This window comes from Hetaerina americana, unplaced genomic scaffold (assembly GCF_022747635.1).
Source record: "Hetaerina americana unplaced genomic scaffold, ioHetAmer1.1.p SCAF_4, whole genome shotgun sequence".
Taxonomy (NCBI): Eukaryota; Metazoa; Arthropoda; class Insecta; order Odonata; family Calopterygidae; genus Hetaerina; species Hetaerina americana.
The window spans coordinates 3,973,119-4,549,834 of record NW_027286985.1 but is presented as its reverse complement, the minus strand read 5'-3'; the positions used below and the strand labels follow the sequence as shown (position 1 = coordinate 4,549,834).

General features: G+C 40.1%; 3 protein-coding genes across 3 annotated transcripts in view; 2 read left to right on the top strand and 1 right to left on the bottom strand.

Annotated features, from left to right (window-relative positions):
• Positions 1-151,522: 151,522 nt before the first annotated feature.
• Positions 151,523-156,105, bottom strand: LOC139692048 (uncharacterized). The gene is made up of 2 exons (XM_071590065.1): positions 156,011-156,105; positions 151,523-153,050 (listed from the first exon to the last, which is right to left on the bottom strand). Exons 1-2 carry the CDS (start codon positions 156,103-156,105, stop codon positions 151,523-151,525), a joined length of 1,623 nt encoding a protein of 540 aa, XP_071446166.1.
• A 213-nt stretch (positions 156,106-156,318) lies between these two features.
• On the top strand, positions 156,319-566,179 carry LOC139692047 (Ca(2+)/calmodulin-responsive adenylate cyclase-like). The gene is made up of 25 exons (XM_071590063.1): positions 156,319-156,816; positions 163,038-163,181; positions 336,793-336,942; positions 370,730-370,848; positions 503,351-503,462; positions 504,958-505,085; positions 511,598-511,756; positions 512,782-512,926; positions 514,081-514,275; positions 521,156-521,284; positions 522,060-522,287; positions 522,378-522,656; positions 522,950-523,302; positions 524,544-524,664; positions 526,776-526,895; positions 535,065-535,226; positions 536,895-537,117; positions 538,601-538,725; positions 542,019-542,190; positions 544,193-547,448; positions 554,038-554,275; positions 557,994-558,011; positions 560,224-560,455; positions 561,934-562,201; positions 564,408-566,179. The coding sequence occupies exons 1-25, from the start codon at positions 156,319-156,321 to the stop codon at positions 564,673-564,675; spliced, it is 7,842 nt and encodes a 2,613-aa protein (XP_071446164.1). The 3' UTR covers positions 564,676-566,179.
• Positions 566,180-570,157: 3,978 nt separating this feature from the next.
• LOC139692152 (uncharacterized) overlaps positions 570,158-576,716 on the top strand; it is a 15,014-nt gene continuing 8,455 nt past the window's right edge. Inside the window, exons 1-6 of the mRNA XM_071590209.1 lie at positions 570,158-570,338; positions 570,490-570,609; positions 570,695-570,797; positions 570,907-571,183; positions 571,292-572,291; positions 573,444-573,805. Of these exons, the coding sequence (XP_071446310.1) occupies positions 570,276-570,338; positions 570,490-570,609; positions 570,695-570,797; positions 570,907-571,183; positions 571,292-572,291; positions 573,444-573,805 (1,925 nt within the window). The 5' untranslated portion in view covers positions 570,158-570,275. The remainder of the gene's footprint in view (positions 570,339-570,489; positions 570,610-570,694; positions 570,798-570,906; positions 571,184-571,291; positions 572,292-573,443; positions 573,806-576,716) is intronic.

Genomic DNA, 576,716 nt, shown 5'->3' with positions numbered 1-576,716 from the left:
AAGCGAATGCTAATGGAGTAGTAGAGGACTCAGTTTTAATGTTTACCAGATATCGTACTTATTAAAATGTGCATACGATACACTTCAGCAAGTTATCTCATAAAAAGAGACGTTTCAGGCGTGATATGGTGGAATATCATAATTAATTAAATATTAAAAATATATGCCAATTTTTAACTAAGGTACCTCATGAATTCGGAAATTTATTGAGCATCTTGCATTTCAACGGCCCTATCTGCGGAAATATTGAGCACTAATTAAAGTACTATTCTCGAATTTAATACGTGCTATTTTAGGCTTTTAAATTACTTCAGAATTTGCTACGTCTACTTATATGAGTATAAGTGTAAACCATTTGAACGGTTAATGCCTTTTTTTATGATTTTAGTTTATTTCATCGGTTACCACGCAATTGATTTTTGGGAGCGAAAATATTTTCTAGTTTAAGGGATTTATAGCCAATCCAGCCAGCTGCTATTATTTACCGTGGCGGGTTCAATATCCATGCATATCCATGCATATCAGTAGATGATATCAGCTGAAATGGTGACATGATATGTATCAGAAGATTACATTATTCAACTCCATTCCTAGTTATAGCCAGCCAGATATGCGTGTTCACATTACCACCGGCCTTCAACTATCAATAAAAATGGCATAAATACTCGCCCTGAATCTTAACATTTTTTTATCTCAATCTTTATTGTGTGCTTCTGCTACATATTTTTAGTTTTTAAGCAAAAGCTAAAAAGCGGATTCTAATAGCTGATTAAATCTTAGCCGGGCTTTATAATACATATATTCCATTCCTGCCTGACAATTCCTTTATTCTGGCAAAAAAATCATATATGGGCTACGTTGTCATGGATTGCTTTACTCCAAAGATGTGAGCTTTGAATGCGGACATGCAGTCATTATAAAATGCAAATGCGTACATCCTACGTGCAGTCCCAACATTCCACCATTCACGGTATCATACGATCAATAATAGATTGTGTAAGAACTTTGATCGCATGATATATATATATATATATATATATATATATATATATATATATACACACACACACACACGACACGCTAGATCTGAAGAGTTTCCGACCTAACAAAGATACAAGACGTTTTTCCTGAAATTTTCTGAGGTCGGAAACTTTTCAGACCACCCCCGTATAAATAAATAAATAAATAAATAAATAACTAAATATATATATATATATATATATATATATAATATGTATACATAAATCGACCTCAACAGTGAAGCATTTCGAGTTCGTTCGTTTGCCTTATCAGATAGTTTAACTCCTTTACGTGACAATGAGGTCTAAATTTATCTCGGAAAAAGTGTTATTGTACATGTACTGAATTCTAACACATTTTAAGAATTGCGTATTTATTGTGGATGAATACTGATTGTGACGTTTGTTAATTAAGTTTTGGTACACTCAATTTAATCCGACTTGACTACGTGGAAATTCATTTTGGATGAAGGAAGAACATTTGGGATTTTCCATTAACTTATATTTGGCACAGCTAGTTTCAACTGATAGGCGTCCTCCTAAGGTACGAGGGCTGTTCAATAAGTACCCGTGTTAGAAATGAAGAAACCATTTTTTCAAAAACATTTTTTTATAAGAAAAAGTCGCAGAAAGCCAGATCGGGTGAATACGGGGGGTGCGGCAGCAATTCATAACGTAGTTCATGCAGTTTGGCGGCGACAACTCCGGATGACAGCCGGATCAGCTTGTTGTCCACCGTGAGCAATCCCGGCACCCATCGGGCCGACAATTTTTTCATCACCAACTTATCATGTAAAATATAAATTGCCGTCCCGATCGACACACCCAGTCCGCCTCTGCTACTTCGTGCACTTTCGTTCGTCGATCAGCGAGAATCATGGCGAGGCCTTTTTGAATGATTTCCTCGGTAACCACGTCTGCCGGGCGTCCTGGTCGCTCCTCATCAAAAACAGATGCTCGCCCACGTTTAAATTCGTTGAACCAATATCTAACTGTGGCGAATATAGATGGCAAAGTGTCCCCATAAACAGCACCCAACTTTGCTTTAATCTCCTCGCATTTCTTCCCATCCAAAAAACAAAAAGCGAATTACCGAACGATACTGCTCTTTTTCCATCTTAGCAAAAATCATGAAACACGTCTTACTCGAATGGCTGCAAAATCCAAACTAATCTTTAAATCATTCTGAAATTTGTTTCGTCGTCGTTTGATAGATGGCAGCACACGATGATAACATAAACTTAACTCAGGAACGCCCTTTGCCATCAAACACGGGTACTTATTGAACCGCCCTCGTATATGAGATACCCGAGGATGATGCCTATGCGATGAAACTGTTCGCACCAAATTTACAGTATGCGGATAATACCTAATGTTCTTCTTTTATTTTTAAGTTTAGGTATTTTAATTACACTATAATCATTTCAAAACTACTTGGCTTGATTACCACCGTCATCGAATATGAACCAACTTTTAATGAGCAATGAGCTCTTTCGAATTGGCTCACGCTAGTAGGTTTACTATTTGGCTATGGTTGTCATCATGCTAAGAGCGGTCCATTGAATTTACCGGCATACGTGCGCTCTGCACCGCATTAGATACGAAGACAGCCTCCATCTCGTTGTTAATGAGTGCTATAGATTTTCAATAAGTCCTACGTTGCAGAGGAAGGTTCGGTACAGAATTTGCCCCAGATATCTGGGGTGAATCCTGTGATGGTTACAACCCCACCTCGCCAAAAGACCCGCCTTCTGTAGTATGACTATTGAAATCTTGTTCTTACCCTCTGCAGTGGTCTCCTTCGATTGCGCCCACTCATCATCTTCTCATCCTTGTTGTAAGAATTTAGCCTCGCTTGTCATATTTCAGCTGGCATTAGACGCACGATCGGGAATCGTGAGAGCGTCTTTTATTACGGCAAAATACTTGTCTGCCCGGCACGCATTCTCGTGCCATTAATAACTTCGGAGCGGTGGAGACGCCATCGTTGGCATTGCCTTTTGTGCATGGGTTCATTAGACAATACACTGACCTTTCACTCGGGCTCGTTTTCAATACTGTAAAGGAAAAATAATTAGCGGTGGCAGTAGTGAGTCCGACACGCGTTTCAACGTCTTGAGGTTCCGTCACGTAAGAGGAGGTTCATCGCACTTAAGTTGAAGCATACCTAAATTGAGCGTAACATTATTGTATTGTAGTGAACCCTATTCATCAAATGGCCAGTAATGAGGGAAAAGCGTGAAATAGCTTATTGATATTTAATTTACTTCGTTGAGAAGAATGTGAAATTGTTCTAAATTAATGAGGCACAGCGTACAAAGCTTTTCTATTTTAAATTCCAATATAGATTAGATGTTCAGTTCATCTGGAAATGCTAATGACTTAACAGTGGCAATAGTTTTTTTACTTGGAATCATTTTTTACCTATATTTTATCATCTTCTGGTGTTCTGAAGATGATGTAGTATATTCAGAGGAACCTTGTTGGCAATAAAGGACATTTTTTACAGGTCGAAAAGTGCTTCTATGTTGTCATTAATATAATCCAATTCCACCAATTCACGCCTGAATAGGAGCCATTCGTTATTTCTAAATTAATTACTTAAACTTTTGTTGTCTAGGGTGTAACAGTTGCCTGCGTATAAGTTTTGTTTAAAAGTATATAAAAATATATTTCATTGTCAATGTTTTTGGAAATGTATGAATAGTTTAAAAACTAAAAAAGCGCACAATAGCCTTGAACTTACGATGATGATGTATGTAAGTTCAAATCGGGTTCCCATTACTTGGGATCGATCCTGAAGGGTATGAGCTATGTTCGATCTGCAAGTTTATCCGCCTTGAGGCGATGAACTAATGGATGAAATTATGAATTTCAAGGTTCTCTTCGATTTCATTAGTCTCGCTTCAATGTTTATGTATGTTCCCAAATCCAAAATTATTGTATAGTCTTCACCGTCACCGGATATAATATTCCATTTCTTTGCTATATCAATTTTTTCTCTATTAAATTAATCAAATTCATGTTTAGATATTTTACGCAAGGCAAGCGTATTGCGTGATGTATCTGAAAAAAGGATAACCTATCCTCGCATTTAACCTACTCTAACACATTTTTTTTCTTTTTTCAGGTAATTGACTTCCATCATATGAAAGGATACCACTGTTAGCAAGTGCCGATAAAAACTTTTTGCTGTCGAAGAGTAATTAAGTAACGCGGTATGTAATGCATTGTAAAGCATCAAACTTAACTTAATGATAATGGAGCTTCTAGATAAAGGTCCCTCCGCCGAGGTGCATTTAAAGATGTGATACGAAATATTTCTTACACTTTTTTAACTTGATTCGTGACCAGCAGAAATTAGTAATCAGAGCACTATACGGTTTTTAATAATTAAAAGTTATAGTTGAAATTACTTGAAATTATTTAAATCTAAAGAACCTTAATTAGTCCATATTAAATGACTTTTTAATTTTCCACTGACTCAAGTCTGTGGAAAATTAAATATTCAATTCATATGGATGGATGTCAAACAATTCCACGAATTGAAGCCTGAAAGTGTGAACGGTTAACGTCTGAGTATACAGGGTTCGTCCGGAAAATAAGCGTACTGATTTTTTCCCGCCGCTCCAGGCGCGCCCAGCACCGCTCTGACGGGCTGCGATTGGAGGGGGGTATGTTGGCAAGCGACGCTGAAAAAGGCAGTCGGCTCTGAGCTGTGGTGTAGTGAGGAGCTCCGTTAACGCGAACCTCCACGCTCGACCCACGTCACGGAACGCGATGCCGAAGTTTTTGGAGCAGCGTTATTCCATCAAATTTGCGGTAAAGCTTGGGAAATCGCCTACCGAAACTGTCGGTATGATTAACCAGGCTTACGGGGAGTCAGCCATGTCCAGAAACATGATCTTTCGGTGGCACAAGATGTTCGTGGAGGGCAGAGAAGAGGTCGACGACGAACCACGGCCTGGACGCCCATCAACGACACTCACCGACGAAAATGTGCGAAAAGTTCGCGATGTACTGAACTCTGATCGTCGTCTTAGTGTTCGGATGATAGCAGAGCAGTGTAATGTGCCAAAAACAATAGTGCACGAGATTATTAGGGAGCAATTACAGATGCGAAAAATTTGTGCAAAGTTGGTGCCGAAAGTGCTCAGTGATGATCAAAGACTCAATCGTTTGGAAATCGCGACACAACTTGCGGATCACTGCAAAAATGATCCACATTTTTTAGAGAACTGTTCTGTTCCCGAAGATAAAGAGGAGTTTGAAAGGAACGCGATACGGGACTTTGGACGCCGTCAAAGAGGCCGTGACGACGTGTCTTCGAGAGGTTCCCGATGATGCCTTCGCGGGAGCGTTTCAGGAATGGGAACGCCGCTGGAACAATTGTATCGACTCACAAGGGTCCTATTTTGAGGAATATTAGCTTAAGATATGTAAAAGTGTAATAAATTTTTTTTCCTGAGCTCAGTACACTTATTTTCCGGACGAACCCTGTATTATTAGGTGCCTTCCTTAGATTAGGAAATGTAAAGGAAGGGATGTGTTGTCTGGGTCAGACATCTTCGTGCCTGAGAGAAAAAAAGAACCAATTGGAAAATTTTAGGTACTTCGTGGTTGCTATTGCCTTTCTGATCCCTCAAAAGACTTGGAATCCTGCACGCAGATCATACCGTTTCTCTTAAAATTTCTTCCGGTAAAGAGTTATTTTGTATAGCAATGGACGATGAGCTTGTTAAAATTGATTTATTTAATATAACTTCATGGTGTGATAAGCCAGTGGGTAGAGCGATGGGATACCGAGCGGAAGGTCCCAAATCGATTTCAGTTTACGCCTCTGAACTTCACCGGGACGTGTGTTCTTCCCGGGAAACTGCAGTCTGCCCAGGGATGGATGGAATTGTGTGAATATCGTATGCCACTAGTCTTGGCATCAGGTTATCTCTACCCTCACCTAGCAAACCAACATTTGGGTTGATAACCTTGGTTTTTTGTTATGATTAGAGTGCCTCTCGATAACTAATAAATTGAAATATTCTATGCGATTTAACTGATTATGAAATTAGCGTTGACGCAGTCGTCCGCTTCTTCCCCGTTGATGCACATACTTGTTCTCGGCGACTTAGCTGTTGAAGATCTTCAAATGTTTTGAGTTACAATGAATGCCGAGTACAACGAGTATGCGAGTAAGTTAATTGCTGTTTGGAAACAAACTTGGAAGACTTCGGTTAGAAGTATAAAGGTCAGGGTCCGCAAAATTATTAATGCATTACTGGAAAAAAGTTAATTCAATACCGCCGAGCACTGGAGGAAGTTTGTAATACTAAATGGAGATTTGTAGCGGTGTTTTTTGCCGGGAGTATAGTCGCAATAATTTTTTATATCGATTTCCCATTCCGCAGAATGCGTGCGTTTGCAAATGAAAATGAAATCCACTCACGTAATGCGCGCTCCCTCGAGTGCGATATCTTAGTTATCAGTAATTAGATAAAATTGTACGAACATACAGGTTATGGTTGTTCTCGATCCCTTTCGCAAACTGTGCCCTCGTTTTTTTCTGTTTCACTTTGTCTCATCATTTTTTCATCGCGCTTCCACCCTCCAAAGCCTTCTCGTCTCCTCTCACCCTTCCCCCCTTTTCCTCCTTAAGACGCCGTTATGCTCCCTCCATTGGGAATTCCTTGAAGCAACGAGGAAACGGGAAATTGGGTTCCTCATGCTGCCTGCATAATTCATTGCAAAAACCCCGCGGCCCTCCCTCGCGCACTACCTCCCGACCCCTTCCCGCCATTAAGCCCTCTCCGCTCCCTCTTACACCTTCCCGCCCTTCACCTTACATCTCATCTTTCCCTGAAAGGACAGACCTCTCGGCGACTGCCTCCTTATTCCTCAAGTCTTGAGGAAAGCGGTTTTGAGGGTGTCGGGTGGGCCGTGGGGCGGGACAGGTGGTCGAGGATTTACTTTTCTTTCAGCTCGCTCGAAAAAACTGTGGATGTGCAAAAAAAGTCACGTGCCGAAAGTTCAAATGAGTCTGGAGAAGGGATACGGAGGACCCTGGGGGATTGAGGGGGCGGTGGGCGAGGAGTGGGAGAATGTAAGTCCCCTCTCCTCCAAAAATGGATGTCCTGCCCAGGGACGCTTTTGAGCTTCGAGGGGAAATCGAATGGCATTAATGTTTTGGGACGGAAATGAGTCTCTTTCCCTGTGTCCGCGAGTTAGGACGGAACTCGTGGACGGCGAAAATTTATTAAGACAGCCTTTTGTTTTGATCGAAGGTTATAGGAGAATGAAAGAAGTTCAACGACTTGGTTTCTAATGCATGTGATACAATAGTATTTCCGATTCCAATTATGATATCAAATGGGGTACGTGTAGTATAGTGTAGCCTGATGCATAGCGCTATGGTTTCGGTATGTCTCAGTAAGAGATCTACGTATCCATTTATGCTTTAGGTATGACTCTTTTGGTCCACATTCAATTATTTTTCCAAATTCTCTTAAAGGTTTACTCCAGTGCCCTTTTTGAAAACAACTTCAACTTATTAAGCTTTATACTCATGTTGAAATCGATGTTTTAAAATCGCCGAGCACATTTCTATGTGTAATGAGTTATATTTTTGGTTTGTAATTTGCTATGAATTTCGATTCCTTCCTAGCATGTCTTTGTTTTCACTTAGAAATGATATACTCTTGGAAAAAACATGTGAAAAAATGGCATCTCTTAAAATTTCCATAATGTTTTACTTCTATATATTTGAGCATTTCCTTCTTAAAACTTCCTGCCAATAGGACATTCGGTTTAAGTGATAGTTAACGATATAATGATGACAATAATTTCTAATATCTAAATTGACTTATCTCATTGAGTCAGAATAAAGTGATAATATTTGCGTATCACGTCATTATTTCCTTTTTGTCCTTTTCAATTTAATGTTTAATGAGTTTCATGTAAATGTAATGGATTCCTTAGTGTTCCATGGGCTTAAAAATCCTATTAGCGTTTATAATGTTTTCGGAAATACATAAATCAATGTCCGCTGAAAACGAGATTTTTTACTCGCGTCGGCGTATTCATTGATGCGATTTTTACTCGTCATCATAAGATTAAAAAAACCTGGAATTTCCGGCAACTTATACCTTCAGCCGGGTTTAATTTTGCTGAAGTCCTCAGGGAAAAAGGTGTAGCAAAAACAAATGTAACAAGGGGTGAATAATTGTAACAATTGATTATCTATTATGAATTCGGAATATGTAAGCGAGGATAATCGTTATCATTTTCCTTCCATTTTCTTTTTTAGGCAACGAATACATTTTCAGTGGATTGAAAAATGTGTACCATAAAAACTTATGTTTAATTCATACTTCGAGAGAATTTGAAAGAAAATCCTAAAATCATGCAATTTTTAATCTTGTCAAATCCTTATCTCGTTGACAAAAAATATTTTTATTCTTCCTCTGGTGATTTTATTTAGGACCCCTCCAACGGAATAATGTGCTGCTTTTGATGATTAAGTAGCGCCTTAAATCTTCTGGAACCACCCGTGAATTACTTTCCTCCTTTGTGAGTGGGCTCCGTTCTCATAGTTAATTGCCCAATTTTTACGTAAGAGCGACTTAAAAAGTTATAATAAAAAGTTAAAATTATTTTCGCACATTATTTCCACCAACTCTCCCGAGGCAAAAAAATTGCATGCTGCGCTCTTTGTTGTATGATTTCTACAAGGAGGTGGGCGCACACTGCCTTAGTGCATAATGTCTCATCAATTCCACCAAGAGAGTGGTCTTTGCATTGAAATTTATTGTTGGGTTTTTTAGCTACCTAAATCACCTTTCAGGTTCAGCTAAAACCTTTTGCAGAAACATATAAATTGTAAATTGTTCCATTTAGAGGAGAGGTTCTAATTAGACGAGGGGAACACTTTTCCTCAACGATTGAAATGGCTAGGAAATTTCATTAGAAGGGTTAATGACTCTGCTACATGGTCACCTCGTTCTGATTTGAGGCACGAGTAAAATTGCTTGAAAATAAATCATTTTCCAGCTTCAGTATAGAAAGAAACCAATTGTATGCACAACTCAAAAACAGCGCGGACGAGATATATCTGCACACACGTACGATCATAATTATGCATGCTTGCATTCGTCCAAGGTGTGGTTAATTGATGGAAATAAATCCAGCTGCTGTTAAAATGTTTTGTGGCAAATATTATAACGGTTCTAATTTAATGCTTACTTGCTGATCCATTCAAAACTTAGGAATAAAGGCTCCTAGTGTTTGGTTTCAGTTACATTTGGAAAGAAGGTGTAGTTAAATTTCGCAACTTCGTGGATGAATATGTGTAAACGTAAACATGTATTTTTAGATGAATAGATATACAGGGTTCATCCGGAAAATAAGTGTACTGAGCTCAGGAAAAAAATGTATTACACTTTTACATATCTTAAGCTAATATTCCTCAAAATAGGACCCTTGTGAGTCGATACACTTGTTCCAGCGGCGTTCCCATTCCTGGAACGCTCCCGCGAAGGCATCATCGGGAGCCTCTCGAAGACTCGTCGTCGACCTCTTCTCTGCCCTCCACGAACATCTTGTGCCACCGAAAGATCATGTTTCTGGACATGGCTGACTCCCCGTAAGCCTGGTTAATCATACCGACAGTTTCGGTAGACGATTTCCCAAGCTTTACCGCAAATTTGATGGAATAACGCTGCTCCAGAAACTTCGGCATCGCGTTCCGTGACGTGGGTCGAGCGTGGAGGTTCGCGTTAACAGAGCTCCTCACTACACCACAGCTCAGAGCCGACTGCCTTTTTCAGCGTCGCTTGCCAACATACCCCCCTCCAATCGCAGCCCGTCAGAGCGGTGCTGGGCGCGCCTGGAGCGGCGCGCCCAGCCCAGGAGTCAGTACACTTATTTTCCGGACGAACCCTGTATGTGAGGGTGTGGAAATTCAATGGCTGGAGCCTTTGGTTACTGACCCGGTCTCTTGTTTAATTTCGTGTTACGCCTTCTTATGAAGTGAAAATCTGCATGTACCTGAAAGAGTAAATTATATGCATTATTATGGATTTTGTGCGATTTCATGACGATTTAATTCAACTGCTTCAATTCTACTAATTCAATTTACTATACATCATATTCAACGGATTCGGGCGAGATGTATGTGAAAAAGTGCAAATTTTGTTTTTATTATTCCATTTATCACTTTAGTCTACATTTTCTCTAAACTTATCTTACTTACCTTTTTAATTGCATTTGAACATTAGATTTTGATTGGATTGAAAAATGTATTTGTTATCCATCACAGAGCTATAGGCATTCGTGAAGTAATGGCTTGGATTGAGAGAAAGGAATTATTCATCATAATGTTATCTAACTCAAGATGCCAGGAGCTCTTAAGGAGATAGAACCAGGAACTTATGATCTCCATTAAAATTTACTTATCATGCTCGTGAAAGTGAACATAATTCAATGGCAGGGATTGCGTTGCGTACAATACATGCATTGCGTTAGACAATCTTACGTAATTTTACAGACAGTGGTGATGAGTTTCGCGATTGTTGATGGACACTCTTGGCTAAGTCAACCTGCGGGAAATGGCGAGGAGTACCGATCAGCTAATTACGTCTCGTGAGATGAGTGGGAATTGCGCGCGCCTTCCTTTCCTCCCGCAAATCCAGCGATAAATCCGTGACTGAAATATTCCGGCACTATTTGTCTCTGCCGGAGCCCATTTGTATGATTTGATTTGGTTCCTTCTTTTTTGGCCTTGTATTTCCAGGGCGTCCTCGAGAAATGGGGATGCAAAGAGCCCAGCCAGCCATTCGGCTGCAATTGGCTCTTGCCTTAATCAATCCTCCGCCCACCGGCACATTCCCATTCTGGTCCGATCGGTCGTTGGCCGAAAAATTACGCATCGAAATGCGTCCGCCGCCTCCCTTCTTTCGATTCGCGGTGGGAATCCCCTTGCCTTACATTTTATTCCGTCGTTTCATTCATTTGTTCCTTGGCCACGTCGTTATTGAGCCAGTTCCTTATCCGTCCGGGCAGTCCTCCGCCTTCTCAATTGCGTGCTATGTGTCAATGTCAGGACGTTCGGTCCCAGAATCCACCGCCACTTCTTCCAACCCTCCCTTGGCCTCTCTGCCAGATGCTAAGGTACGCCTTACATCGAATGTTCTATTTTTGTTTCAGTTCGGTGATTGTTTGCTGCTTAATTCCCTTTAGGTCTCTTCGGGAAAAGAGTTGGCGGTCTGCTCCAAAGCCTACCAGGCCGTTTTCGTTTCCCCTTCAATCGTGCAATCCTACTGCGTGAAAGCCAGTTATTTAGTAAGCCCTCTCAAAGTTTTGCATCACCATTCAGCTCTTTTATAGATTTCTTTCTTTAACTGTGAAGAAATCATCCGCGTACTTCAGATTGGAAATTGTCTATCTAATGCTAGCGAATACGATTTGACCGCTTTTCTGTTTCATTTGCCGCACTCAGAGGCCGAATACAAAGCATGGGCGATGCTTTTCTAAGATATTTATTTTCAAATCCTTGAAAATGAGACGATCTTCAAATGGGAACGTAAGTATCTTTCAATGTGGAGTTTATTTTCAAAATAGTTCATTTACGGCAGAAAGTGAAGATTGTTAGCAGAATATGACGGAAACTAACTTTTATTGGATTTTCGTTTCAGTCTTTAAGTGGAGTGAAGGTCCGTTAAGTGACTTTAGGAGGTGTTCATAGGTGTAAGATGGTCTTAAGATATTTTTGATCCAAACTTTTCTCCGTTCGAAACCCAAAGAATAGTTTATGTCAATTACTCCAGGGACTCCACGAGCTTAATGGTGGCTTATCCAAAATACTCCTCTGGTATGTGATTGGAACAGTTACCTATGAATTTTTTAGAAATCAAACGGAATGAAATATTCATAATTTCTTCAATTCATGAATTAATGTGGATATTAATACAGTTTTGCAGAGCGGGCAGTATTTGTGGCTCGAGAGGAAAATATGCATGTGTTCATGATCCTGCTGTCGAAGTAAACTTATGATTCAGCCCTCCGTCGGGTAGCGGAGTTCAATGAGGTTAGCTTATAATGCACAGTTGTAATGCTCAGAAAATATCTCTGAATATGGTGGGGAATTAAGTGAATTTTTTCAGCTCTTCTGAACTCGCTTTGCGATTTATTCATTCACTCGCGTTCCATTGTGCCTGATAAAACTTATATCCCTGAGCCTGAACGTTTTAACAGCCCATTGGCTTGCCATAACTCATCTTTTCCGCATACATGAACCCTTTAAAGGGAGGAGAGGTACTCATCATTAACTCATGAGCCTATGAGCAGCAACTGTGACATTTCAACCAAGGTCTCCTCTTCAATTTCCGCTCGAGTCAGGCGTCTTGGGATCCCTTAATCCCCGCTTCTCCTCTCACTTTTTTTATTCCTTTTCCTCTGCCTTTTATTTATATTCCGCTTCCATCTTCTTTTTTTTTGTTGAAGTGGCTGCAATATTTATGAGCTGCAACGGCTTAGTACATTTTGTACCTATGTTTGGTTGAACCAAGCAAGGGCGTGGCCAAAAGTGGGCGAGGGTTGATCAACTCCCGTCTCTTATCCCCAAAGGGTTGCTGGGTTTTGCCGAGTATTGTGAAGGGAAAGGAAGTCCAAGAAGTCGGAAACTTTCATGAACGGACTGGCATGCTTTCCGTGTCCCTTTTCATGTGAAATGACAGTATTCCTGTTGAAATTTAGCATTTGAGTTGGGCTTTTTCTAATTCAAGACATGGAGTTCTCCAAAACTTTTCCATCTCTCAATTACAAGTTTGCGAAACATCATTTACTCCCGGTTCAGGATTCTGAATACACGGATTGATTATTTAGGTAATATATTAGATCAAATCAAATATCAGGTGGTATTTTTAAACACACGGGCCTAATTGTAAAACAAATTTTTAACTTCAAGTTTTATATTTCCATTTTTTTAAACATCTATGATATTTTTCGTTCTACTCTACCCTTTCGGAACCTTTTTTTTTCTTTTAGTCGGATTTTTTATGGTTTAACTTAAGAATAACCGGGTATTGGAATTATTTTATGCGCTCCATGAAAATAAAAGACGACTGTCTGATGGGCCGTTGTGATTCCCGTAGGGTTTCGCTTGCCGTCTTGTTTCCCAGCGGCTACAGGTGACCAGACAACAATTAAATGAGAGTAATATTGATGCGTGGGCAGTGAAAATGAGGAAGAAAGAAACGTGAATTGTAAATTGCTCTAAGATCTATCTTGTGCGAAATTTAGAATTCGTTGCCGCAAGTAGGTTCTAGCGCTGGAACCAATTGGAATGGGTTTTCGGTAAATAATCAGCTAATTTTGAAGGTAAATGTGTAAGATATATCGTACATGAAAATTGTTGCGAAAAGACATTATTTGTTTAATGTCATAAAGTATACGGAGTGACATAACTTCCCATTTAGTCAGGACGAGTGAAAACTGTTCAATTTCTTTGAGAAAGCCCAGCCACTGGTGGGCTGGGCTTTCTCAAGTACTTCTTTCACTAAGGGAAATCGAATTCCCTCATTTTGCTGGGACATGTAAAAACCACGCGAAAAAATGAGAGAAAATGGGACTCTTGTATTGCTTGTAACGTGTGTAACTGTGACGCACTATCAGTACTCACGACAAAACCAAATTTGAGGGTACCTAGAATACGTGATAGCCTTTGCGACCCTTCATTATCCGTGACGGGCGTTTAATGATGTTGAATAATGGCGCGATTTTAACTCTCCATAAATACAAAATCAAATGAAGGAACGGTGACCTAAACCTCTGGCCGCACGCTCTAGTGGCGACCCCGTATGAGTGCGACATGGATTTATAACCAATGCCCCGTTCCGAGGGTGGAACTCGAAACCGCGAAATTTGGTTAGCAGAGAATAGGGTGCCCAGTAGAATAACCAAGCCAGATTAAGGATAATTAATGGCGGTTAGCCTTCTTGTCCTCCAATATTCCATTTTATACTTTTGTTTTTTATTTTGCTATCTTTTGCTGCATGTTCTTGTTTTTCATTTCTGCCCGCAGGTTTGATTGATTCCGTGATACTTCAATGTTTAACGAAATCAATGTTTTTTAATGCTTTGCTGATAAATAAATTTGGTATCTTATAGTAATAACGAATTCCATTGAATCAAAATATGCTTTCATAAATGTAATACAAAAATTTTGCATATTTTAATCATAAAGTTTAAATCTGCTGTTTCGAGAATACCTACATAGCCTTAATGCCTTTCTATTGACTGATTATCATCTATCAGTTTTTTTATGTTTCCTTAGCAATTTAATGCCGAGGCGGTACTTAGCAATGTACATAATGATTTTTTAGCAAACCATATTATTCTGAAAGGAGCTGAAAAATTATCCAGTATAAGAACCTATCGAATACGGAATGTTGATGGTTTGTTTGGTGGCTAGTGTACTGGCTTTCCACCGTGAGGCCACGGGTTTGAACCCCGGAGATGGTAGGATTTTTCAGGTCTATATCGATCCCATATTGGGGCGCTATGTGGAGAGAACTTCAAAAATGAAGCGTGATATCCGTCGAAAGGAACGTTAAACCATGGCCCCTTGGCGCTTATCGTTATGCGTAGGATAATGTTGACGCCGGGTTTCTTTGTACCCTCCTCCAATCCCTGAACATCTAACCCCTGCCAAATTAACCACCTATCCGTCATATCGCAGACGACCTCGGATGTCGGTCGCCTCCCCTGATAACCACTTTCCCGGGTGTACACGTCTCGAATCTAAGGGTTGTCACAACTTTCATTTTAGTGGAACGAATGAATCTGGTTGAAATACATGTGCATCGCTAACAAATCTTCGTTGCATGAACATTCTTTTACTTCTTCTTCGAGTTTAATATTATGCAACATTATGCATTCCATGTAAGTCAGCACAGAGTAAATAAAAGGATTAAAGGGATAGATCATCAGGGAATGTACAATAAATTGCCTGCTTATATTAAAAATATCAAAAGTTCCTTTAAATTCAAGTGTGCCGTGAAAAAACTACTCTCATGTAAATTATTCTATAGTGTAGATGATTTTCTAATGCATACCATTTTAAATGTATAATTGGAATGTGTTAATCCCAAGAAAATTGTAAATTGTATGTATCTGTATTTTTCATATTGTTTTGATATTTTGCATAACGTCTTTTATTGATATGAAGTGTAAAACATGTATTGACAAAGCCATGCATAATTCTATGCTTATGGTGAAGGAATAAATTGAATTGAATTGAATTGAACATGAAAACGTACTGTGTCATATCGTGGCGTAAGATATCGGTTGGGCAATGAGTGTGCTGATTGCAGGTACTACCGGCGTCATTCCTGAGAGCGGATAATTTACCGTTTGCAAAAACAGCTCAGTTGTCATCGAAATTGATTCTGGAGCTGTAGGACTACGGTCCGAGTTGCAATGCCCTTTCTGTGCACATTTCGCCTTATTTTTATCGTTCGCTTAGGAAAGAGCAAAGGGAGGAGAGATGGGACTGATGGGCAATTATATACACTCCTCACACATTCATGCTCCCCGGGAATTGCTCTCTCGTCCCATCCTGAGTGACGCGGGTATTCATCCCGCGCCGAAATGTGTTTTGCGTAGCTGGGACCTTTGTGTACTCGGCCAAGTGTGATTTGATTAGGATGGTAGGGGACATTTTACTTGGGACCCTTAACTGAACCCATAGATAAGCTTCAAGTGTAGGATAGATACGGAATTCATGGCAAAGCTATTCATGAAATACTTAAATAGAATGTTTTCGGTGACACCGAGGATACGCAAGTACCAGCTAACACCTGCTGGGTTCGTGGAAGCGACGTAAAAAAATTCGTATTTCTCGCCTAAGTCAGTATTTTCTTCAATGAATAATTGTCGAAATTTTGGCTAATTTCTTCAGCTGCTGCTTCTGATTGAATGGACGTATTCTTCGGATTAAAATAAGGCTACCCTACAACTTCGATTTTACCATCGCGTGTTAATATTTTTTAACGGATGCTTTATTTGTAAACTCTCACGTCATCGGCATATATTGTGAAATTGCAAACGGAAACCTTGTCGCGTTACTCTTGATTCAATTTCTTCAGATAAGGTCTGATTACGGAAAGCTTTATGGTATAATTTCTAGTTGGACTTTGACCGGATACGTATTACGTTTATAAGAATGTTCACTTTTATTCCATCGCCGATAGGATTACTTCCAGAAGTCAACTTCCACTGAGACATCGGTAATGACCCACAGTGAGTTCATTCACGTCCCAATACTTGTACGTAAAAGGTAACAGAAAACAAAACTAAAAAACTATTTTATATTTTTGGGACAGAGGTAATTCAATCAACACATATGGAGTCAATTTCAATTTTTAACTTATCCTTTTAAGGCGAAATTTGAAATTGAAAAACGGATGTGTATTGCATACAGCTCCTTTAAAAATGTTCATCACAAAGTCTAATGGCTAAAATAACTGAAAAATTGCTTTGATTCCATATTTTAAATGTGAAATTAACAATATTATTGAGTTTTTAAATCATAAGGCGGTTCCTCGCAGTAATGGAGGAAGCCATTTCCTATATCAAATGGTTAAAATGGGAAATGAGTTTCAGTGAACAATATTCATCGCACTCCTTTCTTTTGTACACCCAAGTTGAATTTAGTCTACATTGCTTTGACTGCTTGAAACTGGGTACAGTTAAGATCTTGATTATATTAAACATTTGCTCTAACTTTATTTGCAATGTAACATTTAATATTATTATTATTATGCTTCATAATAAGTAAAAAGTCGTTGCTATTCCTTAACATCTATTTAACCAAGGATATTCCACCTTGTCTGTATATCCTGAAGTTGGTTTTCCGAGTGAATGCGAGCCAATACGCTCAATAGTGTGCTAAACACGGATCCGAGGTTAGGGATACGGAAACACTGCTTCCCGAAACTGGTCTCCGTTAATGGCTTAAAGAATTAGCTTATAATGGCATCAAGAGACATGATTCAGACTTGAATGCGTTTCCCTCCATTAGAAAACTATATTGCCCCTTAAACATGCATGCATGCATGAACGTATGGATTAGTGATGGATTTACCATTGAGTCATGAGACGTAGGCTGTTGGTCCACTGTGGAATAGCAATTATATTTGTATTTTACTTGATAGTATTCTAATTGTAATCAAATCAGAATAAGTGAAATTCCAATGGAGTTACAGCTAACAAAATAAATCGCTGAATTTACGGTGATAGATCCCTTATTCGTTTCTCCACTCCGTGCAAAATGAATCAAGGAATTGCAGATCGTTTAATATTTTTCAACAGGTTTGATCTTGGAATACTCATGGAGAAATGAATTCCTTGGATCGACTTGCTCATAACTCGCGAATGTGGTATGTATTTGATGAATGTATATGGGGAATTTCTGCATAAAAATTCCGTTGCTAATTTTATTTACGCTAGACGATCGGTGTTCACGGAATCGGTTGATATATCGGCTTGGCATAATTGCGTTGGCATATCCCCACCGGTGAACTTCCGCGCATTAATATCCTCACTTGTTTTCCCATCGGACGGCTTCCGCGTTACGCGCTCGGGGATCGACAAGTAAATCGAGGCGATGGTTCTTCCCCTCCTCAACCTTTTTACTCCCCCCCACTCCTCCATCTTTCCAACCTTTTCCTACTCCTCTCCGTGCACATAATTCCCGGATCCGCCCCTGGAAATCAGTTTGAGAGGGCGTGTTGTGGAAGGCCGCAGTTTATCATCCGTCTTCGTGTCGGGGCGCAATTAGAAGGAAATGGGACGGGCGGTGGGGGAAGGGGTGCGGGCGGGAACAAACGCCCATCGGGGGGCCGGGGTGCTGCGGCCGCTCTGTGCCGTGCGGAGGGGTGCAGGTCAGGGCCGGCGGTGTGTGGCGGTGGGAGAGATAAGGGAAAGGGGTCTCGTGTGGGCGGCTGGCCCGAAATTAGAATGAAGCGAGGAAGAATGGCGAGGGTTCGTCGACCATTGCGAATCAAAAAGAGAGCGAAGGAATAAACGAAGGGTCGAGGGAGGGAGGGCCCTGGAGCTCCGACCGCTTGTGCCGGCCCATTGTGCGCCCTTGTACGCCTGCCTGCTTCGGAGGAGGCGCCCGAAGTGGCGGCGTCTCCCCCAGATAGAGCGGCCGTGACCTCATCAGTGTTCCCGAGGCAGTGAAGGGCCCGGGGAGGTTGTTAGGGGATGAAGGGCATTTGTTTGAAACTACCTGCTTGTGATTGCGGATGGATTTGGAAAGGAGGCAATTGCTTCGGCGTGAAAATCTCGCAAAACATTGGCTCGGGATCCGATGAGGCACGAATGAGAGGTAAACGTTTTATCTAGACCCCGTCCACTCAATAGTTTGAATATATGTACCGACGAGGCGTGAATGTAAAACTGAGCCGCCTTTAAATGGTTGTGCATTCTACATGTATTTTGCCTTTACATGTCATTTCGTTTTACATTATCATTTTTTTAAATGAGACATGAGTATTGGCCGAGTGCAGATGGCGATGAATGCTTACAGGGTGAATGTGAACGATTGGCTAAATTGATTTAACCTTGCGTTCAGTTTGATATTCATGGGTTACTTAGCAACAGGGGATAGGTGGGATAACTCATCTTTCTTTAAATTCGTGATCCAGTCACTTAATCACAGAATAATGTGATTTTTCCCTGCTGTATTTATTTCGAGGAAGCTTCTACAATTTTGTTTTTTTTATTATTATTTCATCATTTTTTCACGGCGTAGTGAATTTTATTCAGCTTCGAAACGTTTATTGCTTCAATGTTGCAGTGTTGTATGTTTCATCAGTTCACTAAACTCATTACTTCCGTGGAAATGTTTCGAAGTGGCTTATTGGCATAAGTGGTGGTAGATTATATGTCCGATTCTTATAGTTTATGCTTAAACTTATGACTATAAATTGACTTTCCTGGATTTGGTGTACAAAAGCTTATACGTGGATTATGCAAGAAATGCGCGTACCGGTGCAATCTGGCGGCCTATATGAGGCGGACTATGGCCCCGCCCACTAGCGGCGCTAGTTTCCTGAGATCCAATGAGTCATCTATGCTTGGCGGATCGTCGAGCTGTGCGCATTGTGCCAGTTATGTTAGTTTCTGTTGTCCTTGTTTTTACTGTTTGTCAAAAATGGAAATTGAAGAAATCATGGAGCAACGAATAAACATGAAGATTTTTGGTAAAGTGTGGTAAAAGTTGTCAAGAAATTACGGAAATGTTGCCAGCTGTTTATGGTGATAATGTAATGAAGAAAACATCTGTTTTCAAGTGGATTGAGCGTTTTAAAGATGGCCGACAAGACTCTAAGGATGATGCAAGGCCGGGACGATCTTCAATCACCTGTGTTGACGACAACATTGATCGTGTGCGGTCCCTTGTCCTTACCGATCGTCGAAAAACTGTCCGAATGATAACTGATGAACGGAATTTAGGAAAATCAACAGTGTATACTATTTCAACCGAACATGATGGATGGATCCTTCTCCATGACAATGCTCCTGCACATTCAGCATTGATTGTTCGACAGTTTCTGGCAAAAAGTTCAATCACCATCCTCGATCATCCTCCTTATTCGCCAGATCTCGCCCCCCGCGACTTTTTCCTCTTCCCAAAATGCAAAAATGTGATGCGGGGACATCACTATTTTTGAAACTCGAGAAACGCGAGAGTCATCACTTGAAAATGTGGACACAATAAATCAAGAAACGACAAGTAAAACTAAATAGCCTAACAGCCGAGGACTTCCGAGGGTGCATTATAAACAGTGGAAAAGAATATGGAGCTAGTGCATAGCAACGAATGGAGAGTACTCTGAACAGGGGACGAAATCGAAGTGGACTAAATATTGCAAAATAAAGTTTTTATGGCCTCAGTTCGCGTATTTATTGGACAGGGAGTATGTTGCCAATAAAACATTAGTACATATTAGATGGTGAAGATATATAAAAGAAAAATCGTTATTGCCTTCCCATATCGAATTGCGTAAAACGTTTTGCTATCTCTCTTTCGGTGGATGAAGGCTTCTCGGGTTTCGCACCAGGTCAGGTTGGGTAGCACCAACGTTTCGACGGCTAACTCCGCCATCGTCTTCAGGGTGAAGTGACATTGCCGGGATTGTGCCCAGTATTTATATGTTTGGCGTGGAGTCCGCTGTCTCGTGATTGGTCGAGACGCTTGTTCTCTCGGTTCCGTGATTCCGCGATCTTTTTGAGTACGGGTTTCCATGCGTTACTAATCTGGAATCCGTTGTCTCGATTTACCAGGTTCTTATTCAATCTTATGTGGACTCCTTCTTTGACAGTCCGGTCCCAGTATCCATTGGCCTGACAAAGGACCTGTGTCTTGGAGAATTCTATTCTATGTTCCTTTTCGATGCAATGTTCTGCCACCGCCGATTTCTCGGGGTAGCACAGTCGGATACATCTCTCGTGTTCGATGAGTCGCTTTTCCACTGTTCTCCCGGTTTCCCCAATGTATGATTTCCCACACTCGCAGGGGATTTCGTAAACTCCAGCTCTTTTTAGCTCTTCTTATCTCTCTTTCATAAAACATTTGTTAGTTACGCAGCCTTTGTTAAATATTTCAAACTCGTAAAGTTTATTTTAAAAATGACGAATTTTATGTTAGTTAAAAAAGTGGTTGAATTTGAAAATTTTGAGGGAAACGAATTTTTAATATCTCTACCGAGAGTGGATGAATTAGTCTTCCGGCGAGTCCTTTTTTCATAAGGTAAAACGGCCACAGCTTTGCTTGTTATAAATGGGTTTTAATTTTATTCGAGCTGCTTTCCATCCTCACATCTAATGTGAAATGCCTTGTGTATCTCTCCGCGTTTTCTCATCTCCTGTCTAATCTCCCTCCCTCTTCCGTTATTCGCGTCCACGAGTCCCGTATTTTTGTTCCTCCCGCCCTGTTTCTCTCATGCTGATTTTGGTATTTCCAAATAACCTCTTTTTATGCAGCACTTCCTCGTAATTCTTTCGGTGGGTTAAAAACAAAGGAGAAATGAAAAAAATACACTTTTTTGCCGGCGTCTATTCAAATACGTATGAAATTTTTTTCTCTTATTATGCCCAAAGCTTTTGAAAGCATTAGAACACCTCTGCCATTACCATTCATGCCGCCCGCCTCTCTCTCTCTCCACCTCTTTTATTTTCTCATGTCAAATTTAGTGAAAGGAATAAAGAATGCTTGTTCTCCCGGGGTTTGAGTGAGCTTTAAATGAAATTCCTTCTGTCCGTCGTATTGAAGCCACGTAAAGTTATCTTCGTTTTTCAAATATTTGAGCCAAGTATAAATTTTTGAATGACATAATAATTAATACAAAATATATTTAATATGATGTGGAGCTATGAGCGTTGCGAATTCATTTTGATACTCGCACCCGTGAGGCCTTAATATTTCCTTCAACTGCTTGGTGGATTGATACCCAATTTGAAAATCTAGTAAACCCTGGTATTAGTTAATCGCATTCAGTGAATAGCTACCTCTTTGGACTCTTTGAATGGTGACGAAGTGTTTAATCTGGTAAGTAAACGCAGCCTTCTAGAGATCAAACATTGAGCTGGAAGTCTGAATGATCGAACATGATGTAATGAGAGTTTTTTTCCTGAAACAGAAATAGAAATCCTTAGATCCGTAATATCAGTCACCTTAAATTCAGGTTTACAGTTATGTCTACAATTATTTACGTCTTGCTTCTAGAATGTGTCTTATATTTTGCTGAATATTTAATCACATAGTTCTAATGGGATTTTAAGAAGCGTTGAAGGGTATAAAATATGAACTGTCGTTTTGCATGGCTGTTATTACACTGAAGGACATATTAGTTCAAAGTTAATGATTGTATTCTATCGGCAGGTGGGCCTGGCCGAATATTATATATCATTAATATTCATCGATTTGAGGTGACGCGATAGTCCAGGTGTAGAGCGTTGGACTACTGACCGGAGGGCCCGGGTTCAATTTCCGGGAACCCCGCGCGGTCCCCCTCAGTTCCACACAAGGTGTGTTATTTTTCGGGAACCAGATCATCCTGGGAAACCACTGGTGGCAAAGTGCCCCTACCCTGATGCGTGAATATTGCACGCCGTCGGGCTTAGTATTGGCTGAAATCTACCATCATCTACCAAACCTGATGACTGTATTATGGGAAAGATCAACCCGAGCCGTACTCTTAATGGCGAGCAAAGGATATGGTAAGGGAATATTCAGGGTACAAAAATAATATTAAATTAAATGAAAAATGATTGTGGGTTAGGACGGAGCAAACGATTAAACCAACATACTGCGATAACAAAACACACTCTAGCTAATGTTTACTAGATAGCATTGACCCCCCCATCGCAAACACTCAAACACACAGGGGTCACGAGAGATTTCTCCCTACGCCAGCGGCCCACCAATCACACGCAATAAAATAAGTAAAACATAAATACAAATAAATAAACCACGCACTCTCTATATCCTTTGCCCACCATTAAGAGTACGGCTGGAGTAGATCTTTCCCATAATACTTATACGGTCGTAGTCACCGTTCCTGTTAATTCTAATTACTGTGTTGATGGGTTTTTTTATTCTTCGGTTTCATCGTGAAATTTCCAGAAATATTTTATTATTTCCACCAGGGTTAGACTTCTCAGGTGATATAAATCCATCCATCTGACATACTATACGTACATGTATACCTCACTGGACTTGGGTGATAAAGGATTGGTGAGAATTGCACCGATTAAAATGATGTAAAAAATGTGAAATTAATGGGAGTATACTCTCTGGAGACTTTACGATCATTTTTAATATGAATACTCCCAGCAGAGATCATCATGCTGTTTTCTTTTGGAATTTGTTATTCCTAGCATGACTTCATACACTTGGTGAATCATCTTCCAGAATCGATAGACACAGTCACAGACATTTCAAAGTACGATTTCCTCGGGATTCTCCTGTTGAATTCTCTAGACCTCCGCTACGAGAAAAATGAGGTTTGGTCTCAAATTTTGCTCTGAATACAAATATCCAAGGGTTCGAATGTCAAAAACCTCAAGCGAAAATGAAACCCCGGAACTTAGATGTAGCGTCGATTCGCTCCATCGCAACCAAGGATTAGACTAAGGGGGTGAAAAAGTAGAAATGGAGAGGGGTGGGGGGTTAAGAAGAGGCGACAAGGAAAGAGAACGGGGCGAGAAGGAGGGAATTCGGCGCCGGGAGTGATGAATGGAATTCGGAGGTGAAAGACAACGCGAGGGATTCAGCGATGGAAGGGTGGATTGCGGGCGTGGATTGGGCCGCGAGGAGGACCGCCGCAGCGTAATGAAAAACAAAGCGAAGGGTCATGTGATGTGGAGTGGGAGATGAAGGAGAGGAGCATTGAGTGGGAGGGTGGGGAATGTGTCGGTCGATTAAGGATGAAAGAGAAATGGGAGTTGATAAAGGGACAATCAAGGATCAATTTTTCCCACGGACGGGAAAAAAGGTATTTTCGCTAACATTTTGTAATGAATTATATTTAGGGTGTAAATAAATTTCATTTGAAAGTGAGTGGCGATTAAGTTTAACAGGAGTACAAGAAAACAAGTACATGATTTTTGGATTAATTAAATGCTGTATTTGCACATGTTCAATAAATATATTAAAACCCTCCACTCATAGGATTATGCGCGCGATACCATGTACGATGGGTGATATAATGAATGGCATGACTGCATTTAGGCATTTAGAAATGTGACCTTGATTCCTCTAACGGTAGAACAATGCAAAAATGTCCAATTTGTAAGTGACGCAGGATCGCAGTCCACGAGTTAAGTTACTCTAGCATTGCAATAAAATGACTGGGAAGGCAGGAGAAATATTTCTCCGATGTAATTTACTTTTTTACTGCAAATATAAAAATAAAACACTGTGTAAATGCTCGGATGTAATGGAGATGATAATTATGAATCTCTAAAATAATCGGCTACCGTCATAAAATAAATCTAAGCGAAGACATTATCAATGAATATGCCCTTTAGATTAACATAAGATTATGTTTTCTTTATAGAGGGATACATTGTCGTGGTCAGTGTTGACGAAGAGAGGAAAATACTACTATTTTCACCCCCGTTCATCAGTAGAAAATCTTCACTCGTGTGATTTATTTCGTTCGTGTGCATGATCAAACCGAATTTTGAGGAATGGTGCAAGGATTTTGATTGGGCATGCAAGGGTGTTGGCCTGACACCCCCCGCCGCACGCCCTTGCGGAGGCTTTCGTGGTATAATGTAGGAGTTGTATTAGGTGTAAACCTTCGTGATTTATGAGATACAATTAGAAGTTGGTCAGTTGAGAAGTATACATGTATGTCCCCGAGTACGCTGGGTTTGATCTTCATGAGAAATAAGCTCGTTAGACCAATGAAAATGCGTTGGATTTAATCCCATCTCAAATAAGGTTCGCGTATCCTTATCCCTTAAAATATGACGCCCAGTCTGGACCAGAATATCGGAGATATTTTACTATGTCACCTGATACGTCAGCACGCCATAAAACTTTAGCATATTATGGCCAGCGGATAAATTGTGTACACTATACCCTGGCCAAAACATCTGGCAGTCCAAGTCATGATGATCCTGATTGATCTGTGGTTGTTCTAATGGCCCCATAAACTTCCTCATCACGATCAATGTCTCGTGCCGTCCTTTATAAACGAACAGTACATAACCTTATAACCCGACTATTTCTCCGATTTATACTACCTAAAATAATTCATATTTCAATGAAGAACTGATATTGTTTCTGAGGTCAATGATTTATTCGCCTCCTGAATACCCCGTGGTCCATCACGAGATCCTAAATCGTCTCCTCCGCGCGCTTTTACGCCCTTCCATTCCGCCATTTTCCTCATGAATATCCCCTCATCCATAGGTGGACGGATATCTCTTCAACTCCTGCTCCTGAATATCTCTCCAATCCAATTTTTCGGCTTCCTTCGCACATTAATTATGCAGAACGGAGGGCAAAAAACTGGGAGAATGAGGAAAAAACGGAGGCGGAATGCCCAAGTACGAAGAAAAATACTGGAGGAGCGATAAGCCCCATGTGCTCTCAGTTATTTATGACATGTCGTCCAACGCGCGCCTCCGCGTTCCCTGCGCCGGACGATAAGTGCGACCGACCCCTTGAGATCAACCGGGGGGTAAGGGGGGGAGGAAGGGAGAGGGAGGGAGGGAGGCAAGCGCGGTGCACGTGTGATTTGGCGATAGGGCAAAGTTCACGCGGGCATGAAACGCACTCGGTGCTCGCCCGGCCGAGGGACAATGCACGCGGGGGCGACCTCATTCACTCGCGTCCCCCTCGGGGTCATCACACCCCCTCCTCCTCCCTCCACCCCCTCGCACTCCTTCCTCCCCGTCCTATCGCCGATGCACATTCCCGCGACCGTCTCCCGCAACCTCCCCGGTTGCTCCTCGCCAGCTTCAATCTTTGCCCCGACTCCGTACGCCAGGCTTCGGCGCGAGTGGGTTGCCCGACCGGTACCGGTAGAGGGTAAGGGGATACGCCGGAGCCCGCCCGCTCTCTTCACGTAATTGATAGCGTATATATATCGCTCCGTCGGTGTCTCATTTAGCCTTCTAATTCACTATGCGCCTTATTGCCAGGTCGGCAAACGGAGGGAGTGCGGGACTTGCCTTTGCCTCTGGAATTAGCCACCTTTCAACGAACGTTTGGTACCCACACGATATGAGTTGTGGCGTCTTCCGTATTGAGGTCGTTTGTTATCCCAATACCGATCCCTGTTTGGAACACATTGATTGCATAATATCCGTCGATCCTTTGGGTCGTGGGCGATCATCCAATGGGCATGTGTGTTCTCGATTTAAAAATGTGGCAGTCTAGTGACGTGACATTGTAAATGAAAAACATCAACCGTTGAAAAAATATCTCCATAGAATTTAACGTTGCTAAGTAAATGAAAATCAGACATGTGCATACTCGTATGCGATAGTTAGTTATATGATAGGGCATCTGAATCCATATTTCCGCTCGTGAAGGTGGGATGTTATGCGAAATGTAGGCCCTGGATGACATTACTCTGGTTTGTGTAGAGGCCATAATGTTCGTTTCGCTCCCCGCCTTGCTTTTTTAACGCAGTTATATGTTGAGGTCAATTTCTAATCGGTATTCCTGTGCTCTGCCAGACTTTTCTCAGTTGCCATTTCATGAATTCACGCGATTAAAGAGCTCTCGAGTCATGCTTTTCGCTTCATTTCAAACTAGAATAATAATGGCAGGTCTCTTTAATATTATGTTATATAACTTTTGCTGCAATTTTTTTTCTTTTTTGGGAACAAGGACCTATGATAACCCCTAGGGGTTTTGGTTATAAACTTTCGTTATGGTTTTTATTATGATATTTTTAATGTTCGTGTGAATCTAAATGAACACTATCCTTAACAGTATTTGATTAATTCTAATCCTATTAGTGCTCAAGAATATTCCTCGGCTGGGTGGGGGGATCGAGATGGTGCGGGGGCTAACGTACTGGCTTCCCACCCTGAGGGCGCGGGTTCAAATCCCGGCGGTGTTGAATATTTTTCAGAGGTATCTCGATCCCTACTTGAGGTGCTTTGTGGAGGGCACTTCGAGTGAGTACGCCGTCCGTCGGATGGGACGTTAACCTGCGGACCCCTTGGCGCCTTTCGTAAAGAGTTGGCTAATGCCGACGCCGGGTTTCTCTCCACCCTTCATCCTTTCCTTTCATCCCCTATGGCGTAAATGACCTTAGCTGTCGGTCGCCTCCCCTAAAAACTACTACTACTCGGCTGGGTGGTTGGTCGATTCTCAATAGTTTTCATAAAATCTTCTTATGTAAATATAATGTTACGACCTATTACTGGTTTTTTCGCGCTGCAACAAAATCCCGAGATGTAGAATAGGAGGTGTAAAGATTTATATGAGTTCTATTGTTTATATTCAATTGGTTGCAGTGGATTTATAACCGCTCATCAATGTGCCTCACTCCGCGGTGTTTTCGTCCTTCAGGGAAGTTCTCGTAGGGCAAATAGGAATTGCTGGGCGTAAAGATGGAAGGAGGGAGAAGTGGGAAGTGTGAGATCGGGTGGGAATTAGTTGGACAGGAAGGGGAATGAGGAACGAGGAAGGTCTATTGTGCGGGGAGTGGGATTTCTGATTTGGCGGTCGTTGGCGGAAATCCGAGGAGGATTCCTGAAACAAAAGAAACGAGTCAGGAGGGGTGGGGGGAGAGGCAGGAGGGGGGTTGGTGGGCGAGGGACGAAAGGGCGGGAGGCGATGCTGGCGTCTCGTGGGAATGTCCCCAAGGGTTTACGGGGGATGAAAGGAGTGCGGAGATTGAGTGATGAGATGGAAATTATTAGAAGTGGATGCGGATAGAGCGTGGAGGTGTGTTTGCGCAATTGGGAGAGGGAGGGGGTGTGGTGGAAAAGGCTGAAAAACGAGACGCGCGTTCGATAAAACGCCATAGGGGTTGGTGGAGGGCGGATGGGAGAGAGTGGGAAGAACCCTGTTTATGCTTTGGGGGCGATGGCGATGCTCTTGGGACTTGAGGTGTGATTTCTACGTTAAGAGCGAGAACTCATCTATGAATGGGGTGGAATGGATTAACGAGAGAATTAAAAGAAAAACCTGTATGAATTAAATTTGTTCGATCTAGTAAGGGTGGAATAATTAAGTAATTATTCAAATGAAAGAGAAGTAGCGGAAGAGCTGCCCTCGTTTTCAGCGAAGGTCTTTCATCTTCGATACAACGAAGTCGTCTGGGTTGAAATTAACTCTGTTTTACGTGCCAAGAAAAACGATAAACGCTATGAATATGCTAAGGCAGCCATGGCGTTTTCATTATCAGTTGATAGGTCAAATTGGTTTCCGAATATTAAAAATTTTCGAGCGTCAGGCCAATAATTACAATTTTTTTAATCATAGATACACGAACTTAAATTAAAAGTGTGAAATAAAGAATAAAGGCGCAAAATACAGATTCCATTGTATTAAGAAAGGTTCATTGGTTGAAAGTATTTCAAGATGGATTTACGTTGTATAAATCATGAATACATATTGTGACAATTATTTTTATAATAATGTAAACTTAAAATATGCCTCTTTGTGCAAATTAATTTGGAAAATCATGGTTTTTTTATATTCTTCAAAATATACCAAGTGTGATACAGACCGTGTTTTAGGAGCTCGGAGCTTTTAAATCTCCACATTAAAAGAATTTAGACTGTGCTGAATATTTTGACATCTCCAGTGATCTAATAATTTAAATAATCTAATGGTAAACTAATTTCGGATTCAATATATTCTAATCTTATTGCATGCGGTTTTTCTTTCTCTTTCTTTTCTAAATTAAGGGTGGTGTCCTAACACCCCCCGCCACACGCCCTTGCGGCGGCTTGCGGGGTATTAAATAGATGTAGATGTAGAATCTTTTGAGTAAATGACGACGAAACGACTAACGAAAACCTTTATTGTATCGTAGAGATCCTTAACTGTTTTACTATGTACGTATTTTAAGTGGAGTGAGTTATAGTGTTTCATCTGTTGTGTAATTTTTATCCCATTTAAACTTTCGACAATGTGGTTTTTATAATTTTTGATATTATGAATGACGCTTGCAAACACATTACTAGAGTTAAATAGTGTAATTTCTGGGTAATTATTTAAGAATCAGTAGCAGAAAATAAATTCTTGCATATTAATTAACCATGTTTTTAATGAAAGTTACACATTCGCCAAAGTTTACTGCGCACTGATTGCGGAAAGCTGCCGTTTGTGACTGCCAATATGGGAACAAGTGCAATTTTCGTCGTTCTTTCAGGATTACTGGTATGTAATGGTTAATGAGAGAATTCGATTAAAAGTTTTTTCGGTCGTTTGAACGGTAATGCGAGAGAGTGCCTTCAATGTCATTTATCCTTTTTTTTACATATTTGCATTTATTTTTTTAATTTTACTCGTTGAATATTTGTTGTTTGTTTTTTTTGGTGCATTATTTAATGGATATCCATTTTACCATGTGGAGAGCTTTTCTAGTCTATTTGGAATGATGTGGAGTAAATGCTCGTGGAATTGAAATTTATGAGTACAGTTGATGCTCTCAGGATAATGTTGTTACAATAGACCCATTTTAAAATAGTGATATGGCAGTGATTGCCTTTTAAAACTCCGTAACTATTTTCTGATAAATTTTGCAGTAGCCTACGTAGTCATTCTGTACGAAAACAAAGGGTGCAATTGGGAACCTGATTGAATTACTCATGCCCACGGAGTGAAAAAGTCCCAGTTATTTTTAGAATTAGGTTTCCAGAAATTTGTTCGTCGTCCATTGAGTGCGACCGCTTTTAAAAGCAAGGTAAATGGATTATCTGAATTTCGCGATCCTATGCCGCTTGCAGAATTTTCCCAGGGACCTTTTAAGCTGTCCACAGCTGCCAAACCCCTAGGGGCTCTCTTCTTTCATTCTCTCTCCCATTTCTTTCCCTTTTCAATGTATACTCTGTCCTCTTCTTCTCTTCTCATTGTCAGCAATATGTTTTAGTTTGCTGCCTTCTCTTGCTCTGCAAAGGTCAAAATCCTCTGCGATTGGAATCTCCGCGTTCATCTCGAGCATTCATTTTCCTCTCCTTTCCTTTCATTCCTTGCTATCGGCTTTGAAAGAATGGATAAAGTATCTCCTTAAGCATTTAAATTAAAGATATTAGCTATGAATCGACGATATCGGTGCAGTAAATGAGACGATATATATTGCAGTGTAAATAACTGGTACTCATTTAGTTTCTCATAACTTTAACATCCTAATCGGCATTTGCCAGTTTATGTTGCAATTCATTATCTATTGAGGAGTGTTGTACATGTTTCTGCCATGAAACCAAAAACACAATATGCTTGAAATAAAACCACATCTAGTCATTTTATTCCCTTTATGTTGCACCTTCAAAGGACGTTCCATGTTAGGTAAGGCTCTTAATTCTGATTAAATATCATCTTATAATGCTTATTTTCATTCAATATTTTATATTCGTATAAAATATTGATTCTTGTTGTAGTGTACACGTTAATTATAAAGGTCAGCAAATCATAAGCATCCTTCGATTAATCGTTTTAGTATTTCGTTTGATACAACCTGGTACTGTTGAATGATAAACCAATCAGCATAAAAGTATTTCTTAAATAATGGGGCAATGAGTGAGACCGAAAAATTAGCTGAAGACTAAAAGTAGGGAAGGAAATATCTGTCCAGAAAACGGTGGGCAGGCCAACAATTTTCGTTATTCATCGCAACGGAATAATGTGATGGTGGCTTATTTCTTTCCCCGCTTCATCCCATGCGACCGCCTCGGCCAATCCCCACCATGTGTGGTGGCATGGCCGTCCGTGCCTTTCCATACCGACTGGTCGGAGGCTCGTCCCCAGGTTATTGCGTATCCCCCTGAATACACATCATGTGTCGTCCCTTCGCCATCTTGCATTGTGGCTTCGTGTTTCCTGAAGGATAGTCCATATATTCCTCGAACTTGGCCTGCGCCTTCAATCATTGCTGTAAACTGCTGAGTGCATGTCATCCGGAATACCAAAATTGTTGAGAGAAAAAAATGTATAGACGACTGATATTTCCACTGATGATGTATTGTGCGACCTCCCGAAGTACTGAATCCAGGAAAAATTAAAATTTATCGTATTACGGCTAATGCCCTGAGTCGTGACACTCTTCGTAAATTCGTGATGAATTCATTTACTGGAGATAGCTGTCTGAAAGGCATCTTTCCCTCACACTCAAGCCCTGTACCCGTGACACTATCATTCCAAATAATTATATAATATCTGGTTAAACTGTTGAATTTATTCATGTAACAACAAATACGAATTTCGCAATTCATACTTTAAAGCTGGAACTCGGAAAGCCGGAATTTCTAAATGCGTGTGACAAACATATTCTGAGTCTTAACTTCATTCCTAAGGCTGGGAAATTCGCGCAAGTGTTGCGGAGAAAGCATTTTACGTTGGAAAAATGAATATTGAACAACATTTGTTGTAGCCGCTATTCTCATCAAATATTTGGTCTTCATTTCTGATGCTTTAGAAAAAATCAGGGTTGGTGTGATATATTTATTATATGGTTTAATTCTGTTCAATTAAGCATGATTAAGGATATCGGATATATATAATGGGTATTATTTCCAACCTCACTTTTTTCCCCTCATATACGTATTTCCTTTCTTCCAAGAAAGCTTGTTTTAGTATGATAAATACTCGAAAGAAAGTTTTTTAACTGTTCATTAAGATGCTTAATGACCTTTGAGCGGAGGCCATAATCGCCTAATAGTTACTGTATGCTCAGCACACCAATCATTAGAAAACCTTATACAATACGTTTGTCTGGAACTAAACCAGAAAATGGCAGTGACACTCATTGAAAGTTTTTCATCATGAAACTTTCATTTCCATTTGAATCCTTTTTTATGATGGTATAGAGGATTAAAAAATTCCGCCGGTATTTTAATTCCTTGTAAAGTTTAACACGTTTTGCGGGAAATAATGTGTTATACGTGCTCTTCCAAATTTTGCGACAATTTCCTTTTGCGTATGTCAGCAGCGCATGGCGATTTGAAGTAGAATCGACGGACAAAGATGTGCTCATAATTCATTTGGCTCCATCCGAACTGTTTCCGAATCAATTCACGCCCGTAAATAGCGGACGGAGGAAGGTTTAAAAGCCTTCTTTTGTGGCGGAAATTATCGTTGGCCCCAGCGGAATTGTTCCTCCGCGGCCCGAGCTTTGAGGAGAAGCGAACACTACAAAGCGCGGCAGGGGCGCCTGTTCCACCCCCCAGCGCCCTTCAGAAGGAGACCCTTATCTATCCCCCCCCCACGCCCTTCCGCCCCCCCCCCCACACCCCCGCACCATTATATCCCCCCGTGTCTTTCGCCCCGTCCAACGAAATGTTTTCCTATGCATGCTCGCGTATTTCTCTCCGCTCCCCATTCTCGAAGCCCCATTCTCTCCCACATTCATCGTGTCCCCCTCTCCCACGCGCTCTCTCTCTCCCGGTTCTCGGCCTCTCCCTCCCTCTCTCCCTCCTCATACTTCTCTCCCTCTTGCTTCCCCTCCCTTTAACTCTGCAGTCTCCCGCCAGCACCCGTTTATTGATCGGTTCCTCTTCAAAAGCCTCGTCCCTCTCTCCCTTCCTCCACCAACTCCTCCTCCTCTCTCGCTCCCCTCTCCCCCTCATTCTCCCTCGGCCTCTCTCTCTCTCTCCCTCTCCACCTCCCTCGCCATGCTTCTTATTCGCACAATCTCCCTTATTCCCTGGTTCTCCCATCCCTCCCTCCCATCCATTCCTCTCTCCCAGTCCTCCTTCCCTTTCGCAGGGCGTAAGGCGATCCTTGGTGCGATGGCAAAGGGTGTTTTTCGGGCCCTCCCTCCCGAGGGAACCTTTCCGATCCTCTTCGAGAAAACTTATCCGATATAGTGAGTAGACATGCGTCTTTGAATTCACATGTTTATGCTATGGATGTATCATCCATTCGTCGTTCAATTTAATTTTCGATGCCGAAATACAAATTGCAGTGCAGGAGAAAAATGTGGTGTATTGTCAGTGGCCGTTTAATGATGATAGATTGTGGAAGTCTCGGGCGAAGTGTAAATTTAATTTAACGTCCAATTTTACTCGAATAAATATGAAGAGGCCATCACCTTGTGTATTGTCATATTATACAGTCAAAGCGTACACATCTATTCCATAATTTTTATGGTTGGAGCGTCGTCCTATAAGTTCTCATCAAACTACCCTGAAGTGGAAATAAATTGAATTTAAAATTGATTTCGCGTATATAATTTCTGTTCCTATGTTATCAGTATTATGCCTGGACTTAATTTTCTTGGTGAAACGATATGAAAAAATCTATGTATGCATGTGTGATTTGCAGCATCGCTATCTTAGGTTATTTCCTTTTAACTTTTCTCGGAGGCCGTAAGCCAAAGCACGAAGAGCACACATTCTAAAGTAAGTGTTGCGAAGCGCATGATTACCATTCCCAAGAGTGTTTCACTCAAGCGGTGCTAATATTTTGTGGTAATGACATTCTTTTCATTCATGAGATGGCCTCACCAGAGTTGTGGTGATGTTTCATGGTAATGGATTTCCCGATACCATCGCTATGCACATTGTTGATTGTGTTATGGGGCTCTTCAAATTTTATCGTCCCTCTATTTTTTCCCCGAGAAAGACCTCACCCTCTCTTGCCAGGAATGAAGTAACACCCCTGGCTACCATTCCCTTATCACACAAACTCTCTCTCGACCTCATGTGTCTTCCTTCCTTCCTTTACGACTCTCTAGGCAATATCTTCGCGCGCTTTACTTTGGCGAATACCTTCCAGCGGTCGTTTTAGCTCCATCCTGTCACGTCACTTCCTCCCCAGTCTCTCATTTTGGTCCCAAGGTTCTCTTCCTCCTTTACCTCCGCGAGAGTTTTCTTCTCTCACTCCATCCATAATGAAATTCGACAAAAAACGCCTTTTAATTTCAATCATTTGCACTCCTTCATATTTCACCAGTCTTCCAGGTGACTGAAAATTCCGCCCAAATTTAATTTTCGTTAAAAATTACACCGTGAAATTACATTTAAATTAGGTTTTTTTTACGCTTGACGTAGTGTAAATGATTTCATGGAAAGCAGACTACTTTCAACAACATTTGCCATGGGAGGGAATTTCTTTTTACTAATACTTAATCCGCGGTCCGCCAATTATAGAGAGGTTTGCAAAATTTTCAATTCGGGCGGGAGAACTTCTACAAACAAATGATCTCGTTGTCCCTTGTGCTCGTGGAAAATCGAAGCCGAATTATTTGAGAATTTCTCATAGATGTCCTAGAGAGTATCTTTGGACCTTCAGCACAAGTACTTGTCAAATATTAGTTAATAGGGGAGAAATAGTTATTATAGAGAATTGTGAAAATATTTTGATTATTTAATTGAAACCAAATGCAGTGGCAGTTAATGAGGATGTGTCTCATGAACTCTGATTTAGAAAAATCGCGGCATGTGCAAATTAGGATTTAACTTCACAAGTGAAAGTCAGCAAGTAACATTATATCTATAGTATTTATACTTGCTTTGGAATTATTTAAATCGACAGAGAAATTTACTATGTATACCCGATTAATTATTGATATTTACTTATAAAATTTTACTTTTTAGTTTTGCCACAAAAACTTTGTCATTAATTTTAAGTTTTCTCATCTGTGCTACGTGCATGGTTAGTACGTATTAACATCGTGTCATTTAAATACGTAGCTCATAGCCAATCCATAGTTGAAAGAAAGAGTAATGGGTGAAATATGATTCTTTTAAATTAAAAAATGATTTCTTAACCTGCAATTTCTTTCCATAGGCTCTTTATTTTTGGTATGCAATCGGAATCGTACACTGCTCTTGTATATTGCCTGTAAACTGTTTCGCAAATTTCGTTCCTTTTTCCCATTCCTCATTTTCCAATAGCTTTTCTTTTGTTCTTCTTCGACCCTGGTAGGCCTTCTCGTATACGCAGTATTTTAATCTAATAGTCCTTTCCCCTTTTCCTGTTACTTACGCTGTCCATTTCCTCATCCAGCGTAAGCATGTACTATTTATCTACTATGGATCCGTGGGCTTAGTGGCACACTCATCCCTTTGGGATTAATAAAATATCTGTATTCGCCTTTAGCACTCAAACTAAGTGCTTCCCCCGCTCTAGAATCTTCACGGTCACCCTCAGTCACTACGATACTACCGGTCCATAATTCTCTTCTTCGGGCCCGAATGAATTTCATCATGCGCCCAAATATCTGCCAATTTTTTGCTTTAAAGCCTTAAGACCTTCCATTGTCCCACATGTACCAGAACGTTTAGCTTCGCAGTTGTATTAAATTTTAGCTGACGATTGTCTGAGTAACCGTTGTGCCGTCGTACTCTCTTGTTTATTCTCCACCGAAAGAAACTTATTTGGCACAAGTCGAACTCCGAAATATTTTACCAAACATGATTCCACCACTACTAGTACGAGTAAAAAACTAATAGAGTAGAGTAGATGAAATTGTCCTCTTTGGTGCTAGGACAAGATTTATTTCCGTTCCTTTTATAATTCCAAAAGCACGGCTGTCAAAGTGATTCCCACCTCGCCCCTGAGATGAGCAAAACTATATCGCTTCTTATCTCCACTGTTACTCTCATGTGGGAGTTGTTAACTTAACATTTGGGTAATTACGGAAGCATTTTTTGACAGCGCCAGGTCGCTAAATCCTGAAACCTTGCTATTGAGGTTTTGCAGGACTTTCATGTCCTCCTATCAGTGTCTACCACTGCACATTCATCGATTAAACAGCCGCTCGTCGTTCCGCCGACCCATCCACTGGTCAACCCGCCGGACACAATCGATGCTTCTAGCTCATCCCGAGAAATTATATGTGTGCCATTGAAGTTTTTATTCTACCGTGTCATGGTGGACATTGCTTAATATTTAGGGGTGATTAAACCATTTCCGGTTCCGTTTCCCGCGTAGTACCTCCATCGCAAACTTTGCGCGCCGTGATTTTTCTAATTGTGACCTTTTCCCAGCGCCCCTGGCGATCCTGCGTCCTGCGGAATTTGTCGCGGCAACTCTCCTCCCCCCTCCGCTAAATCTCTCCCCACGCAACTAATGCCCGTCCACCGACTCTCGTCGCCTCTGACCCTTTCTCTCTTCGACCCCTCCCCCCCCCCCCCTCGCCCGTCGCGGAGTGAGCCTGACCAAATTGCTCCCTATTCATCACCGCCTCCCCCTGCAAACCCTCGTCCGCCCACCTCCCCACCACATCCATTCTCACTCCGCCCGTTGCCCTCCCCCGCGTGTGTGTGTGTGTGTGTGGTTGTATGTCGCATCCGCCCCCGGCATGACATACCTCTCTGCCCGCGCTCCTTTCCCTACTTCACCCCCCTGTTGACATACGCACACACCTCCCTCGTACGTACCTCTGCAGTTCACCGAGGAACTCCCCGGGATAGGACTTGGGAGGGGGTTAATCATACAAGATTCCCATTCCCCGTCACGGCGTCTCTTCGATTCCCGGCCTTGTCCAATTCATCGGTAGCTTGCTGTTCTCTACCTTGACGTTAACGGAATGGTGTATGGTTATTTTCTGAAACAAAATTAAAATAATAGTAATTTCGCTTTCATTTAGGGGAAAACACTTTTACCAGTCATAGAATGGAATGGCTAAAAATAAAGAATTGCCTTTAGCGATATTGGGGTTAAAAAGGTGATGTATTCGTGAGTATTCATCCGGCCTAAAAGGCGTAAATTACCTCATAGCGTCGCGGGTGTCATCCGTTACTTTCCGAAGGGCACGTTGCTGAGTCTGGAGGCAAAATAGCTTATGACTAGTGCTATCCGAGAGCAATCACTTAGCCTGACGTGAGTGAAATTTGGAATGTAGCTTTTATTCCACTTGCTAAGACGAATTCCTAATTTAATGAAACCAAAACTAAAACGTCCTCTTGCGTGTTGGGCGCTGGCTCACCCTTCTGAATTTGAATGACCTCTTGTGCATTAATTCACGCTTACTTCTATTATTTCCTAGATTTCGGTTTATTTTTGTTTTGTTGGTCTGTTACGTCCCGTCTTCCATCTCTTTTTCTCTATCTCTCTCTCCTCGAAGTCCTTCAAGCGTCGCGATTCGAAGACTTTGTTACTACCTGAAAGGAATAGAAATGTTCACAAAGCGGAGTCAACATAAGAATCGCATTGTCTCCTTAAAAGTTCTCCGAAATCATTATCGAAGCATTATTGTATGACTCTCCGATTCCCTTCAAATTCACTGTACCAAAGATCAAAGGAAATATGTTTCGTATTTTTGGCATATGCCATCATTTAAATATGACAATAATTATGTGAATTATTAATAATAAACCTCCGAATGAACGAATATTGGTGAAGCAGTGAGGGAAATCGGAGCAGAATTGCGCGAACAAAAGAAGCTTTAATAAAAGGGATGAATTTCTCGCCTCGACTTCTGGTAAAATGTTTTTAGCCAAGAAAAGCGGAGGCAATAAAATGGAATTCAAGAAAGTTGGTCTTTGAAGTATCCAAGATAGTTGGTCTTTGAAGAACGAAAAATGAGCGTTGCTTGGAGTTTTTAGAAATAGTATCGAGAAGTATGAGAGAGGGCAGGTCGGTGAGGAAGACAATTTTGGGAGTGTTGGCAATGCCGGCGGATGAGAGATGAAGTCGAGGGGATAAATTTGGAGATGGACCAATGGGTTGGGTGCGATGCGAGGTTTCAGGACGTTGGGGATTTTGACATAAGACTTGGGAATGTAGTAGACATTTTGGTTGATTGAAGAGGAAGGAGATAAAACCGAAAAAGCAAGTTATATGTGGGGCTAGAGGTGTTTGTAGTGTTCAGAGGCCGACGATGACGTGTTATAGTGTTCATTGATCGATCAAAGCGCACCTTGGCGTGGCCGGCTACCTATATTAATGATCTCATTTTCAGGCCTTCCCTATTCCATTACACGTTCGGCCCCTTCGTCAGTTTCGCCCGCATCTCTTTATGCAGACCTTTCCTCCTCCCCCCCCGTCTTCGCATACATTCGCCCCCCTCCGGCGGATTCCGCCCCCGCCGCGTCCCGATGAATCCACTTCCGCCTCGCCTCCAGGAACCACGTCTATTCCTTCCCCCCCCCCCTCCTTCCAAACATTTCCCTCCGTGTCTTTACCCTTTTACTCCCTTTCCATCTCTCCGCTCCCGCTATCGCTGTCGCCGTTCCCTCCTTGGAACACAGCCCGCTTCCATCGGCCACCACCGCCCAGACCCTGTTTTAACACCGACCCCTCCCCCAGTCCCGCTCACCTCTTCCATCGCATTCCTGAACCTTCTTCCCTCCATCGTTTCCCGTTCTCCTGAATCAGCAAGCTCCTGAATCCCTTCGCTCTTCTCTCTTTCATGTTTGCCTCTCACTCCATTCTCGCCCCTATCCCCGCCCCCCAACATCACCACTGCCCTTACTTCATGTTCCTCCCTCGAGCCGCCGCAGGTCACACGTACACCACACCCGTGCACCACAGGGAAACACGCGGAAGAGGAAAATTCGGAAGAAAACACCCTCGCAAACTAGTTCTGACTTCAGTGCTCTCTTGCGTTTGTTCCCAATTCCTAAAAGTGCAGCAGAGCGTCCATGCAAAGTGAGCTGTAGCAAAAGCTTTGTGCCCTTGCACATGGTAAATTGAGACCTCTATTTGTATTTGATTTCGCGTCGAAATTGATTGTAGGGGTAGATTTTGGAATTCATTTAGAGTGAGAACCTGTAAGGTGTTTTGTAATTTCATAATGAGGTCATTAGTTAAGTACATGGAGAGTAACTACAGGGTTCGTCCGGAAAATAAGTGTACTGACTCCTGGGCTGGGCGCGCCGCTCCAGGCGCGCCCAGCACCGCTCTGACGGGCTGCGATTGGAGGGAGGTATGTTGGCAAGCGACGCTGAAAGAGGCAGTCGGCTCTGAGCTGTGGTGTAGTGAGGAGCTCTTTTAACGTGAACCTCCACGCTCGATCCACGTCACGGAACGGGATGCCGAAGTTTTTGGAGCAGCGTTATTCCATCAAATTTGCGGTAAAGCTTGGGAAATCGTCTACCGAAACTGTCGGTATGATTAACCAGGCTTACGGGGAGTCAGCCATGTCCAGAAACATGATCTTTCGGTGGCACAAGATGTTCGTGGAGGGCAGAGAAGAGGTCGACGACGAGTCTTCGAGAGGTTCCCGATGATGCCTTCGCGGGAGCGTTCCAGGAATGGGAACGCCGCTGGAACAAGTGTATCGACTCACAAGGGTCCTATTTTGAGGAATATTAGCTTAAGATATGTAAAAGTGTAATAAATTTTTTTCCTGAGCTCAGTACACATATTTTCCGGACGAACTGTACATTCATTGAAATCTTGATAATAAATGAAATGAAAATGATGGCTGATTAGTTAAAGCTGGTTCATGATTAGGTATAATGGCTGTTAGAGTTATTTTCAAATACTTATTCGTATTTTACTGAAGTTACTACAATGTTCATGGGCATTTACTTAATTTTTGGTCACGTAAATCAATTGCTCTTTGAACGGGTTCGTTTTTTAGCTTCGTTTGTTGCCGCTATTCCATATGAATTCGTTACTATTCCTTTCGAAATGTTTGATCTTATTCAGCAAATAAATTGGATAGCACATGGTAAGTCTTATTTTTATTTTTCTTTGAACTATTTCTCAGTTTTTTAAGTCACAGCCGATGATGCTCTTGACGGGCGGCTTTACCTGAACTTGATTTCGACTCTCTTCTGCAGTCAACCTTCATTGACATTATGCAAAGAGCAATGTTTCTATTGGCCTATATTTCGATGATTTCCGGGTAACGTTCCAACATTTTTCATTTCCAAAATGTCTTCATGTAAGATGTTCGTCGCTGCAAACGCGATGACTTCTCTATCGAAAAAGGTACACTACTGGACGACTTGGATTTCACATTTAATGTTTTCGACTGTTGAAAACCGGAAAAACGGCATAATCCAAAGTTTTCTGTTTATAGTCGGAACCTGGTGGTGAAAAATTATCGTTTTGATGTTTCCAGGCTGAGATTATTGTTATAGAATTACAATTTCATTCTTTTATTTAAATTGGCAGCATCCTTCAGACAAAAAAAGCCCAATATTTGGCGGAAACAAAAAACGCCCCAGACTCCATCACAGAAATGTGTATTACAGCCAGTATGGCTTCGCATGGAATGAGTTAAGTAAGAATCAATATTTGATTTCATTTTGAGAATATTTCCTCAAAATTTACATGATTGTGAATATCTTACGCCATGTTTTCATATATCATTGGATTATTTTTTAATGAAAAAAATTTGAGCGTTTATATGCGCATTGTTTTTTTCGCAATATTTTCAGTCTGCTGGTAAAAAATGATTTGAGAAGTATTGTGGTTCAAAATTTCAAATGCGATCGAAAAGGCTTTCCCCTGCTTTCTGAATTTTCATTGTGGGCGTGTATTTTGGACGGCAGATGAGGTATTTTATTGGTGGAATGTATTTTTATCGTCTAAAAACTTTTAAGTGCGTCATTGAGTACAAGACGTTTCTCCCCAACCCTCAGCCAAAAGATCTCCCCTTTCAGCTGAAAGTTTTTGTTACTTATGAAATCAAGCTTGTATGGGAACGTAGATGGAGACGTCGTTATCTATTTGTAAATATGTCTTGATTGACTTATAATATTTTCCCCTGCGAGTTAGTTAGTCCATATCGGGCTGATAAATTTTCTACTGCACGTGCGGGTAAAGTCGGGGTTTTGCTGAGAGATGACCGCGGTGTACTCTCCATTAAGGATGAAAACCACAAGGTAACATTGATTAAATTTCAGGATTTTCTGAAGAAATCAGGAATGGATTAGTCATGCTTCATTAAATAGCATCTAGAGATTTGCATTGATCATCTCAAACCGATGTCGGGTCCAATGTACTTGTTTTTGCAATCATACAAATGTGAAAATGTGTTCCATTAAATTCTTTTAAGCGAAACCAAACGGCACAATTCTTGAATAAAAAAGGTGAGTCGGCTCACCTAATGCCCTAATGTCACTGCTGTCCTTTGCGTGAAGTTTTAACGTTGGCATCTTGTCACCCTCCTTTTCTCGAAGGTTTTAATTTACGGAAGGGCGATTGGAAAGGCGGATGTTCTGCCGACCAATTGTCGTCGGAAGCCCGAAAGCCGAGGTGATCATAACTTTTCCGAAGCACCCTTCATTGTTCCGAGGCAAACACGAATATCTGCTTTACACTTCTCCGGACTTAAATCAAAAGCCGCTTAAGAATTTTGTCGAGATGGAAATGTTGCGATGGAAACAGCAGTGGCGTGGAAAGAGATGAGTAATTGGAAGGTATCATCTTTTTTCTTAATTAATTCTTCAGACAGTGGCTTATAAACTGGAGGCGAGGGCAACAGCTCCCCTATGTTTGATGGAAAGTTGAAATCACAGTGTTTGGTACAGCAAGACTCACTTGTCACTGAGTGCGCACTAAAAATTACTTTATCGAATCCGAGAGTGCGATTTTGAGCGCATCAGGAAACCACCGCAATACTCCCACGCGTAGGTGCATATACTTTTTTCCTTTCTTTTTTTCGACTGTTAACTCTGTCATCAACAGTGAATTTTGCTAATGAGATTTGAAGTAAGATACGTAAATGGATTATCACGAAAATAATTTGTTGATGATCGCATGAGGACTTGGAAGAAGATGATTTTGATTTGGTCCTTCTTGAATTATTGTTCGAACTGGGCAAAATTTTATATCATGAATGAATAAATTATAATTTAATTCACAGAAATTTGCATTTATTCTTTAGCAATGCAACATAATTCTTTATATCTTTTTGATATCAAAGATCAATTAATTTTTACGAATGCTAATCTAAATCTCATTAAAAATAAGTGCAGACTTAATATTCATGATCTTTCGGCTTGTTCAATATTTGGTTAAGAAACTGAGCAAAATTTTCTACGGATTTCTGGTCAGTTTATCTGCCCGGTAAGGTCCATTTATGGTATCATAAATAATGGAAACCCGATAAATTACATTTCTAATAGCCAGAATAACTTGAACGAAGGGAAATAAACTTTAACCTCTTCTTATGTTTTCATTCGTCGGTGCGCAGGATTCAGATGAGGTGTGCTCAAGGATTTTAGGCGACTTCTTCTCAACTCGATCAATATCCGAATCATATTCTATCATTACTCTTAGCATGAAAATAAGTTTAGAGAGCATTTCAATGCAACAATTTCAGAGCGTAAAAATCATTCGCCTTGACTGGGACTCGAACCCAGATCCCTCAATATCCGGTCGAGTGCTTTAGCCACTTAAGCTACCGAGGCGTCCTCTTAAACTCTGAAATTTTGGGGCTTTTAAAGGAACTAGATGTTATGACGAAATACCGTACATACAATGTCACATGCATTCGTAGTCGTGCGCGAGGCGCCACTGTCCACGAGGTTAAAGCCAAGTTGCATTGAAATGCACATTAGCGGATGACTCCGTTAAAAGTTACTGTTGCGGCATCTCCCGCAGTTTCTTTGAAGTTTAGAGAGATCAAGTGTTGGACCGACATGTTTGAGACGTATTTCCAGCGAAAGATTGAGGATCTGAATAACTGAAAACGACCGGGCTCGGTGAAAAAAAGGTATTCTGAGTGACTTAATTTGTTCTCAAGTATTTTTTGTAACATGAATTTCATTTTTATTCTTTTTACTAGCAGCTTTTCTCGCGTTTATAGTGAAGTATTTTACATTATATGGCGTGCACCATTAGTTAATATTATCTCTCCTATTATCATATCAGTAATTAACAATACAAAAAAATGTAATTCAGATATTGCATGTCTGGCGCTGACTCACCCCCTGCAGTACACCATAATAGTGGCTTACAGGGTACTACGTGGAATGCAATATATGGCGGATTCTCATCCACGATTCCTAGAATACTGATCCAAAACACATAAATATATTTTCTTTGGAAGACAGGGTTGCTTTAGGAAACCAACCTCTTGCAAATATGCACACGGCTTCATAGAGACGTTTTGAACGAGTATTGCGCCAAAACGTTGGATTTAGAAAAAACCGCGGCGTATGACAATGGTGTAATAGTTGGTCAACACGAGAAAAAGATTTCCCGGATAATTCCAACTGATAGGTATGAATACGAGATTTGTATTCTCTTATTTGCAATCTCTTATCTGGTTGATTCGTTGTATTCGCATCGCTGGGGCAGTTGTAGATTAGAGATAGATTCTACATGTTGTCATAAATAGAGCACCAGCTGTATTCTCGTTCCCCCTCGCGCACTGAGATTTTCATTTTTCCTCTCGATTCATGCGATTAAGTTTGTATCGTGGAAGAACTTGAGCCATTGTGTTCTATAGGATATGCCTGCAAACATCTTTTTGCCTCTCTGCTCATTACTGCGAAAATAATGCCTTTATACTACGGCAGAGGAACTCATAAATATTCCTGTTTCCCAGGCTCTGTGCCCATCGTGGAGAAATGTTCAAGGCAATATTCGTGGCTTCATCCTTCCAAGTGCATCAAAATAAAATATAAATAGCAAGCATTCAAAAATGAAACCTTTTGAATGCTCTTTATTCCATTTTTAAATCTTAGTGATTTTGTCGGTAGGAATATTTCGTGTTGCTAAACAGAGCATCACTATAATAATAAGCTTAGGTTAACGCCGAGGTCGTTTTGCTTTCTATGGTGTCCCAAGCATTACAGCATTTTTCAGCTTGGATTATAAAATCTATTTTCTATTCCGTGCTGTGTGTTTAAAAGTAGTTACTAGGTATGAAGATATTTTTACAATTTTTAATTGATATATTTATTTTAGGATTGGAATAAATGTAAACAAAATAATGGCTGTGAAATTTTCGAAAAAGAGGTAGCATAACCTAGGAGGGCCAAAACTAGAGCATGGGGCGGTATACGTACCTTCCTTGCTAGTGCTTTGACCAAGTGACCTAGAAGTCGAGGTAGTAGGGACGCTAGAAGAAGAAGAAGAAATGCGTTAGACAAAGGCACATTCGGAGGGAGGATAGAATTGATGACGGGGACGTTGAGTAGGGATGATAAGGAAATACTTGTTCAAACTTTGATATGAAGCGTAGCTATGTACGGCGCGGAAGCGTGCTCATTGACGCATGACGTCAAGCATTCGCGGATTGGAGGCTTTTGAAATGTGGGTCTGGAGAAGGATGATGAAAAGGCGGAATAGAGAGAAAGAAAAAGTAACGAGGAAGTGCTAGACGTGGTGGGGCATGATTATTGGCAGAAATGGAATATTATGAAGGGAATATTTGTGCGAAGCTTTTTTTGATAAGGATATCATCGCTAACAAAATGCTCTGCTCATATAGGATGATGGGCGGGATGAAGGGAAGAAGGAGGTATGCTGAACTGAAGAATAGTTCTAAGTAGTATGAGCCGACAGGCTGTCTTTTATTAGATAAAGCAAATATATGTAACGATGATCATATAGTTTTTTTTAGGCCGTTTCGACGCGGACATTCGTCAGGATTGAGACGGTAAAACACAGAACCATCCTTCAAATCGACCACATTAAATGTTTAGTACTATTACATGTTCAGAGTATTATTTGATCACACAAGGGAAATGTAAGTTTTAAAATCGAACCAGAGAAACTGACAATATTTCGGTTTGACCGTATTAGATACTGTTAAGATTTTTATCTCCGAACTCCAGAAGGATGTGTTGATAACCGAGTATCAATACTCTCTCCACACACTCCAAATTTGGTTATTTTTAATTTCTTTTTCGGGGTCGTTTTTGAAGATCTTTTATATATCTTGAGTAACTAATTATTATCCAAAATTTGACCTTTCCCAACGCATTTAAAGGTAAATAATCTCTCCGAGCGGTATCTTAACATTTCTTCAGATTTTTCAGATTAAATTTTAGCCAAGTTAGAACCTGTAGTAGACCTGATAAAAGTTAATTGTTTAGGTTTTTGTAGAAGTTTTCCTTGAAAAAATTTCCGTCGTTTATGGATGATAAGTGGGCTGCTGTGGTGTTTCTTCTTTCTTGAGAGAGGGCAGGCGAGAACGCTTCGGCAGCACGGCGGGAGTGGGGGAATTAAGCAAAAGGAAAAGAAATGGAGGAAATGTGCGCGCGTAATGAATCGCAGGGTTGGCGGCGGCGTCTGCTCATACGAAAGAGCAATAATTATTATCAGTGTCGAGGCCGCTTAGCGACGCGTGCATATTCTCCCCTTCCCTCCACCCGTGCTCCGCCCTTCTCCTCTCTCTCCCGCTTCCTACCCTCCGCCCTCCTCCTCCTCTTCCCTCCTTCTCTTTCCTTTTCGCACTCTGCAAAACCCACCTCCGAACTCCTGCCTCGTTAATTTCTGAAAGGGCTGAAGGAACGCACTTGAAAATTCGCCAACGCCTGAAATTTATGGCTCGTCCAACACCACCCAATCTAAACCCACCGGTTCCGTATTATGTGTTTATGTTCATTCTTCACTCCGTAAACACCTTCGCGACTTGTTTGGTCGCTATCCCAACTCTAAGCAGAAGGCTCCCGAAACGGGAACCGTTTCAGCCGAATGGAGCAGGAGAGCGAGCGAGAAAAAGAATGTGGAAGAAACCTTAATTTGCAATCAATTTCTTTCTGTTCCACGTTGCTTTTCCTATCAATAACACGAAGAGTGGCGGTTTTTTTTTTTTAAGTAATCTACCGGTTAAGGTAGGTTTTTGGACTGACACAACTACCAAACAAACACCTTATCACTCCCAACAAAACACAAAATCAATCATCCTACTCTATATCAGGTCCCTCTTCATCTCTGAGTACTTCCTTCCTCCCTTCATCCCGTCCAACAACCCTATCCTGTTCCTTCCCTTTCCTCTTTTGCCCAACATTCTACCCTCTATCACAGTCTTCAACATCCCACTGCCGGTCAACACCCCCTTCATCCACTTTTCCTGCCTCCATAGGATTGCTCCCAACAAACCCCTCTCTTCGCCCACCATACCAAGTACTTCCTCATTTGTTTTCTTCTCTGTCCATTTCACCTTCTCCATTCTTCTCCACACCCACATTTCAAAAGCCTCCAATCTACGTCTATCCTCCTGCTTCAATGACCACGTTTCCGCTCCGTACATAGCTACGCTCCATATCAAAGTTTTTACGAGTCTTTTCTTAACATCCTTACTCAAAGTCCCTGTCATCAACTCCCTCCTCCTTGTGAAAGCCTCTTTGCCTAGCGCAATTCTTCTCCTTACGTCCCTACTACTGTGACCGTGTTGGTCCAAAACACTACCGAGATACGTAAACTGTTCTACCTGCTCTAGTTTTTGCCCTCCTATTTTAATGTTAAGCTTGGCCTTTTTCTTTCTGGAAAATCGCATAACCTTTGTTTTATTAATATTGATTCTCATCCCATACCTGTCGCACTGAATTTCCAATTCACTCAGCAATGCCTGCAGCCCCTTGGCTGGCTGACAAACTAAAGCTTGGTCATCAGCAAACCTAACTGATTTTACGAATTCCCCGCCCACTTTCATTCCTACCTCGAGTTCTTCCCATGCCTCTTTGATCATTTCTTCTGCGTACAGGTTGAACAGCAACGGTGATAATGGGCAACCCTGCCTTACACCCCTTCCTAACACTGCCCATCCTGACTCCCCGTTTCCCACCCGCACCTGAGCAGTCTGAGACATGTACAGGTTGCGGATTAGCCTCCTATCCCTCCAATCTATTCCTATTTTCTGCAATATACGCATTAGTTTTTCCCAATTTACTCTATCAAACGCTTTTTCGAAATCTACGAAACAGGCAAATACCTCCTGGTTGTGTTCTATATTCCTCTCGATTAATAATCTCATTACTGCAATGGCATCACGCGTACCTCTCCCCTTCCTAAACCCAAACTGATCATCCCCTAAGTAATCATTTGCCCTACTCTCTATCCTTTTGTTTATGATCCTGAGAACAACCTTAGCTGCGTGGGATATCAAACTAATTGTCCTATAGTCCTCACATGACGTGGCCTTTACCTTTTTCGGAATAGGAACTAAAACTGATCTCACAAAGTCTTCCGGCCAGATTCCCTCCTCATAAATACTACGGATCAGCCCATATAGCCTCTTCTTCTCACATTTTCCCAAGCATTTCAAAAGTTCCACGGGAATGTTATCTACCCCCACGGCCTTATTTAGTTTCATCTCCCTTAATGCCCTTTCTATCTCATTGTCTAGTATGCCTGGACCTAAGCTATCTTCCTCTACGTCATGTTCCTTTTCAATGTCTAACTTTGTTGGTCTAAGCTCTTTACTATACAGTTCTTCTACATATTCCTTCCATCTCTCTTGGATCTTTCCTGCGTCAACTATTACCTTACCGGCCTTATCTCTAACTGCTATCGTTGATCTCCCTTTCTTACTTCCCGATAAAGATTTAACTAGGCTGTAAAGCGCACCGATTTCCCCCTTCCTCTGCAGACTTTCCATATTCTCGCACTGCGTCTTCCACCATGCTTCCTTTGCTTTATTTGTTGCCCGCCTCAATTTATTGTTCAATTCTTTGTAATTCATTTTGCCTAATTCTGTATTTATATTCTTCCATTTTCGCCGCTCATCCATTTTTGTAATCATCTCATCCGTGATCCATGGTTTACGAGTCCTTTTAGCGTTAACGGTTCCAATAGTGTCTTTTGCGGGTTTAGACAACCCTTTTTTGATACATTCCCATTTTTCTTCAATAGTACTTAGCTCTTTACCGTCCTCCATGATTTTCTCTACCGCCTGTTTGTATTCCTTTCTTTTCAACCCATTTAATGCTTCTACATTCCATTTTATAACTCGCCGCCCCTGCCTTATCTTTTTAAAACGTAGGCTACATTTCATAACAACTAAATTGTGGTCTGAGTCCGCATCCGCTCCCGGGAAGCTGTGGGAATTTATCACACTGTTCCTAAACCTGTGTCTAACCAGGATATAATCTAGCTGATATCTTCCTGAGTCACCTGGCATTTTCCATGTATACCTGCGTCTTTTGTGGTGTCTGAACCAAGTGTTGGTGATAACTAACCCCTGTCTCCTGCAGAACTCAACTGCTTTCTCCCCACGGTCATTCCTCGTGCCTAAACCGTAGTCCCCCACCTCATCACCATCTCTTCCTTCGCCTACTGTCGCATTCCAATCCCCCATCACTATCAAATGTTTCCCTGCAGGAACACATGCAATCATGTCCTCTAACTGATCGTATATCCTATCGACCTCTTCTTCCTTATGGTTGCTCGGTGGCATGTATACCTGGATAATAACTAAGTTCGTCGGTTCTGCTTTTATCTCCACTAGTAGTATTCTATCCGTTACCTGCTCTATGTTGACTACGCTTCTTCCTACCTCTTCATTTAATACTATGGCAACCCCTCGTTGGCTCTCGTCCCCACCGCTGTATATTATTCTATACTTATCACTCCAGTAATCCCCGCTATCTTTCCATCTCACCTCGCATAGACCTAAAATATCTATATTTCCCCTTTCCATCTCTCGCTTAACATTCTCCAATTTCCCCGTCCTCATCATTGTCCTAACATTCCACGTTCCTATTCTAACTAATTTGGTCTTCTTCTCCTGCGTCTTCTGTCCTGCTGCTGCTGGTTTTCCCTTGCAAGGGTTTCGTGGGATGACGACCGCGGAAGCCTTGCCTCCCCCGCTGCCGGGCACGACACACGGCCGATTGGGCCGAGCCCCGTGGTTGCCAGGACTCAAAATATCTCTATTGTCCATCACATTGTTCTTGGGAATGATAATTGAGGTGGTTTCCCGTTGCCTTCCTCAATAGTGTTTTTAACGTGACACCATCACTTACTGGCCGCCCCACTGGGGTCAGACGCCATTGCAGCCGCCTCACTGAGGGACAGACGCTGCGTGGACTACCTTTCGTCTGGCTCCTAACCTTCGACCTATCTGGCATGGGTGACCCTACCAGGAGCAATTTTTATTACTCCCGCCAGTACAGCTCTAGGGGTCATCGGAACGCACAAGCCCTTCCACCACGTCAAGGTTGTAGTCCGGGGAGGGAGTGGCGGTTTATCGACCTATAAAAGGTTGTATGGATTATTTTGAATACAGCCGACAGGGTTTGCAGGACCTGTTTAGAAAAGGTAAACAGCTCATTTCATAAACATAACAGTTTCAGGTTTAACTTTGTGGAGTTCCTTCGTGATGAGGGTAAAAAAAAAGAAACTCAACATATCCATAATAAAGATTTAATATTTCACGACCATGGTATCGATGCTTCTCATCATCATCAGGTAACATACATCGACAATTTTCCAACTGATATAGTCTGGCTCCAGTTGGAAAATTGTTGATGTATGTTACCTGATGATGATGCGAAGCATTGAAACCATGGTCGTGAAATATTAAATATTTATTGTGGTAATGTTAAGTTTCTTTTTGCCATCATAGCTCATTTCATATATAAATTAGCTATTTTTCTATTCCACCAATGAAATTTTAACATTAATTGAAAGTACTTTGACTGATGCTTTGAAATATGTTTCGGAAAATAATTTCAAAGAGAATTTTAAATAAGTTCCCCTAATTGGAATTACTTTTATAATTCTGATCATCCTTACTTCCTATTAATGATAGCATGGAAACTTATTAGCTCATTTAAGTGGAATTTTGTCATCAGTATCGTACGAGCGTTTTAGTGTAGCATTTTAGGATGGTCGTTTGGTTGTGGTTCGAATTAAAAAAAAAATATTTTTTAGAGAGATGAAGAGGGGTCCACTTAAAAAGCAGTGAGGTTTTATCTTAGAAGGTACTAACTTCACCTCTACTGCCATATGAAAAATATTAGGAGCGTATTTTCGCTCGTAGGGAAAAAATCGGCATTTGGGGACAATTCGTAGCGTAATCGCAAATCGGCAAGTAAGAAATTTTGCCAAACAATACGGTCTTAAATCAAGGCTAGGTGCTGAGAAGATAACAAAGGCAACGGAAGTGTTCCCAAAATCAGCACGGCTGCATTCCGTAGGGTTTGGAACTTTTATATGAAGCTTATTTTTATAGGGCTTGATGATTGATTGACGCTTTTCGTATTAATTGAAAACCCTACTCGGACTCCTAAGGCATGGGGGAGACTTAGGCCTTGGTAGATTCAAGATCGGGGTGGAAGGGAAAGAATGGGAGCCCTCCTCCTATACTATATTGTTCCTATCTCCTCCTAGAATCAATATATTTTCCTCAAAATAATTATTTGTCGTGCCTTGTACTCAGAACTGAGGCCTTTGAGTTTATGATACCCAACTAAATGTATAATCACATTATGTACCTAATTGTTTTTTCTTCCCATTGAATCACTCTTCATACTAAATAAAGACGAGTTATGTTACAAATTAAATATTCAGATGTTCAGTAATCTACATTCCACAGACGCACCGGATTCTTTCCGCCCTTTGACCCAGTCATGGTGGGCAGGTGATTGACGAAACAAGAATTAGGTAATCGAATTAGACTGGCGGATATGTTTAGATTACGTTGGAGCTAATTTAGTGTTGTCTAACCAATGAAGAATGGTACTTTAAATGTAGTTTATCTTATTTTAGGCACTGCGTATTTCCTGTAAGTGGGACAGATTTTCAATCTAAACGTTGTTTGTAGGTTATAGAATTACAGCTCGAGAAAAACTTTTTACTCGTAGATGACATTTAATGTCACTTCTAATTCTCCTAATTTTTTGCGGTACAGAATTCGGCATTACGGAAACAGTATTTCATTTCAGGCACTTAAGCTTGTGATGACTTAAACAATTGAATTCTTTACTACATTATTGCGAAATTTGATTCGCGTGTAACTGATAACGAATTTTATCGGCGATTCTAAATAATTATCATCTAAGGTCCCCGATGACCAGCCTCTTGGTATTTAACGTTGGAATTCAGCGATTTCGTTTAATTATTATTCAAATATTTAAACTCGAGTATGATATTTTATGCCAATAAATGTTTCAACTTCAGTAAAATGAATACTTGGTCTCATTTCAGGGAAACATTCCAAAGTGTTCTTTGATCCCGCATGTGGGGTCTTCAATTTAAATCATAAGCGAATTAAACATCACATCCCACAAGTTTAACAGAAACTTTAATTTCACATGCCGTCATCTGTTATCATATTTCACTATAACTTCCCGCGTAATGCTACACGAAGCTTCACCTTATGAGGAATGAGCATATATACAGCAATGGTGAAAAATGAGGATTAAATGTAATGATTTTCTTAACTATGATGCGGTTCAGGTAAATGTTTAGCGCCGGCTCTAGGCTCTCATAGCCCCAGCTGCAGAGAGCCTTTTATAGGCGGAATAAGGCGTTGTTCCACCCTTGTGGGAATCACAAAAGCTACATACATCTACGGTCCCCATATGAAGGAAGTTAAAATCTTTTTTATATTTTATTGAAGCATATTTAACTCATTTTACAAAAATAAATAATATTTCATTATTTTTTATTCAGGTCTGATTTGAAATTGTATTTAATTCCGTCTTTAGCATACACTCCAATCCTTCTCTTGGTTATCTCACACTTTATCGGCTGTTAAAACATCCTCACATGTATTTTATTGCGTTCCCTGTCGTCAAATCCCGATGTTTATATGTATGTATGTTCCTCCCTCCTCTCTCTCTCTCTGTTAATCCTTTGACGAAAACCACGCCAAGAGCTCTCCGTTATGCGTGGAGATGCTATCATTTGGGTGGATAGCGAATGGATATAGAGGGAAGGGGAGTCAGACGGGACCAGTGATTGCCGGTGATTTCGTTCGGCAATTAAATGCAGGGATCGATCTTTGCCTCAACCGAAAAAATGCGCGTACCACTCCCCAATTAATGTAAAAATTCCCTTTGATAAACGGCACTTTTTTAAAAAGAGACGTTTCAGGCGTGATATTAATAGGCACTTTTTTAATTCCAGAGCTAGCCGCCCGTTCATTTACGACTTCTCTCCCTAATCCCGGTATCTACTGCAGATCCTGAGGTTTAAACCGTTCGACTTATATTATTACGGGATATAAGTCCAAAGGGCTAAAGAAAAGAACGTAATACTAAAATGTCACTCTTGGGATTTCCCTCCGCGTTGAAATAAATTACACGGTCAACTTAACTCGCTCGATATGGCTTTAACAACCTCATGGTAAATTTCTAGTTCATGCGTTTTAAGTTCGGAATTTGTCTTAATGCATTGCTGATTTTTACAAATAAATATAATACTGTTCCTTTATTAATTTCCTTAAATGATTATGCTTACTAGTTGAGCAATGCCACTCTCTCCCTAGCTTTGCCCAGAAACCTCATCCTTTGCTTAGACTTTCCTTATTTTATCGTTCTCTTTCTTCACTGTCATTTGGCACAATAAAACACAAATAAAATAGTAACACTTAAAAGAAAACTCACATTGTAGATTGTTAAAGCTTTCGGCCTTCTCCGAGGCATTCTTCAAGAGCAGTCTTAATTTTTAATTTTAATGCCTAATATAATATGTATACGACGATGAGTTAAATGGAAGAAGGGACCATTTGGTCTCAATTTCGCCCAAATAAAGACCTCTATCTATCTATTTAAGTGGGAAATTTTGTTTAACTTGGTGAATGTTATCAACTTACTCCTGGTACTCCTACTTTATACTATGAAGCGTAAACATTGTGAGAACAACTTTAAACTAATGAATATAAAACAACATAGAGATTAATGAGTGAAAGAATGTTTAAATTATAATGATACTTTTTCGATGCCTTTAAAAAGAAAAATTTTCTTTGTTTGTAATTGAAACTCCTTCTGGCCTTAATTCATAGTGCAAACTGATTTTTTCATTGTGGACCGTTATATTCTTTAAGTTCTCATTATGTAAAGGACGCCGAAGGCAATGACATGGACTCTTGTTCGCTGATGGAAGTACTAGGTGGATCGTAAAACCTCGCCAAAGGTCATTGGTTGGTTCTGTCTTCTTCAAAGCTCTCGCTGATTGCTGAAATCTCTACCGTACTGAGGGCATCTTCCGATGTTATGTGTTTATAATTTCATTTTACTTCAATTCAATTCATTTTACATAGACATATCAACACCATAACTTAGCCACATAAAATCCCCCCTCTACATATGTCTTTAGTGGACTTTGACACCTCATAAATAATTCATTTATTGCTGTGTTCATTGTGTCGTTTGTTGGAATTTTAGGATTAATGAAATTGTAGTTGAAGTTCTTCTGGCCATCACTTGTCCCTTTTGCTACTGTTATAATAAGAGGCTGAACTCTAACGAGGACAACGGATATTCAAATAAAAATTTTAATGTCGACAGAAAAATATGACGTGTTAAAAAAACTAGGTCGAGGGATACCAACGTTGAACTTTGTTTGTTTCTCGTAATTAGCTGAAATTCCACCTTTTCACTTTTTAAATTCGAGCATATTCTTGATATTTTATATTTAAATAATACCTACGTTAAAGATAAAACTCTTTGGAAGAGCAATGAAAAATCAATCATGCTTGTCTTTATATTAGTTGTAAAATATAGTTTTACAATAATTTTACTGACGTTTTTTGATAGGTTTAGCACAAACAGCATGTGCAGCGAACTAGAAACATGTTGTCGGTGAGGAATAGCGACTCATCTGCCGTAAATATCAATTGATAAGTACTAGTAATGTGTAATTTGTGGATATTGGGCCAGAGATGGTAAAAAGGAAGTAGTTTTCATAACTCAGATTACAAATTGAAGAAAAGTAAAATCCAGAAGCAGTCAATTTTACACGGTGTCCCGTATCCTGAATTTCCAAAACAGTATTTTAATGATCCTGTGTATGTCATTGTCAGTTGTGTAATCATTCAAACTTTCGAAATAACATTATTAGTCTTCAATTACGCTGTATATGGTATTATTTTAAAATACCAAGTCTGCCTTATATCCTCCAAGTTGCCGTGGGGGCGTGTGGCGGTACTGTCAGAATACCAACCATTTTTTCAATTGAGGTGAATCTGAAGGTGTTTTTATTTAAAGTATAATACCCATACGATTACATGCAGAAGGCAATTTATTATATTTGTCATATAACGTATATTTTATTTAAGGGCGAAATTGTGGATCGGAGCAAATGATGTGAAAATATGCGATATTGAAGAAAGGTTTATTATGGTGAAGGGTGCTAGTTTGTGTCTCGTTACGCGGGGCTTAGAAATATAACGTTGTTCAGCCTATATCCGTACGAATTCTACCTTAAATGGTAGGCCAAAAAATATAATTATCATGCATAATATTATAATGTTGATTAGAAAATATGATGGGCGTTCTGAAATACTAATTGCTCCCTTTTATATATATATTTCAGGTAACTTGATTCCGTCAAATGGATGTCCAGTCCTCCTACCTTCACCCCGTCCCTTCCTCATCATCGACTGGAATTCCATTGTGAAGTGACCACCTAAACCGGCACCAACTCGGTAATATTGAAACCAATGCTTTTATTTTACGGGTTACGTTATTTCAAAAGTATTGTAGTGATTTTGATTTGGTAGGAGGAGCTAATTTTATGAGTGAATTTACCCTCAATATTTCGGGTGATGTTCCCTGGAGCATGAGAAATTGCACAGTTTCATGAGTCGAGGCTACCATAAGTGTCACCGTGTCCTATGTAAATACTATATAGGGCGCATTTCATTGACTATGGTTGTTCCTGTAGGAGAGCTCCTTATTCGATTAGGAACTTCCGAGTCGTAAACAAAGCGAGGGATGTTTGGTTTATCGCCGACCCCACTCGTTGTTGTGAGTCTTCGTAGTTATTGGATTCTTGGGGGCGAACCGGTTACGCGGTCTCCGGACTCAATTTGCCCGCCGCATGGATTCGACTTCCCCCGGGATCCTCCGTCCTCGCCCTCCCCCTCGTGTTGATACGTTTCTCTCCGGCCGCATTCCATTTAACTCGGCTTTGATTGGAATGGTTCAGGTAAATATTTCTATGCCTCTATACACATTTCAATCAAGAAGGATTTCAGCTGGATACGAGACCCAAAATGGTTTTTAATGGACCAGAATCCTTCGGTAACTATTTCGCAGTGATTGGCCTTGCCTGCATGAAAAGTTCTTGATTCGATTTTATTCTGCATTTATTGATTCAAATTAAAAGTTAGTCCAAACCATTATAACAAGCTTAAATTTATGCATTAGACTCAAGAATGGATCATCTTTCCAAGCTGGTTTTCTAACTAATTCCAGACCAGACCTATATACACATATATACATATATATATATATATATATATATATATATATATATATATATATATATATATATATATATATCATACGTTATTATGAATTTGTTCACGTGTGAACTATTGAAATGGGATATTTCTTTTCGTGGTCGAATGAACCATGCCAGCAATCGTTATAGCCGTTATATATTAGTGCCTTAGACGTCGGGATAGTCATTAGTAAATTAACTTGCAATAGGCTGTATAATGCATTTCCATTCAAAGTATCATCATCAGGTGATAACGACGCTCAGCATCGAAACCATGGTCATTTTATGACAGATAATCTTATGCAATTGCTTTTTTCCCTTACCTTTTTAATAATTTAATCTACATTGTGGTGTTTTTAACTTTTCTTTACCCAAATTTCCATAACGTGTGTCGCTTCGAAGCAGGCGGTGGGATTCAAAATTCAACCGACGGAATAAATAGCCTCAATAGCCATTCAGTGGCACGATTAGAATCCTCGAGGGTGAATCATTTTCCGGACGCTAGCTTTTCGCTCCAAGCACCTCGGCATGTATCTTATGAACCAGTGCCAGTTCGTCTGCGATATATTTTCTTTAATGTAAGACTTTCACTTAAGTAAATCAAAATAAAGGATTGATATGCAACCTAAAGCAAAATAAGTAACCATAGTGATACGTATAATTTATAGGTACTGAAGTTATTCAGCCGTGTTTCCTAAAATTATCTCGCGTTCAAACGCTAGTACTTGTACTACTAGTACAAATACTTGACCCAAAAATATGTAAACGAGCCTCAAAATGGATGCAAGTTGTCATTATTCAGATCTCGTCACTGATTTTTGTCGAATTTCATCAAATTCGAGCCCTTCGTATTCCACCCTTTCGGAGGTCGCCGTCATCCCGCGACGCGTGCCGTGGGAAATCCCCCCCCTTCCCCCCGGGGGGAATCGCCCCCCCTGGAACGCGAGGTGGCCGGGCGGAGGAGGAGGGCGAGGGGGGAACCGGAGGAGGAAGTTGCGGCGACAGGCGTACGGAGTGGAAAATAAATAAAGGCGCCGGGGGAAGGTGAACGGGGTCGGGCGCATCGGGCGTGGGCGGAGGTGTCGGCTTTTTAGGGGGAGGGGAGGGGGTCGAGTTTCCGTACTCAGCGAAGTCGCAGATCCGAGAGTCATTCATCTTTTTAGACCTCGCCGCCCCTTTGAGAAGACATGCCGGACTCGGAATCTGCTTATTTTTATCACCCCGGCCGGCCGTGACCTTTATACCGTGCATTCGTTGGTAAATGAGCACGCTAGATGGTGCTGGGAATAACACAGATCGACCCATAACCCGACCGACTCCCATTCTGTTTCTGAAATGCCACAGCACTCAATTGCAGACTTCGTTTGCCCCTCTCATGAATGTCATCACAGTGCTGGTCAAAATTATCAGAGGAAACTCTCGTCGTCGTATTATCTATGGTGATTTTGCTGTTCCTTTCTCCTAACCTATCTGTATAAATAGCATCGTAATTTTCCTTAATTCAGTATATTTGCGTAGAAGGACGTCAAAGAGGCAATACAACGCCTCCGCACGAGGAAGGCCCCCGGAAGCGACAACATTCCCAATGTGGTCATTCGGGAGCTTCCAAAGGCGGCGGTGAGGTACCTGACAAAGCTCCTAAATGGCTGTGTCAGGATTTTCTACTTCCCGACCACTTGGAGAAGAGCGAGAATCGTCTGCCTGCCGAAGTCGCAGAAATTGGAGGTGGGTCCCGGAGAATTCCGGCCTATCTCCTTGCTCGACGGCTTCGGTAAGATATTCGAGCGACTGCTGCAACGGCCGCTGACTGATTTCGTCCGGGAGAATGACATCCTCCCGGAGGAGCAGTTTGGTTTCCGTGCGCAGCATTCCACAGTCCATCAGCTGGTGCGAACGGCGGATTTCATCACGGACAGCTTCAACAGGAATAGGGCGGTTGCTGGGGCCTTCTTCGACGTCAGTAAGGCGTTCGATCGCGTCTGGCATCCGGCTCTCTTGTTGAAGATGAGACGACTCCATTTCCCACCTTGGATTGTTCGGATGGTTCACTCCTATTTGAGAGACAGGACATTCACCGTGCAATGGCTCGGGGCGAATTCAGGGGTGCGTCGGATCTCCGCCGACGTGCCCCAGGGATCAGTCCTCGGACCACTGCTTTACAATATCTACTCCCACGACATTCCAACTCCACGTGGGAACCTCGAGATCCTGTCTCTCTATGCCGACGATACGGCCCTCCTGTGCTGCTCCTGGCAGAAGGTGACCGCGGTGCGAAGACTGCAGAGCTCTGTGGCGGATCTCCTAGAATGGTACCGCCGATGGCGCTTTGCTGTTAACGCACAGAAGACGAAGGCGATCATCTTCCATCCGGGAAATGGTCGGCCGCCAGGAGTGAACCTAACTGTGAATGGAGTCGCCCTACCGTGGGAATCCGAAGTTACCTACCTCGGAGTGCTGATGGACCGGAAACTCCTTTGGAACGCCCAAGCGCTTCGTGTACGCAGAAAGGCATTCGCGGCGCTTAGTCGGCTCCGGCCGATTATCCGCCCGCCGGTCCTGAGTATGGACACGAAGCGTAGACTGTACCAAGCGTGCGTGCTGCCTGTCATCACGTACGCTGCTCCGGTATGGTCAGGAGTGTCGCGAACGAGTCTCGCTCAAATTCAGGTGGTGCAGAATTCTGCTCTTCGTGACATCATGGCACGCGGTCGTTACGCCCGCGTTTCCGAGATGCACGAGGACGGAAAGCTGGAAACCCTGGACGTCCTTCTGCCTAGAATATCTGGAAAATTCTTCAGAAAAGCGGCAGAAGCGGAAGTAAAAGTAATTCGCCGGGTTGGCGACATAAGGGTCTGGCCATGGGACCGCTACAAGCGCCCCATAGCATCCCAAGACGAGCAAGACACCCTTCCGGCAAAGAAGAAGCCAAGGCTGTTCTGAGCGGGAATAAATCAAACGACTGACAACGCAGAAGAAATCTTCCCGCCTTAGTAGCCTTGGAGGCTGGAAAGGCGCAGTGTAAGGGCTACGCAAGAGCCCTTGCAAGAAACTGCTCTAATTTGCGTAGTGAATAGCTAAACCAGAAAACGGTGACGCGTTTTCCAAGTTGCGTGCACGGAGCAAAGCGTCCTCGCCTTTTAAGTATTAGTTTTGAGGGGAGGCGACCGACAACTGAGGTCATTTGCGCCATACGGGATGGACAGGAAAGGATGAAGGGTTGAGAGAAACCCGGCTTCGGCATTAGCCTACTCTTTACGAAAGGCGCCAAGGGGTCCGCAGTTTAACGTCCCATCCGACGGACGGCGTACTCACTCAAAGTGCCCTCCACAAAGCACCGCAAGTAGGGATCGAGATACCCCTGAAAAATATTCAACACCGCCGGATATTTGAACCCGCGCCCTCAGGGTGGGAAGCCAGTACGTTAGCCCCCGCACCATCTCGATCCCCTCCTCGCCTTTTAAGTTACGTAGAATAAACCCCTCCTCTTGAGTCTCGTTCCTTATTCGGACCTCTAAAAGCGCTCTCAAATTAAATTGTCCAATGTCTAAATTAAGTGATTCAGTGTTGGTACATTTATCAGATTGTTCCACAGTGGCTGATGAACAACGTGGACTCGAGAGTCGTCAATCATATTTAATTCCTTCTAGCCAACAGATTGTAGTGTAGCGGAAATATCCATTGGTCGTGAAGAAATAACGAGAGCCATTCGTACACCAAGTAACGGTGGTGCCACATTTGATGCCAGTAAGGAATGCGCACAAGTTATAACATTTCTTGGGATTAGTCATTTTTCTACGGCATATGTCATATTTCGTTACCTTTTTTTGTCCATGCACTTGTATGAAAATGCTGTTCGTTTAAATGCAGGGAGTGTCCAATCCACTCAAGTGGCTAATATGTGGAAGAGAAAAATAACTTACGTACCTCCTATTCTAGTACGATAGTTTAGGCTGACTCGTAAACTGTCGAGCAATGACCCGGTGTCATCATCAACCGTGGCCGGGGCATGGCAGGAGGGCGTGCTCTTTTCCCATGTGCATGAAATATAAGGCGCCGTATTGAAAAGAAAACTCTTCACTTTGCGAGCGAGTAATTTGGAAATATGGTTTGAATCAGTAATTAATAGGAACAGATCGATGCGCCATTATGTATTCAGCAAGGTTTCTGTATCCATCACTAGACTGCCATCGCATTTCTCCATCCGACTCTCCATTCATAGCCATCAAGAAAAACCTTTTATAACACTAAGCAGCACTTAAATTATAGAGCTTATTTTCAGCCAGTATTTTTTGAATAACTATAAGGGAATGCTTACTGAGGGGACACTAATCAAATTTTGCCGAATTTAGGAAATTTTGAATCTTTTTCAAAAGTTATCGCAGTTATCAAAGCGAAGAGAAAATTCTAATGTGAAAATAAGAAATTTAATTTTTCAATTTCCGTTTTCATGATACCTCTCTCGAGTTCGTGCAACCATTATTTCTAGCTTGATTTAAAAAAGAGGGTAAAGTCTGAAAGCGATATAAATTAATTTTTATATGTATTTCTTATGACATGGTATGGTTGATTTGATTTTTAGGTGAGCGAAAACTAGCCCTCTTAACCGCTGAATGATGAATGGCGTTTGACTACACGCAAAATTTGAAAGTTGTAAAAAACTTAAGCTATTTGATGGCTGAGTGTTGCGGAAAAACGTTCCATTTTTAGGTTTTTGTTTTAATGTGGTGTTGGGTAGAGCACGAGGGGCAAGTACCCAGAGGCATGAAAACTCAAAATTAGAATGTAGTCGCTCGGTCAATTGTTAAGGTACAATCGTTAGTGTACATTTACTTGTATAAATCCGAGAGGATGATATTATGCCATTTAAACAAGCCAAGCCTTGCCTATGAATAAAGAAAGTAGGATTTTCCCTCCCGAAGAGACTGACTCAAGGACTCTTTTTTCCTTCATGACAAACACTAGTAAACACTAGCCCGAGAAAAGTCACGATCTTATGAAAGACTCTCCTTTGACACCCTGATATTTCCTGATTCTAGTGGCTTTTGTCCCAAAACAGCGCATGTGACACTTCCATGCGGCGGCTTCTGGTAAGGGCAGATGGATACTCCATTAGCTTTGATATCTCTATCCTCAGCGCCCCGTTGTAATTCCGCAGTCCAGGACTCGCGCACTTCCAATTCCCCCGAAAAATTTCCGAGGGATCAGCTGAGGGAAATCGGAATACGCGCTGGGGAGCGCGGGCGGATTACGTGAGGAATCCGATTGGCGGAGGATGGGGGGTGGAAAGGGTGGGCGGGCACGGGGAAGAAGAATGCGGAGACGGAAAATGAGGGGTGCGGGGAGGGGGAGGTAGGTTTTGTCTCCCTGGGGACTCTCGCGGATGCTGTGATTGGGAGGTGGAAATGGGGATCGAGCGGAGTGAAGGGCCATGAGGAGGAAGCCATGAGGCAATCGGCTTAAAGAGAGAAATGCCGATCATCACTGGCGGCGCCATCCGGCCGAAGGCATCACTGGCCGAAGGTATTAAAGGTTGCGTATTTTAGTATGATTGGCTTCTTTAATCTGCAAGGTCTATTATCCTGTTTAGTTGCGGTGTCCTCTTCGGTGTTTTAATTTATGTCCGTTAAAAAAGGTCTTTTTAGTTCAATCTATATAGCTAATTTTCATTTTTCAAATGTAATTTGGCCGTTGGTCATGTACTAAAGTCTAATTAACCGTATTTTTAGCCAGATATTTTGGGGGAACCTTTTTAAATGTTAGCGGAAATATTAGAAAATTAAGCTTTTGAACGACTTCTTTTCCATTCCTTCATTTTTCATCGTACGTTGTATGTTTCATTTTTAAATAAGAAAATGTTATTGCATTGATGAATATGTTTATGTATTCTTAAACCATATGTAATTAGGTGAGACTGTTGCTGAGCAACTATGTGGGGTTGCTTTGTTTTATAATTGAACAAGGATCATGAATTTGATCCCTGAACGAGATTTTCATGACTTGAAAACATGAAAATGAAGAATGAACGCGAGGGTTATGCAGGTGTTTGAAATGCCAGATATTAATTTTAAACATTAATTCTATGCATACATTTTATTACACTCAAGTATTCCCCAGTCATTCAGGAGGAAATGCTCATGAGTATTGGTTAAGATGGCGATTAGAAAATTCGTTATTTGACCGGTGTCGGATATGTATTCCACTTACGACTTGCACTCATATATTCCGCTCGTATATTATTCGATAGCCTAGGTTGTGGGGTTATCAGTGTTTGGTGTACTTTGGGGTTACCAGGCTGTAGATATCAAGTAAAAATATTAAAACATTTTTTTATGTTCTATATTTTGGAGCGTCATTATAAAGATAGAATACCTCTTTATACCTTAACTCAAAAAAGCCGATCGCGGTAGTTCTCACACTCTTGGGTGCAATGAATAAGGCCCGCAGGTACATTTGGACTACTTCATTAGTTTCCCACGAAACGAAAACTCAATGGGAAGTGCGTTTGTAGTCTCGGGTTCAAATCCGAGCGATGACCTGGGAAATCCCCGGAAAATCCCATAATGTGCGACCAGGTCCCTTGGGTAGACGCAGCTGCCACTGGGATTGGAATTGGCCTGGGCGGGTGGAAGTATCACGGCGCGGGACTTGTAACGATGCGACCTCTGACCGCGCCTATCAAATCAAACGGAACTTCAGGTTAATCGCTGAGTGTCCGTGTCGCTTCCCGTCTTTCATTCTCTCTTTTCGGTGATAGAAACACAGGGAGATGAAAGGCGATTCTCCATCTGCTTTGCGATAGTAGCAGCCCATGCCGTCAATGTAGCACTCTGCGTAATAGTACCAGCGGAAGCCGACGGAGTTTACCCTTCGCGGCTCCTGACTCTACGTTACGTATTACCATTAGAAGTGATTGTATTAGCTTAAGCTATCTAAGAATTTGTGGTGGAGTTTGTGCTCGTGGAAGTTGTCATTAAAGGTTCAACATTTTCTTTTTGCAAATAAAAGTTAGTTTTAACTGAAATCTTAAACGTGATATAATTACAATAATTTTGTCTACAGAAGTAATACTGGCGCAAACCTACAATGCCACTCAGAAAACGGTCTTGTTCGCACAGAATTATTTTTTTACACCAATTACATCAAATGATGTGAAGTATTACCGACTTATTCCTCTGAGATCCACTTTGGGCACATTAAACCCAATTACTCTTGTTGTGGTTTACGAGAAATGTGAGGAGACATCACGGACTTGGGAAGGATGGAGTAAACCTCCTAATCGTAGGTACTCGGGCGAATATTCTCCAAGCGAGTGTTTTTGACGAAAGGGTTGCCGTGGGAGAGAGGGCCGTGGGGGGGGGGGTGTTTAGTAGAAGGGCTTTGTGGAGGAGGGGCCATTATACGTGCCCTCTCCTCGCCGTGGGTTCCCTCGGGCGTTTCGCCCCAATGTCTCCTCCTCTTCAACGCCGCCCTTCGCTCGGGATTATCAACACGAATTGATCGGATTTCAAGGGAGGTTCGTTATGGGATTTCAATGAGCCTGTGAGGATTGGATTTTCTGAATGCTCTTCGCCTCATTTCATGCCAACCTGAGTTTTTTCCCCCCGTGGAAGCCATTTCATTTCTTTAGCACAAATTCCATCTTCTAGAATTCGCTGATCCTACATGCCCCCTCATTGATAGATTTATGTCTGTAGTTGCTCGTGGTTTTATTGATTCTTTTGCCGCTTTAAAGCCGTAGGCGATGCCGTGGCTTTGAGTATACTTCAAATTGCACTATAACTGGCAGCGTGCAATCATTCGGTAAAAGTGATTGTGGTAAAATGAAATGTGTCATTACAATACTTTCGAAGTAGTTGAAAAACTCTTAACTCCACGATGATACATGTTTGCAATAAAAGTAAGTAAGTATTGCAATAAAATGCAACCCAACTCGTATTTAGTAATTAGACTAATGACGCAAATTAAGGAAATAGATGCCCAATGAACTGATAAAAATAATCAATTTCTTCCGCGGAAAATACGTGTGTCTTCTCCGATACCAACCCGAACTGTTTTCAGCACATTCCAAATAAACTGTGGGGGAGATGCCGCAGCAGTAACTTTTAACGGAGTCATCCGCTAATATGCATTTCAATGCAACAATTTCAGAGTGTAAAAATTATTCGTCTTGGGTGTAAAAATCAGTCTTCTTGAACGTAAAAATCATTTGCGATAGCTTAACTGACTAAAGCACTCGGTCGGGCATCGAGGGATCCGGGTTCGAATCCCGGTCAAGGCGAATGATTTAAACGATCCGAAATTGTTGCATTGTTCTCGGCACTTTTTATGTTAGTGCTTAAACACCACACTTAAACATGGTTTTAGATTATGAACTTATTTTCTTTAGCCGTGACTTCAACTTTTTTATATCATATTGTTTTCACATGGTATGTATGTGCAGCACTGAATAATTATCTTGAAGTTTATAGGCATCTTAGAGTTTTGTTAACAAAACTTTCAAATTATGTAATCAATGAATGTCATTAAATCCATGGATGCATCATTTTAAAGGAGCTTCAACTAACAGTGTAACAGACACTGTAGAAATAGCGAATATGTTCAACTCCAGCTTTATGGATGTTTTTCGGGGAATAGAGAACAAAAAGGAAAATAAGACTTGCCTAAAGAGCTCAGAAACGACAGAGAACTTAATTAGCATAACAGCACCAAATAGCTCACTGCCCTCGACAAACGGTATTATCTTGGAGGACTCGTATTTTGTGAAAAAATAAGGAGGATAAGGAAAAATAAGTCAGTGGGACCGGATAGTATCTCAATTGACATTCTAAAACTGGGTGATACCGCAATAGCTTTGTACCTGAGTCATCTATTCAAAGTAACATTAAATAATGATGCCTTGCCCAATGATTGGAAAAAGCAAATATTACACCAATTTTCAAGAAAGGGGAAAAAAACAATTGCCAACAATTATAGACCAGTAAGCATAACCTCAGTTTTTTGCAAAATAATTGAAAAAAGAATCGCTGACTACATTTGGGAATGGTGGACTAGAGATAGAGCTGTTCAAACACCAACATGGGTTTAGAACGGGATACTCGCGTGAAACGCAGCTTTTGGGATTTAGCCAATATATCGGCGACGCAATAGACGAAGGAAAGGATGTGGATGCAGTAATTGTTGACTTTTCGGCAGCTTTTGACTGAGTGCCTCACGATAAATTATTGTTAAAGTTGGATTCGTTACCATTGGACTTGAGGATAAAACAATGGACAAAAAATTTTCTTAGAGGCAGAACTCAAAAAGTAAAATTAGGGGATACATTTTCAAATGAGGCGAGCGTATTAGCAGGAGTTCCACAAGGCAGTGTTCTAGGGCCATTACTCTTCCTAATTTACGTAAATGATCTAACAAACAATTTACATTCCCAAATAAGACTCTTTGCTGATGACTGCATTATATGCAGACGGATAGAGCATGTAAATGACCGCGTAATACTACAAAATGACATCGATCGCCTTGGTGACTGGGTAACAAATAATAATATGGGCATTAATATAAGTAAAAGTAAGCATATAAATTTTTCAAATAAAAAGAATGCGGAAAAGGAAATTTACGCCCTCTTTGGAGAAAGAATCCCATGTACCAGTCAATGCAAATATTTAGGCATTTATTTAACTAGGGATCTTGGGTGGGAAGTCCAAGTAGATAATTTGACACGGAAGGCATTTAAAGTATTGCATTGGGTGATGAGAAATTTAAAAGGAAGTAGCGTAGCCACAAAAGAAAAAGCATATAAAATACTGGTTATCCCTATCCTAGAATACTCCTCCATAGTATGGGATCCATATGAGGTGGGGCATATTAAAAAGGTAGAAAAAGTTCAAAGAAAGGCAGCAAGATATGTACTCGGAAGGTGCAAAAGAACAGATAGTGCCACAGAAATGTTAGATGTACTGAAATGGGAGAGTTTGAAAAATAGAAGAAAAAGGAGTATGTTAGGCGCGACGTATAGAATTGTTAAAAAGGACGAAGCGTGGGAAGATTAGAAAAGCCTAACTTTAAGGGAAAAAACGACCATAGTTTCAAAATAAAAAAGAGGACGCAAAAAACAAGTAAGAAAAAATACTCTTTTTTTAAATAGAACCATAATTGATTGGAACCAGCTGCCTGGAGGTTTGTTTGAGCCCTTTCCATCCAATTTTAGAAGTTTTAAGTGTAAATGTAAAGCAGCCACTGGGTAATAAACTTCATTGTAGATATGAAAATATTGTTTGTATGTGATTTGGACGGCAATTTGTATGTGCTGTGGAAGTTTGTTTGTATGTGATGTGGAAGTTTCATTGTATGTAAGAATATTTTGTCTCTCATCTGTTTTTCTAGTGCGTGTATGTATGTAATTTTCGTTGTAAGAGTGACCATTGACCAAACTTGACCGTTGCCACCAGGAAAATCGCCTAATTTCAACGTAATTCTAAAATAATAATTACGTAAATTTCTGTTTATTCGATGTTCTGCAACCAGCTGTTAATATTCTATTACACAAGTTTATTTTCCTACCAAACATTATAACCTTAACAATGCGGAAAGGTTTCATCATGGTTCTTCATTGCATAGGATTATATCATGTTTCAAGCGATCGAAATTCCATCATTCTGTCCTAATTCCTTTGAACTCAATTAGGCACTATTTATTATTATTATTATTATTAAAAATACACATGTGCTGATAGACATTGTCAGGTGACACACAAGTCCCAAATAATCGTAAAAGATAATACATAAAACCAGACTTCAAAACACAAATCTCTTTAACAAAACAAGTGAATCCCCATCCCATTTACAACCATTAATCAGCAAGAAAAAAAGATAAATTAAAAAAAAAATTAAGCTATTACATATAATACAATACACCACACATCAATCAAGTTATTACATATATGCCTTACATCTATTCTTAAAAGTATACACTCTGTTAGGAAAGGGCGCGAATATTTTTGCAGGTAAGGTGTTCCACTCAACAATTATTCTATTTAGGAAAGAAATTTTTTTTAATTTGTTCTCTGCGCCCGGCATTTATTCTTAAATTTGTAATCATTTCTGCCTATAAAATTTGGGTTCCCCGCCTCTTTCCTAAGATCTGCCAAAGCTTTCTCCCCATTCAGAATTCGGAACATTCCACAAAGTCTGCTTACTTTCCTTCTAGTTTCTAGAGGTTCCCAGCCCAGCGTTTCTAGCATGTCAGACACACTCTCCATCTTCCTATGCTTCCCCAGTACATATTCGGCAGCCTTTCTTTGTACCTTTTCCAGTTTTTTAATATGACCTTCTTCATGAGGGTCCCATACAAGAGAAGCGTACTCTAAAATTGGTCTTACCAGGGTCTGATAAGCCTTCTCCTTGGTTGCGCTAACGCTCCCTTTGAGGTTTCTCATCACCCAATGAAGAGTTTTGAAAGCTTTCTTATAGATGTACTCCACATTTAGCCCCCACCCTAAGTCCTTAGTTAAATATATACCTAAGTATTTGCAAGTATCACTTCTAGGAATAACATTTTCTGAGAATATATATTCCCTATTGTTTCCATTTACCTTATTGCTATTTAACTGATCTTTAATGCCTCTTCCCATGCTACTCACACAATACTACTTTTTTCTTCTCATTATTTGGATACAATATTATTTATTTATTTATTTATTTAATTACCATAATTTAATCTAATTGGTTGTTATACAAGATTTTTTATTGTTACTTTTCTTTTAATAAAGGAACATGATATTTCATGCAACATAAATCCGGAATAATTTAAGAAAATATCTTATTTTTTTCACTTGCATAAATTCACTGAATTGTCTTCGTTTTTCAATACTTCATGCCTGATAGGTGATAAACTTAAAGATAATGCTGGGTTATTGCGGAGGAATATCCCCTGCATGTCTTCCTCCATTAAAAATATATGTGTAATATATGGTAAGCTTTAAAAAAAAAAGGCCGACTGATCGTTTAATGCTGGAGTGGGTGCACCCACCCACCATGGAGTGTTCGCCCTTCCGCAGCGGAATGCCCTTCCACTTCACTCTCTTCTAATTTCCTCAACCGCATTCTCTCGTCCTCTTTCAGTCCCATTTTCTCGTTTTATCGTCATATCACTGACATTTTTGTCCGGAGCAGCGAGAAGCAGAGCAATCATCGGCGTCATTGGAAAATCCAATTTCGCTACATTTGTAATATTATTTTTTTGCCATTTTACTGGATTTATTGCTTGTGAATTTTGTTTATTCTCTTACGTAAGCCATAGCCTTGTATGGGCCAGATATACTTATGATGAATAAAATAATCGGAAATATTTTTTGGTCGTGTCGTAATAATTATGTTGAACTAATAATAATAACTAACGTTAATAATTTTGATCTCGCACTGCGTTATTTTATTGTCAATAGCGAAGCTACATTATTTTAATGAGGCTTTTAATTTTAGAGGAATATTTTTTCATTAGACCAGGTATGCCATTATAATATTTTCCATATCTGTTTCCCAATTTTATTCATTCAAGATTACGTCATTTTAACCCTAAATGTTCAAATGGCCGACTTTATTCACATGTTTCTCGGTACTAGGTAGTGCCTCATGGACCTCATATAACCTCCATGCCTATCCGTGATGACCTAGTTCGAGGTCCCGTAAAAAATATGTTGATTTAAAATAAAACTGCAAGGTTTTCGGGTGTTCGGAAGTAAAAAAAATAGCAAGGGAGATCGAATTGGCTCGAAAAGAAATATTTCCGCCGAATCGGAACAATTCGGGGTGGGAGTGGCTGTTGGTTGGGCCGTTGGGCACTCGATCCATCCGTCTCGTTTGCTGACCCTTCCCACGCTTTGTCCTTGGTGCGAGGTGGAGGGAGGAGCGCCGGCCGACGACTCCGGAGGATCCAATCGGCCGCGCCGCCGGCGCCATATGGTCCCGAGGTGGGCGGGCCGTGGTGCCCGGGACGCGTTCGATAAGGCTCGGCCTCTCTCCTCCCTCGCTCTGGCAAAGCGCCCAGGGCCCTCCATTCCTCAATTCTTCCTTTCTCCTCTCAAACATCCGGCTCCCCCTCTCCGCACTTTCTCGACGCCTCCCTCCACCTGCCCTCCCCGAGTTTCTTTCCTTAACCGTCCTAAATGGCCCGAGACAATTCACCGACCCCACACCCTCTCACCGCTTCCTCCATGGTAGCGACTCTTGCTGGCTTTTGCACCCTAGGCATTTCTCTGGCTACTTTTCTCCGCAGATAATGAAGGTCTCCCTCTCTCTGCCTTTCTCCTCGGGGAGAAAAAAAAGGGACCCCAAGCGAAGATATTGAGGACCGTTCCCACTCTTCTCATAACCCAATTTCGCTGCATTACTCGATTAGTTATAATTTCTGATTCTTCGTCGGCTTCGTTAGCTTTCAGAAAATTTTGCCTCTATTTCCTGTCGACAGAACGTGCCCCAAGAAGTCTTTGAGGAACACCTTTCGTTACCTATCTTTACTCGAATCGATTTTACTATCATTTTTGAGTTAATTTGTGCTGTAATATAGCGTGGAATACCTCGAATAAAGACAATTTGTACTTTGCTGAAATTGAAGTGGTCAATTATAATATGTTTGTTCATATTGGAATAGTTTCAGGGATTTTCTTTCAGCTTAGGCATCATTCACTAATATATGGATAAAGTGTATCAGATGTCAATTTTCATCTGTGGCAGTTAGTTCTGATTTCTTCATTTGATGATGGTCTACCGGTAACGAACGCTCTAGGTGAGCACAGCGATTCGTCGCTGTATCGCTCCTGGAATTCGTCCAACACGATACTGAATTCAGTTACGTCCTAGAATACAGTAAACGAAATCAACTCCGTGTACTTCCTACCTCTCTGCTCCAACCGAATGGTTACCTCTCCCTACCTCACTTACCCAACATTCTCATATCATATTCAATCCATGAATGACACATTTACTCTCCCTTTTTAGAAATAGTTACTCATTCAGTTATCAAGATAATTTTCAGTGGCACATAAATCCTCACGTAATAAGGCACCGACCACGAATAATTTTTAGCTACTTCCAATAGAAATACATCTCCTTATTATAACGAAACGCAGTAACACTCATTTATAAAAGAAATTGCATTCAGTCAAACGTTATACTTCACTGGCTATGCAGTTTTACTTTGCCACGGCGAAAATGCTGAACATTAATCATTTGGAATAATATTATTTTTTTGCTTTATGGACCGTTTTGATTGGTGCACTGATAAACGGTTAATCGTGAAACATATATCAAAACATACCACGAGGGAGGGCTCAAGGTCCCGTAGGCCAGTGGGATATAAATATTGAAGTACAATTGATTTATGCTGGCGAGATTGTGCGGCTGCTCATTGCTTGCGAATCGAAAACCTTTTTATCTCTCCAACCATCTGCTGCGCAAACCGAGGTTACCCCGAGGCGATAAATTTTGGTATTCCAAAATATTCCACGAAGACCTGTTCACGGCTATGAATCGCCGGTGAAAGTTTCAACCATTGGCCTCCTGAATAAATGCATTTTACGGCATGATTTTTTGTAAGAATTAAACACGGAGAGGGAGCATGTTTGTAGATCTTACGATGTGAACATTTGTCCACCGTGAATCCTCTCATGTGGCAAAGATGCTACGGAGATTTTTCTTCAAGTTCAAATTCTTATAGGAAAAAAAATGCATTGACTCCTTGCCCGTGGTTCGCCTGGATGGAAGGTCGTTGAAAATTTGGGCGGTGTTTAAATGTACAAAATGTATCGAAGTCAACTTAAAAAATGGAGAAAGAAGCAAGGGTTATCCTCCAATTTTAGCTTTGATGAGATCTGATTATCGTTATATTGAGTGCTTCAACTGCATCGATTCACCTTTTGCATTGCTAATATCAAGCGTAGTGGTGAGCTGCGGTATGGATCAATAGTTGAAAGTTCCCGAAATAAGCTATTCGGTGATGTTACCGTATGCGTTGTAAATAATGTATTTCAGTTGTTTTATTTCCCTTTGTTACCTAGAAGAGATACCCCTAAACATCCCAGACAGATCCGGTATCCATAAAATTGCAGTTTGAGTCTCAGTTGATTGCCATCAATTCGATTTTAAACCGGAACTCCTCTGTGGTCAGCTGGATGCTGGGTCCAAAAAGCACAATGCCCCAACTAATAGCCATATAATCTGAAGTGTTTTCATTTCAGAACAATATTTTGTGAACTGAATGGAATTAGTTGCAGATCACTGTCTCCATTTCGTCATAAACATAATTTTCAAGGTAATTTCATTTATATATTTATTGCCATTTCATTTTCAAGATTTAATGGATCGTAATATTGTCATAATTGCAAGTTAATCCTTATACTAATATATATTCAATTCCTTTGAGGAAATCAATGGACCTCCATTGTCCGCAGACCGTCTCGCCTTTTCATTTATAAATATTGAAATTCAAATATACGGATTTGGACTGAACATATTTCAGCATCCTACTTTCTGCATTGTGATGCGGTACTATCGAAGATGCAAGGATATGCTGTATTTGGCTAGTACAGTTGTTCTCTATTCAACGGTTACAAAAAGAGATATTTTTACGCCTTACCTTCACGTTGCTAGTCCTGATTCATCAAGTGCTTCACCCGGTTCGGCGATGAAAGTTTACTAGCGCGAATTTCTTAATTAATCATATACAAATTTTGCCATCTCCTGAGATTGGTTCATATCTAGTCATAGATATTATTTCCATTGAACCGTCCTACCAATCTCTTTGCGTTTTCTTTAGTACATCGAGTTAATGGCTTCATCTCAATCATTCCCATACGCTGCAGGGCAGTGTCAGCATAACCTTCCAGTCTTTCTTTTGAACTCAAAACGCTACCTTTCATTTATCGTATCCACTTACTGCATTCGATTTGCGCCTGAATTTGCATGATAAATCCATTCTTAATTGCGCTGTGATCTCACGAATTGTCACTCAGTCTATCATAATTCCTCCATTAGTTGCAGAATTTTTTAATCCTCACCATCGTTAATTTCCCTTGTGCATCCCTCGCGGTGCGCCATAATGATGATTCCGTGGCCATCACGTGCATTTCGGTTTTTTTTACTTTAGAATAGTGCTTTCATTTTTACCCTTTATGCTGCATTTAATTGGGAGCGCAGTTGATCACACTAGTTCCTGACTTCATTGCATTTTAATCTTTTCAGTTTGACTTTGCCAAATACAAGAATTTTATAATCACATTCTTCGTTTAGGGGTCACTTTAGGGATGTTCATCAATTCTTAATGTTTTATTTTGATGCTATCTGGGATATACTTGAACGTTTATTGCAGTTTTATGGAGAGTAGAATTGAGAGCGTTGTACTACAATTTGTAGAATGTCGCGTCACCATCTGCAATATTTTAATGGCCGTTGTCGTAATTCATCATTCCTGTTGAGTGAATGGACCCAAATGAATAATTCCGCCATTTACTCCAAATTTGGAAGTTGGAAAATTATTTCCTTTTAGGAAATGTACATTTAATTGTACTGAGTATGAAATTTCGTTCGATGGAACGACCTTAGTGGCAATATCACCTGGGGTGGAAAAAGCAGACCTATTCCTAAACTGACGGAATCGTTTCAAATATTCCGCCAGCGCTCTCACTGATATTGTACTTTAGCTAAAAACGGACAGTCCTTACAGGAGAACTTCGAATCGACAACCGCCCATAATGGATGAAGAGGTCATATCCCTTCTCTTACCATTACTTATTACTTACTCTGTTGCCTCTTTTTTTCTCGTAAGGAGATTGGATTTGAACCTGGGATCCTTGAATAACCTAAGGCTGCTGTTTAACAGTTAGCCAGTTTAAGCAAATCACTTGCTGATTTGGGTTCGTCCGTAAACTAAGTTAGTAATATTTTTTTTTGCTTTTTCCTTTACATCCGGTGTGTGTGGCTCACGCTGAAGGCCGCCTCCGGCCTCATCCTGCCGGACATGCGACCCTCTCATTTAAGTTTAGATTTCTGCATTCTGATCAATCGAAGTTGCTGCATGTTTACCTGTTTATGTATTAAAAATACTTCATGCTTGGCCCTTTACCATCTGACCCTTCGTTGGAATTAAGTCAAGATGAAGGTCAACCGTAAATGGCAATTCGTTGAAATCAAAGTGTATGCACGCGATTCGCATGTAATACGGCAAGTAAAAAATGATTTATGCTTTCACTCCTTTCCTCCCTCTGGATGAGAAATTATTTTCAAGTAAACGTCGATTTTAATGAGTTAGGTATCGGCAATTTTTGTGCAAAACTAAAAATTGGACAAACTTCGCCTGTGGTATTCCAGAAAAGAAGTGTTCACCGCATGAAAATTGAATACAGTATTCTATAAATTGTGGTGGTTAAATTTATGGGACAGTAAAATCAGCCAATCTTAGCTAAGCTAAGTTACAGGATCCCTGCGTACGGCGGAATTCAAATCCACCATTGATATGCACGTTATGTTTGGGTTGGGTGCTGGCTGACATGTGCAGTGCATTCGATGACTGAGTGGAATATATCTTCTCAGAGAATTAATGGTTTTGAGATAGTTGTGCGTAATAATTATGTTTTTTTGTGTCGCGCCAAAGGGCATGTAATATGATACAGGAGAGAGGATTGAATACATAGTGCAATGCAGGAAAGAATGGATTTGAAAATATTTTTTATACTTGGCTAGATGTCCCTAATAACTGATAGGATCAAGGATATCTCGAGGTATAAAACTATAAATAATATGTGTAAAGGTGACACTGTTTGAATCACTGCTACTAATATTGAAAAATGTAATCAGGTTATGACGAACGAGTTTAGCAATACATAATTTTGAACAAATGCGGTTACCTTATGTTAATACAATCCCTATATATTTTAAACGGAAGTTTATACTACTCTGCAATTAGTTGAAAATTCATCTCCCCAGGAAAAAAATGTAAAAAATATTGTAAATTTACCTTATGGAAAATAGGTAAGGTTGATGTGTTTGAGGTACTAAGCTTGTTGAAAGAAAACAAATATAACTTCGGCAAAAAAGGTTCTGCGACCCCACGAAGAAGGACGCCATGGAGTGCCTCAACCGTTGAATGAGGGATGTAAATACGGATGACTCGATTGCGGGTTAATGGCGAAGAAAGCCGTTACCATAATTATTTCATGAGTTGTAATTAAAACTTTACGCATATCGCAGTTTAGTTCCCCTCGCCCATATCAGAAATAAGTTCTATATTTAATTGCATTACGACGCCGTATCATTTAAGACTCCCTACAGTATTTTTAAGGGAAAAATGTTAATATCATACTTCTTTTTCTTTTGTATGGCACTCGTGAATAGTTTACGTGCAAAAGACTAATGTCGTATCTTGAGAACATGGACGATAATGAAATGGATTTGCATTGCCGAATAATTGGTACCTAATCATATTTTTAAAATTTACCTTGAGTGAATGGTATATATTTATGCAATTATTTTTCCCTGAATATGGCCAAGGCTAGAATTACTTTGACCGCAAGTTTTTCCAATCGAAAGTTTTTCCGAGAAACACGCACAATGGACTTCTTCTCGCCAAATTTTTAGCCTTATATCTTGAAAAATTATAAGTTACATTGAATTCCTTGGATATGCGTTTTAATGAAACTATTGAATATGATTACAGAAGTGCTGCTGTCCACGAACGTTCATAGACAATTAATGGGTCATTTAAATTTTATTCGTAATAAATATTCGCTGAACTGGTTATAGATGCATGCTTAATAGAAAATTGATCTTTTTGTTGGCCTATAAATACTGCTTTTGTTCCTTTGTCCTTCATGCATCTTTGAGTAATGCTGGCGATATATGTAGCAGTATTTTTACACTATTAATCAGAGGAGACCGTTGTTTGCACCTTGTAATGCTTCCATTTTCTCTGATACTACGTATTAACGTTTTAAGTATCTATTAAAATTAAATTAATTTCAAAAGGTAAGGCATTCATGTTTGTGACTTTTATGTGAAAAATAATTTTTGTCCTTATTCATTTTGATTTGAGCAGTTACACAAGTGGCTTATGGAATGTCTTTAGCAGTTGAGGTGAAGTGTCAATGCGTAATGATGACTCAACGCCGGTTGTAGGATATCATATTTATTTTTTTAGACTTCGTTTAGGAATGTGTTATATTTTTAATGGGAAAGTACTGAGACATTCCTAAAATCTTGTTCTCAACAGGGGAGCAGTAAGTTTCCATCTGGGAGTTCGTAGAGTAAGGGTAATCGATACTTATATCGAGGCACAAAGAAAATACCTCACCACTCTCTCGTTCGAAAGTCGCGGCTCGTTGAGATGGGAATCACAAAGTTTCCCCCCGGGACGGAAATTAATGAAGATGTTTTATTTTGATGCTCTGGACAGACTAACGCATAGGAATAGTTCAGCTGGGATAGCCTAATTTTATGAATCCTTGGAATTTTGGCAGGGCATCATTTGGCCGACAAAGTCATTAATCACGCCCTAAAATTACAAATCGGATATTCATCTTTCCCTCGATCATTAGTACGTCACTCTGCTACCGCTCGTCGTGGTAAAATAAATACTCATTCGTAGGAGTGAAGAAATAACGTCGAGTTCCAGCATTTTCACAGCTTACAGCCTCTATGTCTGCGCATATGCATACTCGTTCCGATTTTGTTTAACCCTGCAAAAAAAAAGATCCACCTGCCGGGACCTTTTGAAAACGATGACTAATTATTGGCTCCTCTTCTCAGCGGGAGGGGCGAAAACGTTCGCTCCGAGGGCGTTTTTTTTTACTGTTGAATCGATTTTCTCACCCATGAAATGAATAGATTCAACCGTCAGTTGTTTTCTCGTCGTGCGTCTGACGCATTGGCTCTTGAAAACTCAATTAACTCCCGCCGAAATGTCGAAAGGGGACGATGCGTTATTTTTTAGTTTGAATCGCTTAGAGAGGAGGGTAAGTCGATTTTATTTATTTTTTTTAATTTTTAAACGTAAGGTCACTTGCCGAATTAATATGTTATCTTTCTTCTCTCAAGTTTTATTTTCGTTTGGAGTCGCTGGTAGGAGGTCAGTAAAGTTCAACCAATCGGGGACGCCTTTTAAATTGCGTTGTCAGTTCCAATATCCTTGTTGGTTTACTTTGCCAGTTGGCGAGGCAATGTTAAAGTGAGTACAAGGACGCTTTCGGTGCTCTATATTGTCTTATTCTGTTAGTTATTGTTCGTGAGGAGATTATCAGTTGATATTTACCTCTTCAACCTATTTTGTTTAAATTTTATAACATGCTTTATAACGTTCCTTGGTCGAATCGTGCATTTGGAAAAATTTCAACCAGGTCACGATTTAAAAATCGACATTATAGTAACGTTACGGACCTTGCGTTAACGTGGCCTAGCGGCTCAAGAGGACTTTTTCGGACTTTCAGTCAGTGTAATTCAAATTGCACAGCTGTGTGCCATCGCAACCTGCGTTGATTTGATTCCGTGCCTTCATTTTCTGTCTTCACATTCCCTCGATAATATTTTTCCTCTCTCTCTGAAGTTTCAACTTTTCGTTGGCCTTTTTCGTTCACCCGGCCTAATGGCTCAAGGGTGCTTCCCTCACCATAGTTATAGTTATATAGTACGATGGGGAGAGGGAGCCGTGTATGAGAATATTTCGCGATGTATAGGACTCTTTTAAGTCTTCCGCCATCTCTTTGCATTCATTTAAATGTAGGCGGAGGTGTAACACGAGTGAAATACGGTGAATACTCGCAGATTCAAATCAAGGAAGTGAGTTGCGGTCAGCGAATCAGGTCATAAATACAATCGGGGCGATATTTTCCGAATTATGCTGTCGGATATTGTAATATATTTAATAAAATTGATCAACAGCAAAGAGTCATAATCATGCGAGACGCTTTCACCCCCGCTAGTTCCCCAAATTACCACCGTCTGTTCGCCAGCCCCTGTTTAATTACTTCCCACTCCCGCCCCCATCCACCGCCCTCCGCCGCTCTTCTCCGGAGACCCGCCAACCATCTCCAGGGCCGCGATGCGTGACCTCATATTTATGGCGCTCTTACGCACGTCTTGAACACTCGTGAGAAGACACTCCTGCTGCCTGAAACCTCAGTCGGACCCCCCCTCAAGCGAGCCCCAAGGGGCCGTCCGGGCTACGCCCCCTTCCATCCTCTTTTCCCATGAGTTATATCTCCGTCTGGAAGATTCCCTCCGTTTCATCATCCTTGGATTCCATCGCCTTGCAGCGAGCGACCGCGATTTCGCAGCCAATTGCTCCCAGCTGTCAGCAATCCTATTGAGCGTACAGGTAGATTATTACAGCTATGTATTGATTATCTACTTATAAGGGAATACATGTGGAGCAAATTCGTACACTTGCTGTCAGTGTCTTGTCTTGATCTTCTTGAATCATTTTTCTCTGAAATTGGTTTAATGATTGACGACCTGGATTTCACAGAATGGCATCGCATATATTATGAATCTTCTTGCATCAACAATTAAATGAAAGTTGAGGCATGGTAATTAAGTAATAGATTTTATATCCTTGAAACAGTTTTTATCTCATTATCTGTAGCGATGGAGTGTTAGGCAATAAACACAGGGTTTGTCAATGTTGATTTAATTGCTCATGTTTTTGAGGTGTGCAATAGCAGTCATTAGGCTCAAATTGTGATTACACTTATGGTGTTCGGAACATCAAGATTATTTCATGCACATTCGCCGAATCGTGAGCCAGGACACAACATCAATTGCTTAGGCGTGGTTTTCGCACTCGGCTAAGTGTTGCTCGTAATCCACCGACGTTTACCTGTATGGATGATATGGAAATTGTATTATCATTTTACCGCATAGCTTCTTCCATCTGCGTGTGAATAATTAATCTTATCACTACAATTCTTTTAGAGATCTAGAGTTGCATTTTTTTCTTCACATTCCATTTTGGGCAGGCGAAATAAGGCATCTTTTTCCGGGAATTTGACTTTGCTTCCTTTCATCCCTCCTTAATTATTCGGTAACTTGCGGTCCACGGATGGAAGAAGCATTCTTTCTCAGCTCTTTTAGAAATGCCTGGAATTTCTACATTTGCTAGGGAAACTTTTGTTTCATTTGCTCCTCCCCCGCCCCTCTCCAAAACCGTCTATTTCCCCTTCCTCTCCCGACCTTCTTTCTGTCCTCTCTCCGATTCCGTTCACTTTCCCTCCCTTCCCTCGCCGCGTGGCCCTTCTCCCCCGACCACTTCATCCCCTGCGTGCCATCCCCAGGCTGCCAAGCCTCCTTCCCAGCATGAGGCGGCGTACCACGCGCGTCTGCCGCGCATTTGACGATATAATGCCCCGAGTTCATGCGTAGGGAACGGTCGCATAACGTTTCACTCGGTCGGGCGGGGAAGGCGGCGCCACGTGAGGTTCGGAAGCAAGAGACAGGTGTGACCTGCACGATGGGAAGGGAATTGCGACGAAGCGTTGTCGTGTGAAGTCGAGGGGGTTGTTTGTTAATTTCGATTCCCATGCGGAAGGATTTACTATTTAAGTTAGATTCCAAAGACTCTTTCTCTCTCCGTGGATCTCCCTCAGCGGAAAAGTGCTAGTTCCAAGATTTAATCGAGGCTTATTCCTGATATGGATCGCCGTTTGAGTTCGGTATAAATGAGGATCAATTAGCATTGATATGTTATCTTAGAAATACGCAATGTAATATATTCAACGTTATTAAGTCGGAGGCGCGCGGATAATTGCCTCGTCATGAAACCTTGAAGAGAACAGTGTGAAATCGCATATTTGCTCAACCGTCATTTAGTCACAGAAAAATTGCATTAAATCTTAATTCTACCCACTATAGGATTATTATTTGACAGATTGTTTCTGAAAATTTGATTAGTGATTTCAACTTATCGATTGAAACATAAGCATATCCAACAGCTTGCACTAAGCGTTATTCCATGTCTTTAAGGCGAATGAACCGGATATAAATGCGTAAAAAACTAATATAGTGATGGAAATCATTTTATCAAGTTATTGCTTCCGTGTACCGTGAATTGATATGTATTCGTAGTTCAGAAAATACTTAAAGAAAAGAAATCAACCACTTGTTTAATTAAACGCCGTTGTATTGATAATGGCTGTGGATATTGAGACACTGTTAAATGAACTCTTTAATATGATCGAATATTACTTACCCTCTACGTAATTTAGTAAAACGGAATTAAATAAATATTATTCAATCATTCTCAAAATTAAGTGTAGGCTATTGTCAGGAATTTGATTTGAATCAGCCATTCTCCAATTGGATCACAAGCATGCTTGGACTTTAAATTTTATCTATATTAATTATTGACTTGTTTTCGTTCACTCAAGTTCACCATAATATTTTGTCCTAGAATCTCTGCCCTCACCCTTAAAATGTGCCATAATTATGATCTCCAATTTCGTTTCGTTAAAATTTTCATATTTGGAAAATGACCTTGTGAAAATGGTGTAATACGCAAAATACTATCCAAAATCGGTGGTGAGCGTAACTACGAGATGGAATTAAGTTGCTCTGATACTTTCTTTATTCTCCTCTCTTCCGTCGCATCGATATTCTTAAAAATTGACCTAATATTCATGAATTTTTAATGCTTATTTTTTTCATTTTAAACGTAAATAGGCAATAAGGATAACCAGAATTTGCCAAATTTAGATATATTAATTGTAGTTACAAGGTTTAGTATTGATAAAAAAAACGTTTTGGATCCAAAAGAAAAACTTTCGTGTAAGCAATAATTGCATCCGTCTATCGCATCAATTGAGAACAGCTTTTCAAGTTGTGTTCGTCGGGTGAAAATATCTTGGCACTCGACGATAATTTTTCCCATGTAATTAAAAAGGACTTATGAGGCCCTTAATTTGAAAGTCTTTTAATATTTATTTCTCTTCCATTTCGCAACCCTTTTTGTGGTTGATGCATCTGAACCAAGTCCCTCGCTTGAGCTGGAAGTGTATTTCATGAAATAACTAGGTCGCCCTCATTACAATGAAATACGCAAGGAGCTACAATAAATCTCATCGTTTTATCTGATCTGGGTAATCTGGGAGGACCGCTCAAAGGTTTAAGCTGTGACAGAAAGCAATTAGGCTTCGAGCATGAATTATAAGGGCTTCCTGGTTCATCTTAGTTATTTCCTCTCCCTGGCGTAAATTCGGGGCGTTATCAGCTCCGCTCTTCATGTCCGTGTGGTGATTTGCCCTGAAACCCATCTTCAGCTCTTCTCTATTTTGTTCTTCGGACTAAGGATATTAAAAATTCTCGTCTTTTCTACGTAGTCTTATTTCGCGTTGGACGCATACGGCTTGTTGCGTTATCATGATTTCGTTGCCTATGTGTTGTACATGATTAACTCCCTCTTATCTTTTACCAGAGTCTACTATTTTGTCTCAAAAATATCTATTCGTAACGTTGATGCCGTCTATGGGTTCCCGCTCTTTACGATGTGTTTCTTTTGAAATGAAAATTGGAATACATGTATACTCATTATCTAGATACTAGGAAGTTAGGTGTTTCATTTCTAAGTTCGAGTGAATTGCAGCAATTCACAATGGAAATTTAAATATGCTTTGGCGTATTTAATTAGCAAAATTGATTTAATTTCTAATTTCCCATTAATTTTCTTTTGATATTTGTGAAAAAAGAAAACATTTTGGAAAAATTTGCGAAAAATATAATGGAAAATGGAACTTTTGTAAATGCACGAAATATTTGATTCAATAGCGTAACGAGAAATAAAATATATCTCTCTGAAGTTGACTATGGAGTCTGTAACATTTTGAAAATATACATGTATTTGTAAATTTGTGAATTGTCATTCCATTGCAATGCTTTATTTTACACATCATGGACTCTGATTCACCTCAAGGGTCAGACAACGAGGAAGGCATTTTAAAAACCTTTATTTAACTAGTCCTCTCCAATTACCTGAATTATACCGATTTATTGTTAGGAGACAAACGAAATTAGGGAGTATGTCAGAGGGCTCCTAAAAAACGATTGTAATGTATTTTTACCATTCTGTTTCTCATTTTGTAACTTCATTATTTTCATAGACATGGATCATGGATAGGATATATGTAGGGAAGGAGTTTTCTGTGACGTTAGCCAGTCTTGGAGAACATTATTCATAAGCTGCTCTACATTTTTCGAAAACATATTGACAGCTCATTGATATTTGCACAATACTTGTTTTATTCGTAATCTATCTCCGTGGAAAAGTTCAATTGGAATCATATAAAAATATCTATTTTCCGTTATGAAATGAAAACTTTAAATGCATGTTGCTAGCACGCTGAACTAATGCACACTCTTTGTAGAAATTAGATGGATATCAGTGTTTTCACCGTTTTTTCCGTTTGTTACATTAACATGGCTGATCGACTCACTTTTCTCTCCTTTTGCGAAATTGGTGATATCATGATGGTTGCCCTGCTAGCTTATTCGCGGTTATAATATTTTTCTTTCTTCATGTCAACTTCTGCCGTATTAGTTTATTATATTCATATAAAATGTTTAAACATGGATATGAATTTTACTCTGTATACAGTCGTTAAGGAATTTTGCATTGAATTGTAGAAAGTATCACTTATTTTAATAATTCGAAAGAAAAAAAAATTTAAAGGAATGTTGAAAATCCCAAATTATTCAAATAATTAGTAACTTTAGGAACACATCTTTTTTGGCTCGCAGGATGATATGGAGAACACAATTAGTTATAAATCATTGGTCAGGATTTAGCTCTAATCATGGGCATTTATGTACTTGTAGAGTTGTTACTGTGAATTTTTTTACCTACATTTGGTGAAATGTAGGTAAAAAAATCCGGCACTTGCAATGCCGGACTTAACATCTAAATATTTTTCCTTATCGAGGCACCAACCGTGAATTACGAAAATGGTCTTTCTAAATCATATCGTGTGAGAAGAAAAACTAATATTTCCCTTATCGGTGAACTATAACTGCGATTAAAATGGGTTTAAATTGCTGCAACTACCTAGTTCCGAGTTTGGCTTTACGTTGGCTGCATTTTTCGCATCAAAGCGTTAGCAAAGTTGAGCCAAAATATGCTTCAAACACAGCGAACCTTGAAAACTGGCACATCATCTAAGGTCAATACAAAATCCTCTAGGAGTACAACTTTCCTCTTTCAAACTTAACTTTCCCATCGCGAATCAGGTGTGTGCTACGGCTCTTGAACCATCCCTGAAATATGGATTCTAATAGCAGCCCGCATATTCTTATGCGCGAGCCACATCTGAGGGAATCCGATGCGCTAGTGATTCTCACTCCACCGTTCTTCCTTCCCTTGTGTGTTGCCTTTTTCTTCCCCTCATTCTCCTCTCCCTCCGTCTCGTCCCTCGGCAGTTTTTATAATGGGCGCACACTTCCCAGATGTCGGTGACGAGGTAACATCGGTGGAAACGCCGAGGAAATGGAAAAGGAGTGAGAGAAATAGAAGCAATACATGATAATGCGTCTGGTAGCAATATTGTAAGACAGTATTTCTCATGGGATTATCACCCTTGGAGAAGACTGGTATGAGACTCAGAGAGAATATTTTACTTAGCGTTGAATTTGTTTTCTTGAAGCGACCGCCATAAAAATTGAGCGAAGGCTTTTTACTTATTTCATTGTTATTTTTCTAAATTGAGGAAGATGGGGATTCGTATTCAATCATTTTAATGATGGTATAAGAAGAGTTTTGAGTAGATTGGAGCCATCGCATTTTCTCACTAGTATCTTTGTTCCTTAAACTCATTAAAAAATTATACTACGACTATGGAAGTTTAAGGCTGCCGAAAAAATAAACTGAAGATTTCTTTCTTTCGTATTAACATCTTAAAAATAAATGCTTATCCACGTGCGTTGCATTATAAAGGATATACACTCAATTATAAGGGCGGAGACTCAGAAGAAATTAATCCTCAGGTGCTGTAAAACCACTTCGACAGGAATCGGAGACCGCGGCCTTTGGTTCTGTGGATGAGGCTGCGTACTTAAGCTGTGGTATTCTTTTACGAAAGAATAATTTTGAAAATTGATGGATATATGTATTAAATATATATTATTTCTTATCCTTTCCTATCACACATATTTTTCCTGTATTGTTTAAAGACTCTTTAACATATCCAGGAATACGAGAATAACAACAGACTCCTGGCGCTATTCGAGCAATCGGCAATCGCATTGCATCTACATCAGATTATATACAGGGTTCGTCCGGAAAATAAGTGTACTGACTACTGGGCTGGGCGCGCCGCTCCAGGATTGGAGGGGGGTATGTTGGCAAGCGACGCTGAAAAAGGCAGTCGGCTCTGAGCTGTGGTGTAGTGAGGAGCTCTGTTAACGCGAACCTCCACGCTTCGACCCACGTCACGGAACGCGATGCCGAAGTTTTTGGAGCAGCGTTATTCCATCAAATTTGCGGTAAAGCTTGGGAAATCGCCTACCGAAACTGTCGGTATGATTAACCAGGCTTACGGGGAGTCAGCCATGTCCAGAAACATGATCTTTCGGTGGCACAAGATGTTCGTGGAGGGCAGAGAAGAGGTCGACGACGAGTCTTCGAGAGGTTCCCGATGATGCCTTCGCGGGAGCGTTCCAGGAATGGGAACGCCGCTGGAACAAGTGTATCGACTCACAAGGGTCCTATTTTGAGGAATATTAGCTTAAGATATGTAAAAGTGTAATAAATTTTTTTTCCTGAGCTCAGTACACTTATTTTCCGGACGAACCCTGTATGCAGTCTGTACTTGGCACGGCTTCTGCGGGACCGTTACCGTTTATCGTTAGGTGGGAAAAAGAGAGAGACAGTTTGGTTAACCTACTCTGTTCCGGATAATGTTGAACTTTAGTAAGATAGGCAAACAAATTAATGCAACACCTGCAAGTGTTTCATTATAATTCTCTAATTTTGATTGCATGAGTCACTTAATTTATTTCGAAATGTTAGCGCTTATATGGTGTACTATAAGGAAATGTAATGTAATGACGTAGGGGACGCTTTAGACAAGGCACTTCTTCAAGAAATGGGCGTATGGCAATATTATATGTTCATTAGATGCAGCGGTTACAAACAATTTTTGGCTTTGACGAATCATCAATGTTACCACCCATTTGTTTTTGCGTCAATTTGTTAATGCGTCGTTATTATGTAGCATATATAACTTGCGAGCAGAAGCTAATCCCCCCCACCCTATTTCTTCATTCAATTTTCTCCCTCCAGAGGGGGCCTTAGGAGTTGAAAATGGCTCTCTTCCTGTTTTATCTCTTCCCGCAGGGCAATATTCTTCCTCGGCATTACGTGGGCCTATTCCGAAACGAATTGCTTCTGCATCCCTCCCCAAATCCTTCATTGTCGCTCCATTTCTGATCCCGTTTCATTGCACCAAATGACATTTACAGAGGACAGCTCACGAGGACATTGTTTTCACGGCCCGATGATGTCTTAATCCGAATGATTTCTTTAAAATCATTATCCTCCAAGTTGCTGTTGGTGAAGTTAAAGAGTGGTAGTTGCTTAGTGCATACACCAGGTAAATAGTAAATAGTAGTAAATGGACATGCGTTTATTATCATCAATCTGGGACTAACCCCCCACAACATCTCACGCATGCAATTGGGTATAATCAGGGGGCATTTGTCTAGGGAAAGGGATGGTTCACTTTTTTTATTAGAACTTGGAAAATAAATGTTATTGGTTTTTATCATAAAAATATTTTCCTTCAGAAAGAAAACAAATAGATTGTTGGTTTATTATACATATATGCTGTCCTTCTCTTGAGTTTTCACAGTATTCCTCTTTTGAAAGCCATTTCAATTCATTTTCAAGTATTTTCATTGAATTATGGGTCATGTTAAAGACCAGAGATTTTGTTGCTGTTTTGACATTCATTGAATACAAATCCATTAATTGTTAATTTAAATTAAATGAGCTATTTTCTTCTTATTGGAAAATGTTTACAATGGAAACTCTTTATAGCTGCATATATTCAAGTTTTTCAATTTGGGCAAGCCAAAATGAAATTAAATTCATCTTTCAATTTACCTATTTATTTCCATTCCTCTCATCCCTAGCCCTGCCTTCACCCATAGTTCGGATCTGCTTGTCTACACGAGGGTTCACTCGATTTTCTACAAATTTATTCGTAATTATTTCTCTCTCCTTGGTTACTTTTTGCAACGAAATAAATCGTTTTTGTTGTTAGGAGTAATAAAATGTTTTTTGGTAGTTGTGTCCATCCAAAAACCTACCTTAACCGGTAGATTACCTTAAAAAAATATACATATGTGTGCGTGTATTTATGTATTTGTCCACATACTCATGGAGAGTTGCGTGGGTCGATTTTATGACGAATCCTTATGAACGCATTCGCTGTGACGCTGACGTGAAAACGTGGTAACACTCTTTTATGTCCAAGTGGGAAAAGCGAGATTTCATATCTCTGCCGCAATATCCTTCGCGCCTATGCGGCAGCTCCACTGTCCTCCATATTCGTTCTCCTTAATGCCCTCCAACTCTTCCTTCCTCTTCAACTTCCTTACGTCCTCTCGCCATTCTCTCACTTGTCGCTCTATCGTCTGCCTACCTCTTTTCTTATATATCTCCTCTTCTCAAGCTACTTTTGTTGACAATTCCACACTACAGTTCTTTCTCGCGGCAGTTTTCTGAAATGAACGCGAATTAATCCCAAATTTTGAAGTAATTTAATTGTTAGAGGCCACTTAAGTGCTTGTTTATTTTAGTGACACAAGGTGGAAGAGTGTTTATTTTTAAGCAGTTTATTCATGGCCATTTTTGGAACATTTAATGAAAATTTCGCTAGAATTCACCTTCGTATAGCCGAATTTCGCATTTTAGATTTTTGCAGTTCTAGAAATATCAACTATAATGGTTCTCTCGCGCAGATAGTCATATATTTTTTTCTTATCTAATGACATATGTAGTAGAAATTCCACCTATATTAAATTTGAATTTATCCATTTATCAATATCCTGAATTCTTTTTCTATTTATATTAAGAGGTTTGTTTTAAAGGTATTATTTACTATTATGAAATAAAATAATTATGTAATGTCCACTTGAAATAAATTACTTCATGCAATGACTCCAATCCAAACTTAGAATTTCCAATCCGTCTCCGAAAGAAAATTTAATTGCTTACAAACCCAAATGTAATTAGTGAAATTTATAAGTTGAAAGTTTAATATTTTGCTAAAATACTAAATTATTGTCTAATATTATTGAATCAAAACTGTAATTTTTCTCGTTCAAAATTCTCATAATTAAGAAAAGAGAACTGTGATCTCTGATGCCATTGGATAGGGTATGAAGTTCCACAGTGCGTGCTTTTTGGTGAACTATTGGACTGGATTGGATTTTTGCTTGTATGGTGTGATAATGAGTCACGTGCAGTGATAATGGCTTCGTTTTTGCTTTGATTAGCCTCGTACGCACGGCTTAGTTGTGTTATTTTTATTGATGTTTCTCATTTTGGGGCATCGAGATAGTGCGGTGGCTAACGTACTTGTTTCACACCCAGCGGGCCCGGGTTCGAATCCCGGCAGATATTTTTCCGTGGTATCCCGGTTCTTACTTCGCGGAGGGCACTTTGAGTGAGTACGCCGTCCTTCGGATGGGACGTAAAGCTGCGGACACCTTGGCGCCTTTCGTTTTAGAGTGGGCTAATGCCGACGCCGGGTTTCTCTCCACCCTTCATACCTACCTATCCCAAATGGCGCAAATGACCTCAACTATCGGTCGCCAAAAACTTCTAACCACTTCATATCATTGTTTAAAGTTTGTTTGTGTTGTTAGTGACCTGTGTGCCACCTGAAACTATCATTACATATGAATTTTAATCAAACAATACGAATCTATTTTTATACTTTTATTATCTAGTTTGAGTATGCATCATGAAATATCCTGGGAAATAAAGGCGTGTGATATCTTTTAATTCATCGTCGCCACTCTAATCTTTTCCTTTCGCGGATCCGTTGCCCTCTTGCCCTCGCCCACCCCACGCCACCCCGTGCCATTCACGTACATCGAGCTCCCCAGCCTCACCGTCTCGGACGAGGAGGCCCGCAGATTTCTCAGACCCACCCCCAACCGTGCCTCCCTCCCCCTCTCTCCTCCCGCGACGTCCTCGCCTGCATATCCCCCCCTGTCCTCTTTTTTTCCGACCTCCCGAGCGCCACTTTCTCATCTTCAATCCATTGTATCACCCACAGTAACATCCACTCCTCCTCCTCTTCCACCATTCTGAGCACAAGTGACTCTACACTTCGCCTGCCCTAAGTCCTTCCCATTATGCCCCTCGCCTCGCCCGTTTTAAGCCCCGTGTTGGATTTTTCGAGTGCTCTTTCTCCCCCCCCCCCACTTTCCCAACGCCCAGTGCTCTTAAAAAAATTCCTAAAAGATGGAAGTAAGAACCATTAGAATTTCGCGTGAGTGAGGAGGTGGGGGATTTCAGGTATTGAACGGGCCGAGAATCTGGGAAAAGGTTATTGCACCCAAAACACTAGAGACAGTCTTCGCTTCCTGCCTGCGGAGAACGCCGGGGAAGGAAGCATCCCTGGCCGCCCAGCGCGGCGCTGAGTCCCGCGAGTGGTTTATCCCCTCTTCCATCGCCGCTCTTTTTTCCGGATCGCATGACGCCGCGCCAGCACTCTCGGCCGTTTCCCGTCCCTTGGTCGGTCGGACTATATTCCTCGGTGGAAGCCCTTGCCACGGCGGTTGCTATTCGTGATGAATGGCGCTCCTGGAAAAAACACGCCGTGGACAAATCATTCTGCGAGGCAATAAGTAGACTTTTGTGTTTTCATTATTTTTTAGGATAATGTTCGGTAGATTAATTGAAAGAGACGATACGTGTACAAGTAATATATTTTCCTTTGCAGTCCCAGATGAAGCGAGTGATAACATCAAGCGTCATTTTCGTTAATGCGTAAAGCGTGTGTGAAAACGTAATATTTTCTTTGTACGTTCCTGAAGATGCTACAGTGTAGCGAAACTAGTTGAAAATAAATCAGTTATTTTATGTGGAAACTGCAAAGTTATTTAGTGAAACTCCTGTTGTTTGACGTTATATTTAAAATTACTTGTTCGCGTGGACATCGATCATGGTGGAATGTTTAAATGGCGCCATAGTATTAAATTGTGAAAATGTAATGAAGTTGAAAAACTGATTTCGGTTTCCTTGAAATACATTGCAGGATACTATCAGAATTTCTTTCAGTGTTTCAGTAAATATGTATGATTTAGGAGTTATTTTTGGGGTGATTTTTAAATACTATGAAAACCTTGAATCTCTTCCCAAGGCCGGCTAATCGAACTGTTTGTATCGCCTGCTTGTACTATACTCTAAATATATGAAATGAAAAAAATATCCATGATGTTATCTGTTTCAACACCTTATTTTAAGATATTATACGCTATATTATTTATAACCACGGTGACCGTGACCCTACTTGCTCGTTCTAAAAATATTTTCTCTCTTCTCACGCATTCTCTCCTTCGTATTTCACCTCGTCTTTTCCTACTAGTTCCCGTCTTGCTTCACCTCCTCCTATTGAAGGAAGAGGATAAGCGGGAACCTTCTCACGGAGGGATACTCTAGCAAACCGCTTTTCCGCCTTGTCTGAAACGCCGTTTTTTAAATAACGGATCAGTCATTTTTAAACCCAGAACCTGCTAAGTTTTCGCATTCAAAAGCTATTTATTTCAATATTTTGCTATGCTATTTGAAATTAGTAATTACAAATGGCCATTTTTTATCAGAAAAAAGTATTACCATAATGTTAGTCGTAAACAATTGTTGCGTTATATCTTCTTAAAGAGCAATCTTTAATGTTGATCCGCTCTCAACCCCTTTCTCATCACCATCGCTCTTTGGATTGGCCCTTCCCTACCTCCAGCACCGCGCACCTACCGACCCTCGCCACCTAAAGAAGCGAATGAAAATTCCTCGGGTGCCTTTCGCAGGTGCTCACCATTTTGCTTATATTTTATTTATCGTCCCTCTTCCAAGCGAAAGACTTGTACGGCTCACTATTCCTCTATCCATTGCCCCGGAAACATTCTTGTCGCCTTCATCCATTCATACATATTTATGTACATACACATATGTACATACACCTATTGTTTGTCATATTGCTGAACATTTTTTGAATTCTTTCTTTATTGCGTGCGTCTTCCTACGCGGCATCCCTTTCTCCTCTTTTTATCCCCCTTACTCCCCCATCCAACTCCGGGCCCTTTCTGAGCGCACGAGCCTTGGTTTCTCTCGGTGAGCTTTTAATATTTTACACTTTTCTATTCGATTTCAGTTTCTCTTGCCTTACGCGCCGAGAGAGCGTAAAAGTTTTCAAACCAGTATTCTGCTGTCAAAATATACAATTGTCGGAACAAAGACAGAGGGAAATTCCAAAGAAACTGCGGGAGATACCGCAACAGTAACTTTTTAACGGAGTCATCCGCTAATGTTCATTTCAATGCAACAATTTCAGAGTGTAAAAATCATTCGCCTTGACTGGGATCCCAGTCAAGGCGAATGATTTTTACACTCGGAAATTGTTGGGAAGACAGAGGGGTATTTTGTTGAAAGGATACGAAATAGTTCAATGCTCCGATTTCTTTCGGTGTAAATCTCATTGATGTGTAGTTAAAAACAATAATAAATGCATATAGAATGCAGATTTTTCTGCTGTAGGATTTTTTCAATGCGTCGAGTTGGATACCTACTATTTAAAAAAATGGAGTTATTGGCATGTATATGTGAAAGTCTGTAACCCTTTTATCATTACTAACAAAATACGCATCATAAGTTGTCTGCATGTTTCTAATACTGCCCGCTATACACATCTATGTCGTTAAAATTAGAATAATAATGTTAAATTTAGGATTAAGACTCTTTTTATATCTACGCATCTAATGTCTTTGAATAGCGAGTGAAATGTACTTGAACGAAAGAATTTCCATGAGAAAAAACGCCCAAAATATTGTTGCTCATGTAACTCGTGATTGTACCCAGCGACCCTTATCGACATTCATAAGAATTACCTCCGTGATTTTTAAAGCGTTTGTTTCGAAATTGTTCTAACATTGCATACTATTGTTCATAATACCAGCGTGGTTGGCGAGACGTAATTTTAAAGGATTTCACGGAGGCGCTGCTGAATTATGTAATTTATGAGGCGTCCTGTATGTGGTGTTTGCCTCGTCGTTTGATGGAAGTAGGCAAACAGTTTCGCTGCCAAGTGCTGCAGATTTCTTCAGGTCCGACACTTACTCATAGCAAAACTCTCCTAAGCGTGAGAATCTGTGAAGTCTTGATGCTATTCATCTTTTTAATAGTTTTCTCTAACATGACTGACTTTTAATGCTCAACTACTATCCGACCCTTCATTATGCCTGCCGGCTAACGGGAATTTTTGAGGTTTATCCTGTAGAATGGATGTTTTGTCCCCATGTGTTGTACTCTCCGTCGCTGGCTTTGTGGTGCAATCTGGGGGATCTGTCGGAATACCGCGTTATATTCCCTATTAATTCTTCAGAGAACAATAAATTGAGGTGAGGTAAATTTTAATTTCCTTTTATTAGAATTAAATTTTTTTTTTCTATTTTACAGGTGGATGCCAGGACAGAAGTAGCTCTTCTAGAGTTGATTATTGAGACAATAGTACAACAAGCCCGAGTTAGAAGGCACTATCGATAGATAGATAGAGGTCTTTATTTGGGCGAAATTGAGACCAAATAGTCCCTTCTTCCATTTAACCCATCGTCGTATACATATTATATTAGGCATTTAACTTATAGTTACATTCATATGTACACATAAATACATATAGACAGACATAAATTCATTTACCACAGATTTGCACATCGAAAAGAAAAAAGTATATATATATATATATATATATATATATATATATATATATATACGCACACACACACATACATAAACATACACATACCTACACATATACATACATATACACATACACATACATATACACATAAACATACATACATGCATGCATACACATACATAAATTCATACATAATTACGCACATATACACCATTACATACATACATATACATATATAAATTAAGAATACACCTACAAATACTCAAATTAAATGACAGTGAAGATAGAGAACAATAAAATGAGGAAAGTCTAAGCAAAGAATGAGGTTTGTGGGAAAAGCTCGATTGGAGAATAGTACCACCGTCCTATTTATTATCTGTGGGAGAACCTAACGCAAAAAGGACTCGTCAGGTTTGAAGGGTTAGGTGCGGGAGAAGAGGGCACCAAAGGGCACGGTGTCAAAGAGGTAGGCGCTGTAACTGGGGGGTGAGGGGGAAGGAAGTCGGGGAGAAGTGGGTGACGTGTGTACAGAGCAGGGTAAAATAAATGTCCTCTTATGAAATTGTATCCTTTAGGCGGTGAAACAATGGGGTAACTTAACCTCCTCCATCAGCGTGTCCTCTGTCCCTCGACTCCTCGGGTCTCTTCCGACTCCATTTTTCGACCTCCCCCCCCTCCACCCTCCCTCCCTTTTAACCTCCTCCTTTGCCCTTTCTCCCTCCGCCGGTCTCTGCCTTCCTCGCACTAGTTCCCTCTTCTACCTTCTCTGTCGACCTACCTCGCTACGCTTCTACCATTCTTCCTCTCTATTCTTCACCATAAAGCTTTTGTCAGCTGAGCTCCGTCGGATATTCTCGGAGGCGTAAAAGAGTAACTCTTTTGTTTGACGAAAACTCACTCAACTTTTTCATGCGGGAATTATGAAAGTTTTATTTCTCATGATTTTCGCTCAGAAGGAAGGTTAAGCGTATTTTCATACAAAATGCTTGATTGTCTTGGAAGCGTGTATTTTTTTACCTACGTGTAATTCTCGAGCAGTGCACGTCAAATAAAATTATTCCCTAGGGTTTTGTTACTGCGCCGTTTAGCGTGAGTGAGAATCAGTACCATGGAAGTTCTATGAACAAAATTTTCGAAAAGAAAATTGTGGAGATACACTTTTGAATGAGGACAGTTCATGATATAAGAACACAGTTTATGAGAACTGTTTAGCGAGAGGTATTTTTGTAAGCGATGTGATTTGAATGCCACCGTTCAACGTCACCTTTTCACACCGAGAGTACTTCTTCCATGTACCAAGTAATCGAAGTTAGAGGATTTGTGAGTATGAAAAGAAAACATGAATCTTCTACGAGGTGCGTCGTTTTAACCTTTCGTTTCACCTATACTTTCTCCCTCTTTGGTTATATTTCTTTATAAATTATATCTTATTTTATCATTCTGTTGCACCTCAATACATTAATATTCAAATCCTTAATGTTTTAAATTTGTTGATGAGGTTAAATATGAGTGAACTTTAAAATTGTTTTTAAGAATTGAGTCTTTGTGAAAATATTTGCTTAGAAATATATCTAACTTATAATTGTGTCCTCTTCAATGCGCGCATTAGCTTTATTTTTGACGAGCGACAACAAAATGGCTGGGTGTGGAATAAAATGTAGATGTTTTCTGTATTTTATTTACTTATTCTCCACCAGTGTATACTATCCTTCCTACTCTTGTCCGCAAAGGATATGTCCACACAAAAACAAAGAAGCCTGTCTTCGAGCGAGGCCAGACCATTGAATTAAACTTGAGAAGCACGTGTATAGAAATGTTTAAGAGTTTCAAATCAGAATAGTTTTATTTTTAAGTGTTTTACGGAAGAATGGTGCTTACTCATTCATTTTTACTCACATGTCCTGTTGGGAGATGATTAAAAATGTACGGATCTTCGAGGTGTTAAACAGAAAGAGAGGGAAGGGCACATCATTTCTGAATATTGATAAATAGCCAAGGAGAAACGTCGCTTCTCGGTCGGATGGAATGGGGGTCGTCCGCGCCCGCCTTTCTAGATCCCTCTTTCCCCCCCTCCTGGCCTCCTCCTTCCACCCCCCCACCCACCCTCCCCCTCCTCCTCCCTCGGCATTTCCCACGCATTTCCTCAAGAATTTCGTCCCCGGGGGAGAGGAGCCGCACCTCAATGCCTCTCTCCCTCCCGCCCCCTGTCGGTCAAGCCACCCTCCCGAAGCGCCGAAGAGATGACCTCTCTCCCCCGATGGGAGACCTTCCCTTCTCGCCCCCTCCCTCCCTCCCGCGCAACCAAAAATCCCTCTCCCGGCATCCTGTCCATTCCCCTCCCCGTCTCGAGTGACCGCCGAGAGCCCTGGGGAATCGATCTTCCTTCCACTGGATGGCCCTCTATTCTTTTGGCCCTCTACTCCTCGCCGGAGAGAGACGGCCGGGAATTAGTTCGCGCCGCACGTGTGCTTGGTTCTAGCGATACTTCCCAGATTCAATTCACTCGATTTTTAAGGAAAGGAGTCGGCGCTTGCTTGGAATTGAAAAGGACGAGCTGGGTATGCTGGCTATCCCTGCAGTCGTAATGATTAAATTTCGGCCTCTATCGCTATTTTGCTAGTTATCACTTGGAAATTATATTCAACGCCTTATTTCGAGTGAAATATATTTTTCTGTCAAATCGCCATTCGGGATTATGGGTCCAGTTTATGGGTTTTCGTTAAACATTTTCTCGGAAAATCGTCAAATATCAAATCAGAATCATCGCCGAAATTCAACTATACGGTTTCATTCTCACGATTGACTTTTAAAACCTTTAATGGATCCCTGTTTGAGGTTTTTTTTAAGATTGAATATACCTGTGTTACTATTTTTACAATTATATAGCTGCGCTTAGTCGTGTGTCATCCACAAAGCGGACATCGTGGATCTGTTTGACGGAGCAATTCGTTCATGGAATGTGGTGATACACGACTAGTTTTGGTAAAAATAGGGCACAATTGGATATGTCTATTTTGGATAGCCACAAAATAAACAACTACGGTGGTAGAATGCTTTTTAGCAATGGGGCGATCAATGCATTTTGATTTCCAGCAGAAGAGCTACTAACATGAAAGTGAATCTGAAACACTACCTAGGAGTAATGACCCCGAGGACATCCCAGCAGTAGGGCATATATTTTGGCTCCTTTGCCCATTTTAATGTGCAAATTGCCTCCATTCTAATCCTTCACATTTGGCGACCATAGCCGGAGACCTCATTCCTATGCAGCGCCGCAAACAAGGAAAGACAAATAGTCATGCCGCGAGGTACCTATTACGGGAATCCTAACAACAGTCTAATTTTCTCCTTGCACCACCGCTCCCTCCGCGTGTGGGCTAGTGTGTGTGTGTGTGTGTGTGTGTGGTTAGTGTGTGTGGCCTCTCTTCCTGATAAAGTCCCCGCAAAAATAAACCCTGGCCCTGCGGTACTATTCTCCTTTCCCTGGGCGGGGGGTAAACCCTGGCGTTTAAACCCGCCGCGCCCCTTCCCGCCCCGGAGTCCAAATCTTTTGCCGCATCCAGCGAAAAAGAGAGAGAGAGAGAGCAAATGAATAGCAACAAAAAACCTCTCATTCAACAAAACGAGGGCCGGCGCCAGACTGTTCGGCCGGGGAAGAGGGTGGGCGGGGGGGAGGAAGGAGGGTAGCTCGCCGTCCGCCGTGCATAACGCAGCGCGCATTTGGCTCCTTTCTCTCTGCATTGCGTCCTTTTGCCGGCCCTTCACTTAAGCATTACGATTGCGTAAAGAGTACGTGCCGGAAAGGCGACCCTCTCCCCTTCCCCACGTTCATTTAACATCCCTCCGCCTTCCTTTTGTTTTTCCCTCTTTTTGGGAGAATCAAAGTCTGAAGAGGATTCACAGGTTTTTAAGAAAAAATACTCGCGGCTGGTGTGGACCTCGAATGGTCGGATTGATGAGGACCAAGAGTCATTTAAAAAATGATTACTCTTATATTTATTTTTAATTTGCGCCATGGCCTCCGTGACAATTTATGGTCTTTGGTCTTGTTAAGCTGTTTGAAATTGATGTCATAAGGCACCAACCAAGTCGATTATGCTCCGGTACTAAAACATTGAATGATACTGATCAGCAATGGACGTTTTCATTTCAAAGATCTCATGCTCTGTTATGTTGTCTTAATTACATTTCGTTAAAAAATTATAGAAGTTATCTAATCGACTTCTTTTTGGGACGATTGTTACCTTAAGGACCTGATATACGAGTATAAGAAGCGTATCGTGAGGTCCATTTCTGTATCTCTCTCTGTACTTAACAAGGTACTTTGTCTGCTGAATACGACGTTCCACATTGTGGATTTGAGTCCTTCGCCGAACGAAAATGGTATGTCATCTGATATCCATCTCTTTTGAATTCGTTTTTCTTCCCATTGGATGTCTTTCGCCGAAGTGAATACTCTCAACCTGCCATTGTCTCTTCCTCCACCATCCATTTGTTTCTATTTTTCGCCAATTGCTCTACGTCCTCTGTTCCTGGCTATTGGAACATCATTTCTCATCTCCTTCGTCTTTCCTTTGATTCGTTCTTCTCCCATTTCTTCGTGAACCCGTCCTCTGAAATATCTTTCGCTATTTTCAGCTTCGGTGAATATTTTTTGGATGCCTGGGGTCTTTAGATTTGATGAGGAGGAGACCGGCGTGGATTTGCTAAGGCCTTTGAAATCGGTTGATAAATTCTGTCATTCCTCGCCGAAATCTTATCCACGTTTCGTTCATCTCTTCTTTCAGTTTGAATGCCTAATGTTCCCTTCATTCAAGTTGACGTTTCCCATGCTTCCGGTGTTTTATTCCTGACATTTAATATTTCAACAGAGAAATTTCAATCGAGCGTAAAGCAATGATTTTTTAAATTAATTTCGCCGTTCATCTTACATGAGTGGCAGAAGGTGTGCTGAATGTAAACCTATGTTTTAAATGAAGGTATCGAAAATAGAGTAAAACGGATGGGAACTTATTAATTGGTCGTAAACAAAGTCAAAGTGCCAGGACTTTCAATTTCTTTTTTATGTGGCATGAAGGTAAGAGGTTTTGACTTGGCATTGACATCGCTCAATTTGGCGTCATTCGTTCGTGTTTTTCCTGTGAATGTTTGATATGGTACGTTTATAGAAATGAGTATCAATATAGTCGTCAGATGATCTATGGCCAGAACCTCCCTAAGTTAACAAAGACTTAGGACTCCGAGTAGATGTTATCAATTTCGATATCAATCGAGTTCGCAGTTAGGCGCATGAACTATTCAAAAAGACTTATTTGGTCAATGGTAATTTTTTATGCGAACAGACTTGTTTAGCATTAATTTTTAGGTGTATCAAGTAATTTGAAGTTTAAATTTTTCGAGAAATAAATGTTGAATGTTCAGCGTTTCGTAAACATATTATTACGAACGGAAACATCAAATGGCCGAATTTGGAAGATTGGTTGCAATTACTTGGTCGTACTGCGAATCTAAATGGATTTAAATTTCCAATTTTCGAACTTGACTGAATCACTGTTGAATTCCTTTTGGGGAAATGAAATATCACGTAGGCCAAGATGAGTTTATGCAAACAGCCAATTTTCGAAAGAGAATATTAAGTAATGAAAATCAATTCACATCTGTAAAAACAATTGATTCCATGCATAGCGAGAAATCCCAGATTCGAATACCGTTCTTGAATAATATAATGGTTGTTCAGTTGCATGAGGAAAGATGGTTTTATTTTACTTTTGAGTGCTTAATTAGATGAAGAATGTGTATCTCTATGCATACCTCATCCGTTAATCACTGATTAGGTTAGTTCTTGCATTTCGTCGGGTTGTGTGGGTTTTATCGTCGCTGAAGCGTCACTTCTTTTTGCGCCGTTGTAGTTTGGCATACCTTAGAAATAAAATCGTAATGCTATTAGGTTTGAATTTTAACAGTGGGAATTATTTTGGCTTGGTGGAGTGGTTGGCATTGTTTGGAAGTATTTTCTTCGGGTTTTAGAGTTTCGCCGTTCGATGCTTGAGTTGGCTGGAGTCGGTTGCTGGGCACGAATCTCCCTCAAGGGTTGAACAGGGAGTTGCCGCGCAGTGGAGGGGGTCAAACAGTCAGCCCATTGCATGCCAGAGTCGTATTATCGAATTTTCCGGCAGCAAATGGCTTCTCGATGATTTTCCTTCTCATCTTTTGCACTGGCATGCCTCCATAGCGACAACAAACTCCCTCTTGCAACAAAATTTCCCGCCGTAATTCATCTCTTCTCTTTAATTCATACTTCTTTATCCTCTTGTCTTCTATGTAAATATTTTCTATTTATTCAAGCGCATTATAGGCTACTTCAACTCTGGAATTTGTTTAAATAGGGCGTATGATTTAAAAGCTTACTCAAGAAAGAAAAACGCAATACTTAAAATGTTAAGTGTAATGCATGAGTTTGTTTTATTCATTATTATGCATTTTAATGGAAGTACCATAATAATATGATTTTTATTTTTGTGTTTGTATTCATTATTTCCGGCCTCTCATTTGAGTATTAGGGTTAATTTGGCTGATTAAAATCAGTGTGGCTGATAGTTGTCATTTCTGTGTGAATAGACTAAAGAAACTCTTCTTACATCAATTTATAAACATTTTTATGACAAGAAGATAGTTATTTGTGTAATACGATTGGAAGTATGGTGTTGCATTGTGGTGTGCACTTCGTATCTGAAAAAAATGTTTGCTAAAAAAAGCATTATTTCCAAGTGGAGCTATTTAGATGAAATTAAGTTGCAATTCTGTTTCATTCACTTATTTTTGGTTAAGTACATTACATTTATTCATATTCCAGGTGAGTGGTGCCAATCTGCCCTGATGACTGGCTCGTTCTTCAAGGAAGGTAAATGAAATCCCTTTTTATGGTTCCAAATTTAGATTTTTACCGATGTATAAGTTTTACAAATATTTAATATGATTAGTTTCTTCATTCATAGCGTGACTTCTCCATTTAGATTATCGAGGAAGAAAAAAAAGCCGCTATTTGTGAGGTATTAATGGTATCTTTCAATTATGTTTTGCTTTAAACCAAACGAAGCTTTATAGTTCTCTCATTTCACTCTGCTATTTCCTAGAATTTCTCAAATCACTTTATCTCGTCTTCATTGTTCTAAAAATATATTTTTTCGGTTTGGAACATTTTGTGATTTTATAATTGGAATGCTTCATCAAATTTAAATCGAGTGCCATACCGTAGCTTGCGCGTTCTTTGATTTTAGATATTCAGCGTCGTTGCGGAAGGGTGAAATGAGAGGTCCGCGTGCATGTTCAAGTAAACATGTTAAGTTTTCTCCAACGTTTCGCCCTTGCGGCCATAGTCGCTTGCTTACCAGATTAAGTGCTATTCGTGAACGTCATTACGGCGACCCTGTGAGTGCATCCAAGCGATGACATGAGTCATGGTTTTTCAATAATTCGTCTGTAACAGTAAGATTATGAAGTTTTCATTCCTAATCCAAAGTTAGTACATCGTTGGGGAATACTCGTACTGTCTAGGCAGCTGAACTTTGTCACTCTGTGTCTTCAATTTTCACCATTTTCAAACGTTACGAGTGGAAAGGTACTTACAAATCTGGGTGTATAGATGTATATTTATATGGGTATGTACATATATATATAAATAGATGTATATTTATATGGGTATGTATATATATATATATATATATTTGTATATATATGTATAAGTGTATATATATATGTATATATATATGTATATAAAAAAATATATATATACAGCAAAGGGCAAAGGGCTTAGTACTATCGAAGAAAAATGGGAAATGATCAAGAAAGGGTTGTCTAAAGCCGCAAAAGACACTATTGGAACCGTTAACGCTAAAAGGACTAGGAAACCATGGATCACGGATGAGATGATTACAAAGATGGATGAGCGGCGAATATGGAAGAATATAAATACAGAATTAGGCAAAATGAAGTACAAAGAATTGAACAATAAATTGAGGCGGGCAACAAATAAAGCAAAAGAAGCATGGTGGAAGACGCAGTGCGAGGATATGGAGAGTCTCTAGAGGAAGGGTGAAATCGGTGCGCTGTACGGCAACGTTAAATCGTTATCGGGAAGTAAGAAAGGAAGAGCTATGCTAACAGTTAGAGATAAGGCGGGTAAGGTAATAGTTGACGCAGGAAAGATCCAAGAGAGATGGAAGGAGTATATAGAAGAACTCAGACCAACAAAGTCAGACATTGAAAAAGAAAATGACGTAGAGGAGGACAGCTTAGGTCCAGGCATACTAGACAATGAGATAGAAAGGGCATTAAGGGAGATGAAAATAAATAAGGCCGTGGGGGTGGATAACATTCCCGTGGAACTTTTAAAATGCTTAGGAAAATATGGGAGGAAGAGGCTATATGGGCTGATCCGTAGTATTTATAAGGAGGGAATCTGGCCGGAAGACTTTGTGAGATCAGTTTTAGTTCCTATTCCGAAAAAGGTAAAGGCCACGTCATGTGAGGACTATAGGACAATTAGTTTGATATCCCACGCAGCTAAAGTTGTTCTCAGGATCATTAACAAAAGGATAGAGAGTAGGGCAAATGATTACTTAGGGGATGATCAGTTTGGGTTTAGGAAGGGGAGAGGTACGCGTGATGCCATTGCAGTAATGAGATTATTAATCGAGAGGAATATAGAACACAACCAGGAGGTATTTGCCTGTTTCGTAGATTTCGAAAAAGCGTTTGATAGAGTGAATTGGGAAAAACTAATGAGTATATTGCAGAAAATAGGAATAGATTGGAGGGAAAGGAGGCTAATCCGCAACCTGTAAATGTCTCAGACTGCTCAGGTGCGAGTGGGGAACGGGGAGTCCGGTTGGGCAGTGTTAGGAAGAAGTGCAAGGCAGGGTTGCCCATTATCACCGTTGCTGTTCAACCTGTATGCAGAGGAAATGATTAAAGAGGCATGGGAAGAACTGGAGGTAGGAATGAAGGTGGGCGGGGAATTCATAAAATCAGTTAGGTTTGCTGATGACCAAGCTTTAGTTTGTCAGTCAGCCAAGGGGTTGCAAGCATTTCTGAGTGAATTGGAAATTCAGTGCGACAGGTATGGGATGAAAATCAATATTAATAAAACAAAGGTTATGCGATTTTCTAGAAAGAAAAAGGCTAAGCTTAACATTAAAGTAGGAGGGCAAAAACTAGAGCAGGTAGAACAGTTTACGTATCTCGGTAGTGTTTTGGACCAACACGGTCAAAGTAGTAGGGACGTAAGGAGAAGAATTGCGCTAGCCAAAGAGGCTTTCACAAGGAGGAGGGAGTTGATGACAGGGACTTTGAGTAAAGATGTTAAGAAAAGACTCGTAAAAACTTTGATATGGAGCGTAGCTATGTACGGTGCGGAAACGTGGTCATTGAAACAGGAGGATAGACGTAGATTGGAGGCTTTTGAAATTTGGGTGTGGAGAAGAATGGAGAAGGTGAAATGGACATAGAAGAAAACAAATGAGGAAGTACTTGGTATGGTGGGCGAAGAGAGGGGTTTGTTGGGATCAATCCTATGGAGGCAGGAAAAGTGGATGAAGGGGGTGTTGACCGGCAGTGGGATGTTGAAGACTGTGATAGAGGGTAGAATGTTGGGCAAAAGAGGAAAGGGAAGGAACAGGATAGGGATGTTGGACGGGATGAAGGGAGGAAGAAAGTACTCAGAGATGAAGAGGGACCTGATGTAGAGTAGGATGATGGATTTTGTGTTTTGTAGGAGTAATAAAATATTTGTTTGGTAGTTTTGTCCATCCAAAAACCTACCTTAACCGGTAGATTACCTTAAAACATATATATGATATATACAGTTATTTCTTTAGATGTACAACGCATGTGGAAGTTGTTATTTAACATCGTGAGAGTGTGTGTATATATATATATATATATATATACACACACACACACTCACGATGTTAATTACCACATTCCACATGCGTTGTACACCTTAAGAAATAACTGTATATATCATATACACACAGTGATTGAATATTTTAGAAGGGAGTAACATATTAGTCTCATATACGACCTAGTATTATTGCAAAGAGTTGCGAGAAAAATATGATGGAATGGTGACATAATATATGCAAACATATGTACGTGTGCGTAAATCCATGCACTAGTTCATTGAAAGTAAAATGTCTTTGAATCAACATAAATGTCGATTTCAGGTCCAGGCAAATATTAAGGGATTCGGTATTAATCCTGATAAGAAACCCACTGCTGCACAATGACCGATGCATAAAAAATAGTTCGTTAAAAATCCGGAAAGTCTAAAAATGGGAAGGATTGAATTCACTGAATTATTGCTATTTATACAATAAATGCAAAGATTGCTCTTCCTTCAGTAATTCAGTCAGCCGTGCTAGCATTCATTCCTCATTGACTTCAACAAAATCAGTTCTCCTGAAACAGATACATTGAATATGAAACCTTGTTTGCGGATCGGGAAATATATGCCTTATATTTACATCCTTATTAAATGACAACGGCATGAAGAATGATTCAACGCAAGGAAGAGAAAAATGGAAAGATTATGCCCCGCGTGCACGGCAATAGCAGCTCAGGACGCGTCGGGACGCTCATTTGTTAAAATCAATCAACGGTTAATAAGGTCGTTCCGGCCGGTTAATTCCCCATCCTGGTCCCGCGGAGGGGGGGCTGGGTGGGAGTGGCCAATCGCTTTTACGGCGCCGGAGACTCACACCCTCCCGCCTCGGCGCATTTATCTCGTTCCCCCATCCCCCGCCGGCCGTCGAACTCACTTCGTCGTCCCCACATGAGGCTCCTACATCCCCTGCCCCCTTTCCGACCCCGCCACCCCCTGTGCGGGGTAAGTGCCCTCCGGGTTGGTTTCCTCTTCTTTCATCCCTCCCTCCCGGCATCGTTTCGGGAGAAGGCGTCGCTCGTTTCCTTCCTAAACTTCACTTTGAAAGAGTTAAGAGATCCTGTAGCCATAATGCCCTGGGTTCCTGAAAGAGGAATAGTTGGCTTACCATTATAATTTCTCGTTAATTGATTGTGGCAGTGAAATAACCGCCATTCCCCTCAGGGGTGCTCGGGTAGATCTCTCGATGGCGAGTGGTACATGAAGTCAGCGCTAGTTAGTATATGATGAAAGGCCTAAATGTCACGTTCATTCAAATCGCATTGGCGCCTGGACTAGTTACCATCCTTACACTTAGTGCAGAGCCCAATTCCCAAGTTAGAGAGGCTTTCCTTCCTTGCTCCACAACGTGTCAAAACTACTTATTTCTATTACGGTCTGTCTAAAACCTAAAACATACTATTACGGACAAATTATGCTGTCTAAATCATATCAGACCAGCATTGCTTAACTTAGTGCTTATATTAATGGTTGTGAATTGTTAGGGACCTTAAATCGATCGAATATATATTAATTGATAAATAATAGTGAAGATTTTATTTTCCAGAGAATTTTCATAGTATGGGCATTTAATTCGTTAAAATATAAGGCTGAGGCCAAAGAGCGACTTCTATGACTTCATGAAATAAATTTACAAAATGTTAGGAACATTTTCAGTTGTAATATCTGAGGTAATGACCTCCTAAGTTGACATGGGAATAAACCAGCCCGTACTCACACGCATTAGAAGGCGTATTGAGGATAAATCTCCAGACGAAAAAAATTCTGTCCCCCCTAGCGTCCACTCTCTTTAGAGTTGTCATGGTAACGTGGAAAAAACCTTAAGAGGTTTTGAAATATGTTTCGACCCCTCCTGTTGATTGCCTTCAATTATTTTTCTTAATCTGTGACACGCCAGAAGTTCCCAGTCATTGTTGCCTTCCGGCGCGTTGGTAAAGGTGGAGGTAATTGGTCGAGGAAGCGGAACAAATAAGAGGGTTAAAGGAGAAAATCTCTCGAAAAAGCATATCCCGTCCGCTGATGATTGGGTCTCGAAGTTAAGCCTCCTCAATTGCAGACGACGTTTTACCCGTCTTTCTGTGTTCCAGGATTTGTTTTTGGATATAACATTGACTGAACTATTTGCTTGGTAAATATACATTTTTCTTAAGCCTCAAATTGAATTTCAAGATTAAATCAGTTGAAATGAAATTCATACGTATTAGTTTTTATGCGTTCTAAAACAGCGTAGTTGGATCATGCTACACTTTTACTTTGAGTTTTGATTTCTTACATCTCTATCATTTAAAGGATCCTGGTTCATACAGACTCTCGAACGGGGCACATAGCGTAGGTATATTGGTGATTACTTTTTGGGAATTTTCTTCTAATATTTTTTTAAACTCTCTTTTTCTGCGATTATTTTTTTCCGATAGCCTTTGATTTATGTGGAAATATTGTATTTCCCGTTGAATTTCACTTTCTTTGCAACGATAGGTATTTGATTGATAATTGAAGTCAAGTGCACTAATGATCATAATGCACGTACCTCAAGGAATCCGGCATATCATCATTTGTTTCACAGCGTCCCGCATGACCCATCGAGCGATAAGATAGATGAGCATATCATGAGCTACCTTTCATAAAAAATATTGTGAGGGTGACATGGAATGGAGTAGGAGTGGAGTGAATTGGACTAGGAATGGAGACGTTGCAGTAATATTGGGGAGTGGACAAAAGTTTAATAAACTATTTTGAAATACGAGGGTCATCCGGAAAGTAGTACCCGTTCGTGAAATAAAGACACAAAAGTAAATATTAACAAACATAAAAAATTTTATTTGAAAGAGGATACTTTAAACTACTTCTCAACATAATCTCCAAGCAAATTAAGGCATTTGTCATAACGTGTGACAAGTTTCTGTATTCCTGCTGCATAGTCCTTCGCCGCCAGCTCATTGAGATACGCGAGGGACCCATCTTGCACAAATTTTTGGCAAATTTTTGCAGATGGTGTTTCACAATTTCATGAACAATTGTTCGAGAAACATTGGGAAAATGCTCACAGATGTCATCAATTGTGACGCGCCGATCGTTCCTCACGAATTCGTCAACTGAGCTCACCAGTTGGTCTGTAATGACAGACGGTCTCCCCGAACGCTCATCGTCGTGTGTGTTCCCCCTCCCCATGTTGAAGTTGCGACACCACCGCCGAACAGACGACTCGTCCATTACATTGTCTCCATACACCTCCTTTAATTGGCGATGAATATCACATGGGCGAACGTTTCTTGCATTGAGGAATTTAATCACTGCCCTCACTTCACAACTGGCGGCGTTCTCAATTTTTTTAAACATTGTAAACAATCACAGAAACAACACAGGCAATGCTAGCGTCACGCAACTTGGCTCAGAGAAGGCAGACAAGCCACTGAAGCTATCTGACCTCGTCCAGCGGCTACTCGCGTCGTCAGCACTTCATGCGGCACGAACGGGTACTACTTTCCGGATGACCCTCGTAGTATTTCTTCATCCTAAAAACTTTACAAGGCCTCCGCTTCAGTGATTTTATCTTGTGAAAAGAAATGTGGTAAGGAACCTGGCAAAATGGATCTACGCGATCCCATTAACGAAATTATTATGGGCATCAAATAATTGCCCAGGTTTCAGATGGTGTACCCGAGGTCAATGCATTGCATTCCATCATTTCTGATTAGCTTTTAATCATATTTCATCTAATGATTCCCTACACAATTTGGAAGTCACCGAAGTGAGATTATCATTTCATCTTCCACCCTTCCCTTTTTTAGGCAATCGAGCTGCTTCAAGCTATGAATAGAGCAAACTTCATGAGGTTTTTGTTTTGGAAATACCGCCGAGGCTTCCTCTAGCCTCTCTGCCCTCGACTCTCTCGCTTTCCCGACCGCTGCTCACTGCACTTCGCCCTCCAACCCCCGACCCAACCCTCTTCCCGGTGCCCACCCACACATCCGCCCTAAACTTCCCCCCCCCCGCCGGGCCTCGACTTATGCGGAGGCGTTCCAACCCTTGCACTGCTCTTACCCTGGACTCTACCTAAATCTCCTCGACTCGCCCCTCCACCTTCGATTAACCCCACTAATGGCCCGTGGTCCGGCGTGGCATGAGTGCCAGCAGTCAGAGTAGCGACGCCCGCAAATGCGAGTGGTATGGCGTTCCGTGCACCGCGTCCGGCTCACCTCGCCTGAAGGTTTTGGGGAATGGGCCATTAAAAAAAACTGCTCTCCATCGAGGTTTTACTTTTTTTTCAGCAGTAATGGAGGCGAAGAATATTTTTTTTTCTTTTCTTCCTATTCCCACCTCGAACGTTTGTTTTTTTACTATCCCTTTCATCGATTTCACTTCCGCCCTATTCCATTGGCTGTGTAATTTTTCCTTTTATGAGGAGTCTGTAGGAGCTTGCAGTTGCTGCAGCTACATTAATATCTACGAATTATCCTGTTACACACCATCATTAAGTTTTAATGGGCTATCAGGGTGCCAGCTATAATTTATCACATACGTCATAAATATTGGCCACAAAATATTAATACGACATGATATAATACATACGCAATAATAGTGAAAGTTGGTAAAAATTTGAAAGGAGACAAAAATAGCATATTTAAGTTATGGTTATAACTTGTAAAGGATCTCTTTTATATCGCGTTCATGCTACCCAGCGCAGATAATCATAGCGTCTAGCGGATATAGCTTTTATATTCGTTTTTCTCTTTTGCATATTCATTTATCGTATTCCAATACCTGCTGGTTTAATTCAGGGATAATATTATCTGCATCAGTGGAGAATCCTATAGCTTCATTCTCTAGGCATATTGCTTTGGTATGGATTTTTCTTATTTGGTTTTCTTTATATCGGTCTGAATTTAAATCATGTGATCAATATGATTCGAATGACATATTTGTGTATCGGAAAGTTCTCATTCCAGAAATTATATAAATGTGACACTTTCTGATTGTTGTTTGGAAATTTAAATAAATTTGGCTGCCTTGTTTCCCGGATGTCCATTTACGGATCATATATTTCCATTTTGCTTCCAAAACCAAAGAGATTTGCTAAAGAATCGTTTATCACCATTGATAAGTAACACCTATACTTATTTACTCCTTTATCCTACCTTTTCCGTAATGTCACTTTAAAATAACTCATTTAAACAGAGCAGAAGATACCGTGAAAAACCTTGCAAAATTGATGTCGAAATTAAAATAAATATTTATAAAATACTCTTCAAATCCAAAATCCAGAGTGTTAACTCCTGCAACTGCAGGTGCGAGGTTTTTTTTTTAAATTTACAATTTATCAGGGTTTCATTATGCGTCCACAGGTGTGAAATAATTATTTTCGGGTAATTAATTCTCGATTAAGTTTGAATATGTAGTGCTTAAAGGCACTTACGCAAGATAAGTAGTAAAAGGTTTTTATATAATGTGAGTTGAAAATTGTCCTGTAAAATTTACATTGTAGTAGTTTCGGTTTTACTGATGTCAAATATCGCAATGCAAGAAATGAATATCAGGTTATGTAAATAACTATTCCTGTCGTTAATAAGATCTATAAAAAGGCCATTAATCTACCCTTCCCGCCAGATTATCGGTCTCTAATTATGATTGGTATCAAAATTTCTGTTGCGGGTTGTATGCGATGAAGTTACGGAGCAGTTAGTGAACCATCACGGATTTGACTTCTCTCTGGCCGTCGTGAATTTTTCTGCACGCAATCTCCGCTCCATTAATTCGCCGTGGATATCTGCTCAAAATGACTGAATGAAAATGAATCACTTTGGTCCCACTTCTATTTTACTTCAGTGAAGCTTTCGATCGGAATCTATTATTTATTTCTCCGAATGAAATAAATGTTTTTTTCTTGCTCTGCGTTGAATTGGCTTCACTTTTATTCGGAAGATCGAAGTCGTGCAGAAAATTTCTCCATTGGAATCCTTTCCAGATTTCCTGGGTCTATGTTTTATTTGGAAAACTTTTCTGAGGTCTCCTTCGATTTTATTCCCTATCTCTCAAAAGGAAACTTAAACTGCTAGAATGCCGGAGGGTAACAACCTGCTAGGTGTGACACCATTGCTTTCATCGCGAACTCGGTATTCTTACACCAAAAGTTGATACGAATGTTCATTTTATCCTTAATTATGAAGATCTTACGTTCTGAAAAGTAGCTAAACATATGATATCATACTGAGGAGTTTATGGTATACCAATTAAACCGATCTTTATAGAATTCCCTAAACGAAAGTAAGCGTAACGTTAATACTGTATTTTACTCATCGTAGAATTATATAGAACCAATCTTATTTCAAACTATATCAATATGAATTACTCAAGATTATGGATCTTTTCCCACAGAATCCAAAAATGCTCTACTTCTACATCTTTTCCTGTCGGGAGCACTGCGGAGAATATTTCGGATTTCTAATTTTCACCAGTAAATATTCATGTACCGAGTTCGCATTCCAAGAGACCGGGTACAAAATGCCTCCATTGTGCATATCCCTGTTGATCCCACTTCATGTGCAATATCTAAGGGTATCTTATTCGCAGGTGGTGTGAACAATTACCCCGTCATAAGGGTCGAAATCTCTTCAAATTTCTTCCCTGAGAAAAAATTATTTTAGGCGTTGTTTCTTTACACCCTTACTGTACACCCAAAAAACTTTCCCACCCTTTTTACCTCTAATCTCTACGGATTGGATGATCTCGCTAGTCGCTCCATTCCTCTAATAACTACTTGCTGCGGAGGAATAAATTGATTAGATTGTGGCCTCTCCTTTAGTTCGTTCTCCTCCAGCATATTTAACCTCCGCCGAGCCCGGTAAATAATATGTTCCTCAGCTTGCAACAACATCTGGCCGCGAGTCAACGTCCTGCGGGAAGAGGCGCGTGAAGTGTCCGCGAGGGGCCTCCTCGAGTCTGCGAGGGGCGACCCCTCCCGAGGGGTTGCGTATAATATTTACAAGGTCTCTTCCGCGCACACCCAAGCCAGACAAGAGTACCGCTCGCTTGCCTTCCTGACAACGAAGTTTCGCCCGCCCTTTTGGGGATATTTATGGACGACTGTTCGCGACCGTTGCGCGACAACCCCCAGCACGCATCCTCATGCCTCGCGCGCGTATACCGCCCATTAAGAAAGGGCAATGCGTAGGTACGTGCGCCCTACCGATGCGAATCGATATCCGTCCCCTCCCTATCTTTCTGAGAGCAAGTGGCATAAAATGCACTAATTCAATTAATGATTTTTCCAAGGGCTTTCACTTGAAATACAAGAATCAGGCAATTTAATTGATGTAAGAGTTGTGACTAATTTGAGATCTGGTTATAGGGGAGACAAGATAAAACGCAGTCGAAGCAAATGGTTCAAAGTATAACCTCCTATCGTCAATATTTTTGTGATGCTTGGCCTCCCGAAAATTTCCAGCCTCTACAGAACCATAAAAATTCAAAAAACACTCGTAAGGAAATAATTAGAAGGTTCAATCTGTCAGAAAGATTGAATATCATTTCATATTTGTCTTCGCTACTTCTAAAACATACCTCGCTCAGATAGCCAGAAATCGGATTTAAATTTAAACAATTAGGTATGTAGTTGAAAGTGCTATCATCACCAAGTAGACATTGCTTTGAAAATTCAGGTCCTGGGAAGTGTAAGACGGTTGCCTCAGTTGTGCAATAATATCTTTTAATGAAGACTGTAGGAGCCTTGGGTTCTCCGTTGCCGGGAATGACACCCGGCCCCGTGGGCCGAGTCCCGTAGCTGCAAATATTTGCCTTTTCTTCTTGTCCGTCAATGTTTATAGCGAGAAAAATCATTGAAATGGTTAGGGTTTTCTTCAACATTATGCAATCACTTAAATGGCCTTCAGTTGTTTCATACGATGTGCAAACACATATCTGAGAAACGGTTGATGCATGTTCTGCCTTTCTTCTGGCACCTGCCCTTCGTTCCATCTAGAATAGGTGACTCTACCTGAAGTAATTATCGTGCCCCCATCAAGGCAATCTGTAGGGGTGTTCGAAACGCGCAAACCCTTCCACTCCTCGGTCGTATAGTCCATTCGGGATACGCTGGCAGATGTAATCAGAGGGCTAATCCGGTCTGCTTCTATTTCGGATGATGGAAATGGGTTTATACATCTACTTAACTCGGTGGAGACAGTTGCGTGAACGATTCGAAGGGCAAAGAGTAAAGGGAAGGGGAGATTAGGGGAGGGTGGTGGAGTCTCCTCCATCGAACTGGTGAGCTCGTTTGCATCCAACAAAGAATTGTACTCTCCCCGATGGGATGCGGCCTTAACTTGGAATTTCCCGAACCAAAGTCAGCCGTACACCTGCATAGTATCGTGAAAGCCACCAGTAAGGCGTGGGTCCAGGCCGAAACTGCCCATGACGGCTATCACGTTTCCTAAGAATTACCCCCTCTCCTGAACTTATTTCCCCACGACATGCCATCGGCACGTAGCCGGGAATGGACTGATTCCCCCTTCCAAACGTCGAGGTTGCAGTCCATTGCGATGAGGGATAATCGCATCATCCAATTTGCATGGGATACTCTTTCGAGAATCGGGGAAGATGTTGGCTTTACGTGCCATGGGTAATCAGGTTCACTAGTAAAAGCGTTTTGCGAAAGGAAGATAATGTCTTCAGCTGTTGTTAACGAAGTCTTCGTGAAAATGGTGTTCATGAGACGGAGTCCCTTGTAAAATTTTTACTTCTAGACTCATTTAAATACTAAGAACTATATATATATATATATATATATATATATATATATATATATATATATATATATATACTAATCCCTCTTCATATTTTATAATATATTAGGAAATGTGAAAAGGGACTTGTAGAGTAGGATGTTGGATTTTGTTTTGTTACGAAAAACAAAATTTGGGGTAGTTATGTCCATCCAAAACCTACCTCCACCGTAGATTATCTAATGATGATTAGGAAATGAAGAGTATATTCCACAAATATTACATTATTTGTTTGATTATGAAATGCTATTTTTTCGCGTATCTCGTCGAAAATTCTCTTCCTGGGCCATAGGTGAGTTGTATTTTATTTCTTAGTTATTTTTATGTAACTTGTCAATAGTAATACTTAGGGACTGACATAATGAGTCATTTTTAAGTATTAAAACTGAAATACTAATGTCCTTACTTTTAGGAGTAAGTATATTCAAAATCGAGGCTCTGTGTTAGTGAAATTTTACGATGATTGAGTGATTAACTGAAATTATGCGGACTTACGTAGGTCTGGGCCCCGAAAGTTTTCTTAACTCTCGGACCGAGAGTAGCACTTACCAAGGTTAGGAGCCATTTGGAATGATACAAATTAAATTGTCTCAAAGATGAAGAATTTCACGCGAGGGAACGGAGACGAAGGAAAGCGTTTTGACGAGATGTGATTTCGGGCCCGAATAAATGTCGTGACGGGAATCGCGGAACGAGGATTAGTTCTCTGCTTTCTCGAGTCATTAGCTTATGTACAAAAAGAATATTTATACGCCAATCCATGTGATATTTTACCTTGAGTTATGAATTTAGAGTACGTTTAATTTCTTCTAGTATCAAATTTGGACTTATCAGTATATTTTATGCGGCACACCCTCTCCTCCCCTGCAGGATGGAATCACAGCATCGCATTGTCATTATGGGTTGCCGTGGGAACACGCATCGTGCCTTCCTCTCCTCTTGCCACCTTTAAATATTTGCGTGGCGGTTGTTTCGCTTACATTCATATATTTCATTTTGTTTGCTGCCTGACATGGCGCCCCACTGCAGTAATTACAGAGCGATGGACCGCTACAAGCCGGCAAAAAAATCAAGAAAGAGGCGTAGTCCATCCGGAGCAGCTAAGCTTTGTTGTTCTTTTTTCGTTTTATTAGCGAGAACAGCTTATGTAAGCGGTTTGATTCATTGTCTGGACTACCTCCATCATTCTTTCCGGCTCTTTGTTTATTGCTCGAACGATTGGGTGTGAGTAGAGGCTTCTCCTTCAATGGAGTCGGTGCTGTTATCTTGGCGCACGGGGCGTCATCGTTTATCTTACTAGTCAAGACTTCTATTACAGGTATAGTCAATGAAATATTATGGGTATGTTTATTATGAAGCATTGAAATGTCGAGAGGAAATCATTTTTATTTTGTATTATATTTGTTTCGTTTTTGATTATCTCTTAGTTGGCCAATATAGCTAATGCGAATAAACATATGCCAATTCGTTTCACTGCTATTAGTTATATGAAATTGTACAACATCACTTGTATATACCCGTACGGAATGTAATATTTTTATTGTTTTAATAAATTAAGGTGTTTGCAAAATATGCCGACGTTCTTTTCTATTATTTTATGACTAATTGCCAGTTTGAAGTTTGTTGATATATAGTCATTCATTATTAGGGCTATATTTGCGTGAACATCGTTTGGAATTATTTATAAAACCTTTTAAGTCGTGTTTTTAAAATGAATCTTTTGTTTGATAAATATTGATCTTTGAATAGTAACTCGGAATCATACTCTGACGATGTATTGAACGGTCACCAATGAATTCCGACTTTTGGCTAAAATAATTGAAGATTAGAGATTTCACTGGGTCAGAATCAATCGAACTGGCGAAAGTTTGGTAATTGCATTCCGGTGCACATCAAAGTAACTTTCGCGACTCTCGTGCCATTCTTTGGATGAGAGGATTAATTCGTTCTTGAGGATATCAGCATAAACTCGAAACGTGTCACCTTTCTTGCAAAAACTTTTTCATTTGACGGCTGGTGAAGTGTTTTCCGACTTAATCGTAATGCTATCTCCATGAGATTTGAGTATTTCTTGTCAATTCAAATGAAAATCACCACGACTTTAAGCCGCGAAATTCAATGTGAGGTTATCTGCTTGTAATTTCACCTTAAGTCATTGATTAATTTGACTGCTGAATTGATTTGGTTACTACGTCGCGGCAATTGTATCATTCACTTAGGTTGGAGAGAATTTGATGATTTGGACCATTCTTGCACAGTGTATTTGATGTTCGTTGTTTGCATTTCATTTCTCGGGCAAATGAGCCAATAGAACTCGCCGTCTATGACGTTTTTCCATGATTGGATGTATTAAATGACTATTATTTTTCCAAGTCTATCAGCAGTTTGAGATAATACAGGCGATCTAGATTCATTCCAGAGTGCGCCCATTAAACGTGACACCTTTCGCTTCGCATTTTCCTTTACAAATTCGAAGAACTCCCTAGGACGGAAAGACATTAAGACGCCAAGTCTCGAAGGGGAAACCTCCATCGTGGAGCCATTACTTACGCCTTCATTCCATATCGGAGTACTCCTTCGAGCCTTCGGTGGGGCTTCCAATTTTTCCCGCGTGACATCCACCACACGCCGAAGGCTTCCGAACCGGGACGGGTCGGAATCCCCTTCCGATGTGGCCTATAACCATTTGGCGTCGCGTCGGAATGCTAATAGCCCCTCTCCCTTTTAATCCTTTCCCCCGCCTCCTTAGCTCCGTTCTCTTTAATCGCGTGCCTCTTTTGTTTTTCCTTCGATCCGACAAAGGGATCTAATTGGTCGCCTAATACGGAACGCGAAGTAAGCTACGCACATGCGGGCCTGCGTCTCGATGTCCGCGAGGCCAGTTTTCCCTTCATCATCCCTGCAGTTCGCAGTCGCCGCTTCTCCGCCGCTCCTCCACCCAAGGTTAACTCCTTTGTGCCTTCACTACGCTCTTCCTCCCTCTCCCATCACATTCCCCTCCCTTTCCCTCCCTCCCTTCTCCCTCGCCCCCCCGCCCGCCCACACAATTCCCTTTCAGCGATGCTTTGAATGTAATTACAGGGGACCCTTCCCGGTGTCCGGTAATTCTAAATGAGGGCGCTTGTCCCTCATCTTTAGTTGGGCTCCTCCCCTCGTTTCCCCAATTGTCCCCGGCCCTCACTCCGCTCCACCCCATCCACCTTCCCCTTTGAAATTGTTTCTCATTTTTTTTACTACCCTCTCCTCTCCCTCTCTTCAATCAAAGTCTTTCGGGGTCGTGCATCCCGGAAGTCAGTTACTTTTTCGTCATTTTCAGGAATATTGCTCACCCGTTTAATATATTAGGATTTATATTTTAATCCACCGCTGTGTTGGTCAGTATTTAATTTTGAGTTAATAATCAAGACTATGTATTCGAATCAGTCGCACTCCTATTAAATTAACTTCATCTACTGTGGATTTTTCATAGCTGCCACGTGCTTCACTTTGACTACTTCCTCTTTTAATTTGCTTTACATAATGCATATTAAATTCAGAGCATGGAAATATTTGGGGTTGCTGGTGAAAAATTCATTCGTGACTATTAAAATGAACAATATTAAATCCGCAAATCCAAGTTTCGAGAATGATAAATAATAATCATCGATTTATGTACGTATATCCCTGTATTAATTGCTAGCTTTAATACCATCTTATAATTTAAGCTCATTCTGGATGGAAGCGACGATGGAATTTAAACGTTTTTTTGCCATGGAAAATGAAATTCTTAAGGGAACGGAAAGGGGCATAATCACGCAGTTCACTCTCGCAAACCTTACCATGAAGAAGCACCGCATCCTGCCCGATCTCTCCTCATTAACTCGCGTTAAGTTATATTTAAAGAGTCGCAGATTAGACAAAGTGGTACGCATGCAGCACAATCTATTGATTGTTTCCGAAGTCATTAGTGTTATTGTTTTGATTTAGTAGTCGTTTGCTTATTGGTGAATACAGTTGGCAATTTTCGCGGAAGTTGCTTATTGCCAAGCACAAAGAGCAAAGAATTTTGAGTGGACGAGCGTTTTTCAACCGCTTTTGATCTTTTTGATCGTCCAAACTATAATCCCGACCTTGCTTCTAGCGACTACGAGCGACTGGTATTTCCTCGTCTTGCACTCGTAACAGTGGTGTTTGGTGGCCAATGGTTTGAAAGTAACGAGGAACTGAAGACCGCCGTTGTCAACCGGTTCAATTCCAAGTCGAACGACTTTTATGCGGAGGGGTTAAAGAAGTTGGTTCAGCGTTACGAAGAGTGCTTAGAAGTGAACGGAGATTATATTTATTTTTTTTATTTACACAATTACGTTGCAATTAGGCAAATTTCTTGGTGGCAACGGTCAGGTTAGGTCAAAGATAACTCTAACAACGAAAATTACATACGAACACATAAAAACAGATAAGAGACAAAATATTTTTACATAATGACACTTCCACATCACATACAAAATGCTGTCCACATTACATACAAACAATATTTTCATAACTAAAATGAAGTTTATTACCCAATGGCTGCTTTATATTTATACTTAAAACTTCTAAAATTGGATGGGAAGGGCTCAAATAAACCTCCAGGCAGATAGTTCCAATCAATTATAGTTCTATTTAAAAAAGAGTATTTTTCTTATTTGTTTTTTGAGTCCTTATTTTTATTTTGAGGGTATGGTCGTTTTTTCCCTTAAAGTTAGGCTTTTCTATCCCGTGCCATAAATCTTCCCACGCTTCGTCCTTTTTAACAATTCTATACATCGCGCCTAACCTACTCCTTTTTCTTCTATTTTTCAAACTTTCCCATTTCAGTATATCTAAAATTTCTGTGACACTATCTGTTCTTTTGTACCTTCGGAGTACATATCTTGCCGCCTTTCTTTAAACTTTTTCTATCTTTTTAATATGTCCCACCTCATATGGATCCCATACTATGGAGGAGTATTCTAGGATAGGGATAACCAGTATTTTATATGCTTTTTCTTTTGTGGCTACGCTACTTCCTTTTAAATTTCTCATCACCCAATGCAATACTTTAAATGCCTTCCGTGTCAAATTATCTACTTGGACTCCCCACCCAAGATCCCTAGTTAAATAAATGCCTAAATATTTGCATTGACTGGTACATGGGATTCTTTCTCCAAAGAGGGTGTAAATTTCCTTTTCTGCATTCTTTTTATTTGAAAATTTTATATGCTTACTTTTACTTATATTAATGCCCATATTATTATTTGTAACCCAGTCGCCAAGGCAATCGATGTCATTTTGTAATATTACGTGGTCATTTACATGCTCTATCATCTATGGAAAAGTGATTTGTAGGAAACTAAAACCGTCAATAAATCACGTATATGAGTGTCCAGTGTCAAATGCTATCGTTTCGTATTTGTCTAATTTCTGTGCATGCCCGAACTGGGTAATTTAAATATAACTTCACGAAATTGGAGCTTTAAGTAACTAATTATTTTGCTGGATTTGTTTTGAGGGTAGCGTTGAAATGACTTTCGAATGCTCAAATGATACTGCTAGCTCATTTTTCTTCAAGATGGGACGTTAAGTCTGTTGCTGGAAGTAGAAGAGGGAATGTAACGTAGATTTATAAATGTCTGACACTTGCTTCATTGATTATTTGCTTGCTTGCTTGATTGACTCATTCACCGAGATGAATCTGATTTTGAGAACCCGCAGACCTTTTGAATTTTCTGTCATGCCCCGCGCTCTTGTGTGGAAAGAATATTTTCTTGTCTGATAGATATTCTTCGTATGTTTCACGCCTCAATCCGAATTCAGGCCAAAATATGAGTTTGTTTTGTGTACTTGTAATGACTTAATACTGCTTATTTAACACTTTTTCCTAAAGTATTACAATTCTGAGTTCAAGTTCAATTATGAAAATAGCTACTGGACCACATCGAACGTGAGAAAAACCTCAAGAGAAGATTTTGAGTCCCGTCAGCGATGGCAATTTCGTTTTGTGGGATTCGAAGCGTTTCGTTCGCAGTCATGTTTTATTCATAGGGCGATTATCTAATTAAGATATACGAGTAGCACGAATCTGGATAAATTTCATGGACTCACAATGGTATTGTAGAACTTTTATAGTGGATACATAATATTACGTCTAACGTTATTGGAATGTACATTTCTTTTGCGTATTTTATAACTCCGAGACGAGATGAAATTCAAGTCAAAAAAGGTCGAGGGTTTGGATAACAATCCCGCCGAACTCTGAGTTCTATCCCTCTCTTCCTTGATAAAGGTGGTCACGACCACCGAAAATTCGAAAAATAGTGAGTCTCTTTTTTGTGTGTTTCTGTGTGTTTTTGTCTGTATCCACTAGTGCTAAGTGTTATACATTATTATTCACGTCCGTGAGACTTTCAAAAAGTGTTATATATATATATATATATATATATATATATATATATATATATATATATATATATATATATATATATATATACTACCTTGATCAAAAATTTCCCGGAATTTATTCAGAAAATTAAAAATACAAGTTTATTCATCTAAATCTATATTGTCCCCTTCAAAGTAATCCCCATCGACTGTAACACACTTATGCCAGCGCTTGATCCAATCCTCGAAACATTTTTTATATTCGGTTTTCGGTATGTCCATCAGTGCTTCCTGCGATTTTTCCATTACTTCCTCTCGGCTGCTAAAACGCGTTCCCCGTAATGGTTTTTTAACTCGATTGAACAGAAAGAAGTCACAGGGAGCCAAATCAGGTGAATTCGGTGGCTGTTGGATGGTATTTGTTGCATTTTTCGTCAAAAAATTACGAATAATGATAGCACTGTGCGACGGTGCGTTATCATGGTGCAAAATCCACGAGTTTTCTGCCCACATTTCTGGTCTCTTTCGGCGAATTGCTTCACGCAAACGTCTCATAACGCCCAAATAATACTCTTTGTTTACTGTCTGGCCTTCTGGCAAAAATTCATGATGCACTACACCGTTGTAATCCATGAAAACCGTCAGCATTGCCTTCTTTTTTGACTGAAAACGACGTGGTTTTTTTGGTCTCGGCTCATTTGGTGAACGCCATTCACTTGCCTGATGTCTGGATTGCGTGTCGTACTCATAAACTCACGTCTCGTCTCCAGTAATGATCCTTTTGATGAATGTGGGATCGGATTCAGCCTCGCAAATCATGTCTTTTGCGACGTCAACACGGTCTCTCTTTTGCATGAAATTGAGGTATTTTGGCTGCTACACGACGGAAACCCAAATCATTAACCACAATGTCTTGGGCGGATCCATAGGCAATGTTCAAGTCCTCCGCTATTTCTCTGATGGTTAATTTGCGGTTATTGACCAACATTTCTTTTACTTTATCAATTTTTTCACCGACTTTCGATGTCGATGGTCTGCCACTGCGTTCATCATCTTCGATTGACTCACGACCACTTCTGAACCGCTCGTGCCACTGGTAAACGACCGTTTTTTTTAGAGAATCGTTGCCGAAACACTTTTCCAACGTCCGTGCGCCACTAAATCCGTTTTTTACGCAAAATTTAATACAAGTTCGTTGTTGCAAATTTAAATCCATTTCTGAAATTGTAAAAAATCGCCAACACACACAGAGATAGATGTACTCTTGGCTACGTAACTTTTGCAAATGTCAAGTTATGACACTAAGATTTAAAGGGAATATCAACAACAGATGTAAAAATTTAACAAAAAAAACAGAACTCAAATCGGAACGATGGGAGCGCCACACGGTGGTTATTCCGGGAACTTTTTGATCAAGGTAGTATATGGGTCGCGATAGTCCAGTGGGTAGAGCGTTGGACTGCTGACCAGAGGGTCCCGTGTTCGATTGCCTGGCAAGGCACTCTGGGCACCTGCAGCTCTACCCAAGCTATGTGATATTTCAGGTTCCAGGTCTTCCTGGGAAACCATAACCGGCACAGGGAAAGGAACTTGCCCCCCTACCCTAATACCCCCCTAGTATTGGGTGAACTCTACCATCACCTACCAAACCGACCTTCGGGTTGATTACTGTGTTTATGGTTATATATATATATATATATATATATATATATATATATATATATATATATATATATATATATATATATATATATATATATATATATATTCTGAAGACGACAGCCGTGCTGTCGAAACGTAAAATAACAAATTGTGAGTGTCCTTTCTTTGTGTCTCTATATTCTAAAAATCTACATCTGTGTTTTTATATATTTGTGTGTCGCCGAAGAGCGTTCCATTTCGAAGATATTATATATATATATATATATATATATATATATATATATATATATATATATGTGTGTGTGTGTGTGTGTGTGTGTGTATATATATGTTTATATATACATATATTGTTTTTTCCCTGCTTTAAGGATGAACTATAACTTTCACTTCATAGTGTGATGAATGAATAGCAGCAAAATAAGAACTTAACCTAATAGAAACCTGACCTAGTCTTTTAATAACATATTTTCTTTAAGATATGTAGACTAGAGATGTTAACTATATCTTCTGTCAGAAGACTGAATTGTTTCGTGCTGGACGCTTCGTGTTACAACTTGCTTTTAAAATCAAGGTGTAAATTTAGCATTGCCCTTACTCAAGTATAATGATTAATGAAAAGTGTCGAGTGCTATGATTGTTTTTTTGAATGAATGTATGGTTCAGAGAGATGTCTTAGATGTGACATTTGACAGTGCCAAATTCCAATGATTAACTTAAACATTTCAATAGTGATATAATTCGCTCACGTTATCAAAGCTTTCATTTTACTATGTTCAGGAGTCATTTGATTTGAAAATTCATCAATGTTTTTATTGAAATTAATTACTCGAGAAAATAATAAACTAGTTACGTGCACATTCCAAGGCATGTCTGGTAATCGGATTTGATAGTCGTCCCTCATTGAAAAAATAAGCGGTATTAATGGACTCGCGAGCGGTTCAGTCTCCCCGTCAATCTTATCGCTTGTCCCTGATTGCGGATAAGATAGATGTGTTCCCCCGCGTGCCGTCGCGGCGTATACCCCCTGCCCACCGCCGCCGAGGTTTACAAACGTGGGATGGAATACGCTTCCGTCAACACGCGCTGGGAAAGAGCGCCTACCGTTTTTCTTTTTTTTTGAGTGCTTTGTTGCTTCCTTCGGGTAGCGCTCGCTTGTTTTCCGTCCATAGAGACGCGACGCCGGGAGTTTCACCTGGCGTCCGCTCGCCTCCTCTGATACTCCCTTTAATAGATCTTGACTCACCCCGTTTCTTATTTTTTTTGGAAACTCCCGGAGCACTCCGTTCCCAACATGTCACGTTCCTTGCGGGGGCACGAAATCCGATTTTCCTTCCCGCGCAAACAAAGGAATTACACATCTCTCTTTCTCTCATTGTCGCGCGGTGGTCTCCCATTGTTTATGTTACGAGATCACGTGGGTCGGAGTCTCTTTTCAGTCTATCCGCGTCTCCCGACTCCGCTAAGTTTTGAAGAATCCGGAGGTGGGCGGTGCACAATTGCATTGGATGGCCTCGACTCAGAAAGGTTCAAATGTGGTGAGTTAAGACAGGGAAAGGTCTCGTGGGACAAGTTTCCTTCCAATTCGAATCAAATAATGAGTCGCGATTCGTCTTGTTTGGAGATGATAAGAGAGGTTATTACGAGAAAGTTTATAGTATACTATTTGTCCTGCGAGTTGTGTGTAACAACAAATCAGAAAAGATCATAGCGGTAATGTGTGATTGTTAATAAGAAAAGAACGACATTGTGGTATATGTAGGACTAAGGTGACCTCGGGTGACAATGACTCACAAATACGTCCAATTAGAACCTGGAGGAAAGAACACTATGAAAGTATATGATAAAATCTGTATGAAAAGAATAATGGTGGTTATTTCTACGTCTATTGATTGGATTTGAAATGAATATTTTACATATGCAACTATGCATTGTATTTTTAATTGAATTTTTAACAAAGTTAAAAAGTTTAACAATAAGAGTTTTTTAATATCATTTCAACCGTTGAATTTAATTTTAGTATTCTGAACAGGTAGAATGAAATTAATAAAATCAGTATTTTTGATTTGAAAAGGTGAATAGTTTAACCCTTTACCTCTCCTCTTTGATGATGTCCATGACTGGGTTTCACTAAAAACGGTTTAATCTGCATACGATTCGTTAGTTTTCAATATTGAAAGTTTTAACAGCTTTGTGCTTACTGAACCTCAAATTGAAAAACTACGTCCAAGTACGCGTCTTTGATGTTTTCATCCAGTTACAACTCGAATACCGGCTCTCATCTGCTTCTTTTCCATTTTCAAATGAGCCGGAAGAAGAATATATATCATCCTTGATTTTTTGAATAATTTTATGTATGATGTTTTTATTGTATGATGAATAGTTTTATGATGTATTTTTATAGAATAAAGAAACCCAACAGTGTGTTTTCTCATACAATAGACCTCTCCAAACGTAAAAAATGAACTTTTCTGGGCCCAGGTCAATGAAACTGCAAGATTGCTGATGTCATTCTAATCGCATTCGACCAGGGTCATATTTACACAGGTGATTCACAAGACAGGGATAACAATATTCTGAGTATGATTCAACAACGCTATTCAAACCAGATGTGTCTAAATCAGGAGTTTATAAACTCGAATGCCATGAATACAATGTTAAATCAATGGGGATTACTGCGTTAGAATCAAAAAAACACCAGAGTGCTTCTCAATGCAACAATTTCAGAGTGTAAAAATCATTCGCCTTGACTGGGATTCGAACCCAGATCCCTCAATATCCGGTCGAGTGCTTTAGCCACTTAAGCTACCGAGGCGTCCTCTTAAACTCTGAAATTTTGGGGCTTTTAAAGGAACAAGATGTTGTGACGAAATACCGTACATACAATGTCACAGGCATTCGTAGTCGTGCGCAAGGCGCCCACTCCACGAGGTTAAAGCCAACTTTAAACACTTATGGTGTTTTCCCTTTGACAAATTCCAAAGAAACTGCGAGAGATGCCGCAACAGTAACTTTTAACGGAGTCATCCGCTAATGTGCATTTCAATGCAATAATTTCAGAGTGTAAAAATCATTCGCCTTGACTGGGATCCCAGTCAAGGCGAATGATTTTTACGCTCTGAAATTGTTGCATTGAAATGCACATTAGCGGATGACTCCGTTAAAAGTTACTGTTGCGGCATCTCCTGCAGTTTCTTTGGGATTTACCAGAGTGCTTTTTTATCTGGTTTAAATTCCTCGCTGTTCGCAAAATACCAACTCTAAAACGAAGACCATCCACAATTACCCCAGAAAGTTGATACTTTCAAAAGATAGCAGTTGAATTGGACATTCTGGAACGGTTTGGAATCATCCGATAAAATCAACATCCCGGCTGCGCAGAGGTCGATATGCAGTCATTACACCGCTATTCCCTTATACATATATAATATCGCCCGTGCTACTTTCTATTCTTCTTCAACATCAACAGGAAGTTATTCAACCCCACTAAATAACGGTCAACCGTACCCTCAGTCTCACGCAATCGTTTCCCACCCTGAGAAAGCCTCCCAGCTCTCCCCCACGTATCTATCACTGGCCCGTACCTGTACTTAAACAAAATTTCCCGAGATGTCGATACTCATCGAAAAATGCAACGCTCTCGGATAAAAATTTTAAGTGGCAGGCTTTTTCCATATTATTTGTCATCGGCTCCTATTTTATGGTTATTAATTCCTTCAGCCTTTTCGAAAATATGCATTATTATTGTCACAGCAATTAACCCTAAGGGCCGCGTCCATCGTTGAAGGGAGAACGAATTTCGTATTAAACCTTATAAGTGTGTGAAATTCTCACGAATAAGGTAGGGAAGGCAGTTCCTTTCCTCTGGCCCGACATCCATTTATTCCCGAAGTTATGGTAGCCAGGATATATCGCCAGTTAGATTTTAGATGGCCTCATTCAAAGGTATCAGCTGGTATTTAGACCCGTGGCCCTTTTGTCAGTAGGCCAACTCTACACTTTTTCTCTTTCTCTGACTTAACGTTTTCAATCCCGTGGATCACAAAATGGTTTTTAATTATAGATGTTCCGTTAAAGGTACATCAGTGATATATTGTTCATAACTTGTCCATTTCATTAGTATGAAATGCTAATTAAATATGTTTGCTTATGGCAATGAGTGACGCTTGTTCGAACGTGACAGCATGATATTTGTTCTTTCTTTGGAATGTCACCTCGGATGGTGACCTCAGCCTTATGTCATATAATCTCCATTTTATTGACATGAAAAGCTAATTACCCTTGTTTACTTATCACAATTATCAACGCTTATTCAATTGTAACAACATTATAAGTTTTGAATTTGTTGTTTTTTGGAAATTTCATCTCGGATCACCAAAATTTTTTTCGGGACTGCCGGCCTGCGATTCATGCCTCATACCATTTGTGGTTTTTCAGTAATGGTGTGGACCCGAACAAAAACACCCCCTTTTTTCCAAAACCACTGGGACACGAACCCGAGATGTTTGATAAGACACCGAACGCTCTGCCAAATAGCCTCCCACATTAGTTAAAAAAATGCGGGTAGCGTAATTGTAATTGGGCCATTTCCCAAAGAAAAAACTATTGGTTTTAAGTTATGATATTTTGCTCAACGCTTTGCTACAAGATGTAATTTGTTTGATGTTGGCTTATCTATTGAAATAGATTTTAAGGTATATTATGGATGCAAATCCTTTAAGGTAGGTAAACATGCTATTGTCAATATTTTGAAAAAACAGGAGAATTCGTGAATTAATGGGTAAAATAACCTATTAGTTGTTATCGTCTAATCTTTCCCCATTGTAAATATATTATGCGAGGTAGACTAACTCGTATCGTTGAGATGAGTGGTCATTTGTGGGCAATTAAGATATTTATTCTGTTACAGTATAATTAATTTGTTTTTGTTCTATATTCTGCTATAATGGAGAACTCTGGAACATGTATCTCAGCTCACTGTTTGCTATGCTAGTCGAATGTGATTGACTTAACCTCTGGAAATCAAATACTCATAAAATGGGAAACGGGAAAATATAAACGAAGTCGGTTAGTTAGGTGTTTGGTCGTGGAAGTGTTTATCCAGCAGACGTGGTGTATTCAGTAGGCAGGAGATTATTTTATGACGTAAATATTTGAAGTGTTCCAAGTAATTTCGCTCGGCCAGTCCGCCGAGCGAGCCCATCCCGGGCTGGGCGCGCTGGGCCCGATAGGACGACTTCCTGCTGCTGTGCTGAGGGAGTGAGTCAACTTGCTCGAGCTGCCTCCATGGAGTCTACATCCCAATAATGCTAATCTCAGTTCGCCATTGTTTTTCTAGGCGCTGGCAGGATTGCCTCGGGGAATATTCCTCCTCGCGGAGGGTCTCGTCTCCCGCGAGCTTTTCCCTCGCCCCCCACCTCCACCACTTGATTGTAAATACACGCCACGGAGGGGCCAACCTCCTGCCCCCCGCACGTCACCATCCCGCGCCTTTCATCCACGCTCGACGTCATCATTTGTCTGCATCACCTCAATTATCAGAACTCGCGTTCTTCATCTGTCTCATCTCCGCTTCCTCCGAGTGCCCCCCCCCATTCTCCTCCCTCCCTGTCGGTATGACCGAATGGGAAGAGGAAAGGAGCAAGGCCAAAAAAATCTGAGACGTAACGGAAAAGCATTGTTTTTTCCCTTCAGTGACATATTTCCATTTTGGCGGCAATTGTGCATAAATCCGATATTCAGCGGATGTAATGGAATATGGTGGACGGCTTAAAATAGAACACGCTAGAGTAAACTCGTGACTGATATGTTTTCGTTGAATCCAACTATAGATCCACTATATGTGGATGGCTTATCCTGGCTGCACGTTCAGCATATCGCCCAGACTGTTGCCGTGGTAGCAACTCTCGAATCAGCTTAAACAGTTAATATAAATTCTACTCATCACTAGAACGATTCAAATTATTGATTCGTTCCATTTTATTCCGACGGGCAGTGAAACTGCGGGTAATATATCAAGTATCGAATTCGATCGTGACCGAAGTTGTATTATATGAGTTGGTTTGGTGCACTCAATGGTCAACCTTCCATTCGTACTCTATTAATGAGTCAAGCGCTTAGATAATCGCCACTTTAGACGTGAAACAATAAGTTTGCCTCGATTGCAATTTCCTCATTTTATCTGATCATTCCCGGCAGTTCTACATCTGGGTGTGGAATATTCAGACTTCATACTTTGCGTCGTTTTGATCCTGATGCCAGCATGAAACTTTTAGTCTCCATCTGTAATGTCTATAAACGGAATTCTCTCAATATTATGACATTGAAAGATTATAATTTATCTTTATTTTATGACTCTGTTCATGAGATTCCTTCCTATCTATTTGCTAGTAAAGTCCTAGTTCATAAAGAGAAAAAAATCATTCTTGCCTTCCAGTTAGCCTGCACGTTAAGTGCGTTTTTTAAAATAACTATTCTGTGCAATTTAATTTTCTTAGGTGAGTATCTTTGAATCTCACAACCGAAAAAACCAAGCAATGTCTCTGCTATGGGATGACAAAACTTATTGAACTCTTGTAGGTTATCTTATAACATATTTTTTGGCATATTTTGGTATACGTATCCTGTTTCCATTTAAAGTTATATAATTATCAATTCTGGAAATGCCTCCAGGTGATAGGGAGTGAATATATGACAGCAATTTTTAATTTATGGTTTCATTTTTTTCAATACCTATTAATATTATGCACATCAGGTTGATTTGTGAGTCTTTTCAGTTGCAATACATCCGTAGTTTCAGTCCTGCACCCCGAAATTGCTTAACAATGTTTTTCTTGCGTTCTTATTGCCATGTTATTTCCGTGTATGTATGCGTGTATATATATATATATATACATATATTATATATATATTATATATATATATATATATATATTTTATATATATATATATATATATATTTTATATATATATATATATATATATATATATATATATATAATTTTAACCGGATAATAATGCCATCGCCACTTCCGGCTTCCTTATTCAGGTCCATTATTTTACTGAAATATGATAATATTCCTGTAAAAATGAAGAAATCATTTTATAAGCCTGAAAAACTCAGGTAATTTCTTTATAACTTTAAAGCGGCTTCCTGATTTGGAAACTGTGTGTAGATGTTCAGCAAACATCTGCTAACGACGACCCTCCGTTAGTATTTGAGTACTTTCAAACGAATCGCGCGCGAGAATTTCGACCCTCAAGTATTTTGAATTCCTTCGCTTATTTATGAAGTAGCCAATCTGGTTTTTATAAATAAATTTATTTATAGGCTTACAAAACAATCATCCCTATGCATAGGCCAAAATTCATTTAGGTTGAGGATGTTTTTCCCAATCCTCCATCGATTCGAGTTTTAATCCGAAGCGGAAAAATTCAACTGGAGTTGGCATAGCATATAAACTGCGCATACTCTTTGTATCTCCTGAAACGGATTTGGCTGTAAACGAAGAATTTACAACTCGCATTTCCAGTTTACCACGTCTTTCTGCCCTTTCTCCACGCCGCCGCCGCCACCTAGCTCTTCTTTGCCGTCATTTTCTTTTCAAGTCATTTTGAATTGCACTTGCTTCCAAGCTCCCTTCCCTTATTTATCTCCCTTCGCTCCAGGAGTTGAAGCGCTCCTTAACTCTCTCTCTCTCTCGCCCTCCTTGTCTCTTGCGCACTGGAGAGTTTCAATTTAACCACTTCGGAGGGCGCACCTCCGAGGCGCGGTAGTTATGGCGACCCGGGGAAAGTGAGAAGAGTGCATAACTCTCCGGCGCGCCTTTTAAAGGCGCTCTATCCCATCCCGAGACCATTACAACGGTCGACTCACAACGTGCCGTAAACTACGATAAGGTCGCTGTCATCGGAGCCAACGATCGCGTAGAGGGAAGAATGCATATCGAGTGTGACGCATTCAGGCATGCCTTTTACTCTTCCGACCATTCGTCTGAGGAATTAATTGAGTGATATTTCTAAAGCTGGATCTGCTTGTTCATTGTGGTTGTTCTTGAGAGGTTATGAGTGCGGAAGAGAAAATTTAGCATCGGCTAGTCGGTTTTGATCAACTCAGTCGCGCAGCAGGAAGATCATGGGTCTCTTGAAATTGAGTATAAGAAGAAAAGGTCTTCTTTGAGTTGAAGGTTTCGTCTCATAGTTATTATTATGAGACGGGAAAATCGTAGTCCTTAAATATGTATCTATTTTTCTCCGTTTACAGGTAGTAAACGATATTTTTCCGAAATTTTCTACCTAACGTTCCCTTTGCTTGTGTTTCTTTCTCATGAAATATGTAGGTGTTATGTCAGCTAGATTTTTATTTAGCTGCCAAATAGACCAGTTTGCTACTATCGCAATAAGTTATTAGTGTGCTCATAAAATGCTTAAATCATTTTGAAGTGTTGTTATAGAACTGCTTGTTTTATTAGTCGTATGCGTGAACAGTTCATCACTTTTCAAATACTATGTCGGTTTTATATATTTAATATACCGTGTCACGAGGCGTTTCATCGAAGTCAACGTTTTCTCCTTTTCTTTGCTTGAATTCAACCTAAAACCTTAAGAAAGGTTTAATAAAGTTGTTGTATCTATGTAGCGAAGCGGCTTCCGGAATCACTTTTTGGTTTAACATTCCCAGGGGCACCCTTTGACATCGAATTCCAGCGATCTGCAGTTGGAGCAACGGAATTTCATTCGTAACAGCGACGTCATGAACTACAAACGCGCTCTACATACGGTGGCGGGACCGCGGGATAGCCATCCATTCCACTTCCGCCGCCTGGTAATGTAATCCGGGGAGGAATATGCGGAAGATCAGGTCGGCGTTTCAGGCCAGTGGACAGGGAACAGAGAGCCGTGGGAGCGCTGAGAAGATGGTCCTGCCCCGGAGTGTAAGGTTGAAGCTGAGTGAGCTCTGGCTGTTGCTAGCTCGAGATTCTAATCTGCTCTCTATATTTTTAATAATCTCCTCTTTAGGAAAGGGACCGAGAAAACTGTAATAGATGATTGAAAACATCAGTTGTGAGGAAAAAGGGTTTGAGCTTAACGTATATAATTAAATGAATTCTTTTTATAAGTATTAAATAGCCATGTTAAGTAAGTCAATCGTGAAAAATCGGGTTTTCTCGCTGATGGAAGATGGAATCTCTGATATGCTGTCTGTATTGGAGACCTTGGGATTATGGGTTTGTACTCGTATATTGATTAAAAAAATGGGTTCCACAGAAGGACAAAAGAAGAGGTGTTACATGCGGAGAAAGATCAAGGAGAGGGATTCCAATCTGACAAGGAAGGGACATGAAATAGAGCTGTAATTTAAAGAATTTGAAGAGGTTACATGTTTGGGGAAAGCAATGAAAGTAATGAGCATGTTTGGGGAAAGCTATTCCCATTGTTTCGGAAAATCTGTCAACAATGAATTGACTTTCTGAAATATTTGTAATTCCATATAATATAATGGATCTTATGCAATAGTTATATTGTTTATATGAGTGAATTAATTGTGACATGTTTCTTATCACCCGAAACATTTATGATCCGGATGCATATCTCAGTAATCTCGGCGGATTAAACTCAAAATTGGGGGACCGATGAAAAATACTTAGGAATAGGAGAGCCTTAAAAATGCTTTGAAATCTCATACGGATACGGTTCTTATTTTTCGATTTGCATTATTTTTGGGACATCAAAGAGGCTTTTTGATAATATCATGTGAGGTTTTTTTTAGAGATTACCATTATATTTGCTGGAATGTATGGCGAATCCTATTCTTTAACTCATGAGTGGTGCTGAATGGAAGCAGTATACCATCAGTCTTGTCTCTTTCTAGATAGATCCCAGCTTTGAAATGTTGGTTTGAATCGCAAGTTACTAAAATTGGACGAGAAAAGAGCTTGCGATAACAATTTGCTTTGGCTACTTGCCGTTTCCAAGCGTCTCCGAAAGTTTCGTCATCTTTACTCAATAATCATGTACATGCCACAGTGCCATGCAAATTAATACATCGAACCCGGCGATGATATTCTAGAAGTGCAATGGGATATTTAGAAGTCCGCGGATTATCGGTTCGGTTCAGCTTTCGATCAATATTTTAACACGTATGATGCTATCTCTCTCCAAAGAGGAAGACAGCTTAAAATGAATTAAATGCCATAAGTTTATTCAAAAATGAAAAATCATTTTTGGATATGAGAGAAGGGTTGTATCCTCGAGATTTGCTTTGATTCCTTTCAAAAAAATCTTGCGAAATTCTCAATGGCGCTGGATGAATTCTATCATTTCTTATTCCTTGTCGTTTTATGCTCTTATGCCTTTCTACTACGACTCCCTCTATCTCTCCAGCTCTCCAGCAACCAGTGTTTGTGACACATATGGCGTCTTGGTTATTCATATATTTGATGATTTGTACTGTGCTTTGAATGATGACCTAAGTCATTGTACAGTACCAAAAATTCTGGTACGAGGACAGAGTAGAAATTAGTTTAATTAAATATGATTTCGTAAATTAAATCTTACATTTTCATTTTTTCAATTACTAAATGGAATAATATGTGCAGAAGAGAATTGAAGAGAATGAAATAGTCAATTTTTCGAGTTCTCTTCGACTCACCGCTATAATTAAATTTTCTGAATCCCATTCTACATTCATGTGTCGTTAAGTCGGCGTTGATTAGGCAACGGTGTATAGCAGCTTCTAACTTGGAGAGTACGTTTTGGGGGGATGTTAACCGAGAGGGGAGGTTCGAGGTCCTTTTGAGTGCGTGTGTATGTGCCGGTGAGTGCGTGCGTGTGGTGGAGGAGAGTGGGTGTGGCGGCAGGAGGCTAGTTGGATGGAAGGGAGATTATTTTTGGAAAGAAATCTCTTTGGGAAGCTCTCCACAGTGAAAGCGGCGTCCACAGACGCGGCAGGCGACGACGGCTCCTGCAGTGCTGCCGAGGCTATTCCTTTGCATCCTTCGGTGGGGAGGGGGTGAATGAATTCGTCGCATTCCGGCTCATTCACCGCCCGAGCGAGAGTAAGAAGGCGTCGGTGCTCTCACACGCACACGCTTGAACAAGGGGCGTCGGGGGCACGGTGCTCGAAGGATCGCGATGTGAATGGTGGAACGAGGCATCGGGGAGGGGCCTTAAACCAAACTTTTCACGTTTCTTTTGACCCCTCAAGATTCCAGCGGCAAAATTCCGCCGTCTTCATGGACCATTCCTGTGCTTGCGAGACGCTGTCTTCTATTCAACTCTTTGCTTCGATTCGGCGTCACCTGGACCTTCAGGAATAACGATGAAATTCGAGAATATGGCATTTCAAGGCTAAGTACGTGATTTAACCATTTTGGTACTCGACAGAAATGAAAGGACAAAGGGACGTTGGTGGGCGACAGATGATGGAAATTATCATTCATATTCCTGAAAAGGGGGATGTAGTATTTCAGGGGTGGAGCGTTGGACAACTGGTCCAGGTTCGATTCCCGGGCACGTCTCTGGGAACTCCGAGTTCCACCCAAACTGCGTGATTTTCCGTGTGCCAGATCTTCCTGGGAAACCATAGGCGGCGCAGGGAAAGGATCTGCCGCCCCTGCCCTGATGTGTGAGGTTCACGCGCCGTATAGGGCTTAGGGTACGAGTATTTGGTGAACTCAAGCATCACCTATCAAAGCCACCTTCGGGGTGATTACTGTTTTTATGGTCATTCATGGAGAATAGGAACTGAAGTTCGACTCGTGCTATGCATACATACATTTGAGAACATTCACGAGGCAGTTTTTTATATGGCGATCGATGAACGCGTAGGTGCTCTTGATCGACCGATATTTTTCAGTGTTTTGTTGTAAAAAGTGTGTTAAGGAAATAAGCAGAATATCTGTTGATATTCTACATCTACATAATGCCCCGCAAGCTGCTGGAAGGGTGTGTGTCGGGGGGTGTTAGGTCACCAACCATAAAAAAGGAACAATACCACATGGAAAACAACGACATGGAAAATTACACCCACAGCGGCGTACACACTCATGCAAAAATCCCTTTATCCAACAATCATGCAAACACATATACCATAAACCAACAAACAACTGCACCCAAGGATGCAGCACAAAAGCCATCCAACAACACCGTAAGCCAGGACACAACAAGCAAGAAGGCGAAACTCCACCACCACATGAACATGCAACGCAAAACGCTCTGCTTCCCGAGGAGTGATCAAATCCGATCATCAAATAATAACAGTAAATTATTAATGATTGGGTAGCAAAAAGTTATTTTTGAATGAATTTAAGAGACTTCCCCAATTGAGAGTAAAATATTTTATCCACGAATTGGCATTGAGGAAAATTAGATACATTTTCAGTTATTCATAATACTGAACTCATAAAAATGCATTAATCATGAAACTAACTTGTACTACCTCTTTCCTTCCTATCATAATATCTCATACTACATCATAACATCTAATGATTAGTCAGTATTTTGCATTATCAAATGGATTTTCAGAAGGAAATAACTTAAATTCCCCAACTTTTTTCAAAATCACTCCTCAACTATTACCGATGTTAATTTCTCCATTTTCATAGACAATACGCATGCTCTTTTGTTTGTTTTTTAAGAGTATCCGAAAGATTCCTCAATTTTTGATTGAATGGATATTACTTAAATGGCATTTTAGTGTTAAATCATGATATATAGTAGCATACCTGAAAAGAGTTTTCATGGTGGGCAGTCATTGAAATTTGCGAAATAACTTGAAAGTTTAGAAGAGTTTAAAAATTGTATTATTTCCTAATGTATCTATCGTTAATTTTCACCGGGCAGTAAAATCATGCTAATTTAATAAACAATGAGAGAATAGTAACAGGAAACATGGTATTTGGCAAATCAAAGGAACATTTATAATGCTTAAAATTAAAAAAAAAATAGTGTTTACCCTTGCATAGAAAAGGGGTAGAGTGTGTATGACCAACCGGACCAAACTTTAAGTTTTCTATTTTGGAGAGAGGTTAACGAGCAAAGTGAGTCAGATGCTAGAAAATTACTATGCCATGTAGTTTATTTATTTTTTTTATCTATTGTAACGTATTTCGTCAAACAGTACAATGTGCATAGGTGTTGGAAACTTTCGCTTGCATGTGTCCCCAGATTTAACATTGCCACACCATGAAATGACTTCCGAATTCACCTTTGTTCTTTGTTCACACCTAAATGTATTGACAGCAAAGGAAGCTTCTTTCTGATGGGTGTCGACTTAACGATTCAAGTGACACATGCAAAGGCTTCTATTTATCCATTTCCTGGGTAATAGACGAGAATATTTTTTTTTCCTTAACCAATGAGAAATTAATGCTGTGAGAAGACGCGAGAGTCTCGATGGTGTATAGTTACACGTTTAATCATGCCATTCGAATTAGTTGATCTTAGGTTTATGTATCCATCCCTTCTGGACGAAGTACACATGCGTCGTGTAAGCTGTTTTCGAATCCGTTTCGAGGAAGAGTTCCGGAGGGAAGATAATGCAAGCAGAGAAAATAGAAAGAGGCGAACCCTCTCGTCGAAATATATTACGGCTTCAAATAAGGCCTTGGGACGTCACCTCCTGGTCGTCTAACGCTCGCGCTGTCAGCTGCTCGCCACATTTTTCCTTCCCCTTTAAAGAGCTCGGTGGTGGATGGGACGTCCCCCGCAAAGGGTCCAAAGGAGAAAGGTGGGATGTATTAACCCGCGACCTCTCATCTTATCAGGGCCGCCTTTTTTATCTGCTCACCAGATGTCTTGAACCATGAATTATCGAGATTAGTCGCCGGCCCTCTCCCCGTTTTCACGACCGGCCCTCTGACCCGTCGTCCACCCTCCAACTCCCTTTTCCTCCGCAGGACTTCTCCTCGCCATAATGAGCGACCTAAGGACCTTATGGGTTTTTCGGGAATATAACCTTCCGAGGGGCCATGCGGTCAGTTGAGTGGGCCTCTGGGGCTTAGAAGAGCTCTTTTCGGAAACCTCGGAATGGCGTCCGAGAAACACTCCATGCATTCCCTTCTTTTCTTTTGCATTTGCATCAGATGTTGAACGATTTCCATTAATTTCTATTTTTTATGATACTGTAAAAACTTGCTTTAACTAACTCAGGACAAATACTATCTTTGCTTTCTAAGATGCTTTGCTTGCAAAGATAGTATTTGTCCTGAGTTAAAAATGGAATTCTACAAAGTTAAGGCCTCAACCATTCAGTACTTGCTTTAACTATATTGTATTCCGCTCTTGAACTCTATTATCGGCTGAAGGGTCCTAGGTTCAAGTCCGGCTGATATCGCTGAATCTTTTACCTATTGTATGTTTATTCAGGGTGCCAAAACTTTCCGTGGCTTCGGAGGATTTGATAGAAAGGCAGCATTTTTCGTATCCTGATATCTAAATTGCGCTCACCGTGGGGATTAATATGAGTTGATCTATATACCCAGCTAACCAGCATTTGATTTCACCAATGTATTTTGACCGTTTAAATTGATATAAATCTTATTAAAGAACCACTTACAAAAAGAAATAACTTCAAAAATCAATGAATTCGATTTGAGGTTGAAATGATATTATCACAATGCTTTCCAATTGTAATTCTGATGGTTTTGTTTTTCTGATAGAGTGTAATTACATAAAAAACACTGTTCTTTATCAATTGGAATCTTTTTTGAATCATTTAAAAAATGTTGCTCTCTCACAGGGAATAATCACATAGTTGAATTTAATTGTAAAGTGATTTTCAATATTAAAATGAAGTCGGTAATTAAATTTCAATAAATTACGCTATTAAATTAATGCATTTTTACATCCTTTAATTCCCCTTATTTTATGTTCTTGTGATAACCTCCTGGTGTAATTTCTCCAGGAAAAGGCTGTAATCCATTTCGAACAGTATGTCCCCGCGCATGAATTAACTCAGACCCCAGATAGTTTTCCCTCAGTTGAATAATAGCCCATGAATAATTCCGCTCGGACGTATTTCTGCTCAATATTTCCATTTGGAAAAAAGGTTTTACTTGAAGTGTTTTTTATGGAATCTAACGAGAGAAAACGGCGGTCCACAATGAAGGATTAATTCAATTACAAATGGGAAAAAATATCTGTAGTCATTCAATTTGAGAATTTACGAGTTTCGTCCATTTTGTTGATATATTTTCCATAATTCCGGCATTTCCCCCGGAAACCAAAACCCATTGGAGCATGCATCATTCAACAGATCATCCGTTTGGCTGGCAATAAAAAAGTTTCGCTTCGAAAAGTAAAAAAAAAAACGCAAATCCCCTCTTTCCAGTAGGATTGGCAATCAAACGAAATGAAAACCTTCCAGCCGAATGCGGGAAGTTTGTTTTTAATGTGCGCGAGTGGCGTTTGTTTGCATTTCTCATAAAACGTCAGTCTTTAGTGTGTCGTGGGATTTCATGTCATCTAACTTTATCCTCGATCTCTTCGCGAATCCAATATCGTAATTTGCAAAGTTACTGCTTAGTATCAGTCGGTGGCTGAAAAATGTGTAATGAAAACCGTTTCGTCTTGATGCGAAATTTGGACAGGTCTCGAAAGACAGTAGAAAGTAGTAGATCTTAGTGGGATAAAAATTGGTTATCGGAAGGAGAGGTGTAGGTATCGGTAGATGTACAATCCATAGGGAAAATAAATTTCCGCAAGAAGAAAGCCTAGTCGAATATGCTTTCGTCCTTAATGACCCTGGTTTAGTGGAATTTCCTCCGGCGCCTCATGAGATGGCTCTATCGCATTCCAGTGGAAACGATAGGGTACCATCGATGTACTTAAAATCTCTATCGCTCTAAATAACGTTCTTCAATATTTCTTACCAGTGTTGATCATTTTAAATTGAATTTTAATGTCAGAAACGAATATTGTACGTCAATAAGAAACGATAAAATTTGGTCATAACAAAAGAAAAGTTTTTATTATTATTATTATTAGGTAATCTACCGATTAAGGTAGGTTTTTGGATGGCCGCAGCTACTAAATAAATATTTTGTGATTCCTAACAAATACAAAATCCAGTATCCTACTCTATATCAGGTCCCTACTCTTCATCTCTGAGTAATTTCTTCCTCCCTTCATCCCGTCCAACATCCCTATCCTGTTCCTTCCCTTTCCTCTTTTGCCCAACATTCTACCCTCTATCACAGTCTTCAACATCCCACTGCCGGTCAACACCCCCTTCATCCACTCTTCCTGCCTCCATAGGATTGCTCCCAACAAACCCCTCTCTTCGCCCACCATACCAAGTACTTCCTCATTTGTTTTCTTCTCTGTCCATTTCACCTTCTCCATTCTTCTCCACACCCACATTTCAAAAGCCTCCAGTCTACATCTATCCTCCTGCTTCAATGACCACTTTTCCGCGCCGTACATAGCTACGCTCCATATCAAAGTCTTTTCTTAATATCCCTACTCAACGTCCCTCTCATCAACTCCCTCCTCCTTGTGAAAGCCTCTTTGCCTAGTGCAATTCTTCTCCTTACGTCCCTACTACTTTGACCGTGTTGGTCCAAAACACTACCGAGATACGTAAACTGTTCTACCTCCTCTAGTTTTTGCCCTCCTATTTTAATGTTTAGCTTAGACTTTTTCTTTCTAGAAAATCGCATGACCTTTGTTTTATTAATCTTGATTCTCATCCCATACCTGGCGCACTGAATTTCCAATTCGCTCAGGAATGCCTGCATCCCCTTGGCTGACTGACAAACGAAAGCTAGGTCATCAGCAAACCTAACTGATTTTACGAATTCCCCGCCCACTTTCATTCCTACCTCCAGGTCTTCCCATGCCTCTTTAATCATTTCCTCTTCATACAGGTTGAACAGCAACGGTGATAATGGGCAACCCTGCCTTACACCTCTTCCATGTACATGTTGCGGATTAGCCTCCTTTCCCTCCAATCTATTCCTATTTTCTTCAATATACTCTTTAATTTTTCCCAATTCACTCTATCAAACGCTTTTTCGAAATCTACGAAACAGGCAAATACCTTCTGGTTGTATTCTATATTCCTCTCGATTAATAATCCCATTACTGGAATGGCATCTCGCGTACCTCTCCCCTTCCTAAACCCTAACTGATCATCCCCTAAGTAGTCATTTGCCCTACTCTCTAACCTTTTGTTTATGATCCTGAGGACAACTTTAGCAGCGTGGGATATCAAACTTATTGTCCTGTAGTCCTCACATGATGTAGCCTGCGTCAACTATTACCTAACCCCCCTTATCTCTAATTTTTAGCATAGATCTTCCTTTCTTACTTCCCGATAAAGATTTAACTTTGCTGTACAGCGCATCAATTTCACCCTTCCTCTGCAGACTTTCCATATCCTCGCACTGCGTCGTCCACCATGCCTCTTTTGCTATATTTGTTGCCCGCCTCATTTTATTGTTCAATTCTTTGCACTTCATTTTGCCTAATTCTGTATTGACATTCTTCCATTTTCGCCGCTCATCCATCTTTGTAATCATCTCATCCGTGATCCATGGTTTCCTAGTCCTTTTAGCGTTAACGGTTCCAATAGTGTCTTTTGCGGCTTTAGACAACCCTTTCTTGATACATTCCCATTTTCATATATATATTTAATTACATATAATTAAATGGACACCTGATGGAAGTTTCACGTCTATTGGTAATAATGGTGAAGTCGTATATGGCCCTCCATGGGATATCGAAATATTCCCTCACATAATTCTTGTACTTGGCTACTGTATGCCAGTATTTCTGTGGAATCACAGTTGTATTTTCTAGGAAAATCCCATCATTTGTGATTTATATCTGCAAAAAAAATAATTTTCCGAGCAATATATCTGCGAAAAAGTCAATAGCGCACATCCTGACTCGCCGTGCAGCAGGCCGCTGTGAATCGGAACTCGGTATGGCTGTTGTAGGTGTAGATGTTTGGTACTGAATAATTAGTCATTACTTTGGTTCTGTCGATACATAAACACAGATGCCCACGGTAACTTCATTTGTGTATGAATGCCAACGTCATATGTTTGGAGAACTCGAATAAATGCTGATACTCATGGAATCTACACTGTGTTAGAAGTGACGGAAATCACGTTCGGAGGGTAAGTTAATGCGACAGTGAAAAAAATGTCTCCCTCCTTATGGAAGAAAACCATGTGGTATAAGTACTATACGTGGTCTTTTCAATAAATACGCGACCTGGGGTCATAAAAACTTTGTTCAGCAAAATTTAGTCTACATCGATTTTGTCCCTTCAAAGTACTCTCCATTCGTGGATCTGCACTTATTTCATCCACGGTTTAAAGCACCCTTGGAAGTCCTCGTCAGTTAGGCTTTTTAGTTTTCTCGTCGTTTCTCATCGCTTTATTGTGTGATATGTCAACATCTTCTTAGTAAATTCCCCTCATCACATTTTTGCATTTTGGGAATAGAAAGAGGGAGGCAGGGGGCGAGATCTGTCGACTTAGGAGGATGATCAAGGATCAAGGCAATTGAATGTTTTGCCAGAAAATGGCGAACAATCAATGCTGAATGTGCAGGTGCATTGTCATGGTGAATCCATCGCCTGAGTCAAATTTGGTCAAAATAGTGTGAACTGTTGATTTTCCTAAATTCAGTGCATCAGCTATCATTCGGATAGTTTTTCGACGATCGATAAGGACAAGGGAGCGCACACGATCAATGTTGATAGATAGATAGAGGTCTTTATTTGGGCGAAATTGAGACCTAATGTTCCCTTCTTCCATTTAACCCATATGTCAAAACAGCTGGTTGATTGTATCTGATGTCAATCCACGTGGTTGAAGGTTGTGCCCGGCCTTGCGTCATCCGTGGCGTCTTGGCGGCCATCTTTGAAACACTTAATCCACTTGGAAATGGATGTTTTCTTCAGAGTATTATCACCGTAAACAGCTGTCAATATTTCCGTTATTACTGGATAATATTTAGTACCGCACTTCACCAGAAAACTTGATGTTGATTCGTTGCTCCGTGATTTCTTCAATTTCCATTTCCGACAAAGAGTAAAAACAAGGACAACAGAAACTGGTACCATGCGCACAGCTCGACGATCCGCCAAACTAAGGCGGCTCATTGGGTCTGAGGCAACTAGCTCCGCTAGCGGGCGGGGCCATAGTCCACGTCATGGGGCCATGGGGTCATAGTCCACGCCAGATTGCACCAGTTCGCGTATTTATGGTACATACCTCTTATGCGCTCGCTGACAGCATCTTTTTTCGAAGTTGATTGATGTAATATACCGCTTGGTTCCAAATAGAAACTAATCATACAGGGATTTGGTTTTACTCCATTATTCCTCTAACCACCGCAACCTTTGGTATCGGCCAGCATTGATAAATTGCCGATCGGAGTCGTGAGGGTTTGATCTCTTCCAACCTTAGAAGACGGACTCCCAAACCTCCTTTTCGCTTCGTTTTCAAGAGCGGTAGTTCGCGCGTTTTCTTCCTCCACTGGAGTTGGTCGACATCCACTCTCTCCCGAGGACGTCCTTCGCCTCGCCCCTCGCCTCTCTCTCTCCTCTCCCATCGATCCCAGTATCTGCGGAACAGAGAAGGAGAAGCGCTCATTTTTCTTCGTTTTTTCCTCATCCTGCGCAGAATAGGTTTTTCCATGGTAATTCATGCAGATTCATGCGCTTATTTTCCCCCTTCCCATCTCCCCCGTCGGGCGGAAAGAAGTGGTGGATGTCAGAAATGGGGTGGATGTTGAATGATTGTTTTGCGGGCTTAAACCCGTTATATGGCTTGGGGGATGGTTGGTGTAGAGGGATGGGGGGATCGCGGAAAAATTGGAAAATCGAGGAGGAATCTTGGAGAAAATATTCTGTGAAATTACTCCAAACAATATTTTTCATACTTTTTGGTCTCGTTGAGAATTTTCATTCCAAACTAAATTGTCATTTAGAATTATGATCCTGATTTATGAGCCATTGGAACCTGTACACTTTTTGCATTAATAAATATAGTTATCCAAATTTAATCTCAGCGAAACTTTCGGCATCTTTTGCAAAGATTATGTATATTACAGTATTATCCTTATTTGTATTCGTGTTGTCGTTTCTTGAATATTTTTAAAAATTTATTAATTTCGTTGTAAGTAATTATTTCATTGCTTTCTAAATTACTTGGGTCATATTTTATTTCAGAAATAAATATGATTTGGAGGACTGAGACCGATTATCAAAACTTAAACTTATGTTTAAAGTTCGTGCTAATGCTAATTCGTCCTGTTTTTTGTGCAAAAAACTGGTGCTTGGTAAGGGAATATTCTCTAATTTTTATCTCATGGCCACTAACATTATGCTAACCTGAATTTATTTCAAAAATTCATTTATGTTACGGAAAAATTATTCAGAACCAAAAACTGGTTCCAAAATAGGTTCATAAGTTCTTAAGTTTCTAAGAGACCATAGGTTCTAAATGTTTACAAATACAATTTTTCATGTGACAATTCTAAAATTTGTCGCGCTAAAAATATAAACTTTGTCAATTCAGAATGGAATGATGAAAAACCTGAAATTGAATTCACAAAATTCGCCGAGTGCTTGATTCGACTCTCGTTTACTAGAGAATATAAAACAAACTCGATGCTTTCGACTAAAATTCCTTCACAGGACGAGAATGGTTTACATTTGGATGAATTTCCCAAGGGGATACGACGGGTATCTCATCCCTCTGAACATAATACAGAAAATGAGCTGGAAAGTTGATTCATGACGAAGGCGAAGTGTATAACATTGTTCCGATTACCTGGATTTTTTGAAGTGAATATAAAATAGGTTGTCTCTTACCAATATTCCCATTTTACGCCGGTATTAAACGTGGACCGGTAATAAACTTATGGAAGCGTATCAAAACGAGAAAAAATGAATTCAAGCTTTGGAGCAAGAGAAAAGGAATTTTTTTTTAAGGAAGAATGTCATTCACTCGGAAGTATTTCTTCAATTTACTTGGAATTTAACTGCTCCTTTTAATTTAATTAAATTGAAGAATTCTTGTTTTTAAAAAGAGAAAAAAAAACACCCGAAAAAAATTTCCATCAGTAAAATTATAATTGAAACGGGGAATTTTCTCTCCATGGAAAACTGTTCTTTCACGTTCAAAAATCTAGTTCTTTTGAAGAGAGTTCATTTAAATTTATGACTTGCTGTAGGTGCTATTGATTGATAAAGATGAGAAGTTTTTGTGATTTTGAAATCCATCCATCGAAATCCTTTCCGAAATTTTAATCTCGAGAAACTATTAAATAGGATTAAATTACAGAGAATTCTCAATGAGTGAAATGTTCGGCGATTGAGAGAATACGGCATTTGTATACACGGATTAGCTGTGGTTATAGTATTGAAGTTTTTACGTATAAAATGACTATAGCTTTTGAAAACATTTGATTTTAAATATTTTTGACAGGTGTATCATATGGCAGTTTGCCATAATTTTCTACTACTAGTAAGAAAAGAGTTTCCAGAGAACTTATTTGTATCTCGAACGAGCAGCTCTTATCTCGTACTATGCTGCAAAATGCCTCATAAATTAAACATTGACTTTATAACAGTGAATAAACTACCACCGTAGCTCTGTGTCTTCTTGCAGGATCCACGTTTGTGTAACATGCAGGTTAAATGATGGTACACTTTTATGATATCATTTGAAGTGTATCCCGACACACTCCACCTCCTCTTCATGTCCTTAATCCGAGCTTCGTGATACTCCCTGTGAACACTATCGCACTATAGACCTCCCCATTTTTTTCAACATTTTCCCTCACTATTTTCCCTCACTATTTTCCCTCACTATTTTCCCTCACTATTTTCCCTCAACGATCCCATTGTTTGCAAGCAGGATTTTTAAGTGCGGCGTTGTTACCCTGCGGATGGGAATTTGAGGTGGATGTGCGTGTTTTAGTGGAGGATTACCCGGGGCTGTTTTGTCGGCTTGTTTGCTGTGAGCGGCGTCGGTACTCGCCAGCGGGTGTGTTTGCCCGCCCCCGGTGGGTGGAGTACGCATCATCCGTCCACGCGTGCATCGCGGCGGTCGAAGGGAATCATCGCTCTCCGGCACCACGGGGGGATGGGGGGGGGGCGGCGCGGGAGACCGCACCCATTTCTCCGGTCGCGGCGAGCACATCCGTTCGTCTCGCACGGATGCCGGAGCAAAGTCCTTTGCACCTTGGCACCGAGCTCGCTTAGATTTCAAATACAGGGTTCGTCCGGAAAATAAGTGTACTGAGCTCAGGAAAAAAAATTTATTACACTTTTACATATCTTAAGCTAATATTCCTCAAAATAGGACCCTTGTGAGTCGATACACTTGTTCCAGCGGCGTTCCCATTCCTGGAACGCTCCCGCGAAGGCATCATCGGGAACCTCTCGAAGACTCGTCGTCGACCTCTTCTCTGCCCTCCACGAATATCTTGTGCCACCGAAAGATCATGTTTCTGGACATGGCTGACTCCCCGTAAGCCTGGTTAATCATACCGACAGTTTCGGTATACGATTTCCCAAGCTTTACCGCAAATTTGATGGAATAACGCTGCTCCAAAAACTTCGGCATCGCGTTCCGTGACGTGGATCGAGCGTGGAGGTTCGCGTTAACAGAGCTCCTCACTACACCACAGCTCAGAGCCGACTGCCTTTTTCAGCGTCGCTTGCCAACATACCCCCCTCCAATCGCAGCCCGTCAGAGCGGTACTGGGCGCGCCTGGAGCGGCGGGAAAAAATCAGTACACTTATTTTCCGGACGAACCCTGTATATACCTCTGCCCACACAATTTACCCTGCACTACCAATGCTTTGCACTTATGGTTTCTCGTTTGAATGCAAACAGGGGCTATCGCGCGACTTCGATCTCATTGACCCGCCAGATGCCGGCATAAGATTGCCTGTGCATTAAAGGGTAGCAATTTTGATGGGAGTGCGTTTTTGATTTATCCGTTTACTGAAGATTTTCTGGAGGTAGGTAGCAATTAAAAGTATACTAATCAATAATTCTACGCATGAAAAACAACCTTATTTTTTACAATGATTGTTAGTTGAAGGAATAGAGTTCAAAATTGTACATTATTAGTGTAGTTTCTTTCTTCTATTCTGATACTTTCTGACTAAAATTATCAAAATTCAACATAAAATGGACCGTTGATTAATGTAAAATCAGAAAAAAACAATTTAACATTGGTTTTCAGTTTTTCTGTTATTTATCAAAAGAAATGAAACATTCAGAAAAAAATACTTATATGCGTGATGGGTATTACATATCGTGTATCAAAATTAAAGATATAAGGTTCCTGTAGCCAACGGAGGAAAATTAATTAGAAATTGCTACAGGGCGCCGCGAAATAAACGGCAGCAAATTAATAAAATTACAGATATATCTCTATATATGTACATACGTTAGCCAACAATCGGAAGGAGAAAGTGGGAAGGAACTTGGAGTGGGGGAAAGGGTTAGGTGACATCAGTGGTTTCTTCCAATAATTGAGGAAAACCGCTGCGTATTCAAAAATAATGTGGGTTATTCCTAGGAAAAGGAAATGGAGTATCCATCCAGCGCTGAAATCGTGGAGATCCTGAAGAGTAAGAAGGAAGCACAACATCATTGTATTTAATTGTTTATTCCGCGGCAAATGGCGAAAAAACAGCCAAACAATTAACCATATACATTTATTAATATTTTATAAGTAAATGGGTCTAATAGCATGTTCATGATCTCAGATAAAACCAATCTACACTATGTGCGAATCATGTGAATAAGTGTATACCTTCATATAATAAAAGGAATGTTACAATGAATACTTTTTGATCACGCGATTCCTTGTGCTCTAGACACTTGAATTAAAATCTAAACGGATATAGAAATACCTGATGGAGAAGAGAGTATTCCCTACGTATTGCCACATAACTCAAGTGTTTGAAATACGCTTGAAACCTGAAGACGCTTGCTCTCATGTGAGAGAAACGTTCAGCAACAAACTACAGCAGTCCTTAAAAGAGATCTCGGGCTTCAGCAAACTATTGCAAAAGCCTGAAAGAATAAGTGAAAAAATAATACTGAATCGTCCTTTTTTTCATGGTCAAAAATATTTTGTTTTTCACGCTATAAGTGTTCCACACACACAGCAATTATTATTTATTACAGGGAAATTATTATTTTTTATTGAAAAAGGTACATTCAGTTATTCTTTGTTTTGTTATTTTGCTGTTCTTATTGCTAAACGTTCATTGATTTCATTTGATTCACTCAAGCAGTTAGGACATTAACAGAAGAATGCCGTTAGAAAAATGAACATGGGCAAAGAAGAGGGAGTTGATATGTGGGACCATATGGAAGAAAAAAAGAAAAACTCGTGAAAATAGAAATTGAGCGAAGTATACGTATTGTTCGGCGCGGAAACTTCATAGTTGGAACGGGACGATGTCCGTAGATTGGAGACTTTTGAAAGATGGGCGTGGAGAAGGATGAAAAAGGTGAAATGAACGGAAAGGAAAACAAACGATCAAGTGGCGGCCATGGTGGGGGAGGAGAGAGGTTTGTTGGGAGAAATCCAAAGGGGGCAGGATTCAGAGCGGTTTTGATTGGCGATGGGATGTCGAAGACTGTAATAGAGAAGAGTACGTTAGGAAAACGAGGAAAGGGATGGAAAAGAATGAGCATGTAGGACGGAATGAAGGGAAGAAGGACGCACGTATGTTGACTAAATTATTAATGGGTTTTAGATTATTTATTTAGCATATTGTGTTGTGGGCCATAGAAGCGCAGCGGTGCTGAGCTAATGGGTACATCATAAACATACCTTGGCCTATAAATCACTGTTATTAACAACAATTTTTTTTAATGATTATTTATGAGAACTATTTTTATATTATTACAGCATTACTCTTTTTATTTGTCGAGTAAACCCATTAGATCATAATTCATTTGTATAATACAAACAGAAACCTCGTCGCACTAATCCCGTTATCCTGGGGTGCACGTGAATTCGGTTGGCTGGAATTACGTTTAAAGTATAAAGTAACTTCAAGTGGCATATAAATGTAGTCACTCTCCCAAGGGACTTATGGCTGTTTATATTCCGCGCACTAGGAGGCCATTTATCATTATGAAGACCCATGTCTTATCGGGTGGATCGAATTGGTGATGAGGCCAGCGCTTAAGGATATAGAATTCCCCAGCGTGGTGTTGTCTCTCACATCAGCATAGTTATGAATTTCAGTTATTCATGAAGGAACCGAGTCATTAAGGAATTTACGTGGGATCAGAGGCGCCGAAATTTAGTTGCTTTCCAGTCGTTGACATTTTTTGTGTCGTAACTTTTCACGTGACCTTCGAGGGGGATCCTTTTCGCCCCCAAAAGTGTTATAATTAAGGCGTGGGAGGTCATAAAAGACATTAGCGTTATGTAGGGGTAGCCCTTAGCCCCTCTCATCTATAATTGCTCCGATCCCCAGCACTGGGGAAGAGGAAATAGTTTTCTGCTGCTATCCTGGGGGACTGGCAAATGTCCTCCTAGAATTTTTTCACGCGACTTTTTTAAACATTCAGATGCTCTCTCCTCGCCCCATGCCCCACTCTATTTTTTTCTGTCCCTGCATGAATCGCTACAAGTCTCCTTCAACCAGCCTACGTGTATGTTTTTAAATGTATCTAGAATGGGCGTTTTCTTAAATCATTGGACGCACACGTATTTAGATGCAAGAATTTTATTTTGTACTTTAATTGAATTTTGCGGAAATTCGTCTGGATTGTGGTAAAATTTACTTTGCTTTCCGTGTATTCCCAGTTTACTGTGTTACTTTTCATTACCTCATAACTCCTTCCTATCTTTTTGCCATTATCATTTTACGTGTCCATTCCAAAAGCACTCGAGGACATACTGACTTTACATTTAAGACTTGAGATATTAACCCATTTTTTTATATTCAGCTCTTTACTTTTCGTCCTTCGCATCACATTTCTTATTGGAATCTTTCCTGCAGTGTCTCATCATCTTATTTTTTTACGCCAATCAGCAAGAGATTCTGTTCCATGTAAAGAATTTTATCGTGGATCATGAAATAAATAATCAACGTCAATGGATAAAGGTGCGCGAATTCTTTCCTTTTTTTCGCGTCTTTAATGTTATTTTTTTCTCCATCAACCTTAAGTTACACTTCTCATTAAAATAAAACATTAAGGTGAATGAGAAAATTGATATGCTAAGTTAATATCTTACGTACTGTTGTCACCTAGGAAAATTTTTAAATTTACTCCATAGGACATTGGTTGTACCTGTATTACCATTTAGTCCAGTATTATTTGTAGTCGCACAAAACATCTCCGATGCGATAGGGTTTACGCCAGCTATTGTTTCATCGTGAAATCACGGATTATGATTTTTACTCTCTTCTACCTTCTGACTAAATTCAGTCAGCGGTGAAATAATTACTTCGGAATCTTGATTATTCATATATATTATTTACAACTCTAGGATGGTTTTCAATACAGAATATGATTACTTGATTATCGCAATTCAGGCCGATACGAGTGTTGTATGCCAGTCATTTATAAATGAAGTTAAGAAATAAAGAAAAGAAGTCACTGCTATTTAGCAGGGAATGTAAAGGTCACTGTGAACTGGCAACCCGTGATATATTCAGCGAGAGTTTTATGGGAATATTTGAAATTCTGTCATCACTTCCGCCGCATGGAAATGTGGCTAAATTTTACCCCGGAGCCAAAAGTTGTACTCTTGTTGAAAATGGATCATTTGCTCAATTTTAAGTCAAAGGGTCTCGTTCCACGTTTAACTTGGGTACATAAAATATTGCTGCCTCTCCCCCTTTCGCTGTCGATGAGTGGGAATAAAAATTGAAAGCCCCCTTCGTTCGTCATTACGATCGGGTTGTCTGTGCGCGCAAAGCGGAGACTCTTGTTTTGATGGCGATGGTCGCCGTTTTATGTCAGGAGTCGTGGAGATAACGAGCGACCGTTGGCCGATTTCCCTTCGACTGACCGCTCCTTCTTCTTCCCGTTCCTCGGGAACGAAGGCTCTTGCGGCGGCAGGAACGGCGGCCCTCATCATCGGCGCTGCTCCGTCGTAAAAGCGAAGAATGCTGCTCTCTCCCTCCCACAGAACCTCCACCAAAAGAAACCCTGGCGCCTCTCCTCTCTTTTCCATTCAACACTTCCTCCCCCGCCGCGTGTATTTCAATATCCCTCCTCCACCGGCTGCGTGACTCACGGGCTCACCAGCCCCCTCCCTCCTCAAATTCCGAGCCCTTTCCGCTGCGTGGTTGACCCCCGGCGTCTCCCCCATCCGTGCGCCCGCGTCGCCTGCCTGCCTCCTTCAAAGTTCACGAGGCTCTCTGGGACTCATGTGTTTCCGATAGGGTTATGTCCATCATCGAGATGGGAGCGTGGGGGATTTTTTTGTAACTCTCGACAGTATTAAGGAAGCCTGCTTAGCTCAGTTTCCCGCAGCCGCGGTAGTCGCTGTGTTTGGTGGGTGACTCCCGGTGCCATTTGAGCGAAGGAAAGGGTGGATAACGTGGGCGGTATGGAATTTAAAGAGAAGATGATGGTATTTGCATTCATCTCCTTGTCGATATTGCGGCGAGTATGGTTACGGTCGAAGATTACGGCAATTCCCAACAAAAAAAAACAATTATTCATATCAGATCTTAGGTTTAGGTTTGGCTGCATGAAGTGCATTATTTTTGCAAAGCGGAAACATCCGAACTCGTTATATCTTATTGCTATGCGTATATTTCTCTTGTTGGACTCGTCGCTTCGTTGGGTGCCATTGAAATACCCTAGTGTTTGAAATACGAAATAGCCGAGACCGTTAACTTGATTTGGCACTAGGTTTTTAATGGGTGGGAGGGAAAAACAAAGTGAAAAGCAAGGAGAAAGTGATAGGGAACGCCCACTAGGTCACTTGGGAGTGTCCCCTATCTTCCCCTTTACTTGTCGCTATGTTTTCCCCTCCCCCCTTCTTTACAAACCTAGTGCCAATCAAGTGTACGGTCTTGGCTATTTCGTTTTTCATTACTTCACGACCGTAGGTACGTTCATTTTATATTTACATCCTAGTGTTTGACGAGTGCTTTTTTAATTGAAAGATAAGTACGTACACTGATATGAATGGATGGTACTAATAATGGCGGTGTTATTCCTATTCAGCAATTGTAATTATCTTTAATATTTTTAGTATTCTACAGTTTAGAAATGGGTTTTCAATGTATCTAGAAAATCATAACGTGTTTTTTCCTCAGTCGTACCTCATCTTTATCCTTTTTCGTGCTCTGACAATTACTTTCTCGCACTTATTTGCCTGGCATAGCAGTCAGCATCCCACCATCCATCACTGTTTCTTTTTTTTCCTTTTCCCGCATTCTCAAACGGCCTGCCATCATAAAATGTCGTCGTTTCGTTGTTTTACTTGCCGTCCGGCTGATTGTCCTCATCCTGATGAGCACAGTTTTACGCTCAATCCTCATTCCTCAAAGGCGATATTTTAGAATCATGCGAATTAGTATTCTAAAATAATAATTAATTATATTTTTTTTATCTTCCCTCGTACTTTTTCTTTATTTCTCTCAATTATGAACATTTTAATATTCATAAATATTTACTTCACCTTCTCATAATTTGTTCATTTTCGGCATTACTGCCCGTAGAAGGTTTTGTCTTACCAGGAGCACTGCTTCCGACGCTATACGTACGTACGTGCATTCTAAAAGCCGTCGGCATGAGCGAGCCCTTTCTGTCACACTATGATCGTTGCTCATGAGCACTGCATCCCGTTTTACTTGAGTATTGCTCAGTTTAATGTTAAAATTCAATATTATCATTAGCCATTGAGTTATCTAATAAACTTTAATTTACTCTATATTTATAAATAGACTATTTAATCTTTTGAATATGAAGAATGAACTGATATCAAATGAAATCCTCAATACGAGACGCATAAATGTAAGCTCCCATGAGATGGGAGCTTACATTTATGCCTCTTAGCTTGATAAGTAATAAATTGTTTGATAAAACTAATAACAAAAGTGACATGCTGGCCAATACGTCGCCCTTCGTAAAAATGGGCGTTAATTATTACCGTGTGCAAATTGGTTAAGAATGCGAAAAGTATGAGAGTCATTTAATCGGAATAAAATGGCTTTCATGAGTCCATTAAATGCCAGAATCTAATAGTAGAGGAATCGGCGTAGCACGTTTGTTCCGGAACACGTTTGCCCTACCTTTCAATACCACTCCGTTCTGTGCTATGAAATGAAGGACGATTCCTAATCTTTCGCCCAATACGCGGAAAAACTATCGGCTAGGTCCTGAATTTCAATTCACTTCTCAATTTCCGCCGAGCTCGTATCCCCCGCTCTCCGAACTGACAGCCCAGCTGATTTCTCCTTTGCCGTTCGCACTTGGAGCTATAAATCTTATAATCCTGTCTTAGACGTTCTTGCCCTTCGAGATCTCTGTGCCTTGCTTCCGTGATCTGCTCTCTCAAGTTTTCCCTCGCGCCACTCAATTTCGTTTCCTCACGCTTCTTATTTCCTTCCTTATCTCCCTCTGTTTCTTCCACATCTCTTTCGGCCAACCATTTTCGTCCACCTTTTCCTTTATGTCGCGTGCCTATATACGTGTGCTTGCCTTTGCATCATCATGACCCAATTTCATAGTTTTAATTTCTGCTTCGTTTTCCATCTGGTTTTCAAGGGTCGCGGGTCGTTTTCCAAGGGTCGCGGGTTCGATTCCCGCCTGGGTGAGTTTTCCTCCACCTAGGGCTTGGGTGTTTGTAAATGTGATCATTGTTATCGTTGTTAATAGTTCGATGTAAAGGCCAGAATGCGCTGTTTTTGGACTTATACTGAATAAATAAAATAAATAAATAAATATAAAAATCTGCTTCAATTTGATGGTCTTTCCTCCTGATACCTGTGCGGAGATGAATTTTCACATGTGATGTTCACACACCCGGTTAAGGCGGGCCAAAAAAGATTGAAAAAAAATTTAGGAACTAGGCACGAACATCTATGTGCGTACATTAATTAACAAGAGACGAAGAGAGATTAATAAAGTACGTAACTTTAATTTGTCTGCTGTATTTTTCCTGATTTTTCTCAAATAATTGTACCTAATCCCTGAAGGCAATCCTTCCATTCAATCCGTCGAATTTGATGTCGTCCAACAACTATAGGAGTGCAATCTGGTTGAAATGGTGTTAGCAATGCTTTGAGTGTAGCATTTTTTAATTCATGAGTATTTTCTTGTTCGCTTCTTAAAATAAGCAGAAATACCATTTTCTCAACATCAATTGCTTGCGCTGCCTTTGTTTCCCGCGAATCCTTATTTCATCTATCCACATTGTTACAGCTTTTAGCATGTTTTTATGACAACCGTTTCGTAAACTCCCGTGTATTGAACTGCTTCCACTCCCCGTCCTAGGCTATCATCCACTTCACCATTGTTTATGAAACCGTGATGCAATCCCCTTAAAATCGACTCTCCGTGCGAACTTAATTTATTTTTTGTAGATCGTCTGCCCGTTTTAACGTTGCCGAGCTGTGGTTTTAAGTAAACTGTCCGTTCCAGGCCGCCTTTGTTTTGTTTGCCTGTCATCTTTCTCTCTCGACTGTTTGCCCTCCCCTCTCTGATGCAAACGAAATTTGTGCGTATTCCTCGTCCCGGGGAGTCTTTTGGCATTTTAAATTATCCGCGGTATCAAGGCCCCCTGCTCTTCATTCCTTCGTTGCATAGCTTCATCCAACCCATTTTTATATCCCCGGAGTATTCCCAGTCTCTCTTATAATGGTGAATTAATTCCGCAGTTTCGATGCATTTGTACTTGATTTTCTCTTTTCATTTCGCATTTTCATGTGCACATTACGTAAATATTCGAGGTTTTTTTATCATCTATGCTTACCTTTCCATACTGATACTCAACTCTTAATAGATTTCGTCAGTATTACGGCAAGTTTGGGTACGAGATATAAACGTCTGTTGATGTTTAATGATAAGCCAAATTGCCGATCAATTGCACACTTTGGAAAACATGAAGAGGATGTAGGAGATGTGCGTGGCTGCGCTGAATCAATACCTGCGGTAAAGAATGCTTGTCAGAACACTTCATGTACCAATATGGAGGACGTAATTATTTACTAATTCTTAAGTTTTCATTTTTTCTTTGCCACTTTAATATATTGACTAGGGAGCTTTGAAAGATGTCTATTATGAAACTTTCTAATGCTTTAATTACATTTGTAACCTTATTTAAAATTTCTTTTTTTCAATTATCGTCTGTCCATAATGAACGTTTTCGTCTTCGCTCAATCTAAGAACTAGCTCTACTCATTTCCTGAAAAGGGATCTCTTGGAAAATTAAGCTTTTCCATTCTTTACCTCTACACTGGCGTTCATTATTTCGAAAAGACATTCTGCCCATATTGGCCGATTTCCTTACGAGTTCAAGGCTGAATTTCGCCAAAAGCTTCCGCTGGTGAAAATATTAGAAAATTGCTAAAAATATCCTCAAGCTATTTCCGGAGATGTATTGCATGTTTTCCCCTCCTTATGGGATACAACCTTGACGTGGTGGAAGGGCTTGTGCGTTCCGATGAACCCTAGAGCTGTGCTGGCGGGAGTACTGACAATTGCTCCTGGTAGGGTCACCCATGCCAGATAGGTCGAAAGTTAGGCCGCAGCGAATGGTAGTCCACGCAGCGTCTGTTCCTCAGTGAGGCTGCTGCAATGGCGTCTGACCCCAGTGGGGCGGCCAGTAAGTGATGGGTAGTAGTAGAAGTTTTGAAGGGAGGCGACCGACAGCTAAGGTCATTTACGCCACGTGGGATGGACAGGAAAGGATGAAGGGTAGAGAGAAACCCGGCGTCGGTATTAGCCTACTCTTTACGAAAGGCGCCAAGGGGTCCGCAGTTTAACGTCCCATCAGGCAGACGGCGTACTCACTCAAAGTGCCCTCCACAAAGCACCTGAAGTAGGGATCGAGGTACCTTTGAAAAATATTCAACACCGCCGGAATTTGAACCCGCGCCCTCAGGGTGGGAAGCCAGTACGTTAGCCCCCGCACCATCTCGATGCCCGTAAGTGATGGTGTCACGTTAAAAACACTATTTGAGGAACGCAACGGGAAACCACCTCAATTATCACTCCCAAGATAAATATGAAAGTCACCACTGAAATTTTGAGTCCTGGCAACTACGTGGCTCGGCCCGCGGTCGTCACCCCACGAAACCCTTGCAAGACAAGCCCGACAGCAACAGGACAGAAGACGCAGGAGACGAAGATCAAATTAGTTAGAATAGGATCGTGGAATGTTAGGACAATGATGAGGACAGCGAAATTGGAGAATATTAAGCGAGAGATGGAAAGGGGAAAAATATATATTTTGGGTCTATGCGAGGTGATATGAAAGGATAGCGGGGATTACAGGAGTGATAATTATTGAATAATATACAGTGGGGGGACGAGAGCCAACGAGGGGTTGCCAAAGTATTAAATGAAGAGGTAGGAAAAAGTGTGGTCAACATAGAACAGGTGACGGATAGAATATTACTAGTAGAGATAAAAGCAGAACCGACGAACTTGGTTATTGTTCAGGTATATAGTACATGCCACCGAGCAACCATAAGGAAGAAGAGGTCGATAGGATATACGATCAGTTAGAGGACATAATCGCGTGTGTTCCTTCAGGGAAACATTTGATAGTGATGGGGGATTGGAATGCGACGGTAGGCGAAGGAAGAGATGGTGATGAGGTGGGGGACTACGGTTTAGGAACGAGGAATGAACGCGGGGAGAAAGCAGTGGAGTTCTGTAGGAGACAGGAGCTAGTCATCACCAACACTTGGTTTATACACAACAAAAGACGCAGGTATACATGGAAAATGCCAGGTGACTCAGAAAGGTATCAGCTAGATTATATTATGATTAGACACAGGTTTAGGAACAGTGTGATAAATTCGCACAGCTTCCCGGGAGCGGATGCGAACTTTGACCATAATTTAGTGTTTATGAAAAGTAGCGTCCATTTCAAAGTGATAAGGCAGGGGCGGCGAGTTAGAAAATGGAATGTAGAAGCATTAAATGGATTGAAAAGGAATCAGTATAAACAGGCGGTAGAGGAAATCATGGAGGATGGTAAAGAGTCCAGTACTATCGAAGAAAAATGGTTAAGTATCAAGAAAGGGTTATCGAAAGCCACAAAAGACATTATTGGAACCTTTAATGCGAAGAGGACTAGAAAATCATGGATCACGGATGAAATGATTGCAAATATGGATGAGAGGAGAAAGTGGAAGGATGTAAGCATAGAGTTAGGCAAAATGAAGTACAAAGAGCTAGATAATAAATTGAGACTGGCAATGAATAAAGCAAAAGAATCATGGTGGAAAACGCAGTGCAAGGATATGGAAAGTTTGCAGAGGAAGGGTGAAATTGGTTCGCTCTACAGCAAGGTTAAATCACTACCGGGAAGTAAGAAGGGAAGATATATACTAACAGTTAGAGATAAGGCGGGTAAGGTAATAGTTGACACAAAAAAGATCCAAGAGAGATGGAAGGAGTATATAGAAGAACTGTATCGTAAAGAACTTAGACCTACAAAGTTCGACATAGAAAAGGAACATGACGTAGAGGAAGATAGCTTAGGTCCAGGCATACTCGGCGATGAGATAGAAAGGGCATTAAGGGAGATGAAAATAAATAAGGCCGTGGGGGTGGATAACATTCCCGCGGAACTATTGAAATGTTTCTGAAAATGTGGGAGGAAGAGGCTATATTGGCTGATTCGTAGTATCTACCAAAAAGGAATCGGGCCGGAAGACTTTTTGAGATCAGTTTTAGTTCCTATTCCGAAAAAGGTAAATGATACGAGTACATCGTGTAAGGACTACAGGACAATAAGTTTGATATCCCACGCAGCCAAAATTGTTCTCAGGATCATCAAAAAAAGGATAGAGAGGAAGGCAAATGATTATTTAGGGGATGATCAGTTTGGGTTTAGGAAGAGGAGGGGTACGCGTGATGCCATTGCAGTAATGATTAAAGAGGTATTGGAACAACTGGAGGTAAGAATGAAAGTGGGCGGGGAATTTGTAAAATCAGTTAGGTTTGCTGATGACCAAGCTTTAGCTTGTCAGTCAGCTGAGGGGTTGCAGGCATTGCTGGGTGAATTGGAAATTCAGTGCAACAGGTATGGGATGAGAATCAATATTAATAAAACAAAGGTTATGCGATTTTATAGAGAGAAAAAGGCCAAGCTAAACATTAAAATAGGAGGGCAAAAACTAGAGCAGGTAGAACAGGTGAATTCTTCTCGGGTCTTTCATTGGGTCAATGTCTCCATAGCTGCCGACGTTTCGATTCCCGACTCGGTCATCGTCATCAGGGCTTCTGATTGCCGTTTCGCCAAAAAATGCCCAATATATATACCCGCCTCCCCGGCTCAGGTGTCATCTGATTGGTCCCTAGACCCACCATCATCAAGGGCCTCGTGATTGGCCGAGCGTTCTGCCGTTTCCCTGATGCATTTCAGAATGGGTGTCCAGGTGTTGCCCAGATGAAAACCTGAATCCCTATTGAAATTTTTCTTTTTAAGGCGGATCTCGATAGCCTCCTTTACCAGCCGATCCCAGTAGCCACGCGCGCGGCAAAGTAATTTCGCCTCGTCCCTGTTGATGGTGTGGTCTCGGCCGACGCTGTGTTCGGCGATGGCCGATTTTTCCAGCTGTGCCAGTCTCAGGTGTCTTTTATGTTCCTTCATGCGGGATTCAATCACGCGGCCTGTTTCTCCAACATAGACCTCGCCGCACTCACACGGAATTTGGTAAACCCTGGGAGTCTTGAGGCCAATCGGGTACTTCACGTTGACCAGCTGGTCCCTTATTTTGGCCGGTGGTACGTGAATAGTGGCGATGTTGTATCTTCTTAGTATTCTGGATATTTTTCCAGAGACGGTGGAGACATATGGTCGGCAGACTGTGGCGAGCGGTTTCTCGTCCGTCCCCTCCTTTCGTCTTCTGCCTTCCTCTTCGGCCCTTCTGAGGGCCAGGAGGATTTTGCCGCTCACCGTATCCGTTCTGAAGGAGCGTCTTCTTTAAATGTTTGATTTCGGCCGGTAAGCTCTCCTTGTCGGCTCTAGCCTTAGCCCTGTGGATCAGCGAAGACAAGACAGCATCGCGCTGAGCAGGATGGTGGTGGCTGTTACCGTTGAGATAGGGATCAGTGTGGGTGGGTTTGCGATAAACGCTATGCCCCAGCCTTCCGTCTCTTTTTCGATGGATTAATATGTCAAGGAACGGGAGGCGATGGTTTTTCACTATCTCCATGGCGAAGCGGATGTTCGGATGCTGGTTGTTCATATGCTCTAGGAAGGCGTTCAAGGTGTTAAGTCCATGGGGCCAGATTATAAACGTGCCATCCACGTATCTGAAGAAACACTTTGGTCCCATCGGAGCTGAGTTCAGTGCCTTTTCTTCGAAATCTTCCATGAAGAAACTAGCGATGACCGGAGACAGCGGGGATTCCATGGCTACTCCATCTGTCTGCTCGTAAAATTTCCCGTCGTAAAGGAAATTGGTAGATGTTAAAACGAGGTGGAAACGTTTAACAGTCCGACTGTCGAATCTTCTTTCAAGGAGAAGCAAGGTGTCAGCAAGCAGGACTCGGGTGAATAGAAACACTACGTCGAAGCTGACCATGATGTCGATTGTCTCTAATTGAATGCCTTCTAGGGTTTTAAGGAATTCCGCTGAGTTTTTAACATGGTTCTCACATGGTCCCACGAACGGCGCAAGGATGCCTGTTAGGTGCTTGGCCAGGTTGTAGGTGGGTGACCTTATGGCACTCACAATCGGGTGTAACGGTGTCCCCTCCTTGTGCCTGATAGTCTCAATAGGCAGGCCAGAAATCATCATCAGAGCGGGAGTCTTCCTCGTAATGGTGTCAGTGGGGTCGCGGAGCAGACGCCGGTAGGCTTCATCTGAGAGCATCTCCCGGATTTTTTGGTGGTAGTCTTCGGTTTTCATCAGTACCGTAGCATTTCCTTTGTCCGCTGGCAAGATGGTGATGTCCGCATTTCTTCGTAAAGCGTAGAGAGCAGCCCGCTCTTCTCTAGTGACGTTGGGTTTAGGTGGCACGGCCCTTTTCAGGACCAGAGAAATTTCATTTCTCACTTCCTCAGCTGAGTCTCCTGGAAGTTTCCTGACCGCCTGTTCTATGCTTCCAATGATGTCGCTGTAGGGGATTGTCCTAGGTGCAGGGGCAAAGTTGAGCCCCTTGGCGAGGACCCATGAGGTGGTTTCATCGATGGTCTGGTCCGTTAGGTTTACCACCAGGCGGCTGCGGTCCAACGGGGTGACATGGGTCTTCCTGTTGGATAATCGGCCAAACTACTCCCTTTGTCTCTCGGTGTCCTTCCTTAGGAGGAGGTCTCCCATGGGGGTCGTGGCGCGATCGATATGCTCCCAATCCAAAGGCGAGAGGGTCGTTGCAAGGCGTAGGTGGAGTGCCAACAGCTTCCTCGCGTTGTGGTCAAGGGATCGTCTCTTGGGTTGAATCCGTTCGCGGATCAAGGCTAGGCCGGTCCATCGGAGGATGCGTTAAACAGCTGTAGATTTCACTGTTGACTTCAATTGGGCAAACTTTGGGATGGCTTCCTCGTCCCGGCATCTCAGAAGGAAGGCGAGAGCACTAAGCAATTTCGCCTTCTCCTTCCGCAGTTCCTCGAGTTGTCGAATACTGCGATGAATTTCCGCCCCGTAGAGGTGAGTAATGAAAGATCTGGTGCTTTCCCGGCGTATGAGTTCTGTGAATTCTTCTCGGGTCTTCCACTGGGCCAATGTCTCCATAGCTACGCTCCATATCAAAGTTTTGCATAGCTGCAAAACTTTGATATGGAGCGTAGCTATGTACGGCGCGGAAACGTGGTCATTGAAGCAGGAGGATGGACGTAGACTGGAGGCTTTTGAAAAGTGAGTGTGGAGAAGAATGGAGAAAGTGAAATGGACAGAGAAGAAAACAAATGAGGAAGTACTTGGTATGGTGGGCGAGGACAGGGGTTTGTTGGGAGAAATTCTATGGGGGCCGGAAAAGTGGATGAAAGGGGTATTGACCGGCAGTGGGATGTTGAAGACTGTAATAGAGTAGAGAGTATTAGGCAAACGAGGAAAGGGCAGGAACAGGATAGGGATGTTGGGCGGGATGAAGGGAGGAAGAAAGTACTCAGAGATGAAGAGGGACTTGATGTGAAGTAGGTTGCTGGTTTGTATTTGGTTTTGTTAGGAGTCACAAAATATTTATTTGGTAGTTGTGCCCATTTAAAAACCTACCTTAACCGGTAGATTACCTAATAATTAATGAATGTTTTAATGTCATATAACATTTATAATCTAATATAATACACTCGTATTTTAAGGTTACCACGGTCGAGAAACGACGATTCGTATTTAAGTATTATAGTGTAAAATCTCTCAAAGATGGAATAAATACGGGCATTTATGCCACTCATTTTCATTCTAGTCGAAAAAAATACTTCGCCAAACTGTTAGGTAGAAGCACATAATTTACCAAGTAGGTGTAACATGACCCAATTTCATAATCAATTTTCTTGATCCAGTAAATAGAAAAAGGGAAATCTTAAATAAACCTGACTAAATAAACGGCTATGAATGACTTCCCCGGGAGCCGAATCTAGAAGCATTGAATTTTATCACTAAGTGTCCTCGACTCACTTGTCTTCAGCTGGGTGCTTTTAAGCGTTTATGCGTGTGTGTATTTTTATATAATATGTCTTGGAATAGGCCGGCGATAGGGATGTAAAAGCCATCTAGGGTCCAATATTACGCCGTTGGCACTAAGTTCTTTATGCCTCCGTCCCCCTCTCGTCTCCTCTCAATCTTCTTATTGTACGGCGGCCAGAGAACCGAACGAGCAATCTTTCCCCTCCTCCTCATCTCTCCCTTTGTCTCCCTCGACCCTTGCTCTGCCTCCCCCCACTCCCCTTTAATCCCTTCCCTTTTCGTCCTTCCCATCGCTCTCGACCCCTGCCATCCGCCACCTCTCCCTCGCCCGCCCTTTCTCCCATCCTCCCCACTCGGACCTCCACGGTTCCCTCCCACCTTCCCGATGCGGAGTGATGCGCCCGTCGAGTGGCAATTGTCTCCCCTTCTCACAATCGCGGCAGGAAAAATTCCTTTCGCAATTAGGCTTCGAAGATTTTCGCTTCGTTATGACACTGCTGTTTCATCCCCTCACCGTCCCATGCGACTCCATTATTCTCTTGCAGTGCTTTCTTTGTCTCTTCTCTGCTAAGTTCCTTCATTCAATATCTCCGTTTACCTTTCTTCCTTTTACTTCCTGATTGGCGTCCCGAGAAACCATGACTTTTCTTTTGTCGCGACGCGGTGAAAGTGAAGACGATGGGACTCCGTTCCTTATTCGACATCCTCAGGGTTCTTTCTTCGCGTGTTTGCTAATCTAGTGGTCCTGGGTATTTTGTTTCTGAGTTTTAATTTCATCTCTAAATTTTCAAATTTTTCTTATGAAAGAATTCAGAAGCTCTTTTCCGAATTTCCTAGGTGTGGAACTTAAGTCAGATAATTGAAATTGCCGACCGCATAGAAACAGTTTGCCAGAGATGCTCAGTTACAATTTTCTCAGGGACCAAAATAGTGGAGAAAAAAAATTTAAGAGAGACATTATGGCAACAGGGAGAAAAATTATGACCCATGCTTTTCATTCACTTCAATGGAAACTGTATTCTTGTTTTTTCTCTCTTTGAAATTAAAAAAATGCAATTATTGTAATGATGGTGTGCTTGTTATTAACTTTTTCTGTTATTATTCTGTTGAATTTCTTGCCAAATGTCCATATCTTGCTTAATGCTTTGCAAACTTTTATCACAGTTATATACTTTTCACTACCAAACAACGTATTAAATAAAATCCTCGGGGACCTTACGTATCTCAGAGCTATAATTTAATTACAATCATTATTATATAATTATTGCTTTATTAACCTTTTAGCATATATTTTGCTTTGTATCATCTCGTATGGAGTGAATTCATAAAAGAGTTGATATTTAAGTAGATGAGTTATTTTTAACCATCGATGCGACGTCGTTATCATTCAAGGCTAAATCGTTATGCAGTCGTAAGATCTCCAATGATGGAGCCAAATAAATCTGCTTTGAAGCTAAATTTACGTGATGTTCGCAAGTCGATGAAAGAAAGAGTTCACTTCGTATGTTTCGACGGATCACACAGATATTCTTAAACGTATCTCTCCCCGCGAAGATTCACAATCTTCTCCTCTTTTCCCTCCGCAGACGTGCTGGTCCTGGAGTCGGGGCGAGTGAGGTCCCTCTGAGGACCCACTGCGCCTCACGAGAGAACATGCTGCCAATCCGGTGAGACGCGTCCCAGTGAGGGGGCTCCGATCAGCAACATCGCCTCCCCGCATGAAGAAGAAAAGAACCGAGGCGGAGCACGTTGAAGCATAATAAATACGACAAACCGGGCGACTCGAGTCTCCAAGGGAAAGCGGCGGGGGGGGGGAGCAGGAGGAGGTTTGTTCGCCGCTCCGTAGCTCGGACGAGCCGGCCCGAGCGATGGACCACAGCGTGAAGGCCATGCAGCCGGGGCGGCCGCTCTCGGCCCTGGCCCACCGCATCCTCCACCGCCACCGCTTCGAGAACGACGAGTTGGAGGCGCTGTACCGCCGCTACGCCCTCCGGCTGCAGCACTCGTCCGTGGCGTCGGCCGCCGCGCTCCTCGCCCTCCTCGCGGCCCTACTCGCCGGCCTCTACGCCTCCGCGCCCTTCCACGCGGCCTCCCCGGCGTCGGGGGCGCAGGCGGCCGCGGCCGCCACTCCCGTCGCCCTCGTGGCGGCGGCCGCCGGCGCCGTCCTGGCCCTCCTCCACGCGCCCCAGATGCGGCAGAAGGACGCGCGGATTTTGCCGTGGGCCGTGAGGGGCCTGCTGGCCCTGGGTGCCATCGTGGTGGCGGTGGGGACCCCGGGCGTGGTGCCGCTCATGTCGTCGGGGAGTGTGCGGGGCGACGGGAGCGGGAACATCATCGCGTCCGTGGCGGCCGAGGGGGCGTGGCAGGTGAGTCCCACACTTCCATGCGCCTCTCCTCCCTCCGAGTTATTGATATTGGGTTGTATTAGGGAAAGAGCGAAAACAGGAAACGGATCCCGTGGAGAAGGAATAAAATATCACCGATTGAATTTACACTTCTCGGCTCCAACTCATGATGTCATAATATAAATTTAATTCATCAATGCATGCAGATTTTCACACGTTTGCTCGAGGGTTATGAATTAATTTGCTTGAACGATTTTTTCTCGTACATTCACGTATTTCCATTCACGCATTGTTTTGACAAATCTGAGAGAGAAAAGTGGTTATCGACATCAGAGCTCTCCTAAAGATTTAGCGCGAGAGAGTCACGGCATGGATTTGCTAATGATTATCTTGCGCAGGTTTTCTTATTAAGTTTTAATACTAGCATTTCCAAGAGATTACAAAAAATCGGAAATGGATGTTTGAAATAAATTTAAGCCGCTTAAATTCAATTCAAAATTGAATTGTAAGTTTCGAATCACATCTCATAAAATTAATATTCCCTCGGCTGCTAATGAAAAGGAAATTATACCAAAATGCTCTTTGGATTTAATTTAATCGGAAGTAGGTAAACACGAGTAAAAAGAACTGTCTCTATTTTTTTATTATTCCATTCGCTGTGGTTTTAGTGGGGAAAATGAATGAGTGCAAATGAGTTTCCCTCAATTGCGAAGAGAGCTCTTCTTTTCAGTGATAATTATTCAAGTAAAAAACTCTGGAATCCGACTTAAGTTGAAAAATTATTTTTAACTTATTCTCTTCGACGTATATATTTTATTTGAAACGTCTATAAATCTTTCAGGAGGTTTTAATTTTTAACCAAGCGACCTAAATATTAATGGAATTACAAATTACTTTATGGTTTAAGTGATCATTGGATTTTTGATCTCATGATTTTGACTCAGTGATTGAACATGATGATTGCATATTAGCGGTTGACTATGTTAAAAGTTACTGTTGCGGCATCTCCCGCAGTTTCTATGGAATGATTTAACCATAATAACTTGAACAGATGGCTAAACGCGCTCAAAAAACTTTGTGCCTTAAAGAAGACGTATTGCTGAGCACTAAGAAATTGCGATTGAATGCTCGAGTTATTCCCTCATCTCATGAGCTCGTTATTATTTCTGTCAGCAACTTGACCGAAGTGGATTCACGCAATGCCGCCGTGGGCGTTTAAATAAAATGTTTTATTTCTCTCTCCGCGTTTCTCTTTTCGCGCACGCGACGAAACGCGAGGGGGTTGTTTGGGAAGGGCTTGGTTGGTTCTTTCCCTGGGTACGTTCCTAGATTCTCTCGCGTGGGCAGCCGAGGAGACTTAATGAGACACTTCACCGAGGAGGGCCCGCCCGCTCTCGGTCGGCGGTGGCCACCCTCCTGCCTCGCCTCCCTTCCCGCCCCTGGACCTCCCCCCCCCTGCTAGTCCGACGGCGTGTGGGTCGCCGTTGTCTGCAGGGACGGGGCGGGGCCTCTTTTGGGCTGACCCCTCCCCCCACGTCCCTTCTCTCGGCGCAATATTGCCGGACGCCCCCCCCCCTTTCCAATAACTCACACCACCCTCTCCGATCGCGCCTCCAACCCAACGTCCCTTCGTTTCACGCCTCATTTTTTACACCTGCGGCTACACCCTGCAGGCCACTCGACGTTTTAAGGGGAGAGGGGGATGCCAGCAGAAATGGGAAGGGGAGAGTAATGGGAAAGTGATGTAAGTGATCGGAGAGCTGGAGCGTGTGTTGCCTTCCATGTCAAGTGTTGTCAACGGAGCAGTCCCTAAATCTGATGGCTTAGGAATACGTTTCTCTCGCTTCTTGTGCGTCGGACGATGGACAAATATTAATTGTACTACGAATGATTCCTTTCACATTAGATGCACACACACGCCTGTTTCAATATTTTATCAATTAATTAGATCAATCTTTTCCCAATTCAATTTTAAATTTATCTTTGAAATAATTTCATTGGAATTATTCGTTTTACTGCGGAACTTTCATCAACTTGGGGCCACTCTACATAGATATGTATTAGTTTTAAAAGTCTAGCTTTTCTATGCTTGATGTTGTCGTATACCGTACACGACATCTAAATTAATTTGCCAATGCTCATTAAACTACCCATCCATTTCCGTTGCTAATTTCCTTGAGAATAAGACATTTACGGCCGTCACCAGGGCAGGCAAACACGGCATTGGTGCTCTGATTAACGGGACGTATACCAAGATTTAAAATTATTATGTGAATTGCTTTTAACATTTGTATTGTATTCTCATCAAATGAAAGCATAAACAGTTTTATTTTAATTATCTTTATAAATGAAAAAGTTGAATGTCCAACTTAAATATTGGATTCCTCACTTAAAAGTTTCATTTATCCTCTATGATCTTTTTTTAAGAACATTTTACGTTTAAATATATCTTGAAATTAATTACTGTACGAGGGCGGTTCAATAAGTACTCGTGTTTGACGACAAAGGGTGTTTCTGAGGGAAGTTTATGTTATCATCGTGTGCTGCCATCTATCAAACGACGGTGAAACAAATTTCAGACTGGTTTAAAGGTTAGTTTGGATTTTGCAGCCATTCGAGTAAGACGTGTTTCGTGATTTTCGCTAAGATGGAAAAAGAGCAGTATCGTTCGGTAATTCACATTTTGTTTTTGGATGGGAAGAAATGCGAGGATATAAAAGCGAAGTTGGATGCTGTTTATGGGGACACTTCGCCATCTATGACCACAGTTAGATATTGGTTCAACGAATTTAAACGTGGGCGAACATCTGTTTTTCATGAGGAACGACCAGGACGCCCGGCAGACGTGGTTACCGAGGAAATCATTCAGGAAGTCCACGCCATGATTCTCGCTGATCGACGGACGAAAGTGCGCGAAGTAGCAGAGGCCGTGGGTGTGTCGACCGGAACGGCAATTAATATTTTACATGATAAGTTGGCGATGAAAAAATTGTCGGCCCGATGGGTGCCGGGATTGCTCACGGTGGACAACAAGCTGATCCGGCTGTCAACTTCTAAAACTGCATGGACTACGTTATGAATTGCTGCCGCACCCCCCGTATTCACCCGATCTGGCTTTCTGCGACTTTTCATTATTCCCTAACATGAAAAAATGGCTCGCGGGAAAAAATTTAGCTCAAACGAGGAAGTTATCGCCGAGACAGAGGCGTATTTTGGAGAGTTCGACAAATCCTGTATTTTGGAGGGGTTAAAAAAATGGCCGTAACGATGTGAGTAGTGTATCTTTTTAAAGGGGACTATGTTGATAAAGTAAAAAAATGTTTTTGAAAAAATGGAAAAAAACCTGAAATTGGACAGTGGAAATTTTGAAAGTAGTCGGAGCGGGAATGTGATTATATATTCCGATCCTATTTTCTCCATGCGATACGATAGTGTAACAATGTGTACGTAATATTTGCTTCGTTCTGCACGTCACGGCAAGGGTCGCACGGGGCCGCTTCGAGTGCACTCCATGCATCGCCCAAGTGGGTATCGGAATTCAGCCAGAATGTTCACTTTCGCCGTCGGGTGGAATCGGAGACGCGGGAATCGAATGCGCCAAGCTCTCTGGACCGCGTTCCACTCAAGTGCTCAAATATCGGAAGTGAAATCCATTATATTTACCCCAACTAGGTTAATAATACGCAATGTAATCCGTAAATATTGTTAAATTGTTTTGTGGAACAAGATAATATGTATTTTTTTAGAACGACTGATCTCTCGTATTTCCCATGCATAAATGCACATTCATCCTTGTACAAGGTCAGATAAACTAAATGGTGTGACCAAATTAGTGACTGGGCGTGTTGACTTTTTCTCTCTTGTATATTATCGCTAAAGTTGAGTAGTTTTTTTCTTAACTTCGACGGTAACATCTGGTCATGCACCGTTTGGGCTGAAAACTCGCATTGCTGATGTTGACTTGATAAAACTATGACTTTCATTGAAGTACTACACGGGAGCTGTTCCTGAGTTTTGATTTAGTTCCCGCTGTAGACTAACACTGCTCCTAATTTTCACAATGGAACATATTTCTTAAATTAAAAATGAACGGTCCGATTAAACGAAGTTATCCAATTTGCGCGTATTTGTAAGCTTTATTTTTCCATCCGATAATCGAAATAAGTACGCTCTGTAGATACAATTTTCGGAGTGTTTTGCGACATTAATTTGGATTATTCTCCTGAATTCAGAAAATGATATTTTTCAATACTGTTGCGGTCCCAGTCAACAGAGAAGTTTCTCCGCCATCCGTGAAATATTTCTCTGAAAATTATTTCATTTTGGCAATCGTCCGAATGGATGTGTTCAAACGAACTAATGTTTCGACTCGTTGTATTCGGTCATTATTAGTTAGATGGCCGTAGTGTACGTATCAATAACCTCTCCATACACTCCCATAGGCATCCGTTATACTCCTCCGTCCGTTTCTTCCTCTCCCACCTTTCGCATCTCTTCGCCCGCCACACATCTGCGGCGCTCCACTCCCGGAAAGCAAATATTGGTCTTATCTTCGGCCGTGGGAGGACGGGAGAGTGGAGAGAGATTGCGATGTTTTATTTTCTCAAGAAATGTGCCGATGCGGCCGTGGTTGTACGTTTGTTTGCCTGTCCAGCCCGAATCTGGATTTGAGGGACGAGTGTGTGTCTCGGAGTGCCCGGCGCCGATTATTTTCCCGTTGGCAACAACATCATTGTCCCACTACTACGGCGGTTATCTCGCTTCATGCGGATATATATATATATATATATACATATATATTATATATATATATTATATATATATATTATATATATATTATATATATATTATATATATATATATTATATATATTATATATATATATATACATATATATATATATATATATATATATATATATATATATATATATGTATTTGTGACCGGAGGAAAATGTGGCTGTACAGCCTCAGCTGCGTTCGTGGGGTAGCATTCACAAAAAAATCCTCCGGAGAACCTCCAGAGAGAATCTTAGAAGGTTCTTCAAGCTTATTTCAATTTATCAAAAACCTATTAAGAGGGATTGAAATCATTGAAGAATCTTTCTTTTTTCAGTGTGGCGATGACACTTTGATATTGTTGCGGCATCTACAGGAATACCTCAATGGCATGGATGAATAAATATAACTATTAATGTGAGCAGCTTTGCGGGTGTGAATACATAACAGAATAGAGAGCATAGTAACATTTTAATTGGTCGAAACAACAATTTAAATCCATACCGAATCCATTTGTGCCATTGAATGTTTTTGGAATGGGTCTGGTACTGCTATAGTTAAAGTGCCATTAATTATTTATTTATGTGAAACTGAAAAGTTCCAGTTATTAATATAACGTTCATCTTAAGAGTCTTTTCTGCTTCCCTTTGTCGGCTGTGCAAGGATTTCGTGTGATGACAACCGCGGAGGTCTAACCTCCTCCGCCGTCGGGCATTGCACTCGGTCTAGAGGGCCGAGTCCCGTAGTTGTCAGGACTCATTTTTTTATTTCTTTCCGTTATATTTAATTGGGATGAATAACGGGGGAGGTTTTTCGTTGCCTTTCTCGATGGTATTTTTAACGTGACAAAATCGCTGAAATGGTCGCCCCACTGCAGCCAGACATTGTATTTGTAGCCACCGGACTGGGGGACAAACCATGTGTGGGGGCGTCCTGCATCTTTTTCCTTGGTGACCCTACTTGGAGTAGTACTCGTTGCTCCCGTCAGCCAAGCGCGATAGGCCATGGGAACATGAGGGAGATGGAGTGACAATTAGTATTTACTTTTCTACATGGATTATTAACTCATCTGTGCTTTAATTATTCAAATAAGGATTTTATGTAAACACGTCGAATGTAATGTATATTTCGCGCTTTGAACTCCATGAATGGAAATATAAGACATCTGTCTCGTCAATCAACATGATATTAAACGGCAATGCAATTGCTTACATTTGCAACAACATTCCTAAATAAAGAATCATCCTTTGATTTTCTGCAAATATGAACATATACTATATATTTGAAATATCCTTTTGTTGAGACCTCTTCGTTTAATTGACATTATTTTCTTAAAAAATATTTTTACGGGAAGCAAAGATGATGAGAAATTATCCACCCTGTTCCCTTCCTTCCTCTCTTCCCAGGAACCCCCGCCACTCTCTACCCACTGGCACTGGATCATTGGCCTCTTTTTTTTTCTAGGTGGCTTTCGTGGCTTTGGTCGTTTACGCAATGCTTCCCCTGAGAGCGCCAGATGCTGCCGCCTTTGGACTCGGTTTGGCTGTTACCCACCTGATAGCCGCCGCAACACTGCCGGTCTACTTCGCTCGACTCACCTGGCAGCAGGTAAGGGACAACCTCCCGGAGCCCTCTGGCGGGCTTCGCCCCTCCCCAACCCTTTGCCTTCTGGCACCCGAATGTCAAACAACGCCGTCTCTTGAATATTTATCTCAATTTTCCCAGAATACGTCAGCGTTTCCCGCATGTCAGGTCTGGGACTTCATAAACTTGTTGCGTACACTTGAATTAGACGAATAAGATGCTAATGAAAGCAGCTTTACCCGGAATATAGTAATATAATTTGAAAAAGGCTGAGCGTGTAGAATGCCATATTTATGCTGCATGATGTAGTTGTGAAATCGCTGTAAAATGTTTTTGCTTAGTTTTTGCCGTAAGTGGAAGCTGATTCCACCTACATTATAAATTTGATTTTTTTTTCTCTTTCTGTGCCTTTGAATTGTAGAATGTAACATACTCGTATACTTATGTGGTGTAAAAATGTTGAAATAATCAATCGATTCTTTATTCCGAAACGGTTCGATGTAAATATGTAAATTTCAGTGATGAATTTCGCCAAACTTTCTTGTTACAACCAATTTCTTCAGGATCGGAGAGTTCAGATATTACAATTATATTGCTAGGTTTCAGTGAGGAAAAAGAAACTTTAGCAAATCTACTGAATCACTTAAAACGGCGACCCCGGTGGCGGCGGGGTAACGTCCTCGTCTGCCATTCCAAGGGTCGCGGGTTCGATTCCCGCCTGGGTGAGTTTCCCTCCATCTAGGGCTTGGGTGTTTGTAAATGTGACCATTGTTATCGTTGCTAATAGTTCGATGTAAAGGCCAAAATGTGCAGTTATCGGATAAATAAATAAAATAAATAAATAAAATAAATAAAATAAATAAAAACAAAGTAATAAACTAATAGTTGATCATTGGATATATTACGATGAAATTCGATTTTTCAACATACCTCGGTTTTGCATGGTTGCACGTAGTAAATAAGCGATTAACTCGTCCAATTATTTGAGTTCTTCATTCAATTATGATCGAATTACCATTGTATTGAAATATTGATTCACAAAGTACTGTCATTTACATCAACATGCAGGCACTACTAACTCCTTCCAACCGAAGTTATTAAAAATCAAATTTTCGATAGTTCGTGTATCCCGCTTCACTACTGTCGTGCGACGAAATACCATCGAAAATCAGCGCAGAATTATAATATTCCCGTAACCTCTTCCACTAAATTCTTAAGAAGGAAATTTTTTTATCATAAGATCTTTGAAGATGGAAAAGAACATAGATGGTAACGGTGTGAATTTTATCTCACACCGGGACCGTGTGTTATGTTTACACAGGAAACTCCGGCTCAGTCTAAATCATCGGGTTGAGGTGGGTTTTAGCTTCCCCCACGTGAAACTCTCATTCCGATTATCTTTTGTATGTTTCAATAAGGAAGCGAGTAATTCTATTATCGTACCAAAAAAATATCGTAAATAATTATTAATACATACAGTGAAAGCTTTAATTGGCCCTTTTGTAGCCACCCTTGTTTAATCCTTCGATAATGGAGAAGAAAGTGAAAATACGTGTTACTTATCGTGCCCGCCATTGCCATAATGGAAAAGTTCACAGTTTCCGCATTTCGAACTCTGATTTTACGATGAAATTTCAACAACGTGCTCACATCCAAATTTGATGGTTGCCAATTACCAAAAACAAAGCTCTATACTCTACCCGAATAATATTCTAAACATGTCGGATCGTTATAATGAGTCGAAGAAGGAATTTTCAAAACGAAATATCAAACGAGCTGACACTCAACGGTTTCACTGTGATGAATATTACTTCGTTAACATACAAAAAAGTTTCGTTCCAGTGCGTTTTCCCCCTCCATATTAAAAATGCGTCACAACTAGAATTAGATCCATCGGAAAAGGAAGCATATTTTCGTGGAGGAGTGGGGTATAAAAGAAGCGGAAGAGTGCCCCTTCCCCATTTAGTCATTCGACTTAGCCTACTTCCCCGTCGGCCTGCATTTCAACTCCTTTGCCCTTCATGGTGGTGTAATATCACGTAATGGCGAGAGGCGATGCCTTTCATCCGTCTTTCTTGCGCTCCATCCCTGATTCTCTTCGCTGCTAGCCGAGGTAACTAGCCATTTCAGCGTCCCCCTTGATGTCGCCTCCTCGCCGCTCCAGTGCGCCTCGCGCTCGTCTCTTGTCCCTTCCCACGCTTCCTCCCCTCCCTCCTCCTTTGCCCAAACACCCTTTCACCCTCTTCCACGAATGCTGTCGTAATGAACGCGATGCGGCGTTCACGGTCAATCCTTCACCGGAGAGAAGATTTACTTTTAGTTGACGCGGCGGCGACAGGTGTTCTCGGTTTAAGGGAACTCCATGCCGAAACCTTCGAACGATTTCGTATCATGGAGACGCTCGGAGAGAAGTATTCATGGGGTTAAGGAGATCGAATTAGGGTAATTCATAACGATCAATCCCTGCCGTACACCCTCGAGGGAGCTCCATCCGCGGTGGAATATGCAAGTACCCTCACTCTGTAGTGGAAAGGATAATCCTACTCATTCTGGTTGAATTTCGTGCCTGTGAAACAGCAAATAATGAAAGTTGCTTTAAATGGAAGGTGAAGTTAAATTCAGCATTTAACAGCATGGGCGTATTCCCGAAAAAGGGTAAACACACTCAGAGAACGAGGGGCATTATATTACCGATATGAGAGAGAAGATTCGAAATCATCCAGTGAAAAGTTTAAATAAAAACCTTCTGCAATCGCCAGGCTAATTTACGGCGTGCATTTTTAGGTACAATAATGAAGTATCTTAGGTCGTAGTGTCGGCTGAGGAGGTGAAATATATCACATTACCCCAGATGGAGAAATGCAAATGGAGCGGAAGTGTGCCCTGAACACTGAACTTATTGTGCAGGGTGTGGCTTCATAACTACCTTTTTTGAAAACGTTTCGAGTTTGAAAAAAGGAAGTTACGTTGCCGAACCCTAGTACATGCCTATGGCTTCTATGAGGCTCTCTATGTATATTCCTTCTGAGACCATTTTAACCTCTCTATGTTCTCTGATTTCGCCAAATTAATCCTTAAACGAACATGCGTGTGAATCTACATTAAGTGTCATAAAAATTCGTTGATGACCAAAGTCTGGCAACTCGCACAGTTTCTAATTCTAAGTGAAGCGAGAATTTGCACGAGTGGCGAATGCCGTGGTGGCTCAACGGATGTCGTGTGTCTCCCGCAGAGGACTTGGTGCTTGGTTCGTGGATTGCGTCACTCGTTCCATCCAGTGGTTCCGCATGAATCCGTTGAGAGTCAAACAGTCGTTATTGAAGAAGTTGGTCTGAATTTAAATTCAGTTCCTCGCCCTTCCCAAAGGAGTGTCAATCAATCCTTTCAGCCCCGTCCGGTCGCTGTCATCGGCCTCACTCTCTCCCATGCTCCATGAGTTTCCCCGCCTTCCCCGACTCCACTTTCCATTTCAACCCCCTCCCCCCCCCTTCTCGCCTCTTTTGATTCCCGCCTCCCTCCTTTCCTTCCTCCTCCCTTTATTTCTCCTCTCCATCCTTCCTCTCCGAGTTCTTTCTTCTCTCTAGACCTTGCCTCTTCACCCACCATTCTATCCATGTGCGTACCGTATCATTCATTTTGTTTCCTTTCATTCTTATGTTTCCATTGTTTCACTTGGTTCCCTCCACCATTCCCTACCCAAACATCAAGCATCATTCAACCATCTGTTTACATAAATTATGCCTGAATATCTCTTTGACTCCTAAATTCAAGAGGAAAAACGAGTCGTTTCAATGTACACAAATGAATTGGAATTGAATACGCGGCATCGCATTTCAGCCTCGTATTCACGTACATTTATTTTAAATCGTGTAAGCCTTGGAGTTGTTTGCTTTTTGATGAAAGAGCCGATTTTTTAGTTTTGAAAATAGATAAAAATCAATTTTTTTTAATGAAATGAGTTTTGTGATCACGATGAATGTTAATGGATTTCTACGTTTTTCTTTTTCATTTTACGTATCCGGAATATTGGGTGCCATGCTTGTTGTCTTTTATTATCCTTTAAATCTTACTTTTCTTCGAGGATTGTCTGCTCCTATTCGACCTTCCTTGAACGCACAGATTTAATTTTAAGTCTCGGGCCGCCGGTCCTTATCATCATTTATTTATTTATTCAGTATAAGTCCGAAAACAGCACATTTAGGCCTTTACATCGAACTATTAACAACGATAACAATGGTCACATTTACAAACACCCAAGCCCTAGATGGAGGGAAACTCACCCAGGCGGGAATCGAACCCGCGACCCTTGGAATGGCAGACGAGGACGTTACCCCGCCGCCACCGGGGCCGGCATCATGCGTAGGATTTACAATGCCATATTTGCGAAAATTGGGGAGAAAAACGTGTATAATAATTAGGGTGGTAATCAATCCCTTAAATTAGTACATTTCCGTTGGGTCTCGTCAAACTCAAGACTGTGGTCCCTTCTCAATTGAGTACGTATTTGTGGAAAATTTCCGTGAGATTAATGGTGTTGTCCATATTTTCTCTTGCTACATGCGGGTGGGCATTGATCCATCCGTGTTTGCTCGTCTGGTTGTTTGCCTTCTCATCACCTTGAACAAAGTGTGCAATGGGATTCTCTCATTAAAATATAACGAGCCCTCAAATATGCGATCACTCCTCCCTCCCTCCCCCCCTCCTGCTCTTCTCCCTCTCTTCGTTGGCCTTCCATGGGTGCATTCATTACGCGGAGGTCATGATATTTGAGCATCGTCATAAATTGTGCATCGCAAGAGTGTTGACTGAACGAAAAGGGGGATTGTGTGAATATTTGAATGGTCTCAACAACGCATCATTTCACATCGTATTTCTGATTTCACATCTTTTTATTGCGTGTCGTGTCATCGTATTTAGATAGCGCATTGCATTCATACGACTGCTCACATTTACTTATCATCTCGTGCCAATATCGTGTCTGGCGTTCAAATCGTAGAATCGCCTTTAGATCTCCAACTGGCTCACCGCTTTACTTTAAGTCCCGAATCCACTTTGGAATACTGTTTGAAAATCGCGGACAATACTCCATGTACCGCAGGACCGCCCAGATTTCATATCTTTCTTCAAATGGTTACTGAGCTTATTGTTTATAGTCTCTCCTAGGTAGATCTTTCATAAATTCTAGGCATTGATCGCAAAACGATTACTAAATGACATTTTTATCGAAGTAAAAACTGCGACATTTAAATAAAAGTGACAAAGATAGAAGGGACAACACTGACCCTGCTGTTTTCTCTCCGACGTTTCGGCATTATACATGTATAAAATGATTTTTTCAATCACGTCTTTGTCATTACCGAAGATAATAATTAGTCGTATCGTGTAATTAATTAGTAGTGCCGTGATGTTAATGCCTCAAATATTCTTGCTCTTCTGCGGTGCAATTCCTCCCCTTTATGTTTGCATCCTCTCCAATAAAAGTACCTCTCTGCTTCCCATCGTTACGTCTCCACCGTTCCACTTTCACCTTTCTTTGGGTCCGGCGATCATTTGTTGGGACTCTGCGAAGTTGCGAGCGGGAGGGTGAGGTGGGGGTGGCGGGCGCAGGCAGGAAAGGAAGGAGAATGGCAGCCAGTGAAGTTTCCCCGGGGCCACGGAAGGAGCCTTTCCCCACTGTTAATGAGCTACACCCCCTTTTTCCACCCTTCTCTCGAGCGTCACTTTCTGTGACGTGCTTGGGAGAGAATTTAAATATTTACTCCCTCGTCTCCGTCCTTGCTCATTTAGATTCCGACCTGACGAGGGAATAATTAATTATAAAAGCTCTCCAAAGTCTGTAGAATTATTTCTGAAGATTTCTTCGTGGCGTTATAATCACGTTTAATTGTTCACACCTGTGATCTACCATTGGTAGCGCCCATGCGCCCGACATCAACAGTAATTCTTGGATGGAATCCACTCTCGATGATTTAGAAAAAAAGAGCCGGCTCCGATGTATCGAGGACAGAAATTCGCCCGCTCGACATAACTCGCAGTTTCTGGTCGCATACATAGCGTTTCAAGCCATACTAGTATTCCCTTTTTAGTGCCCATCTTAATTCAATTCTTGCATAAGTCCAAATTTTGCTCCAGTGAATCTCCCTGAAACCAATCTATTTTTTTGTTTTATGTTCGCATTGGGTATACTTTTATTGCTAAATTTCTAAATGTTGAACCCCCTCAAAGCGATCGGCTCAAGAATTTAGCTGGTGGAAAAATTTAATATGTAATCATTTTTCGGAAAATAGATGTATTGATCGTTCTTGTACATATGTTTAATATTCTTCAAAATACTTTCCCCTTTGCATCAATACTTACACTTGCGGAGACGTATCTGGAAGGCACACTGAAACTCCTCTCTTGAATACCTCTCGAGAACTTTGTAATATGCTTTTGGATGTTTTCTACAGTCTCCCAATGCTTTCCTGTCAGCTCTCTCTCTCTTCAGTCGAGGGAACGCAAAAAAGTCACCTCACGCGGAGCCACGTCTTTCCGCTCAGACTGCTCGCAGCAAACTGCCGACCGGCTGCGTTGGAAGGGCAGACCCCCCCCCACATTTCCCGATCGGTTTTATCCCGCTGCCATGGATATTAGCGACACAATGCAGTCATGCGCATTACTTTCACAATATTCCATTTAAGCCCTTAGTTGCGTTTTACGTGAGTTATTAAGGGAATTAATTCGAATTGTCTTAATTAGTTGGGTTGTGTTTCGAATCTCTCCTCTTGATTCCTAAAATGGGTTCTTCGTAATAACTCGCGCCTTCTTTTTATATAATTTAAATAAACTAAAATTTTATAGAGAAATGAATGAAATTAGAAGCGCGTAGGGAACGTGCTTCTCCGTTAAGATTAGTGAAAAAATACGGACAGCCCGGAAATTGAGCGAGGGGGAGTGGGGTGAGGACCATGGTCCGTTAAGAAAAGGCCCCTGGATGTCTTGGCGCCAATGGATAACATCAGCGTAAGGTATTTTATGTGCAAATTCTTCACAAAAGGTCAGCGTAAAAACCGCTGCACCGAGGAAATTCCTGGTAACTAATGATGTCGTTATCCATGAAAGTGGTCTTAATGTTTTTATTGGATGTATGGAAATGTTATATTCAAAACCTGGAAAATTACTCCTCACGCTCAATCGCACGAGTGAATTATACTGCGAATAGAAGAATACAAATGATGTTCTGAAAGAGGTTTAGCTGTTTCGATTTTTTTTAAATAATCATTTTGACTAAATTTGGGGATAATTAGGTATGAGGTTGATTGAATGAAAAATCGAATGTGTGAGCAGAAATTGATGCATACCTGTAGAACTCTACTTCAGGGCTTTATTAGGACATATTCAAATGGTATCAGATGAGAAAGCAGTGAGATTTTTTCATGACCACTTTAGTTAGCCATGCAAAAAGCCTGATTAAATAACTATGAGATTGCAAACTTAAAACATTGCCAAATATGTATAATATTATTGTCAATCTGCGACAAATCCAGCCCCATGATGCGATGGATATTTTCCGATTCTTAGAAGTTTCGCAAATCTTTTACAAGCGACTTAAGTGTACTCGTGATTTTGATGGGAATCGAGTTCCAACTTGGCGAATTTCTTTGCGGTGGGAAGAAAGTCTGCCTTTTTTTGTCATTAGATTTATGTATCAGTTTGGCGCATAGGTCTGCATAAAATATTTCTAAAATGGTAAAAAATGATACCCACCTATCTTTTCCTTTCTCCTGATTTTGTTATATTATGCGCAAAATACCCTATCATGTCACGCAAGATGCTTTTCTAAAAGTCATCCTGAATATCAGATCAGCTGTTACTGTAGAAGAATTATAATACAATGGTAGGATCTAGTATTTTTCAGGTTAGGACTCATGTGAGAGTAGTCTGTAAGGCAACCTTACTGAATGAAAGGTTTTAAGGCATCAAGCGATACGTATAACAGTTTCAGGGTTAGCTTTGTGGAATTCCTTCATGATGAGGGTAAAAAAAAAGAAACTTTGCGATGATGCGATCACCTGATGATGATGAGCTGCATGGAAACCGTGGTCGTGAAATATTAAATCTTTATGTGTAAGTGCAAAGTTTCTTTTTTTACCCTCGTCATCAAGCGATACGATTGGGGATTTATTCGATGTTAAAACTATGCAGTACAATTGCCGTAGAAGTCAGGTAGAAGGGTACTATGGGATTCTAAATTGTTTTCGAATATTTAAATTTGAGCATTTAAATGTAATCACACGAATTTAAGTTAACCTATCGCGGGGTCTCATTACATCAGCGATTAAATACTGGCAGTCTTTCGACACGTTAATTTGTTTGGGAATTTGACTCATATACTGCCGTTAATGTCAACGGCGTTCTGTCTTCTCTTTCGGGAGTTGAGACTTCTGTTTCAGGGACGTGAAATAAATAGATATTATAACCAGTTATGTTATTACACATTCCAGTGTCGTTAAACGTGTCGCAAAATTTAATCAAAGGCCTTAAATGCTTTAAGGGATATTTTTATCCAATTGGATCTACTTCCTCTCTTTTGGAACATTGGTAAAGCGTAATCATCCTGATCCCATTATTCATTTCTCATGTATTATTTTTTTAAAGCCAAAAATAACCTTTCACATTGAATGCATAAAAAAATAATAGCAAGACAGGATGATAAATAACGAAATGAAAGAGTCGGAAATAACAAACATTGAGAGAGACGAGATTCAGCGCCAAAGAGGCCATGGCCGTGATTGTAGGCTCCAAATCCGTCCTCGAATTTAGAAACGAAAGGTATTAAAAGCAAAATACCTCTGGTTCCCCCATATTTACGTGATGTTGCACTGAAAATGGGACTAATAAACTTTTGTAGTCTTCCGCTGGTGCGCTGCACTCCGCGGCCTAGGAGCGGCTCTGAACACGCCGTCTACCCCGTGGGATTGGTGGAAGACCAAAGCAGGAATGCAAAGGCCATTCTTTCCTTAAAGGAAGGCCCCTAGGGGAGGGGGGGGTGGAGTACGCGTTACCGTTTATTATCCCTGCATTCTATTCCTTCGTCTCTCCATCACCTTGATCTCAGAGGAAAAGCAGCGAAAGAGGGAAGCGTCCTCCCGGGCCATTGAAAGAGGGAGAGTGAGGATTAAATGGCTGGAGTGTCGAACGTCGAGTGCCCAGACGCCTCGACTCCTCTCCCGCCCACTCTCAAGCGCCTTCCCCCTCGCCCTCTAGTGGTCCAGGGGATCTGTGGTCTTCATGAAGTACTCTGCTTTCAACAAAAAAACAATGCATGCGCATGAAAAAACGTAACGAAAATAACCTTCCGTATGGAAGGCCCTCTTCTTTTTTTTTTTTACTCATCTTCTCTCTGAAGATGCTCTCCTCTCCTCCCATCAATCTTCGCCCCGAGTGCTTCTCCCCTTCGCCGCCCCGCCCCCTTCCCCGGATGGCGTGGAATTTCAGAGCTCGGCCCTCCGCCACCAACTGTCGCACGTCTCTCTTTCTCTCTGATCACCCCCCCACCCTTCGTCCACCCCGCTGCCTGCCTCCTTTTCATTTAACTACGTTTATTTATGTGCGCCGCACACTTCGTGACAATCGGCGGCGGGGGTAGGTGCGGGCGGGCGGGGGTGGAGTTGGGCGAGGGAAGGGAGGGGCGAGCTAATGCAGTCCGTGGGGTTGAAAAGCGGCGGAGGGAAGAGCCAATTTAAAAATAGTGCCTCCCCCTCTGTGTGTGGGTGTGTGTAACTCAAGAGTGCGCGCCCGTCTGGGTGTGTGGCTGTCCTCGGGAGATGCGGCGTCGCCCACCGGCGCGGAAGGACCGTCGGTGCATCCGTCGTGTTTTTTGATCCGGGCGGTGGCAGCGGAGACGGTTGGTCGGTCGGCTTGATGCGTTTCATTCCCCTGCACTTCCCTCGCTCACCGCGTCCGTTTGATGCTCTATCTCCCTCTCTCTCTCACTCACCGAGCATCTGCCGTGTTTCCTGTGGCGGGTGGCCCGTTTCTTCCACCCCCTCCTCCTTTCATTGAAAGGTGCGAGGGGAGTCAGAGAAATATTGTGTTGAAAGGACATCCATTGAGCGGAATTCCAGTGCACCTAATAGAGGTCGAAGGACCACCTTTTGGCCAACTTCTGTTGGTTTGGTCTTCCTTGTCTCGCCCGCTGATTTTTGGATTATTTGGGGCGCGGCGTAGAAAACGGGAAAGGCAGTGGGTGTCAAGGAAGTTATTCCACCCAGCACAGCTCCAGGCGCGTTTATTTTGTCACTCCTGACGTTCTAAGTCAAGTCGTTTTGCGGGAAAAATCCTTCTAAACAAGTCATTTACTTGGTTGAGTTAGCATTTCCATGGGGAGCTATCGCTTCCCGTTGCCTCACAGATCATGAATACGTTCCAAATGCCGTCCCATCAGTAATTACCGAAAGTAAAACTAATTCGAGATCATCATGAATGATGTAAAGAAATGGGCAGGAAAAACATATTTCCTTGTAGAACACTTACCCTTTGACCCTTAACCTCCTTTCGAATGCGTCTGGTAAAGTCATTCATTCGTGCCCTTTTTATTGATTGAATGCTGATGCTCTGGTGAATGTGTACGGGTGAATGGGACCAATGGGGCCTGGGCGTTAAAAGTGTAATTCTTTGTTATTTTTCGTTTCCCTTGAAGTATATGCCCTCTTGCTTTCTAATTCAACAGGTAACCTCCATAATAAATGTTGTGGCAGTATTAATCTCAATTTTCTCTCCGCACAAGGATAATGTGGGTTTCCTCGGCTCAGTGCTCGTGCTTACTAGTATTCTGTTTCCCGGGCTCCATCGGAGAAAGAAGCTATGAATCACGCTAATGGGGAATGGCAGCTTGAATCAACTTCACCTTACTGAAGGCTGTAGACTGTCAGTTATAAATCTCTGGAAATTAATAGACAGAGCATCTGATTCTCGTAGAAATGTCTTAGATTTTGAGACAACGCTGGGAAAACCTATTCAACGTGGTGAAAATATACTTTGCAGGAGACATTAAGTGATTGCAACGAGGGAAAGAGATTCCATCCTCTAAGGTTTAGCAAGATAATGTAATGTTACATTATTTATTATCAATCTGTCCGTTGTGGTTCCATAATTTGACTTGAAAGTTTTGTTTGGATTCCAAATTCTTCCAAAGAAGACTTATATACCCAGTTTTTAACATTCTGAACTCTCAATTGAAATAAAATATTTGATGAATGAATACCCTAAATTTAAATATTTATTCACAATTTGATGTACATGAGTTTTATAGTCATTCCTCTTTTTGAATTCATGTTTCGTAAAAATCGACTCATAAATCAAGATTGAAAATCATTCTTCAATGCGATCTTTCATTGAATGTCAGATTCGTAGATATTGTTGTTTACTTTTTGTTCTCCAGGGGTTAATAATTTCGACGCTTGCTGGACGCTAAAACAGATCCACAAACATTTTTCCTCTGTGGGCACTCCGTTATTTGAAGCAGAAAGTCAACCCGAAGCCGTAAAACGAAATATAGGAGAGCAATATTTGGATACTGGGAAATATAAAAAATGCACATGTGGATATTCTGACAGGAGAACTGAAACGAACGTAAAAAGGATGTAAACAATTGAAGTAATCTCCTGAACGTGAACCATATCATGAATTAAATGCTTATTATTTCAAAGTGATTTCCTGTTGAAACAAATCATTCACTCGGTGGAAGGGATTGCGCGCTCCGATGGCCTCTATTTGTTTTGGCGAAAATAATTATTACTCCTGTCAAGGAAATTAATGCTATGTATATAAACGAAAGCATCGGTAGGCATGTAAACCATCTGTATCTAAATTGGGTGCCCCCTAGGTCGTGGCCATTTAAATATTATATCGCGTTCATAAAACCGTTGAGGTACTAAACGGTAAAATACCTAAGTTATGTACCTAAAAAAATGCTGAACCTAAAATACATAGTGACAGAGTGAAACCTGGCAACTATTGGACTGTCCACATGGGAAAGGGTCACGTCAAACGAAATTCTTTCAGTGGAATTTCGGCAGCTGCAGGAAAGAGGCGCAGCTCAGAGCCGTAGCAATCGGAATGGCGAAATTATATATTAGAAGGTGCTGAGGACAGGAGCGTTATGCACCATCAATTCAGAATTGGGCCATGAGAATAGGCTAGATATGAGTGAAGTGCGATGGAAAGGCAGGGCGAGAGACCGGATTCATTCATGGCGGAAGAGAGGAAAGTCATCTTGTGCGAAGACATTAAATCGGAGACTTGGTGCAAGTCTGTGTATAAAAATCAGAAGAGTGATGCACTGGGTGCGGAAACATAACTTTCTTTTTTGAAAGCGTTTTGCGTTTGAAAAAAGGAAGTTATGTTGCCGCACCCTGTAATATTATTGGTGGAGATAAAAGGAGGTAATACTGTTTATGGGGATGAATAAGGTGGCGGGAAGCAATGGAATTGTACAGTAATGAATCAAGTCACGGATGAGGCAGATGGAAGAGGCCACTCCAGGAGATGTACATCTACATCTACATAATACCCCGCAAGCCGCCGCAAGGGCGTGTGGCGGGGGGTGTTAGGTCACCAACCGTAAAAAAGAAAAATACCACATGCAAAAAAACAACACGGAAAATTACACCCACAGCAGCGCACACACTCATGCAAAAATCCCTTCATCCAATACTCATGCAAACACATATACCGCAAAACAACTAAAAAACTGCACCCCATGATGCGGCACGAAAGCCATCCTACTACACGGAAGCCAGGACACAACAAGCAAGAAATTGAAACACCACATGAAAATGCACCACGAAACACTCTGCCCCCAAAGAGTCTTTAAAAGGCAGGGAATGCGACCCAACGTTGCAGGTAGCAGGAATTTCCCCCCGCCGGGAGGGAAGAGGGACTGAAAGGGAAACTTAAAAACAGATGAACAGAACACGAATGATGTCATGCGGAAAGAATGGGTTATTATAACAAAACACATAAGGTTAGTGGAAGAGCATGCATTTAAATACAACTAATTATTTTTTAGACGCTGAGGGTGGCAAGTGGAATTTTTGCTATCTATAACCCTGCAGTTGCTATCCCGTATTGTCCGTGGGAAGAAGGAGTCCTTGAGTCGGCTAGTTCTGGCATCTATTTCCCGAATTTTATATGCATGATCCAAGCGACCAATGTATGTAGGAGTACGAATAATTTGCGAGACCTCGGTGCTGAAACATGCGGATCTAAATTTATTTAATAATTTCAATCTTGCATTGAATCGTCTCTCAGCCAATGATTCCCACCCCAAACTGGGGATTGACTCTAAATTATAATAAATGTTCAGTGGTAAATTTCTTTAAAAGATCAACGGGATTTGCTTACCAATTAGCTGGAGGTGACCTAGCAGTAGTTGATACTGTAAAATACCTAGGTGTCACATTCACTAAAGACTTAACTTGGGGGACTCACATACGTAAAGTCTGCGGTCAAGCAAATAAAAAATTGGGATTCATTAGACGCATTGTCGGCAAAAGTGACTCAAAGGTCAAGGAACGTTGTTACCACGCTCTTGTAAGGCCTCATTTAGAATACGCATGCAGCGTGTGGGACCCGAGTGAAAAAGGTCTCATTCGGGAAATTGAGAAGGTTCAACGCCGGGCAGCCCGTTTTGTAAAAAATTCCTACGATAAAACGCAAAGCGTTACCGAAATGCTCATGGATTTGGGGTGGGAATCATTAGAAGAGAGACGATTCAATGCAAGACTGAAATTATTAAATAAATTCAGATCCGCATGTTTCAGCACCGAGGTCTCGCAGATTATTCGTACTCCTACATACATTGGTCGCTTGGATCATGCATATAAAATTCGGGAAATAGATGCCAGGACTAGCCGACTCAAGGACTCCTTCTTCCCACGGACAATACGGGATAGCAACTGTAGGATTATAGATAGTAAAAATTCCACTTGCCACCCTCAGTGTCTAAAAAATAATTAGTTCTACTTAAATGCATGCTCCTCCACTAACCTTATGTGTTTTGTTTTAATAACCCATTCTTTCCGCATGACATCATTCGTGTTCTGTTCATCTGTTTTTAAGTTTCCCTTTCAGTCCCTCTTCCCTCCCGGCGGGGGGAAATTCCTGCTACCTGCAACGTTGGGTCGAATTCCCTTCCTTTTACTGTCTCTTTGGGGGGTAGATTGTTTTGTGGTGCATTTTCATGTGGTAGTGATGTTTCACATTCTTGCTTGTTGTGTCCTGGCTTGCGTGTTTTAGGATGGCTTTGGTGCTGTATCCTGGGGTGCAGTTTTTTGTTGTTTTGCGGTGTATGTGTTTGCATGAGTATTGGATGGAGGGAGTTTTGCATGAGTGTGTGCGCTGCTGGGGTGTAATTTTCCGTGTTGTTTTTTGCATGTGGTATTTTTCGTTTTTACGGTTGGTGACCTAACACCCCCCGCCACACGCCCTTGCGGCGGCTTGCGGGGTATTATGTAGATGTAGATGTAGAGAAATCCATGAGCATTTCGGTGACGCTTTGCGTTTTATTGTAGGAATTTTTTACAAAACGGGCTGCCCGGCGTTGAACCTTCTCAATTTCCCGAATGAGGCCTTTTTCACTCGGATCCCACACGCTGCATGCGTATTCTAAATGAGGCCTTACAAGAGCGTGGTAACAACGTTCCTTGACCTTCGAGTCACTTTTGCCGACAATGCGTCTAATGAATCCCAATCTTTTATATGCTTGACCGCAGACTTTACGTATGTGAGTCCCCCAAGTTAAGTCTTTTGTGAATGTGACACCTAGGTATTTTACCGTATCAACTACTGCCAGGTCACCTCCAGCTAATTTGTAAGCAAATCCCGTTGATCTTTTAAAGAAATTTACCACTGAACATTTATTATAATTTAGAGTCAATCCCCAGTTAGAACACCATTTAGTAATGCAACCTAAATCCTGCTCTAGAATAAAACGATCCTCATCCCCAGATATCTCCCGATAGATCACCGTGTCATCCGCGAACATCCTAATTTTACTTTTCACTTCGCGGTTCAAATCGTTAACAAAAATCAAGAAAAGCAACGGCCCGATCACACTTCCATGAGGTACCCCCGACGTGACTCGAACGCTGTCGGAACTAGCGCCATCAAGGACATCTACATCTACATCTACATCTACATAATTCCCCGCAAGCCGCCGCAAGGGCGTGTGGCGGGGGGTGTTAGGTCACCAACCGTAAAAACGAAAAATACCACATGCAAAAAACAACACGGAAAATTACACCCCAGCAGCGCACACACTCATGCAAAACTCCCTCCATCCAATACTCATGCAAACACATACACCGCAAAACAACAAAAAACTGCACCCCAGGATACAGCACCAAAGCCATCCTAAAACACGCAAGCCAGGACACAACAAGCAAGAATGTGAAACATCACTACCACATGAAAATGCACCACAAAACAATCTACCCCCCAAAGAGACAGTAAAAGGAAGGGAATTCGACCCAACGTTGCAGGTAGCAGGAATTTCCCCCCGCCGGGAGGGAAGAGGGACTGAAAGGGAAACTTAAAAACAGATGAACAGAACACGAATGATGTCATGCGGAAAGAATGGGTTATTAAAACAAAACACATAAGGTTAGTGGAGGAGCATGCATTTAAGTAGAACTAATTATTTTTTAGACACTGAGGGTGGCAAGTGGAATTTTTACTATCTATAATCCTACAGTTGCTATCCCGTATTGTCCGTGGGAAGAAGGAGTCCTTGAGTCGGCTAGTCCTGGCATCTATTTCCCGAATTTTATATGCATGATCCAAGCGACCAATGTATGTAGGAGTACGAATAATCTGCGAGACCTCGGTGCTGAAACATGCGGATCTGAATTTATTTAATAATTTCAGTCTTGCATTGAATCGTCTCTCTTCTAATGATTCCCACCCCAAATCCATGAGCATTTCGGTAACGCTTTGCGTTTTATCGTAGGAATTTTTTACAAAACGGGCTGCCCGGCGTTGAACCTTTTCAATTTCCCGAATGAGACCTTTTTCACTCGGGTCCCACACGCTGCATGCGTATTCTAAATGAGGCCTTACAAGAGCGTGGTAACAACGTTCCTTGACCTTTGAGTCACTTTTGCCGACAATGCGTCTAATGAATCCCAATTTTTTATTTGCTTGACCGCAGACTTTACGTATGTGAGTCCCCCAAGTTAAGTCTTTAGTGAATGTGACACCTAGGTATTTTACCGTATCAACTACTGCTAGGTCACCTCCAGCTAATTTGTAAGCAAATCCCGTTGATCTTTTAAAGAAATTTACCACTGAACATTTATTATAATTTAGAGTCAATCCCCAGTTAGAACACCATTTAGTAATGCAATCTAAATCCTGCGCTAGAATAAAACGATCCTCATCCCCAGATATCTCCCGATAGATCACCGTGTCATCCGCAAACATCCTAATGTTACTTTTCACTTCGCGGTTCAAATCGTTAACAAAAATCAAGAAAAGTAACGGCCCGATCACACTTCCCTGAGGTACCCCCGACGTGACTCGAACGCTGTCGGAACTAGCGCCATCAAGGACTACCCTCTGTTCCCGCTCTGAAAGAAAATCTTTAACCCAACTTATAGCGCCCTTGTTTATACCCGCGACCTTTAATTTATGAATGAGTTTACCATGTGGGACCTTATCAAATGCCTTTTGAAAATCTAAGAAGATGGCATCCACTTGCCTACCTCTCTCACCAGATACAAGTAAATCATGTGTAAATAATCCTAATTGGGTTTCGCAGGAGCGGGTTTTCCTGAATCCGTGTTGATTGTCACTTAAAAAGTTAATATTGTCAAGGTGTCTCATTATTGAACTGACAATTATGTGCTCTAAGATTTTACAACAGATAGAAGTGAGATATATAGGTCTGTAATTACTGGGATCCTCCCTGTCACCACTTTTAAAAATAGGCGTTATTTGCGCGGCTTTCCAAATCTTAGGTACTTTGCACTCTGTGAGGGATTTTTTAAATATAAATTCAAGGTACGGGGCAATGGTTGGAGCTAAATTTTTTATCACCCTAGCTGGTATATTTTCGGGACCCGGGGATTTGTTGGGTTTCATCTCATTAAGTAATTTTAGAATTCCTTGTTGGTACACTGTTATTTTTTCCATGGGTGGAGTGTGTATTGTTTCTTGGAGATGTGCGGTGGCAACATCATTCGAGAAAACGCTTTGGAAGAATGAATTTAAGATGTTAGCTTTAACCTCGCTGTCTGTATGAATTATATTGCTACAATCCCTTAAGCAAGCCACGGTTTGTTTACTCCCATTTACTTCCCTAACATATGACCAGAAAGCTTTGGGGTCAGTGTCCAAGTGCTCGCAAAGTACTTTGCGTTTAAATTCCAGTAAGGCGCTACGTAATTGTTTTTTGGTTTCAATTTTAGAGGATCTATATGTGTCCCATAATTGTGTATTCTCAGGAGATGATGTGTTCACGCCTGCCCTCTTTACCCTAGAGTGTAGCATTCTCTGCTTTCGAAGGGCTTTTCTAACGTCTTTATTGTACCACCTGGGGTCGCGATTTGCTTTAACGTATTTTATAGGTATGAAATCTACGATTCCTTTTTGCATGATATTGACAAATTCTGTCCAAGTTTCTTCCACGTTGACATGACTTAAGCGGGTTTTGAACTCGGGTAGTGAAGAGTTTAATTGATTGGCAAAAGATTCAAAGTCTGCTTTATGGTAATTATAAATTTTTCTTTTTGGTTTAACAATCTTTTTTATTGCTATGTCCAAATGGACATTAATTGCTTTATGGTCACTCAAGCCCTCATCAGTTGATACACTAATAATACGTTCCGGCGTGTTTGTAAGAAATAGATCCAATATGTTCTTTCCACGGGTGGGCATGCGTACTGCTTGATGGAGGGAGTTTCTTTGAACCAATTTTATCATGGAATTGCAAGATTCGCGATCGCGGGTCCCAGATTTAACGATATTGCTGTCCCAATCTATACCAGGGAGGTTAAAGTCGCCACCAATTATGTTTATGCTGTTATTATATTTACGTGTAAACTTGTGAATTTGATCGTTGAGGGTGTGAAGTGTTTTCAAATCTGAGTCTGGAGGTCTGTAGAAAGAGCATAAATTTATGTTGGGTTGATTGGTCCGTAGTAAGGTGCACCAAACACTTTCTATGTTATTATTTTCAAATGAAACTTGCCTGCTTTCAAAATGACTTTTAACTGCCACGAAAACCCCTCCTCCGGGTCTTGTATCTCTATCGTGTCGGTAAACTTTGAAATCTATTGGGAAAATTTCTTGGTCATTAATATCATTGCACAGCCAACTCTCTGTGCCTAATACTATATCAGCGGAATGAGTTTGGATTATGTGTTCTAGATCCGCTGATTTGTTCTTGAGGCTTCTGCAATTTATAACAAGTATAGTTAAATTATTTTGATGTTGAATAACGTCCTTATTAGTGCCTGACTGTAATTTAGGACGCCTTTGTGGGGAAGTGCGTGTCACATGTCTTTCTAAATCATTACCAGTGTTGTCAATGACTTTTATATTTTTATTAATAATATTATACGCGCTATCCCCAGATGTTATTGACCCACTAAGTGACCTGCCCTCTATCCTAAAAAAGGCCTACAGTGGTCGAGTATCCTATCCGCTACCTTACTCGCCGCTTCCGCCGTGTAATGGACCCCAGATCGGTTAAGGGGAGTCCTGCAAGATCGGAGGGTTGGTCTGAGGTCGACGAAGGAGGCTCCTATGTCCGAGCAAAATCTCAATAGTCTCTGGTTTATGCCTTCCACTCGGCTCCAAACCAGAGACCCGCGATCCTCCCTCGGAACGATGCTGCAGACCGTTAGTCCCAGCCGAACCCCCTCGACGCCCTGGACGCGCTTCACCTCGGAGCTCAGTTCCCTAAGGGAACGGAGGACCTCCTCGGATCCACGGTCCGTGACGTCGTTGGTCAGGACTACCCTCTGTTCCCGCTCTGAAAGAAAATCTTTAACCCAACTTATGGCGCCCTTGTTTATACCCGCGACCTTTAATTTATGAATGAGTTTACCATGTGGGACCTTATCAAATGCCTTTTGAAAATCTAAGAAGATGGCATCCACTTGCCTACCTCTCTCACCCGATAAAAGTAAATCATGTGTAAATAATCCTAATTGGGTTTCGCAGGACCGGGTTTTCCTGAATCCGTGTTGATTGTCACTTAAAAAGTTAATATTGTCAAGGTGTCTCATTATTGAACTGACAATTATGTGCTCTAAGATTTTGCAACAGATAGAAGTGAGAGATATAGGTCTGTAATTACTGGGATCCTCCCTGTCACCACCTTTAAAAATAGGCGTTATTTGCGCGGTTTTCCAAATCTTAGGTACTTTGCACTCCTTGAGGGATTTTTTAAATATAAACTCAAGGTACGGGGCAATGTTTGGAGCTAAATGTTTTATCACCCTAGCTGGTATATTTTCGGGACCCGGGGATTTGTTGGGTTTAATCTCGTTAAGCAATTTTAGAATTCCTTGTTGGTCCACTGTTATTTTTTCCATGGGTGGAGTATGTATTGTTTCTTGGAGATGTGCGGTGGCAACATCATTCGAGAAAACGCTTTGGAAGAATGAATTTAGGATGTTAGCTTTACCCTCACTGTCTGTATGAATTATATTGCTACAATCCCTTAAGCAAGCCACGGTTTGTTTACTCCCATTTACTTCCCTAACATATGACCAGAAAGCTTTGGGGTCAGTGTCCAAGTGCTCGCAAAGTACTTTGCGTTTAAAGTCCAGTAAGGCGCTACGTAATTGTGTTTTGGTTTCAATTTTAGAGGATCTATATGTGTCCCATAATTGTTTATTCTCAGGGGATGATGTGTTCACGCCTGCCCTCTTTACCCTAGAGTGTAGCATTCTCTGTTTTCGAAGGGCTTTTCTAACGTCTTTATTGTACCACCTGGGGTCGCGATTTGCTTTAACGTATTTTATAGGTATGAAATCTACGATTCCTTTTTGCATGATATTGACAAATTCTGTCCAAGTTTCTTCCACGTTGACATGACTTAAGCGGGTTTTGAACTCGGGTAGTGAAGAGTTTAATTGATTGGCAAAAGATTCAAAGTCTGCTTTATGGTAATTATAAATTTTTCTTTTTGGTTTAACAATCATTTTTATTTCTATGTCCAAGTGGACATTAATTGCTTTATGGTCACTCAAGCCCTCATCAGTTGATACACTAATAATACGTTCAGGCGTGTTTGTAAGAAATAAATCCAATATGTTCTTTCCACGGGTGGGCATGCGTACTGCTTGATGGAGGGAGTTTCTTTGAACCAATTTTATCATGGAATTGCAAGATTCGCGATCGCGGGTCCCAGATTTAACGATATTGTTGTCCCAATCTATACCAGGGAGATTAAAGTCGCCACCAATTATGTTTATGCTGTTATTATATTTACGTGTAAAATTGTAAATTTGATCGTTGAGGGTGTGAAGTGTTTTCAAATCTGAGTCTGGAGGTCTGTAGAAAGAGCATAAATTTATGTTGGGTTGATTGGTCCGTATTAAGGTGCACCAAACACTTTCTATATTATTATTTTCAAATGAAACTTGCCTGCTTTCAAAATGACTTTTAACTGCCACGAAAACCCCTCCTCCGGGTCTTGTATCTCTATCGTGTCGGTAAACTTTGAAATCTATTGGGAAAATTTCTTGGTCGTTTATGTCATTGCACAGCCAACTCTCTGTGCCTAATACTATATCAGCGGAATGAGTTTGGATTATGTGTTCTAGATCCGCTGATTTGTTCTTGAGGCTTCTGCAATTTATAACAAGTATAGTTAAGTTATTTTGATGTTGAATAACGTCCTTATTTGTGCCTGACTGTAGTTTAGGACGCCTTTGTGGGGAAGTGCGTGTCACAATTCTTTCTAAATCAATGCCAGTGTTGTCGGTGACTTTTATATTTTTATTAATAATATTATACGCGCTATCCCCAGATGTTACTGACCCACTAAGTGACCTGCCCTTTATCCTAAAAAAGGCCTACAGTGGTCGAGTATCCTATCCGCCACCTTACTCGCCGCTTCCGCCGTGTAATGGACCCCAGATCGGTTAAGGGGAGTCCTGCAAGATCGGAGGGTTGGTCTCAGGTCGACGAAGGAGGCTCCTATGTCCGAGCAGAATCTCGATAGTCTCTGGTTTATGCCTTCCACTCGGCTCCAAACCAGAGACCCGCGATCCTCCCTCGGAACGATGCTGCAGACCGTTAGTCCCAGCCGAACCCCCTCGACGCCCTGGACGCGCTTCACCTCGGAGCTCAGTTCCCTAAGGGAACGGAGGACCTCCTCGGATCCACGGTCCGTGACGTCGTTGGTGCCCACATGGGCCACGACCTGCAGCCTAGAGCACTTCGTGCCTTTGACCGCCGCCTCGATCGCCTTCGTCACCTGAGGGACTCCTCCGCCTGGTATACACCAGGCGGTCACCCGTTGATCGGCGCCTACGCGGCGCGCCCTTTCCCTCAATGGAACCATTACACGACGGACATTCGAGCTACCTATTACTACAACTCCCTCCCTTCCCGTTCCCTGACGTCTTACCCTAGGCAGTGCCCTCGGAGTAGGGATAGGGGCTGCAGGTACGGTGGTGCTGTCATCCGACAGCACCTGGTACCTGTTGGAGACGGGGATGGTATCTGCCTCCGCAGAGTCCAATCCACGCCGCAGCGTTACCTTCCCCTTGCCCCGAGAGACGACCCTCCAATCGTCCGACCTACGGACGTGAGACACTCCCTCGTTGGGAGATGGGACACGGGGTAGGTCTCTAATCGCCCAGCCACGTGTTGCATTCGGACGAATCCGTGCACCCATATGGGCGTGGCGGGTTTTCGTATTCCCACCCCGAGCACCATCTCTCCTGAGGGGAGTCCTCCGGCCAGCGATCTCCGATCGAAGCTCCCGCACCATTCTCTCCAGCATGACAATACGGGCCCTTAAAGCCGCGCATTCGCCAGTGCCTTCGAGCATGGCAACAGGGGACCTAGATGAAGCCATCTTAAATAACAACCGAGTTCCCAACAAAAGCTAACTTGTATACGCTACGCTAAAATTTCTAAGAGGGGTTAGTTAAATTTACCTCAATCAATAAGTTACGCTTTGGAAGATAGTAAAGAAAGGAAAGAAAAAAGATGGTAAAGAAAATAAAGCACTCACCGATAACCAATTAGATTCGACGGACAAAAACCACCGCAAGCCACTACGAGTACCCACTAGGAATACCACCAAACAATTAAAACTAATAACAAGCAACACAAAAACTAAATAAACTTAACTATTTCACAAACTTAAAGCTAACACTAAACTACACTTCACTAGGGAAGAACAAACACAGAGGTACAGAAGTATCAGCAGGCACGCAGGTAGTCTCAGGTAGGGTCGAACCGGTTCTAGGGAGCGAGCTCGAGCACGTCTGTTCTCGGCAGAAGCCAGGCAGAGAAAGTACAGGCAGGCAGAGATGTAACTTTGTCCCCAACTGAGAAATGGAGCGGGAACATGAAGGTTATAAGAGTGCATTTCCTGGAGAAATGGGAACGGGAATGGGAGGCATTAGAAAAGGGGAAAACAAACAGTCTACTCCTACCTAGCGTGAAGGAACGAATTAAGATCAACTTTAAAACTTACAAAGAAATTACGCAAATTTTAACAGGATACGGGGACAGCTAAATAAAAGAGGAAAAAAATAAGGGGACGTGTAAATGCATGATGGAAGAGCTCAGGGCAATACACAAGAATCCATTATTGCCCAATTTATGCCGAGGAAAGACGCGAGCTGGAAGCTATCCCTGGATATCTGAATTACTTCAAACAAATTGGGAAATATCTTCACGTGGAACCGATCAGGAAAATATTGGATAGATTTATCAACAAAAGATAAAGTGAGAACGACGGAAAGGAAGGTCAAGTAACTCATATTTTGTAAAAAATGAACGAAATTGTGTTGGATGTTTAAAAATAAGGTACCCAAATAATTGAAAAAATCAATTGCCCTATTGTAATCGAACGGGTCTAATTATTATTATTATTATCAGTAATGGATGAGTCTGATACAGCCCTTACATACTATTAATACTATACCGAGGTATTAATTTATTTAATTCGTAGGCAAACATAATTCCCACAAACCCACACACATGCATTTAATACTTCACTCACAATCCTTAATATAATAGAACTTCACGAGTTTCCTTTTTTATAAAAAATAGCAGAGACGTCTTTGCCACAGTTGAAACGTCAGAACATATTCGGGTAGGAATGCGCATCATTAGAACGGAGTCGTTAGGTTTTCCGTGGCAGTGTTTGCCAGACACTCAACGCTTCCAATTTTGTATGGCGCCCCGAAACTTTCCGTTTTTCCCTAAATTCGAAAACCGAAACGGTTACCGATGCTCCATGGCGGATCATTTCGCCAAGATTTGTGTTTCGATTTTCAGGCCTTCTCTTTATTTACGATTTTCCCCCGCCAACGCGAATAGACGGGTCAGCAAATTCAGGGGCCATGGCACGCCCCTCTTCCCCTTTTCCTCCCACCCTCCCGCCGAAACAAGTGAGTGCTGGCTTGCGGGCGAGGTGAGCTCTATAAAATCCCTCTCCCCGTCCAGAGCCGCCACCACGCCCACCCCCTCCCCTCCACGCTCCCCCTAAATCCCTGCGACTAAGTGTCTGTCCTAGTTCTCGTCCTGCGTCCTCTCCCTTTATGATCCCCTTCCAGCATCGGCGCGTATGCATCGGCACGGGCGCTGCCGCTCCATCGCTGCTTTGTCCCCGAGACCTTCCTGACCCCAAAAACCCTCATTATCGTCCGCTCTCTTGGTGCGTCCTTTCCGTACATCGGGCACCAGTTGTGGCTAATGGGCGGAGCAGCCACGGCCGCCGACGTTGGTGGCGGCGGGAGAGGAAGGCGTGTGGTCGGGTCATGGTTGAGTGGGGACGATCTGTTCGTCATGCATTTTCCTCTCCGAACGAGCACGTGGCATTAATTTGCGTTTCTTGGGCTCGTCGCCACTCGGACATCGCTCCCCCCCCACCCCCGTCCCCACGCTCGAGTGAGTTCCGCTCGTCATCTTTGATCGCTGCTCGACTGTCGCAGGCACAGCCGCTGGAGCCTTCCCCATTTCACTTCTCATTTTTCGTCACTTTTCCTTCTTCCCCTTCTTTCCTTCCCCATCATATTCCTGATGAAAATGTGACTTTGAATTTATTGACCCTGAGTTAACCTGACTTACTTATTTTTTTGGTAACTTTCCATCAATATGAAATATCTCTTTGACTCAGGATGCCAGCCTAACTTATCTCTCGTGCGGACAATCTAAAACCGGAAATAATGACCTGGAAGAACTTCGTTGGAAAATTTATAAAATTTTCTATTTGAATTCCTGTACATGTTGCTTTTGAACATTATGTATTATTCCGAGAACATAAACGTTGAATGAGAATAATTGCTTTATTTAAAATTAGTCATCATGAAAATATACTCTTGAAACGTCAAGGGTTAGTCTGTGGAAGTTGGTATTTTTGATTGGCGGAAGTGTCGAAAATTTCCTTAGAGATGACATAAATTGGAATGCGTATTTTAAGTTCTAAAACATAGACCTATTCCGATCAGTCCTGCTGAGGTACTTAAATGAATTAATGATATTACCAGTGGCTAATTGGCTGAAAAATGTTGCTTTTGCGTAATGTTGGCAATGTGATCATGTATGGAATGTGGTAATTTAACGAGGCTTCTCCTGGGTGAAACACATACGGGGAATATGTGGACAAGCCAACAAACAATTAGGATTTATTAAAAGAATAATAGGTAAATGTGATGAAAAAATCAAAGAGAAATGTTATTTGTCCTTTGCTAGACCTCATTTAAATAATGATGCCAGTTTTTGGGATCATCACGAAGTTGGATTGATTGCCGAATTGGATCGTGTGCAGCGTAGAAGAGCTAGATTTGTACAACGTTGTTATGATAAACTTAGAAGGGTATCCGAAATATTAGAGCAGCCAGGCTGGGAATCATTCACGGAGCACAGGTTGAATTACAACTTAAATCTTGCATTAATTGGAAGGATGTCTCTTCAGGAGTGATGTTGCAAATGTGTTATTACCCCCATCGTACTACGGTAGGAGAGATCATGCCAATATAATTAAAGAGATTAAGTGTAGAGCAGATGGATTTAAGATTTTATTTTTTCCACGAACGATAGAGGATAATAATACTATTGTTCGAACGCGGTAGGGTCATATTCGGGTAAAATTATTCTTTCGTGTATTCACACCATGCCACACAACGTAGCGGTGGCTTTCAGGGTATATAAATAAATAAAATAAATCAAAATTTCGCGGTTTGAATGAAACTATAAGTACCGTCGTTGTTTTCAGGTTCAAAATTTATTAAATGCCAGTATTGAATAAGCCAGTATTATTCCCATCACTCACCATTAGTCATCGAAGCGCTTAAATTACACTTTCCTCTCTATGTTTCATGTCCTTATTCGCACTCTCTTTCCTTCTACCTCTCTCTCTCTGTATCCATTACGCTCCATGGGAATTCGCTGAATCATGATAGTCCACTCCATCAGTTTTTCAGTTCTTTTATGGTGTTACACGGTCGTTCTTCAATGTCCGCGAATATATATGCGCTTATTTTTACCTTTTTCATTCCTATCTTAACGCGTTCATGTCGTTTTGTTCATTCATATCTAGCACATGTAAGTTTATGAAGGCATAGTGTGCGATTAGTCCTTAAGGATATTGGTGTTTTATCGGCAGTGCAAATTTATGAATATCCATTACTAAAAAGAAAGAAAGACTCGTACTTTTCCACAGATTTTATTATACGGTACAACGCGTTTCACCGACTTGCGGCATCATCAGGTACGCGTTGTACCGCGTAATAAAATCTGTGGAAAAGTACGAGTCTTTCTTTCTTTTTAGAATGGATATTAAATACTTCCACGAAGTGAAGCCTGAAACAATAGAACAAATTTATGAATTTTTTATGTAACCGCAATTATTCCTTTAATCAATATTATTGCAAGTATTTTTTCGACGCTGAATTATTTATCTGTTTTTATTATATGTCTAATCATTAAGGTGGCCGTAGGTCTAATATTAAGAGCTGGTTATAAATAAGTTTGAATATTTATTTGTCTCAGTTGACTCATCCTTTCTTGAAATTGAAGCCACAGTTTTCTGCATTTAGTCAGTTTTCCTTTCGTGTGTACTTCAAGCTCGTATGTGTACGTACAACCTCTGTCCCAAATATAAGTAGAATAAATCTGAGGTAAATATTCATTTCAAATCGCCAAAATTCTTCATCAGAACACCCTTATGTATTGACAGACCAATGCCAGTGCCCCCCGCCAGTTGTAGTATGCTTCCTCCTGGAAGGCATCAACAGGATCCTCGTTCAGGCACCTCGTCATGGCCTCTCTGACATATTCCAGTGGAACGCAACAATTTCAGAGTGTAAAAAATCATTTGCTTTGACCGGAATTCGAACCCGGATCCCTCGATGTCCATCCGAGTGTTTTAGCGCTCTAACACTCCGAAATTTCGGGGGCTTCAAAGGAACAAGATGTTGTGACGAAATACCGTACATACAATGTCAAAGGCATTCGTAGTTGTTCGCGATACACCACAGTCCAAGAGGTTAAAGCCAACTTTAAAGACAATGGTGTTTTACCTTTGACAAATCTCAAGGAATTGCGGGAGATGTCGCGACAGTAACTTTTAACAGAGTCATCCGCTAATTGTAATGCAAACTTAGAGGATGACTCCGTTACTGTCGCGGCATCTCCCGCAGTTTCTCGGAATAATCCAGTGGTCCAAAATGGTACTCCAAGGGGTTATACTTTGATCATACTCAAAAACCCATGCCTCGTCACTTGTAATTACCCATTCTAAAAAATCGGATCATTTTCACCGTGGTCCAAGAGGTCCAAGGCAAGAATGTCACCCAAGCAGTCAGCATCTTGGGTACCATCTTGGCTCACCTTTCTCATGGCTAAATTTTCCGTAAGAATGCAATGCACTCTGGTTTTCTGAATATTGTACTCTTCGGCTAACTTCCTGACACTTCAAGGGCAATCAGAATTGAGAATGTGTCTCACCTTTTGGCACATTTTCATCACCCTGTGTTGTTGATGGATGTGTCCAGGGCATTCCTCATCGTCACCCCCCTTGTTACCCTCCCAGAACATCCTGTGCTAGCAGAAAACCGTAACTTGGGACATTTCCCCATCCCCATGAGCATCCTTAACCATAGTCATGTATCCGAACCCGATTTCACCAGCTTAATGCACAATTTTATCGCATATAATTGCTACACGGAAAATTGCATCGTGAATTCGTGACGTGACCGTCGAACAGGGGTCCAGTCTAGCACCAATCCGAGCACTGTAAATGCCCAGGGGTAACTGACGTGGGTCGCGCTTTATCAAAATCTCTCATTACCTTTCCCATCACAAATCACCCCACTCCATCCATCTGCATTGGTGGCAAAAAATTATTATACTTATTTTAAGGGCAGTCGTAACCTCCTAGTCCTCAATTAATTGCATGAAGTCTACCCTTGTCATAGCCATATTGATTCTCTACCAAAACGTTGATTTCATATTGGAATTCAGCTCGTATTTCAATGCAACAATTTCAGAGTATAGAAATCATTCGCCTTGACTGGGATTCGAGCCCAGATCCCTCAATATCCGGTCGAGTGCTTTAGCCACTTAAGCTACCGAGGCGTCCTCTTAAACTCTGAAATTTTGGGGCTTTTAAAGGAACAAGATGTTGTGACGAAATACCGTACATACAATGTCACAGGCATTCGTAGTCGTGCGCGAGGCGCTTGGAATTTGTCAGCTCGTATTCTTCCCCATGCAACTTAGTTCTTTGATTATCATTGCTTTCGCTTCATTCACTGTGTTTTGCAGTACATATACTGCAAAGAGTAATGGCGCGAGAATGAATGAATATTAATTAATTCCATCTTTAACGGTAGCCTCTGATTCCATTCGCCTTTGATTCGTAGTGTGGTGACTTGGTCATTGTAAAGTTGATAGATGTTCTTCTGTCGTTATATACGTAATTCACTTGAGGTTTTTCCAGTAATTTGAACTATGACTTGCTTGATGTGTTTTCTTCCATTTAAGTTGGGCACAGAGCGGCGGCCCCCGGGACGGTTCTTGCGCTTCCCCATTATGAATTGGTTTCGCCATTCGGGCTGTCTTCTTTAATTACTATATCACGCGGCTGATGACTCTTGATGACCACACCTAAAGGGTTGCTGTTCCTAAAATCGCCCTGCCTATCTGTCCTCGGTATCGCAATTCTAAATGTCCCGAAACTCCGTTGAATTTACTTGATCCATAGCTTCCTATATGTGATTGGTATTTCCTGGGATTAAATTATTTCCAACGGAACATTTTTTTAGATTTACTTCCTAGTGCTGTGATATTTTCTATGGTCGTTCTGTCTTCAATTAATCTGGTTTCCAGGATTAGCCACCATTGATATGGTTACTCTGATGCATTATCACCATCTGTATGCATCGTGATAAATTCCTAGTGCATCGTCCTTATCTTAATAGCATCTTTTGATAGCATTTCAGTTCGTTTTTATTTCTTTTAAGGATCATCATGTACTTTCCACATTTGTTTTCTTGCGCCTAATTTCTTCCGAATAGCTCTCAATCTACCCTCCTTCATTTACTCTTGCATATTACTCAAAAAATCATATCACCGCTAAGGTACACAAATTTATCCATTGAGGACGTCTTGGCCAATCCATTGCATTAGCAATTTGCATTCTTAGTTTAGCCGATTCTTTGGACTATAGCCTTCGTCATCCTTTCAGCGTTAAAATTTAAACTGGCTCCTTTTTATTAATGTTTCAACCTGGCTTGTGTTCATTGTTTTACGGTTGATATCGTCACGTCCCCAACTTAAAATTCAAGCTTGTGAAGCGAGTGCCTTCGTCGGAGGATAAAACCTTTTTATTTCCACGGAGGCCCCGAGGTAGCCATGGAAGGGGAAAAGGGGGGGCGTGGATCGATGACCTTTCTGACGAGATACCCTCGGACTTTGCATTCATCTTTTTATTCAACCGCGCAATCCTTCGACCTTCCGCTCGCTAGCCGCCTCTCTCCCATTCAGAGTCGCATCTCGGAGCGGATTTTCAGGGCGAGGGAAAAAGTGCTGGTAGTGGGAGGAGGAGGAGGAGCAGGAAGAGATGACAAAAAAGGGACCATTTTGGCCCTACTCGCTAGATCCGACGGGAGAAAGGGTCACGATCCACCCCCTCCCCCCCCTTATTGCACGTACGCGCTCGCCGGATATCGTCGTTACCGTCGGCCTGAAAAATTCACAATTGCCTCGAGATACTCTCTACTTTGTGGCGTTGGAGTTGACCTCCTTTCATATGCATATGGTTCAAGGGTCGTGGTGAAGCCCCGTTTTAAGTTTTCTCGCCCCCCCCCCTTCACCCTAGGACCGAAGTATTAAGGGAAATGTGAAGAGCGGGCGGCGATGCGGAGGGAAGGGCCACCTCCGGGGACGGGGACTCGGTTTGGAGTCGTCTCTGGTGTTCCGATCGAGGTGCATGTGGCCGTGACATTCTCAGTTTAGAATTCTTCCACATCCACACAATACCCCTCGAGCCGTCGCGAGGGCCTGCGGCGGGAAGACTCGTCCCCGACTCCCATTTCGATTTTAAATCAGGTCTATCAATTCCACATTCGTCAAACGATTAGATTTCGATGGCTGGATCCACTCATTCTTGCTTGAAAGTACCTGCGGTTCACGAGTGGGTAATTATCCGGTACGATTCTGTCGTAATTAAAATTCACTTTCTCCTTTGGGATTGCGTTGCATTTTAAAACAGCCAGAAGTAGTTCGATTGCATATTTTGATGAATAGAAATCATCTAGGGAGGTAAAACCATCAAATTATAGGTATAAAGAAACCATAAACACAGTAATCAACCCGAATGTCGCTTTGGTAGGTGACGGTAGAGTTCACCCAGTAGTAAGCCCGACGGCGTGTGAAATTCACACATCAGGTTAGGGGGGCCAGTTCATTTTTCTGTGCCAATTACGTTATCCCACGAAGACCTGGTGCCCGAAAAATCACCACGCTTGGATGGAGAGGAGGGTGCCCAGGAAGACTACAACGGGAATCTAACCCGGGCCCTCCGGTCTGTAGTCCAACGTTCTACCCCTGGATTATGGCGACCCAAATATATAGTCACGATAAATATTCATAAAAGTGAATATAAGGTCAGTCACAAGCAATACGATGATATACATATAAAACTTAGGAACACAAAATAAAGGGGCACACAGTTTTCCTCCTCCCGTTGAGAAAGGTGGTGGGTTCACCGAAATATTCAAAAAATAAAACTGTGATTGTTTCCTAATTTTGGGTTTCTCGGAGGCCACTGTCAATCGAGTAAATGTGTGAACAGGTGACTCGTAATATTTAAAAAAAACTGTTTTAAAAGTCAACTGATGTAAAATTTATGTATTAATTTGAAAGATCAAGGGCTCTCTGTGTGTACTGACACCCTGAGTATCATTAAAAGCCACGCATAGTCAAAAGGATGGACTACCAAAATTACGCACTTTCTCCCATAGATTTATAAGTTTCCGTTTCCCTTTCTAAGTTCACGATTATATAAAAATCAAGGGTAAATTTGAATAATAGTATAATGTTTACGTTTGCTTTCGTACAAGTTAATAGCAATTCCATTTTATAAAAGATAATTTAAGCATAAGATAAAATAATCTTGGATTGAATTCATAAAACCACGCGCTAAGAGTTCTCGTGTTAGTTCTTAGGATATGATGTAAATAAATTTTAGAGTCAAGGCCCTGGTATGTACTGGGTATTGATAATTTAGTCACACGGGGTTTGGTATTAGCTTTTCATTTGAAAACGAAAACCATGAGCTACAATGAAAGCAAAGAAGCCTGGATTTTGGAGATAGGTATGGCGCTGTTGGTATCATACGTATTTCGGGGGAAGGTGACAAACGAAGGCCCTTTGATTGACTCTGATAAATCGGTTACAGCGCCAAGGGAGCCTCAAGATTTCTGGTAGCTAACAATTCCCAAACTGCTGGCCGTCATAGCGTTTTGCCCATGTCGGAAATTTCTGACTCGGGCCGTTTCCTCTATCGTTTTTACACAAAACATTAATACAAGTGTATGTATGTTTGCATACATATATACATACATACACAATACGGGTTGCAAGCATTGCTTACTGAATTGGAAAATTCAGTGCGACAGATATGGGATGAGAATCAATATTAATAAAACAAAGGTTATACGAGTTTCCAGAAAGAAAAAGGCTAAGCTAAACATTTAAATAGGAGGGCAAAAACTAGAGCAGGTAGAACAGTTTACGTATCTCGGTAGTGTTTTGGACCAACACGGTCAAAGTAGTAGGGACGTGAGGAGAAGAATATCGCTAGGCAAAGAGGCTCTCACTAGGAGGAGGGAGTTGATGACGGGGACGTTGAGTAAGGATATTAAGAAAAGACTCGTAAAAACTTTGATATGGAGCGTAGCTATGTACGGTGCGGAAACGTGGTCATTGAAGCAGGAGGATAGACGTAGACTGGAGGCTTTTGAAATGTGGGTGTGGAGAAGAATGGAGAAGGTGAAATGGACAGAGAAGAAAACAAACGAGGAAGTACTTGGTATGGTGGGCGAGGAGAGGGGTTTGTTGGGAGAAGTCCTATGGAGGCAGGAAAAATTGATGAAGGGCGTATTGATCGGCAGTGGAATGTTGAAGACTGTAATTGAGAGGAGAATGTTAGGCAAACGAGGAAAGAGCAGGAATAGGATAAGGATGTTGGACAGGATGAAGTACCCAGAGATGATGAGGGCCTTTATGTAGAGTAGGTTGCTGGATTGTATTTCGTTGGGAGTTATAAATATTTATTTGGTATTTGTGTCTACCAAAAGCCTACCTTAACCGGTGGATTATTTGATAATAATATATTATTATATTATTAGGTAATCTACCGGTTAAGGTAGGTTTTTGGATGGACACAGCTAATAAATAAATATTTTGGGACTCATAACAAAACACAAAATCCAGTCTCCTACTCTAAATTAGGTCCCTCTTCATCTCTGAGTACTTTCTTCCTCCCTTCATCCCGTCCAACATCCCTATCCTGTTCCTTCCCTTTCCTCGCTTGCCTAACATTTTCCCCTTTATTACAGTCTTCAACATCCCACTGACGGTCAATACCCCCTTCATCCACTTTTCCTGCCTCTATAGAATTTTATAATTATATATATATATATGTATATATATGTGTGTGTATAAAATATATTATATGTATATATATATATATATATATATATATATATATATATATATATATATATATATATATATATATATATATATATATATATATATATAATGTATAACACTTAGCACTAGTGGACACAGACAAAAACAGAGAAACACACAAAAAAGAGACTCACTATTTTTCTATATATATATATATATATATATATATATATAAAATATATTAAATGCATATATATATATAAACTCTGATATTGATTTTCAAAACATAGGAACGCAAAGAAAGGACACTTACATGTAGTTTTGACGTTTCGACGGCACCTCCGTCGTCATCTGATTCTGATCTCTGTCTGAATATTTGAGTTGAAAACAATTTTTGAATATAGTGCACCAATGTAAATTGTTGAATCTATTGGTCAATGGGTTGATGATGTACCTTCAAGGGCGATCTTAATCTTCTCAAAAACTCCAGTTGGCAACCATTGAACGTCAGCCGTATATAGGTGGACTTGGACTTTTTTTTTAACTTTTCAGATATCGGTAGCATTTTGTTGATCTACATCTACATATAATCCGCCAGCCGCCGCAATGGTGTGCGGCGGGGGTTGGTGTTAGGTAACCACCTTTAAAAGGGAGCAAAGCCACATGGAAAATCAACATATCCATGCAAGCCTATACCCTCAGTGGCGTATACATTCATGCAAAAATCCTTTCAACTTACACGCATGCAAGTACATAGTAGATGTGGAGTTGAAAGTTCAATTGACAAACAATTCCACCTTAGAAAACAGTAAAATATTTATTCTGTAACGTGCAAGCTAGAATTTGACAAGTAAGAAACGAAATGCCACTACCACATGGACACGAAACATAAATTAAATAATCTCTTTGGCGACGGTGGAAAAATCGGTCATGGTGGTCTAATTGTCCAAAGTTTCGAAATCGGTTGAAGGTATGGGTGTGTCTACTCTGAGATGAATTACGTGGGTTAGTGGAGGTCTTCTGCAAGTGCCCAGCACTAGTTTTATTCTTCGAATGGGATTGTTGAGGAGACTTATGGATATCCTGGCGATTGGACTCTCTCTTCCCCGAAACCCTGTCGCCATTCGGGATCGATGGCGGGGCACCCACATAAATGCCATCCCCTCTCTCTCTCCGCGCGCCACCTTCCAGTGTCGAGGCGTTCTCATTCCGCCACGACCCCTCTCGTTTCCCCCGGCGGAGCAACGGCCCCATTTTTTTCGCCGTGGTGGGCACCGCGTGCACGGATGAGACGCCGTATATCCTTCCCGGGGCTCTCCTCTCCCCGTGCGATCTGCGACCGCGTGCTCTGTCGGGCGACGGCCGGAGGGTTTCGATCGTTCCCCTCGACCCGCCGACCGAAAAACTCGACCCCTTGAAATACGACCGGCGCTCCTTCCGACGAGTCGCCTCCCACTCTTCCCTTGGCGCCCCCACTGAGCTACAACGGAGCGAACTTGAAGCACACTTTGCCGAGGAAAAATATAAAAGCAAGGTATTCACCAGGCTTGTTTTTTGCTTGGCATAGAGATTTAGAGGATGGCTTCTGTTGTTTTGTGGCCGTAATTTTTCATCACCGCGTGCTCCCAGCGTGGCCATCTGACGTCGTCCAATACATTATGTCTATGTTTGATATCGGAATGCATTTTTCGCTCTTTCTGAAACCGAATTTGGTTTGTTCATATTATGTCACAAATTGGTCATTATCAGGATCCACCTAAATAAGAATGGGGAAAACACTCCAATGGCCGTAATATATATTACGGCCATGGGAGTTTTTTCCCCATTCTTATTTAACTGAGAGCCCGTAGACCCCATTATTTCGTCACGGGATCCACCCCTTGGTTTTTTCTCGGAGGACACAGGATTGTAGTAAATCATCGTGAAAATATGTTTACAAGCTATTCATTTATTGACTTAAAGGACTTTAGTGTCAATAATTCGCTGTTAGCATATAATATTTTTTTTTTAAGTAATCTACCGGTTAAGGTAGGTTTTTGGACTGACACAACTACCAAACAAACACCTTATCACTCCCAACAAAACACAAAATCAATCATCCTACTCTATATCAGGTCCCTCTTCATCTCTGAGTACTTCCTTCCTCCCTTCATCCCGTCCAACAACCCTATCCTGTTCCTTCCCTTTCCTCTTTTGCCCAACATTCTACCCTCTATCACAGTCTTCAACATCCCACTGCCGGTCAACACCCCCTTCATCCACTTTTCCTGCCTCCATAGGATTGCTCCCAACAAACCCCTCTCTTCGCCCACCATACCAAGTACTTCCTCATTTGTTTTCTTCTCTGTCCATTTCACCTTCTCCATTCTTCTCCACACCCACATTTCAAAAGCCTCCAATCTACGTCTATCCTCCTGCTTCAATGACCACGTTTCCGCTCCGTACATAGCTACGCTCCATATCAAAGTTTTTACGAGTCTTTTCTTAACATCCTTACTCAAAGTCCCTGTCATCAACTCCCTCCTCCTTGTGAAAGCCTCTTTGCCTAGCGATATTCTTCTCCTCACGTCCCTACTACTTTGACCGTGTTGGTCCAAAACACTACCGAGATACGTAAACTGTTCTACCTGCTCTAGTTTTTGCCCTCCTATTTAAATGTTTAGCTTAGCCTTTTTCTTTCTGGAAACTCGTATAACCTTTGTTTTATTAATATTGATTCTCATCCCATACCTGTCGCACTGAATTTCCAATTCACTCAGCAATGCCTGCAGCCCCTTGGCTGACTGACAAACTAAAGCTTGGTCATCAGCAAACCTAACTGATTTTACGAATTCCCCGCCCACTTTCATTCCTACCTCGAGTTCTTCCCATGCCTCTTTGATCATTTCTTCTGCGTACAGGTTGAACAGCAACGGTGATAATGGGCAACCCTGCCTTACACCCCTTCCTAACACTGCCCATCCTGACTCCCCGTTTCCCACCCGCACCTGAGCAGTCTGAGACATGTACAGGTTGCGGATTAGCCTCCTATCCCTTCAATCTATTCCTATTTTCTGCAATATACGCATTAGTTTTTCCCAATTTACTCTATCAAACGCTTTTTCGAAATCTACGAAACAGGCAAATACCTCCTGGTTGTGTTCTATATTCCTCTCGATTAATAATCTCATTACTGCAATGGCATCACGCGTACCTCTCCCCTTCCTAAACCCAAACTGATCATCCCCTAAGTAATCATTTGCCCTACTCTCTATCCTTTTGTTTATGATCCTGAGAACAACCTTAGCTGCGTGGGATATCAAACTAATTGTCCTATAGTCCTCACATGACGTGGCCTTTACCTTTTTCGGAATAGGAACTAAAACTGATCTCACAAAGTCTTCCGGCCAGATTCCCTCCTCATAAATACTACGGATCAGCCCATATAGCCTCTTCCTCCCACATTTTCCCAAGCATTTCAAAAGTTCCACGGGAATGTTATCTACCCCCACGGCCTTATTTAGTTTCATCTCCCTTAATGCCCTTTCTATCTCATTGTCTAGTATGCCTGGACCTAAGCTACCTTCCTCTACGTCATGTTCCTTTTCAATGTCTAACTTTGTTGGTCTAAGCTCTTTACTATACAGGTCTTCTACATATTCCTTCCATCTCTCTTGGATCTTTCCTGCGTCAACTATTACCTTACCGGCCTTATCTCTAACTGCTATCGTTGATCTCCCTTTCTTACTTCCCGATAAAGATTTAACTATGCTGTAAAGCGCACCGATTTCCCCCTTCCTCTGCAGACTTTTCATATTCTCGCACTGCGTCTTCCACCATGCTTCCTTTGCTTTATTTGTTGCCCGCCTCAATTTATTGTTCAATTCTTTGTAATTCATTTTGCCTAATTCTGTATTTATATTCTTCCATTTTCGCCGCTCATCCATTTTTGTAATCATCTCATCCGTGATCCATGGTTTACGAGTCCTTTTAGCGTTAACGGTTCCAATAGTGTCTTTTGCGGCTTTAGACAACCCTTTTTTGATACATTCCCATTTTTCTTCAATAGTACTTAGCTCTTTACCGTCCTCCATGATTTTCTCTACCGCCTGTTTGTATTCCTTTCTTTTCAACCCATTTAATGCTTCTACATTCCATTTTATAACTCGCCGCCCCTGCCTTATCTTTTTAAAACGTACGCTACATTTCATAACAACTAAATTGTGGTCTGAGTCCGCATCCGCTCCCGGGAAGCTGTGGGAATTTATCACACTGTTCCTAAACCTGTGTCTAACCAGGATATAATCTAGCTGATATCTTCCTGAGTCACCTGGCATTTTCCATGTATACCTGCGTCTTTTGTGGTGTCTGAACCAAGTGTTGGTGATAACTAACCCCTGTCTCCTGCAGAACTCAACTGCTTTCTCCCCACGGTCATTCCTCGTGCCTAAACCGTAGTCCCCCACCTCATCACCATCTCTTCCTTCGCCTACTGTCGCATTCTAATCCCCCATCACTATCAAATGTTTCCTTGCAGGAACACATGCAATCATGTCCTCTAACTGATCGTATATCCTATCGACCTCTTCTTCCTTATGGTTGCTCGGTGGCATGTATACCTGGATAATAACTAAGTTCGTCGGTTCTGCTTTTATCTCCACTAGTAGTATTCTATCCGTTACCTGCTCTATGTTGACTACGCTTCTTCCTACCTCTTCATTTAATACTATGGCAACCCCTCGTTGGCTCTCGTCCCCACCGCTGTATATTATTCTATACTTATCACTCCAGTAATCCCCGCTATCTTTCCATCTCACCTCGCATAGACCTAAAATATCTATATTTCCCCTTTCCATCTCTCGCTTAACATTCTCCAATTTCCCCGTCCTCATCATTGTCCTAACATTCCACGTTCCTATTCTAACTAATTTGGTCTTCTTCTCCTGCGTCTTCTGTCCTGCTGCTGCTGGTTTTCCCTTGCAAGGGTTTCGTGGGATGACGACCGCGGAAGCCTTGCCTCCCCCGCTGCCGGGCACGACACACGGCCGATTGGGCCGAGCCCCGTGGTTGCCAGGACTCAAAATATCTCTATTGTCCATCACATTGTTCTTGGGAATGATAATTGAGGTGGTTTCCCGTTGCCTTCCTCAATAGTGTTTTTAACGTGACACCATCACTTACTGGCCGCCCCACTGGGGTCAGACGCCATTGCAGCCGCCTCACTGAGGAACAGACGCTGCGTGGACTACCTTTCGTCTGGCTCCTAACCTTCGACCTATCTGGCATGGGTGACCCTACCAGGAGCAATTTTTATTACTCCCGCCAGTACAGCTCTAGGGGTCATCGGAACGCACAAGCCCTTCCACCACGTCAAGGTTGTAGCATATAATATACCCAAGCTTTTGTATATTATTGACAGCACTCGACCATTGACCACTGTTGACTTGATTTCACTCGTATCTTTGGTAATATTTATTTTTTGAGACATCGAGTGGATGCGAAATCGATTGATTGACAAAACAAAAAAAAGACATCAAGATATCTTCAGGCACCGCCGTGATTCCTTTTTGCACGGCAATAATTTGTCAAAAATTTGGCATGCCTCCAAACATACTACTTTTTCAATATTGAAATAACATTGGCTGCGCCATCTGAAATGCTGGTAACAATTGAGTATCCGATAACAACTGAGAGCCTATTTGAATATAATAGTTTGCTTATTGCTGTCGTGAAGATTTTCTAGGCTTTTCGGCTTTGCCAGCCAAAATGGAGTCTTATAAATGGTTACAGGAGATACTTCGAGTTTCAGATATTGACGGAACATCGATGTCACTCCGAAACATAAACACGATGATTGCTTATTAGGCCGTCGAATTGAATAGGTGATAGATATTAATATTGCTATTGGTATTCTGCCGTTTAAGGTAGATTTTTTGTATCGACAAAGACTGAGCAGTAAATTTCCTAACATCCGATAAAACAATAAACCCTTCTTTAATCCCGCATACTTCATTCCGTCCAACCTCCTTCATATCCTTTCCATAACCCTTCCTCGATCACCTAACGTTCTCCCCTCTGTCACAGACCTCATCATCCCACTGCCCATCAAAATGATCTTGAACCACCATTCCGGCCCCATTTGGATTTCTCCCTACAAACCCCTCACAAAGTTGAGCCCGAGACCATAGAATTCAACCCCTCACCTCTCCAACGCTGCCTAGTACCCCTCCGTCAATTTTTCTCCCCGCCCATTTTACTTTATCCAACCCCATCCACATCTCCAAAGTCTCCAATCAAGGCATATCATCTTAGTTAAATGAATAAGTTACTGTGTCCTTAAAATACACGTATCTCATGAATGTTTTCGCTAATCTTTCCAAAAATACCATTCCTAATGTCCCTTTCATGTTTCCTATTCATAAAAACTTCTTTGCGTAACGGAATTCATCTTCTGATGTCTCAAGTTAGGTAAATTGTTCTGATTGCTCTAATTGTAGCCCTCCAATTTTGATGTTTAAATTACCCTTCATACTTCTCATAACTATTGTTTTGTTTACATTTATTCTCATCTCACACCTATGACACTGATTAAATAATACACTCAGCAAAGCTTGTAACCGATTGCCTTCCTGGTTGACTAAAGCACTATAATCCCCAAGTTTAACTGATTTTGTGAATTGTCGACCGACATTCATTTCAATTTCCTGCCCTTTCCATGGCTCTTTAGACATTGCCTCCACTTGCACGTTAAAAATCACCGTTGATAATGGACACCTGCTTCACCCCTCTTCCCAACACTGCGAATCCGGAATGTCAACACGCCACACACTTGCGCCGTCTGTGACATACGTAGGCTGCGGATAAGCCGCCTATTCCGCCAATCTGATCCTATCTTCTGTTATGAATTCAGCTATCGTACTCAATTTGCACTATCATACTTGTACTTTAAATCTACGAAAACAAGTAAGTATATCCTGATTTTAGTTTTTGTTCCTCTCTATTGGTGACCTCATTACTGCGATGGCATCGCGCATGCCGTTTCCATTCCTGATCCCAAGGAAATCATTCCCTAAGTAATCATTCGGCCTCCCCTCAACCCTATTAGTAATGATCATATGTATGTAGCCCTTTTTTGTAATGAGGACTAACTCTAATATAACGAAATCTTTTGTCCAAATTCCTTCCTTTAAAATGGTACCAATTAGCCCTTGGAAACTCTCCTGCCCACCTTTTCTAAACCCTTTAGTAGCTGCGCAAGAATTTTGTCTACCTCAATGACCTTATTTATTGTGAATTCCCGTAATGCTGTTAAGTATGCCTAGACCTATGAAATCTCCATGTATGACATATTCCGTTTCTATGTCTAAGCTTGCTGGCCTGTTATCTTTACCATATATATTCTCATTGTATTCTTTTATCTCTCTGGAATGTTTTTGGGTTCCATTAGTGATTTTCTTGACTCATCTTTGGTTGTTTGTGTGTACTTTCCATTCTTAATCCTGGACGGTGCTCTCCTCTTCCTGTATTGCCCACCAATTTCAACCTTCCTCTGTGAACTTTTCGTATCCGCACACTGCGTCTTCGACCTCGTTTCTTTTGCCCTTAGTTTCCCACCCCAGTTTATCATTCATCTCTTGTTCTTTCTTCTGCTTCTGCCTAAATTCTTCCAGTTCCGTCTTCACATTTTATTCTTCCCTTTCTGTCCTCACCTTTCTAATTAGTTTATACGTAATCTTTTGTTTTCTTGTTCTTGTCTCATTTTAATTTTTCTTAAGTTTCGTTTGCGACTTTCCATTTCCTTTTCTTGATATTTTCCCATGTTTGTTGTATTTCACCCATATCTTTTTCCTCACCTAAAATGTTCTCTTTTGCCTGCTATCACTCATTTTTGTCCCGGTGAATGCTTTTACATTCCATTCCGTCTTCCCTCGTTTATTCCTTAGGAATCCTGTGTCACATTTCATTGGAATTGAATTATGAACTGAATCCGTGCCCTACCAAAAATTAGTCTTGATGGCACCTTTCTGAATCCCCGGGTATTTTCCATGTATGCCTTCGCCTATTGTGGTGTTTAAACCAAGTGTTTCTATGACTAAACCTTGTCACCTGCAAAACTCTATTGATTTCTTCCCGTGGTCATTCCTTGTTTCTAAACCGTAGTCCGCTACCTCGCTGCCATCTTCCCCTTCGCCCACCATCGCGTTCCCATCCCCCTTCACTGTCAAATGTTTCCCACCAGGATCGGCCGCAATTACTTGTTTTGGTTCAATGTGCGAATATATCTTATTTATTCTTCCCAATGGTTTCTTGTTGGCATGTAACCCATCGTTCAAATAGGTCCCGGGTATCGTTCATTAAGTCCTCGGACTCACTAAGAAAACAACATTTGCTTCGCAAAATTCACTTTTATTCATCAACATAATCACCTTCAAGAGCTATACGTACAATCAATTCCAACGCTTTTCTAACTTTTCGATACCATGCTTGTCAAACGATTTGTCCTTGTCCTGTCAAAAGAAGCTTCAGTTGCAGCGATGATGACTTCCTCATTCGAAATTCCAAATCTATTTCCATTGGATCATCTTTTTGAGATCAACGAAGAGCCAGTAGTCGCTGGGGGCTAGATCTGGAGAGTATGGTGGGTGGTGGGGAAGCAGATTGAAGCCCTACTTGTTCAATTTGGCCATTGTTTTCATTGACTTGTGGCACGGTGCATTGTTGTCTCGAAGAAAGATGATTTTTTTCTCCTTCATGTGCGGTCATTTTTCTGCGATTTCTTCCTTCAAATGCACCAATAACTCAAAGTAATAGTCGCCATTGATAGATTTTCCCTTTTCAAGTTAGTCGATGTAAATTATAGCTTGCGCATCCAAAGTAATATCCCGTTTAACAAATCCTGGGACTTATTGAATGATGATCAGATATGAATAATGTGGACACATGTAAGTTAGAATTCACTCGTCTAAACTGACTCTTCTCTTCAGTTCCTCGTCTCTTTGAGGGATCATGAACCCTATTTGTAGAATGGCATTTTCATTGGGTTTATAGACTTTTATCTCTTACTGGCTAAGGATATATGAGGAAGAGGACGCTATCATCGCGAGGTTGTGTCAACTCTCCATTGCATCATCAATGAATACAATCTCTTTTACCGGACCAAAATGTACGACACAGAATGAAGCTGGAAGTATTGTAAAGTATTTTGCATTTGTTGTTGTGTTCTACTATTTTATTTGAGTTGTGCATGGAAATTGCTATTTTTTTTGGAATTGACCATTAGTCGGTAGTTAGCACTAGTTTACGTTTGCTATTTTCAAACGACCTGAGTGATCAATTTTAATGCTCGAACCATTGGTTAAAATCAGCCAATGTAGGTTGCAGAGGGTGATGCTCATATGAGTTGTAATACTAGCCCTTTTGTCGTAACAGTACGCCTAACAGCAGGAAAAATGTCTCTACCTTTCCGAGTTTCACATTCAGTATTTGAACTGCTCAATTTTTCGGTGCTGAGACAATTTATTTTTATGAATTAGGCGGTCGATAATGAAATTATGTATTCATTTTATATTTTAACTTTAGCACATTTTATCAAAATTGCTAAGGTTGGTTTTATTTAACTAATTTGAAAGAGAAATAATTTATAAGAGTAGTAGCGTAAAAAATGTTCCCTTTCATTTCCTGCCATCGATTATTTTTCATTTGGCAACGACATAATTATTTTCCGTTGGATAATTAATGAGTGCATTTCGAATGTGGGCACTCTCTTGGTGCAATTTATTCTCGCGACAAAAATTTTCATGTTTTGTCGTTCTATTTGTCCAGATACACTGGTTAATTAAGGGTTAATTCACTTATTTTTTGATGCTATCACCGTAGCCGTCATGAGGAAATATTGTCGCTATCGTAACACTGATATCATGCAAACATTTATGACGTACACGTATTAACAAACCCTCAATTGCCATTTAATGTATTTATAATCAAATTTATCGTTTATTCATTTATTTGTCCTTTTTCAATTAATTTTGTAAATTGCCTAATGAGTGCCTCTAAATAAAAATAATGCTTGTCATGAACTTTGTCAACTTGATAACTGGTTACTTTTAAATTTACCTAATTACGTTATAAGGCGTTTAATTAAACGCTCCTTTGTTAATATTACCTCATCCTAATCACCCCCATTAAATTTATCCACCAATTGCATTGTGACTTTTAATTTGTAATAATTTTGATTATACATGTATAGGCCAATGCTAATTTAGTTCATTGGATGTGTTTAGCGATTAATTATATGTGTACCTCGGATATAATCTATTTTGCTAATCTACATCTTTGCCTGTTTCATTGAAATGAGGTTCTGATATTGACATTGATTTGGCTCAATGTAAATTGGTGTGGGAGATTCCTTAAAAAAAATTATGTTTTTACTGAGTAGAAGATATTATATAATTAAGAAATATCTTCAAGCAACTGCGTTCGCTTAGGATGTCAATTCTTTCAACTGCTACAAGTACCAGGAACACCTGATCAGTGCTGCCAACTTTCATCAGTATAAAGTAATCAAACAGCTAAATTAATTCATATTGCCTTCTTAGGATAATTTTTTTTAATTTTACTGTTGGGAAGGTATTGCGAATGGAACTCTGATTTGGAATTTCTCTTTTCAAGTTTGAAGTAGGACCTCGTTTCTTTCCCCGTGGTCCATAAATATACCGAACATTCCTAAATAGAATTTTAAGATTCGTTTACTTAGAGTTGAGTGAGGTAACATGTATAACCGTCCACTTCACCCTACAGTTATATATATTTATTTATTTATTTATTTATTTATTATTATTAGGTAATCTACCGGTTAAGGTAGGTTTTTGGATGGACACAGCTCCTAAATAAATATTCTGTGACTCCTAGCAAAACACAGCACCCTACTCTACATCAGGTCCCTCTTCATCTCTGAGTACCATCTTCCTCCCTTCATGCCGTCCAACATCCCTATCCTATTCCTTCCCTTTCCTCGTTTGCCCAACTTACTCCCCTCTATCACAGTCTTCAACATCCCACTGCCGGTCAATACCCCCTTCATCCACTTTTCCTGCCTCCATTGGATTTCTCCCAACAAACCCCTGTCCTCGCCCGCCATACCAAGTACTTCCTCATTTGTTTTCTTCTCTGTCCATTTCACTTTCTCCATTCTTCTCCACACCCACATTTCAAAAGCCTCCAGTCTACGTCTATCCTCCTGCTTCAATGACCACGTTTCCGCGCCGCACATAGCTACGCTCCATATCAAAGTTTTTACGACTCTTTTCTTAATATCCTTACTCAACGTCCCTGTCATCAACTCTCTCCTCCTTGTGAGAGCCTCTTTGCCTAGCGCAATTCTTCTCCTTCCGTCCCTACTACTTTGACCATGTTGATCCAAAACACTACCGAGATACGTAAACTGTTCTACCTGCTCTAGTTTTTGCCCTCCTATTTTAATGTTTAGCTTAGCCTTTTTCTTTCTAGAAAATCGCATGACCTTTGTTATATTAATCTTGATTCTCATCCCATACCTGTCGCACTGAATTTCCAATTCACTAAGCAATGCTTGCAACCCCTTGGCTGACTGACAAACTAAAGCTTGGTCATCCGCGAACCTAACTGATTTTACGAATTCCCCGCCCACTTTCATTCCTACCTCCAGTTCTTCCCATGCCTCTTTAATCATTTCCTCTGCATACAGGTTGAACAGCAACGGTGCTAATGGGCAACCCTGTCTTACACCTCTTCCTAAAACTGCCCATCCGGACTCCCCGTTTCCCACCCGCACCAGAGTAGTCTGAGACATGTCTGAGACGTGAGCCTCTTATCCCTCCAATCTATTCCTATTCTCTACAGTATTAACATTAGTTTCTCCCAATTCACTCAATCAAACACTTTTTCGAAATCTACGAAACAGGCAAATACCTCCTGGTTGTATTCTATATTCCTCTCGATTAATAGTCTTATTACTGCAATGGCATCACGCGTACCTCTCCCCTTCGTCAACCCAAACTGATCATTTCCTAAGTAATTATTTTCCCTACTCTCTATCCTTTTGTTTATGATATGTATATATATATATATATATATATATATATATATATATATTAATATACATACATATACACACACACACACATTGGTAGTATTTCAATATTCCATCTCTAATGGAAGTGATATCTCGCGAGATAAATCCACTTACCATGGCTATACGTGGCTCCTATAAAAACGATGTGAATCTGGGCCTGCCCTACCCGGTCTCGATGTTAACAAGAGTCGACGTGGCGAGATCTGCCCTCCGATAGATTGAGAAGCGTCGGATTGAAATTTGTCTCCCTAGAGGCTCCAATGTCATATCTCATTGACGTTGGGCAATCGCCCCCATACCCGTCGATATTTCTTCTTAGCAATCGAGTTCTTTTTGGGCGAGGCATCTATGACAAATGGTCAAGGGGTTTTCGGGCGATTGAACTCATGAAAAGATGCCGACCTTTAACGATTTCGATAGCCCCAGCAGTTATCGCCGGGTTATTTCTCTAAGGGCCTCCACTTAGCTGTTGTCGGACAAATGTATTCTCCCTATGCCCATCTTATCCGAGCCTTCAGCTCCAGTTCCGAAATTGACAACTCACGGCCGATAAAACTGGATCCAAGCAGGAATACTCGATAACTCCCTACCCTGATCGGACCCCACAACCCCCCTTCTTCAATTAATTCTTCTTCAATTGTATTAAAAATATTTCATACTCAATGCTCTCTAGTTCCTCTTATGTGAAGGATGGAATTTCTATCATGGTTCATATCGTTTTATTCCCTGCAAAAGAGACCTTACTATATGTATTTCTAATGTGTATCAGCAAATGTTTTTCTGAGAATTGTCCTCTTTCCTTGAATTGTTAATCATTATCATTGGGATCAATTGTCTTTCTAAATTAGCGTTTATTCCGTTCTGACTTTGAAATTAAGAGCCTGATTCCCACCGGTATCACATGTTTTGCCTTTATTTACCAATTCAACTTATCTTAATTATATATCGTCCATGGTTCGAATGACCCATTATATTCTACACTTATAATGAAATTTATTGTAAATAATTTTGATGCTCCTTCTTATAATTATCTATTCGATTAAATCTGCTCTCTGTGCGAGTCCATTGCATGAACCTTTGCCAATCTTTTAGTATTCCTCGACACGTACGCTGCCAATTTCATTGAAACGCGTTGCGCACGCGTGTAGCAGCAGATTGCTGATGATATGGGTTTGGATAGTCACATTAATAAGACGTTGTCAATCACTGTTTTTTTCAAAAGTATAACCGGAGAAATTTTATTTCCGTGGGATGGCCAGTACGCTAAATCAAGAAAAATACGAATTTAATATCTTAATTTTTTTATATTTAATATTAATTTAAGCCTTAATGTCTAAAGTCATATGAGAAATAAGTTGAAACAATTCACTTGATTTTGCTGGTATTTACGCCAAAGTTAGTATGGGGAAGGGAAATTGGAGAAATATTACGGTATGGATTTTGAATGAATAATTGAAATTGTTTGATAAGAATGTATGTCCATGTAGGAATAGCGATCTGCACTTAAGTCGGATTATGAAAAAAAAGATTTGAAATGCTAGATGGGATGAAATATGCGGAACATTTTGGAGGAAATACTGCGAGGCAGCGTTTTATTGAAGGCATGTGAATGGTAAAATATTAATTTAGCGATGAAAAGGAAAACAAATATGTATTTAGGACGGAGTAGGGGAGCATAGAAACTAGTAATAGTTGAAGAAGAAAGTTGTAAAAGTGGTCAAAGAAAAGGGAAGAGATACGCGTGTATTTACGTTTTCGGAGACTGTGTGGGACACACCCGAACCCTGTGGACTCTAATCCACATTTATCGTCGGCAGCTGGAATTATGAGTATCAGTTATGGCTCTTACCTTGTTTTTCAAATTTACTTCCGCCTTCCTATTTTGATATTCATTCCCTTCCTTGGTATTTATTGCCTTTCTTACATTTGGGGACAACCGTGTCACAAACGCTTTGTGAATGATGATATTCAAGTTGAAGTGATGCATCTTAGAGCGAAGATATCCAGTATTTTTTTATATTCAGTAATATTTTAATAACGCAATAATGGAAGGTTACAATTCCCTTAAATATCCAGCATAATTACTTCCGTAATTATAGTACTCGTCACCCTAAAAACAAACCCTAAGTAATATTTAATAATAAAAATACCTCTTAACTGTTAATTTGGATTAATCAATTAAGCTTCTCCAATAATAATTAAATATCATCTCTAAATTTATTAGAATAACTTCAGTGTAATAAAAATGGTTACTAAGTCTTTAATATTGGCTCTTTACGCAGAATAATGGCATTAACAATGCCATATACGTGCAACATGTCAATCAAGGGATTTTTTTAAGTTTGTTGGAGAAAATAGGGAGATATCTATGCACCAGTGGCCCCTAATGTTTTAGGATATATTTTCAATTACCCTTAGGCAATGAATTTCCATTTTTTAAAGCATCGCAGTTTTGACTGTGGGTATTGCCTATATTTCAATTGCCATTCACGTGGCTTTATTGCGAACCACTAACCATGCAATTTCAAGGTAGCCAACAGAATTGAATTAATTTTTTATTCCAACTTCCAAGAGTAAAAAATTTTTGTTTGAGGTTGCATTAACCTTAAAATGTTCTATAAAAAATTTTATTTCTTAAACTTTAATTGTTGAAAAGGTATCAATCTCTAACGTGAATCTTCACATAAGAATTGAGGAAGTGTATTGTCAGCGTCATTATTTCTACCAAATTTGTTCGACACTTCATCATTATTTGGTAATTTTTATGCAGATATCATTGTACTTCTAGGTTATACGAGTTACCATAAAAGAGAAAGATGAAGGAAATTTGAATTTACTTTAAAATTTCTATCCGCAGCAGCATTTACTTTAAGAGTAACGGATATATCGAAATATAAGTCCATTAATCAAAATAATTTGCCTAAGCGATTTCCCCTAAGTTATCCTCAAGGGCATCATTTTCTCTTGACGTGTATAAACTTGCTGACCCGATGTGGTCACCTGTAAGATCTTCTATCCATTCTTTTCATATTTTTTAATCTTTTCTGGGTCAATTAATAATTTACCTGATTCATCTTTGATTTTTTGCACGTAGTTTCCCTTCGTATTTCTTGATGAAGCTTTCATTTTCCTGCACAGCATACCTATTCCCCACCCTTCAGTTGTAACTTCTCCATCTCCTCGCTTCTCCCACCTCGCTCCTTCAAACCTCTTAGTTTCTCGTCTCAGTTTATTACGAGGGAGGGTATGTGGTTGGAAAAGGTTCTCCTGGATGAATTATTAATCTCGAAGGTGGTCTGCGAATCATTCATGAGACAGATAGAATTTGTGTAACATATGGACTAGCTGGATAGTTGCTACTAACAAACTTTCGAGTGATAATGAAAGAAGAAAACCATCAGTGTTTTTCTCTTGAATCATGTTAAGCAAAATCAAATGATTTTCCTCCCTCAATAAAAAGTAAAATTTCGGTTTGCTGAAGTGTAACAGTTTACGGGCTAATGTGTACGTGGTAATCCACACACCGTCAAACATCTTAACGGAAATGTCAAAACTTGTTTATGGGACTTGGAAACGTGTATATTTTGTTTTAAATCTCACCTAGGTAATCCTCCTAGTACACTATATTGTCCAAATTATCGCATAAGCAAAAAGCAAAAATAGTTCAAGACCGGCGTCCTCACACCCTAAGGGTGAGGGAAGGTACATTGTGTAAGCAGTGGTGTGGAATCCACCTGAAAAAATGAGCTTGACGCCTGCGCGCCAAGGAACAACCATTGCTGCAAGAAACGGCACGGAGCTACAGAAATAGAAAGGGTTGTCTCTTGGCGCAGAGCGATACGCATCTCTCTGCCCCTGTGAACCACGGGGCTCCATAAAAGACGTGGAAAAAGCTTTTTAAAAATGTTTAACACGCACGCAAGAAGCTCCTTTTATCTTTACCTTCTCTTTTTGTTTCTCTCTCTCTCTCTCTCTCGCGGAATATTCCGATTCCGGTTGAAAAAGGGAACAGGGAAGATGGAATGAATGGCCGTGGAATTTTTATCGCGCACTAAAAATTTCGCACAGTTTCCACAAGCTGCAGTTCGTTTGCTTTCCGAGTTGTATCGTGATGAATTGGACTCTTGCCCCTGCTCGCCCTCTTTAGTGCGTGGCTCTGAGTGAGGGTGCGTTTTAGTGGCCTGCCGTCGTTTGAGAGAAGTAGACGGGATATTTCTTCCACGAGATCGGTGCCTTTGTAATTCAAGCGCATTGAGCACGGCGAAGTGCTCAGTTGACCTCGAGATAAAGGTTTCTCTTTGTGGTTGCTTTCCTAATTTTCAATGCGTGTTTTCACGTTCACGTAGCATCAGCATTGTAACGAGTTAATCCATATCGGTGAAAAACAGCTCCTTCCCTCCAAATACTCAAATCATAAATCTTGTGTGATATGAAGAAGGGTTCTTGAGTCGTCTAGTTCGTTTAATCCATCATTTTTCGCCGTTAAATGAATTTGAAATACGAGCGTAGGCTGAAAACTAATGTACACATGCTTGTAGTCCACAAACAAAATGACCTTCAGAAGCACTCCTGGTGTCATGTGGAATTAACATTCCCCCTCAACAGGCATCTCGATCCTTAATTGCTCCCTACGCAGTGAGTCACGCATGGAGTGGAATGTTAGGAGATGAAAGGAGGATCACGCGTAATATGAAGAGTTTGGGTTAGAAGTTGAGCGGTATATGGTGTTGAAGGGCACGTGATTATGTCATACGTTTGTAGTCTAATACGGCTCAGTTAAATGAACGCGAAAGAAGAATTTACAAAACTTGAGGCTTGCTAATTCGAAAATGTAAAGAGTTCAAGATAAAGTGAGATGGCAAGAGATGAATGGAAAGGAAAACAACTGAAGATGTATTTTAAGGTGGTCAAGATCGCATGGCGTCATTGGGTGAAATAAGGATAAGGTACAGGAGGCAGGTTGATTGGATGTTTTAAGGAGGGAGATTGCTGGAGGAAGAGGGGTGGGCGAAAGGCCAGACGAAGGCAAGATTAAGAATATTTGATCCATGAAGTTGTAAAAATATCAAGCTGTAAATGAATTAAAGTCACGTTAATGGAAAGCATGATGCCTGAAAGTATTTAGCACTGGCCTCATATTTTTAGGAACTAGAAGAAAACTCTAATTCATGCAACGCATGATTTTGTCGAAGTAACACGGAAGTGTTGAATAAAGAACTTGGACTGCGACAAACAATATAAAAATACATAAAAATAATATTCACACTTAATTTCTCAATAATTTCGACGTAATTTAGCTCCGTCTACCTCGGAAGAAACAGTACTACTGTTTCTACCGAGGAAGACGGAGCTAAATTCCGTCGAAATTATTAAGAAATAACGTGTAAGTGTTCTTTTTATGTGTTCTTATATTGTTTGTCGCTGTCCAAGTTATATATATATATATATATATATATATATATATATATATATATGTATGTGTGTGTATGTATATATAAATTTAGCGTGGCTTTCTGTTGTCGTGAAGTATGGGATCTGTGAGTTGAATAAGTGATTTGATAAATTTGGTCTGTAAAATTGACTATCGTTTTCTCCTCCTCGTTATAAGATTTATTTTTTAAGTGTTAAGGTTGTAAGTTAAAGCAATTCAATAACGAGTGAGCCAGAGCGTTGGAAATTCAGGCCGTATTAATAACGTGAGTCTATTTTGAGAACCCATTAGAAGATCGATTAAAAGATATTTTCATTGTATCTTGTTTCAGTGATTCCGCCCTAGATCCTCGGGCTTAATACCCTATCGGTTTAGATATTTAGAGAACTACGTAATAAAAACTGTAGAATAATCAGTGGACCAAATAAGAATTTCTATGATCTATGCTATTTATTTTGTGTCCGTGCACGGTTTATGCCATCCTTTCTCAGTCTCCCTTTCGGTTGAATTGCGCGTAACCAAATACTGCGGTCGTCAAAGCATAAAAAATGTGTGTACTTGGCAGCGAATGCATCCGCGGAACGTAAATGAGTGAGGGAGAGTGTGTTTTTTTCCCCAGAGGATTTCATCGCTCATTCCCGAGGCTCCCTTTCAACCTGCACGCGACTTAATCCGTTTACTCAGCCCTCGAATATGAATCGTACGGTGTGGAACTCGACGGGTCCGATTTGATGCCTTGCGCCCCGGGCGCAATTGAGCAAATGTTCCCATTGAGTCGGCGGCGAGGTGGCCGGGTGGATTAAACTCTGCGAGCCGCGGTGGGGCCGGCCTTTTGTGCCAAGATAAATCGAGAAGGGCTTCTGCTGATACGGGGGCCCTCCTGCAGTCGAAGCGAGGCCCGACCTTACGCAATAGGCGAGCAAGAGAGAGCTTTTTTGGCTCAGGTCATATGTCGAGGTCTGAATTGTTACCGCCACGGATCTGGCTGAAATTTGATTACAAAGACGACCTTAAAGAGGGATATCATGAGCATTTCAATGATTTCCAAATGGGAAATGGATCTTTTAAATGTGTGATCCGGAGAATATAGTAGTTTGAGAAGTCATTTTGATACATAATATCCATTTTGGTACATAATATCCATTTTATCGCCAATCTGCCATTTTGACAGCCAGAGTAAACTTCAGTATGCCCATGTAAGTTGAGACTGAAACGTCAAGATTTCATTAGGGTACATAATGTATTAGATCCGCAGCTTTGCCCTTAGGCGCTCCACTCTATTTGTTAATTCAATGAGTCGTTCATTCAATCGCCATTCAGCTCCTGTTGACATTAGACAAAATTTAATAATTGTTTGGTGAAGGGTATTTCATCTTTGACTTTATTGCTAGCACAATACAATTAGATTTTTTACTGTCCTAAAAAACTTAATTCCAAAAATGAGTCCTCTTACGAAATATCGAACATCATATTTTCAATATTTCCATCATATTATATCCCCATAATTCTCTTGGGTACTAATCACTGGTCCGTTTGATGGCGCTTAGATATTTCAAAATCATTGTTCGAATTTCTTTATTATTTATCGATTTCCCTAATAATCATGCAAGAGCTAATTCCCCCATGTGGATGGGAATGGGATTGGGGGGACTGAATATGAGGCTGGAGCGTCCTTGACGACGTGCGTGCATCATAGGATCCGTCCGAACCCTGCCTCTAATCGTCGGCGATGGTAATACTTTCCCCTTAAGCACGCATGGGAAAATTGAAATATCCGTGGTACAATCTGGCCAGCTAGATTATGGTATCACTCTAGCGTAGGATACTACCTGGCCTATGGTATCACTCTAGCGTAGGATACAACCTGGCCTATGGTATCACTCTAGCGTAGGATACTACCTGGCCTATGGTATCACTCTAGCGTAGGATACTACCTGGCCTATGGTATCACTCTAGCGTAGGATACTACCTGGCCTATGGTATCACTCTAGCGTAGGATACTACCTGGCCTATGGTATCACTCTAGCGTAGGATACTACCTGGCCTATGGTATCACTCTAGCGTAGGATACTACCTGGCCTATGGTATCACTCTAGCGTAGGATACTACCTGGCCTATGGTATCACTCTAGCGTAGGATACTACCTGGCCTATGGTATCACTCTAGCGTAACTACAAATCTTGGTTAAAAAGGTAAACATATTCTTAAAATTTATTGTCTAATTACATTCACATAAGTTTTGCACCCGTGCTACAAAATATGACAGTGCGCGGTAGGCACGAACATATTTCAACCCTCACGTACACTCAAGAGAACGAAATTGTGGTGGGACGCTGCGTATGACACTTTTTGTGTCAAAATGAGACCAGCCAAGTTATACCGAGATATTTTTGTTTTGCGAATATCTTCACCAGCAACTCCCGTCCGAACACGCTAACTCTCTCGGTTGTACGTACTCGTGTATTTTTTTTGTTTGCAAAGGGTACAGAATAATTTTTTTCCAGAGGTGGCAGCTGTCAAAGTCATCTGTTGGCCGCTTCCAGAAGTGGGCGGTTAAAAAATCTCGAGGGCGCGGCGCCGAGAAAATAAAAAAATCCTGCGATATATTAAAACTAAGGGTCTGTTTTTTTATCATTAAGTTTTAATTTTTATGTAAATTTACACAATATTTTTTTTTAATTTTGCCACGCTTTAAGTTCCATGTGCCATTGAAAGGTACATAGTAGAATAATGGTTGAAATAATCGTCTATTATACCGCAGCGAAATTATAAATGCGTTAATTTATTTAGCTCACCGATATGGCAGGTGACAGAGTTTGAAAAAATTATTGTTCATTATAATTTTTCGTTTAAGCGATGTTAATTCATGCTGGTTGAACTCGGTATTGAATTTTAATAATTATTATGAGTCCTCCGTCCTCATATTTAGTTGTATTAATTGATTTAATGCTTAACCTGAACAGTTATTGAATCAATAATTTTGGTTTGATGAGTGAAAGGAACAAATTAGTTCGAGTTTTTAAAACCACCAAAGTGCGTAAAAAAACGTATTTTTTTTCATTGTTACGTGTCTCTTGGTTCGTTTAGGTCATCCATTCGCTGACAAGGCCCTTTATTTCAATGATAATAATCCTGAAATTTACGTAGTACGAGGCCTGACCAGAAATTCACTTACGTTTCGGCATAGGGTGGAGTGGGTGGGGCTAGGGACATCATCTTGGTGTCCCTCCACTCAGTAGGCATCCTGCTGTGCGCGTATATTCCACAGTTCTTTGGTCTTGTTTGTAACTCACTATGGGTGGAGGGACAAATGATGGAACATGCGTATTTGGCTTACCCGGGATTCCAACTCTGATATCCCATTTCAGGTGTTTTCTACCGGGAAAGACACCATCACCAAACTTCGCTTTGAGGAAATTGCAAGAAGATAAACAGATTTTAAAATATTGGGGAAGAGACGAAGCTGCTGGACCGAATTCGAAGAAAGCAGACAGAGTGGGTGGAGAAGTTATTGGATTGTGGAGGGATATTGAAACGTTATTCAAAAGGGAGAGTGTTGAATGAGAATGGGCACAGGAAGGAAGGAAGAGAAGAGATATTTTGGATGGCATAAAGGCGGGTAGAAAATATGAACTGAAGATGTAAATAATCAGGATGTCTGTCAATCTGTTAACCAGTAAAAATCTGGAAAACTGAATGATTTTTGCTATTCTGGGAAACCCGAGCAATTGGTCGCATTCTCGGGAAAAATCGGTATTTGGCACATACAGGGTTCGTCCGGAAAATAAGTGTACTGACTCCTGGGCTGGGCGCGCCGCTCCAGGCGCGCCCAGCACCGCTCTGACGGGCTGCGATTGGAGGGGGGTATGTTGGCAAGCGACGCTGAAAAAGGCAGTCGGCTCTGAGCTGTGGTGTAGTGAGGAGCTCTGTTAACGCGAACCTCCACGCTCGACCCACGTCACGGAACGCGATGCCGAAGTTTTTGGAGCAGCGTTATTCCATCAAATTTGCGGTAAAGCTTGGGAAATCGTCTACCGAAACTGTCGGTATGATTAACCAGGCTAACGGGGAGTCAGCCATGTCCAGAAACATGATCTTTCGGTGGGACATGATGTTCGTGGAGGGCAGAGAAGAGGTCGACGACGAGTCTTCGAGAGGTTCCCGATGATGCCTTCGCGGGAGCGTTCCAGGAATGGGAACGCCGCTGGAACAAGTGTATCGACTCACAAGGGTCCTATTTTGTGGAATATTAGCTTAAGATATGTAAAAGTGTAATAATATTTTTTCCTGAGCTCAGTACACTTATTTTCCGGACGAACCCTGTATTACCTACGAAATCTGTCCCATCTGTCATTTTGAGTTATGTTAGAGAAGCAACTATTTTACGAAAATGTTATACTGTTCTTCTTTGTAGCCAATCCCTGCCTATTCCTCAATTGAGAGATCCTGCATTGATATATCGCAAATTGAGGTACTGTTTCATGCGTTCCGCGGATGTTACGACCGAAAAATATTTTTCTCGGAGTACTATGTTTATTGTCTAAAATTTTAATTCTCAGTTTTCTGTGCATATGTTTTTGTTACGCAGAGTATGCATTTAAATATATTCCTTGACGTCCTAGTTTTCGAAGAATATGTATTTGGGCGTGTGATTGAATGATTTTCAGGCTTCCGATTGTTCGATGGAGATGGCAAAAAGGTTATGGAACTGAAATTTATTTAGGCAAATATTACAATTTGTCTGTTTGACAGGTGGTGACATATGTACATTCAGTTTACATTCATGCATATAATGTCACATTATATTTAATTTTACTTGCATTACATCTATATGTAATGCATGTATGTAATGTATAAAATTTCACATGTTTGCTGTTATCGTATGAACCCTTTACATATTTAAAACTATGTAGTATTTACATTGCTTGGGAAGAGATCGAATAGTTTTTCAGATAGACTTCCAGTCAATGGTCTGTTTTGTTGAGAAGTGCAATTTTCAACTATTTATTCTTTGCGCCCGGCATTCCACTTTGCATTCATGATCGTTTCTCTCTACCACGTTAGGTTTTCCGACGTCCTTTCTCTATTCTCGCTGAGTTTTTCTCTCTTAATTATAGGAAACATTCCATAGAATTCTCTTTTTTTCTCTTTAATGTTTAAGATTCCTAGTCCAGTATTTTTTAACATTTCTGTCGCCTCCTAATCCTTCTGTGCTTCCCCCAAAACATAGCTGGTAGCCTTTCTGTGTTCCTTTTCCAGTTTTGCAATGATACCTTCTTCATTTGTGAATGCGTCCACGCATAGTTGTGATGCGTACGCTAAAATCTGTTTCGCATGGCTTTTATTCACCTTTTCCTTAGTTGCTCTAATTATCCCCTCTGATTTTTCATCACCCTACGCAACATTTTGATAGCTTTCCTGCAATGAAGCCCGCTGATAGTGATAGAAATAATATTGCCGTCGCAATTTTAGTCGCTCTTATTGACATGGTCCATTTTTGAGAAACAGTAAAACAATATTTTTTTTCAGAATAAGGTTTCATTTTCCAGGAACTTCATGTTCATAAGTATCCATTCTCGAAATCTTGCTCTTACAAGGAAATTTCTCATCAGAATCTTTGATATTCCTCACGTATTATAAGGAAAAATTGCACTTTTCCTGAGATTAATTTGTAACGTACGACTCGTTTCAGTTCATTGAACCATCTTCAGGTACAAGACAAGATTCAAATTGTGATACATCATGTTTATACCTGTTTGAGGGAGGGGGGGAGGGATTAAAAGAGAGAGTAGTAAGGTAGGCGGGGACAAAGAGGAGTAATATGGAAAACCCAAAGAAACAGAGAGACTAAATGAATGGAGAGGTAAAAAAGAGGGGGGGGGGGGTGAGAGATAAGCACTTGTCATTATTTGATAGGGCAGTGGCAGGTAGCTGCTATTCAGCTCCATATTTCCCCTCAGTGTCCCAGCCCACCTTACTCCTCACACTTTTCTTCCCCCTCCCTTCCTCAAACGGGTATAAGTATTCACAATTTAAATCTTGTCTTGTACCTGAAGATTGCTCGATGAACTGAAACGCGTTGTACGTTACAAATAAATCTGCGGAAAAATGCAAATTTGTTTTTCTCATAATGACGAACTACCACTACACTTCGCCTCAATCTGTTGAATATATTCTCTACGTATTGTTCAGTTATATTTATGATATTATATTCTTTGCCAGACATCCAGATCGACTAATTCTTGCAATTTTAAGCATCCAAAGTCAATTAATTTTATAACATAACTAATATAGTTTGCAAGCAAGAACTTATTTGAATGTCAATGCGGCATCTCCAGGAGTTTCTTTGGTATTACTTGAATGTGTTTGAACGTCCTGAAAACCTGACATATTTGTCTGTGAATCCTGGAAAATTCGATGATTTTTTCGATAGTTGGCGGATAGCGGATACCCTTCAATATAGAGCAAACAAGAGGAAACCATACCATAGGAAATGAGTAGAAATTTGTTGGGATTATTCATGACATGCATTTAGTAGTTTTACTATGATAATAACTTAGTAGGAATACAAAAATCACCGCCCTCACTTAGAATGCCAACAAATGAGTTTATGACTACGGTGGATAGAGGTGTCATATCACCATGCTTAAATTGATTTTTTTAGATACCCACTGGTTTTCTTGCGACATTGATCCTGTGTGCCCCTCCAAAACCTCAGTACGAAAATATCTTCTCTCTCCACATTTTGGTACGCTGATACTTACTGATACCACACGGTTTTACTCTCTCCCGCGCGCCATATAAAATGCTTGCAGATGTGAAATCGTCACTCAAAATCGATTTATGCGTAAAAATATTTCAAAATATTTTTAAGGCTTCCGCATTTTTGCACTGATGGTACAGGAGAACAAACAATTTGTTTTTCTGAAGTTTTCAAGTTTCTCCGGCCGTCCTGGAGCCGTCTTAGTTTAAAGAATGCAGAATAAAACTCTGAGCGAAAATATAATATTGAGTTGAATCACAGCATTAGGGTGCCTTTCCTCATGGAGAGGTGAGTCGGTATCCCCTTGGCCTTCGGTCTGCCCCGGCCTCAACTACCGGCCCCGTACCGGCCGCCCTAGCCGCTGTGGTCAGTGCCATTCGCTGCCATTTTTAGGTCCATTCTCCAGGGCCGCGGGACGGATTTAACCGGGCTCCGCACTCCCTCCTCGACTCCACGTCTTCGTGCGTCAACCGCAGATGCCTGAACACACATTCAGCGCGCGCGTTATCTCTCGCGGGGCGGGTGGAGGCAGGGGGGGGGCGGGAGAAAAACAAGCGGCCGCTCGCGGGGGCGGTGAATGGAGCTGGCGGGCGCGGAACAGCCCCCTATTGTTCATCAACGTCCGGCGGAGGGCTGTTGGAGGGTCGCGGCGTCCGAATCCAACCCTATTGTCGCCTACGGAGGGGGACGAATAGGTGAACTAGTTATGCGCCGTTATTGAGCTCTTGGACTTGCCCCGTGAAAGCAATGCAGAAAGAAACCATCTCTGGGCACCGTGTCACACCGATTACAATTTCATTCGAGAAAAACTTCCGTTTCAATTCGTATGCTGCTCGGAGAAAAACCATTGCTACGATTTTAGGATGAGATTATTCTAGCAGTCCTTTTATTTGATTCAGTAAAGTCGAAGATATTCCACCCCTCCCTTTGGGCTACATTTTTCGTCGTGTCTTTATTTCAGATACTGCTTACGTTATATTTTTGTGGAATTTTCGCCTGTGGTTACCTTGTTTGCATTCCGCATAAAAAAACTCTTTTGTTATCAACGATGATGCACACGCTCTATTCTCGCTTCTGATCGAAAGTTGCACCCGACTCTCGCAAAGTGTAAATTGAGTCTGTCCCTAACTCTTAATAGCAAATATTCTCGCAAGTTTTCCATTGAAACCCCCGCATGCGAGTTTTGTGGAAATTTGTTCTGTGTGACAAGGCCTTAATCCTTACTTTGATTTGTGTTTCCAAATCAGTCAAAAGAAGTGACCGTTAGAGGCCTCCTAAGGAACATGTCTAAGATTGCAATAGTATTTGCCATTTATCCTCAAGGTGTCAGCGCACTTCCGTATCCACGCGCCTGAAATATACAGGTTTAAAATTCGTACTATTATACACTAATTTCTAAAGATATATGCCGTAACACGTTTTGAATGAATTAACTGATTCGCACAAAAGTGGCTAACATTTGTGTGCACATTTAATAATAAATATCTTGAACCATTTTCGATTCACCGTTTAAGGCCCAATCCGCGTGTTTATTCGTAAAAATCCCTTTTGTTAGAAAAATATTGTCCGCGATGATGCATTTATCGTGGATATTTCCATCAAAAAAGTCGCGAATATCTGCACCCGAGCGGGGCCGAACCCAATTCCATTTGATCGCAGTTGTGATGTGATGCGACACCGTTATCTTTATAACTGGGAATGATGACTTAATTAAATGGATTTCACCTCCCCTCTTCTTTTCTCTCTCTCTCTCATGCAACTCGGATAAATGCGTTGACCGAGATGAATTTAAATCGTTGAAAAGTTAACAGCTATATTTTTTTTAATGATAACCAGTTGAAATACCAGCCCGAGTCTCTAAATAATTGATCCCGGGGGGCTGCACTCCCCTCCTAAGAGCACGTCCACCAAGTCACAATTGGAAACTACAGACATCAAAACGGGAATAATTTACCAAATTCCTCTGTAAAGCACCGAAACCATGATTCCGATAATTGCGGACCAAAATCATAAATCTTTTCGCAAAATGGTTGAGCCGTGTTTGATTTACTCGTATTCTTCGCGGCCATCAGTTACACACTATAAACATAACTAGAAATGTTAGCGTATTTCAAGATGACATGGCTGCCGATTGAGGCATAAATACCTTAATAAAACTGATGTGAGAAGCATTCAGTCGATCTGCACCGCAGCGATATTACCCATTGCTAATTACTACGGTTAAACGTATAAGAAAGCACAGTGACTCGTTTTTGGGAAAATGTGCGCCGTCTCCCTAGCATTCTGTTTGTTCATACTTTTATGAGTAGGTGTAAACAAAGGCAGGGGTAGATGTAAATTGCATGGAGTACACACAAAAAAACTAAACTTAATCGTATGAAAACAGCTTCGAATCATCAACGGTGTTTCATTGGCAATTTTGAATATTTTCTGAGTTGTAGGAGTAAATAAGGATCATTTACCCTCAGATTTTTGTCTCATACATCGTTGATTCGTTGGCATTTAGTTTTTCCAAACAGTCATTTAAGCTTACCAGAAATGTTTGCTGGAAGAAAATTATATCTCTTACAAAGTAATGGGGGAAAATGGAAGAAAAGAAGTGGCAGTAATTAATTAGTAAGCTTTATTGGTCTTCGTCACCCCAACCCTCACCGACCATGTTTTACCCTATTTCAGCTCATATTAATCAGAGCGGGTTTAAATGCGAAAGATAATAATAGAATTTATTTTGTATTACTTATTTGACTTCGTTTGAGTGCACCGCAAACATTTAGGAATCAGCTCAAGAAGAGTTGCTGCTTGATTAAGGTAAAAATGGTTACCTGTGGGCCCCACACGGCTAGAATGTTATAACCTTGTTGTAAACATTAGGTTGCGTACACGCCAGTTTATAATGTGCTAAATAAAGCGATCATATTCAATTGGTCAGTTCATAATTTGCCGGTTAATGGCGATTTGCCAATTAATGCATATCACCTTATATCGCATGCACCTTATTAAAACATCAGTTATCAAGAGGGTAGGACGGACCATATTTCGAAAAATTGTGCCATTATTAGTATATCAGTGTATTATATATCAAATAATTGGAACGCGGAAAATTCCCTCCTTTTTGGAGGGATGACGCAATCCAAGGGGACATATATATTTCATTAGACTGTGTTGTCTTCAGTTTAGTATTAGACTTATTCATGAAAACCTTTTTGTGTGACGAGCGAGAACTTAATGCCTGATGTTAAATATTAAAGTCCCTTATTACTTACGGAACACAGACGTAATCATCTCAACAAATAATTGGTGAAACTGATGAAAGAGTTGTTACTTCGATTTAAATGAGGCTATTTTTCTGAAAAAAATATTTTCCCCGGATTGTTAATTATAAAACCTTTAAAAATATTTGCGTTCGTTTATTTCTAACTAAGTGTAATGTGCGCATTCATCGCCTTCATCAAAGTTCCCAGGACAATAATTGCTTGCACCACTTGTTCCCGGGGTTCATTAAAAATGTTGTCGCCACTTCTGAAATTGGTTTGAAGTTCATTCGCCACAGCCAACTCATTAAATACATTGGCGTTAATGCATTCGAAGCTCAAATGAGCCCACCTGGCCAATCATCTATCTTGCGTCCGCCGCGTAGGTAGGTATGTGTGTTGACTGAAGATGACGTATGGAATAAAGGTGGAGAGGCTATGTTTGTTGTCCAGCATCATCCTACGGGAGTGACCTCGTCTCTTTGTTGGCCAACGACGGCTCACTCCGGTGGGAACACGCTGACTTCCGATGCATCATTCCCTCCATAATATTATCCTCACATACTTCAACTCACATTTGTTGGTTGGCGCATTCTTTCAGCATGAGAGCTATTTCTCGTCATCGGATCACGTCAATGTAATTGTGCTTGTTGCTATGCATCTTTCCGGTTAGGGAAAAGGGTGAGTGGGCAGGTCGAAATCGATCCTCCGTAGATATTTTGCACTTCTTTCATCTTTGTACCAGTGGGGAAGAGTCTAAATTTCTTTAAGTTATCGGTATTTCTTAGTAGATATCGATTTAATTTCCCTTCATTGTAACACATGTATAATACGAGTATCTCTGTGAAAGTTACCGATTTTCATTTTCTCTAATAGTCTTAATGTTTTAGAATCTCTTTCAAAATATTATTAATTTTTTTCTTTTATTTCTCGAGAATACGGTGTAATTGGTCTTTAATTTTAACAATATTACGATAAATTGGAAAATTTTAGTGTTTATTCTATAACTTGGATGATGTTTTTTTAAACATATCATCCACACCCGTGGAAATTTCGTGGTAAGCTTTTTATATTTTATAATATTTTTGACGTAAAGTTTATGAAGTGCCTTGACGCATGAGTAGTAGTTCGTTCATAATGAGCCATGCTCTTCATATATCTGTTTCAAAATCTTTTTATTAATTTATTAATTCATAAGGAAAATTTGAAGGTCGAATGAAAGGTTCCTTCTCTCAAAATATTGTTTTACTATTATGCAAATATATTCCCAAAGTATGGAAAAAACCTTTTTTTTTAAGCCTTTCTGGGTGGTTGCAATTAAAGGTATTTGGGAACATTGATGCGTGATTGAGGGGGTGGGAGGAAAAGTAAGTCGATCTATTTAATTAATGTGGATAGCATTCATGAGAAAGTTCAAGCTTTAACTCCCCTTCCGCCTCTTTGCATTTCCTTTGCAGATTCCTCCCCGCGATTTCTCTTGCAGCAGCGAATTGCGTTCCCTTGAAAAATCATGTTTTAACTCTTGTTCCAACTTTTGAACTCATTCTTTCGGCCTAGGATACTAGTTCACGATCAACCAACATCTTATGGATTGAATATGAAGATAAATCCTTATCAGTTAGTTATTTCAATTAACTACTATTGGCAAAACTAAAATGAACAAATATTTCAATTCAGCTCATTAATAAGATTAAAAAATATTTCATTTCGTTAAAAAAAATACTCAGAGATGAAGAGGGACCTGATATAGAGTAGGATGATGGATTTTTGTGTTTTGTTAGGAGTAGTAAAATGTTTGTTTGGTAGTTGTGTCCATCCAAAAACCTACCTTAACCGGTAGATTACTTTTTTAAAAATATAGTAAAAAATATATACGGCCTATCACTGAACAATTCGATGGTAAAAAGAGAACTTTTTAAGACAAATAATTCTTGAAATATTACTTCCCTAAACAAAATAATTTCGTTGGTGCTTCGTATAAATTTTCATTTTTGGCAGATTCTGCGGATCCAGACGTGCCTAATGGCAAGAGAACATCATTTTCTTTTGATAACATATAGGACTGTCAATTTTCCAAAGGTTAGCATCCCTAATTTCGCCATTTTAAATATTTGAGAAGTGCTTTGCCAGGCAAATAGCTCATCATGAGTCCGTTACTCGAATGGAGGCAATTAGCCATTGATTCGTTGAGGTTCCCAGTTCTGTTTCCCTTTTCGACCGTGGTCATCATCATCAGTGGCGATCAATCCCAAAGATTGCTTTGATTCATCTCTCCATTCAATTCGCATTTCCATTAACTTCTTTATCTCTGCTCCTTTCTTCGGTGTGTTTCAAAGTACCTTCCGACTTTCTCATCTTCGGTTCATCTTTCCCCAGTGGGCAGTCTTTATTGGGTCATCATTCTTGCAAATATGCTATATTATATATATATATATATATATATATATATATATATATATATATATATATATATATATATATATATATATATACATATATATATATACATATATATATATATATAAAATATCTTCGAAATGGAACGCTCTTCGGCGACACACAGATGTAGATTTTTAGAATATAGAGACACAAAGAAAGGACACTCACAATTTGCTATTTGACGTTTCGACAGCACGGCTGTCGTCTTCAGAATGGCGTTCTCGGGGAAGAGCGGAGAGGATGTGCGGGGGAGAGGTGGGGGAAGGAGAGGTAAAGGGACCAATAGGAAATGAACAAGGGGGTGGGGGGGATATGTAGGCAGCCAATTGATGCATTCAGTGGGCTTGGTTCAGCCCGGGCGGTTTGAATGATTGGGCCACCCAGATATGCGCCATCTCGCGGGTTCTCACCTGTATTATACTCGCAGATTTGGGAAGGATTTCAATCACCGAAACGGAGAAGCAGTCGTCAAAAGATTGGTTGTGGGAAGCGGTGTGAGTAGGGATGGGATAATTAAGAAAGATGGGAGATTTGGTGGAATATCGGTGGTTATTCATGCGGAGGGAAAGTGCGGTCGTGCATTCGCCCACGTAGAAGGCAGGGCAGAAGTTACAAGAGAGGCGATATATAATATTTTTTGAGGTACAGGTTGGTACTGAGTGGATATATATATATATATATATATATATATATATATATATATATATATATATATATATATATATATATATATAGGCTTGCAATATTGCCCTTCTATTCGTTGTGAAACCGTTTCGTTAGTTCAATCCAGTCGTCCATTTGATCTTTATCACTTTTTTGTATAGCACCTCATTTCTAGTGTTTCCAATCTTTTGTTTTTTGCTAATGTAATTGACAATGGCTGACCGTCACGGAAAACGACGCTCCAGACATGTTTCCGTGGAGTACTTCGTAACATCCAGCCTCTGTTCCCGGCTGTCTGTAGAATTTTCTTCTTTTAGAATTCTGTATTTGTCTTTTGTTCATTTCTGTTTCCTTCCTGCGTTGTAATCGTGTTGTTGAATCTCCGTCAGTTCTAACAAACCTTTTCCAATTCTTCTAGATTTTAATTTCTAAGTATCATGTCTGCATTTTCGTCAGTTGTTTTCCCGCGGATCATTTCATATATTCTGGTGGTATTTTTTAAATCAAATTTTCAAAGTTGGCAACTTTTTTTAGGTATTCTCTGTTTGCCTCACTCGCTACGCCGATGACTGAACGCTACACACCGGTTTAAGCCCCGTGGACATGTACTCCTGGAGCAGTTCAATGATTTCATATGTCACTTGGTTAATGCAGAAATTGAATATAATGAGTGAGAGTGCAATCCTCGCTTTATTCATTTCTTTATTCATTCTAAGCTCACTGTCCCATTAGTTACATTGTTAGTTACATCTGTTGCTGTTACAAATACTTATCCAGTACAACTACTAAGTCAGTACCTCACATTCCTTCGTATAATATCTTTACTTTTATGTTTTTCTGTCGGTTTTACCTCCTGATCTCAGCACCTTTTATTTCCCTTGCCCTGTTGCCATTAACGTTAAATGTTCATTGCGCGCGGCGCTTCGTGGACATCCTCTATGAATGAATGGACAGGATTTTCGTCGCGTGGTCTATTCTCCACGTAGATGCCCTTCACTTGGAGCCATATCATTCAGCTTGCGTTTTTTGTGACTTTACAGTGAAAGTACAGGAACGATGCCAATCGAGTTTTACAATGATCTAGTCCGAAAATGAGATTCGTACACTGTCTTGCATCTGGGGCAATATCAGGGAAAGTATTGTTTTTTGTTGGAAAAGGTAAATGATAAGAAATTCGGGTAAGTAAGGTTTTCAAATCAAACTTCCTATCGTTCTAAGGTTGTCGGTAGGAGTTACGTTGGTGGATGAACCGTTCCAAATGTTCCGTGCTTCGTATGCTCAATGTTTTCTGCGACACTTCGTGGAACTTGGCCTGCCGAATACGTTGTGTTTATTTAAGGAGTCCAGAATCAGTGTAAACCCAAAAGAAAATCACCCGGTATAAATTAAATTTGCAAATGTGAACACTCTTAGCGCGGTCAATAAATATAAATTTAAGGTTACATCCCATGGAAATTTGACAAAACTAGCTGATAAGACGTATTTTTTTACATTTCAGATAATATTGCTACAAGTAGTAAGCTTTATGTAGTCAGGATATGATTACTGGAGTGGAGTTGTATACTAGAGGAGAGTAGAGTTGTATTCTCTCAGTGGTGACGGACGCGACTGGGACAACCGAAAATCCTGAAAAAACTGAATGCTGTTTTTCATTATGTTATCATATTTTTATTTATATTTTCAAGAATACTTTGGTGTATATAATAGAAAAATATATTTTTTATGAAACGATATGCGACTCCGCTTTCAAGGATGATTTTTTTAATTAACTTATCATCACTCGAACCTTTGCCTCGTAAAATGTGGAACGTCAGCGTAAGACATAGACTCGTAGACTCTTTACCAGGATTTGAGTGAAAGTAGTAATTAGTTGTGATAAACCCCTTTTAAGTTCGCCCATAAGGTGAACGGAATGATGGTATAACGAGCTACTCCACTTGAAAGTAAGTCTCGTGTCTCTGGTACGTGCATCAATCAAGTTAAATGTTTTATTACTATAGTGTACATATCTACATTTTAGGGTACCACAGTAATTTCCTTCCGCATTAGTCTGCAATTTTAATTTATTTTGATGGAAAAGGGATTTCTTTCGGCTCCAATGATTTCCTTATAAATGTTTATGTTAACGCTAAACTTTTCATTTATTTTTTTATTTCTAATCCAATCCACTCTTTCCCCCATGTTATCCCGTGGTCTTTTACATTCTCCCTCCTCTTAAACCTCGTTTTTCGTCGCCCTTCACTACTACTCCTTTTTTAAACTCCCTTCTTTCCCCCCCCTCCCCCTCAATATATCTACCACTTCCTCCATCCACGCAAGTTCGATCCCTCTTAAGAGTCCGCCCACTAACTCCCCAGTCCCTCGGCAATCTCTGCCACGCCTGTCCGATGCACGCATTAAGCCTATTGCGTCCAACGGAGTGAAGAGGGTTCCCAAGGCTTTTAGTGAGGGGTTCTCCCTCTCTAGGACGGCGAGAACACACAACCGGAAAGGGAGGCAAGGAGCCCTGTTTTCCTTTCCGTGCGCCGGCGGATCGAGGATTCGTGAGAGGATAAGGAGGGAGAAAGGGGAGTGTCGGGGGGTGGGTGGGGATCCAGTTGGCTGGAGGAGGAAGCTGCGTTGCCCGGACTTAGCGCTTTTAATGCCAATCCGAAATTCGCAAAATCAGTTCCCGAAACCGGTGCGAAAATCGTTCGTTTCGTGTGCCACCGTTCGATAATCCCCAGAACCTCTTACCCTCCGTGCGCTGCGGAGGCGAGTCGGACCTTCCCGGGAGTCACTTCCATCGCACCCGGCGATTTTTATTGGACGTGGACGGAAGTAGTGCCCGCTCATTGAGTTCCGGAAGCGTGCTGTTTAACTATCACGTAGGAATGGAATTCCGAACTTTTCCCTCGAACGCACCGGACCAGGAACAAAAACGTGTATTTGCGCCGCCTCGTTTTTCTACTCTTCGACTTTTTCTGACCAATCCGTCGAATGCTCTGCGAATTCGTAGGACGAGTGTCGTACTTCTTACGAAGCTGGTCAAAAGCCAGTGTGTCGACTAAAAAAATATTATGCAAGAATAGTAAAAACCAAAAATCACGTACTATTGTAAGGATAATGAAAGGTCACACCTTTGACAGGAAAATCCGTAGGGACATTATATACGAGCGGAATAATTTAGTTCTTTTCGGGGCATGCAGTCTTCCATTATCTGGCCGGGTGGATGACAGAGCCGTGATGCGGGAACTGTTAAGCGTAACTTAAAAAAAAAACGAAATCGGGATTGCGCCAACATCATCAATCTTTCCCCCTCTTTTTTTAATTAATGCTACTGTGTGCAGGCGCTAAACGGAATAGTGGGGAATCCGTGCACCTATTCTCACCGTTAAAAGCCTGCCGCTCCACTGGCCCTCCAGAACTGCACAGCAGACCATGACGGCCTATTCGTTCTATCTCGGCTGTTGTATTTCGCCCGGCACCACCTCCCCTCTCCGACCTCATTGCCCTTTCTACCCGAGCGTTGGGCTTTTCACTTCCACGCACCCATTACTGTTTTCCTGTGGCCATCTCTGGGAGCAATAGAACTTTAGGGTATGCGGAGCTGATGTATTTCTACGTGGTATTTGGGACTATCACTTTGCGAATTTAATAATCTAGTTCAGAATTCTTTTAAAAAAATTTTAATATAAGGATACCATTTATTGTGATAGAGTTCTTGGACATCGTTGCACTGAAAATGCAATATTTTTATAAGCCCTCCCTTCTGATTGTAAAACATCAGCCTATTCAATAGATGTGTGTATTGGATTAAACATGTTTGAGCATTTATACCTTTTAATTGATAATCCGTAATTAATATTTTCTCGTTGAAAAATTGGAATTTTTGGAGTGAAATCGTTATATACAGTGCAATAACCTGAAAATTGTCGTTTCGAGGAGCCGTTAATGGTAAGCGACAATCTTAGAAGCCGGGTTTTATTTCAATTTCTTTTATGGGGCGTTACGTTTGTTCAAACCAGTTTCATACCCACCACGGTTGATTGACGAGATATCGTATCTCGCGCCACTCTCCTTGGGGCGGAGAGTCTTGGAGTTAGGGATGACCATTTTCATATCGGTTCTGGTTCTCGTATTATATTATTACAAACTTTGAGTGGTATAAACTTGCCGAGGATGTGAGTAAGCTACTTCCACCAAGTGTAATAAAAACTGGAAATACAGTAGATACAAAATAGAGAAATTAATATCTGTACATAACATTCGTTGCACGAAATGCATAGTAAGGTTCTTATAAAAATTAGCGTGGCGGTTTGATACAAATGTTTGAAGGATGCCGTGTGGATTGTAATGTCGTATATCCTAATTTTGTTAACGTGTAATCGAAGGCGTTCGAGCGTCTGTGAGCAAAAGCAGTCGTGGTGCTTCGCCTTGGTTGCGCGTGATCGCCAGTTTTGTGAGGCGAGAAAGAGGATTATGGACTTTCTCTGATCTTTGATGGAAGGAAACTTCTTGGTGACACAAGCACAAATACGTAACTTCAGTAATTTCTTGATAACTTTTACCGCACTTCACCGAAAAACTTGATGTTGATTCGTTGCTCCGTGATTTTGTTAATTTCCATTTTCGACAAACAGTCAAAACAAGGACAGCAGAAACTAATAATACTGGCACCATACGCACAGCTCGACGATCCGCCAAGCAGAGACTGCTCATTGGGTCTCAGGCAACCAGCGCCGCTGGTGGGCGGGGCTATAGTCCGCGTCATGGCCGACAGATTGCACCAGTTCGCGCATTTATTGCACGGACCACGCATAATATTTAAAGCACTTGTTCTCTCGCTCGCTCTTTTCGTGTTTGCATACAATTGCGATGTAATAAATTGGAGTATTGTTTGTTCGCATGTAATAAGTTGATATACTTATTTTAGTCTCTTAATTCACCCTGGCACACTTTCTTTTAATAACAGTTTTTCACATACTAGAGAATCTTCTTTTATCCTCACTTAATCCTATAATGAGTTCGTTTTCCGATCGATCCTTGATGCTTATATTCTAAACGTTGCTAAATCAATTCGTACCTCATAACATCAATAAACTAGCGCGGCAAAGGCTCTCAAGTTCTCTTATATTTCCCGTCAACCTGCAATTTTCTATAAGTTGGAATCTCGTGGTCCTTAAATGTTTATGCTCCTTGAAAAATTGGCGGGAGGAGGAGTTCCCAAGAAAACCTTTATTCTTTCCGACACTTAATGTATTTTCACTGCCTTGTCATGATTTTCCTTTATTTTACTCAATCAGTAATGACTTACTGTGTATTTTTCGATTGAATGCATTCTAGTCTTCATTCTGTGAGTTTACCTGATATACTGAGTTAACTGAAAGAAAGGAATCTGCAATCAGCAGCATTGGTTTATTTTTCGATAAATTGCCAATCATCCAGCGTTGCTATCTACTGCCTCCACACTTCAAAGTGTTCAGCGAAATATTCCGACTCAAATTTAATTACATTTCAATGCAACAATTTCAAAGTGTAAAATTCATTCGCCTTGACCAGGATACGAAATTGAAATGCATATTAGCGGATGACTCCGTCAAACGCTACTGTTGCCCGTAGTCTCTTTGGAATTTAATTACATTTTCTGCTCCACTTGATTTGAAAGAAGTTTTATAGATAACATAACATCGCTCCTGATACCCATTTCCTTATTTGCGAAAGGGCAGCCATTGACTGGGTAAAACAAACTTTCTGTACTGTTCTCTACACCTAAGTCACATATTTTATAGATATTGTGGATTTGCTTAATTTAATGGCTAGATGAAATGAAAGGTATCATAACAAATTCATATAACTTTGTCTCGGGTTGGTATCAGTGAATTTTCACTCCATGTAAATTTTCGTGTCCATCACTTGTACTCTCACTCACTCACTTTGTATGTTTCCTTCGATTGCTATTGAAACCCCTGTGTAGCCACGTAAAGGGCATGGGCACCCTGAATTCCCATCCATCCGCGCTCAAGCAAAGCCTGAGCAAACAGAAGGCGAGACCAGATAGGGGCAATTGATGCCATGGGAAAACGTCTCTTGGCCCTTTCGTGGGGGGGTTCTTTGACGCCAGACGTCGGACCGCACTTACATGGAGAGATGGGGCCGAGGAACAGTGTGGATTGGGGAGATCCAGCAGGAGAGAGGGCAGGCAGCCTTTGCAATGATTAATCTCTCGGAATCAGCTCCAGCTCCGCCCGCATTCCTATTCGCCTCTCCCGCCCTGACCCGGGAGCACCCCGCCCGCTCCGCCCTTCTTTGCCCTGCACTTCACCCGCCCCCCGCTCGATTGCTTGACTAAGTGGAGGTTCCATGTTTGGCAGCTGACCCGGATGTACCCAAATCAGTATCCCGTTTTGCGGTAAGCATAATAAATACATAATATAATCTTAACACCGATGTCACATCTACGAAAGCACGAGATTTGAAGTAGTTGTAGTATTTAGGGGAGGTGACCGACGGCTGAGGTCATTTGCGCCATGGGGGATGGACAGGAAAGGATGAAGGGTGGAGAGAAACCCGGCGTCGGCATTAGCCTACTCTTTACAAAAGGCGACAAGTGGTCCGTAGTTTAACGTCCCATCTGACGGACGTCGTGCTCACTCAAAGTGCCCTCCACAAAGCACCTCAAGTAGGGATCGAGATACCTCTGAATAATATTCAACACCGCCGGGATTTGAACCCTGGCCCTCTGGGAGGGAAGCCAGTACGATAGCCTCAGCACCATCTCGATCCCCACGAGATTTCAAGTTACATGAATAGTTGGAATAACGTACGATATCATCTAATCGAATAATGTACAATATTCAAACGTTCTCGGGTAGCTGGAAGGTGATTGATATTTTGTACTAATCTTTTATTTGCTTAATAGTTTGAAAAATTCGCGAATATTTCCGCGTTGTTCGCCCAAATATTTTTCAACTTGTGATTTTTACTGCATAAATAAACACACTGGGTTTATATTTAATAAATTTCCTTGGCGACGAATACTCTCATCCTCGGGTGGACTTAATCCAGGAATCGAGGCGTTTCGGCGGCCCCCGCCGGAACTTTAGTGGTTGCGGGGACGTACTGACGACAAAATACTCACACTCGCTTCCGAAATCGGTCCACATACCAGCCTTGTGATTAATTGTAGAGACGTATTGTAGAGTTGGAACTTAGTGTTGCTGAAACAGTGGGGATAAGATTCGGGGCAGAATATAATAGGTATATAGATTACGTATGAAGTTTATGCAGCTGGAGAAATTACTGAATATCTAATAGATTGTCACTACAACTCTAATCAAAAATGATGGGACAGATGCAAGCAAAAAAAATGGAAGCGCGTGTTGAAATAACATGAAATATTTGGCGAAAAATTATTTGTGGAAAAATGGAGCATGAGCTAGGGAGCAAGGAAAGAAAAATGAAATGTGAAGGAATGGAAATGTGGTTTGGAGAACAATGGAATTCTCCGAGGGAATAACTAATGGAGTAAAAACAGTAGGGCTGGAATGGTATAGTAATAATACCGTGAACACGATATAAAGCATATTGCCCGCACCATTCTCTCCAGCATGACGATACGGGCCCTTAAAGCCGCGCATTCGCCAGTGCCTTCGAGCATGGCAACAGGGGACCTGGATGAAGCCATCCTAATTTAACTACCGAGTTCCCAGCAAAAGCTAACCTGTATACACTATGCTAAAATTTCTAGAAGGGGTTAGCTAAATTTAGCTCAAACAGGGGATTTAGCTTCTAAAAGTCTAAGCCTCGCTTGTTCTCTCCGCACTTCAAGTGGTTCCCAGCCTAAATCCCCTAAGAGACCTGTCACACTTGTGTTTTTATCATAACAATTTTTAACGAATCTAGCGGATTTTCTCTGGACTTTATCTAATTTTTTTTGCAAAATTTTCTCCCACGGATCCCAAATACTTGCGGCATATTCCAAATGAGGTCTAACTAGAGCAAAATAACACCTCTCTTTAACTTTTTCATTACATTTCCCCACCACCCGTTTTATGAAGCCAAGTTTCTTTAAAGCTGATCCGCATATTGTCCTGATATGTGCTCCCCATGAAAGGCGTGGTGTTAGAACAACCCCCAAATATTTAACTTGATTTGCCGTAGTCAATACTGAACCCTCTATTTTGTAGTTTATATCCTGTTCCTCGCTTCCTTTATTCCAAAATTTCAAAACTGCACATTTATCTATATTAAGTGTTAATCCCCATTTATTGCACCATTCCGAGATATTGTCTAAGTCTCTAGAGAGTAGCTCGCGATCTAGTTAACTCCTTATTTCCCTGTATATCACCGTGTCGTCAGCAAATAACCTTAGATTGCTACTAACGTGTGTGCTTAAGTCATTTATGTATATTAAGAACAGAAGAGGCCCTATTACACTTCCCTGGGGGACGCCCGAAGTTACATCTCTCTCCGTTGAGCACAACCCATCTATGACTACTATTTGTTTGGATGGAATTCTCCGAGGGAATAACTAATGGAGTAAAAACAGTAGGGCTGGAATGGTATAGTAATAATACCGTGAACACGATATAAAGCATATTGCCGATTGGGCATTGCAACTCCATTCAGACAAACGCAGAAGGAAGATAATTTTGGAAATTCTGCATTGAAAGGGCGTAAATGGATTACGTTCAACAGATGATTTAAGTTGTAATAGAATGGTTTTATGGAGACTAGACAGAATTTGCGGATAATGACTCCGCGGTACTTTGCGTGAGCCTATCAATCATTTTTTGTTTTTCTACCAAGTGATATGTATTTATCGCGTGATTACGTAATGGAATAATCTTCGTCGTTTGCGAAATTATTACGTACCTCCTTGTGCTTGTCATCTTTCGTTCGTTATCACGTATTCTAATTAGCTAAGCGTAGCATAAAACCAAAGTATTCCGTTGTATATTTATTCGAAATATAATCTTTTTGCCATCTACTGCGCATGATCATGAGTAATTCAATGTGAGAATATACTTTTTTTTCTTCAACCATTGAGGCTATTATCCCTGAGTGTTATGAGTGAAACATCTCTGCTTAAAAAGGGTGAATTTAATGCTTTATTCATACTTATTGGTGCTTTTACAAGCCGTAGGATTGCCTTAATCTACACAGATGCATTTTCGTACCTCTGTGTAGATTATGCGTATGCATACAATAGATCCATTTAAGGTTTTATGCCTCTATGGGCGACTTCAAGTTATCTACACTTTGCACGCTCTCACGTTTTTAAAACTATGATTTGGTAGCTGAGTTTTTTATTTTTAAAGATAATAATTCAGTTTCCTCGTCTCCCATAAAACAGATCTGACCTCAGCCCTGCTTATCGCACCTTCTTCGATGCTTCCTGTCCTTTATGGGGCAGCTCGATGCTATCTAGCTCCATAAAGGACAGGAAGGTTCATGAGAGGTAAAGGGAAGTGGAGATGAAGGGAAGTTGTTACGATAATTATCCAGCTACGGAATAATATCATAACAAGTAATCTCAGAGCCATGGAAATTCTTGCATCGAATGAGGTGGGGATGAGCGCGGTCAAATGGAACTTAGAATTAATGCTTATAGTTTCGTTATGGTCCTAGAATGGCCACCGAAATTTCTTCCTTGTTTTTATCCAAAAGCATAGTTTCTTAGCTCTTAAAATTCCATACTTTTTCGTCACTTTCCGACACCTTTTGGACATTGACTACGTTTGAGTGTTCTCTTAAATTACATTTCTTTTGATTAGGTTTTGTTTAGTATCTAGCTCTGCGGTTTTGTAGTTTTCTAGCTCCTTTTTCCAATTGATCTGATAGCAGTAAAGAAGCATTATTTGCGAAATTAATGATGCTGATATTCACACGTATCAAACAATTTATTTTTTCTTTTAAATTTCTTGCCTCATAAGTTACAGAGAAAATGTTATCCCATGAAAATAAGCTTAAGTGCTGAACATTTATTCAGGTGTTTTAAATCCGAGTGCTGTGTCATTATTAGTAATTAATCATAGAGAAAACCTGGTGTTATGCTATTTACACTATTTCCCTTGTCTCATTTCCTCCTTCCTATCAAAGTAAATAACTTAGGGTCCGTGAGAATAATACAAAGTTGTCTTTTTATCTCTTGCTTTACTTCATTTGGTCGCTCAAATCTTCCGCTATCAGTTTCTAATTGTTTAATAACGATTTTTTATTTCTCTATCTTCTTTCCCTACTTTCATGTGAAATCGCTGATGGAAGGTTAGCTCCCTTTCCTTGTATGCTCTGCCATTTGATGTCCCTTTGTGCACTGCAAGTATTCTACGTCGCTTGTCAATAAAGATCACTCAACGTGCATTCGATGCTGGAGAATTCAGAATTTCAACTTTTACTTTAATATACACGAGAATAGAAGGCCTGTCCCAAAATTAGTATGACGTATTTTTTCCCGGTTATGGAAACGGGCTTGCAGCAGTTTCTCTGGCGAGGGAGGGGAGTCTCAGGAGAGGTTGGAGGCCGGTGGCCGTTGGCTCCCAGCCTTTTATTGATAATGCCCCGCCAGACTTCTTCCTCTTCCCCCGCCTCTAGTCATTGCTGTAAGGACATCACCTGAGTTCGTTGGATGCGTTACAGCCAGCCGTGACCAAGGAGCTCCGGAGCATTCCGAGCGCCGCCTTCCAGAAGGCGTACGAGGCTTGGAATACCCGCTGGGAGCGGTGTGTGGACGCGCAGGGGTATTGCCTGTTGCCTCGAAGGGTTTTGGGTGAATGGATCAACTTTGGCAATACATTTTTTAATGGACTCAGTCCTACTATTTGTGGTTCAGACCTTGTATGTATCAAAATGTAAATAGTGAAACAGCTTATCCTCACGGCTTAAGTTTTACCTAACTTCGCTTAATTGCTTAATCTTAATTACTGTAATATCAGAAATGCCCGCGAGAAAATAGCTCCGCGTAACTAGAAGGCTCCAATAAGTGAGCATTTCCAAGATGTAGTCACTATTTTAATGATTCCCGAACTGCAGAATATGCTATTTATTATTAGTGGAGTTATCTCCAGGTGCCGATGTGATTGAAACTTTTGCTTCCCTTATCAATCACACTCACCTGTGAATAAATCTTTGTTTCAATTAGCATCGGTGCCCAAAGCGAAAATGTGCCTCAGCCTTACGAGTATTTAATTGAAGTGTCCTAGTTAACTTCTTGAAGAAATGAATAAGGCACAAACTGCCAGCGTATGAGTATCAAACTTTCTTAAACTTTTACTTTCACGTGCGCATACAACGTAATTGTGCAAATAAAAACGTGTTTATTTTACATTATAAAGGGAATAATAGACCAGCCAAAAACTCTTCTTCACCTGTGTTAACGGACGTCTTTGCAGACTCGATCTCGTTATCGAATCTCCGTTAAGTCTCCTAAAAAAATAGGCCTTTTCAAATATAGACAGTCGCGAGAAAAATATAGTTGACGGGCCCGCAATCTCCTTCCGCCCCTGCGTCCGTTTCGCTCTCGTGAGTTCCGATCCAAACCGATGAAGACGTGGAGTCACGTCTACTCTTTCTCCCCCTGCCCCTCGCCGTGCGTATTTGCACTCTGGGCCGGATCGCTTCTTTCGGCGTGGGAGCGGGGATGGGAGGACAGAGAGAGAAAAAAAGAGATAATTTGTGCGTCGAGTGCGTCGGAATGAAGGTGCGTGATTCTATTTGTTCGAGCGGCAATGGGCAGGAGGAGAGGGAGGGAGAAATGCTCCAATTAAGCCCTTGTCATCACTTGTAATCAGCGTCGATCTACTCCGGTGATTAAACGCTGCCGTCATTTGCTTGCTTTTCTGCTCCGCCCTCGTCCATTCCTCTCCCTTCACCTGCATGTACGTACATGTATCCGTATGTGTGTTTGTGTGTGTGTGAAAGAGAGAGCCTCCTACCTTTACTCGAACGAATCCCAGTCGGATTATCTCGCTATATCATTCTCCCGGCTTCGTCTGCGGACGACCGATTTCCCGAATCCAATTCAAGAGTCTAATCGCCAAGGGGCATGGTGTATTTAAAAAAAAAATAAGGTTATACTAATCTGTTCATCCCCATGCCTTTGTGGTAATAAATAGTGGACATTGTTTATGCGCCAAGTTGTTTATTCTGTTTTCAGCGAACTTTAAGTTCGAGATTTTATTTTTTCTGCCTCCCCTCTTTCGTTGAAAAGCGGAGCGACCGTAGCGCCATCATGCGCTAACCATAAATGGAATTGAGTGATCATCAATGACGCAATCTGGTTGTCTATTTTATATTTTTATCTCAAAATACGAAGCTTTGATTGAGACAACGTCGAGATGCATGCGTTGCCAAGCGAGATATTCTGGGCTAATAATAAAATTCGATTGAGTCTGGAAGAATGAGGGAAAATGCAATTCGTTAGTTTTATTTTGTCAATTGGGTGTATGAGAGGGCTTGAGATAACGAGAAGGACTATAACTAGAAATCGAAAACGCTTTACGATTAAACTTAATTAGGGAGTAGCATTGAACTCTCCAATCCTATTATACTCGTATTCAGGAGAGGATATCTCTCATATCTTCTCTTGCCGTATTTGATTACGACATTTAGCGATGTCAGGGTGATATTTCAACGTGATATGCTATTTTCAAACGGTAGTTTACGATATGGAACCCGAACACTTAATAATAGATTCGACGAAGAATTTTAATCGGGATTAAAAACATATCAGGTAATCCACGCCTCCTACTTTGTCAAATTCTACGATTATGGTCGCGCAATATTTTTGATTTATCTGTGTATGAATAAAAAAGTTCGTAAAAAATCGTAATGCAAAATATTGGAATTGAATAATGAACAGACTTAGTCTTGACAAGACGGTCTGTTAAACGTAGTTTTCCGAATTAGACTCAATAAGCCTGTATTTCCTTTTCATCGAAACAATCGTTCACCCGTTCACGTTGGAGACATCACGCTTTCATCTTCTCCAAGTGAACCTGAAGTTTAGGATATGAATAAAATCCAAATGATCCCACTGATTTTTCCCTCCTTTTTTCATTTTTCGATAAAGTCGATTTCAGGATCGATATTTAATTTCCCGGAATATTTCCCTTTTTCTTTCAACTTTATGCCTCGCTTTCGCGTTTATCCTTTTTAACTTGTTTCGTAATGGTTTTTAGCCCCAAGGCTGGTTGTGTTTTCAACAACGCGTTTTTCAATTGTCTTGCATTAGGTCATTTGCCACCCTCTCGGGTTGAATCTATGTTTATTGAACGAAAGAGGCGAGGGTTCAGAGGGACCGTAGAGCACGCAGGGGAGGTCAGGGGTCTTGACCTTCTCGCATCCCTCCCGTCGCCATTCACCGACCATTGGTCCTCAAACCTGCTTGAATAAGCTCATTCTCTCGAAATACATGTACTCCGTCGGATAGGTTTTGCGATCCTGGTGGAATATCCAAGAAGTGAAAAGGGTCTAATCTTCCCCGCCTAATTAAGCTTTCTTCTATCTTAATTCACCATCCACATTTAAATACCGTGCGTCCTGCATTCACTGCGTATTTGTATTCCAAATATTTCTCAGGAAAAAGGTTCCAAAATCTTCCCTGTGAACGCACTTCAATCCCCTGGGGCATTACTCCTTTTCTTTCGACGGTCGGATTTTTCAGTTGCTTTTTACTTCAAATCCCACGAGTAAGAGCCCAGCATTTGATTTCGTGATGGTTCACGAATGCACGACTGTCGTGGCCGTCGTAATATTCCGGGAAGTCGCACTTTAAGCTTTCCCCCTATTTCTGCATCGCGCACTCTTCAACCGTGACAGCAAGCTATTCCCATCGTCCCCCTCCCCTCTCCGCTTCCCCCTCCCCTCTCTGCACCCCCCTCCCCCATGTTTCTATTTTGATGGCTTCAGTCTTTCCGTTTGTATCAACTGGGATGAGAATGCCTCGTCCAAGGGACTATAAAAAAATGTTCCCCCGCTCGTGCAGAATGTCACTGCTGTCGTTACCACAAAGGTCCTTGGGCCGGCCACCAAATGAGTGCAACCATTTCGCTCGTAGCAGTGGTAATACAACTGTTTTGCTTTGGAAGCCGTCTTCGTTTCCTTTACCCCTTTCTTTTTTTATTACGTACGAAATGACATTAACAGGAATACAGGTACATTTACTTTTTAATGTTTTTCCCTTTGAATGAGGACAGGTTTTCTAATGCCGCCTTAAATTCCGCCAAATTAAATTTTTGATGGCGTACATACCTCAATTATCTACGAGATAAATATTATATACAATTCCCCTGTAAATTGACTTAATTTCTCACAAATAAAATGCTCTTCAAATAAATAAATCTCGTTCAATATCTATTTATGTTACTACTTCTGAGAATTTGCATTGGTAGCGTTTTTCCTATAATGTGTGCATTATTTCATTTGCCATCTCGATTCGTCCAACACTTGAAATTTATTTTTTATATTTAGGAAATTGTAATTGAGTAATTTATAATAATAATCTGATTCAAGACGTGCGCAAAAGTTTTCCCATCCAGCGGAGGGGATGTCCATAATCAAGTATATTAGTCTTCTCCTTGCCATATGCATGTCACGACGCATTGATCGCTAACGTAATAGGATTTGAAGCCTCTTTGCTGTCGAAAATAAAGTCAAAATGTTTTGTTTTGTTGGAAACATACCTGTTTTTATAGAAAGTAGGTAATGGTTGTAAGCTTAAGAGGCGATGAGGAAGTAAATCCTGAAAGTTAAAATTAAAAAAACTTCTTTGTTTAAAGAGTCGAAGGCTGCGCGAATATTCAACCGTAAAATGTAGGATTCAAGCAGGGTTGTGGCCACTGTGCCAGAAATATCGGGAAAAACTCTTGGATCACTCAACTCCTTCAAACATTCGGACAATGAGTGAAGAAACTAATGACTGTTTGAAAACATAATAAACATGTGTTAATCGGGAATATGACATTGGAATCGAGAATTTCCTATGAGAACGAATTTCCTTTTAGTTTTAAGGGTATTTCGTGTTAGTCCAAGCTCATCGCGCGTGCAAGCCTTTTCTAAAACCGATATTATACATTGTTTCAAGTCCCCTTCATTGATATCAGTGGTGCGTGAAGCGGTGAGAGGCGGTGCAAAAAAATAAAAAATCAGATTCCAGATTCACGAGAGAAAAATCGGTGGAAAAGTACGTTCATCGGGGAAAATTCGGGAATCCTAATCCATAGAATGTGTTGCCACCGTAATAAACGTGTGAGAAATGGGTCAGGGGGCATTCGAGGCAGCAAGCGTTCGAAGAAGGAAGAAGGGAAAACGCGTTGCCTTTGAGAGCAATGTCCTATCCAATGGAAGACAGTCGGAACACTGATGTTAAGCATCCGTCCTCATTCTAATCCTCCTCTTCAATATTCACTCATCGGTTTGATTCCGCATAATCCTGACCTCTCTCGCTCTCCCATCATCCGATTACCGCCTCCGAATCCGTTCAATTGGTGATCTCATCCCTTCGGCTCCATCTCTCTCACCTCGCCTCTTCATTGTTTCCCTCCATCCCTCTTTTCAGTATCCCTCCCCCACGTGTTCTCTTCTATGAATTTCCACCCCGTACACTTTGCAGCCCCCCCCCCACCACAGTCACCCCTCGCCATCCTCCCCTGCCGCCCCCATCTCTCTCCCGCTCTCCTCCTCCAAGCACGCCCGTTTATCGACCTCGCCCTCCCGCCTACTGCCGTGGCTCCATTTAGGAGTCCGCGAGTCGATGTTCGGCGCTCGATAAAAAGTCCTCCTCCTCCTTTCCATCTCGCCTCTGTGATACGATGCATCATCCTTCAAATCTTCATCCTCGGCACATCCCCGAGTTTTCCTCATCTGATGGCTGGGTCGTTCACCTGCAAATGGACGGACTTCGCGGGATAGACGAACAAAATGTCCGGTGTGTTGCGTGTACGTTGCTGTCTTCGCCGCACAATGGCTGTCACATTTCTTCTCTCCGCATCGGAAGGCCCGGCAATCCCGACTTTTAGATTGAGTGAGTGTTTTTAATTGGGAAAGTGTTGGGTTTCGGGAAAGTATGTCGGCCCCATCTCGGTATTAAGCGATGCTATGCACCCGCACTCTACTCAGGGTGCCAGAGAAAGAAGCTGTATTGTATGCTTTAGTGGATAATCTCCGAATGGCTAACTATCAGTTTGGTGCCGAAAAATTGTCTAAATATTTCGAATGAAATTCGGGGCTTGCAAATATTTCATGGAATAAAATTCAGATTGGTCCTCAACAGTCCACTCCCCACCCAACTGAGCAGACAATTCAATCAGTTGCCAGTTCTCAAATTGAACTTCCTCGAGTATTATTTTTCAAATGTCATCAAGTACTTACGTATGCCTCACTTATTCGCGCCGTTTTATGTTTTTCAAGCCCTAATAAATATGAAATATTCTAAAGGGACGCTTTTTCGGTTGGCGGAAACCCTCAAAATTGCGTCATGCTTCACGAAAAGGGTCAAATCTTTTGCCTTCCTTTCTGCTCAAAACTCTTTTAGTTCTTCAACTTTAGGCCTACGTAAGAGGAATTAATAACGAAGAAAAGGAAGCAATTATGTCTCAGCCCTTTTCTCCACTACGTGATATTCCGTCTCTGATAAAAAATTAGTTAAACCCTTGAGTTGGTTGAACTTTCATATTAAATATTTAATTTCCTGACATTTGAGACGGTGGGCGTCATCCGTGGTCGTGGACGATTCCGAGATTAAAGTTGGTTAATCCATCTCTTAGAGTTTCATCTGCTGGCTTTGGGAACGATGATTATTTTTTAATGCGGAGTCCCTTTCTTTTCCTTTCTATGCAGACACTGAGTTAAGCGGTGCCAGTAGTTTGCGACCCACTTCGGACACGGTTGTTCTATTGCTGCGGGATTTTCTCGTTGTATTCTAAGATGAGCGATGGCTTCAGCGGTCAGAAATAGAGGCCAATAACCTGTATTACGAATTTAGTTAGGATTCCACATTCTGTTCTTTATAAACTAAAAGCAGAAGTTACCTCTAATGATTTTGAGGACATTCCGATAGTGAGATATAGTCCAATAGATATAGTCTCAATAGTGCAATGAGATATTTTATTGAATAGAATTTCCCTTACATTTTATGCCCCTACAAAGAAGCCATCTTCTGGTCGGTTCCTAAGGGTGTCCTACTTAGATGAATCCTGAGTAATGGCATTTTCGATCTTTATTGGCGTACCATTGTATTGATTTTTTATGATTATTCTTCCCTCAGAGTATTGCTTCTTTGGATACGTATGAATATTTATGGACGAAAGGTTTATTAAAATCAGTATTGTGGCATAAAAAACCGGAAACTAAGCATAGGGGCAGAGAAAAATAAATCAAAAACACGTCCCGGACATTTTGGCACAGATTGGCAGCATATGGCATCATAAGATTGGAATTCGTAAGTCAGGCCCCCAGATCTTTGTTTTCCCCTCGAGAGGAACCTCGAAATTTCAGGACGTGTCGCGCTCTGAAGGGTGCGCCCCACTTGGAGGGGAGAGACATGGGAAGACAAGAGTCGCGGCAGAGAAGGGACCACTCGATGCGGAGTCGCCCTTGAGCGACCAATCGCCCATTACGCCCCGACTCGGCCAACGTCCCCGCCGCACCGCCCTTCCTCAAAGCGAATGGCTTTGTCGAGGGGCTTCCCGCGAGCCTCCGCCGTCGTCAACACCGGTGGAAACCAGAGGGCCGCAAAAGGCCGCTCCTCTCGCCTCCCCCACCACCCGGGCACTTCCGCCCCGACGGCGGGGCGCTTCGCCAGCCTCCCCCTGCCATCGACGGATGCACTCAGACGAACCCCCTTGTGGATGAGAGGAGGGCTGCTAACTCCCTCTCTCTCTCTCAATGCTCCCCCCCCCCAACCACTCCCCTCCCAAACCCTTCCCCCGTCTCGGCTCAGCCGTTTTGGTGATCGCGGGGGAGAAGTAACGTGGGAGGGGGGTAAGAGCAAATCACGAGATGCACCCAACATATGCGTGAGGTGATTAGAACATGCAAGAATGGAATGAAATGCCTGACATTCCGGGAATGTGAGTGTAATCACCCAAGTCATTTTCAACCAACCCATGATTCAATAAGTCCCGGGACTTATTGAACGGGCTATAATATTGGGATGCGCTAGGTATAATTTACATCGACTATGAAAGGGAAAAATCGACTTGAAAAGGGAAAAATCTATCAATGGCGACTATTACTTTGAGTTACTGGTGCTTTTGAAGGAATAAATCGCAAAAAAATGACCGCACATGAAAGAGAAAAAAATCATCTTTCTTCAAGACAACAATGCACCGTGCCACAAGTCAATGAAAACGATGGCCAAATTGAACGACTTGGGCTTCAATCTGCTTCCCCACCACCCACCATACTCTCCAGATCTAGCCCCCAGCGACTACTGGCTCTTCGTTGATCTCAAAAAGATGATCCAATGGAAATAGATTTGGAATTTCGAATGAGGAAGTCATCATCGCTGCAACTGAAGCTTATTCTGAGGACAAGGACAAATCGTTTTACAAGCACGGTATCGAAATGTTAGAAAATGGTTGGAATTGATTGTACGTATAGCTCTTGAACGTAGTTATGTTTATGGATTAAAATGAATAAAAGTTTCTGGCGTCACTTGGTGGAAAATCTTCATATTGAACTTAAAAGGTCTATGTGGAAAAGCCAAGTGGTTTAATTTTAAGTTCAAGATTAAAATGAATTTTGCAAAACAAATGTGTTTTCTTAGTTAGTCCCGAAGCTTAAAGAACGATGGGTTATCGAAAGTTCTCCTCTCTTATTTTTCCGTTCATCGTCAGCAGTAAAAGGTGACATCAAATATCATTCGCAAATTAATTACGGATGTTGACAAGAGTGATAGAACAATTCGAACTAATTCGCATAAATTCCGCATGCAACGCTCTTCCCTCCTTCAAACTGATATAATATAATAATTTTGAGAGCTTCCCCAAGCAGCCTTGGGATCATCTCCGCCTTTACCTGTTAAGTACGAGTTGTGTGCAACGCATCCGAGGCTCTCCAGCTGGAATTCATTTTCCCATTTCTTTAGACATATTTGGATGGGCTCCGTATGAGAGATGATTCGAGAAGTCTTCAAACCTTCACAATATTCAGGCTACATTATATACTCAAATAAATGGGCACTTTTGTCTCAAAATGCGTATATAATCGTATGTAGCCATCAGGTACTAATCTGCCAGGAAATGATTTATCTTCCAGGAACGGAGGCTTGGAGTAGCCGTACGTAATTACCGTGCTATGAATTCAGTAGCATGAAAAAATATCCGGTTGTTTCGAATTTATCGTATTATTATTATTATTATAAATACACATGTGCTAATAGACATTGTCAGGTGGCACACAGGTCCCAAATAATTGCAAAGTATAATACATAAAACCAGACAAACACAGATCTCTTTAACAAAACAAGTGAATCCTCATCCCATTTACAACCAATCAGCAAGAAAAAAAAAAGATACATAAAAAAAATTAAGCTATAACATATAATACCATACACCACACATAAATCAAATTTTTACATATATACCTTACATCTATTCTTAAAAGTATACACTCTGTTAGGAAAGGGCTCGAATATTTTTGCAGGTAAGGTGTTCCACTCAACAATTGTTCTATTTAGAAAAGAAAATTTTTTTTTATTTGTCCTCTGTGCCCGGCATTTTATCTTAAATTTGTGATCATTTCTGCCTATAAAATTTGGGTTCCCCGCCTCTTTCCTAAGATCTGCCCAAGCTTTCTCCCCCTTCAAAATTCGGAACATTCCACAAAGTCTACTTACTTTTCTTCTAGTTTGTAGAGGTTCCCAGCCCAGCGTTTCTAGCATGTCAGACACACTCTCCATCCTCCCATGCTTCCCCAGTACATATCGGGCAGCCTTTCTTTGCACCTTTTCCAGTTTTTTAATATGACCTTCTTCATGAGGGTCCCATACAAGAGAAGCGTACTCTAAAATTGGTCTTACTAGGGTCTGATAAGCCTTCTCCTTGGTTGCTCTAACGCTCCCTTTGAGGTTTCTCATTACCCAATGAAGAGTTTTGAAAGCTTTCTTAAAGATGTACTCCACATTAGATTGGTAGGAATTGCAGTTATGGATGTCGTTGTTGACTCCAACAGCATGTAAACAATAGTTCTATTCCTTTAACAAGTAGCTAAATTATTCGGTTTCGTTCGGGGAAAACAGGTGTGATTAGGGATGTTAAAAATTTGGTATTTGTGTTACATTGAATATTTGGTTGGTGGAATTTTGCGAAAACGTTCATTTGGAACACATTATTATGTGGATGTGAAACTTGGACATTGGGAAAGAGGGAAAAGACTCGGTTGGGAGCAATGGAAATGTGGATTTGGAGAAGGAACACAAGAACAAGATGGACGGACAAGAAAAGCAAAATAGAAATATTGAGATAAATTAAAGAGGAGAGGAATCTAATGAAAGAGATGGAGAAAAGGAAAATTAAATTTGTTTGGCATTTTCTCAGATGTAACAACTTCCTGGAAAATATAATGGCGGGGAAAATTATAGGGAAAAAGGAAAGAGGAATGTCAAGAAAGAAATTTATAGATGATATAAAAAGTACTATATGAGAGTAGTAGCACACAAGGAACTGAAAAAATCGAAAATGTAGTGAGACCAATGGATGGGCGCAACGATAAGACTCCGCCTTCAGCAGACGATTATGGTGATGGAGATTGCTCTCAAGTTGTAAGTAGCGAAAGAAATATAGTGGCCGGAAAACTCCGGGAAGACTCCTGCCTCTACGAAATGGTTTGGTTTCTTGCACGTGGAAATTTCGCGAAATCTCTTACTTACTTACGGCCTTAAATCGTGATTTTCGGAACTACGTTTAGATATTAGTGCTGTCTCGCCCGTAAAATCGTGAAAATGATCTTTGTCCAGTGCTTATTTATCAGCTTTGATACGTCGCCGGTCATAGATTACAATATCATGTGCCGAAGGGATAAATTGTGGGGATTGGGCCTAAGGATACTCAAAATGACATGTAATCAGTAATATCTTAAGAAGGTGTAACTGTGCAAAATTATTTCCAGATGGCTGGAACGGTTTAGAATATTGCATGGAATAAACGAACAAATTAACAGGTTCTGCTTTATCTCTAAGGCATCGTCTAGTTTGTCAAGTTTTTTTTTCTGTCGGACATCGTTCAGTACAATAGACAGTGGATGTGTAATGTCCCGTTAGATATGCTTTACCTTGAATAGGTACGCGTGGGTCGTTTGAAACCGTAAGGATTTAATGAAATAGAAGGGGTGAAGTTGTGGATAGAACAGAATGCAGAGGAAATCTTCCCGTTTTGTTAGAAATCTTTCTGAATTAACAGGTGTCCGAAAACCAAACTGCAATTTCTAGGATGAAAATCGTTGGCAGCACAGACATTACATGGCGACTCAATCTGTTAGATAAACGATGCGACTTTAATGTTTAGGCGGGGAATAATTCTCATCCTGTCTGCATAAACAGTTGAAGCAACAATGGGTAATTGAAGAATTGACGGTCTGGCAGAACGGCATGGGGAATCATATCCCTTCGAGCGACTCATGGTCACAATAAAATCACGTACGCACTGCGATTCGAACTTTTTGAAAAAACATACTTATTCTTAGTATGGTTTGCTGTGATGTGGTATTTCACGCAGTTTTAAGTGCAGCAGTGCTAAGCTCTCAGAGTCTAACCAAAGGCTATACTACCTTGATCAAAAATTTCCCGGAATTTATTCAGAAAATTAAATATACAAGTTTATTCATCTAAATCTATATTGTCCCCTTCAAAGTAATCCCCATCGACTGCAACACACTTATGCCAGCGCTTGATCCAATCCTCGAAACATTTTTTATATTCGGTTTTCGGTATGTCCATCAGTGCTTCCTGCGATTTTTCCATTACTTCCTCTCGGCTGCTAAAACGCGTTCCCCGTAATGGTTTTTTAACTCGATTGAACAGAAAGAAGTCACAGGGAGCCAAATCAGGTGAATTCGGTGGCTGTTGGATGGTATTTGTTGCATTTTTCGTCAAAAAATTACGAATAATGATAGCACTGTGCGACGGTGGTGCAAAATCCACGAGTTTTCTGCCCACATTTCTGGTCTCTTTCGGCGAATTGCTTCACGCAAACGTCTCATAACGCCCAAATAATACTCTTTGTTTACTGTCTGGCCTTCTGGCAAAAATTCATGATGCACTACACCGTTGTAATCCATGAAAACCGTCAGCATTGCCTTCTTTTTTGACTGAAAACGACGTGGTTTTTTTGGTCTCGGCTCATTTGGTGAACGCCATTCACTTGCCTGATGTCTGGATTGCGTGTCGTACTCATAAACCCACGTCTCGTCTCCAGTAATGATCCTTTTGATGAATGTGGGATCGGATTCAGCCTCGCAAATCATGTCTTTTGCGACGTCAACACGGTCTCTTTTTTGCATGAAATTGAGGTCTTTTGGCACCAACTTTGCTGCTACACGACGGAAACCCAAATCATTAACCACAATGTCTTGGGCGGATCCATAGGCAATGTTCAAGTCCTCCGCTATTTCTCTGATGGTTAATTTGCGGTTATTGACCAACATTTCTTTTACTTTATCAATTTTTTCACCGACTTTCGATGTCGATGGTCTGCCACTGCGTTCATCATCTTCGATTGACTCACGACCACTTCTGAACCGCTCGTGCCACTGGTAAACGACCGTTTTTTTTAGAGAATCGTTGCCGAAACACTTTTCCAACATTTCCAACGTCCGTGCGCCACTAAATCCGTTTTTTACGCAAAATTTAATACAAGTTCGTTGTTGCAAATTTAAATCCATTTCTGAAATTGTAAAAAATCGCCAACACACACAGAGATAGATGTACTCTTGGCTACGTAACTTTTGCAAATGTCAAGTTATGACACTAAGATTTAAAGGGAATATCAACAACAGATGTACCAATTTAACAAAAAAAACCGAACTCAAATCGGAACGATGGGAGCGCCACACGGTGGTTATTCCGGGAACTTTTTGATCAAGGTAGTATATGTGTTTTTACCGGTAGATTACTTTTACTGATAATTACGTTCAGAATCACCGATTACTCCAATGGATAGCTACTTGGCGACACCCTCTGCCACACTCCCTTGTGCTGGCGCGGTGGGATTCAAATGCAACACAGAGTATTTCACTGCACTTTACATATTTAATTTTTTGTTAAAAGACGTCGATCTTAAATACCGAACTCGCGAGGTCGGTCGACCCCAGGCCAGGGTTTAAGGAAGGGAGCGGCCGAGTTTGCGCGGGTGGAATCGGGGCCTGCAGCAGGCACGCGCCCTCACGCGTCCCCCGCGCGTCACCCTCTTGCCCTCCCCTCCACCCCAAGCGGCACCCACCGTTCCTCGCAGCCCTTCACTTGCGCCCGTTGACCCTCCTCCCATTCTATGCAGCAGACCTGCCATCCTCCCGAGTGTCCATTTACTACTAGGGCTTCGGGAGCGGGACTCGATCACGTCTCAGTCTAGTCGCTGGTTAATCAAGCTGCCTTCGCCCTCATTTATTCTTCTCGCTGTCTCGTTATTTATCTTTCTCTCCCTTCCCACATTAGCCTCCCTCTCGTGATTGTACGCGCGACATTGATTACCGATTGAATGCGGACTAATGAGGAGTCGTCTCCGTGCTTGCAAACGAATACTCTTTTGTCACGCGCCAATTACTGCGTGTGCAGGCGGCACTCAATGTTGTTTGCACGCTTTCCTCCCGAAGAAGGTGGTCTAACATTTCATACTCTTAATATTTCCGCTGTTATATTTGCAGGGTATCTGGTTGGAAAATTCCTCTTCATTCATTGCCGCCAGAAAAAGGGCATTATAACTAAAACGAGGTTTGGTTTGATAGGTTTAGCTCACTTCTAATTAATCCGAATGGCATTCGACATTCAAGCGTCCAGGGTAATAAGGGGGGCAGCTGCTTCCCCCTATGCCCCCTACAGTTTTTCCTGGAAGATCTCACAGTGTACAAAATTGCATTCCCCGAAATATCACACAACTTAAGTGAAACTGAGGCCTTATAGACGAGTTAAATTGATGTTAACTTGTACACCACTGTCAGAATCCAACTTAAGTTCTATACACTTTGCTATGACGATAATTCATTCTCACATATTTTACTTTTTTCACGACTTCACAACATTTATGTTGTTTCGGCACTTGATTGTCATCAGTTATTCATATTTTCCGCCAGAGGCCCTATGTTTTTTTTCTAGTCGCTAATGCACAGCAGTGTTTGTCTCTATCGCTGATTTCCGATGCGAAAGGACTTAAAACTCCCAGAGAATTCTGATTGGAATCATGGATGTTTCTCATGACCCTCCGTTAAATCCGTAATTCTGTTCGAGTGGATTGCATTAATCAATGGTCTCGCACATACACGTTTTATTTCACTCCGATTTTAAAATCTGGGTGCGTATTCAATTAATCTCTAATTCAGAATGGCTTTTTTTGTCAGTTCTCCGTAGAAAAATGATTCGTTTTAATCTTAAGTCTTCCTGTTTTCGCGACCAAACTAGTTGTTTTTAGATTCAGTTTTAACGTGCTGGGTTCTGTCTACTGGTACTGTGGCAAACGTCATGCGATATTGGATCTTACTCCTTTTGAAGTATCTGCTGTTTTTTAAAAATTTCATTAAAGTCGCTCGTAAGTTTTGAGATCAGTAATTATTTTATCACTAATCATCTGTTTTTAATTCCGAATGAAATTAATGTGTTCTCATCTAGTGGAATTAAGTGGAACTGATGCAATTTTTTGTGAAGTTTGATGAATCCTGCGCAGAGGATGGGAGGAGAAGCGCTCTCGTATTTTGCATTGAGAATTTTTACGGAAACTCCATTCATGAACGAGAATTGCGCTTCTCGTCGTAAATTATGAGATGTGCGGAAAAAGCTAGGAAAATTTCAATTAATTCATCCAAGTTTGAGTGGAAAATTTGGCGAACTGCCATTTTCGTTGATAAAAACTCTAGCGTTCATTTAAGCCCATCAAATGCAATATAACGTAAAATTTCTCTCTGCTTCAAATGCCGCTCATAATTTTACATCGTTCCGAGGTCAGCCTTCCAATTAAGATACGCTGGAGGGACGACTGCTGCTGAGAGAGAGGTTATTCTTTAAACGTTATCTCTCAGTCACAAGAGGGATCAGAGACCTGGCGGCTTCCTGACGCGGAAGTCCCTTTTCAACCCATGAGCTCCTTTCCATTTCCTGTCGCCGGAGTGAATGTAAATTTGGAATAGCAAAGAAGTCCTCCGCTGATATTGCTTTGCTACGCATTACGGTGTGTCTCTAACAGATGAGCTACTGCCTGCCTTAGTGATCACCTTCTAGGGAGGCCTCCAGAGTAAATTAATATCCCTACAGCGTGGGAAATGAAATTCCTCATCTCCCAAGGAAACATACTAGAATGAGATAGGTCCCCTATTTGAAATGATTGTGAATTAGATATACCCGACGAACAAAATGTCGAAATATATCCCAATGTGGACAGTACTTTTATATACGTTAAATAAATTTAATCAATGATACATACGGGATTCGGATTATCAGCATGATGGACATATTACACGGCAAACTGAGCAATGAAGTGGAGAAATGCGGATAACAGGGCTCGATGGATGAGTTCTCAGGGAGGAGAGTAACGAAGACTTAAATTTCTGTCATTAAACTTTTCCTTATCCTAAAATTTAGTAGTTAATGGCATGTCCCAAATACTTAATACATCTGAAACGTGAATTTAAACCTTATGTTGGAAACACTAAGTGGTCAACTATTATAAATGTATCACAATCGCAAGCAACTAATCCCTTTTGCTCTTATAAATAGGTGATTGCGAGTACGTGTCATTGATTACTTCGTGACTGATCCTTAAATTTCCTTTCCGTCACGCTATATTCATCTTTGGAATGCCCACTATTTTCCCCTCATTTGTTTTTCTTTCTCCGTTTTATTGCATTTAGCAATCTCTTAATGACATCCAGCAAAGAACTCAAATGATACTCCAGGGATACTGAACGGTTTATTTCTTGTGCACCACTTCCGTCACATACAAAATTTTCTTCACCTAAGTGCGTTCCTCAAATAATAAGCATAGTATATTTATTACTATGGCTCTATAATACTCCTAGAATTCCATACGAAAGTATTTCGTGTGGGTGAATTAATGATAAAATTGATCTCCGGAAGAAAACAATTATGTACCTATCATTATTGGAAGCAATTCCCTCTCGAAAGCCTTATATTCCCGCCGATTGGGTGGAAATGCAGATTTACCGGATATACAGGGTTTCACCCAAAAGTGGTAGGACTGACTTTTTTACAAGAATTTTATTGACGATATACTTACATCGACTTCATAATCTTCAAAGTATGCTCCTTGAGCTGCTACACACTTAGTATAACGTTGCTCCCATTCCCCGTACGCCCGCTGGAAATTTTCTTTGGGGATGCCGTTGATGACCCTCGTCAAAGCCTCTTGAACGGCCTTTATTGAGTCAAAACGTCCTCCCTTGAGCTGTCTTTTCATCACGGGGAAGAAGAAGAAGTCCGGTGGTGCCAGATCGGGAGAATAGGGCGGGTGCGGCAACGTGGCAACGCCGTATTTGGCCAGGAGCTGTCGGTCGACACTCAGAATTTTCGGCACCATCTTGGCGCACACCTTGCGCATGGCCAAATCCTGTGAAATAATGCGTTGGACGTTGGATGCAGACAGACCCAAGTGGTCTGCAATTTCTTCACTGGTTAAGCGTCGGTCTGTGTTCAGCAGTGTCCTCACTCTGTCCACATTCGTGTCGGTTCTTGCCGTCGACGGCCGTCCGGAGCGATGGTCGTCTTCAACGAGCTCCCTACCCTCTTTAAACAACTTGTGCCACTTAAATACTGTGGAACGGCTTAAGGCAGTGTCCCCATAAACCTGCTTGATCATATCGAGGGTCTCAGTTGCCGTCTTCCCGAGTTTCGCACAAAACTTCACGGAATAACGTTGCTTTAAATTCAGATTCATTTTGTTTTTCGACGCGGACAAAAAACTTGCTTCACTAAAAACGGTGTCCTCACTCAACGACAGCCCGCAGGCGACTGAGGTTGGTGTCGGTCTGTTGCTAAGAGCCCCCTCCACCTTACCCTGCCAGGCAGACCCCCCTCCACCGCTCCGTTCTCGCCAGAGAAAATCAGTCCTACCACTTTTGGGTGCGACCCTGTAAATAATATCCGGTATTCTCCGCGAATTTTATTCCCTTAGGAGTAGGTTTATGGAAAAACCTTTTTAAGTACTTTTAATAATTAGAAGGACTCGCAGTTTTTTTATTGCCCTAAAACCTCGTTCATTCCGCTTTATGCCGTCATTCGCCACTTGGCACATCCAACTTTAAATACGTAAATGGAAAATAGTTACATCACCGTGGCATTCCGTAACCATAGGTACTTCACATAAACTTAGCCTTATGTTTCGTAAGTATCTGCTTCATTGTGATAATCGCCTAAGTCCCGTCCTTAGACTTCACCCCTTTCCCGATACTATAACGACCGTACTCTTATCTTATAACCGAATCCCATTCTATGATCCCCATCAAACTTCCCCAGCACTGCCTTCATAATCCTTCGCCAAACCTTATCCCGGCTAAACCTCCCGTAGAAATATGTTTTAGACAAATAGACGCACACAAACGCCCATCATATCCGATTAGGAAATGCTTAGGTATCTATGATATTTGCTTGCGAAACGTTTAATTCTCTACCTACACTTTTAATTCTACGTGCAGAATGCGAGCCATCATGGAAGATCTTTGTGGAGGGTATTTGTCCGCCAGCTTTTATTAGGCAAAGTCTCTAAATGGAACATAAATCCTTTATACGGTTTTTCGAATTCAGTCATTTTTGGATGCTTCATCTTGGTTTGGCTGCTTTTGCGCATTTTGCGAGCGATGAAAAAGTTGAAAGCGTTTTCGATATTTTACCTAGGTTGCTTAATCCGGCAGTATAGTGTGGGGCACTGATGATTCCCTTAAGCCAGTCGAGTGAACGCGAGGGCTCCGTGACCTATTTAATATTCTCAGCGAGGGTTTTCTTCGTGTGTAGAGAGAATTTAATTTCAGAAACCCTTAATTTCATTCCAAAAACCTATTTCCTCCCTTAACAATTGTAAAAAAATCTAAGATAGCATGAGAGGAGAAACAGTCGTATTTATGCTGAGAATATGAACTGATGCACCAATCTTGAACGTGAAATCGGTTTGTAATCATAAAGTAAAGGTGGGACAGAATGATTCCTATTAATCCTTAATAAACTCCAATTATTCGAGTAAATGTTACATTATTCTCAAACTCTCCTAATGAAATCGTTAGATAATTCAACGCCGCAGCCACTGCTCTTTGCTAATGTTTTGGCTGTTTATAATTTCTCGACACCGAAGTAGCTGGTCCTATGGGAAGTGGCTTATCACATGTAACGTAAAATGAAACTGTACCGAAAGGAAAACTATTTATCAGAAACAGATAGAAATTTGAAAGCTTTATATGTCAATTATAATAGGAAAAAATCGATTTATATGCTTCACTTGGTGGAGTTGAGGCGGTCATTCCACGGCGCCCAGAAGTGAAATACCGAATGCATCCCCCGGACGAATTTCATTCCTGGGCAGCGAATATTTCCGCCATCATTCTTCATACGCGCCCGACCACTCATCTCCTTTAAGCACCGGACGGCCCCTGCGCTCGTTGGTCTCCAACGCAACAAACCGGCCCTCTCTGCCTCTCCTCACCGTGTCCTCCCTCTTCTCGCTCGTCAGCTCTCAATGGCCCTCAGTGCGGATCTAGTGGTTTCTTTTATTTCGCTCCGGGCTGGTGGCGGCCGACGAGAGTGGGGGGAGGGCGCCACTATAATGCCACTGCAGCTGATAAAAACGAGAGAGAAATTGAGGAAAAAGTGGGATGGGATGAAACGGAACAGAGACGACGCTCCGTGGTGCTTGCGTCGAGAGAGCCCTTCCGTCCTGGAGGACGGGGTTTCCATGGACGGGGCTCGTTGACTAAACAGAGAGAGAGAGAAAAGGGAACGAAAAAGGAAACGAACATTGAATAAAAAGTGGACTCGGGAGCACTTCGGTTTCGATGCAGTCGGGGAGATCCTCCCTCCCTGCACCGTTTGATGGCAGGTACACCTGTTATACTACGAGGGATGAAATGAGGCGAGGAAAAAAGTTCGAAAAGTTCTCTCTCTCTCTCTCTCTCTCCCTTCTTCCCCCCCTTTCACCCTCTAGTGCGAACGCACGTCTGTGTCCTAGTTGCCTTGGATATTTTGCTCTTAAAAATTCAAGGTCATGGTCTTCTCCCCCGTGCATCGATTTTCGTGTTCCCCCGGTTCTGAGCTCTACTATTTCAATATCATCTCTCAAAATGAGTCGAGGGTGCTCCCAAAGTCACCACGATGCATTTTTACAAGGATTATTGTGAAAATCACTGATCCTGGACTCAGTTTATTTCAGTGTCTGTATGCTGAATATTTCGGTGTCTGTTATGAAGTGAATTTGAACAAAACTACATATATTTAGATATTTTCAACGCTTAAGATGAAAAAAATCTCTCTTAATGTGGTTAACGAAGCTCTTGTGCCGGAAGAATTTAATGCATTCCTGTCAATTCTTATTAAACGCGTCTCTCGTTCTCATAATGTACAAGCTGCCGCGTGCTTTTCCATCAATGATCGTGTAAGTTACAGATCCTGAGCTCATTTTATTTCACTGAATATTTCGGTGGCTATTTTCAAGTGGACTTAAACATTAATTTACACATTCGGATATTTTCAGCATTCGGATTGAAATGTATTTTTATTCACACTGTTAAAGAAAAACTTTTGTGGCAACACCAATGTGATGTGTCATGGGAATACACATGAAAACCTTACAGCTACATTTACTTTATTATCAAATAATTATGGGTGTCATGAGATGATAATTATAATCTTTCCAGCATTATATATCTTACTCATATTTACTTTCCCCGAGGCTTTTGACTCTTATATGTTTGTATGAGAAGAACTTGAGGAAAAATTCTGTAGCCATTTGGGAAATTTATTGTGGTTCATATTTAGAACTACTTATGTTTTAAGCAATATTTCTCTTCCTTAAAATATCAGTTTTTAAATTTAATTATTATGGAAATTAATATTTCTCAATACTCGTTATTTTTCTAAAATCTTGTGGTTAATGTTTTCATTTTATTTAAAACCAACAAATTTCACGCGGAGAAAAGAAACCTATAGTTAGAATTATAGCGACGATATTGTTCTACATTTATTTAAAAGCTAAACGTGATAATTTTTAAGCCTTCGTATAAGATATTGTCTAAAAAATTACAACTGGCGTATATATTTGTTATTTAGATAGTGGTATCACCAGCGCGGAATGTATGGGAGGCGTATAAGGCTTCAAAAGATGGAATCGAAATAAAGATAAAGAAAGCATCGAAATATACGGACCGAGTTATTATACTCGTGATATTCTTCTTACATTTTGCGAAGAGTTCAAATACAATGCACGGACACGGGAAAGATGTGAACTACCCGAGTACAGTAAATGGAAGATTATTTTACTGAATTCTTTGAAGGCATTACCGCGAAGGTTAGTGGAGGAATGAAGAGACTGGCAGTTGGTTAAATTCTTTGGAGAACAAAGGAACATCAATCCTCGGATAGAAAACATTTTTTTTGTTGATAAAGAGTGCTGATTAATCGACTCTCGCTAGTACCCATATAATTAAGATAATTAAGTAATCCACCGGTTAAGGTAGGTTTTGGATGGACACAACTACCAAATGAATATTTTGTGACTCCTAGCAAAGCACAATCTAGCAACCTACTCTATATCAGGTCCCTCTTCTTCTCTGAGTACTTCCTTCCTCCCTTCATCCCGTCCAACATTCCTATCCCATCCCTATCCTATGGGTTAAATTGAAGAAGGGACCATTGGGTCTCAATTTCGCCCAAATAAAGACCTCCATCTATCTATCTATCTATCCTGTTCCTGCCCTTTCCTCGTTTGCCTAACATTCTCCCCTCTATTACAGTCTTTAGTATCCCACTGCCATCCCACGCCCTTCATCCATTTTTCCTGCCTCCATATGATTTCTCCCAACAAACCCCTTTCCTCGCCCACCATACCAAGTATTTCCTCAATTGTTTTCCTTTCGGTTCATTTCACCTTCTTCATTCTTCTCCACACCCACATTTCAAAAGCCTCCAGTCTACGTCTATCCTCCTGCTTCAATGACCACGTTTCCGCGCCGTACAAAGCTACGTTCCATATGAAAGTTTTCACGAGTCTTTTCTTAAAATTCTTACTCAACGTCCTTGTCATCAACTCCCTCCTCCTTGTGAAGGCCTCTTTGCCTAGCGCAATTCTTCTCCTTACGTCCCTACTACTTTGACCGTGTTGATCCAAAACACTTCCGAGATACGTAAACTGTTCTACCTGCTCTAGTTTTTGCCCTCCTATTTTAATGTTTAGCTTAGCCTCTATCTTTCTGGAAAATCGTGTAGCCTTTGTTTTATTAATATAGATTTTCATCCCATACCTGTCGCACTGAATTTTCATATCACTCAGCGATGGTTGCGACCCCTTGACTGACTGATTAACTAAAGCTTGGTCATCAGCGAAACTAACTGATTTTACGAATTCCCCGCCCACTTTCATTCCTACCTCGAGTTCTTCCCATCCCTCTTTGATCATTTCCTCCACATATACATTGAACAGCAACGGTGATAATGGGCAGCCCCGCCTTACACCTCTTCCTAACACTGCCCATCCAGGCTCCCCGCCCAAGTGTTTGTAAATTAGTGGTAATGTGAAAACTTATCTCTGAAATGTTTTCTTTTATTTCAGGTAATCTCAATTTGTTATTCAGCTGCCCTCACGGCCGTAATGAAATGCTCATAAATATCAAAGTTGGTAAGTACTTCTTTTTTTACATTGCATTTACTTTCAGCGCAATGCCTTCACCGAGGAGTATCTTTTCTTTCATAGAAGGAATTAGCACTATCTTTGAATATTTATTCATGTGCGCAAATTCCCACTTCGCAAATTTTCAAAATGGCTACCAGAATTTCGTGTTGAAGTGTGGTTGAACCCAAGTTCGCGTTCAAGGTCCTTTGGGCGAAAATGCTCGGAAACGTGTGATCTCTTACCCCAATCAAAATCCTAAACATTTGTGAAAAAACAGCATTCAAGCCACTCTACTTGATCATATTTACCGATGGTTTGAATCATGCGTTGGATGTGTACGCCATGTGCGTGTTGATTTGATGCATGAGGCATATTGACTTTTCCAATTGACCAAAAAATTAATTCATCTTTTTTGTTACATTTATTTTTTTACAAGTAATTTCCTTCTCTCGGATCAAGGGAGTATATTTTTAAGGCAGAGGCACAACTAATATTTTTCCGCAACCATTACCTGTATTTCGGATACATTTAGTTTCAACGCGTAGGCGTCATCTTTAGGTACGTGATGGTGACGCCCAATGGTTTGAAACTAGTTTTGCCTTATTTACAAGTGTGTTTATTTCTCAATGTATCCTAGATTTTCATCTCTTTTCGTTGGAATTGGTAACAGTTAGTAATAAAAACGAGCGCTGCTCTTTTTGTAACAGATAAATAACAAGCACAGTCATGAACACTGCAGCCGAAGATGGAACTACCGTACGCAATGAGGCACCGGAGTCGATCCCGCGACCTCTGAGTTAGCAGGGCAGGACGTTGCCCCGGCACCACCGGGACCAGCATAAATATATAACGGACCTGTCCGGAATTTGAACCCAGAACCTCTCGAACCCAAAGCGAGAATCATGCCCCTAGCCCAACGGGCCTTTCTAGATGCCTATCTTAAAGGAAAATGGATTCCGGGAGCCTTTGGGATTGGACAAGAAATAACAGTGAATCGAGCAAATGCAATGAATGCACTCGTCCTAAGATTCCTTGCCAGCTGAGATGATGTGCGTTTGTCGTCTTGAATTCCCTTCTATGTGAAAGGAGATTGAGAGAAATCTGATTTTTGTGGACCTTAATTGACGATATTTTTGTCTTTAGGCCCATACAATATTCGACTAATGATAAGGCGTAGTTCTATCTCTCATTGCTCTGCAATACAGTGCCACATTGTATTAATTCTAAAATTGATGTATACGCGTTTATATTGGCATAGGAGGTCTTCGCATTTCTACCATATCAATTCATTATTCTTATCAATGTTATCTGTCAACTGGTTCACCTTGTTAATATACTCCCGCGAAGGCATAAGGACTGGTTGAAAAGAGTTTTGTGGTGTTCTAAAACAATTTTAATATCATGTTAGTGTAGTATCGCAACTTGTTTTCATCCAACTTTGAGTTTATGCATTATTTAATATAGAGTCACCAATTATTGATTCTCATTTCTTATTGCTATAATTACAAATTATTCGCCTATTTTTTTACTAAGGGATAGTAAGCATACATTTTACAATTCTATTGTTTCAGGCTTCACTTCGTGGAAGTATTTAATATCCATTACTAAAAAGTACGAGTCTTTCTTTTTATTACGGATTTTACAATTCATTCGACTGATTGCTGTTTTTCGTCCTCCAGCATACTTTCATCATCCTCGGATATACATATAGATTATAAATTGAGGAAATATGCATACAGATTGTAATTTGAAGACAATGTGTGAAAATATGCGAGAAATTTGTTTGATATTCCCTCCTTTTTTATTCCTGGCACCTTATTTTCTCCTCTGTGTTTTCCTTTTGGCTCAGTCGATTCTCCTTTTGATGTAGTCTTGTCACCGAAATCATGCCGTTTCAATTTATATTTCGGCACGGTTGGTTTTATTTTCCCCTTGCCTGACATCTAATTCAAACTAATACGATGAAGGCTCATAGTTTTCGTGACCGCACACATAAAAGGGCTTAGAATAGATCTTTTGTCATTTCCCCGCTCGTCCCCATCCCACGCTCTATTTTTTACTCTTCCGGCAACTGTCCCGTTTGAACGGTTTAGCGGTCCGCTTTGTATCTGCGCCTCAATCCGTTTCCCTCGCCACATTCATTGTCCCTCCTAGCAATGCTTGTTCGTGGCGCCTACCCTCCTCCTCCTTCGCCATCCACGCCCGACCGGATAATCGCGAAGGAATCCGGAACGCTGCCTTTTAAACTTTCCCATGCGGGATTCGCGAAAAAAAGTCAACGGTTAGCACTATATTCAATAAAGGGAGAGATTTAACAAAGAGCGGTCCATGCATTCATTCATTGTATGGAGCACCGATTAGAGTCTCGGGAGAAGAACCTTTCACCAAATAGTCTGCTAATCTGTCGCGGGTTCATTCGCTGCCAGCCGGAACCCCCGCGGGCTCGGACTTTCCCCTCTCTCCCTCCCCGTCCGCCCCCATGGACGCACGTGCCAGATCACCGTTTCCACCGCGCGATTATACGAGTCCCTCTCCACAAAGGGAGCGCCGGCCACCGGCTCGGAACGCCATGTGATCGCAAATTTTTGGAATCGGATTGGAGTCGTTCGAAAGGGGCCGATTGAGGTGGAGAGAGTGTTTTCGATGAGTTTTTCTTTGATCCCCATGACTGCCAGTTCTCCAACGACCTCCATATCATTTGCGCGTGATAATGTCGAAGGATGCATTGCGTATTATATATCCGTGGGATTACCTGCTAATCACATTCTTTCAGTTAGATTCATCGTTTACAAAACTCCTGAGCGCTTTCACTGTTTAAATTATAACGCTTTGCGGCTTTTTAAACCTCAGTGACGGAACGCTCAGAGAAGGTCTCAGGGGTTAGTTTCGTTTAAAATGTGACAAATATATTTACAGTAGGTATATTTATTATTCTACATCCGCTTTCAGTTTCTTATATTCCGATCCCATTGTAATCATCATCATGTGTGTATTCCGTTGACTATTGTTTTTTCGCAAAATAATTCGTTAATGAGAGATGCGGTGAACATCGCCGCGATACAACAGGTATCTTCTGAGACAGTACGCCACGAGGAAACCATTTCATTAAAAAACTAATTGTTTATTTCAAATTGAAAAAACTGCATAGATATTATGACGGATTATTCTTTTTTTCCACTGTTCCATTCCAAACTTAGAGAATCCCTTGTAATGAAACAAGTAGTAAAATCTAGTGTCCGCTCATTTCAATGTAAATAGGTAGATCACTGAAAATTACGTGTGTCATTGGATTGTAGAAAATTCTATGCCAGAAGACTGAAAATTAAATAGCATTTTTCCTTGGTCAGGATCATTTCCAAACAGCTTAAACTTGAGGGTTAAGTTTCGTACATCCGATTTACCACACGTTCAAGCACTTGCGAGCTAAGATTGTAGGGTGTCATATCATTAATTACAATTTTCATCAAAATTTTTGTTTAATTTTTTCAAAACTTGCCCAGTTCTGAAATAGGTCGAAGTTTCTTTTATTCGCTTGTTTTTGGAGATAAATGGTATGCTTCGAAACGACAGACAGAGCAGCAGCCTTGTTTAGTACCTCGATCTAAAACAACCATGTCCAAGTAAAAAAATATTCCCAGGGACTTTTTGTTTGAATAAATTCTGGTGCAAATATATTTTATTAGGATCATAAGTTTGGTTTCTGTTGCTTTCGAGAAATGCCGCGTTAAATAATTTTCGTCCCCTCTACCTTCTAGTGTTTCAGATACATTAAAGGTAGGAAAAAAGTTTCTTCTGAAGCTTGGCAGGTCTTTTATTCTGTTCCCTATTTTTCAAATGGAATAATGCGGCCATCGTCTGCGCACCGTTAGATATCGGAATGCACACGCTTCAGTCACGGGCAAGCTTGAGGGCTTTACGCGTATGTCATTACATTGAAAAATATCTATTTCTTTTGCAATTCCATTCCAAATTCCATGGATGGAAACGTGACGTTGGACAATATTTAGTATAATATATTTGCTTTTTCGTCAAATCTCCACGAAATTGAATTTATTGTTAAAAGTAGAAAATTAAAAAAAAATCATATCCCAGTGTTGTTGAATATTTCTGTATCATTTCAATCCCTAATTGATTGCCACGCGGAGCAATTCCCAAGACTACGGATTTCATTCTGGATGATTGGGCTATGGAACTCTCGGCGTTTCGTTAAGGTTAATTAAGTAGAGGCTGATGCTCCCCAGGCTAATCTTCCACTGGTTTCAGCCTCCCATTTACGCAGAAAGGGCTCGAGTTCCTATCTGCAGAAACCATGTTTCCCTCGAATAAGAGCGGTGGCAAAACATATAACTTAAGACGTACTAGCGAGGAGCTATACTCACAAAGTCAATTGTACAGGAAATGAAATAATGTTTGAATATCAGTTGCAATGAATCATTAATATCTTCAACTAGTTATTCTCTTGAATGAAGCTCAAAAATAGAAAAAAAGATCTAAACTCGAAAAGTACTTACCAATAACCTTACTCTCTCAAGGAAATAGCTCGGAGGTGAGAGAAGTCCGTGGAGTTAATCCAATCTATAATATTTCTTTCATAAAAACCAATTTTTTTTTCAATATTATAAATGTAATGAATGAACGCAATCACGTTTAAAAAAATGTGAGTGTAATGAAGCATTTATATCTCCTCCACCTGCGATTTCACGAGACTGCCATAAATTTTACAGATTAACATCTGCTTTTGGCGTGATGAACCTTTTCACTGTTAAGCAGACTTCAGAACGAAAGCGTTGAAAAACTTTGCAAAAGTAGATTTGCGCCCTACCCAGTAATAATGAGTTTAGCATGTTGCTCACAAATGAGCAGTCGATCTGATAATATTTGAGACGGCGAGAGGGTTTACGGGATTCTAGAAGGAAACTTTGATTTTGTCGCTATCTTTCTCTAAGGGCACTGCTCCGAGTGTTTTTTTTTGTGGGCGGAATAATGGGGAGGTTGAATGGAAGGACGATGGAATAGGGCGGGAGAGTGGAGGTCGTGGAAGAATGGAGAGAGGAAGACGAAGAAGTGGATTATGGGTGAAAGGCACGCGGCGGAACGGGATGTTTGCCTGAACGGTGGCAAAAAATAACATATCTCTTCCGATAGAAAGAGCCATGTATTCAGTCGTATCTTTCCTCTTTCTTTTGGAAGTATAAACGAGCTATGTGAGAGTTATTTATTTAGGATATATGTGCCTTCTCCCACTTTTTCACGCTCCTTGCTCCGTTGTCTAAAGCTAAGGGGATTCACTCTCGTGGGTACACCCTCTAGTGGCGTGCGCGCCATTTTTTCATGCGGGCATTCCGAACATGTCTTCATATAAAAATAATCAGTCGATATTCTCTCCGAGCACAGAAAGACCCAATTCGTGTGGGGGACGCGATGCATTACCATGGAAATGAGAGAACGTTATCATTTTTTGCGAGACCATTCTCCGTCTGTGTAAAGAAGAGGAGGGGAAGTTGGGAAATTCAAGCTTCTTGTGCTCTTGCGTTGAATGCCAAGAAAAAGTTTTTCACGTTGTTTGCCACATTTCTAATGTCGGCATAATTTTATTTGAATATAACTCCACGATACAAAATTAAATAACAAATAATTCCATTCCGTGCGCGGCCATTGTTTGTCTATTCAAATCATCTTCTTTTTCTTGTTTTTAATTTTTAGAATTAATTATCGCGCCCTTCTTTTTTTGGGAAATTTCAAGTAATTGCCATTATGTGCTGATTAATAATCTCAATAAGTCGATGAAGTAATTCAAGGAATTTAAAACTTGTTAGTTGTGGCGAATTCTGTATAAAAATGTTTAATTCGTCCCGCTAAACGGGACGAATGAAGCATTTTTTTAAGCTAGCAAAGTGTTATTGTATTAAAAAATTTAATATATTTTCGCTCTGTGGGGGATTTATTTTTCGATTGGTGCATTATGCTTAAGCGTGTCATGCGCCCACCCCCTGCCACACGTCCTTTTGGCGGCTTGCGGGGTATTACGATATGTGGATGTACTGGATGTCATTACTACTGGGTATAAAATTGGTGAAGTAATTTTCCATGTCATGAGTAGCCAAAATGCAATTTCACTATCTCTGTGTATCTGAGCAACCTCAATTACATCGGACAAAGTTTGTCAGCATAGCAGAATGCTCTCGGATGAAGCCAACTAAAGAAGCCGCGTTGTTGGTGCCAAGTGAGGCTGGGGGGAGTCGAGACCCATCTGCTCGAGTTCGTCAGACACGTGGCCTCCTCCTTTGGAGCTATTCTCCTTCCTATCCCATTCCTCCCTCTCTCTCTCTCTCCCTCTGCCGACACTCTCCGCCCACGCATTGTTATCGTGGTTTGCGTTTCAGCGTTCTACTCCGTGAAGATGTTTTTTGGCTCACTTTCCTAGTTTTAGCATTGGAATCTCTGGAAATGTGATCACTGTAGCTATAGAATTCATGCGCCTCTGCAACGCATTACTTGACGAGAGGCCGTTTGGTTCTTCCCCTCGTCTCTGCCGTGACATTCGTCTCGGCTTGATGCCTTGGCCTTGAGGGGTAGGAGTAATTAGGGGCTCCCAATGGACCCCGTGGAGGAATTCTCATCCAAAAAGTAGCCAGAGCACTAGAAGTCGTTTTCCCAGGCACCCCGTCCGAATTTACACAAGTGCTGAACGAGCAAAATTTACTTTATTTTGTAGTTTTCGCATAAAATTGGAAATTGGAAATTTTATGAAATGGAAAAAAATTGTAAAATAAGATATCAAGGTAGATTTAGAAATGAGGAAGTTTTGGAAATGATCAAGGAGGGTAGGGCACTTTTAAAGACAATACGAGAGAGAGAGAAACAGAATAGGTACCAGCCCAAACTTGGAAATATCAGTACACTTAAGTATAACACGCATGGAAAATAAATAATTACGAAATTTTATCGAATCGCAATGGTTTGCTAGTGGTAGAGACTATGTCGACCAAGATGGTAATCTTCACAGTTAATAACTTTTCCACTAAACTCTCATTTTTCACTCCAATTACTTCGGTGTGTAATCAATGTATTCGCGGTACAAGTTATTGGAGCTCGTTACTGCGCGGAATATTGAGAAAGGCAGAGAGCTTCGGCGGCTGCAATTCGGAACAGTATGTGATCAGGAATCAGTTCATCCAAAATTATTTGCATGGGCTACGTTTATGAGGCGTTGTCGTGTTTATTACCATTCCATTTTTAATAAAAGAGAAAGGTAAGCAGCATCCACCTTTTAATGCCGTTGTGCGAACATATCGGAAATGGCAATATTTACACGACGTTTTATGGTCGAGGATTGGGTATTTTAGCCTTGCACTGAGTCATACGCGAGCTGTGAAACCTATAAATTTCTTCTCCCTCGCGGAAGAGAGAAAATAAATCCGGATTCATCTCGCCCCAAACGAGATGAGCAAGAAAAATTTCGCAATGGCCCGCGGAAAAACTGCTCGCGAATCCTCCATCCAGCCGTTCATACGTCCGTTGAATTAGTCCTCTCAAGTCTCCTTTGCCATTAAACCCTGAACGTTTCATCATCGCCAGACACATACCCATGCTTGAGGGGGATGAGGAAAGGGAAAAAGTCACATTTCCCCGAAGAGTCTCGGAGACGGTGGGAGCGATATAAATTACTTCGAAGGGACAAGAACGAAAATCCGAAGAAGGGAGGCTTTTTTGTGTATAAGGGGGAGGGGGGAGGATAAAGAGCAGGAGTGACGGGAGGGTAGGAGAGGGGGTCGTGTCGCAGAGGGTGAGATCTGGCGAAGAAGGACGCAAAGGAAGGGGGGGTTGGAAGGGAAAAGATAAGGAGCGCCGTGGTCGCAGTCATTTTGACACTCCGGGAGGGTGGAGTGGAGAGGACGGGTCGAGGGGGGGGGGGGAGTGGGCGCGCGGGGGTTGGACAGTTGCGAAACTGGCTTCGAAGGGGGGTCGATGGTGGCATCCCCCCTCGGCGTTGGGTGGCGGTTGAGGGATATGTGTTGGGGCATGGGGGGTTAGGATGGGTGCCCACGGGGGCGGGGGTTCCTTTCGCCTCATCTCTCCCCGCGGAAGCCTTTCTTTTCCCTCCACTCCGAGCGAGTATGCGGGTGGCGGCTGCAGGATGGCGGAGAGGGACGAACGGCTCGCAGCTGTAGCGGAGGTGGGTCTCCGAGGACGGACATCCAGCGGAAAAGAGGTGCAGAGAAAGTTGCCCGAGGAGTTTGAAGAGGATTCGGGGAAGATGGACGCGTGGATGTCTTTAATGATGTGAGGGGTAATGGAGTAGCCAGGCTTTTTTTTCGCACCGTGGTCCTCTCCGTCGGTCAATGCCCTGTCGTTCATTCAAGAGGATCCCATGTAGGCGTTTAAGTCACGGCTCCGCGGCGGCATCCATTCCCGTGGGATGACTTAAACCCGCGACCATTTGCATATTCGACAGAATTCTCACGCAACGAATCACCGGCGCTTGCAAATGGCGAATCGAGTATGCAAAATAGGATGACTTAATAGTCAGTGAAAGTGGAGGAGAAGGGCGAACCAGAAAACATGTAAATGAGGTATTTTATACGACCCAAAGTGATAGTCCATGTAGTATTTGTTCCCTGAAAACGAAGAGTGGGGAAAATTTAAGGATAATCGCGATCGAAAATGGTGCATTAAAAACTGAGGAACTATACTGTATCATAAATGTATTCCCCATAATTGAGAAACTTAAAACAATTGAGAGACAATCCCAAAGTGAATCGTCTAATAAATCTTAGTCTGATTGTGTAATTAACTTTTTAATGCGATAATTTTAGGGGAGAAAGGATATTATTCATTTGGAATAATTAAAAGTTCAATGTTTTCGAAAATGTCTTTGGTACGACCGTTACATTATCCCAAATTACTGTAAATGCGTAAGCTCTAAACGTAAATACGTCGCTCAAACTAAATTTCGCATTTCGTAGAGAGCCTTATCTATAGTTTTAAAGTATCATCCTAGACCTTGAGGCTTTTAATTATGTTTTAGAACCAATTATATGAAATATTTTCAATCCGAAGATCGGTTTGATGGCTGAGATGAGAGCTCAAGGGTGACTTAACCCAACACTTTATGATATGCAGACATATGCGTTGGGGCCAATTTCTTATTCCATGCGCCACAATTGTTTTCCTAGGCAGTTACTCGGCTCAGAAAATGACACCGTTCAGGTTTAGTTGGAGAGGGCTCTAAAGGCAACGCCCCATGAACCGCAGCCGCCCTCTCTATTCAGTGCGATAATACACAACATTGGATATAGTAATCGACATATTTTCCGAATAAACTTTTATTATATAAGATATTTACGTACTAAAATATCCACCGATATTATACAAAATATGAAGGAGAAGAGACTGAGTATAGAAGATTGGTATAATATATGATATTAGTGATTGTTGGCATATTAATTTCAAGGAAATTAATGGAGAATTGTATATGCAATCTCACACAGCAGATGAGAATGAAAACTAATGCTTTTCTCAAATACATTATTTTAAAAATTATGGAGTGTATTCATATATATATATATATATATATATATATATATATATATATATATATAATTTATATATATATATATAATTTATATATATAATTTATATATATATATATATATAAGTGACGGAAACAAAATGAATAATAGCGAGAAGAAAAGCGATCTCTTATTAATTTTTTAAAGTTATATTCGTATCTGTCGGAATACCGAAGAGAATGACGGTTTTTAAAATTCGATTAGGACCTTCCTTATGATGAAAGCAGAGCAATAAGAAGGTACCTAATTGTGGAAGATGGCACTTGAGAAGACTGCAGAGAAGCAAGAGATTCCTTCATGAAGAGTACCCATACTTGACTTAATTCCTTTTCCGAGGACAGAAAAATGCCAAGAAGGGAGGAAAAGAATTATTGCACAAAAGGAGAGAACGGTAAACCCGTTGAGGGAAATTTCGTCGACGCAAGGAGATTTTCGAGGAGAGGATGTTGAGGGAGTTAGGACGGGGTGGGGTTGCTCGAGAGGGGAAAGCTTAAGGAAGAAGACAAAGTGAGGAGAGGGAACGGGGAACATCTTCCAAGTGCTCGCGGTAGTTCGGAGTAAATGTGAAAGAGTTGCAGGGAAGAGAAAGGGAGTGGTGTGCGATATTTGACTCCAGATTTCCAACTGGAGTGGTTTCCCTTGAGAGAATTGTAGTCAAACACAGAACTCGGGGAGTGCCACGGTGAGCATACCGACGAATAGCTGTTGCCAATCACTCTCGGTGACTTCCTTATTTGAGATAGTAGCTAGCTGTATTTTGAAGAACCAATTTAATTTCAGGAATGACCAAGCCAGCGTGCCGATTTTTTGGGCTATTGTGAACGATATCATAAGGAACCTTAAAAACATTGGGAATATGCATGAATTCAAGTCCTGCGAATCTCATCCTCGATAGTTATTTGCTTCGTGGCATCTCGTGAAAATATTCAGTTAAATTGCTATTTTTTTCATTTCTTTATAGTTTCACTGTCCTCCAGTCAACTTGTGTGCTCTAACGTAAATATTCCAAAATTTCCAACGATAAAATTGTTTACAGCTGAAGTACATCTATTTCCTGATAAAACCCCGTGACAATGACAAAATTGCAATGTTATTTATGTGAGGTTTAATTTCAACCGTCCATTTTGTGGACACTTATTGATTTTAGTTTCCCTCATCTATCACTTCGACTTCGCTATATTTTTTCGGGTTTTATGGAAACTCCCTCTTTAGAAATTGCAATTTATGAATTGTTTAATTTCATTTGGTGCTAAACAGTCCCAAAATTAGTAAAATATTATTGCTTTATACTTGTCCTATATATTTTCTAGATTATCGGTTAATTCGAGTCAATCAATTCATGTCCGTGCTATTAATTCATATTAGCCAGGAATATCCTCGGCATTTGTGCCACGGCATTCCCTGTTTATTCAGTGCGCTTTAGTTAATAAGAGACGTGTATTCTTGCATCTTAAAAATTACATGCTAATTAATATCATGTAGTATTATGGCATGATAAAAATGAAAATAAATGTACGGAGTGCGTTCCAGGTGGCATGCTAAAATTTTGTTAACAAGAAAACTTGCTAATAAACATACAACACTCCTATCACAACGGGAAGACAACAATAATAAATTTATCGCATTACCTTTCTACCCCACATTAACCCGAGGCCTTGATAAGGTCTTTAAACAAATTGGCACCAAAGTCACTTACTCGAACCGTAACACTCTTCTTACGTGTTTAGGGAACCCGAAAGACATAACACCACATTTAGACAAATCGGGTATTTACGAAATAACTTGCTCACACTGCCAACTTTCCTACATTGCACAGACGAAACGTAATTCCAAAATCAGATTTAAGGAACACATAGCACACTTTAAGAACGGACGTTTCGAAAGATCAGCGGTCGCCGAACACATTTTTGAAACTGAACACTCCATCACTCCAAACGACTTAACATTATTAAAACCGATACAACACTGTAAACTCGATGCATGCGAGAGTTTACACATTCACTTAAACAAGAATAAACTTATGAACAATGAACCAGGCATCATCAACAGTTCACTTTTTAACTTCGTTAGTCATTTCAGAAATAGGCAGCCCCCTCCTAATAGCCACCAATCTTACCCCACTCCTTCCCACGTGACCTCAACAAACTCCCCCCCCACCTACCGACCATCACTTAACCCCTCCCCCCTTGCCCCTCCAGGTATATATACCTCAACCCCCGACCTGAACACCCACTTGACTTTGGACAGTGCCTGGTGCACATTCCTCTTCCTAGTTCAAGTGCCCTATTTGATTTTCTCCCCGTTGATGGTCACCTGGTGACCGAAATACCGGTATTGGAGTTCTTCTTAATTATTTTTATTGGCTATAGGATTCTCTTCCTTGTGACAATTTGTTCAACAGCCAATAGCTCCACATCCTCTGATTAAAACTTTCACAGTGCAACTAACAGATTTATTCAAGTTAAGAGTTGAATTCTTGAATTACAAGTTTTTTATAAAAATTGAAAACACTATCCAAATTTTATGAAACCTTTTATTTATGCAGATTGTAATTTTGGCAAATTTTCCTCGCAGTGAATGCATACTCCTTCCTCCCAATGTCTTCTTCCTTGGAAGATCATCTGTCGTCTCGCCAAAATACCCGATTCCACGTTTACCTTATTTGGCAGAAAGTTTGCAATCAATTGTGATTTATTTTCCTCAAGAGACGATGTTTGAATGCATCATTTCGTGCGCTTTGCGCTATTTTGAAAATCTATGCATTTTCCTGATCAAAAAAAATATTTTCTCTTGATTTCATTTCTAAGGATGATCGCGAATATTTCTTATCCTTTTAGGTAACATTGATATCCGAGCCTACTCTCAAACGGGTGTGTCGAACGAAGTTGCAATATTTCGGATTTCAATTCGTATGGTTGAAACATTAGTTAAGGAGTTAGAGCCAATTTACTGCGGAAAGACTGAAATTATGTGTGAAATATAAGGTCGCTGATTTCATAAAAAGCTGTGTTCAACTTTATGTGACTCTTTGAGTACGGCGAGTTACTTTTTGAAGTTTATATCTGGGCATGAATTCATAGGCGTTTGAAATAATTGAATTAACTATCTCGTTAAATCTTAGAGTTTCCCTGGTGATTTAAGCGAATGGTTGAGACGAAATTACGACCAACAACCAACCCCTTTTAGCCATTCCATTTTCGAAATCCTGAACGAGAAACTCATATTGGTATTTGGCCATCTACGTCACACAGGCGTCGCTGTTTATTAATGTTTGATATACGGCATAAAGCATTTCAGATTTCGTAATCACACCCTTTAGGGCGCATTATGAAGTGGGGCCGTGCGTTAAACTGTGTGTGGGGGTCCTTTAAATCATCCTTTCAACTCTTGAGGGGAAGCGAACCAAAGACGTCACACGGGCCATTTGGCACCTGGCCTCGCCTTCTGCTCCGGCAGTTGGTTGCATAACTGCCTTTGCTTACTTCCCCGAGACTAACGCGAGGAAGCTCAGGCACGCGGCGATGGCGAAACCACCAACAGTTTTCCTCGGCAGAAATCACTTACGTATGAAAATAATAAAAACTTGGACCTAATGCCAAAGTTGCCATTTTTTCGGTCCTATTATTCCCTTACCTTCCTCGTATTACACGTTCAAAGTAGCTCGCAAGATGCCGTAAGGGAAGTGGAATGTAGTCGGTTGAATACGTGTGATCCTGCTAAAATCTCCCGTCAAGTATGACCTCCGATAATTTCGGCCATTCAAATGAAACCATGGAGATATTTATATCTATTGGAGCATAATGGTGCTTGGTAGACGGATATCTTGAAAAATGTAAGTTAGGGTAAACCCATCTTGGAAAAAAATGAAACCGATATCAGAGTAATAGACCATAAATTTGATCATTCGAAACGGAATTTTTGTTATCAATTGGATGTGCAACTTTTCTTCGTTTCATTTAACGAGCAAATGATGTGTGAACATAATTTCAAAGAACTATTATATTTTTTTCGCCTTGAAAGACTTGGTCAATAGGGCCACAAGGTGTTTATAGTGTGAAGTGTATCGTCAGCAAAGTCCCCAAGATTTGGGGCAATTCAACTTTGTAAAAACCCATCTTTATGTACTCATGCTGTGTCGGGAAGTCCGTCTTACCTTTCTGTTTATGCTACCGTTCTAAGTAGAGTGCAACCATGATTTAAACTGGGTTATGCAAAGATATGACACTCCGTATTGCTAAAAACTTGAATTTTCTTCATGCATAAGATTTTCTGGGCTGTTAAGTAGTTCATACGTTTAGGTATAGCCTCAAAATCTGTGTATGTGTGTGTAAATAATTTTAGAACTTATTTACTTTCTTACACACCGAGTTCTCCCGGCACTCACGTATGCATCAGATCAGATCTGACCTGTGGGAAAGGTGGGCTCCTTTTTCCTATCTGTTGTTGTAAACGGCTCATTTCAGGGCAGTCTGCTTCACATCGGCTTTGATTCGGATCGGCAGGCAGCTTCAGACATAAAACATATTAGACTTTTGTTACCATGGTCTGCATGTTTTCGCATCGAATCAGCTCTGCCACGAAGACCATCTGTGTAAACATTTCACTTGCATTGGCCTTCTTTAATCATTATTTCAGTTATTCAAGCCTTTGGAAATAAATTTCGTTCTTTTGGAATAGCTCTTGGTTTGTTTGCAGTCCCACGAGCCTATTTCCCTTCGCGGCGTCGTAAATACGACGGGATTACGTGCACAGGGTGCTGGGAACTCAACTGCTGAGAATGTTACCCTCTCCATAACTATTCATAGCGGCACCGGTGATTATTTTTGGTCTCTTGGCTTCGTTTGCAGGAGGAATATTTTTTTCCTCGTCGGAAGTACGCCCGCTTCTAATTTACCGCAAGAGCCTAATGACAACAGTTAACCTTCTAATCTGTGCCACGCCACTATTTATGAAAACGAAGCAATGTTTTTTTTTCCGAGCACACCAATTTTCATGCGCGTTCGGCAATAGCATTAGATTCAAAACATACTCCTCTAGCTATTGCCGTTGAAATTTTCATTTTGAATATATCTCTGTTGAAATGTAGATATACTGACTTAAACACATATGTTTTCCTCAAGTAGCACGTCACTTAGTTTAGGTATGTCGCACAAGTTATTTGTAGTTTTTCAAAATGAATCACTGAGTGACTTACTCCTTGAAGTTTTCCCAGAATGCCGTAATACTTTAATTTCTTCTGCTTATTTGTCGGGCGACCAGGAAAAATTCTATACGCACAACGTATTCACCTCCTAGGCACCAATGTATGGGGGAAGGGCCGATGGCACCAAGGGAGACATCGGCCCTTCCCCCATACATTTCCCATGCTCTAAAATATTTTAGACACAATATAAGAATTATTTTATTGTGTGAATCGCTGAGTTTCACATAAAAATCCAGGTAGACCTAACCTGAAAACAATATAGAATTGTTTCCTTAAATATTTGTCATGTTTATAAGGATTTGTTCGACCCATTTAGTCACAATTATGTCAAGAAAGTTAAATGCGACGCTTTGTTTTCTTTTTAGGATTACTTCTAAACGAAAATATAGTATACTCCGAGTGGCCCTTTGCCATAATGACTTAACGGACTGTGAGGTGTTGATGAACACGGAAAGGTAGATGACGCATTAAATAACAGGTGCAATAAAGTGACCGGAAGAGATTGAGCCATTACTTCATCAGAAATAATTTTCGGTGTAATATTTTAATGTTTTTCACACTTGTTTTCACACACACGAACTTGATACAATTGTGTGCTCTAAAATTGGCAAAAATCAAATAATTATTGCTGGTGCTGTAACCTCTTGAGAGCGGTCAACTTGATAGTAGTCCGTCAGAGTATTTCCTTAGGTTATTAATGAAATTTGAAAATCATTTAGAAAGTTAATCATTGTGATTACCTACACAATTGCTTGCTAACTTTAAACCTTATTACACCCATTCGCCTGTTTAAATGTTTCATCTTCGTTTCCCTCTCACCTCTTGACATTTATAATATATTTGCTTTGAGCATGTACGATGCACTGAGAAAATTTAAATTTTACTGACATGTGTCAATAATTTATTCCTCTTCGAATGAAATAATTTAACTTATCCAGGACTTCTTCAACAATCAAGGGTTTAATTATCTGATTGGGACAGATGTACCTAACATTTCTCGAGTATTTACACCCTCACACAGAGTAGTCCTCCTCTTTAAGCATTTTGCCATTATTCTTCCCTCAAAAGTTGAAGAGTGCGGGGTTTTTCTCTTTGTTGTACTTGAAATGGAATTTCCTTAATTTAGTTCCTTTGAAACCCAAAGAAGTTATTCTATTGTTTCAGGCTTCACTTCGTGGAAGTATTTAATATCCATTACTAAAAAAGAAAGAAAGACTCGTACTTTTCCACAGATTTATTTTATTATACGGTACAACGCGTTTCACCGACTTGCGGCATCATCAGGTACAAATTTGCAAAACAGACAGAGCAAGAATATATACCCTCAGGACAGAGTGCGGGCGGGGAGGGTTGGAAGGATTTGAGAGGGGTGGGGGCTCGCAGGTGCGTTGATGGATTGTTTTGACCATTTCCAGGCTAATTTCTCGGAGAGGAGTGGGGAGGGGTATGGGAATAATTGCTCATTACAAAGTGTCATGTTGGGGTTCACCAAGTGCCTTCTAATCTCTAATTGCTCGAGAGCGTCCATTTTTAATCCTTTTGGGAGTGTGTGTAATATCTCTGGGACAAAGTCACTGTTGTGGTTGAATTCTAGTTTTCCCCGTACTAAAACTCGAGGGGATGAAACAAAAATTCCGAGGAAATTATTTCTTTCCGTCGAAATTGTGTAACTTTGGTTTCAAAGAACAATAATATCTCAAACTCCACGGAATGAAATGCTTCCGAGGAAGAGACGTATGCGCCCGGTGGAGGAGCGCCCTCATTCCGGATTCCTTGCCATTGGCTGCTGCCGAAGGGACAGACAGGGTGGCATTGAATGTTCCAAGCACCTGGCGGAAAGCCCAGCGAATGAAAAGCGCATGCTCTTTATTGTCCGCGGGAGTAGATATATACTGACCGCCTTATGAATCGTTTCCGTCTGGAATTTTCTGGCCGTTCAGTCGCGCCATGCCGGGAGACGAAATTATTCGTCTCGTGACGCTGGACGCATTCGCACCGAATGACTCTCTGAAATTGGGTTTACGACCCAATCCGAGTGATATTTAGATCGAATTGAATAGGTCTAGCGTCGAATTTCACGAGTCAAATGGGAGTGCGAACGAAACGCAATTGATTATCGCTTCAGTGCATGAATGGCTGTGATGATTGAATTATTCTTCTTGGGTATTCATTGGCTCTACCTCAATATTGTAAATTACAATAAAAATAAAAATTGGCCTCTTAATTTTTAATTTGACTGAGAGGCAATTATCATCCTGAATATACTTTGTTGTTTATTCACTTTGTGACGTGGCATTCGTTTTTTTCCAATGAACATCATGGCTTTACGTTCTTCTTCGGTTCTTATCGCCGACTGAAGAGGTTAAAGCCTTCGGTGGAAACGGAGTAGGAAATTATCGGATCAATATCGACACCGGGAGGTTTTCCCACGCTCCTGCCATAGCATTTTTTCATAGTCTTAGTGGATAGGTTATTTATTGAACACATGTGCATTTCCTTCTACTGAAATGTTGTGTTTAAGGAAATGCAAAGGTGATTTTCTGATCGAGGCAAGCGAAACTCTGTGATGCACTTGGAGAATATTTTGGTTTAAGATAAATTTCTTAAATCGTCACTCTGGTAGACTATTTAACTTAAATAAACTTTATCTTTAGCATCGAATTTATCATCTGCATTCCCTAATATCAGCTCCGCATATTCATGCGGCCGACTCTCACCATTTCAATGGCCACGTTCGCAATACATTTCGAGCAGTGTATTAAGCTTTAATCTTCTTTCTCTCTCTCTCTCGGCCTTTCCGCATTTCTCTGTCTGGGATCGGGGAATCTCGTTTTGTAGTTTTCCTTCCGACCACACCCCCCCCCCCCACCCCCGTCACTCCCTCCCTCCCTCCCCTTCCCTCCCGCGCCGCAGACGACTTATCCCCTTCCCTACCCATTTCAGGTGCGTGCTTCGCATTTCTATCGAATATCTTCTGCGGATAAATTGCCTCCGTCCACCTCAAGTATCGTCTCTCTCCCCTTTGCATTTCTCTCCCTACGGTCACCGCACGTCCTCTTTCAACTTCCCATATCTCCCTCGCCCCGCTATTTGCTGCGCCTGCAACCAGCGTCCCCGGCCATCCTTATTCCTCACCTCAGGGTGCCCCGGGCGAATGAGCCAACTCAGGTGCGGCCTCGGCCTTGTTTCGCGAGAATCGATGGCATGCTGAAGTGTCGTTTGTTCTCGCGGGAATAATATGTCCATGTTTGCTGTCATTACACGGAATCGGAAAATATTTCCATTCAAAAAGAACTGTCTCTGCGGAAGCACCGAGAATTGAATTTTATTATTTTTCTCCCTTTAAAATTTCATGACAGTCAGATTGACATGCTCTTATTTTTGCTTAATTTTACGACCATGGATCGGCGAGGGCCACTGATGTGTCTTCGGGGTTTTTTTCGGAAAAGCTTTTGAGTAAACTTCACGTGATTCGGTTGTACATGTCGTCTTTATTATCCATAAGCAACAACGTGTTATGAAGAAAAAATGCACATGATAGGTACCTTCAAGGAATATTTTTCCCACGATTTATCTTGCGTGAATTGATACTACTATGCTATTATAAAAAATATTGCCTGATTGAGTGAACTAGGATTCTAAGCGCAGTTGATTTTTTCTTTATTTACTTATGGACTGCATAGTATTAATTAGAAAATCAATCCCTCTCAATCAATATTGAACATTTATTCTTTACGCGTATCTTCTTTTAGAGGTTGCATTTCTATCGTGGTCATTTTGAAACGTTTCTATGCTTTGTAGATTCTTGTCCTCCGTAGACTTGAAGGCTTATTTCGGCCATTACTCTGCGGTTATGAGTTCCCATTTGCTACCGAGTGTGATCTTTGTATGATCTAGTCGTACGTAAGACTGATAGCGGAATGAATAAGGGCAGGAGCGACAAAATAGTTTGACGAGAGGATGCATGGAAAGTCGATCCTCGCGAAGACAGAAGAAGGGCGACGTGCGGGACGAAGGGATGTAGGTCATGGCCCTCTCTGGGATTCTTCATCCGCGTCACGTAGCTCGGAGAGTAACGCGATTTTCCCTTTCTGCCGTCGAAGTGCAGGAGAGGGAGGTGAGAGTGGCGCGGGCGAGAGGCGTAAGGGAGTCGGAGTGGATGAAGAGAGAACTCTCCCGTGGATTTGTTATTCCTGAGGTATTGTCATCGTTCCGAAAAGGAAGCGGGAAGAAGCTTGGGGTTAGAGCTAAGAGTGGGACCAGTGGAATCCGTGCCGTATTTATTATTCCGAAGTCGTGACGCTGTATAGTAGTTTTGTGAGCAAATTTTATTTAGCCATTCACTTATGCGTGTGTTCAAAGGCGAGATTTTTCAGCATTGGGTTGGCAAATTCAATGCAAATTATTATTTATGTGTAATTGTGAAACTTTTGTGAAATTGCACCCTGAATCGAAACACAGAAATGAACCCGAAGGTCATTCCACCCATAAAGAATGGAATGCTAATGAAAGAGGCCTCGGTATTGTTTCCTTAATCGTTTCACGGCGGCGCCATCGTATTCGACCAAACATACAGGGTTCGTCCGGAAAATAAGTGTAATGAGCTCAGGAAAAAAATTTATTACACTTTTACATATCTTAAGCTAATATTCCTCAAAATAGGACCCTTGTGAGTCGATACACTTGTTCCAGCGGCGTTCCCATTCCTGGAACGCTCCCGCGAAGGCATCATCGGGAACCTCTCGAAGACTCGTCGTCGACCTCTTCTCTGCCCTCCACGAACATCTTGTGCCACCGAAAGATCATGTTTCTGGACATGGCTGACTCCCCGTAAGCCTGGTTAATCATACCGACAGTTTCGGTAGACGATTTCCCAAGCTTTACCGCAAATTTGATGGAATAACGCTGCTCCAAAAACTTCGGCATCGCGTTCCGTGACGTGGGTCGAAGCGTGGAGGTTCGCGTTAACAGAGCTCCTCACTACACCACAGCTCAGAGCCGACTGCCTTTTTCAGCGTCGCTTGCCAACATGCCCCCCTCCAATCGCAGCCCGTCAGAGCGGTGCTGGGCGCGCCTGGAGCGGCGGGAAAAAAATCAGTAGTCAGTACACTTATTTTCCGGACGAACCCTGTATTTTTGCTCGAAAATGGCTCCGGTCCACTTTTCGGAAAAAATGCGAGTTTATTTTTGTAATTTTGACGATGAAAATAATGAATAACCTTGGTATGCATTATATTTAATTAAACATACGTGGATATAAATTTTGCCACTTGCAAATTCACGGAGTACGTTTTATGTATTCGCACGGGTTCTTTTAATTTTCAGGAAACACCTATGCTGAAAATTACCGTTTGAAGGTATTGTGTGATTCAGGGGTGGTTTCTTTATGTGCTAGTGTCTGCGATTGAGTCAAGCGAAATCAGTTTCATTTCATTTTTTCACGAGGAGCCACTTTTTATTCCCTCTCTCCATGCAATGCCAATCTTTTATGAAGTGACAGTGAATGTTCTTACTCTGTGGCGCTATATCTGTTTTCCGCATCCACTTTTTTCGTCAAAGTCTTATTTTCCACTAAAAGAGAAAAGTACTTCGTAGTCCTTCACAGAATTGAGAAGCAAGCAGTTAAGCAGTTAGAGCATACAAAATATTTAAAACTATAAAAATAATTCTTAAACAAATGGAACTACAGTTCCTCAAGAAATAAAGATAAGAAAGGAACTGTGCATTAAAATTTCTGTGCCAATATACTTTTGTATTGATAAAAAATTCTTTTCTGGGAGGTTATTTTAAGTTGCACAGAAGTAAAGAAATTTTGCAGTTGATTTTAGATAATTCCACGTGGGTATGCCTTTAATGCAAAGCGTTGAGTCATTAAATTAAACTTAGTTTTATGTAGTTAATAATTACCTAGCATTATTACCTATTACAATTATTTGTATTCATAAATCTGCAAAAACTTAGTCATCAAGCACTAAATAGGACATGTGTATTTATATGCTGTCAAATTTCTGTTGGTATTTCTCTCCGAGTTATTGTGTCATTTTTGTTAATTGTATCGGACACGCTCTTGAAAGGCTTAACTTCCCGCGTGGAAACTAGACACAGTCTCAAAAAAGGACAAATTGTTGAAAAAGTGTTAAAAACGTCACATGAAGTAGAAAAATGAGATTAGTTCAAGTGGCTCTTTGCAAAATGTCAGCGATGCTGCTAATTTTTCACCCGAATTCTCACTCTGCCTCAATTACAATTTCACTTCCCAACTGAAGACAATCTCCATTCTTTTCGACTCCTTTGTCAATCCCTCCGGCAAATATTAATTTGATCGTTTCCCGGCGATGTCTCTCTGCATTATCATCTTTCATGTAATTGTTCTCCATCCGTAAAAGACCCCTCTCTCTTCACTCTCCCTTCAGAAATTTCTTCGTTTCCAGCCCCAAGAAATTGCTCCTGCCACTCATAATTGAATACGCGACGAGATTCTTAGTCGACCGAGACGCAGCTTCGTTCATTTTCGAGAATTGCGAATGTGGAATAAATTTGCGTCATGAAGCTAATTTCTTTGCATTTCGCTTACACGAATTAGAAGGAATCTGGGTGGAACTGTCGTAACGGGGCAGAAGTTTAAGGAATGAGAATCGGTGAATGATTACTGAATGAGATGTTTCTGTATGTAATTTGGGCGGCATTTTGTATATGATGTGGAAGTTTGTTTGTATGTGATATGGAAGTGTCATTATATGTAAGAATATTTTGTCTCCTATCCGTTTTTCTAGTGCGTGTATGTAAGTATTTTTCGTTGTAAGAGTGATCATTGACCAAACTTGACCGTTGCCACCAGGACAATTGCCTAATTGCAACGTAATTCTTAAATAAATGTTAAAGGGGGAATAATCCTTTCGGATTGTAATAATCATATTATCCTTGAGAACGATTTCATTTCCGTTTTGAAGTATGTTTTAAATGAGTGATAAGAGAAAAAGCTGTAATTCATATTTTGTTTGCGAACATTTCAGATGAAAGCGCAGCAATTTGAAGGAACTTAACGAGAGAGGAAATCAGGAGAAGTAGAGGATAAAATTGGTTTCTGGGGGCAACAATAAAAGAATTACCGTGTCATATTTTTTTTTCTTTTCGATGAGCAATCTTAGTGTACGGCAGGCATAGAACAATCTTGCGCTCTTATGGCACTGAACCAAATCTTTTTCAACTCTAAGATTTCCTTCGTGTTGTCTCTTTCGTCTTTTTTACTTTCAAATATCAAGCAAGCTCCAGGAAGCTAAATGCATGCGGTTACATGAAATTCCTCACGAATACGTAATTACCTTAAAAACCATTCGCCTTGACTGGGATCCCGATCAAGGCGAATGATTTTCAAACTCTGAAACTGTTGCATTTTAATACCGATTACTCCATTAAATTAACTGTCGGGGCATATTCCGCAGTTCTTTGAACTCATTTTCATGCTAATCCTGTTTGACCAGTTAAACTACTAATGGGTCCTTATACACTTTGAATTTCATTGGAGCTTTCAAGGAATGAGAGGTTATTTTAAGGAATGAGACGATTACCGTGCGTAGAATCTCGCAAGTAGTCTTAGTCTGGTGCTAAGGTGTTTAAACTCCTTGTTCCCTCTCGTCCGTGAATTTGGTATTCTACGGGGAGATTCCAACAAAAACACTGCCCGCATAGTAAAAGCAGGTAAATATTTAAAAATGCTGTTTTATTCTGCTTATGCCTTTAATCTGGGAGCGTAGGTAGTATTAATATATCGACGGTCCTGGTCGTCGCCGGATGTTCCAAACGAAGTTAGCTGGTTGGCGGTACATACTATATAAATAAGATACCCCGTGTGGTAATCAATTAAATCCAAAAGCTCACCCCCTACTCTTCACTTATATAACTTCCAACGCGTACCCGAAGTTCCGGGTGAGAGGGAGTTTTTCGCAGGCCGGATATTTCGACTAAATTCTGAAAAGACGATTGTGTTTCGTCAGAAAATGGTTTAAGACCCGCAGTCTGATTGATGGAATGCAGGCGGAAATGAGTCTGTGGTCTGCGGCAGAGGTATTGCGGTTATATTTTATATCCTCATTTTCGTTTTCTTTTTCCTCCGCGGAATTCCATTTTCCTTCTCCTCCGCCGGCCTTTGTGAAAGTAGAAGGTGATTGATTAATCCCTTGGGCGCAGATTACTTGCGGCTTTGTGCTCCTGGAGGCATTTCCTTTTTCTGGCGTGCGAGGAAATTTGGAGCCAACTTCGTATATCTATGATTGAATAGCTTCATTATCTAAATAAATTTCATATTTTCGATGTGAGTTCAATAGAGGGTCAGCGTTCATAAAGATTTAGTGCGTGGAAGGTAAAAACGTATGTGGAGGCATTTTCAAGTGCCAATATGTATGTAGGCAGTATAAATTCAATAATTTAGAGCGGTATGGATTACCTTATAGAATTAAAAAAATATCTCTGTTTTTTTTGGCGAAGAGTTGAATAGTCTCATGGGAGAGAATTTTCGTGTCTTCACTATTTCACTGCACTGAGTACACTCCATTTTTGTGCGTCCATGCATCACGCAGAGACATATCAAACGGCAAGTAAATAGTTGGCGATTCTCGGGCAATTATTTTCAGCGAGTGATGCCTTCCCTCCACATGTTGGTGATGAAAATTTCAAATTCAGAATGCCCTCGCGGATTTAAGCATGCACCCAAAAGTTTACCTATCTATCTATCTGTCTACATGGTACCTCGCAAGCCAACGCTAGGGTGAGTGGCAGGGGGTGAGCACACACACACCAGGCACGCGACATAATAAATTAAGTTTTCTTAATTTTTGGTTACTCAGTGTATTTCTAAGATAATACCAACAATGTAGGTCATGATGTCTACATGTGCATGCACTTCGTTATCTAAGTGAGGTGTACATACAGGGTTCGTCCGAAAAATAAGTGTACTGATTTTTTCCCGCCGCTCCAGGCGCGCCCAGCACCACTCTGACGGGCTGCGATTGGAGGGGGGTATGTTGGCAAGCGACGCTGAAAAAGGCAGTCGGCTCTGAGCTGTGGTGTAGTGAGGAGCTCTGTTAACGCGAACCTCCACGCTCGACCCACGTCACGGAACGCGATGCCGAAGTTTTTGGAGCAGCGTTATTCCATCAAATTTGCGGTAAAGCTTGGGAAATCGTCTACCGAAACTGTCGGTATGATTAACCAGGCTTACGGGGAGTCAGCCATGTCCAGAAACATGATCTTTCGGTGGCACAAGATGTTCGTGGAGGGCAGAGAAGAGGTCGACGACGAACCACGGCCTAGACGCCCATCAACGACACTCACCGACGAAAATGTGCGAAAAGTTCGCGATGTACTAAACTCTGATCGTCGTCTTAGTGTTCGGATGATAGCAGAGCAGTGTAATGTGCCAAAAACAATAGTGCACGAGATTATTAGGGAGCAATTACAGATGCGAAAAATTTATGCAAAGTTGGTGCCGAAAGTGCTCAGTGATGATCAAAGACTCAATCGTTTGGAAATCGCGACACAACTTGCGGATCACTGCAAAAATGATCCACATTTTTTAGAGAACGTTGTTTCGGGTACGAGACGTGGATCTTTGAGTACGACCCGGAGTCGAAGAGACAAAGTGCGGAGTGGCACACCCCATCATCACCCCGTCAAAAGAAAGCTCGCATGAGCAAATCTCGGATCAAGGCGATGCTCATTGTCTTTTTTGACAAAAGGGGAGTCGTCCACTACGAATTTGTACCTGAACGACAAACTGTAAATGCTGCATTTTACATCCAAGTGCTCGACAGGCTTCGAAAAGGAGTCGCCCGCGTCCGGCCAGCGATCAAAAACATCTGGCGGCTGCATCACGACAATGCGCCATCTCACACCGCGCTTGTCGTGTCGGACTTCTTGGCCAAGCACGGCGTGGCAACGCTGCCGCACCCGCCCTACAGCCCGGACTTGGCACCACCGGACTTCTTTCTGTTCCCGAAGATAAAGAGGAGTTTGAAAGGAACGCGATACGGGACTTTGGACGCCGTCAAAGAGGCCGTGACGACGTGTCTTCGAGAGGTTCCCGATGATGCCTTCGCGGGAGCGTTCCAGGAATGGGAACGCCGCTGGAACAAGTGTATCGACTCACAAGGGTCCTATTTTGAGGAATATTAGCTTAAGATATGTGAAAGTGTAATAAATTTTTTTTCTGAGCTCAGTACACTTATTTTCCGGACGAACCTGCTGAAGCTGTATGACAGCTCGTTCTCTAATACAGCGATCGGATGAAAATTTAGATACTCATTAATTCCGCTCCTTGAGATATCATCGTAGTTCAAATAACAAAAATATAACTAAATCCATGTTTCTTATCATTCTTCCGTGGGGTGCAATAAAACTGAAGATCGACTGTTCGAAAACTTAATGGCAGTCATAAGTATTTATCCTACCCGTAAACTTGCGAAAATATGTAAAAAAAAATTAAAATTAGAGAGAGGAATTTTACAAAATGACGAAATTTCGTCGAGAGGCCTCAGAAAGCACGACAATGTCGAATTCGTCAGCCGGGAGAATAAACTACTAGCAGTAATACATGTGATTTTACGAAAATTCCAAGAAACTGTGGGAGAAGCTGGAACAGTAACTTTTAACGGAGTCATCCGCTAATATGCATTCCATTGCAACCATTTCAGTGTGAAAACCATTCGCCTTGACCGGGATCGGGGTCAAAGCGAATGCTTTTTACACTCTGAAATTGTTGCAATAATTTTACCCAATAAATTAACAATGGATGTATCGATCGCATTCCAGGATGAGAAACTGCAAGCAATTCGTGAGAAACGTTTAAGCTTTTTACGACCGACAATCAATTTTAATACAGGGCTTTAACTCTTTTTTCTACAATACATTTATCGTATCAGATTTTTTGCCGGGAGATATACATGTTATACTCCCAGGACGAATCAACGGGCGAGAACAGTTGATGCAATAATTTAAAAGCAGAAACGAACTAGAGTGGTTTCATGATCATATAATCACACAATTCATCAAAAAGATGTCATTAGGACGAATATGAGAAGCCAAAACTAAAAGTTGGAAGAATATTTTTGCAGGACTCAAACGTGTTGCTTTCTGAACGGCGAGAGAGAGAGGCCACATAGCTCCTATGCGAAAAAGCTATCAGATGAGCAATTAGCCCACTCAAAATATCACGGACGACCCAACAAAAGAAGACTGACAAGAACATAGGAATAGATTGGAGGGACAGGACGCTAATCCGTACCTGTACATGTCTCAGACTGCTCAGGTGCGAGTGGGGAACGGGGAGTCCGAATGGGCAGAGTTAGGAAGGCAGGATTGTCCATTATTAGTCATGCTTTTCAACGCAATGTGGAGGAAATGTTAAAAGAGGCTTGGGAAGAACTGGCAATGAGAGTCGGTGAGGAATTCATAAAATCAGTTTCATTAGCGGATGATGTCGTTGTAACTTGCCAGTCAGCCAAGGGGTTGCAAGCATTGCTTAGTGATTTTGGAAATTCAGCGCGAAAGGTATGGGATGAGAGTCAATATTAATAAAACAAAGTTTATGCGATTTTCTAGAAAGAAAAAGGCTAAGCTAAACATTAAAATAGGAGGGCAAAAACTAGAGCAGGTAGAACAGTTTACGTATCTCGGAAGTGTTTTGGACCAGCACGGTCAAAGTAGTAGGGACGTAAGGAGAATAATTACGCTAGGCAAAGAGGCTTTCACAAGGAGGGAGTTGATGACAGGGACTTTGAGTAAGGATGCTAAGAAAACACTCGCAAAAACTTGGATTTGGGGCATAGTTTTGCCCGTCGCGGAAACGTGGTCACTGAAGCAAGAGGATAGGCGTAGATTGGAGGCTTATGCAATGTGGGTGTGAAGAAGAATAGAACAGGAGAAGTGGACAGAAAGGAAAACAAACGGCAAAGTACAAGGTAAGGTGGGGGAGAAAGGGAATTATTGGGAGAAATCCCAGGGATGCATGAAAGATGCACGTAGAGCATTTAGTAATTGGACGTTGAAGACTGATAGATGGGAGATAGTTGGGAAAACGAGGAAGAGGCAGGAATAGAAGATAGGGATATTGTAGGGATTGAAGTGAGGAAGGAAGTACACAGAGATACAGAGGCACTTGTTGTAGGGTAGGATGTTGTGTTGTGTTTTGTTTCTTGGGAGAAGCATGGAAATTATCGCTGCACCATGTTGTGACATGTGGCCACCCATGTATCGTTAGTACTTCCTTTCGTGTTTTATTAAGGTTTGTCGAGTGCACGAACAAACTAATATTTGTGTAGATGTTACATGATTTGGTTTTTGATGTGATTTTATTCTAGTTTACGGGTGGTGACCTAACAACCCTCGTCACACGCCTTTGCGGCGGCGTGCGGGGTATTGTGCACTTGTAAATAATATAGCTCCAGCGGTAGATTACCGATTATAACATTTGCTTATTCTCCAAATGTTGGCGGTTCCCAGCTAGGAGACCCCATTCGAAGCAGTGCACTAGTTCTGCTTTTTTCCACTCTTTCCAAGACATGCTGGAAGCCACTTCTCGATGGGTGCTTCAGAATCGTCCCAGGAGGCTTCTTCGCGTTCACTGCTTCTGATAATGAAAAACGGTTTCCAATAAAGTGTTTCTTTCCGGTGGAGAAGAGGGAAAAGTCACCACGAGTAGGTCTGGACCATCAAGTGGAAGAGAAACACGCATTGGTTTTCTGCGGCAAATAGCATAGGCTATTTGGGGCCGTGCCTTATCGTGGTGCAGCATCCATCCCGTTGCTTTGAGACATGGTCTTTTGGATTGATGTGTCCTTGAATTACTTTCAGTCATCCCTAAAGTGTGCTCCATTTACTGTTGTGTGCTTGCATTGTTTCGACATGCCCAGAATATCTAAAAATAACATGACAATAACTCTCCCTGCAAAAGTCATCACTTCGGTTTTTTTTTGGTGCTACTGATACGGTTGATCCCCACGTCAGGAATCGCCGCAGTTTGCTCTCAGATTAAATATGATGTTGCGAGCTTTCGTCTGAAATGATGACCTTTGAAAGAGACTCCTTATCCTCCTAGAACACTAATATTTTAACTGGGAATACTTATGCTACGGCTTCCGCTGACACAATACTGGAGTCATATCATTTAAACTTATTCAACCTTAACATTACCTATTCAGCTAACAATATAACATAAAATCATATATTGAGTGATAACGTATGTAATAAGAGTATGTTGTACATGTGCTCCCGGTGCCTCTTTAAAGCAGGGGATGTTGCGAATTCGGTCAGCAATTGCTCTAGTTATGAAAATAAAAATACATAAAGATGCGTTGTTGACGAGAAGGTTTTAATTTAAAGTTTCAAAAGTCTAAAGAATATTGTTTCATTGGATGTTTTTTTGAATTATCTTTTCTTGGAAATCAATACCTCTCTGTCATATTTTGCCTCAATGAAGACCATTAGTGTGATATTCCAGCTCTAAAATCCGCGTTATTATGTCGGTGACGAACAAGGTTTGTATAAAAAGTATCAGCAACAATTTTTCCTGGCGTGTAAATGCTGAATTCAGACCGTCGGGTAAGTGCGCGTATGATCTCAGATCGTATTGGCATCGATAAGTTGATATCGATAAGGCAGACAGAAAATTTGGGGATGATAAAGTTCTGCGCTGAGCTCGCCCGCAGTCGCAAAAAGCAGAGTCGGGTGTCTGTTTGCGAAGACCTTCTGCAAGAAGACCCCGACTTTTAGAACAGTCTCGACTTGGCACCAGCAGACTATATCCTATTCCTTATAAAAGTGAAATCCTCCCTCAAAGGACACCACCACCATGGGACCATAAAGTGCTTACTTGAAGCGTGCGCGCTTACCTTAAGGACCTTCTGGAGTCCGCCTACCAGGGAGCCTCCTAGTCGTAGAAAAGCTGCTGGCAAAAGTGTGTCCACACCCAAGGGGATGTACTTTCAAGAATATTGAGATATTATAGCAATATCCGAATCAGATATATTTGTCGGAAAAAATTCATGATACTTTTTATACAAACCAAGTATTCTGCAAACATATAAACACCTAATGTAGCTAATATTAACTTTGGAATGGCATTCCTCGGACCAAGTTTTTGATAATAACTAGGTTACCGTTGTGGCATTATGGAAGTGTGATTAGAGAAAAAAGGTATTAAAAATATCTTTTTAACTTGACGTAGACCAGCAATATATTTATATTTACGCTGTTAAATGGGCGAGCGTTTGGTTTGGGAAATGTTAAATTCACAGTAAATAAATGGGAATTTATTTACTGTGAATTGGCTCCCCTTTATTCAATCCCCTTTTCAATGCAACGATTTCAGAGTGTAAAAATCATTCGCCTTGACTGGGATCCCAGTCAAGGCGAATGATTTTTACACTCTGAAATCGTTGCATTGAAATGCACATTAGCGGATGACTCCGTTAAAAGTTACTGTTGCGGCATCTCCCGCAGTTTCTTTGGAATCAATCCCCTTTTGCTCATATTCCAAACGACAAAACGTCCATCAAGTGAGGGCAGAAAGAGTCGGATCCATGGTCGCGTTAAAAGTGTATGTAGAACCATTGAGAGAAGTGATCTGATAGAGAATTCCATCGATGTGGCGTCTTGCATCTTCCCGTCGCCGCGAATGCCATATTTATTCAGCCGAGGAAAACATCGGATGGTCTTCGCGTTTTGAAATCCTCACCTACGTCCTCCCCCTACATCCCTCTCCCCCGCCGACTGTCCCTTGGTACTCACCCAGCTCCCCCACTCTGATCCCGCAACCCTCCTCCCCGCTGCTTGTCATTCCGATCGCCGCTCAATCTCCGCTCCAAAACTTCCACTGCTCGTAGCCGTTTGATTCGGCCCCCGTGACGCGCGCAGCGCGCGCGACTGACTGCATTTCAGTCACGATCCCGCCGTCCGTCCCCAGCTGCCTCTCTCCGTGACGCTGTCTGCCCCGCTATGTGTGACACAGGAACTTCTCTCATTTTCCCCGCCTTATTTTTCTTTACAATTTTTCCGTCGCCACCCTCCTTGTCACTCCGTGCGTGACGCACCGTGGGGCGTTCTGAAGCGCAGTCCGATTGTCGAGGGGCGCCGGAGAAGGGACTCCACTCCGGCGGCCTCGGTTACGCCTCCTCACCACCTCCCCCTCTCTTCTCTTAGAAGCTTCCTGAGAGGCGCGGCACGACATGACCTGCCTTGGCCATCCTACTAAACTGCCAAATCTCTCTCTCCCTCTAGCTGAAGGTTCCTCCGACGAAGTTGACGTTGCCGCGATCTTTTGGTAAATTTTACTATAATTCTTGTCTTACTTTTGCTTGGTTTGATTTTTTTCCTTCGTACAAAATTTTGTATTATTTTATGTTTATCAGCCAGATCATCTAGGCTGATCTTTCCATATGTTGCAGTTTTTAGTAAAACGAAGACACTATGCAAAAAGAGATTTAAGATAAAATATTCTTTCAAGTTGATTCGTAATTTTGAGTATTATATGTTCATACGGTGGTTCGGGAAGCACTGTGGCCTATGAAAAATCATTTGAAAGGCATGAATAACCGATATTGTTGCACTGAAGCCTAAGTTGAGGAAAAATTGACGTTTCTAAAGTTGTTTCAAAAATATATAACCTGCTGTCGCTTATATCCTCATTGTGCATCTTACAAAGATAAGTTTCTACATGTAGTTCATGAAAGTCCATAAAATTCCATCATGACTCCATATGAAATCCATTCAGTAAACATATTCCTAAATTCTGTATGGAAAAGAATACATGTAAGTTCATAGTGTCCGCATTTTGATATCCGTCGAAACTTGTGAATTAAAAATGATATGAATTGAAAGAACAAATCCGTCGTCGTCTACAGCTCATCATTGCAAACACAGCATTTAGCTACACTTTTATTTTCTCTACGTGTCAAGCAAACGATTGAATGTGTTGAAACGAAAAGAAAAATATTATCTTTCATGACCAATGTGTGAGCAAACGATTTGGTAAAAACGTTTAACCACTCTGCAGGAATCAGTGCAGTCGCAGCGCGTTTAAATTCGGGGCCCCCAAAACGCAAGTCACGCTCCAACGGTTGACCGCCATCTCGAGTCAGTGAAATATCTGAAAGTCTGCGCAGCCGAGACTCTAATCAAGGACTGCTCTCCTTATCTGTGTCCTGTTGGATCATGTAAATGGATGGTAATTCAATGAGAGGAGGATGAAGAGAGGATCGATTAAATTAAGAGAGAAACTTACTCACCCATTAATTTTTACATGCCCAGTAATTTACTCACCCGTTTAATTTTTATTGTTAAATAATAACATATAAATAGGAAGTTAATTACAAAAATGTGCGAAGGTAGCAGCATCAGGGCGTCTGATTGGAAACTAAATTTTTAGAGAGGGACTTTTAAGTTGTCTAGCAAGTGGTGGTCTGGCCTAAGTTGTTGACTTTTACCTGAGATAACTTTTCCACGCTTATATGAGTTACGTAATGATACACTTTGAAGATAATTAGAATGGTATTTAATTAATGGTAATTAAAATGTGTATTTAATTATCAATTAATTACAATCATAATGATTAATGAGATATTAAAAGAAAACTTTTAGTGTCTGTAATTTATGGGTGGTAATTGCTCAATGTAATCCTGCTCCAATCCGTCCGAAGGCGATGTCTCCATATCTAATGAAAGGAAAGTAGTTCCCAAGCCTGTTATGTCTTAGTACCCTCAATATACATGTTTTGATCAAGAATATTTGTTTTGATTCACAATTTCACCAAAAATTCGATTAGCTCAGCAAAGGTACAAATATTGGCCTGGCTCCAGAGGAAAAATGTTATAAATCCGAACTTTGATGAGCATAGCATATATTGGGTGTGTTCTTTCCCAGGATAGAAATAAGCAAACTTCTCGCAAGAGAGCTGTCTAGTATGCTGGTCGAAGAATTAAGTGTATTTGTGAAATCAATTAAACCATTTCGTTCATATATTCCTCAGCTCATATATATTTTGGCTGTCACCGAAGAGATTGGTTAACTTATAAAAATAAATGAAGTATTTTGCACTCTTAATGTACTTTAATTGGGATTTAAATCCAAACTTTTGTGTGAATTATTTAAATTGGTATACTCTTCAATATATTATCATGGACGTTTCATGAACATTTGAAATGTCATCCCCAAAAAAAAACCGATAAAATTTTGTTTCAATATTCCTTTTCACCGGACCTGAAGTTTTTGGCCTGACGAGTTTTGCAAGGTATCTCAAGAGCTGAATCACGATGTCATGAAACTTGCCTCTGGGTCGTTTAATATTATCCCCTGGGCCTCATCAGAAGTGCTCCAGTAGTTTTGGTCTCGTAGGATGAAAGCCAAGTGATTCACAGCGATATATATCGTATGGCCCTCACGTCCAATCGCGTCTGTTTTTGTGCACTCCTTCCATTCCGCTGCTTTCTCTCCCTCTTGCTTCGGCGCCCAACGTCCTCTCTCTCCCTCTTGCCTCGGAGGCAAGCAGCCGCCGGGGAGTCCACCGAGTGCCCCTTCGCCGTTGGGGGTCGTTGCATTGGCTCGGTGCCGAAGATGTTTTCGAGGGTGGGTGACAAAAAATGTATCATATAATAAGGCCATGCACTACACTGCCATGTTCGACAGCAATCCGATCAAACGTTCGATCCGAATTCCACACAGGTTTAGGACGGTAACCTGGTGGCGTTCCGTGGTAATTGCAACGGTCCACATGGAGGTAAGATGGGGGTTCGATTTTGTGCGATACCCATTTAAAGGTATTTTGATTGACCGATGGAAGGTGGCTTCAGTACGTAGCTCGCTCAAAGGCTTCTCTCCCATTCTGCTGGCCGGCGTGGGAAATTCGCCAGATCAAAATGCGAGATTGCGTGGCTTTGCTTATTTTCCCTTCTTCCCTCCGAGTGAGTGGTCGTCTGAAAAGTGAATTGGCTGAACGAGTTCTTGCTTCCAAGCAGTCGAGCAACGGACGCTGAATGTGCCCGATGAGAGCACCTTTATCGATTTTTAATTAGCTGCGTCGGGTCCCTCGCTCCTGCCTGCAGAGCGAGGATCTTCAACCCAATTAATATTAATCAAAGCAGTCCTCTGCACCAGATAAACGATAGAGCACGCCGTTAATCAGTTTCCAATCCCTGATATGGGTCGTCGTGTTCATCGCAGTTCGCTTGGTTGTTCGTCTTAGCGATGGAGGCTTCGAGCCGGGGGATCTGGCCTTGGGAAGAGGAATCCGAGTGCGGAAACGAAGACCGAGGTGACGGAATAACAGAGACCAAGACCCTGGCGAGTCGCATTATCAGTTTCCTTTGTTGACCCCGCGATTCGCCTCGTTCGAGTCTTGAAGATGACCGCAGCCATTTGTGGCCGTCTCTATCCATGTACATGAAAAAACACAATCGGTCACCAGTTCAAAAATCATGTTGGAATGAATCAAATGTCGTGAAAACAAGATTGATTACTTTTCACACATTTTTTGAGGGCTTTGCTGTTGAACTGAATATGCTGCCAGATGCGTTTCATATAAATAACTTATTGTTTTCTCAGAAATGGGATGTTTTGTCGGGAATATGAAAACGCGATTGAAATTTTCAGAAGGGAGAAATTATTCGCTTGTGGGTATAAATGATTTTAATAAATTGAATGTTTTAGGTATGGCAAAAAGTTCCTGTCTTTCTTATTCCTAATAATTGTGTGTGTGTGTGTGTGTGTGTATATATATATATATATATATATATATATGTAAAAACACAGATTTAGATTTTTAGAATATAGAAACACAAAGAAAGGACACTCACAATTTGTTATTTGACGTTTCGACAGCACGGCTGTCGTCTTCAGAATCAGATTCTGAAGACGACAGCCGTGCTGTCGAAACGTCAAATAACAAATTGTGAGTGTCCTTTCTTTGTGTTTCTATATTCTAAAAATCTAAATCTGTGTTTTTACATATTTGTGCGTCGCCGAAGAGCGTTCCATTTCGAAGATATTATATATATATATATATATATATATATATATATATATATATATATATATATATATATATATATATATATATAAATGTATGCCGGAGAACTAGGACTATAACTACCCATCAGTCCTGCTCCATGTATTGAAGCACCTTCAAAAAGCGGAATCATTTTATGCCGCCGGTCTTTGTCATTGTATTCATTGAAGATTATTCGAATTTCAGAATTAAAAAAAATTTACTCGCATACAAATCATCGTCCTCGCTAGTTAACTTTGTACGCCATTCAAATTTCAATTGTATGTCAACTAAAAAAATAGCGAAATTCAATTAGCACCATCGAAAATATAAAATAATAAAGCAAGCGGTGATTCTGGTTTTCTCTGAAATAGATCCATCTTTTCTTTGGTATTCTTTTGGTACTTGAGATGAAAGGATGAGCGGAGATTGGTTGTCTTAAGGTGTGGGTGTGAAGAAGAATGGAGCAAGTGAGGTGGACGCAGAGGAAGACAAACGCCGAGGTTTTAAATAGGGTGGGCGTGGAGAGGAAGTTGCTTGAGGAAATTGGAAAAAGGCAGAGAGAGTTATGGGAGGAAAATTCGAAAATTAGCTGAATGTGAAAGGCGGTGATAGGGGAGAGAATGTTGGGTAAGCGAGTTAGCGGAAGTAAGTGAGTCATCCGGCAGCATGAGGGTAGGTACAAATTACGAAACAAATAGACTAGGAAATAATGAAGGATAAAAATAAGAACATCATCATCATACTCCTGTGGTAATAGCTGTTGGGGACCATCCAAAACCTACTTTCAATAGGTAAAACACCTTGAGTGAATGAATGAACCGTTGACGTTTGAAGTGCCCAGTATACTCTTCCCAAAATTTATATTTTACGTCGTAACCTATTAAAATTCACTAATTTTTTACGGGATTTATTCTTGTAAATTATTGTATAGCTTATTTTATAATTGCTCCTTTCACATTGTTGTAGATTACATATAAATAGACTGAAAAGCTTAAAACGAGGAACTGAAGCCTGCGAAGATAACAGCAGTTTGAGAAGCAAGTGACGAGGATGTTCATCTGCGATCTTTTTCGCATTGGGTTAAATGGTTTCTGTTCCGTCGTTCAGGAATCAACGCGTTTGAGTTTCGCTGAAATGTTCTTCCATTTTTAAATAATTGGTTACGAAATTTCTTCTTAGTGACATTTTTCTAGATGACCTCTGTAAATACACGAGCATTAATTCACTCTTAAATATAAATTAGACTGAGCGAGGAAATGATGCATCGGAAGATAAGAGCGAAAAAACGAGAATCAAGAAATGAGGATGAGATCGGATGCTCTCCTGCTTTGCTATTATATGGAGCAGGTTTCTTAAATTTTGAGATCAATTAAGGTGGGGGTATAAAGTTGTAGCCCCATTGATTTATCTTGAATCCGTCATCGATGACCAAAAACGTTTCTATTGATGAAAGCGCACGCCATTCATTCGGCATTTCCGTAGCAATATGTTGATGTGATGTCGAGTGGGTAGGAGAGCAGAAATTGCAACCACATTGTCATGCAGAGCGTTTAATTTGTAGAATTTTGCGGGCAGGCTAATCATGGGATCGAGCCTTAGGGTCTTTCCTTCGGCTGAGAACGGGGCGAGAATTACAGGGGACGATTTAAGCATTTATTTCACGGATATGTCGCCCCTGGGAGGCGGCGAAGAAATGGCTCGGAGCTCCTGCATTTTTTATGTCGACTCGGAATGGCGCTGCGCGAAAGTGCCGCATAACTTAACCTTAGCTTGTCGGCCAATCAGAGAATTAGCGCTAATCACCTTAAATTTATTAGTTCTTATGCCCCTCATTTTTCAGCCTCTCTCTTTCTCCGAGCCGTGGGAACGAGGACTAATTATTCTCGCGTGATGCGAAGGGGAACGAGACTGGGTAGAGGGGGGGAGGGGGCGGCAAGGGATTGGGGTGGAAAGGAGGAGGGGAGGGGGGGGGGGGACCGTGAAATTGGTTGCCCACTTTGAGTTTTGCCTCTTGGAAATTCTCCATCATGAGTATTTTCATAATTTTTTTCAATTTCATAGAGAATGTACGTCAAGGTTAGCCGGAAACTGGACTTGCTTTAGAAATGTTTTCGCTCATTCTTAGACTCAACTCCAAATCCTAGTTAGTCAGATATAAATTTTTTTTCATCAAATAAACTGCGGGAGAGGCCGCGACGGTAAATTTTGACGAAGTCATCCGCTCCTGCGTGTTACAATGCCACAATTTCAACGTGTAAAAATCATTCGTCTACATGATCCTTCGAGGGATCCGGGTTCGAATCCCAGTAAAGGCGAATGATTTTTACAATATAAAATTGTCTCGTCGTCAAATATGTAATCAATTTGGTTGATTTGGCAATGAATTTGGTTCATTTCGTAGCTACCTTGAATGATATTAAGTCCACCCGAAAATTCAATAATACTGACACTTATTAATTGCTATATCTAAATTCGTTGAATTTCCGCAATCCTACTTTTGTGGAATTCTTCTTTTAATATATTTTTTGTCCATTTTCGTAGAGCCCGCTTTGCGTATTTGCAATTAATTTCCTTCCTTAAGTATTGAAACAGGTTTGATGCTCAGAATAAAAACGGAACTCAAGACTCAAGACAGGACAAAACTTGATAAATTATAAATGAATTGACAATATCACGTTGGCCGATATCCCTACTCCGTGTGCTTGGTGAACCGTGCTCTTTGTAAGACGTGCACTCGGTTAATTATATATTTTTTCATTGTTCAACTTATTATACCTCCTTTTTTCAAGAAATTTTTTTTTGAAAGAGAACTTTTAGTGTATAAATTCCAAGCTGTTGCGTGATGTTTTTAAAGTGCCCCAGAATATTGATTACGAGTCGGGTTTACAAAGAGCCCTGTTTTTACATGTTAGTTGTGAAATAATTACCAGCGGGAGGAAAGTGAATATGAGAGAGAAGCTTTCCCGTGTCCATAAGACGTAGTAGACTATTGATTTGAAGATTTTGAATCAATTGCATTTCAAATCTTACTCCAGAATCAGACGTTAAATGAACACTCCAAGAACCGCTTTAAAATATTAATGCTCTGTGAGAAAATCGATTACGTTGATTTCCTTGCGGGTTGGCTGTATTCACAAAATGCGTCCATGTGGGATGGCCTTAATAACCATATGTATGTGTTCGCTACGTTCGGTGCAGGTCTACGGTAAAACATTATTCGTACGAAAAACAGCTATGCGATGGCGTTGGATATTCTTTAATTTTCAAATTTTGAAACGACAACTGATACTTGAGCCAAACATCCGAAATTGAGAGAATAGGGGACTGAATTAGGGCACACACTGAAATAATACGTGCGTTCATAATGTAAGTGACTCCTGATTAAAAACTCTAATAGATTCTCTCTCGGAAGTGAATCTCATGACTTGGTGAGGCGAAAGCACATGAAAGTCTCGAGTTTGTCCCCGCTTTCGTTTCACTTCGTTTTCCTTTCCTCGTATCACCTCGCTCCGTAAGGAATGGACCCCCCTCCCGTCTAATAGTCACGCTTCAGAGAATCCGGGACCCAGCTTGGTGGCGAGGAGGAATATGCTGCATTCACGTGGAGGAAGCGGCTTATTTAGAGATCTGGATCTACACGCTTGACGGCGCAGTCCCCCGCCGCTCCCATGCATTCGATAACTACCTCCCACCTACGTGTGTGCACCTATCGCCCGCGCCATCTGTGAGAGGGCAACGCTATTATCGCCGTCACCCGACAGTCTTCTTTTGTTGGGTCGTCCGTGATATTTTGAGTGGGCTAATTGCTCATCTGCTAGCTTTTTCGCATAGGAGCTATGTGGCCTCCCTCTCTCGCCGTTCAGAAAGCAACACGTTTGAGTCCTGCAAAAATATTCTTCCAACTTTTTAGTTTTGGCTTCTCATATTCGTCCTAATGACATCTTTTTGATGAATTGTGTGATTATATGATCATGAAACCACTCTAGTTCGTTTCTGCTTTTACATTATTGCATCAACTGTTCTCGCCCGTTGATTCGTCCTGGGAATATAACATGTATATCTCCCGGCAAAAAATCTGATATGATAAATGTATTGCAGAAAAAAGAGTTAAAGCCCTGTATTAAAATTGATTGTCGGTCTTAAAAAGCTTAAACGTTTCTCACGAATTGCTTGCAGTTTCTCATCCTGGAATGCGATCGATACATCCATTGTTAATTTATTGGGTAAAATTATTGCAACAATTTCAGAGTGTAAAAAGCATTCGCTTTGACCCCGATCCCGTTCAAGGCGAATGGTTTTCACACTGAAATGGTTGCAATGGAATGCATATTAGCGGATGACTCCGTTAAAAGTTACTGTTCCAGCTTCTCCCACAGTTTCTTGGAATTTTCGTAAAATCACATGTATTACTGCTAGTAGTTTATTCTCCCGGCTGACGAATTCGACATTGTCGTGCTTTCTGAGGCCTCTCGACGAAATTTCGTCATTTTGTAAAATTCCTCCCTCTAATTTTAATTTTTTTTACATATTTTCGCAAGTTTACGGGTAGGATAAATACTTATGACTGCCATTAAGTTTTCGAACAGTCGATCTTCAGTTTTATTGCACCCCACGGAAGAATGATAAGAAACATGGATTTAGTTATATTTTTGTTATTTGAACTACGATGATATCTCAAGGAGCGGCATTAATGAGTATCTAAATTTTCATCCGATCGCTGTCTTAGAGAACGAGCTGTCATAGGTTTAACTGAGGACTTTGGAATTTGAGTGGGGAATTTATTGGCGACATGCTTAATACGTAGACAGGTGCGTTTCACGTCAAGGCTCAATTCATGGATGGAGATGGAGCGGATGATGACGTGAACGTTGGCGATAGTTCTTTTCCCTATTAATGCACGCTGCGGAGTTGCATTTAATTATCTCGAGAGTCGTCTTATTACATCCGCAGCAATCAGACGAATTTGGGAGAAACTCTATTCCGCCGAGCTCGAGGGAATTCGTTCCTGCGCGAATATCTTACTTCTCGTGGGTTAGTCGTCCTTTTGCGTGGCGCGTCCCTTCCTTCCCATGCCGCCCACCCTTGCGATCACTCCCCGCTCCTCCCAGCCCCATTCTTCCTCGTGTTCTTATCTCGCAGCCCTCAAGCATCGCTTCATAGGAAAGCATTAGTTTCCCGCCCGGTCTCGGTCGGCCGCCAGTGATTCTCACGATCCAACTCTCGGGGAAGATCCAAAGGCCGTTTACCCGCCGCATTTTTCTTTTGCTTTCGGCCATTGTCTCCACTAGGAATGATAAACGTATTAAGCCACGGAAAGGTTATTACTGACCACGAATTATCCGTCACCGCTCTCCTTTCCATTTTTTCGCATCGCAGGCCGTTCCCAGACTGAGGTTTTCGTGTTGAAAGGGTTGAATAACGACAATACTAATTTTCATCGCGTCATTTTAAGTGGGGTAGCTTAGTGAGCAGATAAATAGCAGTGCCTACATGAATTGCTTCCGAGGAAGCTCTGGGGCCAATTTATTTTTTCCACTTCTTCGTATCCCATGGAAAAAAATTACCATTAAATATAACGTGATCATTAAGCAAAACTTACCGGTCCTGAAATTAGCCCTCTATATACATTGTTCTTCACCTGGGACTAATTTTTATTCGCCTATTATGATCAGGAGCTTTTCCATATTTTCTGGTGTAACACCCACCGTGTGCATACTATATTATGCCATTTTTTGTATTCTAGAAATTTATCGCGCGCCATAACGAATGAACACTTTAGATTAATGAAACGGCTGATGCTAATTAATTAATTTCAGTTATCTTTATACGTGTTTTAAATGAAGTTGTTTTTTTTGGCTTATTATTATTGTAATTTTTTACTTTCAAATTCATACATTTACTGTAATAGGTAAACCCTAAACACATTTATAGCGCGTGCATGAATTATAACTTTGGGTATGGCGAAATGACTTTCTTTTATAATAAAATTGGGATTGTCAGAATTCGCGAAGTGGAAAATCCTAGACTCCACCATGTTGTCTCCATCCACTCCTCCTCTCCTAGACCTGTTCATTGGTCTACTCCTATCGTCTTCCTCTCTTCGCATCAACTGTAAATTTCTCTTTCTCTTTCCTATGTTCTTTTATCCCTTTACTTTTCCCATTCAATTCCCATCACTTGTATACTTTTCCCTCTTTTTGTGTGCCCAATCCAGTGTTCTAAGCAATGTTTGCTTAGTAATTGCCTCAAATAATGGCTATATATATATATATATATATATATATATATATATATATATATATATATATATATATATATATATATAACGATTGTCCGGAAAAACTCATACGAGCGGCACAATAATGGGCTGACACAACATAACACAAATAGAAAAGAATAGACACATATAAAAGAACACTTACACGGTAAATTGTTCGAGCTTTCGGCCCTCTCAGGGGCCTTCTTCAAGAGAGACTGAAAATATGCTATGGATCAGGAGAGGGGAAAGAGTTATGGGCGTGGAGGGGAGGTGTGGAGGGGAGATGTGGAGGGAATGCTGGGAGGGAAATTAAATATGGCGGTTAAGGGTGGGAATTTTGAAGGAACGGAAGGATAGTATGTAGGCGGATTCACGAGTTCTCACCTCTATGTTGGTAGCTGTATCAGGTAGGGATTCTAGGATGCTGAGGGAAAAACACTGGTCGAATGAAAGGTTGTGGGAATTAGCGTGTGAAGGGATAGGAAGAGAAGAGAGTGAGGCAGAATTACAGGAGTACCGGTGATTATTCATTCGGATGGATAAGGGGGTAATGCATTCACCTATGTAGAAGGAAGTGCAATGTTTGCATGATAAAAGATAAATAATATTTTTTGAGAGGCAATTAGCGTGGGAACGAGGTGGGGGGGCTATGAGGGGATGTAGGGAGAGGGGAGTAGGCATAATAAGAGGACAGGTTTTACATCGGGGGCGGTTGCAAGTTGGGGAAATATTGGGAAATTTGTCACGGGGGGGCGCCAAAGGGTTGGTGGATCTCAGAAGGTTTTTGAGATTGGCGGGTCGTCTGTATGCGATAGATGGGCATTGGGGTAGTAAGGATGAGGTCGCGTCATTGTCATGTAAAATTGGAAACAGTTCTTTAAGGAGGGTTTTCAGTCTGTGTGATCCGGGGTAATAGGTGGTGCAAAGGTTGAGTCCTGCGTCAGATGTGGGCTTGTTATTGTGTGGTGTGTGTGGTCGGGTGGAACGGTGGATTTTATTTCGTAGCAACTTTTCTGGGTAACCGCGTTTGAGGAGTGCAAGGTGTAGATTGGCAAGGTATTTGTTGAGAGTGGCTGTGGTGTTGCAAATTCGGTGTCCGCGGATAGAGAGAGAGTTAGGAATCGAGCGTTTCGTGTGTTGAGGATGACAGCTTGTGTGGTGTAGGTATTGCTGATGGTTAGTGGCTTTGATGTGTACTGAAGTAGTGAATTTGTTGTTTTGAAGTAAGATGTCTGTGTCAAGAAAGGTGATGGTGGAGTCTGAAATGGAAAAGGTGAATTTAACCGTGAAAGATGAATTTAAGGCGGATAAGAAGTTGTTGAGAGAGTCAGAGCCATGTGTCCAGAGAATAAAAATATCGTCTATGTAGCGGACCCAGACCTAGACCCAGCGGACCCAGCGGACCCAGACCCAGGACCGCATTCCTTGACCACCACCTACAACCACTTGTACTCTCCTTGCCCTCCTTCACGAAAGACACGTACCACTTCCTCGACCGTCTAAATTCCGTCTCTATTCCCTCCACACCCAACCTACTTATGGCCACCATCGACGTTACCTCACTTTACACTTCTATTCCCCATGCAGAAGGTTTATCCTCCCTCCGACATTATCTTTCTCTGCGCCCCCTACCCCAGCGCCCCTCAACGGAATTTCTCCTCAATCTTGCCACTTTCGTCCTAACAAAAAATGCATTCTCTTTCCAAAATTGTTTTTACCTACAGACAAAAGGCACAGCGATGGGAACGAGGATGGCACCATCATACGCCAATCTCTTCATGGGCCATCTCGAAGAGACCTTCCTGTCACAGCAACCCCTTCAACCTCTTTTCTGGGTCCGCTACATAGACGATATTTTTATTCTCTGGACACATGGCTCTGACTCTCTCAACAACTTCTTATCCGCCTTAAATTCATCTTTCACGGTTAAATTCACCTTTTCCATTTCAGACTCCACCATCACCTTTCTTGACACAGACATCTTACTTCAAAACAACAAATTCACTACTTCAGTACACATCAAAGCCACTAACCATCAGCAATACCTACACCACACAAGCTGTCATCCTCAACACACGAAACGCTCGATTCCTAACTCTCTCTCTATCCGCGGACACCGAATTTGCAACACCACAGCCACTCTCAACAAATACCTTGCCAATCTACACCTTGCACTCCTCAAACGCGGTTACCCAGAAAAGTTGCTACGAAATAAAATCCACCGTTCCACCCGACCACACACACCACACAATAACAAGCCCACATCTGACGCAGGACTCAACCTTTGCACCACCTATTACCCCGGATCACACAGACTGAAAACCCTCCTTAAAGAACTGTTTCCAATTTTACATGACAATGACGCGACCTCATCCTTACTACCCCAATGCCCATCTATCGCATACAGACGACCCGCCAATCTCAAAAACCTTCTGAGATCCACCAACCCTTTGGCGCCCCCCCGTGACAAATTTCCCAATATTTCCCCAACTTGCAACCGCCCCCGATGTAAAACCTGTCCTCTTATTATGCCTACTCCCCTCTCCCTACATCCCCTCATAGCCCCCCCACCTCGTTCCCACGCTAATTGCCTCTCAAAAAATATTATTTATCTTTTATCATGCAAACATTGCACTTCCTTCTACATAGGTGAATGCATTACCCCCTTATCCATCCGAATGAATAATCACCGGTACTCCTGTAATTCTGCCTCACTCTCTTCTCTTCCTATCCCTTCACACGCTAATTCCCACAACCTTTCATTCGACCAGTGTTTTTCCCTCAGCATCCTAGAATCCCTACCTGATACAGCTACCAACATAGAGGTGAGAACTCGTGAATCCGCCTACATACTATCCTTCCGTTCCTTCAAAATTCCCACCCTTAACCGCCATATTTAATTTCCCTCCCAGCATTCCCTCCACATCTCCCCTCCACACCTCCCCTCCACGCCCATAACTCTTTCCCCTCTCCTGATCCATAGCATATTTTCAGTCTCTCTTGAAGAAGGCCCCTGAGAGGGCCGAAAGCTCGAACAATTTACCGTGTAAGTGTTCTTTTATATGTGTCTATTCTTTTCTATTTGTGATATATATATATATATATATATATATATATATATATATATATATATATATATATATATATATATAATGCATCCCTCCCAGGACTACAACCTTGACGTGGTGGAAGGGCTTGTGCGGTCCGATGACCCCTAGAGCTGTGCTGGCGGGAGTAATAATAATTGCTCCTGGTAGGGTCACCCATGTCAGATAGGTCGAAGGTTAGGAGCAAGACTAAAGGTAGTCCACGCAGCGTCTGTTCCTCAGTGTAAATCAAGTTTCCTGGATAGCTCAAGTGGTTAAGAGCTTCCGTCCGGCAAGTGGAAAGATCCGGAGTTCAAATCCCGGTCCAGGAAATATTTTTACATTCGCGATCTGCTGGATTCCGCCTTCCCCACCTCTCCTGTGTTCGTCCTTTGTGTGTGTTCCTATCCCTTTTCCTTATATCTGTTTCTATATAAATGAGAATATATATATATATATATATATATATATATATATATATATATTTATATATATGTGTATATATATACGTCTAAGGTCTGAGGTTATCTCAGTCTGCGCACATGGTCGTGCATTCCATGAGATTTGAGTTAAAGCAGATCTGAGGCCTAAGTATAATGTGAATGCTTGGTGTGAACGTGGTAGATTCTTCTTAAAGGATTGGTGTGGGGTAGCCGAGTTTATTGAGGATAGGGGATTTGTGGAAGGGGCGCTTGGATTCCCCTCAGAGGAGTGTGCATTTTAAAGTCTTAGCGTGACACTGTGCGCCTTGAGTTGCGAGCCGGGATTACCACAGAGACAGCTTGAGGTCCCGCTTGCCTTGGGGTGTGCCCGACTTGCTATCCAACGGAGGGAAATATCGCAATCGGGACAAGGTCATGAAGACTCCCGAAACGAGACCAATAGGATTTCAGAGCCTGGAAGCTGCTGAAGTATACGTGTGCACCCGAAGAAGTGGAATCTGAGAATTTCCCTTAGGTAACCGGGCTATAGATATTGAGCGCATCCTCGATTTTAGTTTAAACTTCGAATGCTGTTGGAGATATGTCTTCCGGTGCGGCTTCATTTGAAATTTAAATGTTAGTGAATAATTGACATTAGATGAGCCATATATGACTTGAATATTTCTCTAAAGTCAATTCTCATGTAATGCATGATTTTGTCCTGAAAATATTTCGAAACGGCAACGGGCTAATTTGCTACCCGGGCGTAGTTTCTCGTGACAAAATAATAATTATAACTAATGAATAATTTCATTATTCATGAATTCATAATTATCTTCTAAAGGCAGAGCCCTTTCGCCGCAGTCATGTCTCTCCATTGCTGTTATTTTCAAACCGTTATGTCTTGAGACTCTTTTACTACATTTTATGTGATCCAGAAACCTCCCCTTCTTGGCCTCCCTCTTCCTTTGATCCTAGTACTTTTCCCTCCATTATATTTCCAGGACGTTTTAATGCCCCAGAACATGTCCAAAAAATTAGATTTTCTTTTCTCCATCTCTTTCATTAGGTTCCTTTTCTCCTTAATTCCTCTCATTACTTCCGTGTTGCTTTTCCTTTCTAACCAGCTTTTTTTGGTTATACTTCTCTATGCCCTCATTTCCCTTCATCTACATCTACATCCATACCCTGCGAGCCGCCAAAAAGGTGTGTGGCAGGGGGTGCAGCACCAGGAGGAAAGGGTAAGGGATAAGGGGGGTTAGGGTTTTTCAAATGGATGGGGAAAGGTGGGGGGAACCTGCAAATAAAATGTATAAATATACTAGTATAACCATGCGCAGTCGATACCGTGTAGGTAAATACTTATTATGTCGAGCCGACTAGTGGGGAATTTCGATTACAAGCATTCTGGTCTCTTATTGTTCTCGGAAAAAATGACCATTTAAATCTGTCTGTCCTGCAGTCAATCTCTCTAATCTTACATTCGAGATCCCTCCGCCCGTAATACGTTGGGGTTCGTTTTATGTTCTTGATGTCATTGGAAAAGGACCCATCTTTAAATATTTTTAATAAGTTTAATCTATATCGTAAACGCCGCTGTGTAAGGGAATCCCAGCGTAAATTTTCTAGCAAAGTAGTTACGCTACTGCGTTGGTCATAACAATTTTTGACAAATCTAGCCCCCCTCCGCTGAACTCGATCCGATTCCGAAATTAAATTTATCTCTTGAGGATCCCATATACTGGCAGCATACTCTAGGTGGGGCCTGACTAGGGCAAGAAAACATCGTTCCTTCACTTTTTCGTCACATTTATCCAGCACTCTTTTTATAAAAACCAATTTTTTATTAGCACGACCGCATATTTCTCGTATGTGCTTTCCCCAGGACAGATCGTGAGTAATTGTTACACCCAAGTATTTAAAGGAATCTACCCTCACGGTTTCTGTTTGTTTCACTTTGTAACTAAATGGGAGGGAATTACTCCTTTCCCAAAAATGTATTACTACGCATTTTTTCAAATTTAATTCCAATTGCCATGTATCGCACGAAGTCTGAATTGCATTTAGGTCGTTAGCTAACGCAACTCTGTCGTCGCGACTTCGAATGTCCCCACAAATCACCGCATCGTCAGCAAAAAGACGGAGCCTGTTATTAGCCACGGTACTGATGTCATTTATGTAAATAGGAAACGAGAGGGGGCCTATGACACTGCCCTGTGGTACACCGACGTGACCTTGACAGTATCGGATGATAAACCGTCCAGGACGACTGTTTGAACGCGATTTTTTAAAAATTGTCTAATCCAGGATATAACACTCCCGTGTATTCCATAAGTTTCCAACTTATCGAGTAACTTGCAATGAGGGAATTTATCAAAAGCTTTTTTAAAATCTAGGAATATCGGATCAACTGGAATATTACTTTCACCGGAATGGATTATATCATGAACAAAGAGTGCGAGTTGAGTTTCGCAGGATCTACCTTTACGGAACCCGTGTTGGTTATTAATCAATAAATCTTGGCTATCGAGGTGCCTCATTATGGAACTAACAATGATGTGCTCAAGAATCTTACAGGAGATGGAGGTGAGCGATATTGGCCGATAATTACTGGGGTCCTCCCGGTCTCCACTTTTAAATATGGGTGTTACAGAAGCTATCTTCCAGCCGCTTGGCACGCTTTCTTCTGATAATGATTTCTTAAATATTATGTTAAGATAAGGGGCAATTTCAGACGACAGTTCCTTATACACGCGACCCGGTATCTCATCAGGTCCCCGAGATTTGTTGGGGTCGATGTTTTGAAGGAGTCACTCTATTCTGCGGGTGGAAAAGTCGATTGCTTGCATTGGCTGTAGAAATGTTTTCAGAAGGTTCTCTGGTATACTCTGGAAGCATTTGTTGAAAACACTGTGGAAGAATGAGTTTAATATGTTGGCTTTATCTAAACTACTTGTTACTTTATCCCCCTTTTCGTCGTTCAATGAGTTTACGGTGGACTTTTTTCCCTGCACTTCCCTGACGTAGGAACAAAACATCTTTGGGTTATCATTTAAATGTTCACCTAATTTTTTCCGTTTGAATTTCTCTAGCGCCTTCCGGAAGGCCCTCTTAGCAGTGGACCGAGATGCTTTGTAATTCTGTATGGTTTCGTTGATGTTATCAGGGGAGGAATCTTTAACCGCGTTTTTCATTCTGAATGGCACGCCCTTTGCCGTCTTAGTGGTTTCCGAACTTCAGAGTTGTACCAACCTCCTGTTCCTTATTCTCTCTTATATATTTACTAGGTATGAATCACTATATTGCTGAACGTGTTATTGCAAGAAAATTATTCCAGGTATCCTCGACACTCCTCGTTTTGCTTATTTCGTCAAATCTAAGAAAGGAACAGTTTAACTCACATTTTAAGCCATCATAGTCAGCTTTATTGAATAAATAAATTTTTCTCTTAGGTTTGTTCACTTTTTCCACGCTTAGGAAAAATTTAGCGTTTCCAGCCCTGTGATCACTGATTCCATCAATAACTCCTACATTTAAGACCCTTTCGGGTATATTAGTAGCTAATAGATCAAGAATGTTCTTTCCCCTTGTTGGTGAAGAGACTAATTGATGTAGGGAATTTGAAGTGAACGTCAAAAAGAGGGACTCACATAAATCCTTGTCTTTACCTCCATTTATAAAACTGTAAGAATTCCAATCTATTGTGGGAACATTATAATCGCCACCGATTATTAGCCTATTCTCATTGTTGTGGGATGTAAAGCTTTTTATCTGCCTTTCTAGATCTAGTATTGAGTTAACGCCAGCATGGGGTGGTCTATAATACGCACATACATATATTCTTTTCGCACTGGGTATTTTTATTGAGCACCAGACACTTCCTATACAGTTATCAGGAAATAACTCAGCTCTACTGACGCTAGAATTTTTAACCGCGATAAACACTCCTCCTCCGGCTCTATTCCTTTGATTCCAACTGAGGAGTTTCATCTCTCTCAATGTCCAAGTTTCCCATCCGTAACGTTTAACATAACCATAAACACAGTAGTAATCAACCCGGAGGTCGGTTTGGTAGGTGATGGTAGAGTTCACCCAGTACTAAGCCCTATACGGGGTGTGAAATTCACACTTCAGGGTAGGGGGGCCAGTTCCTGTCCCTTTACCGGTTATGGTTTCCCAGGAATATCTGGTACCCGAAAAATCACATAGCTTTGGTGGAGCTGCAGGTGTCTAGAGAGGCTTGCCCGGGAATCAAACTCCGGCCCTCCGGTCAGTAGTCCCACGTTCTACCCCTGGACTACCGCGACCCTTAACGTTTAAAAATGTACTGTAAATAAATACTTTCTGATTTACATTTTCATATATTATTCCCTAAAGATTCTTTTTATTTTCATATACTTTCATCCCCAAGCTTATCCTTATTTTCACTGCAGTGGTGCGTCTGTTTTTCTTTGTTTGTAATTACGCTCCCAGGAAAGCATAACTCTTCCACTTAGCTTAACCTTGATTCCCCTATCATCAAATTTACAAGGGGTTCTGTCCTGTATCTATAAACTATCAAAGCTTTTATAGCTATGCATGAAGTGGTCAACAAAAATAGCTCAGCGTTAGTGGATTGGTTTGCTGTGACGCCAGGCATCCCCAGGTACATTTCGTTGGGAGAGGTTTCCAAACTAGTTCCGAAAATGGAACGAGAAGCATTGTCAGCCGCGTATTCACTTTTTTGTCACCCAAGGGAAAACCAGCCAGGCCGTGTGTATTTTGTTAAAGTTTCTTATTTCGTGTTTCATGTTGCTAGACCAGTCAACGTTGAGAAGGGCGAAAACACTTGATAATAAAATTCTGCTGTTTAATGTATGAATTTTGGAGAGCACAAATATTTTTCATGCACTTCCTGTTTTGCACAATCTCAAGTAAACGTGTCAGTTTAGGGTTTTGAGTTACGGTATGGCGATCTATTCTTTAATTGATCGTTCCTAACGTCCTGGTTAACAATGATAAAATTCGCAATGTGTATAAATTATTTCAATGGATAGTGCAAATTATTTGCATGTAAAAATGGATGCGCAAAGATTAATGGCCAAACTATCATGCCGTGCCCATTTCACGAAAAATGAACCGTCTGTAATCAATCGGTTGGATGATGGATTGATTACTGTCACGGAGAGACAGCGCAATCCGTACAGCTTCGCATCGCACCGCATTTTCGAATATCCGAAGGCGCAATAGTAATATCTATTTAATGTGTTCAGTGACAGTGAACACATTAAATAGTATTAATAGTATCGTGGTATTCTAACCCGGACAAACCCCGTGCCTGTGTTCCGGCCTATCTAGGGTGTGACCAGACTGGGCAAAAAGACTCGGGTCGCAATTTTGGTAGTTGTGAATATGGCGAAGTTCCTGATACTAAGTTGGTAATTTTATGTCTTAGATTATTGTCCTTTCAGTATTGATGGCAGTTTTTAAAACGCCGTCCATAAGTAATACCCTTGAATCACTGCCACGCGGCCAAACTCAGCATGACTTGAAAATGATAATAAATATATTCGTTGGGTATACGTAAGTAATTGATTAGTCACCTTCAGATGTAGAAGAAGGAACGCCAATTTATCTGCTAAAAATGAAATTATCGGAAATTGCAAGTTAATTCATTGGCCTTCAATACGTTCAAGTCATTGTTTAAGAAAAAAAATTTTAATATCCGTTGAATATCTGTAGGTTTTGAAAATAATAATCGTTTCTCTTTTTTTCTGCTGTTCATAAATAGTTGCCATGAAAGCGAGACATCTGTTTACTTTAGTTTCTCGATTAAAGGAATGCGATTAATAATTCAATCACATCCTGGCATCTATTTTGGTGGACTAAGGGACTGCACGTCATCCTAAGTTGAGGGCTCTGCGATATTTATTTTGCAATATCGACCCCAGGTAAAAAAGATATATTGAGATTACAATATTTAGGTATTGTGTTTATCAATAAATATCGTAATTTCAGGATATATCAAGCGACTACATAATTGACATTGAATTCTGAATTCAATCATTTGGGCAACAAATATACGTACTACCATAGACCTCAAAGGCATACTATATGATCTCAAATGATGTATGGAATGTTTTGCCATCGCAGTCTCCAATATGTACTTGTACATTTGATACATGTACATTTAATTACATTAATTAATCACTCTTGATCCAATTATGCCCATCTTAAAGTTACCCGATATTGGTTGGATATGGAAAAATATCTAAATGATAACAATACAAGGTCTGACTAAAAAGTAGTAGGGCTGAGTCGATTAAAAAAAATGTGTCGCCAGAGTTCACGCAAAAGTCACCAAATTAGCCCCCTCCACACACCTCTGCCATCGTGTGTTTTCCACGCCTCGTACGCCCTCTGGAAGGCGGTGCCTGGAATACTGCCAAGCTCCCTCGTCACGGTCTGTGGTAACGCTACCACCCGGCCGTGGTGACGCCCTTTCAGCATGAATTTTGAGACGGGAAAGAGAAAAAAGTCTGGTGGGACGTTGTCTTTAAAATTTCGATCCTTACTCTTGTGGTCGAGAAGCTCTTGGCAGATCCGAATGCAAATTTCCTTTTCTTTGCTCAAGAGCGCTCGCGGCACCAACTTCGCGCCCGCCTTTCTCATTCTTATGCTTTCGCTCACAAGTCGATGATGCACATCACTTTAAGGGATGCCAAGTTCATCAGAAAACATTTCGAACACTTAATCTGCGATCCCTGTCCAGCAAAGCCTTTATTTTTGCATGATTTTTGTCTTATTTCGAGGCCAAAGGGCGTCCTGAACTTTCGGCGTCCTCAGCATCTTCTCCAACCTGCCAAAGCAACTTGTGCCACTCAATAACACACCCGATCTTCCTAACCATGGCGTTTTGACCATAAGCTACCTTGAGCATGTTCTGAGTCTCTCTGGTCTGAAAAGTTTCCGACCTAACAAAGATACAAGACATTTTTTCTGAGGTCGGAAACTTTTCAGACCACCCTCGTACATTCGGAGCTGGCCTTGCATATCTTTATACGTACGATGGAGCAATACCTGTGTATGTTGGTACCCGCGGGGAAATTTCTGGGCTAGGTTGCGTTAAATGGTGAAGTGCTCTCCTTTCTCTTCCACTAAGAGGAATGGGTAATTATAGTCCATCGTTTTAGAGGTCCTTATAGTCGAAATCACGGCGTCCATCCATAACCCCAGCGACACGTAATGAGAGGAGTGCGAATTGAGATAAAATAATCAGCGAAGTAGGACCTGGCTGTTCAATCTTCATTTTAATCCAGCGAGTTTTCATCTTAAAAACTTTTTAATTTGAATTCATCGCTTCATGAATATGATATATTCTTTACTTTAATGAATCAACTGAATAATCTAATAAAATAATAATTTAATTGATAAAGAGAACGTCTTGATTTACCTTACGCTTTTAGGCTTCACTTCGTGGAACTGTTTGATGTCCATGTTAAAAGAGTTCGTAATTTTCCACAGACTTCCACTGGCAGAAATTCTGTGGAAAACTACGAACTCTTTTAACATGGACAACTCAATTTTCATGGAAATTAGTTTAAACACTTTGTATAGTCGTAAAGATGGAGGAGCTACTGTAGAGCTCAGCCACACATCGGCCGGTTGAGAGGGTGAGCCAAAAAGTCAGCGTGGGCCACTAGATGGGCCACATGTGGACACAATTTTTCGACCCATAAGGATATGTTATGCTATCAAGAGATCCTCCAAGTGATGCGCGTTAGCATACGCTGTTTTGGTGCTGCCGCGTCGGCGGAACAAAATGAACAAGCGTTTGCGGCGTCGGTTGCGAAGAATTCCACGTGGTTCCAAGTTTAATGATTTTAGGCTTGCATTTTCTTGGAATACCTTGCATTCGCACTTATGGCCTGTCATTCTCATTGTTATTTTCTTCTTTCCCAGCATCAGTTATGATGTATATTTGAAAAAAATACGTATTCAATTCATTGAATTATCGATGCAACTATAACAGGGTCAAAAAAGACCAAGTGCAACAATTTCAGAGAGTAAAAGATCATTCACCTTGACCGGGATTCGAACCAAGATCCCTCGATGTTCGGCTGATTACTTGAGCCAGTTAAGCTATCGAGGCGTCGAAACTCGCCTGAAAATCGAGGAATCGAGGGATCTGGGTTCGAATCCCGGTCAAGGCGAATGATTTTTACGCTCTGAATTTGTTGCATTGAAATGCCGCTTAGCGGATGACTTTGTTAAAAGTTACTGTTGCGGCATCTCTCGCAGTTTCTTGGAATATGCCCAAGGACGTTAACTTCGATCTGACACTACAAATTTTATTGACCTAGTTTCCCCGTGCCCTGTTGCCCATATTTTTCAATCAATCCGAGTTCATTAGGAAATAAAGAGTCTAGTAATTTCAGTATGGAGAGTGGCGTCCTTTGTATTGGGAGTATGAAATGTCGTTATGACAATGTTTTTCTCGTTGTTGGACGTGCGTATGAGGAGGGCGAAGGAAAGGCGGGAAAGCGGGTAGAATAGGAGGGAGGTGAGGTGAGTGAGTTAAGGAGGAGGCGAGGGAGGGAAGGAGGGGGGTGGGATGAGCCCGTGTTCTCGGTAGCGGCGGCCGCGAGACTCAAAAAGGGAATAACGGAAATGGCGACATTCTTTCGTTTGGAAGTGGCCTTGGAGTATGAAGAGGATCGCCGTTGCGAGAGCCGAAGGTGACCAAAAACCCCTTTCTTTGTACTTCGCATTGGAATTAGATATAGGCATGCGTTCCCTTCAATTATTTATTTGTGTATCAGCTCATCTCTCATTCACTATACCTCCTTTCAATTGAATCGTCCTTGAATTGATAGCAGTTATGTACTTACAATATATGCAAACAAAATTTAAAGGGCCGAATGTGTAGGTGTGATAACAGGAATTTAAATTGTGTATTTCAGTCTGTTTGACGGAAGACACTATGATGGAAGGAAAATATGAACACGAAATAGGATATATTCAACAGTTTCAAGCGAGATGTACGATTGGCAGTTCGTCATTGTGGGAAAAACAAATTTGCACTTTTCCACACAATTTTGGAATTGTACCATCTGTGGAAACGTGCAATTTTTTTTCTCATAACGAAATAGGATACCGGTCGAGTGCTTTAGCCACTTAAGCTATCGAGGCGTCCTCTTAAACGCTGAAATTTTGGGGCTTTTAAAGGAACAAGATGTTGTGACGAAATACCGTACATACAATGTCACCGGCATTCGTATTCCTGCGCGACACGCCACAGTCCACGAGTTTAAAGCCAACTTTTAAACACTTATGGTGTTTATTCCTTGACAAATTCCAAAGAAACTGCGGGAGATGCCGCAACAGTAACTTTTAACTGAGTCATCCACTAATGTGCATTTCAATGCAACAATTTCAGAGTGTAAAAATGTGACTGGGATCCCAGTCAAGGCGAATGATTTTTACACTCCGAAATTGTTGCATTGAAATGCGCATTAGTGGATGACTCCATTAAAAGTTACTGTTGCGGCATCTCCCGCAGTTTCTTTGGAAAAAGGCTAGTTGGGACCGCTGCTAAAAACTCAGTTTTCGGACTGAAAACCCGTGGTGATGAGTATAAACCACCGTTTTACGTCATGAAAAAGGAAAAAAGAAATGTTGTGGTTCCTTATTATTCCCGCTTATCCTCTCGTATGCAATGAGACTGGATGTGTGTTTGAAACTAATCTCATCATGAATGAAAATTCCACTATTAGTAATCCAAGAGCATGCTTGTAGAAGGAAAGTATCTGTGTTTCTAAAACATAAACAATTGTTACTCATCTTATTTTTCCAAACTTTATAATGTTTCAGCAACATTGAAACAAAAAATTAAAAATAATTTTGGGTGAATACGTATTTCATTCTCATTTATCTCTGGAAAATTTGCGTTCAACCATAAAGTTATATTTTCTGCTTCCGTAACCTACCTCACTTAAATACCTCGTGAAGAAAGCGCGGAGATTCAGGAATGTGATAGTTAGGCTGTATAATTATGGTTAGGCACAGATTCAGGGAAAATAGATTATATGACAGTTTTCCTAGGGCGAGGATAATGGCGAAGGATAAAATCTAGGCCGCCCACAAACCACCGGGAAAAATTGGAAATCTTCTCATCAGAGTCAAGGACCCGCTCGGCCTAGAGACCCCAGGCATTTACCAAGCCCCGTGCGCCTGCGGAGACGTCTACATTGGAGAGACGGGGCTGACCATCGAGACCAGGTTAGAGGAACACCAGCGACACCTACAGCCGGGGCAGTTAGAGAAATCAGCCATAGCTGAACATAGCATCGGGATGGATCACCCCACTAACTTCGATGGGACAAGGTTACTTGCCCGCTCCGGTGGTTACTGGGACCGTATCATTAAAGAGGCCATTGAAATACCAATGGCGAATAGTAATTTCAGTAGAGATTCCTGCTATTCCCTCAGAAACGCGTGGAAACCGGTGCTGAAGAAGGTAAGAGAAGGAATAACAAAACGGCACCATTGCGACCAATCGGGAGGCTCCTCTACCCCGGGCCAATCACGAGTCATCTAATCCGTGTGCTCTTGTATAATAAGACGACCAAAATGCAGAATTGGTATCTACCCTGAGGACGATGCACGAGTCGAGATCGAAACGTCGGCCAATATGAAACCCCTGACCCGGTGGAAGACTCGAGAAAACTTCATCAAGCAGATACGCCGGGAAAGCACCAGATTTTAAGGGTCAAATTGGTGCACACTGCAGGAAGATTGAAATACTGTAAGGAAGCAAGGCGTGGAAATTCGTCCAAACAATCAAAGATAAGTTGGGAAAATTAGGAAGTGATCCAGGGAAGACTCAAGAGAGATGGATAGCTTCATAGGTCCAGGCTTTCTCGATTGCGAGATTGAAAGAGCATTAAGGGAATTGAAATCAAATAAAGCCATGGGGGTAGACAGCACTCCGCGGAACTACTAAAAGTTTTAGGAAAACGTGGGAGTAGGAGAGTTTATGGACAAATTCATAGCATTGACGACAGAGGAATTATGCATGTGGATTTCGTCAAATCAGTGTTAGTTCCTGTTTCAAAAAAGACAAAAGCAACCTTATGTAAGAGCTATAGAATGATAAGTTTGATTCCGCGCGCACGTGAAGTGGTTCTCAGAATCATCAACAAGAGTATGAGGAGAAGGGCAAATGATTACTCAGGAAATGATCAGTTTTGGTCCATTAAGAGGAGAGTAGCACGTTTGGTAGCATAGCAATGAGGTCAATAAAAGAGAGGAACTATAATAAAATCAGGATGTATTCGTTTGTTTCGTGAAATTTTGAGTTGGCGTTGGATGCATTGCGGAAAATAGGAGTAGATTGAAGGGATAGATGACTTGTCCGTAACCTGTACATGTCTCAGACTCTTCAGCTGACTGCGGCGGAAGGAGAGCCAGGATGGGTATGCTATGCATGAAAGTAAGACAGGGATGCCCATTATGAATCGTAGTTTTCAATAGATCTGTGGAGGATATATTATTAGAGTAATTGAAAGAGCTGGAGGAAGGAATGGAAGTCGGTGGTCAATTCATAAACTCTGTTAGGTTTGCTTACTTTCAAGCTTTTCTTTACCATTTAACCATTTCCGTTGGAATGAGAATCAATTTAAACAAAGTTTTTCGAGAAAGAGAAAGACTATTTTAAATATTAAAATAGGAACTCATTAATTAGAGCAGGGATAGCAGATTATCTGTATTGGAAGAGTTTTAGATTAGGGCGGTGAAAGAAGGAGGGACAACAGAAGAATGCTTTCTCCCTGCGAAGAGAGCTTTCACATAGGGGAGAGAATTGATGAGGGGGGCATCGAGTGAGGAGGTTATGAAAGTGCTCGTCAAAACTCTGATATGGAGCGTGGTTAAGCACGGCGCAGAAACATGGTCACTGAAGTAGAATTTTAAGCGTAGATTGGAAGATTTTGAAATATGGGCGTAGAGAAGGATGGAATAGGTGAAGTGTACAGAAAGTAAAACAAACGAGGAAGTGGTAGGTATGCTGGAGTAGGAGAGGAAATTGTTGGGAGAAATCCTAAGGAGGCAAGGAAGATGAATGGAGAGCATTTTGATTGAGAATGGGATATTGAAGGCGGTGATAGAGGGCAGAATGCTAGGCAAGCGAGGAAGGGTAAGGAATACGTTGTGCGTGTTGGATGGAATGAAGGGAGGAAGGAGGTGTGTGGGAATGGGAAGGGGTTTATTCTAGTGTCGGATTCTGGGTTGATTTCTCAGGAGAGGCAAGAAAATATATTATTCTAAAGTTGAATAGTCAGTGTCCAATCAAGACTAATATTAAATGGTAACCACCTTGACAAACAATATTATGAGGGTTTTTGGCAAGTCTTGACAAAGTTACCGTAAGAGGAATGTAAGGTAATAATGACTCCTAAAGAAATATTCACGATCCGGGACAATGTTAAGTGCAAAATTTAATGTTCACTCCATTTTTAGGAATGTTCCTATGAGGAAATTAGGAATCGTGGCAGCGAGATAAATATTTTTCTATTTCAAGACTGTAATGAGGGTCACGGGGGCATAACAGGGGATTCTCACGTGGTGTCATGTGTGAATCCAATGTTTGACCCTTGATGTTAGTCGTTAAATACGTTAAACGTTACTTAGTGATTTTTTTTAATATAGCACTGGACTGTTCCGCTCGATAACTCCAAGATAATATGTAGAAACAAGAAATTAATAGAACAACTAGAAAAGTGTACAAATTGGTGACGTGTAATTTAGCGAAATAAAAAGTTTTGAATTTAAAGTTTAAATTAATCCTTAAAGAGGCATAAAAAATTAAGAGTTATTTTAATTTTAAAATGATATGCTATTTATATCCTATGGCTCGCGAGGTCATTTGAATGGAAAAGGAGATTAGTTTCGTGATAAAAATATATCGCTGGGGCGAAATTGAACAACAATTATCCATCAAGAATTTAAAGAGTAAACATTAGAGATTGAGTGAAAAAATGAGTAACGCGGAAAAGCATTGAAAAATATGTTGGGTGAAGCATAGCAAATATAAATTTAACGTTATTTTTGTAATGAAGCAAGAGTTCTTTTTCCATGTGTGCCCTAGGTTACACACTATTGATTTATATATTGTTTAAACGAAATATTTTATACAAACTTAGAACAAGGCCTACCCCTTTCCTCTCGAAATAGTGTAAAAATAATTTAGTCACTACGTCAGAAATAAATGTGATAGCAATCGCCGATTAATATTCCAGGATTGGCCGCGATTTGTTTGTTATATATGACCTTGTAATAGAACTTATTATTAAGAAAAGACGAACACCACTCATTGGTTCATTTCGCCCGAAAATCTGTTGATGTGTTAATAGTTATTATTACTTCATTTGCTTGTTTTATCCGAAGGTGTTCATGTAACATAGGGTAGCAGTGTCATTTCAAGAAACGTGATTCAGTCGCAGATGACGAGAATTATTGAAAAAAATTCCCATCATAATATTTTTAACGAAATTAAAGTAGACGCTTTGTACGCCATGAAAACTTCATTGAATTTATATTAATCAAATTGCTAAAGTTTCTCATTGTCCACCCCTTTTAATTATTTTACAAAAAAGCTGCAATATAAGCGTACGATCCTAATTTTCCTCCACTTTTACGAAAATAATCATGTTATTTTTTTATATGCGACTATCATATTACTCTAACTTGAGTCAAGGTGGACATGCATATTCTGTTCTCATCATAAATATACCCTGCAGCTATATTTAGGAGTTGCGGTGTACTCTTTCGCCGCTCAACTCAAACCCATGCCACCTTTGGTTATCTAGGGATTATCAATCCTCCTCAAAAGACCCGATTTGACCTGAAATTTCCTTAGCGGGTTGAAGTTTAGGAAAATAAAACTTATGAAAAAAGTATGGAAAATTCAATGAAGGCGATCGAGAAGATAAAGCGTTGAAGCTTTTGGAATAAAATTTCCTTCTAGATTGAATATGCGGCCCGGTAGCTGGAAAACTGAAGGACGTGCGTCATTGCGAGGCCGATGATGAAAGCCTGATGAATCCTTCCAGTTCATTCGCTCATTTCGAGGCACACGCTCGCACGCACCCTGGATAATTCTTTCGGCCTCAAAGGAGCGGAAACCGAACAACTGAAGGGAAGGGACGAAGTGATTCTGACCAAATAACTCTCGGGTCAGCGGATGGAGGTTGCATTCAAAGAGGGCGGGCGGTATTGAACGGGTCCGAACGGCGGTACTCGTTTTCACACCCGCACCGCCGTCCGAACGGCGGTACTCGTTTTCACACCCGCACCGCCTATTTCATTGATGAATAAATATACTCTTACGCTCACGAAAACAATTCAACGAGATGATACTCGAAGTAACTCCCTTGCAATTTTTCATCCGAGCATTACGCTTTCATTTCTTTGATAAAAACCAGTTTAGATTTTGCAGTTAATATGGTACAACGAGCGTTGAAAAAAAAATATATATATATAGTATATATATATACACACACATGGGTGGTATGAAAAGTTTCCGGCCTCAAAAATTTCAGAAAAATGTCTTTCATCCTTTTTAGGTCGGAAACTTTTCAGACCACCCTTGTGTATGTCCCTCTCTCTCTCGAAAAAAAAATATTTATATATATACATATATATATACATATATATATATAATTATATATACATATATATACATATATATATAAACATATATATATATATATATATATAGATACATATCCATATATATATATATATATATATATATATATATATATATATGCATATATATATGTATATACACACATATATATACACGTGTATTACATGCGCATATTTTATATATACATAAAATACATTATACACATGCTAATTACACACACACACGCGTGCGTATGGTATTTATGGTATATAATCCTAGGATTGGTTTACTCCAGCCCATGTCTGGGGTTCCCCAGGACAGTGTCCTTGAGCCATATCTTTTCAATTTATTCGTTAGTGATCTTCCTTCTCGAATCCTTTCCTCCCAGCTCCATACCCTACTCTACGCTGATGATTGCAGTATTTACAAGCAAATTAATAACACTTCTGGCTGTATTCACCTTCAATTTGCCTTACATAAAATTTCCCTGTCTTATACCTGGAAGCTTAACTTAGACCCTTCAAAATGCTTCGTCATGACTCTTGCTCTGAAAAAAACCCCTGATGTTCAACTACTCAATTAACTCAACTCCCTTAAATAGAGTAACAACCATGAAGGACCGTGGCGTTATAACTGACAATAAACTACATTACTCCGACCACAATCAGGATGAAAAAAATAAAGCAATGTCCCTGTTAGGCCTTCTTTGCCGCTTCACAGAAATTAAGGATCCAATAGCACTCCATTCGCACTTCTCAACAATTGTTCTCCCCATAGTATCATATTTGGTCCACCATAATAATATTATAGTCACAAAATATTTATTTGGGAGCTGTGTCCATCCAAAAACCTACCTTAACCGGTAGATTATCTAATAATAATAATATATATATATATATATATATATATATATATGTAGATATTATCATATATAATCAGTAAATAATGCTGCCGCACCCTGTATTTAATTAGATAAACCTATGAACTACTCATTTTTATTAAAGTTTATTCGTTATTGAATCGTAGTGAGTTTCTTCCATGCATACAGGCCATATATTAATGTAATTGGATTTGAAAATCGAGCTTGAGAGTCGTGAATTTCCCCCTGTGGAGCACGCCAAGAAATTGCATTAGCCTTCCCGTCTCAGCCAAACGGCGGCATTTGCCGATCATGCATAATATGAAACTTCAATCAAGTGACGTGAAATATTAATCCGTCTCGTTGCATTGAATATTCATTCTGATCAAACCTCGCGAGGAAATTGAGACGCCTCATGCTGAGGTGTCGTATCACACAGTCGAGAGGGCGTCTTGTAATCAATCGGGTCCGTTGAATAGTCCTTAATCGTAAAAGTCGTCGTTAGGGGAAATGCCGTGCACCAAGCACTGCCAGCGTACCACTGCTGCTGGCTGCGAGTTCCCACGCACAGTCACTAACACCGGGTTTACGATCGAGCACTCCCGAGCTCGCGCGGTCCCAGGTATATATGGCTAACCCGCCAATATGGCGGGCGCCTGCATTACTGGGTGCACGGCCCGAGAGGGCGCGTCCGCCGGGTTAGCCGTAGTGGGAACCCACAGCCAGGTCACTGTAATTAAAATTTCCATATACATTTGTATTAGTTCGGGGTTCAGGTGAAAAACAAGGCCCTGCCCCTTGGTTAAAGAGTATACAGCAGTAACATTGTACAGCAAGTATGTTGCTGGCATACCAGGAAGGGGTGGCGTTCTGTGGGTTCCGGCGAAAGTAAGTGCTGATTGCGGGGCGTGAATGGTGGGAAATCTCTTCCGCACGAGTGCCCGCTTGCACCTGTGTCAACTTGCCCCTCGGCCACGCCACCCTGGCCTTCTCCCTCCGCTAATCCCGACCCTTTTAGCGCCCGCGAGTCTTCCCTTCCATCCTCCTCGGAGGTTAGGCATGGCCGCACGCCACGGAAGCTTTGCGGCTCGTCCCCCTTGAGGCAAGCGTGGTTCTGATCCGGATCGGGTTTTCTAGAGCCAAGTGAGCAGCGTTGCTGCTCGCTTCGCTCAAGGTTATTTATTCGAGGGAGATGTCGTCGTCCACGGCGGGGTTGGAGTGCTCCTTGCGTAAGGAAACGGATAAGGAAGCATTAGCAGGCAGGTGGGAAAATGGATGATAGTATTTTGTTGAAAAACAAAGAAATGATTTTCTTTCTTAATATCACTCGGCAGTAAGGCTTTTTAGTTGTGCTGTCGTTTCTTGCTTTATTGTGTCCACATCTTCCCAGTGATGTCCCCTCATCACATTTTTGCGTTTTGGGAATAGGAAAAAGTCGCAGGGGGCGAGATCTATAAGAATAAGGAGGATGATCAAGGATGGTGATTGAATGTTTTGCAAGAAACTGGCGAACAATCAATGCTGAATGTGCAGTTGCATTGTCATGGTGAAGGATCCATCCATCATGTTCGGTTGAAATAGTATACACTGTTGATTTTCCTAAATTCAGTTCATCAGTTATCATTCGGATAGTTTTTCGACGATCGGTAAGGACAAGGGACCGCACACGATCAATGTTGCCTTCAACACAGGTGATTGAAGATCGTCCCGGCCTTGCATCATCAGTGGCATCTTGTCGGTCATCTTTAAAACGATAAATCCACTTAAAAACGGATGTTTTATTCCTGGCATTATAATCGTAAACAACTTCACCAAAAAACTTGATATTGATTCGTTGCTCCGTGATTCCGTCAATTTCCATTTTGGACAAACAGTAAAAACAAGAAAGGACAACAGAAACTAACATAACTGGCACCATACGCACAGCTCGACGATCCGCCAAGTACAGACGGCTCATTGGGCCTCAGGCAACTAGCGCCGCTAGTATAGTCCGCGTCATGGCCGGCAGATTGCACCAGCTCGCGCATTTATTGTACAGACTACGTATATAAATCAAGCATTGTCAAAAGGTATCTTGGCACACAGTCATAGTTGTTAGGGAAAAATTAGGGTGATTATTTTTGGTGTTTATCGTTTGAAGTCGCAGCATTTGAAAATATTATCACTTCGCTGCATTTTACGTTTATATTTAATATTCTCCATTCGTTCTGAGTTCGTTTCGTTATGTTGCTTATAGGATTTTGTAAAAGAAATTTTTGTCGTGATAATTATTTCATTCAGAAATTAGCTAGAACTCCTCTATCCCATTTTATCCAAAATCCCTTTTTATTTTTCGGGGGAAATGTTTCGCCTAAAAAATTGCTCTCCGCCGTGCGTCTGCTTTGAAAGTGCGTTTTGAATATTACTTCCCAGAATGGCGGGATGAAGTATTTTCCTCCAGTTATTGCCTATTATTTGTGCGGTCTTATTCACCTGTTAGTGCTTACTTTTGGATTTCTTGTCAAGCCGTTATTTATAAAACTGCTGCGCCTCAAACTCAAAATCTGTCGAAAAAAAAAGAAGAGTGACTTAATTAAAATGTAGCGTAATTTAGTCAACCGAAAAAAAGAGTTCATTTTTTTATTTATTCATTTTTCCCGAAACGCGACCAACGCTTCGAATACTGTGAAAACTGGTTTCGTGATTCGATTTTTTATGCGCATAAGTAAAAAGAGTTATTATCGATATAAAATAGGATATACAGCTCATTGAGTCCATTGGATAAAAAACATTGGAGACGCGTCCATAATACGTGTATAAAATCAAATTCAATTCTGGCCTTATGTTTGGCTCATAAATCAGCTACCTATGGGATTAATGCAACGCCATTAATTTAGAGCTGGTGGCATGTGATCGTAAAACACGTTGACTTCTAAAAAATGGCGAATTTTTATTCCCAAGTCCTTTTTTCCAATGAAACCTCACTAACTAAAAAGTAATAACTCATAGCACGATCACAGTATGTACTTGTATTAATATTCCTTGCTGAACATTTTATTCATGCGATGCGGAATACACTGCGTTAGCGAAGTTATTTAAACTGAAGAGCATCTATGGGATAGGGACGTGGTAGTATTGCGGATAGAGCCCTGGGCCGGAGTGTCCGGGTGTGATTCCCGGGGGCATCTTTGGACACCTTCATCCTCATCCAAGCTGCGTGCTTTGTCGGGTTCCATGTGTTCCCGGCAAACCATGGGGGACATAGGGAAAGGATATGGCCCCACTGCCTTGATGTGTGAATTCCACGCGTCGTTGGGCTGAGTACTCGGCGAGCTCTACCCTAGGTGAAGTCTACTCATAGGAGTATAAAACTTTGGGCTTTGGGCTCATAACTGTGCTTACCTATTAGATCAAAAATCTAACATTTCGAATTGTTATTTTTAAACCATAACTGCCCTAAGACGTTTTTTTCGATTCGGAAACAGAAGGTGAACATTACTTTCCAGGCATTTTTTTCAAAAATAAATTTTTTGTTAAAAATATTAACATTAGCAGCTATTCTCATTGCCCGCTTAGATACATTTATAGCATTTCAAAGTACTTGCTGTAGTAGACACTCGCCGTTAGAAGCCGTTACTTCTCGTGGTAGTCGAAAACAATGCTTTGGAAAGAAATTGTTTATTCGATATTAATTTAGAATAAAATGAATTAAATTCAATTGTAAAAATATGATGAAATGCTTTGGCAGATATTTCGACAGGTTTTAGCAGAATATATTTCGCTCTTTTCAAAGAGCAAAATGCCAATACGCATTAAAAATGTGTTAATTTCACCCTGCGTCTTGCGAGTGTAGCGCTGTTTTTTCCGTTATTTTGTGAAGTTTCTCCATTGTATGGATAACAGAATACAGAGATAGCACGATTTATTGACCGATTTATTTACGCGACATATTTATTGCCGATCTTGGCGCCACTGGGTGGCAACATCCGGTACATGATGACACGTCATCGCGGCGAAACCTAGATTGGGAATAAATGTTAATTGTGGGATTTCTGTGTTTATATGATCTATACGAATTTACTGACGTTTTCTTTGTATCAATCTTCTTAAAAAATATATATTTTTATTTGACGTTAATATTATATTAGTTTGTCCTTCATGACATAAGTTTCGAGTGTTTATTCTGCCAATTGTCGTTTCGAATTAACGCACATGCATTTCATTGAATGATTATATTATTATTACACAAATATAATCATATATATGTGCGAGAGTAGATGATATATATATATATATACTATATATATATAGATAATACATATGTATGTATATATAACATATATTATATAGATGTATGTATATATACATGCATAAATATATAAATATATATTTGTACATATATATATGTATATATATATATATATGTATGTATGTGTATGTGTATGTATATATATATATATATGTATGTATGTGTATATATATATATATATATATATATATATAATATCTTCGAAATGGAACGCTCTTCGGCGACGCACAAATATGTAAAAACACAGATTTAGATTTTTAGAATATAGAAACACAAAGAAAGGACACTCACAATTTGTTATTTGACGTTTCGACAGCACGGCTGTCGTCTTCAGAAGACGTCTTCTGAAGACGACAGCCGTGCTGTCGAAACGTCAAATAACAAATTGTGAGTGTCCTTTCTTTGTGTTTCTATATTCTAAAAATCTAAATCTGTGTTTTTACATATATATATATATATATATATATGTATGTATGTATGTATATATACATATATATACATACATATATATATGTATGTATGTATGTATATATATATATATATATATATATATATATATATATATATGTATGTATGTATGTATATATACATATATATACATACATATATATATATATATATATATATATATATATATATATATATATGTATGTATGTATGTATATATATACATATATATACATACATACATACATATACATATATATATATATTATATAGGGTAATCCTAGAAATATCCGGCCCAATAGAGAAAACATAGGAAACTGGGAAATTGGGAAAAAACCTATTTATTTTCAACGTCTCGTTTCAGCTCGATACACGTTTCCCAGCGATGTTCAATAAGTTTGATACCCTTTTTATAATAAGAACTACCTTGCTCCTTAAAATAATGATTAACTGCCGACCTCATTTCTTCACGGTTGAAAAATCTTTGACCACTGAGCCAATTTTTACAAATTTGCTGACAGAAAATATTTCGAGGGGGCTGAATATGGCGAATAGGGTGCATGAGGTAGCAATTCAAACTTTAATTCATGAATTTTGGCCATTGCAATAACAGATTTGTGAGCGCATTGTCTTGATGAAACAACACTCTCTTCTTAGCCAAATGCATCCGCTTTTGCTTCATTTCTTGGCTCAAACGTTAAAATAAGTTCGCATAATACTCGCCGTTGATATTTTTTCCTTTTTCAAGATATTCAATGTAAATTATCCCAAAAAACCGACGCCATGTCCTTGTCTGCGGATGAAACGGTCTTCGCCTTCTTTGAATGCGGTTCTCCCTTTTGAATCCATTGTTTTGATTGTTCTTTTGTCTCGGTTGTGAATTCATGGACCCTTGTTTCATCCATGGCTATGAAACGGGTTAAAAAATTCTGCTTTGTTGCTGTGAAACTTAAACTAAACACTCAATCGAAACATCTTCACGGCACTGGTTTTGGTCGAGTGTGAGCAAAGGCGGCACCCATCTTGCACACAGCTTTCTCATGTCCAAATTTTAAGTACCGCACTGTTTGAAATGCCTTCTGTGTCTGCTAGCTCGCGCACTTTCAGTCGACGATCATCCATTATCACTTTGTGGATTTTCTTCACTGTTTCTGGAGTCGTCACCTCATTTGGTCGACCAATGCGATGCTCGTCTTGATAGCTCGTACGGCCTGGTTTAAACTCTGCTACCCAATATTTTACTGTTGTGTAAACGATGGTGCAGACTCACCCAGGGTAGAATCCAGCTCAGTTTTTATATTGGTTGGGCCGAGGCCTTTCAAATTAAAGTATTGTATCACATAGCGATGACCAATTTTCTCCATTTTCACAATTCACTGAAAACGTTCAATATTGATGTCCGCCAAACAAATACTAAACACCCTGGTGTCTTCAAACTTGAACATACGCTTTATAGATTGCATACCTTCTAATAGAGTGATATTTTTCAAACAACTACCGCCGTCTCTAGGTCAGGCCGGGTATATCTGGGCCTTCCCATGAATATATATGTAGATCATAGACTTTTTAAAAGAAAAACTGTCGAAAACTTTATATTATTAGCAGAGTCAAACATTTTCGCATTTCTTTCTACCCTATATTCTTCCAGATAATTTGGACATCCATTTATTATCTTGAGTACCCTTAAAAAAACGAGGAAACCGGAGACCTTGGCAGTTTAGGCTCTTCACATCACGGGACTGGCCGGCCGGGCGGTCCTACGGCTGTGAAATTTCCCTGTCGCGGTGTGTCGCGGGAGATAAGGCAGACAAATGAGTGGTAGGAGTGCGTATTTCATGGGTGTCTCTGTTTCTTGCGAATTTGATACCTTACGTTGACATTCTTTTCGCTTTGTTTCACTCCGTTCCCCAAAGGTCAACCTTATCACTCGATTGGGAAGCATGGAGAGTTTATTGATCAGAAAGTGAATGTTATCACTCTTTGAGGCAAGAAGTCCTTTTTACCCTGTGATTTATAGGGGGAAGTTATCCATTAAATTTTCCAAAATTTATCAATGTTTTATGAATTATTTATGTGTTACAGAATCGTAAGTTAATACCACTGTTCTTTCTTCTTCGTCGCCAATATTCTCCTTACCAAAGATTCTTCCTCGAAGATTAAGGTATTTTTGTTTACCTCGGGATAACAAAGCAATTTCACCAGCAGACACCGTCGATCAATGAAACTGTATATTTATTTAATTACCTGAGTGGTTTAACATTGAGGACAGATGGGGTATGGCGTTAGGAATATAAAATTTTGTTTCATGATTAATGGTTTTACTTGTAAAATGGTTAAAAGTGTCGTAGTGGAGACATAAGGCGAAAAATTTGTCCGAGTCCAGCTAAAATCTACCCTAACCGGCATAATACCAACGATAAATCATAAAATATTAACTTATATATTTTACAACGTGTTCTTTATAACACAATTTAATCTATCTCCAATACAAGGTCTTGCATACAAAGGGCTGAAACTATAAATTTAATAATTTCTCAGAAAAAAATTCTCAGCTTATTCTCAGCGGCTTGATTTTGTGAAAAGGGTGCTCATCAAACAGCATTTGTCCAGATTTCGGAATTGTCCTGCAAGTTTGCCCGCACCTTTGGTTTGCCTTTCAGGGATATTTTTATAAATTGCGGATCATCGCGAAAGAAAATCAATATCCTGTAAGTCGTCAGATCCATCATCTCTTGGATACATCCACGGCAAAAATTCAAGCCCGTGAAGTGCCGTGAAGAGGAAGGTTCTCTATTTTTTCCTGATTGAATTTTCATTTATTGCATCGGCTTCAGTTTATATATGAAAAATACCTCCTGAAAATTAATGTAAATTTAAATTAATGTAATGAACATATAAAACGGGTACATTCTGATTGGAAGCCTAAGTTAAACGTTAATGCAGTTTATGAATGAATTTTCTTCTCCAAACGGAACTGGCACAATGAACACCATGCCCACAGACAATTCATCATTCCCATTCGAGGAGTGCAATAATATCATTTTATGAGAAGTGCAATTCATCTACTCCATTCCAGCGTATGGAAAAGAGCCGAAAGCTTCCTGTATTTTAGTTTACTTTGTGAATAGCCGACCGCAGAGCGTGAATAAGGCTGACAACTTTAAGCGAGCATCCCTTTGATTTTCCCTTCATAGTTAAATGTTAGAGAGCAGTCAGGTAGCTACGACAGGGTCATAATTTATAAGTCGACGTGCGGTTTCCGCTGTGGCCAAATTAGCAACTTAACTTGGGGGCGTTTCATTTAATTGCTCAAAAAGGTTACAGTAAACATTCCTGTCGTATTTACTAAGGTACAAGTTAATCTTTGCGAGCAGCAATGGAAAAATGGTTGCAGCGATACATTTAGAGAATTGTTGACATAAGGACGGGGCACTTTATATGATCATCACAAATCATTTCGTTTTCTCTCAAGAGACCATAAAAATATTTGGAACGCATTAATCAGTTGGCGCAGTCTTTGAGAGAGACTCTCTCAGGGATTGAGTCAGTATGTTTGCGTTACATGACGGTAACTCAAATAGTGTATTAGCATGCTAGATTCGCAATGGTGTATGCTAACTGTGCTTGGTGATTAGACGTTTAATCTTGCATTTATGTGGTATGTAAATCGCGAAGGTAAATACCTCAATGCGCTTAAGTATCTAAAACATGAAATACCCTTGTGCACGATTCTCGACTTCATGCTTAAATTAACGCTTAGTGTTCAACAAGATTTTTACTCAGCGGCATTATTTACCTCAGGATTATTCCCTCAATACGCATACCATGTACTTATTCAGTAATAGAGAAATTATGTAAGCTAAATTTCATGACGGCAAGGAAGGAATGTGCCCAGATCCAGAGGCAAGACAAATAAACACCTTTAAGATAGTTTTGAGAACAGCCTAACTTAGCAATTCTTTCCATTTTAATGGAGATTTTAATTACCTTAGGTAGAGGTAAAATAATATGAAATTTTCAGGAATGTCTTTTTTCTTTAAATAAGCGTACGTTTATAACTTGAGTAGCTAAATTAACTACCTATTTCATTTTTAACTTTAGAATAGATTCTCTTGTTCTGTTCAGTTTATACAAATAAGAATGGAATTGCATATTCATTTATAGCTATGAGACATTAATTACGGTCGAAGACAATCTTATAGTATCTTCGGACTTATTTTTATGAGATTAACAAATTAAATTCCATGTTACGGTAATTTAACAAGCAATGCTCATGAATGGTTTTGCTGCAGGTGTAGAAATGGCATGCATTGTGAAATGTTGAAGTGTGAGGGAAAGTTACCGACCTTCACATAATCGCCTATAAAATTGTATGACTTACGTTCAAAACCTTTAGTTGCACCAACTCTTGAAAGAATGCGATCACATACTCTTTGCTTAAAGGAAAATAAAGCTTGATGGGTTGTAATAATTACAGATTAATCAGTCCAATTGTCGTGTCAGAATGGGGATTCAAATGAGGTCCAAACCTGCTTTGGAAGTACGGTGTTCATCTTTTCGGACTTTGGCAAGTATTAGAGAAATTTCTGGGTTCTTTAAACAAATATATTGAACATGTGGTGCTTTGGGAAAGGCATTTCAGGTTGATTAGAGAATAGTGGCATATTTTTGAGACAATACAGATCAAATGAACGGGCACGGAATGGTTTAATACGTTATTGACTTTAAGGGACCGTTTCGAAATGAGGCGTGATGCAAACATGGGTGCGGAATGTCGCCATGGCTGTTTTATGGGTTTATGGATGAATAAGTTTTATATTTATGGACGCACGGATAAGAGAGGTGCGACGATAATATATAAGTGTACTCGCCCTTGTCACTAACTGTACCGTATTAATGGATGAATGCGTTACAGGTTGACGGTGAACTCTGGATTTCTTCAGGATTTGAGGTAACAGATTTAAGGGATGAAGTTGAGGGTTGATGCGTCTAATGCTGCAAAAGACATAGTAACCTTCAATTGGATAATGGGGAGAATGATTGTGAAGTGCATATAAAAGACGAGATTATTGAACATTTGGATTATTTAATTTCTATCATGACCTAATGTGCCCTAATGAAAGACAGCTGGATGGAGGAGGAAATTTAAAGTCGAGTAAATGCCGAAATAAATATCGTTGGTATTATGTGAAGCACATCAAATATTGTGATGCTTGCTCCTCCCTCCTCATTGCCTGTGACTGAAACTTGTGTGAGGATGATCATGAATGTCGGTTGCAGGAGGACATACGCAGATGAGAGCGAAGAAGTGGCTTGAGAGGAAGAGATTGAGCGAGAAAGTCTTGGATGAGAGTAGTCTAGACGAATCTCGAAATAAGGCAAAATGGTATTCTCAGGAAACTGCGGGTATGTGTGAGTGACGGAATGAGTGAGACAGAGGCGAGCGAAGTGTGCCAGAACAAGGTGGTACGTGAGAATCTACGGGTAGATAGGAAGGAAGTGTTCTGCGATAAGAGTTTGCCTACCACTAAAGGGAATTTGAAGTTTATATTGTTTGTGTAAAAATTATTGGGAAATTTTTCGAAAAAAGTATATATATATATATATATATATATATATATATATATATATATATATATATATATATATACTTTTATATATATATATTTCAGATATATATATATATATATATATATATATTTCAGATATTGCCGCGTAGTCTAAAATTCTTCCAAGTACATCCCTTGAGCGTTCACGCACTTTTGCCTGTGGCTTTTTCACGAGCCTAAGGCTTTCTCTTAGGCGGATTCCGGAAGTTCCCTTAAGGTTTCGTGTGCAAGCTTCTTTGAGGGAACTTAGGGTCCCATGGTGATGTCCTTTAAGGGAGGATTTCACTTTTGAGATTAGTAAACAGTCCGCATGTGCCAAGTCGGGACTCTAAGGAGGTTGGGGAATCGTCGCGAATTGTTGAAGAAGGTCTTCGCAAGCAGACCCTCGACTCTGCTCTTTTGGTCGTCTTCCAATGGTGTGGACTGTCATCTTGTCAATGTTAATACAATCTGCCAATTCCGCACTTCATGCATACGTCAGGAAAATATTTTTGCTAATACTATTACAGAAACCATTTATGTATACGGGTATAAATGTAATTTTTGTGTAACATTCGAATAACCGTTTTGATTTCAACATAATATCGATTAGGAAATCAATTGTTTGTTGTTTATCGTTACCTAATCGCATTTTTCCTCATTGTACTGAGCTATTGTGTGGTTACTGGTTGAATGTTATTGCATTTATACTGAAAGTGTATATCGATTCTTGGTAAACATTTTGCCAATCAATAGCCTTAGACAGGAATAGATGTGGTTCATAAACAAATGACACAATCAAATAATTACCCTTATCATCAGAGGCAATATCTATATTGTGCACTGAAAAGTCGAGAAATTACTTCGTGTCAATATGAGGAGGTTCAGTAGTTATGTTTACTTTTCTAGATCTTCATTGGTTGTCAAGGATTGTCATGGTCTTTCTGGTGTTGTACAAATTCTTTTGACATTTCTGAAATCCTCCGTGTCATACGTGTTCCTCGCATTTGTTCCCCTAACAGCATTGGCTTTAAATCTTTAACAGTATCTCCTCATTTAGAAATTTTAAAAAAATCTACAGGGTTCGTCCGGAAAATAAGTGTACTTTAATAAGTCCCTTTTTTGACAAAAGGGGAGTCGTCCACTACGAATTTGTACCTGAACGACAAACTGTAAATGCTGCATTTTACGTCCAAGTGCTCGACAGGCTTCGAAAACGAGTCGCCCGCGTCCGGCCAGCGATCAAAAACATCTGGCGGCTGCATCACGACAATGCGCCGTCTCACACCGCGCTTGTCGTGTCGGACTTCTTGGCCAAGCACGGCGTGGCAACGCTGCCCCACCCGCCGTACAGCCCGGACTTGGCACCACCGGACTTCTTTCTGTTCCCGAAGATAAAGAGGAGTTTGAAAGGAACGCGATACGGGACTTTGGACGCCGTCAAAGATGCCGTGACGACGTGTCTTCGAGAGGTTCCCGATGATGCCTTCGCGGGAGCGTTCCAGGAATGGGAACGCCGCTGGAACAAGTGTATCGACTCACAAGGGTCCTATTTTGAGGAATATTAGCTTAAGATATGTGAAAGTGTAATAAATTTTTTTTCCTGAGCTCAGTACACTTATTTTCCGGACGAACCCTGTATAGTTAATTTTAGTCATGGAAGCTAGTTGTCTTTTTTCTCCGCATAGGATTTTTACTCGCCCCGCTCGTGTCCTGCGCGTTCCATTCAGCTTCATCTTTGCTTTTTGCGATCCATTAATTCCTTCACGTCGACCCGCACCCAGGATTCGCACCTTGCCATTATATCGCACATGTATAAAAACTCGGAATATCGAGCGTGCTTGGGTCCACCGTGACAGGCCCTCCCCCTGGCGCCGTGAGAGGGAACCAAGGGTTTTTTGAGCCCGAGTTGCGGCATCGCCCGCTGCACCCCTCCCGCTCCTCTTCCGCCGCTTCTCATTTTCCCCACCATCCCAAAATTCACGCCGCACGCACTCACGTTCGCAGTGTGCGGGAATCCTTTTTTATTTTCTCCCCCCGCACCTCCCTCCTTTGTCCTTCCGTCTTCCGACATTTATCCGGACACCCGTTTTTTTCTCCCTTCCATCCCGAAGCAAACATATCCCCTTCAGCCGCCTCCTTCCTCCCAGCCTCAGAATTCCTCCACACCCACAAAAACCCCTTGTACTCTTCACCCCCGAGACCGTACATGCCCCGCGTACCCCCTCTGCTCCCTCAGATGTTTTATGAATTCAATTACGTGCCCGTTATGCCGATTTTTTATCATTCCTCATCTCTCTTCCCTCCCTCGTACTATCTCGTCCCGACGCGTGTTGCAGACATTAGCCTTCGCTCGCCCCGCGCGCCGTTTTCATATCGCGGGCTTGTTCTTTCTCGCGCTCCAGTGATTCACTTTTCCTCTCCGCTTCGTGCTCAGAGCATCCACCAAATCTTCATTCATTCGACGCTCTTTTGTGTGCATCCTTTTTCGGCGGCGGTTCTCATATTTCCGAGAAACCTTGCCCGAAAAAATCTCTTCTAAATACATCTGTTCGTTGATGAATTAAAGAAAAGGTTTCGTGAATATTTGAGAACTTTTATGGTTTTTTTTTAGGGTTACCGAAAAGTAAAAGTGGGATTCAAACAATACGCGCAAATTAAGAGTCAACACTTTTAATTATGCATGTGTAGTGATCGTGACGTAATGAACTAAAATCAATCAATTAAATAAATTTAACTGAGCCAAATTGATTCTGCTAACGGTCGGATATCCATTCAATGTGTTATTTAAGCATCAAAGTTGGCACAGCAACGAGTAATAGCGGCTATTCTGAATGGAGGGAACGTGACATCATTACATATTGATGATTAATACTTGATTAATTTAGCTGTTTTCATACACACACACTTGTGTGTGTATATATATATATATATATATATATATATATATATATATATATATATATATATATATATATATATATATATACACAGACAATAACACAGAAACACACAAAAAAAGAGACTCACTATTTTTCGAATTTTCGGTGGTCGTTGCCACCTTTATCAAGGAAGAGAGGGACAGAACTCTGTCTGTTCTGTCCCTCTCTTCCTTGATAAAGGTGGCAACGACCACCGAAAATACGAAAAATAGTGAGTCTCCTTTTTTGTGTGTTTCTGTGTTTTTGTCTGTGTCCACTAGTGCCAAGTGTTATACAAGTGTACATTATTATTCACGTCCGTGAGACTTTCAAAAAGTGTTATATATTAGTGTATATATATATATATATATATATATATATATACAGGTATATACACTAATTCAAATATATATGAGTAAATGTATGTGATCTCATTCACCTGGAAATAGATATAAGGAAAAGGGATAGGGACGCATATAAAGGGCGTACACAGAAGAGGTGGGGAAGGCGGAATCTAACAGATCCTTTATATCTGCTCCTATCCCTTTTCCTTATATCTGTGTCAATTTGAATGAATATATGTATATATATATATATATATATATATATATATATATATATATATATATATATATATCTATACACACACACATATATATATATATATATATACATATATATATATATATATATTTATATATATATGTCCATACATTTAATAGTTGAAACAAGTATCTATTGTGAAATAATCCTTCATATATCTTTTGTGAAAATGTGATGACGTATACAGGTAAGGTGTATATGTCCGAACCGCACCTTACAGGTAATACATACCTGTAAGGTGCGGTTTTAGGCTTTACTTCGTATAAATGTGTGATATCCATATTTAAAATTTTTGTACTTTTCCTCAGACTTTATGATGTATCTGAAGATTCCGAAAGTCAGTGAAACGCGTTATATCTTAAAATAAAGTCTGTGGAAAATTACAAAATCTTTTAAGTATGGATGTGATGGAATGTAGGAAATATTTTTCTCCAAAATTATTTGTTATGATAGCTGTGTAGTTAAGAAAGATTATTGCTCATTAAAATTTCCTTTCACTAAAAGGTATAAAATATTTAACACAATTCAATGGTGATGTTAGGAAACCCATTGGGGCTTGGCTCCACATCAATTTAAAAGAGTACTTTTATTCCCTGGATTGTCTGGGAAAATTTTCTTCTTTAACTTGGCATTGTAGAATTACAATGTGTGGTGATATAAGAGCCAAAGTTTTATTTGTGCCCGAACATGAGGAAAAGAGAACCGGAAGTTTTGTGTTTCGTGGTATTCATTTTAATTGGCGCTTCCATTTCTTTCCATTTGTGCCAACGTTTCCATATAAAACTCTTTTTTCCGGAAGATTGAATATTTGATTAAATTTCACTGGAGCTGTCCGCTTTTTTATACCACCTGGAATATTCCGACAATTCCCCTTCGGTCTCGGAATTCAATCAAGTGAGGCGCTTTGCCGAAGCGGACGTTTTCGCGTTGGAATTGATTTCTTCCGTGAATCGAGATTTCTATTAACGCGGAATGGTGAGGGCCGCTATTGAACACGCGAAAATTTGTATTGTATTCTCTACTCCTGTTTCCTCTTGCATCTTGAATGCTGAGGAGATGCAGCGGAATTGCTGCCTGCCTAGAGTGCTTTGGCTGCAACGTTTTTAGTTGGGAGGCTGGGTTAGCTGTTTCCTAAATGAGTCATCGTCGATAGCTTGAGTCTTAGATACGTAGATCAAATGTTCGACTTTAAAGAGGCACGTAGTCTAAAATATGCTTTGGTAGTAATATTTAATGCAAAATTTGCAATTGTGTGTATAAAGTAGAGAAAACACCTCTTTTAGAAACCTAGCCTCAAAAGGAGATTGTTTTTTTTAATTATTTATTTAACGGGAATAACCATTTTACACAAAGAAAGGCAAAACACATGCATTGGTTCCACAATTATAAAAACATTTTCAAACGAGTAAAACTTACATGAAGTTACATGCTAGTTATTGAGAATTAAAATATCAATTAGAATAAAAGAAGAGTTTTCATTTGCAATACATGGTAGACATTTTCAGATGGTAAATAGGTACGCAATCGGAGCTGGTTAGGTTAATTTAATGTAGACAAAGTATCAATATGAAGTAACATTTGAATTGAAAAATGGAAACAGAAGATTAGAAATATAGTATTTGCTACAGCCCAGATGATGATACAAAATGATAAATGTTAGAAGCAGCTATTTACTAGACCTTGTGGCATCAATTAAGAAAAGTTTCTCAATGGGCATTAAAATGACCGGCAGATGACATTAAAATACTAAGTCATATCCTGCCCAAACCAAGGGACGACGTTACTAAAATTTTTGATGTGATATCAAGGTATCCTAATCCTAATTTTTTTCATTCATAATCCCTGCGTAATGAATCATATTCCTGGAGTTGAAATACGAAAATATTGTCACTGTTCAATAAATTTGAGAGTCAGTGAGGAATAATCCAGCTTTCAAGATCCCTCCCACCCAAGCTAAGCATAAGTCACCATGGCAATTGCAATTTAAATTAGATGGAATAGTTACACGCACGATTCTCGGAAAACCACTCATATCGGAAAAAAATCCTCATCCCCTGGCAGTGTAAAATTTTTCACAAAAGTAGGAATTTAACCAAAGTAATGTGATCGCCAGGAGAATTGGAGAAAACTTGTGAATGATTGCTGGAAGCAAATAAACTAGAAAAACCTTTTTTCAAGATTTAGAATAGCTGTGAACTATATTTGATATAATTTTACCACTTTTTGGAGCATAACTAGGCAAAAAGAAAAATATGAAGTTTACAAAGATTCAATTATTTTTGGTGTAAACTTCGAAACTTCCGTCTCCACACGCTCATAAAATTTGTTCATCGGCTTTTCTCAAGTTCTAAGTTTTCCATTGAAAACGAAGGGAGGCTGAAAATGCACCTGGCAGATGATAACGTTGTAAAGGATTTTTACTGGTTCGTTTATTCCCTCTCCATCACTTTTTTACTCCGCCAACATTTCCTTTCGTTATTCGCGCGAGACTCAAAACTTTATCTCCTTTTCCCATTCGATCTTCCGTGATGAAAGAGATGGAAGGAAAACCTTTCTTTATTTCTCGACCGCTAACCTCACTCCTCATGCCCGCCTTGTGATGATAATGACTCGGAGCGTTGGAATAAAAGAAACTCGATCGCTGAAAAAAATGAGGCTTCGAAAAAAGGTATTCGGATTACAGGCAATATCCTATCTCAAACCCCATTAAAATCATTCCTCCCATAAAAGGTTCTCATTATTCTCTGAGAATTGTTTTACCGCGAGCGACAAACTTCGTACGGATAACAGGTGTTAGCTTTGATGGTGTTTACGTAGAAGGAAGTTGTGATCATCCATACCTTTAATGCTTTATCCTTAGGTTAATTGGATCTTGTGAAGAATTTGTTATGCCTAGGGCCCTCCTGCTAAAATGTAATTTTTGTTGGGTTTTCATTATATTCGTGCAGTTATATTAATTCGTTCACATATGTAATTATTTATATGCAGTGAAAAAATCTTAATACCGGAATGAAATTTCTCTTACTATTATCATTTCATCAATTTTATATGAATTTATGTTGAACTTAAGGAATAAGTTTCAGTTAGCTACTCTCAATTTCTTTAACAATCATTCCAAACCTTTATTTAAAAGTACATGTCATTAACTGTTTCATCAGAGCCTTTCGCAACCTTTCGCAAAGGTTTTGCGTATCTTATTTCAAATTGAATGGACAACGTGGAGACGGGCGCCTTTCATGATTTCGGGACTTTATTTCGAATTTGTGGGAAATTGCGTAGGCGGTGGGTACGTTGGCACCCTGAACGTTTAGTTCTCAAAGAATCATTCAATTTTATTTTCTATGATATAGTCTTATATATGTAATATCTTTTGATTGCCTCGCGCGATTGACTTTTTATGTTAGTTGCTTCCACGTTCCACCCATGCCCAAGAGCTGTCATTCGTTGAATGCGAACCAGGACGCGTCATGCGAATCCGCGTTAGTTTCATTTAGAAATACAATCTCTTGATATTACACGAGAACAAACACTCTTCCTCGGAATCTTCTTAGTTTTGGACCTAGCGGAGCAAACTAAGAAAGAGGAAACAGCCGCGCTGGTGAGGGCGGTGAAAGGAGAAAACGAGAGACCTTCTGACGCACACGGCGGGTTTAAAAAAAGAGACGCCCAAGGGTTTCGCAAAGGAGGGCTGTTTGCTGGTGCGTGGCCGCTCCCTTCGACCCACTCGTCCCCTCCCTCTGTGGAGGGTGACAAACCGGCTCCGTTGCGCGATGGGGGGAGAGCAGAAGGGAGCGGCGGGAGGGAGGCGCCGGGGCGTCTGACGAGGCTTGGTTCGCCGTCAGGGGAGAGACCTTGAAACGAGTGGCTTTCAGTTACTCAAACGAAGCAAAAAAAAAAAGATGAAACTCGTGCTGCGGTGAGCATTCGACGCGTTTCTGTAACGCCAAGCCAGTGGAGGTCGTCCTTTTGAAAAGTGTGATCGACGTTGGCTCAAACCAACGGCCGTGAAGGCCGGCGATCTCCGCGTTCGCCAAAGCCGCCTGCATTTTGTGTTTTCTTAAAAAAAAAAACGATATCCCAGTAATTGGCGCCTCGACGTGGCGAAAAAATAGCGAGCACATGAAAAGGGGGTTTATTTGCGCTCGTAATATGCGCATCGCGTGAATCCTCCTGCATCTTTCCCTTTCTTACCACCGTGGGACTTGGCGAAAAGCTTGACTTTTTTTTTGCTATATTACAGATACGCAGTAATGAAAAAATACTTAAGAGTAACTCTGATGATAAAACCAAATTCATGAAGTTAATTTGCGCGGAGCTTAAAACGGTTTCGTGCAGTTTTGCGGAAATAACTTGTCCAGCGTGTGCGTCAGAAGGTTTGTGTTCAAAGGCGTAAACGACCGTGGGAAAAGGTTGGACGGCGTTTAGTCGCTCTATTTCGCTAGTCGCTCAGGTTGGCTCAAGTTTCTGAGCTTTGTTTCTCTTTCATCAACTATTAAGAGATATGTGTAGGTTCACCTCCGCCGAATTTAGTAGATACCCAACTTCGCGAGGGCTTGGCCAAATTTAGGAAGGACAAAGGTTAAGATTTTGAGCTTCTGAATGAAGTAGGAGTATTGAAATATATCCATTCACGTTGGAAGTTTTGAGTTTTTCATTAATTCATTGTTGTGTTCATTTAGAGGAAATATTCTTCAAGAAAATCTACATTCGATAAAAAATCATGCAAATGAGTTGTCTTCTCTTTAATTGTCGTCTTGCTGCATCCCCCGTTGATCTGGTTCTTTTTTTAAGTTCTTCATTTTTCTCAAACTTCATAAAAAAGGAATTACAACTAGGACTATATAGGGAATTTGCCTTAGAGTTTGCGAAAATTACAGAAATGCAGACTATACCTGGTGACCGGAATCGTGAAACACTGCAGGATGTCCATGAAAGGTCACCGGCAGACAAAGCCAAAAGTATTCTCACCGAATTTCCCAACGTTAACAGCTATGTTGCATTGGTACCCATGTATAGACATATATGTATTATTATTATTAAGTAATCTACTGGTTAACACACACACACACACACACATATATATATATATATATATATATATATATATATATATATATATATATATATATATATATATATATATATATATATATATATATATATATATATATATATATATGTATATACAGGTATACACATATGTATATACCTGTATACACACATATATACACACACACACATATTTACGGGCGAAATAGAAATTCATGTTTAGATTTTCTTCTAAGTAATTTTTTACAACTTTTGATTACGTTGGTATTTTCTCGATGTTAGAACGTTAAATCTTTAATGTTGGAGAAACCATTAGTTTCATTTAATTATTTCTGTTTTGGAATCACGCACAAATCTGCTTATGATATTAAACCGAAGAACGCAGCGAAGAATATTTCTCCTTCATTCCCCGTTCCCTCTTCTCCCTTCATTCGTATTTATAGCCTTCCTCTGCCCTCTCAAACTCATAATATTTCCTTCGCTCCCTCGCGCAATAAAAAAAACAAATTCATTCATCCTCCGTATTTTTATGATAGAATAAATGTGAGCAAATTGAATCAAATCGCTCTTAATTTCCTCCAATTAATGATAAATTTCCTCTCCGTCCATTCCAGTTGTTGGCGAACGCAGTGGTGCTGATATGCGTGAACGCGGTCGGGGTTTTCGTCCACAACCTCATGGAGCACGCCCAGAGGAAAGCATTCCTGGACACGCGGAACTGCATAGCGGCACGACTCGAGATGGAAGACGAGAACGAGAAACTGGTGGGTCTCCGATCTCGTTTCTTTCAAGTCGCTTGGAATCCTCAAGCAGAATATTTGCAGGAAATCAGTTGAACGCTGGTGCTCACTCAGGAATTTTGGACGCATCGCACAGTTTAATACTTTCATTCGGACTCCCCAAATTCTAGTTTAAAGTCGTCCCTCAATCGAAACTGTGTATTTTTAAGTTCTACTTCTACACTATCCAATCTCACCCAGCGCGAAGTAATACGCACACTCTTAATCTTTATAGTACAATCAACTGTTTTTGAAAATTCATCGTACCCATTATAAAATTAGTAACATCCCTCTGGTTGCCTTTATACTATTGTATCTGCAGAAATCACTGTTACGTTCGACCTAGAAATCCTTCCTACACAACACTTCCTACACAACAACCTACTTTCTTCCTCAAACAATACCTATCACGTCTGCCTTTGATTTCATTTGGAAGGGGCCATTTGGTCTCAATTTCTCTCTGATAAAAACCTTTTATCTTTCTATTTGCTGTCCATTTCACTTGATCAGTTCCCATCCTCACACTTTTGACACGCTTCCATTCTACGATTATACGCTTACCTCAATGACTAAAATCTTTTATTTAGGTGATCTGTTTTACCTGCTTCATTGCATGCCCCCATCGTCAACGTTTATTTTTATGTTTCCTCAGAACCCTCGTTCATTTTCGTTTTCTCATCTTTGACTCTTATCCAACACATTTCTACATTGCTAATGGCAGTTATCGCAACTCCTTCGCTGACCAAAGTTTTATCATCCGTAAAAATGATTGTATTAATTAGTCTCGTAATCTACTTATTTTTAGATCACCAGCTTACCTTAATATTTCCTCTGCCTATACGTCAAAGATTCTGGTTCTAATGTGCAGTCCTGTCTCACTCCCCTTTCTATTACTGGACATTATCATTCTCCATCTTTATCTCTCCTGTTGAATGCATTTATCGGTTTCGGGTTCATCTCCTTAACCTCCAGTCTGCTCATCAACTGCAATACCTACCTTATTTTATTCCCAAATTGCTCCGTCAAACGCCTTCTTTAATTCCACAATATAAAAATATGCATCCCGATCAAATTATATTTTCCTTTCTATCTAATTTCATCTCTTTACTGTTATGTCTCTGCACGCGCCTCTTCCCATTTTCAAACTCATCATCTCCTAAGTAGTCATTTTCCCTCCTCTCCATTGTTAGTTGATTATTTCAAGTAATGCCATTTTCAGGTGTGTAATTGAAATAATAGTTCAATAGTCTTCACATAATGCTGACTCACTCTTTTTTGGATTGGGAATAAAATCTTATCTCGCTAATTCTTCAGATCATTCTCTTCCGTTTTGAATGCTTATATTAATCCAATGATAAGTCCTCTTTCCTTCTAGTACCTAAAGCCTTTGTGTATACCCTAGGGATCTTAACTATCACTCAGCCTTGCTCCTTCTTTATACATTTAATGGCCTTGCTATCCTATGGTCTAGAATTCTTAGGCCCTAGCTATCCTAATCTAAATCCTCCATGTAGTCCCTTTTTAAAAAGAGACGTTTCAGGCGTGATATGGTGGAATATCATGATTAATTAAAAATAGCAATTTTCCACAAAAATAAAATTTAATGCGACCGGTTCCAATGTTACTACATCATCAGCACCTGATGATGATGTAGTAACATTGAAACCGGTCGCATTAAATTTTATTTATGTGGAAAATTGCTATTTTTAATTAATCCCTTTTTATTTCTAAGCTTACTGACCTTTTATCGTTGCCTTGTAGTTTTCCTGTACATTTTATTTGTCTAGCCAGAATCTAGTCTTTCCGATGTAATTTTTCTTGTCGTTCCCGATTATAGTAATGTGAATTTTCCGTGGATTTTCCTGTCCTGTTTCCTGCCAGTTCTAAGACAGTGTACTTCCGTTTATAGCTCGCACATTATCCTGTCTCTAAGCTCTTCATTCATCGTATTCTTGCCCTGCTCTCTTCGGCAATTTTCTTGTTCCCCTATGTGTTTCTCGCCTCAGTTTATCATTTAGTTCTTTGTAATTTCCTTTTTCTCATTCTGGTTGGCTTCTTTAATTCATCTGCTCAGACATCTGTTCTGCAATTCAGAGCTTCCGTAACCTTTTCATATCCGTCGTTCAATAGGATCGTTTGCAGATAGCCTGATTTCGTTTTTGAGGAAATTCCTGGCATTTGTTTGTCGTACCATCTCCTTGGTCTCACTCGGAATGTCATCGACTGCCGTCTGGCACACCTTCCTTTTTTCTCCGATCAAGGTCCTGCATTTTATTGATTTCTCTTCATTCCTTTTATTTAGCCTTTTGAATGGTTAGACTCTAATCTCCATGCATACCAAAATTAGAATCCGACTCCGAACACGTTTCCATGATTCTCTGCGAATCAATGACACTGTTCCTAAATCGATATCGAACTGTAATTTCATCTAGCCGGTGCCTTCTTGTTTCTCTAGGCAAATTATTCTATGCGTGCAATTGCCTGCCATTTTGAACTGGGCTGGAACTGAAGCGGGAGTTGTTTAATATTAAATATTTCGTCCTGAGAGGTCGATCGTTTTCTCTCCGCTGTAATTCCTCATTCCCAAGCCAAATCACACTCCGCCTCACTCCCATCTCCTTGGTCTACCGTTGTGTTTTAGTCTCAATTCACCATCAAGTGTTTTCTTTCTTTCAGGAAAGCCCTTAATAATTTCCTTTTGTTGATCGTGCGTACCGTCAACTTCCTCTTCCGCGTGTGCTCTTGTCGTGTACACAATAACCTGAATAAGAACCAAGTACGGTGTACTTCACTCAACTCTATGACAGTATCAACCACCTGATCTCTATTCATTACTCTTTATTTTTGTTTAATACCACTGACACTTCGCCCTGGCTCTCTTCCCCTCCACTGTTTATGACTCTCTATCGCTTTAGTAATCCCTCTTTTGTCTTTTCAGCTCACCCAGCGCAATCCTTACCTGTTGCTTCTGTTCTTATCCGGCTTGAGGTTTTTATTATTATTATTATTAAAAATACACATGTGCTGATAGACATTGTCAGGTGGCACACAAGTCCCAAATAATTGCAAAAGATAATACATAAAACCAGACTTCCAAACACAGATCTCTTTAACAAAACAAGTGAATCCCCATCCCATTTACAGCCATCAATCAGCAAGAAGAAAAAAAAAAGATAAATTAAAAATAAAATTAAGCTATTACATATAATATAATACACCACACATCAAATTATTGCATATATGCCTTACATCTATTCTTAAAAGTATACACTCTGTTAGGAAAGGGCTCGAATATTTTTGCAGGTAAGGTGTTCCACTCAACAATTGTTCTATTTAGAAAAGAAATTTTTTTTTATTTGTTCTCTGTGCCCGGCATTTTATCTTAAATTTGTGATCATTTTTAACTTCCTCCTGATCTCTAAATGGTCCTTGCATTCCATTCTTACTGGTTATGTCCCCCCATTTGTCTCTCATCTTCTCCTGATGCCAACTCGGCTGTTCAAGGATGTTATGTGATGACTCCCGATGCCGGTTACGCCATCCGTCCGAGTGAGCGGAAACCCAGGTCTAAACTAAGGTCCCAGAATTCATTATCATATTGGTGACCATTATGACTTCTTGGCAGATATAATAGGGACAGGTTCCATTACTTTCCTAGATAGTGTTTTTATTGTTTCAAGTGGATAACCTTTAATATTCTTCCAATCCTTCTCATAAACGACCCTCAATACACCACAACCGCCCCTGAACTTCGATAAACATGCGCATTGCAAAGATGACTCCACAAGTGGAAATTAATATTTTTCTGTTGGGTAATATATCCGAAAAATTGGCACCTGCAAATATCTGGATAGAGATCATTGACATGTGGAACATTGTTTAGGAAGCAATTCATTTGAAGTTCTCGGGAGTGTATCCTTTCGTTGTAAATGACTGATAGATGGTATTATCTCAGTTTTCCACCCTTATTCTAGTTGAAACTACTAACATTCAAGGGGTATAATAACATAAGTTTGCAACCCTTTTTTAATCTCCCCGGAGACCCCGTGCTCGAAAACCTTGTGCGTCACTCCCTCACGGTATTTTCTCATAACTCACGGCACTCCCTTTGGAATACCTCCCCCTTACCCGCCGTTTCCCATCCAAGAATGTTCAATACTTCTCCGAGCACATGCCAAGTGTGACCTACTTACCTGGCGTCCGTTGTAGGCGCCTCACCCCTCCCTACCTTGGCTGCATTTGCCCCGACAAGGGCGCACGCGGGGATTAACTAAGTTCGTTTTACTTACATTTTGCTGAATTTAACAAATTCTCCACATTAACGAAGTTGAGGTGCATGCCAAATTCTAGAAAAAAATATTTTTCCCGTACTTTACATAATGTACAATATAATCTAATATTTTAAAATTTCATCGTCTGATAAAGTGCAGATCTTTTATTTAATTTTTATGAAATGATTAATTGTGATAGCGAATTTTTCAATAACTATCATTCAAGCACTTCTGATAAATTCGTATGCTCTTTATTCTTGACTTTATCAGCCAAGCGTTATTATTTTTTAATTATTTTCTGGTGATATTGGGTGCGTTAGCGATAAGGTTAGAACCACACACTGTACGAACTATCTAAAATCAGTCAGTCTCGGAAACCCTGGAAGCTTCTAATAACTCGAGGCAGCGCCCCCACTAGCCCGTAACTCTGCTATTCTGAGGTCACCCGAAGGTCTCTCTTTTAGAGATCCGCCCATCCCTTTGTGCGCTCTTAAACCCTAAAGTTCTGCCAAGGCTAACATTTTTACTATGGTTTTCTTCAACAATCGAAAAACCTAACTTTCATTGCAGTTGGATTTGCGTTGATTTTCACTTAGATTGTATTTTAAAATCCAGATGGGGTCATTAAAACTTGGCGCCTTTCGTAAAGAGCAGGCTAATGCCGACGCCGGGTTTCTCTCCACCCTTCATCCTTTCCTGTCCATCCCCTATGGCGCAAATGACCTTAGCTGTCGGTCGCCTCCCCTCAAAACTACTACTACTACTCATTAAAACAATCCTTTCGACGGCTTAACTTATTAACTGACATTAACTCAAAAAGGAATTTTATTCTCGGTATGGTGGTTCTATTGCGTACTTTGCCAAGCTCGTCTCTTCTATGCCCTATTACATTCGTAGTCATGCCTTTTTAATTCTTGCCATTAATATACCTGGGATTAGTTCCACTGCAGTTATTTGGAAGAAATTATTATTAAGGCTGTAATTCCTTTTTTGAAAGTTGTTTGATTCTCAAAAAAGTTATTTTGAGTACTGAGGGAAGAAGTGATAAGCTTTTATTTCCCAAAATTAAATCCAAACGACTATGATTAATATTTATATCCAAAACTTAAGCGAACAAAAATAACCATCGATGTTAAAACAGAAAAAATTAAATTCACTCTACATTTCGCTGTACAATTTATAATTGTTAACGGTTTATTTTACTTGGCAAACAAAGTAGAAGTATTTAATGCATCCAAATGTTCCAATTCTCACCGATTAAATATCTTCTTTCTTTAATTTGCGTGGAACTTTAATGAGTGAGCTGCATCTACTATTATATTAACAAATTTTTCAAACGTTCTGTCCCGCAGATCTTTGAAGATACAGGTACTTGTTATTCGCGGTATTTTATATTCCTTTCGATATTTTCTCCATTGATTCTGTTTGCGTTATCCTGTGATCTCGTTTGTGATTTACGACGGATTTGGATGAATAAATCTTTATTTTAAACAATATACAGCAAGAAAGACAATGCGAGATTGCTGTAAAATGGGAGGATTAATGCTTAATCCGACTTTCGATGAAGACAATTTAATGTAAGTCTATTCGTCTCTAGTCTATTTGTCGTACGAAATTTGAAGATTTCTTTGCAAATTTAGATTTTGAATCGAGTAATTCGTTTCAAAAATATTTTTGAATGAAATAATGCCGAGTATTTGAATTGCGCGTGGAATTGCAAATGAGTTTTTGAAATAAGCAAAGACCGCTCCGTAACCGAAGCGAATGTGACGGCACCAGCATAATGTTGCTCTGATTTCTCGTTTTTTCGCGTTAGTTAAACTCGAGGTACCCTAACCGTCGTGCCTTTTCTAGGACTTCCTCGACTTCGGAGCAACCTACCGCCGATACAGATTTTCCCCAAACATTTCTCTAACATTTAACTGTGCTTCATTTGTGTTAGAGTTGAATACATTCTCATTTTGGACGTGCGCTTTTTTTAGATGAAGTTATGGTGTCGTGGTTCTGGTCTCCAATTGAGACGATAAGTATTTTGAATATCTATCACTTTGTGGGAAGCTTATATTTGTTCTATAAAACCCTTCCCGTTATAAAACAAAAAGAAACAAGCCTAAATGGCAATTTTTTTCTCGTCAATTCGTTAGACAGTCCTAAGTTTTAAAAGTTACCCTACACAATTGTTTTGAAATAATTGGTTAGTTTATTTATTTGGGAAAGCGTTACAAGTTGGCCGTTATTGAGCTGATAACATACATTCAGGGTGTATTCGCGATGCAAAACTTTTCATATCTTTTGAAAAATATATTGCTTTGGAAGGGATCTAATAGTTTTGCAGGTGGAATGTTCCATTCAATGATCGTTTTGTTGAAATATACAAGTTTTTTCGATATTTGCTCTTTGCGTCCGGCATTTTATTTTGTATTTATGCTACGTTTTACAGGGTTCGTCCGGAAAATAAGTGTACTGAGCTCAGGAAAAAAAATGTATTACACTTTTACATATCTTAAGCTAATATTCCTCAAAATAGGACCCTTGTGAGTCGATACACTTGTTCCAGCGGCGTTCCCATTCCTGGAACGCTCCCGCGAAGGCATCATCGGGAACCTCTCGAAGACTCGTCGTCGACCTCTTCTCTGCCCTCCACGAACATCTTGTGCCACCGAAAGATCATGTTTCTGGACATGGCTGACTCCCCGTAAGCCTGGTTAATCATACCGACAGTTTCGGTAGACGATTTCCCAAGCTTTACCGCAAATTTGATGGAATAACGCTGCTCCAAAAACTTCGGCATCGCGTTCCGTGACGTGGGTCGAGCGTGGAGATTCGCGTTAACAGAGCTCCTCACTACACCACAGCTCAGAGCCGACTGCCTTTTTCAGCGTCGCTTGCCAACATACCCCCCTCCAATCGCAGCCCGTCAGAGCGGTGCTGGGCGCGCCTGGAGCGGCGCGCCCAGCCCAGGAGTCAGTACACTTATTTTCCCGACGAACCCTGTACCTATAAAATTATGATTCCCGACGTTCTTTCTTAGTTATCCCCATGATTTTTCTCCCTTAATTATAGGGAACACTCCATAGATTCTTCTCTTTTTTTCTCCTTATTGTTTAAGATTCCTTGTCCAGTATTTTGTAACATTTCCGTCGTGTCTCCATCCTTCTATGCTTCCCCCAACACATGTCTGGCAGCCTTCCCCTTGTGCCTTTCCCAGTTTTGCAATGAGACCTTCTTCATTTGGGTCCCATACTTATGATGCGTACTATAAAATCGGTTTCACATGGCTTTTATACACCCTTTCTTTAGTTGCTCTAATTCTCCCTTTTGAGGTATCTCTCGTGAGGAAGTATAAAACTCTAATTACAAAGGAAACTTGTTCCAGGTTAGGTGTTCGTATTAGCTGGGTCATATTCCTCAAAGCTAAAAAAACGTCTCCTTCCAAATGATTGCTTCTCATTAACTTGTTGAATTCTTGCAATTTAACTTATGAATAATTGTGTATTTAACACTTGTATGGATATGAATGATTGAGTGTATCAAATAGGAATGAGTAAAGGTCAGGTACGTTGGAATCCTTTGATTCAAGCACTGATTTTCGCTTTTGTCAATTCTGTGCTGTACCACAATTGAAACTTACTCTCAGTGAATATTTGAAATAGTGCTCATGGGATTCTTGTCCTCATGGCGGTAAATTCCCTTCTAAAAGCAGGTGATTCGATCTTTAATCAATTTGAACTCTTTATTAAAAATAAGGGGCACAAAGATCAACTGCGAAATGGATAATACTCACTTTAGAGAGACCCCTCTTACAACATACTCTAAAGTTGGTGGACTAATCGTAGTACATGATTGAGTAACGAGTGACTGGCGGGTAAGTAGGGCTTGAATGAGTTGCTAAACTGTCGTAAATTATTCCACACTACCACATTCCGCATATTTAGAATTAGACACGTCTCAGTGTATTGTTTGTTGCGAGTTTGTTAGGTAGATAGCGTCAACGGAAAGGTAAATGATGATTTGCTGTTTCTCCAGTACTGCGACAACTAAGACTACTGTATACCTATCCGTGGTTAAGCCGTCTTACGGAAGAATTATGCGCCATTTTTGAGAAAATTCATCACACTCTTATCGTCTTGAAAAGGTTGGATTTTCTTGTTTTTTCCGCATGGTACTAAATTCAAATCATCTTTTTAGGAGGAAATGAAAGTGAAATAGCTAAGAAATAGTTTATTCGGGAAGTAAGCTATATGCTAATTATTTCACGTTTGTTGACTTCATTGATAAGGTGCCATATTTTTTCGGCCTTCTCAAAAATTCTCTAGTTTATATAATCGAAGTTTCATTTAGATTTTATGTTATTGCCGTGGTTTTATTTTTATTTTGTGTTTCAGACGTTATAAAGTCACTAAGTAAAAATATGCTTACTCTTTATTCAATGGTTATACATTGGAGATTAATTAATTCAATTCCAGGCAGCAGAGAGAATTTCAGCACGGAAACATTCTGGTCAACTCAGATTTTATTACTTTATCGAATGTGACATTATTTAAACTCCTCGTTAGTATTTGTTGCGGGAAAAGTGGTAGGTGTCATTATTGGATAAATTAACCCCCGCAACTTTGGCATCCCTGGACAAATTTGGTGTCAGAACGTGTCAGGGCGTGCCCTGTTTTCAATCGGGGACATTCTACCTTTGATTAACAGTTTTAATGTACTTTTACATTACGGGTTTATGAGAAAAATAATTGTTCCACGACTAAAAACGTTCGTTTTGGGAATCCATTTACAATTGCGTGAGTCAGTCTGCCGTTTTTTTTCTTAAAAAGAATGATGGAAAATAGAACGGATTGAATCACACCTCTGAGACTGTCGTTTCGCCATGGAACCGACATTTTACCTCTTTTCGGATGCGCCATTGGGGAAATGACCTTCCTGAATCATGTCCGCTGCCGCGCTCGCCCTCTCTTCCCAACTCTTTTTATTTTATAAAGCGGATGCTCGATCCCACCGTGATTCTGTTGAACGTGGCAATAAAATTAACTTGTTCTCTCAGTGAAATCCATACTTTATTTGCCCGCAAACTGCCTCTCGATCATTTTCCCATTAATTACTCTTTGAGGCTACGGATACAACGGTAATACGATGTTTAAGTAAATGTATGGATTCCATCTTCATTTTCTGGTGTCAAATCGGCTTGTTGTGCAACAAATTACGTGGAAAGTGAGTTTCCTGGATCATATTTTTTCAATCTATTCCCTTTTATTTTCTTCCAACCTATTTTTTATCATAAGTTGAAAAAAATGACGCAATCACAATTATCAATTTTCTTTACAATGATGTAATGAATTCAGCACGTTATTGGTGTCTACATTGTGAAAATTCTGAATGAATTTCAGACTTAATTTTAATATTTGGTTAACGCAACCCATCTGCTTCGCAGGTCAGTTATGTCACTATTGCCATTAATATTATCATACATATTTAATGTTGCAAAGAGCCAGACGCACTCGGGAATCTTGGAATGGATTATGCAATACTCTTCCCCAATACCCACACCCAAATTTTTCATATCAAACTTTAGAAATTCTTTTTACTTAACTAAGCTTTCTGGAAAGGGTTTTGTTGTTGTCATTGCAACGTATACCTGAGGTTCAAAGGTAATGACTTCAACCAAGGCGTATATCTTTAAAAGTTTTTGCGATATAGTGATATTGCGGAATGCTGTCGTGGCGCTGGGAAAGTTTCGTAAGCCGGATGGAGGGGAGGAAGGAAAAGGATGAATATTGGACACATAAGGTGAAGTAGGGAGAACTTAAGAAAGGCAGTTTAGGAACTAACACGAATAAGTGGCTAAGAATACTCGAACGCCTACGTTTAGTAAGTATGTTGATGTTCTATGACCTATGTTGATGATCCATTCCGTTGGTGTGTTTTAATTTATGATATACGAGTACTTAAATTTTTATCACAGCATTTTCATAATTGATGAGAATGCTAGAGTTAGTCAGGTGAAACTGATCCACACACATAAATCGCTTTGCCCCTAGTCGTTGCCCAAGCATCTCAATCATATAAATCAATTAATGTATAGCAAACACTTCCACGCTCATCGAAGCAGCTGAATGAATTAAATAGTGTCGAGGCATATGAATGTTAGTACAAAGTCATGTCTTGTTGAGAGTCTGAAAAGAATTTCCTGTGCGAGAATATTTATGATCATAAGGTAAGCTATTGGATTAGATCTTGAAACAGTAATCGTCCATTCGAGTACAAAGAAGATCAGATATTTTTGGAAGTACATTTTCAACCGAACTGCTCATTTGTCGGAACGTGAAAGAACATGTCGTTAAACTCTTGCTTTTTAAGTAAAGTGCGTATGCCTTTCTAGTAGCCGAAAGTGTTTTACCGAATCACGGGGGCTTTAGTTTTCTCAGAGGAATGCGCGCCGGAGGATTCGGCGGTTAACGTGGCGAGTTAAGACTTCTCACAACTAGTCTCATCCTCCTCTTCGAAGTTCGTAGGTATCGCACCGAGGGTGACAAATGCGCGCTTCCATCGGACGCCTGGGCGTACCCCGGGGACACTCGGGGGTGGGGCGGACGGGGGCACTTGGCTCCGTATTAGCATTTTCGTTTTCCGAAAATGTTCGCAGTTTCCACAGCGAGGATCCGTCCGTCATCCCTCGCGCTTGATTAATTTCCTCAGAGGGGAAGGTCATGCTTGAACGGCATACATCAGTCATGTCAGTATCGAAGGAGGTTAGTCGTATTGATGAATATTTATTTTACGAGCGCTATGAGATTCATCATAAAGTAATTTAAAGACATAAAAGGAGCGCTATCTCAAAAAGGTAATTTATTCTATCGTCTTGTTGAATTTATTCGATTATTTAAATTCTATTCCTTTCCATATATATTTACTGTTCTGCCATACAGCTTCGGTTTTCATTTTATTGTGTGTGATATGCAAAATTCAAAGTTTTAATTGAAACAATCCTGTTCTTTACGTTGGAGCTATACATGCCAGCCATGTATTAATCCGGCGACATTGTTTTGCTATCTTTGAAGTATAGTTCAAACGTTGACTGTAAGAAATTTTAGTATTAATATTTTTGACGAATTCCAAAATCCAAATCCCGATCAAGGTGAGTGATTTTTACACTCTGAAATGGTTGCACTGTCATGCTAATATTTTTGGTTGAATACCCCGGAGTATTTATGATTTCCATGAATTAAAAATTTGGTTTTTCCTCTGCACAGTAGTAGGACAATCTGGCTCAGTGAATAGAGTGATTACTCACTTTTTAAGTTTTGGAATACGTTTTGCAATATCGTTGAATCTCTCAAAGATACGAATGAAATTTGTCACTCTTGTTAAAAATGTTACTCGAGAAAGCTTTCTGGGAAAAGTATTAGTAATAAGTATCTATAATTATAATTTTCAACAAATTTTTTCATTCTAGAAAATGTGAATGTCAACATTAAAAACTACTTGGAATATAGCTGAATTAGAGTACGTGGCTCTAATTTGAACATTTGATTTTCATAATTTGGAATGAATTACATCCGCGGGTGCTTTAATGAATATTAACGCACGGAGAGTGGAAATAAATATTGGGAGAATGTTCGTCGGGGAACGTTTTTCGTGTCACTTAATATATTCAAACCCCGAAAACGGGGTTAATTAAATATTTACCAGTACTTTTAATCCAATCATTCCCCATCTTCGGGCTCGGTTCTTTTATTCACGAAAAAAACTATCTTCAGCCACACTGATGAGATAAGGAATACTCGATTTGATATTCATTTATTATTTGCTCGGGATTACAAGGATCACTCATTGTCAGTCAATTGAATAGGAAACTTTATTCCTGCAATAATACGAATGCGCCCATATATGCGCTTTTTGCCATGTTGGAACTCGCGAATAAACGTTTCTCCTTTGTTTAAAATTTTGATACGATTTGAGCAAACTTTTGGTGTGATTTGTGCATCCGATCGATGGAAGGACATTGGCGTGGTTACGAAGTTCATGGGATGGGGAAGTATTTCGCGGTCTTTTTGTGTGCCAATAGAATTTCAAGATCAGAATATCCTCTCATGATTTTATCATCGTAATAGTGAACTCTTCAAATATTGATGCAATTTTCAGTTGGCATCAAATAAACGATGGCCACTTTTAAACGACTAAAATAGAGTAAATATTAAATCACCCGTAATTGAACGTAAGAGGAAGTGAAGACAGGAATATTTGAACGGTTAGATAGGGAAGGGGACACGCAAACGGCTTCGGTCCTAATAATTCGACCAGCGTGACCCACGGGAAATGCAATCGCGAAATGCGTAAAGAGAAGATTCGTTTGTTTCTATTTGGTGCATCGAGGGAGATTAATCGTCATAAATTCGAATGTTTATAATGATCCTTGATCCTTACCCGAGGGGAGAGCTATGAGAGGAATGCCGGGAATGGCGCCACGCGAAGGTATTCGAAAGTTAATTTATCCATGGAGTGGAGTGGAATACGGGAGGTGCAGCTTGAGGAGTGAGGCATAGAAATAGAATTTGCCATTGTTTGCATAACAATCTTAACGGAGAGTCCAATTCTCGAAAAAATGTTCGAAGTCGAAGCTTCCCGAATAGGAATTATGTTATTATCATCTGTATTTTGTTTTTGAGCCAGAGTTTCCATTACTTTAAAAACTATTCACCGAATGAATATAAATGTAACTATATTTCCATTCGCGATTTCCTAGAAAGAAAAAGGTGAGCTAAACATTAAAATAGGAGGGCAAAAACTAGAGCAGTTTATGTATCTCGGTAGTGTTTTGAACCAACACGGTCAAAGTAGTAGGGACGTAAGGAGAAGAATTGCGCTAGGCAAAGAGGCTTTCACAAGGAGGAGGGAGTTGATGACAGGGACGTTGAGTAAGGATGTTAGGATATAGACTTTTTAAAACTTTGATATGGAGCGTAGCTATGTACGGCGCGGAAACGTGGTCATTGAAGCAGGAGGATAGACGTAGACTGGAGGCTTTTGAATGTAGGTTTGGAGAAGAATGGAGAAGGTGAAATGGACGGAAAAGAAAACAAATTTGGAGAGGGGATTGTTGGTAGAAGTCTTAAGGAGGAGGGAAAAATGGATGAAGGACGTGTTGATCGGCAGTGGGATGTTGAAGATTGTAATAGAGGGGAGAATGTTTGGCAAACGAGGAAAGGGAAGGAACAGGACAGGGATGTTGGACGGGATGAAGGGAGGAAGGAAGTACTCAGAGATGAAGAGGGACTTGTTGTACAGTAGGTTGCTGGATTATATTTTGTTAGAAGTCAAAAAAATATTTATTTGGTTTGGTAGGAGCGATAAGGTTCATACACACGCATCATCTCCAGCCGAAGTCCTGTTCTGCGGAATTAAAAATTGAGCCGCCTAAAAGTCTGTAGTAAGGGTGAATTGATATTTTTACTTAAACTCTTTCATATAATATTTGACATAACTTCCAGCATTCTCAGCCACGGCGGTATTGGAAGCCACGACTTCCGGTTTTACCCGAGGATGCGTTAAACCCCGAGCTAATAGTGTACATTAAAAACGATCACCGGTGAAATGTAAGGCAGCCCACCAGCACATTTCCCTGCAGCCTTTCATAGATGAGTCAGCCCTTTTCAATATTTCATGATTAAATTTGATCGATGCTGAAATTATAAATAGTTATCGGAAGTTGGAAAAGTTATTGGAAGTTTTTTAAAACTCTTGGATGAGATTCTTTGGCAAAACTTAACTGTTTCCTGATCAAAATTGTATTTTTAAATGCAAAGTTTCGTAGCCATGCTCTGAAATTATATTTATGATTTATTGCATGTAATAGATACCCAAAAACATTTTTTAAATCCACAATTAAATTCCAATATATCTTTGTCTGAAAAGGAGTGTGTGATAATATAAGAAAAACTAGTCCATTGCTGATAAAATTACCGTAGAAAAATTAATTTAAACGTTGTATAAAAAGGTCACAATTTAGTTGTGATGAAGTGCAGCGTCCGTTTCACAAAGATAAGGCAAGGGCGGCGGGTTAGGAAATGGAATGTAGAAGCATTAAATGGATTGACAAGGAAGGAGTACCAACAGGCTGTAGAGATAATCATGGATGTGGTGAAAGAGGCGAGTACTATTAAGGAACGATGAAAACATATCAGAAAAGGGATATCGAAAGCCGCAAGAGCAACTATAGGACTGTTAATCGGTAAAGGACAAGGAAACCATGGATTATGAATGAGATGATTGGAAATATAGATGATAGAAGGAAACGGAAGGATGTAAACCCAGAGTTAGGCGAAAGGGAATACAAAGAGTTAAATAATAAATTTAGACGATAACAAATAAAGCAAAAGAAGCATGGTGGAAAACGCAGTGCGAGGATATGGAAAGTTTACAGAGGAAGGGTGAAATTGGTGCGATATGCAGGAAGGTTAAAACACAATCGGGATGTAAGAAGGAAAGATCAGTTGTTACAGTTAGAGATAAGTCGATAGTAATACTAGTGTTGCTATTTATATTTTGAGCCTAATGATAAAAATACAGTAATTTATTGTTTAAAATACCTTTCTTGTTTTTTGAAGTATTCTCCATGATTATCAATACACTTTTGCAAGCGCTTGAACCAATTTTTTTAAAACATTTCCACTCCGTAGGGTACCTTCAAACATGGTTTTTGAATGCATCAACGGCTTCTTCAGGCGCCGAAAAACGTTAACCGCGCAACTTTTTCTTGATAAACGGGAATAAAAAGAAGTCATTCGGTGCTAAATCAGGGCTGTAGGGAGGATGACCCATCAATTCGACGTTTTGGCCAGTCAAAGAGGTAGTTGTTTCAGCCGATCTCTGAGAGCTTGCATTGTCATGAAGCAGAATGATCCTTCGTTGCCGCTTCTTATCCCGTATTTCACCAAGCACTTCTGGCAAACGAATGCTCTTGTACCATTCAGATTTTATGGTTGTTCGTTGCTCTAAAGGTACGGTTGCCATATTTCCAGTTATTCCGAAGGAACAGGCGATCATTTGCTTCGATGTGCTTCGTGCACGAAGTCAATGAAGTGCACTATTACATTATGCAAATAACAGAAAATGAAATAAAAATTTTAGCAATAAATTGTGCGAATTGAAAAATCAGCCATATTTCAGTGTCGGTAATCGCTCGCATTTCTCTACTTACTGAGGGTGTGGCCGACGATTCCTCTAATCTCCCCAGGACCATTACCACTCATCATCCAATGAGATTATGCGGGAATATCCAAAGCCGAACTGAATAAATGGTGTGTTTTAATTTCTAATGTCTATTAAATAATAAATTCATAATCCGAAGCACGTAAACTTTTCTAAACGATAAAATAATAAAAATTAGTCAGTGGTTTGAGTTATCAGTTCGTGTCTGACATAAAGATCAGTCTAGAAAGGAGGAAATTTTCACCTGAACAAATATTAAAATTCCATTTAACATTTTATTTATAGAGCTATAAAATAGGTTAAAATTCGTTATAGCTGAATGGCGAGAAATGTACCCCAGCGGAGGAAAATTCTTTGAATTTCCTTTGAACCCGCGTTACTTGGAGAAAGCCGTTAAGCTCCATCCATTTGAAGTCAGACAGCGTATAATTCGTAAATTGAGACTTTTGTGGAACTCTCAGTCGCCTCAACGTGTAATTTTCAGCGCTGAGTATCTTTGTCATATATCAGTCTTATTAATCAATTGATTTTCTATTATAACGACCATACCGTACACATATTGGCACGAAAATTTGAGTATGTATCAGTGAAATATACAGATGTCCATTATGGATGGTAAAGGTACTTTATTTTCCTTGCGCCAAAGCTCTCAAACGCTTCGTCTCTTTTCACCCTCCTTTCTCGTCCCATCTTACCCCTATTCCCTCTCGATCCCCTTCATCATCCCTGCTGTTTCTTACTGATAAACGGTTTGTCAACCTTCTCCCTTTAATTGATTCTTGCGGCAGGAAATTCCTTAATCGAATTTCCGCATCCTTCCTTGGGCCGCCTCCTTATCCACCCTCGCAGTCTCCTCAACCCCAGCCATCCCCTTCCGCCCTCAGCACTCCCGGCCCCTCCCTGCATCCATCCACCCACCTTTTGCGAAGTGAGTCAGCCACTTATACCTTTCTCAGTTCCAAATCTCAGATATGTCTTCCTTCCGCAAGGGGCGAAATATTTGGACAAGGTTAGGGGGATGCTTTCCGTGAATAAATGCAAGAAATTAGAATTATGAATTCTGAGACGAGGCTGAGGAAAAGGAGGTATATATAGTATTATAGGTGCAAATGGAAAATGGTGCGGATTTTGTTAGCCGTCGCTAAAAATATTTTTGTTCCATCACAAATGTCTGATGCGCATATGGAAATTCGATCGTACAAATTATGATCGATCATGAGATTTAATTTATTACACATATTTTTATGCGATCAAAATTATGTAAATGTATATGCCGATCATTACCGCAGCCCTATTGTAAATATTATCGAAAAAACACGTTTATTCCTTCTTTTTATATTTTAGATATCTATTGTAAACTAAGTTAAGTTTTTTATTTAAAACTGACCCCTTTATAAATTATATAATTTATTTCAGAAGCTGTAAAAATTCAACAGTTCTCCTATTTCGGAAGTGTTTTAATCCAAAATGCTCGAAGTAGTTGACGATTGATGTAGATTGGAGGCTTTCGAAATGTGAGCGTGGAGAAGGATGAAAAAGCTGAAATAGAAAGAAAGGAAAACGAAGGAGGAAATGGTTGTTATTGTGGCGGAGGAGAGCGGACTGTTGGGACAAAAAACAGAGGAAGCATGAAGGATGGCTCAAGAGAGTTTTCATTAGCGATGATATGTTGAAGACTACGATAGAGGGGAGAAACTAGGCAAGTTAGGAAGGGGTATGCAAAGGATAAGCATGTTGAACAGAGGAAAGAATTATGCGGAATGTTATTGTAGCGTCGAATGCCAGGTTGTATTTGGTTTGCATAGGTAAGGGCACCGTATCTATGTATCGTCCATGTCGATCCAAAATGTACCTAACCTTAAGGATAAAAATAATAATAATTTATTTGCGCAAGAAGAATAGTTTCTATGGGCAGGTAATTTTGTTGTGCCGAAACATTTTGAGGCGCAAAATGCTTGATACAAAAAATGTGACTAAAGAGATTATTGAAGAATCCAAGGAACATTCTCACCTTGGTCATTTATATTAAAATAATGGAAAGTAAAGACACTTTAGCTCGCATGACGTCATTTGTTATAATCCATCCCATTTAAAATAATGTAATTCGGTTATTATATAATAATGGGAAGATATTGAGGGCATCTTGCTTCAGCCGACGAATCTTTTGAACTGAGGTAAGAATTACGTTGATTAACGAGTTGAAATATTGCTTGCCACTGTAGAATATATGGTCGTTTTGTAATATTTCTGTCGATTTTTGATTAATTTGCTCGCTGCATATGGATTTTCCAAGACTGAGAGTGGCGCCATCTATCGTTGAATATTTCCTGTTGTTTTAAAGAGCATCAAGCAGGAAAAGAATTTGCCAAAATTTGGACTTACTATCACTTGCTAATATTTTTATACTTTTTTTCTAGTCGTTCAGCGCCTTTCCCCTTCCTTTATTTTAATGATATTAATCCCTTTACCTTAATCGTTATTAATTAATTCCCTCGATAAAAAACAGTTACCCTTTTAAAGTAATTGAAATGATGTGATTATTTCATGAAATAGTCTGTTCTTTTGTTTGCGGATATAGGTCGGCGTTATTGAAATTATTGTTGAATAAGAATTTTTTTTTGAACCAATTATTAGACTGGAGTAACAGAGTAACTGGATTTTTTAAATGTTTCCTATCATTTTTTTGAAAACTACATTTTCAACTACTCAATTCATTTACATTTCGGTTACCCGAGCGGTATTTCTTAAGTATTTAGCATTCACCTTGAATATTTGTGAGAGGTTTTTCTGTCCTTTCCTCATAAGATTCTTTTTTACGGTAAAACGTTTGATATTGTAATTATAATTGGCAGTAAACAAGCGCATAATTAAGAAGTCCTCATTTTGAGACAACCTAAGCATGCCTTTAGAGTACCCATTTCAATCAATCAGCAACCATAAGTGTCAATTCATTGTGCTTTTGCCCTATTGGTCAATTCAAATTTCGTCTACGCATACAATAATCCCTCCACTTTGTCTGAAATAAATTTTAAAATTGAAGTTGTCGCATTCAATTAATTTTACCCTCTTTTCCAAAAAGTTGATACGATATATAACACTATAAGTCGTCTGATATTAAATTTCATTTTGGAAAGCACGTTCATAAATTCGCATTAGGTTCAGGTGTATCTGAAAAAAATATTCATCGTTTGCTTTCGATTCGGAAACGATTTTCACGTAACGTATTTCCTTGATAAAGCGATTTATTCACACTTTGCCATCTCGCTCGAGCTCACCCAAGGTATTCCCACTCGAGGGGCGTAGGCGAGCGTGTCTCTTGCTTTGGTCGAACGAGGTCCACCTTTGAATGGCCGTGATGAACATTTTACACCCGTCGTAAAGTCGTTCGGAGGATAACCATTCCCCCGTTATTTTGCCAATGCGCCTTGTTTTACGAGTCCATTAATTCAAGACCGTCCCTGAGAGTAGTTTCGCTGAATTTTTCATCTCCGCCTCCTCCTCCTCCCGAGTCCCATTGGCCACCACTCGGCAGAAGGCAAAAGGAGGGGGAGGGGGCGGAAAGGAGGAGGGGTCGGTGAGAAATCTCCGGACGGAGGATCGACCCCGTCGCCACTTCGAACCCTCCCTCGCCCACCACACCACCATTCCGACCCTCCCACCGTCCCTCGAGGACTACTTCTCCCATCGGCTGGGATATCCCACCCCCCACGGCTCTCTCTCCCTCCCGAGTCTCGCCTCAATTCGTCTCCTACCCCCAGGGGGATGCGGGGGGGGGGAGGTTTGTGTGTGGGCGTGCGGAGACGTTCCGCTCCCCCCTTTCAGGGGGCGGCCAGAAAGGAGACGGCGGGGGAGTGGGGGTGGAGGTCTGGCCGGGGGACGGCAAGCCGAGAGGCACTTTGGAGCGGGGCACGTGAGAGTGCGTGGAAAAAGTGCTGGCGGAAGGGAGTGAGTGCTATTAAAAGTCACGGGAATGTTGTGTGGGGAGATGGTAAAATAATAATGAAGAGGGCAAGGGTTAAGAAGAGGGTGATGAGGGAGGAGGGGGGGAGTTTGTGTACCGGGGGGTGAGTGTCGGAGAGGATTGGTTTTATTGGTGTGGGGCATGAGAGGCAAATGAAAAGGAATCGGGTTTGGGGAGGGGTGGGTGAGAGACCGAAGGGGGTGTGTATATAGTATGTGTGTGGGGGGTGGATCTGAGGTGCAATTCTACGGGTTGGCTTGGTGGGGAGACGAGGGAAAAGAAGGCGCCGAAAGAGGTCGTGGAATATTAGTCTTCGTGTGCTTCATGGGTTTCCAATGTGATTCGGGCCTCTCTCTCCATTACTTCTGCATTACTTCGAACTCTACCGGACGAGAAGATTCCGTAAATGTCCAAAGGAGTTGTTTATTTTTATTTTTTTATAATGTCCATAGAGCCTTATTAATTCAATGGTTTCCTCGGGCGCTCTCCGTCAATTTCAAGGAGCAAGCAATAGGGATTGACGTTTGTGAATACTATTAAATAAACACAATTTTTAGTCTCCACTGTGCATTTGCCATTATTGTGTTCCTTCGATTGAATTCTATACGCTACGCTACTTCTACGTTATTCAATTGGCCCAATTAGTTTGTCTGTCGGCCAATGGATTGTTAATTCTGCTGAGTGCGTCGTAAGGTCAGTGCGATAGGTCAGAGAATACAATAAATATAAATAAAACAATGATTAAATGGTTTTGGAGAAATGGAAAGGCTAAGTTAAACATTAAAATGGGAGGAGGGCAGAAACTATAGAAGGTGTGAAATGTGACCCACCTCTGAAGTGTTTTAAACCAAAATGATCTAAGTAGTAGGCACTTGCATCGAGTAATTGCATTATATAAAGAAATTTCCAGAAGACAGAAGGAATTGATGACTGGGACATTGACTGTAAGAATGTTAATAACTGGCTCGTAAAACTTTGAAATTGTATGTACTGTGTTAATACAAAATCTACATTTACCGGTAGAACACGTAAACAAATCCCTACAGGTGAAGTTCAAATAAATGGAAAAAAAGTGCATTTTATAATGCGTTTTATGTGAAATGGATTAAATATATTTATAGCGCAGAATAGTTAAGTCTTGAACTTATAAAGATTTAGCACTTCGCTTACACATTACGAGGGTAATTAGAAAAGTTGTCGGAATGGAATAAATATAAACCACTTACCTCTGTGAAACCTTTTTTTTCAATGTATTCTCCCTGCACATCAATGCACTTAGTCCAGCGTTGTTCTAATGTCATGATCCCATCTCGAAAATCATACTCCTTCAGACCTGCAAAATATCCGTCTGTTTCGGCTCTTTGGTTCTTTGAGGAGAATCTCCATCTCCCGAAGAAAATTATGAGTTCGGGGAAGAGATGGAAATCTGATGGAGTCAAATCAGGCGAATAAGGCGGGTGTGGCAACAATTCGTATCTTAGTTCACGTGTTTTTGACATGGCGACGACACTTGTGTGTCGGCGTGCATTGTCTTGATGAAAGATGACGTTCTTTTTTGCCAAACCTGGCATTTTTTCGTGTGTCTTTTGTTGTAGTTGGTCCTGGGGATTAGCGTAGTGTTGTCCAGTTATTGTTTGACCAGTGGGAAGATTGTTCAGAACCCCTTTCGCACCCCAGAAAACTGAAGCCATCACCTTTCCGGCTCATCTTATTGGTTTTCATTTCTTTGGTGGTGGTGAATCAACTTTTTTCCACTGATATAAGTGCTGCTTTGTCTCTGGAGTATAGTAGTGTACCCAAGTTTCATCTGTGGTCGCAAAACGGCCCAGAAAATCTTGTTGGTTGCTCTTAAAACGGGTTAAACATTCACAAGTTTCCATTCTGATGCGTTTGTTATCCTGCGTCAAGAGATAATTTTCTCACATCCAATTCCTCTGCTAATATGTGATATGCCCGTTCAGATGACATCCCTACAGCTTCAGCAATTTCAGTCGGCGATCCTCCATAATCATTTTATGAAATTTTGCAATAATATCCGAAGCACATTTTGGCCTAACACCACGCTTATCATCATCTAAGCTGTCCCAACCAAACTTAAACTCGTATGTCCACTTGGCAAACAGTTTAATATGAAGGGACAGAGTCCCCTGTCGGAGTGTTCCGAAAGTCGACATGGATTTCCTTTGCTTTACATGTATTGACATTTCTTTACGAAGTATTTTATATCACTCGAATCTCAATTTTTTTCCATCTTTACAAATTACTAGTCGGGAATAACAACGGAGAGGCGTCCGCAAAACAGATTTCTTCCAAGGGCACTGTTGCGTTACGTTTTGACTCATAAAAATTACCCATTGGTACGCGGGAAAGTCGTTGCGCTAGCGCTGGGGGTGATTCGGAGAACTTATTAACTATCCTCGTATTATCTCGCGGAAACTTTAAACCTTCCGGATTTGTCTTGTGGAGAATATACCCACTTCCCATTACGTAGATCGGGAGCTAGAGTTGTGCATGTGAAGAATTATTGTCAATTATTTAAATATAATAGTGGCGGTATAAAAATGTTATTGATGACAGTGCATTTGGGAGAGATATTATCACTGGGTGAGGGGTTAATATAGGCTGATTTCGAACTATGTATGGTCATATTTACTGAGCGAAAGATTTTTACCGCAATAATAATCTTTCGCTTTCAATTATTCAAGCGGGTTTTTTTAAAAGTGTTCTTGTTCCCTTTCTAATTATCGCATGAAAATGATGTGATAAAGGATGCAATTACTGACCCAACCATCTTTCACTTCGCTTAGTTTCGAATTTAAAAGAAGACAGCCTTCGTGGTGCATTCTGATTTCTTAACGGCAGCTCTTTGATCTTCAGGTTAGATCTTCAGGTTTTTATTATATGTAATTCTACTAGTGATATGATGAACCAGCGAAACCCAAATGAATGATTAGGTAACCGAGCGAAAGCAAGTGTTGACTCCGATTGTACATATATCATTAGAACATGAGCAAATAAGGGCTTGAATGCCCCGCGAAAAAAATCAGGAAAACAAAATATTTTGGTTGAAACACGCTTTTAGATTCACTGGGGTAAAAAAACTGAGAACTCGATCATGTAAACACCCAGAGATCGCTTTTCTATGATACAATTTGGTGAATAGGTTTTTGGTCGAATGGTAAAGATATTTAGTCATTCAGGTTACGATAGCAATCAAGGAGACTTGGTTATTTGGGGAAGAAACACTTCAGGTCGGGAGGAATGCGGAGATTTTTGGGTAGGCCTTGACGGGGGCGTCCCTTGAAAGCCCTTTTGAAAGGAAGACTTTCCCCTAAAAGAGGGAATGACAGAACGGTAGTACGAACATTCTGGGCCATGAAAAATACGAAGGGGAAGTAACATACATGTACATAATACCCCGCAAGCCGCCGCAAGGGCTTGTGGCTTCAGGTCACCACCCGTCAAACAGAATATACCCACATGCAAAACCAACAAATTCATTTCAATTCAAACCCGTAGAGGCGTATACATTAATGCCAAAACCGTTTTATGTTACTTTCATGCAAATACATGTACTACCAACTAATATACACATGCTCCTACGAATGTACCTTATGCGTACGCAGTATTTAATCTTTTCCTCACTTATGAGTCGAATGTCTTTCGTATATCTGTAATGACTTAAATTCAATGAAGGACATTTGAGAAGGCAGTTAATGAGAATATAAAGTCTATCTTATTACACACTCTGGTTTATGTGGTTAATGAGCTAAGTTTCGATGAGGGTGAGATTGTTGTACGCCAGGGGTGTTGGAGGGAAGAAGTATTTATCTCGGTTGGTAAGCATACAATTTACCAGCGCGGTTATATAGGTTGAATGGGCTCGGGTAAATTGGGCGAAGAGACGAATGGGATTAAAGTCTCGTAAAGAATTACTTCATCCAACCTTTACGTAAATTGCCTTAAGAGGCGGTTCTTTTTTTTACGAAATGCTTCCTGCACAGGGGAATAGGATGCCCATTCGGATGGACAAAAAAAACGAAGGACATCACTCTAATTTTGAATTTTCAAATAAACGGCTTTTGAATTGAGACTTATTTCATCAATTTCATGCTAAACATTCATACGCATCACTGTGCTTACAATATTTTCCCGAAAACGTTTTCAGAGTACGCAAAGAGCATATTGACACGAGTGTGAGTCATATGCAAACATTAAAATGTAAATATTTTTGATCTCGTAATTCATTGAATACCAATTCATACCATTTTCATATGTAGTCTTTTTGGCTTACAATAGAAAGATTTCAGCCCTTTGAAGGTTCACGGATACCTCTAATAAAAGCCATAGTTTTATTTCTCTAAAATCCCCTGCCGCCCCAACAAGGTGTATGCCTGACCTGATCGAGGGAAGTCTGATACGGTAATAACACTGTTACAGAACTTCGAGTCCAGGCGTCATTGCTTAAGTGAAATAGGTGAACCAACATTCTGAAGTTTCATTCGTCGACGAATGAGATTTTTTCATCCCCTTACTAATCAATAAACAAATGAGGAATCCTTATTTCTCTGCGGTGCATATTGAAAGTGGAGCGGCCATGTTTACACTATTATTGTATTGTTTGCACTGGTATCGTGCCGCCAGCTGCAGGCCACTCATGAAACCATGTCTTGCACTGTGAGAAACGAAAATTGGCTTTGGCATGATGTTTCTGAATCGCGTTCGGCAGTTGTAAGACTTTCACTTGACTCACCCTGGCTTAAATGCTCTCTATCACGTCTTTTGATCTATCGTACTTCTTCTCAACTACCACGCAAAAATGCTTATTCTACGGCGTTGTTTATAGAATTAACAGTTTTTCGCCTAAATAAGTCAATGGCCGCATAATCTACGGTAAAAGTTGTGACCTTAATATTCGACTCGATTGTAGCAAAGGCCTATGTTTTGACATTCTGAAAGTGTCCACTGATAACTGTGTTGATGACAAATTTATGTGCTCCGCTCAAAAGTTCAACGTTTTCCATTTCTGCTGTAGTTAATTTCCCCTTATTTAGCAAGAATCTTGAATGCTTTGTGCTAATTATATTTATGTGTCTCTCACTAGCCTACGTCAACTTAATGAATGTTGCCATTTTCCCAGGGATTGTTTGATAATTAAGTACTATTTAGAAGTTTTTAATAGTTGCAACGCATCAAAAGCTAAATTGACTGTATAGTTGATTGATTCGATGCATTTTCAATTCCCGTAACTTGAACACGGTCTTTGGAAGATCGTTATCAAAACTTGTATGTGTTCTAGAAATCGGGCCATAGTCTACAATGTTGTGTTTGGTTAGGAGAGACAAAGAAATCGTCGCGGTACCGTTTAGTAGCTTGTGTCCATCCACAACCCAACGTAACCGGTAGATTACCGATAATAACAATAATGCAGTATTTTAGATTTTTCTCGGCCATTTGACCACTAAAATTAGCTATCTACTCCATTTCATTTAATGGAAATGCAATGATACATAAATAATCTGCTTATTAGCTTTGTGTCGTACAATTAATTGCTATGTGGTAGGTGTAATACGCGGAGTATTGGAAGAGAACAAAGAATCACATCGGTTTATCCTATTTAGAATAGCCGCGGTACTAGGCCAACCGATGCTTTTTCAACTAAAGAACGGGAGGGCGTCCTAATTTGAATACCGTTCTTCCTTGCGCTGTTTTTATCGCTAAGAGATAGATAAGAAATCAGGTGTGATGGCAATAGGGTGGGATGACAGTGGAAGGGAATTTTAAGTACCCTTAGACCGTATTTTGTTTATTTTTATTCCTTGAGTCTCTTGTCGGGTATATAAATGGGGGGTAGTTTAAATTTTAATCTCATGTTAATCATTGTGGCTTGTGTCATAATATTTATTCCCGTTCATAATGTGATTGAGGTCATTCGCCTCAATCAAGAAAACGTTGTGATACAAATTAATCGAAATCTGGCAGCTCGCGATGAATGCAATTAATTCGTTTTTTTATATATTTTTTAATTCTTTAGTTAACCCTATTCATTCTTTCTGTCAACAGCTTCAACGATGCGGTTTTTGTAATCCGCTTTTTCGAGTGCCTTGTTTCCCCGAGGAAAGGCCATACATTTTCAGAATCGTCCATTTCACTCGTTGACTTTTCATGCGTATTCAGTATTTTTTCCTGATTCAGCGTTATTTCGTCAATTTCAATTCCATGCCCAGAGAGGAATGGAATTTTCTTTTTTCGTCTCTTTATATCCACCAAAGAACCGTGGAGCCTCAAAAAAAAAGAGAAAACTTTGGAAGCAAATCAAAAGCCAGCGTGGAATTTTTCCCTCGCGTTCTCAAAGGCCGGAACAAAATATAAAAAACTCCGGCGGGAGCTCCACTCCGCCCCTGCACGAGGCTCGCAAGGGCTCGCGAGGCCCTTTGCTACATCCGAAGGAGGAAATGGAGGCATGATAATATCACGGGGGAATGAGGGGATTGAGGTATGTTTTCTTCAAACCAATTTACCAAAAATATGATCTAATAGGGCACGTATATGTGTTTTTTTAATCCTTCTTTGGCGCACCACGTAGTTTCATTATTTGCGAAATAGTTTTCATTTTCGGCGTAGGCTAACATTTTCTAGGATTGGTTTGTAACAGTTCTTCAACATATTATTTCACCGGACAATATCTTCCATCCTTCGTAGGGCCTTTTGCTAACGTCTTACATATCTTTCTTCTCGCTATCAATCCGTCCTCTATGGTTTTGAAATTGATTGTAAAAATCATCCGTTACCTCTTGAGCTAAGTAGATGTATGCGAAATGTGAATGAAAGGGTGTTGAGGGAGGAAAACGTGACGATTTATTTTGCGCTAATTCATAATTAACCCCGTCTTTGAATGGCATTCAAGACACGCATTACTTCTTCGATTTCCGCGGGAATGAAATATGACGACACATATATATGCTTACAGTCAAGGCAAGAGAAAAATGGTGGTCAGTAAAAATCTGGTTGTTTAGTCATTATCAAACATCATAAAAAAATATTCTCAAAAATCTCATCCGCAGTTTAATTGGACTCCTTTCTTGATCGTCATATACAGGTGAGGCAGGGAACCGCTTCTCCGTGGTAATGCATGGCACAGCAATTTTCCGTCAATTTCGTATACCACCTAGGTCATGCCTCTTCCGGTAATAACCGCTTCTACACGAAGCAGCTTCTCAAATATTCTTTTACTCAGGTTACTAGATAAATGTATATTTTCTAGAAGTCTTGGATCATTTACACACTGGCTATAAACTTCACCTAGTTTGCAAATTGAACAAGGAGTTATCGCAGGATAAGTAAGCAGGGTTATGAGGGAATTATTCTAATACCATTACATTATTATTAAAAGTTACGCTCCAAAGTTCATTCAATCAAGTATTATAAAATTTTAATACATCATTGCTGTACCCTAAGAAATTAGAAATTGTAAAAGCCCCAAAAGGTTTCCTGTAATATATCTAAATCAGTATTTTTTTTAGAGAATATTTCCCATAAATACTATATCCATTGTTTTATTACCAATATGAGTCCTTATTTTATGTTCCTTAAAAAGATCGTAACTCCTTTATCCAAATTTTTTATTTGCATTAATGTCATAATTTTCTGGGGATATTTGAAATTTTATGAGTTTTAACTGCGTGATTACTCTGCCAACTATTTCAGTTGCTCAGAAGGTAGGCTCTTTGGAACATCGCATGGGCAATGAAGAGGTGTATTCTACAAACTAAAATGTTCACGGATTTCTATCTCAGTGTGAGGATGCTTGGACGTCTATCTGCTTTGAATTGCCATCTTTTTTATTCCATTAAGATATACCGCAACGCGATTACGAAGTCGGGTGTATTGTCACGTGAAACCAATCTCGCACACTTTCCCCCGGCATCCACGGGCATTCGCACTATTACCTATCATTGTGATCGTCCGCTGACGATTTCCTCGTCCCATTTCTTTTTCAGACTCCCTTCCCCGCCCAATTCGTCACAGAAACCTCCGTCATTAATGTGCTAAACCCCTCCCTGTGTCCGAAACCGTTCAATCGGAGATGCTCGCGAGACAAGAGGCGAAACCCCGGGATTCCCAACGAATTTCATCGTGCTCCGAAATTTCTCATTGTTCGATTGGATCATTTTTAGGGAGAAACGCGATAACATCCGAACTATCCGAATAATGGCTCTACTCCACTGTCGATCCTCGTCCCCCCCTTCCCTACTCAGCTCACCGTTCAATAAACGAGGGAAATGGAGATGGGATATGAAAAGAGAAGTGGGCGGAGGAATGTTAAAGAGGAAGGCCGAATGGATTTTCGAATCTTCGTTTTGGTTCATATGTATATATATATAAATGGTTTGTTATTTATATATAAATATACATATACGTATATATATGTATGTGAGAATATAATATATATTCACGAAAAATGTACATAAATGTTAGTATATAATGCAAGTTACAAATGTGGCGATGGCATATAAAATGTAGAAATTATATATATATATATATATATATACATATATTTATGAATATATATATACATATATTTATGAATATATACATATATCGTTATATATATTTATGTATATATACATATATATATACATATATATAAATTGGACAGCAAAAAACAATATAAGAACACGTAAGAAGAACCCTCACACGTTATTTCTTAATAATTTCGACGGAATTATTAAGAAATAACGTGAGAGTGTTATTTTTATGTGTTCTTATATTGTTTGTTGCTGTCCAAGTTTTTTATTCAACACTTCCGTGTTATTTCGACGAAATCATCTACAAACACACGCAGACGCACACACAGATATATAGATGTGTATATATATATATATATATATATATATATATATATATATATATATATATATATATATATATATATATATATATCTGTGTGTGCGTCTGCGTGTGTTTGTAGATGATTTCGTCGAAATAACACGGAAGTGTTGAATTTTATGTTGAATATCGTGTGATATATATATATATATATATATATATATATATATATATATATATATATATATATAACGATTGTACGGAAAAACTCACACGAGCGGCACAATAATGGGCTGACACAATATAACACAAATAGAAAAGAATAGACACATTTAAAAGAACACTCACACGGTAAATTGTTCGAGCTTTCGGCCCTCTCAGAGGCCTTCTTCAAGAGAGACTGAAAATATGCTATTGCCGAGGAGAGGGGAAAGAGCTATGGGCGTGGAGGGGAGGTGTGGAGGGAATGCTGGGAGGGAAATTAAATATGGCGGTTTAGGATGGGAATTTTAAAGGAACGGAAGGATAGTATGTAGGCGGATTCACGAGTTCTCACCTCTATGTTGGTGGCTGAATCAGGTAGGGATTCTAGGATGCTTAGAGCAAAACACTGGTCGAATGAAAGGTTGTGGGAATTGGCGTGTGAAGGGATAGGAAGAGAAGATGTGCATATATATATATATATATATATATATATATATATATATATATATATATATATATATATATATATATATATATATATATATATATATATATATATGCACATAAACATATATATGCATATATATACACAAACACATTTATGTGTGTGTTTTACACAAGGGAGAGATTCCTCCTCCATAAAAGTGGATGGCATCCTTTCATCTTGCCTGGAAATGAATAAAAAATAATAAGAAAGGGTCCGGATGAAAAGTCTTTACGCTATCCTGAAGCCGACGGCTCTCAAATATCCGCTGATGATTACGACGGGCCGTGATGCGAAAAATCTCCAGCACTGAAGTAATTCTGTCGTATTGTTTCAACCGTCCTCTTATCAAACTTTGTTCGCAGGATTTCATAATTAGGAAATTTAACTTCATCTTGTAATTTCTTGGCTACATATTTAATTTCTCATGAAGTAAGTGTACGGATTTTCGTTATGAAATCTTTTATCTTAATATATGGCCCAAACAAATAATTACCGTGGAGTTTTATCCAAAATCCTTACCAGTCATAAAAGCGAATATATGCCGGTTAAGAAGCGTCCCTTTTTTATTCTGGCATATACTTGAGTGCCAGCGCGCGGCGTAATTTAGCAGAAAATTCATTCGACTTGTTGCGAAAAACCAGCAGATTACTGAACCAAATTTAAAGTATATAATGAAATTCTACACTTTCCCAAATTGTAATTATTTTGTTAATAAATTGGGCCAACAAGGTGTAGGAGGCCACGTTTAGGACCTCTCTTAGCATATTGTTTTTTTAACCTTTTTGCTCGTATCTACCTTAATTTGCTAACCGTAGAAATGGACATAATTGCATTTGGAAAGTATCTTAACTATTAGCTTCGAATGATAGAACTTCTCACGGTCCGTTTGGGAAAACTTCTGATCATCTATGGTTAATCATGGATGATTTTTTGATTAATGAATTTTTATTCGACCCCTCATCATCTAAAAACCTTTTTATTATAATCAAGTTTACACTGTTTAGAGCAATTCACGAATGAATTGTTTCGAGGAAAGACCTGAAATAAGAATCGGGAAACGTCCGGACGTCGGAGAATATTGAAGACACAAAACCATGGAGATCCTGCAGTTAACTTAGATACACTGTAGAATTTTTCTCTTCTATGAGATTCTACAGAGTCAGGAGATACGAGGTATATCCAATAAATGCGCGAACTGGTGCAATCTGCCGGCCGTGGCGCGGACTAAAGCCACGCTCACTAGCGGCGCTAGTTGACTGAGACCCAATGAGTCGTCTGTTCTTGGCGGATCGTCGAGCTGTGCGCATGGTGCCAGTAATGTTATTTATTATTGTCCTTGTTTTTACTGTTTGTCGTAATTGGAAATCGACGAAATCACGGAGCAGCGAATCAACATAAAGTTTTTTGGTGGAGTGCGGTACTAAATAAAATCAAGTAATTACGGAAATATTGACAGCTATTTACGGTGATAATCCTCTGAAGAAAACATCCGTTTCCAAGTGGATTAAATCAAAACAAAAAATCAAGCAAAAGCCGATCGAAACTCAAAGTCATGCTCGTGGTTTTCTTTGATGTCGAAGGTGTTGTTCATCACGAATTCCTCCCTAAAGGACGAACAGTAAATGTTGGGTTGGTTCTACCTTGCGGCTTTCAAGCGTTTTGAGAGATCGCGTGCGACCAAATTTGACTCAAGGCGATGGATGGATCCTTCGCTATGACAATGCACCTGCACATTCAGCATTGATTACTCACCAGTTTCTGGCGAAGAAGAAAAAAACAGTGGAATACAAGAAGATGGAATAAGTACATTGCCTACGACTGGAGAGCACTTTGAAGGGGACAAAATCGATGTAGACTAAATTTTGCAAAAGTAAGTTTTTATGGCCTCAGTTCGCGTATTTATTGGACAGACCTCGTATATCACTTTTTCAGGACGTAAAAAGCACAAATTATCCCTTCACTTTCAGTCTAGTTCGTGGTTGATGTGACTACACCGACGAACGTTAATTGTTGCAATTCATTTGAGATTCAATGTTTAAAATTCCATTCAATCTCATCATATGTGTGGAATCTCAATTCTGAAATAGCATCGCATTGTTGCATTTTAAACGGCTTTTGCGTTTAATCAATAATATCAACTTTTGCATAACATGTGCATTGTTTCCCAGCAGATTTAATTTACATGTTCATTAAACGATTTGTTGTATGGAAGTTTCGACGTAGCCGAGGAAAATATTTAAAAATGTGTGATTTTATTCGCTCAAGAATGAAAATCAATTTTGCGATGACGATTGAACTTTTTAGCGAGGTTATTGTCATCCGGGAAATTACCGATGGAATTCAATCGTGCTTATTTAAAAAAATAACTTTTCCTGAACTCTCGCGGTGTGTAATGCCTCGCTCATATGCGTGAAAGACATTAAATTAATATTCGTCAGAATCCATTATAAACCTTATAAGATCACGTCTTGATCTTATTAAGACTAAAAAAATACTATCAGAACTGAGTTGACATTATGTCCGTTCACCGGAGTACATTTATTTATAATCAGTGTCCGTTAGGGTTGAACAATCAATCTTAAATATTCAATGCACCGAAAAAAATTATCTGAACAATTAACGTGGAATTGGCATGGGAATATTAATCATCTCTTTCGTTTCGTATTTCTTATATGAAAAGAACGGAGGGTAATTGTAGACGCATTCAAATCCACGGAATGTTCTTGATGTAATATTCGCAATGAGCAACATCTATACTGTCAAAATAACCTCCCAGTTACACGTGAGAATTATCCAAAAGTTCAAACTCTCTATGTATCTCATTTGATTGTCGTGTGATTGTGAGGTTGTGGTAATTCGAAACATCTGTAAGCCTATCCACCCTGTATCCTTAGGAACCCTCGCGCCTCGTTGCTAGGAATATTTCCCAAAATATCTCGTGACTCCCATTACATACATCGACCGCCCCCCCCCCGATGCCAAATGGTTCGATTTCAAGCCTTCCTCCGGTAGAAACATTCATCCCTCTCCGCCATCCTCGCCGTAACACCTCGGGGCTGTGCGCGCTCCTTGCAGACGTCTGCCCGTCGTGGGGAGAAGGGCGAGCGATTCGACCCCTTTCGGCGAATAGTTCGATCGACGTCATTTTTCGTACTCCCGCTCGAATATTGTAGGAGATACGTCAAACCTGAGGAGTTCATTTCAACAAATAAACAGGAGGAGTCCCTATTCACCTCTCGGATCATCCCCATTTGCATCGTGTATTTCGCTCATCCACCCTATTCCCGTTCCCGCGCCATATGTATAAAGGAAATAGATTAACGTTTTCTTTGCGAGTTATCATTCAAAGAAGTTTTGAAAGATGTATTGACAGTGTTTCTTTCATCGTCCAGGGATCCACAAAACATTCCGCTTTCTTTTTGTTTTCACTCGGTAATCATTCGCTTCGTGAAAAAATTCAAACTGTTGCTCATTTTATATAATTGATTATAAATTGATTTGATTGGCATTATCGATTTATGTGTAGGATTTTCGTCCCGCGCAGTAACCTGTTGAATAATTATTGTGAGACGCTGAACCCACATTCTACGTGGGAGTTAAATTTGCCATCAACACAACTGTTAGAAAGGTTTTGCCTCGTGTTTCCTAGTATTAAGTATATCCGTCGTAATGTCCTTTGGCATTACTTTGCTAAACGTGGATGGGAGCGTGAGATAGAAAAAGATTATTCGTTCCCCGGAAGCACTCTTCGCAGCAGGGTGAATGTGCTTCACGTGCCGTTCGACTAAACGGCCCCACTGTGGGCCCTTTTTGAATCTTACCACGGCGGCGTTATTTTTAATGCCCGTCGTGTTCCGTCCGCTGCGGCGCACGCCTTGATCCAAGCCCATTCCCAAGAGCGCGTGCTATTCTTCGTCCCCGGGAGGTCTCGTTTGCAGTGTGAATTATCGAACTTTCAAGTAAAACTCAAATAGTTCGGCGTTTGCACAAACGGTAGTGACCTGCCCGTGACAATTTACGAGGCATTTCCGTCCGTTCACCCCAAGCAATCCGAGGCAGTCTGAAATAATTGGTTTCTCTCACTTGCTCTGCGGTTATCATTAAAACGTTTGCTATGTGGGAGATGACATCTGGACGTACGCTTTGGTCATCCACGGCCAGTTTGTATCCGCTATCAGCATCAGAAATATGGAACACTTTTAAGGGGACCCATCATACAAACACCCGACACACACTCGTATCTCGTCTGAATGCCCGTCGTCTCCAGCTTCGTCCACTTGCGATTATGGAGGCACTATTCGGTGTCTCACATAACTTACCTACTTCTTGTTTTCGATTACATCTCTTGTATGAATCATGTGTGCGTGTATTCCGTAGCAGTCAAATATCGGAGACAGATTTTTATTATTGAGTATGTGCTTGTTTTTTTGGGGAAATTAGTAGAATAAACGCGGTAGTATTTTTAATCGCCTCTTTTATCCGTAAATGAAACTCTTACTCGTGTTTCCTTAGTTACTGAATTCATGGTTGTCACGTATTTTGACTTTTGTTATGTTCTGACTTAAACTAAATGCTTATTGTTCAATACAGCTGTCTTTGGAATAAATGTTGTTCCCATCGTCGGTGGTTTTACGAGGGTTATCATCGGTCGTTAAGTTGGGTATCTCTGGGGCATATTTTCAGACAGCCTTTTGTTAAAAGTGTTTATGTATGAAAGAAAACTCCTGCTGGATCTTAAGTATTATTATACCCATATTCCTTCATGTTATTCAGAGATGTAATTAAATGGTCTTTCTTCTTTTTTGACAGGAGCGGCTTCTTCTTTCCGTTTTGCCTCAACACGTGGCTATGGAAATGAAGGCGGACATCATATCTCCGGTCGAGGGGCAATTTCATAAGATCTATATCCAGAAGCACGAGAATGTCAGGTGAGCTGAACGTAGTGACTAGCGTGAGAGATGCTGGGCCGGAAGTGGTGGAAACTTCATCACTTTCAGTGGTCACATTGTGTCAAAAATATTTTGTACGTTTCGTTTTTCACGCTAGTTTTGTCTTAATGTTGTTCTATTTTGACTTTCGCCAGTTTATATCAGTGATTTCAAAGGAAACTGGGCCTAAAACTACGTATTCCAGACAATTCTTAAAGATCGAAGTTAATAGATTGTCACCATTTTCAAAAACAATCTCCCGATCGACAACCTCTACACAACCCTTTTTATGGTTGTGCGCCAGAAATGAATAGCAAGTGAGTTACTCAGGGAAGATCAAGTATATTTATAATATCTCTCAAAGCATTTTGATTTCATAATATTTCGTATTCAATTATTGATTTGGGATTAACACACGTATTTGATTCGAATCATGAGAGGATCATGAGATATTAGGAAATTCGGCCTCCAGTGGAAATTTTTATTTGCGTTAATGCGTCATTCGTTGGCTTTATATTATCATCATAAATCTGGTGATTGATCCAATTCATAATTACCCTTCCATACTTCCACTCGATAAAATGTTTCATGTTGTTAATAAGATGACGTCACTTCGAATTGATAAAATCCGGTCATATATCCGTTTAGTTAAACGGAAAATTAGGACTTATCAAATTGAATTCCCATGTAGTGTACCCAAAATAAAATAATCATGATGGCCCGTTCGTTTAGTTAATCAATGGAGTTGATTCTCTTCGTTCGCTGATTGATTTGCAATTATTTTGAGCTAACTTCAATTTTTATTGACAAGTCTGTTTTCATTTTAATTATTAGGATTTAAACTGACAGAATTTGCAAGTAATGAAAATTCAAATCATTGAAATGAGAACATATTTTACCTCTTTTGATTAACATTCATTCAGAAAGGCTTGATTTTCCCCTCGAAAGGGAGTTATTTAGAAAAGGAAATATTATACAACATTTTCGTCAGTTACAAGAAACAAGAGCATATCCCAGTGGCATCGACGAATGGTATTTAATGCACACTATTGAATTTGGTGCAGGGTAAAAAATAATATTGCCTTAAAACATTCATATTGTTTGAAAAAATTGTATTGCCACGGGTTGGGTGATTAAAAAAATATTTCGATAGGTTATGACTCTAGTTGCAATGGCCTTGAGTTTTTCGAACTTTAACTCAAACCAATGAGCTTGTATTTCTAGATTTCCTGCAATTTTGTTCTTTTTGAATGTAATAGAGGTTAGTATTAATTAATGTTATGTTCTTTCAATTCGGTTCAAATAAATGATTTGAAATTGACTTCGTGGTCGGTCAAAGGCTACTAATCTGAACGAATGGTGTGACTTATAAATTAAAACAGATTGTAGTTTGGTATAATTGGCTGTTGAGAAGATGGGCAACTCCTCCTAATTTTCCTTTCGTTTACCAACCGAGGGTACTCTGCGAGCTCACCCTCTCATTTTCACGCATTAACTTAAATCAGGCGAGATGTTCCTGCACGCAGAGGAAACTCTGTTTGCAACCTTAGGTTATCTCTTTTTTAAGAACCACCCGATTGTAGGGTTACTTTGATTTACATGTTAATGCGGTACTCCACCTCCTGTATATGGCGAGCATTACTCGAGTACTCCCGAAATATGAGTGAGGAAAAATGCTTCCTCACCGGTTGCTATAGAGGCATTCCCAATCAGCGTTAAGAAAATCAAAAGGCGCCGACTCAATTTTCGCAACTGGTAGTTTTTCGCAGTTCATCAATCGTTCGCCACCGAACCCAGAGAAATTCAATTGGAGCAGAGGAAGGCTCTTTGAAATGCAACAGGCGAATCAATCATCTCAGCGGGTGCCCAATTTCGAGTGCTAATCTCCTTGTGCCCACCTCCTCGGCCCCGATTCCGTTCCAGTGCCATCTAGACCAATTGCTAGTCAAGGATTTGTTCAGATCTTCCGCCGTGAAAAATTGGTTCTTTGAGATCCTCCGCCTAACAAGAACTGGGAGGTGAATGTCAAAGGGAGGTTCCGCCTGTCTCCAGGAGTAATGTAATATGATCCACTCATACCTGTAATTTTACGATGTGCCGCCATTTTCAGTATTTTTCATTTAAAAATGTCCTTCTGATTAATTAAAATATATTTCTCATGTAGCTCAATGTTTTCTTGCTTGTGTTACTACATATACTGTAAGTTATACGTACATGCATAATATTTCTTGCCTTAAAAACCCGCATCCCTCCCTCTTCGTAGTTGTCACCGTTGAATATAATTATATCCTCTTGCATCGCGATCATAGGTTGATAGGAAGAGCGACAGAGGATCTCTCCGGAATTCCACGCCAACCGCGCACGAGGTTTTAGCGAAGGTATACAGGGTTCGTCCGGAAAATAAGTGTAGTGAGCTCAGGAAAAAAAATTTATTACACTTTTACATATCTTAAGCTAATATTCCTCAAAATAGGACCCTTGTGAGTCGATACACTTGTTCCAGCGGCGTTCCCATTCCTGGAACGCTCCCGCGAAGGCATCATCGGGAACCTCTCGAAGACTCGTCGTCGACCTCTTCTCTGCCCTCCACGAACATCTTGTGCCACCGAAAGATCATGTTTCTGGACATGGCTGACTCCCCGTAAGCCTGGTTAATCATACCGACAGTTTCGGTAGACGATTTCCCAAGCTTTACCGCAAATTTGATGGAATAACGCTGCTCCAAAAACTTCGGCATCGCGTTCCGTGACGTGGGTCGAGCGTGGAGGTTCGCGTTAATAGAGCTCCTCACTACACCACAGCTCAGAGCCGACTGCCTTTTTCAGCGTCGCTTGCCATATACCCCCCTCCAATCGCAGCCCGTCAGAGCGGTGCTGGGCGCGCCTGGAGCGGCGGGAAAAAATCAGTAGTCAGTACACTTATTTTCCGGACGAACCCTGTACGAAAGAGCAATTTTCCTGTTTTCCATCTTCATTTATCAGGGCGTGCCTACTTTCGTTTCAAGAACCAGAATCTAATTGACGGGAGAGGGAGATATAGAGTCTAATTACGCAGATCTCGTCTATTTATTGCTTCTAACAGCCAGTCGCCTTTTGACAATCCATTTTCGTGATAATGCCATGCAGGTTGCGCCATCTTTCTCAGTGACAAAACTTTGATAAAATGAAACCGCTTATTCCACGTGAACTCGTTGTATCCTTTTCTAAGACGACGTTGCTATTATAATCCATAAATTTAATCAGTAATCTGTAATTAGTGAGTTCTCCTGACAAATATATTTATTATTCCTTTGGAAGAATTTCCATCGTGGTCTTCCTATCATGCTTTTGTTTGTAACCATTCCAAATCATTATTTCCATTGATATTACTCAACGATCAACTTTTGGTTATTAAATAAACTTTGCATTCATTCTCTTAAACTCTATATTTTTCATATCAATTTATCCATACCGTAGTTTATATTTTATTGTACCCACAACCTGATTCTTTCCACCGCTTTGAACCATAAACAAGCATCACTTCAGGTGGTCATTTTCAGTTGGTAATGAAAGGAGGCAATCTCCGGATGTTTATAAAATTCTTTGTGTGCATTTAATTAATATTTGTAAACTCATAGTTTAGATGATCTTAGATTGGATTGATTTCCGAATTGGGTCGAGTCGAGGGTATCGTAGAGGAGCTGGATTTGTAAAATGTTCTTATAATATACTGAGAAGCGTGTTAAAATTACTAGAGCGTTAGATTGGGAATCACTCACGGAGGGAAGGTTATATCACAGATTTTAACCGATTGCATAAATTGAAAGAATGTCTGTTCAGCGATAATGTGAATTATATTATTAGCTCCTGCGTATGTGAAATCGTGTTGATAAAACTCTAGAGATTAAGGGAAGAACAGGTGGATTTTACATGTCATTTTTTCCACGAACAATAAGGGACGAGAATAACTTTGCCCAACCGCGCTAGGAGGAAATATTTTGAGTCAAAAGTATTCAGGTTTGTAATCACTCCCTGCTACAAACCTTGGCGTTGGCTTGCAGGGTGCTATGTAAATACATTAATCCTTCTCTTATTGAAGACATCATTCGCTCTGTTCGATTTATTGAAATTATAATGAAGACATCCGCGCTTCAAACTAATCACAGCCCAGCATTGCATAACGTGTGATTGATAGATGGCATTATCTAAATTGATCTGAAGTTGAAATTGATTTTGCCTTCGTAATAAGGCCCACGAAGTACCGTTTGAATCTACAGTTTTGTTCTAACTTGGCGTCGGCATGGCCTTATTGGATGCTGCTATTGACCTACTGAAACCCCGTCTCCTGCAGTTCTGGGTTCATTCTCCGCTGCTGTCGAGAAACAGTTATAATGCTTACTTACTCCCCATCGGACTTCACCTTCTCCCAGTACTCCTGGCAAGTCGAAGGCATGAAATTTACTTACGCTATAGTATGCGTGAGGTGGCCAACCCCCCAGCAATCATCTCATTGCCCGCGCTATAGTGTTTAGTTTAGTCCAAGCTCTTGTTTATCAGCGTGTGTGGAGTGCATTTTTTCGACATCTCCCCTCTCGACTCGCCACGGACCGCTCGGCTGCCGGCACTGACATCTGCAGAAATGCTTTTCCGGACGAGGAGACGACGCCGGCATGTCCATCTCCCTTCCCGTATAAAGCGGTGATGTTTTCTCCGCGGCATTTCCTTCCACTGGCACGGAAAGGGAAGATAATGCGATGGTTCTATCATCTAGTAAGGCTTATAATGCTGCCTTCGTGGGAAGTAAGGCCCACGCTCTGAAAATATTAGTATGCATCTGCCGTCTCGTGCTTTCTTTCGTTCCCTCACCCTAACATCTCGCCCTTGGAGAGGCTGTAGCCTAAATGGCATAATAATGAGACCCATTTATTATTTTGCTTTCATGACTCTTTCCAAACCATTTCACGCATGTATATCACTTAACTTTCATTCTCTCGTCTCCGGTTCGTTATAGTCCGCACTTTCCGTCACTCTCAATCGGAAGGGCCTCGATGAATTTCAAAGGTTCATCCCTGGTTTATTACATTCATTTATTACATTCAGATACATTTCGGCTTCCTGTACAGTGAATCAAATTAATTGAATTTTTAATGCCATTGCATTTGTATGGGCAAAGTTAATTATTAAGATAGGTGAAGAGTTGCATGTTCTTAAGCAAATGTTTAGAAAGAATACAAAAAGAATAATCAGGGAGTTAAGGGAAAAGCCTCGGTGCTTCAGGCATCTCTCTTCGTAAACTGTAGCCTCGATGTGATGAAAAGACTTTAGCGTTGCAATCACATGTAGAGCTATGTTCGCGGGAGCAATGGTAATCGAATCCTTAGCACCTGTGGGTAACAATGTGACAGCTAGATATCAGGGTCATTTCAATTGAACCCGATGATGGTGTCGGCTATCGAAACGCCGACGTTCAGCTTCTCAATCCAGTTGGAGATCCGATCAATACGCCTGTAAATACTATTCATATCATAATACATGTGCTGCCTCATGATGGCATCCCTTGAAATGTTCGGGAGTGGTTACAAATCGCTTGCATTGGAGCCGACGCCGCTGTGTAGACTCTTTTTGGTCTGGCTCCGACAGCATTGCTCCAGCGGTGGGTCTTTGGGACGCTTAACTCGTTCCACCGTATGCCAACTTTAGTTTGTGGAGAGCGAGTTTTGAAGTGTGCCCTTCAATTATCATTTTAAAACATTCAGAAATATACGTATTTTTTAACTGTAGCATGTTGTATTAGTTATTCTTTCTTTGATATTATTTCCTCATATGGTGTGCATGTTTTACAGTAGAAATATATTTGGGTCAATACGGAGATAATTTCTGGATTTATTTATTACACAAATGTCTACCGTAGTTATAGAAAATTAGCAATCTGTTTTTATGTACCTCTAAGATTAAACATCTCATTTTCTGCGTGTGATTGACTGAATATTTGTTGCAGTTCCCATGTCCGTCTTGCTGTAGAAATCTTTGATAGTTATATATATGATTGCGCTGGGTTATCGCTGGCTCAACCGTTACTCACTAATTCAGTCTTCCGTCCCTTCCACCGCGCCTATACTTAGTCACCTTAAGTGATTGAGCACACATATTTAATTAGGTCTACACAATTGCGTGAACTTTCACTAACCTCGCGTGTGTTGCTGTCAAAACCCTTCCCGCATGACCGAATTAGAATGCCATCTAATAGTGTAGTTCTCTTAACAGTATTGCTTGATCTGATCTGTCCGTATTTAAGTTTTCTTCCAACTCTCGTCCCTCTCCGTGGGGGGACGCTCCCGCTACCTGCAGCGTTTGGCTCACATTCCCTACCTCCATCCTTGGAGAAAAGAGCGTTTTGTGTTGCATGTTCATGTGGTGGTGGAGTTTTGCCTTCTTGCTTGTTGTGTCCTGGCTTACGCGTTGTTGGATGGCTTTCGTGCTGCATCCTGGGGTGCAGTTGTTTGTTGGTTTATGGTATATGTGTTTGCATGAGTGTTGGTTTTTGCATGAGTTTGTACGCCGCTCTGGGTGTAGCTTTGCATATATGTGTTGAGTGGTATTGTTCCTTGTTATGGGTGGTGACCTAACATCCCCCGCCACACGCCCTTGCGACGTTTTGCGGGGTATTGTGAAGATGTAGATTTCTATTAATTTGAGCCATACGGATAATTTCTTAATATATTGCTCTTCAACACATCCGAAATATCTTCTTCGTTGCGGTCAGGTATTGGTTGTGCATTTAATTTTTTTCGCGAATATTTTTGGGCAATTCCATGACAGAAATATGTGTCTCTTTTTTGGAAAATCCAATGAAGCGGAATCACTCCATAGATTATTCCGAGGGGTCGGGGTGGTGCGGTGGCTACACCTGGTACAGGCCTTCCACTGAGAGGGTCCGGGTTCCAATCCTGGAGGTAGCAAATATTTTTCAGCGGTATCCCGATCCCTACTCGAGATGCTTCGTGGAGAGCACTTTAAATGAGTACGCCGTCCGTCGGATGGAACGTTAAACTGTGGACCCCTTGACGCCTTTCGTAAAGCGTAGGCTAATGCCGACGCCGGGTTTCTCTCCTCCCTTCATCCTTTCCTGTCCACCCCTAATGGCGCAAATGACCTCAGCTGTCGGTCGCCTCCCCTAAATCCTATTACTACTATGAGAGTATTCCGAGTGCCTATAAAATGGCTAAGTCTTGCGTATTCTAAGTAAATCTTAATGAAAATAGTTTAAATTTGTATTAAAATTGCAAAAATATGTTTAAATATCGATCGGTTTTCTATTTTTTACAAAACGTTGATGAACCGCCCTGCTCCGTTGGTGAATTTTAGTTGTGGACCGAAGGATTTAAGTTGCGCTGACAGTTTAGACCACACTCCACCTCATTTATCAATCCTTGAAAAATGAATTTATTTCATTTCATACATTTCATTACACTGAGGTAACTTGGACTCGTGACCTTCAACTTATACCGGCAAGCGCGCTGCTCACTCGGGTCCAGTCACGTCGGTCGGTTCATTTGAAATGGCCTAATCCCCTGGGAACTCCGTGATGCACCTCTTTGGTGTGTTATTTTAAAATCGTTCCCTTCCATCGTTCGCCGCGTATTCATTATGGTCTCTAAGTGTGCATTTCCACATTTCACGTCGCCCATTATTCATCCAGGGGCATCATGCCTCCGCATGAAAATGCACAATGGGAGTTTTTCTAAGGTGTTTCCGTTCCAAGGATAACGAGCGCTCAGCTGTGGATATTTTTCCTGGGGAGATTCTGAGATGGAGTTTTGGGTGCTCCCAGAGGAAGGAAACTGCCGCCCCATTGTCTGAAGACGGAGTCTCTCCTCATCCGTTTGGGGAGTTTTCGGGAGGTCAAAATGAGCTGCCCTGCGTGTCCTGCTCTGCTCCTCCCTCGCTCACTCATTCCTCACATCCCACTCTCTCATTTCCCCTCCCCATCCCTCTTGACGGCCTGAGCCCCAACCCCCCCCCCTCACTCACTCCCGCCTCCCCTCGGGTGCCAACAGTCGTCCCGTCTCTCACACGCACCCTCTCCCCCTTTGTATCCCCATCCCACTCCTCCCCCGTACGAGACGGAAGGTTTATTTTAAGGAGTCTAATTAATTTATGGCCTCGCCGACTTGGGTGGTTTTGTAACTAGCTGGGAGGAATCGTCGCCTTTCCCTCCTCAAGGAAAATGGGAAGTGCATATTTCATGCCCAAGAGAGAGAGAGAGAGAGAGAGATTGTGGACGGCGTACATTGAGTAGGGGAGGAAAGGTAGACGGCTTTTGTCTCTCGTGATCTGAAGCCGGGAATGAGTTTGTATCGGGCAAGTTTTGGCAAGTTAAATCTCTCTCTCTCCCCCTGCCTCCTTTGTGCTTCTCTAGGCCTTATTTCCCTCCTCCACCCCCGCCCCCCTTCCGCGTCCCCCCTCCACCCGGTCTTCCGGAATTAATGATCGCTCACGCGGATTCTCTCCGACCGTGTGTAGTCGTCGACGGGCGTGGAAGTATCGCCCGGCGGGTCGCCCGCCCCCTTCGGCTCCTTTGTGACGCTGATCCATCGGCGGAAACTTTGTCAGCATTCGTAAACATTGCATTTTGCGCCTCCGACTTCAAATCATCCCCCCGAAGCTCCCTCACTCGGACCCGCATGAATTTTTCGTTACCGCTCCCTTTCAAAAGTTGGAACCCCGTTGGCAGAAGCCCTGAGACCTGAAAGCAAAGAAGAGGTATTCCTAATGTCACCCTATGCGGTAAATACGGCTATAAATGGCAGATTTAGATACCCCCATCATACAACGGTAGGGGAGATTATGTCTATAAAATTAGAGAGATTTAGTGTAGAACAGATAGATTTAAAATGTCATTTTTTCCACGAACGATAGTGGATCAAAATAACGTTGTCCCACCGCGGTAAGGGTAAAAATATTCGGGTTTAAATTAGTATGGTGTGTACTCACCCCCTGCCATACACCCTAGCGGTGGATTACAGGGTACTAAAAATACTTTTCGAAAAAGGGAAATGCATGAAATATATGCGCTGGTTGAAGCAAATGTTATCGTCTTTAGCTGACAGCCAACGTCAAGATGAAACTTAAGAGATCAGTCATGCTGGCAACATTATGGAAATCGCTTCCTCAGGACTCTGCTATGCTTGCTTTCAGTATTTTAAAGTAAATAGACAATTTTCACAGTTATGCCGTCATAAGAATGCATGAGAGTGCAACAGGTTTCAGTAGACTCCCGGTCATCAGGGAACGAGGGGCGGCAGAAAAGAAAGGGTGTCAACTGTCTTCGTGGCTACGCATTGTGTGAATTAGCGAATATTTTGGTAGCAGTAAAATTTCGATAACTCTTGCACTGTGCGTCCCTCTTAGGCGAAAAGACTCCATCCGTCCCACAAATACAAAGGTCACCTGCAACATGCCGTGGGCTCTGGGTGTCAGGTGGCTTTACTTCATACGCTGGCACCCGCGGTCACTAAGCACGCTAGCACCCGCCTCCCGGTAGCCCAGCACTCAATTGCTTAACTGCACGGTAAAATCGATAGGATATCACATTTCATGGCTGTGAAGAATGTGTTATAAGAAAGGACAAACATTTCACTGTAATAATTCACGAATTCTATCCGAACGATTGCAAGTCTTCGCTATTTCAAAGCCACCAAAAACAAACAGACAGGAGGAACAAAAATAAGTCTCCATTGTCTTCTCCAGTTTAAAAAAAAATCTGACCAGAAATGGAAATATCCGCACGTCTTTCGTATTCGACGATAAGTTTAGGTTTTTCATTCGCTGCAAAAATTGACTCCGTGACGTTAAAACTATTAATTTGGAATGGGTTCGTTCGCTAATTGCCGGTAATCATTGCACCAGAATGTAATATTTGCTAAATAATCCTTTCGCAGGTCTACTACCTACATATTTTTGATTTTCTTACTATGGGTTCAAAAAAAAATATATTTGAATATTTTTGGAAGAGTTTTACTATCTACGGTGATTCTCTGTCCATGATTATCCGTTACGTCATCGCTGGAAGTTGAATGGAGTGTAGTCATACTATTTCGCTAGCAAAATTAATTAATTTCACCATTTACTCAAATTTTACGAAATGTAATATCAGCACGTATTCCCTTGATTCCAAAAAATTCGGATCTTTTTCCTACGGCGTTCTTTAACCGTAGGGCTTCCATTAAAATACGTGTATATGTCCTAAGAGAACATGTTCCGACTTCATTCTTGGGGGAAATATCTCGACTCTTACAAGGAGTGCTAATGGTATGTGATCATAAGGGGTCAGCAAAAGATAAAAAATAAGCTTCCGCGTGGTCCATCGCGTATCCATATCACCTCCTAAAATGACTCGGTGGTGCCGAGACATAAATCAATGTTCATTATGAGGCTTGATGACGCGCTCTCCCTCTCCACTTCCTGTCAAACATTAGCGATTGACTCAGCCGGCGGGATGAGTGTGGGGAGAAAAGTGAGGCGTTTAATCTCCAGACGCTCCCTCCCCGCCGAGGGGACGGGTGTGTGGGATGGGATGGGAGGGGGACGGGAGTGGGAGGGAGGTCATTAGTGTGTTGGGGATGGCCCTTTCACCGCCGCTCGCCGGGACCTTCGTTTTTTGCCACGCCCCGCTGGAGAAATGAGTCCTTAGGAGCGAATGCCGAGGAAATATAAAAGCCGTAAACGAAAAGGTGCCGCCGTAATTAATACTGCGAGGCGCCTTCCGTTTCCTTTCTGTGAGGACGGTTTTCCTTTTAAAGGACCAGGAGCACGTAAAGGGGCGGTGAAAGAAAGCGTTGACGTCTTCATTTTAACTTAAAATAGTTTTTGGTAAAATTCACAACGAAGTCTTATTAACATTTAATGCTATCATTTTAAAAATTATGTCCCTGCCTTGAATGGTATAATCCAATTTTAACCTTAGAAGAGTATTGAGTAAACGTGATGAAAAGCTCAAAGAGAAATGTTATCTTTCACTGGTGAGGCCGCATTTATAGAATATACTGCAAGTACATGGGATCCTCTTGAAGTTGGATTGATTGCCAAATTGGATCGCGTGCAGCGTAGAGGAGCTTTAGATTTGTAAACCGTTGTTATGATAAACTTAGTAGCGTATCCAAAATATTATAGGAACTAGGCGGGGAATCACTTACGGAGCTAAGGTTAAATTACAGATTCAATCTCTTGCATAAATTAGAATGATGTTTATTTAGCAATGATGTTGAAAGTGTATTATTACCCCCATTGTACTGCGGTAGGAAAGATCATGCTAATAAAACTAGAGATTTCTCGTAGTGTGGTGTGTATGCAACCCCTGCCGGACAGCCTAGCGGAGGGATGCAGATTACTAAAAATACTGAAGTATTAACCTCATTCCATTGATTTTTACAAATTTTTTTATATATACTTGACTATTCTCACAGTAGATGGAACTTTGTTGGTACCCTACCCTACGGAATGTATGTCAGCTTCAATTTTGACTTTTAAGGTGAAGAAATTTTTTTACCCTCGGTGTTGGCCAAGTATGTTTTTATAATCGGATGTATTAGGACTCTAAATTATTTTACGTCCCTACTATCTTTCTCATTTCTTTTTTGTCGGTATTAGAGAGTTATCATCTTCTTATTTACAGTGAGTGGCATGGTTGAAAGGGTTTATTAAAAGAAATACGAGTAAGTACTCGTAAGTTTTACAAGATATTTAAATAAACGTAATTGGATTTTTCTCCTTCGGATATAATGCTACGCAAATGAATAAACGAATTGGGTTTCTCTGCATTTGATGACCTATTGAATTTGACGATTATTGAATATTTAAATTCCATGACCGCCATTAAGACGATTTATCTCACGGACTGCAAAAGAGCATTAAAGTAATTTATCTTAAGCATCCGCCAAACAATCGTGAAAAATTCTAATTGAGATGTTGAGCGAATTAATGGGTAATGAAGCGAGGAATGACCAACTGAGAGTGTTTCTTGTTATGGAATACTAAATATTTATCGATGCAACGCATGCAAAGAGTGGCCACATTTCTTTTTTAAACTTAATCTGATTCATGCTTGTGATGCTGAATGGATCTCCTCGGTGATTTCCTTCAGTATGTACCAAAATAATAGCAAACGCATAGTAAAGGGGCGAAATCCCTTTGTGCGAGGATGTAAAAAAACCAAATTGTTAACGAATTAGCTAAGATGATATTAAGAATGTGTATCAAATAAAATTTAGCTAATTAAAATTTCAGCATCATCAACAATATTCGGTCTGTAGCAGTTCTCCATTTTGTTCTCTTCTAAAGTTGCCTCTGTATTTCTTCGTGAATCCCTGCAGTGATTCCTGCAGCGAGTATGGCACTTGTGACGTGAAGTCTTTCAGGGTTTATCGATAAACAATATTTCGAAAAGTTGTTTGGTATCTCGATCCCTACTTGAGGTGCTTTGTGGAGGGCACTTTGAGCGAGTACGCCGTCCGTCGGACGGGACGTTAAGCCGCGGACCACTTGGCGCCTTTCGTAAAGAGTAGGCTAATGCCGACGCCGGGTTTCTCTCCACCCTTCATCCTTTCCTGTCCTTCCCCTATGGCGCAAATGACCTTAGCTGTCGGTCGCCTCCCCTCAAAACTACTACTACTCTTTCAGAGTCTTATCTGCTGGACACAATCAATTCTGCCTTTTCATATGTCTTTTTTACGTCCACTTTTCCTCCATTTGATGTCTTCATGAGGTCATTATGCCCTAAGAGCATGTCCTATAAGTTTGTCGCCCTCGTTTCGCTGTGTTTCCAAAGGACTTATTTGTCACCCGAGCCTTCGTCGACCCTCACCGTTAGTTATTCCCTTCGCCCTCCGGTTAATCTTCCCCACTCTTCTGTTTCGCTGCCCTCCGCCTCAACCTATTGCCAATCTATTCCCTTTCCTGCTCTTGTCACTGCATGGCTCACTGCCGTAAAGTCGGATTTTACACTAATGCCATTTAATTTTCCTTGCTTTCGAACTTTTGTCGCTAGCTATTATTAGAATTTTATTCTCGTAGAAAACCCTCTTTGCTTGGACTATTCTACTCACCAAACCTTTCTTGCTTCTTCTACGATTGGTGACAGCAAAATAATATTATTCCAAATGATCCGTATTGTCCTGCTTCTCCAATCCTATGTTGACTATCGGATTCCTCGCCAAAATTGGTTTCATCTATGTCAGTCAGTCTTCATGTGTGTGTCGTCAACGCCCTTTCCATTGAAGGGAACCTTTGCCTTGGATATTTTTGTCCTAGAATTGCTACTTAATTGAATTGTAAATACAATGAGAGTAATAGAAATTTGACAAATTGTGCGCAACAGTGACTGCAACTGAAAGCGATAAAAGATGACAAGGAAAAAAATAAAAGTCATTTCGCGAAAAATGAACAACTTGTTGACATAAGTCGCAATCGAAATTATAGAGGTTCTATGTTGAAACAGTCATGTTTTAAAAGGTAATTCAGTGAACACTGGGGGTGGCTTTTATTTATTTGGGAAGGTAACGGTTTTCGGGTTAGCCAAAAATTCTACTTCGGTTTGGAGCCGTAGGACAAATTTTGTGAGTTAAATGTGAATAACTCCCATGGAATTCGAATTTACTTGGAGCATACGAAAATCCGACTTGGAGAAGTCCTGCTTAGGGAATTTCTGCTGTAAATTGACTTCTTTGTAAAATAAGCAGCCTTTGAAATGACATAATATCCAGATGAGTGAATTGCTTAGTAGTTAAAACATTTAATATGATGTTTGACAAGCTGTAAATCTTAGCAGAACTCCCTTCCCTTCCCTGTAGTTTCGAAGTTGTGTTGAAATGTTTTGCTGTCATTCACAACAGGCGATAGAATAAATTCGAAGCAATGGAGGGTCACGCCACAGTAAATCTTTCTGGGAGAACATACAACGAGTTTGCCTTGCCGTCGCCAACTTATCTTCCAAAGGTTTGTGAAAAACCCCCGACGCCCCTGCAAGTGGGTGGGTGAAGAGACGCGGAAGAAGTGATTCTCGGGAGGAGAAGAAGAAAATGAAGGGATTTCGAGTCCGTAGTCATTCAAGAGAGACGCCAAAAATAATTGCCAGCACCTTGGTCTCCCCCCCCCCCTTAACTCATCCCTTTCTCTTTGACCTTGGGTCTCCCTCTCATTCCGTCTCGACCCGGGAAATCCCTCCGCAGCCTCCTTGCCCTAGCGGAAAGTTACGAGGAGAAGGGATGGATATAAAGGCGGAAAACGTAAATCCAAGCTAGTCGAGGAGGTAACTGCTATTGACTGCTATTGATGTTTGAGGCTTTAAGTTTCCTAGCGGTGGCGGTTGAAATTGAATTGAAAAAAACCAATCGAAATTCTTCAAACCCTTCGATGTCTACTTCAGTGAAATGTCTTGATTACTTTCCCTGTTCTCCTTCTTTCATTCACCTCACTTACTTTCTCCCTTGCATACCTAGAATTTGTGGCTGTAGTAATAATCAAAACTCGTTTCAAGTTTCCAGTGAACTTCAATTAAATTTCAGTTAAATTTGAAATGTTTTGATAAATATTTGGAGGAAGATTATTTCACCCAGAAACACTTAAACCATACAGGGAACCAACAGAACAAGCGTAGAATCGGTAAAATACCTTGGGTGTAACGATAACTAAGGATATGTGCTGGGGACAGCAGATTCTTGAAATCTGCGAATAGCTTATAAAAGGTTAGAATTCATAAAAGAGAATACTTGGAAATTGTAATGATAGGGTCAAGGAGCTTTGTTACTTAACGTTAGTTGGACCCCACCTTGATTATCCCGCGGGCGCATGGGATCCTCACGAGGTTGGCTTAATTTTGGAACTAGATCGAGTGGAACGTAGAGCAGCTAGGCTGGTGAAAAGTTGTGATAACCAAGGTAGCAATGTCACGACACAATTGGAAGAATTAGGACGGGAGCCACTAGTTGACTCTAGGTTGAAACACAGGTTAAATTAACGGCGTAAATTAAAAGCAGGTTACTTATCTGAAAATGTTTAAGAACATGGATATCTCAATCACAGATTTGGCTTGATTCAGATTTCCGCTCGATCTGCCTCAGTGCAAAACTGAAATCTCCTTAGGTAGCGATTTTCGCATTATGCCCGATCTTTTATGTCATTACGCAATCGGTTTTCTCTCTTTGTTATTCTTCCATATCATCGTTCCATTCCATTATTATCACTTCCAAGGTTCGTATCGTGCCTCGAAACGTACGCGCTGAGCTAATATTCCCATGTTTCCATAAGTGTGGCTATCGTTTAGGTAGACATTAGAAAGGAGATTAGAAGAGAAACTTAGTGAATTATTGATGATCTTCGACCGCGTGTCGCTATTAAGGAGCAAAAAGGATGTCTTATTCTTCCAGGGGCTAACGAAAATAATGAATGAATCAATGGAAAATGGTAGAAACACTCAATTTTCCGTGTATGTTTGTTCCACGTGTCTTTTACACATATAATTGGTAAAAAAGCTAATATGGAAAACGGGTCTCTTGGAGGGTTTGCCTTTCTTATGCCATTAAGTTGTCATCTTATCCAAATTCAAATTCTCTCTCCTTGTCCAAAGGATCGAAAATTTCAAATATATAAAGTAAGATTGAAAGGATAATATTTTTATCGCTTCCTTCCTTCGCTGGATTATTTCCTCTGCCATAGATTTCAATACCTCGGCATAATCCCGTCCGGAATAACATAATAAATTAGAAATTTCACTGAAGCGAACATCAGAGAACACTGCTCGGGTGAGGCTGAGTTTGTTTAATTCCACTATGAAGAGGTATCTTAAATTAAATATTCTGTTTTGTTTTACTTTGCTAATCTGTATGGCTTATGAGCTAGTAACTTTTTACTATGTAGTTTTTTGTGTGTTAATTTATAAAAATAGCTATGGGAGTTGCATCTGTCGATATAATTATTAACGTCTAACCGTTGAGTAAGCTCGCCGTTGCCTGGAGCACGTCGTGGATTGCATCGGAGCTCGGATTGTGATTTCCTTTGAGCGCCAGATCGCGAGTTCCAATCAAGGGAGGGCGATGATTATAATTTCGTTGCAAGCGGGAATTTGTAACTGGACTTCATGGTACTAATTTCACCGTTAATTACGATACATCATCGCAGTTATCATTGCCATTAAAATCTCTCATGGACCATTCGAGGACTTTTATTTTAGCAAGCCGTTCTAATGAAATGAACTTGGAGTTCCTGCGAAATGAACTTGTCCCAGATTCTCGCCGTGAAATGACTGGCGGAATTAGAATCTGTAGCTCAATACAAAAAATGCATTGAACTCAATGATGCTTTCGTAATCTATATTTTAACAGCTGAAATACTCGTTGGGTTTCAAACGGACAATGTCATAATTAAAAGGAGTTATTGGTCATAGTTTATAAATTAATTATCTTCGCGGTGCTACGATTTCTTCTTTGAACGGCATATAATGCGCCTGCAGTGAAATAAATGTTTCGTGGTCAATACACTCAGCAATAAAAAGTCCAAAAATTATTTGTTTATAATAATTAGTATTAAATATATTTTTTGCTTGACCTTTATCAAATTTTTAGGGTTTCCTTAAATCATTAGTGGTGTTACTTAATAGTTTTCCACGTATTCACTCTACTTTCCCTAAATACGTACATCTAAGTTCCGTTACTTAGGTTTTGTCTTACAGGATCGACCCAAAAGTGGTAGGACTGAATTTTTTACAAGACTTTTATTGACGATATACTTACATCGACTTAATAATCTTCAAAGTATGCTCCTTGAGCTGCTACACACTTAGTATAACGTTGCTCCTATTCCCCGTACGCCCGCTGGAAATTTTCTTTGGGGATGCCGTTGATGACCCTCGTCGAAGCCTCTTGAACGGCCTTTATCGAGTCAAAACGTCGTCCCTTGAGCTGTCTTTTCATCAGGGGGAAGAAGAAGAAGTCCGGTGGTGCCAGATCGGGAGAATAGGGCGGGTGCGGCAACGTGGCAACGCCGTATTTGGCCAGGAGCTGTCGGTCGACACTCAGAATTTTCGGCACCATCTTGGCGCACACCTTGCGCATAGCCAAATCCTGTGAAATAATGCGTTGGACGTTGGATGCAGACAGACCCAAGTGGTCTGCAATTTCTTCACTGGTTAAGCGTCGGTCTGTGTTCAGCAGTGTCCTCACTCTGTCCACATTCGTGTCGGTTCTTGCCGTCGACGGCCGTCCGGAGTGATGGTCGTCTTCAACGAGCTCCCTACCCTCTTTAAACAACTTGTGCCACTCAAATACTGTGGAACGGCTTAAGGCAGTGTCCCCATAAGCCTTCTTGATCATATCGAGGGTCTCAGTTGCCGTCTTCCCGAGTTTCGCACAAAACTTCACGGAATAACGTTGCTCTAAATTCAGATTCATTTTGTTTTTCGACGCGGACAAAAAACTTGCTTCACTAAAAACGGTGTCCTCATTAAACGACAGCCCGCAGGCGACTGAGGTTGGTGTCGGTCTGTTGCTAAGAGCCCCCTCCACCTTACCCTGCCAGGCAGACCCCTCTCCACCGCTTCGTTCGCGCCAGAGAAAATCAGTCCTACCGCTTTTGGGTGCGACCCTGTATTTGGCGGCCTGTCAAAGCATTCATGGTGCAAAAGTAAACGTGGTGCTGGTTTAAAACACAAATTTGAGTAAAAATCCTTTGTAATGAAAGAAATAGTAACTTGCTATTCCACAGAAAATATATTTCAATACGGGTTTAGACGTTCATCGTCATCTTCAGGACAAGTTGAATCCAATAGGATTCGATTCTATAAAGTTACGCCTGAAAACATCAATAATAAAATCCTTTCTCCTTTGGGAATCTTGTATCCCACCCAGGGTATTTAATTAGCCGAAAGAGATCAGAAGAGTTTTTTCTTCGGCGTTCTTCTAAATCAGTTGCTGTGTATACCTTAGACGACGCTATCGCCCCTAATTAGGAAGATAATAATTTTTAAAAATAGCCCCTTCGCATGGAATTGAGGGATCTTGAGAGTGAGGGTCCGGTGAGGGCGTGAGGAGGGGGAGGAGTGAGTGGTCGTTGGAGGAGTGTGGAAAGGGAGCGCGGCATTGATTAAAAAGCATACATAATGAAGAGAAGCAGGCATAATAAGCGGGATCCCCGGGAGGAAGTGCGCTGGTGTGGGAGGCGTGCTCAAAGGAGAACCGCCCCTTCCTCCCCCTTCGCCCCTCCGAACCACGGAGTCCCATCTCCCCGCGCCCTCTCCTCTCTCTTCGCCAAGTGCGTTCGTGTGTTCCGCGGCGGGAGGGAGCGTGCGTGTGTGGGCGAGAGAGAGAAAAGAAGAGTCGTCCCTCTCCTATTCACGCCTTGATTCATTCTTCCCTCGCCCAACTTTGCCCTCCATTCTTCCCTTTCACTCTCTCTCTCACTCCCTCCTCTCTTTCTCCCGCCAACACTCCTCCCAGTCCTTATTTTTTCATTCAAGTTCCTTTACCGGGAGGGTGCCGTTTCGATTCCATTTTCGCTTCTCCCTCCTCTCTCATCCCCACTTCGTTTTTGGCCAAAATTCACATAAATAATATATTTACCAGTGCGTAGTAACAGATGTGTGCTTATGTGAACAAATGTATGCATTGTATTCTTTCAACTTGCATGTATTCGGCGCATAATTATTCTCGTGTTTTCCCCCGGGAGACCGCGGATCTTTCATTCTGTCTCCTTTGTCTTCTTTAAAGGAACAAATAAACGACATCTCATTAGCGATTCTAGATTGCGTGAGAATGGAATTATTATTTTACCGCGTTATGCCATCTCTCATTCATGTCTCGTTGCAGCTTTAGTGTTTTCTACGTTTTGTAATTGCGTTAATAGGTATTAAAATCTTTTGCCTCTCGGTGACTGCTTAATCTGTCGACTGATATCCCGTACAAAAAACTGAAAGTTGTGTTTCATCCGATCCACCTCTAATCTGGCACATATTTACAGGTAACTCGAAGAAACCGCGGGAAAGAGTTCTAGTTTTTTTTAAGTCTTTAGGGTCACCGCTTTTCGTCAATCCCAGACGCAAAAGACAGTTGAGTGGAAGCAGTAACGCCTTAACGTGGTTTCTCCCAAAAACCGTATCTTTCTTCCCTCTAACCCTCCCTTGCCCGTTTCTCCCACTCTTACTCGCATACCTCTCGTGCCGCTGTCATAGAGGTCGCGGCACCCGAGTGGGAGGGGCTGCAATTCCTCCCTGAGTGGAGATCTCAGAGGGATCATACCGTAGAACCTATTTTATAAAAGGCAATTCACCACAGTCCCCGGTCTCATTGGTCCCCTATGACCCACCTAAGTTTTAACAGTATCAAAACGTCATCACAGGTTACATCAGTCCAAGAAGTTGGTTAATTACGACTTCCTAAGTTATTCTGTTAATATCCTGTCTTTTCCGCCCTTAATTCTTCCATACGCGGATACCTTACTTCATTTGCCTTTCTCGCAATTCTTCCTCCGCAATTCTTACCTTTTGTGAATTATCGCCCTTGCTTTTCAATGTGTATGTGGAGGAAATGTTCAAAGGTACATGAGAAGAAGTGGATATAAGAATTAAAGTCAGGAAGCAATTCATAAAATCAGTTTGGTTTGCTGATGTGATGAAGTTTTAGTTGCCCAGTCAAGAGGCACAGTCATTGTTGAGTGCATTAAAAAATCAGGGCGATGAATATAGGATGAGAATAAATTTTATAAAAACGAAAGTAATGAGGTTTTCGAGGAGGAAGGCTAAGTTAATTATTCAAACAGGTGCTCATGAACTTGAGCAGGCGAAACACAAGCAAAGAAGCTTTCGAAATGAGGACAAAATTGATGGCAAGGATATCGAGTAAGAATATTAAGAAAAGGCTTGTGAAGAAACTTTTATTCGAAGGGTGGGTTTTTATAATGGGGAAACATGCTCATTGAAACGAGATGAGAGGCGCAAATGGGAGGCGTTTGAAATGTGGGTGTGAAGGAGGCTGGATGGAGTGAAATGGACGGGGAGAAAAACAGAGGAGGAGGGGGGTGGTGAGGGGATTGATTGCCGGGGCTATTCCTAATGAGGCTGGAAGGGTGATTAAAGGGCATTTGGCGATAGGATGTTGAAGACTGTGATAGAGGGGAGAACGTCCGGCCCCCGTGACGACGGGATGACGCCCTCGCCTGCCAATCCAGAGGTCTCGGGTTCGAGTCCCGCCTAAATGGGTTTTCCTCCAACTAGGGCATGGTTTTTTGTGATTGTCTTCAATGTGTTGTAAAAGGAATAGGAGTAGGTAGAAGTAGGATGAAGTCTCAATCTCATTCTAATAAAGTCGTGAATTAATAAATAAAAAAACGCTAGTTAGGTGATGAATCGGAAGGAAAAGGATGGGCATGTTAGATGAAATAGAGCAAGTTAGATTGATTGTATGCGGAATTTAAGAAGCCTTTATTGCATTATGGAGTCAGCTTATTCCTTCGGTTAGGCTAAGAATTGTAGATTATGTGAATTATGTGTCCGTGTGAATTATGCATCCATCCTAACTGAACGTAACCCAATGTAAAACCTAACTTAGTAAACGATAGACTGCCTAATAATTATAAGAACACGCTTGCCTGCCATGCCCTGCCTTTGTCTGTGCTATTAACGTTTGCCGTCAGTTGTATTTTTCTTACCAAAATCCCCCTTCGCCAGTTCTAGTATGCATATTATACGAGTATATCCTTTCTCCTTCCATGCTAATCTTTTTGCCTTAATATGCGTGGGAAACGTCTACCTCTTCGCACAGTGGGTCTTTCCCCCTTCCTCAAGATTATTTTCCTCACTTCGAATGCAAGCCAATGTCTTAGTTTTATACGAGTAATTATTTTGTGGTGAGGTTGTTCATATTCTTCCCCTTCTCTTTGTCAGTTCTTCATTCTCGTCCACAGGTGTTGTTCCTTCGTCCGTCAATCAGTTTTACCTCATTTATTGAAGTAGTATTAGATTTTAAAAATAGATTGAAACACGATAAAATACATTTTGATAATTGTGGAGTAGCATAAAGAAGAATTGTTCCCAATTTAATCGAATCCGTTTCAAAAAAGACTGCTGGAAAAACCGATATTTTTAAGTTTATTTCTAGGGTGTCGTATTCCATTCAATGCTCAATAATAAATACAATGATGAACAATTCATATTTATTTAAGATTTAAACTGGTAAATTTTCCATTTTTCGTATATTCTCTGTTTATAAGTGCGTTAAAATCTTAATCCATCATAACGACACTTTTGAAAGCGCAAATGTTGTCCGTAGCTCACAACTAATGAGTACAATTGATAATAATGATAATGAATAATTTTATTTACTCGACGCTTATTTTACCCAAATTAAATGGTATTTATGTCACCTATATTTATACAAATCTCCGAGGGGACCGAGATGGTGCGGGGGCTAACGTACTGGCTTCCCACCCAGAGGGCGCGGGTTCAAATCCCGGCGGTGTTCAATATTTTTCAGAGGTATCTCGATCCCTACTTGAGGTGCTTTGTGGAGGGCACTTTGAGTGAGTACGCCGTCCGTCGGATGGGACGTTAAGCCGCGGACCCCTTGGCGCCTTTCGTAAAGAGTAGGCTAATGCCGACGCCGGGTTTCTCTCCACCCTTCATCCTTTCCTGTCCTTCCCCTATGGCGCAAATGACCTTAGCTGTCGGTCGCCTCCCCTCAAAACTACTACTACTACTACAAATTTCCGATTGGCTATAGTCCTAGCGCAGTGGTTTCTCATTATGGATACGTGCCCCCTGCAAAAATTGAATTACACGTATATAAGAATATCTAATTACGATGCCCTGATGTAGAGTATAAAAATAAACAGTTGGGAAACGGATTTCGGTCGAAGTGGTTCGACGGAATGCGTCTACCTCGCCGTATAAAAACCAACGCATAATATAAATGCTTTTAATGAACTAAAAAGCATAGAATTACATTATATTGTTTTGTCTCTGCTATCAGTAAACCTAATAAACCCCAGTGCGCCCGATCTCATTGGCTATCCGCTCGCCAAACGACCCGAAAGACACGCGCACGAATCTCGTCCGGGGCAAGGGTAAGCCGTCGCAAAAATTATTCCGATAAGAAGAGTTGCGACTTCCATAGGTGTACATTTCCGTATAAAAGGGAAAAGAATTTATTTACTCCATGTTGCATTAAATCACAGCGCTCCGCATTGACTACACGTATTTATAAATCCCCATCTAGGACAGATGCTGCGCAGTAACAGTTTATAAAGAATTGACATACGGAATGAAATCAATGATACCAAAGTAAATTTATTATTTCAAAAGTTTCAATTGAGTTGGGGGAGGGGGGAGACGTTCCCCTTGGTTCCCCGTGCAGGGAGGCGGGAGTAACTCGTCTCCTTCGGATTCTGCCCCCATGGCGGTTCCGCATATAACCACAGCTAGCCAGTGGACCACAGAAATAGTAGGTCACCGTCAAATTTCGAGTGACGAAATATTTTGAACTTAGCCATCCGTCCGCACGGAATTCCATTCCTCCCACGCCGGATGCGTCGCGCCCCCTCCCCCTTTTCCTCTCCCACCTTCCCCCCTCCCCCTATTCGCCTCGCTTCGGGTCCTCCCCACCACCCCCTCCCGCCTCCCACCCCCCTCCCTCCCTCCCTCGGAGTCAAGTCACAAATCCATGGCATTTTTACGGCGGTCGCATCATCTTCCCCGGGAACCCTTCCTCGAATCATTTCGAGGAATCAAGAAAAATGTCGTTTCGTTAAAAATTATTATGGGTGAAGAGAAATCGTTTCACCATTTTTGTCTGCCTTTGGTGGGACCTGCGAAGAAAACACGAAGATGTACGCATGGGCGGCTTACGTAATGTACTGGGCAAATTGAAATTGCACGAGTTCAACGCTGACGCAGTGGGAGTTATTTTCACTTCGCATTAAATTGCTCGCATGTATTTTGAAAATTTAGACTGCCTGAAAATAAAATATTACCTAATGTTAAATATCCTGGTTGCTGGTGGCTTTACAACCCCTGCCGCGCGACCAACGGGCTTCCGGGTAACATATAACCCTTCGTTCAATAAGTCCTCGGACTCATTAAGAAAACAACATTTGCTTCGCAAAATTCACTTTTATTCATCAACATAATCACCTTCAAGAGCTATACGTACAATCAATTCCAACGCTTTTCTAACTTTCCGATACAATGGCTTGTCAAACGATTTGTCCTTGTCCTCTCAAAATAAGCTTCAGTTGATCGGCGATGACTTCCTCTTTCGAAATTCCGAATCTTTTTCCCTGAAGCATCTTTTTGAGATCATCGAAGAGCCAGTAGTCGCTGGGGGCTAGATCTGGAGAGTGCATGTGGTGAGTGGGGAAGCAGATTGAAGCCTAAATCGTTCAATATGGCTATTGTATTTCATTGACTTGTGGCACGGTGCATGGTGTCTGGGGAAGAAGACCGAATCCTTTTCTGCGTATGTCTGCGGAATTGAACGTAGAAACGAAAAGGAAGGTAGTTTATGGTCAGAATTATGTTTAGAGGGGAGAGGAGGAAGATTTGTCGGAATGCTAGGTGCACCATCAGATGAGGGAGAAACGAATGACGCCACAACATGTGACACTTCGCAACAGACACTTCTTTTTTTTGCGATACTATATGAGAGTTGACTCGGGCCACTTCAGTGAAAATGGATGGAAAAGCAAAGGCACGTCCGCGATGTTGGATTGCTTGAAAGAAAGTGTGAGGGGAAGAAAGTGAGGGAAGTCAAGGAGCACGGCATAGAAATGATAATCAAGAAAAGATATAGCCAATTATTTTGAAGGAAATAAAGGACAGGAAATAATTTTTTTTCCCTTTACACTTGAAATTTTCCAGATTCATGCCCTCAAGTATTTTTAGCACAAAATTAGTTCATGGATTTTGCGACCCGAGAAATTGGCTGGCTGATATAATTAGCATTAACCATCGTTCTGCAAATTTCCACCCATTCATTTCAGCATTATTGTATTTTCGGTTATGCATTATACCTATGTATCGATTATTTTACAGTATCTGTATTAATTGTTTTATCAATTATAATTCCAGATGTATGTAGTGACCTTTTTTTGTTTCAGTTTATTACTTGTATTCTCTACAAACTGATCCGTTTCTACTCAACCTTCAAATTTAAAAATCATTATTTTCTATTATGGGAAGAATCTACCCCAGCCGTACTCTTAATAGTGGACAAAGGATATTATGAGGGAAATCAGAGAGGAAAAATAAAGAAATAAGTCAAAATAAATTAAAGAATGAAATGATATATGGGAGTTAGAACGGGGCAAATGATTATACCCAAATACGATAACAAGAGCGCTCTGGCTTAGGTATACTTATGCTTTTATAGGCACAAATGATCACAAATTCAAGGTAAAATGCCGGGTACAGAGAACAAATAAAAAAAAATTTTCTTTTCTAAATAGAACAATTGTTGAGTGGAACACCTTACCTGCAAAAATATTCGAGCCCTTTCCTAACAGAGTGTATACTTTTAAGAATAGATGTAAGGCATATATGTAATAATTTGATTGATGTGTGGTGTATTATATTATATGTAATAGCTTAATTTTATTTTTAATTTATCTTTTTTCTCTTGCTGATTAATGGTTGTAAATGGGATGGGGATTCGCTTGTTTTGTTAAAGAGATTTGTGTTTTGAAGTCTGGTTTTATCTATTATCTTTTGCGATTATTTGGGACTTGTGTGCCACCTGACAATGTCTATCAGCACATGTGTATTTTTAATAATAATAAATACTGAATAGCATTGACCCTCGCCCTTATCAAGCACTCACCCAGACAGGGCTTGTAAGAGATTTCTCCCTGCGCCAGCGGCCCACCAATCACACGTAATAAAATAAATGCAAATAAATCAGGCACTCTCTAGCTAGGATGTTCTAAATAGCACTGATCCACGCTAGTCTCAAGCACTCACATACCCAAGACTCCTCACGAAAGAATTCTCCCAGCGCCAGCGGCCCACCAATTCATTTCCTTTTAATTCAATCTTTTATTTCAATATATGGCATTTCTCCCTTAATTTCTAGGCATTTTCTTCATTACAGTTATTAATTTCAAAATGTTTATGCTTGGGAATGTAACATGTGATGGAACTTCTAATGTCACTCGTGATGGTCTTGCTACCGAGGGTCCATGTAGCTGTTATTGTGCCATTTTCGACTGCGTTTGATAACGTGCTAGATTTTCTGTATTCAACTGTTTAAGCGTAAGTTTCTTTGGGATTTAGGAAACTTGTTTAATATGGCTGCATATGTAACAAGGTATAAGAAAAATCTATCCAACCAATCAAATCCATGTACAGAATTTATTTCAATTTCATTTTAGTCTGATATAATTTTAAATGAAATTCCTTCGCCGTCATATAATGCGTCCCCTTGCACTTTGGTGAGGCAATCAATAACGTTTTCAAAGTTAGAAAAAATATCCCTCGTCTCGATCGTTTCCGGTGTCTGAAATTTCCCGCATGAAGACAAAACAAACAACAGGCTGACTACGAAACAAAATCTACCCGGCAAGGAATACATTAACTTGTGAAAATTCGATCTATGTTATAGGACTCCTCTCTTCCCACCTGTAGTTTATGCGCCATCTCGCGGGTTCTCACCTCTATTTTACTAGCAAACTCAACGACAAGATATATTTACAAATAAAAGGCACTGCAATGGGCATGCGTATGGCTCCTGCATACGTCAATCTTTTTATGGGTAAACTAGAACATAACTTTCTGCAACAATAAAGCCTCAAACCACTCTTCTGGGCCCGCTATATCGATGATATTTCCCTCCTTTGGTCCCCCACGGACGCGAAGCTTTATCTTCTTTTATTTCTTCTCTCAACTCCTCCTCCTCAGAATCTTTCACTTCTTCTATATCCGACTCGAATATCACTTTCCTAGATATAGACATTCACCTCCAAAACAATACGTTTCACACCTCAGTCCACATAAAACCAACTAATAAGCAACAATATCTTCATTTCGACAGCTGCCATCCACCTCATACAAAGCGCTCCATCCCATTCTCACTCTCAGTCCGTGGCTTCCGTCTCTACAACAACACCCCCTCCCAACAGAAATACTTGGACCAGCTACATGACTCTCTCAGAAAATGTGGGTACCCTGAAAAATTACTGAACAGTAAAATCCTCAAACCGTCAACCCAATACACTCCCCTCCCCAAACCAAACTGCCCAAAATGCCCTAATCTTATCACCACTTTCTCCCCCGAAACACACAAAAATAAACATTTAATCTGTGACCTCTTTCCAATCATTAATAACACCCAGTCCACATCACTTTTATTCCCACATTGTCCCTCTGTTTCGTTTAAACGCCCGTCGAACTTGCGGGACATCTTCAAGTCAACAAAACCAACTACAAGCACCCCCGTCTCTCCCCCGCCCCTATCCGCACCATGCAACCGCCCACGCTTCTATTGCTGTCATCTTCTAAGACCCTCCCCCTCACTCAGTACCAACTCCCAACCGCTTGCCCTCTGTACCTCAAAAAATATTATATATCGCCTCTCCTGTAACTTCTGCCCTGCCTTCTGCATGGGCGAATGCACGACCGCACTTTCCCTCCGCATGACTAACCACCGATATTCCACCAAATCTCCCACCTTCTTTAATTATCCCATCCCTACTCACACTGCTTCCCGCAATCAATCTTTTGATGACTGCTTCTCCGTTTCGGTGATTGAAATCCATCCCGAATGTGCTAGTATAATAGAGGTGAGGACCCGCGAGATGGCGCATATCTGGGTGGCCCAATCATTTAAACCGCCCGGGCTGCACCAAGTCCACTGAAGGCATCATATGGCTGCCTACATATGCCCTCCCACCCCCTTGTTCATTTCCTATTGGTCCCTTTACCTCTCCTTCTTCCACCTCTCCCCCGCGCATGTCCTCTCCGCTCTTCCCCGAGAACGCCATTCTGAAGACGAAGGCCGAGCCGTCGAAACGTCAAAACAACATATTGTGAGTGTTCTTTCCTTGTGTCTCTATGGTCTAAAAATCTGCATCTGTGTTTTATATATTTGTGCGTCGCCGAACAGCGTTCTATTTCGAATATATATGTATATGTATGTATGTATATATATGTATATGTATGTATGTATATATATATATATATATATATATATATATATATATATATATATATATATATATATATATATATATATATATATATATATATATATATTCAAACACGAAAACCCGGCGTATGGCGAACAAATATTCATTCACATGGAAATAGGTGTAAGGAAAAAAGAGATAGGAACACAAAAAGGACGAATACAGAAGAGGTGGGGAAGGCGGAATCGAGCAGGTCACAAGCGCAAAAAACTATCTTTGACCGGGACTTGAACACTGGATCTTTCGACTTTCTGGGCCGATGCTCTATGTAAATAAAGCACCTATATATAAATATGCATGCATATATATATATATATATATATATATATATATATATATATATATAGCGCGTTTGACTATGGTAACATAAAGCAGTTGATATTTTTAAATTTCAAGCATATCAAAGGTTTGAACTGAAGGACAGCGGTGTTCATTAGGTGTTGTTCACTCAGCTGCCTCGCCTTTGATTGTGTGGGTAGATAATTTTCCTTAGCGTTATATTCCGTCACATTGATAGTAGGAAGGTTTTGATCATACGTGACGAAACGGTATATAATTAGTACGGAGGTCATGTAACGGTCAGCTAACCCCCCCCCCCCTATCACGATGGCATCTTCCCTGAGAATACTGCCTGAACTCACTTAATCTCTCGCTCTAACTCATCGTATTGGCTGATCCAAATTTAGAAAACGTCTCTTTACCGTAAAATTCAGCATACTTATTTCCGTTGGATGTTAAGGTGTTTAAATCCTACAACATAAAAATGCTGCCGTGGCCCTCTCCGGGAGAATGGAGCGAATTTCATTCGTCCAACGAAGGCGAGGGCCTCCTGGAAAATTATTAGGAGGTGCTTGGGCGAGGTCATTTAAAGGGAGAGGATCCGCAAGGGCGTGACGAGGTGAGTGGTCGGGCGGAGGGCGAGTTGAAAGGGAGGAAAGACGTCATTTGTGGAGGAGGCGCCCATTGCACACGCAGCCCGGCCTCGCGGGACCCCCGGAGATGGAATCCCACGACTCGGCCCCTCGGGATCGCACACTACTACTACGGGCGCATCGAACGAAGTCACACGCACTCCGTATCGACCCGGACGTTCCTCAAATCCTGGCGAAAAGTGGAGAAGGTCGAAGGTAAAAGAATGCCGCCGGGAGACCGGCCGAGGTGGGGGAAGAAGGGAGGGAGGGAAAGAGGGAGAAGGTGGTGCGGTGTGCGTTTGAAGGGAAATTGGCCTTTGAGGGAAGGGAGGGGGGGGTGAATTAGAAGAGGAGTCTGCCTACGAGGGGGAGCCAGACCCACCGTAAGGAGAGAGATGAAAGAACGCCGCTTTTACGGAAATGATTCGACCTTTAAGGAGCCGGACCCCTGAAAGGGAGGCCCCCGATCTGCTCCTCCACGTTTTCACGGATGGCCAATAGAATGATTGGCTAAGTTGACCGGAGGTCAACGGTAGCTGACCATGGCATCGAAAGGCCTACCAATGTTTTGAGGCCCAAGAAGTTCCATTACCCATGAAGTTCATTCTTGACTCATGGAAGTCTGTGAGAAAAGCTTATTAGGAGTAATAGTATTGGCTGCTAAATATTCCTTAGGATAAGGAAATGACCGAGCCACGGAGAGTGCTGGCCACTCATATGGGGTCGACGGAGACGTCCCATAGTATCCATAGGACGCAAAGAATACCTTGGCACCCTTAAATTAAAGAGAACGATTGACGATTTCCCTTATAGTTCGAGGAAATAAAAATAGTACAACACATCTAAGAAGGCCCCGTGAGGCTGACCACGCGTCCGAATGATGAAGACCGGCCAAGGCAACAACGTACGCAACTCCGAAAGCCGAAGGTAGTCATTTCGGACTAAATAATCTGAATGGAGAATGCTGGTGAGTGATGATCGAATTGAAGGGTATTGGGTATTTATTACGTATACTAATGATGTGAAAGTAACTCATTATCAACTTGGCATTCCACAGAAAACATATTTAATATTTACCGTAATTAGTTGATTACAAATTTAGATGAGAGAAGGAAATGGAAGAATCTAAACACAGAGTTGGGCAAATGAAGTGCAAATAGTTAAATAATAAATTGAGACGGGTAACAAATAAAGCAAATGAAGCACGGTGGGAGACGCAATGCAAGGATATCGAAAGTTTGCAGAGGAAGGGTGAATTTGGAAATCTGTGCTAATAGTTAGGGATAAGTCGGGCAAGAAAATAGTTGAAACAGAAAAGATCCATGAGAGATGGAAGGAATATAACGTATAGAAGAACTGTTTGGTAAAGAACTTAGACCAACAAGGTTAGACATAGAAAAGGTACATGAGATAGAGGAAGGTAGCTTAGGTTCAGGGATACTCGACGATGAGATAGAAAGGGCATTAAGGGAGATGAAATCAAATAAGACCGTGTGGGTAGACAACATTTCTGCGGAACTACTAAAAGGTTTTAGGAAGATGTGGGTGGAAGATACTATATGGACTGATTCGTAGGATCTATGAGGAAGGAATCTGGCCGGAAGACTTTGTGAGATCAGTTTTAGTTCCTATTCCGAAAAAGGTAAAGGCCACGTCATGTGAGCACGCCGCTAAAGTTGTTCTTAGGATCATCAACAAAAGGATAGTGAGAAGGGCAAATGATTACTTAGGGGATGATCAGTTTGGGTTTAGGAAGGGGAGAGGTACGCGTGATGCCATTACAGTAATAAGATTATTAATCGAGAGGAATATAGAATACAACCAGGAGGTATTTGCCTGTTTTGTAGATTTCGAAAAAGCGTTAGATAGAGTGAATTGGGAAAAACTAATAAGTAAATTGAGGAAAATAGGAATAGATTGGAGGGAAAGGAGGCTAATCTGCAACCTGTGTATGTCTCAGACTGCACAGGTGTGAGTTGGGAACGGGGAGTCCGGATGGGCAATGTTGGGAAGAGGTAAGGCAAGGTTGTGGTTTTCCAGAGAGAGAAAGGCTAAGTTAAAGGTTTAAACAGGAAGGCAACAATTAGAGCAGGTGGAACAGTTTACGTATCGCGCAAGTGTTTTTGACGAAAATGGTCGAAGTAGTAGGCACGTAAGGAGAATAATTGCACTTGGGAAAGATGCTTTTAGAAGGAGGAGGGAGTTGATGAGAGGGACGTTAAGTAAGGATGCTAAGAAAAGACTCGTTTCAACTTTGATATGGAGCGCAGTTATGTACGGCGCGGAAATGTTATCACTGAAGTAGGACGATGGAAGTAACCGGAGACCTTTGAAATGTGGGCGTGGAGAAGAATGTAGAAGGTGAAATGGACAGAGAATAAAACAAATGAGGAAGTACTTGGTATGGTGGGCGGGGAGAGGGGTTTGTGGGAGAAATCCTAAGGAGGCTGGGAAAATGGATGAAGGGTGTATTGATAGGCAGTGGGATGTTGAAGACTGTATTAGAGGGGAGAATGTTGGTCAGAAGAGGATAGGGAAGGGACAGGATAGGGATGTTGGATGGGATGAAGGGGGGAAGGAAGTACTCAGAGATGAAGAGGGACCTAATGTAGACTAGGTTGCTGGATTTTTGGGAGTCACAAAATATTTGTTTGGTAGCTATGTCCATCCAAAATCTACCTCCACTGGTAGAATACCTAATAATAATAACTAGTCGCTACTCTTCGCGAATCCTCAGGAATGTGCAGAAAATAAAATATATAATATATAAAATTACCATAATGGATTTGCACGGTCTCGGCCTCAAATTATCCTCCAAATATATATTTGCATGTCATTATTCACCTGGAAAATGTGTGTGTCATATTTCACCGGTTGCGGTGCCGATTAATCGGTTCATATTCGTATAATCTCCGCATTTTTTAACCAGAGGATCGGTTTGGCAGGTGGTGGTAGAGTTCACCCAGCACTAAGCCCTACGGCGTGTGAAATTCACACATCAGTGTGGGGGGGGGGGCAGTTCCTCTTCCCTTTGCCTCCTCTGGTTTTTCATGAAGGTTTGGTGCCCAAAAAATCATATAGCTTGGGTGGAGCTTGAGGGTACCCGTAGGTGTACCCGGGTATCGGTCCCGGTCCTCCGGTCAGTAAACCTACGTTCAACTCCCTTGACTACCACGTCTCCCCATTTTAATAGTCATAAGTCATACAAATTTGAAGTTTCAGTACTGATATAGGCGTTCAAAAAATAATCTCATGCATTTCCAATTTCTTCTCATTATTCGGTTGGTAGACGACTTAATTATCGCTCTCCCGGGACGTTCCATTGAAGCTTTTATTCACGGCAGCATATCGTATATCAATCCGCACATGATGATGGGGTGAGCTCGTCGAGAGGAAGCGACGGCCAATTCCGCAAATTGCGGACCGGGCGCGTGATTGCTCGTCCCCTCCTGCGCCTGTGGAGTCGATCTTTTTTAGCTTGTCGAAAACGCGTGTGGTGGAGAAAATTTTCATTCACTTTGTTTTCCTTACGGCCTCGCCGCCCGCCCGTAACCTATCGCGCATATTGCTTTATCCGCCTGCCCCGCCCCATCCCTCCCGCCACACCTCAAAAATCACCGCCCTCCCTCCCTCCACACCCTCCAGAATAAAATATACCCTCCTCGATGCTCCCCGGCCCCCAAAAGGGCCGATTCCTCCCCTTCCCCGTCCTCGCACCAATCCTCCCGTGGCCTCTCACCGAAGCAATCTCTTTTGCACCACGCGCCAGTGGACAGAATCCTCCCTCATACCTCCTTTCTCCGCCATCTCTTCCTCCTCTCCTCCTTACTGCTTTTCTTGTGTTCTCCAACTCGCATCCATCCATCTCCGAGTGTTTCCGTGCTCCCCCCTCTCTCTCGACCGCTTTTACCATGGACCATCGCTCTGCTAGGCGCACCGCAACCCCACAGGAATTCCACGATTTTCTCCTCCTCAATTGGCAAGGCTTTCGGCTCTAAGCACTAAAATCAATTCCAGTGTCTATTTTTGGATAGTTTTCATTTCTTGTTCAGTGTTTGCTTCTTAGTAAATTGTAGCTAGGAGGTATTCTTCATCAGTTTCAATTACTTCGATGCCCTGCGCCTTTTAGTCCTTTCCCCCGAATCCCTAGCCCTCTTGTCGGCTTTAAATGTTTCTTCGATCCGGATGTAAGCGCCTGCGTATTTTCTCCGAGATACCACTTGGATTGTTTCGAGGAATATCATCTAGATTTCACGTGGGTTAAATTGTTTTTCCCATTCGTCATCTCAAAATGTCCAGATTTCACGTCGCTTTTGATTCTAAAAAATGCCGATTGTCTTCCGCTGTGCGCCTCCCGCTCCTACTACTCTATCTCCTCACCGCTTCTTCTTAATTTCTCCCAACTCCTCCCCACGGCCGCCCCATCCTCGCTCCAATCTTTATCCCGCCGTCGTCCCCCCGTCTCGCCCCCTCCGTCGTCACGGTGAGCCCCATCTTCCACGCCCTGCCCTCCAAATGGCACCGCACTCCTATCGTGCCCATCCATCGCGTCTTCCCTTCTCCCACCACTTTGCTCCTTCCCCGTCTTCCTTCCTCGGCGCTCCCTCGTCTTCTTTTATTCGTCTGCAACGGCTTCTTTCGCATTTTCCATTTAGTCAGCGCCTCTAATGTCTTCCTTTCTTTATTTTATCTTACATAACCTGCATGCGACGTTCAATCCAAAAGTAAACTTCTCCGGAATCCCCTTTGCCCTATTCTGTTTACTGTCCTTCATTTACTCTTCGATAATTATTATATAATATTATTGTTAATATTATTATATAATATTATTATTAATATTATCATTAATATTATAATTAATATTATCATTAATATTATTATTAATATTATTATTAGTACTTTAGATAATAACATGATTATTATATCATTATTGGTAATCTCCCGATTAAGGAAGGTTGTAGATGGACGCAGACTGTACAACGATACGACACTTTGCCTTGCCTCTCCTGATAAAACACAACCCGACATGTCCCACTGCAATAAACCGTGCTTCAAATCCGCATACTTTCTTTCTCCCTTCATTCCGTCCAACATGCTAATTCTTTGGCTACCCTGTCATCGATTGCCTAAAATTCTCCTATCTATCGCAGTCTTCAACATACCATCGCCAATTAATTTATTTTTTTTAATTTGTTTATTTTGCATTATTCCGAAAGCAGCACTTCGACCTCTGCATCGGACTTAAAACATTGATGTAAAAATTTGACAATTACATACACCCAAGGCCTAGGCGGAGGAAAACCACCTAGGCGGGAATCACACCCGCGGCCTCTGGGTTGGCAAACGAGAACGTTACCCAGCCACCACCGGGGCCGGCCAAATGAAAACGCTGTGCATCCATATTGTTTACATCATTTTTTCTCCCCCAACAGTCTTCTCTCCTCTCCCAGCATGCCGACCACTTCCTCATCTGTGTTCTTTTCGGTCCGTTTCACCTTTTCCGTCCTTCTCCACTCCCAGATTTCATAAGTATCCAATCGAAACCAATCATCTGGCTTTCACGACCATGTTTCCGCGACGCACAAAACCACACTCAAGAGTCAAAGTTTTAACGAGCCTTTTCTTAGCATCCATGACTCCACATCCCCGTCATCAATGCCCTCCTCCTTGTGAAATCTTCTTTGCCTGACGTAATTCTTCTTTTGACGTGCTCACTACTTTGATCCTTTCAGTCCTGTCGTGACTGAGCACAAATTTAATGGTTATACGGTGATGATCTGCTAAATCAGTCCAGAAAATGATAGTTTACTCTTAAATTTTAATTAGTATGAGCTTATTCAATCGTCCATTGCCTATGTGTATACCCGAAAGCTACATCGTGGGTCACTTTACAATTGCAGGTTAATTTATCTTGGTCACCTCGCGGTATTATGATAGCATCTGTGGCTGTTTTTGTTATAATTTCTGAAATCGATTAAAATGGGAAAACCGAATTGATGTTACCATGCAGAATACATTTAAATAATGCAGCAGTCATTAGACAAAATCCTGTCACAATAAAGAATAATTGATTGTCTATCAGTGTGGATCTGAAACTAACGCGTATCTTGCGCTAATTAATGCCCCATTTTCCATCATTTCATCGCTAAACAGCCATTTTAATAAACTTTAACCTTCTATAATATGAAATATAAACTCAGTATTTGCTGGATTTACAATTGATATAAAACAGTATGGTAAAGTATAAAACTTCAAAAGATATTAAATAACTGTACGGTTTCAAATCAAGGTCCGAACACAAGATGGTCATAGAATATAGTTTCATTTAAATGAAATATTTGATTTATCTTGAGAATCTCATTATACGTTGATTTATTACTCGGATTATATTTTCCTTCTCACATTGATCATATTCTGCTATATTCTGCCCAATAACTATAATCTCGGAACATTCTATGAATAAAGTTGTTTAATATCGTGAAAATGAAACGGGATTAACCCGCTTCCCTACCGATTATATTTCTACCGTCAAATTTTCCCGTTCCGATCTTGTTCCCATTTCTTCCGCGTAGGTGTAACAATAAAACCCCGAAAGATTTACCTTTGCATACTTTTGCCTACCACAGCCCTTTCACATTCCTTCTCTTCCGCCTTTACCGGTGGAGGCCATTCCTTTACTCATTTTGGAGTAAGACTTTCTTCATGCCACTCCTTTTTTACGATAACTTTGTCCGCTTAATTCTGACGAACGCCCCGAAAACCACGAAGTGAGCAAATAATATCCAGACTACCACGTTTTGTATTCCTAAATACCCAGGCGTCCCTAGTTCTCCTTCCCCCCGGAGCCGGAGCTGGCCTTCATCTTGGTAGTCGTTTGTCCTCTTCTAAGTTTGCTCGTGATATTTAGCACTTCTATGCAGTTTGCAAAAGTATGCATATTTTCTCGTAGTCTCAACATTCTGAAACTTTATCTCGTGCGTGAAATGTTTTGAATTGGACTCGAAGAAGATTTCTGGGAAATTGCTTCCTCCCGTGCTCTACGTCGGAACCAAAAACCTATTCTTCTCAATCCCTTGATTAATTACGAGTAATACGATTCCATGTTGCTGATTTATCTTGCATATTGACTTGATTACTCTGAGAGCATTTTCTTTTTCGCCTTCTATTATTAATGAACCCAGACCATAATCTACGATGTATGTTATGCTCCCTATTTAGTCAGGCGAACTACTCCGATAACTTTATCGTTAATTACTTCCAAATTCTTCCTTTCCAAAGTTCTTTTGATTTCGATAAAAATTGTAGTCTCATTTCTTTTAGTTGGTAACTTATACAATTATTCCTTCATTAAAATTTTTCCATGCAATGAAATTTTTCTAAACTAATCGCATCATTAGATTCTTACCGCATAATGTGATTCACTCCAAGTAGTTTGGTACACCTCCGGGTTCATCTTCTTCAATTTGCTCTTCCAACTTCCTGATAAGTCTCTCTTGTGCTGCATGCCGTATTTTTTTCCGACAGATCAAATTATGCAGCGGAGCCATTTTGGATTTCTAAAAATTTTAAGGTTTACGAGGATTTTCGTTATTCGAGTGCAGTTGTTCTCGTAATCGGAGGACCGAAAGTTGTGCGAGGATTTTCATAATGTGACAGCGAGTGGCGCCGAGGGTGGCCATGGATCGTCTAGCTCGGAGACATTTACCGCTTACCCAATGAGTAAATTGCCCTGGGAACCCACATGCTATAGTGTAATACGCGTGTTAGGTGGTGTTCGGGACTCGCCATGTTTAGGTCTGGTGTGTCTACATTTACAGGCGAGATTAAGCTGTTTATGTCGCAATTTGCAATACTGCCCTTAATTTTTGATAGATTCTCCTAACTTGGCAGCCGTGAGTGTTTAGTGACATGTATTAAAATTATGAATTGAAATGAAATGTTTGACTTAGTAGTTCCGCACACTTTGCGTGTGTAATTACAAATTCAATAATTTCATTTCATTTCAATATGTTATTCAAATTCCATAAAGTTACGCCGGAGACGAAAAATTTTAAAATCATGAGAATAGTATATGCTTAATGCGCTATAGTTCTCTCTTTTAGTAGCTATCCTTATTAAATGAATTAGCCGTATCGACTTCGAAGATCACTCTGTCTTTTGCCTGGGTGCAAGGCAAGTTTGTTCTTCCTCGACTCGCCAACATGCGGGTGTAACGCCTGTACACCTGTATTTTGTCTTCCTGCTCTTGTTCCCCAGTGCTGCTCCTCACGCGGGGGCTCGACGCTTTTGAAATGGCATTTCTTTTATACACGGTATCCCCACTTAACCACATACATAGAAAGGCCCCGTCACGGAGCCTCGTTGTCCGAGAGTTTTGTGTGTTCGAAGGCGGGGAGAATTCATCTCTTGCAAGCCGCCGAGATGACGGATGAATCTTCGGGGTGTAAAGGGTGATGTGACAGCGGAAAGAAAAGAATTATCGCCTTAAGTTGACAACTTTCCGGAAAGTGTGTGTGCTCTCGTGTGAGACTGTGTGCATGGAACAGAGCGCGCTCGGAGATGAAGTAAAAGCCATCTTGGATATATACCTCCTCCTTCCTCCTCCCCCCCTTCCCCCTCCGCCCCCCCCCACACACACACACACGAATGGCGTCTGCCGGAGTCATTTCTTTTCTTTCTGGTTTTCTTCCATGGATGGCTGAAAACCTTCGTCACGAGGAAAGATATTTGCAGCTTCCTTCTTTGGAATTCACATCGATTTATTAAGGAAATGCTACACGTCGTATCTTCCGGTCCAAAAACTTTTCTTATCCGTGGACGGAGAAATATTTGTGTCCCGAAGAGATCGCATTTGGATGGAGTTTATCCAAATGTTTGTGTGATATTTATTTTGCGTGAAATTCTTTTCGCAAATTCCAGTTTTCACTTGAGTCAACGCTTCCTAGCTGTCTGTCACGGTTAACTTATCGGCCGTTTATTTTAGTGAAAAGGTGGTGTTTTCAGTAGTAATGTTTACATAAATGAAAGAGATGGCGCGACTCAACTTCATCTACATCTACACAATGCCCCGCAAGCAAAGGTTGTGGCCCAACTGCCCAGTATCTCTTGCGAATCATTCACACCGGATCCTTGAATTTATTTATATGCTCAAAATTATAATTATATTAAATATACGATTGAGGCATTAAAAATATTTTGAAAACGTCTGGTTGCGTAATTTTCATATCAGTATGTGCATTATTATTTTTATTGTTATTTTACCTGTTAAAGTAGGTTTTGAATGAGCATTTTCTATATAGCTCTACAACGATACATTTACTTGCTCCTCCTAACAAAAAACGATCTGAGATCCAACTTAATAAGTGAATCTTCAATTTCTCATCCGCGCACTTCCTCCCTCCACTCGTCCTGCATGCCTATCCAATTCCAACCCCTTCCTTGTTTGCTCTACGTTAAGGCTTTCGTTAAAAAAAACTACTGACGGTAAACAGTACTAGCGTAGACGCAAGCCGAGATATTTTATTACGTGTATTATTTGGAATTCTACCGTTTAAGGTAGGTTCTTAATGAATACAAACTTAACTCCCCTACATTTATTAACCCCACCCAATACGTGAATTCCGTATACATTCTACCTCCCTTAATTTAATTCAACATATCTATCCTTCTCCTTCCCGATCCTCGATTACCTAACATTATTCCCTCTATCACAGTCTTCTACACCCCATTGCCAATCAATTTGCTCTGCATCCATTCTTTCTGTGTTCTTAGAATATCTCCCAGAAATCCCCTCTCCTCCCCCACCATTCCAGGTACCACCTCATTTGTTTTCTTTTAATTTCACTTAACTTTCTACCATCCTTCTCCATACCCACGTTTCTGATCCGCCTAACTACGCCTATCAATCTGCTTCAATGGACATGCTCCGCGACTCGCATCAAAATTTTAACTTCGGACTCTGAGTCACTGTTATTACGGAAGTAAACTTAAACGCCGCAGCTACCATTATGAGAAAAGATTGTCGAATAACGTTGAAATTTCTAATAACAGAAACATTGAAATTTCCGTTGGATTCTACCCACATTTTGGTAGCTGAAAAATTGCACACGAGACGTGCTCCTGGGTTCCGAGTCTGTTCATACTCGAACAGCGAACCGTTCGCGGGAAAGTGTCTTCACAGTTGAAGCGTCTTGAAGACGAGGATTTCTTTGATAGGTTATCACGGCGGATGAAACTGGGCTCTATTCTATGTTCCTGAGAGCTGACAGCAATAATCTTTGTGAAAATCTTTGGTATCACTATAACCAAAAAAAGCCAAGGTGGTAGTTCCGGCTGGGAAAGTTATGATCTAATCATTTTTCGGTATATTTTGAATATTGTATCACCATACCGTACCGGTGAAGGCAACTGTGAATGGAGTATGTCAGTGGAATGTACTAAAATTCCCCAAGGCCATATCAAAAGGCCACATTCCATAGCAACGGAACCGGAGTAATAATAATGCACGGATGCGCTTCGCAAATCTTGTTGCTGTATTACTCGCGAAAATCAATGTGAAATGTGTTCTTCATTTCCTCGTCACTCTTCCCATGTGACCTTTCTTTGCTCCATATTGTAAAAAAAAACCATTTCCATCCTTGGGGAAACCGTTTTTCACCAACAGAAGCCGTGGATAAGGGTTTTGAGGTGATGTTATACGTCCAGTCAAAAGATGGCTTCCAGCATGTCTCTAAGTGCCTGGCAAAATTAGGGAGAAGGGGATTCCATCCTACGGGTGAGCCTGCTTTGAGAAAAACCATCAAAATTTGGAGTATTAGCAAGGGTACTTTGCAAAAAGGTTATTTATTTATTTTTTATCATTTATATATAAAGGGTGTGGCAAGGGGTGAATTCACACCAGAATAATTTTACCCGAACATGACCCTATCGCGGTCAAACAATGTTATTATAATCCCCTACCGTAAAATGACATCTTAAATCTATCTGCTCAATTTTAAATTCTCTCATTTTGTTGACCTGATCTGTGGTACGATGGGGGTAATAATACATTTTCAAAATCACTGCTAAAGAGACATCCTTCCAATGTATGCAGAGCTTCAATCTGCAATTTAACCTTCGCTCCATTAAGTGATTCCCTGTCTAGTTGCTCTCATATTTGTGATACGCTACTCCGTTCATAATAACAACGTTTTTTCTAATCTAGAGCTCCTCTACGCAGCACGCGATCCAATTCGGCATTTAATCCAACTTCGTGAGGATCACATATACTTGCAACATATTCTACCAAAGCTAATAAAAGCTGATTTCATTTGCATGGGGCTCTGAAATGTTTGTCATGAGTGAATTATGTTATTCCCAAAAGAAGACAACATATGTTTTTTTGATAAATGCAGAAGGGTGAAAAAGGGAAATCCATGAAATTGCACTCAAATTTTAAAATGTAATCCGAATGTCCTATTAGTTGGCAATAGCGATGACCATTATTTGATTAGTGTCCAACAGTTAGCAGGATGATGCTAGAAAGCAATGATATGGTGCAACAATAACCTAAACATGGCAGCTGCATTTTCTGCAAGCGCCGCAAAGGAGCATTTTTGTCTCATTCGTTTGTTGTGTACTTACGAGAAGAAACATCGGAACTCATCATTGAATGGAAGTGGGTGACTCATTTATGTTACCCTAACAAGTTGACATGTTAACCAGGCTATTCTTAAACGGCATTGCGTACTTCTTTAACAGGCTCCCCTTGATCGGGTCAGGCACTCAAAGTATATACACCACTGTTCTTAATAGCAGTTAAAGCCATGGTATTTCTAGACTTATCCTGATTTTTCAGCATGCTGAAATATTTCTAATGGACACCATGGAGAGTACATATGATAATAATATAACTGAGGACCTTTTGTATTCAAGAAATTACGAGGTTAAAAATATTTAAGCCCAAGGTTTTCATTTGACTCTCCTCAGTATATACCGACACCAAACAAAGAAAGACTTCTACTGCCTTTGCATTGCGTTTGAATAATTCCTCCGCCACTTTTCGTAAATTCCTCAAATGAATTTTTATGAAAAATATCAAATAAATTGCCTATATAAATGGATCTTTTAGGAACTTGTAGGGACTGCAACAGCGAAGATTTAATTGTAAAAATACTACACAGAAAACATTCCCTTAGAGCAAACAATATTTTGTTTAAACCAGTTAATGTGGACGTAAAAGATTATAAATGTTTTAGACTCCCTTATTATGGATTGATTTCACTAAAGATAGCCAACCTCTTCCTTAGGGAACAATTACAGGTTGCTTTTTACGATGCGAGCAACTTAAAATCATTCATGACTACTACGAAAGACAACGTAGGAAAAACAGAATAAAAGTGGCATTTATATGTTAACTTGAAAGGACTGTAGTGCTATATAATTAGGCGAAACGGGGAGATCATTTAAAACGCGAGCTGAGGAACATAAACGCTGTTTTAGGAAATGTGACCTCGCGCAATCTCACTTCGCCAAGTATCTGTGGGAAGAATATCATGGGTGCGATTTCAACTCGGAACTCTTACACCAGATGGACAAAGGAAGGAGGATGGACGAGTGGGAAGAGCTGGAAATCAGGAAGAATTTGAAAAAGGGTTATTTGGTCAACGATTTATTGTTTGAATACCTCTCCCCAATCCTGGAAGCATCCCTTTCCTTCACGGTAAGACCTAACTACCCCTCTGCCCCGCCCCCCCACTTAGAACCCCACTAATCGCCTTTCCTGATGCTTCCAACACCCCTCTCCTCCTTCCCATCAACGCCGATCACAACCCCTCCTCATTCCCCCCTCTCCTTGACCCCTCTCTCACAATAATGGTATGTAAATGGACCGCGACTTGACTAATTTGGAAAAATGCATTGTGTTCTTCGTTTAATGAACATGAATTTCCACATTATTGAGCCAGAAACCATTGAACACCACCTTTGTTGATGGATTCTTCTCTATGAAAATAAACAAACAAAATAAGCATTGTTCTATGAACCTGTCCGCATGCAAACCTTTGAAATCATGAATAGTACCTAAGACATCAATGACTTTTAAGACATTAGCATGTATGGTTATGTGATTATACACTTATGTCTACCATTTCTCAAAGAGGAACGCTAACACGAAATATGTTCTTTAATTTTACCATTAGAACTACCTCATGAAAATAAATTGACTACGTGGGCATATGAAGAGTGGATACTTTTTGTCGGGAATCATTCACACACTCTGCGTGAGAAGAATTGTAGGATACTATGTATATTTCTTGTAGTCTTAGTGTGATATTATCTGTAAAACGTTACGGTACTCTTGAAATGCTAAAGCTGAATTAAAATTATTTAATGTTTTTACTTGTCCATATTTAACATGCTTAATGAACAAACGTTGACAGAGGTATTGCCTTTATTTTTATGATTATAATTTGCCGTAGCTCTTGTAAAATAAGTTTAATCATTGTGATCTACATTTAATGTTTTTTTAGATGGCTTCTGAATTTTTGGACCATTTACCCTTAGTTAAACACTTGTTACTCAACATTTACTATTCCAGCAATTCCGGTAGAAGTATTAGTTACGCTTCTTCCAGTAAATCAACCATTCTAAATGAGGTCTTGCCTATCCTTGTGATGAGCGTAGAAAATAAAGCGTCCGCCCGGATTCCGCGGGGAGACGGAAAGTAAATTACTTAAAAGGTCGTATAATTTTGCGATTCTATACCACCGACAGTAGACACCTCTGAAGATCTAAACACTCTCGGAAGAAAATCACCCTTCATTCGTTCGCTTTGAGCAGTAAAACATTCGAAAGATGCCAGCCATATGGGCTGATGAGATATACAGTGAGATTATGTTCCTCACGAGACGAGGGCAAAATGAAAAGGCTCTCCATATTGCCCGGAACTGCGGCCAAGGGGAAAATATCTTTCTTCTGTTTCATTTAAAGATATTTTTATTCTTAAGCTTTAAGAGGCTTTCAGGAACACTCCAGAAGAAGGAACTCTGTCCATGTTGGAATTTTCTTTCCGTTACAAATTACAGAACACGAACCGCTTCATCCTTCTCTGGTTACTTTTTAGAAAATTCCACATTTTAAAAGGCTCACATTTCACGTCTCTGCATTATTAGGAGGTGTTTTATGCCTTCATGAAAAACGCTAATGTCGTAGATTTTCTTTGTGCGCCAAAGAAATAAACTTCTTCATTTTCTCATTCTAGTGGTAAAATCTTTTTTTGAGACTCCTTTCATTGTTTCAAATAAATCTCGTTTGTGATTAAGTTTATACTTAATTTGTTTTTACATATAAATTGTTTTAATATATATTTTTTTATTCGAAAGAAGATTGTTGTTCGACGTTTTGCACCCTGTAGACAAATTGCTGGAACTACCAGACCCCAGCTTACAAAATCTTATCCCGGAATCCATGCGCCAAATTTAATTACCTAGTTTCCATAATTTAATTTAAAGGCGCCACTAGAAAACCTCTTAATATTTCTAAACTTTTCTCTAAAATGATTAAAGTAATTGTGAAGTAATATTATTGATTTTTTTAACAATAAAAGTACATATGTTAAGAATAAAAAATTGTCCGCTTGATCTTTTAATGCAGACATTTCCCGAAAGCCAAGGCTAACATTAAATAATCTTAGATGGAGACGATTATGTCGTCAACCGACTTGCTCAGTCAGCTAGATTTGTTCTTTTAGGTATAAAAATATAAGAAAAGTTATTTATTTATTTAAGAATTAATATCGGTGCAATTAGGCAATTTTTCTGGTGGCAACGATTAAGTCTGGTCAACTCTCACTCTTTCAATGCACATACATGCAAACACAAGAAGAACAGATATGAGACAAAATGCTCTTATATACGATGACACTTTAAGATTACCAACCGCACCTTTGCCATCACACAAGGGCCAGATCCACACCGTCGCCGCACTCCGTCCATAATCACGCACCGTTCTATTTCATATACCGTTCATAATCACTCACCGTTAACACATCATTCACTTTTGCAATACAACTTCTCACGCCGTCCACGTACAGAACAATATTTAAATGAGTACAATAGTGTAATAATCACTGATCAATGATGTTTATCACCCAGTGGCTGCTTTACACTTATTCTTTACAACTCTTAAAATTGGAGGATGGAAAGGGCTCATCCAAGCAGCTGGTTCCATTCAACAATAGTTCTGTTTAAAAAAAAGGTGTTTTTTTATTTGTTTTTTGCGTTATTATTTTTATTTTAAAACTCTGGTCGTTTTTTCCCATAAAGTTAGGCATGATAGGTTCGGCATAATAATTCCCTTAAATATTGTTTTTTTCTCGTTGTAAATCGAAAATTTTAAATATTCGGACTGAACGACGCTGGCGCACTGGATTCGTAGTCGCCGTTTCCTTCGTGGGTTTCGCTAATGAAGGCTCCTGAACCAGAGCTGGGGGATGCTCCACCTGGAACGCCGGAACGGATTGAATCATTCTCTCGACGTTGTCCGACCGAGGGTGAAATCCCGGAGCGTCCGGAAGAATTGACGCATGGGCTTCCTCGTGGACCAGAGTCAGCGCCAAGAGCATTTGCACCTTCCCCGCCACTCTCCTCCCTCGACACCCACCCACGCCCCCCAAGGTATGCATGTGCATGCCACGGGAAAGATTCCTGGGAGATTCGCCCGACGTCCTCCGAATAAAACAGCCGATGCGACAAGGGGTCACGCTACCCGCATGTGCGCTTCCCACGGCTTCGCTCTTTACATCTTCGGTTTGCCGGCGACCGCTCCGTAAGATTCTCAGTAAGAGACGCAATCCCCGTGCCTGCGGGGGTGGGGGGGGGCGGCGATTTCATTGGGATGGGGAAATAGTCACTTTCCTCTGTCTCTCCAAGCCCCTGCACACCCCTCCTCCGCGAGGGTGACCAAGTGGGTTTTTGTTGGCTGTGGGCTAAGCGTTGTTTTAAGAGGCTCGTGTCCGGTGCAGAAGATTGATCGCTTCAAACCTCTTTGCCGAAGAATCCGTGTACTCTTACAGCATGCTTGTACGCATCCCTTCAGGCCTCATGCCCGAAAACAATTGGGACCTCTAGAGTCGGGGCCACTTTCGTGCGTAATGAGTGTTCCATTAGGCGTGGGCTTGAATCACACCTCGTTTGAGAGTTCTTTCCGTTCGCTTTTCATTTCAATATTGCACAGATTTACACTGAACGGTATCACCTTTGCGCTCTGATTAATGTAAATTATTTAATGATTTTGACCGACTATCGCTGCACTTCGACTCTACTTTTGTTTCGGGCTTTGTTTTTCGTTTTTTTGTAATCCTCGAACTTCTAATGAGAAATAGTTGATGAAACTACTTTGGAGAAAATGGAATGCTTTGACAAAACTATGTCTGTGGAAGCTGGTGGACTCTCGTGTTGGCGAAAGTCCCATATTTTTCCGTACCTTTTGCGAACTATTCAGCGCTCTGATGAACTTCAAAGGGAACAAATTTCATTCTTCTGGTAGAGCATTTCCCTTAAAAATCTTTCGCTCTTTTTGGCGAGAAAATTATGTTTTTCCATTCCTCAGAATGGAACATTTGGAGCTATGGGACTCAGTTGGATAGGTTTAATGCATTATAAAAGGCGAAACACTTCGAGCAACACATTGGACCTTCCATGGAAATGGTGCAAGAAGGTCGGCTTCAGCTTGAGTTCGTATGGAATGGATATGAGCAAAGAATCTCGCTCGAGGTATTTAGTTTCAAGAGTCATTTCGGTGGGAAAGTACGACAAAACGAATTCTCTTAGTTAGGACACAGACGTTTCGCCTTATTTATACCTATGCGGAGGCAATAAATAATCTTATTTTATTACCAAAGTACAATAATTAATGGATACATGATTGTTAAAAATATTCTAATTAATGCAATTACGAAGCTTGGAGATGAATTCCTCGCTGCAAGTGTGAGTATTTGCATAATTTATTTCATTACATGCATATGGCAGTGTTTCATTTATCTGTTAGCGATATATAAATCCTCATATACGAGGGTCATCCGGAAAGTAGTACCCGTTCGTGAAATAAAGACACAAAAGTAAATATTAACAAACATAAAAAATTTTATTTGAAAGAGGATACTTTAAACTACTTCTCAACATAATCTCCAAGCAAATTAAGGCATTTGTCATAACGTGTGACAAGTTTCTGTATTCCTGCTGCATAGTCCTTCGCCGCCAGCTCATTGAGATACGCGAGGGACCCATCTTGCACAAATTTTTGCATAATGCAGATGGTGTTTAACAATTTCATGAACAATTGTTCGAGAAACATTGGGAAAATGCTCACAGATGTCATCAATTGTGACGCGCCGATCGTTCCTCACGAATTCGTCAACTGAGCTCACCAGTTGGTCTGTAATGACAAACGGTCTCCCCGAACGCTCATCGTCGTGTGTGTTCCCCCTCCCCATGTTGAAGTTGCGACACCACCGCCGAACAGACGACTCGTCCATTACATTGTCTCCATACACCTCCTTTAATTGGCGATGAATATCACATGGGCGAACGTTTCTTGCATTGAGGAATTTAATCACTGCCCTCACTTCACAACTGGCGGCGTTCTCAATTTTTTTAAACATTGTAAACAATCACAGAAACAACACAAGCAATGCTAGCGTCACGCAACTTGGCTCAGAGAAGGCAGACAAGCCACTGAAGCTATCTGACCTCGTCCAGCGGCTACTCGCGTCGTCAGCACTTCATGCGGCACGAACGGGTACTACTTTCCGGATGACCCTCGTACATTCTTATATCCTGTAGATACCTTAACTTTTTACACCTCTCTAATGAATTTGTTCAGCTGAGTTGTAAAACATTATTCTGGATGTATTCAATATCTTCTACGATTAATGCTTCCGATTTTAAACTAAATTGCATGTTTTTATAAAGAAATTAGACTTTCTTAGAAAAGGAAATTCATTGTGTTGTAATTCAGTCAACTTCATACCAGAACGTGTGATACTTCTCTAAAGGGTATTTTTTACCCTGGCATTTTAATTCAAGATTTTCCAAAGCATTTATTAAACTTACATCGCGTCGTGCTGTCATGAATGTTGGTTTGAATGCGTTGGTGCGTATAGCAGCATTGTTTTTTTGAGTATTTGATGGGGAAAAAATTTCAATTCACGCCATTAAAGTAATTTTATGAATCACATAACTCGGCCTACTCTCATAACTCGGGATCATAATGTCCGGTTAATGAATGGGAACTCACACGATTGTAATGTCTAAAGCTCATTTAATTTATTTACTTAAGGTGGTGATACTGAAGTTTTTCCACTCTTGCGTGTATTTTCATGACTTTTTCTTAGGCCTATTTAATGTTCCTTTCCCTATAGAGATTGTATAACACATCTGCGACAGGAACGGGAAAATCGTGGAACCCATGGTCTTTTCAATTTCGCTCAATAAATTTGTTTTTGAAGTTAGTCACTGTGGCGTGTTCTTCACTGCCTTTCCGACCAAATGCTTTTAAAAACCTTCGTTACATTTTCCTCTTGTAGTCGGTGTGTGTCGTTCATGCGCCCGTACACTCTGAATTACTAAAAAAACTTGAATTAAAACGTTGTCATCGACTGCTGCGTTTGTTTGACTCTCTCTCAGACAGAGCCCATCTTTGAAATACGCCTTCTTTAGCACTTTTCCTTTCGTGAAATAGTTAAAGCCCTTCACCGAATAGCACAATTGTTCTAAGAAATCACCTTAGGTGAGTCTCTTGAGTGTATAAACCGTTGGCTGAACTATTGTGACTAAAAAATACCCGTTGTAGTTGTAAGTGATTTGTAATTTCATGGCTGTGACATGAAAATGTTGTGCATATGAGAATGTCTGCGCTTTACGTTCGGAGCAATCAAAGTGTAAAGCTACACCCTAGGTAGATAGTAATGCTAAAGATAAAGAATGTTTCCCGGCGGAAAAGGTTCATGAATTTTCGGAAGTTAATCTCTTTTGGCACCATAAATTTAAATCACCAATTGAATCTTTTTCGCCGTTGAGAAACACAAATTAAACGAGTCGAGAAAATTTAACAAATTAATTATGGATGAACACTTTAAACAGGATACAAATGAGTGATGTGCCCTTGGGTTTCAATTCCATTATTCGGTGAAAACCTTTCCCTGAGCTTTAATAATTGTCATTATATGCTCTTGAAAAGGAAGAAGAGATCTCCCCGGAATTTCTCTTCGATAAGTTTTGTAATTTTCACTGACTTTTGGAGGCCTTATGGCGAATGAGTTCCGCGGTTTAAGATTTCCGTCACTATTAAGTATATCTTCTTAAAATATCCCTATAGACGGCGTTAAACTTAGTGCTTTTTGCCTTTAACTTTGGAAGCTAAGGATGTTTCAAAGGCTAATGGTGACATTAAACCCATTCACCAACTTCATATTGTTGATCTTCTTGTGACGAGAGGAGGAAAGAGACGTCGAAATGACTGATTGATGTGGTGTTGGCTTGTTGATTGCGGCTACAACCTCAGTATACCAGATGCAAATGAAAATGACGCATCTTTATATTCTTCGCCATACCAGTTTTGTTGATTTCTACGCATCTGTAAAATACATGGGATATGACACGAAGAAAGTAATTGACTACACAGGTTGCGCCTACTCCCCTAACAGCAAAGATTCATTGCAGCCACGCCGTGCACTGCGAATTCATCATGTACAGGAAATGTCGGTGACTTTGGCTGGGAGATTTTTCAATATCCTACAAAAATACTTGATGATTTCGGTACATTAAAGATCCGACTCTTTCACCAAATATAAGTGACTACTATATTGATAGAAATGAGCTCTTACGGCTAGTAATATACGAAATATAATAAATACGAAGTATAATAAATGTGAAACTCCAAACTGTTTTCGGCTATTGGAGTTTCACATTTATTATATAAGTGATTACTGGTTGGTAAGTTCTTAGAGTAATAGGATGCAGTCATTGTAACTTACCTAGAATTATAATAATACCCATTATCTGAATGTTTTTGGATTTTCAAAAATGTTAATTACTCATTTATGCCTCCGTGAGTAGGCATAAATGCATTTAGGAAGGAAGGGAGAGAGGTGTTTCGGAAAAGATGTCGCCTCAACCTCGCAAGGCTGGTGACCCTGGGAAAAGCATTGACGATGTGATCGAGGAAGGCGCAAAAGGGGGCGGCAACCTTGTTCGTCGCACGGCGACGAGAGGGTGTTCTTGGGGGGAGGGGGTGGTTGGAGGGGTGAGGGGAGAAGTCTTAAATGGAAAGAACTCTTGAGCATGGCAAGAGGAATGTGGGCTAAGGAGGAAATAAAAAGGCGAAGGAGGTTTTGGTGGATCGGAGAGGGATTAGCGGGGAGGTATGGGATTGAGGCGCCCGAGGGAGAGAGGGATGAAGAGGGGCGCGCGTGCAAAGGGAGGAAGGAGAGCAGAGATCGAAATGGTTCTTCGGATGGTCTCTTCACCCCCTCATCATCCTCGCCAACCGTCCTCGGGGAAAGGTGGGCGTGAGGAAGGGGGCGTGCGTTTGTTGCAGGAGTGTGCTCGAGGCCTCAGCCGGGGGGGTCATGTAGCGAAGGCGGTAGAAGCCCCCTGGCGGGCGGGCGCACCGGGGGGGGAGGGGGTGGGAAGGAAGGAGTTAACCCGGCCAACGTTGCCGTGCTACTCGGGGAAACTCGCCTTCCATCCAGGTGCGAATGTGTGAGTGAGATTCTCGAGGGCCTGCGTGCGATGCTGAGGATTCGACGTCAAACGGCGTCCAAAAGCAACAATTAATCCGTCACTGAAGGCGCACTTCCTTTGAGGCTCTTCTTGTGTTTCTGTGAATGGTCTAAAGCAGAGCACTCTGTGTTACACTTGGATGGAGTTGTGATTCAGTGCCTTGAATATGAGTCATAGATTAAAAACGGAGTTGACCGATGTGACACAGCTACTCTTCTTAATCAAGGAATCGGAATCACTTCCTTGGAACGTTAACAGAAAACATGACCCTCTATTCCTCGCATGGAGCTACCAGGAGACGCACACAACATAGGCACACGCACGTCGACATAAAATATGAAGACGAATGATGCTTTGTTTCCTGGAAAGGGGAGATGTATTTCTCACCATTCATATCAGATGGTTGTTGAGGGTGGTTAGGAGGAGGGGGGGGGGGAATAAGTGTTTTCGGGGGACTCGACCGCGCGCCCTCTCCCGGTGTCCTCCCGTGCGCCGCGCGCGGAGAAGGTGCAGACGTGGGATGGTCGAAAAAAGCACCGCATTTATTTATTTATTCAACGGGCATTTTATCACTCTCCTCCCTTTATTATTCAAGACCTTGCTCGCGGCTTTCCTGCCGTTTATTTTTTTCCATCCGTGGGTACCTCCCCCTCATTCTCCCTTTCTCCTTCCCGCGTGCCTTGTATTCTTCCGAGCACTATTTCGTTTTCAACTTTCTTTTTCCCTTTTCCTCCTCACCTCTGCTTGGGTCGCTCCCTCCCGGCGTTTCACCTCCCTCGAGGTGAAAGAAATAAAATGCCGAGATATAACCGCCAAGACGTTTTTATTCAATTGTCACTTGTCTTTTGTTTTTCTTCCTCAACTCCTTTGATGCGCGAGTTTTTTTCCATTTGGTTTTATCATCTCTCTCTCTCTCTCACCCCATATCTACTCGTAGGCACACATTTCTCAACTGGCAGTGCCGGCGCCTCGTGGCATGTCTCCCGCTCGTAGTTTAGGAATGACTAAATTTCCCTCCCCATTTCTAATTTCTCTCCCGCCCCCTCCCCTCCTTCTTCTCCCCCCGTCCCCTTCTCTCTCTACCCCCATTTCTCTTTCTCGTCTCCTTACCTGCCACCCAGAGGGGGTACCGGAATAATCCTTGGAGGCCTCATTTCTCGAGAGAGCCGACGACGGTCGTTTCTTGAGACGCGAGAGCGTTTTAATTGGGAGAGAAGACGGTAGAGGAGAGTTTTTCTTGAGAGAGAGTAATGGAGAGAATGCCATGCTTGCAATTTGCGCTCTTAGCTTCATTCATCAGCGAGTTTTTTGTCTTAGTGTTTTTTGTTTCATTATTTTTGCTGTTTTTTTTAAAGCTCTAATGTCTCCGGAGAGGAATGCTTGGCAGGTGAAATTTCAAAAAGATGGAGCCAGCCTCCCCCGCGTCGAGAAGGCAATTGTTCGCTCGCGAGACGCATTTATTCATTCTTCGTTCAAGTGCCGTGCTTCGGCATCACCGTCGGGGATGTATTTACGCGTTCGTGAATCCCACGATATGAATTGAATGTGGGTGGTTCTTGCACTTGATTTTCTCATCGCAATTATTCGAATGTTGGTGTGGGGCTAATTGAAACTCGAGTCACGGTAAGCGATAAAAACAGTTCCGTCTTAAAACTTTACATTCAATTGTCGCGGCAGAATGAAAGGAAAAAAGGAGGAAATTCACGGAAAACGCTGTCGCCAGGCGTTTGCATTTGCGTGAGGCAATTGCAGGAGGGAATGAGATTCATTCATTTTTTCATTTATTTATCATTACCAATGAGACATGCACTCGTTCAAATGTTGGTTGATAATCTATAAATTGCTGAGTGTCAAATAATTTTTTTGCTGGCATCAATCATTAGACTTTTTCAGGCCAACATTTTATGTTTTTCAAAAGGAAATGTTATTCAAATTTAACTCCGATTATTGATGATTATGTGAATATTGGCTTAATTTTATCGAATTATAAATAGCTATTTCCCGATGCTCCAAAAATTAGAATGGATGTTTTATGATATTATTTAGTTGTACTCCAGGATTATTTAACCGATGTATGTAATTTAATGCGGCGATCCATGTATTACACATTTTTAGAGATACCCTTAAAACATGGAAACAACATTAAATTCTTTTAAACAAAAGTGGCCTGCTTTGCTGGGAAAATTCATGGCTAACGCACAGAGCGACGTATTCATTGATGTTCTTTTTCAGGCTACGCCTCCGTTGATACGACTCACGTGCATACGCCACGATTTTGAAACTCTGCTTTTATTCCAAGTATTACTCGTTTGGCAAGAGGAAACTATTCGTTCATTTGGGCAACCAGTAAAGTCACTCGATATCAGATAATAAGAGGGTAAAATTACTATCATTCTTTTTCGATCTTTTTTTACTGATCACTGTGTGCACTTAGGAATTAGGCTGGGAACCACTTGACGTGCGGAGAGAACAAGCGAGACTCAGACTTTTAGAAAGGTTCAGAACATACGAGTTTAACTATGACACTGAAGGACTTCTAATGGTCCCACACTACTTAGGCAGATCAGACCACAAATATAAAATAAGGGAGATAGATTCCAGGACAGATAGGTACAAATACTCATTCTTTCCCCGAACAATCAGAAATCATAATAGTAAGAAACCGAAGTCAGTTTGGAAATATTAAAAACATTGAATTTGCAAGTCGGAGCAAAGCTGTTAGGTATACTTTCAGGTGCATGTGTATGTAAGATGTAGTTTGAGTGTTTGCATGTGTGGGGTGTAAGTGTTCACGCATGAATGTATGCCATGTTTTTTTTGTGGATGTATGAATTTGTGGTTCTAGCATGCGGTTTTTTTTCTTTTCTAAACTATGGGTGGTGTCCTAACACCCCCCGCCACACGCCCTTGCGGCGGCTTGCGGGGTATTAAGTAGATTTAGATGCACAAATCTTGCTTGTTTATTGATACTCATGCTGCGAATATTTTCTAATGTTCTTTGTGGACGGTGATATTTTTTCTCTTGCGTTGATATTTTTTTGAAGCCGGCGATATAGCTTTGAATCATTGTAATCCAATAACCCTTTCCCACCAACTTGAAAGGCTAAAGTTTTTTGAAGTCATGTCTAATCAAGTGCATCCGATTTCGTAAAGAAACATCATCCCTTCTAATTAATTATGACGTAAATGCGCATCCGTAGTTTTCATTCGCGAACATTCGCGTCACTGATGTCCCATCTAAATATACTTTGAATGAGTTAGTAGAATTTTTTAACCTCTCAAGTACCCATATGGAGGAAAAATCAGACAACCTGAACGATCACTAAGAAATGATAATTGGCAGCAGGTCAGAAAAAACGTCCATACAATTGAAAAAGAATTGGATCGCAGTGTTGTTACTGAGAAGGTAGAGATGAGATGGAAACAGTAGAGTACAAATTGACAACCATACGAACCGTAAAATGATAGTAAATGATCGCGGAGAGAAAAGATCGAGTTTAAATAACTTAAAATTGAGTTAAATATTTGGATCACTAACGCCAGTAAGGGAAAATCGTTTCCAATTCGCACTACGTACCTCAGGCGGAAGCAGCTTCGGACTATAAGTTGGTAGTTATGGCATGCAGCCTAAATTTCAAAGGGACTAGGATACAGAGTGGACTTAGAGAGAAGAATATTGAAATGAAATGAAATAATTTACTCTGTAATTCCACACACTTTATTTAAAAAAACACGGCCCAGGTTTCCACGTCGAACGTCATCATCAACGTCGATACCTGGGTCGTGTTTTTTAAAATGTGTCGAATGGAAAAGTAAATTATTTCATTTCATTTCAATGTGTTATGCAAATTCCATGAAGTTACGCCAGAGATAACAAATTTTAGAAAGTAGAATGTTGAAGCTGAAACGTTAATAAAATGGAAGTCATACCAAGAAGCACTTGGGGGTAGTGGGGTGGGAACAATGGAGAAAGGGTGCTTAGAACGGGATAGAAAGAGGAGGAACACTTCGAACGGTAGATTAATAACTGAGAATCCATGAATAAGAGGAGAGTCAATTGGAAGGAGAGGACATTATTACGGAGAATAGGCGTTAGCACGGAGATGGGAAAACGAATGAAGAGAGAACCAAATAATGAAGTTTGATTGAAAACCAATAAGAAGGAGGAAATGTGAAAGAGAGAGGATTGCAAGGATATGGAGAAATCACAAAATCGGGGAAGAATAGCGTTAAGTGTGTATTACGAATGATTATGGGGAAATACTAATGATAAGGGATTATTTGAATTCCTGCTCGCATTTTCGTCGTTTATGGCGTTCATTTTCGTGCATTAGTTATCGTTGAAGTGACGAGATAAAACTTGGTCATAAAGGTCGGTCGGCAACGCATAGGTTCGGGATTGTGGACGGCGCCTCGTGTGGCGCTTGTTGGTCATAATCGATCGCTCCGCGCCCTCCATTAGAAGACTCCCCGTCGCTCTTGACCTAACGCGTCTATTATTGGTGAGCCCGCGCCCTTTTCCTTATCGGATGTCGAATTGGACTCATTTATTCGGGCTTCTATTCGCCTGCAATTTTTAAGCAAATGGAAAAGAAATTGGAGAAGCAAATGGGGCATTAAAATCTGACTTTTCCCCCATGGGGACGGATAATATTGTTTGTTTATTCGCTGCCCCTTGTGTTCACTTAAGACGCGTTTCAGTGAAGAACGGGAAACGGAGTTCACTCTCCCCTTAAACGCGAAATGCACGAGTAAAAAAGCTCTCCTTCCGCTGACTTACTAAGAGTTAATATTGTTAATAAACCACGATGAGTTTTTTTTTAGTTTATTTCTTCATCTGTGAATCGCGTGGTAATGCATGGTATGTTGTGGTAGATAGTTATCAATTGTGAACAATTTAACACGAGGAAAATGGAATTGAAAAGGGTGTTAAAGGTAGGCTGTGTTCATAAGACTATTAAGAAAAAGACGGCCTTTTGGTGATGGTGCAATGTTATACGTCGTGTCAGATTCAGATATTCAGGTTAGCGCGGCTATTTGCCTTCCCTGAGACAAGGCCACCAATATTAGTCGTTCCTTGATAATATCTTGCTTGAGCGATGATTAATAAATATGATTTTACGAATTCTCTCTTCTCTGCCCTTAAAAACTAAATTATTGACTGCGTTTTTGACTAAATGAATTGCAATGGACCTTTTTGATTGCTTCAGCATTCTTCCACCCTCCCTATTTGTCCTTTGCTCGTTACTACACGAAGTGTTACTTCTCCTTTTCTTTATATTCCCGTTCAAATGTTCAGCTGTTTCATTTCCACTATCAATCCAGTAAGAGCTAAAGCCTTTTTGTCTTTCTCCATACAGTTTATTTTAGTGCAAATGCATTACTTTCGTTTTATTTATCGTTCTAGCAGTGAGTTAAAATTGCATTTACATCTTCCCCCTCGCACGTCGCTGAAGAGGAGCAACCAGGCAAAATCTCCCCCAAAAATCATCCCTACCCACCGACCTTAACCCTGGAATCCAAGAACGAGGTCGGGATAATAAATCCCAGAGAAACCGCAATGGTGTTTCAATCCTGGAGTGAGATATTGGAGCAGGTCGCGCGTGTTGCCCGTGTCTCTCTGCTTCTTATTTATTGGTGGCCAAATTAAATCTTAAAAGTAACTTTTCCCTAATCACCACCAAACTTCGTTCTCCCTGGACTGCGAATGTCTCTAAATATTTAATGACTCATGATTGCATCTCTCAGTATCGCCTGATTCCATCATTTAATATCTAGCATTAATATCAATCAATATTAAAATGTCTACAGCTACAAAATAATGATTCAGTTATTGATTTTCTCGTTTGTGCTCCTCTAAAAGATAATATTTTATCCGTATACTGCTATAAGTGTGAGATAGCTGATGTATTATTCGGCTAGGCTTAGTAATTATTTTTATTTTGTAAACAATATGATTTTTTAAATTTCCGACTTATGTTTTAATTTGAAATAAATAACCGCTTTTTAGCTGCATAATTTGGTGGAAAGTAGATTGATTAGTTGAGAAACATTTATTGAGAAGATTTTAAATCCGATTATGAATGCATAGTGATTTTTTTTACAAAATACACCAACTTTTTACTTATTGCATTTACTGTATATTACTGATATTATTGAGCTCTATTTTCCAGGCGAAGCACTGTTCGTCAATAGTTTTTAAGGAATTTGTTTCTCTCGCCAATAATATTATAACTCGTACGATGATGTTCTGCCTCGTATTAAGAGTGTCTCCAATGAAAGGAGTGCACAATCAGTGTGTAAATTTGATATGTATTTAAATTAAGTATCGATTTGAAATCTCCATAAAAATTCGAATTGATTTTCAAATATTTTTGGGAAATAATTAAGTTGATATATATTATATTTAGGTACGTAAATATTAATTTTCTTTTCTTTTCTCCTTGCAGGTAAGAAGAAGCAGTAAATTCATCTGCATACATTGTCAGGGCGCACGGTTTGTTTAGTGCTCTGTAAGGTGCCTTTCCTTAATTATCTCATTTTGAGTGAAGTGGGACAGCCTAGTAGGTATGCACGTGATCTAAAAATGGTTCATCTTCATTTTCTTGGAACAACCTTAACGATACCACACCAAAATTTCCCTTCGCGCGTGCCGCGTGAGATTCCTCATTTCCGTTTGATCCGAGTTGTCATGACGGGAAAAGAAATTGGCTCTTCGGGCATTTCTCCTTTCGATGTTTATATATTTTTATTTATTCATCCACCCACGCACCCTACAAGCCACCACCAGGGTGTGTGGCAAGGGGTGAAGACACGCCAGACTAATTTTTACCCGAACATGACCCTACCGCTGTCGGACAATTTTATTATGATCCCCCATCGTTCGTGGAAAAAAATGACGTCTTCAATCTATCTGTTCTACTCTTGATCTTTCTAATTTTATTGACATTATCTCTCCTAACTTATTACGATGGGGGTAATAATACATTTTTAACATTCCTGCTAAAGATACCTTCCAATTTATGTAGGAGCTTCAATCCGAAAGTTAACCTTCGCACCGTGAGTGATATCTCAGCATAACTGCTCTAATATTTTGGATACGCGACTAATTTTATTGTAATAACGTTTTAGAAACCTAGCTCCCCTTCGCTGCACGCGATCCAATTCGGCAATTAATCCAACTTCAAGAGGATCCCATAAACTTGCAGAATGTTCTAAGTGAGGCTTACCAGCGACAGATAACTTTTCTCTTTGACCTTTTCATCAACTTCAAGTATCCAGTAAAAGTAGTAGTATTTAAGGGACGCGACCGACAGCTGAGGTCATTTGTGCCATTAGGGATGGACAGGAAAGGATGAAGGGTGGAGAGAAACCCTGCGTCGGCAATAGCCTACTCTTTACGAAAGGCGCCAAGGGGTCCGCAGTTTAACGTCCCCTCCGACGGACGGCGTACTCACTCAAGGTGCCCTCCACAAAGCACCTCAAGTAGGGATCGAGATACCACTAAAAATATTCAACACCTCCGGGATTTGAACCCGGCCCCTCTGAGTGGGAAGCCAGTACGATATCAACCGCACCACCTCAATCCCCTCTTCTCATAAATCCTAATCTTTTGTTAGCTTGTCCACACATTCCCCGTCTGTGTTTCACCCAGGAGAGATTTTGAGTGAGGGTAACGCTTAGGTATTTAATTGAGTCTACACAATCCATTTCCGTGTTCCCAAAGCAGTAGGCTTTCGGGAGGGAGATGATACCTTTCCAAAAATTTATGACAACGCCCTTTTTTAAGTTTAATTCTAATTGCCAAGCGTCGCACCAGCGTTGTATAGCATTAAGGTCATATGATAAAGCTGCTCTGTCCTCAAGATCACGGATATCACGGTAATCCACTGCATCGTCGGCAAATAAACGTATCTAACTAGTGACTACGAAGTCAATGTCGGAAACGTAAAGTAGTAATAAAAGAGGTCCGATTTGATTCGCCCGAAGTGTCCACTTGCGAGATCCCCACAGATTGCGATATACGTTTCCTCCCCTGTGCTAAGGAAGGAATCGATTGCCTCGGAGCGACTGAAGGTATGACCTCTCCCGCGATGCACTTGCTATGCGCCACAATCGCAAGGACCCGCATTCGGTGCCTCCCGTCGGACATCACCATGGCCCTCGTTATGAGTGAGAGGACCTCTTCTCCTGATTCCTCAGCCCACTTTCCAGCTGGCCCAGCAGGGTCCGGTCGGGTGGCAAGGCGGCACGGGTAACGGGAATTACCTCCGCACCCATTTCCTTCGCTGCTCCCTCCTCCCATTCCTCCGTAATCAGCCCGTCCGCTCGAAAACAACGCAGCCCCGCACCCCGGCTATCGATCTCATCGTTTGCCTTGACGGCCCGCGTTGCACCTCCACCTCCTCGAGCGCCCTTCGCATGCCCGAGCGAAGTGCTCAGTGCAAGTGCGAAGTGCGCGGCAAGGGGCGAGCGAGTGCTCGCCCCTTGCCGCGGCATCAACGCATCAGTGAAGGCGGGACAGTTCCTTTCCCCTTGCCGCATATCGTTACCCAAGAACACAGAGTGGCCGAGAAAATCTATTCTTTTTCCGAATTAAAAAAAAATGTAATTTGTCAGTTGCCGAAAACTACGATTCTATTGAGAGTTAGTTGAGGCCGTTACTTTGTGGAATTCTATTGTAATGAACATGGCGGAATCAAATAACTGCGTTTCCACAGAATAGGATTCTTTGCCGAATATTATCGCTACATTGTAGAACCATCTGGACCCGAGATACTCGAGAAGCGTTCTGCTGATATAACAGTGGAGCGAAACGAGTCCGCAATATAAATTATATTCTTTGGAAACGCAAATTGATTTGATTCTGACTTGTTAATTACAATTCTGTTGTTACGGTATATGTTTGATCTCCTACAACCCGACAGCGCCAAAGTACGCAACACTAAATGAGAATAAAAAGAGACGTTTCAAGCGTGATATGGTGGAATATCATAATTAATTAAAAATTGCCAATTTTTAACCAACCAAATGAGGATAGTAATATTTGAATGATTTTGTAATAGGAAACGAAAGTAAGTTTAGGAAATAACGAAACGGTATTCTGGCATACTTACATGTGTTCTAAAATACTGAACAAAATGTCTCTCATAAAAATACGCACACCTTACACGTTATATGCGTCCATTATCAACTAATTTCGCACCCCTTAGGCCGTTTGCGCGGAAAGTAGATTGGTGCCGAAGCTGGGAGTTCTGAAAACAGTGAGCTTATTTTCTCGTGTTATCTATGGAAACGAAAACTTCGAAAACATTCACCGAGATCGGAGCGAGGCGAACTCTCTGTAAAACAATTAGACACAGTTGTTAACACTTTAATTAGTTAGGTCGGACTGACTGATTCCTTGAGGTTACGTTTATTCGGCGACTAACGCCGTTGTTTGAATAAAGTGAAATCACTGCATTCTTGATGCTGCGTTACTTATGTATTTGTTATTTACAGTAGATTACACTTAATGAAATATGTGGGCCGAAACCAAGATAAAAGTATTCTTTGAGTCCAAAACCATTAATTCCTTTCCAACTCGGCGTCTGGAGTTGATTTTGCCTCAGGTATTGGATTTCTGAGATGTTTTGCCTCGAGTAGTTAGTTATCTCTCCTATCTGCTCGTAAGTAAACTCATTGTTTGTTTCGTCTCGCAGCGGGACTAAACTAGATACGGGCCTCATAATTTCATTTCAAATCGGGTGGAAGCGAATCTGGTTCGTTCAATTCCGATTACCACCCACCCCCGGTTTGCTCCCTCACCCCTCCTTCCCATCCCTCCCTCCATTCCCCCACGGTTGGTTCAATTTGGTAAACGCGAGACGCCATCCCCTCCCGAGCACCCATGCATTACAAACATGCGACCCCCACGTCGTTTTAAACTTTTGTGTTGGTCGTCTAGAGCTCCCTAACAGCATTGCGTACTTCTCTTCTGAGGGACTCCCATTGAAGGGATATTTTGACATTTTAGTCCCCTGTGAGCCACCTAGGGTGTGTGGCAGGGGGTGAATACACACCGGACTAATTTTAACCAGAATATGACCTTACCGCGATCGGATAATGTCATTCTGATCTGATCGTGGAAAAAATGACATCGTTAATCAATCTGTTTTACACTGAATCTCTTTAATTTTATTGTCATTATCTTTCCTACCGTAGTACGACGGTGGTAATAATACATGTACGTATTAGAAAGAGTTCGTAATTTTCCAAAGACTTTATTTCAGAGTACAACGCGTTTCACCGACTCGCGGTATGATCAGGTGGGCCGGTGAAACGCGTTGTGCTGGGAAATAAAGTGTGTGGAAAAGCACGAACTCTTTTAATATGGACATCAAACAATTCCACCCAGTGAAGCCTGAAAGTGTTAAGTACATAGCAATAATACAATTGCAACATCACTGCTAAAGAGACATTCTTTCATTTTATGCAGGATATTTAATCTGTAATTTAAACTTCCCTCCGTGAGTGATTCCCAGCCTAGCCGCTCTAATATTTTGGATACGCTACTGAGTTTATCATAAAAATGTTTCACAAATCTGGCTCCTCTACGCTGCACGCGATCCAATTCGGTAATCAATCCAACTTCATGAGGATCCCATTTATACTTGCAGCATATTCTAAATGAGGCCTAACCAGCGACATACTATATAACATTTCTCTTTGACCTTGTGGTCGCATTTACCAAGTACTCTTCGGACACCATTGAGAGTGTCTATGAAAATGATTTAACTGACAGTCATTTGTGTTCATGAAATTACCAGGTTAAAAATATAAACCTTTCAAGGTTTTTATTTGACTATCGCTAGTTTCTATTTTCAAGCGTCGGGCACGTAATTAAACTTAGCGGAGAAGGGCAAAAGTTTTCAACATTTGAAGTTCTCCTTAGCTCGGAAATCAGAAAATTTTAATGTCATTTTAAAGTGTTTAACGGACTTAAAAAGAGACTCATCAACTGAAAAATGGGGTCAAAACTAAAACTGTTTTCCTGAGGATATCACCTTTAATTATATGGAAAAGTTATTAGTTCTTCGCACAAAAACGTGCTGGCTATGAGTGATATTATTTCGTGTAAACCGAGGCTGATGATAAATAATGCAGAGACCATTTCTGTAGTGGATGATGCTTAAGGCGGCTTTAAAATCAAAATATCATTTATGAAAATTCATCATCCCATAATTTTATCTGCTTCTTATAACTTGAATAATTACTTCAATGGTACCATATACTTTATTTGGACAAGGGGAATGAGAAACACACTCTAGGCCCTGTTGCTAACGGCCATTTCAGCAAGCTGTGGCGTTCATTCCAAAAGTCGAGGTTTCCCCAGTCATATGACGTTCCCACTCTTTCTTGAATTTTCCCTTATCAGTAACATGGATGTCTCGGATAAAGAACTTTGGGAAAATCCCTTCCACAATTTATCTTCAGGGGGCTTCTTGGAAAAAGATATTTCCCGGGTAATCTTTGGAAAGACATTATATATATTGCTGCAAAAAATAGTCTCACAAAAATTTGGATGCTTGGCTGATTTCATGTGATTGCTGGACCAAATGGAAATATAATCGTCACCATCTTCGATAAATGCTTGGAAGAGTAAACAAGTAATATGTATAGATATATATATATATAAATATATATATATAAATATATATATATACTTGTTATGGCCTCAGTTTTCGTTTTATTATCTACGTATTCTTGTTGATTACCCTTCTGGAAATTTCTAAAATTTTCTATCGATTTCCATTGGAAAAGGCTGTGAAGATGAAAGACTCCACTATGGATTTCCAGAAGGGTAATCAACAAGAATACGTAGATAATATAACGAAAAGGGTAGGAGGCTAATATCGCATTATATATATATATATATATATATATATATATATATATATATATATATATATATATATATATATATATATATACATATATATATATACATATATATATATACATATATTATTGTTATTACTATTAGGTAATCTACCGGTTAAAGTAGGTTTTTGGATGGGCACAGCTCCTAATAAATATGTTGTGACTCATAGAAAAACACAACATCCAATACCCTACTCTACATTAGGTCCCACTTCATCTCTGAGCACTTTCTTCCTCCCTTCATCCCGTCCAACATCCCATTCCTGTTCCTTCCCTTTCCTCGTTTGCCTAACATTCTCCCCTCAATTACAGTCTTCAACATCCCACCTCAACATCCGCCGGTCAATACACCCTTCATCCACTTTTCCTGCCTCCATAGGATTTCTCCCAACCCCTCTCTTCGCCCACCATACCAAGTACTTCCCCGTTTGTTTTCTTCTCGGTCCATTTCACCTTCTCCATTCTTCTCCACACACACATTTCAAAAGCCTCCAGTCTACGTCTATCCTCCTGCTTCAATGACCACGTTTCCGCGCCGTCCTTAGCTACCCACCATCTCAAAGTTTTCACGAGTCTTTTCTTAACATCCTTACTCAACGTCCCTGTCATCAACTCCCTCCTCCCTGTAAAAGTCTCTTTGCCTAGCGCAATTCTTCTCCTTACGTCCCTACTACTTTGACAGTGTTGGTCCAAAACACTACCGAGATACGTAAACTGTTCTACCTGCTTTATTTTTTGCCCTCCTATTTTAATGTTTATTTTTATTTATTTATTTATTCAGTATAAGTCCGAAAACAGCACATTTAGGCCTTTACATCGAACTATTAACAACGATAACAATGTCACATTTACAAACACCCAAGCCCTAGATGGAGGGAAACTCACCCAGGCGGGAATCGAACCCGCGACCCTTGGAATGGTAGACGAGGACGTTACCCCGCCGCCACCAGGGCCGGCAATTAGCCTTTTCCTTTCTAGAAAACCACATAACCTTTTTTTTAATTACCTTTGTTTGCTTAATATTGATTCTCATCCCATATCTGTCGCACTGAATTTCCAATTCACTCAGCAATGCTTGCAACCCCTTGGCTGACTGACAAACTAAAGCTTGGCCATCAGCAAACCTAACTGATTTTATGAATTCCCGGCCCACTTTAATTCCTACCTCCAGTTCTTTCGGCCCTCGCAGAGGCCTTCTTCAACTTGAAGAAGGCCTCTGAGAGGGCCGAAAGCTCGAACAATTTACCGTGTGAGTGTCCTGTTAAATGTTGCTATTCTATTCTATTTTTGTTATATTGTGTCAGCCCATTATTGTGCCGCTCGTGTGAGTTTTTCCGTACAGTCTTGATATATATATATATATATATATATACACATACATTTATATATATATATATTTATACATTTATATATATATATATTTATACATTTATATATATATGTATACATATATATATATATATATATATATATATATATATATATATATATATATATATATATATATATATATACACACACACACACACAAACTCACAAGCCCACATGTATAATCCTTCATACCGGTAAGTAACGGGTAGATAAGGGTTAGGCAGATGATGATGTTATAAGTAGAAACTCATCAATATTCTCTTTTTGGATATTGGAGTAAATTTCTATAATTTAGATGGTAGAATTTTCCGTAGTTCGGTATTACAAATTATTGCTTTTAAATACGCCATTAATCAGCTATTAAAAAATGTCATCTATTGCAGTTTAGATTTTTTATTAGCTCTGTCTTTTTCCTTCGAAAGAGTTTCATCAGATGAAAGGAAAAAGAACAGTACCTCTCAGAATTCATGGGTGCCAACCGGTGGAGTTAGGATTGGCTTGTTTGTACAGGGTTTGGTAAGGAATGCCCACACTCATAGGCGAATTTCAGTGCAAGGAAGGAAATACAGTTATTTTTACCTCTTTGAACCAGAATAATTCAACCGAATTATATGGTAAAAGTTACCTTGTCATTTAGAAGCATAGTATTATTATAAGCGAGCATTTTACCTTTTTAAAGATATTCTGTTCCCCAGAGGTGTACTTATACATTTTTACATATATGAATATATCCATAGCGTATTGCTCAAGTGGCGGATAAGATAAGGAATTCCTGCGTGAAAACGTGATGAGATGTTGGCAAGTACGAATTCTCCGTTAACCAAGGATGATGTCCTCCCCCCCTTCTCCCAGTCTTTCTCCCTCTCGTGTCAAATGCCCCCCCCCCTGCTTCGCCGCTCTCGCAACCTTTTTGCTCATGCCCTTGTGTTTGTGCTCCACGTCGCTCCCCACGGTCATCTCGTGCCTCCTCATGTGTGTGATTCGCCTTTGTCGCCGGTGGCAACGTGTTGATCGAGGGCGCTCGCTCGAAGGTCGTGTGTAGCCCAGTGTTAAAGAGAGAGGATGGCGTGAAAACACGTCCTCGTCGTCCGCGAGTCATAAAAACGTCGCCCACCCAAGCGGAATGCACTCGGGTGAAGGGGGTAGGTACCCCATGCAACTTCCACGCCCCCACCCCTCAAGCAACTTCCCGGCTGCGTTATTGTGCTTCACCTTCTGGATTTATTTTTGCCCCGTCGAATAATCGCCGGCTGACGCCATTTTAATAATTTTCTCGCTCGAATCAATGCCCGCCAATGGTCATCTCCCTAGGGAACTCTTAAGCATTGGAGGCTTTTGAAAAGAGTCAGGAAAAGAATGAATTTACGCGTCACACAGTTTTGTAAATCAGTGCGTTGGTTCATGTCTCGGCCTAGAGGGTGGTAATTCACGAATCTAGCTTTGTGAATTCGGTATTTTATTTTTCGGGCTGAAATGAATAACGATGCGAACTCTTTCATTATTTTAGACACAGTTGGTCCGTTTGATCCACCGAGACGACTGTGAAATAAAGATATTGTTTTACATAGTCGTGCTTTTTTTTAACCCTCAAGTTAGATTACATGAGCGTCGTCAGCGCAAGAGCTCAAAGATGGCGTCACAAAATCGGTTGACGATGAACGACGCCACAGAGGGCTTAAAGATGAAAGATTGCGAGAGAAATTTAAATCCTCCTCTCCATCTCCTTAGTGCCAATACGACGGAAGTTCAAACGTTGCAATCGAAAAGGTTTACAGAGTGCGAATCGCGTTTCCGATGGTGTTATGAATCCAAATCTCGCCGGGGATGTCTTTGGTGCGCCCTAATCACTTCTCCGGATCCGATGGCGGGAGTCCGTTCGCGCTCATTCCACTTCTGTGTGTGCCCCCCCTCCCCCCCGGGCCGCCTCCTCATCTCTTTCTCCGCTCAGTTTCCTCAGCCCCCTCCTGCAACCTCCCTCCCCCATTTCCGCCGCGGGTTGTCGGAGAGGTAAACAAAGGAAGACAAAAGACTGAGGTTTGAAGAAGGGCTCTTCTCTTTTGTCCAGCCTCTTATCCAGAGCTATTATTTTTATTTCTCCTCTCCTCCGCCTTCCTTCCTTCCTCTTAGAGGGATTTTCCTCACTCCAACGGACGTCCAATTAATTCCAATCTCCAAACCTTCACGGCTTATCTCACCTCTCTTACTCCCTTCCAGCCTCCCTTTCCCCTTAGCGAAATACCCCGCTGCCCCGTTATACGTAGCTAAGGGTTTGATCGTTCTTTTTCTCAGATTTCCTTTTTTCCCAATCAACTACTTGTTTTTCGATCAACTACGGTCAATATGGTTGGCGTTAGCTTATCTCATATACATGCCTTTGTGGACTCTTCTATTTTTTTCAAAATGGCTCATTTCCCTTGATGTTTTTTGAAAGTGAGGGTCAATTAGGGCGCTGAAAATTATTTTGTATTATAGATAAAATGTAATTACGAAAAGAGCGCCATATGTAATCATGTATTGCGATCATTTCAGTTTCGAAACTGATGTTTGGTATTTGCTTAGAGTTCTTGTCGTCCATATCATCCGTATTTTAAACTTCTTTGGCTGGTGGAATCCTCATCTCTCTGGTTACTTTTACCCAAATACGTGAATCTTTTTTCATTCTATAAATATGACATGTTACTGGAATTATTATCTTAATTTCCGTAAATCTCCTTTACTTTCTTATTCACACACACTTTCATCGTCCCATTCTGTATTTATGCATTTATCCCGTGATATACTCAAATTCATTTTAATCCGTTGGTTTAAAGGCTGATTAGTGAGTGCTTGGTCATCCCCTAATATGTCTAAATCTACCCCCACAAATATCATCCCTACCCCAATTCTTCGCATACCTCTCTTGGCATTCCCTGAATTCACACTCCCTATATCACACTGCACTGTCTTACTCTCACGCCTATCGCACTCCATCCGGTATTCCTTCTTCTGACATCTAATTACAACAGAGATTGCTCATAATATGTCTATCCTTTTAGTCTGCTCCTGTAAATTTGAACACCATTAACAATTCGTTGAATTGTACTCTGTCAAAAGGCCTTTCTCCGAATACATAGAACCAACTGATACATCTTCCCTATATCTTGTGTACCCATCTGTAAATTTCGCTGAGGTGGCACACATTTGCTTCCCTTCTCTAAACACTGATCTGGTCTACAGATGCATACAGTCTTTTGTTCTTATATCTAATCTTTGCTGATAAATTTAAAGAAAACCTTTCCCTCATGGCGAAACAAACTCAGTGCCCTATAATCAATCCACTGCTGCAACGGTTCTCTAGTCGTGGTATAAATAAAAATTGACCAGATCAAGTCCTTAAGTTAATATTCTCACTCAATTATATCAATCCGAAAAAATTCTATCCGAATCTTTTTCATGTCTTTTTACATTTGTGTTTGAATTTGTTTATTCCAACTACTTTTCCTCCTACCTTTCTTATGATTTTTCCATCTGTATACGCATCGCTGCGCGAAGTAACCGTTTGTAACTCCCATCCCCTTTGAAAAAGTGTGCTTGTCTCTAATCGCTCTTAACCCTAGCATCCAGGTATTGTTTTTACCTGCCCGCCATCGATTTCCGCCCTATTTGTGTACATTGCCCCGTGCACGTACAACTGACATCGTTCAAGTCGTGGCACTAGCAATAATTCAAAAGTAGAAATTAATATTTATGTGCAACTTTGTGTCGTCCTCATTATTGGCCATTTTCATTCGGTGGGCGAAATTTGAATGCCAAATCCACCCACCCCTTTAAAGCTCGCATCTAATTTTAAAGCTCCCCCATCGTCACTCGTTTCAGTTCCCCAGAATCAGAAACAGATGTCAACTCTCCAAAGCAACTCGAGATCACTCATGGCTCAACTCGGAGCGTAATTCAATCTTCTGGGAGGATGTACTCTCGGAGCCGTCCTCTTTATCGGCCCCTTCCTTACGTCATTTCCCTCCGCCTCCTTCCCTCCCTCCCACCCCCTGCCACTCACCCCACGCTCGCCTCCAACCTCAACTCTCGCCATCTCCTTTGACCTTAACTTGTAGCGTCGGCGAAAGGAGCTCCTCGCGCTTCCCGATCGTATTTTGGTTTGTGTTTGTGTGTGTGTGTGAATTTTGTTTTCAATCGTTTTTCTGTTTTTTCTCCCCTTTTCCCTTCATCCCTCCTCGCCTCGCTCGAATGTCCTGCCCTCTTCCACCTTCTCCCTCGCGTCACTCCCTTCCCTCCTCCCCAGGGGGTCTCGTGACCCGTGTCGAAGCCTAGATTCAATTAAAGCCCGCCCGAGTGGTCCTCCCCCATCCCTTTTGTCCCTCCCTCACCCACCCATTCGCTCCCCACCCTTTCCTCTGCGTTGTCCCCTTCACCCCTTGCATTCATCCCCCGTCGCCCTTCGTCCTTCCTCAGGCGACGCTGCCGAAGTTTTCATCCCCCTTTCTTCCCTCTCACCCCAAGCGCCGCTTCCCCGCATCCACCCTCTCATTGATTTCGCCTCATAACCTGTAATCCCCACTTTTTTATCTCGCGCAAAACTCATCTCATTCATTTACGCCTTTCTTCCATCTTTCTCTGCTTCATCTCCGTCTAATATTAAAGTAGGCTTGCATTTACGGAATTGAGATTTTTTCACATTTTTGTCGTGAAATATAGGGCTCTTATTATCGTCAACATATTTGATATACTATATTTTACTTTTTCGTGTGCTGTTAATGATGTTCTTGGTAATTTTCTATGTCTTGAACATGCAAGTATTGCTATCATTCAATTTTTCCCGGTAATCATATATTCGAGAGAACTCGGAAATGTGAGCTTTTTCATATTTCTAAGATGTCGAAGCCATCGAAAATGTTGAGCGACGTTAAAGTTAAAAACTTTGCAAGTAATTCAGCGTTCGTACTCGTTTAAGTTAGTATCAAAGGTTTCAACATTTTTTCCTGTTCTCACACTCCTGTTTTCGTTAGATTGGAAAGCTCTGACACAAATTAAATCCACTATGCACCCACTTGAATTCATTATTTGGAACCACTATGGTTATTGCTAGCTGCACCAATGTTTGCTATTGCCGTCTCTGTGATATCCACGTCAGCGGTCTTATTTGTGCTCCGTCTCCAAATATCAATTGTCATTCTTTCTTGTCCTCTTCAGTCGCAAGCATTTTTTTCTCGGGTGTTACTCGTTTCAACTTTTCCCGTGTCATTTCTGCGATCCCTCACTCCTTCAGGGTGCTTTGTGTGCCTCGCTGGCATTCCCTTCTAAGTGCCATGGCTTCAGGTTTCTTCAAATTTATTAAAGTGTGCGTGCGGAGGTGTGAGCGAAATTATTTTTTTTCGAGTTTGGTGTGTATTATTGAGATGCATTTTCTCGTGGAATACGGTCGCACTTGCGTTCCTCTAATCTGCGCTCTCATCAGACGGAATGGTCTGGTATTCAAAGAAAAGGAATTTTTTTGCTGCCGTTTTGAGATAATATGAATCTTCTAGACGTTGTCGTTGGAGACCCTTAGATAAATATCGTTTGAAGCACGCTACTGGAATGAGCGAAGATGTCTTTCATTGCTTGTCGACTTGAGTTTTTTCACTCCCCATCACGTTTCTTGGATAATATGACGGGAGCACAGAGTGCACGGAACGTTGTATTTTCTTCAGTAGTGCACGGAAGGGTTTATTGCTCTCCTGTTTTGAGGAAGTTTTAATTTGACGAGCTAAGCAATAATTAAGTATCATTAATTCCGTAGTAATGACAGTTCGTCTCAGCCAAAGCGATACAATAATAAGTTCATCCTCACTCGCGTAATAAATAACCTTAAAATTTAAGGCTATTTAAAGTATAAATTATCTTATAAAATACGCGTAGTACTTACTGCCTGCCACTTAATTCTCTGCTATTTCGGGAACTGCGCTTTTAAGCGTTTTTATTAAATACAACCACTGATGTCGAAACCTAAAACATGAAAATTACCGAAAATACCCCCCCCCTCCCTTTGGGTGTAATAATTGTATGAGTTTTTGTGACTGAACGCACCCTGCACTTAATTTTAAATTCCGTGGATCCATCTGAGTGCCTGGAAAAGTCTTAAGAAACAGTTGAAACGCCGGTGAATGAAAGATTAATACAGGGTTCGTCCGGAAAATAAGTGTACTGAGCTCAGGAAAAAAAATTTATTACACTTTTACATATCTTAAGCTAATATTCCTCAAAATGTGAGTCCTCCTTGTGAGTCGATACACTTGTTCCAGCGGCGTTCCCATTCCTGGAACGCTCCCGCGAAGGCATCATCGGGAACCTCTCGAAGACACGTCGTCACGGCCTCTTTGACGGCGTCCAAAGTCCCGTATCGCGTTCCTTTCAAACTCCTCTTTATCTTCGGGAACAGAAAGAAATCCGGTGGTGCCAAGTCCGGGCTGTAGGGCGGGTGCGGCAGCGTTGCCACGCCGTGCTTGGCCAAGAAGTCCGACACGACAAGCGCGGTGTGAGACGGCGCATTGTCGTGATGCAGCCGCCAGATGTTTTTGATCGCTGGCCGGACGCGGGCGACTCGTTTTCGAAGCCTGTCGAGCACTTGGACGTAAAATGCAGCATTTACAGTTTGTCGTTCAGGTACAAATTCGTAGTGGACGACTCCCCTTTTGTCAAAAAAGACAATCAAATCAGTACACTTATTTTCCGGACGAACCCTGTATTACGACATTCATCTCTGAAAATGTGTGATATCTACACGAATAATTATTCTGAGCATTTTCACCGGTCATTGCTCTGATAACATACAGACCTGTATGTCTCCATCAAGATCCATGATTGTGGCTAAAACTTGGCGAAACCGTGATTGGTGAAGCAAAATTTTTGTGTAAAAAGTCAATACAGATGCGACATTCTCACTCTCGCAGCAAATAGGGCGTTTTTATTCGCACATGGTCAAGCTTTTCACTTAGAGATTCCCGGTTAAATTTCAGACGGTGGGCCTGAAGGCTTGCTCAATCTGATTGAGTTCCCTGCCAGAGCTGCGTTCGCGTATATGTCACCACCAGGCTGAATAAACTCTAGTCTATGAACTCCATAGTGAATTTAGATGACAGTACCTAATTAAATTCGGTATCAGCGGTATTCTTTCGCATGAGCTTTCAGTAACTTTTAACAAGTCTCCCATCTTCAATTTGACCAATAAATCCAGCTATCGACCAGAGCCCATTGAAATCTACCCGGAAAAGAGATTAAATCGGAATCGTATCACGGTTAAATTCGCAAGAACTGATCCCTGAATGCATTAGGTTTTACTCTGGAAAACCTTTTGCGATGCGATGCATGTCGCCGTTCCTCGCACACCAGTCTGTGGTGACCCACCAATTCAATTCCTCCGTAAGGTCATCCCTTGTGTCCATTCGCTTCTGCCCATCTTTCCACCTCCCTCTCCACGCCTTTTTTCGGTCAACGTCCTCCCCCCTCCCGCCCTCACCTCCATCCAAATCCCTTCCGACCATCAGCTCCTTGGCTTTCCTCGTCGTCGGCGTGGTCTTCAATGTCTCTGTCCAGCCTTCGGCAATGCATTCGGAGATTATAGGACCCGAGCGGGCCGTGAACTTCGATATGCACTCTCTACCCTCCACTCACTCCCCTTGCACTCTCTCCCGCAATGTCGTTGGCCAAGTTGGTGGAGTCGGTCGAAATACGTCGTAAATATTTTGCCCGTCGTTGGGCGAGGAGTTACGTACGCTTTTTTTAACGTTGGGCACTCCATTTCGTTGTTTTTTTTACCTCTGACCTTATCAATTCACGTTAGCTCCCTCGTCCCTTCCCAATCCTTCCTCCCCAGTTCAATTACGGAAAGGTTTCCGTTCGGCTCGATTACGTTGGGGATGTCTTGCGGATGTATTAGAATCCTATTGGAGGCTCCTTCACCTAGGGCTTGGGTGTATGTAATTGTCAAATTGTTATATCAATGTTCAAAGTCCGGTGTAAATGTCGAAGTGCTGTTTTATATGATGCAAGATAAATAAATAAATTCATTGGTCAGGTTTTGTTGCATTTTAAACGTAAGTGCGAGCTTGCTTTAAAGCCCTCTCGAAAAATGTATGTGAATGACCTCCATTTCATTCATTGGGCACTTAAACTTTGCCCTGATATTCGGTTTTGATCGATAGAAAAATTAAATTTTCAAATTACTTAAAGATTAAAAATGCTCAAAGTGACTTGATTATATAATTTTGATTATTTATAATACCTTTTTTATATTCGAAAGCATTGAAAACTTTAAAATGTGCTCTTTAAAACTTATAGGAATTCTTTGAATTCAGTAACATATTTTTTTATCAAAGTAATCTCTCGCTATGATTTCTGGATTATAACACCTCATAAATAAATGACTAATCAGCATGTTTTCATTATTCTGGCCTGTTTTGGTTAAATTGAATAGTTTCTTTTTATATGTATATAAGTAAATTAATTAATACTTTATCGTGACAAAATCACATATTACTAATATTTTGTTGACTCTGTGAGAAGCCCATTTATATGGAGGAAAAGTTCAGAGCAGATTTCTTAATCGATACCACTTCCTCTCCGAAATTATATGTTTCTATTTGACCCAAGCGCGGTTGTTCCAAGGTCCCATACCATGAGACCGTTTTCCTGCATTCCTCCATGGCAACTTATTCGCCAAGCAAATAATTTTATCATCGCAAAAAATACTTATAATTGCGCGAGGGCGTAAAATTCGAATCATATCTGGCATTAATACCCTTCGCAGTTCCACCTATACATCCACAGGCTTTTTAAAATAACCTATCTACTTGATGGTTTTTCGAATCATTGTATCCGACTGCGTGTTTGAAATTGACTGCTGAGTTCATCGTTTGCGGGTGGGTCAAAACCACGCAGTTTTAAGCCACCGCTCTTCCACGCATTTTGAAATTTACTGTCGTGTCTAATTTGTTTATAAATGTCATATCATTGTTTGGTAGCAGGTTTATTTGCGGTTTTGCGTTTGCACGATAAATTTGAGGCCACTTTCCTCCTCCCCTGTCACTCTCATCGTTCCGCGATACGATGATGGTTTTTCCTTCCAGTCGAGTCCTTTTATTTTTCTCCGCGTCCAAATTCGCGGGTCCCCTTTTTCGCATTACTTGCCGACTATATGGGCGCATGAAGTTCCATATCCGTGGTTCACCGCAGAAGTGGCGGCAGCAGCCTCCCCGTATTGAACTCGGCGAATAAATCGAGTTTCGACCCCGTGTCTTTTTTTTTCATCTTCGTCCCCCCTTCATGCATCCATCCACTTCCTTTGCCGAGCGGTTGCCTCCCGGCGGTCGGCCGAGAGCGGGCCTTCTGGGGCTTTCGTGCGGGGGTTCAGGCCCCCGCACAACCCGACCTTTTCCTTCCCCTCCCCCTTCTCTTTTTATACATGTATGTGTAAAAGCGTGATTGCGCTTGAAACGAAGTGAAATACGAGTCCCATTTCTATATATTTTCCTTCCTCGCTTCCTCTCCGGAATCGAAAAAAAAATAAAAATAAAGGAAGACTTTCACAAAAGCATAACTCCTCTCTTTTGTTTCCACCTAAAGCGTTTGCTTGGCTCGGGGGATGAAGGAAAAGACTCTCCTTTTTATTGTTTTCCTCTCTCTTTCTCCGGCCGCCTTGTCACTTTACCCCGTCCGAACCCGCGTCAATTTCATCAATCAATATTTCGATGCTGCGCAATCCATACGATGCCATCCCATTCCAAATGCAATGTTCTCCGATGTCCTTTCCGTTTTTGAAACTCATCCGACGACAGGGTTTGAGGAGGAAACCGATGGCATGGGCGCTGGCATGTTACTCTATGATGCCTTGGGCTTTTTTACGCGAGAAAAAGCAGGGGTCCTCAACGCACTTACTCCTTCACATTGGCGTGGAGCTTTGGATACCGTTTCAAGTATAGAGTCCAGTATAATAATATGGGAGTACTTCCCCCATCTGGAGACCAACCGAATTAGGGTCTCTCGAATGTCCATGGATCGCTAGAAGGTTAATAATGAAATCTGTTATTATACAACTATTACTACAATATCCGCATTCATTACCATCTATCTCATTGAATTCTAATTGCGATACTCTTTCATCCTCGTGTATCGAAGTTTATGTTACGTAAACACAGTGTGGCCATAGTATTAGTGGTAGACATCACGACAGGTACCTGACCGCTATGGTTAGGCACTCCATTATGGATTGGTTGGTAATTATGCGGAAGTGCGATATTAGAAGGTGGAATGAGAGAAAAAAATGTTCATAATAATTTACTCCTCAAGCATATTTTTTTATTTATTAGGTAATCTACCGGTTAAGGTAGGTTTTTGGATGGACGTAATTACTAATTAAATAATTTGTGGCCCCTAGCAAAACACAACATCCTACTTTACATCAGGTCCCTCTTCAGCTCTGAGTACTTCCTTCCCCCCTTCATCCCATCCCACATCCCTATCCTGTTCCTTCCCTTTCCTCGTTTGCCTAACTTTCTCCCCTCAATTACAGTCTTCAACATCCCACTGCCGATCAATACCCCCTTCATCCACTTTTCCTGCCTCCATAGGATTGCTCCCAACAAACCCCTCTCTTCGCCCACCATACCAAGTACTTCCTCATTTGTTTTCTTCTCTGTCCATTTCACCTTCTCCATTCTTCTCCACACCCACATTTCAAAAGCCTCCAATCTACGTCTATCCTCCTGCTTCAATGACCACGTTTCCGCACCGTACATAGCTACGCTCCATATCAAAGTTTTTACGAGTCTTTTCTTAACATCCTTACTCAACGTCCCCGTCATTAACTCCCTCCTCCTTTTGAAAGCCTCTTTACCTAGCGCAATTCTTCTCCTTACGTCCCTACTACTTTGACCGTGTTGGTCCAAAACACTGCCGAGATACGTAAACTGTTCTACCTGCTCTAGTTTTTGTCCTCCTATTTTAATGTTTAGCTTAGCCTTTTTCTTTCTAGAAAATCGCATAACCTTTGTTGTATTAATATTGATTCTCATCCCATACCCCTCAAGCATATATGTAAGATTTTCACGTTGTAGCAATACTCTGTCTGACGGTTTCTCCATCCTCCGACTAGGGATCGGAATTCGACTGAAAAATCAGTCTCCCTCGGCATTCAGGTTATTTAGGCACTACTCTCTCTCTCTCTCCGATCTTTTATTTTTCTGTGAATGATTGCTATGCAAAACTCATCCATTTTCTCTGCCCACCGTTTCAATCTTTATAACTCGAAAGATCCATGTTGTTGATAAAATTAACTCGTTCACTACTGTGGATGAATGTGGTGTTCAACGCAAGTGTGGTCAGTACATAGTGGATGGTTTCTTCTCGTCAGGGAATAAGATGTGAAATACGAACGTCTTCATTGGGAACAGTCAAGCATTGGTTTCATAAGTGGCAGTGTGTGAAGCATAGATTTGTTCGGAGGGCAGAAGACGTGGTCGCCTTCTTCCTCTCTCCGTGCCACTTTTCATGGCGGTGCGAAACCAAGGAAAATGGATAGTTCATTAAATGTACGTACTTTCTATTAAAATATATTCCAATTTAACTTTCAATTTCATTTATGCTTGAAGGTGATCGCATTTGGTATTTCAAAGTTAATCATAAAATCGTACATGAATATTTGCTTAAAATTTTATCTGCCCAATTTTTCTTGTAGCAATTTACAAATAACCGATCGAAGGGAGCCGTTGAACCTATTTTCATCATCCTGTGTCATTATTAATGAGAACTTTGTTGAAAGAATAGAGTACGGCATTCATCAAATTAGAAAGGCGAATAATTGTTTTCCAGGTCAGTCAATCACATGAAAATCAATCTATTTGGATTTACCCCGTGGAGTGTAATTAATATTCGTATTATTTCAAAGCATCACCTCGCTGGCTAATCGACCGAAAATTGAGTTAAGTTTTGAAGATTCCTTAAGTGACATTTTTTCAGCATGCAACTTGCTGGGAACAAACCTTCTGATTTTTCTACTCAGTAGGTGGTCTGTTATTTACGGGAGATATGAACGAATCAAAAATAATATACTAACCCTTAATCCAAGGAAATGACATGATCTCACGCGTGAGAATCAGGGGATTCCCTTAAACTCGTGAATTCCCAGCGTAATAACTCATTCCGCGATGGAAGGTCGTTACTGCGGAGGGGTAACCATTGAGCACGTTTCATCCCTTCCGCGGGATTAATATTAAAATAGAAATAATAATCGGAATGAATGCCGCTAGCTACAATCCATAGCTCACCGGATAATTGTCTTCTTGGTTAACTGAATGCAATTTTCATTGTTTTCTTTCAAATTTCATCGATTAATCATATTTGTTCAATTGGTAATTTTACGCTGTGTGTTTCGATGACGGGTATTTTTAAATTATTCTTCTATTGGTTTTTTAAGCAAATTCGAATTGTATTGAAAACAGTTTCTCAATATCGTATATTTATCAATATTCCTTTACATCCCTTACAGGAAGACCAAAGAAATAATAATATTTAAACTGTTATCATTCTTAAAACTTGGAATATTGGAATAATATTTAATGTTCTTTTCTCAATTAATATGTTTACCTGTATGTGGATTTCCACCTTGTATCAATACATGCGTACAGCTGCGAAATTTTCCCTATGATTGGGCATGCATGTTGTTATCCTCTGGTCTCACGGGCGTAGTCCACTTGCGAATACGCGTGCGCATATATAGAGCCACGAGAGAAAAAGTAATTGTGTCGTATCCCCTGACCCATTAGACGGGAGAATAAAAAGATATTGCGATAATTTGGCAATGCCGAGCGTAGAGGATGGAGGGAAAGTAAGTGGAAGAGTCTGGAAGGCAGGCAACAGCAATAATATATAAATGCAATGGCCACTTCCGCAAAATATCAGTGAACTTGTTATTTGCTTATTTCGCACAACATTTGATTTGAATAATTTAATGCGGCTTTTTAGTTTCCATAATATTTTCACAAAGGCACAGATATTTGGTGAGCTTGAAGTCATAATTTTTTTTACTCCTTTCTCGGCGGTAACATGGAACTGCTGGAAACGCGAACTCGGCCTTGTCCTTTTTCGAGGTGAGATACTAACTTTTATTTTGATTGTACACAAAATTATATTTCGGTGTACGATATTGCCTATCGGACGCATCTCTTGGTTCATGGTTCAGCTTGTCTATTGGGGATTTCGGGAAGCAGATTGCGATATCCAAGGGGTCAGGTTCCGCCAGGGCAGAACCACTTCCAAAGTTAGAAGACACACATTCCCCACTGCTAGGTTCCAACCGCTTACTTCGTTTTGGAGGGCAAATTTCTCATCGGAATTACTCTCAAATGGCATGCTTAAGTATGTGATTAAGTTATGCTATTTTAGGCTAATACCTATTGAATTAATGACGCATTATGTTACGCAGCGAAATTTAAAAGATCAACATGATTATCAGCAATCAAATTTCACTATTGATATGAGTAATACGAAGAATAGTCCTCGGAGAGTGAATAAAATGAGTTGGCGATTATAAGCTACTTATGAGAAATTATGGCGAAATATATCCTAGCTAAAGCTGATTTGTTTGATAGGGCAATTAGATTACAATTTCATCCGAACTCTAAATATTTGCAAATGAAATTTGCCTTGATTTGATTACCTCCCGTTCCTTAATTAATCACTGTCCAACCGCGTACGAAAGAATCTCCGGTAGGAAGTAGGCGAAGCTTCTCAAGTTTGCCTTATTACATTTTCAAACGTCTTCATAAATATTCAATACAGCAATTTCAGAGTGAAAAAATCATTCGTCTTGACCGAGATTCGAACCCAGATTTCTCAAAATGCCCACCCCCCCCCAATTTCAGAGTTTAAGAGAACGCCTCGATAGCTGGCTAAAGCACTCGACCAGACATTGAGGGATCCGGGTTCAAATCCCGGTCAAGGCGAATGATCTCTGCACTCTGAAATTGTTTCATTGAAATGCATATTAGCGGGTGATTCCGTTAAAAGTTACTGTTGCGGCATCTCCCGCAGTTTCTTTGGAATTTTCAAAAATCTTCATTCACTGCTCTTTAAATAATTCCGTCACTGTTGTCGGTAAATCTTCCAATGATGATTACTGTATGAGAAAAACAAAATGTGCACTTTTCCGCAGATTTATTTCTAACGTACAACGCGTTTCAGTCCATCGAACTATCTTCAGGTACGAGACAAGATTCAACGTGTGATACGTCATATTTATACCTGTTTGAGGAATAGGGGGGGGAACATAGAACCTAAAGGAATGGAGAGGTAAAAATTGCTTTCTTTGGGTTTACCATATTTCCCCTCTTTATCACCGTACTGCCTTACTCCTCACTCCATTCTTCCTCCCTATTCCTCAAACAGGTATAAATATGATGTATTGACAATTTGAATCTTGTCTTGTACCTGAAGATAGTTCGATGAACTGAAAGGCGTTAGACATTACAAATAAATCTGTGGAAAATTGCACATTTTTTTCTCAAAAAGACGAACTTCCACTACTTCTCGCGTGAATCAGTTGATTGATTACTGCATCCTTATCTCCCCAAGCTTGATTTCCCTGTGCCATAACCTGGGAAGATGTAATTTTTACGCTCTGTCGATTTCAAATGGATATTAAAAGTAATTTTCAGGTTGATAACAAATTCACAGATGACGATGAATTGGACAAATAAAACCTAAACCAAATAAAAGTCAATCAAATGAAAAGCAATTGAAAGTCAGAATAATTTTCAAAAGTTGTTTAATAAATTGGAATCAATTATAGAAACCGAATGGAAGCTACAGGAATGTCGGAGGCAAGTAAAAAAGTCAAGTAACTGGAACCAAAGTTAATTATATGAACCAGATAGAAGCTAAAGGAATGTTGAAGGCAAAATCAATAGCCAGTTAAATAAAACCAAGCTAATTTTGAAAAACAATCACTCAAGTCATGTCAAAACAGAAAAAATATCCGGAGAAAATGCAATGATCATGTTGCTAGTAAATCGGCGGAGATAAAATATAGAAGAGGACGCAGAAGCTGTTGGGCAATGAGGAGATGATCGCGATGAAGAGTGGGGGAGAGAGAGGAAGAGGGTCTTTTCGCGAGTCCCGGGGACGACAGTTATCTTTCTGTGGTGTCCCGATCCCTACTTGAGGTGCTTTGTAGAGGGTACTGCGAGTGAGTACGCCGTCCGTCGGATGGGACGTTAACCTGAATTCAATTAATGATATAAATTATTACATTTCAGGTCTCGAGTCTTTTATTTTTGCCAGTCAATTTCATTATTTTATTTCCAGTGTATTTAAAACTGCAGTTGAATGTTACTCTGAGGACAAGCAACATTTCAAATATCGAAAAGAGAAATTTTTCTCTGAGGCATTCCAAACCATTCATGCTTTCTTATCATATAGTCCGTATTTTATATAGTTATTGTTGCCACGGCAATAAAACCCTTCATTCCGTTTTGTGAGCAAACGGGGGAATTATGGTGGACTAATATCTCTTTAACTCCCGTTTCAAATGGCTTTGTGTAACTTCGCCAATTTGGCACCGAGGCAAAGTCTCGTGGAATAAGTCGACCCCTTGTTTCATGGATTTATCCATGTCCACTGAGGTACCGGACAGGGGTTTTGATTTGTTCGAAAGATAAATAGGATAATACCCTCTTTATGATTCGGCGGAATGGCAACTTAGGCTCAAGTACTATTATAACCCTTCCAACTTCTCCGGTAACTTGTAATTTGTCTTGCTGCAGTTTTCCTTGGTTCATGTTGTAATATCTTGGTAGCAAAAATGTGGCTCATCGAGTAAGTTCCGAGGAAGTATATTTGATCTGGAGACGACTGCGTTTCTGAATCCATTCCAACGGCAATAATTTTCAATGTCGCCGAGTTTCTCCAAAGAAAGCAACCAGCTGTTTTGAAGTCAAAAATGAAATTTTAATGTAATGTTTTGGCGAAATAGTTTTTTTCATTAGCATTTATATCATTTTTATGTAATTAATAGGTTTAAAAAATCATTCATTCGCCAGCATTCTTCTTTCTCTCAGTAGAAAAGCCGAAATCATGTGCGTATTTTCATTCTGCTATGCGTGAGCAGCATACTTCAAATACAAAGAAATTGCTGGTGTTATTTACAACTCTTGGGACGATAACTTATATCTATGTAAATGATTCTTCCCTCTGTTTATCTTTGGTGATGGTGAGAAAACTCTGAGAGCAAAGAGAGTAAAGATGTTCGAAATAGATAATTATTTTCGACTCTTGGTTTAGTATAGACAACTGAGATAGACTTAATTGCCAGTTTTTGTTGAACTGATTCGATAGAGTTGTTATTACTTTAAGGACAAATTTAAGCGATATTTTAAATAACATTCTTTCAATGGCAAGAATGCATGTCAGTTAATCTACAGTAATTTAACGGGAAGGCGTGTAGACGGATGCTATAAAATGAATTTTATTTAATATTTCACTTTTTCTGTTACCTAGAAAATTCCTGTAGAATTTTGACTTTGACTCGTTTGGCTTGTCATTTTGAGCTAAACTATCATACAAGTTATTTTTAGTTGCCAAGAAAAGCGAATTTGCAGATTTCGTCACATGAATAAGATTTTCCACCGCACCGTGCATACACCGGCGGCCACATACCTAATCGCATCGCTGAGCTGTGCAAATGAACTACAACGTGATCGCGGTGAAAATAGCTTCCATTAGGCCTCAGCCATGTAGCCCTTGTCTTTTTGTTTGTACCTTTTTGAGTGTTCGCATTCTCTGAGATACCCTCGGAAAGATAACTTAAGTATCAGTCTCGGAAGGGATCACCGCATTCTTCTATGGCAGGGAGAAGATGAAACGCGACCAATCCTTCGTAGCAGAGGGAGGATAATTAGACAGGAATAAAAGCACTTTTTAAGAGACTTCGAACTCCAAAACATATTTTATGTATTTCTAAGGATCCGGATGCGCTTGCCCTTTTCCCCATTTGTTTGCAGATGACACATTTCTACTCACTTTTTTTAAGCCTCTAAAGAATTTTCAGGAAGCCGAGAGGGAAATCCGTCGCGCAAAGTGGCAAGTACATCATTGGGGGTTGAAGGGGGGGGAGGGGATGGGAGAGGGTCTGGAGTGCCTCCTCTTTTAACGCGAGGATGAGCCAAAGTGGCGCAGCGAGCAGGTTTTTCGGCGGGGTCGGGGCACAAATCCCGGAGGAGAGAGTGAGAGAGAGGGGGGGAGGCGGGCGAGGGAGGAGAGCGGTTGAGGTTTTCGAAGTAATGAATGAGAGGGAGCTATAGGGCAAGAAGTTTTATTGAGCGAGGGGTGGGGTCTGGCGGGGAGTGGGTGAGGTGGTGGGATGGGAAGGGGAGGGAGGAGGCGGAGGGTAGAGGAGGGTGGGGGGGCTGGGGAAGAGAGAAGGTGGGGGTGGAGGGTAGTTGGGGTGGAGCGGTGTATTTAGGGCTCTTGATGGAGTGCGACTCTGAACACTTCATTACGTCTCCCTCTCTTCACTTGTTTCTCCCCCCCGTCCCGCGCACTTCCTCCATGCGGGGGGGTGGGGGCAGAGGGGACCGAAGGGGGAGGGGGGGGGAATCCCGCGATTCCGCGCCGGTGGTGACCCATCCTCCACGCGGGGTCATCGTCGCGGCGGAGATTAGATTATTTCTTAATCGCTGAGGACCCTGCTGGAGATTGAGCATTCGGAGTGGCTGCGTCGACATTTGTCACATCTCATTTCGACCAAATGGTCGGCCAATTGCCTGTTAGGTTTTGCTTAAGATTAAATGTTGAAGAGGAATGGGGAAAGTTTTGCGCTCATCCCTGCAAAAATATGAGTATGTGTCCGTTTTATGAGTTCCTCATCAGTTTCATTTTTTTTCTAATGCATCGAAATCTTTTACTGCGAATGGTTTCTACCGGCCAGACTGTTTACATATATATTTTTCCATTGATCAGTGCTGCTCAGACGGCGAGGAGGTGATCCTATGCCTCCTCCCGTATTCAACTCCTTATTTTATGAAGGCGTTTGTAGGAACTTCGAGATGTATATTTATATTATTCAAACTGTGGCCATTGGATACTGCTACTCGTAGTTTCGGAGGGGTCTGGAGAATGGAACGATTCTTGAGGCTGTAATGCCTTCCGGGAGACGATCAGTTTTGTACAAAATAAGTTTATGCGTCGTTCTGGTCATGTCTAAGGAATCAAATCTCTCTCTCATTCCCACTGTCTTCCATTTCTCAAAATATACCCCCTCTTGCGCAAAATAAGAATCGTATAATTTTACTTAGCGCAAAATCATGCTTTTTGCAATTGAAACTCCCACCCTAACGATATTTTATACATTTTCCTGCATATTTCCTCTGAGAACATTTTAAATGCTCATTTCTATTCATCAGGCTTCAGTTTCTATACCTATGTTAATTAACAATATGGTTGTGTGGTATGATAGTCTAGAATTGCGTGCGACCTTGGATTTCAATGATGGGATTTATTTGGCAGTGGATATCGTTTTCAAAAAAGATTTTCATAATTAATCACTTCAGCGCTCTCTTATCACCCATTTAGGTCAAAGTGGGTCAATGGAGGACCTCCCAAGTGTTTCTCAATAAATGAGAGTTTTTTATCAAATATGAATTTCCATTATTGATGTTTCGCCCAATGTTCCGTTATTTGTGATCAATGGCTAGGAATTTGTGGATGGTCTAAACGAGAGAAAGTGTGAAAATAAATGAAGTAAATACTAAACCTTGAAATATTTTCAGTAAACTATTTTCAACCATATTCAATTACATTATTCTCCTTTATAGTTGTCCTAAGACTCATTTATTCTTATTTGAAATTAATTTTTTCAGGTATCTAGTTCTCAATAAGTTTTTTATGCAGATTCAGGGTTGCGCTTCTCGCCTGACTGCACTCGAAATGAAATCCGCCCGGCCCATAACCATTAAGGCTATATCCATCCATGCGCTTCCCTGAGCGCCAAGTCGTAGCAGGAACCGATACGTAACCGCCTTCTTCCCTGGCTGAAATTCGGAACGTCTTGAAGGGTCTTCTCGATGCCTCCCTCCTCCACAACACTGCGGAGGAAATTCAGTCTCTCCCCCCTCACACCCACTCCCCCGTAGTACTAGTGCCCTACGGATATCCTTCCTCTCGCTTCCCTTCCGGAGGGAGTTCTGCGGTCGCGAGATATCCTCTCGTGTTAAAGAAGTCGTAGGCTGGAGGAAGGTTGTTTCGTCGTGTGTGGTGGTGGGGGGTGGGGGGGGGTGGAGGGCAAGAGAGCGGGCGAGCGTGGGTGGGCGGAGTTGAGAGGACGCGCGCGAGCCGAGGAGCCAAGTCCCGGAGAAGGGTGTGGGGGAGGGCGGAAGGTTGCTCCGGGCGGATTCCCGAGTTCCGTGGGGACCGAGTTTCACCGGGGGGGAGTGCATGACTATTATTAGGAGTGGTTGGGGGTCTCGAAGGGTGGTGTGGGCTTTGGGAGTGGGAAGGGATGGATTGGATGGACGGAATACATGACAGCTGGCAAGAGATGTGAGGGACGGATGGCGCTTTCGGAGATGGATTCCCGGAGATGGCCGCGAGTGAAACGACGTCCGCCCACGCGCCCCCAACTGCCGCGCACCTCGCTCCCCGTGAAGCGGGGCAAGAGAGTTAGGGAGGGCACAGTGTTTTATTCTATGTTTATCGGGGGATGTTCGCACTCGTTGGCATGCCACTCTTAGGAACTGTGCATGGCACATATCTTATATAGTGCAAAGGGTGTCCAAGGCAACAGGATGGGTGTGTTTGCTAAAAATACAATACCAATTGTATTTTTAGCAGATTGACCACTACTTTCCCTCGCCTTGGGCTCACTTTTGAGGACATCCTGAAAATATAATGACACTTGGGGATTGAGAAATAAATGAACTATTAACCTGGCCATTTCTGTTAAATGAATCAGTTGAAAATATGATGGCATTGCTTTCGGTCTTGGAGCCGTCGACATCTTCGACGTAACAGATGTTATGAGAACCCTGTGTATTAAAAAAGTGTTGCGCATTGATCAAACTGGTGTCGTTGCTAGACTGATGTGCTTCAGTTCGGTTTTAGGACGGGATTTCATTGCATTCAAAACGTTTAACACTTTACGTACGACTATTTGGAATTTAGTATGCAAAAGTGAAACTACTGAACAGGGTTTAAACATTTATTTTCTGTGTGTGCACTATATTCATACGAACCGGTGAGAGAATATTAAGTTTGACTCACATACAAAGAAGATTGATTTGAAAAGATTGATATTCTCTGACGCTCTTAATAATCGAGATGTCGTTGGATATGTGAAATGGTATTTTCAAGAAATTAAAATTTCACACAATTTTCACCGCTCCTTGGTGGAATTTCTTCATTTTATCGATAACATTTACACAGAAATTCCGCAACTAATTTTTATTGACGGCCATAGTTTCGCCACTCTGTGTAATCATCAGGAAGACCTATACATGCACATGTATGTATACATGTATAGGTCTTCCTGATAAATCCACACAGTGGCGAAATCATTGTCGTCAATAAATAGCAATAGTGGAATTGCTTAGTATATGTTATCTGTGATATCTGAAATCCATAAGGTAGCACCCGTCATCCAGGAGAAAGTCAGCGTGAAAAAAAACCTCGCTCGGAAGGGAAAGAGCACACGGAGAAAGCAAATTTTTCAGGCGAGATCCTCTCCGTCAAGTGCGACAGCAGATATAAGTAGGCCATTCGGAAATAACTCGGAAGAAACCAGAGTGGTCGTGGGTCGGCGCATACGTATCTTCCCCTGCTGCATGCACCGGGGTTCATAAGGTGCAGCGAGTCTCCCTTCCCCATGCACCCTCTCCGCCGCCTTCCCCCCCTGCCCCTCCAAACCGAATTCCATTACCCTCCCCTCCTCCCACCGCCAGTTGCACCGAGTCTCTGCCTAAATAGATTTAATGGAAAACGGGTCCCGGGAAACGGGAAAAAGGGTCTAAATCCCCCCCGACCCCGCGTCACGTCTTTTTCTCGGCCCTCCCTCCTGACCCCTCCTCGCTCTCTTACCCCCTCCGCCGCTCTCTCATATTAGCCGTGATTGAAAAGTGCGTCGAAAGATTAATCGCGGCGAGCAATTTAGCATCTCAAAAAAACGTGAAAACAGTGCGCGCGGATGGCCTAGAAATTTTCGTAATTGTAGTTAATTGGAGACTGTTGAAGCTTGATATTTTGAGTGGACTAGTGTTTTGGTCATTCGACTAATTCTTCTCTCGATGCTCATGTTATTAATTAGCGTTATAATTTACAAAAGTATCAGAAGTTGAAAAATCGTGGGATTATTTTCTTTAAGATCTTCCTTGAGAATTACGCTTCAATAACACATTAATCCGTTCGGTCCAGAGTATTCCATCATCCAAACTATACATTTCTCTCAAAATTGGGCGAAACCCACCCATTCCAGTTTTGGATATCAATTGATTTTTGTGAAACGTGGCAGATCAGACCTGATTCCTAACGCACCGCACATACGTCGAGCGAGTTATAGCGTTTTCTTCGAAAAATTCTGATAATCTGCTGTACTGAATTATTTTTACCTCCGTCAATGTGTTAAGCTTGTTCTTAAAATTTTAATACGAACAATATAAACATTCATAAGGAACTGCAAGTGCCTCAAAAATTGAACTTCACATTCCTTTTATAAAAAAACCTTCTAAATACCGAAATAAAAACTCTCACTTGTTAGCTGTAGCTCCTAAATTTCAGCGAATTATTTGATAAAAACGCCGCCACGGTTTAGAAGATCGTTTTAATAACTCGGGCTAGCTTTCTAGGCACGATCTATCCCTCAGATGATAACATGGCCCGATGCAAGTGTACGCGCGAGAGTAAACATGATGTTAAACTGTCTTCACTTCGAGGTGGCTTTTAGAAAACCGTGCGCGCAAAGCACCCGGTTGAAGTAAATATGTTTTTCCGCCATTCACGTCGAGTCCGTGATCTATTTATACAGGGGACAGCCAATCGGGGAGAAGTCTTGGGCCATCTTTTATTTTTGGATTTTGACGAATGAAGACATATAACGGAAGTCGTTTCAACCTCTCATGATATATCTCTCGGGGGCGTCTATATTATTCCGGAGAATCACTCGTGGCTTTTTCCAGCCTCCGGCAACCCGGAGTATAAATAAACAAAAAAAGGAATAAGTCCGTCCCCCTCTCTACATCCCGCGAAGTCACTTAACTGTCCATTTCTAATGAGGCGAAGCCCTCGACGCGATGCGAGTGGAATAAGAAGACGAGGGTTGATTAAATTGGTCCCTCCACCTGAGCGCGGATGTCTCTCGTCCTGTCTCAAGCTGAGTTTTTTTTCTGAATTGCCTATCCTGCGTTTCTTTTTTTTTCAGATTTGCTTTCAAACCGTTTATCCCTTTGGTTTACAAGCAAATTGAAGTAGTTTCCTTGGCTACCTGCGATCACCATGTGAGAGAGAGCTTTAAGGCCTGTGCCGGCTTCTGTGATTGCTTTCCAGCTGGACGGACTATAATTTCAAGTCAGATTTACTATACGAAGAGAGCCCGGGCCACGTTCACTCACGTGTGTGACTCACGAGTGGTTTAAGCTCTGGCGGTTTTCCACAATGATGTATATTTATCGATTTGGAGTGCGTGAGAACAGCTCCATTGCGATGTTGTCCTAATTAATCGGCTCGTTGTAGCCTTTGTGCTCCACTTTTATTCCCGTAAATCCTCATTCTAGATACCTTGGGCCGTTTTTAAAGAAAAAGTACAACACAAAATTCAATCTTTAACTTTCAGTTAACACGTTTTGCCATGAATTCTTAAGCAACTTAGAGCGAACATTTTCAAAGTTATACCTGTACACCAATAAGCATCAATGAATGAGAACGTTAATAAAATATCATTTTTCAAACGCGGTATTTCATTGGCAATGACTTACCCGAAGACATCCACCAATTAATTGATTTTGCGTTATTAGATGTTAGCAATCTTTGCATTGAAGTGTATGCACATTTATTAGTGCGATTTTCACGCTCTTTGAGAAAAACTTGTGGTTCGCGAAATTCCCTCGCATTCCTGGAATGCGATCCCTGGTATCGATGTGGTTCCCTCAGTAGTAATGTTATCGAGTGCCCGTGTGAAAATTGTCAGCGCGAGCGGGAATGTGTATATTTAATCCCTTCCAATATGTGATAGCGATGATTTTCTGTAGCTAATGTATACTATACTATATATCACTAAATGGTCATCCGCGTACTCATTTCGTGTTACTCACTGTGTGTGTGCCCTTTGGCGGAGATGGTCTTGTGATTATGCAGCTCGCGGTACTTTCGCGTATAACCATTTGCATCGATTCAGGCTACGGGGCAGACGCCCGCTTTTTATTCACGTGCTGGCGCATGCAATTCCGATCTATAAATTTGCCCATGTTTTCCCCCATTTCAGATTCTTTTTCCACATATTTTCTTTTCATACCAGGTCCATAAGGTCTCTGCTGTAAATTAAATGGATCGATTGGTCGAGTTTATGCATCTCTCTCAACATTTTTCTTTTCACTGCACCGCGAACATTCCTTGTTCCCATCCACTTCGAAATAGCTGTAATCTTTTCAATGAAATGTATTTTGTTAGCCCAGCGAATTTAAATAATCATTCTACCTGTTTATTTTCCATTATTCATATGGAAGACATTATTCACGTCATCAAATTAACCTAATTTATAAAATCGAAACAAGATTGAAAAAATTAAAAATATATATTTTTTTCATTTGGTGAAACTAATATATTGTGTTGTGCCTCAAATGATTCCGTTCCAATCTATCGCGCGTTTTCCCTGGAGCGCGATATTTGATATGCCTAATAATAATCGCCCCCAGAGTTTTTTTTTTAATCTTTGAGAGTGGGCATCAATATCAGCGTGTAGATCGAGTAATGCGGAATTATTACTCAGCTATGTTCGCCGACCCGATCGCAGTGGCGGAATTCAAGTTAATATATCTCCCCAATAACTCATTTTCTCGGGAAATTAAGTTGCCACGTGGGTAAGTCCAATCCAATGCAGCATGCAACGGTTCGTCGAAACAGGTGCATGAACTTGGCAATTCCTTGACGTGGGTTGGGATCTCACATAACAGGAAAGCAATGAAATTCGCCGCCAATCCAATCCGTCATTCGACGGAATCCGAGGCGATTTTGAGAGATTAATTCTGTTCAATTAATGGTAGTCACGGAGAAATTTCTGGAAACTAGAGGGATTTCTGTTTTTGCAAAATAAATCGAATTCGATATATCACTCCAAATAAACCCATTGAGGAGCGTAATACATAGTTTGGAATTTTATTTTGGATGATAAAAACTAGAATATAATAAAGGTACTTTTCACCTTTTTTCCTGTCTGGTAAAAAAAATTAAGCGATAATTGATTTATCTCATTTAGAATGAAATTTCAATGGCCTCGCTACTATTCGTGACGGAAACAAATTGTCATGTAAAATCCAACCTCCTGTCATCGACATAAGATAGACCAAGAGTTTGATTCCGATACAAATGGATAATGGCTATTATGAACAAATAGGAAAGCTAGTGGAGTGTAACCTCCGTGTAATTTATTCACCTTTACATCGAGCATATTTTTGTGAGTGTGAATGACCATTTTTTTATTTATCTATGCTCCGATTTAAAAAATGACATTTGTAATGCTGATCTAAATTTAGTTTATGCTCAGGTGAAAAACTCATTCTTCTGCATTGTACTATGTTCTTAAATTATGGCTCCCCATTTTAAACTAGTATCGTGTGGTTATGCATCCGGGAGCGATTTGTGACTTCCGCCTTCCTCACCCTCCCTGTCCTTTCCAACCGCCCAACAGACACCCCCTTCCCCAACGACCCCTGGCCTCCCGCTGGAGAGTGTAATGTCGTGGACCAAGAGAAAAGGAAAAATATTTCAGGGGGCGACTACCGGTGAGAGACGATCAAAGTTCTCCTCCGTGTAGGCTTTTTATCTCCCCTGACCTCCCCTTTGTTTTCCACTGTTTAGTGTACAACCGCTCTCACAAAGTGCCGCCATCGAAATCACCCTCTCTCCCTTTTGCCTCCCTCTCCCCCCCCCCTCCAGTGCAACTTCCCCTCATGTTCGCTCGGCCGTAATTTCGTTAGCTTCGGTGCAGTGTTTAGAGTGCTGACGAATTATTTTTGCGGGAACGACGCCCGAGATTCGACTTTTATTCGAAATTTGCGCCGTCATATTTCATAGTGTTCGGTCTCCTTTTTTTTCGTGCAGACTTCCGCTCATGGCTCAGTTCAAAGAGAATATTTAGAAAAACAAATAAATTTCATCCTTTGTCTGCAAAATATGGCATGCAATGCTTTCTATTTTTGTAATGATATTACTGAAACGCTGAGTTAGAACTCCGGGGGTACACGTAAATGGTCGAAGTTCATAGCGGCTGTGCAACTATTGTTTTTCTCTTTTGATTGGCTTTCCAAGACAACAAAAGCCGATGAAATTTCCAAAGTGTTAAAGGTAATTGATATTTTGTCTTATTCATTGTACGGGTATGAGATGAAAGAGCAGGGTATCCAAATGACTTTAAATTCAAGGGAATATTTGTGACGCGTGTGTCGATTGAAATTGTTGATAAAAAAATTGAATTTTCTCGATATTTCGGACGTATTTTTTATAAATAATTAATTTTTACACCTGTATCGCATGCTTTTTATATTATTGTTAAAATCAAGGTTGTAAATATCAGGGTTCAAGAAAAATGTCAATTTTGGAGTTGGAGGTTGACCCCATGTGTCGGTGTTGGTCACGTGATAAAACGTAATAGATACCGCTTGCTAGTAATACTCTCTGCTCTAGAAGGTATCATTATCTGTTTATCTATACTTCTCTATATTTATATTCCATGCTAACTTAGAATTATAATTGCGGCATCTGACGTGAAGATTACAGGATCTTGATACTTTTAATGGACGCAAATTTCCTTCGCGTTTTAATAGCTCTCCCGAGATTTTAATGTGTACTTTCCCGTCGAAATCCGTCTCTGCTGACTTTGTGCTGTAATATAGTTGCTTGTATTGCTAGTCAACTTCTTTTTTTATATAGTTTCCCAACACTGTTGAAATAACTTGACTGTCATTGCCTCCTAACAAAATTTGAAATAATACGAAATTTCAGATCTCTGAGAAAGTACACCATGAGTATTTTGGTTAATATTTCAGTCTTCGCTAACCCGTTATGCATCATTGGCAGTAGTTCATACTCTTATATTGTGTTTCAAATGGATGTACTAGTTCCCTTAGTTTGTACCAACCACCCTGTAGATATATCTGCGAGGTTTATTGTGAGGGCATCCTAATGCCTAATGCGATATTCTCATTTGTGGTTCATTTGTTTTTTTCAAAGTCTAGGATAAAAGAATGCATTTTCCACTTGATGCATTTAAATTTTAATTAAGAACCGTGTTGTTTAATACAGTTAGTATCCTCTATTTTGAAATGACATTAATAAATATGAAACCTAATCTTCCATGTCCTCCTTGAAGTCTGCTTTTATATTTTCATTCTCCGTATCTCCATAGCTCAACTTCAATTTTTGCGATAATCATTTCCATTGTGCTTTTATCGCTGTTTATATCGCGTGGAATATATTACTGTTCCAATGTTCATATGCATGGGGACCCTCCTTTCTCTTTTACTGCCCTGTATGTTTTGGAACAACCCTGGAATGGCTTTTACTTTTTTACGGAAATGGTAAGGTCGGGTTTATTCGTTTTTCTTTTATTATGGTGTGGAAATTGAGACTGGGATTGGCGGAACTGGCGGAGATTTTGTGAAAGCGGAAACCTTAATCGTTTTATTTTCATCCCGCTTCAATAAAAGCATTTCACTCCCTCCATCTTCGAATCCCTCCTCCCTGGTGAATGAAGGAAGCGATCTTTCTGCTGTGGCGTTATTCATTCGTCTTTCAGAGTACATTTACAGCCTCCACGTCTACCGAAGCTATCCTTCAGAGCGCTCCGATCTTTATTCATTAACTGTTTTTAATCGTAAGGCTTTCCCTGCGTTTTTCCCCTTAGAATTCTAGAGTTTCCGGCGTAAAAAATGCTTCCCTTCTACTTCAAATCTACCAGAAATTACATTTAATGGTTTCTTTCGCAGACATATGACTTTTCTTTTTTTTTAATGGCAGTGAAAGGCCGAATAGTTGATGGCCATGGATATAAAGGAGTTCATATGGTTCTCACTTACCGTTCTTATTGTCCTTAAGTCCCGTCGGTATGGATCCAGTTCCGAATCCAAATATTTAAGTGCCATTGACTTCTTAACTTATTGTCCACGTATTCCCTATTGTTTATGAAGTATCTAAGCGTATATTCTGTACGAGAGAGAGAGAGAGTAACGATGAGTCAAATTCATCGAAAATATGTTTTCTCCGAGTATATGAGAAACAAGACCTCGTCTGGAAATATAGTGACAGAAATACATGGTATTTGCGGTCGTCCTCGCCATGTGAATCAAAAATGATAATAATAATATAAAAAAATTCCGACGAGACTTTGGCACGTCTGACGACTTGGCAACGTTGTCTCCAGTCCCCCTCCCCCCTTCGTCCACCCACTCCGCACAACCCCCGTCGGTAAACATCATCCCCAACCCCTTCCACGTGCACACGCATACACTCCGTTCGGGAAAACTCACGAGCACCCCTTTTCCCATCCATAAAACCCTCCCGCTACTCCAATATTACTCCGCAACCCTCCTCCTCATTCATGATTCACGCCCCGTGGAAATGAAGAATCCATTCCCCACCAGCCACCCCTGCGGACCAACCATCCTCCTCCTTCCCTTCTACCCCTATCCCGCGTTCAGAGCCGCAAACTCCCACTCTGCCCCCCGTCAGCTCGCCCCTCCCTCCCCCTTCATCCCCTCCCCCGCATCGACGAATCAAAGTCCACCCCACGCGAAAAATATGACGAAACAGAGAGTGCTGGCTCCGAGGCCCCTCTTCGCCTAGTGTATTGCTTCCCCTTTCGTGCATGCATTTTTCGCCCCCTCTGCCAATATGCATCCCACCCACCCTCCCCCCCCTCTTTATGTTTCTCTCTCTCCGGATGCCCTTCGCTTGCACGCAAAACGCGTCGCGCGGGTTTGCGTACACTTCCCCCGGCGAGGGGGGGCGGAGTGTGGGAGTCGGTGCGGGGGGCTCGGCAAGTGAGCACTGCCCCTACAAATCATCTCTCGGTCTTCATCCGGAAAGACTCCCTCCAAGTTCAGTCCGCGGGAACCTAGGGGTCTGCCTGTTTACAATTGCTAACCTATTGAAAGTTATTTGTGGGCGGTCCCTGGTAACTACTTCAGATTTCCTCAGGCGGTTCACCCTGTCAACTCTTGTTTGCCCTACATTTTCTTCTTCTCCACGCCTGCCCCTGATATCATCTGTCTCGTTGCCGACCGAAAAAGTTCCTTCTTGACCTCCAATACCCGAGCCAAACTTATTATTCAAACCCTAGTCACTCACCTTCGGTTAAATTCATGCCATACTAATCATCTACCCAGCTCTTTTATAACTCGTACTGCCGAGCACTGTAGTTACCTCCGAATAATAAGTTTTTCTCTCTGTATAATTGGAGAATATAAAAAAAATTATATGATCACTCATTGGCTTTTAATTTAGCCTTAATAATTTAATGTCAACTTTAAGACTTCAATAAAAAGATTTTTCAGAAAACATATACCAACATACTCATAAAAATTTTAATTCCGTGAATTTTCCTTCAGCTATGGGTGATTTCAGCTTTTTTAAATACGAGTATTTATCCCTTATCTAATGATTATGCATACTCCGCCAGACTACCTGAGGATAATCTCCTCTTCACTATGAGTTTTTCAATAAGTATATTAACAATTCTGAATTTAAATTAAAAATTCGATCAAATCAAGTGAAGTAACTTTAGACTTATCTTGGCTCGCCGGGATATAATGGAGGCGTAACGAAAATTTCGCTCCCGTTCCTTGATTGAACGTGTTTCTGTTTTTAATCATACTCTCAGTCATTAGATCTTTCGTACCATGAATCTTTCTTTTATTCATTTGGCTGCAAAGGCCGTGATCATTTCCAGGATTCATAATTAACAAAATGTAATGGCCATAAATAATGTACCATAAGTAATTTTTTCTATGGTGCATACACATTTTTGTACCCTTTAGTCTTTTTTAAGTATTTTTTAATCGATAGGAATGACTACTCTCTGTGAATAAATTAACAAAGTTTTATTACCTACTACGGAAAGAAATTCGCTAAACGTTAGTAGCTTTTCTGCAAGATTGGGAGAATTAAACTTACACCATTGACTCGCAGCCATTAGAATCGTTTCTCATCCTTTATTTCATTCTTTCAATTCTCCGGGAGAAATTATCGCTGTTATTGAGAATTTCCAAAATGAATTTCAAATCGCAGGAGCCTTCTTCGTCTGAGGGCTCGGGTACATTTGAATTCATGCTCCTCTGAATATCCTTCTCCGAAATTATTTTATTCCCACAGACAGCGTGATCAGCGCTCGAACTGCTAAACTTTCGCCATTCGTCGCATTGTCCACCAAATGGAATTCTTTCTCTTCTCTTCCACATTTCCAATGTCATTTTTTATGCTTCCTCCGAATTCATCTCTACTGCTTCATTCTTCGTTATGTTGGGGCTTCTTTTTTCAGCAATCAATATGCATTGCAAGCTTTCTCGTATCTCTTACCGGAATATTTTATTTGTTCTTCTTAGTTAAATTCATTCATCATCGTTTCATTTCCTTCATTTTTCGGGACAAATTGATTTTTTCAGCTCAATGTTTTTCGATGCCGGAAGGGAAACTTACGTGTTCATTTGAACTGTATTTATTGTAGTCTAATTCTTTGGCTCTGTCTACATGTACTTCGGCTATTCGCAAAATTAAAAGGATGTCGTAGTTATTTTATGAGATTCCTTAATTTATTTCTATTTCTCCATGTACCACTTCTATGTCATTGTGTATCAATTTTTATCAATAAATCAAATATATACCTGCTTACCTGTTACAAATTTGAGGCATTAGCTTCCTTTCGATGTTTATTCGCCCCTGGATTAAGACACGACCGAAAGTTTTTTCTTTGTACTTTGAAAAATACGCTAATCTCCAGGTTCAACTACTGTTTATTACCATTTGATTCTCTGACATGTGCAAATATGTTTTGAGAAGAATCCCTTGGTGAAGTTTAAACGAGCACATGATCCGTTTTGCACTGCTATTTTATTCCCTTACTAACTTCTACATATGCATTATTCCAAGAAACTGTGGGAGATTCCACGTCAATAACTTATAACGGAGTCATCCGCTATATGTGAATTACAATGCAACAATTTCAGATTGCAATAATCATTCGCCTTCACTTGGGATTCTAATTTCATTACTTCATTCTTGACCGAGAGCTTAAGGGATCTCGCTCAGTTCGTTTTTGATCAACTCAACAAATCTAAAGCTGACTGTGAAAGTTTAATTTAAGTTCGCGAATCGGTGTTTTGGGAATTCAATCGGGAAAAAAATACAATGTGCTGAATATTTTGTTTGTTTAAGAATACTTCGTTTTCGTCTGGTATTGATTACCCTTCATTAAACGCTATAACGAAGAAGTCAACCTCATTTACCAGTGCAAACATGTAAATACAATATTTTAGTGAGCGCACACAATTCCAACAAGCAATCGATTGAATATTTAAAATTAAATATATGGTCTAGTGGTAAAACTACCTCGTATTCTAAAGAGAACCTTTCATAAGTCTCCTTTAGACCTTGCACTAGCGCATAATTTTAATTGATTTAATTTCCTTTCATTAATAAAATGAACTGATTTTAGTAGCATTCATTATTATAAAAACGTTTTAATGGAAGATTCCGTTTATTTTCAACGCATCCATAGTTTCCTTGTTTATTGTTGCACAGACATTCGAAAAAAGAGCGAACCGCATAAATACCGCTCCCAAATCGTCTTATCTGAGGGGTGGTGTTCGTGCGGGGGTGAGGGATAACCCTGGGAGGATGAATTGGCTCGATCGAAAGTGAGGAGTAGGCAGACCTGGGATGGTGGGCCTCTGGGATGGGGTTTGGAGATGGGGGGGGGGAAGCGAGGGCGAAGGTGGGTGGATGCTTCCACGCTTTGTCGAACCTTGAGGAGAATTTAAGAAGATAACGCGATAAGCGTATCCAGTCGGGAGAGCGGGAGGGAGGAGGAAGGATCCAGGGAGCAGGAAACGAGACGAGTATCGGTTGCGCCGTATTTCCCGAGGAATGGTCGACGAGGCGGAGGGGTGGGTGGGAGGGGGGGGGTTGAAGAAGTCTTTGAGGGAGGTCGGGAAGAGGAACGTGAGGGTAACGGATTGGTGGGCTGCGGGAAGGAGGAAGACGAAGAAATGGGATAAACATTAATTAAGGTTTTTGGATGCCCCAGGAATTCTTTCCTTGAGGGCCAAATGTTCTGTGACCACTCCGAGAGCTCTGGGGGGAGGGAATGTGGATTGGAGAGAGGGGGAACTGGGAGGGAGAGAACGCCTGAGGGAGTTCTTGATTTTGTCGACGCCGGCGGTGGTGAGGTGGGCAAGGGGTTGTTGAATGGGAGGGAGTTTCGACGAAGAATGGCTCGTTTCATTCCCCCCTCCACCCCCGTTTCCTTTAAGAGCCGTGAAAATTCTCTTGCTTAAGCAGTCCTAAAAGTTCCGCCGTGGACTTAAACGTCTCTAAATGTAACGGGGGCAGTGATTAATTCATGCCTAAAATAGTTCGTATATTCACGGCAACCAAGACTCTTTTTCATTTGCGTGTATATTTTTGATATTTCGTTTGTGTTGAATCAAGAAGTAAATTATTTCCGATGACAAGAAAGAAATTAAGAGTGTTTGCCGTGAAGTTTAACTTGATCACAAGTAAGACGTCTATCGTTTTTACGGAATTAGTCATAAACAAATTCGTGAACGTGCATAAATTCAACGAACTATTGCTTGAAAAAGTAATCGAAATCATAAGGGCCCTTTTTATTTTATCGTCTTATTTCCACTGGTAAAGCAATAGTCACTATTATTATTCATGCAGCGAATGAGATGCCTAGGCTCCAAGGAGGGGATTGAGATTTCATCTCATGGCTTATGCATGATGCTTGAATGACCGAGTTCACTATAGTCCCGCGTATATTGCCAATTATCAGTCTTCACAATGTTGCCAGTTCCTTAACTGCCGATCATTAACCTTTCTTTCATATTTTCCATGGCACAAAATAAGTATCGACTCTGGTTGCCTTCAGTTTTTTTTGCGGAATGACACCAATGTATTTTTAATTTAATTTTAATTTAATACTATTTTAAGTAAATTTTAATTTAATACTTACAATGGATACGATCGTGTAACCTCTAATTAAGAAATTCAATATTTTTGACAAGAGAATTGAAGCAACTTGTATATAATTTATAATTGCTCTTCAAATATGATTACCATAAATTCATCCTTCCATGTTACTCGTTATTTCATCTGGAAACTTCGATCGAATGTTGCGCTTTATAAATCTCATATTTTCAATTAATCTACTTTTTTATGTCAAATTATTTCACTGAAGCGTTGTCTTATTTCATCTTTCTTGATTCCAGTTTCGTGAGATAATTTCGCGCAGAACGCTTAAAATAAATTTTCGGGGATGAGGAAAAGTAGCAGCTTTAATTGGTCTCAAAAGAGTGAGGGAATTGAAATTAGTCTTCCATTTGAAATTGCTTTTAAAAATACTCCAACAGCGCGAAGAATAATTTGATTGATAAAAAATATATTTTGAGGGAGAAAAATTAAGCATTTTATTTTTGACATCACTATTATCAGTGCCAACAGAATATATTATACTGTTATATACCATTATACATTTAGCTTCGGTCTTAGCTTTTTTCGGAGTTAATATATCAGAAGTTACCGTTCAATATATTTGCCAAATTCTATGAATATTGCGAAATTCTAAATCCTACGGTATCAATAAGTTTAAATTCTCATCTTTTCCATTGCAACTTTGAATCTGAAATATCTTTGGCGAAATAAAATGAACCGCCATATTTTAAGAAGCCATAATTTTTATAAGTCTTATTGAAAGGGAGGGTAGACTTCGAATTGTAATGTTACAATCGTCAAATGATTTGGAAGTGGATACAGAAAGACATTTCTAATCACTATTTATTGTGTCTAAAATAGTTTTTGCATTTAAAAATAACAAAATCACGTATGCAGGGTTTTTGGACTCAAGATATTGACAAAACATCACGCAAACGGTAAGGTTCCATCGCCGAATTCTCGTCCTACTAGTCGATTACCCGAACTAAAGTATGATGAAAATTGTTGAAGTTAATTTTAAAACCTCGATTGTGGCTTAATAACAGTACTTTAACTATTGCAGTATTTTTTAAGTAGTCGGGTTTAAACGCCGTGAGCGCCGTGATCAAGATGCCATTGCGATCCAGGTCCGAGATTGAGATCTACTATTCCATTGAACCGTAAGAATGGCTCCACAGATGTCAAAAACTAAGTCTCCTATGCAAACATTAATTATCTCATTCAATTTTTCTTGCCATTGTTCACTTACGTTTTAAATTAATCCTTATAGTTCATTAGCTGGGCAAAGGAAAATCTCTGGGAGTCTTGGGTTCTAAGTATCTGGCTATAATCCTCTCTCTAAGAAGCTGCTATTTAGCTCCAAGAATAATTAGCGGAATGTTGTTCATGAATTATTGTCACTCCGAAAAGAACGAGGGGGGGGGGCAAAAGGAAATAGCATCTCGGTGTGTTAGTGCAATGCTTAGGAATACCGGGTCCAAGCGGATCCTGAGCCACCACTAGAAGTTCCCTCCAAGGGTCAGGTCCCTCTAAGGGTCGGGTCCCTCTAAGGGTCGACCAGGTTGTTTATAACGGAGAGGGAGAAAGATGAGGCATCGAATTTAGCGTGTCAGAATGTTCACGAAAATGTGTCGCAAGTTCCCGGTGATGTGAACCGTAACCGTTTGAACATGAGTACTGCAAAAGCCAGTAACCTTGATTAAACTACGTTTCGTTGCGTTTAATTGTCAACGGATGTCGAAAAGAAGCATCGGAAAATTCTGACTTTTGGGCAGAATAGAAAGCATTTCGGCCTCATGAAGTGGCATCCCTGCTGGATGGTCGTTGAATGGTGTGAGTTGGCATCTGATGTTCACAGTCAACCTCGAATACGGTCCGCTCGGCTGTTATCTCTCTCACCCTTCCTTTTTTTCTCGTTCTTCGCTTCCACCCACCCACCCTTCCTCTCCCCCTATCACTCTCTTTCTCTATCTCTCTCTCTTAAACACGTCAACCTTCCCTCTCCGTCGGCAATCATCCCGCTGCAGAGTCCCCACCCCCACCTAATCGCTATCTCTCCCCCGAGCTCCAATTTATCCAAAAGATTCCACCACTTCCTCGACAACTTCCCATTCTTCTTCTGCAAGTCTCCCGCCTCCATTTATATCCAACATTTCCACCATACTTTGTAACGGCACAATTTCCCACACATCTTCCTTGCCACCCTCTCCTTTCTCTCTCTCTCTCTCTCCACCTTCTGCGTCGAAGTGGAAGCAGATTGCGTTTCCCACACGTAAAAGGCCACGGATCGATTCCCACCCAAAGTAATGAAAATTTTATCATCCCTCATTCCAACCCACCTTTGCTTTTTACACTTGGGGAGTTCACGCCATCAAGTGCGTCCGTGCCTTTTGGATGGCGGAGTCTTCAAAAGGTTTTACGGCCTCTCGGAATATTTTCGCAGCACGGATTTCGACTCCTTCACCCACCCACCCACGTAAACTGCCGTGAAATTTAACTTAGGGGATATAGTCGTAAGCTATGTGGTCCCTTGCGTTCGAATTTACATCCCTGCGAGAAAATCACGAACTCTCACTGTGTACAGGAACCAGCTACTAAAATGGGCAAGCTTGTAAGATGGATTGGCGAACATTATCGCATCATAAGACCAGATAGTCCAGACGTAACAAATTTGAAATTTTTCTCACGCGGAAAGGTATATGTTATAATATTTCTGGAGAGAAATGAAAATTTCTAATTTAAGAGTAATTTTCATATTCCAGAGCTGTTGAACTCTAAATTAATTTATTCTCGCATTCACTTGGAACCAAGGCGCACTTACTTTAGTTTTAATATTCATTTCCAGAATAATATACAGGTATTCCTGATGCGTTTCTCAAACCTGAACGAAAGGCGTTATTCTTCTTATCTTCTTCGAAAATTCTGTACTTGAAAAAAAGTTGGTGGTGTTTTTAGTCGAGAAAAAAAGAGGGCTTTTTCTGCTAAATCCCTTATCAATTTTCTCCCACTCCGTTCATGTTCAAAAATCTTAAACAATTTATGGCTATTGGATTCCTCTGGCATAGCCTCGTGTTCTTGGCGGTGGTTTGAAACTTCGAATAAAAACCTTTCGCCCAGATCACCTCGGAATTTACGGCGCCTTCGCCCACTCGGCGCTTCTTACCCTTCCACCGAGTTCCTTTCTCCATCGATCCTCTGCGAACCTTTCGCGAATTTTCCCCGCATTCTTTCCGGTATTTTTCACCCCAGTCCAGATCCATAAATCTCATCACCGACACTTATCTTTTAACCAGCCTTCCAATACCCTCACGCTTTTCTAAGGAGGGCTCTTCATCCTCTCATTGGACGAGCGCAGGGCTCAGGATCTCAATCTGACCAGTCTGTCACCCTCTCTCCCTTCCCTTTTCGCTTGTCTTCTTTTATTTCCGGCAATTACTCCGCTTTAGGTGGCCAAAAGGTTTAATTTGAGAGGATCTTTTTTGTGTTCTATTGTGTATTGTGCCGTCCAAATATTATACTGCTCGTGCGAGTTTTCCGTATAATCGATGTATATATATATATATATATATATATATATATATATATATATATATATATATATATATATTTGTTGAGATACATATATATATACATGCATGTATATATGCACTTGCAAATCTCCATATCTTTGAGGGAAAAATTTAGCTTTTAGTTTTATAGCCCTATAAAAAACCCATTACACGGTAGAAACCGCATAGGAATGAGTGTTTGAAAAACCTACGTACTATTGTTACATTTTAGGATTTCTTAGATACCTTGACGATGTGATTACCTTTGCGCAATGAAAGTGAAAGAAAAAACCAGGTTTATTTAATTCATTTACTTACTAATTATTCACATTAATTTAGACTATTGAATATTTTCAAGGCTCACAGAAGAATAAACTGGGAGTATCAGTAAAACTCACTTCAAGTATTTAAGATTTTTTAACACACTTAAAAGACTAATGACTCCTTACCTATTTGGAATTATGCCACTGCGGAAACAAGAAATACAGCCAAGAAAATAATCACTTAATGTAACCTCATTAATTTACTTATTTTCGGCCATGGTAGTTCTTAAAATATTAAAGTCCTGTTAGTTTTAACGAAAATTACTTTAAATCTTTATATATCTCAATGAAATATTTATTAGCATTTTTGCGAAATACGGATATACTTGTAGTTAATAATACAATAGTTGCAAAAGCACTAGATTCAGGGAACTAGAGTAATTTTTTCTTTGGCGGCATCTCGCCGATATTATGTAATATTTTCAAATAAATATCGTAATATGTCGTCTCAGGCGTAACTTTATGGAATTTGCACCATTTTGAAAGACATAAGTGAATATCTTATTTAAATAGCAATTTAATTAGCATTCATTTCGATGAATGCGATTCTTATTCTGTTCTTTGATTTGATTAGTGTTTATTTAGCTCATACGTAGTGTAATCAATTGTTTTAATTATTAATGCATAGAACCTCCCGAGTCTCTTTCAGCTCCCCTTGATGATTGAACATTGAACGATTTCAAGTATATCTGGTCTGAATGTTTGGGGTTATAAGATGGGAATGATGACCACTTCACCTCTCGTTTAAATTTTATTTTTCATCTATTGAAACGTGAAACAATTGGGAAGCAGACATGATCAATTTCGTCTCAGAAAAAAGAATATGAGGCAGTAAATTCCTATGAATGGGTCTAAGTGGGTCCAAGTTTCCTTGCAGGTGAGGTTCATTTTTGAATGAAAAGTGTTTTAGTTCATTTTTAATTAATAAAAGGAAACGTAGAAAATAATGGGGAAAATGTGCGGAGTTCGCATCAATAATAGTGTAGAAGCTTTGAATTCGATGTCACCCAGAAGTATTGCGGATTTTAACTAGTTCTGTTGCAGTAAAATTGCCAGAATTCTTTTTTCTAATATATTGCATGCAATATAATAAAAGTATTGCTTAAAATGATGCGAATCTAATTTCATACAAGATTTATTCATAATCGAGACTGTATAAATAAAGTTCATTTTTTTAGTTCGCAGAAATTCTAATTGAATTTGGTGTTGGCGAGGTAGTAAGTATACCCCCTCAATTCTCCCAAAAAACCGCCCATGGTATTACGTTTCTTCAGTAAAATTCGTTTGTTGAAAAAAATGACAGTTAAATTTATTACGAATGCAGAAAATCGTGTTTTCTTCGATGTGTTCTCTACTCCTACCCGTTTGTTAGGTTGGCATAACCGCCCGCTCTGTTAACGACCGGTCGTCGTCCCTTAGAAATTGTCGGCCAAAAAAATATGCGCGAGTAACAAAATACATTGCCCATCATCCTCTCTCTTGCTCTCTGAAGAGCCCGTTCGACAGAGGACGTTGGCAACAACTCAAACGAACCCCGTGAGTGGAATCACCCCCTACCGTCAAACAACAGACCCTCCATCTTCCACAAATTACAAGGTCCAGGGAAGGAGACGTTTGTTCTCATGTTTTTATAACACGAAAGGGGTAAAATGGAACAAGAGGGATGTAGTGATGAGGTTGTCTCTCTGCTCCTCCCATTTCGTGCCACATAAAAGTTTCGGGAAAGAGAGAGAAGGATTCCCGCTGTGCTCGGCGGAAGGGCATGAGCCCCATCCCAATTAAGACGGCCAAATTCCTTCATTCCCTTCCCCAAGGCCTTGTGATCACCAGCTTTTCGTACTGGTAGTCGTTTTTCACATTGATGCTCTACAATTTGGTGATATCTGCAGGATGTATCTTCTTAAATAAATCAGACGGCATTATTAATGTAATGAATCCAACCGAGTCCATCCAAAGTACGGAAATGCATGCCTTTTTTATAGCTTGCTCGAAGTGGAGTTTTCGAACTTCTAGAATAGCCTTGATGATCGGAGTTCACGCAAGTTGGAGCCAACTACAATTCGCTTCCCTCAGACCGTTGAACTCACGTTGAGATTGATGAGCAACCGAACTTGGTGGTGGACAACCCACCAGCTGAAACTGACCTCTTGCTCCGCTTCGGATTCTATTTTGGTGATTAGACTTTGTTCGGATTGGACAAACTCGATGGCATTCGAAGAAGCAACGGAGTTCACTTTCTTCGAATTGTAATCTTTACTGGCGTATATTTAATATTAAATGAAAAATGTTAAGTTAGGTGATAATTACGGAGGTCCTTCTAACCTATTTCGCATTCATTTTTGGGTGAAATTCGTTGTTCATGACTTTGTTGGAATGTCATCCAACCCCTTCCGGGAATCCTGGATATCATTTATCCATGCATATTCAATACGCTAGTGAACGCTTTTTTTTATTTTAAGCGAACATTTTAAGCTTAAAATACTCAATGCATCGTATTAAGCACTTTCTTGGCTTAAACATAGTAAAATATTTTACACTTGTATTAGATAAGAACGCGGTCAACGTTGAAAGCTCCAGGTAAGGAGCAGGAATACTTCTGTGGAGCTGAGACTATAATTTCGTTGGCAAACGCGGAAATAACTCGGTGTGTATTTCTCGAAAAAATGGGTTCTTTAGGCTCGGAGGCTTTTTAAATAACTTGTAGCGATATTGCTATTTGGTTTGCATATGCAAGTGCCATTGGGTTGACAGAGTGTAGAATTTCGCCCTTCATAAAATTTGTATAATTGAATTTATTCCATTTTACGAGCAATTTTTGTAGCCATTTTATAATTTGAGTGTTTTTTGATTAATGCTATGACAAAATGGCCCATTATGGACACTGCAGTCTCATTTCGATTCACTTTGACCTCAAAATTACAACTCATAACATAACATATACCTTAATGAATCCAGGGTAACATTATATTTTCAGCCTCAAGAGTCCTCTCCGTTGGAACGGCGTTATTATGAATTACTTTATTGCGTTTATTTGCCACTCGAGTCCATTTTGAATCGCGCCATTATTTCCTGTTTAAAAACATTTCTCTAACAGCCTCAGGAGAAGGTATCTGATTACGCAATGGATCGTGCAAACTTCAAAGCTTTGGGAACGGATGGAATTTATAGTTCACTCTAGGCGGTAGGTTGCACTATTAGCGGAATAGCAGCCCCCCTCCGCCTGTTCGTGCTGAAGGCAATTTCATGTTTTGTGCGGTCGCACTTGATTTCCGCAGCAATCTTTTCGCTAACGCTCTAATGCCTTTGTCAGCGAAGGGATAATAGACGGAGAGAACCCCTGCCTCACCTCCCACGTGCTTTTTCCCTTCATCTCGCTCCCTCTCTCTCGTCATTTGGCCTTTCTTTGTCCCTGTCCAACTCCCCGACGTTTGGATTTGGCACCGGAGAGCGTGTGGGGTTCCTTAGGCGTCCTTGTTTTCCTTGCAAGCGGTTCATGTTTTCTTCCCTAGTCTCAGTTACACTCTCATGCGGCATAAAGGTACGAGAGGACTTTGGGTACTAATTCATCTTGGTTCTTTGCCTATCCCACTCATCAGAGAGGATTGGATTGCTTGACTAGGACATACTTCCGGAAGACCATCAATATTTGTTCCCCGCGTTTGCTCTTTGCCGTGCGATGTTTCGGAGCAGTCGAGGCAGATCCGTTTCAGTTTCCGTTGAATGGCTTCTCTTCATTCATCAGTCTCTTCTTTTGGGGTTTTATTTCTCGTCTACTCTGTGTTGAGTCATTCATGGAATTTCCGACGTCCTTTTCCTGCGTAAGTTTTCCCTGATATGCATTATCCTTGTACTAAAAACGAGGGAAATTCGAACGATCTCGAAAAACGAGATAGCACAAAAAATAAATCTCAATCTACTCAAGCAGTGTTCATCATTCTCCCCCTTCGTTTCTGAAAACACTTTTCCATGGAACAAATTAGCCTCAGCTTGTATGAAAATACTCTCTTTCTTGTTTTGACATCTACTAATTTCTGGTCAATCCAATCAAGTGCCGTTCATGTCGATTCATTTGTGTATGTTTTTTGTCAACTTCTAATTATAATTTTCCCATTAATTCAAACTCAATGAGTGGTTTCAATCCGTGCTTCCGAAAAAAGTACCTGCGCACGGCGTTTTTAGTTCCGGGGACTTAGGAAGAATTCTTAATTAAAATCAAAACTTCCCCAAGCCCAAAGCTTTTCCGTAGTCATGAATTTAGTCAAAGGTGCGGATTCTGGGGAGATATCGTCTAGAAGACCCAAAATAGTGCATAACGAATTATTGAATTCGCCTTTGCCGTGCTTTTGAACTTCCGCGTATAGCCGTTTTCAAATTTTTAAATTTTTTTCGAATATGTTGACATTTTTAATATTGCGTGGTGAAGTAAAATCGAGTCATCTCCAAAGTGTTCGTAGACCATACGATCGCAACTGAATAGTCTTTGCCATAAATTAAAGAGAAATTACTGTGGAAAAAGCCATTCGGGGAAACGCCATTGCAAATTAAATGATCGATGCAGCTGGTAACACCAATTCAAAAACCAAGTAACTTTCTATTCTCGAATTCCACGCATTGCTTATCATGGTCGGCTTCTAAATGTCACAAAATGGCATTTTAAATGTCACCATGCCGATGGCTGTCCTAGATGAAGTGATGTCGTACGTTTTGCATTTAAAATAATGGCAATTGAATGGAAGTTTTTTTTAGAATAGCCCAGGTTAGTTTTGCATTAAAAATAATGGCAATTGAATGGAAGTTTTTTTTAGAATAGCCGAGGTTAGTATGCTATTTAAAATAATCATAGACTGAAACGGGTCTTTTTGATTCGTTTTATTTTACAAAATGCTCTAATTTGCAGGTACTGAAATTGCCATGCATCTCCCTTCAGATCGATTCTATCCATGTCATTTTCATTTTTTATCATTATCAGCCTTTTAATATAATCTAAAATCTATAATAAATGTTTTTCCTATGTTTTGATCCTATCCGCGAGTATTAGTACGTGAGTGCCTATATCCCCGTTCGTTATCGCCATACAGTCAGTTTGATCGAAGAACTAAACTATTTAGTATTGTTTATTTAAATATATTGCATATTCGACCAGGTAAAGACGTTTTTCATATTCCTTGGCTATGAATTTATCGAATATTTGTAAGCCTTCTCATTGTTTTAATCAAAGAAAAATGTTTATTTCGGGGATTTGGATGGTGCGGTGACTAACGTACTGGGTATGCACCCAGAGGGTCCGGGTTCAGATCCCGGCGGCGGCAGATATTTTTCAGTGGTATCTCAATCCCTACTTGAGGTGCTTTATAGATGGCACTTAGTGAGTACGCCGTCCGTCGGATGGGACGTTAGCCTGCGGACCCCTTGGCCTTCCGTCAAGAGTAGGCTAATGCCGACGCCGGGTTTCTCTCCTCCCTTCATCCTTTCCTGTCCATCCCTAATGGCGTAAATGACCCCCAGCTGTCGATCGCTTCCCCTAAATGCTACAACTATCTTTATTTCATTGAAAACGTAGTCTGCGCGCTTAAAAAAATGTGAATGTGGGATTTAATATTTCAATTTGCTGGCCCTTGTTGTTAATATTGGCTTTTGAAATTAATTTACACATTTTTTGCAGTGCCAAAAGTTAAGACAATTATGTTTCACAAATTTCTTTCTCCAGCGATACTCTTACGCGGGTGTCTTTTGCTAAATAAAACTTGTGCTGGATGAAGAACGATCAAAAGAGATCAATGATTGGGAAACATCGAATCGTAAATAACATCGCTTGATGCTGATCCTCGAATGAGGCACTTATTCTTCGCCGTAATAGCATAGGATAATAATTATATTATTTTGGCGCGGCTGTTGTTAATTTAATAATCCTGATAATAGTATCAACATAAAACATTGACAAAAACCACAATTTACTGTTCATAGGAAAGCTTTTGTATTCCGTAAAATTAATATTATACGTTCCATTATCTTCTTCTTACTGGTAAACCTTCATTTCGGTAAACATACATGTCCGTATTAAAATGATTGATGCAGGTCGTCGCCATTGAGACAAATTGATGGGAGCGATCAGTTCGTTGTCAACGTTTTGGGCTAGTGTGGAGTCATGCTCATTGAGCCCTTTTACCTGTTTTTTTTTATTCCATTGATATGCATTGATGATTTTTTTCATTTATCCCTAAACTTTAAATCAACTCATGCCCTTGAAATGTCGGCAAAGTCAAAATTATCTCTTCATGCTGAATTCAGGAATCAACTAAAAGTATAAAACTTGAGATAAGCTTTTCAATATTGACTGAAGGAAAATTATGGAATGTGTTTCACGACGGTGTGGTTTTCTACTTTATCATTTATTCTTAATTTTGAAAGTGGAGTATAGTGGTATGACAGAGAGTATTTAAAAGCATGTGTTTTCCTAAATAGATTATTTTCGCGTGTGGCTGATTAAATTATCCTCTGAAAATTACTATACTTCGAGCTGCGATCCTACTTTTGATAAAATTATCCAGAAGCAAGTTTAAAATATTTTAAGGAAATCAGAATGAATGGCACAGGATAACATCATTTTCTTTTCGGCTTTCATTCATTATTTTTGAAATGCCTTGGATAAGGCAGTCTTTTTTTTCCTTACTCAATTTCGCTCATAAATTCATGAACGCATTGGCATGAATGGTATTTCAATGTATTGCAGACTCCATAAACTAGAGTGGGGACCGTTCGACCGCTGAGAGTGAAATGAACAGCAAAAAATGTCACACGGAGCGGGATGTCCCGGGGGGAAAATTGAGCTGGAAGGAACAAAATTTTCAGAGCTCTGCGTATATTTTTTTCAGGGCTTTAAATAAAAAAGGGAAAGTAATTGCTCGTAGTTTATCTCCCGCCGTCGGTCACCATAACACGGGTGCGTGGGAAAACATGAAATATGGGTCCATAGTTTACAATTAACGGCCCCGACTTTGACAGTTTCGACTGCCATCTTACGATCTGCATTCGATAAATCCATATCGCGTAAGACTGAACAAGGTGAGGCGGCGGCTGGGAAATGCTTGGTGCGGGGCGCGTGATGGTGGGTCTCCCCTTCCCCCCTCCTCGCCCTTCCTCTGCACGCCAGGGCCGTAATTTCGGGGGAATAATCGCCCACGCCCCTTGTTGCACACCCGACCGCAGTTGGCACGGATCATAATCGACCGTGGCGGGAATTACTTATCCCAGGGAAAAAAATATTTGCAAGAAAAGACGTAAAAATGGACGATAAATTCACAGCGATTTGCGGAGACATTCTCTTTGATTTTTTTCTTTTACTTTTCTTTATTTTATTTTTCGCTTCCCTTTGCACGTCAGCTTAAGCCATTCCGAGTGTTTCATCCGGAGGATGGAAGCGCGTCCTCCGGAGAACGGAAACGCGTTCACCGGTCCTCCGGACGGGTGAAGGAACATTAATTTGGGTATCGTTTTCGTAAAGACTTGGTCGCACTTATTGCACTTATTTCAAGAGTGATGACTTCTTTATCTCTCTTCCCTCTCCCCGTCATGCCCGCGTGTCTGAGCGCACATGTGTATGGCGCCGTGTGCCATCCATCACGCGGGAGATTCCAATCGGATAAAAGCGACCTTTCGCTCTCAACTTATGAGACGATTTGTCTCCGTTACGCATTCCTTCGCTCCCCCCCCCCCCTCCAACTTGTCATGTTAGCTCATTCTCTTCATTCCCTAATGCCGGAACCCCCCCCCCCTGACTCTTCAGTCGTAACCCGAACTGCATAATTCCCGTCATAAGTTGTCCTCTCGGTTTTTGGTTTATATAAAACCATTGATACGGTTCGGACATTGGCACCCCGCAGTGCAGTCCATCCAGTGGACTAAGCTCCCTAGCTGAGGGCCCCCGATCTCTTTTCCTTCCGCGGAAAGCGTTCAGGATATCCCGAAGGTAATGTTCGGGGAAAATGCAATTTGGAGACAACCTATTGGTGGAAATGAGAATATATGACATGCATCGACAACATTCTTATTTGTTAGTAGGAGCTGGAAGCTCATTCATAAAAGGGTGGTGTGGCAACCCTGGTCCATGGAAATTTATATCGGCATACTTTCCCCCATTCCAGAAAATTGACGATAGAGAGTTCATTTCGTCCACAGATTCCCTTCAGTCTTGATTTGCGGTGTAGTATTATTCTCTTCTGCGAAGGCTTCATTACGCAAAGGCAACTCTAATCCGGCCGATGGCAAAGTTGGTACAGCGGCCCCAGTGTTGATAGCAGCATCCATTAGGTTACTTTATTATAATGTGTAGGGCAAGCATATAGCAACAGCCTCTGCAACATACCTGCATCTAAATATCATCATCATCACTGGTCGCATCAATCCTAAGATTGGTTGACTTCATCCCTCCATCCTATCCTATCTAATGCTAATTGGCTTATTTCCTGGTATTTTTTGCAATGTACTTTCTAAGTATCTTTCTAAATATCATATTAAATTATATTAACTTTTTTTTCACATTTTCCCTCTATCATTTTTATCTATATATTCTTATTTTTTATGTATTTTATTGTTTTCACACTTTTCCTGGTGCCTAATCGCGCACTCCACGTCGGTGAAACTCCGGGAAGTGTGCGTATGAATATGATTTCGCGGGTTGCGGTCGTGTTATCCACCCGCATCGTGTGAGAACGGATGAAAAATGACTGCACATTTGAAGAGAATAACCAATTTATGATCCCAGTGCACAGCTTCAAATGTAGCTTTTTTACTGTAATTGAAGTATGGTGTGCTCATATTTCTCGTTGATTGTACGTGCATGGTGATAGAGCGTAAATTTCAAACGGAGGACCCAGATTCAACCCTTGGTGTACAGATCGTGGCCTGACCTTTATGTGGAACTTCATGGACAATCTGACTTGGGTGCGTCGGGCATTATTTTGACTTTTTGTACTTTTGATGTGCAAGTGCCATCTATTAATTCGTCATTTGTGACTCCCAGTTTTGGAAAATTCCGTTAATGTCTTGGCCATTTTTAACCAATTAAACTAATGACCTCCCCCAAGCCGAGCTAAGTACTTGAGGGCTCTCGACGGCCAGCTATCGGTGGAGTCATTTTTCCCCCTGGCCCGAGGTTCCATGGATGGGAAATTGTGATACATTCTTAGGACTTTAGGTTAGATTCTAAATTTGGTGCGCGTATTGTAGCCGACCGTAACAGCATTAGATAATCTACCATGTATTCGATTTTCTATCATTTCCTCTCACCCTAAGCCGCTGTGCCGAATGTCCTCATTTATATATGTGCTCTTATAAATGCGCAATTTAATTCCCTGAGGACTCGAAATGTTTCGTGTATTGTGAGAACATCTTATTCTTGTGTTAATCAGTCGACAAGCAAATTTAATAGTGGTTCTTCGGAATTATTAGATTTGTGCCATTAATCACTCGTGCGCAAGGAGCGGAAAGGAAGTAAGCTAATACGTTCATGATTGATGTAGCATGAATCTTACATATCATTTCATCAGCTACTTAAAGATTTACTTTAAAATATTCCAAACCAATGGCGATTATGATAATTTGAATAATCTCTTGCTATTAACATAGTGAAAAATACGTACAAGTCCCAACATTTGCGATACGCGATTAATTTATTCCTTGAGCTTTTCTTTCGTGGAAAAAGTCAGACCTTGGACGTTTTCTGCTCTTGCTTTTGTATCCAGTCGCTGATGATTCTACCCAGGGGCACTAGGGGCCCAACGGTCACCCGCACTCAAGAGCAGAAATTGCAGTCATACGTATGGTCGTCCCATTTATTCCCCTGAGCTCTTTTCTTTTTGCGTGTTATTGCATTTTACGAGGCTGGCAGAGAAAATGATGATTCCGAAAAAAAACACCGTCTTTGGAAAATAATTTCTCCTTGATTTTCTTTTTGAATAGGCTGTGAGACATTAACACATATACATGTATAAGACGTCCTGTGGGTGCATCACCCCTTTGCTTGCCATTGGACGGACACAGCGCCCCGCTAATGAAAGGCTGAAAGGGACTCTTTTCTCCCCCCTTTTGCCCCGACCACAATAGCAGCAAACGACCTTATTTACTGCCTTCCTCGAACGTCCCTTTCACACTCTGATAGAGTGTACTCTGAGATGAGTCAAACATGTTATAAGCCGCCATCACTCCTTTCTTGTTTTAATCCAATTCCACACTGCATTTGGACCGTAGTTCGAGAACCTTTGAGCGTCTTTTACTCCCCTTCAATCTTGGATTGGCAAAATTTAGTAGCTCACGTAAGTATTCGTATGGTGGCTGCAATTGAAGGGACTTCCAATCGATTAAGTTAATCGCTACTACACAATTGATTCCCTATTATTCTTAGTGATTACAACTATGACAGAAATTTAAGAAGAAACTACTCGATTGCAAATGACTTCTGTATTTCAACCATTTTTGCTGTAGGCAGTTAATACTTTCTCTTAAATGACATCTGCAGAAAATAGATTTCATGTATAATAGGTTTCATTTCAAAGACATCTGAAGTTGTGACCATCTTTGGAATATATTCTATTTGAATTAACTATATTCTATTTTAATATACTTGAACCACAAATTTTCTCCATGTACTCAGAGAAATAACTAAAATTTATTATCTGTTAGCATATACAATTTTCCAATTCATATATATTATATATTATTCTGGTCAAAATTAGTCTGGAGTGTTTTCACCCCCTGCCACACACCATAGCGGTGGCTTGCAGGGTACTAAAAAATATAAAATATAAAAAAAAGGCATCGTGTTATAATCATCGAACAGACATGGTATTAATAAACATTAGTGTAATATTGGCATTGTGCTTGCCTTATTCAAAACTTTCCTTGACATTGCTCTTCCCTTTGTCAAAAACAGTAATAAAACTGTATGAATATGATTGTTTGGAACGACTTTGTATATTTTTCAATTCTCGGATTGTAAATGTCACTGATTTCATAGTCTAGTACGTTTTGCAATGAGTTATGAAGGTAGTTGTTAGCTCCCGAGTTGAAAAACCGAAGTCCTTTCGTATCCACTCCACGAATCATAGTTTTCTTCCGGAAAAGTTGTATTCAGAAAAAGAACTTGTATTTTCCCGTGAGCACGAATATGTTGCCATTTTCAGTATTTCCAGCTCCACTCTCACTACCTACCAAAAATAACATCCACCCCATCTCACTAACGATTGAAAACCCCTTAAAAATATCAAAAATTGTAATTTCCTTTTTGAAAAGAGACGGCTGTCTTTCAGATCGCATCCATTGCTGTGGACCTGCGGCTAACGAAACTGAAGTGGATGCATTTTTTTATTCATACCTTCCGCTGGGTGGTTTGTTCTTCGTCCCTGTGAGAGGAAAACGATGCTTTCTCTCTCTGTTTAAATCCGTAGCAAATTACCGCGACATACTGGCTGGCAAAATCATATTGAGGGGCATTATAATATTATCGATGTACGAGGGTTGTGAACCAGCATTCAAGTAAAGGCTCCGTGATGATTCAGCGTGGACCTCCGCAGAAAGGAGGACATAATTTCATTCTTTATCTTGAGTAAATCTTTTTCCAGTGCCCACTGAAACTTTTCCCATTCCACTTCTCCTCGCACACCGACTTGAGCCCCGCAAATCCCTTTGATTTCATTGTTGTCTCCTCCTTGGTAGCAATGTATGTTCATCTGCTTCGGAAACTGAGAGCTTTATGTTATTTGAAATACAAGAAACCCTTGTAAAGCTCACCGAGCCATCCGATCCAGGCTCCTTACCCTTTCCCCTCCTCGCTTCTGCCCCATTTGCCCTTCTCGCCGCCCCCTTTCGACCCCCCCATTCATTCAGAGAATCACTCTGGACCCCACCCTAATCTCATATTTCCACCCTCCCTTGAGTGAGCCAATTTCTACCTTCCGCCCCGCCCTCCTACCCGCCCCGCCCCCACAGCCAATACCATTTGCGGGCCCCTCACCCCCTCCCTCCCTCTCCACCCCATCCGCACCCCTTCGCCATGACTCATGCAAGGGTGTCCCCTCTTCCCAGCTCTCCTCACCCCCCACCCAAAGACCCCACAAAGTGCGCATAGTTCGGCGTGCCCCTCCCCCATCCTCTTCTCGCCCCCTGACCCCTCCGCACCCAGCCCCCCCCCCACAATATTCACACACACACATGGGTCTTTACAACATTACCAGGCCTCCCCGTCGTCGTAGTTGTGAGGCCCGGAGTTGGATGGTTCCCCCAAGCACGGGAAGGGCCTCCCTGTCTCCTCCCACCGCCCCCTTGCACCTCCTCCTTACGGCAGGTCGCCCTACTCCTTCCATCTCGTCCCCTACCTCTCTCGCCCCCAAAATGAAACTAGTGCCGGTGATTCTCCGAGGAGCCGCAAATTGTATATTATTCATTTGTTCGATTAAGAGACGATGTGGTTCGCCATTTGTGTGGGTTAGGTTCCCAGGAATATCGTGATTGCAATTCAAGCTCACAGGGGTTGAGTTATATGCATTGAAGTCACCCTCTCCCCCCCTTCCCATCCGGGTGGTTGTGTGATTTTCGCTCTCCTTAATTTAGAGCGCTTTTAGCAACGAGGTGATATCTTCAGTCTCACTTATCTGGTCCACTTTCGGATTATTGACTTTACTTTTTTTATTTTTCGAGAAATACAAATTAATTTCGCGGAGATGAAGTGTTCGTGCTTGCGCTTGCTCTTGTGGCATTGCTCATTTGTTTGGACCCTCCGCATCCGGTAGATGGCGTTTTGATATTGAGCGGTAACAATCGTTTAAGGTTTAGCCACGAGTTATAACTCGAATTTCTCTGAACGAAAATAGCGCGAATTCCGTGTTTGTTTGTGCGATCGGTGGACTTCTCAACTTGCTCTTTACGTTTCAGTGGTGAGAATGATCGTACTCAATCATTTATCGTCCGAAGAATCTCAAGTATGGGAAAAATATTGCCGAATGAAACTTGGTACGATAAACTTTTTTAAAAATACGGAGGGTGATGAAAAGTTTTGGGAAACATCTTCCAGAAACTACAGCAAAAGTTCTGGTCCTAAAGCCTTAAGATATTTTGCATCTTATGCAATTTATGAGTGTTTTCCACGAAATGAGGAAAATTTGTACTGCGCGTGTTTTCCTTTAGCATATCGTGTTAACAAGTCGTTTATTTCAAAGCAGCGTTTCTGTCGTGAATTTTTTCAGCCATTCTCGCGCGTTTTTCATGTTTTGAAAGCCTCATAAAATCGCTTTACCGATCTATTACGGATTTAAGGACCATTTTTTGCCATGATACGAAACGCAAGTATTTAGAAAACGCTTCGTTTAGTCGTTAAAGCAGGAGGAGACTTGTAAAATTCACCACTGCCTTTTTGGCATTAGCTGATACCGAAATATTGAGTTCACTCACTCGTCCTTTGATGCGTACGCCATTTTCGCGTATCCGATCGGTTTCCTTGAGCATTAGTCAAATGTTTAAACCGCGCGTAGGATGAAAGTAATGAATGATTTAGCCGCTGTAAACCTGCTTCCGTAATCTGTTCTAAAATGCGATTTGCATACTTTCATGACCAGTTACTCGATCGTTAGAATTATCTTTTCATCTTTTTCCTCCAACGGTAGAGAACTTGATTCTATTATTAATATTGTTGTATAATCTTCACCATATATGATACACAAAGAAGTACAGACAATCAATACAAACATACAATTACGGACAATCTTTATCATATACAATAGTGATATGATCTTCATAATATACAATAGCAGTATAAATTTAAAAATTTATAAATGGAATAGTCATTCTAGTCCTCTGAGACAACTTCAAGTAAATCCCTGCGATAACCTTCTCCTCTCCTTGAAAAAACTTGAGAATCCTTACAATTGGTGCTCATCAGGTAATTAATTCTCTCCCGGGTATCATCTTACACGTCCGGAACCACGTACTGATGATTCGACGGTTATTTAAAATGAGAAACATTTTCCCTTTTGATTGAAAACATTTTATTCGCTCTGCTCAATGGCATTCAAGTGAGTATGATTACAGAGTTTCTCTTAAATTGGTGATGAAGGCTTCAATGATTTGAATATTATAGCTAGTAAGTTCAGTATTATGCATAGGACCTTGATTCAATGGTTTCCAAACGATCACTTTTGTCGATAGATTCAAAACTATGATCTCAGAGGTTGTGAGATTTCATATGCTTGTAATTGAGGTCTTCAAACCGAATTTCACCGAGATATAATGAATTATTGAAATGGAATATAATGGAATGGCCGTTAATTATGCGTTATTTCCTTTCACCACGATCGACTTTCGCTCTAAAGAGACATTCAAAAATTTCAGAAGTGGGCGGGGTTCAACTAGCAATCAAGTCAATTTGTGCCCAATTAACATAAAACATTATCGTCCCGTTGAATATTAACAGTGTTAGCATGAAACTCTCTTCCGCATTATTCGATATCGTGAAATGAGTTTGGAATTATTCTTAATTCATTAAATAAGCGTCGCTTTGGAGCCGTCACTTGTTTTCTCTTTCATGTCTAGTGCCCAGTTTCATCAGCAACACCTTGGAGCACGTGTGCGTATCATTCACGTTACACTTTACATCCGCCCTGCACTCCAGCTTACAAAGTCCACAAGTTGTAGAATGGCCTTTGATGGATCACCCAGGAAGCTTTTTAGCGCGCTCCCGAGATTCTTTCAGAAACGTCTAGGACGACCATCAAAGGATAGTGTGAGGGATTGAGGGAAGGGTTGGGTTGTCGAGGGAAGAGCGTGTAAAAGCTTTTTATCTTCTCTTCCCGACGCTCTCTCATTCTTCCCCTCCGTCCCCCTCGCGGTTGCCCGCATACTTTCCTTTCCAGCCCTCCAAACGGGAGGAGGAGCCATCTCATTGAGCGCATTCAATGGAGTGACGGCTTCAGCGAACTTCACTCTTCCCTCAAGTTCGTTCTCGGGAGAAATCACATCTGGAATGTTAATGTAATTACCTCTAGAAGTTGCACATCGCCCAGAAGTCATTATCCTACGTTCTAGATTGCCAATTTCAATCTCAAAACTCTCGGTAAATTTGCTTACTAACATGATGTCGACGGTAAGGAATGTATGAATGCAAATGTAAATGCGTTTAATACTTTTTTAACTCACATCTGTTCCTTTCCGTGGTGGTGACAGTCTTTTTTCGCTAATAATATCCTGTGACTCACGTAATTCACTCATCTTTGTGCTTCAAAAAATAAGGTACGAGTGGATTGGAAAGAAGCTTAAAATAACACCGCTTCGGGGCGTTATGATCGATTTAACCATCCTACAATTAACACATAGCCAAGCACGTATTGGGAATCTTAATTTTTTAAATCATTCAAGTGGTATTTCCGGTGATTCTGGAATAACTCCTTATTGAGGATGAATCGAATCCAAAATAAGGTTATATGTACATTGATTTTCATCTAACATTTAAATCAATGTTTCCGAATGTATGCATATTTGTGGTAATGAAAATTATCTTCTAACGCGTTTCTATAACTCCAAAGGAAGCGCATGGGATTTTCGCATTATTCTTGAAATATTTCACCTGAGATGTGTCGACTGTTGGTGGATTTCGATATCCAGTCGTGTTTAGCAACCAGATAGGGCAGATCTTAGGAAAGAGGCGGGGAACCCAAATTTTATAAGCAGAAATGATCACAAATTTAAGGTAAAATGCCGGGCACAGAGAACAAATAAAAAAAAATTTTCTTTTCTAAATAGAACAATTGTTGAGTGGAACACCTTACCTGCAAAAATATTCGAGCCCTTTTCTAACAGAGTGTATACTTTTAAGAATAGATGTAAGGCATATATGTAATAATTTGATTGATGTGTGGTGTATTGTATTATATGTAATAGCTTATTTTTTATTTATTTTTTTTTCTTGCTGATTAATGGTTGTAAATGGGATGGGGATTCGCTTGTTTTGTTAAAGAGATTTGTGTTTTGAAGTCTGGTTTTATCTATTATCTTTTGCGATTATTTGGGACTTGAGTGCCACCTGACAATGTCTATCAGCACATGTGTATTTTTAATAATAATAATAATAATAAATAAAACAAATTATAGATTAAAATAAGTATCATTTGATCAAATTTTCGTATTGACGAGAAGAACAAAATAATATCCGTCGTCAGACTCAATAAGCCCCTGCCTTAGCATGAGTAAATCTTGAGCAAATTTGTAATGTCACGCCTATTTTGTTCATCTAAGTCCTCAATTTTGCTACGCTTACCACAATTCCTTTGTCTAACTTTGCTCGGAAATGCTCCAGTCTCGAAAGAAAGCCTCCTGGTTCGAAAGCATCTCGCAGACACTCCCTATAGTTCTAAAGCCCAACTTTTAACTTCATCTCCACCGCGAGACGTTTTCCTTGAATGTCCTCTGGAACACAACCTCGTCCTTAGACTCGTGCATGCCGTTCGGTGTCTGTCGAGAACGCATTTCTTCTCATCCGAGTCCCTTTTCTTTCTGCGCGCTGGAATAAAAAATCTCACCCTGCTACTTCTCATGCATAGTAACACGCCGGGTTTCGATTGTTCGTTTCTCGAATCGTTTTAAGTTTCCATCGGCAGCAGACTCCGTGTAATAGAATTTCCAACAGATTTCCACATTAATCAGGCGTTATGACTTTGATGGGCTTTTCCTGCCTAAAGTTACCAGAAATAGTCGACTGAAGTTAATTTCCTTTGGCAGTTTGCAGAAGTTCACAAGTTAGAGGGAAGCCTGCGAGCAAACAGTTTAATTACAGACGGAGGCCTTGGATGGACTTTCGTAATGGTTTCTTAGCACTCGGGTAACTTTTTTAGGGTTTAACTTTTAATTAAATTAAATTTAACTCCTGACCACCCAAAGCCAGCAACGAAACGCTTTTTACACTGTGAGCTTGGTCCAGAATGGTATCAAACCTCATCACAAATGAATCCAACACAAACATAATCCCAACATGAAAGAAATGACACATCGACCAGTGCCTCAACAGTGCAACATCACAGTCAAATGTTGTGAGTTTATTGTTGGATAAATAAATCTAGGAAAGAGGGACCACTGATCGTTTAGCTAGATAATCCTAGACTCCACAGTTTGTTGAAACACCTCATGTGTAAGGGGAGGAAAATAATTCTCGGTTTTTACCCTAAATTTTATTGTTAAAATGGCCCAAGTTTGACTTCAGTGGGGAAATTTTTTACATATTTTACATGGTCTTAAAAAAAATCGTGCGCGGTGGATAAAGCGGTCTCCTGAATAGTTCGAATTCCCATTAAAATGGTGCTTCCATCCATCAGTCGAATTAACGGTTGTATATCATTTCAGTAGTCAGGCCACCTTAAAAACTCAATTAATAATTTACGCTGCTTAAATCTTCGTCGAAAATTTGTTATTATAATGAACCTCATATGAAAAATATGAAGGAGTTAATGGTGGATATTGTGACACTGATGAATTTTCTAGATGGACTGACATCGCGCCAATTCCTTGCCATATATGTATTTATGAGGAAATCGTTTTCTTTATTTAGGGAGGGGCACGGGTCGACTTTTTCAATGTCTAGGTTATCTTTAAACACCTTCTCGTGTTACCATAACCTTAAATTTCCACTCTTAAGTATGTAACGTCATACCTCTGTTCCTTCGTCTCATGTAATAATTCAATTAATATTCCAGTATAAAAGAAGGGACCCATATCCCCATTCTTATTTTTTCCTTTAATTTTCCATTCTGCCAAGCATAATCCTCCATTTTCAATCTATAATTGTGCCTAAGTAATAATAATAAGTAATCAATTAAAAATAATGAATTTTTAAAGAGAAATCGAGGTCTTTGATGATTCAATGGCAGATCTCGGAAACGCTCGGCAGTGTAACGTAGGATGAGAAATCCAACATTCTTAGAAAATGACTCTTCGCCACCTGAAAGGGGGCATATTATTTTGTTTACTTCCTTTGTTGCTTCCTCCTCATTTAAAGGCTCCCGTTACGGATGTATCCATGCAAGGTTCATCATCTTCTTTCCATCATAGGGAAGGAAGTTTCAGTCGCATTAATGGTGGGTACGATTGAGGAAGTTTTAGAATCGTGGAACAAGACGCTCAACATTCCTCGGCTTTTATAATCAACCTTAAAAGTAGAATTATTTTCCTCCGCAAACACTTTTAAAGGATGCACGAAAGTTTTGAAATTGAACTCAGATGAATAAGAGAGGTTTAATAATGATAAATTGTATTTTCGTGGTAGCCAATAGATCAAAATATATTTTCAGGATTTTTAAAAATATTTTGGAGAAATGGTTTATGTAGTATGATATTTTTCGCATGATCTTGCCTTCGTAAAGGAAATGGGTCGTGCGCTCTGAATGTAGGTGGATATATTCGGCGTACTAACAGATGCGTACTATACCATATCGCATACACTATCATAGTTTTTCATCGCGTAGATACTCACTAAAATATTCGAGCTTCTTTATTTGAGGGGATCGCTGTAACCGTGTAATCACTACAGGTTTATCTGATGTCATAGAATATCGTCTGACAAGGAAAGGTGAAAGTGGCAACCCCTACCTAAATTTCAGCGATCGACTCGACGCCGAAATAGCTCAAGCTAAAATAACAGTTTTCATGCGTAGATTTATACGGATGAATCTATTTTTAAAGAGTGCCTACAAAGGGATACATTCCTCCTTCCCTCGCATCACTGCCGCCTTACTCTCTTCTTTCCTCGCCTCGGAAATTGCCGATGATTCACGTTTTGGACAGGGTTCCGGGAGGATTTTAGCTTGAGACATTATTTTCTCCGTCAAAAATCACAAATGTAAAAATAATTAGATGAAATTATTTAGAAATCTCTGGTGTTTCACGCGGGGTTTGATGATCGCTTTTTTTCTTCGTTCTCTCATGGACGAAGGGTAGAGGATGAAGAATTAATGCGAATGTATTTTTGCTCTCGGCAGAGTAAGACTGTTCTCAAATATTCTGAAGGAGGGGGAAGAGAGAAGATGGAAGAGGGAAGAAGTAAGCCTAAGTTTCTCTCGAGAGCCTGGGTCCTTGAGTGTAAGTAAACGGAATGTATAAAGTAATTAATATAAATATAGTAGCAAATCAAATATCAGATTCTCGGGAGAAACGTTAAAAACGGACGGCATTTCCGTCGGGAAAACTGTGGAAAAATACGGAAATGGAAATCTAGGACATGTATGGCTACCCTGGTAATCGTCCGCTTATTTTCCATGATTTTCATTTTTTTACGCTCGAAAATATGATTAGTGCTCTATTTTCACGAATAATTTAATAGCTTAACAATTTTCCATCTTTGCGGTTCGTAAAATGAAAAAGCCATCAAATCGTGAAAGAGGACATTAGTTTCAGAACTTGAAAAATTGTAATCTGGAACAATTCGAAATACTTATCGATGGAAATGGTGGCACATGGAATAATTTAATACAGTTCATCATGAGCACCTTTTCTGTTACAAGTTCATCCGAGTAATTTACTTCCACCTAATGAAGTTTGGTTTAAGAGTGTGACAGCTAGTGTCTGACCGCATCTCGCAAATGCCACGAATGATACGTGGTAATCGAGGATATAATACGGAGTAAATTAATAATCATGAGATTCCCATTTACTTTTTTTCAAAAATTAATTAATTTAATTAGCAGCAACACGACTCAAACTGAGAAATAATACTTATACTGGAATGGAATCGAATCAATACCATTGGATGAAACCGGCCATGCATTCATTAATTTCTGTTCTCAAGAATTTTATGGATAAAATCTTCAATTATGCACTTGAGGTTCTTGTACTTTGTTATTTTGTTCAACCATATATCCATTTGACGTTAGTTAGCTGGCTGGAAATTAATGCTCTCGAAGTGTATTAGGCTGAGTCTTTTCTAAACGAGAATTCAGTTCACGTCTCCATTGCTAGACTAATCTAAGAGATGCCTGGTAATCCCGAACTCTAGCCTCGAGACGTGACGGGGAATGACTGGGAGGAGTAGTGGAAGGGTAGGCAGTGAGGAGGGACTGATTCCCTGGATGCGCTCTCTTTTGGACGGAGGTGCAGAGAGGATTCGGGTGAAGAGATAGTCAGGACGAGAATTATGGCCGGATTTAAGCGGGCTTCACGGGATTCATCGCGGGGACGATCGATTTCTCTAAGCTTCTGCTCTCCCTCTCTCTCTCTCCCTCCCTCCTCCTGTGATTTGCACCACGCTTATACTGTTTTTAGAGCGGTAGGCGAAGATACGAGGGATATGCCCAGGAGCTTCATTCCTTATTTCCAGTTCATTAGTCGTTTCTTGTGAGCTCGTCACTGGCTCTCTTAAGTCTACATAATTTCCATTACTCGCCTCTTTAAATGACGTCAGATGCAATGGATCGTGCAGATGCATAGAAGACGACCCAAGATTTCACTACTGAAATATTTAATTAGAACGTTTTTGAAAACGTTGAATAAAACAAACACCTTTATAAATGTGGTCAAAATTAGAAACATATGAACTTATTGTATTTCTATGTTGATATGGTCAGTAATTGAGGGGAATATTAATTGTAAAGAGGTATTCTTTTTTTTAAAAAAAGAGATGATTCACGCTATAATACGCATATTTGTGAAAAATCTGCCATCTGTTTTTGGTGATAGGAAGTACGTACGAGTACCTTCCATTCAAAAATGTCATGCGTCCCGTTTTCTCGTTAACATATTTGCGTTTAAACTTGAGCAGTTCATTTCTGTGCGAGTTAAAAGTGTGCATTTTTTTTTAACAAGATTGTCACTAAATAAATTTCTCACTATCGCAAAACTGAGAAAAGCCGAGGTTAATTCGGTGGGCATTAGGGTTTTATTCCTCTTTAAGAGAAATCAAAGAATTCAAAGAAGGGTAGAAAAATAGAATCTAATTTCTTTTACTCAAATCTTGCCAATGGAAATCCGAAAGATATTTCGAATTGCCTTATGATTTCTATAGTTTTCTAGTGAACTGGAAAGTCTTATGAAATGAAATCTCAGCGAAAAAATCTAAGCTTTCCAAGCGAGGATAATCCCTTGCGACGAGATACGACTCACGCGTGAGCAGCTCTCCAACGTGTCGTCAGAAATCAGAGCGTGACACTTAGACCTCGGGGAGCGGATGCAGATGATGGTATCACCCATGCGGCTGCCGAGGAATTTATGGCGCAGCTCCTAGATCAGCTTCAACTTTTTCGACTCTCGTCTGCCAATGCATTCGCCACCGATTTAATAGGGAACGTATAACATTGAACGTAACCTATCACCTAATTTACATTATTTCGCAAACCATAATGCTTTTTTCGAAAGTGTATCGAATGTACGAGTTAACACTGCTTTCCGTGGTTTATACTCGTGCTAGGAAACCAATTAGGACCACGAAATCTTTCGAAAAATATCTCTAGCCACTCAGAAAAATAGGCATTTTGATAAGACCGACACAGGTTAGATTCCGGTATGTATGAGAGCTTGTAGATCATCTTTTATTTGTAATTGTGAACATGCCGAATGTGCATGTAATTTATAAACGTTCTCTCTTTTATGAATTTAAATCGAACGATATTATTTTGTTCCTATTTTTATTCATAACCTAGCAAATTCAAGTAATGCCATAATATTTCGTTGGCTTAAAGATACGTAAAAGGTCACCATAGGTCATTGGTGACGGAAGGAAATATTATCTGTGTTTTAAAATGTTGTGGTATTTAGTAAATTAAATTTTATAAACCTCACTGGCCTTCTAAAACATATCTTTAGACTTTTAGGAGCACCTACACCTGAGAAAGCCGATTCTAAGGTGATGTATTTAATTGAGGAGTTGCGTAAAATAGCTTATGGTTACAGTATTCAAAGTACTTTTTAGAAGCTAACAGTTAAACGATGAAAAATTTCCTTTGTAAATGTTTACTTCTTACTGATTAATATTGCGGTGAAAATTAATGGAGAATGCATCTTCGATTCTTATGGTAAATAATTAATTAGGTATTACAGTATGTTAATGTTTGCAGTTATTAAGGATACACTCAATTCTTTTAAAATTCCTGTTTGCAATATATTCTGTTGCTATTTTGTAGGATCCTAGAAAGTCCTTTTCTTGCGTGTGAGATACGATGTGTTATACACTTCAAATTTCCTGGTATTTTTCTTTCTTTTTACTCCCGATAACATTGATCTCAACCTTCGTTCAACCAAGAAGTCACCATACTACAGGTTCAGCCGTCTTTCACCGTAGGCCTAATTAATTCCCAGCCACCAGAATAATATCATCCCCAGACCTACTTACACTTCTCCAGGGCTTAGCTGAAAAAACTTAATATCTCTCCATGCAAGGGTTTTCCAAGGCATAGGGAGCGTACACATTGCTATTTCTGTTGCAAAGGAATACCTTTTGGACTTTGGTACAGCAGCCTAAGGGATAACAGGCTCAGATAAACAATGAATGAATTGAAAGGTATTCAGCTGAAATATCAAGCAGGTATTCGTTTTCAAAATACAAGCTTGTTTTCTTCGCGTGGTCACGACAGTTTTTTTTCTGGAATAACTCTGACCGGTCTCTATTTTAGTCTTCTTCTCCCTTCTGCAATAATTTCTCAATTCTCTATTTCGCGTATCTTTAAGTACTCCTATTAAGGATCTGCGTGAAATTAACTTTGCTTGCTGAAATCAGTGATATAGTCTCAGTAAATTTTATTAGTTCAAGCGTCACTATTCCGTGCTTAACTTTAAACAAATCGAACGAAGTAGATCGGAATAATTCTGTGACACTACGAAGTCACGATTTTATATTTCTCGTTATTAGATTCCGACCGTGATCCTAAATGCCGGCGGCTCGAAAACGCGTTCGCGCCAACTTTCAACCATCGCTGTGAAATTGAAGGAGAGGCTAATCGTCGCCAAGATTTCCTTTTTCTCGTTGCACTGCTTTCATCCTTTCCCTCCTCAGCATGTTTTTTTCACTAATTTTTATTCGCTCGTCCCAGTTTTATCCAAGTAAAGTTCGAATAGTGAACATTTACACATCCGTTTGATATTTCTAAATTATATATTTCTATATCTACTCTTGTAATGTCTAGCTTGGTGTATAGTGATAGTGGAAGTAAGAAAATGGGATGTGTTTTTTTTATAACTTTCAGTGTAAATACGACTTTTTTAAGGACACGATGCGGCCCCTGGCGTCGAATCACGGGCTCCACCATTTATCACGTGACCCGCTGTCTGCTCGAACGATTCCAAATGAGATGGTCATCCTATTGAATCGTCTAGTGGAGTGAAATCCGACCTTTATCGGTGTTCTCTTGTTTTATGGCTTTGAAACTCCATTGAAGCTCGTAGTAGCATTCCCGCTTTGTTCTAGGACTGAATATTTAGCATGTTCAGTGTAAAACCAATAAAACTCGAGAATCGTGTCTAATCTTACGTATTCGTGGAATTCATTGCAGAACCGTGCTTACAACTGAGACTTTATTAAGTCTTTGATGGATAACTCTCAGTTTATCTCTGGAAAAATCTCATCACGTTACTTCCCATTTCGTATCTGGGCGCAGGGTAAGGATTCGCCGCGTATCGTTAGCAAATTGTGATGTATAGAAGCCATCGTAGGTGATTTCTGTGAGTAAAAGATGGCATTTCTCCGTCGCATACCTCAAATGTACATATTTGCTAGCGAAACAGTTTAAATTAAAATCTCGTAAGTGATCACTTCATCGTTAAAATGAAATCCTATAGGAAGCGGTTGAATTTTGGAATCGACTCAAAGTACAAAGAATAAATATTCAAGGAATGAAAGTCTTGTCAAAACACTTTTCTCTCAGATTTATTTTTATATAATCATTATTTTTGCAAATAATATTTAATTCAATGAAAATTTCTTGAATCTTGTCGTGCATAAGGAGTGTTAAGGTGCTACGATGGATAGTATTGCAATCGTAGGTGATAAATAACAAATAGATTGATTGAATAACTTACACAAAGGTTCTACGAAGGATAGGAAAATAAATAAGTGTAATGAAAAATCTGAAAAGAAAAAGGGATAAACTTATGAGACACTTTTAGAGGGGCAGTGTCCTAAGGAATGCAGTCATCGAGGGTTAGTTAAGTGAACTGGAGGGACTACAGAGGGAGACCCCGGATATGAGACACGAGGAATAAGTGATGGCCGGCTTCAGAGGTGAAATGAGTCTATACTATATATAAGGAAAAGGTAGGTATATCATCGGTCCAGCAAGTTGAAGGTCCGTGGTTCAACTCCTGGTTTTGCAAACTTTTTTCATTTGTGGTTCGCCCGCCAAGGAGAGAGGGGATTATGCGATAGAAGAATGGAATGGAAAGTTGTTTGCGTCAAGCTAATGTTAAAGATGCATGATCGATCGCTGATGGTGAATATGCAAAATGTGTTCACTTTTATCCCCAAATTCAGATGAAAAACTGCTCTCCGAAAATTCGTGACATTATCCGGAATAGTTTTCTTCGAGTAACCGCATTATTTTAATTGTCTTCGTATGAATGAATATTTCAAGCTGAAAAGTCACCTTGCCACACCCAAACATGCGAAGCGACGACATGGCGGTGTTGTTGTGGAGGCGTGGCGTTGCTCCCAAAGTGGGTTCTTCGTCAGCTGGTGGGTGTCATACTCGCAATGCCATCTCGCCCGAAGACTTTGAGTTCAAATGGAAGAAATACCTCAGCGGATCTCGTTTTTATGATGTTATTTTCAAGTTGTGGTCTCTGCGGGCGCCAGGTTGGCTTAGTCATCTGGTCTTGTCCATCCGCGGGAACGGAATAGTTTTGTGCCCCCGCACGTGTTCTCAGGCGTCACTCTGCAGAAAAAGTCGCCGAGGTCAGGGAGTATTTATTGCGATGGCAGACACATTCAATTCGTCTTTTCTCCTTAGCCATAAGAAATGGGCCCGCAAGCACTTGAATATAATATTTTTAAGTGTTCTCATTGCTTGCCGAGATTATTTTGGGTCTGCAGAGAGACTAAGTTAAGAGGGGAGAAAGCGAGTTAAAATAGCAAGGTGGAGAGGAGAGAGAACGCTTATCCTTGAAACACCGTCCATCGACTAGGGGGAGCATTTATGGCTGGAGCGGTGATGGCGAGACCCCCGACGTGCCTGTTGAAGCCGTAGTAGTCGTCCCTTCATAGCCCAGAGGCCCTGTACTCGCAAGCATAAATATCATTTGTAGTTTTCATTTCTGCGGTGAGGTATTGTGGATCTGAGGTGAGTACGAGGGCCGTGGAGAGGCAGGAGGTAATGGAGCAGAAAATGACGACTCGTGGGGAATTTGAATGGAGGCCTCGAAAACCTTTCGTTTTGAATTATTATCGCGGAGGGGATCTCACGGCCCAAGGCTTTTGAATGCTTGAGTCAGCCAACTTCGTGAAGGCAGAGCGCTTGTTCCCTGCATCAGAACCGACCCCATAAATTCCAGGAGTGTGTTTACTACGATAAACGATGATAAAATCAAAGAAAAGCTCTCAAGCGTCTTCGATACATCTCATTTTCGATGAGACAGCGATAAAAAAATGCATAATTTACATATCGATAGTATATAGAGTAGAGCTGTTGCTATTCCGGTTGCGCCCCAAGAATTTTTGTTTCTTCGAAGTTGCTCTCGCCTCGCGTTCTTTTTGGAGAAAGTTGGCCAGAGACTTGAACTTCTTGTTGATTCTTTTAGCTCCCTTTCACGACAGCATTTATCTGTTTAAGGCTTGCTGTCGGATTTTATGTTTCCCTGCTCGATGGTTGAATTTTATGCTGAAATGATTGATGTTTTCGATAAGGCTAATAATTTTTAATTGTTATACAAAAATCTGGAACGTCCATTCAAGTAATTATGTAATCGATTTCGTGAAACTAGATTATTTGTTTGATTTTCGATAACAATACACGTACAAGCTTAAAAAAGTTCAAATTGAGAGTCATACAACCATTGATTGTTGCGTTCATTGCTTTCATAGTTTCCTAACGGCTAATTGCCAGGACTGGTTAACCTATGGCATACTTGCTATTGCTTCCACGTCTTCGAAGATTCATCCTTCATTCCCTCGAGACCAATATGTTTGTCCCTATGTTGCATATTCATGTGCAAATATATATGTGTGTATATATATATATGTGTGTATATATATATATGTGTGTGTATATATATATATATATATATATATATATATATATATATATATATATATAAACACAGATGTAGATTTTTAGAATATAGAGACACAAAGAAAGGACACTCACAATTTGTTATTTTACGTTTCGACAGCACGGCTGTCGTCTTCAGAATGGCGTTCTCGGGGAAGAGCGGAGAGGATGTGCGGGGGAGAGGTGGGGGAAGGAGAGGTAAAGGGACCAATAGGAAATGAACAAGGGGGTGGGGGGGATATGTAGGCAGCCAATTGATGCATTCAGTGGGCTTGGTTCAGCCCGGGGGGTTTGAATGATTGGGCCACCCAGATATGCGCCATCTCGCGGGTTCTCACCTCTATTATACTCGAAGAGAACGCTCAATATTATACTCGAAGAGAACATTCTGAAGACGAAAGCCGTGCTGTCGAAACGTAAAATAACAAATTGTGAGTGTCCTTTCTTTGTGTCTCTATATTCTAAAAATCTACATCTGTGTTTTTATATATTTGTGTGTCGCCGAAGAGCGTTCCATTTCGAAGATATTTTATATATATATATATATATATATATATATATATATATATATATATATATATATGTGTGTGTGTGTGTGTGTGTATGTATGTATATGTATATATATATGTATATATATATATATATATATATATATATATATATATATATATGCATATGTATGTATATATATATGTGTATATATATATACATATACATATATATATAATATATAAACATATATAATGTGTTGATAAATGTATGTGGGTCGCGGTAATCCAGTAGGTAGAGCGTTGGACTGCTGACCGGAGGGTCCCGGGTTCGATTCCCGGGCAAGGCACTCTAGGCACCTGCAGCTCCACCCAAGCTAAAGTGATTTTTTCGGGTACCAGATCTTCTTGGGAAACCATTAACGGCACAGGGAAAGGAACTGGCCCCCCTACCCTGATGTGTGAATTTCACACGCCGTATAGGGCTTAGTACTGGGTGAACTCTACCATCACCTACTAAACCGACCTTCGGGTTGATTACTGTGTTTATGGTTTAAAAAAATATATATGTATGTATATATATAGATACATACAAAAATACATGCTTATTTATACACATTATATATCTATATATTTATACATTATATATATATATATTTTTTTTTTAAGGTAATCTACCGGTTAAGGTAGGTTTTTCGATGGACACAACTACCAAACAAATATTTTGTGACTACTAACAAAACACAACCCTAAATTCTGGTGTAGAGTAGAATTTAGGGTTGTGTTTTGTTAGTAGCCACAAAATATTTGTTTGGTAGTTGTGTCCATCGAAAAACCTACCTTAACCGGTAGATTACCTTAAAAAAAAAAAAAATATATATATATATATATATATATATATATATATATATATATATAATGTATACGAAGGTAGCACTAGCGGACAAAAACATAGAAACACAAAAATCGAACTTTCTGTAGTCAAGCCACCCACTCCTTCCTGAGTTCCTTCCTTGAGAAATTTGGCTTGTCCATCGAACATTCGAAAACGTGTTTTTCTTTACTTTTTGGTGTTTCTATGTTTTTGTTTTTGCTCCCTAGTGCTAACTTCATATACGTTACATCCCCCCTGACACCATTGCTGCGACTTTCGGGCTGTTGTGTAGATTAAGTTATTTTACTTCATTTTGTTTTTTAAAATCATTTATTTTCATTGCATTTTTGTTTACAGAGTTGAACCCTCTAAGTTTTTTTAAATATTAGTATAAAACTAGCATTTTTTGGCAGATGCGCACATATGTTTCAGGTCCATTTCTTTCATCGTCAAAAGTTAATAATTAAAATACTCATCAATCTTGCCCCATACTCATTTTGCACTAATAATAATAAATGTAATTAATTCAACTTCGGGTGCAGTCCACTGCAGAGAACTCGGTATCACGAGGCAATGGTTGTATTGTCTCGCCGTTTAGTGTGATAACAATACATTCGAATGAATAAATCATAAGTTTAAAGAAATGGTGACAAGAAGGAATTTTATCTCTAGTGGCTGACAACCAATTTTACTGACGAAGCCATTTTTACCACTTTGAAGACACTTTAAACAGTGCTTCCATTGTTACCTAATCCGAAGTTTAAAAGCAGACCGAAATTTCTCCCTCCATTTTGCATCTAGGAGACCCGTTGGTGTATTCCCACACCCCTTGATATCAAAATTTAAAACAAGAATCGAGCCCACATTCTCGTGAAAATGTCAACTCGAAATCACTTCAAGAATTACATCCCTTAGTAATGAGAAAAATTATAAGCACATTTTTGTGACTGAAGTGCATGGACATGGTCTATGCTTCACCTAAACGCATTTTATCGTGAATGACGTGAGAATCAAATGAAATGAATCTGTCATTTCGTGCGTGTGATCGCGTTGAAATGCTTAGCGAGCCTCCTTTCCCAGTCCTCGACCGCCATTCACCCAGCCACTCGACGGCTCCGTGCGTTCCATCGTTCCTCGCGGAACGCCTGTTGAGTCAGTTGATTGCGCTAGGCTTTTCCCGCTTTTGTCGGATGGCTTCGACCTCCGCCGCAGCTTCGCTCTCCGGGAGCAGGCGGACACCTACCACAGTGGCATCGAACCCATTTAAGTGTCAGGAGGCGGCGCTCTTGCCTGCGAGGGCCGGATAACGACCCCGCGGTGTCACCACCTCCTCTCGATGAACTTGGCGCGAGGGCCCAACCCATCCTTGCCGTCCGCGCTCTCGAATTGAGGTGGCCTGTTGCGTGTTTATCGGAAAGGTGCGGGGTAATTGCTCACCTACGGTGCGAAAGTGTTTCCACGCACATTTTAACGCATTTTTCCCGTCATCGGGAGTCACTCCTCAACTATAATATCCCCATTATGTCGTTGTTCATGATACTTAATTAGCGCATTACATTCGATTAATGATTGAGTTGTTTTGCTTCGAATATTGTGCCGATCGTGTATCACTAACTCCTGGGTGAGAAGGAAATTGGTTGAGAATGTCACGTCGGTGACCGAGTGCCAAGATTATATGTTGTAAAATTACATAATAGACCTTAATCTACAGGTATTTCAACCACTTGGTATCACGTGGGAGTGTGTATAATGCCATCATCGTCTGCGCATGCATATCTGATCGTTGAAATCTAAGGATCCATTGGCTATGGAACTTCACCTCGTTGAATGCGATAAAAATGGAGCCCGTTCCTGCATCGCACCTCGTTCCGCGACTCGCACCGTAAAGGCTCGTTCACATTTAACGAGCAAATCCAAATTAATTCGGTTGAAAGCGCACGATCTGATGCACTCGCCGAATTCGGTCTTAGTGTGTCGAATCTAACGATTTCGCATTTTATTCGCCAAAGCCAGCGCGAGGTGAACAAAGAAGGGTGTGGGAAATGATCGTTAGCGGACCCGGGAAAACGCTCGCCCATTCTGCAGAGCGAACGAGGGAGAATTACCGTCGTTCCTAGTAGTAGTAGTAGTTTTGAGGGGAGGCGACCGACAGCTAAGGTCATTTGCGCCATAGGGGAAGGACAGGAAAGGATGAAGGGTGGAGAGAAACCCGGCGTCGGCATTAGCCTACTCTTTACGAAAGGCGCCAAGGGGTCCGCGGCTTAACGTCCCATCCGACGGACGGCGTACTCACTCAAAGTGCCCTCCACAAAGCACCTCAAGTAGGGATCGAGATACCTCTGAAAAATATTCAACACCGCCGGGATTTGAACCCGTGCCCTCAGGGTGGGAAGCCAGTACGTTAGCCCCCGCACCATCTCGATCCCTCCCGTCGTTCCTTTCGCTTAGCTTTTGCATTCGTTCTTCCGTATGCATCGAGTGAGCGAAGTTTCTCGTTTCCCTTCGTGTGCTACATCTGTGAGTTCTAACTTGAAGGCCATTAAATGCAACAGGCTAACGTAAACATGATTCATGGCAATTCATGTACCTCATTGCCTCAATGTATCACCCGATTACATCAAATGGATGCCTTATCAAGGTACGGGAGTGGGGATTCGATTCACTTTGTGCCTTGTTTATATATTCTCAGAATGCATAAATATACGTGTATATCCGTGATGATTTTGTTCGTCTATGCGATACGTGTATGTCTTTAAGAGAAAAGCACTCCGTGCAAAACATCTTGATTTGACTATTAAGAGGACACTGGATCATCGAGATGTTAATATATAGGGTGCGACGCTTAAATACGGACAAGCACGCGTTTCCTCGAATGAGATTTCCTCTTCGGGCTAGCGAAACCGTCCCAGACTTCTCCGAAGCATAATATTTAGCCATAATATCGTAAACAGTTCATCCGGGGTACCCGAAGAAGAATCGAACTATTTCCAAATATGACGCCCAGCGCGAACAATTTCGATAATAGCGGCTCTTCGATTGTACTCCGCACTTGCACATAACATATCGGCCATTTTGTGGGGATGACTGTTTACTAGATGCCTATAGATTTGAATAACGCCAATCGCGACCCCCAGTGGAATAGCGATATGGCAGGATATTCAAATTAATATTTGCCCTTATTTAAACGCTGCACCCTGTACATAGGAGGTCAGATTTAACAAAAAATAGAATTGATTCAAAGTTTCTGAATTATTTCTAAATTATTGAAAATGAAGATCCGCTGTGGGTCTATGGATAATTATTGGATTCAGACTTTTAGTATTAAAATCATTAAAAAAACGTTCCAGATACCAATTTTTTGCCCCCAAACACATGCAGAAATTTATTTTGACCTGATTTTATATAAATTATTCCTGGGCCTTGGAACGGTTTAAGGGTGTGATAGCGAGGAGAATGTTGGGTAAACGACGAGGAAAGAAAAGGCTCATTGTACGGAATGTACATGGCCTATCCCAATAGTAAGTGGAATAAATCCGGGGACAAACATTATTGCAGATCGAAGTACAAATTACTAAAATTCTTTAAAATATAACCTTTGTGCATCGGCACACCAATGCCAGCGCCTCAGCCGGTCGTGGTACGCTTCCTTGAAAGCGTTGACTTGAACCTCGTTCAGGCACCTCGTCACGGTCTCTTTACGTTATCCTGAGTTCCAAAATGTTTTCCTTTCAAGCTCCTTTTTATTCTTGAGAACATAAAGACGTACTGTGGCACCACATCGGGACTGTGGGGCGGCTGAGGCATTGTTACCTTATGGTTGGCCAGGTACTCGGTCACGATGAAGTTGTCGTGGTGCAGCCTTCAGTTAACAAAGATCTCCTTCCTAACGCATTGCACTCTTTTCCTTAGCCTTTTGAGGACTTATACGCAAAACTCAAGTTTTAACTGTCTATTCCTGAGGTACGAATTCATTGTGGATAACGCTTTTTGAGTCGAAAAGGATGACGATAAAAATACCTCTTGTTTTTAGGACAGACCTGCTGCTTTAGGACAGGAGTCTAAGAATGTCTTATTGAAATCCAGGTTTCAGAGTATTTATTCATAATCATGTTAAGTGGAGCTTAGAAATGTAACGGCGCTTAGTTTTGGGTGCATCAAAAAATTAATCTTGAATGGTATACTACTCTTAATGATGCAAGGATTCCTCAACTGGAAGGTCGCGTTCCAGTCGCCGCATTTTAAGAGTAATTCGTTTTCTTTCTTCTATGACCTAGCTTATCATCAGATTCCGATTGTATGACTTCTAGATTGATGATTCATAGACATGAAAATATTTTTATTGAATTGTACTCGAGTCAACTAGGAAAATGTGAGCCTATGCTTTTATGTTTAAGCCTTCGAGTTTCAGTTCTTCTTTGCTATCAATAAAAGGTTCGATCTTCAGTCGCCCGTGGTTTAGTCGACGCAATGGTATTTTTCAAGGTTGCTGTGTGGGGCATATCATGGCTCAACGTTTCCCTCGCGTTGTACTCGTCATCTTCAGGGCAGAAGTAGGCATTTGTTCTGGCTTCCTCCTATAGCTTTTTTCCCTTCTCTTTTTCCGCCCGATGCCTCTGGCGAGCGAGCGTTGTTGTCTATGTTTTGCGGCCTCTTTGCTGCCTCTTTTTCGCGGCTGACCTCGGTGGAGGCCGTGATGCCATTCACTTTCCGCCCGTGGAGGAGAGGTGCGTATCCACGCGTGTGACGCAAGTGGACGCCGGTTAAAGGCCATTTCGCATTCTATAAAAACTAACGAGCTAGGCGTGGAAAATAGAACTCCTATTATCTTCGCCAAAACGTATGTTTTATTCCCGAATACCACTCCGTTACCCGGTTCCTGAGGGTCTGCGTTGAGTGAAATGCGTCACTGCGTGTTATTCACGTCACCTCCCTAGCTTCCATGGGCCTGCCAGTATGAAGTGGCTCTCCTGGCGCGGTTATACGTATGGCACTTGATACACCCGTCCGCCAATAGCCCACTGGCGCAGCGTGTCTTTAGCTGAGGGGGAACAGCTCTTGCAGCTTTCCCAAGGTGCCAACGCGAGTCGCGCTTTCCTTCCCGAGGACTTGTAGTTATTGCGCCTGTTTTTTCAATTTTCACGGGGAAAAATGGCAAAGGTTGCAGGATTTTTTTCTTTTTTTACATTTTCGTTTATATTCATTTCCTGTGATTATTTCTGGAGCCGTAGGCTTTTTTTAAATAAATTTTCCCGTGTATTGAACTCCATAGTCGTTCCACCGCATGAAGCTAACCCGAGATGGTCAAATTGGGTTTTTCCAACCGTCATGAGTTCTTCGTTATCCCTTGATTAAGGTATTTACCGTGTAAGATATTCGTAGGTATTTACCCTGTTCCTCACCTGCGTCACCACCTGGGATTTCCTGCTCTGTTCTTTTCGAAAAACCTCTTTTGATATCCTCATAGGTCGTTGATTCATCTAAACTGTTTTTTTTTGTCCATGCCATTTATTGACATACCCATGTTTTTTCCCCGGTGTCCTTTCGTCATTCATTCGGGAAGAATGGGACACTTATAAATGTAATTTAATTTTTGTGCCAACTGGATGTAATAACTTTATCTCTCCATATCTAAATTATTTATAATAATTTTTTTTATTTTGAATCTGAGGGGCATGATTGCATATTGGACGGAATTACTCCGATTTTAGTCCCAGTAAACTTTCCCTAAATCGACTCGAGTACACTCCTGTGATGTTTCTGAATGACGCGAGACTAAAAGCATTGCTATAGTGTAACTTTTTTAGACATTGCTTAGAGCCTGAAATTCCGGTGGCGGCAGATGCAGTTAAATTAGCCTCGCGAAAGACTGCGCTTAAATCCGCTGAGTCACTTAAGACTGGGATGTTTTACGAGTGTTGGGTATTTCTAATTACGGATAGTTAATTGCGGATGGGGATTAGAATTACCTACGTCTACTGCTTACCTTAGCTCAATGTTACGCACGCGCATGTCTTTCTTGGAGTATGCTATTCATTCTTAACCGCTGTCTTGGATGAAGCTAAGTCAACAATAGGCAATCATATCTGGGAATATCATTCATTTCTACGGCAACCTAGATCGACACCGAACGGAAATCGTGATTCCAATTCCAACATTTATTCTGTTTATGTGGGATAATTTCTTTGGACGTTTTTTTCCGCTCTTTGGATTTCTGTAAAATTTCTCTTAAATTGTCTTTAATATTTCGTCGAAAAAAAATAATTTATCGTTATTTTTTTCTTTGTAAAAAATATTTATCCTATCGGCAGTATAGTAATGGTAATAATATACGTTTTAATGTATCTTTTCTGAAATTTTATCCTGAGATTATTCAAATTGAGGTTCAAATATTATTTAATTATCATCCTCGTCACACCCGAAAACTATATTTTTTGAACTCTTTATTGACCTTATGTTTTACTCTTTTCAGCATTCTGTTCGCCGACATCGTGGGTTTCACAGTTTTAGCATCCCAGTGCACGGCTCAAGAATTGGTCCGACTTCTGAATGAGCTGTTTGGGCGTTTTGACCAGCTTGCTAACGTAAGTACTTCAGAATAGACCGTCAACTTGGAAATAAGTAACGCTGTTTCCTGTGTGATATATCATAAAAATGTCAATATCTTGGAAGTGGTCGGACGTTGACAAAGTTATTTATTTTTTCTAATTGGTTAGTATTGCCCTGAAAGTCTTGCACAAAAGGTCCCTTGACTCTCTTAACTAATCACTTTAAAAGAACAACCAATTTGTTTTCGGGATATCTAATCGCACTCCTAAGGTGACCCCAGAATAAAGCCTAAGGTAACGAATGTGGAATTTTGGCTTGAAGGTGTAAACATTGCGGGAAAATGGGAAATCAGCGGCTTATATGCCATTCTTATGTTTCATCATTCCGAAGCCTCTTATTTTGAAGTATGATATGGTGCTTTCCCGGCGTATTTGCTTCATGAGTTTTCTTGGGTCCACCGGGTCCGGGGTTCCATATTGGCCGACGTTTCGATGCCCGACTCGTGCATCTTCCTCAGGGTAGATCCCTCATCTGCCATGAGGACGATGCACGAGTCCGGCATCGAAATGTCGGCCAATATGGAACCCCGGACCCGGTGGAAGACCCGAGAAAACTTCATGTTTCTTATTTTAATTGGATAAAATTCCGTCACTTAATTGCTGGTTTACATTTAAAAAATGTAAAATATTTTAGCTTGGAATTTTATTTTACACCTTCTAGTATCCTTATGGATATTACCCCAGCAATGTATTTCTTACAGTTGTTCAATGGCCTTAAAATCGAGTATTTTTATCTCAATATTTTATGTTTATTCTTAAATTACGCTCCAATTGTAAATTCAGTTACTAAACGCCTCTTTGAAATGCTCAAGATTTCTCTACGCCATCAAATCATTCAAGGCTCTCAATGTCTGCGCATTTTGTTCAAAAAATCATCCGATGCTGATGGGTCTATTGAATCGGTTGAATAAAAACGAACAAAAAATTAATGAGACCCCACCTCTGCTATGTTAAGCCCAAAATGGAGTGCAATAGCACGAGAAACAAAATAACCGTGTGGCTATCCTTGTATTGCATGTTTTTTTGGCTCCTCCTTTTTCCCTTACCATGGATGAAAAGGTCGACTCCCTCACTCTCCTGACTATTAGGTCGCATTGGTCGTTTTATCCACGCCTAAAAAAATTTCAAATTTTAATAAATAATATTAATTCTATGGTTGACTATTGATCCCTTTACGTAGCGGAGGGTAAAAATGACCCAGATATTACAAAGTCTCTGTTGTTTTCATTTGGCCATCATTCGGTTGATTTTCGGGACCTCATGCCCTCTTAATGCTTCCCTACACAAATTTCCCAATTTTCCTATTCTCCTTCATGTGGGGTCTAATATATATGGAACTACCTCTATTTTTCTATTTCCGTACACTAATAAGTGTTCTACGTAATGCGATCAATAAAATCCTTGAAATATTTTTGCACTTTTAATATCTTCCGGTGAAAATGATGAAACCGTTCCAAATTATTTTCCATAGGACAATCACTGTTTGAGGATAAAAATTCTTGGAGACTGTTACTACTGTGTGTCAGGTTTGCCTGAACCAAGATCGGACCACGCCCACTGCACCGTTGAAATGGGACTGGACATGATCGATGCTATTGCGTGAGTATGCCCTGTTATTTCTAAAAAAAAAAAATATTGTTAGGCTCAATTCTTTCGGTGACGATCGGCCCCTCAAATAATACTTTGTCATGCCGACTTTGCTAGCGGTTTTTTCTCTTAATGGCTAACTTTTATGCGGGGTGATTCCAAGATATAGGTAAAAATTCAACGGACAATTATTCACCTTTGAAATAAAACCACTTTGTCCGTGAAAATGGCAATGCCAAATATTTGCTATTTCTATTAAGCATGAACGCCTACCTTATACCTTGGATATTGTTCAGTTATCTTCAGCTATTTATTTCTGAAACTATCACTTAGGAGCTGTAGAAAAATTGGTATAAATTCGTGCACCTTTGACCGTCTTGCTGAGAATGTTATATATTAATCGAGGATGGAAATGATTGGAGCATACTAATGCTGTATCACATGCATTGACGCTTCTGAACACAAATGTGATTGATGATTTTCTGCCTATTTGCGGAAATATACACGTGTATGTTTGACTGAAATGCAGTGTGGGCGTGACTTTTCTCCCCAACGCGTACTTCTGATTCAACTGTATTGTGAATTTAAGCTGCCACTGATGAAACTATTCATCAAATAATTAGAATTCATGAGTGGAAGACAACGAAGGTCCGCGCAAAAGATTGTTTAGCATGCGTTGACTGAAGAGTGACCACATCATAACCCATACCACTCCATAACCAAAAATATGCATCAAGAGAATCAAATCATAACAACGATTACGTCCTGAGGAGGCGTGCGGGTTGTACCCGAAATGTTTAAACCTGGCCGATAGACCATGTCGGCTACGATCTCTTCGGATGTTTGCAATCGCTTTTCGAAGGCAACCTGGCGAGGAATTATTGACGAAGAGATTGGAGTTGAGTTTCAATTCAATTCAAGTAAGTAGAAGGTTTTCTCTGTTCTGTAGATTTTGACGGGAAAAAATTTCTGCGTGCTCCCATGGAATTCTCCAGAGGAAACCCTAAGATGTGTATGTTTCCCTCGCCATTTAAGATGCCGAGAAAAGATTTTTATTTTGATTAAATGGGAAACGTCCGGAGAGCCGTGCAGAGCATATCGAGCGTAATTGACGCCGGCACCCTGTGTGACTGCCCTGACACGCACACTTCCAATCGATCGCCGTTTCCTCCGAAGGTGACGGGAGGCGGGGCGTGTGAATCTCGAATGCGTGCGTGCAAAAGGGAAGAAGTGCCATGGTTCGTTTGGTGGCGTGTAACCCCATCCGGCCGTCCAGGCAAATTACGAGGGCCTTGTTTGGGAAAATGTAATAAAATAATCCTGCCCAAAGATAACGTCGGTTGAAAGGATTCATTGTCCGTTTCTTGTCCGCGATTATGAAAACGTGAGATTCAGATCAGAACATAGTGGCAAGATGGATGTTGTTGTGTTTTCTGGCCTCGGCGTGCTCCTTGAGGAGAAGAGGACGTCCGAGGCATCGCAGCGCGCTCGCAGGAGTTCGGGTCACATTCAAAGACGTCCTCCGGAAGAAACATTCGACTTAATGGCCCGTCGGATGAAGAGGAGAATGGCTTACGTATTAGTGGTGACCCCGACTGCTCTGGGCACCACCGCTCAGAGTAAATCAGGAGAAGAATTTTACTCACTTTTTTTGGACATGGTCCAGCCCGAGCTGCCCCTCTGCGCCTGTACATACGTTTCATCGCCCACTCGGGAAATCTCCGACGAATCCAGAACCCAGATAAACCATATATTCGGTGCGTTGACAATTTCACCTTCACAATGTGGAATATTACAGTAATTATTACATTATTTGTGCTAAAATAGATGAGCATGACGTCGTCTACATCTAGTCGCCCCATTATGGATGGGTAAGCCTCTGGAACTATAAATTTTCAGTTGCAATCAGTAGAATATTGCATATGGTCGCACTTTTAACTCTGGTATTGACGTTTAATTTTGAATTGTGATCGGTACATCAGCTGTAAGGCATGTTTTTCGCTGCACGCATATGAATACCGAATCATGAATATTTTGTGTGTCGCGGTGTAGTATATGCGTTGAATGAACCCATGTTCATTGCATACAGAGTGTCTGCCGTCATATTTTGGATAAAATTGTTAAAATCTGAAACTTTTAAACAGTTTCAGTAACATAATTTACTGGACTATAGTAACCAAGCTAAAAGATGATCAGGATTTGGTTTCAGAGCAACAACTCAGCGTTGTTGCTCTAGCTAGTCATCGGGGTTGGCAACTTCTTAGACTCATGGGCCTCACTCACGCCTCGTGGGCGTAGAAGTCGGAGTGAAAATTTGCATATACATAAACTGTAGACTTAATTATAATTAAAAGTGGGACAAAGAAATGAGAAATAAGTACTTGTTCATTAGGTCGTCAAACTATTGCCTCAATTACGATCATTTGGGCTTCGGGGGAATGGAATAAGAAAAATGGAAGCGTTGATGAATACAAAAAATGTATAAAATATTAGGTATTTCCAAGTGCGAATATTAGGGATGCCATAGAAGGCGCATTTTCCGGTGGCCCCGGGGCATTGTTCCGCCTGCGCCCACCTCGTTATGGCACAGCGCCCATATACGTACTTAAGCCCGCCACTGCATAAATACGCTGCCTGTTTTTTTTCTATCCCTTTAGGTTTATTCGAGAGAATTTACGTGATATTTTTAATTTTTCTTTTTCACTACGAGGCGTAAAATAAAGAGAACAGTCACAGTTTTCTCTTTTGCCCCCCTTTCCTATGCATTCCTCGTAATCCTAATGCTTAGCCGTTGATATTTTATCACATTTTTTTAATCGTTCACCAGACACAGCGGTAGTCATATTTTTAATTAAGATGCCCCCAGCCCAGATATAACAGTTTTAATCCATGCTGTCAGCACCTATGTCTTTTTTTTGCAATCCCGGCTTGCGTCTGGAGGTGAAATGGTATTCTTACCAGTTCTCCCGCCAACGCTCCGGCTTAATTTTCTTCCTTCCTCGCCTGTGACTCGAGCTGACCTGTTGTTATGTCGGCCGACCGTATATGGGGCAGCTGTGGCCATCAAAAAGCCATCATCCCTCGCCGGACTCGCTCCCCGCCCCGCCGCCACCGTCGCACGGCATGCCCACTCCCACCCGCCTCCCTCCCGCCCCTCTCACTTGCTTCAAGATTAACGACTCCTCATTGAGAAACCATTTAAAGCAACACATTTTTTACGCGCGCCTGACATTTATATTCCTCCTACCATTTCATTAGCTGAAAGTTTTTTTTTTGTTTGCTCATTTAGCCTCATTACCGTGATGTAAATTATGTAGATATTTTTACGGCTGTCCACTTTGCCAGACCTGGCCGCTTTTTTTTGTTGTTCGTGAGTGGCGAATGCGGCCATTCTTCGCCAACTGTGAAGAAATTGCGTCCCCGAAAAGTACCGTGCATTTGGCGATGGCTCAATCCAACATTGCATTGAAAAAGACGACTTTAAGGAAAATGGTAAAAATGTCATTAAATAAGCATGTGATACTAATTGAGCCATTTTTATTTTTTGCGGGGATTAATACATCCAAGCAAATGATGAGGGAAGAAAGAATTTTAATCGACCAAAATGAATACCAGGGTGGTCATATAAAACGCTGTTACCAGAAACCTGTCTAGCAATTGGTGAAATAATCTCACTCAAATAGTTTATGTACTCAAACCGTTTGGGAAGAGCACAAATCAAATAGGGTAAATTTCATGAGTTGAATGCATCTGGGATAATAAATTAAGTTAGTCTTCATTGATGAGGCCTGTTTAAAAGCAATTCATTATACTCAAAGTAGTTCCTTTATTAACCTGTGGCAAGTTTTCCTTCACAACCCAATAAACCTCATTGGGCATGGTATTCCAAAGTGTAGAGTGCTGGACTGCTAATCGGTGGGTCCAGATTCGATTCCAGGAATCAACTGAGCACCTTCAGCTTAACCCTAGCTGTGTGATTTTTCAGTTATCGGATCATCCAAGGAAATCCAAGGCTGTATAGGGAAAGACCCTGGCCCCCATATCCTAATGTATGAATGTTACACGCTGTATAGTGCTCAGTCATAAGTGAGTTCAACTGTCTCACCTATCGAACCAACCCTCGGGTTAATTACCATGGTTTATAAGCGTGGAAGGTCCTGCTGACCGGAGGGGCCCGGGTTCGATTCCCAGGCAAGGCCCTCTGGGCACCTGCGGCTCCATCCAAGCTATGTGATTTTTCAGGTACCAGGTCTTTCTGGGGGACCATAACCGGCACAGGGAAAGGAACTGGCCCCCCTACCCTGATGTGTGAATTTCACACGCCATCGGGCTTAGTACTGGGTGAACTCTACAATCACCTACGAAACCGACCTTCGGGTTGATTACAGTGTTTACTCTGTGTATTGAATATATATGTATATATACATATATATACATACATATAAGAGATGGAAGGAATATATAGAAGAACTGTATAGTAAAGAACTTAGACAATCAAAGTTAGACTTAGAAAAGGAACATGACGTAGAGAAAGATAGCTTAGGTCCAGGCATACTCGACGATGAGACAGAAAGGGCATTAAGGGAGATGAAGCTAAATAAGGCCGTGGGGGTGGATAACATTCCTGCGGAACTACTGATATGTTTAGGAGAATGTGGGAGGAAGAGGCTATATGGGCTGATTTGTAGTATCTATGAGGAAGGAATCTGGCCGGAAGACTTTGTAAGATCAGTTTTAGTTCCTATTCCGAAAAAGGTAAAGGTTACATCATGTGAGGACTACAGGACAGTAAGTTTGACATCCCACGCAGCTAAAGTTGTTCTAAGGATCATAAACAAAAGGATAGAGAGTAGGGCAAATGATTATTTAGGGGATGATCAGTTTGGGTTGAGGAAGGTGAGAGGTACGCGTGATGCCATTGCAGTAATGAGATTATTAATCGAGAGAGATATAGAATACAACCAGGAGGTATTTGCCTATTTCGTAGATTTCGAAAAAGCGTTTGATAGAGTGAATTGGGGAAAACTAATGAGTATATTGCAGAAAATAGGAATAGATTGGAAGGAAATGAGGCTAATCCGCAACCTGTACATGTCTCAGACTGCTCAGGTGTGAGTGGGGAACGGGGAGTCCGGATGGGCAGGGTTAGGAAGAGGAGGAAGGCAGGGTTGCCCAAAATCACCGTTGCTGTTCAACCTGCATGCAGAGGAAATGATGAAAGAGGCATGGGAAGAACTGGAGGTAGGAATTAAAGTGGGCGGAGAATCCGTAAAATCAGTTAGGTTTGCTGATGACCAAGCTTTAGTTTGTCAGTCAGCCAAGGGGTTTCAAGCATTGCTGAGTGAATTGGAAATTCAGTGCGACAGGTATAGGATGAAAATCAATATCAATAAAACAAAGGTTTTGCGATTTTCTAGAAAGAAAAAGGCAAAGCTAAACATTAAAATAGGAGGGCAAAAACTAGAGCAGGTAGAACAGTTTACGTATCTCGGAAGTGTTTTGGACCAACTCGGTCAAAGTAGTAGGGACGTAAGGAGAAGCGTTCTCCTGCGCCTTTTCTCCTGCTGCTGCTGGTTTTCCCTTGCAAGGATTTCGTGGGATGGCGACCGCGGAAGCCTTGCCTCCCCCGCTGCCGGGCACGGGGCACGTGACTAGCCTTCAACGTGGGCCATGGTTTCTGCCACCCATCTCGCGGCACACCCCCGAATCCCACAAACAAATGACGAGTGAAAACCACTACATCATTGAAAGGAGAAGGCATGAACCACCGCATCAATAATTTTTTATTTGAATAAAATTTCAATCATAATGAATGAAAAATAAAAACTTTGTTCGTCGTTGTTGTTAGTGGTGGATTGGAACAAAGTTTTTCTTTTTCATTTATTAAAATGAACTTCCACAAAGTTGAGGCTGAAACTATTGAGAAAATTTCACTCATTTACCGCTCTGATAGGACCCTATTTTTTATTTTCTTCACACTCCTTTCACTTGGACGGTAACAGAAGTGCTGGCCAAGGATAACATATTCATAGCCCTTCAGTTTGAAGCGGAACAACAAACTCTGTTTTGGAACAACTCGGACTAATTTGTCTTCTCCGATAATTTTGAAGGTGTTTTATGTCTCAAATATGATAATGCCTCCCAAGATTAAACCGTCTGCATTACTATCTATTCATATGAAGAAACTACCTCCATGTATGTATATTTTAGGCCTTTAATGAGGCTAAATTGCTAAATCCTATCCCAGCCCAAATTAGAAGAAATTTTTCTTATTATCATTAAATTTTTTTTCGTTTGTTCTTCCTGGGCAGAGGGAATAATTTCATTCAAATTTCCATCCCTAGTGCTTTTGATAAGATGTTGGCAGCATGTCATATTTACAGATAGAGGACATTGGATTAATTCAATTCAATTAAAATGGTTTAGCCTCTGTTTTTTTTGTGTAAGCAAGAATTTATGTATTTATTAAGTTTCTTCCTTCTGCTCACTAAAATAAAGTTTTCTTCGTGTGTGTTGCTGTTTAGTTCTGTGGTGGAAGCAACAGATGTGCATCTCAACATGAGAGTTGGAATTCATAGTGGCCGTGTGTTATGTGGTGTCCTTGGGCTGCGTAAATGGCAATATGATGTATGGTCCAATGATGTTACCCTTGCCAACCACATGGAAGCTGGAGGAGAACCTGGGTTTGACACTATTTTTATCTTAGATAGTTTGTAATAAGGCTAATGAGTAAAAGCTAATGATACCCTTTGGCACCATTTAATGTCTACATTTCTTTATTTATTTCCCCTCACTAATTAAATGTTTATTACATTGCTGTCTAATTTCTAAAAAGTTGCTCATGAAACATGATAATTTGCTTCATATTCGCCTAAGTTATGTCTAATAATCAGGGCTGGGATTTCAGTAACCTAATATCTGAATCATAAAATTAGGACAACCATAATAGTCATCATCATTTATTTAGGGGTAAAATACCCATTTACAAATGTACATGAAAGAATTGTTTCATAGAAGTGCAAAATTCATCACAAAGTAAAATGTTTCAATGATATTATAACATTCTCTCACAAGGGCAAACCAATGATGATAACATTAGGTAACATTAGACTTAAAATGATATCGCAATAAATGGCATTATATATGCATACTCTTGTTTACATAAAAATTGCCTTAGGTGAAAGAGTGAAAAAAAATCTGTATAATGAATATCATTTATAGTTCTAATCACGTGTAATATTTTTTCAGGATAGTCATGTAAGTTGATCAATTTATGAAAATCAATGTTTTTAAAATTACAGATCTCGTATATGATAAAGATGAATTATAAAAGTAATTAATTCTAGTATAGTCATTGCATCAACCATATTATTCAATAAGTTATACAAAAATATTTTGCTGGCATATTTCCTGCATTGCTTCTGCTGCAATGATTAAAAAAATAAAAACTGACCTGTTGTGATAGTAAATGGAAACTGTTGGTAAGTCTATTCAAGGCAATCTTGGTGGATTGCTTTTCAACTCTTTCAATACCATAGTAATATGGATATCATTGGACTTCACGGTACTCTAGTAAATGCCTCATCAATATAAAAAAATGTCCTCAGTGAATTGGCATTCTTAAAAATTTTAGAAAACCAAGTTGTATCCATATGATTTATTTAGAATGTAATTTATTTTAGTTTGAAACATTTTTTTTCCTTGACAGGAGGGTCCACATTACACGTGCTACACTCAAGTACTTGAGTGGAGAATATGAAGTGGAGGCTGGAAATGGTGGCTCTCGAAGTAACTATCTACGTGATAACAGTGTGGATACGTTCTTCATCATTCCACCCCCAGCCAGGAGAAAGGTTAGTTGAATTCGTTCAGTTAAAATGGAGTTTACTATCAAAAAAGTGGTTAGGGTGGCTATAATCTTCCCACTTCCCAGCCCTACTACACCTCAGATAAATGTCCAGAGGTTTCAGCAACTTTCAGGCTTCCGGAGATCAAAGCAGTATTCAAGTTCTAAGTCATGTATCATGCTGAAAGCACTTCAGAAGTAATGTTAAATCGAAATTTTGGTGAAAAAATAAGTACTTCTGAGCTCAAAACAGAAAGTTAGGATTTAAGTATATTTTCTTTCCACCTTTTCTTCACATCACAGTTTCTTTCGATCCAGATAATGTACATATTTCAAGCAGTGCAAATGTCATCAGGAATTACATTTGTCCTGCAATGACTATTGGCATCAATGGCTTTAAATCATGCATGTAAATTAATCCCTTTTTGTATTTTTAAGCCCAAGAATTGATTATTGTTCATTTTTTATGTAATCATTTCTATTAAGGGATCTGAATTGATTTCAGAATCCATAGCTCTAATATTCCTAGTTACTTCCCAGAACATATAACTAAAGTATTAAACTCGGAGCTATATTAACTCCTGCTTTCATGTATATAATTACATGGTTAATGTTATCATGCAATGAGGGCAAGGGATGTGCTCCATATGATTTGCTGAGGGGGAGGGATATTGACAAAATGGCAAAATATTTCTTTGCAAACTGAATGTTTCTTGGTATTTATGGTAATTCCCTTATCACAAAAATGCAAAATATTTGTATGGCGATGTACATCATGGGATATTGCTGTTGTTGGAGCATAGGAATCTATGAATGCCCCAGACGTTAAAGATCCTATCCTAGATCTGAAAGTAACTACATAAATATTAGAGTGTAGCTGGAAATTCATTTAGACTGGGGCATAAGTTTGCTACTTATTTCAACTTATCATGAAATAAATTAATGTTTTGTGGACATTTATTTCTTTTCCAAATTAATACCTAATGAAAATTCAGTGAATCTAGAGATAGAAAGTTTCTGGTAATATTAATGTACTTGGCCAAACATGTTACGTGAATGAGTATTTGCCCTGAAAGTGTATTTTGTAAGTATGGAACTTAATAATGGAATGATGGATAATATAGCTTCTAAAATATTAATGACACCTTCTATTCCTCCTAGATTCGTGGCATGGGTGGCATTGGAGGGGGCCTTGGTGGTATGGGGGCATCTGGCAGACGGAAACTCTCATTCAAAAATGTCTCCAATGTTGTAGTCCAGTTGCTCCATTCAATTAAATACTCAATGGAAGTACCTTTCTCAAATATGGCAGCTCCATTAAATCCAGCAGATGCATCTGCTGCTACTGCTCGTAAGGTGGGTTTTGTTTTAATGTTTAAATATCTTTTACCCTTCCTAGAGCTGGGTAGTAGTCCATAAATATGTTTGCTAAGTTATGCTTTGCATTTTAGAATCATTATGTTAAATGGAAAAGACAAGTTAAAATGTCGTGATGAATTATAATTCAAGTATAATTACATGTTTTGGGTGAATTTTAAAGTATAATTTATGGATATACCTGTACATATGTCAATGTACTTAGTACTTTTGTGTGCTTATACCCTAGGATGCAGTGTTTGGTGTTATGCTTTATGTCAAATAGCAATGTTTTATGTTAAATGCATAAAGTAATTACTCCAAATTAAACCAGTGAAAATTTTCCATGTCTAGGTACCTACTTATTGGTTAGCAATGTTTTTTTATACCCAGCTTTGACCATTTACGATTTCAATTTTAGGTATGTTTAAAATTATTATCTGGTACATGAAATTTTTAGTGAATATTTTGAAGTGCTGGCTAGTTATTTTAATTATTTTAACAAGATTGATTTGGAAGCTACTATAGGTAACCCGAATGTATTGTTCAAAGATTTATTGGTTTCATAATTTAGCAGTTTTAACAGAGAGATTCGATGTTGTTCTCATTTAAAATTCTTATTTTTCATGTGTCATAACAATAAGAATGCCACTAAACAGTTTTCATGTTTCTGGATCACATCTTAAACTCTCTTCATTAGGCCCAAGATAAGTTTCAACTTTTAATCTTTCTCGTAGAAGTTTACAATTTAAATTCTGAGCAATTTAAAACTTTGCTTGAAAATAAAATTTATTCTGAATAAGAAAAATAGAGTACAAATTGTATTTATGTGTTATTCATTGTCTATGTCATTTGAAATTGGAGAAAATAATGAACCTATAAAAACATTATATCTGAAAATGTATGTTTTCTGACACAGAACACAGCAATTTAAAGTTTGATTAGATATCTTGAGAAAAAATTTCTGCTGCTATAAAAGTTAGGTGTCCACTGATTCTCAACTTTACATACTACATATGTGCATTATCATATACTATTTGAGCATTTATTTATTTACCAGAGTAAAATTAATTCCTAAAGAAAAAGTAGGTGAGAACAGAAAACAATCAATTATCAAAATGATCTGTAGAGTTTGTTTGCTGTTCCTGTAAGAAATGTAGTGTATTAATATCTAAGAAAAATGCCAAGCCATATGGGCTCTGTTGAAACAGTGTAATGCCCTAAAAGTTAAGATGCCTGTTGTTATTGAATTCTGCGCCTAATCTTTCCATAACTCAGCAATGGGCTACTGAATGAGACTCCAGCAGTGTTATTTTGTAACTAGTAAGTCACTCAAAGCCATTCTTCAGATGGCATCTAAAATGGTATCAACTGCGGCCAATTCCATATCTGGCATGAGAGAAGCTTACAAGTAAAGTGAATTTAATACTCTGACATTGATAGAAGGTTGAAAAGAAAAGTATTTTCTTTCAGCTAATGGAGAGTAAGCAATTTTATAGTATCAAGCAGAGATTATATGCTCATTGCTGTAAAACATATGTATACTCTTTACATTTAATTATTAACATTATTAATATCATAAATTCTTGTTGTATTATAGTCTTGATATCAAATCTAGAGACAATCAATAAGTTGTATGATTTAAGATATCTATGTAATAGCCACTCACATCACAGTATTATGGAAAGTAGCTGCTGATACCAAGTTACACCAAAAAGTACCGAGCAACTGAAGGCAAATCTGAGGGCATAAGGAAATCATTCCCAATACCTTATTGGTCGCTATCTTCAGTCATAAATCTTGCTGTGAATAAAACTTACTTTAGTGTAAAATGCCACTTAGTTAAATTTCCTAAATATGAATGAAATGCACTTTGTAATTCCCTGCACTTTATTTAAAAAATTCAACCCAGGTTTCGACGTTAATGTCATCATCAGGTGGTTATTTCATTTCAATATATGAGCCAGTGTTTAGATGGAGCGGAGGAGTTTTTTTTTGTACTTTATTTTCATGGAGCAGAGGTTTTGTGCTTTATTTACACACTCTGCATATTTTACTGGAATAATTCCCTGTAATTCATGACAAATAGAATCCAGTATGTATTTAAATCTGGAAAACTGAGTATCATTAACAGAGAAGCCACTCAGATTAAGAATAGATGTCTGAATTTATTTTGTTTTGGATAAAAATGTGCGTAGCATCATATAATGCTTATCACTGCAATGATAACTTTCCCATAGCAAAATATTATAATCTTCCATGCAAGGAATAATATGCGGATTGGAAGATGTTTAAATTGAACTTTTTATTGGAAGATACTTCTTAAAATTGCATTTTTACTTTCACAAGAAGTTTTATTGCTTGTTGACAAATATATAATCAAAAAACTGAGATACTACTTATTGAAACAGCTACTGTGCTGATGATGTATAAGGAGAATAAATAGTGAGGTTGTATTCTACTTTCTGTGCTATATTTTAGTTCATTTAATGAATTTAAACGTGTAATCCTCCATTCTTCAGTCTGAGTTTTTGACAGCAAAGAGTTAACATTTATGACTACTCTTCTAAATGGATTTGACTGAAACTTTTTCAATCATAAAAATCATTTATTAGTTCATATTTTTGGGCTATTTTGGTCATACCATGTCAAATTCAAATAATGAGCTGTCTGCTCTCAGATCTCATGCAATCCTATAGGGGCTACCCAGGAAACTAGATGTATTATATTATAGCGACCCCCAATTTGGTGGGTCTACATGCTTACCTTTTTGGGTTTTTACTTTTACCTTATGGTTGTAGAGTAAACAGTTGATTGTAGGAGAAGCAGTTCCTACCATAAATATGTTTTTGCTCAATAGAATTTGTAAATAAATTTGAGCTTTTGTGTCACAGTAAACCACCCAATTCTAGTTTAAATTGCCAAACATTTGTCTCAGTGTTTTATGGTACAATTTTATATAACCAAACATGTTTTCACACTGTATTTGCCATGAAATTTGTAATTATGTAATCTACATTACTGAGCGGACACTGCTTGAGTCAGTAGGCATTGTTTGCATGGTACCCAAATATTCCACAACATTGCTCATCAAGTGTAATGCTTGCACACTCCATCAATGCAGAATTATTTTGTTGATGTAGAACTTTACTTGTAGCTTTTACATATTTTTATTCCTGATAGTTGAAAATATTTGCATATCACCACCATGAAGGAATTTCATGACATGATTTAGTTTCTACTTTCTTCTCAATCACTGTCACATTAACTCTGTTATCAATTTAGAGGCATTATGTATCTTTATTTAGGTCCCTTCCGCATCCATCTGATTTCAAATAAAAGAGTGTAAATTGCTTAATTGTTATTTCTCCAAAACATTAATAATTGCTAGAGCATTTCCATAAAAAAAGACAGTTTCCGTTCTATTCAGGAAAACTTAATTGAACATGCATTAAATGATTGCTGGAAGATCATTCTTGTCATGCTATTTGTTGGAATATTTCATTTTTATATTTTCTAAGCATGCATATGCAAAGCTACGGTCTGGTAGTCTCCTAATTCACTTAGCAGCATTTATGCCACACCAAAGGGAGTATTCAAAGCCATTGCAAAAAACTGTTATAAATCAACCTGTAAGCACAATGGTTCATTTGAAAATATGGTGTAAGATTTCAATCCTATACCTGAGAGCAACAAAACTTCGTACATTACTGAATGTTATTATCCAGGTTTCAAGTAACCCTCAGCATTCTATAGTGTAAAATGCTCTCCCAGTAAAAGTGAAGAGGGTCACATGCATCTTTGGACACGAAGGAATGCTCTTCAGTTATGTTCAATTCATATGTATCATATATTTGTGAACAGTTGTCAAAATCAGTGTCATGCAGTATGGAGTGGTTTTTATCACTGTCTCATAATACATTGTGATGTCAGAAATGTCGTTGATATCATTCTTGCAAAATTGATTTGAAAGTGCTGATGCTTCTCTTCACCCTCCAGCGTAGCCTTACTATTCCCATACTATCTCTCCAATCCATGATTCTCATGGTTGACCAACATCCTTAACAGTCATCAGCTCATTTAAATCCCCATCACCTTGTTTTCATGGATCATTTTGATAGCTGTAGGTGTTCTGAATGTAGCCTTGTGGTACATGGATAGACTCTTCAGTGTTAGGTTATTTTGAATGCCATCCTAAACTCTTCATCACCCCTTCTCTCATGCACATCTCTGAAGCCTTTACTCTTCCCTCCCATTCTTTCATCAGAATCATGCAGCACTCTACTCTATATCAAATTTTTACTAATATTTTCTTTGCATTACCATCAAGGCCTTTGTCATCAATTCTCATATCTTTCCAAATCCTTTTTTTAGTAGGGCATTATCTCCTAGACTCAGTACCAAACCCACCTTTCTTGTAAGCAATTTCCAAAGACATGAACTGTTCCACCTTCTCTAATTGATTCCCACTTATGTCAGTGCTAAACTTGTTATTCTTTTCTAAAGGTAAGAGAAAGATAACCACTCTTTAAATGCTACTTTGAATTTTACTGACAAAACTTGACTTTCATAACATTCCCTCATCTTCAGGAAATGGGAAACATTTAAGATGGAATGAAATCATTCACACACAATGATCAAATTAATTGAGGAAACCAGCAGTAGTCACTTGAAAAACATCCACTTCAAGATGGCAGGCATAAATGTACAGTTCAATGCTTCAATTTCAACAGCCAATTACACATTGACCACACCTGCTTCATCCATCCTTCTTTGGGTGTATTCAGATTAAAATATTTCATATCTTCAGAAGAGGTATAAGTAGTCAAAATCTAGGGGTTAGGTATTCTTCATTAGCAGCCCATTTAAGTTGCAAAATTTTGAAAAAATCTGTGGAACCTTCATATATCATGTTTCTCTGCCTGTTGCTATGAAAATTGCAATAATTTATAGTTACCGACTGAAGTCTAGTTTAAATGTTTTTCTGGGATGCATTTGTGGATGTCCTTTGTCATTAGGCAGGTACCTACTTACCTAAATACATTATGCATCCTTAAAGAATTTACAATTATATCTCATATTAATGCCCTGCCATCTCATGACAAGGTAGCAAATAAATTGTCGTTAATGCTTTGTTTCTTTACTGCCTTATTGAATATTCATGCCTTTCCAAACTAGTTATAGAAAACTCAAATGTTTTGATTTTTTACTCCACCTAATTTGATTTTTTACCTAAATGCTTAAAATTTGATCAGAACCTACATGAAGACTAGATCTGTCACGTACAAAGAAAATTAAACACTTTTTCCACCAGTTGTATCTTGCAGGCAAAACATTCATCATATATACAATACATTTTTTGTTGTTTTAAGAGTTTTATTTTATGTGCTCACAAATACGGTAGGCCAGAAAATAAAACACACTAACATGAGGTAAAAGCTTTTATTGCTCAAAGGAGACTTCGTCTCATAACACCAAGTGTTTTTATAAGTAATTTGGAAGAATATTCAAATGTTTTATGTGGTGAGGAATAATGATGGATTGATGTTAAAATGTATTCTGTGTGCCTAATGGATTTTGAATGGTCCATGATAGCCGTGCTGTGTATTAGGTTATTCTTTACAAGGAACGTGCCTTATTGAGCATATTTTATCTCTTGTGCATGTGTTCTGCTGCTCCCCATTCATGTGGTAGGATGTGGTAAGTGTTTCCCCTTTATATAGAACCACTTTGCTCTCTTATTTAATCTGTCAATAAACTTGAGTGTGTGTTTGCCATCTCTTACAACACCTCCCCTAATGCCTCTTGTCTTGTGAATGTGTAATTGCTGGAAAACTTTACACAAATAGCAATCGTTAGATGGCTTGTGTGTGGCAGTGTGCACCATATTTCTTGTGCTTACAGGCAATGTTGGGAAAGTTAGGCAAGTTTGAAAATAAATCTTTGTTTTTAATTTTGTGAGTGCAGTGAAATTGTTTTGAGCTGAGAGTCCTTAAGCTCTCCAAACAGCTTAAAGCAGTTATACAACATAAGTTTAGGCTTTATCTATTGTGCATAGTTAGTTTATTATGCAGAGGCATTTATTTATGAGCAGTTGTTGCAGGTTTTTTTTTCCGAGGATTTTAAGCATCTGTTTGGATTAAAATGTGAATCAAAGATAATTTCCTATTTTATTTTGTTATAGAAAATATCTTCACTGTGCTGGTTTGTGTGCATGCAGTTTGTGAAAATGACCTAGATTAATAAGAAGGGGGTCTTTTGAATGCTTCATTGCTTCTAGTGTGGTCATTTAACACTGACCAACTCTTCTGTTCACAGACTTAATGCTGATTACTCTTTTTACTGATTCCTGCTAACACATACTTATTTCTTAACTTTTTTGTTTGTCAGAATTCATTTTCATCTCTAGAAATTCACCTTTTACTGGGAAATATCCTTTTAAAATAAAATGCATGCCTAAATTTAAATTATATTCTTCACTTGTTTTTGAATTACTAACAGCTGGAAGTGGTGTACATTTCTACTGATAATATATACTTGTAGGTATCAATATTTTTTAAACAGTTTAATTGCATTTATAAGAATATTTTAAACATCTGGGTGACTTAAAATATTCAGTAACTTGCCAGTCAAAGTCCCATCTGGTTAATATGAAAGTAAAAAAAGTGTTTGTTTAATCTTCCTCTATTTTTGATGTTCTTTCCCATTTTTTTGATATCCTTCTTTCAAAATTTAAAAGTTGCCGCATCATATACTTATTTGAGAATGATTGTAATTATAAAATAGCTGTTTTTAAAGAAATGAAAGAGAGAATTTTCATAAGATGAAATTATTAGCTGAGGCCTCGAACTATTTTGAACAAGTGGCCATTTACCGTTAGGTGCTTGACCTTCAGAGGGTACTCCATGCAGACCATCCAGCTACTGGCTCTAATGCAGCCAGTTCAGGCATCGGAGCTGGAAGGACCTTTGGTGGAGAAGCTCTTGATCTCAGGGACATTGCAAATAAGGTGAATACTTGCATAAGGGCACTTACACTTACTTCTCTACATTTTTACTGTAAGCATAAGCTACAGGCATGAAGTTTGTGTGATATATACCTGCCATTTAAATCTTTGTTGTTCTTATAAATTCCAGGTCCACTAAGGAGTAATTAAAGTATATTTATTTACTTCATTTTTATTTTTGGGTTAACCTGGTTTTTTAAGCTTATCTATATTAACATAAATTCTTATTTTTATTTCCAAGTATTAACTAATCAAATTGTCATCAGTAGTAATTTCCTTTAAATGCAGGATGGTTATGGGTTCTTTTTCTTACAGTGACTTTAAAGCCTTTGATTTTCTTCTTTCTTCCTTTTCTTGTACTTAAAATTATCATTGATTTGTTTTCTTCTGTCATTTCAAGAGGGATGCTGGACCATTTATTCTCTTCCATTTACCAACTGCTTTCTATCTCATCCCAATATTCTTAATTTTCTTATTCTCCTGAATTCTAAATATTGTCTAATTTTTCTCTCTTGATTATCTGAATTGTCTCTCTTGTAATTTGTCAAACTTGCACGTCATTCTTTCTTCTTTCATACTTTCTTACGTATTTCTCTATTATCTCTCCTATCAGAGATGATAATATATCATTCTTCTTAAGTTGACGTTTAGAATATAGACTAGAATATTAAAAGATGACTCATGCGCACTACCACCTTAATATTGTATATCATATAGAGTTTTCTTTGACTTTTTGGCATTTCAAATCTGTGGCATTTAAATATATGTTAATCTACAGGCCAAAAATTCAGATAATCCACTAAAAAGACCATTCAAGAAGCGCCATTCAAGTATGTACAACAGTGGCCACCACCACAATCACTTCCATGGCTGTGGAGTGGCCCCTTCCAATCGAGTCAACAAGTACCTGTCTCAGGCTATTGATGCCCGTAGCGTTGATCGAGAAAAATCCACTCACGTTTCACTCCTGACCCTAAGGTTTCGAGACAGGCATAAGGAAGCCCAGGTAAGTCAAGTAACATGCTGGTTTCTTGAGTTTTGAGTGTGTATTTCCTCTCTGTCTCTCTCATAATTTTTACATTGTTAACTTTTACAGTATCGAGAAGAGTGTGATTCAGGATTTGCTCCATCCCTTGGAGTAAGTTTGGCTCTTGCTGTCGGTGCAGGAGGTGCCCAGGCCCTGGTTCTGCCACGGACACTCATCTTATTACTGCTCTTTCTCGTGGCATTTGCTTGGCTAGCTGTACTACTGGTGCTTCTCCTAGGAGCACGCCTCCGTTGCCTCCCTTGTGACCTGTCTCGCTCGGCACGACTCAGAATGGCTATATCAATATTTTCCATCATCCTTGTGTTTGCTGTTGCCACAGTAAATGTGGTAAGGATGCATTTTTACTGCTCTTAAAATTTTGGAAACTTGCAAAGCAATTTCATGAGTGCTGTGCTCTGTATACTCATTCAATATGTGTAGATGCTTTTAATGCACCAGTAACTTTCAAAGTTTCTTCATCTGCGATCACAAAGATGTGTCAGCAAGGCCTTTTGTTTAATTAACACCAATTGAAGTGCGAACCATAATAGTTCAATAAATATTATACTTAAATTAATTATTTTGAATGGCCACCCACGTATGATCCAGTGTTTCTGAGATTATTTCCATTTTATTTTCAGTTTACATGCCGAACTGACGTGAAATGTGAATCACCTTTGCCTCCAGCGGGCCCAACTAATGCAACTCCAACTACCTCTTCTGTGGGGGGAGCAAGTCATGAGGGGAATAATGCAAGGGTGCCTGGGTTGGAGGGAAATTTAGGTGGAGAAGGGAGTGATGAGCACAGAGTTTGCCACTTGCCTCAGTATGTTGCACTTGTATCAGGTGGTGTTGGGGCATTAGGGGCTGCAGCGTTTCTAAGGCTACCTGTTCCCATCAAAGGAGCTATCCTTTTAGTCATGGCTACTGTCTGTTTACTCCTAATTGAAGGATCTCACTCACATATATTTTCCTGTTATGATGTCCGTGTTAAGTAAGTACTCCTGCTTGCAGATAGATTGTAAAAATTTATCTCATTAAAAGTTATTCATTTATGAATAAATTTTAAGTGTGATACATGGTCTGGAATATGCTAAATTCAAAAATTGTGTATGAATAAAAAAAAATCATCATTAGTCAACTGAACATTCAATGTAGTGAGGCTGCTTTTATGACAATTCTGTTTGTGTTCTATAATTTAGACAAGCAGTTGGTGTGCTGCATATTTTTTATATAAACAGACATAGTAAATATATTTTTGCAATCTCTCAAGGGAAATAGAAATGAGTAATTTTTAGTCATACTATTATTTGAAAATAAAAGCTGACATGATCAGCCAATGATTTCTGCCATACTATTGGTACACAAGTTTTACAAAAAAAAGGAATTTAGTGAACTGTAATCGAAATAAACTTGATATTACCTCCAAAAAGATGACCTTATGGAGTAAAAAATTTTGTTTTCTCTATATTCAATATGTAATGTCTGTGCATGTAGAAAAGAATATTCTGTCTTCAAGTAGTCAGAGATTAGAGTAACTGCTCTTCCTCCAGGCTTCTCAATATTACTCAATTGAATATTTGCATATGTATTCATAGCCCAAAAAATCACAATATCATGCATGCCTACATAGAAAGACTATTATTACTGGAAAAATGGGAAAGATAATCTTGTGGATGTCCTGAACAATATAATTTCCATTCATTTTTATAATAGTTCCTTTTTTGTAACTTTCAATGCACTTTATTCTTCCAACATACCACCCTAAGAATTCCACCACCCATTCCTCTTTTCCTTTTGGCTAAGGAACCCTTTTAGGCCGGGAAAGAGTAAATTTCACATGTGCAAAATAAAATTTTAATACTGTTCCAGCCTTTATGAGAGGAAAATGAGAAAACTAATCAATTAATTATGCCCTAATAAATAAAAAATGTCATCGTAATATTACTTTCCAAATACTTATATTTGTTTTGCTGGCCATACTTTGTTTATAGATCAAAATTTAAAATAAATATAGGTTGAATGTACGTAAATATGGTAGTTGTGTACTCTTCAAGTTTGTATTTGAATCTGAATAGTATATCAACTTTATAATTGCCTATGTCAGTTCTTATTAGAGGATGTTATAACTTACAGATTTAGTTTTTTTTTGTGGAATCATTTTACTATTTTCATTTGTTATTTATTAGTTGCATTCGATATGAAATTGATTGAAACTATACATTAATATTTCAGTGCGGCTGTCCCTCAGCATGCATTGGCTGTGGTTTATGCCCTTATGTTCCTGTTGGCTGTATTTATTCATGCCCGCCATGTTGAATGGACTGCTCGTCTGGACTTCCTGTGGCAAGTTCAGGTAAGCATCAGTCCAACTGAATTTCTTTTTCTCATCAATTGATTGATGTTTATTGGTTCTAAAAAGACACATTTGAAACAATTGGAGCGCATCACATTGCTTGCAAATATTCTTAACTTATTGCATCATCATTATTCATCACTGCATGCTATACTAATTGCACCCAGTGATGAATGAAATTAATGAAATTGACACAAATACCAATAAAATTATTTGTTTCCCTTACCCTGCTATTAATGGAGCAATTAAGCTTTTTAGGAGTGAGGAGTTGGTAATGTTACTGAGGAATGTTGGAGTAAGTTGAAATTCAGAGGAATTAAAAAGTCGGGAGTGACAGGTGTATGCTAGCTTCTTCCTAGCACATTGTCTCGCCATCCAACTATTTGCCTCTTTCTTGTACATTCTCCAATTTTGAGACCGAACTCAGTTGCAGTAAGTAGGTAAGGAGCAATTAATAAGAAATGAGAAGTATAAGGACAGGAATTGATAGATAAAATATTTAAAACTATATACTGTATGGAAGCCTTTGTAATTATATTTATGCTGTGAATTCAAAACTGAAAGCATATTGAATGTGCAGGCAGACTTTGTGTCTTTTATTACCTCCCCTTTCATTTGCTTCTTTCTTTTATGATGAATCATTTGAAATTTAATTCTTATTTTGCAATTTCTTTTTTTAGCCTTTTATGATTTACATGAGATCATACACTGTGTGAGTTTTCACTTCTGCCCATCGACTTTGAACCGTGAATCCAGGAACTTTGGGAATATAAAAAAATTACTTTCCGGCTCAAAAGGAGAAGAATACATGCTGAACAATGTATCTATATTTGTGGCTTCCTTCCTAAGTAACTTCCTAAATACCATCATTAACGTCATTGCAAGTTTTTAATCCTTGGCCTGTTTGAAATGCTTTGCCAGCCATATAATTATTTTTATTAAACACCCAATTGTTTCCTTTGGAAGAGCATTTTTTTCTTTTGTACTATTTCAATAGTTTTGATATTATATAAGTTTGGTATAAAAAGTATCTGTGACAATTTTTTCCTGATTTGTGCGTGGGGTGCTGAATTTAGATCGTTGGTTAGGTGTGCACATGATCACAGATCATATTGGCATTGATACAATGACAGTGCAGACCTTTGTGAATTAAAATTTGGCAATGCAAAAGATCTACGCTAAACTTGTCTCGGAGGTCTGGTTGGGCAACCAGAGTCAAGTGTCTATTTGCGAAGACCTTCTGCCATGGCACCACAATGGTTTCTCAACCCCTTTACAGTCCCCCAGACTTGGGACCAGCAGACTATTTTCTATTCTCAAAAGTGAAATCCTTCCTCAAAGGATATCACCATGGGACTCCATCAGTGCTGCCAAAGATTCTTGAATGCATACCCTTGATGACCTTCCGGAATCCATCTACCAGGGAGCCTTTTATTAATGGAAAAGCCACTGGCATAAGTGTGTCTATGCTCAAGGGGTGTGCTTTGAAGAATTTTGAGGCATTGTGGCAATATATGAAATAAATCTATTTTTCTCACACTTTTCCCAATGCGTTTTATACAAACCATGAATGTATTCCAGTTGGCAGTATTTCATATCAGGGTCATCAGGGTATTCATGATAGGTTATTGTCATATCTACTTCCCCATTTAACAAGAAGATTGAAAATAAACCACTTTAATACAGATCTTTTTAGGTACCATTTCATTGCCCCTCTCATCTGTCAATATTCATTTGGACCATCTCTTTTGAAAACCTCACTAAAGCAGTAAAATTGTATCATAATCATTTTCTGCTGGAACAGAAACCAAGCTTAATTATTATCATTACAGCATGTACTTATTTTTCATTTATAATTAAAATGTATGCAAAATGGTCATTGCTTCATTGCATTATATGCATATGACTGATCAAAGATTGTTTTAAATTTCTTATGTGTGGATTTTTTCAATGTTAAAATCTAATGTTCCATTATTATTATTTCTAGGCAATAATGGTAGCAAAATTTTGGCAATCAAATAGCCATAAAGATTTTCTCACAACTGATTTGTTTATAATTTTATTTTTTTTCATAATAACTAAAATTTGCTCTTATCTTCATATCTTATTAGGCTAATGAAGAGAAAAAGGAAATGGATGCCCTGCAACATAGCAATAAAAGGATTTTGTTTAATCTCCTGCCAGCCCATGTTGCCACTCATTTTCTTGACAATCAATTTAGGAGTAATATGGTGAGTAATTCGTTAAATTAGGGTTTTCTTCCTTTCCATATTCTTCTCTATTTCTCTTTCTATTACATGCATAGGTATTCTATGTGCATATCTTTTTTCAACTGGAAATTTTCAGTAAAATATGCATCCATACATATCATACTTTACATTTTTATGGAGGCTGCAAATAATTACCTCTGCCTGCAAAATTTCAACACTTCATATTTATAAGAGCCAAAGTAATGAATGCTAACTTTTCTACTTCCATAATTTTTAACTTGTTCCTGTTTGTGTATGTGTATATATGTGTGTATATATATATATATATATATATATATATATATATATATATATATATATATATATATATATATATATATATATATATATATATATATATATATATATATATAAAAACAAAGATGTAGATTTTTAAACCATAGAGACACAAAGAAAGGACACCCACAATATGTTGTTTTGACATTTCGACGGCTCGGCCGTTGTCTTTAGAATGGCATTCTCGGGGAAGAGCGGAGAGGACATGTGGGGGGGAGAGGTGAGGGAGAGACGAGGTACACTCCTCTCCCCAAACCAAACCGCCCAAAATACCCTCATCTTGCCACCACTTTCTTCCCCGGAACACACAAAATTAAGCATTTAATCCGTTACCTCTTCCCAATTATTAATAACAGTCAGTCCACGTCACTTTTCCCACATTGTCCCTCTGTTTCGTTTAAACGCCCGTCGAACTTGCAAGACATCTTCAAGTCGACAAAACCAACTGCGAGCACCCCCGTCTCTCCCCCGCCCCTATCCACACCATGCAACCGCCCACGCTACAAATGCTGCCATCTTCTAATACCCTCCCCCTCACTCAGTACCAACTCCCAACCGGTTGCCACCTGTACCTCAAAAAATACTTTATATCGCCTCCCCTGTAACTTCTGCCCTGCCTTCTACGTGGGCGAATGCACGACCACACTTTCCCTCCGCATGACTAACCACCGATATTCCACCAAATCTCCCACCTTCTTTAATTATCCCATCCCTACTCACACTGCTTCCCGCAATCAATCTTTTGAGGACTGCTTCTCCGTTTCGGTGATTGAAATCCTTCCCAAATCTGCTAGTATAATAGAGGTGAGAACCCGCGAGATGGTGCATATCTGGGTGGCCCAGTCATTTAAACTGCCTGGGCTGAACCAAGCCCACTGAATGAATCTTATGACTGCCTACATATCCCCTCCCTCCCCCTTGTTCATTTCCTATTGGCCCCTTACCTCTCCTTCCCTCACCCCTCCCCCTCACATGTCCTCTCCGCTCTTTCCCGAGAACGCCATTCTGAAGACGATGGCCAAGCCGTCGAAACGTCAAATAACATATTGTGAGTGTCCTTTCTTTGTGTCTCTATGTTTTAAAAAATATTTGTGCGTCGCCGAAGAGCATTCCATTTCGAAGATATATATACATATATATATATATATATATATATATATATATATATATATATATATATATATATATATATATATATATATATATATATATATATATATATATTATATTTTATATATGTATTTTATATACATATATAAAATATATATATATGGTATTATTGTTCTGTACAGCAAATCTAGTATGGTAAATATTGTACATAGTTACAAGGTAAAAATATTTCATTCTTCTAAGTCCATTAATAGACATGGAATTACCTGGACGTGGAGTATTGCATGAGTTTACTTGAATTAAAAATATAGTGAAACCTAGATGTGTATTTTCTTTAGTGGAGTTATTCATGCAGAAATATTTACATAGGTACTTACGACTCTTTTTTTAAAGAAAAGAATTACCATTTTCAATTTAGTAAAAAAATAAAAATGAACTACTCTAATTCGTGCAAGTTCAATGAAAAAGTTATGAAACCTGAGTGATGTATAATGCAGTTTTTAAGCAACTGCATATGTGTGACTCACTTGAAAAACTTGCCGTCATGTTTTAATCACAAAAATATTTGTACCAAATAAGAAATGCAAATGAAGATAAAATTTTGAGAGTGAAAACTAACAATTTGCATTATTCAATTGAATATGTGAAAAGTATAATTCACTTGACCATTTTATTAACAATATACATGCCTCTATCAAAGCAAGGTTTCACAATGTAATTTAATTTGTATTTCCTCCATCATTATAAAATTGACAGCATACATTATTTTATTTGCTCTTCTGATTGCAACTATGAATTAAGAAAGTTTGATGAAAATATAGCTCCTTCAGTGTCTGAGAAAAGTGATATTCTGATATCTAGTCAATAATACCATATTTGCTGTAAACCTGCATTTTTACCCTTTAGAATTTTTGAGTTTGTACAGTACTAGTTAGTAAATTTGCTCGAATTAGACTGGCCTGATGAAATACTAAGCTGGCTAGTACCTACTTCAGGCGCTTACTTTGAGGTATCCAAAGTATCTGATGAATTAAAAAAAAACACATTGTTATGAACAATTATTTTGCTTCTCTTCATCCAAATAAAAATGATCAGTTCAATTATACATATTGTCTGCTATTATTACAAAGTACATGTAGCTGATTTTTTAAAGACATACATACATAATTAAATGACATACATAGATGCATAAAATACTTCTTCTGATGAATAGTAATCCTGGTGCGTTTTTAAAAAGGTCCTTTAATGTAAAACTACTAAGCTGGCATTTTTCAGAATAAATAAAATTACCAATTACAATATCTTTTAAATCTCCACTTTTGTAATGAAGCACTTGATTTTTTTTTTAATGTGAACTCCATAGATGAATCAGAACCTAACATAGAAACAGGGCCAGTAACTTTGTTTTGTTAGTTCATTTTCATGAAAATGCCCTTACTGTGACCTAATGAACTAACTTGAAACTAATCTTAATGAAAGCTAAGAGGGATATTGATCATGAGAAGTTTATTCATCTGAGTTTCTGTCACATTTATACATTTATATATATAAATAAATACAAAGGAAAAATTCTTTGTCAATCTCACAATTGAGTTGATTAAATTTTCACAGTTTATTGGTTATTTAATGAATATCCCGCTGTTCAGAAAGTGGTCACTCAGAAAGAAAACCTGGAGCCACACTTTTAAACCGCTTTACTAGACTTCAAAAATTTATTTCCCAAAAAAACTTTGCACATGTATTTAACCTTTTTCAGTGTATTCCCAGAATTGGATTTCATTGGTTGTGGTTTAATAATACATGCATAATAGTTTCAGTGGGAATACAAGGGACAAGTTCATTATGTCTCTTCTTCAGACACCGTTTAAATTTTGTATTTTCCTAAATGATGTAAGATGGTCAGTAAAGCTCTCATATTTAATTATTATTAAATAAGTTGCATTATCATTTGTTCAACTTTTAGACATTCTGAGAGCTTATCTGATATCATCAGATTTCATATATCCTTTCTCTGCCAAACCTGTCACCATTTTATCTGTATTATATCAAAATCAATATTCTACAAAACCTTCTTACACTAAGGGTGGATCCAGGGTTTTCTTTCAAGATAGTGGAGATAGACCCTTGATGGTACTGTTGATTCGGGGAAGGGGAGGTGAGGAGGGGAGACTGAAGTTAGAATCCAAGTGTAATACTTTATTGTAAAGCAAATTTATTTGGTTTTTGGGTGTTTGATATTATTAATCAAATTATTGAAACTGAATAAAAGCATTATAAATCATGGGAAGTTCCTTGGTGTGGGGGGCATGGCGCCCTTCCCTCCTCCTCCTTCCCCCCCAACCCCCAGGACCCTACACTGACTCACACTCTCTTATCCTAATCCTAGCATTATTGTATACAAAAATGTATTTACAAAACATTCCTCCCTCTCCCATTTTTATATTATTATTGAAGCTGCCAACTTATCTAATGTTTTTTTAAAGAAAAAAATGATACTTAAGTTTGTTAAAAGAGTTTTTCATCATGATAATCAATTAATTCCATTAGGTATTTGTTCTCAGTATATATATATGGCTTTAAAAGGCTTATTTATTTAGATTGTAGTTGTTAATGAGTACTCACTGAACTTAAAGAGAAACATTTCAATGCTCATATCAAAGATTTATAAATACTTAAATAACTCTGACACAACAAAGTCACTGGTAAAATACAATAAACCTTGAGGAGATTCTTCCTGGACACGCCGCCAAAGTGAATGAAATAACATCTCTTCTGCCCCCAAAAGACTTTCATGATGGCAGCTCATAGTTTGGGAAAGGTTAGCTGGTCACTGAAAAGAGTACTCCAAATTAATACAGACATATGCAGGTGATCCAGAGAAAAACAGGATACAATTCTAGTCCCTAGAAGTCCTCCCTTTTGCCTGGATCTCTTTCTTCCACTGTAACTCCATAATGTTGCATGACCTCTTGGCAGCCCCTTTTCATCCTCTGCCCATCTGATGGTACATGCTTACTTCATTTACCTTTTCATCTTTTCCTCGTAGTTGTTTTCACTTGTACCAGCTGTCTTCTACATGAATATAAGAAAGCTAGGATCCTCTCTCTGTGTGCACCCATAGCTATTCCATCGAGGGCACATAAGCAAGCTTGTTGATATCAATCTTCACAATTTACTCTATGAGCCATGTATCACTCCAAAAGAATCAAAAGATAGTTGATGAAAATCTTAACTGAGGTTTGGCATTTTTCTATTCATAATATATTAAATGAATTTGGCATGTGGGCCCTCAACAAAAATGAAAGCAAGAATTTTGTGCAAACTTGTAAGGCTGATATGTATAGTTGCAAAGGATATGGGAAGAGGATGGTGAGATATTGTTAAGGAAATGTGTTTAAACTGATTTTAATTGTGAGGAAGGCAAATGAATGAAGGCTTTCATATAGTGGAGTTATTGGAAGTTGGCTTTATTGAAGGACAGTAAATTGCAAAGGGTATAAAATTGCACTTTGGCAATTCCCAGGTGTTTCATGCTGTGAAATGATGGTTTTGCTGCATAGATCATTATATTTTGGATTTTAAATGGCAACTTATGTTGATGAGTGTCTCCTTTTAGCATTAGTGCATTTTGCTTCAATTATTGTATTTCCTTGTCCATCAAGGTTATCACTATGTAAACATCCCTCTTTAATAGGGTATGTTTTTTTAAATTCAGCTGAAAATTTCTGAAATTCCATCATTTATTGTCTTGTATTTAAATAGCTAGGTACCTTGTCGATCCCCTGATCAAGAATTTCAAGATATTTAAACCCAATATCTAGTAAAAGAGACTGAAATCTTTTACTCTGCCACAAAAAAAGGCTCTGCTGATCTCTCTTGCCCAGCTATTCACCATTTTGTACTGTAGATCTGTCATTTAATACCAACTTGCAGAAATTAAAGATCAGGCTAAGGTTCACAATGGCATGGAAGCATGTCAATGAGCTGCAAAATGAATATGTGCTGGCTGGCTGTCTACAAAAAAAACTACATTGGAAGAAAAAAAGGAATTTGAGAAAAATTTAAAGATTTTCATAAAATCCAAGAACAGTTCTTTATTTTTGCTTTTTTGTTTGAATGTTCTCAGTAACTTTGCATTGGAAAAAAAATTGTTATAGTACAGAGTAAAAAAATAAAAAGGAAAACATTCATATCCTTTTTAATTTGCAAACTATACTCATTAACCGTATGAAAGTTACTCCATGATTTTAATATTTTTAACCTCCAATTTTTGGTTGACTGAGGATATTGACAGATTTTTCCCAGCGCTTGGGGTCAAAAGAAAGTAATTTGAAATGACCATTGTTTGGATATTTCATTCTGGATTGGCTACACAGCACCGGACGGGTTGATAACAGGTGACTGTCCTGCCCCCCTATTGAAATGAATCCTGGCTACACTCATGGAAGTCATGATTTTGGAATCAGATGTTCATCTTCAAGCAAAGTGTAGCACATACATTCTTCAAAAGAAAAAATTGCAAAAATCAAGCCAGTTTTTAATCCATAAGATAGCTGAAACTAATAAGATTTCCATAATGAGAATTTCCTAATGATGCTAGTATTTTTGTAAATATGATTAAAACTCTATGCATGTGTTGATTTCTCCTATTCAGAATTCAAAAAATGGATCTTTCTAAAATTGTTAAATCATTAAACCCAGACCTTTCTGGATATTAGACTTTTACAGCATCGGTCTTAGTGAAAGTGATAAAATAATTGCAAATAAATATTTTGAAAATTCATGGCCCAGATATTGATAGTTGAAAGTTGCTTGATCCCCAGTTTTTCTCAAGAATAATTACAGGCAATAGAATGCACTTAAATTCAACCTTCAAGTATTAGTTTTCTTTCTAGTAATGTCCTTTTGATCACAAAAATGCTTTCTCTAGTGAAGCAGAGTCTATAAATGTTAATACCTAATAATCACAAGCAGTTTTTTAAATGAAATGCCAAATTTTGAATATCTGTCTGTCTGTGATCATATCAGATAATTTCAGAGATCCTAAGATACAGGTTTTGGAGATTTCTAAGTTATAGGGCATTTTTGTATGGGAAATGAGATGCCATTCAATTAATGTGGAATTTCTAAGATGTAAAAAATTTATAGTTGCATCCTTTGTATTTTCCTCAGTGTTTTTTCTGATGCTGGACTTCACTTGAGTTATTGCTACTTGAAATATGATGATATTTAATAAAGTATACTGGTTTAAATATACAGGGATTGAACTGGCTCAAGGTGAATTGTGAATACAACGTATGTGTGTATGTTAGACATTACAAATCTGTCTTCGTGTTACTGAATTAATATTTTAGTGGAAAAAGTAGCTGTGATCAGTACTTTTCAAAATCTATCATCATGATTTTTATTCATTATTTGTTTAGGACACAATACACCCTCTTTTACTTTGGATGCCTCTCAGATAAGCTGCATTCATTTTAGAAAGATGAGATTTGCTTGCTTTGGAGTAGATAGCCCACCCTTCATCTGACCATTGCCGCCTAAAAATCCTCTGTAAGATGATCCATGTACAGTACCTACTTGATTGAATGAAAAACATTTTTAATATGGCTGATTTTTAAATTTTAATGGTTTGTACATTTTTGGCATTGGTAGAGCTGCAGTTTTACGCAAATTAAATTTTTTGTAGATGTATTGTAATGTCCTGCTTGTTGCTTGTACACTGATAAGCTTCTCATCCTCCCTATCCATTCATCCCAATCCTTCATACCCCTGTATCTTTGAATCCTGTCTTTTACTATTGCTCTCTCCTTGCCTCTTGAAATTTAAAATAAAACATTACACATTCACATTTGTGTTTGTATACGTTTTTGTTTTATTTATATGAATTAATGAACTGTTGACATTATTTTCTTTAAAATTTATTTTAACTTTTGTTTGCCTTTTACTTTTGTATACATTGTTTTGTCACCAAATTAAAAATGATACTATTTAATCCCAATTGATTTTCATCCCTCATTTTTTTATGGTTTGTACATATTTTAACATTTGTTTTACATGTGAAATTCATTTTTCTTCCCCATATCTTAACTCATTTGCAATTTTTCTCTTGAATCTCTTTTCTGACAATATGCACAACAACTCTCTGTCTTAAAATTTTTCTTCCATGCCTTCACACTTGCTCTTCTCTTTCGAATTCTTCATTTTACTGTGATTTATTATTTATATTCATCTTGATCAACTGAAATGACATTCTTCTTTTCCGACCAATTCCGTTAAAATAATCCCTCTTTCTTACTCGCCCTTGAACATCACGACCACTTTGGCATTACTTTTCATTCCACCTCTGTCACATCTCAAACGGAAACCTTTGTTTACATTAACGATCTGCAACCTTGTCACACTTCCACTCTCAATCCTGCCCCTTTTTTTACATCCCCTCCTGCTCCTTCCGTCTGTCTCCCCTCTCCCCCTTCGAACTCCCTCTCTGGATGGCTTGCTACATGGGATTGGGGCCTACGCCCGACCCTGCCTCATTGCCTGCGGCACCCTTCACTGGCTCCTGGGGTTGAAAACTTCTGCCGCTGTTGCTGCGGCTGCCGTCGCCTCCTCGACTTCTCTCCTGCCGATGCAATCACGCCCGGTCGCTCTTCCTTCTCTGCCCGTTTTCCCCTTCCCCCCTCTCCTTGACTTCTGTCCACCCTCTTGTGGGTGGGGGAGGACACCTTCCCACCAACCCAACAGAATGCTCTGCCACAGGACCTGTACCACCAAAGCTACTCTCGAGTTGGGGTCGTGTTTGCCTCCATCACCAATTTCCATGAGTTCTACATGGAGCTGGATGGTAATAATCAAGGAGTTGAGTGCTTGCGGCTGCTGAATGAAATCATTGCTGACTTTGATGAGGTAAATTTAATTGCTAGAGAAATAATATAGCAAAAATGATGCTAATATATTTTTTTGTTTGTGCCCATGTCATTTGTTGCATTAAAGATCGTGGATATAATAGCAGACAAAGATACTAAGTATTAGATTCACTAAAATATTCAGTATCCCTATATAACCTCCTTCAGTGTCAGCTTGTATTGTTTTTCTGTGTACTTCTCAAGAGTAATTAAAATTCTCTCATAATACATACAATGTTAAAATGTCACCCCGAATAATTGAGAGTGGTCTGCATCTGGTTTTTCGTCACATTAAATAAGTCTGTTAATGAGTACACATAAATGTAAATCAAACTGTAAATGTTATATATTAGACTCATATGTAAAATCAAGGAAGATTGGTCCATATTAGCTCAACCATAGATATAATAAAAGAAATGTGGAAGTCTAAATAGAGAATGCTGAAGATAGCATTTAAGTATAAAGTTGGGTTTTGTATTCTGTTGTGCATACATATCTCTTAGTAACAATTTTCTTAACTCCAGTTTAACTTATAATGAGCTCAATGCTCATTTAATGTCATACCTCATGTCAATGTAACTGCAAATTGAAAACAAGATTATCCTAAATATTCTTTGTTGACTTTCTTTACAAAAATTATGTTTTTATTTACAGCCTAAGCTTTAGTTGTCACTTTCAATTGCTCTTATTTGCTCTTTAATTTCTTGGTGAAGTCCAGTTTATCAATTGCTTCCTGCCAGTGGGGAAAAGTTTCTTTATACTTATGAGAAAGGTGAACAAGTACCTTCAGTGAAATAACTTTTCCATTTCACTATCCATGTACCCACAAATTAGGCTTAAGAAACCTTTTTATTTCCTTGCCTTTAACTTGTTTTTTTCAATTCCAATTCCTGGGAACTAATTCTGAATCTGTAGAGCTTAAGAATGGAATAACAATTTCAGCCAATAAAATGGCTTCAATCAGAGACACCTTAGGGAGAAAGTGAATGGCACAACAAATTTTCATAAGGACCTGTAAACATAAGGAGCAATAATGACCACTAGAGCCAATGGTCTAAATAGAAAGAGAATAAAAGAAGGGTATAGAGTAAAGGAGCAAGCAGCAGTAATTACTTTGCTTCTGAAGATGTTTACCATAAAGTAAGGAAAGCATATTGTCCTGCTTAGTCACAACAGAAGTCAAAATCTACCATAGCATTCACAAATTTCATACTAAGCCTGCAATTATGTATATGGTGGATTACTATTATTTTGGCCAATGGGACTCCCTAGGGTTTTCTTGATGCTTTACATAGTTGGGGCGACTAGACACTGAATAAGGTCAAATTAACTGTTCCCTTATTTGGCCCCAATAGCTAGAATTTACTGTACTAGTATATTACCTACTAATATTGATGGTCTATATAGGTGGTCTAGGCCATTTTTGAATGTACTCAGAAAATTATTATATACCTCTTAAGCTTTTCTGTAGTATATATTCCATGTGCCAGTTGAATTTCATTAAAATATCTTTTATTTAAAGAATATAGGAGGGTTTTAACTATGCCATCCATAATTGCTCAGTTCCTCAAACTATGGAAATAATATGTGATTTAATTTCATCCCTCAAGTGTTTCCCCTTTTAATTTTTTAAACTGATTTTTGTATTATCTCTTTCATTAATCTCTAGCTATTGGGAGAAGAGAGGTTTAAAGCCATTGATAAAATTAAGACTGTAGGCTCAACTTATATGGCAGCTGTTGGTTTGATGCCCGAACAACGTATACTTGATGAAGATGATGAAGTTACAGCTGGGCTTTACTTGGGAAATTTAGTTGAGTTTGTATTTGCAATGCGAGAAAGGCTGTTGAACATAAATGAAAATTCTTACAACAACTTCATGCTCCGTGTAGGTAAGTATGTAATTATATTATTCAATTTGACAATATGGATATCAGAAGAATATCGATATTCTTCTGATTACACTTAAATTCACTTAAACTTCTGACATCTCTAAAAAAACTTGGCATGCATTTTTTATCTTAAAATAGCTCCTAAGAAGATGATTTTATGTCATTTTATAATCCTTAAAAATATTTTTGATGAATGTAACCACAAAAAATATCAAAAAATGTGTTGATGCATACCATCGTGCACTACCACTGTGTAACAACATTATAATCTTGAATACCAGTGTTGGCATGATTATATGTATATATTTTTCTAGTCATTTATGCCTTATTATATTTATAAACCAGCCTCCATTGATTCATGATAAATATATTTTCCAAATTTCAAATCAAGTCGTTTATTGAGGCAGTTTCAAATCAATAATTTAAAAACGTATAATTTAAAAGAGCTTCAATTATAAATGTACGAACAAATATTATCATTCGTTCTTTTAAAATGAACATCCTCTATTTCACTAATAAAAAAATGGTGCCCTTTTTAATGTCCCTAATTTTATTAAAAGTCCACAAATTACCCTCAGAATCAATTGAAAAAGGACAAACATAAGCAAATACTGTGACTTTTAAGAATAGTGCTTAACTTTTAGCTTTTATTTCTAGGTTGCACATTAAATTATGCAGGCATTTGTAAAGATTTTATTGCTATTTCCTTTATTTTCCAATTTTATTGCTAATGGTAGTCCTTATGCTCAAAGTTCCCAAAGGTATACTTACCCTAATTCATAGGTGGTTTACTTACCAATTATATGATAAGTTGTCTTTATGGTAAAACGAAAGTAATGATTTGTAAGTAATTAACTGTCGGTTGATTCATGACGACAGTGCCTACATTCAAATAGAAGCAACAATTAAAGGACATCATCCACCTAAATTTTCAACGTTTTCATAGCTTTATCTCAAGCTTGAATTTTTAGCAGTGTGGTTAATTATTAGAGCGTCTTAATTCCACTTTTATACGTCACTGTGTTACTCATACATAGTTTTGTTATGAAGTTTTATCCTGATATAGCATCTATTTCTTTACCTTCCAGTGTAGCAAAGAGAAACAGATACTACTATATATATATAATTGTATATTGTGGTAGAACAATGTTTATTGGAATATTAGTCATGAGACCAGATTAAAATATTTCTATTGTTCACTTCATTTTATTCTATCCTCGGTCATAAAAATTCCAAAACCACATAAGTGTCATGTGTTAATTTGTTTTGGTATGCCATTAAGAGGACTAATTTGTATAATATATTTTAATATTCCAATAAAGAATTTTATTATGGCTATGATTATCAGTAAAATTGTATTATAAATTTGAAAGCTACACCACTGATTCTACATCCAACTGGTAGAGAGAGATACAATATATAAAAGCTCATTCATATTGTCAAATTACATTTGCCTCATTGTTATTTTAACTGCTATTTATAGGAATCAACATTGGGCCTGTTGTTGCTGGTGTTATTGGAGCTAGGAAACCACAGTATGATATTTGGGGAAATACTGTCAACGTTGCAAGCAGGATGGACTCAACAGGCTTGCCCAACCACACTCAGGTCCTTATCCTTATAATTCTCTTTCTAAATGATCATCACAAAAATTCTATCAACCAGCCAGCAATTATCATTTGTCCGCCTTTCTAATATTCTTTTTGAAAGTATTCGTTTGACTCATACACCTTATGAAGAAGGCAATTTAGCTTATACCCAGGTTGTTCAATAAGTCCTTAGGAAAAAATAGAAAAATAAATTATTTTGGGTAGATTTTTATTATAATTCAACATAACCTCCTTTAAGCTCTCTATATATATATATCTATCTCAGCATTTCTCCAACTTTATTTCGCTGTCCAAAAAGTAGGGCATCAAAAGGTCCTCAAAATAAGCATCTGTGTTTGCGATGACCTCGTTTGACATGAATCATTTTTTACTGAGCCATTTTTTCAAGTTTATAAATAATATAAGGCCCTGGGGGCCAAATGTGGTGAATGTTGTGGATGTAATAATTTGGACTATAATTTGATAATTTTTGCTGTAAAAACTGCACTAGTGTGCATCCATGCATTGTCTTTATCGAAGTCAATTTTTTCTTTGCCAAACATAGTTATATGATTTCATTGCTCAGTTGGTGCAATAGCATTTCATAATACTTTGTCTTAATTGTTTGTCCTTTTTGCAAGTAATTGATGCATATTATTCTGCATGCTCCCAAAAACCAAGGCTTTGTTGCCACTGTTTCCGCCTTCTCTGGAGTCACATCCCCGCTGTTAGAAACCTTCTATTTTGATTGTTCCTTTGTCTCTGGAGTATCTTAGTGTATCCATGCTTTGTCCACAGTTATGTTTCAATTCAGAAACTCATTGGGATTGCGATGACAAAGCACCAAACTAGCCTCTGAACTGATCACACGATTACCTTCATTTTCAACTGAGAGCAAATGTGGGACCAATCTGGCTAAGATTTTTTCTCAACCAATTTTATTTGTAAAATTAAAAACACTGTATGATCTTGTAAAATGCCTGTGGCCTCAATTATTTTGTGAACTTTGATGTTGTCAATCTTTTCAGAGGAAGTCACTTCCACTGAATGTCCCGAACAATGTTCATATTGTCATACAGCCACATTCAAACTCATCACCCAATTGTAAAGAGTGAAAAATATGGGAGCAGATGTACCATAAACTTCGTCCAACTCGTATTCGATCTCTTTTGGTGTTATGTATTTTAAATAGAAGTGTTTAATCACTGCACAAAATTTATTTTTTCCATTTTACTAATAATACAAAAAAATACAAAAACCTGTTGCTTCAATGGAATTAAAAAACGACATGATGGAAACAGCTGAAACTTTCACAGTAGTTTTGTGAAACGTGCAGCTTACTAAGCAAACTTTTTTGTTTACTGAGAGCACCATTACTTGGATTTTCTAAGGAATTGTTGAATGACCCATGTACGTAATTTCATTAATCAAATATGTGACTCAGCCCACTGAGTCATTAGAATATGTGGCCAATTTTACATTTTCATTTCATTCAATGAAATAGATTGAAATCTTTTAATTCAATAATTTCGGAGTGTAATAATCATTTGCTTAGACCAGCATTCCAACCCGCATCCCTCAATGTCCGGTCGAGTGCTGAGGCCAGATAAGCTATCGAGGCGTCCTCTTAAACTCTGAAATTTTGGGGGCTTTTAAAGGAACAGGATGTTGTGACAAAATACCGTACATACAATGTCACAGGCATTCGTAGTCGTGCCATAGTCATTCCTTTAAAAGCCCCCAAAATTTCAGAGTTTAAGAGGACGCCTCGGTAGCTTAAGTGGCTAAAGCACTCAACTTGAGACAACTTGAGGAAATTGAGGGATCCAGGTTCGAATCCCAGTCAAGGGGAATGATTTTTACACTCTGAAATTATTGCATTGAAATGAATATCAGCAGATAACTCCGTTAAAAGTTACTGTTGCAGCATCTCCTGCAGTTTCTTTGGAATCTGAATCCTTTTAGTTTGATTTGGAGGAAATATCTTTGATAAGTCAAATTGAAAGGAAAATGAGAGCCCTCTTCGGAAATCCAAAAGGAGCTGAATTGTTGTTTATTTTGTGAATGTTGTCCATTGATACATCTTTGAATATTATAAAATGAAGCGCAATGTTTGCAGAAGACCTAATACATTTCTCCTAATGTCGGATATCTAGACATGGTTTAGTACAAACCAACCACAAAACTATATATATTGATTATAGAGGTTTAAAATTGATTTGTTTTGTTTCTACTTGTGATATATATGCTGCTCAAAGATTGCTGTTGTATAACTTCCATATTATAAATGAACAGGTATTTGTATCTGGACCAAACAAAAAAAGCAGACATTGTATGGAATTTGTCGGTGGTGATTGCATAGTAACAGGGACAACTCATTTGCATGTCCTCACTGAATTTCAGATATCTGGCTCATGTTTTGATGAGACACACACCAAATTAATTGAATGTGCAAGTTGAAGTGTATACATTATTACATTAAACATAATTTCCATTACTCCTATTATCTATGTCATCAAAATATGTTTAATATGTATGAGTATTAAATCAAATTAAATGTGCTATTTATTTATTTTATTGGAAAGATAATGTGTTCACTTTATTTCAAACAATTTATAAATATCTCAGAAACTATTGGAACAAAATTTCATAAGCTTGTGTGTTTTTTATGAAATGCATGGCAAATACAGACTACATATTTTTGAGAAATATATATTGAAAATTCAAGGAGCATGATTGAGAAAAATGTCTCAGAATAAAAAAAATTTTTTTTTTCATTCCTCATGGCAAAATAGCATTGTTGTTACTCCAAAATACATTTGGGAGTCGCAATCAAATTTGTCTTTGTTGAATTTTCTTATGTTTATTTTACAAAGTATCTTGATATATTCCATTTAAATCAAAATAATATGTAATTCAAAGCTAAGACCAGTCCCCAACCAAAAGTACAGGACTAGGACAGGAAAGCATGATTCGTGGTACAGATAAATTGAAATGTGTCTAAAATGAACTTCTAAGCTGATTGCCAAGACTTGTTTACTCCAGCTTTTGCACTATGTTTACTTTGACGGAAATCCTAATTTTGGATTTAAAAAAATATATTGTCAGAATGAAGTTTACAAAAAAATTTATTCTGGTTTATTAGGTATCACTTCAGTGTATTAATTAATTTTTCTATCATTTGATCCCTAAGTGGAAATTCATACCTATTTCTATAGTAATTCAACAGAAGCTACACACAATTATTGTCTTTATTTCCTTATTTATTGGAGTTAAAAAAGTTAATGATATGCCTATCTTTTATGAAATCAGGTCACAGAAGAGGCTTATCAAGTTTTGAAGAATCACCCGTATGAATTCCAATGTCGTGGAAAAGTTAGGGTCAAGGGGAAAGGAGATATGACTACTTATTTTCTGACTGATAGGAAACAACCTGGAACAATGCGTGTGGAAGAGTTGCCTGCAACCAGGATGGGTGGAGTAGGTAAGTGACTTTTAGACAGCTGAGTGATTGGATATTTCGAGGTTAAAAAAGTACTTAAAGTCTGTTGATCCATGGAACCTATAACAGACATTCCCCAATTATTGTTTGAGATGTATACCAAAAAATTTCCAATATTAATGAAAATGATGTAAATTAGATGCGCCATGTCATGACCATGAACTTTAACTAATGTTTATTTCCAGTTGATTTATTCTAAATTACTATTTTTCATCAATCTCCCACTAAAAGCACCATAAAGAATCAAATGGAGGATATAATAAAAATTGAGGCACGGGTCATATGAATTGAGTCGAATTCATGTATGTTTTTCATTAAGTTTTATGAACTGAATGTGTACTTGGCAGTAAAAAACAGCTAATTTATATGAAGAAATAGTATTTTCTGTTTTATTCTAAACTTATTAACTTGAACATGAAGCAAAGTTCCCTCAACTGTCCTTGTGCTTTTAAACCTTTCAGTGCTCATGATATTAGCTCCTGCAAGTATAAGCACCACTGGTCAATCCATCAGATCTTTCATGGATTGAAATCATAATAACTTATTATTACTTTAGGGTTATGACTTTGGTAATACACATAAGAGGATTTTCATTATTCACTAAACGTATTTACTTGATTTTTCTTATCACTTTTGATCAATCTTATGTAGGATATAGCCTAATATATTTTTGTAACAAATTTTATTGATGTCACAAAAACCAACCCACTAAAATGGCTGAAAATGACTCTTTTGTATTCTTAGAATCATTTAACACTGACGATTCATGGTTGTAATTGATAATTATGGATGATAGAAAAATTCATGAATTCTACCATTTACTATGAAAGAGAAGTTTTTGCAAAGTGTTGCAACAAAATAAACGTCACTTTGAAGCCACTTCGTACCCTCCTACAATCCTTCTAATAAGGTTCAAGATCAAGCCAGCTAATAGAATGGAAGGTGTATCAAATACATCGTAAGCAGTTTTATTATGATAATTAGCTATTGCCTCTGAGGTTGAGAATGTTTACTTGGGAAGAATTACAAAGGCGGCATTGGCTGTTTGGCTGAGATAAGATTAAAGATCTTAAATATTCTCTCGAATTATTATCAAAACACAGTTTTAATCAACCACATGTTTCTCATACTGGAGAGAAGCCTGTATGAAGAGTAAATGAATTACCTGCCTTTCCAAGGTGATGGGTCATATATATATATATGGGTCATGTGGGGAAGATGACCAGGAGAGTGAGTGTGGGAGTGCCTTTTGTGCTTCTGACTCTCTTGACTAAATATTAAGAAGTTGATCTTATCCTATAAGCTGTTAAATCTGTTCATGTTGTTACAGTTAAGTATTTTATGTTGTCATTTTGTTATGATTTGGTATTTTGACCTTTATGTTCTATTCATTTGATTCATTTCTAAGATTGATCAGTACATGCGTGCCATAGAAGTTGCTAATTGGACACTATTGTGCATTTGTATGTATGTATGCACACATACCTACGAGACAACAAACCAACAACTCGTACATACAAACCAACCACAGATATCAACCCAAAGGTCAGTTTGATAGGCAAGGGTAGAGTTCACATAGTACTAAGACCAATGATGTGTGAAATTCACACACCATCATAGGAGTACCAGTTTCTTTCCCTGTGCTGCCTATGGTTTCCCAGGAAAAAGTATGGTACCCAAAAAATCACACAGTTCGGGTGAAGCTGGGGGTGCTCAAAGGCATCCCCGGGAATCAAACCTGGGCCAGGCAGTCCAACTCCCTACTGACTGGACTACCACATTCCAATATACGTACATATATTTAATATTTCAAATGTCTTTCACATGTATTTTTTGTGCATATACATATATTATTTGTGGAAGTTAGTTATCATATCTCTATTTTTTTCTTGCTAACCGAAAATTTTCTAAATGGTTGCCATTTTTTATTTCCATTCATATTTCCGATGAGTTTTTTAATGCCTGTCAATATTTTTCCCTCTAGGAAATATGTATGGAGGAGTTGCTACCCCTTTGGCTCTGGTCCATCAACTCCAGCAAGGATCAGGGAGTGGCCCAAGCAGCAATGGTGGTGCCTTTCCTCCTGGAGGGGGCTCAAACGGCAATGGCAACATAAGCAATGGGGGGGATTCATCTGTGAGATCTAGGAGGGGAGGAAACTCTAGTCGAGTTGATGACGGAAGGGGAGGATCTCGGTTGGCACCACTCCGAGAGGCTGATGGTGGGGGTAATGGAGGAAATGGTGAGAGCGAGCCATTGCTGCCCCAGACAACGTCTGCCATGCGCGTCATACCAAAGAACAGTGGGAACACCATTGCAGGTAATGGAGGTTTCTCACGCCATCATGTCATAGAAAACAATAGTAATGGTAGCAGGAGCAACGGAGGAGGCAGTGCCCCTATGCCGAGTAGTAAATCTGGGAAGAGCCGCCAGGGTAACGGAGGTGCCATCATGCAGACGTCAATGATTGACACCCGCTACACCCCACCATGGCCACGAGGGGACATCAGCAATGGAAGTTCCAACAGAATGACAGTCCAGAGTAGCATCTCCAGGTCTGTGCCAATTGCAGGAGTCAATGGCACAAATAACCTGACGCCCACCATACCACCTTACCTCAAGCCACTTCCTAAACCTCCAGGAAGGGAACATCGCCATCGACACCACAACCAAAACCATGGAAGTGGAGGCAGCCATGGACACCACCAGAGGCATCACCCCTCTGCACTACCTGCACTTCCACATGACCGCCACAGAGGCCATCACCACCACCATCATCACCACCACCGGGATGACTACGGAGGTGGTGGCATTCGTAGCACGAGGCGTGGTCTGCAAAGACATCACTCGGATGAGAGTCTCCCAGGGACAGCCTCTGGGTTGGCCCCTCACTATGGCGGGCTCATATCTCCATATGCAGCTGTGTTCTCTCAGGCAGTTGCCTCAAATTACCACCACCGAATACACTCGTCAGCGGACGAGATAAGTTCCCTTAACCACTCTCCCAGCATTAGCTCCTCTGATGAGAGTTTCAGTAGGACAACTGACGCTGCAGATTCTCCATCACCACCCCTCCCGACAATGTCAGGGAACAATGGGGACGTCCCAGCATCTCGATGGCTGTATCCCTCAGATGTCAGAGTGGACCCGTCATCTTTGGATAATTCCCCAGTGGCCTCCCAGGACCACCTCCTCCTCCCACTTGGTAGCCAGCTCTATCCCAGAATCCCTGGAGACAGTAGCAATTCTGGGAATGGTGCATCTGGGAGAGGGAGTGAAAACTTGAGGGGTGGCCAGCAGAACCATCACCGACCATCTCCCACCAGTAATTCCCATGCCTCTCCCCATCCTCCCCCTCCACCGCCACCCCTGCCTACCCTCCCTTCCCCGTCTAACCCATCTTCCAGCTCTTCAAGGGGTCCCCTGTCCATGCCAGCATTGCCAACCCGGGGTGCATCCAGGGGGACAGTGTCCTCGGGCAGCTCCCGCAAGGGAGGTGAGTCAGGAAACGGTCGTGGGGAGGGAAGTTGGGGTGGGAGGAGACATGCCGGGGGCAACAATGGGGCAAGTGGAGTGGCAGGGGTCGATGGGGATAAGTTGGCGATGTTCATGGACTCCTCGGGGAGTGTGGTATCCAGCCCCTTACCCGCGGAAGGTGACAGTTCCTGCAAGGGCGACAGCTGTGGAAGCTTCGAGTACATCACTGGTAGGCCAAGGATGCAGGTGCAAAACTTGCAGCAGTCCTCCCAGAATCGACACCACAACCATCACAATCACCACAATCACCACCACCACCATGGACACCACGGGCACAATAACCACCATCACCATCATCACCATCACTCCCACTCGGACCGAAGGAAGTCTCCAAGCAAATCCAGTGGCAGCTTAAAGAAGCAGAGCCTGGAGAGAAGGGGGATTGGAAGCGACTCTTCGAGGTCAGTGGCAGCAGTAGAGGTCGTCCCAATGGCTGAGCTGGTCACCTCAGTGGCGTCAACACCAGAGGAGATGGATGGAGGAGAGGCATTGGAAGAGCGAGGAATGAAGCGTAGGGATGGGAGTTGCCAGACGGAAAAGGCTAGCGGGAACTCCAAAAACCATCACGTGGGTGTACCTTCACAGAGCTCTGGAGAGAAATCAGACAACAGCCACGGGGACTCAAGCAACAACAACAACATCAACAACAACAATGAGAGGCTCAACGAGGGCCTAAGTGTTGTCAGGGAAGAGCCCGTGGCCGTTCAGAAGAAAGTCTCTGCATCAGAGAGTGTGCCAAAGGAAAGCGGTAATTTGACTTTGGACTCTCAAGAGGGAGATGGGAAGAATGCATCAACAACCACGGCAACGCAGCCCACAAAGTTGACAAAGACGAACGAAATGAGTGCCATCCCTCAGGACTTTGAAATGGAGATCAGGAGGCTCCTGGAAGAACAAGATCTGCTGAGGAGAGAGGAGAGGACGGTAGAGGAACTGAGAAACGTGAACCGTATGCTTGGTGCCCTGGGGAGGACATCGTCCGGTTCAAGGAAGGACTCTGCCGGGAGCCCTGGCATCTACAGCGGTGGAAGGGAGTGTGGAGGGGAGGGTGGAGGAGGGAGAGTTGGAGGAGGGAGAGGAGAGGTGGGAGGAGGAGGAAGGTACGTAAAAGGCGGTCTGCGTGGGGAAATGGGTTACAGGGTGAATAATCCTCCCTTGAACCACAGCAGCAACAACAATGTGTACCTCCTGGGCTTCACCGCGGGGGAGCTCGGGAGGAGGGTGGCCCCGAGGGTAGTCGGGGAGCACCGGTTGCGGCAGTGGCGACGGCTTGGGCGTGAGTGGCTTCGGGTGGGGATGATGGGGGGAAATAGGCAAATGAGCGCTCGTTTTGGCTTGTTTAGGCATCAGGGTGTGCCGATCCAAGAGGAGCAGGTCTACTATGGCTATGGCGATGAGGAGGACGATGATGATGATGATGATGATGATGATGATGATGATGACGATCTCTACTCGTATGATGACGATGACGAAACAGATGGGATCGGAAGCGATGAGGAGGTGGGAAGTGGGTGGGGAGGAGAAAAGAGAAGGGTCGGAGGAATCAGGGAAGAGTGGGGTTCCAAGGGAAGTACTGTGCAGAAAATGTTGTACGCTGCCGGTGTTGTAGCCCCTTCTACTTCTTCTTCTTCTTCCCTCATCGCCCGTGGTTGCAAATTCCCGATGGAGTTGCCTGTGGAGGTGCGATGGTTTTCCAACTTCAGGTAAATTCAGTGTGATTTTACCCCCTCCTCCCATTTCTTTGGTGGCTGCATATAGTCCTTGGGACCACTCTCACAGGCCAGAATCTTTACCATTTTTCTTTGCGTTGCCTTTTGTCATAAATAAAATAAGAAGTGGGAACAGACATCACTTAGGATGGACATTGTGTAAGTGGGACGGCATAACTTGGGGAATTGGAAAATTTGATCGAGCTATGACATTTGTAATGTTTCTTTTATGATTTTCTTCTTTTAGAACTTTCCTTTAATAGCAGAAGGCAACAAAAGTGCCCACGAGTCATTAAACGAAACCATTCACAATTTATTTTCCGATTAATTATTTTTCCATAATTGATTGCAAATTATGATTTCCATGGCTTTATTAACATGGTCCTCGAAAAGACCCAATTGTTATCTGAACCAGTTATTGCTTTGACTTTGCACTAAGTATTTGTGTCTCTGTCCTCTGAAAATAAAATGTAATCAGGAATCTTTTGATATTTGGCTCCTCTGAGAATTTCTACTTGATGATGTCTTTGTTTGGAATTCAAGCTAGTATTTACTGAGATTAAATTGTTTCAAAAAAAAAATTACCTGCACACACAGCTGCTTAATCACCTGCATTATAGAAAATCATGCATGCATAGAATTGCTGTTCTAGTCAATTTGACAGATTGCAGTGCTTTTTAACCTCTGCACGCACACATCAGGTTTGGCAAGTTTTCATCTTCATTAATCATGACTCACCTTCTTGATTTTTGTATTTCTTGTTTGAGATGTTTTCATTTTAAGTTGATTTCAGAATTATAATGCTAAGTTATTTTTATTTTGCCTTTTGACCAAGTTCATGTTGTTTGCTTGAAATTTATCATACAGTTAACTGAATAAATCTCTTATTATATTCGAAAATAGGTATTCAACTTTTATGGTATAGTTGTTCACTTTTCAAAATGTCGGCATTAATAAACCTTTAATGATGGTTTAATGATCCATATTTTTTTAAATATATACATACATCATCAATTAAGATACATATATATTCAGTACAGCAACATATAAGCACCATAAGCATGGTGTCATTAAAAATATTATTTTAAAGTGTAAGGGTTATTTTCAGTGCTTGCTTTAGATAATGAAGCCAATCTTTATTTGCCTTCTAAACCAAATTGGGAAAGTCATAACCAATTGCTAAGAAGCTTTTGTATTGCACAGCAAAATACATTTACCATGCTTGAGTGAGAAGTTACTAATTTGATAGTAATTATTAATCATACTGTTGATTATTGTAATGACGCTAGAAAATTAATAGTAGGTCCTAATCAGAATTGAAATGAAAAATATATTAAAAAATTTCAGCTTTACAGCAATGTGTAAATAAAGTTTAGCTTAATGCTCAAACACTTCACTTACTTTGTTTATTATTTATCAGATACGCAGGAGAGTTGTTTGGGTGCTCACTGAAATCTCAAGAACCTTGAGCCATGTGTAAAAAAACTTTAGTATACCTAGTGCTCTTAAATACAACAGGTGCTCTTGACAGCAATAAATTTACTTCAGTTTAGTACAAATCTGAACAAGCGATCTTCAGGGGAGTTAGAGAAAATGGCTGTAAAATGTAAGAAAAAGATTTCAGAAAGAGCTTCAAACTAAGCCTATTACTGTTTGGTATCACTACTTAATTCAGAAGATAAATTGTACTGCGGCAATTCAGTATCAGTATAAATGTTTTCATTCTAATGACATATCAGGTTTCCTTCGGCCAATATCTCTTCAATTTTATTACTCTTCTAAACTTTAGTAGCCAGTATTTTTATTCTAAATATGGCTCTTCAAGATTATATTATTTCTCATACTGCCCATGTACCCATATTAAACCCTCATATGTGCTTAGAGCTAAAACCAATAAATTTCCATGAATAGATGTCACCTTTTATATCAGCTACCAGTTTATCTGCTGATATACTTGAATGTTTTGTACATCCAACAATTATGTAAAGACAGTGAATTATATTACATATATTAGCCTGTGCTAGATCTTATCTGTGTCTTCACCATTTGCCAATTAATTGGTTACAGTGTTAATCTGATTGTATCCAAATGTGGTGATGCGATATTTTTCATCTATTCATCTTGGCAATCCAGAGAAGCAAATTCCTGTGTTGATGACAACTGGTTTCCTATGAAATTTCATCTTTTGTGAATCTTTCTTGATCTTTATGAAATTATGGGTGCATTAGGACGTTGTCATAATTTCAAATCCTTATTACCATCGTAACATTTGATGGATAGAGAATGGTTAGTAGTTATCCAGCTGTTATCCTTGGCTGGAAAAATGATTCTATGATGTAAATCATATCTTCCATACATGCCATTGGGTCTGCAGTGTTGGAAAATTTCCTTTTTGGACGAGAAAATGGTCCTTTGAAAATGAATTTGTAGATGCAGTCTTCTCAATTTATTGCAGAAATATAATTTTGGGTGCAATGGTAGAATGTTTTTGTCTTTCTTCTTCATATATTTCAATTAATCATCAATACTGCCTCCAGAGAAACAGTGTTGTTTGCTCTCCATTACTAATGTGAATATGATAGTGTGGTTTTATCTCCATCTCAGAAACTACTTCTTTAAAAAAAAAGTCCACTTCATTGCTTAATTTTTTTTTTTTTAATTTCCAAATTCAGAATTCTAACCTCTCTTCTTACAAAACTGATTCTTGTCTGCCCGGATTTAGATGCCTAATTGTCATTTTCTAATATAAATTAAGTTTCTAAATTCCTTTCTTCTTTGTAAACCATTTTTATTTGGAAGAGAGTGGTGCATGAGAATACAATGGACTTGATAGTGTTTGCTTATTCTCTTCCCTTTGCAAAGAAAATCATCGCATCTTGATTTCAGCATATTGCTTCAGCATTGACAATGAAAAGGTTTATCAATATTGTAGCTACCTTTACGTTTCATGTAGTTACAACTAAATGAGCATTGGAATAGTCTTGCATAAAGAATAATTTACTACGAAAATCATCTACAATATTGGTTCTTTTTGAGTGCAAAATACAATGTATGAATGTATCTCATTGTATGAATAACCAAATGTTTCAGAACATTTATTTCCCAAACACAAAGGAAGTTTCTTATGGTTACAGTAGATACTAATACTTAATTGTATTCTTGTTGTATACAGTCTGTGGGTTGAATGAAGTATCAGTAGATATTTGGATATTTAAAAATGCACATAAATGAATATAGTTTTAAACAAAGTAAATACCATTAAATTGTGTGTATGGTACGTAAATTATTGTCATTTGTTGATGAAATTTTTCAAAAATGTCTGAGTTTCTTTTCATACATTTGCAAAATACTTGATCTAATTATCTGTATATCCTTGATGATATAATTTTACCAACTTTCAATTTAGAAATTCAACAATAATTTTTTTGTCAGAATATTGCTGCAGAAGTTCTTTTCTAAGTGCGGATTAAGATGGGTTGTATAAATTGAATCAGGTTAAATTATATGAAGAGAGCAAGTGCTATAAATAGAATGCTCTTTAGTGAGTAGAATAGTAATACAATTTTACTGCAGTAGTTGTTATGGTATAGTTTGTTATAGCATTTTATGGAGAAAATGTTCCATTAAAATGAACGTCTAGATTTCAGCTGTAGACTGTACACTACAAGAATACAGAATTTATTTAAATTGGTCCTCATCTGAACAATGAAGTGTTCTCATTGTCCGGTTTTTATTTAAAACCTTGTCATCAAATAGCCAAAGGTTAATTTGTTAAAATGGAATTAACTCTTAGTTTGTAAGCTTTTATATTGCCAATGCTGCAAGTTCTTAATTTTTACAGATTGCCCCAGGGTTCTTTTGTGGGATGACAGTGTCATTTGTGCTCTGGTCATTTTTATGTCTGAAACTCTAAACTGATTGCTTGAAGGAAAATGCCACAGTTCTCTACTATATTTTCTGATTCATCCTTCTTCCAATTAAATGATATTGCTCATACCTATCAAATGGGAATAGTTCATCGAACTTTTGTTTTGAGACTTTCATGTAATTAAAATGTCTCCCTGATCATCCTCAAGAATTTACATCCTTCTCAGAAATTTGTTCTGGTGTCTTTGAATACAATGTCACGTCCTAGTTCAGTCATGGAATCGACTTGTCAAAGCAAGAAAAGTTGAAATCACTCATCTATAATGTTGTATCAAGGAACATTAATTTATAAAATGGCATTTTCCTTTTTAAGAATGGGTGCCATCTCTCTACCATTGCAGTTCATATTAAACTAGATCATGATATGATATTAACCTCCAAGATGCTGAAAGGAGGCATATTACTTCCTTAGGATCTACTTCCTAGGATTTCAGAGGCAGCTGAAATCATGATAAGAGCTAAAATTTTAAAGAGAGAACATGGTTACATATTTTCCAGCTCTTTGAATTGCATTCTCTCTTAACCAAGTGTCTGAGATGGCTGTTGGATGGAAATTATGTGGAGAAGATGTGCTCATTGCTTTGTTCTCTTCAGTGCAATCATTTTTTAATTTTTGGACCTGAAGTTTTCGACCAGAGCTATGATGAAACTAGCATCTTACTGATGGGCTCAATACTGTAGCAATCATAAAAAGGGTAATTATGGCTCTTATGCATAAATGGATAATATTATGTGTTGAAAAAAGTGGGATTGTAAGGAAAAAACAGTGTCAGTTAAAAATCTCAAAAATCCTAAGTGTAGCATACGAGTATTATCATGAAATTAATGGATTATGTAGTTCCAATATGGTTATCACTTAACTGAATAATAGAGTAGGTTTTTATGGAGAGTCTAATTTTTAGTTCAGTGAGTGTGTACCAGGTGCTATATTTTTCTTTTCCCAACCAAATAGATTTAATTTTGTTACGAAAAGTATTCCAATTATTATTTCATAGCATTTAAAATGAATAGTCTCTTCAAACTCAACGCTAATGATCAGGCAGAATTGGATTTTGAAAAACTGTTCCTAATTATTTTGTTTCGCTTATGAATATTTTGATAGTTTACCATTGGGGTCTCTTTAACTCGAGAAAATATTTTCATTGGAAAATTCAATGTGGGCCACTCAGTTGTATTTTAATCAGCAACTGCACTACTTAATTCTGTGAACAAGGGTAGCAAAATGCCTATTCACCATAGTTCTGCAGTTGAAAGTTGGGATAAAGATAATCTGAATGCTGAAATACCTGTTGCTGTGTGAGGTTGACTAGTGGGTAAAGAGTATTGGTAAGTTACTTCCTACATGCCTGGTTTCCAGTTCAATATGAGTTTATGAATGATGCTAGAAAGTCTTTACATAATACAGCATAGTTTACATGCAAGAAAGTTTTGTAAGCATGCTAAAAGTTATGATAAATCACTGGAAAAACAGGTCTTTGTAGTGTTTGCACTGTATTTAGTATTTAGCATATAATTTGTCTTCCTTCTATGCAGTATGCACTTCTGCAACTTGACAATTAGCAAGATTACCTTCAATAAATGAACTTAAGAAGTTATCTATTAACTCATTTGAAAGTCATTAAAAATAAGCCATTTTATTTTAAATGAAGTAAAATATTTTGATAGATATTAATGTGAAATAAGTAGCAGATAAAATTACCTCAAATTTAACTAGTTATTGCTGATTGTTCAAAATCAACTTAATTAAATATGATTTTTTTTTCAAAATTTGTTATCTGTCAATTTTTACTCTCTATTGTTTTTATTCACAGCAAGCTAAAACCTTCTCTTCAGATATTCTGACTCCCTTTAGTTCTTAATCATTTCTTATAATATTTATTTTACTCTTGTTTGTCTATCCCCATTTTCATCATCATCAAAAACCAGACTGGGCAGTTTAAATTTAAAACCACAATACTTTTACAAAGTCATCACTGGGCAATGTTTTCCATCCAAATTAAGCAGTTTAAAATTGGCCTAAGCAACTCTATATGGAAAAGCATATTCGCTCACCCATCTCAGTGACCATTATTTTTATTTCTCATTTTATTAGTTTCTATGTAGGGTGAATCTAAAACATTGTATATTATTTTTTTATTAACCCAGCTTTTTGTCGTGACCTGTGAGAGGTACACCTAGCTTGTAAATGCATTCATTTAAATTTGAACCATTAAAAATGCTAATTTTTCACAGTGTTACTCTCCTTGGCCTTAAACTAAATGATTTGATTGGCTGCATTCAAAGTCAGTGTCCAAAAAGTTGTTTTGATGTTGTTTGTTTTAAATTTGCTTCTTAGAATTTCCTGGGATGACAAAATTAGCATGCAGTTAAAATTATTTCACTAGATATCGCTTAAAAAAGACCAAAGAGATACTGTTTTGTTGTTTGCATCTTTTGTTTGATCCACTTTCCTGAGTCAGTCTAAAATTCCTCATTTGTTTTTCTTGGTGTGCTTCATGGTGGACACAACTTACTTTGCCATTTGCTGTTCATAAATCCCTGTAGTATCTTTGTTTGCCCTCAAGAGGATTTGATAACTGCATTGGTTTCCTTCTGGTTGATCTTTCAGCGTCTGTGAAAATAACTTTTGAAAAAATCATCAACTATTTCTTCTCAGGAATCTCGCGAAAGGAAATGAATTTGAGGACTTGGACAGTGATGTTGCTGAAACTTTGAATACTGAAATGGAAGAGGATGATGAGGATGATCTGGGGAAGAAGGGGGCAGACGGTAAAGAGGACAGGCTAACGGGAAGGGCAGAGGAAAGTGAAACGGAAAAGGAGAGGAGGGAGAAGGAGGAAATACTGACATTTGAAATGGAAGAGAAAATGATTGCTGAAGAGGTTGCAAGGCAGGTAAGGAAAAACCTAGTCATATCATTTATCATGTAAACAGTGATTTTTTTTAAATTATTGTTAACATCAAAGAATACAATGTAGCTGTATACATATAGCATTTTTTACTGAAGGTAGGGCAAAATACTTTTTAATTAATTATAATGGGAGCATTTTCATGGGTAATTGATGGGAAAACACAATGGAAATGACAAATGCTTATGGAAGAAAAAGAATCAAATATGAAAGCATAGGGATTCACTCTCATATCTACATCTACATCAATACCCTGCAAGCCACCAAAAAGGTGTGTGGCAGGGGGTGCAGCACCAGGAGGAAAGGGTAAGGGCTGAGGGGGTTAGGGTTTTTCAAATGGATGGGGAAAGGTGAGGGAAACTGCAAAAAAAAATATAAATATACGAGGGTCATCCGGAAAGTAGTACCCGTTCGTGCCGCATGAAGTGCTGACGACGCGAGTAGCCGCTGGACGAGGTCAGATAGCTTCAGTGGCTTGTCTGCCTTCTCTGAGCCAAGTTGCGTGACGCTAGCATTGCCTGTGTTGTTTCTGTGATTGTTTACAATGTTTAAAAAAATTGAGAACGCCGCCAGTTGTGAAGTGAGGGCAGTGATTAAATTCCTCAATGCAAGAAACGTTCGCCCATGTGATATTCATCGCCAATTAAAGGAGGTGTATGGAGACAATGTAATGGACGAGTCGTCTATTCGGCGGTGGTGTCGCAACTTCAACATGGGGATGGGGAACACACACGACGATGAGCGTTCGGGGAGACCGTCTGTCATTACAGACCAACTGGTGAGCTCAGTTGACGAATTCGTGAGGAACGATCGGCGCGTCACAATTGATGACATCTGTGAGCATTTTCCCAATGTTTCTCGAACAATTGTTCATGAAATTGTTAAACACCATCTGCATTATGCAAAAATTTGTGCAAGATGGGTCCCTCGCGTATCTCAATGAGCTGGCGGCGAAGGACTATGCAGCAGGAATACAGAAACTTGTCACACGTTATGACAAATGCCTTAATTTGCTTGGAGATTATGTTGAGAAGTAGTTTAAAGTATCCTCTTTCAAATAAAATTTTTTATGTTTGTTAATATTTACTTTTGTGTCTTTATTTCACGAACGGGTACTACTTTCCGGATGACCCTCGTACTAGTATAACCATGCGCAGTCGCTACCTTGTAGGTTAATACTTATTATGTCGAGCTGACACCTGGGGGATTTCGACTACAAGCATTCTGGTATCTTATTGGTCTTGGGAAAAATGACCATTTAAACCTGTCAGTCTTGCAGTCAATCTCTCTAATCTTATATTCGTGATCCCTCCGCCCGTAATATGTTGGGGTTCGTATTATGTTCTCGATGTCATCGGAAAAGGACCCATCTTTAAATGTTTTTAATAAGTGTAATCTATATTGTAAACGCCGCTGTGTAAGGGAATCCCAGCCTAAATTTTCTAGCAAAGTAGTTACGCTACTGCGTTGGTCATAACAATTTTTGACAAATCTAGCCCCCCTCCACTGAACTCGATCCAATTCCGAAATCAAATTTATCTCTAGAGGATCCCATATACTGGCAGCATACTCTAGGTGGGGCCTGACTAGGGCCCTACCCTCGCAATTTCTGTTTGTTTCACTTTGTAACTAAATGGGGGGTGTTACTCTTTCAAATTTAATTCCAATTGCCATGTATCGCACCAAGTCTGAATTGCATTTAGGTCGTTAGCTAACGTGACTCTGTCTTCGCGACTTCGAATGTCCCCATAAATCACCGCATCGTCAGCAAAAATACGGAGCCTGCTATTAACCACGGTGCTGAGGTCATTTATGTAAATAAGGAACAAGAGTAGGCCTATGACACTTCCCTGTGGTACACCCGACATGAACTTAACAGTATCAGATGATACACCACCCAGTATGACTGTTTGAACACGATTTTTTAAAAATTGTCTTATCCAGCATATAACACTCCCGTGTATTCCATAAGTTTCCAACTTAGCGAGTAACTTGCAATGAGGGACTTTATCAAAAGCTTTTTTAAAATCTAGAAATATTGCATCAACTGGAATATTACTTTCACCGGAATGCATTATATCATGAACAAAGAGTGCGAGTTGAGTTTTGAGAACCCGTATTTGTTATTAATCAATAAATCTTGGCTATCGAGGTACCTCATTATGGAACTAACAATGATGTGCTCAAGAATCTTACAGGAGATGGAGCTGAGCGATATTGGCCTATAATTACTGGGGTCCTCCCGGTCTCCATTTTTAAATATAGGTGTCACAGAAGCTATCTTCCAGCCGCTTGGCACGCTTTCTTCTGCTAATGATTTCTGAAATATTATATTAAGATAAGAAGCAATTTCAGACGACAGTTCTTTCTACACGCGAGCCTGTATCTCATCAGGTCCCGGAGATTTGTTGGGGTCGATATTTTTAAGGAGTAACTCTATTCCGCGGGTGGAAAAGTCGATTGCTTGCAGAAATGTTTTCGGAAAGCTCTCTGGTATACTCTGGGAGCATTTGTTGAAAACACTGTGGAAGAATGAGTTTAATATGTTGGCTTTATCTAAACTACTTGTTACTTTATCCCCTTTTTCGTCGTTCAATGAGTTTACGGTGGACTTTTTTCCCTGCACTTCCCTGACGTAGGACCAAAACATCTTTGGGTTTTCGTTTAAATGTTCACCTAATTTTGTCCTTTTGAATTCCGCTAGCACCTTCCAGAAGGCCTTCTTGGCAGTGGACCTAGATGCTTTGTAATTCTGTATGGTTTCGTTGATTTTATCAGGGGAGGAATCTTTAACCACGTTTTTCATTCTGGCATGGTACGCCCTTTGCCGTCTTAGTGATTTCCAAACTACAGAGTTGTACCAACGGGGTTCCTTATTCTCTCTTATATATTTACTAGGTATGAATCTCTGTATTGCTGAACGTGTTATCGCAAGAAAATTATTCCAGGTATCCTCGACACTCCTCGTTTTGCTTAATTAGTCAAATCTAAGAAAGGAACAGTTAAACTCATGTTTTAGGCCATCATGGTCAGCTTTATTGAATAAATAAATTTTTCTCCTAGGTTTGTTAACTTTTTCTACGCTTAGGGAAAATTTAGCGTTTCCAGCCCTGTGATCACTGATTCCATCAATAACTCCTACATTTAAGACCCTTTCGGGTATATTAGTAGCTAATAGATCAAGAATGTTCTTTCCCCTTGTTGGTGAAGAGACTAATTGATGTAGGGAATTTGAAGTGAACGTCAAAAAGAGGGACTCGCATAAATCCTTGTCTTTACCTCCATTTATAAAACTGTATGAATCCCAATCTACTGTGGGAACATTAAAATCGCCACCGAGACACATATGTAGAGTTGCCCACTCTAGATAGCGTACTTCCCCCTAAATAATTGCATCTGATCTAGTGACTATTTTATGCTGATATTGCTCTTTGAAATAAATAAACTAAGACTTATTAATATGTTGAAGCATTGATGCTTATGTGAAAATGGGTCTTTGTAATTAAGTGAATATACTCAATATACTGACATTTGAGCTTGATGCTTTCTGTGCATCTGATTTGGTTCCAAATCCAATTAAAATTTCATAAATTGACACAAATATGAATGAAACTAGTTAATTAATATAACCTGTTTATTCATGTTGGTTTCTGGTTCATGAAAATTACCGGGTCTCTATTTTTCCCCTGATGCTCACATTCAGCGAGACAAAGGACCATTGGTAAGGAATTCAATTTTTACTCACTCTATAGTCAAGTCAATGATTTAAATAAGTCCTTGTTATCATTATGCATGTACTTATTGGATTTTTCACCTTATTTGGTTTCAATTAATGTACTAAGGTTAGGTTTCTTAACCATAATACCTTTATATCTTGTTATATGGTACTTGATCCTTAACTTGTATTGTTCTTTCAGTCTATGAAATTGACATAGTCGTGTGTTATTATTGACGTAAAATATTCATGCTTATAAAATATCTCAAATTGTGGGCATGGTTTTTGGTTTAATTTTAAACAACCAGGTGATGGCATTAAATCCCGTAATGGAACCTGTACTTAATGCTGTAATGGGATAAATGTCTAATTTCTGTCCCTCATACTTCCCTTGTTGTAGACCATAAGAGATTGTTGAAACTCCCTCTGCTGCTCTATGGAAATCTGAGATGATATTGATATATTTTGTCCCATCGCTAACTTGACCTTAAGCTTGTGGTGATATTGATATATTTGTACTAAAACTTTCTTGATAATTAATTTTAATCCTTTCACTAACTTGATTGAGCAAGTAAGACAGTGTAACAAGATTGAGCAGTAACACAGTGTAAAAATGCATTTTTATTTATAAATGAATCCACACTAAGGGACTTGGTTCAGAGTACATTTTGGTATTAGTTGATGTATAAATTGCAAAAAAGAAATGAAATAGTTCAATGTTCGAAAGTTCTTTTTTTTGTGGCAAATACAGTATTTGAACTGTGTGAAATTAGTGTGTTGTGTAATTAGCATAAAATAGTGTCCAATGCTATCTCTTGATTTGATTGTCTCTCCCTTTCAGAGCTATTTTATGTATTGCAAACACTGTGTTTGTCCAAAGTCCTTGTTAAATAATCAGTTCACTGGATGGTAATTTTGCTTGATGAGATAATTCCTGAAGAAGGTTGTGATTATCTTTATGATTTATAACTCACATTAGAATCACAAGTGATGTTTTAAATGTATTATCTCACATGGTTGAGTATGCTCTGATCTTAATTTTTCACCATTTCATGACACTGTAAAATGAAATAAATAATGCAATGATTGCTGTAGGTTTTATAATAATAACCCACCATTCGATTGTAAAAATTAGTGTACCATATGCATCCATGTAAAACATACACCCTGTTTTTTAGTATCAAAGTAATGGAAAGTTCGCAAGTACACTCTCTAAAATAAATCTAGTATCGATGAAATGTAGCTTTTATATAAGACCTTACAACTGCTAGCATAGAATTTTCCGTGAAAACATTGTCACATGATCAATGACCTGGCAATATCAAATACCACAATTGAGTTTTTTTTTTCATACTGTCATAGCACCATCCATGCAGAAATTACCTACTGCTAAGGGAATTTATTTGTAATTTCAAAATCGAACAATTTAAGCTGAATGCAAATGAACAAATCAATGGATATAAAGAGGAATATTTTTTTATTAGCCTTTATTCTTATGAGTCACTTGTGCAATTGCTTTCTGTGGAAATATTTGAATTTAGTATTAAGGACTGTAACCCCTACACTTATTATCAATAGGTTTAAGTGTTTCTCAATGTGTATTCAAAATCTCTTGCCTTGTTTCATCAAATCACCAGAGCAGTGCAGGAACTAATCTCTCTTGAAACACATGAATGTAAGCCAGCACAATGCAATGATTAGGGAAGGGATGTGAGAAATTGCCTTCCAACTAAAGTTTATATTTCCCCAAGGCCTCATGTTTTGTCAGAGAACAGAAGGAGCTTTGTTAAAGGCTTTATTCATTTTCGATCTTGTGAGACATGCATCCTCAGTCCTTATGGCAATTTCAGGGGAAAACATTAGTGCATATGTATTTCCCTGAGATTATTTATGACCAAGTATAATTCTTTGGCAAATCTCAACCTCCATGAATTTATTTTTTCTAGTAAATTTATCTACATAAATTATCTGGTGAAAACAGCATTTCAGGCATAATTTGAACAGTAGTTCGGTTCATGTAAATTGTGTGTTTATTTCATCCTTAATGAACAGATATGAAGCAAACTCATCTGATGGTGAATTAATGAGTAATATTCATAGTTCCTATGAGCTAATTAAAACCGTGTGTATTTTATGTGTAATGTACTTCAAATTTCTGTGCTATGAAGAAGGCATGCTATGTCTTAATATAATTTGTCAATCTGTTTTTCTAAAACAGGAGGCAGAAGTGAAGCGCATCCTTGAAGAAAGTGCAAAACAAGAGGAATGTGGAGGTGGCTTTGTAGTTGAAGTGACTAGCCAGTCTGAATGGAGTGATGAAGAAGAAGATGAAGATGGAGCTGCTTCAGAACCTCTTTTAGCTGATAGGGAATCTACAGGATACACCACGGATGATCCAGCCCTTGAAAATGTTTCAATGTTAAATGAAACTGGTCTCACTGATGCTGAGGGTAAGCACTTGACAATGTTTCAATGTTAAATGAAACTGGTCTCACTGATAAGAGTCTATCTAAATGTCTACATGCTATGAAATAGTTATGGTCATCATTTCAGACATGTCTTTTGAAAATTCTTTCTACCTTCAACTTGGGCATTTTAATAACATCACATAAGAATTTCAGATCCAGCTGTATAGTTTATTACTTTTATTACTTTTTATTTGCCCAGAGATCACAATACAAAAATACCAGGTGGGTGGTGTATGTACATGATATAAGGCACGTCAATGAGGAGCAAAGACACAGGCTCAGTTAAGATACATAAAAGAATAGATGCTCATGGTTACATAAATTTTTGGTACAAACCCATGAACATTGGCTGTAACATGCACATACAATATCAAATTCAGAAAAATCATTGATCATTAACATGAATCAGACCATGACCATTGCTAGAAACTAAAAGTATGAACTTACTGGTTGGGAATATTGTTGAGATATTCATCAACCGAGTAAAACATATTGCGCTGTAGATATCTTTTTAATTTATGCCTGAATGCAGCAGTTCCCTTTAGTATCCTTTATACTTTTGGGTAGTTTGTTATATAATCTGATGCCCATTTCATTGGGTCCTAATTTCAATGCTTTAGTTCTTATATTCCCATAATGGAAGTCATTCCTGCCTCTGTTGTTTATAATAAGTTTCACAATGCTTTTGAAATTTACTTAGCTTATTTTCTTAGCAAAAAAATGTAAATATATATTTACTTGGTATAGCAAGATATTGAAGTGATTGGTTATTATATTATAAAATCAGTTTGAGGAGTATAAGTAACTAGAGTAATAAGATTTTCAAGAAATAGGAAGACCAAGTGGAGCATTTAAATAGAGAGCATACCTTGAAGCAGGAAGAACACTTAGTTTCAAATATTTTAGCTGAAAATATGTTTAGTAGTAAGATTATTTGGATAATTTCATTAGTTAAAGAAGCATTGTTGGGTGATTCCGAAGATAATAATGTGAATTGAGGACCTGGGTCATAAGATAAAAAAATTAATTGGAATTAACAAAGTTGCAATTTTTCTTTCTGTATTGGTAATTGAGATAAGTGGCTAAGTGTGGGTTAAAAGCATTAGAGGTTTGGGTGTTGAGGAGAGGAGAAAAAATCAAATAAACGGAATGAAAAAAAAAACAAACAAGTGCTAGTCTGGATAGTGGATCAGAGAAGGGAGGAAATCATTGGGATAATTGCAAAGTAAGCAGAAAAAGTTTATGATTCTTAGAATTTCAGCTTAAATGTTCTATTATTATTTTGACAGTTATTTCAACTATAACTTAGGTCTCAAATCCCAGCAGAAGTGAGTACAAAAATGAAGAGAAAGAAAGGAAAACCTGATTTTTTTCAAATACCTTGACTCAGAATTGCATGGCTTGCAACTATTCTAGAGGCAGTAAGTGTATTGAAATATATTTTACCTTTTTCATTTCAGGTGCCCTAAGTGACGTCAACTCAGTATTTGCAGATGGTGGTCATGAAGGTGACCTTGATGATACCAGCATTTCTTCTCGTGCCTCTTCACGAATATTTGGTGATGCTGATGCAGTGGCCATTGGGAACGTGCTAGCCCTTGCGGACACGCTCGGTGGAGCAGCCGGCACTGCAGCCGCGGTTGCTGCTGCCGCGGCCGCTGCAGCTGCTGCCTCCTCCCTTGGATATGATTCAGAGTACGAGTCAGCCCCTCATGGACTCTCTTACAGGTATAATCTCCTTGATAGGACATACTGGCTGCCAAAATGAAGATGATGGGTTCATTTATCAGACAAGGTCTTTTTAATTTTTAGCAACTATTAATTCTGATTTATTTTGCTATATTTGAAATTCGCATCCTGTCTAAACTAAGTAGAATTTCATGTGTTTGGTTCGTCCTCAGGACTTAATGATGCGGAATGCATTAGTGAGAATATTTTTTTAATTAATTTACCATTGATAACATTTTAACTGAGAGTAATGAAAAAGCATTAGTTCAAAAGAATTTTGTGAGAATAGTTAAAATTTTGGCAACCAGAGCATGAAAAGTGGCTGCAGAATATCAACTTCTTTAATGTCTAGGGTGCTAAATATAAAGAAAAGACTTGTGATGAACATTGATAAGGTTGAGCAAAGGATAACATCTGTAATTTATTATAGAAGTAGCAGTTAGTTCTGCTATAATGCTGTCTGGCAGTTACAGAAGTCTTCTGATAAAATTTGAGCATGACCTCTGATGGACTAATTCCATTCAGTAACATCATCACTAAAGAAAATTTAGAGTGAAACTTCAAATGAAAGCTCAAATGTTCAAATTGTATCAAGTTCAGCATTGCCATACTTAATGATAGCAGTTACCTATATTCAAGTCTCTCGTACATTTCTGGAACAAATTTAATGAAAAATTGATGATGTAAAGTGAGCTTCAGTCACAACCAGATGCAGACCTGGCAGCATGTCTTAAATAAAGGCCCCTGTTCAGCCCACTCTAGGCCTGGCACACAAGTCCCCACACTTATCCTGAATCCCCACATATGGCTTAGATGCTGCCACTTATGTATTCTGAGGATGCCTTTAATTATTTTGGAAAACTGTGTGGTTATTAATAATGACTACCTGCTACTGAAACCTGCACTACCTAAAGTGAAGAAAATCCTTAACCGATCCCATTGAAGGGAGATTTTGAATTATGCAAAAAAGAAAAAAAACCATTTGATTGATATTACATGCTCACTCAATAGGGAAAAATGATCTAGTCTGGATACCATATATTTTTCATTCATTCACTTATCATTTCCCCTTTTCCCATCCTTGATAATCGTGAGTTCATCACTACTCATTTGCACAGCTCTTATCTGTTTGAGATGAAAATATTTATGCTTGTATTTTAAAAAGTATTAATGTAGAAATGAATTGGTGTGTATTTAGAAATAATTTTATTTACAATGCAAATTTTGCAATAAAAAATTAGCAGTCTATAATTTATTTATTTATGCGCCAGCTAGACCCAATATATCTCAGGATCAGCCTCAGTAATGAAAATAATTAAGAACTAAGCACTCCAACGGTCATCATGAATAGAATAATGCCATCACATATTAAAATCATGACCATCGTATTTATAACAATCGCTCATCATGCACATAACAGTATTATCAGAATATTTAAATATATAAAAACTTTCAATGTTTATGTATGTCGCGTGGTTGGTGGCCGTGACATCATTGATGGGAGCATAGCACAGAATGAGAGAGTCGTATTCAGTTTACGAGTCCTTATTTGACCCTTTTCAAGGTATGGGGTTCAGGCACTGGGGAGTGGGGCGAGCGAGCGGGGCAAGGCTGGGCATCTCTGGAGTGGTCGTAGGCTCGACCGACAGACTCAGAGGTGATACGGGACGTCAGGAAAGGTGCAGGGTAAGGCTGGGCGTCTCTGATGTGGTCGTAGGCTCGACCGACGGGCACAGAGGTGGAATGGGACATCGGGAAAGGTGCAGGGGTAAGACTGGGCGTGTCTGGTGTGGTCGTAGGCTCGACCGATGGACGCAGAGGCAGGGTATTGGGAGAGGAATGGGGAAGGGACTGGGTCCCTGCTCCGGGATCGTCTCGCTTTATAAGGTATCACGCCATCGGGGGGAGGGATGACTTCAAAGTAGCTACATTTTAGCAACAAGGGAATTGGGTAGTGGGCATTGTCTTGTCTTGGTTTCCGAGAAACCCGCACTACATCACCATACATTGTCTGGTATGCTGGGGGGTACTCCTTGGCAGAGTTAACCGATAGTGGGAGTTTCCGAGAAACCCACACTACATGTCATATAGTAATTTTAAGAATGCTTTATGAAAGATGATTTATATATATACTTTGAATGGAAGCATTGGGCATAGTGGTTGAATTTGGCATTCATCCTTTAACCATGCATTTTCCATCTTTTAGGGGAAATGGAGCTTCGTCAGATGATGATTTACCCTTCCTTCATCGCTCAAGTGGTCGTTCCTCAAGCAGCCAGGCCCATTTGAGGGGTTCATCGGGGATCGAAGGGTCATCAAGAAGGTCAGGTCAAGATGGAAGAGTAGGCATGGATTTTCTGGATGACACTGCCAACAATCTCGAGAATATTCGTTCAATGTCTGAGAGTATTACTCGAAATTTTGGGCAGCCTCGAAGTGAAACAGATGAGCATGATGATAGTGATGACATTTAAGTTTTGTTGGGGTCCATCTTGTGAATGACCAGTGTTTTGCAGTGAACCCTTTTGTGAAGAGGATTTCAAAGCTTCATTAGGTTTTTCAATTTTTAACTGGAACTTTTTCAAGTGGAATGAAGAAGTACATTGTTGACAATTAGCGGAGAGTGGTTTACTACTTTAGACTCATGAGTAGTATTGATAAGGCTGATGGTATCACCACTGTTTTAATTCCTAGAAAATTTCAATAGAGTGATCAGTGTTTAACTGACATGTAGATTGTTGATTCTTCTTCAGAATGTTGTTGTGTGACTTGATAAATGGGTGCAAGCAGTGTTGGTGATAATAGTGAGCATCATATATTTTGGAACATGTTGATTTCTGATGCACCAATTTTGAAATTAAACAGAAAAATACTCCTGTGGATTGTATTAAATTAATGGACATCAATGCTCAAACTTGAATTGAGCCGTTTTAAGAAATATGGGTAATAGGAGACTTTTTCAAGGCAGGAAGGACTTGATATAATATATATTTTTAGGCGGGACCTGCATAAAATCATCTCCAAGAAGAGAAGTGTGTAGTTGTAAACTCGAAGGTTTTTAAAATTATAGGTATGTAAATAATTACTCTAATATGAAAGCCAAAGACATTGTAAGAAACTTTGTCCCAGCAGTATTTATTATTGTTGGTTTATTGTCTTTTTGATGAGGGATTTCTTTGTCTTTTGTAGAATTGGTGCACCTGTGGAACTCATTAATACTGTTAAATATTTCTCTTTTAAAAATTTAATTGTTGTAACTACCTGATGGCTACCTTTGAATTTCATAATATTTGTGTAATTGTCCCAAAATCATGTATTCAGATTTGTCTTTGAGATTTTAAAGAAATTGAATTCCATTAATGTTTGATGGCACAGGTGGTTATCCTGATAATTCTTTCTGAATATTTTTGATGTGGCAACCAAAAATGGCCTCCTTTGTTAAATGTAAAATAATTGCAGATCAGTCATGAGTGTCTGTAATCATTCTTCAATTGACCTTATTGTAAACATTGTTTAGATTTTACGAAAGTAATTTATTATCTTCTGGCAAAACTGTAATGAAAGTTTAGCATTTTATAGGTCAGATTGAAGCAGTGTTTTGCCCTTAGATCAATAGGTGGCCATCATTTTGGGTATTTCAATGAGTAAGAATAGTGAGAGCATTGGTCAAATCTTACAAAATTCATAGGTAGAATTATTCAGAGCTTGGTACTTTTGACTGAGCATATTTTTTGTGGAATTATCAATTACTTTTGATCCATCTCTTTTTTGTGTAAAAAATATGGCTTATGTGATTTATCTTTTTATTTGTTAGTATGACAAAGAAATGTTTCAAATCCATAACTTATTGGTATAAAATACCTGGTTGTTGAGCAATCAAAATGGGCAAGAATATGATTTGTTTGTGCTACTCCACTAAGTATAATGCCAATTATATAGCAATTGATTCTTTGTGAATAAATTGATTCCTTTTGACAATGGTGATGACATAAGTACAAACTATTCCTTCCTCAGAGCCAGGATTTATTCAACCTGACTTTCTTCAAGCCAGGCTCATCAAACATTTATTGGATAACTTATTTAAATAATTAAATAAAACCTGGATATGTCAGTTATGTATTTCATAATATTTTACTACCTAAGCATGTTAAACGTATCATTGATGATTAGGATATCCATTGCAAGATGAAGCTAACTACAGGCTATTTAAAAGATGGGCTTCATTGTATTTCATTTACAGGAAAGATCAATGCATGTTCAAGTGAAAAAAGATATTTACTAAAAAGAATTTTAAAATGAAGAACCGAAGGTTGTAGGCTATTTTAGAAGTGCCAATTTACATGTTATTTATGCCTTTGTTGTCCTTTTGGCAATTGCAGCAATAAGAAAATCTGAATAATTTTGTTCAAAATGCTGCAATGAACTCTGCAACTTCAGTTTTAAATCCATTGGAAGTAATGTGTGCAAATTGTCATCAAATTTGAAAACATTTGGAAGTTTTGTGTAGTTCACATGTTCTGCCTGAGTCATGAATTATTGTCAGCATTGAAAAAATCAATAAAAATGCTGAAATAACATTAATGGTGAATTTAATTCTATGTTGCAGGCAATTACGATTCTTAATAATTTTTCCCTCGGGGACCACAGCCTTGATGTAGTGAAAGTGATTCAAATACATGCTCCATAGGATGTTTGATATATGGCACAATCAATTAATAATAGTTTTGTTTATTGGTTCCCATTTGAAATGTTTGTAACAAGTATGGAACAGGTCACATTGTCTGCTCATATTCTTTGCTGACATCACAGAGTGGATATTACAGGGTCAGCATGCATCTCAAAATAAAAATATAATTAAGTGAACAGAGTAAAACCAAAAACAGGAGCTTGGAGTAGTAACAAGAGTATTTTTGGAGAGTTATAATAATAAAAATGTTATTTTCCCAAGGATTGGTGTATAACAACAATATAGGATATGCCATAAAAAAATAGAAATTCCAAGCACTCATATACAGAGAATATATATATATACACATATACATACATATATGTATATATATATATATATATATATATATATATATATATATATATATATATATATATACATACATACATACATACACATACATATATGTATATATATATATATATATATATATATATATATATATATATATATATATATATAATGATTATTCGGAAAAACTTACACGAGCGGCACAATAATGGGACGGCACAATAGAACACAAAAAGAATAGCAACATTTAAAAGGACTCCATGGTAAATAATTCGGCCCTCTCAGAGGCCTTCTTCATGTGAGAGTCTCACTTGAAGAGGGCCTCTGAGGGGGCCGAAAGCTAGAACAATTTACCGTGTGAGTGTCCTTTTAAATGTTGCTATTCTGTTTGTGTTCTATTGCGCCGTTCCATTATATATATATATATATATATATATATATATATATATATATATATATATATATATATATATATATATATATATGATTTCGTCTATATATATGAGTGAACAAAATAGATTAGTTAGAAACATAATAGAATGGTAGATCTTGTAAAGGAAGACCAAGAGAAAAGTACAAAGAACAAATTAAGAAGGATGTATAGCAGAGAAGCCTTTTGAATTGTGGAAATCAGCACTGAAAGGAGAAGAAGAGGACTGTATTGAACCAATCTTAGGATTGAAATACTGATGGGGACTCTGTTATACAGGTTTCTCCAATAATGATGAATATTTGGAATGTCTGGATTCTAATGTTTCCTCTCCAAACTAAGATTTGTTGAGATAGTAGTCCATCCATTCAAAAAATGTAGGATACAAGAGTACTAGTTTTGACATTCTGCATCACGAGAGAACTGAATTCAGCACTAGGATTTGAGGCATCTCATAGTGTGTACCATTCCAATGCCAGAAGTGGTAAGGAATGAGCTCTGATTGATGACCTCATTTGTCTGATGATCTCAATTCAGAATGAAAAAAAGACTTTTAATTAAAGTAATTTATGATATTTCAAGTTAATTCCAATGAGAAAGGTGATAGGCCTGTATAAGCCATGTTTAAGCATCATGAATGTGTAAAATGGGTCATATTTCCTTGTTTAGCCCTATATTACTTGATGCAATCTATAAATATTCCTTCCTATTTGTGTATTTTCTGAGAATGAAGACATATTATGTGATTTAAAAAATAAGTACTTGCACAGTGCGATTTTTCTCTTAATCACATTATTTCTTTCAATATACATGAAAGGATTTACAGAAAGTAATGGATAGCCAAGCAATTTTTAATGAGGGTGTAAATGTTGTCTCTTTTGAATATTCCCTCAAACAGAATATTTTTCTTAATCTAAGTACATGATCCACCACTGTTTGTTGTTCTGAGTTTGTTACTTTGTTTTGATCGTCAGTTTTACTTTTTGACACCATTTAGATTCATCATTAGATGTGAATAGTCTGAAAGACCCAATGATATGTGCACATAAGGGTCAATGTGAATTAATATAGACGTTAACAAAGTTAATTAGTATTAAAGCAGTCAATACAAAATAATGTAGACTTTATGCTTTTTACTATTATTGAACTCACTAAGAGCAAATAGTATAAATGTGCCTCAGATTGTTGCCAAGTATTTGTGTCTCTTAACTATATGGAGCATGCTTTGCATCTACCCTTCCTGCCTCCTTTTGATTTCTCCAAAATCCTTCCTCCTCCACAACTGTCTAGTGCATCTTTGTTTATTTTCCTTTCCATTCATTTTACCTTTTACATTCTTCTCCACACCCAATCTCCAAAGTCTCCAATCTACACCTATTATCTTGCTTTAAATACCATATTTCCACATCTCACAAAAAAATGTTGAAACACATAAAAAGGCACTCACAATTTTGTTTATTTGAATATTCTGATGGTAAAAACCCATTTTCCAGTAGAATGAAGAAGACAGGATACTGGTAATGGGCATTAGGGGAGGGCAGATGCAGGAGAGGGGGAATGGAGAGGGTGGTTTCTGGCGGCGATTGGCAGTTGTGGGTGTTGATGGGAAGGAGGGGGGTGCAGTGGGCAACGTTCAAACCCTGGTCGGAGCGAGCTCCTGGAAGCCAAGTTCATGCCACCTCAAGGGTTTTGAGCTCTAAAGCTGTGTGTCTGAATAGGGAAGGGTGGCAATAGTTGACACATGGCGACAATCATTTAAAGGAAATATTGTGGAGGGAGGGAGGTTTAGGAACTGTTAGAGAGGCTAATGTAGAAGGTTTGAATGTGGTATGGTGATTGTTTATTTGAATTTTGAGGGATGTGGTACATAGACCAATGCAGAAGGAGGGACAGAGTTTGCAGTTTAGTTGGTAAATTATATTGAAATGTGAGCATGAGGAAATACTGTGGGATGGGAGATAATTGGTAAGTAATGGGGGAGGCAAAGAACAGTGAAGATATGATATGCAACTTACGATTGGGTTTATTACAAGTTGCATTTTACGATTGGGTGTATTGCAGGTATCGGTATACACACTCATGCATATTCACACACGAAAAGACCAAACGGCGAGAACCGCACCCTTCTACCTTCCCCAATAACTTTGAGTTCATCCTTTATATGGTAAATATTCGGGCTTTAAATAGTAAATATAAATTATATTATTTGTAAAAGAATTATATTCTTAAATTAATAGTGTTCATTACATTTATCATGAGCGAAAAATTGGATACAAATCAACATCATACATATTAGATTTTTCATTTTTAATAAATCCCTGATTGAAAAATAAACAATGCTGAACGCACTTTGACTTAAGTCACGAAAACGGGATCAATGAACTAAATTGTACCGCTGGTCACGCTTTCGCATTTCGTGCCATCGTAAAGGATTTTTAAAATTTCCGCTATAAGTCTTTTTTCCCCCTGTGTCGGCTACATTTCTACCGTCTTTTGTTCCTTTGTTTTGTTTAAGTTTATAATGTAGAAGTGTTTTGAAGGTGTTCATACAAGTTACACCGGTATTTAAGTAATTCATCGATGCTAAACGTGATAAAATGTGATGAAAACGTGAGGAGAAGGAAATGGCTGCATCCGAAAACTCCCAGAGGAATATTTTTGGGATATTGGAAAATTTTTTGATCAAGGTAAACGTGAAAATGTTAAAGTTCTGGTGAACTTGCATAAGTTACCGTACCACTACATATTTGAAAGACATAATCAGTCTGTTCGTATGTGTCCGCATTTAATAATTAAAGACATCAGGAAAGTTGAGACGTAGCATTAATACCTTTTCAGGTCGCATCTCTTGATATATTCGAGGTGCTGATATTCAACTACAAGCTTAAAGATGAGTTCATTAGTGGCTTGTCGTGTGATTTTATTCCCATTATCGATGAATTGTTACTTGAGGTTCAGGTAAGTGTTTTTTGTACCGGTAAACTAGTTGTAACCCATATGTTATAAGGTACTGACTCCTCTTAATAAAATGATTTTTCTGCAGAACCTCATTACAGATTACAAGAAGAAATCAAATTCAATGGAAGGAAAGTCGAGAGAGTTGTGTCTGTTTTCTGCTTTGGGTGATAATTTCGTGTCAAATAATGGCATGTATATTTTTATTTATTAATGATGAAAAATCGGTATGAATGAAATCGATATTTAAGGATATCTAACGAAAGATTATATATAATTACTTTTATGATTAAATTCTAGTGCCAGAGGATAAAAAACTTCCTGAAGGAATTACTAATGGCAGCGTTGAGGACAACCCTGTGGATATCCTACCCCCTTCTGTTCTACGTGAAATGCCTTTATTTTCACCAAAAAGCATTATAGAAGATAATATAGATGTTGATACTACAGATTCATTGTGGAATTCTGATTCTAAATCGGCTGAATTATTACCTAATCAGATACACTTACCAGATATTTCAAATCATTCCTCCATAAGTGATACTTACAGTTCTCTACAATGCCTATCATGTCATAAGTAAGTTGCAGTGGTCATCTTTTAATATTTTATAGCTACGGTATTTTTTTGTTATTATTTTAAAATTAATGAGCAGTTTTGCTAAAAGAAGTGATTTCCTCTTTTAAGGCTCTACACATCGGACTGCAAACTAAATTCTCACGTGTGCAAGTACTGCAAGGAAAGGCTAATTAAAAATTCCAATCATGTAGTTAATAGTTACTCTGACAATAAAAACTCCACAAAATTGAATCAAGAATACCCTCTTGACTTTAGGCACTCAACTGAAATCAGATCTTTAATCGAAGATGCTTTACATTTACCAAAGGAGGGGCATGTGAAAGTAGATCATTGTGCAATAATTGACTCATCTGAGTTGGAAGGATGCAGTACAATCCTTGATGGCAATGTCTCCCACAGTGAAAACAAAATAAACTTGAGGCTGAATACTGAGATAAGATCTGAGGAAAATGTTATCAAAGAATTAGCATATTCTTATACAGAGGAGTTAGAAGATAAATTACAAGATACAAATGTAATAAGTAATAATGTTCCTGAAAGAAATAAAACTGTTGACCAAACAAGTGGCAAATTTAATAGAATTTGTAAGAGAACTTTGGATAAAGGTGGTGATGATAACTTGAGTGAGAACTCATCCGGGGCCTTGTGTAATGTTGTTGAAACTGACTCTGTCCAATTAAATGAATCTGAGTGTGCCTTGGAAAATCCTGTGATTATGAGTTCCACCAGATGTAAAAATGGGGATGAATTTGGAAATTCCTTAGTTAAAATTAGAATGTCAAAGAAGAAAAACAGAAGAAAGGAAAGGGGAGAAATTTTAAATAAGCAATCACTGAAAGCAGTTGCTATTGAGCCTGATCCTAAAGGAGACCAAGATGAAAAAGATAGTGATAGTACAAGGGAGGATTGCTGGGATTTAAGCGGGATTAAATGTTTAGGTTCTGATGTCACACCATTTATATGCTGTAAAGACTGCTTTTTTGTCCACAAAGACTGGGAATCTTATCATAAGCATGTTTGCAGCTCCTCGAGTTTCAAAGATCCCCACAACAGTAGTGATGGTGAAGTTTTGGATGGAGCTGCAGATGTATCGTCAAGTAATGGCAAGGTATATTAAGCTACACCATGTATTATTTTTGTTTTTTCCTGAAAAATGACGATGAGATTAATATTGTGTAATACTTAAATTTGAATTCAACATATTTTTTTGCCTTCTGTACAAACATTATTTTTAAAAATTATTTTTATCTTGGGTGACTCATCAAAGAACAATAAATTATTATTGTTGTATTGAGTAAGCTTGCAAATGTCTAACCTGCACTCATCCTTAATTCGAAAATGTTCTGATGTCCCATTAATAATCCATAATTTTACTAAGACAAGGTGAGGTTGGAGGAACCCACAATTCCTCAGGATAGTGTAGTAGAAATGGCTATCTAAAACTATAAAACATTATGGTTTTGATGCTGAGCATCAGCACCACTGTTCAAAGTTCCTTATGCATAGCTGATGGGAGAGGTTTGGAGAAGTGGAGCTGTTGACTCACCTGGTCACCCCCTTCTTACGCCCCTTACCCTCGACCTTCCCTTCTCATGTCAACTGATGATGGTGTTCAGTGTAGAAACCATGGTTGTGGTTTATAAAAATAATTGTGTGGAATTGTCTTTCCTGTAACCTTAACACCATAATTTAAATCCACTAATGAAAGCTTGAGACAGTGTCCTTTTTCATTCAAATAGTGCTTTTGCTGCCTGAGTAGTGTCATAAACATTACAGCCAATCATTATATTAGGCTGCTGTGTGAGTAGTTTACGTTCCTGAAGTATACAAATTACAATTCCAATACTGTTGATTAACTTCAGCTTTCATTTGTGCTGTTCTCAGGATCCCCTTAAATAGTTCATCTTTGAGAGTGCTCCTGTTGCTATCACAATTCTCCAGTTTCCATTTTGTGCATATAAATGCTTTTGAATAATTGTGAGAGTTTGTTTCTCATTTGAAATTATGTATGACTGTTTGAGTGGGTAGAGGGGATTAGGAAGGCAGAAGCTGTGGAATAATTTCCATTATTGAATGTGAAGTGGCGATGTAATTAATTGATTTGAGCTTTTAATGCAAATGTAATTATATTTGGTGTATTTTGTCTTTAATAATAGGTATACATGTATATTTATCACGATTTGATGCTTGCTTTATATTTGCCTTTTAAGTCCTACTCTCTTTGGCTTTAAAACTCCTGTTTATATAATGTCCATTTCAGGAAGATCAGGAGGCAGAAATTGGAAAGTTAATGGAAGGGCTGTCAACTCTGAAAAACCCCGGTGAAGGATGTGATGACTTTCACAGTGCAACCTTGAATGAAATTAATTCCAAACTAAGTTTGGAAAAAGATATTTCTGATGTGAAAGGCACTCACAAACAAAGCTCTGTAATTACTGACTATGAAACTTTGTCAGGAATCCACCGATTTGTTTGCAGCATTTGTTTGGAAGAGTATCGTAGCCTTCATCGTATGATGTACCATTTGCCCAGATGTGTCTCTGGTCCATACAAGTGTGAATTATGTCCACTGGAATATGCATCCCGTAGGGAGTTGAACCTTCACAAGAAAAAAAATCATCGGTATGTATTCATTCACCATTGTGGAAAATATAATTTTTGTTTGCAACAGGGTTCAAATTCTTATCAACTTAGTAATATGGGGAGTTGTGGAGTTATCAGTTTTTTCCTAAGTTTGCTGCAGTAAACCTCCTAACATATTCTTTTATTGTCATGTATTTCCATTGCAGATCATGTTATATTGACAAGTAAAATAGATGTATGTTTGTATTTAGTTGATAATTATTTAATGCCAAATTACTTTTAGGGGTTGCAGTTGTCAAAATGTATATGATCGTGAGTATTGGAGCTAAAATAATTAGTAACATTACAGTCAAAATTATTTGTATGCATATGGTTTGACAAATCGACTCATGATTCCTGAATCCTCATTTTATTTCTTCCTGTTTGTGGAATCTTGAGTTTTTCTATTGATGCCTCACACCTACCTTCAAACTTAGTGGGCTCATAAGAACACCTCTGATGTCTGATATTTTCTACCTCAGTCAGTTTAACGTACATTTCATATTCATCACTCATTATTTCAGGCACTCCTTTCGTTTATCATAATTTCAAACAGACTACCACCTAGTAGTCATGCATTGATTATTTTCACAATCAACATTTTCTCAAGACCTGTTTTGTTTGCATTTTTCCATGACATTGTTTCAAGTACTAGTTCTGTTCTACTTTCACCTTACAGGGAGAAGTGAACTTGCCCTTAAAGATATTGTAAATTTAGTTATGTTGGTTGTTTTTGGTAAAGTTAGGTTTTAATATATAATAATAGTGGAAATGAGTGGCTTGATGCTGGAACCTGGAAGTATTCCACAATCAGTCAGCTGTGACAACTTGGTATTCTGTAGCAGATCTTGATTTGTTTTTTTTTCCAAAAATGATTCTCTCCATACCCTTACAAATGAAATTTAAGATATTGCAAATGTCATCATCAGAGCCATTTTGGGGAAAAAGAATTGAAAAAAAACAGAAATATGCCTTTTAATAGTTTTGAATACCGGTAATAAATTAGGTTGTAATTTTGTGTGTACATTTTTATTGATTTCAATGTATTTCACTTCCACATCATCATTATCAAGGCGATTCTAAGTATTTTACTGCTCACAAACTCTACATAAAAGAGGAACTTTTTTTGGAACACTGTATTTTAGATTCATGTGTGTGTGTATATATATATATAAAAATATTTATATATATATATATGTGTATATATATATACAATAAATAAATAAATATATATATATATATATATATATATATATATATATATATATATATATATACACACACACACATGAATCTAAAATACCGTGTTCCAAAAAAAGTATATATATACTATATATATCACAAATTCTTATGTGATCTTAGAAAATGCAATCATATTTCGGACTCATTGAATAGAATATCCTGATTAAAGCTAGAAGGCCGCAGGCATTTACACATTCTTTCAATTTCCTACAGAATACTTTCAAACTACACACCTAAATATCTGTACAAAAATTTCCTCTTCATCATCTCAATCCACAACAAAAATACTAAGGGTAATAATAAACTTCTTGTCCCACACCATCGCACGGAAATCTATCACAAATCATCTTTTCACGTTACAGCTTGCCGTCTGTGGAACTCTCTCCCAGATGACATAAAAAACTCTTCATGATAAACAACATTTAGGAGAGCACTTCATAAGTTGATTTTCCTCAGGTGCTTCACTTAACCAGTATACCCTCCCTCATTCCACTCAGCTGCTATACAGATCACTGTTTCTCCTTTTTTTTCTCCTTTTTTTGTTTTGTCATCTCAAGCAGTAAGAGTTTGCATCATTATTTTTAGTAATATTACGCTTCTCATTACTATGCATGTGTTGTCAATATATTTAATTTCTCCATTTCAATTTCAGTGACTTAATAATATTTATACTATGTAAAAATGATAGTTACAATGTACATGTATATTCCCTCTAATTAATAGGGTTTTCGCAGGTTTTTCACACCCCCCTTCTCTTTGTGGGTATTATTCCTGCATGGGTTTTTGCTAGTTGAGCAATGCCACGCCCTCCCTAGCTTTTCCCACGAACCTCATTCTTTGCTTAGACTTTCCTTATTTTATTGTTCTATATCTTCAGTGTCATTTACTTTGAGCATGTGTGTATGTGTAGGTGTATTCTTAATTTATATATGTATGTATGTATGGGTGTATATGTGCGCAATTATGTATGTATTTATGTATCTGTATGTATGTATATGTATGTATGTGTGTGTATTTTTTTACCGTATAGTTATAGAGAATGCTTCACACACCATCGTGAGCCATCAGGACTCACGGTGGGTGGGACTCTCCCAGGGTGGGAACTGTTGTCACCATTGGCCCATCCCTTAGCCTACCCACTAAACTTCCAATGCTTTTTTGTGCCTGCCCCCCAGAAATGACCATTAGGCATTACTTTGGTTGGCGGTCGTGCCTCTTAGGCCACTTTTGGTGTTGATTTAGTCCTCTAATGATGCTGCTGCGATTCTCCCTTCTTGAATTTGCCTGATGTGGCCCAGCTCCTCTACTACAGTTGTCCCGAAAGTAACCGCAGCATTCCAGTCTGCCTCTGATCTAGGCAGACAGGACCCCAAACCTTCCAGGGTCATGGGACCTTACCATGTGCTATGAAACACGTCTCGTGCCTCAGCGAATCTTGGACATTGAAACAAGATGTGCTCCACATCCTCGTCCTCACCAAGGCAGACCGGGCACTCTGCGCTACTATACACCCTAATGCGATTTAGAAAGCTGCTGAAGTTTCCGTGGCCAGTGAGTACCGGGGTGAGCTGGAACGTTACATTGCCATATCCTCTGTCGATCCATGCTAAGATGTCGGGAAAATTCTATTAGTCTGTCGACCCTCCTTGGCTCCATCACACCTCTGCTG

Bases quoted from the DNA above. Each gene is read 5' to 3' on its own strand.
- LOC139692048 (XM_071590065.1), bottom strand. From the start codon at position 156,105: ATGTTCTCTCGTGAGGCGCAGTGGGTCCTCAGAGGGACCTCACTCGCC. The intron at 153,051-156,010 runs GTGAATCTTCGC...GTTGGACCGCAG, and splicing joins AGGGAAAAGAGGAGAAGATT to CCGCCTGGTGGTAAACCTAA.
- LOC139692047 (XM_071590063.1), top strand. From the start codon at position 156,319: ATGGACCACAGCGTGAAGGCCATGCAGCCGGGGCGGCCGCTCTCGGCC. The intron at 512,927-514,080 runs GTTAGTTGAATT...TATTCCTCCTAG, and splicing joins CACCCCCAGCCAGGAGAAAG to ATTCGTGGCATGGGTGGCAT. The intron at 522,288-522,377 runs GTAAGTCAAGTA...TAACTTTTACAG, and splicing joins ACAGGCATAAGGAAGCCCAG to TATCGAGAAGAGTGTGATTC.